The sequence below is a fragment of the Podarcis tiliguerta genome (assembly GCF_965153285.1).
Source record: "Podarcis tiliguerta genome assembly, chromosome: 11".
Taxonomy (NCBI): Eukaryota; Metazoa; Chordata; class Lepidosauria; order Squamata; family Lacertidae; genus Podarcis; species Podarcis tiliguerta.
The window spans coordinates 55,029,728-55,606,443 of record NC_139544.1 but is presented as its reverse complement, the minus strand read 5'-3'; the positions used below and the strand labels follow the sequence as shown (position 1 = coordinate 55,606,443).

The 576,716-nt window shown below is 46.1% G+C and overlaps 8 protein-coding genes and 3 long non-coding RNA genes across 19 annotated transcripts; 6 read left to right on the top strand and 5 right to left on the bottom strand.

The window, feature by feature from the left end:
* Positions 1-135,949: 135,949 nt before the first annotated feature.
* On the top strand, positions 135,950-166,866 carry SLC14A1 (solute carrier family 14 member 1 (Kidd blood group)). 3 transcript variants are annotated; one of them, XM_083403017.1, is made up of 9 exons: positions 135,950-136,336; positions 142,432-142,564; positions 144,426-144,615; positions 145,798-145,926; positions 152,745-152,937; positions 160,542-160,689; positions 161,813-161,947; positions 162,654-162,703; positions 164,371-166,866. In XM_083403017.1, exons 1-9 carry the CDS (start codon positions 136,190-136,192, stop codon positions 164,551-164,553), a joined length of 1,308 nt encoding a protein of 435 aa, XP_083259143.1. In that variant the 5' UTR covers positions 135,950-136,189; the 3' UTR covers positions 164,554-166,866. The 3 variants fall into 3 exon arrangements, with proteins under 3 accessions (XP_083259143.1, XP_083259144.1, XP_083259142.1); XM_083403018.1 differs by lacking the exon at positions 135,950-136,336 and adding an exon at positions 137,705-137,740 and having other exon boundaries at positions 164,371-165,507; XM_083403016.1 differs by lacking the exon at positions 135,950-136,336 and adding an exon at positions 141,377-141,565 and having other exon boundaries at positions 164,371-165,507.
* A 7,165-nt stretch (positions 166,867-174,031) lies between these two features.
* SIGLEC15 (sialic acid binding Ig like lectin 15) lies at positions 174,032-187,354 on the top strand. 3 transcript variants are annotated; one of them, XM_083403174.1, is made up of 6 exons: positions 174,032-174,357; positions 177,715-177,828; positions 180,496-180,879; positions 182,542-182,901; positions 185,319-185,349; positions 186,766-187,354. In XM_083403174.1, the coding sequence occupies exons 2-6, from the start codon at positions 177,777-177,779 to the stop codon at positions 186,839-186,841; spliced, it is 903 nt and encodes a 300-aa protein (XP_083259300.1). In that variant the 5' UTR covers positions 174,032-174,357; positions 177,715-177,776; the 3' UTR covers positions 186,842-187,354. The 3 variants fall into 3 exon arrangements, with proteins under 3 accessions (XP_083259300.1, XP_083259301.1, XP_083259299.1); XM_083403175.1 differs by lacking the exon at positions 174,032-174,357 and adding an exon at positions 176,412-176,430; XM_083403173.1 differs by lacking the exon at positions 174,032-174,357 and having other exon boundaries at positions 177,429-177,828.
* A 1,553-nt stretch (positions 187,355-188,907) lies between these two features.
* EPG5 (ectopic P-granules 5 autophagy tethering factor) lies at positions 188,908-283,619 on the bottom strand. Its single transcript, XM_083402591.1, has 44 exons — positions 283,462-283,619; positions 277,869-278,747; positions 276,011-276,257; positions 273,774-273,910; positions 273,057-273,164; positions 270,860-270,933; positions 268,183-268,291; positions 266,557-266,671; positions 265,351-265,501; positions 263,648-263,803; positions 261,517-261,674; positions 260,042-260,196; positions 258,788-258,928; positions 256,830-256,994; positions 255,405-255,524; positions 253,418-253,677; positions 247,408-247,548; positions 245,829-245,973; positions 242,493-242,690; positions 239,825-239,935; positions 238,869-238,988; positions 237,402-237,568; positions 235,699-235,926; positions 234,017-234,140; positions 231,688-231,832; positions 230,015-230,186; positions 228,804-228,966; positions 225,848-225,990; positions 225,000-225,156; positions 223,531-223,725; positions 220,973-221,186; positions 219,463-219,620; positions 217,806-218,013; positions 215,778-215,853; positions 213,390-213,493; positions 211,735-211,910; positions 209,393-209,578; positions 207,880-208,089; positions 205,742-205,886; positions 201,813-202,055; positions 198,972-199,191; positions 194,427-194,642; positions 192,856-192,970; positions 188,908-191,551 (listed from the first exon to the last, which is right to left on the bottom strand). The coding sequence occupies exons 1-44, from the start codon at positions 283,516-283,518 to the stop codon at positions 191,369-191,371; spliced, it is 7,695 nt and encodes a 2,564-aa protein (XP_083258717.1). The 5' UTR covers positions 283,519-283,619; the 3' UTR covers positions 188,908-191,368.
* A 1,610-nt stretch (positions 283,620-285,229) lies between these two features.
* PSTPIP2 (proline-serine-threonine phosphatase interacting protein 2) lies at positions 285,230-351,764 on the bottom strand. 2 transcript variants are annotated; one of them, XM_083403111.1, is made up of 15 exons: positions 351,610-351,764; positions 321,895-321,995; positions 319,934-320,011; positions 315,559-315,593; positions 311,109-311,215; positions 307,582-307,644; positions 305,967-306,065; positions 305,083-305,128; positions 302,675-302,754; positions 298,567-298,665; positions 295,858-295,954; positions 294,549-294,627; positions 291,960-291,994; positions 289,667-289,729; positions 285,230-288,326 (listed from the first exon to the last, which is right to left on the bottom strand). In XM_083403111.1, exons 1-14 carry the CDS (start codon positions 351,679-351,681, stop codon positions 289,677-289,679), a joined length of 1,044 nt encoding a protein of 347 aa, XP_083259237.1. In that variant the 5' UTR covers positions 351,682-351,764; the 3' UTR covers positions 285,230-288,326; positions 289,667-289,676. The 2 variants fall into 2 exon arrangements, with proteins under 2 accessions (XP_083259237.1, XP_083259238.1); XM_083403112.1 differs by lacking the exon at positions 351,610-351,764 and adding an exon at positions 344,800-344,974 and having other exon boundaries at positions 287,887-288,326.
* Positions 347,891-350,897, top strand: LOC310659630. Its single transcript, XR_014502885.1, has 2 exons — positions 347,891-347,978; positions 350,461-350,897. It is a non-coding gene; the product is annotated as an uncharacterized lncRNA (long non-coding RNA).
* A 3,356-nt stretch (positions 351,765-355,120) lies between the features above and the next one.
* Positions 355,121-398,617, bottom strand: LOC310659634. The gene is made up of 2 exons (XR_014502889.1): positions 396,862-398,617; positions 355,121-355,341 (listed from the first exon to the last, which is right to left on the bottom strand). It is a non-coding gene; the product is annotated as an uncharacterized lncRNA (long non-coding RNA).
* ATP5F1A (ATP synthase F1 subunit alpha) lies at positions 358,359-368,792 on the bottom strand. Its single transcript, XM_083402944.1, has 12 exons — positions 368,542-368,792; positions 365,186-365,264; positions 364,285-364,454; positions 363,716-363,889; positions 363,457-363,623; positions 362,775-362,923; positions 362,103-362,254; positions 361,773-361,997; positions 361,530-361,637; positions 360,517-360,661; positions 359,062-359,212; positions 358,359-358,676 (listed from the first exon to the last, which is right to left on the bottom strand). Exons 1-12 carry the CDS (start codon positions 368,599-368,601, stop codon positions 358,595-358,597), a joined length of 1,662 nt encoding a protein of 553 aa, XP_083259070.1. The 5' UTR covers positions 368,602-368,792; the 3' UTR covers positions 358,359-358,594.
* HAUS1 (HAUS augmin like complex subunit 1) lies at positions 371,041-384,718 on the top strand. The gene is made up of 9 exons (XM_083403181.1): positions 371,041-371,171; positions 374,543-374,717; positions 375,674-375,809; positions 377,303-377,437; positions 379,218-379,341; positions 381,144-381,209; positions 382,371-382,442; positions 383,163-383,210; positions 384,404-384,718. The coding sequence occupies exons 1-9, from the start codon at positions 371,130-371,132 to the stop codon at positions 384,485-384,487; spliced, it is 882 nt and encodes a 293-aa protein (XP_083259307.1). The 5' UTR covers positions 371,041-371,129; the 3' UTR covers positions 384,488-384,718.
* On the top strand, positions 387,235-444,045 carry ARK2N (arkadia (RNF111) N-terminal like PKA signaling regulator 2N). 3 transcript variants are annotated; one of them, XM_083403033.1, is made up of 8 exons: positions 387,249-387,493; positions 404,055-404,150; positions 409,279-410,095; positions 435,634-435,816; positions 437,483-437,609; positions 438,009-438,121; positions 438,602-439,890; positions 440,046-444,045. In XM_083403033.1, the coding sequence occupies exons 3-7, from the start codon at positions 409,372-409,374 to the stop codon at positions 438,625-438,627; spliced, it is 1,173 nt and encodes a 390-aa protein (XP_083259159.1). In that variant the 5' UTR covers positions 387,249-387,493; positions 404,055-404,150; positions 409,279-409,371; the 3' UTR covers positions 438,628-439,890; positions 440,046-444,045. The 3 variants fall into 3 exon arrangements, with proteins under 3 accessions (XP_083259158.1, XP_083259160.1, XP_083259159.1); XM_083403032.1 differs by lacking the exon at positions 438,009-438,121 and having other exon boundaries at positions 387,235-387,493; XM_083403034.1 differs by lacking the exons at positions 435,634-435,816; positions 437,483-437,609; positions 438,009-438,121; positions 438,602-439,890; positions 440,046-444,045 and adding an exon at positions 415,617-419,590 and having other exon boundaries at positions 387,245-387,493.
* LOC310659641 lies at positions 416,585-425,799 on the bottom strand. The gene is made up of 2 exons (XR_014502896.1): positions 416,946-425,799; positions 416,585-416,882 (listed from the first exon to the last, which is right to left on the bottom strand). It is a non-coding gene; the product is annotated as an uncharacterized lncRNA (long non-coding RNA).
* A 34,267-nt stretch (positions 444,046-478,312) lies between the features above and the next one.
* ARK2C (arkadia (RNF111) C-terminal like ring finger ubiquitin ligase 2C) lies at positions 478,313-576,423 on the top strand. 2 transcript variants are annotated; one of them, XM_083403136.1, is made up of 10 exons: positions 478,314-478,845; positions 556,065-556,356; positions 558,943-558,978; positions 560,263-560,388; positions 564,232-564,361; positions 566,265-566,369; positions 568,212-568,307; positions 569,423-569,529; positions 571,072-572,896; positions 572,936-576,423. In XM_083403136.1, exons 1-9 carry the CDS (start codon positions 478,785-478,787, stop codon positions 571,187-571,189), a joined length of 1,071 nt encoding a protein of 356 aa, XP_083259262.1. In that variant the 5' UTR covers positions 478,314-478,784; the 3' UTR covers positions 571,190-572,896; positions 572,936-576,423. The 2 variants fall into 2 exon arrangements, with proteins under 2 accessions (XP_083259263.1, XP_083259262.1); XM_083403137.1 differs by lacking the exon at positions 558,943-558,978 and having other exon boundaries at positions 478,313-478,845.
* The last annotated feature ends 293 nt before the right edge of the window (positions 576,424-576,716 follow it).

Sequence of the window (576,716 nt, the reverse complement as noted above, 5' to 3'; positions counted from 1 at the left end):
GTTTTATTTGAACCATATATACAGTGGAAGTGAGAGCTGGACCATAAAGAAGGCTGATCGCTAAAGAACTGATGCTTTTGAATTATGGTGCTGGAGGAGACTCTTGAGTCCCATGGACTGCAAGAAGACCAAACCTATCCATTCTTAAGGAAATCAGCCCTGAGTGCTCCCTGGAAGGACAGATCCTGAAGCTGAGGCTCTAATACTTTGGCCTCCTCATGAGAAGAGAAGACTCCCTGGAAAAGACCCTGATGGTGGGAAAGATGGAGGGCACAAGGAGAAAGGGATGACAGAGGACAAGATGGTTGGACAGTGTTCTTGAAGCTACCAACATTAGTTTGACCAAACTGCGGGAGGCAGTGGAAGACAGGAGTGCCTGGCAGGCTCTGGTCCATGGGGTCACAAAGAGTCGGACATGACTAAACGACTAAACAACAACAAAAAGACAGTTTTGCTCAGCTCTCACCTGTGGCTCCTAGAAGCTGCCAGCATGCAACAGCAGCCAGACCCCAGGAAATGGCTTAAACTGGCTGGCTAAACCGGGTGAGTGTAGCCAATGGGTCACAAACCCTTGGTGAGTTAGCAACTTTTCTACATGCAAAGATTGAGCAGACGGGACCAAGTATGGGTCTGATGATTGAGAAGGTGGTTTCTTCACATGCTGCAGAGGGAAGCGATGGGCAGATGGGGCTCATCAACCTGGGAAGGCAGCCCATCTAAGAGAAGGAAAACTCTGACCCTAAGCCTCCGCTGCCTGATGCTTTGTGAGAAAGGCTCTGGGAGTAAACCCAAAGAAAAATCTGTACCCGCTGCCTTGAGGGACATCTTCAAGAGTGACTGCTACCCACATTAAATGGGGGGGTGCCCTTTGCATGGTCACACACAGCCCCCTGGACCCTATGTGGCACCATTAGCACAGGCTTGGCTTCGCTTTCCTCAGGTGGGATACCTGGAGGTCTCCGCCTACCTCAGCCAGTTGCCCAATCCCACCTGGGGAGGCGATGCCAAGGTGATCAGGACAGGTAGGGGGAGGGACCACCTGCCCACACAATAGGAGGAGGATCTTACCTGGGAATCGTCAGAAGGCTCCAGAGCTTCTCCCACCCTACCCACCCCCAGTTAAGACTTCTTTTGCAGGTTAACCTTTTCTCTACAGGTATGCGGGCGCTGCTACCTCAAGGTCGCTGTTGAAGGGCTGGAAAGGAATTCTTCTGCATTGGCAGGTTTGCCTTTCCTGTAGCAAAATGTCACAACTTTGGTGGTAGCACGCCTTGGGCAGAATCCTTTAGTCTATCTTCCCTAAATTGGGGGTGGGCATGTAGCGGTGATTCACACCCCCCTTCTCTTTGCAGCAGCGATACCAGGGTTCTCCATTAAAGGGGTTGTTTTGAGGGGAGGCTTTGGCCGTACACCGAGAGGTTGTCATTGCTCTCCCCTGTGACGGTGGCATAATGGGGGTGGGCTCTCTCTGCTTGAACATATGTTCTCCAGAGCCAGAACACCCACCCCCACCCACACACTCACACTCTGGATAACCCTGATGTTCCCCAGATTCCTGGTGGGGGACTGGGAGGGATAAACGCCCAATGCCTGAGCCAAGGTCTACCCACATCTGAAACATAATAAAGTTGTGGCCAATTCTAATCCCATAGCACGTTGTCTTGAGTCGTTGTTCCACATGGGGGCCGCCCAGGGTTTTGGGGGACTCCGCCTGTCCACACAAAAGGAAAAGGCTAAGAAGTCAACTCTGCACAAATGCACAGTAGAATCTCTAAGGTGGTTGGATGGCACCTTGTATTCCGCCTTCCAGCAACTCCTACAGCCAGCCTGGTGCCCAGTGTATTCAGCGCCATGTGTCTTAACCCTTTGCTCACCTAGCAAGCATGGAATTTTATATTTTGCCTGGAGCATCATTTCCCTGCGTTCCGTGCACATGTGGGAATTGGCAGCCCACGACATCTGATAGCTTGAGAAGACTTGCTTTAAAGCACTCCTATAGCACTTTAAGGGACACGGGTGGCACTGTGGGTTAAATCACAGAGCCTAGGACTTGCCGATCAGAAGGTTGGCGGTTCGAATTCCCACAACGGGGTGAGCTCCCGTTGCTCCGTCCCTTCTCCTGCCAACCTAGCAGTTCGAAAGCACGTCAAAGTGCAAGTAGATAAATAGGTACCACTCCGGTGGGAAGGTAAACGGCGTTTCCGTGCGCTGCTGTGGTTCACCAGAAGTGGCTTAGTCATGCTGGCCACATGACCCGGAAGCTCCCTCGGCCAATAAGCGAGATGAGCACCACAACCCCAGAGTTGGCCACGACTGGACCTAATGGTCAGGGGTCCCTTTACCTTTACCTATAGCACTTTAACAGCCATGGCTCCCCTCTCCCACAGAATCTTGGGAACTGTAGTTTGTTAAGGGCGCTAGGAATACCTCTGTGAGAGACCACCAAAGAACTCTCAGTGTGCTTCTACAGTTCCCAGGATTCATCAGAGGGAGCCATGGCTGTGATAAGAGTGCTTTAAATATGTTACACTGATGTGGACTCACTCTCGGAAGATCTGGTGTGGACCCCCCATGAGAAATTCTTCTGATCTTTTCAAGACTTCATCTGCTTCCACCAACCAGAATCCCTTGGGTGTTTATTGTAAGAAGAGCCCTCCCAACCCACCTCGAAATTTCACGTTAGGTGAAATTCGGTCTCAAATTTAAACCCCGACACCAATGGAAGAGCTACCACGTTGGGAAGGTAAACTTCACATGCTTTCTTCTGCAAGACAATTTCTTTGCTGCGTTCGTATTATGTTTGTGAGACATTCGTTCATGCCAGATGATGCAATTTACATTAGCAGCTAAAGACCACCCACATGCATTGATGGATGCCAGACGTTTTGTGGATTCCTGCCCAAACTGGTGACAGCAGAAAAAATGGATTTTCTCGGTGTGTGGCAGCAGCCTTTTTGGAAATGTTTCTTTCTACAGAAACATGGCATTTAAGTAGCTTGGCACAATAGAGGGAATTCAGACTAATATACCAAGAATTTGAGTCTTGGTGATATGACCTATGGATATCCTGATCTGTGTATATGTTTGGGGAAGAACAGTGACACTCCCTGATTGCATTTCAGAAACTAGAGATGGATGGTGATGATAGATAGATGATAGATAGATAGAGATATGACAGAGAGAAATAGAGAGATAGAGAGATGGTAGATGATAGATAGATAGATAGATAGATAGATAGATAGATAGATGATAGATAGATAGATAGATAGATAGATAGATAGATGATAGATGATAGATGATAGATGATAGATGATAGATAGATAGATAGATAGATAGATAGATAGATAGATGATAGATAGATAGATAGATAGAGATAGATAGATGATAGATAGATGATTGATAGATGATAGATAGATAGATAGATAGATGATAGATAGATAGATATAGATAGATAGATATAGATAGATAGATAGATAGATAGATAGATGATAGATAGATATAGATAGATAGATAGATAGATAGATAGATGATAGATAGATAGAGATGATAGATGATAGATAGATAGATAGATAGATATAGATAGATAGATAGATAGATGATAGATAGATTGATGATAGATAGATGATAGATGATAGATAGATAGATAGATAGATAGATGATAGATGATAGATGATAGATGATAGATAGATAGAGATAGATGATGATAGATGGATAGAGATAGATGATGATGATGATAGATAGATGATAGATAGATATAGATAAATAGACAGACAGATAGATGATAGATGATAGATATAGATATAGATATAGATAGATAGGGCGTTCCACAGGACGAGCGCCACTACCGAGAAGGCTCTCTGCCTGGTTCCCTGCAACCTCACTTCTTGCAGGGAGGGAACTGCCAGAAGGTCCTCAGAGCTGGACCTCAGTGTCCGGGATGAACGATGGAGGTGGAGACACTCCTTCAGGTATACTGGGCCGAGGCCGTTTAGGGCTTTAAAGGTCAGCACCAACACTTTGAAAAGGGAGCAAGCTTGTTTTCTCCTACTCTGGAGGGTAGGACTCAAACCAATGGCTTCAAGTTCCAAGAAAGGAAATTCCGACTCAACATCAGGAAGAACTTTCTAACAGTAAGAGCTGCTTGACAGTGGAATGGTCTCCCTCTGGATACTGTGGCCTCTCCTTCCTTGGAGGTTTATAAGCAGAAGTTGGGTGGCCACCTGTCATGGATGCTTCAGTTGAGATTCCTGTATTGTAGGCGGTTGGACTAGATGACCCTTGGAATCCCTTCCAGCTCTAAAATTCCATGCTTCTATAATACAGTAGAACATCTGCTTTGCATGCAGAAGGTCACAGGTTCAGTTTCCAGGTAGGGCTGGAAAGTCATCTTCCTGAATCCCTAGAAAGCATCTGTCCATCAAGACACACAATGCTGAGCTAGATGTACCAACCATCTGACTGTGTTCCTATGTTCCATCCTATGTCTATTTTACTGTGATACAGTCATACCTCGGGTTACAGACACTTCAGGTTGTGTTTCTTCGGGTTGTGGACCACCGAAACCCAGAAGTACTGGAACGGGTTACTTCTGGGTTTCGGCAGCCACGCATGCGCAGAAGTGCTAAATCGCGCTTTGCGCAGAAGCACCGAATCGCAACCTGCGTGTGTGCAGATGCGCAAACGCGGGTTGTGAATGCTGCGGGTTGCGAACGTGCATCCTGCAAGGATCACGTTCGCAACCCGAGTGTCCACTGTAATTATCTTGAAAGTTTTCTCTGTTTTCAAGAGATTACTTGATTCCGATCAGCCGATTGCTTCTAATCTCCACTATGGGCCATGGCAAGCGGCCAAGGGACCTGGATGAGGCAATGCCTCCCCCGAGGCCCAAACAGTCCAAGATTGATACTTTTTTTCTTAACTGTAATAGAAATAATGAGGAAGTTAGCTACATGGTTGAAACTCACAATCGTTTTAATCCTTTAATTGACCTCGCAGCCGATATAGAAGTGGAGGGGGTGAACTCGAAGACAACGAATAATGCCAACGATAATGACAAAGAGGTGAGAGCCACCTCGAAGGGGGAGCCCGAGTTGGCCCTCGGCGATGGCATGGGACTCGATCATTTCCAATTAATAACCAGGACCCTGCGCTGCATCTTTAAGAGCATAAATGGGATCTCCATGCAGGTGGATAATCTCCACCAAAAGCTTGAGGCCCATTTGCTAGAGCTCCAGCTCAACCACACTCTGCCTCCGAGGGATTTAAAGGGACAGAGGTATACCTCCCTTATTAGACATGAAAGTGGTACTGGTGGTCACCTCCTAAAAACTCAATTGGACTCTCAATCTCTGATTTTACAACCAAACAAAATATGTCTAACTATACACAGTAGGGACCCCAGGTCCCCAAGGTGGAATAATTCGAGAGATGTCAAAGATCATCTGAGGCAACTCCTTCAGATTTGGCCTCCGCTAATAGACCTCAGTACAGTGAAACTTTTAAACTACCACCATCGGCTCCAAAAAGTATTGCTCTCCTTCCAGTCTCCAAAAATTCCCTCCATACTGGTTAGGCGTAAAGCGTTTCTGGCCACCTGGGGCATCTTCCCAACAAGAGTCTTTAATGACACCAGGATTAAACCTCTCTTCCGCAGCACCGTACAAAAAGGTAGCTGCCCGCCAGACAGGCGCGACTCAGTCTTGAAACTCAAGTTGTCCACCCGGGAACCTCACCCTCCCTCTCAGCCCAAGCTTCCTGGTTTATCTACTCCAGCAACAAAGAAGCATGACCAAAGCGGGCCCAGCCATCTGGATATCTCAGAGGAGAGGGACCTTATTTCATCCTATGGCGAGTTGCCATTAGTAGAACAGCAGGAAGTTATAAACAGGCTTGATACACTCAAGCAGCATCTTACACATGTACTTCAAGAGAAAATCTCCTCAAATCCTGGACATAGCAACCTATTAAATCAAAGGAAACCAGTTATGAAGGGGCTAACACCCCAGAAACCCCTGCCAAATACTGGGACTCCAATAACGGATGATTTGGCAGTCTGCCTGGCGGAAGCTCCTCATACACCGTCGCAACGCAGACCCCCTTCACCTCTACTAATAGATCTGCAATCAACTACCTCGTCCTCCGCCTTAAAGAGTAACGCGCCAAACACACCTCATCCTGGTAATCTGTCAATGTCCTATTCTTCTATGCCTGACCTGGAGTCTTCATTCAGTGCGGTCCAGTCAAATGACTCTATATCCTCGTCCTTTGCCAGTCAACCTCTTTTGGTAGAACCTCATTTATCCGCAACCTTTTCAAGCCAATATATAAACGTTAAGGAACCCACTGTGCAAAGAGACAACTTAGGTTTTACTGAAGACCCTGCTGGTCACATCAATCAACTCACCACCCCTTCGATACCTTCGGTAGTACCTCGCCTGGAGCTGTCTCAGACCCCTGGCAATGTCCTTCCCACCAGCAACCAGAGCAATTGACTAGCACATAGTCCCTCCTCAAATTGCTTTAATGTGCTATCCTGGAATGTGGCAGGATGGACGTCCAAACAGGATGACGGGGATATGAAAGAGTTTTTAGCGAAATTCCAGATTATGGGTATACAAGAGACCTGGTGCTTAGAATCTTCACCCCCCCCATCCCTACCGGGCTATGACGCCTTTGTGATTCCTGCGACCAAAACACACTTGTATGGGCGCCCTAGTGGAGGCCTGGTAACATTTGTTTCGCAGGAGCTTCAGCTTAATATCTCTCCTATCTTTTGGTTAGAGAGTAATTACATTCAAACTTTGCACATCACTAACAGCTCGCTTGGGGAATTCATATATGTAAACTTGTACAATCCATCTACCTACTCCTCCTCTCACTCAAATCAGCTTTGGGAGGATTTAAGATTTATTCTAGATAAATCTGGGGCTGAATTTCCAAAGTCAGAGATCCTTATAATGGGGGACTTCAATGCCAGAATCGGAGCAGATATAAGCTTATTCACCGATAAGTCGCAATTATTCATAGAAGAGGAGTGGCTTCCTACGTGGAATTCACAGGACAAGACCATTAATAGGGCTGGCATCATACTGCTGGAGTTCACTATAAACTGCGGGCTGCACAGCTTGCACGGCACACCCAAAGACTGGTCCGGGGGATACTATACTTTTCTAGGATCTAGAGGGGCAAGTGTTATAGATTACATCTGGTCCTCCTCAGCATTTAATGATGAGGCATACTGTTTCAATGTGTTCAACAGAACCGAAAGTGACCACCTTCCAATTGCCATCTCCTTTCACCACACACAGCTGGGGCCTCCCAGCTCACCACACCCCCAGGATTCATCGACCCTGGCCCCCGGACGCAAGAAGTGGGACATCTACCTGGAGCAAGACATAAAAGTCCTCCTAAATTCCCCTGAGATCCTAGCCCTGAAAGCTCAGCTGTTAACAACGAATGTGAATCATTTCTCAAATTTCCAGCAAATTCTAGTCTACTTGCTCCCTTCGCTTACGAAACCTTCCCGTGCGATTCTATCCTGGAAGAATCAAACCTGGTTCGACCAAGAATGCAAACAGTGCAGAAGTAGGCTTAGATTTCTCCAGTCAGACATGAAAGCAGACAGCACTCAGAGCAAAATCAGGGAGTTAGCCCAATTTCGTTCATACTATAAGAAGCTGCTCCAACATAAGAAATTGCTCTTTGCGAAAGAACGCTGGTCGGCTCTGTCAGTGGCCATTAAAACCCGTGACGACAAGAAATTTTGGAATTTAATTAATGCAGGTCTAAGACCCCCCTCATTCATTGTTAATAACATCACAGCAGCCAGCTGGCACTCTCACTTTGCTCAGCTGTATTCCACCTCAGATTCTGACGTAAATGTAGTCACCACCCTTCCAGCATCTGCCTTGCCCACCTGGGAGCCAGTCTCCCCAGAGAGATGTATTCAACTAATTAGCATGCTATCAGGGGATAAATCCCCGGGGGAGGATATGATACCACCTGAGGTATTCTTATCGAACCAGTCGTGGTGGGCCCCTATCTTAGCATCTCTCTTTACCACCATTAATGCTACTCTTAAGATTCCACCTAACTGGAAACAGAGCATAGTTATCCCAATACATAAAAAGGGGGACCCACAAGATCCGCGCAACTACCGACCTATCAGCCTGTTGGACATATCATACAAGGTTTACTCTAGATTCTTGCTAGAGAAATTAATTGAGTGGGCAGAAGAAACAAAGCTATTCCATCCGGAACAGGCTGGCTTCCGCAAAGGTCACAGCACATCTGGCCAATGTCTTGTTCTACTTACCCTGATTGATAAATACCTAAACAGGTTCAACTGCAAACTACACGCGGCTTTTGTGGACCTGACCTCCGCCTTTGACTCCATTCCCAGAGATAGGCTATGGCAGAAGCTTAGTCATACCAGCATAGATAAGAGACTCCTCCTCCTTCTTATGGAAATTCATAATGACATATCGGCCAGAGTAAAATTCGGCCCTCTGGGAGCTCTTTCTGATTCTTTCCCTCTGAATAAAGGGGTCAAACAGGGCTGCCTCTTGGCCCCTTTTCTATTCAATTTCTATATCAATGACATCGTCACAACTATGAAGGCCCTAAATCAACCTGCCCCCTCCTTACAACAGCTCAAGATCCCCATATTACTCTATGCGGACGACATGGTGATACTGTCATTAACCAAGCTGGGCTTAAACAACATGCTCAGAGGGCTCATGACATATTGTGATACCAACTCCCTTAAAATTAATTTCGCCAAAACCAAAATTCTTACTTTTGGCATGAAAACTCGGAAGTCACTCTGGAATTTTGAGGGCCATTCTATTGAACATTGTTCAGCATTCAAGTATTTGGGTATCATTTTTCAGCATGGGCTTAGCTGGTCAGCTCACCTAAATACAACCATCCTGGCTGCCCGCAGAACCATCAAAGCCTTGGAGAAATTCTACTATGCAAAAGGCGGCCAGCTGGTTCCACCAATCAGAAAAGCATTTATCAGCAAAGTCCTCCCGATGTTATTGTATGGGGTTGAAATCTGGGGGTGGAATTTAAAAACACTACAACGGCTGGAGATTCTACAAAACTCTTTTGCACGGAAGATACTGGGTCTCCCCAAGGGCTCGGTTGCAGCACAGTTAAGAACAGAACTGGGCCTCCCCTCCATTGTTGCGAGAGCCCACATTAGAATTATTAGCTTTTATTGTAAATTAATCAATGCCCCAGGTCCCCTACTAGCCAGGCAAGCCTTTTTAACGTGTTCTCAAAGCAATAAATGGTCCAAGGCCATGGTGACTATTACTGCACGCTACTCTCTCCCAAATCTTGACTCGCTGTCCTCTTGGGACAAACATAAAATCCGGGCCTGGATTCTTACAAGAGACGAGGCCATGGACCGGGCACAGTCCACCTCAGCTCGCCTCTCCATGTGGCTCCCTAAAGTGAAAGTGGTAAGATCACTTGCCAACTACTTGATAGACCTGACGGAGCCCAACTTGAGAAGAGCGTTTACTATGGCCCGCTTCCATTCTATACCCACGGCCTTCCTGCAGGGGATTTATTCTAAGACCCCTATTACCCAGCGTCTATGTCCATGCACAATGAATGAAGTAGAGGACTTCATACATTTCTTTTTCTACTGCCCTATTTATGAGCCAATAAGATCTAAGCTCCTCCTTTTGATCCCGTCCACCATTACATCTAAGGAAGACTGTTTGAAATCGCTTCTTGTGGACGCAAATCCCCAAATCTCACGTGGGGTGGCAATATTCATAGTGCAGGCTCTGAAACTCAGGGCTACTCTGACAGGGTAGCGTGCCCTAGACCTGGACCTGTTTTAACCTTTTATTACTTTTAACTCAATATGCTGAGTCTGTTCTGGGGCCATTTTGTGCTTTATATATACCCGCATACTAGTTTTTGGGCGCTGGCTATTATATCTTTGCATTATTGTCTTCGGGTAACTTAAATGTCACTACGCCAGCCAAAACACCTGAATTTTGCTGGGCTGCTTGTCTCTAGTTTGTCTTTTTTCTTTTTTGTATTGTCTTATTTTGCTATGGCAGTTTGCTAATGCAATAAAGGTTTTGATTGATTATTATTACTTGATTCCCACACCCCACCACCGCCATCCTTGGGGGGCATGGAGGGACAGTATAGGAAGGAGTTGATTATTTAAGAGCCTGGTATGTTTGCAAGAATGCGCACATGAGTTTGTGTGTGTTTGTGAGAGAGAGAGAGTGCGGGAGAGGCAGAACAAGAGAGCTCTGCAAATGAAAAGGCCTGAGCTGGTTCTGTGTACTGGTGTGTGTTTTGCATACACAGCAAGTATAACTACGCGCCAGATTTATGGGCATTGTGGACTGGTTGCTATGACAACCCCTCCAGCTGCTCTGCACCAAATAACCTTGTCATGTGAGCATTTATCACAAGCACATCATCGAGTACAGGATTGCACTGTGCGCTCATTGCCTAAACAGCAGGAGGCTTCCTGCATATTAATTGCTCCCGGCCTTTTATATGATACGAGTCAAAGTCCCCAAATTATCTCGACACCTGACAAGGATAGAGAAGAGTTGGGCTGTCCTGTTTTTCTAAGGCAGCCTTTCTCAACCAGTGGGTCCCCAGATGTTGTTGAACGACAACTCCCATCACCCCTAGCTAGCAAGGCCAGAGCTCAGGGATGATGGGAGTTGTAGTCCAACAACATCTGGGGACCCACAGGTTGAGAACTGCTGTTCTAAGGCTAGCCACAACCTTGCGAGCAACAGGACCATTTATGAAACTGGGTCAAGCCATCAGTCCACCTGTCTAAGGATTGTCTACTCTCAGCTTGCACAACCTACAAACCATCAAGGCCAACATGACCCACCAGGAACACAAGGAGGTGCCTTATACAGATTCAGACCCTTGCACCATCTCACTCAGCATGGTCTACACTGGCTCCATCGGTAGAGCATAAGACTCTTAATCTCAGGGTTGTGGGTTCAAGACCGACGTTGGGCAAAAGATCCCTGTATTTCAGGGGGTTGGACTGGATGGACCTCGTGGTCCCTTCCACTTCAACAATTCTATGATTCTGTGACTGGGGGCAGCACTCATAGTAGCATCGGAGGCCACCTAAACTGAGTGAGGCCCTCGGTCCATCTAACATAGTATTGTGGCAGGTGGCACACCAGGGTTTAAGGTGGCACTGGCCAGTTTGCTATCATTCTGTATCCTAATGTAACATTTGGGCTCCTTTGTACACACACTTACATACCCCACTTTATCTCCATCCACGCTGGCTTCTGTATTTTGCACTAGCAGCCCCATGGGGAGTGCATGGGTTCACCAGAAAATAATAATAATAATAATAATAATAATAATAATAATAATAATAATAATAATAATTTATTTATACCCCACCCTCCCCAGCCAAAGCCGGGCTCAGAGTGGCTAACAACAATAGAAATAACACAGTTTACATAAAATCACAAAAAATTAATTGAAATACATTCTAAATCAATTCATTCTAAAATCAATTCAGTATCAAATTAATGGCAACCATTGGTCTAGAGTTCTGTGAGGATTACAGAAGGACTGTGCCTTGGCCAAAGGCCAGGTGGAACAGCTCTGTCTTGAAGGCCCTGCAGAAAGATGTCAAGTCCCGCTGGGCCCTAGTCTCTTGTAACGGAGTGTTCCACTAGATCAGGGCCACGGCTGAAAAAGCCCTGGCTCTGGTCGACGCCAGCCTAACCTCCCTGTGGCCCGGGATCTCCAAGATGTTTGTCTCAACATGTGTCTGAACACCAGGCTGTGCCTGTTCACGAATGGCTGAAGCTGTCCAGAGCTCTAGTGACGCTCTGGAATTGGTGTATGTTGGTCAAGGACAACCTAGGTGCATTAAGACATGGGAGATACTGTGTTATTTGCCCTGAGTATAATGCTAGCACTTCTATTGTGTTTTCAAATGATCTTTAAAGCCCTAAACGGCCTCAGTCCAGTATACCTGAAGGAGCGTCTCCACCCCCATCATTCAGCCGGACACTGAGGTCCAGCTCCGAGGGCCTTCTGGTGGTTCCCTGCCTGTGAGAAGCCAAGTTACAGGGAAACAGGCATAGGGCCTTCTCGGTAGTGGCGCCCGCCCTGTGGAACGCCCTCCCACCAGATGTCAAAGAAATAAACAACTACCTGACTTTTAGAAGACATCTGAAGGCAGCCCTGTTTAGGGAAGCTTTTAATGTTTGATGTACTACAGTATTTTAATATTTGGTCGAAAGCCTCCCAGAGTGGCTGGGGAAGCGGGTATAAATAAATTATTATTATAATTATTAATTATTAATTATTAATTATTAATTATTAATTATTAATTATTAATTATTAATTATTAATTATTACTATTATTACTATTATTACTATTATTACTATTATTATTATTGGAAGGAATGGGAGCCTGGGGTCATCTAGTTCAACCCCAAGTCCAAGTTTTTAATGTTTCATGTTTTACTGTGCTTTTTATATTCCGTTGGGAGCCGCCCAGAGTGGCTGGGGAAACCCAGCCAGATGGGCAGGGTATAATTTATTATTATTATTATTATTATTATTATTATTATTATTATTATTATTAATTTCACACTGCGCCGCCTGCTGTCTTGTGGAACTGTGGGGTTTTTTGACCAATATACAGTGATACCTTGGGTTATATACACTTCAGGTTACAGACGCTTCAGGTTACAGACTCCACTAACCCAGAAATTGTACCTCAGGTAAGAACTTTGCTTCAGGATGAGAACAGAAATTGTACTCCGGCAGTGTAGCGGCAGCAGGAGGCCCCATTAGCTAAAGTGGTGATTCAGGTTAAGAACAGTTTCAGGTTAAGAACGGACCTCTAGAACAAATTAAGTACTTAACCCGAGGTACCACTGTACTGTCTTGGCACAATAAATGTTATTCACACAGAAACAAAGCCACATGGTTTCTCCCCCCATCCTTTCTGTTGCCTGGATTAGAGCGTGGTGCTGATCATGTCAAGGTTGCAGGTTCGATCCCTCTATGGGACAGCTGAATAGTCCTGCATTGCAGGGGGTTGGACCAGATGATTCTCATGGTCCCTTCCAATTCTACAATTCTACTATTCCACGTTCTCCCATGATTCGTCCATAAAAGCAGCAGGAGAGAATGGCATGCTAGTCTATCGCCCCAAATTCCATTGCTTTACTCCCATGATTTTCTGAGTTAAGGACGTTGCAAACTGTTTTGTTTTCTTTCTGGAAGCAATTAACGTGGAAATTAGCAGTAAACTTCCACTATATTCCACTAGATTTTCTGGAAGTGGCTTTAACATTGTGCGAAAGCTCAGATTGAATGCAAAAGTGAACTATCAGGGTAACAGAATAAAGTGCTGTGTGAATTCAGGGGTAGTGGCTCTCTGGAGGTGCTCCTTGTCAAGTACAAGAATGGACAAGGTGTGGGCTTCTTGCGCTAATGCTAGCAAGTTCTATAATTAAATTATCATTTTCAAAGAAGCCAGAAGCATTTCTACTTGGAATTCTAGGCAGTGATATCCCGAAAAATATAAGAGAAATCTTTTTGTATGCCACAGCCGCTGCCCGGTTAATAATTGCATCGAACTGGAAAGGGGGGTAAGTACCAAAAGTAAGGGAATGGCAGAATAAAATATTAGGCTACGCAGAAATGGCTCAATTGACAAATAGATTAAGGGGAAATACAAAACAATCATTCACGCAAAAATGGGATACGTTCAAGAAATACCTACAAAAATATAACAACAACATAACAACTACGGAAGTGTTTGAATGACCCTTGTGTAAATTAAATATTATTAAATAAGGAAAAATGGAACGATATGTTATAAGAATACGTAGGGAAATGACAGGAAGTCTGTTTTGATATAATTTAGTTTATTGGATTTTTACTTTGGTTTATTTTTGTTTAGTTAGAAAGTAGAAGAAAAGAGCATGTACAAGGACAAGTTTAAGTCAATATTTAACGGTATAATGATTTAAGGTTGTTATTACCATTGTTATCAGTTTCATCCTTTGTACAGCCATACCTCGGGTTACAGACGCTTCAGGTTGCGTTTTTTCAGGTTACGGACGCGCCAAAACCCGGAAGTACCGGAACGGATTACTTCCGGGTTTCGGCAGTCGCGCATGCGCAGAAGCACTAAATCGTGCTTTGCGCGTGCGCAGAAGTGCCAAATCGCAACCCGCGCGTGTGCAGACGTGCCACTGAAGGTTGCGAATGTGCATCCCGCACAGATCACGTTCACAACCGGAACGTACACAGTATATGTATTTAAGATTGTGTATGGATGTCAATTCCCAGTAGTGATGTATGGAAGTGAGAGCTGGACCATAAAGAAGGCTGATCGCCAAAGAATTGATGCTTTTGAATTATGGTGCTGGAGGAGACTTTTGAGAGTCCCATAGACTGCAAGAAGATCAAACCTATCCAATTCTTAAGGAATTCAGCCCTCAGTGCTCAATGGAAGGACAGATCGTAAAGCTGAGGCTCCAAGACTTTGGCCACCTCATGAGAAGAGAAGACTCCCTGGAAAAGACCCTGATGTTGGGGAAGATGGAGGGCACAGGGAGAAGGGGACGACAGAGGATGAGATGGTTGGACAGTGTTCTCGAAGCTACCAGCATGAGTTTGACCAAACTGCGGGAGGCAGTGGAAGACAGGAGTGCCTGGCGTGCTCTGGTCCACGGGGTCACGAAGAGTCGGACACGACTAAACAACTAAACAACAACAACATGGATGTCAATTAATAATAATAAAATAAAAAAGAGGGGGAAACCTAGCAACCTCAAACTTTGAGAAAAGATTACGGGTTCTGCTCTCTCCCTGCCTTTCCCTGAGCAGAACCAAGGGATTATACCCATCGCCGCTATATCTCAACATTCATTCCGGTTCTTAAAATGTGTGTGTGTGTTTTAAGGTTCCCTGCTGGCGTTGCCTCCTTTTAAAATGGTGTGAGTCTCCCGCCCTTTAATTGAAAAGCCCAGGAACAAACACCAGCCTTCATCTCTGTATGAGCCATTTTACAGTTGGTTTATTGTTCTGCCTTGTCTCTCCCCTCCGTAAGTTGTTTGCTTGAAGTGGCATTTGAAAGACGGGCCAAACTGTTTGAAAATCAAGTGCGGCCACCACCGCGGAGAAGGGGGGGGTGGAGGAACGCCGCGTCTTCTTGAGAAAATTGATTCGATGGAAGGCATGTCTGGGAGGGAAAGTGAAAAGTTCACGTGTTTTAAAACTGTAGGGCAGAGTCTGAAAACATGAAAGGTTAATACAGCGAATGGAGAAGAGCAAAGAAATGTAGAGACGGTGACCTAATTCTAAGTAGATATCTTATACGGAGCAAATCAGATGGGGGAGCGAGGAGCATTTATCTCAGCCCCCTTTTGTCGCACTCAGATGGCTCCACGTAAACCTTCCTTTTAATAGCTTATCTTCAATAGATTTAAAGCAACGATGGGAGGTGGAAGAGGGGAAGAGAGCCCCGCAGGAAAGGATGAGTGGGGCATTAACAGTTGTCCAAAGATTTTCTCCCGAAAGGATTTCAGGAAACCTGATCTACGCTACCGTTTTGTACTTTATCAATGAGCAGCTGTGATGTTCTGCGCAGGCTGTTTGAGTAAACAGATGTAAACCCACAGAACCCGGGTCCAAAGAGCGCACGGGAAATAGAGAATCATAGAACTGCAGAGTTGAAAGGGACCACGAGGGTCATCTAGTCCAACCCCCCCCCAAAATGCAGGCATCTTTTGCCCAATGTGAGGCTTGAACGCATGGCACTGAGATTAAGAGTCTCGTGCTGTACCCACTGAGCTATATTATCACAGAAGGAAGAAGCTATAGCACTAAACTGAACAAGCGCATTGATGAGATTGAGGAGACAGGCATGGATTCAAGTTTTCATCACAAGAGGTGTGAAATATACTCAGAGTCGAGTGTGGATTTCATGCTCTTTATTCAGCTCATGGTAGTGAGGAATGGAAGTTCCCCCAGAATGTCTGCTTTATATACATTATTTACCAATGGGCCCCACGTGATTGGCTAATTCTGGGATTCTCCTGTAGGCCAATCAGGTTGCGGATTCACTTCTACCTGGAGTTGGATTGGGTGACTCCTGCGGACCAATCAGACTGCTGCATTCTGGATCCTATTGTTCTAGGACGAATCAGACTGCTGCATTTTGGATCCTATTCAACTCAGTACATAACAAGGTGTTTGGTCTTCTGTCTGGGGAAGTTCTCATAATTTATTCATTTATTTAGAGCAGGCAGAGGCAAACTCCAGCCCTCCAGATGTTTGGGACTACAGTTCCCATCAACCCTAGCTAACAGGACCAGTGGTCAGGGATGGTGGGAATTGTAGTCCCAAACTTCTGGAGGGCTGGAGTTTGCCTATGCCTGATTTAGAGCATTTGTGTGCCATTCTTTAGCCCGAAAAGCTGCCAAGGTGGATTACATGCAAGCAGTTGAAACATAGCAGTCTCTTCCTGCAGGATTATGGTCTTTAAAACGAAATGCAACACACAAGGAAAAAGGGAGAGGGAGGGAAGAGGAAAACAGCAAACCCAGGTGCCAGTTCTTAAACAGTACTTCTTATGATCAGCTGGCATATGAACAATAAAAAATGAAATGAAATAATAAGCAAGGGCCATTAAATTCCATAAGGATTTACCATTGAGTTAGATGTTCTTACTGGACTGTAAATAATATTGCGATGGGCGTGTGGGGTTCCTTGACTCCCCTAAATTCCCGAGTTCCAGAGCCCCTTCCCTAATGTGAAAATAAAAGCTAAAACTGCTTTTTCCTTGATGGGGAATCCCCTGGCAGATAAGCAGCCATTAAGAAACGATGGCTGGCTATCAGTGAATCAATGGCTGTGCTGGCTGCATATGGAGAATAGTTAGTGAAGACAGAATGGGGAGGAGATGTTTCAGAATTGCTGTGGGCCTGTTGTAAACGAGTAGGGGGGAAATTGTCAGTTTTGTGAGCTTGAGAGATGGGATCAGAACATGATGCGGGCAGGGAGAAAAGTCCTCACCAGGAGTGGGAGATGCAGAGCCATGGCTGAGGTCTTCTTAAAAAAATCCAGTATAACTGCACCTATGGGAGACGAAGGAGACCCTCTTGGGGTGTAATGCTAGGATTCCCCCACCCCTAGACTCAGTTTGTATATATGTGTAAATAAACTATACAGTTGTACCTTGGAAATCGAGTGGAATCCGTTCCAGAAGTCCATTCGACTTCCAAAACGTTCAGAAACCAAAACACGGCTTCTGATTGGCTGCAGGAAGCTTCTGCAGCCAATCGGAAGCCGCGCCGGACGTTCAGCTTCCGAAAATTGTTAGAAAACCAGAACACTCACTTCTGGTTTTCGATCATCTGGGAGCCAAAACGTATGAGTTCCAAGGCGTTCGGCAACCAAGGTACGACTGTATATCATAAAGACACTACAGTCTCTGTTGTGCCTCATTCGCAAAAGGAAATACGAACCCTGCGTAACTGCAGGACCCCTGGAATCTCACATAGGAGATTGGGATGGAGTGCAACAAAATAAGTGTGCATGTGTAATCACAGGGATTTAGAAAGTCTCGAAAGAACATTTAAAATATCACAAGAATGAGGCGGTTACTGGTTTGGAAACTTTGAAATATTGTGAGTACAAAATTCGTATTTGTTATCTTAATGTATTCCTTCACTTCTCTCGTTTCTCCCCTTCTGTTGCCTTCAGGGGTCTCTCCCCCCAACCTGATCTGCTGCCTGCTATGGGGTGTCAGTTGAGCTCTATATGCTTCTCTTTCCTTCCCCCGCCCCCCACCTCCCCAGTTGATTTTCTCCACGCCGAAGCATCTGACTGCAATCTGTTTTCTGCCCTATCCAATTCATCTGGTTCTGCGCTGGGCTTTTTCAAACCACTGGCACATGTTGAGTCGCTGAAGCAAGAGTGTGAGCACATTGGCAGTGCCTAAATGTCAAGAGGAGGAGGTTTAATTTAAAAGGCATTCTGTGCCAGTTGGCTCCACCGCGTTGGGAAAGAGCTTGTTAGCAGGTGTTCTCTGCTACTGCCACAGCCAGTGGGTGAACAGGAATGTCTTGAAGAGAGGGAGGAAGTCATCCCTCCCAATGTCCAGACTGTGCAAATTCTTCCACAGCATCTGAAACAGAAGCTCCCCAGATGTAGTTGGCCGACAGCATGTCCATCAGCCGGGAATGATGGGAGTTGTAGTCCCACAGCATCTGGAAGGCCACATGCTGACCTAGAATGTGTCCTCAACCACCTGAGATCAACAGCAAAATATGATAGTATCCATCATAAAGTGCAATTGGCTTTTCAGCCTCTGAGAACATCTGGAATTCTGCTCCTCAAGGCCACCATGATGTCTAAGGAGGAATGTGGGATTCAAACATGAGAATTTGTCCTAATCCATTGGGCAGCCAACAATATGTCCTCCAGCTAGCATTCCTAAGGTCAGGAATGATGGGAATTGCAGTCTAGCAGTATATGGAAGGTGTCATGCTGGTTACTCCTATTCTAGTCCATCAAAAGGAAGAGACAGTCCATTATTATGGTGTAAAAGGTAAAGGTAAGGTAAAGGACCCCTGGACTGTTACGTCCAGTCAAAGGCGACTATGGGGTTACTGCGCTCATCTTGCTTTCACGCCGAGGGAGCCGATGTTTGTCCACAAACAACTTTCCAGGTCATATGGCCAGCATGACTAAACTGCTTCTGGCACAACGGAACACAGGGATGGAAACCAGAGCACATGGAAATGCCATTTACCTTCCTACCGCAGCAATACCTATTTGTCTACTTGTACTGGCATGCTTTCAAACTGCTAGGTTGGCAGGAGATGGGACAGAGCAACGAGAGCTCACTTCATTGTGGGGATTCGAAATGCCGACCTTCTGATAGGCAAACCCAAGAGGCTCAGTGGTTTAGACCACAGCGCCCCCCATGTCCCTACCATAAAGAAGGCTGATCGCCGAAGAATTGATGCTTTTGAATTATGGTGCTGGAGGAGACTCTTGAGAGTCCCATGGATGCAAGAAGATCAAACCATTCCATTCTGAAGGAAATCAGCCTTGGGTGCTCACTGGAAGGACAGATCCTGAAGCTGAGGCTCCAATACTTTGGCCACCTCATGAGAAGAGAAGACTCCCTGGAAAAGACCCAGATGTTGGGAAAGATGGAGGGCACAAGGAGAAGGGGACGACAGAGGACGAGATGGTTGGACAGTGTTCTCGAAGCTACCAGCATGAGTTTGACCAAACTGCGGGAAGCAGTGGAAGGCAGGAGTGACTGGTGTGCTCTGGTCCATGGGGTCACGAAGAGTCGAACACAACTAAATGAGTAAACAACAACAACAGACTTAACCAAACCATCCTGCATTTCATTCAAACCAAAAGGCATCAACAGTTACTAGCTACAGCGGCTGGCTTCTATCTCCACTGTCAGAGGAAGTATGGCCATTAAAACCTTTTGCTGAGAATCACAGGTGAGCAGAGTGCAGTTGTGCTCATGTCTAGCTTACAGGCTTCCCATGGGCACCTGTTCAACATCTGTAAGATAAGGATCCTGGGGTAAATGGGCCATTGGCCTGATCTAGCAGGACTCTTACGTTCTTAAGAATCTTGAACAGGATCTTGGCACCTTACACTCTGCACCACCAGCCTGTGGCCTTCTGATTTGCTCTCTATTGCACAGTGGTGCCCCCAAGACCACTGGCCAAAGATGGTACTGCGGTGAACCAATAACACAACAGGCCAGACCCCAATGGCAGGGCCCAGCATGAGTTATTTATTTCATTTATGGCTAGCTTCCCAGGAGACATCCTGAAGTGATTAACAGCAAAAGCATATTCAGTAATAAACAAACAAACAAAGAAAACAAACAAAAAAGGTAAAGTTACCCCTGACGTTAGGTCCAGTTGTGGATGACTCTGGGGTTGCGTGCTCACCTCGCTCTATAGGCCGAGGGAGCTGGTGCTTGTCCGCAGAAAGTTTTTCCGGGTCATGTCGCCAGCATGACTAAGCTGCTTCTGGTGAACCAGAGCAGCGCATGGAAATGCCATTTACCTTCCCGCCAGAGATACCTATGTATCTACTTGCACTTTGACGTGCTTTCGAACTGCTAGGTGGGCAGGAGCAGGGACCGGGCAACGGGAGCTCACCCAGTTGCGGGGATTCAAACCACCAACCTTCTGATCGGCAAGTCCTAGGCTCTGTGGTTTAGACCACAGCGCCACCCACATCCCGTAAAAATAAACATACCAAGAAACAATTCTTAATCCAATGTAGATACAGACTAGGGTAAGAATCTCTACTCTTACAACTCTCATTCACTCCCATGGCAGCAGTTGAAACTGAAGTGAAATGTTGCCTTCTGGCAAAGGGTGAAGGTTAAGCCAAAGGCTAATTACTGCTTATTGATTGAGGATCATTAACCAATAAACCAATAAATCATAGACCTCTTGATATTTCTCCTGAGCAAAGTGGGGAAGGGTTTAGCTGATGGGAACCTAACTGAGATCAGCACTTGGCTGCTAATCGATATACACAGTGTTATTTTTCTAGAAAAAGAGGTCTCAGAACTCCCCACGAACACCTCCTTCGTTCTCTTAGAATGGCAGTGGGGCCCACCTGAGAGGTGCCAGCCACAGGGGTGTGGTCCCAATGTCAGCCATCTTGAATGCCTGGATAGAGTTTAGGAGTGTGCGGAATGCTGGAAACTGTCTTGAGAAAAGGGAGAAAAGTCTGGATCACAATTCTGAAACATCAAAACATTGGCTTGTTGTATTTCAGGAAAGGTTTTGCGGCAAGAGAATGGGGTAAAATCCCTCCCTCTTTTGCATTTCAGGCGGAACGTCCATGTTTTGGGGAGGCCGCATTCACACCATCCATTTTAAAGCACTATGACACCGCTTTAAACCATCATGGCTTTCCCCCCAAAGAATTCTGGGAGCTGTAGTTTTTTGAGGGAGCAGAGACTTTTGAGGAGACTCCTGGTCCAATTAAAAGGATTTAATTTTCAGAGTTCCCTTTGAAGAGGGGTCGATTCCGAGAACTGTAACTCTGTGAGGGGTTTTAGGAGCCTGACCAGCAAGTGCCAGGGGGTTGGAGATAGAGTTTGGATTTGATATCCCGCTTTATCACTACCCAAAGGAGTCTCAAAGCAGCTAACAATTTCCTTTCCCTTCCTTCCCCACAACAAACACTCTGTGAGGTGAGTGAGGCTGAGAGACTTCAGAGAAGTGTGACTAGCCCAAGGTTACCCAGCAGCTGCATGTGGAGGAGTGGGAAATCGAACCCAGTTCGCCAGATTACGAGTCCACTGCTCTGAACTACTAGCCAGGATTGACTTTCCACCCCCACCCTGCTTAGGTGGCGAGCCAATTTGGGCTCGCCCGCAGAGGCTGATGGACCCTGATAGATTCCGCCAAGCCTTGCGGGACCTTGCTCCCCCTGGTGACTCATTGACTGAGCTTGTTGAGGGCTGGAATATCCAGCTCCTGGCAGCCAGCGATGAGATCGCACCTAAGCGCCCTCTGCGACCCCGCAGAAACCGGGCTCCCTGGTTTACCGAGGAGCTCCGGAAAATGAAGCGGGACCTCAGACGGCTAGAGCGAGTATGGCGGGGTGCCCGTGACGGAGCCTCAAGAACATCTTATAGGGCTTTTATGAAAACATACGAGATGGCGGTGAAGGCTGCTAAGAAGTCTTACTTCTCGGCCTCCATTGCATCCGCTAGCTCTCGCCCGGCGCAATTATTTAGGATAATCAGGTCTTTAACGTCCCTTGAGGGACAGCCAAATTTAAATAACAATTTGACACATAGCTGTGAGGCATTTGCGAGCTTTTTTGCGGAGAAGGTCTTGTTGCTCCGCCATGACCTCCCTGCCAATTTGGATACAATAAAGGAACTGGAGGCCCCTCGACTGTCCTCGGGTCCAGTATTGGACCACTTCAACCGGATATCCCCAGCCGATGTGGACAGACTCCTCCGAGCTGGAAAGCCCACCACCTGTCCTCTCGACCCGTGCCCGTCTTGGCTGATTAGAGCGTGTCCAGACGAGGTGCGGGCCCTCCTGGGGGATATCATCAATTTGTCCCTTGGCACGGGGACATTCCCAGGAGAATTGAAGGAGGCAGTGGTGCGCCCGCTCTTAAAGAAAACATCATTAGATCCTTTAGATCTATCCAATTACCGCCCAGTTTCGAATCTTCCGTTCCTGGGTAAGGTGATTGAGAGAGCGGTTGCTGAACAGCTTGGTGGGTTTCTGGATGAAACATCGGCTCTCGACCCATTCCAGTCTGGCTTCCGCGCTGGTCATGGGACCGAGACGGCTCTGGTTGCCCTAACAGATGATCTTCGTAGACAGCTGGATCGAGGTGGGTCGGGGCTGCTGATTCTTCTAGATCTGTCAGCAGCTTTTGACATGGTCGACCACGAACTTCTGGACCACCGCCTTGCCGACGTGGGGATTCAGGGCACAGCCCTTCAATGGCTGCGCTCGTTTCTCTCTGGTCGGGGACAGAGGGTGGCGCTTAGGGGGGAATTGTCATCACGCCACTCCTTGGTGTGTGGAGTACCTCAGGGTGCGATACTCTCCCCGATGCTTTTCAACATCTTTATGCGCCCCCTCGCCCAGCTTGTCCGGAGTTTTGGGCTGGGCTGCCATCAGTATGCTGATGACACCCAACTCTATCTGTTGATGGATGGCCATCCTGACTCGGCCCCAGACACACTGACCAGATGTCTGGAAGCTGTGGCTGGATGGCTACGTGGGAGCCGGTTGAAGTTAAATCCTTCGAAGACAGAGGTCCTGTGGCTGGGACGGGACGATATGGGATTGAGGGGGCAACTCCCATCTCTTGCGGGGGTGCAATTAGTGCCAGCACCGTCCGTTAAGAGTTTGGGTGTAATCTTCGACACCTCCCTTTCAATGGAGGCGCAGATTGCAGCTACAACAAAGGCGGCATTTTTCCATCTCCGCCAAGCTAAGCAGTTGGCTCCTTACCTCTCTCGCCCTGACCTAGCCACTGTGATCCACGCGACGGTCACCTCCAGACTGGATTATTGTAACTCGCTCTACGTGGGGCTGCCCTTGAGACTGACCCAGAAACTCCAGCGGGTGCAGAATGCTGCAGCGAGACTCCTTATGGGGTCTTCGCTGCGAGATCACATTCACCCGGTGCTATACCAGCTGCACTGGCTCCCGGTGGAGTACAGGATCAGGTTTAAGGTGCTGGTTTTAACCTTTAAAGCCCTATACGGCCTAGGACCCTCGTACCTACGGGACCGCCTCTCCTGGTATGCCCCACAGAGAAACTTACGGTCTTCAAATAAAAACATCTTGAAGGTCCCAGGCCACAGAGAAGTTAGGCTGGCCTCAACTAGAGCCAGGGCTTTTTCGGCCGTGGCTCCGATCTGGTGGAACACTCTGTCACAAGAGACCAGGGCCCTGCGGGACTTAACATCTTTCCGCAGGGCCTGCAAGACAGAACTGTTCCACCAGGCCTTTGGCCAGGGCACAGCCTGACTCCCTCCATTGACAATCTTCGCAGAGCTCTGGCCCAATGGTTGCCAGTGGCTTGAATTAATTAATCTTATAATGAATGATTTTAAAGTGTTGTTTGTGCTGTTTTACTGTTGTTAGCCGCCCTGAGCCCGGCTTCGGCTGGGGAGGGCGGGATATAAATAAAATTTATTATTATTATTATTATTACACCACACTGGCTCACCAGTGTTCATCATCTCACACTGGAGATGTTCCATCTTCCATGGCAGAGTAGTTCCAGGTGGGCACACAGAGAAATCACTCAAATATCAAGCCTGTCGAACTGCCAACTATGTCCCTATCATGCGAGTTGATCCATAGAATGAAGATGATGACAGAACTCAAGCAATTTATGAAGCGGCTGAAAAACGAGATTGAAAAAACACATGCAGAGTTCCACTGAAAACCAACGGACACTTGAAAGGCTGCCATGGGCTTTTAAAAATAGCAATCTTTATAAAAACTGCCAAGAGGCAAATAGCTACTAAAATACTATATAAATTTCTGGGTGAGGTGAGGCCAGGAAATTGCCACCTACTCAAAATAAATAGCTCTTTTGAGAGAGCCCATTTTAAACTTTAAAACTGGCCGGGGTTCCACTGGCAGCATAATGACTAGCACTTCAGAAAGAGAAGATTGTCAGGAGAATTATTTCCATTTCCGTGGAATTGTTCGATTCAGTACCCCTAGATCTTGATTTTCCTTTTGTTTTAGAAATGGAGAGAGATTTACGTACTTCAAAGAGTCTGCCCTCGGAGCCTATATCATTTGTGCATATCTACCCAGAAGGCTGTGGGTGGTGTAGGATCCAAATAATTAATTCCAGATACACCTTAAGGACGTGATGCTGTTTCTCAGGTAAGCACCCTGGGATGCCATGTTCTTTTGAATACATGCTTTTGATGGGAAGTGACTCTCAAAAACATTTTGTGAAACAGCACAGGAGAGTTTGACATTGAAAGACGGAGGGGGGGGGGAGAGAGAGAGAGACCTGGCTGAGTGTTGCCAAACCATTAATAGCCACTGGAGTCATTCTTTGGCTCCCAGCTCACAATTCTGGTCATAGCTGTCAACTTACAGGTTTGAAAATAAGGGACTTGCAGCCTCAGATATAAGAGATCAGCAGCCAAAATAAGGGAGTTTCCGAACACAAGTATGTTCAACTTCTGAGCCTCTCCAAACCAAAGGCAGAAAGCCCCGCCAGCAGCCAAACGAAGCCTCAAGTGGTGGTTCCCACAGTGCAGCAACCCAGCAAAGGGGATGCAGCAAGGAAAACCACTGTCACCTATCCGCTGGGAAGCGCTGAGCAAAGGCGAGGCCCCAGGCAACGCGGCCGATTTGATCGGCACAAGGCATGCAAGCTCCAGCCCCCGGTCATTCTTAGACTCCTTATTGGGTGAGCAATGCAGCCAAGCAACACAGCTGGGGCCTCCCTTCTCCCTGGCTGGCAGGGAGGGAGGGAGAGGAGCTGCTTCCTTTGAAACCCGGGAAATTTACGAGATATCATCAATCCGGGACAGCAGCGGGACATGGCACTGGGATAAGGGAGTTTCCCGCCAAATAAGGGACGGTTGACAGCTATGATTCTGGTTGATTTATTTTATTTTATTTATTGTGTTTCTTTTCCGCTTTCCATTCAGTGAATCCTAAAGCAGCTTAGGTAAACGTAAAGGTAAAGGGACCCCTGACCATTAGGTCCAGTCGTGGACAACTCTGGGGTTGCGGCGCTCATCTCGCTTTATTGACTGAGGGAGCCGGCAGACAGCTTCCGGGTCATGTGGCCAGCAGGACTAAGCTGCTTCTGGCAAACCACAGCAGTGCATGGAAATGCCATTTACCTTCCCACTGGAGCGGTACCTATTTATCTACTTGCACTTTGACGTGCTTTCGAACTGCTAGGTTGGCAGGAGCTGGGACCAAGCAATGGGAGCTCACCCCGTCGTGGGGATTCGAACCACTGACCTTCCAATTGGCAAGTCCTAGGCTTACTGGTTTAGACCACAGCGCCAATAACAGTGGTTGGCCATTGTAAGATCAGGTTGCTGGCCTAGATGGGTCATTGGCCAGTTGGTTCCACGTATGTTCTTATATCCTCTCTTTTCCCAATTGGCCTTCCTCTGCATCCCCACCCCCATCCATTTGGTATACGGACGGGACAGAAATTCAATTTTGTTTCAAACCCATGCATTCTCAAACCAATAAACAGACCACGAAGCACAGCAATCCTTTAAATTCACACTTCTCTGAATTTTGCGATGTCGATTCTCCAACCAAATGATGTGTGCGGAAACGAGTGCATTAGGAGAAATAATACATAAATATGTGTTATATTAAGGAAGGTTCCTTGCAGAAATTGGCATATTGGTCAAAACTGAATACAAACATGCGCTTATTTTTTTGTAATAAATTTTTATTAAATGGCGTGGGAAGTTGAGAAAAGATAAATTGATTATGTATTGAGATTTATATGTCAAACTTTGGAAAATTTAATAAAAAATGATTGCAAAACAAATGAACGTGCTTATTAGGAGAATTTCACACTAAAGTGCTGGTGAATTTTCATGAATTTTCATTATGGGTTTTTTTTTTTAATTGAATTTTATTATTACGGTCACAGACCAGTTCCGGCTCACTTACAATATCAGGAAAATCATAAAATACAACAAGAATACATTGAATTGCAATTGGGTATAACAGAGACAATTCAGATATAGCGGAAGTTAAAATATATATGAAATCTTGATCACTAAAATATAACCTAAAATTGGTATTTTTATTTTTTTAAAATGCTGTTATCCAACCAACTTGTTCTGTCAGTGTTAGGATTTTCATTTGCACAACAGAACCTCCTCCTCTCTTCCCCTTTGTGCCCCCTAAATCTGCCCTGGGGGTTCCCCCAACCCTCCAGGGGGCAGGATGTGGGTGGGAAGAGGAGAGGAGCAGGGAGTTCTGCTGCCCAAGTGAAAATCCTCGCACTGACAGAATAAGTTAGCTTGCTATGGCCCATTAATTCTCACATTGCTGCAGATATGAATTGAAGAAAGGAAAAATGAGAAACTGAAATTGAGAGGGACTGTGGTGTTTGTGAAATCTCAGATTGTAAGCACCTCGGAGCAGAGGTCTTCTTTTATCTCTCGCTCTTAGCTTACACCGAATCATAAACGGATGGCTCCATTCAAACAAGCGATAAAATCACCACTTAATGGGTTGTTTCTGCTGCTTTTGTATCCATTGAGTGTTGGAATTCCTTTTTAAAAAAATTGACCCAACGTTTGCACTGCCCTTGACAATGTATGCGTCAGTTTCCGTAAGGCTTCTCCTTCCAATTTCATTTCCTCCTGCCCTGCTTTTAATGGTTTCAGCCATCTGCTTCGTCTTGGCAGAGAATGTGAGACAAGCAAAACAAGAGACCATGATAGATCTATGTGCTTGAGGTCAACGTCGTCTGCAAAGCTAAATGATGTCGGTTGAAAGCATTAGCCAAGTTCTTCGAAATGAATTAACTAATGGGAAAGAGTGTAAATGGAGACATGATTTGGGACTCGGCTGTGGGGAGGTCTTTCTGCAAAAGGCTTTTGACAAGAGAGAGCTGAATCTGCTGAGGCACCACATTCCTTCCCAAACAGCGTGGACAGCCCCCTACTGGTGCCGAGAGAGAACTGTGTGCATGCTTTAATAAACATGTTAATTAAAAGTGTCAAGTCCTATGAGCCCAAGGTAGCCACCCGCACGGGAACCTGAGTGATCTATTGTTCGGGCATCTTTAGTGATGTTGACAAAATTCACATTTCCCAGCTGGCATCTCATGGCTGATGCCCATTGGGTGTAAGGTGTAACGCAGGAGGCTAACAGTAGGTGGAACCAGAGTCAACGACAGGAAGAGTCAACCAGTACTAGTTCAACGCCCATTCTTGTCCCTGCAAAGTTCTACAGTGGAGACACAGAGACGAAGGAAGAGGTAGCCAATAGGCAGTGCCATCCCTGGTCCCATTTGCCCTAATGGGTGTGAATAGTAGCAATTGCCTCCAACATTTCTTCAGTACAGTGGTACCTCGGGTTAAGAACTTAATTCATTCCGGAGGTCCATTCTTAACCTGAAACTCTTCTTAACCTGAAGCACAACTTTAGCTAATGGGGCCTCCTGCTGCTGCCACACCGCTGCTGCATGATTTCTGTTCTCATCCTGAAGCAAAGTTCTTAACCTGAGGTACTATTTCTGGGTTAGCGGAGTCTGTAACCTGAAGCGTCTGTAACCCGAGGTACCACTGTACTTTGCAGTTTCTGGCCTTCCTGATCTTTTTTATTATCTATCTATCTATCTATCTATCTATCTATCATCTATCTATCTATATCTATCTATCTATCTATCATCATCTATCTACCTATCTACCTACCATCTCATTTATATGCACCCCTTTTCCTCCTTAGAGCTCAAGGTGGTTTACATCACTCGCTCTCTCCTCATTTAATCCCCACATCAACCCTGTGAGGTAGGTTAGGCTGAGAGGCAGTGACTGCTCCCCAAAATCACCTTCCAGGTCTCGTGGCCATGAAGGAATTTAAACCCCTGGCCTCCCATGTCCTAGACCAGCGGTTCTCAACCTGTGGGTCCCCAGATGTTGTTGGACGACAACTCCCATCATCCCTGAGCTCTGGCCTTGCTAGCTAGGGGTGATGGGAGTTGTAGTCCAACAACATCTGGGGACCCACAGGTTGAGAAAGGCTGTCCTAGACTGACACTCTAACCAATATACCACACTGGCCTCTTCTGAGGGCCTCCTTTTAGTCATTTATTTATTTACTCACCAGGCAATTTCTTCTCTCCTTAATGGCCACAGAAAGCTAGAGCCTCTGGAACACCTGCCGCTACTTCTCCCCCCCCCCCCACCAAGGTCACTGGTTTAGACTGGGTTGTGAGGGAGAAATGGGGAAAGTGATGGAGAATGGCTGCTTGGGCACCATCTCAGGTGTCATCCTTTCCAATGTGACCTTCAGGCTGGTCCTGAACTGGCTCCATCCACCTAGACTCCTGGACAAGAAGTGGGACCAGAGGACTTCCTGTCCCAGGTGAGTCTTGCTTGACTTTCTGAGTAATGGTGAACAGGCTTTGGGGAATCAGCTTCCTCTCCCGTGGCAGTAAATAAGAGGACAAACAAAAGAAACATCTTACCAGTTAGATTTTTTTTAATAATCACAAATAACACGTCTACCAGAAATGGTGGTGCTCTCAATTAAGGCTCACTCCCCGCCATTCTGTCCCTATTAATCTACGTCACTCCTACGTCTTGTAATCTGAGCCTACAGCCTCTGCTCTTTCTGTTCTAACACTTTCTGAGCTCTCTGTGTCTTTGGAGACAGTGTGTGTGTGTGTGTGTGTGTGTGTGTGTGTGTGTGTATGCTGTCCAGAGACTGTGAATCTGTTAACCCTCTCTCTTCCACTGTTTCTTCACCTAGTTGTTCCCCATCCAGTATTTCCCAGCTTCTGCCTTTTGAACTATGCCCCTCTTCAAACCACTGTTCCAAATCTATACTGTCCTCCTGCTCACGGGAAGTTTCAGGATCAGGATCAGAGGGAGGGGGTGGCTCCCACCATTCTTCCTCAGTGCAGCCCTCCTCAACACTGTCCCTGACAAATGGCATATTCCTACAGGATTGGACTTTGGTCTTGCCTCCCAGTTTGTCCTTTAGTCATGACTTCTAATTTGCTTTTTGATCCTTTTGGTCCATGCTACCAACTTTGCCCCACAGTTGCTGTATCCATCTCCTAGATTACCTCACACTGCTCCTCCTAGACCCGACTTGACACCTAGCTGGGACAGAGTACCGGAGGTTTCGATTCAGGAGCCATTCCAGTATAGGATTTTGATTCTATGGACTGTCTTGTGGAAGGAGTCCATAGATCATCTGAGCAACCTACAATCTAAATCCTCTATTCTTAGAGAGTATCATTATCCCATTCCCTTGTGCCCTGGCCTGGAAGGGTCAGTTTGAGGTGAAGAGATTCCCTTTGCCTTTCCAGCGCTCTCTCCCCCCTTCAAGGTAGTTAGAATTTATGGTATGATAAATATCACCTTGCTTTAGGGAATGGACATAATTCGTACAAATTAGTGTCCCAGAGAGGAAAAGGTTAATGTTGAAACCATAGATACATGCAACGAAGGCATTTCATGTGTGTGTGTGTGTGTGTGTGTGTGTGTAGAATATGAGAGAGGGGAAAGGTTTTCACTTATGGATGAGGGAAAATATTGAAGAGAAACCAATGGGCTCAAGGAAAAGAAATGGTGGTATATCATGTTTTACGATGAAAAGGCCAAGCATTCTGTGTTTCCTAGCCCACATAAAAGGGAAATAAATGGAGGCTTACAGATGTTTGAACAGACAACAAACCAATTCCACTAGGGATGGGTGGAGAAATTGGATTCAGTTCGAATTCATCCTGATTTGCCCTTTCCAAAACAATACACAAACCAAAACACAGCCATCCCTCGAAATTTCCACCTCTCCAAATTTTGCAATGCAGTTCTCCAGCCATGTAATGTGTACTATATATAGAGACACATGTACAAATACTAGGATAAAGTGTGCATAAAAATGCATATATTCATGAAAACAACATACAAAACACATCATATTATTAATTTATTAATTGTTTTCGAAACTATTGTCTCAAGACAATTTACAAACACAGTGGTACTTCGGGTTAAGTACTCAATTCGTTCCGGAGGTCTGTTCTTAACCTGAAACTGTTCTTAACCTGAAGCACCACTTTAGTTAATGGGGCCTCCTGCTGCCGCTGCGCGATTTCTGTTCTCATCCTGAAGCAAAGTTCTTAACCCAAGGTACTATTTCTGGGTTAGCGGAGTCTGTAACCTGAAGCGTATGCAACCTGAAGCATATGTAACCCGAGGTACCACTGTAAGGTTATTAAAAACTGTTACAAACACAAATACATTGAAAACACGCCTTAAATCCTAACAAGTGGACACACATGGCAAAAACCTATTAACCCACATAGTGGAACTGCTCTCTTAGGGGAACGTGCTTTGAATATTTTAGCCAAGGCAGAATACAAAACTGTGTATATTAAGATAAAAGGTAAAGGTAAAGGTACCCCTGCCCGTACGGGCCAGTCTTGACAGACTCTAGGGTTGTGCGCCCATCTCACTCAAAGAGGCTGGGGGCCAGCGCTGTCCGAAGACACTTTCTGGGTCACGTGGCCAGCGTGACATCGCTGCTCTGGCGAGCCAGAGCCGCACACGGAAACGCCGTTTACCTTCCAGCTAGTAAGCGGTCCCTATTTATCTACTTGCACCCAGGGGTGCTTTCGAACTGCTAGGTTGGCAGGCGCTGGGACCGAACAGCGGGAGCGCACCCCGCCGCGGGGATTCGAACTGCCGACCTTTCGATCGGCAAGCCCTAGGCACTGAGGCTTTAACCCACAGCGCCACCCGTGTCCCTGTATATTAAGATAAATTCCCACTAAAACGCTGGTGTGTTTTCATTTGGGCTTCTTCTTTTTTTAATCGCAAGCTGATGTGGACATGTGGAAACTGAATATAAAGTTACAAACATGAGAAATTGTGATAAACCAAAATGGGTAGAAATCTCACACGAGGGATGCAGGTAGCGCTGTGGTCTAAACCACTAAGCCTAGAGCTTGCTGATTGGAAGGTTGGTGGTTTGAATCCCTGTGACAGGGTGAGCTCCCGTTGTTTGGTCCCAGCTCCTGCCAACCTAGCAGTTCGAAAGTACGTCAAAGTGCAAGTAGATAAATAGGTACCGCTCCAGCGGGAAGGTAAACGGCATTTCCATGCACTGCTCTGGTTTTGCTAGAAGCAGCTTAGTCATGCTAGCCACATGTCCCGGAAAAACTGTCTGCGGACAAACGTCGGCTCCCTCGGGCAGTAAAGCGAGATGAGCACCGCAACCCCAGAGTCGTTCGCGACTGGACTTAACTGTCAGGGGTCCTTTACCTTTTTAAGTGCTTTACATACTGATAGTAGCAACTGAAACTTGGTCCACCTGTGAACTGAATTGAAATTGTCCCCCTTTTCTGTTTAGACTGGGAGCAAAAGGTACCAGTGTCATGGTTGGGGCTAAGAGGCCCATTCCAAGCTCTTAGGCTGATGACTTTCCTAGTCCTTAAAATTGTGAGGATTATAACAAGGGATATTCCGCAAGCAGAGCCAGTGTGAGCCAGTGTGGTGTAGTGGTTCAGAGCGGTGGACTTGTAATCTGGTGAACCGGGTTCGATTCCCCGCTCCTCCACATGCAGCTGCTGGGTGACCTTGGGCTAGTTACACTTCTCTGAAGTCTCTCAGCCTCACTCACCTCACAGAGTATTTGTTGTGGGTGGGAGGAAGGGAAAGGAGATTGTTAGCCACTTTGAGACTCCTTTGAGTAGTGATGAAGTGGGATATCAAATCCAAACTCCTCTTCTTCAGAGCATGTGCTCTTCCACTGAGCTGAGAGCCCTGCGCAACATCCATTTCTCATATCAATATTCCCTAAACCTACTTGCTTTTTCTTTCTCTTTCCCCGCACTCCCCCCCCCCTTTTTCATTTTAATAGAGAAATCACTTTAGCGGGAAAGAAATCACTGTGGGACAATTTGTTTGCTTGCCACATGTATATTAGCTATAAAGTAGCCAATAGCACATTACACACGAGAAAGGACTTCAGAGAAATGTAATGCCGCTGATTGTCCCTGAAGGGGTTTTAAGATGATGAGACACCGAGCGAATGAAATTTATTTGCCTTATAGAAAATTAGTTGAATCATGTTCAGGTTTGCATTATTTGCATTTGGAGAGCCTGCGACATCTGTGTAATGCTGGAGATTTATTTGTGGAGGGGGGAACATAATTGCCAGTGGATATATATATATATATATATATATATATATATATATATATATTCTGCTTTCCTCCTTGGGAAAGAAACATTGTTTTAACGTTCGTCCTTTCCGTACAAAGGGACGGCACCACAATTTGGCTTATTGTAGAAAATCACAAGGCATGCAAGGAGGGGGGCTGAAATTTGGTACTACCACTCTATTCTCCCCAAAATTAAAACAACATACAGTATAGGTTTCTATTCTGACTGTTACTATTTATGCATGAATTATAGAATCATAGAATTGCAGAGTTGGAAGGGTGCAATGTATGTGGTGCAACAATAAAACTGCTGGCACGTTTGCAAAGCTAAGCAGGGTCTGGTATGGTTTCCAACTGGATGGGAGACCACCTGTTAGAATTCCTAGGTTGAAGAGGTTGGACTAGATGACCCTCAGGACTCCTTCTGGCTCTACAATGGAGTGCAGGAACCACAGCTAATTGTGCAAAATTTCTCTCATACTAGATGTCCTGGAAGATGGCATTCAGGATCTTATTACCCATCCGTGCAGAAGGTGCCGTGTTCAGTCTCTGGCATTTGATATAATATGACCATAAAGTGGATGTTGAGCACCTGCTTTTCATGCAGAAGCACCCAGGTTCCGTTCCCAGCTTCTCCATGTCGGAGTGGAAATGTCCCCATCTGCAACCCTGGAAAGCCACTGCCAACCAGTGTAGACAATACTGAGCCAGGTGGACCAACTGCCTGTCCCAGTATTGCTCTAAGCAACAGGGAGAAGAATTCCAGCATGTGGCGTGGCATAGCGGTTAAAGTGCCGGACTAGGACCTGGTAGACGAGGGTTCAAATCCCCCACTGCCATGGAGCTCACTGGGTGGCCTTTGGGTGCAGTCGCTCACTCTCAGCCTAACCTACCTCACAGGGTTGTTGTGAGGAGAAAATGAGGAGAAGGAGGATAATGGATAGATGATAGATATAGATAGATAGATAGATAGATAGATAGATAGATAGATAGATAGATGATAGATATAGATTAGATCGATAGATGATAGATAGATAGATAGATAGATAGATAGATAGATAGATAGATGATAGATGATAGATAGATAGATAGATAGATAGATAGATAGATAGATAGATAGATAGATAGATGATAGATAGATTAGAGTAGATAGATAGATGATAGATAGATTAGATTAGATAGATAGATGATAGATAGACAGATAGATAGATAGATAGATAGATGATAGATATAGATAGATAGATATAGATAGATGATAGATAGATAGATAGATAGATAGATAGATAGATAGATAGATGATAGATAGATATAGATAGATAGATAGATGATAGATATAGATAGATGGATGATAGATAGATAGATGATAGATAGATAGATGGATAGATTATGATAGATAGAGATAGATAGAGATGATAGATGATAGATAGATGATAGATAGATAGATAGATAGATAGATAGATAGATAGATATAGACGATAGATAGATAGATAGATAGATAGATAGATAGATAGATGATAGATAGATAGATAGATGATAGATAGATATAGATAGATAGATGATGATAGATAGATAGATAGATAGATAGATGATAGATAGATAGATAGATAGATAGATAGATAGATAGATGATAGATAGATAGATAGATGATAGATAGATCGATAGATAGAAAGATAGATGCACACACATGATATGCAGAGTAGCTTACAGCCAGGAAGCTAAATACAATCATACCTTGGTTCTCAAACACCTTGGTACTCGTACGTTTTGGGTCCCAAATGCCGAAAATCCGGAAGTAAGTGTTTTTGAAAGTCCTTTGGAAGCCAAACATCTGACACGGCTTCCATGGCTTTCGCTTGAGTGCAGGAAGCTCCAGCAGCCAATTGGGCGCTGCACCTTGGTTTTCGAACGGTTTCAGGAGTTGAACAGACTCCCTGAACAGATGAAGTTTGACAACCAAGGTACCACTGTAATTCTTCTTGGTGATTTATAACTTCTTTGGGAAGACTATATAATGCCCAGACTCTTTATATTCAAAAGGAACTTTACTTTTATAAACATATAACTGAGAACATTTCTACAACTTCATGCCTATTCACTTTGTTCCTTACACAGAGCACAGGTTTCTCCCTATTAACATTTAGGGATCTTCCTCTGTCTGCTTCACCCCAGAGAGGCCACGCTGACACAACATTGTCTTCAGCAGCATCCATAGAAACCTCTCTCAGCAGCCATTCTCCCTCACACACAGAGAACGAAGACCAGAACAGAAAAAACAATTAAAAACGACAGTTACTGGAATAACAGTCACAACAGAATGGCATGCCTCTCTGTCATGTGACTCACAGCCAGCCAATCACACAAGAGCTACTGCCACAGGAAAAGCGCTATGCTAAAAATACACATTAATTTAACATAAGCAAAATTCTCATTTCAGGAAATCAAACCATTTAACAGAACTATATACAGCACCTTGAGTTCTTTGGAGGAAAGGTGGGCTATAAATGCAATAAATCAATTCTACACTTGAAAAGTAACACCCCAGAACTGCTCCGGTCATGTGTTTCTGCCCTAGGGGAAGCGCCTAACTGACCTGTAACGGTATAGAAAACGGCCACCGGCGGATCTGTGTAATTGGCAAGGCATAATCAAACTTAGGTGGGGCAGCCCAGTCCTTCAAAGACCATTAAGTGGTTTTTGCTTTAAACCTTGTTGGGATTATTTTACGGGCAGGCCCTCGAGGGGTTTAAACAGCCCAGCATTTACTGCTTCTCATCAATTTACCATCTGCAGCTCCACCTTTAACAACTTGACACAATGCATTTACCGGACATTTTGTCATTGTGGTGTATTAGGGAGATGCGTGTGGTTGTTTGTTGTTTGTTTTGGTTTTTTTGTTTCTCTTAAAAAGCATTTGGCAGGAGGCCATAAACAAGGCTGTTGCAATGTATTGCTCATCGCTGGGCTCAGATTGGGAGCTAATGCATCTCTGCATTAAGATGCGCCGTAATTGTCGCTGGGAAGGCGAAAGGTTACCTTGCTAATAATATGCAAATAGAGGCTTTACTGTGCATAATGAATGATCGCATTAGATTAAAGGCAGAAATTTCCTTTCGTGGTACTCGCAATAAACCTTTTTGCGTTCGGTTAATAATTAATTTAAAAGAATTACCATTTCAGTGAGGCAGGATACATTATTTATTAAATGTAATTAAAGTATTTATTAGGCAAGTAATAAGTGACAGGCACCAGCAATGGGGAAAGCTTTCATATTTTATCAAATAAGCCTGGCCTGTGTTTGAAAGCAGTCACAGTTGTCTCGATAGGTTGTGTTAACATATTAATTATCGGCAGGATGGCAGAGATGATTGTCGGAGTGGCGGTTTCAGCTCTCCCACCCAATAACTACCCACTTTGGAAAGGAGAAAGACGACCCTCAAATCTTGCATTTTCTAACACCTGTATACCCCCAAGCTATAAAATGCCTTTGCATCAACATGATGGGATGCTGTGATTTATTCTTATTAGTAGTAGAATTAGTAGAATTAATATTTATTTGACATAAGTCACTTTTTATATGAAAAGTAAGTCACAATATAATAAAAAATTAAAACCAATATATAAAGTTAAAACAAAGCAAGAGCTACAAACATCGACGTGCATTCCAAAGCAGCCTAACTCATCCCACCCACTAAAAGCAGCCACACTATCTAAAGTGTTCCAGGTTGAAGGCCGAAGCCTGGCTGAAAAGAAACATTTTTGCCTGTTGTCTAGATGGCGTCAGGCGGGCCTCCCTGGGGAGAGCATTCCCTAAGCAGGGAGCCACCAATGAAAAGGCCTTTACTTGTGTTGTCACTCTCCAGACCTCCCTCTGAGAAGGCAGATTATTATTATTATTATTATTATTATTATTATTATTATTATTATTATTTATACCCTGCCCATCTGGCTGAGTTTCCCCAGCCACTCTGGGCGGCTCCCAATCGAGTGTTTAAAAACAATACAGCATTAAATATTAAAAACTTCCCTAAACAGGGCTGCCTTCAGGTGTCTTTTAAAAATAAGATAGCTGCTTATTTCCTTGACATCTGCTGGGAGGGCATTCCACAGGGCAGGCGCCACTACCGAGAAGGCCCTCTGTCTGGTTCCCTGTAACCTCACTTCTCACAATGAGGGAACCGCCAGAAGATGGAGAAGGACCTCATGTGATGAACGAAGGGTCCAGGTTGGTTCATGTGGGGAGAGGCAGTCCTTGAGGCTTTGGGATTCAGACCCACATGAGTCAAAACAACCACTTCAGCTTGATCCCAGAAATTGGTAGCCAGTGCAATTTTACCAGAATTGCTTTTATATCATCATCACATTTATTGGCATCACATACAAACATCCAAAACAAATCAATACAGAATTACCACTTCCCCAGGGGCACAAAACATGGCAGCAATCTAGAATTATTCCAATCTTTAAAAAGGGTGATAAAAAGCTGCCGTCCAACTATCGGCCAATAAGTCTATTGTCAAACATCGGGAAATTGTACGCTAAACATCTGTTAAATAAACTAAGTACTTGGCTTGATGAAAATAACATCATAGGTGCAGAGCAGGCAGGGTTTAGGCCAGGGAAATCCACTTTACGCAATTGCATGGTGTTATCCCATTTAGCTGCTAAGTACATGCGGCTCCACAAAGAACGTCTCTATGTGGCCTTCCTGGATATTAAGGCTGCTTCACTTTTATATGCTCACTTGCACTGGTCAACAATCTGGTCACCCAAACTCTGAACCTTCTTCAAAAGCAGTCCCACATATAATGCATTGCCGTAATCTAGCCCACAACAGATGTTAGGCTGTCATGGTCCAGACAGGGCACATCTGGGCCACCAGCCAAAGCTGATGAAAGGTGCTCTGTGCCATTGAGGCGACTCGAGCCTCAAGAAATATGAACAGATCCAGAACAGATCCAGAACAGATTCACAGGGAGAGTTCCCCTATCAGGAGCAACACACATCCTGCCAAGGGAACCAGCCAAAAATAGTGTATCCACCTTGTCTGGATTGAGCTTCAGTTTATTGGCTCTCACCTAGTCTATTCATGACGCAAAATGTCAGTCCAGCACATCCATTGCCACACCTGCAGGTGTAAAGGAGAGGTTGAGCTGTGTCATCAGTGTATTTATGACAAGGTTGATGAAATTTTGGATGACCTAATAATAATAATAATAATAATAATAATAATAATAATAATAATTTATTATTTATACACCGCCCATCTGGCTGGGTTTCCCCAGCCACTCTGGGCGGCTTCCACAAAAACCAAAAATACACTAAGATGTCACACTTTTAAAACTTCCCTGAACAGGGCTGCTTTAAGATGTTTGCTGAATGTCAGGTAGTTGTTTATCTCTTTGACATCTGGTGGGAGGGCGTTCCACAGGGCGGGCACCACTACTGAGAAGGCTCTCTGCCTTGTAGCTTTGCTTCTCGCAATGAGGGAACCACCAGAAGGCCCTTGGTGCTGGACCTCAGCGTCCGGGTAGAACAATGGGGGTGGAGACGCTCCTTCAGGTATACTGGGTCGAGACCATTTAGGGCTTTAAAGGTCAACACCAACACTTTGAATTGTGCTCGGAAACGTACTGGGAGCCAATGTAGGTCTTTCAAGACTGGTGTTATGTGGTCTCGGCGGCCGCTCCCAGTCACCAGTCTAGCTGCCACATTCTGGATTAGTTGTAGTTTCCAGGTCACCTTCAAAGGTAGCCCCATGTAGAGCGCATTGCAGTAGTCCAAGCGGGAGATAACTAGAGCATGCACCAAAGCAGTTACATGTGAATGTTAGCAGCCGAACCCCACACTAAAGGCTCCATGGGGCTGAAAAATACTTTGCAGGCACCACCTTCTCAAAGCAGCCATCCAAGTAGGATCAGAACCACTGCAAAGTGGTGCTGGCCAACCCTGGTTCGGACAGCTGCTCCAGAAGGATACCATGGCTGGTGGTATTCGACTAACTTGTTGTGCTAGTGGAAGCCAGAGCAACAAGTCCGAGAGCACAATGGGCCTTTCCCACACACCTCCCTCCATGTGCCCCTGTGTGCTCCCACAGATCGACTCTTGAGTGACAGGAGAACCCCCCAGATCAGCATGCAGGGGGAGGAGAGAGGAGATACTGCCGTTCCATCAGGCGAGCAGAATAGAACAATCTCCTTAGTACCACTTTGAATTACACCCTATACCTTTTTTCTTCCTGAAAGTTTAAAGAAACAGATGACAAATGCGGAAAGAAGCGATTGACGAACTGCACTGGAATGTGAGTAAGAGGAAAGTGAGCTGTGGTAAGTGGGTGGATTATTTTTTTTTAGTGCAAGCGAGCAGAAAACATTCCGCATCTTCATTCCCTTTGTTTGATGGGCAAATGAGAGAGTGTTTCTCTCTGGAAATGATTGATACCACTCAGTGGATTTGTAACTGGCTGACTGACCGGACCCAAAGGGTGCTCATCAATGGTTCCTCTTCATCCTGGAGAAGAGTGACTAGTGGGGTGCCACAGGGTTCTGTCTTGGGCCCGGTCTTATTCAACATCTTTATCAACGACTTGGATGATGGACTCAAGGGCATCCTGATCAAATTTGCAGATGACACCAAACTGGGAGGGGTGGCTAACACCCCAGAGGACAGGATCACACTTCAAAAAGACCTTGACAGATTAGAGAACTGGGCCAAAACAAACAAGATGAATTTTAACAGGGAGAAATGTAAAGTATTGCACTTGGGCAAAAAAAATGAGAGGCACAAATACAAGATGGGTGACACCTGGCTTGAGAGCAGTACATGTGAAAAGGATCTAGGAGTCTTGGTTGACCACAAACTTAACATGAGCCAACAGTGTGACGCGGCAGCTAAAAAAGCCAATGCAATTCTGGGCTGCATCAATAGGAGTATAGCATCTAGATCAAGGGAAGTTATAGTGCCACTGTATTCTGCTCTGGTCAGACCTCACCTGGAGTACTGTGTCCAGTTCTGGGCACCACAGTTCAAGAAGGACACTGACAAACTGGAACGTGTCCAGAGGAGGGCAACCAAAATGGTCAAAGGCCTGGAAACGATGCCTTATGAGGAACGGCTAAGGGAGCTGGGCATGTTTAGCCTGGAGAAGAGGAGGTTAAGGGGGGATATGATAGCCATGTTCAAATATATAAAAGGATGTCACATAGAGGAGGGAGAAAGGTTGTTTTCTGCTGCTCCAGAGAAGCGGACACGGAGCAATGGATGCAAACTACAAGAAAGAAGATTCCACCTAAACATTAGGAAGAACTTCCTGACAGTAAGAGCTGTTCGACAGTGGAATTTGCTGCCAAGGAGTGTGGTGGAGTCTCCTTCTTTGGAGGTCTTTAAGCAGAGGCTTGACAACCATATGTCAGGAGTGCTCTGATGGTGTTTCCTGCTTGGCAGGGGGTTGGACTCGATGGCCCTTGTGGTCTCTTCCAACTCTATGATTCTATGATTCTATGATAATTCTTTGTCAAGGGTAAAGCAGGGGATGCACTCAATAGACGGCGCATTGGAAAAGAAGATGCTTTTTATATGTGCAAGAGGTCTCAGGTTCAGTCTACAGCATCTCTAAGTTAACTTTTACAGCTATGCGGGGTTTTTAAAAAAAAAATGAATAGCAATAGGTAGCTTGTTTGTTTGTTTAAATAAAGCTATGTTGTCATTTTTTGAAAAGGATGCTAGCAGATACAGATAGTGAAGTGTAGGTGGGTTCCCACAAGGCAAGACAGAATGATAACAGCAAGAACCTTTATTGAACTACATAACTGGGAAACAGGGGCAAAGCAACTGCTTATATACATTCCTGAAAGCCTGGGCCACTCCCACTCCCAACGTGATTGGCTGTCTAAACTTCCAAGCTGTGAATCACAACTCAGAGTGCCAGGGCCAATGGCAGAGGCCCAAATCCTGAAATGTTCTGTGATTGGACATCAGGTATCGAATCAGAACACAGGAGCTCAGAATCCTTAGTCCAGACTCAAGCTCAGGCAAACACAGACCACTGAATATATAACAGATAGGAAAGAACTTTTTCCTGAGGCCTTGGAGAGGTGTTGTCATTCAGACTGGACACACCCAGGAATAAGAAGGTAAGAACGCAATAATAGCCTGCTGGATCAGGCCAGTGGCCCATCTAGTCCAGCACTGTATTCTCACAGAGGCCAATAAGATGCCTGTGGGAAATGCACAGGCAGGATTCAAGCAACTGGTATTCAGAAGCATTACTGCTGTTGACTATGGAGGCAGACAGCAGCGGGCCTTAGGACTTCAGATTTCAGTGGCTCCCTGCACAACACCAAAGTTCAGCCCGGTTCCCCACTACCACCTCTCACCTTTTACATCATAGTTGTGGCACCCCTGAGATTCATGCCCAGCACAACCAAACTGGTCGTGCTCCCCCAAACCTGCCTCTGAGGCAGAGCACTGCCATGATGGCTAGTAGCATTTGAAAGTCTTCTCGTCCACGAATTTGTCCAAACCGCTTTTAAAGCCATCCACATCGGTGGCCATCACTGTAACCTGTGGGAAGGAGTTCCACAGGTTAACTATGTGCTGTGCGAAGAACTACCTTCTTTTACCTGCCCTGAATCTTCCAACATTCAACTTCCTTGGACGTCTATGAGTTCTAGTGTTGAGAGAGAGAGGAGAGAGACAGAGAGAAGCTTTTCTCTACCAACTCTCTTCATGTATCATTTTATGAACTTCTATCATTGAATCATAGAATTGTAGAGTTGGAAGGTGTCTCAAGAGTTATCTAGTCCACCCCCTGCAATGCAGAAACACATGGTTCCCCAATTTGGAACCATACCGGACCCTGCTTAGCTTCTTGAGGTCTTACCACTGCCTCCTTCAAGCAGGCAGGGGCCGCGCCTTCTTGCAAGGAGGCATCCATCACCTTCCTGCCCAACCAGCTGTCCCCTCCGTGCTAGTTTTTATCAGCCAAAAATGGTCCAGAGCACAAGTCTCATCCTCATCGAAAGACATCCGAGCCGGTGGCCTTCACAACCCTTTCTGGGAGCAAATTCCATAGTTGACTATGTACTTTGTGAAGGATCCTCTTAACTGTGGCTTCTCTTGCTTGTCCTGAATATCCTGTCCTTCAGCTTACCATTGGGTGTTCCCATAGTTCTAGTATCATGAGATGAGTTTCAGCCTAGCATGCTAGTTTCCTATGTGAAGGGATTTTTTTGTATGGAGCCCTCAGTCCTGTAATAGTCCCACTCAACGCTCTTTGAAGTGGTACAGTCCAGACCCTGATGCAGTACCTCAGTGACAATTAGGCCTGAGTGACAACATTCCTCCAGCACAACTTGGCACCACAGATTTGGACTGCCAATTATGTAAGTGCTACAACTTCTACCTTGTCCTGAGCAATAAAGTTGTTTTTCCTCTTCAGTATCCATTTTGGCCTGGTCTTCTCTTAAAAATAACCTGATGGTTGCCAAGCGCAGCCAGAAAAAACATCGTTACTTTGAATGGAAATAAGCCGTGCAAAACCCAACTCTCTGGAATGGTTTTGTTCAATGTGCTGAATCCATAAATGCTGCTTTTATTTCCATTTGCTGTTTTTTTAAGGGAGTTACTAAGCTTGCTTTCCTTTCCTTTATGTAAACCCAGATTTTGATTTTTGATTTTTTAAAAAACCTGCTCCTTGATCTCATGCAAAATTTGACTGGAAACAGTGCAGTTTTGAAAGGTCCAGTCTTCCATTTTGATTCAAAATGGTACTGTATCCAAACAAGCATAGATGAAAACCTACGCCTCGATTTCAGGAACAATCATGCAAAATTTTGGTTACATTTATCTGGGTGGTGTCCAAATACAGTGGTGCCCCGCAAGACGAATGCCTCTCAAGACGGAAAACCCGCTAGACGAAAGGGTTTTCCGTTTTGGAGGTGCTTCGCAAAACAAATTTGCTATGGCCTTGCTTCGCAAGACGAAAATGTCTTGTGATTCCTGGGGTTTGTTTCCCTCCCCCCCCCCTTTTTCCCAAGCCACTAAGCCGCTTAACAGCTGATCGCTAAGCCGCTTAACAGCTGATCGCTAAGCCGCTTAACAGCTGATCGCTAAGCCGTTTATCAGCTGATCCACTAAGCCCGCTAAGCCACTAATAGCCTTTTAGCAGCTAATCCGCTAATCCCTTAAGCCGCTAATAGCCGCAAATAGCCGCTAAACCGCTAATAGCGCTAAGCCGCTAAGCCGCTAATGGGCTTGCTTCGCAAGACGAAAAAACCCGCAAGACGAAGAGACTCGCGGAACGGATTCTTTTCGTCTTGCGAGGCACCACTGTATATAATGAACAACTTTCCAAAATACATAGTATTTGAAGGGCAACAGGTTGCTGTGGGAGGTTTTTCTAAAGTCACCCAAGTTCAACTCTGCTCAATCTCATACTAAAACTGATGGACCCTTTATGTGTTTTCCTTGGGCTTGATTTCCCCCAAGTTTCCCCAACCCTCACAACTGTGAGCAAAGTAGCAGGTTTTTGGAAGGCATTGCTTCCCCGCTAGCCAGGCTTGGTGTTAATTAAATTACCCGTTTGATCTTCACAGTCTCTGCACCAGATTCAATGGTGCGGTGCAAAGACGTCCGCCTCTTTTAACCTGACATTTATTTTGATTCATTTCCGTGAGGGAAGCTGGAAGCAGGGGGCAAGGAGACAGAGCCCAGATGAAACGTGATCTAAAAGGAAACGGTAACATTTCATGTTGGCGGAAGAATCGACCAAGCTGAGCAAATGTATCAGCTGCGTTGGCGAGAGTTAATTCGAAGCGACCGCGTGATTTCGGAGAGCTGCATCCAAAGTTAGCCCTGTTCAGAGTAGACCCGTTGAAATGAATGGGCATGACTAACTTAGGTCCATTAAATTTTGTGGGTCTGCTCTGAGCAATACTTTGGAGAAAGCCAATCATTGTTCCCCTACATGACGTGCTCACTTGCCCAGCTGAGCTCTGCAATTTTCCAGTTTGGCATCTAAAATTGATGAAACAGACAGATATATTAAAGGTTTTTGGAAATACGCACCCATTTCAAAATTCAACACACTACAATCAACTCTGCGATTAGGCTTCAGGTCTGTACAGCAGGGGGGTCTTTTGCTCCAGGTGTTCCCATAATACTCCAGGTGCTGCTCGGTGGCAACTGCCGCCATCCCTGGCCATCTCTGACCTTACTCTATGTGGGGCTGCCCTTGAGACTGACCCAGAAACTCCAGCGGGTGCAGAATGCCGCGGTGAGACTCCTTACAGGGTCCTCGCCATGGGATCACATTCACCCGGTGCTATACCAGCTGCACTGGCTCCCAGTGGAGTACAGGATCAGGTTCAAGGTGCTGGTTTTAACCTTTAAAGCCCTATACGGCCTAGGACCCTCGTACCTACAGGACCGCCTCTCCTGGTATGTCCCACAGAGGACTTTATGGTCTTCAAATAAAAACATCTTGGAGGTCCCGGGCCACAGGGAGGTTCCGCTGGCCTCAACCAAAGCCGGGGCTTTTTCAGCCGTGACCCTGATCTGGTGGAACACTCCGTTACAAGAGACTAGGGCCCTGCAGGACTTGACATCTTTCTGCAGGGCCTGCAAGACAGAGCTGTTTCACCAGGCCTTTGGCCAAGGCACAGTCTGACCCCCCCCCCCCTCCTTCGGTAATCCTCACAGAACTCTAGCCCAATGGTTGTCATTGATTTGATTTTGAATTGATTTTAGAATGCATTTCAATTGATTGATTGTGATTTTATGTGGACTGTGTTGCTTTTATTGTTGTTGGCTGCTCTGAGCCTGGCTTTGGCTGGGGAGGGCGGGATATAAATAAATTATTATTATTATTATTATTATTATTATTATTATTATTAGCTGGACATGAGGAGAACTGGAATCCAACAACATCCGAAAGATCACAGGTCCGTCTCTCCCACTCGATTGGCAGAGGTGTGTTGAGTTGTGTGCTTATCTTTCTCCTATATAAAAAAAGCAAACGCTATTCTAGGCTGCGTCAACAAAGTATTGTGTCCAAGTCATGGGAAATAATAGTACTGATCTATTCTGCCTTTGTCAGACCACACCTGGAGTGCTGTGTCCAGTTCTGGGAGCCACAATTTAAGAAGGATATTGGCAAGCTGGAAGGCATGAAGATGAGGGCAACCAAGATGATTAAAAGGACTCTCCTTCTTGAAAGTTGTTAAGCAGAGGTTAGATGGCCATCTGTCATGGATATTTTAGTTGCATTACAGATGATGGAGTAGATTATGTTTGGGGTCACTCCCAATGCTACAATTCTATGAATCTAAGGGTCTGGAAACAAAGCCTTACGAGGAAAGGTTGAGAGAGTTGGATATGTTTAGCCAGGAAACAGACAGAGAGCAGATATGATAGCCATCTTCAGATATCTAAAGGTCCGTCACATGGAAGATGGAGTAAGCTTGTTTCCTCCTTTTCCGGAGGGTAGGACCCAAACCAATGGATTCAAGTTACAAGAAAGGAGATTCCGACTAAACATCAGGAAGAAATTTCTGACAGTAAGAGCTGTTCGACAGTGGGACAGACTCCTTCAGAAGGTGGTGGATGTTAGGATATTGATGTTCCATTCCACCTTAACAGACATGTGGAATTGTTGTATGTCACATGTGTGTTTACACTCCAGCACAGCTTGCTGGGAACTTCCATCTGTGTGTATTGTCGTTGTTGTTGTTGTTTAGTCGTTTAGTCATGTCCGACTCTTTGTGACCCCGTGGACCAGAGCACGCCAGGCACTCCTATCTTCCACTGCCTCCCGCAGTTTGGCCAAACTCATGCTGGTAGCTTCGAGAACACTGTCCAACCATCTCAACCTCTGTCATCCCCTTCTCCTTGAGCCCTCCATCTTTCCCAACATCAGGTTCTTTTCCAAGGAGTCTTCTCTTCTCATGAGGTGGAAAAAGTATTGGGGCCTCAGCTTCAGGATCTGTCCTTTGCTTATGCTGCTTGCTTGGACGTGAAAGGGAGAAGACATGTTTTTCCTTTTGTCCAATGTATGCTGAATAAACTGCCTGTAAATATGCTTTACACAGCCTCTTCCTGCCACTTCTGTGATGCGTTTAGCTGAGTTGCGTGCCCAGCTTCTGAAGCTCTGGGTCGCAGATTCATGCCGCACCAAGGACTGGTGTTCGATTGACACGTCGGCCAGTGAGCTGGAGCCAACTGGTGGCTAGCCAATTGCCCCGATTCCTTAGCACATCCCAACAGTGGACTCTCCTTCCTTGGAGGTTTTTAAGCAGAGGTTGGATGCCATCTGTTATAGATGCTTTAGCTGAGATTCCTGCATTGCAGGGGGTTGGACTAGATGACCCTCGGGTCCCTTCCAACTCTACAATTCTATGATTCTGTGATTCTATAACATATGTTGCTACTGGCTAGATGAATGCAGGCCATGTGAAATATGCTCAGATGCCTCCCCATTTCTGCCCACCCTGCAGTTCAAGAAGGACACTGACAAACTGGAACGTGTCCAGAGGAGGGCAACCAAAATGGTCAAAGGCCTGGAAACGATGCCTTATGAGGAACGGCTAAGGGAGCTGGGCATGTTTAGCCTGGAGAAGAGGAGGTTAAGGGGTGATATGATAGCCATGTTCAAATATATAAAAGGATGTCACATAGAGGAGGGAGAAATGTTGTTTTCTGCTGCTCCAGAGAAGCGGACACGGAGCAATGGATCCAACTACAAGAAAGAAGATTCCACCTAAACATTAGGAAGAACTTCCTGACAGTAAGAGCTGTTCGACAGTGGAATTTGCTGCCAAGGAGTGTGGTGGAGTCTCCTTCTTTGGAGGTCTTTAAGCAGAGGCTTGACAACCATATGTCAGGAGTGCTCTGATGGTGTTTCCTGCTTGGCAGGGGGTTGGACTTGATGGCCCTTGTGGTCTCTTCCAGCTCTATGATTCTATGATTCTATGATTTACCACCTGAGGCACCTGCCTTTACTCTGCCTAATGGTAGGGCCAACTCTGCCACCATGGATTTATCATTGCGCTGTGGAAAGCGACAGGGAAATGCATTGAAATGGCAGATAGAGACACCCCCTGCCAGTTTGTAAGTAAGGGGGCAGGGTGTAGCTGGTGGGGCGCAGCCCCATTTGCCCTAACTGACCATCCTCCCGTGGGTACAATCTCACCTTGCGGGAGCAAAGCAAGATGAATGCTTGACAAACAGGTCATCTGGAGCGGCCATGGGTTTGTTTCCACGACTCAGTTCCAGATCCACCGCCATGACAGCCTACGACATGTTCCCCATTAGCTGTGAAAGCGACAGACAAGGGGCACATGTGACACTTGCAGACTTCATGGCATTAAGGTGCTTGAAGGAGAATATGCAAAACTGGTTTGGCTCTGGTGTGCTAGTGTTTTAAGGTGGGCAATTCAAAACCCCTTACCTTGAGCCCTTCCTAAAACCAAAACCCCCGTCACTGTGTATTAACTTGTGGTGTCCTGCCTCTGTGGTGTAGTGGTTAAGAGTGGTGGACTCGTAATCTGGTGAACCGGGTTTGCGTCTCTGCTCCTCCACATGCAGCTGCTGGGTGATCTTGGGCCAGTCACACTTCTCTGAAGTCTCTCAGCCTCACTCACCTCACAGAGTGTTTGTTGTGGGGGAGGAAGAGAAAGGAGAATGTTAGCCGCTTCGAGATTCCTTCGAGTAGTGGTAAAGCGGGATGTCAAATCCAAACGCTTCTTCTTTTTCTTCTCATTCAAAGCAGTAAATGCTTCCATCCGCCCTTCCAACATTTTGCCCAATCACGCTGAGAAACATTTTGTGTTTTAGCACATTGCATATACACTCTTTGCCCCTTGCTCTCAATTTGCTTTCGGGGTTGTAGCTTTCCCTCCCTGCTCAGCCGTTCCATCTGCATTTGGCAGCGAGGGAGGAACAACGCTCCAACCGTGTCGCTGTTGTTGTGTTGTTGTTTAAAATTGCCCCATGCAAAATGGCGTCCAAGTGACCGAGAACCGCCACACGCCACCCAGCAATTGCCAAACATCTCCCTCCTCCATCTTGATCCCTTTCGGTTTTCCGACCTCGCTCATTGTTTTGGATGCTAAAAAACGCCTTTCCTCTTCTTTTGTTACAGGAAAACAGCAAGAGATACAGGCTGCTGTCTGCGACCAACGCCCCACCACCACAGACACATGCTGGATTGTTGCAAATATAATATACAGGGAGTGTGCAGTTCAGGCGGAGCTGGCACCTGACAGGGAATTGTAGAAGATACACAGAGACTGTGCATGAGGTTCATATAAGTGGCGGTCGAAGGGGGGAGAGAGACCGTGTTTTCAACAGGGTGCGAGCTCCATGATTTAAAAGGTGGGAGTGAATAACGAAAGACAGAAAGCTTGACCAATTTATAAGCCGGGACTGCGGCAACAACAAATTAGCCTTTGCTAACATACTAAGTATATTATCCAAGTGTGAAATTATTTCCTGTAGGGACGAAGGTGAGCGATGAGGGAGGGTTTTTTGGAGGGGAGGTGGTGGGCTCATGAGGTTTTTAAAGAAGAGAATGATAATAATCTGTTTTTAAGGCCTGTTGTTTTGCCGTTGTTTACCACATCTGGAAAATGTTAGAAAGCCCCTGCGCACTTTACAGAGATGTTAGCGGCAGGGGAGGGGGGATTTGTGAGGGGAGGGGAGAAAGAGAGAGAGAGAGAGAGAAACCGCACAATGTCAATTACATTTGCCGAGCAGTATATCTTTTTAGAGTATGTGTGACCTTTTCTGTTTGTCATTTCCTGGGCACCACACCAAGTGATCCCCTCAGGACTGCTGGCTTTGTGGAGCAGCCCCCCCCCGCCCCCCCCAGCAGCGGGAACTGTAGAGCTGCAGGCTTCTGGGCTGGCTGCCAACCTCTGGATAATTGCCATCAGCGGGAAAGATCGAGAGGAGCTTGGCAGAGTCCATCTTTTCCTTTCTTCCCCCAGATTGGTTAACCCCTTTCTGCCTCTCTGCAACAGAATCACCACCCCAGAGGAATTCAGATTTCTACATAACCCGCCCCTCTGCAAAAAAAATAAAATAAAATAACCTCAGGAAAGTGGAGAGGGGGAAGGCGTTGAAACGGGGAAGCAGAATGCTTTCCAGAGAGGAGGACGGGTTTCGAATTTAATGCTCCTCCACTTGGCAATCCCAACCCATTCTCCACCGCCTCAGACGTTGCAGTGCCATGTTCATCTCTGTAATTCGCACACGGGTGATTCCATTTCATATAGACAGTGACAAAGCCTCTGGCAGGGATTGGCTTCAGGCCTAACTCGAAGTTACAAGGGATGCCTGACGACCGCCAATCAAAGTCTCCCTTGGTGATGTTTAGTTTTTTTAAAACAAAACAAAAGACATGCAGCCCTATGACATCATCTCATCTGGCATTTTCCTCCCTTCTGGAAGCGTCCGCCAACAAACTGAGCTAGGTGATGTCACAGCTGCACAGTCCTTTCATGGGGCGTTGCCAGGGAACTGTCCACTTCATTCAGGCCTGTCCACTTCATTCATGGCTCTGGTGCCTGGCTTTCTCAGCTTGGAGGTCTGTTGCCTGCAAGAGGGGTGGGGCTAATGAAAGCACTCTGTTTCTATGGCAACTTCAGCCACGTTCAGGCCAGAATGACCGCTCCCCACATTAAATGGGGGGCGCCCTTTGCATGGTCGCGCACAGCCCCCTGGACCCTCTGTGGCACCATTAGCACAGGCTTGGCTTCGCCTTCCCCAGGTGGGATACCTAGAGGTCTCCGCCTACCTCAGCCAGTTGTCCAATCCGGCCTGGGGAGGCGTTGCCAAGGTGATCAGGACAGGTAGGGGGAGGGAACCACCTGCCCACACAATAGGGGGAGGATCTTACCTGGGAATCGTCAATTGGCTCCAGAGCTTCTCCATCCCTACCCACCTTCAGTTAAGACTTCTTTTACAGGTTAACCTTTCTTCCACAGGTATGCAGGCGCTGCTACATCAAGGTTGCTGTTGAAGGGCCAGAAAGGAATTCCCCTGTATTGGCAGGTTTGCCTTTCCTGTAGCAAAATGTCACAAGTTTGGCGGTATCAGGCCTTGGGCGGAATCCTTTAGTCTATCTTCCCTAAATGGGGGTGGGCGTGTAGCGGTGATCCATGCCCCCCCCTTCTCTTTGTGGCGGTTATACCAGGGTTCCCCATTAAAGGGGTTGTTTTGAGGGGAGGCTTTGCCCGTACGCCGAGAGGTTGTCATTGCTCTCCCCTGTGATGGTGGCGTAATGGGTTCTCTCTGCTTAGAATCATAGAATCATAGAGTTGGAAGAGACCACAAGGGCTATCGAGTCCAACCCCCTGCCAAGCAGGAAACACCATCAGAGCACTCCTGACATATGGTTGTCAAGCCTCTGCTTAAAGACCTCCAAAGAAGGAGACTCCACCACACTCCTTGGCAGCAAATTCCACTGCCGAACAGCTCTTACTGTCAGGAAGTTCTTCCTAATGTTTAGGTGGAATCTTCTTTCTTGTAGTTTGGATCCATTGCTCCGTGTCCGCTTCTCTGGAGCAGCAGAAAACAACCTTTCTCCCTCCTCTTTGTGACATCCTTTTATATATTTGAACATGGCTATCATATCACCCCTTAACCTCCTCTTCTCCAGGCTAAACATGCCCAGCTCCCTTAGCCATTCCTCATAAGGCATCGTTTCCAGGCCTTTGACCATTTTGGTTGCCCTCCTCTGGACACATTCCAGTTTGTCAGTGTCCTTCTTGAACTGTGGTGCCCAAAACTGGACACAGTACTCCAGGTGAGGTCTGACCAGAGCATATGCTTGAACATATGTTCTCCAGAGCCAGCCCTTCCCTCCCACACAGTGGAAGGTCCTGGAAAACCAGGATCCCTGATTGCACAGAGGATCCTTGTCGTGTGCAAGCAAATGCAAGTAAGAGATGCCAAAAGAACATTTCCCACTTAATATGAGAAGTCTGGAGGGCTGAATGGCTGGGGCAAGTGGTCAGAGAGGAATTGGGGGCAGGGCTTGTTTCTGTTCCCTTTCCACACTTTGAATGTGTGTGTGCTCAGGCCAATGCCATTGGCTGTTTGTGTCAAGTCCTGGAATTGCTTCAGGGTAATGTTGTTGTTGTTGTTTAGTCGTGTCTGCCTCTTCATGACCCCATGGACCAGAGCATGCCAGGCACTCCTGTCTTCCACTGCCTCCCACAGTTTGGTCAAACTCATGCTGCTAGCTTCGAGAACACTGTCCAGCCATCTCATCCTCTGTCGTCCCCTTCTCCTTGTGCCCTCCATCTTTCCCAACATCAGGGTCTTTTCCAGGGAGTCTTCTCTTCTCATGAGGTGGCCAATGTATTGGAGCCTCAGCTTCAGGATCTGTCCTTCCAGTGAGCGCTCAGGGCTGATTTCCTTCAGAATAGATAGGTTTGATCTTCTTGCAGTTCATGGGACTCTCAAGAGTCTCCTCCAGCACCATAATGCAAAAGCATGAATTCTTCGGCGATCATGGTCCAGCTCTCACTTCCTTCATGGATCACTGCCTTGTCATAGGGAAGGGGCTTGTATAACTCAGAGAAGCTATGAGCTATGCCATGCAGGACCACCTAAGACGAACAGGTCATAGTGGAGAGTTTTGACTAAACGTGATCCACCTGGAGCAGGAACCGGCAAGCTACTCCAGTATCCCTGCCAAGAAAACTCAATGGACTAAAACAGGGCAATATTACTATTATTGCATTTATATCCCACCCAACTCTAATGAGGTTCCAGTGGCATTCATGGGTTTCCAGGTGGGAGTTGATCACAGTGTGGATTTGCCAAGCGTGCCTTCCTCTTAGCACTTTTTCCCCTTTCGTCCTGATTTCGAGTGTCTTCAAAGCCCATGACACCTTTGGTAAAGGCCGTTCTCCAATTGGAGCACTTGCAGGCAAGTGTTTCCCAATTGTTGGTGTTTATACTACATTTTTTAAGATTTGCCTTGAGACAGTCCTTAAACCTCTTTTGTTGACCACCAGCATCACGCTTTCCATTTTTAAGTTTGTAATAGAGTAGTTGCTTTGGAAGACAAGAATCAGGCATCTCCACAACATGACCAGTCCAATGAAGTTGATGTTGAAGAATCATTGCTTCAACACTGGTAATCGTTGCTTCTTCCCATTTTATCCTCACAATAACCTGTGAGGTTGGTTATGCTGAGAGACAGTGAGTGGTCCGAGGTCACCCAGTATACTTCATAGCCATTTTCAACCCCCCCCCCCTTTAAAAACCACAGCTCCCACAGAATAGCAGAACTGTAGACTTGGAAGGTACTATGAGGGTCATCTAGTCCAGGCATGTCCAACAGGTAGATCGTGATCTACCAGTAGATCATTGGACATCCGTGGTAGATCACTGGCTCCGCCCAAAGAAGCTCAACAACTTTGGCTCCCCTAAAAAATCATCCCCCCAAAAATGGGGTTCTCCCCCTCCCTAAGAAAAGCTCAACAACATTGTCCTGAACCCCGCAAAACAGGGCTTTCCTTCCTTAAAAAAGCGCTCAACAAAGGTGGTAGATCACTGCCAGTTTTTTAACTCTGCGAGTAGATCGCAGCCTCTTGGGAGTTGGCCACCCCTGATCTAGTCCAACCCCCTTCAATGCAGGAATCTTTTGCCCAATGTGGGGCTTGATCCCATGTTTCTGAGATTAAGAGTCTCGTGCTCTACAAACTGGGCTATCCCTGTATCCTTTGGGGGAAGCAATCACTGTTCTAGTTCAAAGGGCACCGGGTTGGCAAAGGCGGTTATAAAGACTGTGGTATCAAGTTTGGTATAATCCTGTGATCTACCCAGTTTCTTCTTCAGCTGCACCAAAAGTATAGGAAGCATCTTGAGAAACTGTAACAGAGTCAACCAAAATCAGTGAAAGAAACCACAGTGTGTGTGTTTTTCATGCTACAAATGCCACACAGCTGTGTTATGAGAAGACAGGGCTGTGTTTGTATTCAGGTGGGAAGGCTGCGTAAGCAACTGTGTTTATTTTGGAGCCTACCTTTTCCAGCTACAGCCTCTAATTGCTATTAAAGCTATCAAGCATATTGCAGAAATCTTGCCTTTCCATTAGAGACGCCTGAGGAATTTGATTTCTGTGAATTCTGAAGCGCTCTGATTTGATCTGCACCTCCTCGGCTGATCTTCAAGTCTGATCGTAATTACCATTCTCCAAATTTTGCCATATAATTCTTGGCTAAGATAAAGTACCGAAATGTACTTAAAGAATAAAATTTTAGAGTTAAACATAACAGAATTTTAGGTTTCTATGATTGCACTCTGTTGCAACAAATCAACCTTTATTTTTATTTTAAAATTACTTTTTGCAGTTAGGAAAGTGATAAGGAAATGCACCAAAAAGCTTGAGATGAAGAAATTATTAATGGGGAGATGTACAACCAGCACATGAACATGATTTGAGGATGAATGCTCATTGCATGATAATCTCCCTGAAAACAAAACAGAACAAATGCCAGATAAAGAACAGGTATAGTTTAACCTCTGTGTCAAGTTTGTGTAAGCAAATTGGGATAAATATTCATTAAACAGGTCCTCTGGAGAAGACCTAAGATAGGTATTTTTATAGGCAGGAAAGTGCCAGATGTCTAGAGCCTCACTCAGCAGAATGCAGAAGGTTTATAATACTTTTTGCTATAGACTTCAGTTGAGTTATGGCACAGTCTTCAGGCTCGCTGCTCTCTTCCCTCAAACTGTTGGAGGCCTATGTTATGAGCCCTGCTAGGGAGTTGCATTCGTTGACATCCATCAGTCTTCAGAGACAATGGAAGAGTGTACCTTTGGGGGGTGAAGTCAAGCTGTTAGATGGTTGCAGCACCTGCTGTGGCTATAGAGACCGATAAGGGAGAGACATGTTTTGTTGCAGCTGGGGCAGATGAAGGGGTCCAGTTGTGCTACTGCAGATGCACCACAAAATTTCTTCTCTCTGAGCTCCTCCCAGTGGTCATTCCTCCTCTGGTCACTGCTATGGATACAACCAGTTGTTGTTGTTGTTGGTGGTGGTGGTGTTATACAACATTTTTCTCTGACAGATTCAAGGCATCCCATCCTGTTAATGAAAGTGTTGTATTAGGGTTGCAGAATCCGTGGCTTCTAGATAATGCTGAACTACAGCTCCCAGCACCTCTGAGCATTGGCCATATATTAAGAGACCCCTATTTCCTTCACAAGGGACGCGGGTGGTGCTGTGGGTTACACCACAGAGCCTAGGACTTGCCGATCAGAAGGTTGGCAGTTCAAATCCCCGTGACAGGTGAGCTCCCGTTGCTCGGTCCCTGCTCCTGCTCCCTGCTCCTGCCAACCTAGGAGTTTGAAAGCACATCAAAGTGCAAGTATCTACCACTCCGGCGGGAAGGTAAATGGCATTTCCATGCGCTGCTCTGGTTCGCCAGAAGTGGCTTGGTCATGCTGGCCACATGACCCGGAAGCTGTACGCCGGCTCCCTTGGCCAGTAAAGCGAGATGAGCACCTCAACCCCAGAGTCAGCCACGACTGAATCTAATGGTCAGGGGTCCCTTTACCTTTTTGTTTCCTTCACAGAGCTACAGTTTCCAGAGTTCCCCAGGAAGAGGGGTTGACTGTTAAACCACTCTGAGAATTGTAGTTCTCTGAGCAGAACAGGGGTCTGCAAACAGCTCTCAGCACCCTGAACAAACTACAGTTTCCGGGATTATTTGGGGGAACCCGTGACTGTTTAAAGTGGCATGATACCGGAATGAAGCTATCGTTTGAAATTCACACTTCCTGAATTTTCACAACGCAATTCTCCAATGTACGAAAAAAGCATATTTGGGGGGAAAGTGTGCAGAAAAGTGTGTTGCGTTAAAGAAAATTGCCTGCAAAAATGTGTATGTTGAAATTCACACAAAAATGCATACACTTTTTCATGCAGATTTTTTTTATATAAAAAAAATCGCAAACAGTGTGAAAAGGGGACGAAATGAAATTGCTCAGGGAGGGGGGAGAATATGAAACTTATATTGACAGATTTGTTCATTTGTATCTCAGACCTCAAAAGAAAAAAATCCCAAGGCATTTGGCCCAGTAGTTTTGCTGTGGCTTGGAACAGCTTCTCCTAAAATATAAGTGTTATGTTAAAGTCATATGCTGATGTTAGCTGCTCTGCTGCCAAGCTTTGATTTCTTGGTCACTTGACAAGCAGCTGCTGTCTACCCATATGGCACAAAGGTAGCTATTAAAGATGAATGACGCGCTTGTTTGATTTGGCGTGTGATACGGAAGTTTTGGAGATAAACACAGAGAGAGAGGCAGGTGTGGGTTTGGGGGGGGTTGCATATAACAAGCTAAATACAGTTCACTTTTTGGTAAAGTTCAAAAACACACCCACCTCGAGAGAAACTCTCTCTTTAAAAAAAGCCAAGTAAACTGAGGAATAAAACACCTACTCCATATTGAAATTATTCAGGACTAGCATAATTCAAAAAATAAAAAGACGAATAATAATAATAGTAGTAGAAACTGTGAGGATGATCAGGAACATACCAGAGACAAAATCCTATTGAACTCAGTTCTATTGGCTCAGTCCTATTGAAGTCCTATTCTTATGATTGCAGTGTAAGGCTGCACAGTCAATAATAATAATAATAATAATAATAATTTATTATTTACACCCCACCCATCTGGCTGGGTTTCCCCAGTCACTCTGAGCAGCTTCCAACACAATATTAAAATACAGTAATGCATCAAACATTAAAAGCTTCCCTAAAGAGGGCTGCCTTCAGAGGTCTTCTAAAAGTCTGGTAGTTGTTCTCTGGTGGGAGGGCGTTCCACAGGGTGGGTGCCAATACTGAGAAGGCCCTCTGTCTGGTTCCCTGTAACCTCACTTCTCGCAGCGAGGGAACCACCAGAAGGCCCTCAGAGCTGGACCTCAGTGTCCAGGTAGAACACCTGGGAGTAAGCTCCTTTGAATACAGTGGGACTTATTTCTCAGTAGACAGTGTAAGGCTCAATTTACAATAAAGGATCAAACACTCCATGTTTCCTTAAAAAAATTGCTGGCTTCTGAAGCATTGCAAATAAAGAATTTAAAGTAGATTGGTGACATCTTCCTTCAAAATTATATGTGCCCACTTCACCATTTCCTTCATTGGGTGCAGGTGTTTTATTCTCAGTATAAACAGGACCTACACACAGAGAGCACAAAGGCTCCTGTTTCCGAAAAGGACAGGAGAATGGGGGGGGGGGCTGATCTCTGCACCACTTTTAATTGCTCTTGGAAACATAGAGGGAAAGAAAAAGAAAAACCAGAAAATTCTGGGATCAAACTAGAAACCAGAAAGGCTTCTGTCATTCTGGGACTGACCCTGTAAAATCAGGACACTTGGAAGGTATTCAAAGGGGACCCAGATGGAATGCAAGGAAGTAGATATTCCTTATAGCTTGATAAACAATGCTGTCCAGGGTTGTAAAGACTGCGGAGAGCATATATAATTGGGTGCACTCTTCCCACCTGCTTCCAGGTGCCATAAGAAAGCTGCAGAGATAGCGCAGGATAGTGCGCACCCCGGAAATGATCTCTTTCAGCTTCTGCCTTCTGGAAGAAGGTACAGGGTTATAAAGACTAGGACCAGCCGCCTGAGAAACAGTTTCTACCCAAATGCAATTTTGGGTTTAAACGCATTGTAAGGAGTCTGTATGGGAGTATATTGTCTTTAAAAATGGGGTATCAGAGTTTTTAGGGGGCTAACCAGGTTGGGATAGCTGGGATAGCAGGCTTGTTGGGTTTTGAATGTCTGATGTAGATTCTTCAATTTCGTTGTTCTGGATGGGACAATGACAATAAAGATTATCGTATTGTATCATATTGTATCGTAACATGTGTCAGAAGCACAGGGTAATGCTTTCCTGTTACCCATGTCAACTCATTGTAACCCATCCTATCAAGAATAATCTGCTCCCTTCATCAGGGGCGGCGGAAGGGGAGGTGGGGGCAGTCAGCCCTGGGTGTCATAACTGAGGAGGGTGACATTTTGCGAGCCACCCGCCCACGACTCCCAAGCCTACCCCAAGCCGTCGTGGGAAGGGGCGAAGTTGCGCCGCCTTCCAGTTGTCCTTCCCTCCGTGACGTTAACATGTGAGAGTGCTGGAGGTGAAATAGTTAAATAAGTTACCCAATCAGGACCCAGGGGGGTGGAGTCAGAGGGACTATAAAACCAGCTCTGGGAGAGGTGAAGGGAGGAGTTTGTTGGGAGTTGGGTGGTTGGTTGGAGTGGGAGTGAAATAATAATAATAATAATAATAATAATAATAATAATAATAAATTTTATTTATACCCCACCCTCCCCAGTGGGGAGTCTGTGGGGAGGTTGAGTTAGTGTAGTGAAATAAGTTGAGTCAGGAACAGTTAGGAGCTAGGAAAACGAGTAAATATCTGAGAGGTGGTTTAGTGAGTGAGAGCAGGTAGTGGAAGTTATAGGTCTGGATAGGCACCCCATGATTGTAATTGACCGATACCGTTTATAAAACCACATGCTTGTTAAACTGCAATAAATAAACAGAAGTTTATGTTCCAATTTAAACCTGACTGGACTGTACCAGGTAGGGCCTGGGTGGGGGCAGCGAGAAATCAAGTGGTGGCACAGGGATCAATAGACAGTGAAATGTCCGGGGACCCTGTGTGATTGCCACACCCCCTTTGTTTTGACAGCTTGGGGGAGGCTTGGAAGTCATGGGCAGGCAGTGTACTGTTTCCCCCCTGCTCTCGGGCTGCTTCCGGGGGGGGAAGAGGAGTCAAAAGGAAGAGGGAAGGGAGGAAGCCTGCTGGCAAAGTGGTGCTGTTCCCTCCCCCCAGGAAGCAGTCCGCCATGGGCGGCTTGCTCCGCCCCCATGGACATCTCACCTCCTGGGATGCTCACCACGGTGCCCCCCTGAGATGCTTGCCGCACCCCCGGGTACACAGCATGTGCACCACTCCAGCTGCCGGAGCAGCTAGCTCCGCCTCTGCCCTTCACATCTGTGTTAGGATATTGATGTTCCATTCCACCTTAAAAGGAACAGACATGATTGTTGTATGTCACATGTCTGTTTACTCCCCAGTACAGCTTGCTGGGAACTTCCATTTGTGTATAGCTTTTGCCTTATGCTTCCTGCTCTTAGACATGAAGGAGAGCAGACATGTTTTTCTTTTGTGCTGAATAAACTGCTTGTAAATATACATATGCCTCTCTCCACCACTTCTGTTGTGTGTTATTCACTCTGCTGGTTAAGGCTTCTGAAGCTGTGAGTCGCCGTTTGATGCTGCTCCAAAGAACCGGAGTTCGCCCGGCTGCTGGCCGATGGGCTGGAGCCAGCTGAGGGCCAGCAAATTCCCCCCGTTCCTTTGGACACATCCCAGCAATCTGAGCCGGGGTACTCAATGTGATGCCCTCCGAGAGTTTTTGAATTATAACTCATATCATTCCCAACCATTGGCCAGACAATTTGGGCCTGATAGGACTTGTAGTCAAAAACATATGGAGGGTACCAGGTTTGAGGAGGTTGTCAGGAGCTCGTCCTACTCTCGAGTAGGACCCAGGCAGAGACACATGTCCGACTGACATGTTCTCTCACTCCTGGTCGATCATTCGGGAGCTTCAAAAGCTTTCTTCTGCCAAGACATCACAGCGACCAATGCCGACAGACACCGGCACACTTAGGGATCTGTAGAGCCTTCGCAGCTTGCGTAACAGACCTCAGCAACTCAGCATTTTGGCTAATCTACTTTATTTACATATAAACACACACGGAGCACTGCAACATGGCTCCCTCTCTCTCTAGCATCAAACAGCGAAGAGAAAGAACAAAGGACAATAGTCCCACTTCACGGAACACAGTAACACAAACATCCTGTCTCCGTCACTTCCCACTCTGTGGAGTCAAAACATACACCGTCATGTGATAGACAGCAATCCCATGACTGCAATCACTGAGCAGGAATTCTAACAGCAGTAACAACCCCTTGCTAACCTCACTGCCTGATTGCCAGGCAGCCATTCTAGTGGCAGTGCCACTCTTGATTGGGGGTCAAGCTTAGCTGTGGTGGCTGTCCAGTATCTTAAATTACCCAAAATGCAAAGCCCTAGACTATAGATTCATAAAACATAAACAGAATGGGCCCTTCTGAACCCCAGGAGCCCTTAATGCCTGGCTGGCTGGCCGCTGGCCCGTTCTTATTCTGTGAAACAGTAGTTTAAAAATTACAAACTAAATTAAACAATCCTCCAAACATCAGCAGCGGCATCTTCCATATTCGACCCAAGCCTATTCCCCCCCCCCCCTCTTTCCTTTCGGCAGTATGGGACAAAAATGAAAGCTATGTTTCTGTCCTAATGTGTTGTCCATCATTACCGATGCCGAGCGCACGGTGTGATTATCTTTTTCTGTTTTTTGACTTTCCGTTTCAGTGCTGCTGGGGAAATCCAAGATCAGTTCTTGACTCACAACGTCTTTATTATGCACCCATAAATCATGCATGGAAAAGCTCTGACAGCTGAGGATGTAAACGACCAGGAAGCTAAGCCCTCAAGGCTTGTAAAGAAAGGGAAAAAATCTGTGTTATCTCTGCTTCCTTTTTTATTTTTGTATGGATAGTGTTGTCTTGGCCTTCTCCAGGAAAAAAGACTCCTCTCTCTCCCCATTGTCCTCCCTGTCCTTCATCTGACATCTAAGCACCCTTTGCACAGAGATGAATTCTGCAGGAAACTCTTTTGACAAGAGCCTTCTCGCAGGGACCAGAATCTTATATACTGTGTCGGAAAAATTCTGGGTGCATATTTACTCCACTGCCCAACTCAGCAGAAGAAGGAATCTCTAGCCAAGTAAAGAAGCAAATCTGCAGTCAGTAGACCTGATCTTTATTGTTGCAACAAGGTTCAAACACACATGGAGTAGGAACCCCAAGCATGGGGTTGCGTGGACTTTTAAGACCTTCCCCCCCCCCCTTCCCATAATCCATTTCCAGATACATCACTGATACATCACCAATGTGTCACCAAGAAGGAGGGGATATTGCGTGGTCCATCATTCACCCCGTTATCAGAGTCAGTTCCCGACATCTTCTAAGTACCCACCACCAAGAGAACAATTAAACTATTTACACCTATCCTTGGCCTCTGGGCTTTCCTGAAGATGGGCTTTGTGAACACCTGGCTTCAGCAAACTCCATCAATGGATATTTGTCTGGTCCATTGTTATCTTTTCCCCACTTTCTGAGGAGGGGTGAGGTGTATGTGACTCAATGCCTCAGGGATTATGGAGGTAGGGGAAGCCCTGGATTCCCCTCTTCCAGAGGAGTCATTTGCCATTGGAACTAAGGAAATGGGTCAAACCGTTGAATTTTGGTGATTAGTTGATTCTATATTGGATAGTTGGAGGAAACAGTTGGTATCCACTTATTGCTAGAGTTTTATAGACTACTTTTTAGAGGCTGTAGAAATTGGTGGGGTAGGCAAAAGAAAGCCACTTCATATGATCAGTGTGTGGAATTAGCAACCACAAAGTATTGCAATGGCCATAGGCTTAGATCAGGCATAGACAAACTCGGCCCTCCAGATGTTTTGGGACTAAAACTCCCATCATCCCTAGCTAACAGGACCAGTGGTCAGGGATGATGGGAATTGTAGTCTCAAAAACATCTGGAGGGCCGAATTTGCCTATGCCTGGCTTAGATGTTGGGTGTTGAGTGCCAAAAGCAGCTGGGGATGCTGGCTGTTGGGTATAAGCAACAGGTGACAGTATGGAGACTAACAGGGGAAAATAAACTTGGTGGTTTCCCACTAAATCCACAAGCTCTGGCTGCCCACCCACCCCCCTCTCTCATGTTCTGCCCCGCTCTCTTGTACATGAGACACCCATGAGAAACTAGCTCCACCATGTAGGCTTAGAATCCGAATCCATCCACTTGTACCCATATCTCCAGTCCAGAAAACGTAGGTGCCCCTTTAGACTAACAAGCTCAAGTCCAATATAATGGTGGAATTTTCTCTTACTTTCCCCTCAATTACCTGCAGTCTTTTTCAAGAGGTGATCTGTTGAATATTTCAAAACTTGTGTACTTTGCCTTTTATCAGGCACCTGCAGAGTCTTACACACACACACACACACACACACACACCCACACACACCGTTGTTCCCTGATACGCCACATTGCATTATTACCAGCTGACATTTTGCAAAAGGCCATTTTTCACACTTTAGATTCTGCACACCTTCTGTGATCACCAATTGCTCCGTGATGTTCAGATTGGAATCTGCGCTGTTGTACAATCCACAAGGCCTGTCCCTTGTCTATCACTGCTTGCGATGCAGACTTAACCTTGCTCTGTGGGAAAAGCACGGAAGAAGGCTTGCTGTGGAAGCGTCAACAAAGAACAAGCAGTCAGTGCCATCCTCGACGGGTCTACTCAGAGGTAAGCCCCACGGAGCTCAATGGGTCTTCCTCGCCACTGCATTACGGGGTAGCAGCGGTAGAGAGGACTGGGTGTTCGTCTGAAGCATCTCTGAGTGCTCAGGGAACACAAAGACCCCAAAATGGACTTGGAAGCTGCATGTCACAAGACATTAAGGCAGCTGAGGCAGACTCCAAAATGGTGCTAATTATCCTAAAGGAAGAAAGAACGAGGGAAGATCTAAAGCAGGCCTACCCTGCAGCCCTCCAGATGTTTTGGCCTACAAGTCCCATGATCCCTAGCTAACAGGACCATTGTAGTCCAAAACATCTGGAGGGCCGAAGGTTGGGGATGCCTGATCTAAAGGAACAAGGGGGGAGAAAAATCAATATTGTGATCTGCAGGGGCATTGGAAGGGGGTGGGGGCGGACTGCCCTGGGTGCCCTTACTGAGGGGGGTGACATTCAGCGCACCACCCGCCCGCAACTCCCAAGCCTACCCCGAGCCCCTGTGATGGCCTGGGATTCGGACTCAGATGCTGAACCTGAGGGATGCCAGCCTGCACAGGAGTCCCTGCCTCCAGAACCAGCTGAGCTGGGGCTGGGGCATGAGCCTGAAGGGTCCTCACCTGTGCTGGATCCTCAGGTGCCGGCATCAGCTGAGTCTGCTCTAGCTCCTGAGGTGATGGAGGACCCATTGCCTGCAGGTGCTCCACTCTCAGCCCAGGCAGAGGAAGCTGAGGTTGCCTCTGGGTCCGGTAACCCTCCAGCCTCTCCTGAGCTGCAGAGGCTCAGGGCAGAGAGGCGGAGGGAACTAAGTTCCCGCAGGAGGAGTGCTCGCCTCCAGGTCAGGAGAGGCAAGTTACCAGAGGATCGGGGCTGCCCTATGCCTCGGGGCAGATAAAAGCCGGCCAGCCCCAGTCCCAAGTTGTGGGAGTAACATTGTTGGTTGCTACTTCCTGCCTGAACCCTGCCCTGGCTCCCTGCTTGCAAGCCTGCTCCTGACTTCACCTGACTCTCTGCCCTGCACCCAGCTTCAGCTACTACGGACTGCCTCCACGTTGCACCTTTGACCACACACTGGACTTGGACCTCACCTCTCGGGTAACCCACAGGACCAGCACACCCCTTTTCCCCTTCATTTTGACAGCTTGGCGGAGGCTTGGGAGTCATGGGCGGGTGGCACGCTGAATGTCCGCCATGGGTGGCTCGCTCTGCCCCTGGCTGCAGGCCGCACACGACCCTCCGGGCACCCAAGCAGCTATCCCACGCCTGGGAGGGCACCCTCCATGCCATGTCCCCCTCAGGAGTGTGCCCACACTGGGCAGCACGGGCATATGTTCTGCCACTGGGTGGTTGAGGTGGTTGCCTAACCTTGCCTCATGGGTAGATGTTTATTCATTGCCCTGGAAAGGAGAATGTTGTCCCCTCAGCACTACTCCTTACGGGGTCCTTGCTGCGGGATCACATTCATCCAGTGCTTTACCAGCTGCACTGGCTCCTGGTGGAGTACAGGGTCAGGTTTAAGTAATAATAATAATAATAATAATTTATTATTTGTACCCCGCCCATCTGGCTGGGTTTCCCCAGCCACTCTGGGCGGCTTCCAACAAAGATGAAAAATACCCTAAAATGTCACATATTAAAAACTTCCCTGAACAGGGCTGCCTTCAGATGTCTTCTGAATGTCAGGTAGTTGTTTATCGCTTTGACATCTGAAGGGGGGGGGGCGTTCCTCAGGGTGGGTGCCACTACCGAGAAGGCACTCTGCCTGGTTCCCTGTAACTTGGCCTCTCGCAGTGAGGGAACTGCCAGAAGGCCCTCGGAGCTGGACCTCAGTGTCCGGGCAGAACAATGGAGATGGAGACTCTCCTTCAGGTATACAGGACCAAGGCCGTTTAGGGCTTTAAAGGTCAGCACCAACACTTTGAGTTGTGCTCGGAAACGTACTGGGAGCCAATGTAGGTCTTTCAAGACCGGTGTTATATGGTCTCGGCGGCCGCTCCCAGTCACCAGTCTAGCTGCCGCATTCTGGATTAGTTGTAGTTTCCGGGTCACCTTCAAAGGTAGCCCCATGTAGAGCGCATTGCAGTAGTGTAAGCGGGAGATAACCAGAGCATGCACCACTCTGGCGAGACAGTCTGCAGGCAGATAGGGTCTCAGCCTATGTACCAGATGGAGCTGGTAAACAGCTGCCCTGGATACAGATTTGACCTGTGCCTCCATGGACAGCTGTGAGTCCAAAATGACTCCCAGGCTGCGCACCTGGTCCTTCAGGGGCACAGTTACCCCATTCAGGACCAGGGAATCCTCCACACCTGCCTGCCTCCTGTCCCCCAAAAACAGTACTTCTGTCTTGTCAGGATTCAACCTCAATCTGTTAGCCACCATCCATCCTCCAACCGCCTCCAGACACTCACAGTTTAAGGTGCTGGTTTTGACCTTTAAAGCCCTATGCAGCCTAGGACCCATGTACCTACGGGACCGCCTCTCCTGGTATGCCCCACAGAGGTTAGGGCAATAAGGAAATCCCCTTATTCCGAATAGGATTCCTCGCAAGAAAAGGGAAAAGTTGACAGCTATGGTCAGATGGGCTGGGTATAAATAGTAAAATCATCATTATGGAATGGGACATCCGTATTTTCACTGGAGAAATGTTGGAGAGTATGGAAGTACCCATTATATCTGTTGAATCCGCTGAGATTTCTCTATACCACTCCGCTGCTCATTCCTTCCACTTGATGGGATATCCACACACACACACACACACACACCTCAGTTTAGTGAGCAGCTCTGTGCAGGCATGTTTAATTTCAGGAAGAAAAGGGAGGCTGTAAGGGAAATCAGTGTAAAAAAAATACAGCAAGACCCATTTGTGAACTTAATATTTGATGAGAGAGAATTCTTCTTACGTGTGGTGTCCTTCAGAGCTGTTAAGATCCGATTTCCCTTGATCTTTCCGGAGGTGATTCCAGGCTTTGCCGTTCAGAAACAACATTTTGTAGCAGGACCTGGAGGAAAATGAAAACTGATCTGAAATCTGCCTGAAAGCTGGCGTTCTCAGCCAAGGCAATTTAGCAACTTAAAACTGTTGTTCTTGCTCCATCCATACATTTATTCCAAAGTCTTGCATGCCGCCTTTCAAGACAAAACCTGTCCAAGTATAGGGCATTTAATTATTATTTTACATTCGCATCCTAACTTTTCCTCCAAGGAACTGACGGTGACACACATACGTCTCCTACTTCCTGTTTTATCCTCACAAAGCGTGTTCTCCTTCATGGAGAGCACGTGTTGCGGTGGGGTCTACTGAGCCACCCCTCTGTTACCAGGCAGGGTCTCTAAAGATGGCCTGGGGCAGTGATTGGTTCGCTGGGTTGCTGGGGTAAAAGCTATGTTGCAATTTTGGTGGGAGGGGTAAAAGGTTTAAATACTCTGCACGCAGCCTTGTACTTTCTCTTTTGCTGCGTGCAATGGATCACCCGCCCACACGCCCTAGAGTAAGGGGTTGTTGCGTTGACCTTACTATGCCTGTCATGGGGTCGTCTGCCGTTGAGGCAGGGGCCTGGTAGGAATTTTGTCCATCTGGCTGATTGGCTGGGCCATTTGGTTTTTGCCTACTGCGTAGCAAATCGTCACAACTTGTAAGGTTGTGGTTAGGCATTGGTTATAAATTGGTGGAGGAGGGGTCAGGATAGGCTGTGCCTGCCCCTCCATGGTTGCTGCGGAAAGGGAATTCCGTTAAAGGAATCCTGGGGCTTGCCATCTTTTTGTCCAATCCCTGGAATGGGACTAGGGCCGGCAAGCCTTCGGGGAGCATGCGGATGAGAATTGAGGGTCTGTGACTCAGCTCCATTTCTCCCCGACTTGCTTTCCCCCGCACTGTCTTTCGGTGGTGCCCGGAAGTCAGTTCTGTCCCCAGGCGGGGACAGAACCAATGCCTAAACAACCACTCACGGTTTTGTATTTAAATAAAGTTGTGGCCAAAATTATGCCAAAAACCTTAAACAAAAATTAAGTGTGTGTTGTGAGTTATTTGGGGGGTGGCTTGGGGACCTCGACACGCAACAACCCTGTGAGGTAGGTTAGACTAAGAGCAAGTGACTGGTCACCCAATGAACTTCCTAGCTGAGAGGAGAATCACGCTCTGCCCTCCCAGGTCCCCTTCCACAACTCCAACCACTAGGCCACACTGTCCCTGAAAAAGAAAAGCAGTACATGTGGATAAATAGGTTACATTTATTAACATATAACAACTTGAGGATCTGCAAAACAAATGAACTAGTCAGATTCAGCCAATGTAACCAAATCAACTTAGGTCTGGGCAGATGTTCATTAATAGAAGGGGATAATTTCTACTTGTATCACCTGGGCAAGTTAAGAGCCACACACTGTGTGCCTGCAGCAAAGTTTCCTTAAATGAAACCTACGGGACCGCCTCTCCTGGTATGCCCCACAGAGGACCTTAAGGTCCACAAATGACAACACTTTGGAGGTCCCAAGTCACAAGGTGGTTAGATTGGTCTCAACTAGGGCTAGGGCCTTTTCAGTACTGGCCCCGGCTTGGTGGAATGCTCTGTCACAAGAGACTAGGGCCCTGCGGGCCTTGACATCTTTCCACAGGGCCTGCAAGACAGAGCTGTTCCACCTGGCCTTTGGTTTGGACTCAGTCTGACCCTTATGTTTCCCTCCCCTTATGGTTTTGATCTATGGGCTACTTTTAAAATGATACTGCATTTTAAATTACATTTTAACCTGAATTTTAAATTGGGTGGTTTTTTTCCTATTATGTTTCCTATTATGTTTTTACTGTAATTTTACTGGCCGGGGAGGGCAGAGTATAAATAAAATTTATTATTATTATTATTATTATTATTATTATTATTATTATTATTATTAAATTCCTCCCTCCCTGCTGTGCGGACCTTGGGTGTAAGAGCCCAAAAGGCACACCGTGGCCCCATCAGCCAACGTTCATCCCGATGTCTCTGTCAGGCCAAAGGGCACCCCACAGCACTCGCAGACCATGCCTGACCACAATGACTAAGGGGTGCCCACAACCCAATACTCTCTCAGGTAAGTGTTTCATTCTTTCCGAAATCTTCTCACCTGCCCAGTCCACATGCTAGTGAGCCAAATTCCTACTCAGTCCCTGGAAAATGTACGGCTGGCCTGTAGAATCAAAATAAATTAAAAAGGTAAAGGACCCCTGGACGGTTAAGTCCAGTCAAAGGAGACTATGGGGTTGCGGCAGGCACTGGGACTGAACAACGGGAGCTTACCCTGTTGCGGGGATTTGAACCACCAACCTTCTGATCGGCAAGCCCAAGAGGCTCAGTGGTTTAGACCAGTGTTCCCCAACCTTGGGCCTCCAGCTGTTTTTGGACTACAATTCCCATCATCCTTGACCACTGGTCATGCTAGCGAGGGATGATGGGAGTTGTAGTCCAAAAACAGCTGGAGGCCCAAGGTCGGGGAACACTGGTTTAGACCACAGCACCACTGTGGGTGTTACACCACTAATGGCCCATTCACACATGCAAGTTATCACTTGATGCTGCAGCTATCCATTGATGGACATGTATATGGTGCTCCCAGTTCAATAAAAGAATCCAGTGAACCATTCAGCATTTTTAACATCATGGAAAGCAAGAAGAAGAAAAGACACTGACAACAACTGATCAATTTTGTCATTTGCAAATACATTATGAAATGCAAATTCACTTTGCATTTTAAAGGAGTGGGATTTCTAGCCTTCTGGTAATGCACAGCTTGAGAAACCCTTTCACTAGCTGACCTCTTTTAAAATGAGTCTTGCAGAACAAATAAAATTTTTCTGAGCAGCTGTGAGGGCTCTTTGGGGCTCTTTAAGACCAGATAGCTACATAGATCAAAGTGGGAAGCAGCATCCAAGGTTTATTCAAACTTAATTTGGAAACGAAGAGCACACATTTCGATATGTTCCCATTATCTGAAGTGTGGCTGCCAAAACTGAAGTCATTGACGATGCAAAGGTCTCAATCTATGATTGAGGACTGGAATGTTTTGACATTGGAGCCAAGAAAACACTGGAAAAAGATGTTGGGTTTCTGAAATCCTGCCTCTTGCTGATTTACCTTTTTCTCCCCAGCCAACCAGTGCTATGAGAAATAGTGAAAGAAGGATTTCTTTAAAGCAAGGGTGGCTAGGGGCCAATGGCTCTCCAGATCATAGAGCTTGGACTCATAAGTTGGAAGGCATCAAAAGGATCATAAAGTCCAATCCCCTGCAATGCAGAAATATACAAGTGTCTCTTACGGGGATCAAACCTACAACCTTGATATTATCAGCACCATGGTTTAACCAACTGAGCTATCACTGTAGATGGACTTTGACTTTCATCACCCAGTGCCAACATAGTTCATAGTCACATCAGGATTACTGCGTCAGTTTTCTTTTTTTTCTTTTTAAATAGTTTTAAATGGTTTTACAAATTGATGTTCACATTCCAAATCACAAATAATAACAAACACATGAGATTCTTTCAAATCTCTAATAATAATAATAATAAATTTATTTATACCCCGCCATCCCCAGCCAAGACCGGGCTCAGGGCAGCTAACGTCCAATAATAAAAACAAGTTGATTAAAATGCAATTTAAAAAACAAGATTAAAATACAACATTAAAACAATAGGGTGCAGCCTCTTCACAGGAGGAGAAAGGAAAAAGAAAGAGGGGGAGGGAATCAAACTGTTCTAAGCCAAAAGCCAGATGGAACAACCCTGTCTTACAGGCCCTGTGGAAAGAAATCAAATCCCGCAGGGCCCTGGTCTCATGAGAAAGAGCGTTCCACCAGACTGGGGCCAGTGTTGAGAAGACCCTGGCTCTGGTTGAGGCTAATCTAATTTGCTTATGACCCGGGACCTCTAGGGTGTTGCTATTTATGGACCTTACTAGGAGAGGCGGTCCCGTAGGTACGAGGGTCCTAGGCCATGACTCCCCCCCCCCACCGTGGGTTCTTTACTTAACCCTTTCATCTGCATACTATAAGTTACTCTAATTTTCCAGTTCTCCATTATGTCCAAAGTCTTTGTTACATTACAAGAGTTATTTAAGACCTGCTAAAGAGTTCAACTGTTTACAGTGGTCTCTCAAATAAAATATAAATTCCCTCCATTCTTTGTTGAAGTTGTGATCCTCCTGATTTCCCCAGTCATTTTTGCCTTCTCAGCATAGTCCAACAACTTAGTCTGCCATTCTACTCTGGTAGGAAACATCTTGTCTTTCCAAATCTGGGCTACCAGCATCCTTCTTGCTGTCGTTTACTGCGTAAGTTTTCCTAGTTATAACACTAGTGCCTCTGTGTCCAAGTCTCACATTCTTTTTGCACTATTTATTTTTTCCACAACAAATCCCTGCTTGGTCATTAAGCTCACGGGGTGCCAGGGTTTCTGTGGGGATAACTGTGTATGAGGATAGAGAAAACCATGCCGGACACCTTGGGTTCCTTGGAAGAAAAGTTGGAGTATAAATGCAATAAATGAATAACTTTAAAGATGAGGAAATGTAGCCTTATTGGAGTTCACCGATTGGGTCTGCGTTGCTCCCGGACAGGAGGAAGGAAGTCAAATGACACCAAGGGTTGGTTCAGAGAAAGAGTGCTTTATTTCTGCTCTCCGGAACAGCAGAAAAGCACCTGTGTGGTGTGCCCACACCAAGTCCAAAGAAATGAGAGATTTCATGCAGTATATATATCCTCCAGGCACCCTCTCCCTCCTTCCCCAGGAATCCAACCACGTCAGCCTATACACGCAGGTTGACATCACATATGTTCCTGCTCCGGTATTTTCAACCATAAAAGGGTATGCCTTCCTGTACTTCTCACCATTAAACAGTATTCCTGTTCCTACTCTTATCTTGGAGCAAGAGGTCACCAACTCCAAGAACACACTCTCGCGCTGTTCCCGGAGCAGGTCTGTGCATCAGGATGTAAGATAAGACCTAGACATGTCATCCCTACTCCACTGGAACAGCCAAGGTCATCCTTGCCGTCCTGATAAAGGAGAGGGCTCTGAGCACTTGTTTATACAGACAGGTTTTTGTTTATACATTGACTCAGAGCTCAAGTTAATGGATTTTAGCTAAGGAAAAATAGGGATTTTGGTGCCTGTTTCAAACTGCAGTCCACCAGAGAAATTGCAGAGACGTGCTTAATCTGCGGCAAGCGTCACAGTTTGTAGGTGGGTTAGAAACGTGGTAAAACAAACAAACATTCAAATGCTCACTCTAATGTGCTATTGTTATGTTGATCAGAATAGAGAGAGACATGGATAGAAGGAGGAAGGGGTGGTTTAGATGTGCCCAGGGCAGCAACAGACCTTGAACATATTCCAGGGAGAAACTTCCTTGGCCCCACAGTTCCATTAGGGGATGTGTGAGTCCCGGGTTGCAGCCGAGCCGAGCAAGAAGACGATGGAGGTGCTGCAGTTATGGTTGATTTGTTGCCGAGCTGCTTCTGATTTTGGAGGGCAGCATATTTGAATATATTTATCAAGCCGGGCTCACATTGCGAATTCTAATCCATTTCAAAGGTGCCGGGGGGAGCGGATGGATAGCTGTTGTTATTATTACACATTCAAGAGTAGAAAATATGTTAAATATGGAGCTACTGACAAGGTGACCTGCATTCCTGTTCAGGCCGAAGGTGCCTCGTTGCAAAGGTTTGCATCCAAATGTTATCAGAGGGTTTTCATCCATTGTTCTGAAGTCTTAAAAAAACAAAACATGCTCTGCCTTCGCCATTTCACTAACTTTTAGGGGTTCCTGATAGGATCTAATGAAGCTGGCATCATGAGCGATCATGGAGAAATAGGGAAATGTTCTGGATTAATGAAAATGCTAGTGATGTATGGAAGTGAGAGCTGGACCATAAAGAAGGCCGATCGCTGAAGAATGGATGCTTTTGAATTATGGTGCTGGAGGAGACTCTTGAGAGTCCCAGGAAATCACTCCTGAGGGCTCCCTGGAAGGACAGATCCTGAAGCTGAGGCTCCAATACTTTGGCCATTTCATGAGAAGAGAAGACTCCCTGGAAAAGACCCTGATGTTGGGAAAGATGGAGGTCATGACAGAGGACGAGATGGTTGGACAGTGTTCTTGAAGTTACCAGCATGAGCTTGACCAAACTGTGGGAGGCAGTGGAAGACAAAAGTGCCTGGTGTGCTCTGGTCCAAGGGGTCACGAAGAGTCAGACACGACTAAACGACTAAACAACACATGCAAATGCAGGTATGCTTAGGTCAGTGGCGCCGACTTGCCCCACATTGAGGGGTTGCGTTCATGTGACATGGGGCTAGTGAAGCAAAGATCATCTGTGTGCTGAGTGTAGGAGATCGTTGCTTCACTTGTCTAAGCCTCAGCCCAGCTCCTGGGCTGCCGGGCTGCTGGTCTACGGCTGGGATAAGCAAGCACGAAGATCGACTTCCACACTTGTCCACAATCCAAAGCAGGCCACTTCATACAGATATGGGGCTGTTCTGAGTCAAACTGGAATCTCTCCAAAGTGCCCTAAATCAAATCCTGGTGTCCTACAGGTGTATTGGGCTACGGCTTCTATCACCCCCAGCTGGTATATCCCTGGGAATTGTAGTCCAAAACCACTTAGAGCAATTTTGTTGAGCAGCATCAAGAAAACAAAAATATCCCAAACAACTTACGACCCATTCACAGATTAAAAGAAGTAAAAGGGGGGAGAAACCAAGTGCGAGAGACAAACACACAAAAACAATAACACCCAAGCCATATGACAAATGTTTGGGGAATCAGTTGGGGCTGTGAATGCTTACAATCCCTTTTTGGAAGCAACGGCAGGACTGAGCATACATACAAATTGTAATTGGAAAATGAAATAACACCAGGAGGAGTGATCATTAAAAGAACAACAATAACAAATACCGTCTCCTAAAAGCCAAGAATAATAATTATTTTTCCACGCAATGGGGAAAAAAATCTAATTAAAAACAATGCATCCATCTGCCAAGTATATAGCCTCTGGGGGAGACAGCAGAATAGACTAACAAGGAAATGGCTCCATGTATCAGTGTACTTAAATCTGAGATGAAAAGCAAAATTAAAAATGAAACTTTTGAGAAATCGAGGAGGTTTGGGGGGGGAAATGCAAATGAGAGGAACGGCCAGTTTTAGAGCAAGAAAACTGCCGACTTCCCATAGGCAACTTGTTGGCTACTGTGAGGAGAGAGTAATGGATGATAACCTGATGCAGAAGGATTCTACTTGCATTCTTTACAAGAACAAGAAAAGCGGGGTCACAGATATGATGATGATCATGATTTATACAGTGGTGCCCCGCAAGACGAAATTAATCCGTTCCGCGAGTCTCTTCGTCTTGCGGTTTTTTCGTCTTGCGAAGCACGGCTATTAGCGTCTTAACGGCTTAGCGGCTATTAACAGCTTAGCGGCTTAGCGGCTTTAAGAAAAAGGAAACAAACTCGCAAGAACTCGCAAGATGTTTCATCTTGCGAAGCAAGCCCATAGGGAAATTCGTCTTGCGGAACGACTCAAAAAACGGAAAACTCTTTAATCTAGCGAGTTTTTCGTCTTGCGAGGCATTCATCTTGCGGGGCACCACTGTATACTGCTTGAAATGTCAAAGATTATGAAAGCACCACACAAATAAATACCCCAAATATGCAATAATAATAATAATATTATAATTTATTACTTATACCCCACCCATCTGGCCGGGCCACCAACCACTCTGGGCAGCTTCCAACAGAATATTTGAAACACAATAAAACATCAAACTTTAAAAGCTTCCCTAAACAGGGTTGCCTTCAAATGTCTTCTGAAAGTCAGATAGTTGTTTATTTCCTCGACATCTGATGGGAGGGCGTTCCACAGGGTGGGCGCCACCACCGAGAAGTCCCTCTGCCTAGTTCCCTGTAACTTCACTTCTTGCAGGGAGGGAACCTCCAGAAGGCCCTCGGAGCTGGACCTCAGCGTCCGGGCTGAACGATGGGGGTGGAGACGCTCCTTCAGGTATACTGGACCGAGGCCATTTAGGGCTTTAAAGGTCAGCACCAACATTTGAACTGTGCTTGGAAACGTACTGGGGAGTCAATCTGTGCCTTTTGAGATCAAGCAGGTGCTGTTTCTGTGCTTTTTTCAGCACCTGCTAAAAACATTCTCATTCAGACAAGCCTACCCAGATGCTTAGAAAGTTGGAGTGATTTTAATCTGTTGCAATATTTGAACTTTTGTATGTTTTTAGGTATGGTTATTTTGCTCGATTTTATTGTTTTATCCTTTTGTAAACTGTTTTGGAGGTGGTGGGTTGTTGTTGTTGCAACCAAGTGGTATATACATTTTATGAAATGAATCAATAAATAACAATTGCCTCCTGATGGACTATAAGGGCTCCACACTTTCTGCCTGAAGACCTGCACTTAGCCCAGGAAGCAGACCAGGCAGGAGCTCTACAGTCACCTCGAAAGCTCCCTGTTTTCGCTGGCTTCCTCCTTTTCAAGGCTGTCACTAGATTTGCACCACCACCTCCTGTCTGTTGGAGCATTTGGAAGCCAAGACCCAAGTTTGGGGCAAGTATCTTGGGTGAGAGATGTCCAGCAAAGATTTAACATTGCAAAACATGCAGCAAAGAAACATAGGCTGCAAAGCGTAAGATGTATCCTTCCAGCCAGTCCCAAAAATGTCCCCTTTGACAAGCTCCTCCTAAGCTATCCCACTTCCCTAGCATTGAGATAGAACACACGTTCGGTAAGTCATAAATTAATTGGCTTACTTACAAAACTCTTCTAAGGTCAGATTCATGTGCTTTCCCATGCAGCAGTCAGAAAAGTTGCACAGGCAGTCAAAACATTGCTTAGTTACAAAAGGCAAAAAGTTGGTAGTTTCAGATTCCGTTCTAGTTTGGAAAAAAGAGGCTGGTTAAAGCCATGCAGCCAGATCAACCAGCTCAGAGCTCCTTACATACTAAAATTCACATGGAGAGAGAGATAACAAACGCTTGGTGACCCATTTCCTCTCAAGGTGGGAAGCGATGGCATAGAATAAACCTGGCAGCACAGCTTACTCTATGATTTAGCTCCCTCATGTTGGATTCAAACATTATGTGAGGCTGGAACCCTACACTGTCCTCCTGGCAGACCCTAGGCATATGATAGCCTGCAGGTATTGGAGTCCAACCACATTGACAGGGTTCCCCATTAAATCCTTGATATCCCATCAAGTTTAATGGAATTTACCTCCAAGTAAGCATGGGACGCGGGTGGCACTGTGGGTTAAACCACAGAGCCTAGGACTTGCCGATCAGAAGGTCGGCAGTTCAAATCCCCGTGACGGGGTGAGCTCCCGTTGCTCGATCCCAGCTCCTGCCAACCTAGCAGTTCAAAAGCACCCCAAAAAGTGCAAGTAGATAAATAGGTACCGCTCCAGCAGGATGGCAAACGGCATTTCCGTGCGCTGCTCTGGTTCGCCAGAAGTGGCTTAGTCATGCTGGCCACATGACCCGGAAGCTGTATGCCAGCTTCCTCGGCCAACAAAGCAAGATGAGCGCCGCAACCCCAGAGTCGGTCACGACTGGACCTCATGGTCAGGGGTCCCTTTACCTTTTAAGCATGCCTCAGATCAGGCTGCTAGGTTGGAAATGTCTGTCTGTTTATCTGGGGCATCCCCTCTTCCTTCTGCTTCACCCCACACTCCTCCTTTGTATTATTCTGCAACACATGAGATGCATTTGGCTGTCAGTGGATTTTCTCCAGTACTCAGCATAAATTTCCCTCCTCTTAATTTAATCATGCTGCTCTGCTACGCTCCCATCTATCACGTTAAATAATTTCTCTTCCTCCACATTGTTAGCACCCTTCAAAAATACTTGTTGACTGTTCTCATATCCTTCCTCCTTAATTGCCTCTTTGAACGGCGAGATACATATTTTAGCTCTTTTCAGCCTTCCTAATAAATCACAGCCTTCAGCTCCATGATCCTTTGGATTATCCTGACCTGAACTCGCTCCAATTTGCCGAGACCTTTCCGAAACTAAGATATGTGCAACAAAACTCAGTGCATGCATGCATGAATTTATCTCTTCAAGAGCCATTCAAACTCAAGTTCTGCCAGGATGGGTGGAGATTGTAATAGGTGGGTCTCTGGCTAAATTGACTGATATTCTGGTGTAAGTCCTCTATCCTGGCCAATCCAGCTCAACCAAGGAAAGTCCTGGGAAAGGGGCATTCTATTTTTTTTTTTCAAATGATATTTATTAAAAGTTTTATAGTTACAAAGATAGAAGAAGAAAAAAAACACAATATATATATATATAAAAGGAATATATATATATAGTTAAAAAATTAAAAAATACATCAAAAAAACAAAAAAGAAAAGAATACCTCCACCCAACCAGAGAAAAAACACAAACATTTAAAAACACATCTTTTTTTTTCACATCTCTATCCTTCAATGACTTATTTCTTCGACCTCCACCCACCTCCCTTTTTGGTATTCCAGTTAATAATTAAGTCACCAAATCCTTTCCATCTTTCACTGCTTACTATCTTTTAATTATCTTAATCTGTTTTAACCTTATCTTCCCATCAAAATCTTAAAATTTATCTATACTTCAATCTAGTAAGAAAAAAAACCTTAAATCTTAAACCCTTAAATCCTAAAATCTTAAATCCTTAACATATTTCAACTAAAGCCATATAAATTCATTCCACCATCTCCCAACATTCCTTAATTATACAATATTATACTAAATAATGTTTTAAAAATTTCCAATCTTCTTCCACCGTCTCTTCTCCCTGGTGTCAGATTTTGTCAGTCTTTTCTATCAGTTTGGAAAGGGGCATTCTAGAGGTATGAGGGGGGCAGGATAGGATAGACTTACCCCTATTCCAAACCCTGTTCAACGCCATGAACTAAAAACCCAGAATAAGTTATACTGGAGAGAAAGGTGGTGTATGTTAAACTCTACTTTAAAGGCTCATTTTCCCTCTGCCTCCTCAGTAGATCTGCTACTGAATGGAGTTTGGAAACGGGGTAAATTACCCCAGCATAATTTATTCCATCATAAACTATGCTGGTTTTCTATAGCTTGGATTGCTGTGCCCATTTTACAGCCCAGGACACCCTCTCCTGTTTGCACTGCATCATGGGTTCCGTAGTCAAGCTGCCCATATACATGCATGACAATTAAGGTTTCACCTAATGTCGTTGTCACAGTCCGGTCTACGGGCAATCGAAGTCCCAGCTGAGGACGTTAGGACCAGGGGTAAGATGGCGGGGTGGGAGCAGGAACAAGAGTCCAGAAGCCAGGGGTCCGAGGGTCAGGAAGCAGGGAGTCATGAAGTCAAGGGTCCGAGGGTCGAGAAGCAAGGAGTCAAGAAGCCGAGGTTTCTTTTATAACATGCAGAGAATAACAAGTGCTGAAAAACCAGAGAGAGGAGCTGAGGGAATTCTGGTGTGGGGTGGGAGGGGGGGTTTCTTTCTTGGGGAGGGGAAAATGGGGAGGAAAAATGAGGATGATGTGTTTTTGATGAATTGTTATGTTGAAATACATTTACAGTGGTACCTCGGGTTACAGACGCTTCAGGTTACAGACTCCACTAACCCAGAAATAGTACCTCGGGTTAAGAACTTTGCTTCAGGATGAGAACAGAAATCGCACGGCGGCAGTGGGAGGCCCCATTAGCTAAAGTGGTGCTTGAGAACGGTTTCAGGTTAAGAATGGACTTCCAGAACGAATTAAGTACGTAACCAGAGGTACCACTGTATACCCCACCTTTGGTGTGCATATTTATCCTCCTCCCAATTTTATTCTCCCAACAACCCTGTGGTGTAGGTTAGGCTGAGAGTGAATGACTGGTTCAAAGTCACCCAGTCACTTCCCTGGCTGAGCAGGGATTTGAACCCTGGCTTCCCAGGTCCAGCACTCGGACCACGATGTCACAGGTCTCTGCTCTGAGTCCAAAGTTCTCAATTGCTCCTGGTCAGTTCAAAATTCCTGATCCTTAGGCACGGAATTTTCTTAACAATCAATAAAACATAAATTGGTCTTAACACTAAAGACCCGTCCTCCAGTCTACAGTGGTGCCCCGCAAGACGAATGCCTCGCAAGACGGAAAACCCGCAAGACGAAAGGGTTTTCCGTCTGCAGAGGCGCTTCGCAAGACGAATTTCCCTATGGGCTTGCTTCGCAAGACGAAAATTGACGAAAATTTTCGGGGGGGGGGTTTCGCTCCAAAACCCCTTATTCTGAATCGCTAAGCTGCTAAAAGCATTTTAGCAGCAAAACCGCTAATCCCCCAAGCCTTAAAAAGCCCTTTTTAGCCCTTAAAATGTCAATAGCGCTAATAGCGCTACTCCGTCAATGAGCTTGCTTCGCAAGACGAAAAAACCGCAAGACGAAAAGACTCCTGGAACAGATTCTTTTCGTCTTGCGAGGCACCACTGTATTCCATATTTCAATTTCATATTACTTTTTGCCATTACACACTTTTATCGTAATTAAACCTTTTCTTAATATATCTTATTTCTTATATCTGTCTTACATCTATTACTGAAGTTCCTCAAGCGCTGCAACAGAGTTTAGACTACTATATTTATATTTTCTTTGAAAACCTTCCATTTTGAAACAAATTCCTGGTTTGATTTATTCTTTATTTTTTCTGCTAGACCGTCTAATTCGGCATATTCTGTCAGCTTTTGGATCCAATCTTGTATAGAGGGAAATCAATTACTCTTCCATTTAGCTGCAACAAGAACTCTTGCTGCCGCCGTAGCGTACAAAAAGATACCCTTCCTCTTTTCTGTTTTCTTTCAGGCACATACCTCCACATGTGGTCGGAGTGTCCCAAAATCCAACTATTCTGGACAACAGCCATACAAGAAATATTTAAAATAAGTAAACAAGTAAGAGACATCACCCCAGAATTGGCCCTACTAAACATCTTCCAAGACAACAATGCCCATTTACACCACAAAGAACTCATAACCCACCTACTCTCAGCAGCCAGAAGCATCATAGCCAGACACTGGAGAGACCTGTCAGGAGTAAGCATGGACCAATGGTACCAAATAGTATGGGAAACAGCCCTACTAGAAAAATTAACTAATAAAATGAAACTGACACGGGGACAAACAGAAGAAGATGCCTTCACCCCGGTATGGCTCCCCTTTATCACATACACAGCCCAACAGGACAATGACAATAATCCACCAACAGCATACAAATCAATATGGCTAACCTGATCCAAAACACCCACCCACTTCACTCACACAAGAAAACAAAGATCACCACAGCCAATCACAAGCAAACAATCACACCCTAGGCCAACCCCAACCTCTCTCACCACCAAAGGAACACAAGTGAACAACACAAGCAACGCTGACACCAAACTCTACATACATTAAACATAATAGAAACACCGCCACCCGACCCCACCCCTATCCATCTTCCCTCTCTCCACCCCCCTTTCTTTTTTCTTTCTTTTTTCTTCTCCCCCTAACGCCTCAACAAATGAAATGGATTTTTAAAAATGTTACATGGGGGGGGGGGAATACGAGGCATTACACTTACTTCTGTAAAACAAGAAAATCCTTAATAAATAAAAAAAACCAGAAAAAACAAAATTCCTGATCCTAGAGCCTTTGGTTCTGGCCCATAAAGCTGCCCCAGTTAATTTGATTTCATCCAAAGGCATAGGCCTTTCCTCCTCCCAGCTAATAATTAGGCCAGAAACATTCTCCCTTTTAAGGAGTGGGAAGCAAACTTCATCCCACGGTGTCAGGGAAGATTTCCCCAAGACTGATGTCAAAGCTTGCCCAGAGTCAGGATTCATTTTCACAGAGTTTGTCACTTGTCTTGCTGAAAGGGTTTCTTCTGCCTTAAAATACCAAGTGGCAAAATCTCTTGACATCAGCTACCTGCTACGCACATTTTCAAGCTATTAAAAGCAGGGCAGGAGGCGGAAGGCGGAAGGATTGGGACGCCGAGAGCCTGTGAATACGCAGACAGCATCCTTGGAAAACCCAGATCACGGCTAACCACCTGCGGCAGAGGCCAATCTGTTCTCCGGGCATTTCATCCCAGGTCCAGAACCATCTAAACCCTTTTTTACCAAAGGTCTAGCTCTAGGGAAGTAGGCATCATCAAGCAATAACGTTTCCACAGGTATAAAACTCAGGTGGCATAAAGTTGTGAATCAGGGCAGATTGAGGGTGGAGCCTGAAGACCTAATGTGCTTCTTTAATGAGACGCATTTACAACAACAACACACACACACACACACACCACTGTATTTATTTATTCATTCATTCATTCATTCATTCATTCATACCCCGCCCATCTGGCTGGGTTTCCCCAGTCACTCTGGGCGGCTCCCAACAGATTTTTTTTTTATAATAATATTTATTGCTTTTTGAACAATTTAAACACTACAAAACAAAACAAAAGCAAAAAAAGAACAATACAATACAATGCAAAGGTGCTACATAACACTAACACATTAAACTAACAAAACCAAACAAAAACAATTTAAAACACTCAAACAATTTCAATATCTTATCTTTCATTCACTTATTTCACCGACCTCCTCACACCTCCCTATTTGTATTCCACTTCTGTCAATTGTTTCAGCAATTCCTTTCCATCTTCCTCTGTTTTCTGTCCTATAATTATCTTAACACATTCTAACCTTATTTTACTTTTAAAATTCTATTAATCTATTTATACTTAGATCCTTATAACATTTCTACTAAAGCCATATAGCTTCATTCCAACAATCTTTTAACATTCATTAATTTTGCAGTATTTCTGTAAATAATCTTTAAACTTTTTCCAGTCTTCTTCCACCGACTCCTCTCCCTGGTCTCGGATTCTGCCAGTCATTTCTGCCAGTTCCATGTAGTCCATCAACTTCATCTGCCATTCTTCCCGGGTGGGTAGATCTTGTGTCTTCCCATACTTCACGATAAGTATTCTTGCTGCTGTTGTTGCATACATAAAAGGCTCCCAACAGAATTAATGAGAAGAAGAAGAAGAAGAAGAAGAAGAAGAAGAAGAAGAAGAAGAAGAAAACAATAAAACATCAGGCATTAAAAACTTCCCTAAACAGGGCTGCCTTCAGATGTCTTCTAACAGTCAGATAGTTGTTTATTTCCTTGACATCTGATGGGAGGGCATTCCACAGGGTGGGCGCCACTACCGAGAAGGCCCTCTGTCTGGTTCCCTGTAGCTTTGCTTCTCGCAGTGAGGGAACTGCCAGAAGGCCATCGGCACTGGACCTCAGTGTCTGGGCTGAACGATGGGGGTGGAGACGCTCCTTCAGGTATACTGGGCCGAGGCCGTTTCGGGCTTTAAAGCTCAGCACCAACACTTTGAATTGTGTTCAGAAACATACTGTGTTGTGCATGCCAGAGCAAGCTCAAGTTTGTGCCACAATAAATCAGGCTGGGATTTATTATTATTATTATTATTATTATTATTATTATTATTATTATTATTATTATTTAATTTATTTATTTGAAAAACCCTCTTAAAAATTACTTTTGTGTATCCTAGGGAGTTCTGGGCTTGTGTTTCTTGAAAAGCAGCGTATAGATTTATTAATTGAATTCATTTCCCACCTTTCTCCCAGCGCAGAACCCAAGATGCCTCACAGCATAAATGTTTAGGTGGAATCTTCTTTCTTGTAGTTTGGATCCATTGCTCCGTGTCCGCTTCTCTGGAGCAGCAGAAAACAACCCTTTTCCCTCCTCTATGTGACACCCTTTTATATATTTGAACATGGCTATCATATCACCCCTTAACCTCCTCTTCTCCAGGCTAAACGTGCCCAGCTCCCTTAGCTGTTCCTCATAAGGCATCGTTTCCAGGCCTTTGACCATTTTGGTTGCCCTCCTCTGGACACGTTCCAGTTTGTCAGTGTCCTTCTTGAACTGTGGTGCCCAGAACTGGACACAGTACTCCAGGTGAGGTCTGACCAGAGCAGAATACAGTGGCACTATTACTTCCCTTGATCTAGATGCTACACTCCTATTGATGCAGCCCAGAATTGCATTGGCTTTTTTAGCTGCCGCGTCACACTGTTGGCTCGTGTCAAGTTTGTGGTCAACCAAGACTCCTAGATCCTTTTCACATGTACTGCTCTGAAGCCAGGTGTCACCCATCTTGTATTTGTGCCTCTCATTTTTTTTGCCCAAGTGCAATACTTTACATTTCTCCCTGTTAAAATTCATCTTGTTTGTTTTGGATACAACTAAAAACACGAAATAAATGTAAGTATTAAAATAACAATTAAATAAGCAACCCTGCTTAGAACAGCACTGAAATTGCTTTAAATCATTTAAAAACATGAGTGCACACATAAACATATGACCCCCACCCTCAGAAGACTCTGCCACAACAGACAGTTATCGGCCTTGCTTCAGAACGAGGAAGTGTTTGCCTGACAGTCAAAGGAGAGCAGAGAAAGTGGTCAGTCTAGCCTCCAGTGGAAGGCAGTTCCTCAGTTTGGGAGCAGCCACTAAGAAGACCCTGCTCCACACCTGCCACTTTCAAAGTAAGAGAATTTTCAAAAAGCAATTTGGGATATGGCAATGGGAGGAGAACTCCACAGCTGTTCTTTCATAATTTTATTTTTGCAAATGTAAACAGAAACACCACCATCTGACATCAACCATGATACTATTTGATTGAACTGGACTTCAGTGTACCAATGTATAAGTTACCGGTAATATAGGCAGTCCATATCTTCAAATAGATACTGAAACTATACGTAACGTATAGCATATAATAATAAAATGCAGAAAGGGCAGTAAAGCTCTTCAGACCCCTGAGAGTGTTTTTTCTTCCAGGAGTCCACTGTGAGAGGTGGATGGGTCAATTTCTAGACTGTGTCAATTCCACATATGTTCCTTCATAACTCCAATCCATCCTGTTTTCACATTAAAAAAAAATGAGCACAAAAATTCTTATTCAAATATATAGTTTGGATGCATTTTCCAGAACATTGTAGATTATATCCAACTAAGTTATACTCAGAGTAGACCCAATGGAATAAACGAACTTAACTTAATCATGTCCATTATTGTCAGTGGGTCCAGTCTCCATAGGACTGACACCGGAGATAACCCATCTTCTCTCAAAATATGCATTTCTTAACCTTTCTTATCCTAAAATATACATTTTGCATATATGTTCTGGTACGTTTCAGAGGCGAGGACTTCATCACAAAATTCAGAGAAGTGCGAAACCTGAACGATAACGGTGTCCTCATCCTCTCCTTGCCTTGGGAGGTGAAGGTCAGGTCAGGTCATATTGGGAGGTGCAAAGATTGAATTCCTCCAGTGTCCCTATGTACTGTTCAAAAAGAAACAAAACCAAAACCGCCTCGAAAAAATAACCCTTTAAATAACCCTTTTAAACCCAAGCTTTAAGAAGAATGGCAGACGAAATTACCGTATTTTTCGCTCTATAGGATGCACCAGACCACAAGACGCACTTAGTTTTTGGAGGAGGAAAACAAGAAAAAAAATATTCTGAATCTCGGAAGCCAGAACAGCAAGAGGGATCGCTGCGCAGTGAAAGCAGCAATCCCTCTTGCTGTTCTGGCTTCTGGGATAGCTGTGCAGCCAGCATTCACTCCATAAGACGCACCCACATTTCCCCTTACTTTTTAGGAGGGAAAAAGTGAGTCTTATAGAGCAAAAAATACGGTAATGGACTACGCAGAATTGGATAAGATGACAGGAAGGATTCGAAACCTGCGGGACCAGAGATTCACAGAAGATTGGAAGAAATATACAAACTATTTGAAGAGCAACTGTAATCAACAAATTACGCTGGTAGGTCTACAAGAAGTTTTGTAAGGAGGAATATATGAAATATTGCAAAGATAAAGAAGAGAGGCATTAGTTATGACACTTAAATGTAATAGTGAAAGTAAGAAATGTAAATTAAGTGGGAAAGATTGGAAAATTTTCAGATGTGATTGATGGAAGTAAAAAAAAATGTATAAGATATAAAGTATGTTTAATAACTGTTGAAAAAGATATGTTAAAAAACTATTTAAAAAAATAAATAAATCCAAACTTTAAGGCTCCTCCATCTGATGATGATGGGACGTGTGAGTTAAACCACAGAGCCTAGGGCTTGCTGATCAGAAGGTTGGAGGTTCGAATCCCCGTGACCGGGTGAGCTCCCGTTGCTTGGTCCCTGCTCCTGCCAACCTAGCAGTTCAAAAGCACGTCAAAGTGCAAGTAGATAAATAGGTACTGCTCCAGCAGGAAGGTAAACGGCATTTCCGTGCACTGCTCTGGTTCACCAGAAGCGGCTTAGTCATGCTGGCCACATGACCCGGAAGCTGTACACCGGCTCCCTCGGCCTATAAAGCGAGATGAGCTCCGCAACCCCAGAGTCGGCAACAACCCTACCTAATGGTCAGGGGTCCCTTTACCTTTACCTTACATCTGACGATGCCCTGACCTTGTCTTGAAACACAAGAGGTTCAAGCTTAAACTGGTTTATGGTTCGCGGGGGTGGTATGCATCTCCATGCTTCTGAAGAGCATCATCGCTAGTGATTCACAGGTAACTAACTCTCTGTGCACTTAACAAGGTGGCACATCTAAGGACAATGTGCAAGGTTGAGGCTATCGCTTTCTCCGCATCTAATTCGAGGGAGATGAAATCTTAGCATGCTACCAAGGTCACATTAAAGGCAACAGCCGGTGCTACAAAGAGTGTCTAAATTTAAGAACGCTCTTTTCTCCAGCACCCTTTAACCCTTGAAGGTAATGGAAGCTGTTTATCTAATTTGAACAGATCGCGGGGTCCTAATCCTCCTATGATTAGAAGCTCGCTGGTTTAGCTAAGCCCACAAGTCCTGTTGAATGGAGGGCATCGCATCTTGGCAGAGGAGGGGGCCGCCAAGCCAGCTGCTGCCTGAGCGAAGCAAGCAGTTTTGTCCTTTGAGCGAAGAGAAATTTGCTATTGATTTTGGGCTTAAGAGTGATAAGTGGGCACTCTTTATCATTCTAATCATGGTTGGAGAGCTATTATTTTTAGACATTAGCCTCCTCTGGAGCTGTGGAAGATCCAGTATATCATCTCCAGGAAAGTCCCCAAGTTGCGTTCCCAGATGCTTTGAGCCTGCCACCCCGCAGCTTCTATGAGATTGAATAGCCACTCGTGACAAAATCATTTTTGGTTCAAATTAGGCCACAACTTTATTGATTGCTGATGTAAGGGGCTTTGGGTTAGGCATTGGGTAGAACCTATATCAACCTACTCGCCTGCTGGTTGATTCATCAAGAGGTCCAGCGCCAAGGGCCTTCTGGTGGTTCCCTCGCTGCGAGAAGCCAAGTTATAGGGAACCAGGCAGAGGGCCTTCTTGGTAGTGGCACCTGCCCTGTGGAACGCCCTCCCACCAGATGTCAAAGAGAAAAACAACTACCAGACTTTTAGAAGGCATCTGAAGGCAGCCCTGTTTAGGGAAGCTTTTAATGTTTAATAGACTATTGTATTTTAATATTCTGTTTAAAGTCGCCCAGCTGGGGAAACCCAGCCAGATGGGCAGGGTATAAATATATTATTATTATTATTATTATTATTATTATTATTATTATTATTATTATTTCAATCCAGTGGTGGGGGAGTCCTATAAGTAAAAAAAGGTAAAGGACCCCTGGACGGTTAAGTCCAGTCAAAGGCGACTATGGGTTTGTGGCACTCATCTCGCTTTCAGGCTGAGGGAACCGGCATTTGTCCACAGACAGCTTTCTGTGTCATGTGGCCAGCAGGACTAAACCGCTTCTGGCGCAACGAAACACTGTAACAGAAATCAGAATGCACAGAAATGCCATTTACCGTCCCGCCGCAGTGGTATCTATTTATCTATTTCCACTGGCATAATTTCAAACTAGGTGGGCAGGAGCTGGGACAATGCAATGGGAACTCACCCCATTGCTATGATTCGAACCACCAACCTTCTGCTTGGCAAGCCCAAGAGGCTCAGTGGTTTACACCACGGTGCCACCCACGTCCGTGGAGAGTCCTGTGACATACATCCAATAGGTATGACCCTATCCAAATCACCTTAGGAGGAGTGCTATGGCCCTAGCCCCCATTACTCTATGTTCCATCACACATTGGCTTCCAACACATTTTAACATATCCCATTCAAGAGATCAGGGAGAAGTTGCCATGTCCTTCTGCTCAGTCAGGGTTCGGGGCCGATGGCGCTCCCCCAGACAGTGGTCCCTGTGGAGTTCACTCTATTTCATGGAAGTCTTAGAATCATAGAGTTGGAAGAGACCACAAGGGTCATCGAGTCCAACCCCCTGCCAAGCAGGAAACACCATCAGAGCACTCCTGACATATGGTTGTCAAGCCTCTGCTTAAAGACCTCCAAAGAAGGAGACTCCACCACACTCCTTGGCAGCAAATTCCACTGTCGAACAGCTCTTACTGTCAGGAAGTTCTTCCTAATGTTTAGGTGGAATCTTCTTTCTTGTAGTTTGGATCCATTGCTCCGTGTCCGCTTCTCTGGAGCAGCAGAAAACAACCTTTCTCCCTCCTCTATGTGACATCCTTTTATATATTTGAACATGGCTATCATATCACCCCTTAACCTCCTCTTCTCCAGGCTAAACATGCCCAGCTCCCTTAGCCATTCCTCATAAAGCATCGTTTCCAGGCCTTTGACCATTTTGGTTGCCCTCCTCTGGAAACGTGTCCCTTCCCTTGAACTTGAACCTAGCAGTTCGAAAGCACATCAAAGTGCAAGTAGATAAATAGTTACTGCTCCGGTGGGAAGGTAAACGGTGTTTCTGTTCACTGCTCTGGCCACATGACCCTGAAGCTGTCTGCGGACAAACGCCGGCTCCCTCGGCCTATAGAGCGAGATGAGCGCACAACCCCAGAGTAGTCCACAACTGGACCTAACTGTCAGGGGTACCTTTACCTTTATGTTTTTATGTGTGCTGGAAACGTCCCAGAGTGGCTGGGGAAACCCGGTAAGATGTGTGGGGTATAAATAGTAAAGTTATTGGTGGTTTTTTTTTAATAATATTTATTAGAAATTTAAAGGTTACACAAAAAAGAAAAAAGAAGAGAAATCAGAAGAGAAAGAATAAAAATTTACATAAAAAGAAAGCAAAAAAACCACACAATACATCAAAACACAAAAAAACAAAAACAATTAAAAACACATATCCTTATCTTTCATTAACTTATTTCCTCAACCTCCTCACACCTCCCATTTTTGTATTCCAGTTATTAATTATATCAGCAAATCCTTTCCGTCTTTCACTGCTTTCTATCATTTAGTTATCTTAATTTATTTTAACCTTATCTTACCATCAAAACCTTAAAATTTATTTATACTTAACTCCTTATAATATTTCTACTAAAGTCATGTAATTTCATTCAAACATTTCCTAACATTCATTAATTTTACAATATTTCTCTAAATAGATTTTTAATTTTTTTTCCCATCTTCTTCCACCGTCTCTTCTCCCTGGTCTCGCATTTTGTCAGTCCTTTCTATCAGTTCTATATAGCCCATCAACCTGGTGATCTTCTATCCGAGGCTCTTAACTCTTCTCCATGTCCCTTCTGCAGGTCTTCTTCAGATTTATGCTTACACTTTACTTCCATCTTGACAGTTCCTTTATTCCTTGTCCACAGGTCAGGTCAGCCCATACTCCATAGTCAAAATAAAGTCCAAAAGATGTTTCAGGACATGCTCCACAGTCCCTTCGAGGCTAAAGGCCTCCACAACTCCAATCTCCAATAGTAAAGTTATTGTTATGGAATGGGACATCCCTATTTTCACCGGAGAAATGTTGGAGGGTCCGTGTCGCTCATTTGACCTTCTGGGGGACTGGGGGGGGGGACCCACACCAATTAGTTCACTTATACAGCCTATCATTCTTCATGATCGTTTTACAACGTTCTCCCTGATTTGTGGCACAAACCGAGTGTTCCTCACGAGGTGGGGGCAGGGGCGGAATTTGCTGGCAAGAGCTCGGCAGCAGCTGGAAGCGATCAGTGCAGCGCAATTACTGTCTGTGCGAGATTCACATCTGGGAAAGAGCTCTGTGCGGCTTTTAAAGTCAGCCTAATGAAGAAGGGAGCCTCGCCATTGACTGGCGAGAAGAGGCGAAGGAGAGCTCAATGACTAGTTTGTTAAAAGCGCTGGAACGAGAAGCACATGCTGTACAGGGAGCAGCGGGGAAGCAGGGAAGAAAAGAATAAAGAGAGAGAGAGAAATGAATTGTGCCGGAATGCTTTGCGGCCATTCTTGAAGAAGGAAGAAACATCTTTGGGGAAGGTGATGGAGGGAAGGGAAGGCTCACCCTAGAGCCACAGAAATCTACAGCGGGGCGCTGTGTCTGGGCCCCGATTCTTGGCAGGTGGCAGGTGTGGGGTTTTCGCAGTGTTAAATGGACCTCCAAACAAATATATATATATAATTTTTTATTTATACCCTGCTCTTCCCGGTTCAAAAACCGGGCTCCGAGCGGCTAACAACAAATTTAGAACACTTAATTATAAAGACAGCATAAAATACAGTATAAATTCAAAAATCATTTAGATAATCCCCAGGGCTAGCTGGCTGAATTGGTCCTACTTGGGCCAGCGAGGAGGCCAGGGGAGAATTAGCTGTGGGGTCTCAGAGTGGGTAATCTTCATAAAAGGGGGAGGGAAGAGAAGGGAAGGGAAATAAAAGATCAGGCTGAATTCAAATTAAAGGCCAGGCGGAATAGCTCTGTCTTACAGGCCCAACGGAAGGAGGTTAAATCCTGAAGGGCCCTGGTCTCATGGGACAGAGCATTCCACCAGGTCGGAGCCATCACTGAAAAAGCCCTGGCCCTGGTGGAGGATAGTCTGACTTCCTTAGGGCCCGGGACCTTTAAACTATAGTTATTCATGAACCTTAAGGTCCTCTGTGGGGCATACCAGGAGAGGCGGTCCCATAGATATGAGGGCCCTGAGCCACAAAGGGCAAGAACAAATACATCCACAGAGAAAACGAAGTCACAGGAGCCCCATATTTCTTTCAACGTACCATGCCTGGTTTTATTCCCCCCCTACTTATTTATGTACAAACTGATTTCCAATGATCCCTCCATAATATAGGCTCCCAGGACAGCTCACAAAAAACAAATAAAACTATTAAAATATAAAACAGTGGTTGAAAGCTAAAACCACCATTGCATCACCAATTTAAAACAGGGGGGGAAATGGTGATGTCGGGGAACTGCCATCAGTGTCCAAGGGAGAGAGCAAGCTCCAAAGGGATCCCAGAGAGCGTCCCGGGATTGGGAGAGGCAGCCCGTCTTCTGGGGAAGAGAATCAACGTAGCTCCAGTGGAGAAGGGGGGCAGATGGGGGAATCGGCGAGGCGGTCCCATGATTCCTTGCCGGGGACCAGCGGGGAGAGGAAGGGTCCTCCGCTGCCTACACCCTCCTTGCGCAGAAGGCTTCCGCACAGGGAGAGTAGACGAAGACTTGGCGTCAAAGAGCTTCTTTGCTGGAAGAAGTTTAAGAGACGCCCACTGCCGGATTCTGCCAGTGATTAAGACAGTCATGGGTGAGTGGCTGCCCGGACAGGAAAGGTTCACTAAGGTAACCCAGCCAGAAGTTGGGGTAAGCTTACGCACGAGCAACCCCTAGAACCATTACAGGCGAGGACCAGACTGTAAGACATAACATGACCTGGATGAACAGAAAGATCTTCATTTGGCGCCAAAAGAAAAAGGCTATGAAGATAGCTCCTGGTGTCCCTCTCTGGGAAGAAGGGAAGGACCAAGAAAGTTTGCTGCCTTGGGTGCCTATTTGCATTCTTTTGCTTACTGCTGCACTGCATCATGGATTTTGTTGTATTAAGGCTGCACGAACCACTTGGCTCACTTGCGAAAACGAATAAAAAGAAATACGTCACAAGAATGCCGGAGTCTTCCCATTCTTACCCTCCACAGGAATGCAGCTCTAAGGCAGATTTGTTGAAAAAGGATTGAGTTTCGGAAACGACCGGTAGAATTTTCGGATCATGGTTTGGTCGTGTCAGAATAGCAATATTCAACCTGAATTCTGGATTTTGCGAAGTTGATTAATTGGGGCCAACTCTGATTTTCAACTCCCTGAAGGCCTCTTAATATTTCAGTTAGAACCATTCACAATGAAAATATTCACTGGGCAAATAAACCAGGCGTGTGCAATGGAAGAAATTCTCACTGTCCTGCAACTGACCTTGAATACCACAGTCTGAAAGGAACAGGGTCAAATTACAAGACCAATCTCACTCCTTTTCCATTGCTGGTGCTGTTGATCTTAAGTCTTCTGAGACTTTTCCTTTCCACTTTAAACATTTGTTTCCTGGTATTTTATTATCCCCCTGGCTTGTGCCAGCTGTAAAAGGAGGTAGTCACTGGAATGGGTGTGGGAGGGGGAGAGAAAAAGCTGGGAAGCTTTGAAAACCTACACCCTCCAACTCGCCCATCCCACCTTCGCACATTCAAATGACTGGCGCTCATCAGTGACTTCTACATCTGTATCCAAGTCCAAAGTCCATAAAACTGAGTGGGAAGAGGGCAGGCAGTCCCACTGACTTTGATGGATTACTGAACATGTCTATAAACAGCATGAAACAACCAGACAGGCTGCCTCACCTTTCCTGAGCTGCTTGTTCATTCCTAAAGCATCTCTCATTGTTGTTGTTGTTTAGTCGTTTAGTCGTGTCCGACTCTTCGTGACCCCATGGACCAGAGCACGCCAGGCACTTCTGTCCTCCACTGCCTCCCGCAGTTTGACCAAACTCATGCTGGTAGCTTCAAGAACACCATCCAACCATCTCATCCTCTGTCGTCCCCTTCTCCTTGTGCCCTCCATCTTTCCCAGCATGAGGGTCTTCTCCAGGGAGTCTTCTCTTCTCATGAGGTGGCCAAAGTATTGGAGCCTCAGCTTCATGATCTGTCCTTCCAGTGAGAACTCAGGGCTGATTTCCTTAAGAATGGATACATTTGATCTTCTTGCAGTCCATGGGACTCTCAAGAGTCTCCTCCAGCACCATAATTCAAAAGCATCAATTCTTTGGCGATCAGCCTTCTTTATGGTCCAGCTCTCACTTCCATACATCACTACTGGGAAAACCATGCCTTTTACTATACGGACCTTTGTCTGCAAGGTGATGTCTCTACTTTTAAGATGCTGTCTAGGTTTGTCATTGCTTTTCTCCCAAGAAGCAGGTGTCTTTTAATTTCGTGACTGCTGTCACCATCTGCAGTGATCATGGAGCCCAAGAAAGTAAAATCTCTTACTGCCTCCATTTCTTCCCCTTCTATTTGCCAGGAGGTGGCCATGATCTTCGTTGTTTTGATGTTGCATCTCTCAGGGATGCTCTTAAACTCATGGCATCCCTTCTGCATCCTCTGCTTCTATCCTGATGCTCGGATCAACCAAGATGTCGAATGTAAGAAGGGACAGCTGGATGGGGCCAATGGCCCAATATTCCAGCATCCTGTTCTCACCAGATGCCTATGGGAAATCAGCAATCAGGATGATGATGATGATGATGATGATGATGATGATGATAATAATAATAATAATAATAATAATAATTTTTATTTACACCCCACCCTCCCCAGCCAAGGCCGGGCTCAGGGCGGCTAACAAGCAATAATAAAAACAAGTTGAATGATTACAACTTAAAAACAAAATTAAAATACAACATTAAAATATTGAAACATTAAAATATTAAAATGTAGCCTCATCGCAGGAGGAGAATGGAAAAGAAAAAAGAAAGAGAGGGAGGGAATCAAATTGACTCCAAGCCAAATGCCAGGCGGAACAACTCTGTCTTACAGGCCCTGCGGAAAGAAATCAAATCCTGCAGGGCCCTGGTCTCATGAGGCAGAGCGTTCCACCAGACCGGAGCCAGAGTTGAAAAGGCCCTGGCTCTGGTTGAAGCCAATCTAACTTCCTTAGGGCCTGGGACCACTAGGGTGTTGTTATTTATAGACCTTGAGGCTCTCCGTGGGGCATACCAGGAGAGGCGGTCCCTTAGGTACGAGGGTCCTAGGCCGTGAAGGGCTTTAAAGGTCAAAAGCAGCACTTTAAATCTGACCCTGTACTCCACCGGGAGCCAGTGCAGCTGGAAAAGCACTGGGTGAATATGCTCCCGTGGCAGAGACCCCGTGAGGAGCCTCGCTGCAGCATTCTGCACCCGCTGGAGTTTCTGGGACAGCTTCAAGGGCAGCCCAGCGTAGAGTGAATTACAGTAGTCAAGCCTGGAGGATCAAGAGGTAGAACGTTTAGTGGGACACGTCTTCCCATGGCCCACAAATAAAGGATGCAGGGCAAATTCAAGGGGCAAGAGAGAACTGGGCAGTGGCTGGAGTAAAAAAAAAAAAATATCAATGGCAAGTTAAGTTCAAGGGAAGGGACATATTCCCTTTCAGGTGCAACACTCCAAGTTGATGTTTCTTGACCTACTGGATCTCAAAGCCCCAGAAATATATAAAAATATATATAAATATATATATAAAAGGATGTCACATAGAAAAGGATGTCACATAGAGGAGGGAGAAAGGTTGTTTTCTGCTGCTCCAGAGAAGCGGACACGGAGCAATGGATCCAAACTACAAGAAAGAAGATTCCACCTAAACATTAGGAAGAACTTCCTGACAGTAAGAGCTGTTCGGCAGTGGAATTTGCTGCCAAGGGGTGTGGTGGAGTCTCCTTCTTTGGAGGTCTTTAAGCAGAGGCTTGACAACGATATGTCAGGAGTGCTCTGATGGTGTTTCCTGCTTGGCAGGGGGTTGGACTCGATGGCCCTTGTGGTCTCTTCCAACTCTATGATTCTATGAGAAAGCCTGATTTTTCTTGAGCCCATGACTCAAAATGTCCAAGGAAAGAAGATTTGCACCCAAATCCTTAGAATCGTGGGCTGCCCATGCTTTGGGGTTTGTGGGAAACCATAATCTCCAGAAAAACAGCTTTAGTGTTAAAACAGATAGTAAGTTTCTAGCATTTGTAGATTGTGTGATGTCGTAATGACATCATTTGAGTGGCAGGTCAGCAGCCCTGCCCACCTGTCAAATTTGGTCCACAGAGTGGATCCTGATAAGGTCTGGTTCCTGGAGCCAAAAATTCTCCCCACCCCTGACCTAAGATGTGAGAGAAAATATTCAGACCCTATTTTTCTCCTTTGGTTGTGAGCAGCCAGCCTGCTCTGCTTTTTTTGGTGTTTTACTTGGCTCCTTCCCCTGAAAAAAAAAAATCCTGCAAATGTCCTTGCTTTGGAATAATTGAATGTAGGCCTTGACCTCCATAGAATTGCAGTTTGCTAAACAATGTCCCATTGGAACTGATAGACATGGCTCATTTAGGCCCATTCATTTCAATAGCTCTACTCTGAGTAACACTTAGTAAGGTAAAAACCTCTCTTGTTAACCTTTACAGGTTACCTTGACTTTTCAAAAGCAAATCACACACATACACACACAAGCACCACATTGATATCGATTACTGTTAGTCATTGCTAATATTAATTATTACCACACTTCATCAAGTATGTTATGCCTACGCAGTGGTTTAAAATATTATTGAGTAGCCAGTCCTCTTAATGATTGTTCCGCTGCGATTTTAGGGGCTATTTTATGTTGCTGTACGCTATTGCGAGTTTTTGTGAGAGGGAGGTAAGTAAATAATTGTATAAATAAGTAAATAAGTAAATAAGTAAATAAGTAAATAAGTAAATAAGTAAATAAATAAATAAATAAATAAAAAAAACATTTCTGTGGTCTTCCAGGCCCATTTAACATGATACCGACATTCGAAATCGAAATCAAATTTACTGGGTTGTTTTCTTTGATGTCAGCAAACAACGTCAATCATTGCTCACTTCATTAGTTCATTTGAATATATTTTAAAAATGTAAATTTGCATATTAACTGAACTGGGAATCAACAAGTGCTTGACCAGCAGAAGAAAATGGGTGGGGCAGGTAACTGGAAGGGAAATGTAAGTAAGAAATTTGCCATTTCCCCAGAGAAAATATTTTAAGACACTGGTTCTAAATAGGCTTAACCATCCATTCATTAAATAAGATTATAGCATATTAGCAAATGATTATTCACATCGCTTTACCACAGTGTGTATCCAGCTGCAATAAATATATTTTTTTTTTCTCCAGTAATGCAGAATATACTAGTTATGATATGCTGGTTATATACATATTAGGATAGACATGAGACTTTTGCCCCCGCTTGTTCCGTTCACCAGCCTAATAATAAAAAATAAAAAATAAAAATGTATTTATATCCCGCCCTCCCCAGCCGAAGCCGGGCTCAGAGTGGCTAACAACAGTAAAATAATACAGCATTCTAAAATCAATTCATTATAAAAATCAGTTCAAATCAAATTAATGGCAACCAATTGGACTAGAGTTCTGTGAGAATTGTTGTTGTTTAGTCGTTCAGTCGTGTCTGGCTCTTCGTGACCCCCTGGACCAGAGCACGCCAGGCACTTCTGTCTTCCACTGCCACCCGCAGTTTGGTCAGATTCATGTTTGTAGCTTCGAGAATACTGTCCAACCTTCTCGTCCTCTGTCGTCTCCTTCTCCATGTGCCCTCCATCTTTCCCAACATCAGGGTCTTTTCCAGTGAGTCTTCTCTTCTCATGAGGTGGCCAAAGTTTTGGAGCCTCAGCTTCAGGATCTGTCCTTCCAGTGAGCACTCAGGGCTGATTTCCTTCAGAATGGATAGGTTTGATCTTCTTGCAGTCCATGGGACTCTCAAGAGTCTCCTCCAGCACCCGAATTCAAAAGCATCAATTCTTCCGCGATCAGCCTTCTTTATGGTCCAGCTCTCACTTCCATACATCACTACTGGGAAAACCATAGCTTTTACTATACGGACCTTTGTTGGCAAGGTGATGTCTCTACTTTTTTAATCAAATCAAATTAATGGCAACCAATTGGGCTAGAGTTCTGTGAGAATTACCAAAGCCTATTTGCAAAGCACCCTTCTCCCACACCTGACTGAGCCTCCCTCCCTTTACACCTCACCCACCCTCACCTATCCCATCACAGCTTGCCCCCAAACCCTTTTAAAGAAGAGGGAAAGTGCTTTAGAGAGGAATTTTCTGAAGTGCCTCCCCTGCCCTTTGTTAAACTTTGCTGCAGCTGTGTTTAATGAAAGGGGGAGAGCCAAACCACTCCGTGAAATGTCTCCCCCCTTGCCTGGGTCACCTAACCCCGATGCTGCTTGCTTGCTCACCTGCCTACCTGCTGTCCATCGTGCTAGAGGTGGCGTGTCTGTCTCTTGGCAGCCACACAAACAGCAGCATATTGACAGCCTTACATTTTTATGTATAAAAGGTAAAGGGACCCCTGACCATTAGGTCCAGTCGTGGCCGACTCTGGGGTTGCGGCGCTCATCTCGCTTTATTGGCCGAGGGAGCCGGCATACAGCTTCTGTGTCATGTTGCCAGCATGACTAATCCGCTTCTGGCAAACCAGAGCAGTGTACAGAAATGCCATTTACCTTCTGCCGGAGTGGTACCTATTTATCTACTTGCACTTTGACGTGCTTTTGAACTGCTAGTTTGGCAGGAGCAGGGACTGAGCAACGGGAGCTCACCCTGTTGCGGGGATTCGAACCGCCGACCTTCTGATTGGCAAGTCCTAGGCTCTGTGGTTTAATCCACAGCGCCACCCACATCCCAGATAGATAATAACTGGCAGAATCTATCTAAATTCTGGAAATTCGTGCAGCTGAAGCCTCACAATCCCAGCTTCTTCTTCTTTTTAATGAAAATGAAATCCTATAGCTATGCTTATGGTGATGCCTGCTTTTCACATATGTCTCAAATATATTTGCAACAGGATCCTCAGAAAGCTACACATTCTTTGGCAGGAAAACAGCATCACAAAATTCAGAGAAGTGCACATTGCAAAGGATCGCTGCCTCTTTTGTTTCGCATGTTGTTTTAGGAAGTGAAAACGAGGTTGTTTTGCCTTGAAAATGCAAGCAAAATCAAATTTATTCCTCACCCCTACCTTGGGTTAGAGGCAGGGAGCAAAGGATCAAAGAGCAGTAGAAAGGGCCTCAGAAAGGGGTTGGTCTCGAGTGCTAAAGACACATAAGATGCAATCCAATAATGACTTAGCAGTAAGAAATCAATGGTGTTGCAGAAACTGGCCTGTCGTTTCCTTTGATAGGCAGATTATTGGCTGATTGCCTATAGCGGTTGATCAATATTTCCTCAAAGGCATCTAATAACTAGGAGTAATTGAGAATCTCTGTGCTTGAAGGAGGGACCCATCAGAGCTTTGGGGAAGTGATGAGCTGTTTGACAGTGGAATGGACCACTGCAAAAGGTGGTGGATTCTCCTTCCTTTGAAGTTTGGATGGCCATCTGTCAAGGATTCTTTAGTTGTGGTTCTTGCACTGCCAGGTGTTGGACTAGATGACCCTTAGGAGTCCCAGCTCTACAATGGTATGATTCTAGGATGCACGCACCAGTTCAAAGGAGGACAAAAGTGTGTCGTGTGAGAGAGCAATTTGAAAAAGAGAGCTATCTCTTTCTCAGGGGATCTTAAGAACACAGGAATCCAGCAGTCCAGTGGAAGCCCACATGATCGACTAGAGAGCAACAGATTGTGGGGCTGTTGGCAAACAGACCTAGCATCAGTATCGAGGCCAGTCAGAGCCCTGCAGGGCTGATAATGGTCTCTGCAACATCATTTCTTTTTTCTTTGTTGTTAGAAATATTCCATATTCAGGGGTAGATTGTTAGCACTCCTGCTCCATGATTGCAGTCATGGGATTGTTGTCTTTCACATGATGATACAGTGGTACATTGGGTTAAGAACTTAATTCGTTCCGGAGGTCCGTTCTTAACCTGAAACTGTTCTTAACCTGAAGCACCACTTTAGCTAATGGCGCCTCCCGCTGCCGCCGCGCTGCCACTGCACGATTTCTGTTCTCATCCTGAAGCAAAGTTCTTAACCCAAGGTACTATTTCTGGGTTAGCGGAGTCTGTAACCTGAAGCGTCTGTAACCCAAGGTACCACTGTATATGTTTTGACTCCAAAGAGTGGGAAGTGACGGAGACAGGATGTTTGTGTTACTGTGTTCCATGAAGTGGGACTATTGTCCTTTGTTCTTTTTCTCTTTGCTTTCTGATGCTAGAGAGAGAGGGAGCCATGTTGCAGTGCTCCGTGTGTGTTTATATGTAAATAAAGTAGATTAGCCAAAATGCTGAGTTGCTGAGGTCTGTTTCGTGGACTGCATACACTCTGCAGATCCCTAAGTGTGCCGATGTCTGTTGGCATCAGTCGCTGTGATGTTCGGGCAGAAGAAGGCTTTTGAAGCTCCCGATCAACCAGGAGGGAGGGAACATGCCAGTCGGGCGGGCATGTGTCTCTGCCAGGGTCCTACTCGAGTGTAGGACAAGCTCCTTACATAGGTGCCATGGGGCCCATAGGACCACCTGGGATGGGGCAGGGCTGGCAGGATCTGTCAGAGGAGGATCCAGAGGAAGGAGGGAGGAGACCTCAAGCAGTGGCCTGGGAGAGAGCTCCACCACTTTTGCTGAACATCCCACGGATGGAGGAGAAGCCATCTCAGTCTCTGGTTAGCCAATTGGCAGCACAGAAGTGGAGGGAGAGGTGGAGCTATGGACTCAGGTCCTGTTGCCAAGGACACGCGAGCATTTCTCCTGGAGTGAACCAATACACATACACCTGCAGGAGAGCCAGTTTGGTGTAGTGGTTAAGAGCGGTGGATTCGTAATCTGGTGAACCGGGTTCGATTCCCCTCTCCTCCACATGCAGCTGCTGGGTGACCTTGGGCCAGTCACACTTCTCTGAAGTCTCTCAGCCCCACTCACCTCACAGTTTGTTGTGGGGGAGGAAGGGAAAGGAGAATGTTAGCCACTTTGAGACTCCTTAGGGTAGTGATAAAGGGGGATATCAAATTCTTCTTCTTCTTCTTCTTCTTCTTCTTCTTCTTCTTCTTCTTCTCATGCTTGCATGCACAGTCTTTTCGCTTGGGACGAGAGCCACATATGCGACAGGCCCTGACCCACTCTTTAAAAGCCGAGCAGGGCCGCAGAGATTCCAAAGGAGCAGAAATGACTATTTATGTACATGGCAACAGTAGTGCGAACACTACTGGCCCAGAGATGGAAAGAAGACAAAGTTCCGACCAGAGATGAATGGCTGGTGAAGATGATGGACTATGCCGAAATGGCGAAATTGACTGGGAAGATCAGAAACCAAGAACAGAAGAACTTTAAGAAGGAATGGGGAAAAATTTACAATGTATTTAAGAGAACACTGTTAACAACTAAAAACTTTGGCAGGATTTGAGTAATGCTTGTAATGTACAAAAAACTATGGTAAAAATTGATTTAAAAAAATAATAATAGAGAAAATAAGGAAAGCAGTTGAAAGAAAGATTGATAATGGTAACCATGGAAGGGGGGAAGGAAGTTGAAAGACTCAGGGAATCCTAAGTGATGATATTGATGATTAATGTTTGAATTTAAATTTGATATGTAAAACTTAATAAAAATATATTTAAAAGTCGGGCAGGGAGGAGTGTCCAGCTATTCTTAGCCATGTATCCTAAAGCAGGGGTCAGCAAACTTTTTCAGCACTGTCCACTGTCCCTCAGACCTTGTGGGGGGGCCAGACTATATTTTTGGGAAAAAATAATGAACAAATTCCTATGCCCCACAAATAACCCAGAGATGCATTTTAAATAAAAGCACACATTCTACTCATGTAAAAACACGCTGATTCCCGGACCGTCCGCAGGCTGGATTTAGAAGGCAATTGGGCCGGATCCGGGCCTTAGTTTGCCTACCCATGTCCTAAAGCTTCATTTATTGATTTCTGACTCTTGTACCCCTACACTTGAAAACTGATGCTGAGAACTGCGCAGGAATTCTCCCTGAAGTCTGTTGAACGAGAGGAACAACCCATGTTTTTAGATGCCAGTGCTTTAAATATGTTTACATTTTAATTGTGTTGCTTTGCCGCATTGGTGTTTGCCGCCTTGGGCTCCTTTGGGAGGAAGAGCAAGATATTTTTTAAAAAATTAATAATAGCAACAACAACAATAATAATAATGGTGTTTTTTTTCTTGCTTTTAAAATATCTAGTTTACCCAGCATTTGATCTTCTTACCCATCTTCCCCACATCTCATCATTCTGGAGTGAAATGCAGGCCAGGGGATTTGCGAACATCGTAAGCTCTTTTCCCTAGCTCTTTTTCTCGGAAAGGATGGGCGGCCGCTCTGCTCAGCAGCTGCTTTTCCTGGAGAGCCGCTTTGGAAAGCTGACATCAACAAGGACCCACACAGCCCATTCTGCGGAAGCCTAATGGGCCTTGGGGCTTGTGTTTACCAAACAGCATCCCTCTCAGTGCCATGTGGCAAACCATTCTCGAAGCAGCAGGGACTCTCCAGAGCAGATTGCTGCCCTCTTTCACCACTCAAACTGGGAGAGAGTCACAAGTGCTGCGGGCTGCTTAAGGCCTCGGATGTTCCCACAGCAGCACTTTGGACCTCGGCCGGATCTGTTCAGCCTACCTTTGCAGTGGTAGGAGACTCCTCTTTGCCATCTTCCCACTCCCAGAAGCTCCTCTCCAATGCGCCGTGCATCGGTCGTGATAAATCCCATGCCTGCCTGCCTTTATTAATTGAAACGTATTCTTTATCGCTTTCGGTACATTACATTGAATGCATCTAATGAATAACCAGCTCCATCTCTATGGGTTATTGTTTCCTCACCCACCCACATAACAATTCAGAGCCGTGCTCGCTCCAAAACTGGAGATGGGTTTTGTGTGTGTGTTTCTTGCCCATTATCCGGCTGTTGGCTGATAATGTATCAAGCAGCCATAATGAAGCTTGATTTTCATACACCGTTGCAAATGAGAAGTGCTCAGAGCGACACGTTTTGATTAGCAGGCTAAGCAAAGCATGACACGGGGAGCCTTATTTATTTGGAACGCCAAGGCAGCTCTCCGCCGAACAATTTATCTCCCCGGCGGGACCTGTTAAGCTGAGCCGATGGTCCTCAGTGAGATCTAGATCATTTGAAAGGAGAAATCCGTCTCGTGCCAGGGAGTTGGGCAATCGTAAGGAAGCTGGCAAAGGAGAAAGTGAGGGAAGAAGCTGCTCCTCTTGATATTAGGCTGGATATCCACTCTTGGCTTTCACTGCAAATTAGTCAGTTTGACAACTGGGGCAGGATCCTGGCTCTTGCTGTCCTCCAGGGCCTGGATAACATGCCAATTTTGGTGTGCTACAGAAAATGGGGAATAGGACCAAATGGGCCAAGCCCAGTCAGAGCTTCAAAGGAATACAGGAAGTTCCCTTGTACTGAGCCAGACATTTGGTCCACCTAATGTCTACACCAGTGGTTCCCAAACTGGCCAATACCACCCCTGTGGGGCGGTGGGATTATTTAGCACAGGGGTCAGCAAACTTTTTCAGCAGAGGGCCGGTCCACTGTCCCTCAGACCTTGTGGGGGGCTGGACTATATTTGGAAAAAAATATTTGAACGAATTCCTATGCCCCACAAATAACCCAGAGATGCATTTTAAATAAGAGGGCACATTCTATTCATGCAAAAACACGCTGATTCCAGGACCATCTGCAAGCCGGATTTAGAAGACGATTGGACTGGATCTGGCCCCCAGGCCTTAGTTTGCCAACCCATGAACTAGCGGGTCACTATGGTAGGGAGTATTCTGGAGATGCAAATGGCAATCAAACTTCGAGAAGCTGATACCACTGGGTCAGGTTCATCGGCTTTGTCGAATTAATTGTTTTATTTGTTATTATTTATTAAATATGCATACTGTCCTCCATCTGTAGATCTCTGGATGGTTTGCAACATAACAATTTGCGAGAAAAAACACAAAATACATAATAAAAACAAGAACAACCCAAAAAAACCCACAAGGTCTAAAGTTATCTGACCTCCGAGCCGTATGTGTGTATGTCTATATATAATGTTCATAAATGTACCAACCAAGCACGTACATAGATATGTGGACCACATGTCTGGAGCAGCACAGGAAGACAGCCCTGAAACCATTTTGACTCCCCAACTGACCAAATCTTTTCTCTGCAAGGAGGGAGGGGGTGAGGGAACCTTCCCGTTGTCTCAGGAATCGGGTAATCACCATCTCAAAGGAATGGCCAGACTACCAGGAAAGGCAATCAGATAAGGCATTGTCAGATAACCTGGCAGAAAGGAAAAACAACAACATTCAAATTTCTGTTGTAGACCGCCTTTTCTGTGATGTAGGTATGATGTTTGTGCAGGGTGGTCTTGGGTTACACCCCTTCTGTGATGTATGTATGATGTATGGAGGGGTGGTCTTGAGCTCCAGGGCGGGCAATTTAAAATATCTATATAAAGGCAGGCAAACCTTGGTTCTGGGTCTTTCTCCTTTCCTCTGTGTGAGGGGAGCACCCTGTTGCAACGGTTCAATAAAGATCAGCCTTACTAGCTGCTTTGCTTCTCATTATTCTCTGGTTGGCCTCTGTTTTTTTCTCCTACCGATGGAGAACCTACAAAGGACTCTATAAGGGCTCTTGTGTCCCCTATAAGGGAATAAGGGCAGATTTTGTTTATTACAGGGGGGGATTATATCAATCCCTCTTCCCAGGGAACTCTGGGAATTGTCGCTCTCTGAGGGGAATAGGGGTCTCCTGACAACTTAAGGAACTTTGGTTCCCAGAATCCTTCAGGGGATGCCAGGATTGTTTAAAATGGTGTGACACTGTTTTAAAAGCATAGCACAGATGGGCCCTGTAGCTGTTACCATTTATCACGCTGTAAAAGCTTAAAACCAAATACAAATCTTAAAATCTGGCCGCTAACTCTCGGTTAACCAATTCCTTGCCTTGTTGTGCCTCTTCCCACGCCTTAATCCTGGCGTCCCATCTCTGTCTTCCGCTGGTCTGTCCCTCCTGCTGCATTTCAACCCTGTAACCATCTTATTAGAATTGTTTCGAATTTGGTTTTTATAGCAGCATTCATTCACTTTTTCCCATGGGAGAGTCTGAACCTATTTCTCTCTTTTTCTCTCCTCCTCTCCCCACCCCCCACCCCCCTTAAATTGTGTGTTTGCAGGAGGGGGACGGAGGTGAACCTTCGAGGCTTGATACCTGAACAAAATCGGACGATAAACTTCTGCCACCGCGGTCTGACATACGGGAGTGCAACGCAAAGTCTGCTCATTATGGCTTATATTTATGGCAGATCATTAAATTACAACCTGGCCACATGCCGCAGCCAAAAATGTGTAGCATGGCGCATGTGATTCTAATTAAGGGGTGTTTTTTTGAAGTTCCTCTGAATATTTATTTTCAGGGGATTTAGTGCACAGAACGATTAAAGTTTCTTCTTGTTAGGGGTGCTTTGCAATCTTCAGAAGAGGGATGTGAACGTCCCCGTGTGTGTGTGTGTGTGTGTGTCTATGTCATCTATTAAAAATTATTTTTTTTTTAAGATACAATGGGCGCCTTTGTTTTCAACATGGTCCGCGTCCAAAATTTGCGACCATAATTTTGTTTATAGGAAATCCTTTATAATGTTGGCTTAGTGTTTCCATATGGAATTCTCCCAGGGCTCGCTTTCTTTTTTATTATTATTATTTGGATAAGGCCGGAGAAAAGTGAATGTACATTCCAAAGATGCAAAGTCATTCCGGATCAGATTCAAGAGATCTTGGCAGGAGTTGAAAAACACAGATGCACTGTTTTAGGGTCTCCTGCTGGTTAACCTCCAGCTGAGCCTGTCTGGTTGAAGCACTTTGTAAAATCATGAAAACCCTATTATAGGCATGAAATATGATACACGGCGGGTTGTGTGTTTTTTTCCCAGGCCAACTTTCCACTGAACTGTCCATGAAGATTGAATTTAGCTGGCTCAGTTTATATCCCAGATTGCTATGTTTTATCATATCGCTTATTACATGATCTTAGTACATAATAGCTAGTTCCCAGCTTTGTCACACTGGTTGAAAGCTTGAGGGTCTGTCACACTTGAGTATCCCCAACAGCCCATTGCATCACACCAGGAAACAGAACCCAGGGTGGGACTCAGCAGGTGGAAACTGCCAAAGCTGTCCAAAACAACCCGGACGCACCAGGCTGAGGAAGGCTTCATCAAATCATTGAATTGTAGAGTTGGAAGGGACCATGAGGGCCATTGAGCCTGATCCCCCTGCAAGGCAGAAATCTTTTTGCCCAGTGTGGGGCTCGAACCCATTGACCTGAGCTTAAGAGTCTCGTGCTGTACTGACGGAGCTGCCCAGTCGCTTCTTTAGCTCATTGCAATCTTGGCCTGTAAGGCCAACAAAGACCTATTGATAGCACCTGCCTTACACAAAGTGGTGGAAAAAGAAGAGAAGAAGAAGGTTTGAATTTGATATCCCGCTTTATCACTACCTGAAGGAGTCTCAAAGCAGCTAACATTCTCCTTTCCCTTCCTCCCCCACAAGAAACACTCTGTGAGGTGAGTGGGGCTGAGAGACTTCAGAGAAGTGTGACTGGCCCAAGGTCAACCAGCAGCTGCATGTGGAGGAGCGGGGAAGCAAACCCGGTTCACCAGATTACGAGTCCACTGCTCTTAACCACTACACTACACTGGAAGAACAATAAAAAGTGTTCTTGGGTGCCTGTTGTCAGGCTTCGGGGAATAGTCCCCCCCTCCCATGGCAGTAGAGAAGAAGATCAAACGAAAGGAATGTCTTACCAGTTAGAAACTTTAATAACCAGAGCAAGAGAACAAAGAATACATCTCCCAGAAATGGTGGTGCTTCCAATTAAGGGTCTTTTCCCCCTCCCCTCATTCCCTACTAATCTACATCACTTGTTCACCTTGTAATCTGAGCTCATAGCCTCTGCGCTTTCTGTTCTGACACTTTCTGAGCTCTCCGTGACTTTGGAGACAGAGGGTGAATGCTGTCCAGAGACTGTGAATCTGTTAACTCTCTCTCTTCTCGTGTTTCCTCTTCTAGCTGTTCCCCATCCAGTATTTCCCAGCTTCTGCCTTTTGAACTATGCCCCTCTGCAAACCACTGTTCTAAATCTATACTGTCCTCCTGCTCCTGGGAAGATTCAGGATCAGGATCAGGGGGAGGGGTGGCTCCCACCATTCTTCCTCAGTGCAGCCCTCTTCAGCACGGTCCCTTACACCTGCTTTTATGTGGCATAAGAACATGAGCGAAGCTTGCTAGATTAGGCCAATGACCCATGTACCCCAACGTCCTGTTCTCACAATGGCCAACTAGATGCCTATGGGAAACCTACAAGGAGGACCTGAGCGCAAGAGCCCTCTCCCCTCCCATGGTTTCCAGCTACTGGTATTCAGAAGCATTGTGCCTCCAATTGTCAAGATAGAGCATAGCCATTGATAGCCATGAAACTGTGAAAATGTTATCCTGCACAGGAATATGTAAAATAGCACTATCTTGCTCTAGGACTATGGAAAGCTGCTTTAAACAGAGACAGACCAAAGGACTATAGGTAAAGGTAAAGGGACCCCTGACCATTAGGTCTAGTCATGACCGACTCTGGGGTTGCGGCGCTCATCTCGCTTTACTGGCCGAGGGAGCTGGCGTACAGCTTCCGGGTCATGTGGCCAGCATGACTAAGCCGCTTCTGGCGAACCAGGGCAGCGCACGGAAATGGCGTTTACCTTCCCGCCAAAGCGATACCTATTTATCTACTTGCACTTTGACGTGCTTTCTAACTGCTAGGTGGGCAGGAGCTGGGACCAAGCAACGGGAGCTCACCCCGTCGTGGGGATTCGAACCGCTGACCTTCTGATTGGCAAGTCCTAGCTCTGTGCTTTAACCCACAGCGCCACTCGCATCCCTTCTACAAGGACTATAGGAAACTGAGTCAGACCAATGGTCTATTTAGTTCAGAATTTCTACAAGGACCATAGGAAACTGCTTTATACAGAGTCTGACCAATAGCCTATTTAGTTCTCCAGGGTTTCAGACCGCGGTCTCTCTCCACCCTACCTGCAGATGCTGGTGATTGAATCTGGGATGCAGAAGGTTTACCACTGAGCTACAGTTTCCACCTAGCTTCCATCTATTTAAAAGAGGCTGCAGCAGGAGACTTTCCCCATTCACTTCCTTACTTTTAGCATAGTTTCAATACACTCTGAGCTGAATCTGCTCAGAGAATTAATGGCTGGTATCCAGAGATACTCAAAAGGTAAGTCCATGATGTAGCACCACTGCATTTGAATGTCTTCTTTCAAAATTGCAATAATTGATTCATACTTTTCCCACCCCTATGTAACATATACAAAATGGAGTCTGCAGAACTTCAGCAGCTGATCTCCTTTTCCATGGGTGGGTCTTCATCTCCACCTATGGAGAAGTAGATTTGCAACATCTTATGCTCCCTTATGTCCCAAGGGCCATGAGAGTCCACCCTGAAAAATGCTCATTTAAATATGTATTTAAATGTGGTAGGTGTGGACCCATTTATTCAAAAAAAAAAAGAGCACTGAGCTAGGAAAATATTTGCTGCCAACACCCCACCCTCTCCTGCCATTGGTGTCCCTGGAGCACGGCTGATGTGCAGGTCACCAGCTGTTTTCGTATCGGACATCTATATAAGCACTTACAAAACTCAAGTGAACAAACACTTGGGTGGATGCATGTTGCAGTTCAGAGAGAGCCTTCTATAAATAAGTCGGGGGCTTTGCAGATTCTGCCCACCCCCTGTGATTAGAGCCTTCAGCTTTCAAAGCCCCACCAACCTGTGACATGACTGCTAGATGATTCCTACCAGCCCAGGTGGTCTTTACAATCTCCCCACTGCAATTCCCTTCACTGCTCGCTGCTCTAAATGGGGGAGCAACATGATTGTGGGGAGCACCAAAGCAGCAGTGTCTTATCTTCCAGGCATGGTGTTTCCTTTATTTTTATTTTCCCATCCGGGAACAATGAAGAAACCCCCAGGATACTCCAGTGTTTGGCTCCACCGCTGCTCTGCACATCTGGCTTCGTCCAGCTACAGCATGTCCAGCTGTGATGTGCAACATTCATCCCCCCCAGAGAAGCTTCCCTGATCCTATCTGTGTTCTTTTAACATCGCTCAAAATTCCAGCAGATGTCCTGGCTGAGCATCACCTTCCAAGCCTACGTTGGATTTCACTTGAAATGAAAGTCAGTTGCAGCTCTAAGCCAGACACAGGCAAACTCAGCTCTCCAGATGTTTTGGGACTACAATTCTCACCATCCCTGACCACTGGTCCTGTTAGCTAGGGATGATGGGAGTTGTAGTCCCAAAACATCTAGAGGGCCGAGTTTGCCTATGCCTGCTCTAAGCTGTTCAGAAATAATTAGGGGTGAATGATGGGTGGTGGGTAGCTTCAGATTGGATGGGGGGGCTGTGTGTTGAGATCCCTGCATTGCAGAGGGTTGGACTAGATGACCCACAAGGTCCCTTCCAACTCTGCAATTATATTATTCATCTTCTGGTGTTTTTCAACCTAGCTGCACTCTTGGTGGTAGCTATTGGTGGTAGTGCTGGTTATTGGTTCATAACATAAACATATGTGTTAAATTTTGCACTTGAAATCAGAACTTGGGGCGGCACTCTCTTAATTTCTTTTATATGCTTCAGTCCAGCATTTTTGTAAGGGGGGGGGGACTTTTGTAAAGGGGTGGTTAAGAAAGCCCAACAGAGACTCCATCTCCTCAGAGTATTGCGGAAGAACATTGTCAATCAACATTTGATGATCTCCTTCTACCGGTCCTTTCTTGATCTCCTGCCCTCGGGCAGAAGATATAGAAGCGTGATTAGTCGCACCAACAGGGTAAAGAACAGCTTCTATCTGTGGGCTGTTAGGCTGCTGAATGAAAAGATAACAACAGGTCAACTGACTTTCGGGTTTGGTGGGTGTGCGTCAGTAAAAAAGGGAAATTAAGACTAAGAGAGCTGAGTGGGGGGTGCTCGTGTAATCTCACTGTATACAAGTTGTACAAGTGATAATAAAGTATTTCAGTTGCACATCTTCATTATCTCTGGTATACACAGAATCCCACCAACATTGTGTTTGCTCAGGTACTGAAATTCATACACTGAAATTAGAGCTGGGTGGAAACAAAATACACATTTTGCATTTAATATTGGGGAGTTTGCAAGAAGGCTATGAATAAGGGTGAAGGTTTTCCTCATTCAGAGTGAGAGCTAGTCTTGTTATACGGCATAATCACAAAGCCAGTTCAGAGTGATGGCAGGGGTATTTGCCTTCACTCTGAATTGACTCCATGGCATCACCAAATCTGAATGGCCATGCAACATTTTGACATTATTACAGCGCAGGTGGCACTGAAACCACTGTTGAGATGGACAGCCATGATAAAGTCAAGAAGGCGAGGAGTTCATGGCATGCATCAAGCACATTTTTGCTGTGAAAATGTTTGCTGGTAAAAATTTGGTGCTACCCAGATAACGCTAAGGTTTTCCCCTGACATAATAAACACACATTGTGACCACAAGGGGATGCTTTCATATTCACCATATGAAAACCAATGTGGTAAAACTTTATGGAAATGACTTCACCTTACCATTTCAATTACCTCTTAGATTACAGTTTTTCCAAGTCCATTTGAGCTCTATATACATTGTGTTTTGGTCTCCAGTTTCTAATTTCTTAGACTTGCATTTTTTAAAAAATAACATAACATAACATTTCTGAGCCAATGCAGAACCTGTTATTCTTGGACTGAAGTCTTGTGTTTGGCTATGTTTTCCTAGGACCATTTTATACTCTGTATTCACAACAGCCCCGTGAGCAATTAAAATCCACAAGGAGCCCTGATGTTCAGCAGAATGAAAGCTGACCTTTCCCCTTTTGGAATGTAGCAATCTCCAACTCGCTTGTGTCTGACTAAAAAGCCCAGGCCAAATTGTCCAAGAAAAGCACCTCTTAATATGGAAACTCCCTGTTCGACTGAAAGCAGTTTGAGATTCTTAGTTCATTTCCCATTGAGCTATAACTCACATCATAAAAACCATAACACACATTTGTTGCTCCTTTCCCTTTTATTCTTAATGGAAGGGAGAAGGAAATCCCTTGAGGTGTATCACTTTGTTGTTAAAACTGTCCCTGGGACGCAAGCAATTACAATCGCACACATGTGCAAATCATGTCAGATTCAGGGACGTCAGTTTGGGTTTCTCTCTGTTTCTTGCTTTTCCATTGCAGCTTGCCACATTTCTGCTTCTGCAAGCCCTCACAAAAAAATAAAATAAATCGGCAGATCTCCTAATATAAGCATGCTTAAGATGATTTTTTTACTAACAAACACATAAGCAAGCAATTTCTTCTAATTATCCAATTTCTCCTAATATAATGTTTTATTGTATTTCATTCTCTCTCTCTCTCTCTCTCTCTCTCTCTCTCTCTATCTATCTATCTCTATCTCTATCTCTCTCTTCTCTCTCTCGTGTGTGTGTGTGTGTGTGTGTGTGTGTGTATTTTGTAAACATTTCTGGGTTGGAGACCCGCATTGCGAAGTATAATATCAGAGGATAGCTGTGTTTTGGTTCACCTGTCATTTGAGGAGGTGCACATTAGGTAAAAGGTAAAAGGTAAAGGTAAAGGGACCCCTGACCATTAGGTCCAGTCGTGGCCGACTCTGGGGTTGTGGCGCTCATCTCGCTTTATTGGCCGAGGGAGCCGGCGTACAGATTCTGGGTCATGTGGCCAGCATGACTAAGCCACTTCTGGCAAACCAGAGCAGCGCACGGAAACGCCGTTTACCTTCCCGCCGGAGTGGTACCTATTTATCTACTTGAACTTTGACGTGCTTTCGAACTGCTAGGTTGGCAGGAGCAGGGACCGAGCAACGGGAGCTCACCCCGTTACAGGGATTCAAACCGCCAACCTTCTGATCAGCAAGCCCTAGGCTTTGTGGTTTAACCCACAGAGCCACCTGCGTCCTTGCACATTAGGTAGGCTTGCCATATTTCAAGTTTTGCCTGATCCAGCAGGGTTCTTCTTCTGCTCTTGTGGAATAACATAATAATAAAATAACACAGTATTACAGAGCAATCCTAAGAGGGTGGAAGAGGAAGATTCTATGGAGAGAGGAGCTATCAGGTCCAAAGTCTTGCCAGTCCTGTATCTCCAGCAAGCAGAGTTTTATTTCCACCCCTTTTCAGTCAGGCTTTCTGAGTCTCAGGGTGCACACGGCAGTAAAACGAGCATGCAAAAAGGCATCGCATTAGAGGGAGATGCATGGTGAAAATGTGCGTGTTAGGGTAAATTCGTACTAAAATCCTGGTGAATTTTCAGGGGGACTTGAAACTTGTTGCAGCATTCAAGGAACTTCAGTAATAGTTGCAAGGCAGATATAAGAATTAAGATATATTAAGAAAAAGTTTAATAATGATAAAAGTGTGTGCTGGCAATAAGTTATATGAAATCGAAATTTGGAATAGACGGGAGGTTGGGTCTTTAGCATTAAGACCAATTTATGTCTTATTGTTTGTTAAGAAAATTCAGTATCTATTGTTATTCCTGTGTGTAATTTGGTATTTGTGTTTTCTCTTTTTTATTTCCTTGCTGTATCAATAAAAGAAAAAAGAAAGAAAAAGAAACTTGATGTAGGAATGTGGAGAACGAAAACTTTGGGAAATGAGAAATGGAGAGAAACAAAAGTGGGGACAAATTTATCCATCCCTAATCATGAGGTCATTCCTCTCATAGGACTCCTTCTGATCAGGCCGTACAGATGAGACAGGGAGGCTACGGAGGGCTAGAGAAATCTTTGTGTGGCGAGATTCCGCCTCCCACCAGTAGAAATAAAGACACAGGACACAGTAATTTAGGTTAATGGGCTAAAATTAGGCCACAACTTTATTGGTTACAGGTGATGAGTGGTATTGGCTTAGGCATTGGTCCTAACCCACTATCCGGCTTCAGCCCGTCCACTTGAAGTCCGGGAAGGGTTAACCACCAGTAGGGGGAGTCCTGCTGATGCACATCAACTAGGAACTCCCCCGGGGTCACCGCTTGGGGGCGCGCTTTAGGCCCTCACCTCCATAGGTTACGGACGAGGCCATGCCCCCCCAAATCCTTTACCGGACTACCCTTCAATATTTGGGGGAGATGATGGTCTCCTCCCCCCCCCCATACACCTACATAACAATACCCATACCAGTGCCTAACCGCCAAAGCCGAGAAAGTTGTGACGATTTGCTACGAGGTAGGCGAAAAACCAAATGGCCGGTGCCAATTTGCCAAGTGGAAAAAATTCCTACCAGGCCCCTTAACGGCAACCAACCGAGGTCCATAGCAAGGTCAAAAGAGGAACCTTGAAGGGCAGGCGGGTGGGAAACAAACGCAGCTGAGTGGCCAAAGAGGGAGATTCCTGGCCGCGCTTGCCTTAAATGAGGCAAGCCACACCCACTGGGCCAGCCGATTGGCTGGCCCAGGGATGACACGGCCAAGGATTTCCCAGATCGCACAGGGCTGGGAGCCAGCCTCCGTGCGCATGTTGGGGCGTGATGCCTACAACATCACCTCCTCCCAAGGTTGGAAGTGGCTTTAATGGAAATATATTAAAACACACAGACTATCCTTTGCCATCTCACAAGGGTAAGGTAAACTGAAATCCTGGCACTCTGAGAATGATGAAAAAAAAGGAAGCTTTTTTCGGGGGGGGGGGGAGAAAACTTTCAAGATATTGTGGGGTGAGGAAGGATTTTGCCTTTTTGTCTTGGCCCATAAAAAACCAGCTTAGCTTGCCATCCTGGCTGTGACCAGTGGCCTGCGGCCCAGGCCTCTGCCCCAACCCACCCCGCTATAAAATAAAGACTTCACAGTCCTTTTTGCTATGGCCAGACCTAATTGCTTTCATTACTACCTGTGAGTTGATTGGGGTTAGGTAAGGTTAGTGGTATAATTAAATTCATTTTCTTTGGAAGTTATGCATCAGGAAGCACAAGGTATAAAAATGAAATGATACACTTCGAATATCTTCAGGGTTTGGGGAGGCTTACAGACTCGTTTATATATATATTATCATTGTAATGTTTATTGCTTTCTCGACAACATTTGCATGTCTGCACTCATTTGGGGTTTTACGATCTCTTTGATGGCGATCGATGGAAGGGTTAGGGTGGAGAAGCAGGGAGTTACGTTTTGTGGACAGAGAGTTTTCTGAATACGTATAAAGAAAATAAATTAAGAGATGGTGGCTGTGAAAAGGTCTATCTTGAAGTCACAAAAGCTAATCTGAAGGCAATTAATAGCTGACCTTTTATTTTTATGGACTGTAGCGTGCAGAGAGTACATCTGGTCTGGCAGGTTGGAGCGATAGCTGAAGTGCATTAAAAATAAATTGGTCTTTCTGAAAAGGGGACAGATTGACAGTTCTCAGAATTCAGCCAGAGTCTGGGGCTGTTGAGGAGAAAATGGGCCTAAATGCTTCCATTGTTTATTAAGCTTGCTGTTCTTCTTGATCAAAATGCAGCCAATCTTTTTTTTTTTTAATGTCAGACCTGCTGAAGCCAAAGGTTAAACTATCAGTGAGCCAGATCACATTATCCGGTATTTTCCACCTGTGTTTTATGAAAAGGCTACATGTACTCGGTTCAAATATTAATCCTCTTTCTTTCTTTCTTTCTTTCTTTCTTTCTTTCTTTCTTTCCTTCCACCCAAATTATGACTGTTAAGGCAGGGATGGGGAACCTGTGGCCCTCCAGATGTTATTGGACTCCAACTCCCATCAGCCCCAGCTGGCTTGGCCAATGTCAAGGATGATGGGAGGTGTACTTCAGCAACATCTAGATCAGCAGTTCTCAACCTGTGGGTCCCCAGATGTTGTTGGATTACAACTCCCATCATCCCTGAGCTCTGGCCTTGCTAGCTAGGGGTGATGGGAGTTGTAGTCCAACAACATCTGGGGACCCACAGGTTGAGAGCTGCTGATCTAGAGGCTCCCCATCCCTGCAATGAGAGCCAGGTCACACAGCATGTTTATCACTTGGTGTCTGCAACATCAAGGGTACAGAATAAGATGAAAAGAGCCTGCTGGATCAGGCCAATGGCCCATCTAGTCCAGCATCCTGTTCTCATCGTGGCCAACCAGATGCCTGTGGGAAGCTAGCAAGCAGGATGTGAGTGAAACTTCCCCTCCTCCTCCTCCTCCTCCTCCTCCTCCTCCTCTCCTCCTTCTTCTTCTTCCTCCTCCTCCTCCTCCTCCTTCTCCTTCTTCTTCTCCTTCTCCTTCCTCCTCCTCTTCCTCCTCCTCCTCTTCTTCTTCTTCTTCTCCTCCTTCTTCTCCCTCTCCCTCTCCCTCTCCCTCTCCTTCTCCTTCTTCTCCTCCTCCTCCTCCTCCTCCTCCTTCTTATTCTCCTCCTCCTCCTCCTCCTTCTCCTCCTTCTCCTTCTTCTTCTCCTTCTCCTTCCTCCTCCTCTTCCTCCTCCTCCTCTTCTCCTCCTCCTCCTTCTCCTTCTTCTTCCTCCTGTTCCTCCTCTTCTTCCTCTTCTTCTTCTTCTTCTTCTTCTTCTTCTTCTTCGATCCCTCGTAGTCAAGTAAGTTTGTCTTCCATAAACACGGCTTTAACAATGAGTCCGTAAGTGACTGTGGAGGCCAGTTCTGGATCCACACGTCTTTCCACAGTGGGGACATAGGTTTCCAGGAGGGAGTTGATCTCAGTGAGGATTTGCCAAGCGTGCCTTCCCCTTAGCATGTTTCTCCCTTGCGTCCTGAGTTTGAGTACGACAACATTCTCTCCTTCATTTTTTTATCATCTGGTATTTATAAACATTACCACCTCTGACAGTGGAGGCAGAACATATCCATCAGGTATTTCATGGGTATATCATGGGTAGGCAAACTAAGGCCTGGGGGCCAGATCTGGCCCAATCGCCTTCTATATCCAGCCCGTGGATGGTCTGTGAATCAGCATGTTTTTACATGAGTAGAATGTGTCCTTTTCTTTAAAATGCATCTCTGGGTTATTTGTAGGGCCTGCCTGGTGTTTTTACATGAGCAGAATGTGTGCTTTTTTAAAATGTTGCATCTCTGGGTTATATGTGGGGCATAGGAATTAATTCATTTTTATTATTTTTTTCAAAATACAGTCCGCCCCCCTGCTCTATATTGTTTAACAGGGGGCTCAGTCCCACAATACTGAGGGGGCGAATGAGGCCAAGCACCAAGCAGAGTGCTGCCCAAGCTGCCCCCAGCCCGCGCCACTGCTGCCACGGTCACTCCCTCCATCTCCTCCTGCTGCTGCCATCACCACTGTGGGGCTCTCAGCAGAAGCGGCTGTGGCTCGGGCAGGTCTGCAAACGGTCAGTCTTCCAGGGTCTGGGGAGCCCTGCAGCAGCGCTCCATTGCCGCCACCATTTCCCCTGCCACTGACCCTAGCTGCTGTGGCAGACAGTGTGGTGTAGTGATTAAGAGCGGTGGACTCATAATATGGTGAACATGGTTCGATTCCCCGCTCCTCCACATGCAGCGACCTTGGGCCAGTCACACTTCTCTGAAGTCTCTCAGCCTCACTCACCTCACAGAGTGTTTGTTGTGGGGGAGGAAAGGGAAGGAGATTGTTAGTTGCTTTGAGACTCCTTAGGGTAGTGATAAAGCAGGATATCAAATCCAAACTCTTCTTCTTCTCCCACTCTGGCCGCACCAGTCACAGCCAAGGCCGCAGCCCAGCTGGCAGTAGGCTCGCCCGGTCTACTACTAGGCTTGGTGGGCTGGCCTAGATGCTTGGCCATTGCTCTGCTGCTTCTCTGGCCCCTCCCTACCCCTTTCCTGGTCCCCCCAAAGCTGCTTTATCTCTCTATTTCCCCTTGGCCCTTCTGCCTGTTTTGGGATCTAAGCATCTCAGCCACTGGCAAAAAGTTGCTTGTAGAACGACAAAAGAAGAAGAAGAAGAAGAGTTTGGATTTGATATCCCGCCTTTCACTCCCTTTAAGGAGTCTCAAAGTGGCTAACATTCTCCTTTCCCTTCCTCCCCCACAACAAACACTCTGCGAGGTGAGTGGGGCTGAGAGACTTCAAGGAAGTGTGACTGGCCCAAGGTCACCCAGCAGCTGCATGTGGAGGAGCGGGGAAGCGAACCCGGTTCACCAGATTACGAGTCTACCGCTCTTAACCACTACACCACACTGGCTCACCACACAGGAGCTCAGCCAATGGCAGACAGAGACCCATCTGAATGCCCAGCCCTTCTGTGACATGCTGGCAACCAAGCCAATCACTGCCAGGGATTCATCACCTCTCCCAAAAGAAGATGACAATCTAGAAAAATATCTGCTGTCATTGTTGCGCTGTCAAATTACTGAAGTCTATCAAGGACTCAATTATTTGAGCTGTGTTGCAGGGACAACAGGTGCCTTTCTGAATAACGTTTCCCCACATCACAGCAGGAGCGACACTTTAAGCCTCAATGGCATGCACTCTGTTATCACAAAGTAGTTTTCCTCTTTTTTTGCTGCCTCCCTCCCCTCTTTTTGCATGCTAATCCTATCAAGATGTCTGAAAATATACACCTCATTAATTAATGCTCCTTTGGCATCCGGCGGTGCAAGATGAACTGCTTTTTTAAAAAAAATTAAAGACTTTAGTGTAATCTTATTACCAGGGATCATAACACTGGTTAAGTAAAAGTTACACACACAAACACAGCTTTCATCATTGCTGCGCCTTAGGAAATAGTACTATCTTGCTATATAATAGTTTTGTAATTTTAAAAATGTCATCACGCTACAGCTCACGCAGCCATCAGTAGGGGGCGATGCCAACTGCAGTGTCATGGCAGAACAGCAGGTGGACAGACAAGAAAGCCAGCATTCCAAAGGGTGGGGAGCGGCCACCCCAGATGAGCTGCAGAGGAACAACTAAGATAGGCCAGGGCAGCTTTCCGGAAACTGTCGTGCTCCACTGCTAGGGGGCACCTGTTGCCAATGCCACAGTTTCAGCCCCAGCGGCATTGGAGGCTGAGTGGAAGAAAGTGGCAGCCAAGCAGATGAGTGGCCTCAGTGTGGTGTAGTGGTTAAGAGCGGTAGACTCGTAATCTGGTGAACCGGGTTTGCGTCCCCGCTCCTCCACATGCAGCTGCTGGGTGACCTTGGGCTAGTCACACTTCTCTGAAGTCTCTCAGCCTCACTCACCTCACAGAGTGTTTGTTTTGGGGGAGGAAGGGAAAGGAGAATGTTAGCCGCTTTGAGACTCCTTCGGGTAGTGATAAAGCGGGATATCAAATCCAAACTCTTCTTCTTCTTCTCAGGGGTGAGAAGACAGTGCAGAGGTACAGTCCCCAGTATGCACATACCTCTGCAGTTTTGTTACTGTGGCTGCCATATTTACATTCTTGTGGCTCACCCATGGCTTTTACAGTCATAGGAACCCAAGTGTGGATTGCTCTCTCCTAGGGACACTTTCCTGGGTCCTCATTTATTCTCATTTAAGTTGCTTGGCAAATACTATCTGATAACATTTGAATCCTTCTTTTAAAAAATCAGTTTGTTTCTAGTTGTTGTGATAGGGTTATTGTTAGCCACCTTGGAATTTATCTAACTGGAAAGGGTAGACATAAATATTTAAAGGAAATTAATCTAGTGGTGGCAGTGATGGGCGAAACTTTTGAAAATGCAAAAGAAAAATTGTCACAGATTTGGTATGATGGCTGTGAAAACAGAGGCAGATTGTGAATGACAGTGGGAGCATTTCTAGAAGTCAGAGCCATCATCTTGTGAATCTCCAACTTAGTTTTACTCAGAGCAAAGCCACTGAAAATAATGGATATAACTTTGTCATGTTTATAACTTTCAGTGGATTTATTCAGAATACAATTTAGTTAAATACCACCCATAGGTTAGAGCAGCTATTTTTAGAACATCTCTGCTCACAGGGAGCTGTCCTAGGTTCTGAAAACTCTGGCTTTGTGCTTCCTGTTATAATGCCTCTTACGGTCTCCTACTCATTTGGCTGCAACTTTAATTAGTGGGAGCAGCTGTGTGGAACAGACAAGTGTGTCTTATCATTACGCCCCCTTTCTCTTTGCCTAAAATTTACCAAGTGGCAGCTGTGGGCAGGTAGGAAGACGTAATTTTGACATTCCCGTGATGATTCAAAAACATATGAGGGCATTGTTGGAACATCAAAATGGCAGAGAGTTTGCAAGCCTCCCAAGCAAGCAAATTTCCCAACTCTTAAGTACCCTTTGCTAATGGAGCTCTTAGATGCACAAAAGCTAAACCCCTCCAAATCCTAAAGTAATCAAATCAGTCTCCTGCTGCTCATTAATTGGCAATGCTGAGCACCCTGTGTTCTTTTGTGATCTTCCAAACATACCAGCCCAACACCTGATGCCCCTCTTTGCAGAAAGTAGCCTGAAAGTTCCTTCCAGTAGTCACCCCAGCTTCTGTTTTCTAAAGCAGTAACTTGGGGGTTGGATCAGTGCAGGTGATGCTGGACTACAACTCCCATCATCCTTGATCGTTATCCATGCCACCTAGGACTGATGGGAGTTGTAGTCCATTATATCTGAAGGCACACATGCTTTCCACCCTAGCTATAGGTGCTCTTGTACCTCTGGAGTCCACACAGCACACAAGTCCCTTCCAGCTCCTGTTTGCACTCTCATCTTGTATTTCAACACAAGAACACACATACTCCAGGTTTCTGCTCAACGGAGCATCAGATGGGACCAGGAATCACCTGAGATGAAGGGAAAGCATGAAGTTTTTGTGTTGGATATTGAAGCAGATCAAGAGCTAGTTAACTTCATGTTTTCTTATAAGGCTTCCTTTCCGCTCCTTTTATTTTCCCTCATGTTAGAATATACCACTAGCTACCACTTACTTACCAGGCTTAGTTCAAGGTGCTGGATTGGTGTATAAAACCCCTATACAGCTCAGGACTAGGATACTTAAAAGTCATCTCACCCCTTATATACCCAATTGATCACTGCACTGTGCAGGTTAGGGCCTCCAGTAGATACGCTCTTCTCAGGAGATCATTTCTGTACAATGTAGGAATTTGCCCTTTAGTGTTGTGGCATCACCTCCCGTTAAATACAGACAGGCACCATCTCTGTTGTCTGTTTGGCACCTACTGAAGACATTCCTACTCCAACAAGCCTTTCAGGTTGAGAGCTTTCCTAGTCTGCACCAGTATTGGAATTGCTTTAAATATTTTTTTTTAAAAAAAGATTTTTGTTATTGTTTCATCACTTGTTGTTTGCTGTTCTGGGCTCCTTTGGGAAGAAGGGTGGGATATAAATTTAAAGAAGGAGAAAGTGGAGGAGAATAAATAATCATTGGGGCAAAGACCTTGCTCTTTTGTTCTGTCTGTCTCTAAGACACCAATTACATTCATAAGTAATAAGCAATAGAGATTTGTTTTTTGAAACTGGGCAATGCAAACCATCCAGAAAGTTGGCCAAGGGGGGTGTGTGTGTGTGTGTGTGTGTGTGTGTGTTGGCTGCTCAACAGAGGTTAGATTCAAACCTGAATTCTGCTGCCTAGCTTCTGAGCTCCTTGGAACCTCATTTAATATCCTTGGGAGAACTGCAAAAATCTAATCCGCCTATTTCCAGATTTCCAGCTTCTTAAGTATTGCAGCTCAATAGAAGTCTCACTCCCATTACCTCAGCCGGTCTGTCAATGTGTCAACCAAAGAACACTTTGGCAAAATGAACTGCCCAATGCTTCTTCTCCATCTTCTTCTTCCTTCCAAAGTACACATATTACAGTATGTGCAATGCACCCTAACTCAGCCTGGGTTTATTCCAGGGCTGCTGGGCAAAGCAGGCTTTGCAAAAAGAAGAAGAAGTAATAATAATAATCTATTTTGCAGAGGGATGTTTGTTCTGCTGCAACTTAAAGGAGCTGGGGTGGGCAGGATGGAATTCTCAAGCACAAATTATCCCAGCTTGAATTTGCTTGCAAATAAGTGAATAGATAGGGACTCGGGTGGCTCTGTGGGTTAAACCACAGAGCCTAGGACTTGCCGATCAGAAGGTCGGCGGTTCGAATCCCTGCGATGGGGTGAGCTCCCGTTGCTCGGTCCCTGCTCCTGCCCACCTAGCAGTTCAAAAGCACATCAAAGTGCAAGTAGATAAATAGGTATCCCTCTGGTGGGAAGGTAAATGGCATTTCCGTGCACTGCTCTGGTTCGCCAGAAGCGGCTTAGTCATGCTGGCCACATGACCCGGAAGCTGTACACCGGCTCCCTCGGCCAATAAAGCGAGATGAGCACCTCAACCCCAGAGTCGTCTGTGACTGGACCTAATGGTCAGGGGTCCCTTTACCTTTAAGTGAATAGATAAGCGATCCCATTTATTTGTTAATTTATATGCCACTTAATGCCAGCATGGCTTCTAAGTGGTTTACAAAACATAGAAAACCAACAGCACAAAATTGATAAAATGCACAAGAGAAGAAGCCCACACAGCCAAACAGCAAAATTAAAAACCCATTCATCAGCTGACAACCAAGACTAACATTTTTGTCAATTTGGCTTCACACACCTCCCTGTGGGAGGAGAGGAATAAGTGCTTTGGGGAGCATCAATCACAGGGCAGGAAAAGCACTTCCTTTCACCTCTAACGCCGGGAAGGGGAAGAAGCCATACCTATCCACTGAGGAACATATGGACATTATACGAAGCCAGACAACTGGTCCATCTAACTCAGTATTGTCTACCCAGACTGGCAACAACTCTCCAAGTTTTCAGACAGCGAGTTTTCCCCAGGCTCATCTGAAGATGCCAGAAATTGAACCCGGTCCTTTCTTCATGCAAAGCAGATGTTCAGCCACTGAGCTACAGCAGAAGCAGGCTTTGGTTTTTCAAATTTCGGCAGTGCCCTGTGCGAGGCTAAAATCTGGCATGCTCCCTCAACTCTCAGCTTCTGTTCTGCTCAATCCACTACAGCGGTACCTCGGTTTAAGAACTTAATTCGTTCCAGAGGTCTGTTCTTAACCTGAAACTGTTCTTAACCTGAAGCACCACTTTAGCTAATGGGGCCTCCCGCTGCCGCCGTGCTGCCGCTGCGTGATTTATGTTCTCATCCTGAAGCAAAGTTCTTAACCCGAGGTACTATTTCTGGGTTAGCGGAGTCTGTAACCTGAAGTGTCTGTAACCTGAAGCATCTGTAACCCAAGGTACCACTGTATGTCATAGTTATGGCACCCTGTGGCGCCCCCTAGAGTCAGTGCCCAGTGCGGAGGAAGCAGTCACACTGCCCAAAATCCACCTCTGGCTACAGCCCTTGCCTTTGTCCTTTGGGATGATTTAGGGTTTACTTTATTTATTTTTTAAAATAACTGGATTGGTGTAATTGCACCAGGGCATCTACACTATTGTAGAGGTTTTAAAACTTTTTTTTCCCCAGAAAAAGGAAGTTGGGTGTAAATAACTTCTACTCTAGTTCTGTTCCACAATCACTTAACTGGCGTTGACAGAAGATACTGTGCAGTGCTTTTATAGGGAGGCACGTTTGCACACAAAAGAATTATTATTATTATTATTATTATTATTATTATTATTATTATTATGCTTCCCTTTCCCCATGCAACACCCCAGTGCAAGGTTTGGATTTGTCTGTGCAGTATAAAAAATCTCCCTGGCTTCCAGTTGTGACGGCCCATGATGCTGTTCTTATGAACTCTCGCTAGAGGGTGCAAGAGCATCAGATATAGAGGCCATTGTGATGAGATCGCTCGATGTGTTCCTTCTGCAATTGATTTATTAGAGCCTGCAATGAGAGAATGAGGCTCTGGCACAGGTCATAACAGCTATTTCACTTTGTGCCTTTCTTTGCCTGTGAAATTCCTCTCCTTCCCCAAGCCAAATGGCCTTGCATCTTGAAACCTCTGGCTTCCCCAAACAGCCCAGCCTTAAGAATATTTATTCAAAGTCAAAGCCAACATGAAAGCAATGGGATTTACTTTGCTCTGAAAAATTTGGATGGCTTAGAGTAAATACTCCAAATCATCAAATTGTTGTGCATGCGATCTAGTCCGGCTCCCTGCTATACTCAGGAATTTAAGAACTCAGGCATGCAAGAGATGGTCATTCTCCAACATCTCCATGTAGGGATGAGGAAGACTTCTGCTGCTGTCAACCCATGTCAACAATGCTGAGCTAGGTGGACATTGCTTGGTCAAAGGCAGCTGCCTATGCAATCTGAGGAATTTAATGCTACGAATTGTGGTGATGACTCCACCAGGATTCCTGTGTCCAGTTCTGGGCACCACAATTTAAGAGAAGTATTAATTATTATTTCAATTAATTAATTTATTATTTATACCCTGCCCATCTGGCTGGGCTTCCCCAGCTGCTCTGGGCAGCTTGTAACACAATATTAAAATACAGTAATGCATTCAACATCAAAAGCTTCCCGAAACAGGGCTGCTTTCAGATGTCATCTAAAAGTCTGGTAGTTGGTTTCTTTGATATCTGGTGGGAGGGCGTTCCACAGGACGGGTGCCACTACCGAGAAGGCCCTCTGCCTGGTTCCCTGTAACTTGGCTTCTCGCAATGAGGGAACCGCCAGAAGGCCCTTTGAGCTGGACCTCAGTGTCCGGATAGAACAATGGGGGTGGAGACGCTCCTTCAGATATACTGGACTGAGGCTGTTTAGGGCTTTAAAGGTCAACACCAACACTCTGAATTGTGCTCAGAAATATATTGATATGCTTGAAGGTGTGCAAAGGAGATTGACTCAGATGATCAAGGGTCTGGAAAGCAAGCCTTGAGGGGAATTGTTGAGGGAGTTGGTTACATTTAGACCGGGGGGGAGGAGAGTGAGAGGAAGTACAATAGCCATCTTCAAGTAAAAGGTTAAAAAAAAAAAGGTAAAGGACCCCTGGACGGTTAAGTCCAGTCAAAGGCGACTATGGGGTTGTAGCACTCATCTCACTTTCAGGCTGAGGGAGCCGGTGTTTGTCCACAGACAGCTTTCCAGGTCATGTGGCCAGCTTGACTAAACCACTTCTGGCGCAATGGGACACCGTGATGGAAACCAAAGTGCACGGAAACATCGTTTACCTTCCCACCACAGCGGTACCTATTTATCTACTTGCACTGGCATGCTTTCGAACTGCTAGGTTGGCAGGAGCTGGGACAGAGCAATGGGAGCTCACTCCATTGTGGGGATTCAAACCATTGACCTTCTGATCGGCAAGCCCAAGAGGCACAGTGGTTTCTCGAGGGCTGTCATTTGGAAGATGCAGCAATCGTGTTTATTCCTGCTTTGGAGGGTAGAACTTGAACCAATAGCTTCAAGTTACAAGAAAGGAGATGCCGACTAAACATCAGGAAGAACATTGGGACAGTAAGAGCTGTTCAACAGTGGGATGGACTCCCAAGAGAGATGGTAGACTTTACTTCATTGGAGGTATTTAAGCAGTGCTTATTAGCCATGAAAGGCTATTAGAACCTCCATGGTCAGAGGCAGTATAAATCAATGTACCTGTCACTCAGGGGTATGCAATGGCCCTTGGAGCTGGACCTCAGTGTCTGGGCTGAACGTTGGGAGTGGAGACGCTCCTTCAGATATACTGGACCGAGGCCATTTAGGGCTTTAAAGGTCAGCACCAACACTTTGAATTGTGCTCAGAAGCATACTGGGAACCAATTTAAGTCTTTCAGGACCGGTGTTATATGGTCTCTGCGGCCACTCCCAGTCACCAGTCTAGCTGCCGCATTCTGGATTAGTTGTAGTTTCTGGGTCACCTTCAAAGGTAGCCCCATGTAGAGCGCATTGCAGTAGTCCGAGAGAGATAACTAGAGCATGCACCACTCTGGCGAGACAGTCTGCGGGCAGGTAGCGTCTCATCCTGCGTACCAGATGGAGCTGGTAAACAGCTGCCCTGGACACAGAATTGACCTGCACCTCCATGGACAGCTGTGAGTCCAGAATGACTCCCAGGCTGCGCACCTGGTCCTTCAGGGGCACAGTTACCCCACTCAACACCAGGGAGTCCTCTACACCTGCCTGCCTTCTGTCCCCCCAAAAGAGTACTTCTGTCTTGTCAGGATTCAACCTCAATCTGTTAGCCGTCATCCATCCTCCAACCGCTCCAGACACTCACACAGGACCTTCACTGCCCTCACAACATGATAACAAACGAAACAATAACCCTCACCTCCTCGCTCTCTGGGATGGATCCTGCACCTGAAGCTGCCAGGTTCTCCATATGTCCTTAGGCTCCTGTCCCCAGGACAGTGTAATTTGGCCGCCTGCCATGTCCTGCCTTCTTTAAACCCTCAGCAGGCCCTGCCCTGTCCCGCTCCCACCCTTCTCAAAGCAGAAAACAGTTTATCCCCCTCGTTAAATTTACTGTGGGATCTTGATGCAGCGTACCTTGAAGAACAGCCTGTTTGGGGGGCCGTCGTAAATAAGCCATTTTTCTCTTATTAGCCAGCCATGCATTTTATGGGAATGAACTCTCCCAAAGTTGAAGTACATCTCTGTTAGCTTCTTCAAGCGCCAGATGCAAGGCATCTGCAGCCAGCCGTAAATCCGAGATGGGTTTTACAGTCGCGTCAACAAGCGCACAACTCCGTCCCTCTGCCAGATGTAATCCTTTCAGAAGGGTGCCTTCACCCCTCACAAACTTCTGGCTCAAGGTTGTCGACTCTGGGCCACTTGAAACACATCTTGGGATGTTTCACACATTCAGTCCCGACTCCAGAGTTAATAATAATAATAGTAATAATAATTTTATTATTTATACCCTGCCCATTTGGCTGGGTTCACCCAGCCATTCTGGGCGGTTTCCAGCACATATAAAAACATAATATAGCATCAAACATCCCAGTACTGAACTGCCTTCAGGTGTCTTCTAAAAGCTGTATAGTTCTTAATCTCCTTGACATCTGATGGCAGAGCGTTCCACAGGGTGGGTGCCACTGCCAAGAAGGCCCTGTGCCTGGTTCCCTGTAGCTTCATTTCTTACAGTGAGGGATCCGTCAGAAGGCCCTCAGAGGTAGACCTCAGTATTTTTTGTTTTTTTAAAAAATATTTTTATTACATTTTATTAAATGTTACAAAAAATGAAAAGAAAAAAAAGAAATAGGAACAATACATAACCCTACATTAAAACATTTATCTTCACAATTTTCTAGAATGCAGACTAGAAAAGAAGAAAGACGAAAGAAAAAAGAGAAAAACAAGAAAAAGAATGAAGAGAAAAAATACTATTCATAATCAATTATTCCAAATTCATACTTCAAACATTACAATATATAAATCCTAGTTAAAATATTATAAAAGACTTCCACCGTATTCACCACATGTCTCTTGGTTATCTAATTCACCTTTACATCTGTTCTTCAGTCACTTCCTGTCCTTAAATTCTTTCATAGTCCATCTAATCTTTGTATTCTCTGTATTCTTCACAAGGTTAGTCTAAGCACAACCAAACTTTCGTGTTTGTTCCCTGTTTGTGTAAATATTCATTTAAGCATTCCCTTTGTTTCTGTACCATAGTTTTAGATTTATGCCTTATTATATCCGTCAATTTCGCTAACTCCAGATACTCACATAGTTTACTTAACCATTCCCTCAGTGTTTGGGATGGATGATGGGGGTGGAGATGCTCCTTTGGGTATACAGGACCGAGGCCGTTGAAGAGCCTTAAAGGTCACCACCAACACTTTTAATTGGTTGTTGTGTTTCAGCAGGGGGGGCTTGAGTATTCGGGCCACATCCTTTCCAAGGCACTGTCACCACATCCCTCCATGCGCCGGGTGCTGGCATCAGAGGGAGTCAAGCATAGGCAAGCCCTGCCTGCAATATACTGCCGGGTGAAGGCCCCATCGCACTTTGGCCCTCAAACCAGTCCTCGCTGAGGTATCAACACATCACCCAGGCCTAAAGGCCACATTCCCCTGAATGCCACTTCCTGGATGAATTGCATGTGGGGAAAGTACTGATAATCTCAGTTCCTCAATTCCTGCTCGTGGGCTTCCCATGGACCTCTGATTGATTCCTGTGGGAACAGGAGGCTGGCCCAGATAGGTCTTTGGCCTGATCCAGGAGAGCTCTTCTCAAGATCTTGTGATAGGGATCACCCCCTGTCCCTCTCCTGATTATTCAACCACAAGTAAAACAGATTCCATGATCACTGCAGATGGTGACAGCAGTCACGAAATTAAAAGACACCTGCTTCTTGGGAGAAAAGCAATGACAAACCTTAAAAAGCAGAGACATCACCTTGCTGACAAAGGTCCGTATAGTTAAAGCTATGGTTTTCCCAGTAGTGATGTATAGAAGTGAGATCTGGACCATAAAGAAGGCTGATCGCCGAAGAATTGATGCTTTTGAATTATGGTGCTGGAGGAGACACTTGAGAGTCCCATGGACTGCAAGAAGATCAAACCTATCCATTCTGAAGGAAATCAGCCCTGGGTGCTCACTAGAAGGACAGATCCTGAAGCTGAGGCTCCAATACTTTGGCCACCTCATGAGAAAAGAAGGCTGTCTGGAAAAGACCCTGATGTTGGGAAAGATGGAGGGCACAAGGAGAAGGGGACGACAGAGGACGAGATGGCTGGACAGTGCTCTCAAAGCTACCAGCATGTGTTTGACCAAACTGCAGGAGGCAGTGGAAGACAGGAGTGCCTGGTGTGCTCTGGTCCATGGGGTCACGAAGAGACGGACACAACTAAACGACTAAGCAACAACAACAAATCTTCACTGGACACAGTCTATATCTGCAGAACCCAATTTCCCATCAACTTGAGGTGCGATCACGTTCACGTTCCGCTGCTTTCAAGAAGGAGAGTGTTACAGATGCGTTTAACTCCCTCCAGCTGAAATTTATAACTTTATGACTTTGGCCAAATCCTGACGTGCCCCTCCTGCATTCCACCTTATTTGTTTTATTGCTTGCAGCATATTTTATTTATCTGTTTTAAGGTCTGATAAATCCACATCGCCCTTAGATTAATCTTTGCAAACACAAACCGTGGCAGAGGAATGTGTACCATTAACCCCCCCTCTTGGCCCAGCGTTCCTGAAGCGTGATGTTCCAAGCCATTTCCTCGCTGCTAATTTGCTGGAGCAATAAATCTCTATGAAGGCAATTGCCTGAACTTTTCACATCACTGGATATATACATACCTGCACTGTTTGGTACTGAAAAGAAAATAGTTTTCTATGAATGTCCTTCTAGGCCGAGAGCACATGTTCTGCAAAGGACCTGTCAGAATGTGGCAGAGCAGCTCAGCAATGGAAGGCTGCATATTCTATTTTCTTGACTTGAGGACTCCAAATAGGAGCTCTTCCTACAAAACAACTCCATAATACACAACAAGAAAGAAGTTTCTTGAGGAGATTCTGACTCAACATCAGGAAGAACATTCTGTTGGACGGTGGGATAGACTCCCTTAGAAAGTGCCAGAGGTGAAATGAGATTGAGAGGATGTTCTTTCATATGTGGTGGACCTCTAAAAGGGTAAAAGAGTATTGGGAAATAATCCACAATGAATTGGAAAAAAAATGTTTATAAGTACTTTTCCAAAGAAAACAGAGTCCTTTTCATTGGGGATAATTCAGATGGAAATTCCCATGTGTCAAAAAACGTTATAATAATAATAATAATAATTTATTATGTGTACCCCGCCCATCTGGCTGGGTTTCCCCAGCCACTCTGGGCGGCTTCCATAGAAACAAAAAATACAGTAAAATATCACAGATTAAAAACTTCCCTGAACAGGGCTGCCTTAAGATGTCTTCTAAATGTCAGGTAGTTATTTATCGCTTTGGCATCTGATGGGAGGGTGTTCCACAGGGCGGGCACCACTACCGAGAAGACCCTCTGCCTGGTTCCCTGTAGCTTTGCTTCTCGCAATGAGGGAACCGCCAGAATGCCCTCGGCGCTGGACCTCAGCGTCCGGGCAGAACGATGGAGGTGGAGATGCTCCTTCAGGTATACTGGGCCGAGGCCGTTTAGGGCTTTAAAGGTCAACATCAGCACTTTGAATTGTGCTTGGAAACGTACTGGGAGCCAATGCAGGTCTTTCAAGACCAGTGTTATGTGGTCTCGGCGGCCGCCCCCAGTCACCAGTCTAGCTGCCGCGTTCTGGATTAGTTGTAGTTTCCGAGTCACCTTCAAAGGTAGCCCCATGTAGAGCGCATTGCAGTAGTCCAAGCGGGAGATAACTAGAGCATGCACCACTCTGGCGAGACAGTCCGCGGGCAGGTAGGGTCTCAGCCTGCGTACCAGGTGGAGTTGGTAGACAGCTGCGCTGGATACAGAATTGACCTGCGCCTCCATGGACAGCTGTGAGTCCAAAATGACTCCCAGGCTGCGCACCTGGTCCTTCAGGGGCACAGTTACCCCATTCAGGACCAGGGAATCCTCCACACCTGCCCGCCCCCTGTCCCCCAAAAACAGTACTTCTGTCTTGTCAGGATTCAACTTCAATCCATTAGCCGCCATCCATCCTCCAACCGCCGTTATTTATGAATGCCACTACTGCGGCCCGTGTTTTGTTAGCCCAAAAATGGAAAATGAGCCAGGGCCCAACCAAAGAAGAATGGCAACTTAAGCTGATAGAATATGTGCAGCTTGCAGACTTAACATAGAATAAGAAAGCAAGAAGAACATATGCTTGAAGAAGATTGGAAAATATTTATTGAATATATGGGAGGGGGGACTGTGTACACTTGAAAACGTTGGCAACATTAAGATAAATTCAACAGAGTAAATGATGGATGTAATGATGAATGGTTTAGTTTTTGTAAAATAAGCAGGGATTTATGATATGCAAAATGAGCCATGGAAAGAGAAGAAGGGGAGTCATTGATATTTTAAGGTTGTTTAAATGAGTATTCTAAATTGTAAAACAGAAAATTTAATAAAAATTATATAACAACCCCCCCAAAAAAGACTCACTCAGAAGGTGGACATTCTGTGCACACATGCTGCATGATTGAGCACTTCTGCACATTATGTATCCAGAGAGACACCTAAGCAGAGGTACAACTGTATCTCATCCACAGATACTGAGTTAACCTTTTCAGACAAATGCCTGGGCACTTCTAACATTGAACACTTGGAAAGCCCACTGAGGAATGGGGCCTTGGAACAGAATAAGTTATTATTGTGGAAGTCAGCATCAAGACTTTTTTGTCTTTTGACCTTCAACCCTCTTACTGAGTTTTCAACAACAACTGTGCTGTGCTGAATAAGAAGCTCAAAGAATACAGCAGCTGCTATTACTGGTGCCCAGAGTTCATTTATGATAAGGTTAATACCACAAATATTTTGGAAATAAGTCGTGCCAAAATTATTTCTGCGTCTCCTGTGGTTTCGCAAGTCCGTACAGTCTTCCAATATGGGCGATAAGGGGATCCCAACAGAGCCAAATTAAGACCTTTAGAGGTCTTTAACACCGAAAGATTATGGGTTAACATTAATTGCATGAAAGCAATGCAACATTTTGGACATCTTTTTTAATTGCAAGGAGGAACTCTCTGGTCCTGAATGGGGCAACTGTGCCCCTGAAGGATCAGGTGCGCAGCCTGGGAGTCATTTTGGACTCACATCTGTCCATGGAGGCGCAGGTCAATTCCGCGTCCAGGGCAGCTGTTTATCAGCTGCATCTGGTACGCAGGCTGAGACCCTACTTGCCCGCGGACTGTCTCGCCAGAGTGGTGCATGCTCTAGTTATCTCCCGCTTGGACTACTGCAATGTGCTCTACATGGAGCTGCCTTTGAAGGTGACTCGGAAACTACAATTAATTCAGAATGCGGCAGCTAGACTGGTGACTGGGAGTGGCCGCCGAGACCATATAACACCGGTCCTGAAAGACTTACATTGGCTGCCAGTATGTTTCCGAGCACAACTCAAAGTGTTGGTGCTGACCTTTAAAGCCCTAAATGGCCTCGATCCTGTATACCTGAAGGAACGTCTCCACCCCCATCGTTCTGCCCAGACACCAAGGTCCAGCTCCGAGGGCCTTCTGGCAGTTCCCTCACTGAGAGAAGTGAGGTTACAGGGAAGCAGGCAGAGAGCCTTCTCGGTAGTGGCACCCGCCCTGTGGAACGCCCTCCCATCAGATGTCAAAGAAATAAACAACTATGTGACTTTTAGAAGACAACTGAAAGCAGCCCTGTTGTTAATGTTTGATCGTTTATCATTATTTTAATGTTCTGTTGGGAGCCTCCCGGAGTGGCTGGTGAAGCCCAGCCAGATGGACAGGGTATAAATAACAAAGCATTATTATTATTATTATTATTATTATTATTATTATTATTCCTACCACAAAAAAGTACCCTCTCCCTAAACTGGCATCCAGGAATTAAGTGTTCCTGGTCCTTAGGAACACTCTTCCAGCAGAGATGCAATTAAGTTTTACTCCAAGCAGACCTGCTGAAATGGAGAGGACTAAGTTAGGCCAATTACCGCATTTTTTGCTCTATAAGACTCACTTTTTCCCTCCTAAAAAGTAAGGGGAAATGTGTGTGCGTCTTATGGAGCGAGTGCAGGCTGCGCAGCTATCCCAGAAGCCAGAACAGCAAGAGGGATTGCTGCTTTCACTGCACAGCGATCCCTCTTGCTGTTCTGGATTCTGAGATTCAGAATATTTTTTTTCTTGTTTTCCTCCTCCAAAAACTAGTTGCGTCTTGTGGTCTGGTGCATCTTATAGAACGAAAAATATGGTAATTTCAATGGGTCTACTTTGAGTAAAGTTTAGTTAATTGTCAGCCTGGGTTTCACACTCCAAGAATACAGCTGTTGGGCTACAGCTGAACTGGCAGTGCGGGGGGGTACATTTGCCAAACCAGAATTTACAAAGGCACCCTTCTCAAACACATCAGGTGGAAAAAGATTTGCTACTATGGCTTGTGAGTTTCCCTTCAACCACCAGATGGAACCAGAGACAAAGTCTTCAGCAATCTTGAACTCAAGAGTAAACAGGGAGTAAATATCCCAATTTAATTCTGTGCGTCTTTCTTCTGATCATACAAAAGATCATACACCAGAAAGCTGGGTGGGGGGTAATTTTATTTACTTAATCAAAAACACATATTTCAAAATAATACAAGAATAAAGGAAGACAATTCAATTGAATGGAAATAGAAATTAAACATACACACATACAAATTGCAAATTTGGGTCATTTAACTCACAGTCCCTAGAAAAGCTATTAGTATATTATTGATGTTGGTGGATGGTAACATTTTTTAAAAAAGATTTGTCTTATTTTTACATGACAGGATATTTTCCTTAAGGTCTTCTGATATTCTCACCTAAAGCTGAAATGCTAAAAAAAATCCCAAGGGTATTTCAGAGAAGGAATTGAAACATTGATTTTGACGTTGTTTCCACTTAGTTGAAAACAAATCTTTTTCCTGTCTTCAAATCTTAGTTCAATTTTGAGCGATAGCTATGCACCAAATTTGACTACACCATAAACACTTATTTATTTTCATTTTCTTGAGAGAACCATCCCGGCAGCTAACAATAAATATAAAAACAATTCTTTACCCAGACCATATTTAATGCGGCCCGTTCCCAGTAATCAAAGGAACTGGAGTCCATTATTATTTTGCTATTAAATTAATTTCTAGGAAACATCATCTCCCCCCAAGCTGCAACTGAGTGACATTCCAACTACCTATAACTGGAAGTGCTTTGTGTGTTTTTAAACCATCAGCACTTGAGGGGGACAGGTTGGGTTTAAAGTGTGCCATGCCACTTAAAAAATATTTTAGGAGTAGATTCTTGAATCTTTACTGAGGCTGATGTCATAGGCACCTTCTTCCATAGTCTTTCCTACTTAATAGAGTCCGTATGGAAGTGAAAGCTGGACCATAAAGAAGGCTGATCGCCGAAGAATTGATGTTTTTGAATTACGGTGCTGGAGGAGACTCTTGAGAGTCCCATGGACTACAAGAAAATCAAACCTCTCCATTCTGAAGGAAATCAGCCCTGAGTGCTCACTGGAAGGACAGATCCTGAAACTGAGGCTCCAATACTTTGGCCACCTCATGAGAAGACAAGACTCCCTGGAAAAGACCCTGATGTTGGGAAAGATGGAGGGCACAAGGAGAGGGGGACGACAGAGGATGAGATGGTGGGACAGTGTTCTCGAAGCTACCAGCATGAGCTTGACCAAACTGCAGGAGGCAGTGGTAGACAGGAGTGCCTGGCGTGCTCTGGTCCATGAGGTCACAAAGAGTCGGACACGACTAAACGACTAAACAACAACAACAACATCAAAACCAAAATCCTTTTCCTAACATTTCTGAAATCCTGTTAGATTGCATGTCTCTAATTCTGTTAATATTTCATAAATCTGCGTGATCTGTCCTTTGGCATTGAAATGATGAACTGCAATCAGATGTCCAAATGACATGAACGCTCTTTTTACCTGCTGTTTAATTGCAGCTTTTTTAATATAACTAATTTTTATTACATTTTGCCGTTTTGTATTCAACATAATCATCATTATCACAAAAGGAATATGTAAATCCCAGTCTCCTATGACCATAGCTGTCAACTTTTCCCTTTTTTTAAGGGAAATTCCCTTATTCCGAATAGGATTCCTCGCAAGAAAAGGGAAAAGTTGACAGCTATGCCCACGTCAGATAGTTGTTTATCTCTTTGACATCTGATGGGAGGGCGTTCCACAGGGCAGGCGCCACCACCGAGAAGGCCCTCTGCCTGGTTCCCTGTAGCTTGGCTTCTCGCCCTGTAGCTTGGCTTCTCGCCAACCCAAGAGATTTTGGTACCCAAGGAAAAAAATCGCACACACATACATAAAATTTCACAAACAAAATGTATTTTGACTACTAGCAGTTGAATTTTATTTTGACAATAGGATAGGACAATGTACAGTGGTGCCTCGCAAGACGAAATTAATTTGTTCTGCGAGTTTTTTCGTCTTGTGAATTTATCGTCTTGCGAAGCATGGTTTCCCATAGGAAATGCATTGACGGCTTCCCATAGGAATGCATTGACGGTTTTAAGAAAAAGGCGCAAGACGTTTTCGTCTTGCGAAGCAAGCCCATAGGGAAATTCGTCTTGCAAAGCAACTCAAAAAACAAAAAAACTCTTTCGTCTTGCGAGTTTTTCGTCTTGCGAGGCATTCGTCTTGTGAGGTACCACTGTACAGTGCTGGACCCAAGAGCAACCAACTAGCTTTCAGGGTGCTGGGCAGGCCACCGTATGATATACAGAGCTCTGTCCTCCATCTAACCACCACTGCCTGCCCTAGAGCTTGTGCAACCTAAGGCAGCCGCTTCACTCTGCCCCATGGTAGGGCCAGACTGGAACAACATGATGCAATTCAGTGCAAGAGGGACTACCGGCTAACAACCCAAAGATTCCCCTTCTATCTTTACATCTTGCTTCTGCAAATTCCAACCCTACCTCCTTCTCCTTCCACCACCTGATTTTCCGGTGTGATGGGCGCAGTCAAAAAGACTGGGGTGGGAAGGGAAAGAGGGAAAGGAGTAATAGCTACCTTGGTTTCCAATACAGCTGCAGATTTCAAGGTACTGGGGAATTTCTGAGTAGTGCGCGATCAACCTATAATGTGATCAAGGGAACATTCAGAGGACACACACAAAAACAATAACACCATTGTGCTCCATGTTAATTAATCTGCAGCCACAGAGCCATCTGGTTTGATGGGACTCGTGATTAGTTTCTAAAATGAGAAAGTCCACGTGTTCAAGTTTGGAACTACGGTACTTTCATTCCAATTACGGCAATTTACGGATGAGGACTTCCACCATCCAATCCCTTTATGGTTTGTGGGTGTCACTGCCAGGAAGTCCCCTGCTCCTGAATTCCTGTTTAATTGGGAGGCTCTCTCTCAAATCAATTCCATAACAGAAATAGGTCTGGCCTTGATGGTGAGCCCACAACCCATCATCAAGCAATGTTAGTTCTGTGTGAGAAATTGGCTCCAATGATGTCCAAGAGGGAACTGAATGTTTTTGTGTTCCCTAGGCCAAATCACCCTCCCAGGCTCCATTCCTTTGCTGAACTCCACCACCCCTGTGGAGAGATTGAAGATCTTAAAGGGACAGGCTTCTAGGTCAAGTTCCTCCATTCTAAAGCAAGTTCCTCCATCCATGTTGCCGCCATTGAAATGTTGGCTTGGAGATGTAGGTTCCTGCTGGGGAAGTGGCTGAAATTTGAGACCTTAAGGTCCACCACCGTTGCAGCCCTTACTGGAACCTTAGAGTGAAGGACAGGCAATAATAATAATAATAATAATAATAATAATAATAATGTGTATTTTAGGTAAAAGGTAAAGGGATCCCTGACCAGTCCAGGTCCAGTCGTGACTGACTCTGGGGTTGCGGCGCTCATCTCGCTATGTTGGCCGAGGGAGCCGGCAGACAGCTTTCGGGTCATGTGGCCAGCATGACTAAGCCGCTTCTGGCGAACCAGAGCAGCACATTGAAACGCCGTTTACCTTCCCGCCGGAGCGGTACCTATTTATCTACTTGCACTTTGACATGCTTTCAAACTGCTAGGTTGGCAGGAGCAGGGACCGAGCAACGGGAGCTCACCCCGTCACGGGGATTCGAACCGCCAACTTTCTGATCGGCAAGTCCTAGGCTCTGTGGTTTAACCCACAGTGCTACCCGCGTCCCTTAATGTGTATTTTACAAATACATTTATTGGGGAACTGGGGCAAGCTATAGTTCCTTGTTGGATTATACATGCTCGATAGTACATCTGGGTTCATTGCCACATACAGTGGTACCTCCGGTTACGAACGGCATCTGTTCCAGAGGCCCGGTCGCATCCCGAAAACCTCATAACTAGAGGCACCCTTCTGTGCACACACGTGGCACGATGGAGCACTTCTGCACACACACACAAAGTGCAGAGCGCTTCTGCACATGAGCGCGAGGTGAAACCCAGAAGTACTGTATTTTTCGCTCCATAAGACGCACTTTTTTCCTCCTAAAAAGTAAGGGGAAATGTGTGTGCGTCTTATGGAGAGAATGCAGGCCACACAGCTCTTGCTGAAACCAGCAGAGCGAGAGCTGCGCAGCGCCTCTTGTTCTGCTGGCTTCCCAGCGAAGCAGGAGGAGGAACGGAAGGGAGCCCTTACGGAGCCCCTTTCTTTCCCTCATCCTGCATCGCTGGGAAGGCAGCAAAACAAGAGGCGCTGCGCAGCTCTCCCTCTTGCTGTGCTGGCTTCAGCGGTAACTGCGCGTATTGCTCTGGCTTTTCAGGGAGGTGGGAGAAGGGATGGAGTGTAGCCCATCAGTCCCTTCTCCCACCTCCCAGAAAAGCCAGCAAGAGCCGCTCTATCTTTAAAGAGCTGTGCCTAGCGAGCGTGTCTGCAGCTCTTGCTGGCTTTTCTTGTTTTCCTCCTCTAAAAACTAGGTGCATCTTATGGTCGGGTGCATCCCAGAGGGATACATAAGCAGAGGTGCGACTGTAATGTGCAAGGACACAGATTCATAAAATTGTAGAGTTGAAAGGGACCCCAAGGGTCATCTAGTCCAACCCCTTGCAATGAAGGAATCTCATCTAAAGCATCCATGGCAGATGGCCATCCAACCTCTGCTTAAAAAACTCCAAGGAAGGAGAGTCCACTGCCTCTCAAGGCAGACCATTCTATTGTCGAACAGCTCTGACTGTCAGAAAGTTCTTCCTGATGTTAAGATGGAATCTCATTTCTTGTAACTGGAAGCCATTGGTTCGGGTCCTACCCTCCAGAGCAGAAGAAAACAAGCTCGTTCCCTCTTCCATGAGGCAGCCCTTAAGATATTTGAAGATGACTCTTGTATCTCCTCTCAGTCTCTAAACATGTTAGAATTCCTGCTCCATGATTTCAGTCATGGGATTGTTGTCTATCACATGATGGTATATGTTTTGACTCCACAGAGAGGGAAGTGACGGAGACAGGATGTTTGTGTTACTGTGTTCCGTGAAGTGGGACTAATGTCCTTTGTTCTTTGCTGTCTGATGCTAGAGAGAGAGGGAACCATGTTGCAGTGCTCTGTGTGAATTTATATGTAAATAAAGTAGATTAGCCAAAATGCTGAGTCGCTGGGGTTCTGTTACGCAAGCTGTGCAAACTCTGCGGATCCCTAAGTGTGCCGATGTTGGTTGGCATCGGTCGCTGTGATGTTCGGGCTGAAGGAAGCTTTTGAAGCTCCCAGACCAGGAGGGAGAGAACATGCCAGTCGGGCATGTATCTGCCAGGTCCTACTTCAACCACTCCTCATAAGGCTTGATCATCTTGCTTACCCTGCTGGAAAGACCTATCTAGACCAGCATTCTATTCTCATAGCAGCCAACCAGGTGCCTCTGAAAAGCCAGCAAGCGGGACCTGAGGTCAACAGCGCTTTCCCCCACCTGCGATTCCCAGCAAGCAGTACTCAAAGGCATACTGCCTCTAACAGGGGAACTTAGAACATATCTGTTGTGGCTGGTAGGCACTGGCAGCCTTCTCTATGAATCTGTCTAATCCTCTTCCAAAGCCATCCGAGCTGGAGGCCGTCACCATTTCTTGTGGTACCAAATTCCATAAATTTCTTTATTTGTCATCTGCAGAAGTATTTTCTTTTGCCTGTCCCACACCTCTGAGCGTTCAGCTTCATTGTGAAGTGGCTTCGCTGGCGTGGAAGTCAGCTTCACGGATATGGAGACTGATTAAGGTTTTATTGTCCCTCAACACGTTCAAATATGCTAATGTTATTGTTTGCTTAGTTTCATTGTCATCTGTAAATTTTTTATTCATGCCCTTGTGAACAGCAAATCAAAACATTCTATTAAAACATTCTGTCCTTGGACATATATGATGTGAGCTATTTCAGCAGTCACTTGTGTCCCAGAATCCAAACGTGAGGTCAACTGAGTTCTTGACGAATTGTAATTCTTGTATTTGTTGAACTCTTCCTTTGAATCATCAAATCATAGGATTGTAAAGTTGAAGGGGACCATGAGGGTAATCTGGCCCAACCCCCTGCAAGGTGGGAATCCTTCGCCCAATGTGGGACTTGAACCCACAAACCTGAGATTAAGAGTCTCATGTTCTACTAACTGCGCTATCCCTTGAAGTTCCTGTGATCCAAGGCATAAATGAGTAGGTTCATAAGAGCAGGAGTGGCGAACCTTTGGCCCTCCAAATACTGCTGAACTGCAACTTCCATCATTCCTGGTCCCTGGTCATGGTTGCTGAGGCTGATGGGAGTTGTAGTTCAGCAACATTTGGAGAGCCAAAAGTTCCTCACTCCTGTATTAAAGCATTGGTCTTGAAGTTCTGGGTCAGGAGAAGAAGAAGAAGAAGAAGAGTTTGGATTTGATATCCCGCTTTATCACTGCCCGAAGGAGTCTCAAAGCGGCTAACATTCTCCTTTCCCTTCCTCCCCCACAACAAACACTCTGTGAGGTGAGGGAGGCTGAGAGACTTCAGAGAAGTGTGAGCAGCCCAAGGTAAACCAGCAGCTGCAAGTGGAGGAGTGGGGAAGCGAACCCGGTTCCCCAGATTATGAGTCCACCGCTCTTAACCACTACACCACACTGGCTCTCAACCCAACATTGGGCTACAGCCTGACCATAGGTGAATAACAAGAGCAGTCTTGCTGCCAAACAAATGTATGGTTTGAAAAAATTAAGAAACAGGGTCCCTAAATTCAGGTTTGGGCTACAGGGGAACCCCAAGTTTGCAAGAGCTGAAAACTTTAGGGTATATTCTACCGGTGGAGACCATTTTGCATGGGGGGGGGCTCCATTTCCGGCCCTAACATGCATCGGCGGAGTGCACATAATCCCATTCCACCCCCGTTCTGTCCTCTTCCAGCTCCAAAAGAACCCACATCATGCATCAATTGGACTCGCACAAAACGGTCGCCGGCAATCCCATCAGCATTGCCTCTCCCCATGGTAGGCCTCCCCGCGTCAAATATAGGTCATTTGTTTTACAGGAAAGGAAGTTTTACAGGAAAGGACAGCAAGAAATACAGAGCTGGGGAGACGAAAGAATTTACTGTCTGCCGTAAAGAGGATTAACAAGCTCTCCAGGGTAATGCCAATGTTCTGTGACATAACATGCCTCGTTGGTCTACTTGGCCAAAGTTACCAGATGTCCCTGTTTCCTGGGGACAGTCCCTGGATTTACAAATCAGTCCCCATACAAAATCCATTGAAGTTGAAAAGTGTCCCCAGATTCATTGGAAAAAATCTGGTAACCTTATCATTGGCACCATAGTGCATGGGTAGGCAAACTAAGGCCTGTGGGCCGGATCCAGCCCAATCGCCTTCTAAATCCGGCCCGCGGACGGTCTGGGAATCAGGGGTTTTTTATATGAGTAGAATGTGTGCTTTTATTGAAAATGCATCTCTGGGTGATTTGTGGGACATAGGAATTCGTTCATATTTTTTTTCCAAAATACAGTCTGGCCCCCCACAAGGTCTGAGGGACAATGGACCGGCCCCCTGCTGAAAAAGTTTGCTGACCCCTGCCTTAGTGGAACACACCCAATGCCACAACAGCAGCAAGAATACTTATCGCAAAGTATTGGAAGACACAAGATCTACCCACCCTGGAAGAATGGCAGATGAAGGTGATGGACTATATGGAACTGGCGGAAATGACCGGCAGAATCCGAGACCAGGGAGAAGAGCTGGTGGAGGATGATTGGAAGAAATTTAAAGACTATTTACAGAAATATTATAAAATTAATGAATGTTAGAATGATGTTGGATTGAGGTTAAAGGGTTATTAGTAATAATGTGGTGAAGAAATGTGGAAAAATGGATGGTTAAAAGTTGAAAAACTAAAGGTATAATATACTAAGATAAAGATAAGGATAAGGTAGAGGGAAGGGATTTGCTGACTAAATAATTGAATTGGAATACAGAGAGGGGAGGTGTGGGGAAGTCCGGGAAACAAGCAAATGTAAGAAATATCATGAAAATTGAATTGTTTTTATTTGTTTTTATTTTTGTATTTTTCTTTTTTTTTCTTTTATGTGAAAATCTTAATAAAAATATTATAAATAAAAAAAGGAACACACCCAAAAGATCCGAGCAAAGGGGAGACGTATCTACAGAGGAATTGCTGCCTGGTGGAAGACCAGCAGTCTGCCCCCGATGGGCTCTATAGCAGGAATGCATATCCTGCAGTCCTCCAAACGCCAATGAACTACAACTCCCATTGGCCCCGGCCAGCATGGCCAATAGCCAGGGGTGAGGGGAACCGTACTTCAGCCACAACCAGAGAGCCACAGTTTCCCCACTGTGGTGCCATGCAAGACTTAACATCTGTACATATACTTGTCTTGGAAGACAATGCCTTGTTTGTGAAGCTTTTGATAAATTGTAGAATCATAGAAGGGACACCAAGGGTCATCTAGTCCAACCCCTGCAATGCAGGAATCTCAGCTCAAGCATCCATGACAGATGGTCATCCAACCCCTGCTTAGAAACCTCCAAGGAAGGAGAGTCCACAACCTTCAGAGGGAGACCGTTCCATTGTCAAACAGCTCTTACAGTCAGAAAGTTTTTCCTGATCTGTAGTTGGAATCTCCTTTCTTGTAACTTGAAGCCATTGGTTCGAGTCCTACCTTCCAGAGCAGGAGTTTCAAATACAGTGGTTACCTTGGGTTAAGAACTTAATTCGTTCTGGAGGTCCGTTCTTAACCTGAAACTGTTCTTAGCCTGAGGTACCACTTTAGCTAATGGGGCCTCCCGCTGCTACCGCACTATTTCTGTTCTCAGCCTGAAGCAAAGTTCTTAACCCAAGGTACTATTTCTGGGTTAGCGGAGTCTGTAACCTGAAGCGTCTGTAACCTGAGGTACCACTGTAATATTAAAGGGCTGACCACCCTCCTTGGTCTCTCCCCCATTAAGTGGTACGGCAAATTTTGTTCCTTCCACTCAAAGAAATCTAGCAGGTGTGATCCAGGCACAGTTTTAAGCCCTCCCTGAAAGAAAACATGTACTTAGCTCTCCCAGAGAGAGAGAGAGAGAGAATGTGTGTGTGTGTGTGTGTGTGTGTTTGAATCTTCCTTTGCTGGAGAGAAAAGTAGGTGTACAGAGGGTGGAAAGACAGGGGAGAGCAAGGAAACATCAAGAAGAAAACGGGATGCATGCTTTGTAGTTCCAAGCGACTTGGTCAAAACACCAAGAGGAGGGGAAGAAGGCAAAAAACTCTCCTCCTAAGACCACCTGGGAGAGAGCCAGGTGAATGTGTGGAATGGGAGGAGAAAGGCTGCCAGGATGACTTATGGTGTGCTTGGAGTTGCTGCGGGCTATATAAAGCGATGCAATGCAGGCATCCTCCCACTATCGCTGTCTCTGCACGCTCTCTGCAAAGCGATAAAACTTGGCAGAGAAGGAGACTTCCTGGCCAGGCAGCTGCTCAAGGTAATATGAGATGACTTCTTTGCTTGTTTAAGGCGGTGTGGGAATTCTAGGGTGCCTGGCCTGGTCAGATGCAGAAGAGAATAAGACCCTTGCACTTTTTAGCAGTTGGATTCCAAAGGGGGGATTTCAACAGGTATATGTTTGCTGTAGTAATCCCCCCCCCTTTTTTCCCCGCATCTCGTCACCCTAACAGGGCACGTTCCTGGTTTGGGGCTCTCTGAGGTATCTGATTCTACACACCTTGCTGGAAAAGGTTTTTTTCTTTTTCAACAATCCAGAAGGAAATAAATTGAGCTAGAATGCAACTGTGCAACTCCTAAGGATGCCCATAGTTAGGCAGTCATTCAGTGGGACACATGAGTTAAGATGCGCCGGGGCAGGCTCAGGCTGCAACCCTATATGCCCACTTACTTGGCAGTAGAGATTGTGGTGAAACTCAATATGCTTTGCATTTTTCCGAAACAAGGTGCGAAGCAAAACGCAGCTGTCCTTTGAGATCTGCCCTTCTCTGAATTTTGCAATGCAGCGTTTGCCCAAATGCATGTGCTAGGGCAAGGTCTGCCTAATCAGGCATTGAATAATGAAAACAGCGTACGATAATGCATTGCATATGGGGAAATTGCTTTGTGAAAATGTGTACTTTAAGGGAAGCGGCCGGCAAAAAAATGTGCATGCAGAAATTTGAACAGAAATGCTAATGAATTTTCGTGACGACTTTTTAAAAAAATTACGAATTGCCATGGAAATGTGGAGAACTGGATGCAAGTTTGGAAAAATGAGAAACCAGAACTGAAAGATTCACACATTCTTACCTAGGAGTAAGGCCCATTAAACTCAACTGGTTGCAAACTTTACTCAGAGCACTCGCTGAATTGAATGAACATAATGAAGTTAGCTCCACTAATTTCAATGGGTCTACTCTCCGCAAAACTTAATTCCAACATTGCAAGCATATAGGCTTGCACTGTAAACCAATCCTAATTCTACACCAACCACTTGTGGCAGGTGTTTTTGTTGCTTTGTGGTGTCCCACCATCAGACTGACTGTGACTGCAATCCTAGGCACACTGACTTGGGAGTAAACCCCCATTGAGCTCAGTGGGATCTATTTCTGAGTAAACATGTTCCGGCTGACTCTGCGCATCTTGCTTATCTGGCTTCTTGCTGTCTGTTAAAAGTGTCCCCGACAAACGACAACCAGCAGGAAGAGATAAGAGGCAGGAACAGACAGCAAGTACAGTACTTTGAAATTAAGACGAGTCTCTGGAAGCTGAACCGCCTTGTGCTTTTTATTCATGCTTAATCCTTACCCATGGGCAGCTTGCTTGTTTCGAAGACATTCGTGCTGACAAAATTGGGAGAGTTCATCTTAGTAGCAGAAACGGATTATTGACTTGTCAAGAGGTGTGGAACTAATTGTCAAATTTCTTGGGCTAGTGGGATAGATGTTTAATGGATATCAGCAAACTGGTGTTGGTTTGTGCCCTCTGGGCATCTAGCTACTTAAAAAGCTCCCTACTAGAAGATTAAAAGCAGCAAATCCGTGAGGAACGTAATTCATATGGAGATAGTTCAGAGATTTGCTTCCCAGAAATGGGCTTTCTTGGTAGATGATGACTCAAACCAGAGTGAGCTCAAGACATTTTTCTGCATCAAGTGCAGAAATTTGAGGATCCTGCCCACCTCCAGCCCCCTCAAACCAGGATGCAGAATATGAACCCCGGCCGAGTTATTTTGGCAGCTGAAGCAGAAGATCCCAGAAGCGCGTCTCTCACTGGCAATGCAAACACTGATCATAATGAATTTGTGGCCTTTTCATAACACCCAAAATCAGCTTCCTCAGTCTGCCTAATAGTACGGCTGGCCCTGTATTACCAAACTTGGTTGTCACTTCTCCACAACCCTAGATTTGTTGTTGTTTAGTTGTGTCCGACTCTTCGTGACCCCCTGGACCAGAGCACGCCAGGCCCTCCTGTCTTTCACTGCCTCCCACAGTTTGGTCAAACTCATGCTGGTAGCTTCGAGAACACTGTCCAACCATCTCGTTCTCTGTCATCCCCTTCTCCTTGTGCCCTCAATCTTTCCCAACATCAGAGTCTTTTCCAGGGAGTCTTCTCTTCTCATGAGGTGGCCAAAGTATTGGAGCCTCAGCTTCAGGATCTGTCCTTCCAGTGAGCACTCAGGGCTGATTTCCTTAAGAATGGATAGGTTTGATCTTCTTGCAGTCCATGGGACTCTCAAGAGTCTCCTCCAGCACCATAATTCAAAAGCATCAGTTCTTCGGGGATCAGCCTTCTTTATGGTCCAGCTCTCACTTCCATAACGGGTTATAAAACCCAACTCTCACTAACTTGGAAATGAAATTTCAGATTTGAGAAGCAAATTAGGCATTTCCCGCTCATTGTTTGGGCTCAAGGTGAATTTTGAAGGCTGGAACACAAAATGAAACAACAAGACACACACACCCAACAGACACAGCTTCTTGACAATGTTTTTAGTACTCCAGGATTGATGTTACACTGCAATTCAAAGCAACCTTCCGGGAGAAGAAATAGGCACCCCTCCATTTGGTTCTTGTTCTGTGTTGTTGTTTTTAAGCCTTGAGATTTTATGTTGCTGTGTGTCTGAAAAGCAGGGTGCAAATAAAATAATATAATATAATAAAACAGAATAGAATAGGGGGTTGCTAGCCCAATAAGTCAAGGGAAACATTGCTGAATTTTGCACTCCCACCTTCAGAATGTACTTCAGCCCCCACTCCCAGGTTGTTGGCTTCCGTCTGTCTTGAGAGACAATGGAGTGCACCTCTCAGGGTGAAGTCAAACCATTGGGGAATCACAGCACCTGCTGTGGCTGTAGAGGCTGGTAACTCGTAACTGCTGCCTGTGACTCCTAACTGTGTGGCCTGATGAGCGAGATAATCTGGGGGTAATTCTGCCTTGCATCGGGGGGATTGGGTTCAATTTACAATTCTGTGCTCAAACCGAGGAGATCCTGTCAGGATCAGGCCTGTGATCTGAGAAGCAGCAAGGACTTTCCTCCTGCATAATATTATTTCGCCATATCTTTACAACTGCATGTGAAACATTTTTCTTTTTATTGCTTTTTGTCCATCTGTCAGAACCAGTGCAATAATAAAGCTACAGGCTTCTAGAGAGTTGCTATAGCTCTGTGCTGTAGTAACCCCTTTGTTCCCCCTGGAGCCTTTCCAACATTTCAGTCCTGTGGGCACTTAAGGGGGTGAGAGGACCTGAGAGCCTTGGTGGGAAGGGGGCACAGTTCAAAATACCAGTGTGCCAAAAAGAGAAAAGAGGAGCGAACAAATGTAAACTTTGCTCTTGGGTAAACCAAACAGCTCCCTTGAGTCAGTCAACACACATCGCAGGCAAAGAAAGAAAGTTCCCTTACCCAGGTGAAAATGTACTCCTAAGCTTAGCAGCAAAGAATACCTAGGTAAACTGCAAAGCGCGATCTGTACACCACGTTCTTTCCAAAAGCATGTTCTCAGTCCTCTGTCTTGACTCTGCAAGTGGTTACTAGTTTCTGTTCAAGGCTTGGGGAAAAGGCACTCTGCACATGTTGGGTTTCTCTCTGATCATTTCTGCTTTTCAGCGAACAGAAAGAGAAGTGCTGGATTTTCTGTGAAGGCATTTTCCCCTAAGAACATTTGTGAGAATAAGAAAGTGCAGTTGGTTCTTGTGTGAAGGGAGGTGGAAGAGTAAGAGTGAGTTAGAGACAGGATAAAATAAGAAGGTAAAAGGGTAGCAGCATTTCGAATGCATTTAAATTTTACAGTGGTACCTCAGGTTAAGTACTTAATTCGTTCCAGAGGTCTGTTCTTAACCTGAAATTGTTCTTAACCTGAGGTACTATTTCTGGGTTAGCGGAGTCTGTAACCTGAAGCGTCTGTAACCTGAAGTGTATGCAACCCGAGGTACCACTGTAGTTGTGTTTGCAATAAACTACAATCTTCGTTGTTAACTTGAGAACCCGACTGAGACTAAGTCGGTTAAGGGAGCTGGGCATGTTTAGCCTGGGGAAGAGGAGGTTAAGGGGGGATATGATAGCCATGTTCAAATATATAAAAGGATGTCACATAGAGGAGGGAGAAAGGTTGTTTTCTGCTGCTCCAGAGAAGTGGACACGGAGCAATGGATCCAAACTACAAGAAAGAAGATCCCACCTAAACATTAGGAAGAACTTCCTGACAGTAAGAGCTGTTCGACAGTGGAATTTGCTGCCAAGGAGTGTGGTGGAATCTCCTTCTTTGGAGGTCTTTAAGCAGAGGCTTGACAACCATATGTCAGGAGTGCTCTGATGGTGTTTCCTGCTTGGCAGGGGGTTGGACTCGATGGCCCTTGTGGTCTCTTCCAACTCTATGATTCTATGATTCTATGATTCTATTCTATGATTCTAAGTGTTTTACCAGGGAGAACCTGGTTGGTGGCAGCGGATTAGTGGTGTACGGGTCAATAGTCCATCAAACTACCAGGGGCTCCGTACACAAAAAATCAAGAGAAACAGTAGCGGATGGTGGGGTAGGATGACAACACTTACCTAACCTCCTGGCAGTGGAGTCTCTGCTGTTTACCAGAGGGAAGTGAGAGGGGCAAGGTGGTGGTGACATTGATGCTGTAGAAACGCACCAGCAGGAGCACTCTGCCTGCACACTTGCACAGCACTGACCTCCCTGCTGCCTTGCTCCTTCCACTCTCCCTCCCAAAAAGCAGCAGGGACTCTGCTGCCAAGAAGTCAGGTAAGCATCGTTGTCCCACCATCCACTACAGCAGAGAGCCTTTCAGCAGTTGTGTTGGAAATGCAAAACCTCCACTTGTGGAAGTGAGACCAACAAAAGATGACATTCCACCTGCATTGTGCGTCTCATTCAACAAAGGCCAGCACAGTAGTCACGAGAGATATGATCAAACAAGAGCAGAATGAGGGCACCCGACCAGGCGCCTATAAAACAATAAACGTCTTGCCAAGGCAGAGAATGGGTTCATTTACTGACTTCCTTCTCCCTGCCCTTTATCACACATGCCACGCTAGGGAGAGATGGATGGATGTTCTCTCGCCGACATTCCCGGGCACTCCGCCATTCTAGTCCCAACAAACACATCCCCAGATGGACACAAGCCTTATGACTCTGAATTTAAGAGCCAGCGCTGCCCAGCTTATGCCCACGACCCCTCTCAAAGCATGCCACTACTGGAGAGGCTGCAAGGCCAGGTAGGCATACTTTGAACATGGCCAGCATCTACAGCATCAGGTTCAGAGGTCAGCTTGGTGGAAGGCCTACTGGGTGGATCTGAGTATTCCTGGACCCCTTTTGTTTTTCATGTTCCGGCAGAATTAGTTGGACCACGACTCCTGTCATCCCTGGTCATTGGCCTTGCTGGATGAGGCTGATGGGACTTGGGAGGGCATGATGTTGGCTGTCCCCGTGGATTTCACTGGAGTACCTTTGGACCAGCTGCTTCTCCCCAGCCAGCTTTTCTCTGAATTGCTTCTAGTCCTAATATGGGAAAGGAGGTGTCAGGAATGAGCCAGCTCCTAGTGAAACTCTACAGCCTGCTGCAGAACAGAGAGAGTTAGATCTGCTGCAGGCTGAACAGTGCCCAGTGCCCAGTGCAACTCCCACGGGCACTGGAATGCGGGTTACCAAGAGAATGACTGAGAGCGGGCTGGAACACAGCCAAAGCTCTCTGGAAGATCGGTTAGGCACAAATAGGCAAGGAGATAGTTTGTTGGAACAGGAAGAGGTTAGAGCAAGCCAATCAGTCCCAAAAGCCAGCAAATGGGAGGGTTGTTAGACCGGAGGGAAAACAAGAGACATAAAAGTCGTAAGTTCAATATCTTCTGTAGATCCCAGAAGGACTCTTTAGAAGGGTCATCTTGAGTAACAATATTGGTCAGAAGCTTTATTAGAGTCGTCCAGAGCTATCTGTTTGTTTGGTTTTTTTGCAACAAATCCTCCTTTTTAATTAGCTAAGCTTCTGGGAACCTGGACTTCTGATAGGAGGAGCACATCAACTTGGGAGATATTCATGATCACAGTGTGAAGTCCTATGTATTGTTGCTTTTGTTCCCGGCAGGGTCTGAACACCACAATGGAAATGGAAGACGCCAGAGAAAAGTCTAGCAAAATGCAACCCCAGACGGGGAAAATCTGCAGAGCCCTGAGCTACATCACGGGGGACATGAAGGCATTGGGAGACTGGCTGAAAGGTAAGCACATAGCAGATGATGCACCGATGAGAACCAGGATGATGCAACATTGCTTTTGGACCTGGAGACCTTTGCTTGAGTGCCTGCTCATCTTCAAAGCTTCTCCAGCACAATCCTGAGGAGCCTGTTGTCTTCCAGGAGATGATGGACTAAAACTTTCATTATCTCTCACCACTGGGACTCAGGACACGTTTCCTGAGTCCAAGAAGAACATAATATGGAGGGTGCCTGCTGGATTAGACCAATGGTCCACTCTAGTCCTGTGTTGCAGTCTAGGCGGCTCCATCAAACCACGAAGCTCAGTTTAGTAGTTTTGCAGAGGAAGCAGTAGGTGGGAACAGGAAGTACGGCAGCAGAGCTCAGCGGCCAGGAGCCTCAGGTTCAAAACATCCCTGGTCACTCTGCACTGAGGGCCTCCCACAATCCTGGGCCTGTCCTGCTAGGTCTGGTGTTGTCCTCTCTTTTCCCCCCATGCACATATCACCATATGTTTATTCCTTTGTTCCTAAGTTTCCTTTGTTTGAGATCCACTCCACCACCCTGCTCCCAGACCATCGGTTTATCTTGCCCAAATTCCAACACGAAGTTTTAAGTTATACACATGGAGCGGGTGTGTCGCAATCCCAGTGCAAGCTGGCAGGGACACACTCATGCCATCTGCCATCTTAGATGTAAGCAACATAAATAAGCTGGGTTTTTTATCTCCGGCATGAACTCTGCCAGCAGTTCACGCGCTGCTCAGTCAACTCCCCAACTGCAAAACAGTGAGGTTTATTTTATTTTTTTACAAACAATGATAAACGTGTGTCATATTTTACAACTCTGTCAGTGGTAAGGGCCTACCAGATGCTGCTGGGAATATGCATGTTGGAAACTGTCCCAGACTATAAACTTTCGAACAACGGTAACAAAGACCTACTGGAGTGAGCTAAGATGTGACAATTTGCACGCCAAAATCTGCCTCTATGTGCATTTTGACAGTGCATAGTCAGTGAGTGTTTAAATACTTGACCAATGCTTGCTAAGTATTCAGGATCCAGTGAGTGCACCTAATAAACTGTCCTGCGGAAACATAGATCAAACTGTGGGTTCATCTATCTCAGCATTGCTGGTGGTGCTGTGGTCTAAACCACTGAGCCTCTTGGGCTTGCTGATCAGAAGGTGGGGGTTCGAATCCCCGCAATGGGGTGAGCTCCCGTTGCTCCGTCCCAGCTCCTGCCAACCTAGCAGTTCAAAAGCACACCAGTACAAGTAGATAAATAGGTACCACTGCGGCGGAAAGATAAACGGCGTTTCCGTGAGCTCTGGTTTCCGTCATGGTGTTCCATTGCACCAGAAGCGGTTTAGTCATGCTGGCCATGTAACCCGGAAAGCTGTCTGTGGACAAACGCCAGCTCCTTCGGCCTGAAAGCAACCCCATAGTTGCCTTTGACTGGACTTAAGCATCCAGGGGTCCTTTCCCTTTACCTTTACCCTTTTACAATGACTGGCAGAAGTTGCTCTCCAGGAATTTAGGCAGCATTCTCCCCCAACCCACATGGATATGATGGGGAATGAATCTGGGACCTTCTGCACGCACAGCAGATGTGTTTCTGCTGAGCTGCAGCTCTTCCACAAGGGCTGTGTGATGCAGCCCTTTTGCACAGCAGAGAATCATGGCCAGTGCACATTGCTGTGCTTGCTATTGATCTTGTTACATTGCCTTGGTTAAAAGTGTGCGGGTTTTTTTGCTTTTCCTCCAGAGATGGTCAAGGCAGTGTACACAGCATTTACGGTAATCCTTCTTTCCACAGTTTTTCCTAGTCTTTTAACTGTATAATATACCCAAAATCTTTGCCCCAATGGGGACATTCTCTTTCAGATAAGCCTCTGGTGTTTCAGTTTGTCGACTGGGTCCTGCGTGGCATTTCTCAGGTCATGTTTGTCAGCAACCCACTGAGTGGTCTGCTCATGTTAGCCGGATTCCTCGTCCAGAGCCCTTGGATCACACTGACGTGTTGCACTGGAGTCATTGTCTCAACATTAACAGCACTGATCCTGTGCCAAGAGAGGTAGGTTTGCCCCTGAATTATTCCTTCATGCCTCAAATCCCTTCTCTTTTCTTGTTTTACATGCTTACATATACATATCTTTAGGCACCAGGCAAAGCATTCCTCTTCTCCCAAGCCTTTGGCCAATTAAAATCTGTGGCCTCTTAAACTGGGGGTGTTTTTGTTTTTATTTGTTATAATAGTGTGTGTGTGTGTTTATGTTTTTATGTTATAAACAGTCCTGTGATCCTCGGATGAAGGGCGATATAGAAATTTGAATTTGTTGTTGTTGTTGTTGTTGTTAGGCTACTGGGCTTATTGAAAACTTCACAAATATCCTATGTTCTGCAATACATTAGACTGAAATTTCGGACACAGAAAGCTGAAGTTCTGTGAGCAGAATTATACTGTTCAGCGGAGGGGAATAATAAGTGTTACGTACTGAGCTTGGTCCTGCCAACCTAGCAGTTCGAAAGCAAGTCAAAATGCAAGTAGATAAATAGGTACCACTTTGGCGGGATGGTAAACGGCGTTTCCGTGCGCTGCTCTGGTTCGCCAGAAGCGGCTTAGTCATGCTGGCCACATGACCCAGAAGCTGTACGCCGGCTCCCTCGGCCAATAAAGCAAGATGAGTGCCGCAACCCCAGAGTCGGCCACGACTGGACCTAATGGTCAGGGGTCCCTTTACCTTTTTACTGAGCTTGGATTCTAGAACAATTGGCAGGTAGGGTCCTAGAAGGCAGCAACCTGATTGGCCTGCAGGAGCCGCCCAATCCAGCTCCAGGAGGAAGTGAATCAGCAACCTGATTGGCCTGCAGGAGCAGACCAATCAGGCATCAGGAGGGGAGTTGAATCAGCCAATCACACGTTGTTCAAATAATATATATATAGCCAGAGGTTTTGAGGGAAAACACACTCACTCACTGTTTACCATGAGCTGAAATAAAGAGCATGAAATCAGCACTCAACTCTATTTCAGGGGATGTGGTCAGGAATCATCCCTTCCTTGCCAGCAACCCACAGAGACCCTCAACCATTAGGCAAGGGCAGACATTGTCCGTTATCACTCTTGGGCACGGCCTGGGGCAGAGGCAGATATCTTCTGCAGTCATCAAGACTGCTCCTCAGACCCTCAGCTTCAGCAGCGACTGCGGATGAGGATACAGTTGTAAGCATTTCCGACCTCTTTTGCTCCTCACGCAGGTCAGCCATTGCTGCGGGACTCTACGGCTACAATGGCGTGCTGGTAGGAATGCTCATGGCTGTGTTTTCGGACAAGGGTGAATACTACTGGTGGCTTTTGCTTCCTGTTGCTCTCATGTCCATGACGTGGTAAGTATTTTGGGTTCCAAGTGTGCATTTTGTGTGTGTGTGTGCTTCTCCACTTTGCCCCCTGTCCACTTTGTTCTCCTCTCACCGTCAGGCCATGAGGTGCATTTATATTATACAACAAGGGTAGCCAACCTGGTGCCCCAGATATAGCTGGATTACAGATCCTTTCAGCCCTAAGCATGGACCATGTTGGCTGCAGCTGATGGGTTCCGGAATTCAGATATTGGGTGCTGGGTGCTGGAATCCAATATCTGGATTGGCAGCATGTTGGTGGGGGAGAATTGGTTTTCCTTCCTTCCTTCCTTCCTTCCTTCCTTCCTTCCTTCCTTCCTTCCTTCCTTCCTTCCTGGAAGCATAGAAGCTATCATACCCACCCCCCCATTAGGGTTCCAATCCAGATTCCTCCCACCTCCTAATGTATGCATGTTCAACTAAATATCTGGCCTTTCGGGACATCTTCGGGAGAAGAAAATACAGTGGTATCTTGGGTTACAGACACTTCAGGTTATGCTTTTTCGGGTGGTGCACCGTGCCGAACCCAGAAGTACTGGAACAGGTTACTTCTGGGTTTTGGCGCTTACGCATGGGCAGAAACACTAAATCATGCTTTGTGCATGCTCAGAAGCGCCGAATTGCAACCCATGCATGCGCAGACACGGCGCTGCACGTTGCGAACCTGTCTCCCACAAGGATCACGTTTGCAACCCGAGGTTCCACTGTACTAAGGAGTAAACCCTACACAAATCCATAGTGGATTCCCTAAAACTGTTGAGTGGCTCCTTGTATGCCTCCATCTTCAACTCCTGCAACCAGACTGGCGCCAAACATATTGCTCTGCTTTCTTTTGGTCCACATCAGTGAGGCTGAGAAGGGGGTCTTGTCATCTAGGCATCCCAGGACACACACTGCTCAGGCTTGCGCCCCAGGGAAGTCACTTGGATGCTGTTAATGCAGCAAAAAGCAATGCAGGAGGCAGCAGTTGTGAATTACCAGTCTTTGCAATCACAGCAAGTGCTGCAATCCTCCAGCGGTTTGACTTCACCCTCAGAGGCACACACACATTATCTCTCGAGACAGAGGGATGGCAAAAAGAACCGACTCCTTTAAGAGAAGCAACTATGACCCAGAAGGCCAGCTCCCGAACTTTTGTTATACCATCCATTAAGCTTGCAGTGGGTTTTTGCATAAACAGCAGATGACAATGCACTCTGTTAGAATTCCTGCTCCATGATTGCAGTCATGGGATTTTTGTCTATCACATGACAGTGTATGTTTTGACTCCACAGAGTGGGAAGTGATGGAGACAGGATGTTTGTGTTACTGTGTTCCGTGAAGTGGGACTATTGTCCTTTGTTCTTTGCTGTCTGATGCTAGAGAGAGAGGGAGCCATGTTGCAGTGCTCTGTGTGAATTTATATGTAAATAAAGTAGATTAGCCAAAATGCTGAGTCGCTGGGGTTCTGTTACGCAAGCTGTGCAAACTCTGCAGATCCCTAAGTGTGCCGATGTTGGTTGGCATCAATCGCTGTGATGTTCGGGCAGAATAAAGCTTTTGAAGCTCCCAAACAATTGACCAGGAGGGAGAGAACATGCCAGTCGGACATGTGTCTCTGCCAGGGTCCTACTCGAGAGTAGGACGAGCTCCTGACACACTCATGTTGATATTTGGTGTGGGTTTCTTAAAAAAACAAAACAAAATCCTTCACCTAAAGCCACACATGCAGAGCTAATGTATTATGTGGTTTCATCCTAAGTGGGTAATTGAGTCTGGGTTTCACAGGCCTTGTCCCATATTCTAACTACAGTGGTGCCTCCATTTACAAACTTAAACCATTCCAGAAGTCCGTTCTTAAACCAAAACCATTCTTAAACCGAGGCACGCTTTCCCTAATGAGGTCTTCCGCTGCCAGTGCCCTTCCACCGTTCGGATTCCATTCTTAGACCGAGGTAAAGTTCTCAAACCAGGACACTATTTCCAGTTTTGCGGAGTTTGTAAACAGAATCGTTCTTAAACCGTACTGTTCTTAAACTGAGGTACTACTGTACTTCACTACACCCCATGTGCCAGCTAAACCAGAAATTACCTCAGGTTCCTTTTTGTTTTTTTCTTTTGTGATTTTTTGTTGACATAGTTCTACAAACTCCCACTAACTGGTTCCTTTCTTTCCATTCATTTCGAAAACATTTTCCCTCCCTTCATATAAACTGAACACTGAACCGAAACAAGTTTATCGCATGAGATTCATTCAACAGGAAGGTTACATTCCATGCTGCGTATTGTGTATCACTTTGAGAAATATGAGCCAGTAACGCCAAAACGAAACAAAAATGCCAAAGTGATAAAACTTCTCCCTTTGGCTCTGAGGACAAAAAAAAGCAGTTACTGAGCATGCATTCCAATCTGTTTCCAAAGGGGGAGCACTTTTGCTGTCTGCTGAGCACTCATTCTGATCTGTTTGTGGGGAGATTTGACAAAGGGCTCATCCACACCAAATTTCCTCCTCACTTTCTAGCCACCAGTTCATGCTTTTCCAGTCCATGTTCAAGCACTTTTTTCTTCCCTGCCACTTTCCCTGCAAAACCCACTCTTTTAGATGTAGATAGTGTATGGATAAGGGATGCGGGTGGCGCTGTAGTCTAAACCGCTGAGCCTCTTGGGCTTGCTGATCAGAAGGTCGGCGGTTCAAATCCCCGTGACGGGGTGAGCTCCCGTTGCTCCGCCCCATCTCCTGCCAACCTAGCAGTTCGAAAGCACACCAGTGCAAGTAGATAAATAGGTACCACTGCGGCGGGAAGGTAAACAGTATTTCCTTGCGCTCTGGTGTTCCGTTGCTCCAGGAAGCAGTTTAGTCCTGCTGGCCACATGACCCAGAAAGCTGTCTGCGGACAAATGCCGGCTCCCTCAGCCTGAAAGCAAGATGAGCGCCACAACCCCCTAGTCACCTTTGACTGGGCTTAACTGTCCAGGGGTTCTTCACCTTTACCTTTAGTGCATGGATAAATGCAGCAGTGTTAGGAATCCATTCATAAGAAGCGTAATGTCTTGTTAATAATAATTTTACATTTATTGGATTAATTGCATCACTTATGTCCTCTATTGTGTACTCTATTCTATCGTGTTGGTTATTTTCCCTCTTTCTTTCTTTCTTTCTTTCTTTCTTTCTTTCTTTCTTTTCATATTATTCACATCTTTCATATTTCTTTTCTTTCACTGAAGATTTTTCACTGAAAACTTATACAGAGGTACCTTGGGTTACATACACTTCAGGTTACAGATGCTTCAGGTTACAGACTCCAATAACCCAGAAATAGTGCTTCAGGTTAAGAACTTTGTTTCAGGATGAGAACAGAAATCGTGCTCCAGCGGCACGGCAGCAGCAGGAGGCCCCATTAGCTAAAGTGGTGCTTCAGGGTAAGAACAGTTTCAGGTTAAGAACGGACCTCAGAACGAATTAAGTTCTTAACCCAAGGTACCACTGTACATACATATATAGTGTGTGTGTGTGTACGATTCAGTGTGAAAGAGCAGGTTTCCTACAGAAAGCTGTGGGGCCAAAAAGGGGGGGCTCAGAAATGGACTGGGGAAATGCAAACATATGCCTAGAAAGCATGGGGGGGAAGATAAGGGGGAGGGGCCCTCAAAGTTGCACCAAGCAACTGTCAACCTTCACTTTCCAGCACATTTTTCTAATTGCTTTCCTTATCACAAAACAGTCCAATTTGGATGGGGAAGCGGGTTTGTTTCGCAAGATCTCCTAAACAACTTTCATTGTGCAACCCACATTTGCCGGTACGTGGTAGAATTCCACCAGAAAATAGCTACAGTTTGCAAGCCTCCTGGGGCTTCTGTAGCAGCAGCAACAAGCTGGGTAGAATTTTGTTCGCAATTTCTCCAGGCTTTCTGTAAAAATATAAAAAAATAAACAGAAGCCAACTCCCCCTCCCAATACGATTACAGTAGAACCTCAGGTTACAGATGCTTCAGGTTACAGACTCCGCTAACCCAGAAATAGTACCTCGGGTTAAGAACTTTGTTTCAGGATGAGAACAGAAATCGTGCTCCAGCAGCACGGCGGCAGCGGAAGGCCCCATTAGCTAAAGTAGTGCTTCAGGTTAAGAACAGTTTCAGGTTAAGAACAGACCTCCAGAACGAATTAAGTTCTTAACCCAAGGAACCACTGTATTAGACATTTAAATGTTTTCTGTTTCTGTGCTTTCCCATGCTTAAAGAACTGTGTACACATTGGGTATGAGCCAAAGCTCCTTAAGGCTTCTATTTGCCAAAGCAACTCTGTGCACACAGGGAGCTCCCCAATTTCCTTTGAGTAGGGATGGGAGGGAAATTCAATTCAGTTGACAAACAAGAAGAAGAGAAGAGTTTTGGATTTGATATCCCGCCTTTCACTCCCTTTAAGGAGTCTCCAAGCGGCTAACATTCTCCTTTCCCTTCCTCCCCCACAACAAACACTCTGTGAGGTGAGTGGGGCTAAGAGACTTCAGAGACGTGTGACTGGCCCAAGGTCACCCAGCAGCTGCATGTGGAGGAGCGGAGACGCGAACCCAGTTCCCCAGATTACGTGACTTAACCACTACACCACACTGGCTCTCTACCTGATTCACACGATTCAAAGGCAAATCTACCTGATTCACACATTCCGGGGGGAAATATGCAGGCTGATACACAGCCATCCGGCAAAATTTGTGCTTTCCTGAATGCTGCAATGCAGATTGGCAGCCAACTTTTTCCTGGCATCCATCTGTCTCGGGAGTTGATGGAGGAGTGCGCCTTCGGGGCTAAAGTCAAACCATTGGAGAGTTGCAGTGCCTGCTGTGGCTGCATCAATAGGAGTATAGCATCTAGATCAAGGGAAGTAATAGTGCCACTGTATTCTGCTCTGGTCAGACCTCACCTGGAGTACTGTGTCCAGTTCTGGGCACCACAGTTCAAGAAGGACACTGACAAACTGGAACGTGTCCAGAGGAGGGCAACCAAAATGGTCAAAGGCCTGGAAACGATGCCTTATGAGGAACGGCTAAGGGAGCTGGGCATGTTTAGCCTGGAGAAGAGGAGGTTAAGGGGTGATATGATAGCCATGTTCAAATATATAAAAGGATGTCACATAGAGGAGGGAGAAAGGTTGTTTTCTGCTGCTCCAGAGAAGTGGACACGGAGCAATGGATCCAAACTACAAGAAAGAAGATTCCATCTAAACATTAGGAAGAACTTCCTGACAGTAAGAGCTGTTCGACAGTGGAATTTGCTGCCAAGGAGTGTGGTGGAGTCTCCTTCTTTGGAGGTCTTTAAGCAGAGGCTTGACAACCATATGTCAGGAGTGCTCTGATGGTGTTTCCTGCTTGGCAGGGGGTTGGACTCGATGGCCCTTGTGGTCTCTTCCAACTCTATGATTCTATGATTCTATGTAGAGACTGAGATGGGAGAGACATGTTTTGTTGCAGCTGGGGCAGATGAAGGGGTCCAGTTGTGCTACTGCAGATGCACCATGGCGTTTTGTCTCTCTATGCTCCTCCCAGTGGTTGTTCCTCCTCTGGTCACAGCTATGGATGCACGACTTGACTGCTTGTCTCCAGGCATTGCGGTCGTCCACAAGGGATTCTCGCGCGGCTGGGTTGATACTGTCAGCCTCCATGTCACGTTTGCAGACATCTTTGCAACGCAAGAGTTGTCTGCCAATGGGCCTGGTGCAAATCCATATACTACACTAAAACGTGCTTTAAAATGCATATACAGTGGTACCTTGGTTCTCAAACACCTTGCCTCCCGAATAAATTGGCTCCTGAATGCCACAAACCTGGAAGTAAGTGTTCCGGTATGCGAACGTTTTTCAGAAGCTGAACGTCCGGCATGACTTCTGCTTGAGTGCAGGAAGCTCCTGCAGCCAATCAGAAGCTACGCTTTGGTTTTCGAACGGTTTCAGGAGTAGAACAGAGTCCCAGAACAGATAATAATAATAATAATAATAATAATAATAATAATAATAATAATAATAATAATTTATTATTTATACCCCGCCCATCTGGCTGGGTTTCCCCAGCCACTCTGGGCAGCTTCCAACATAATATTAAAATACAATTGTCTATTTAACATTAAAAGCTTCCCTAAAGCTTGAGAACCAAGGTACCACAGTAATAATGAAAGTAACATTAAAAATGCATTATATTCATGGAAACTGCTTTGCAAAAACATGTACAGTGGTATCTCTGGTTGCGAAGGGGATCCGTTCGCAACATGAAAAGAGTGCAAGCCACAGCGGCACGCCTGCGCATGTGCTGGTTGCGATTCGCCGCTTCTGCGCATGCGCATGACGTCATTTTGCACGTCTGTGCATGCGCGAGCGGTGGAACCCAGAAGTAACACTTTTCAGTACTTCCGGGTCACCGCGGGATGCAACCTGAAAAGACGTATCACGAAGCAAATGTAACATGAGGTATGACTGTATGTAAAAAAATTGCATGGGACATCCCATTGTGCAAGTGCAAATCACTGCTGGCAGGACCTCTTAGCTGAATCCCATGCAATAATACTAACTGTGAATCTATACATATAAGTTAGCGTAAGCACATTTTAATGCAAAAGTGTGTCCCCCTTAGCAGTGGCGTAGCGTGGGTTGTCAGCACCCGGGGCAAGGCAAGTAATTTGCGCCCCCTAACCCGTGGATTTGCGCCCCCTAACCTTAACCCCCAGATGTTGCGCCCAGTGCGTCCGGCCCCCCCTGCACCCCCCACACTATGCCACTGCCCCTTAGCTCTGTGGTGTTTCCTCTCTGTGTACAGTGATGCTCTTTTGTTTTTCTATTCCAGTCCTATTTTCACGAGTGCCTTGGCCTCCGTCTTCAGCAAATGGGACCTGCCGGTTTTCACGCTGCCCTTCAACCTGGCTCTCAGCATGTTCGTGGCTGCCACTGGCCCCCACAACCCCTTCTTCCCCTCGACGCTCATTCAACCCGTGACCTCGGGGCCCAACATAACATGGTGGGAGGCCGAAGCATCTTTGGTAAGGGCAGTTTCAAATGCTCGCATCTCGCAGCCAAGGGAATTCATACGGGTGCCCCCCCCCCTGAATGAGGGAACAGGGGGTGGAAACAAACCACTTTCAGACAACGGATTGCGGGGCCCGATTCCTGCATCTATTACCCTTTACATTCTGGTTGCTCCTATACTGGGCTGAGCACAATAGGATTCTGCACCAAGGGGCAAGACAATTGCAAAACCTCAAGCTGAGAAAAAGCCTTGAGTCATGGACACTGGACAGTGAATCCAGGGGAAATTATTCTCTTTTTTTTAAAAAAAAAAATGTGGGTGAAACTGTGTGATTAACAGGTAATAGACAGTCTTTTAAGAAAGCACCATAACTCAATAAATAATCAATGTATAACAACTGTACTGGAGGTAAACATTTGAACCAAACACATTTCGACTTTGATGCCTTCCTCGTTGGCCCTAATTGGCTGCATGTATATAAATAAGCATCAAATATCAAATACAGTTTTTAATATGTTGATTACATGACTCGAGGTTTCATCCTGGCTTGTGGTTTCACAGTGCTTCTATACTGGGGCCCAAGTACGTAAAAGAGTGCCTCCCCCAATATCAACAATCTCAGGCCCTATGGCTCTCAGGGTGGTGATATTATGGCGTGTTGCCTAAATGGTGCTACTTAGTAGTGGTCCCCTGCTTCTGCAATCACCTCTCTGGTGGTGTCCATCTGCTCAGCCCCCCTTGCTCTTAATATTTCAGTAGTTTTTTTTTATAATGTTCCTGTTCACCCACCCATGTGGTGGCTGAAACATAGGGGATTTGAGGAGCAAACTTGGAATTATTAGCAGTGAGGATGCTTGGTTTGGCTGAGGTGGTCACTGCACTCTGCCTAATGGCATTATTATTGTTGTTGTTATTATTATTATTATTATTATTATTATTATTATTATTATTATTTTATATAACACCCTTCACCCGAAGAACACAGGGTGGTTTACAACATGTTGTTGTTGTTGTTTAGTCGTTTAGTCGTGTCCGACTCTTTGTGACCCCATGGACCAGAGCATGCCAGGCACTCCTGTCTTCCACTGCCCCCCGCAGTTTGGTCAAACTCATGCTGGTAGCTTCGAGAACACTGTCCAACCATCTCGTCCTCCGTCGTCCCCTTCTCCTTGTGCCCGCCATCTTTCCCAGCATCAGGGTCTTTTCCAGGGAGTCTTCTCTTCTCATGAGGTGGCCAGAGTATTGGAGCATCAGCTTCAGGATCTGTCCTTCCAGTGAGCACTCAGGGCTGATTTCCTTCAGAATGGATCGGTTTGATCTTCTCGCAGTCCATGGGACTCTCAAGAGTCTCCTCCAGCACCATAATTCAAAAGCGTCAATTCTTCGGCGATCAGCCTTCTTTATGGTCCAGCTCTCACTTCCATACATCACTACTGGGAAAACCATAGCTTTAACTATACGGACCTTTGTCAGCAAGGTGATGTCTTTGCTTTTTAAGATGCTGTCTAGGTTTGTCATCACTTTTCTCCCAAGAAGCAGGCGTCTTTTAATTTCGTGACGGCTGTCACCATCTGCAGTGATCTTGGAGCCCAAGAAAGTAAAATCTCTCACTGCCTCCATTTCTTCCCCCTTCTATTTGCGGTTTACAACATAAAAACACCAAATACATCCCAGGCAGGATCCCCTCGCCGCTCCTCGATTTGTGGGTGCTGTGTGTGAGCAGTTGTCTGTGGCCCATGCCCAACACCAGATTTGCCTAGGTAAGCCACAAACAGTGCCAGTTGACCAAATAGGCAGAGTAGGCACCGACCTCTGGGCCCCACACCTTTTAGGGGCCCTGCGACAACAGATCAAAATATTATTGGTGTGATATTGAAGGGAAATTACAATCTAGCCTTCTTCGTTCATTGTGAGAGGGGGCTCTGATATTTCAGCTGACTAGGGGCCTCCACAGGGTTTAATCTGGTACGGGTCACACTGGAAACAGCAGCAGCACACCTTGCGCAGTTTCCTTTGCCCCCTAACCCACAAAGCAGCTGTTTGTCGGTTTGGTTTACGTGACAACCCCAGAGCCATAGAAAAACACCCGGCTGGAAAAGTTGTGCATAAGATTTTATTGTGGCAATCGACTTTTATATGCGCCGTGAACTAACTCCCCTAACTGCCTAATTGGGCCCAATCGACACATTATGACATCCAAGTGATCTTTCCAACTTCCAAACACCCTGGATCTCGGAGACTTTGGTCTCTCTTTGGCACAAGGGCAAATAAACAGCCCAACGTGATCAGGTGGAAAAGGGGCAGCGCCATGCTTCCTGCAAACAGATCCAAGCTCAGCAATCAACCTAGCCTTATCTATAATAATAATAATAATAATTTATTATTTATACCCCGCCCATCTGGCTGGGTTTCCCCAGCCACTCTGGGCGGCTTCCAAAAGAATATTAAAATACTGTGATACATCAAACATTAAAAGCTTCCCTAAACAGGGCTGCCTTCAGATGTCTTCTAAAAGCTATAACCACTTTAGCTTCAGTTGGTCACCCATTGAATAATTATGTGAAGAGACCTTCAAAGTGTGAAGCCGCCAAGATGATAATAATAATAATAATAATAATAATTTTATTTATACCCTGCCCCCCCCCCAGCCAGAGCCAGGCTCAGGGCAGCTAACACCAGTAAAATTGCAGTAAAATCATAAGGGGGGGGGACCAATTTAAAATACAGGTTAAAATGCAATTTAAAATGCAGCCTCATTTTAAAAGTAGCCCGTAGATCAAAACCATAAGGGGAGGGAAAACATAAGAGTCAAACTGAGTCCAAACCAAAGGCCAGGCGGAACAGATCTGTCTTGCAGGCCCTGTGGAAAGATGTCAAGTCCCGCAGGGCCCTAGTCTCGTGACAGAGCGTTCCACCAAATCGGGGCCAGTACTGAAAAGGCCCTGGCCCTAGTTGAGACCAATCTAACCACCTTGAGACCTGGGACCTCCAAAATGTTGTCATTTGTGGACCTTAAGGTCCTCCACGGGGCATACCAGGAGAGGCGGTTCTGTAGATGTGGGGAGGAGGATTGAATTTATGTGTCAAGGTAGCCTGAGGTCTGCATACCCTTCCAGATTGTCCGTGGCAGGTCAGAAGCAACTCACATGCACACTACAACGTAGCCATAAGCCAACTTCTCTCGGCAGCCAGGAGCATCATAGCCAGACACTGAAGGGACCTGTCAGGAGTAAACATGGACCACTGTTACCAAACCTTATGGGAAACAGCCCTACTAGAAAAATAAACCAACAAACTGAAAGTAGCATGGGGATGAATAAAAGAGGACATCTTCACCCCGGTGTGGCTCCCCTTTGTTACATACGCAGCCCAACAAGATGACAACAGGAACCCACCGACTGCATATGAATCAATATGGCTAAATTGACCCAACAATTCTCATACACGCAAACAAAACTCACTGCTATAGTCAACTATAGGCAACCAACCATGCCCTGTGTCCCAATCTCTCTCTCCGTCAACAAAAACTAATAAATGAATAGAAATAGGACCGACCCATGTGATGCTGACACAAAAACCTTATGCGTACACTATGTAGGGGATGCGGGTAGCACTGTGGTCTAAACCACAGAGCCTAGGGCTTGCCAATCAGAAGGTCGGCAGTTCGAATCCCCGCAATGGGGTGAGCTCCCATTGTTTGGTCCCTGCTCCTGCCCACCTAGCAGTTCGAAAGCACGTCAAAGTGCAAGTAGATAAATAGGTACCACTCTGGCGGGAAGGTAAACGGCATTTCCATGCGCTGCTCTGGTTCGCCAGAAGCAGCTTACTTAGTCATGCTGGCCACATGACCCAGAAAAACTGTCTGCGGACAAACGCCGGCTCCCTCGGCCTATAGAGCGAGATGAGCGTGCAACCCCAAAGTCAGTCACGACTGGACCTAATGGTCAGGGGTACCTTTACCTTTTTATACTATGTAGAAGAACAAATGTTTGCTGCCCTCCTTCTCTTCTCCCCCAACTTTATATGGTCTATAACATTAGCATCTCACATTGAATATGAATCATCTGTAGAAAACTCTATGAACTGAAAGCAGAGACACCGTATGTGTTTTTGTAACCAAGAAAATATTTAATAGAAACAGTTTTTAAGAAACAAATAAGTGAATAACTCGTACGGCATCTGTGAAGTTAAGAGAATCAAATTTCTACCCCACTCATAGCATGGAGAAGAGTTTTCTCCACCAAAGATTACATTGGAGGGAGGGAAGGAGAATGTCTTTTCTTTCATGTTTTTTCTTCAAATGCTCTTCTGGATTTTAACCCCAATTGTCCTAATGTTGCTCTTCATACCCCCATCACTCCCCATCGTTGTCTCTTCTAACCTGAGACTTAATTCAAGATCATATTGATTCAGGGCCACACACCCGGCCCCTCAGTTAGCTGTAATGAAATATTTGGGATATGCACAGAATTGTACGTTCGGGAGCCGTGTTCCTGAAAACCGTCAAGACTCTGTTGACGTGAGCAGCACTACTTCCCACAAACTCAGTGGAAAAGTACAGCTTGGGGCCTCCGTTGGGCAAATGGGTTTTTTGGCATTGAGACCAGTCACCTCCAGCTTCCACGGAGGGGAGACGTATTATGTGAGATTAACAGGTTATTAGAAATATTTTTTATTCTTATCTCCGCAAGAGACTTCAGAAAGCGTGTGCCAGCAGCGTCATTTAGTGGAACGCTCCCCTGTGACTTAGCCAAAGCAGTAATGAGTTTTCTGCTGTCAAGCTGATGCAGACTCATGCGTCGGGCATTTAATTTCATTTAAAAGGGGGCCTTTGTTTTGGCGGCCGGCTCATCACGGTTCAGGTTCATAACATTCACTGCCTGACATTAGCTGCTTGTTTGAAAGGAAGGAAGGGCACATACCAGCTCAGGGGTCGAGAGTTCAGCTCACAAAAGCCCAGTTTATATGTCCCTGGAACAGAAGCAAACTTCATTCAACTGGAGGGGGAGCAGTAACGACGTCCCTCACCTCCCCTTAGCAGATAGTGCCACGTCTTAAGATGGGAGCTCCCTGTTGATAGCTAACTTTCCACTCCGTGCAGGTGGCTGAGATGCCCAATTCTCCTTTCAAGAGAAGGAGGAATTTAATGAATGGAATGTCCTTGCAGAATCCTCAGCACAGAGATGGGGAACCAGCAGCCCTCCAGACCAGGGCCGGCCCACCAGTTAGGCAAGGGGACACAGCCACCTCAGGCGGCAGGATCCACCAGGGTGGCAGATGACTTCTTTCCCCTTTGTTCCTGATACTGTTATGTGTTGGGTTTAACACATCTTACGTTACAAGGCGTGTTCTAACCAGTCGTATAAGTGTTGGTAGTCGAATGTTCCAATGGCAAGTAAGCGCATGCATTTTCAACGGTCAGTTCATGCTCAGTTTATTATTGTGTTGTCCAGTCAGTTTGGCTCTTGTTTTCCTATGAGTGAGCTGTTGTCACTGACAAATGTTGAATGAACTTAGTTGAGGTACTTACACTGCCTTGATCTTCTGACTTTCCCCAAACATTTAACATTTTGTGATCTGCCTCAGCTGCCAAAACGTCTTGGGACAGCCCTGCTCCAGATGTTGCTGGACACCAACTCCCATCAACCCCAGGGGTGACGGGGGCTGAAGTTCAGCAGCATCTGGAAGCCACAGTGTCCATCACCCAGGAGGGGTGATGGGCTGACAAGGGGAGGCCAGTATTTCTGGGTTCTTCAGGTAGCAAGGCAGCATAGATGGCACCCTTGAGCAACAGTGGCCAACTGTGGGGTTGCGGCACTCATCTCACTTTATTGGCAGAGGGAGCCTGCATTTGTCCGCAGTTTTTCCAGGTCATGTGGCCAGCATGACTAAGCCACTTCTGGTGAACCAGAGCAGCACACGAAAACGCCGTTTACCTTCCCGCCAGAGTGGTACCTATTTATCTACTTGCACTTTGACGTGCTTTCCAACTCCTTGGTTGGCAGGAGCAGGGACTGATCAACGGGAGCTCACCCCGTCACTTGGATTTGAACCACCGAACTTCTGATCTGCAAGTCCTAGGCTCTTTGGTTTAACCCACAGCACCACCTGCGTCCCTGTAAACAGAGCATAAGTTATTGGTTATTGGAAACAGAGCATTGGTTATTGTTCATTCATGGTGATTTGTGTTCATAATTCTAATGGGTCGGTCACATGCGACCCCGCTTTCAATACTCTTCATGTCTGCTAAGGTTCTGGGGTGGTCAAACTGCTTCATTTTCAATCAGAGCATCTCCTATAACGTCCTGCTGAAACCTCATAACCTTTTTCATAAGATCACAGATTTGTAGAGTTGGAGGGTCATCTAGTCCAGCCCACTTCAACGCAGGAAACGTTTGCTTGAACTCATGACCTTGAGATTAATAGTCTCATGCTCTACAGACTGACCTATCACAAATGTTCTGGTTTGGGGTTTTTTCCACTTTTGTTGCTCTGTAGTCCCTATGGCAGGCATAGGCAAACTCGGCCCTCCAGATGTTTTGGGACTACAATTCCCATCATCCCTGACCACTGGTCCTGTTGACTAGGGATGATGGGAGTTGTAGTCCCAAAATATCTGGAGGGCCGAGTTTGCCTATGCTTGCCCTAAGGAGAGCAATAATGTAGTAGCATGAGGAAAATATCACAGAAACAAACAGAATAACAAGCAGAATAAACCCATCACTCATATACTACTATTGTGCCAGTATTGTGTGCAGAATGCACCTGCATTAGAACACAAGTCCAGAGGGACTTTAAGATGCCAGAGCCTGGTTTCTGAGAGCCCCAGTAAGAGACTCGCAAATGAGAATGTAAGAACAGTCCGCTGGATCAGGCCAATGGCCCATCTAGTCCAGCATTTATTTCTCACAATGGCCAACCAGACGCCTATGGGACCCACCTAAACACACACATGTACACAGAGTGCCCTAAATAAAGCTTACACTCTGCAAGCATAGATCCATGTTCCTGGTGACATAATCCAGGAATCAAACACACCCAGATTTTAAAACTATTGAGGGCTGAGAATATACATCAGAAATGGTACCTTCTATCACTATCCTATGCTGTCATAAGGGACGCGGGCAGCGCTCTGGGTTAAACCACAGAGCCTAGGACTTGCCAATCAGAAGGTTGGCGGTTCGAAACCCTGCGACGGGGTGAGCTCCCGTTGCTCGGTCCCTGCTCCTGCCAACCTAGCAGTTCGAAAGCACGTTAAAGTGCAAGTAGATATATAGGTACCACTCCAGCGGGAAGGTAAGCGGCGTTTCCGTGCGCTGCTCTGGTTTGCCAGAAGCAGGTTTGTCATGCTGGCCACATGCTGTACGCTGGCTCCCTCGGCCAATAAAGCGAGATGAGCGCCGCAACCCCAGAGTCGGTCACGACTGGACCTAATGGTCAGGGGTCCCTTTACCTTTATGCTGTCATAAATTCCATGAATCATTTAGACCCAGGTATGGTGGGCGACTGGATTCTGGGCAATTGATGGTCCTTATTAATATGGGGGCATTCGTATGGAAGACCATTATCATACAACCTTGAAACCTGATACATCTTTTCCCAATACCTGTTCCACAGATTTTGCAGTCCGTTCCAGTGGGAGTTGGGCAAGTGTACGGCTGCGATAACCCTTGGACCGGAGGCATTATCATGGTGGCTCTGTTCATTTCCTCCCCCCTCATCTTCATCCATGCCGTGATTGGCTCGGCACTGGGAGTGCCTGCAGGTATGAAAATGCCCTAGGCATCCAGAACTGGCTTAAAGCATTATCCTAAGTACTCCATCCTATAGATATCCAGCCAAACTGGAGTTACAACTGAGATGTTAGTATCTGGTTAGCTTGCCAGATAAAACCAACAAACCATGCTTGGGGTCTAAAGAGGGAAGAACTTGCCTTCTTGATGAAATGAGGGGGGGGGTGGCCACAGATCCCCTTGCATGTCAGATTCCATCTTGAGATCCTAGGGTAGAAGGTTTCTAGAGATTGTGTGGACCTAATCACCTAATAATAATAATAATAATAACAACAACAACAACAACAACAACAACAACAATAATAATAATAATAATAACTTTATTATTTATACCCCACCCATCTGGCTGGGTTTCCCCAACCACTCTGGGTGGCTTCCAACAGAACATTAAAATACAATAACCTATTAAACATTAAAAGCTTCCCTAAACAGGGCTGCCTTCAGATGTCTTCTAAAAGTCTGGCAGTTGTTTTTCTCTTTGACATCTGGTGGGAGAGCGTTCCACAGGGAGGGCGCCACTACTGAGAAGGCCCTCTGCCTGGTTCCCTGTAACTTGGCTTCTCATAGCGAGGGAACTGCCAGAAGGCCCTCGGCGCTGGACCTCAGTGTCCGGGCAGAACAATGGGGGTGGAGATGCTCCTTCAGATATACTGGACCAAGGCCATTTAGGGCTTTAAAGGTCAGCACCAACACTTTGAATTGTGCTCGGAAACGTACTGGGAGCCAGTGTAGGTCTTTCAAGACCAGTGTTATGTGGTCTTGACAGCTGCTCCCAGTCACCAGTCTAGCTGCCACATTCTGGATTAGTTGTAGTTTCCGGGTCACCTTCAAAGGTAGCCCCATGTAGAGCACATTGCAGTAGTCCAAGAGAGAGTGTAGTTCTTTCACGACCGGTGTTATATGGTCTCGGCAGCCGCTCCTATTATTTCTTAGGTATCAAGGCTGGGGAACACTTGGCCCTCCAGATGTGGCAGGACACCATCTCCCATCTGATGGGCCAAATTTTAGTTCAGCAACATCTGGAGGGCCTAAGGTGCCTTGCCCTGCCTTCAGCCCAGGAGTGACATGTCTTCTTCTCACCTGTCTTCTTTGCAGCCCTGAGCCTAGCCACACCTTTCAACAAAATTTACGCCGGCTTGTGGAATTACAACAGTTGCCTCTCTTGCATCGCAATCGGGGGCATGTTCTACGCCCTCACCTGGCAGACCTTCCTTCTTGCACTTGCTTGTGGTAGGTACCCAGTTTCATCCCTATTGTGCTCACACAACCCATAGGAAACTGTCAGAGCATTTGTCCCTGTTGCCCAGTATTAGCCTCCTATGATTGCTAGCTTCTCTCCAGAGTCTCATTTCCCATCGCTTGCTCCCTGAAGATGCCAGGGATTGAACGTGGGGAATATCTCTTGGATTTTAAAAAATATACATTGACTTAGTTTATAGCAGAATTTAAAGCTTGGAAGCTGGGTCTGCCCATTTCCTCTGCCACCCACTCTGTCTCATCCCCACATCATTAGCCTTACTTAAGTTTTTAAAAAGGGAAATAGAGGGGTCCCATTGGAATAGAAAAACAAGTTCTTTCCTTGAAAACAGTCTTGAAAACAGACTTATGTTTATTTGGTTCTATGTTTTCAAAAGAATCCATCAAGAGTGCATATTTTGTGACTTTCAGAGATTTATAAGATTTCTGTTTATTTGGTTTTGCAGAGAGTGCATATTTCATATATTTCATACTGTTCAACGTTCTGTGTAGATTATATAGAGAGTTTCTATTGACATCGCATTGTTTACTTGGTCATCGTGTTGCCTTGGATATTACTGATAATTGTTTGCAACACAGGAGTTTAATTGTTTGAACACTTCAGAATCTGCCATATATACTAGTCTAATTTACTTCTCCTTTGTCTCGTCCCCCCCCCCATGCCTCTTTTTCCCCCCAGCTCTGTTTACTGCCTACTCAGGAGGAGCACTGGGCCATATGTTTTCCGTGGTGAGTTTTGCAGGCTTTAAGGGGTTGAATTCATCATTAAGTGTTCAGAGTCGCTTTCTTAGTGATAAGGTCACCATCCCCTTTAAAAAAATGGAAGCACATAAAAAGGAGTTTGTTGGTCTTGGCTCCTGACTCTGGGAGATTTAAAAGGGGACTAAAAAAAAGTAAAGCTGCTATTCTACAGCACTCTTGCCTTCTTGCAATTAGTCATTATTTAGAAAATGTGTAAACTGCTGGATCGAAAGGTTTTACAGCCAGTATACAAATGAAATTGGAATCCGCTGTCCAGAACACACATACATAAGGTCATCATCATTAAAATTCAAACTCAATACACCTTTTAAAACAGTTACAGGCAAACAAATGTTATGTGTGATGGCATACATTGTTCCATGCCACCTGCATAACCCCACTGTTTCATTTTGTGGTTTCCCTGACAACTGGGCAAACCCCTGAAATGAAATGAAATGAAATGAGAGGAGACCACAGAAAAGTAAAGAGATGCAATGGAGAAAATCGTCTGTTCCTTACTTTATCTTGTTGTCTTTTCACTTTGAATACCTGTTGCCTGTTCAGAGCCAGAGCAAATGAACCAACCAACCTAAGATGCTTAAAAAGCATAGGCCCCTGGTCCATAATAAGTACTTCCCAAATCTGCCATTGGCTAATATCCTTTTTGGAGACCAAACAAAATGTCACGAACTACTGCGCAAGCTGTCGAGTTCTACAGAACTCTTCTTTGGCCAGATACTGCAATGGCCTTTCCCAACCTCAGTTGAGACTGGACAGTAGCTTCCGTCATCCCTGAACACAGGAGTTTGAATTTGTCAGAGGAAGGTTGTGTTTGACAAAGCAACAAGCGGAAGTGGGCAGATGGAGTGAACAAACAAGGAGCAAAACAAGTTGGGGATGTTACAGTCCATGGGGTTCTGCATCTAGATTCAGGTCCAAAAAGGAGATTGGGTTAGTCTTTTCTGTGGGATGTAAACACAGGAGCAGTCAATGACAACATTCCTAGAGTGTACATGTTAGAACATGGGGAGGGATGTCTGTCCAGCAAGCAGGTAAACTTCCTGGGGATGGACTTCCTCCGCATGTGACCAGAGGTGGGTGTGGCCTCACCTGTGCAGGTAAATGATAAAAGCACAGGGCAGGCAGCCATCTCTCTCTCTCTGCCATCTTCCTTCGATAAGGAAACATCTAAGGATGCTCTCTTGGCTCTCAGCCAAGAGAGGAGATAAGGACTATCTTGCTACAAGATAGATTCTAAGTGTATGTAACCTTTTTAAGTCTGTCTGCCTTCTGGGATCACATTGTGAACAGAACGTGAGTAAACTCTTTATACTTTTATAAAGACTGTGTCATGTCTTGTATTTTAAGAGGGAACAAAAGGGGAAATTACCAGAGTAATTATTATAGAGGTTCTAGCGAACCTGTGCATGCATTACCGTTGCGAACTTACAGGGGAATGTCTATAAACTCTGGTGATATTTTGGGAACTTGTTAGCACAAGTTGGATAAGGATATAATTAGTCAATATATCCTCTCCTGCACTCCAGAACATTCCTACATTTTCTAGATGCAATGGGTACCAAGTTTACGCTCTTAGGAATCTGGGATAAAGAAGCAATGACTGATCCCATCTCTTAACCTCTCTTCTCCTTCAGTTCGGAATGCCTTTGGGAACATGGCCTTTCTGTTTATCTTCACTCACTTTCCTGCTCTTAACTACCACCAACGACGCCATCTACAAACTTCCTCTCTCCAAAGTCTCCTACCCAGAAGCCAACCGGGCCTATTACTTGTCGAGAAACGACGGACAAAACGCCAAGTCCACCTGCGACGTGTGACAGGCTGAGCTTCGTGCATCTTCCTGTCCGTAGTGGCGTCTGGACTTCCCAAGGAAGATAAACAGCTCAGAAGGAAAGGAAAGCTGTTGGTGGAGCTCTTCATCCATTTTAAGTCACAAATAACTTCACTCAGATCAGCAAGTCTCGGAATTCTCTCCGTATGCCAGTCAGAAGTGAGCAGAATATCCTGTTTGTTTGGAAAGGGGTGTGACATTGATGGAATGAATAAGGGCTGAGATCTGTGGTGGCCAGCTGCAGGTTCACTGGCTGGAGCCAGTCTTCTGAAGCAATATTAGCTGATACCACCAACATACATATATATGTGTGTGTATATATATATATATATAATCACAGTGTGGTTTTTTAAACAATGCTATACAGTGTCACTTGTAGGGACTAGGAGGAAAACGTTATTGTGTGTCACAATGCAATATTGTATGCAAGTTACATTCACAGGACTTTAGTGCTGGAGGGCACCAACTTTATTGTGGAAACTGAGGACTCCTATAGGGGCCAGTTCATATGAAAAAGAGACATATTGAAGACCCAGAATGGCTCCTGAGAAAAGAGGCTTTGGTGATTTCTGGATTAGATGATATTCAATCAAGAGGACATCTAATTGAGAAGACAAAGCAAGCAATGGGAGAGGTGCATGTTTGGGGAGAGTATTTTTGTATTAATTGTCTGCAATGGGAGTGTCCGATTACAGGTAACAGAAGAGATGTGGGCTAACCATACTTGCATATTCTGTATCACCTTGCTGGAATCCCCATGGTTGACTGGTGGGTTTTTAATTTGCAAACTGAGAGAGCATACTCCAGATCACTGGACAGGTAAGGCAAAACTACCGTATTTTTCGCCCTATAGGACGCACTTTTTCCCCTCCAAAAATGAAGGGGAAATGTGTGTGCGTCCTATGGGGCGAATGCAGGCTTTCGCTGAAGCCTGGAGAGCGAGAGGGGTCGGTGCACACCGACCCCTCTCCAGGCTTCAGGAAGCTATCCGCAAGCCTTGGGAGCTCTGCGGGAGTTCCCGTCGGGCTTACAAGGCTTGCGGATAGCAGCCTGCATCCCGAAGCACAGCGTGCCCCGGGCTTCGGGCAGATATCGGGCAGCCCCACAAGCTCGGGGGACAGCGGGGAGGCGGAGCGCACCTTCCCGCTGTTCCCCGACCTGGTTTGGAGGCTGGCACTGGGAGAAGCGGGCTTCTCCCCAGCGCCAGCCCCACAAGCTCAGGGGACAGATATCCGCAAGCCTGGGGAGACCGGCGCGACTTCCCGCCGGGCTCCCTAGGCTTGCGGATAGCAGCCTGTTCTGGGGGCTGGGGTCGGGGGAAGCTCGGGCATCCCCTGCCCCAGCCCCACGCCAGGGGGGGAATAATTTTTCCCCTTTATTTCCCCCCCACAAAACTAGGGGCGTCCTATGGGGCAAAAAATATGGTAATCTGTGTGCAGCGCTCCTGAGTATCCATGCTTCTTTAATGGCATTGGAAGTGTCTTCTTGGTAGATCAGACCAATATCCTAGGTAAGAACTGCAGCAGCCAGAAGGCACTCAAATCTCCTGCCTCCCGTGCAGAATGGCGCTGGTGGGAGTTGGAATCCAGTATCTTGAAGACCACAGGTTCCCAGGTTCAATCCCTGCCATTTCCAAGTAGGGGCTGGGAGAGACCCCAGTCTTAAAAAAATAAATAAATCCTGGGTAGGAGTCTTTCCAATTAATACTGAGCTAGTTAGAGCAATGGTCTGACTCTGTACATGCTTCCTGCCACTAATTGGCCGGTGTTTTGCCAGTGGAGAAACAAAGGAGAGAAAGCAACCATAATAGGGAGAAATGGGAGGGGTGAAATATGAAGGTTTCATTGGCCTAACACATTTGAAAATATGCCTCTTCTTCAGGGGCACTTTGGAGCATTTTGTATAACATGATTCAATTAAAACTATTATATACCATATAGCAAGGATGAAACTACTATAATTTCAATATTGGCAGTGAGCCCCCTATTGAGATGTGGACGCCGGGGCAGACTAGCGCCTTGCCTCCAAACCATGGTTTGCAAAGTTGCTTCAAGCCATGGTTCGAAGGCTTGGTGCTAACCACGGTTTGCTACTGTCTTTATCTCGGCAAACTGTAGTTAGGAAAAAGTCAGGCAGTAAACAAGGGAATCCTTGAGCCGCAGCGGATAAAGGTCATGAAATTTGAACTGCTATGTTTATAGTTTTTTGGATTATTGCAGCTATTGTAATAAATGTGCCTTAAAGGAGGGAGGGAGGGTGTTTCCTGTGTGCCAAATAAAACCATAGACAAAGTTCACAAGTTGTGGCAGTTTCCTATTCTCTTTTTGGGGGCATCAGAAGCCACTGGAAGATTAGGAACTTGCTGTTCCATCTTAGAAGTTCCTCATTCTCTTTTCTGCAGTCTGAGCTGTGTCACCTGCGGTTTTGCTTCTGGTGGAAATCATGTGCTGGGCAGCATCATAGAAACAGATCTTCCATATCAAAGCAATTAGGTGGAAACTGATTCACTCCTAAGGCACTGGACTGCAAAAGCAAAGCAAAACAAAGCTGGTTTTTTCATCCAGGTTTGTTGCTCTACAGTGCAAGAAAAGGAGAGGAGAAGATCTGGTGCCGGGACACTTTCAGCAATGGAACATCCTAAGCTGCGGTTTTGTACAGAGCAGCAATGTTGCACTATTGCAACAAGGCAAAACCATCTTGCCTTCTTTCAGCAGAGAGGCTCTTTTAGAAGAAGCCCTTTGGAGGTGTCCTTCCTAACTAGTTTGCAGACCCTGAAATATACTGTAAAGCCAGGTGCTGCTCCAACACAGGCAAAGATTGCCAATTTCTCGGTAGTGGCGCCTGCCCTGTGGAACGCCCTCTCAGCAGATGTCAAGGCAATAAGCAACTATTTTACTTTTAAAAGACAACTGAAGGCGGCCCTGTTTAGCGAAGTTTTTAATGTTTGATGCTGTGTTGTTTTTAATATTTGGTTGGAAGCCGCCCAGAGTGGCTGGGGAAATCCAGCCAGATGTGTGGGGTATAAATATTAAATTATTATTATTATATATGAATACACAGAACTGATTATTAAGGAGTATGTCTAACGCATTCTTACTCACCTACCTGTCAAAATGGCCCACAGAGGTTAGGATAGATAGCCACCTAGTATTTGCAGATCAACCTACCATTAAAGACCTAGGATAAAGGACCATTAAAAAAACAAACCAAAACTATTCTGCCAGGTTCCCATTTCAATACAATCAGCTTGCACGGAGTACCTCTCCGAACCTTCCTGAGCCCACAAGTCCTGCTCCAAGGGGTTCACCAAAATTAAGTTTCTCCCATACTCTAGTCTTCTATACCATGACTAGTCTTTTTTTTAAAAAAAAAAAATATTTATTAGAAGTTTTATAGTTACAACAACAACAAAAAGTATGAGAGAAAAAGAAAAAAGGGAAAAAACAATAAAAAATTTAACAAACAATACATCAAAAGTAAAAGGAAAAAATACATCAAAACACAAAAAACACATTTAAAAACACATCCAATTTCCATATCTTTATCTTTCAATTACTAATTTCCTCGACTTCCTCACACCTCCCTTTTTTGTATTCTAGTTCAAATTAGCTAACTCAGCAAATCCTTTCCCTCCTTCTCAATTTTTTGTTCTATAATTTATCTTAACACGATCTAACTTTAAATTTTCCACTTTAGCCCATTAACAATCAGTTTTTGCATAGTTCTTAATAACATTTCTGCTAAAACCATATAACTTAATTCCAGTATTCTTATAACATTCATTTATTTTGCAATATTTCTGTAGATATACTTTAAATTTTTTCCAATCTTCTTCCATCGACTCTTCTCTCTGGTCTCGGATTCTGCCAGTCATTTCTGCCAATTCCATGTAGTCCATCAGCTTCATCTGCCATTCTTCCTGGGTGGGTAGATCTTGTGTCTTCCTGTACCATGACTAGTCACATGGAGACCAGTACTACTTCCATCTAATGTTTGGCCAAAATCCTTCCTCCAATTTCTTTCTCTCTCTTTCTGAAAGAGGCTTCCATTTTTCATGTGCATCATGAAAATGGGGCACTTGAGAATTGCTTTGGGTGCAGGATTTTGAGTTTACTTTATCATTCGTTTTCCTTTCCCTTAAATATTTCTCTGGGACTCTGCAGCCTTCCTGGCTGCCGACACTTCCTGATCTGGGTGGGGAGACATCCAGGGGAGAAGTTTGCTTTGGACGCCTTCCCCAAGGATTTAATTGAAGGGTGAGCACCTGGGAAGGGCATGGAGTGCAAATCACTCGTGAGATGCTTTGCAGAATGAACAAAAAGATATTTAAAAACAGCCTTCAGACACTTCAGAAGTAAGGCAAAGCCACTTCCGCCCTGCAGAGGAGGTGGGTTGCAGGCTTCACACCCCACCACGCGCACGGTGGCTGGAGCCCAGCTCCCACGTGATTGGGGGAAACCCCGGCCGCGTCACCCCCTGGCCAGCCAAGAGGCTGGCTCAGGGGGCATGGCCTGCCCTATTTAAACCAGGATGCGGCCGGGGATCTCCCTCTTTTGCCACCTCCAGCTGCTCCTGTTTCCTACCCTCCCACCCTATAAGGTTTTCATTCCTTGACCTTGCTATGGACTTTGGTTGGTCGCCATTGAGGGGCCTGGTAGGAATTTTTCCACTTGGCAAATTGGCACCAACCACTTGGTTTTTCGCCTACCTCATAGCAAATCACCACAACTTTCTTGGTATTGGCGGTTAGGCATTGGTATTGTTTTGTAGATGGAAGAGGGTAGGAAGCGCCATCACCTGCCCCACATATTGAAGGGTAGTCCGATAAAGGATTCCGGGGGGGGGGGGGGTGGCCCTGTCCAAAGCCTATGGAGGTGAGGGCCTAAGGGGTGAGAAGTCGCCATGCAAGCACATGAGCATAGAATCATGGAATCACAGAATTGTAGAGCTTGAAAGAACCTCAAGGATCATGTAGCTCAGCCCCTACGATGCAGGAATCTCAACTAGGTCATACATGACAGATGGCCATCCAATTTAAAACCTCCAAGGAAGGAGAAACCACCACCTCCTGAGGGAGACTGTTCCTCTGTCGAACAGCTCTTACTGTCAGAAAGTTCTTCCTGACGTTTCGTTGGAATCTCCTTTCTTGTAACTTGAAGACGTTGGTTCAGGTCCGACCCTCTGGAGCAGAAGAAAACAAGCTTGCTCCATCGTCACTGAAATGTTCTCTCTTTCATAATTTTCAAATGCAATTTATTTACTTGTTCACTGATTGAGAAGGGAGGGGGAGCAAAACACAGGAGATGTTTTCAACTTCCTTCATCCTTAAAAACAGCCAGAGTCCAGAGCCAGCTCAAGGAATTTTGCTGCCTGAGACAAAGCAGAAGTTGGTGCCCCCTTCATGCCATGTACAGAAGCTAAGTGGATTGGCAATCGACTCTTTCTTCAGCACTGGTAACAGGATAACGTTCCTCCATGCCCCTGAGGGCAGAAGGCTAATTTAGGAGATATAGGAAAGGCATGCGATCTCCAACAGAGGGGAATGGTTGGAGGGAGTCTCAGAGAAAATGTCTGCAGCTGACCTGACCTCCAACATCTGCCGCCTGAGGCGATTGCCTCACTCTGCCTCATGGTAGGGCCAACCCATCTGGTGTCATGAAAAGGACACCGTGACACCAGAGATTCGCTTCAGAGGCCAGTTCCGCTTTTATTGCCGCCGTAAAACGTCTATTGCCACCTTTATTGTATTCATGTTTCATCATCTGTCAATGCCCGTTGCCCTCTTCAAGCACACAGTTGCAAGTGGAATCAAGGGAACATAACCCACTTGTTTTGCACTCTCCCATGGGAGCTCCCCCTACCCCAAGGCTCAGTGCACCATGAGGGGGAGATCTGTGTTGGGATCTCTGGGGAAGGAAGCATTAAACCTCCCCTTCCAGCATCTTGCAGCCACAATGAATATTAGGGAAATGTTCCCCAATGGTTCATTAAGGATGTTGGGAATTGTAGCTTTGTGAAGAGTCAACTGGGGTCAGTATCTCTGGTGGGGACAGAAGAAGAAGAGTTTGGATCTGATATCCCGCTTTATCACTACCAGAAGGAGTCTCAAAGCGGCTAACATTCTCCTTTCCCTTCCTCCCCACAACAAACACTCTGTGGGGCTGAGAGACTTCAGAGAAGTGTGACTGGCCCAAGGTCACCCAGCAGCTGCATGTGGAGGAGCGGAGACGCAAACCCGGTTCACCAAATTACAAATCTACCGCTCTTAACCACTACACCACACTGGCTCTCAAGGTGTCAGTACATCAGTAAGTGACAGCAGCCACACCCCCGGCTTTGTCTGGCCAGCTAAACCAGGTGAGGGTACCCAATGGGTCTCCAACCCTCGGTGAGTTAGGTACGTGCCCTGCATGCAAGGACAGACTCTGGCAGATTGAGCAGATGAGAGACAAATAGTGGGTCTCAAGAAGGTGGTTTCTGCATGAGCTGTTGAAGGGTTGAGGGGCAGGTGTGGCTCATTCACCTGGGAAGGTAGCCCGCCTAGGAGGAGGAAAACTCTGGTCCTCAACTTCTGCTGCCTTGCAGCTACACTCATTTGGGAGAAAGCCACTTCTGCCCTTTGGAGGAGATGGAGTTGCTGGCTTCACGGCCCCAGCCCCCGCACGATTGGGGGGATTCCCAGCCACATCACCTCCTGGCCAGCCAATCAGCTGACTCTGGGGGTGTGGCCTGACCTATTTAAACCAGGACGTGGCTGGGGGTCTCCCTCTTTGACGCCTGCCAGCTGTTCCTGCTTTTCCCACCCTCCCACCCTATAAGGTTTCCGTTCCTTGACCTTGCTATCGACCTTGGTTGGTCACCATTGAGGGGCCTGGTAGGAATTTTTCCACTTGACAAATTGGCACCAGCCACTTGGTTTTTGCCTACCTCATAGCAAATCGTCACAACTTTCTTGGTATTGGAGGTTAGGCATTGCTATTGCTCTGTAGATGGAAGAGGGGAGGTAGCGCCATCACCTGCCCCGTACATTGAAGGGTAAAAGATTCTGAGGGGTATAGCCCTGTCCGAAGCCTATGGAGGTGAGGGCCTAAGGGGACCCCCAATCAGTGACCAGCGGGGAGTTCCTAGTTGATGTGCATCAGCAGGACTCCCCCTACTGGTAGTTAACCCTTCCTGGACTTCAAGCGGACGGGCTGAAGCCGGATAGTTGGTTAGGACCAATGCCTAATCCAATACCTCTCATCACCTGTAACCAATAAAGTTGTGGCGTTATTTAGCCCATCAACCTTAATAATTGTGTCGTGTGTCATTATTTCCACAGGGGGGGGGCGGGAACTCACCACGGAAAGGCTTCAGGAGCAAACCCTGAGGAAAAATCAGTACCCACTGCCTTGTGGGACATCTTCAGGAGAATAGAATAGAATAGAATAGAATCATAGAGTTGGAAGAGACCACAAGGGCCATCGAGTCCAACCCCCTGCCAAGCAGGAAACACCATCAGAGCACTCCTGACATATGGTTGTCAAGCCTCTGCTTAAAGACCTCCAAAGGTCTTTAAGGTGTGGCTCATTCACCTGGGAAGGTAGCCCAACTAGGAGAAGGAAAACTCTGATCCTCAACTCAAATCTCTAAAACCTCAAATCTCTAAAGAAGCCTCAAATCTCTAAAGAAAAGGCTAAGGAGTAAACCGTACACAAATCTGGAGTGGAGTCCCTAGGCTGGCTGAATGGTGCTTTATATGCCTCCTTCCAGCAACTCCTACAGCCAAACTGGTGCTTTCTTTTCCTTTGGACCACATCAGAAAGCCAAGAGGGGGGGTCCTGTCGTCTGAGCAGGATCTCCAGACACACTGCCCAGACTTGCACCCGAGAGAGGCCAGGCCAGTGCTCCAAACGCAGCAAAAACGAGGGAGGCAGTAGTTAAAAGCTCAACCAGATGGGCAGAAGGTATGAGCACTATGGGCTGCTTCCATTGACCTCACCCCCAAAGGAGCACTCCCCAGCTGCCTCCCAAGACAGACAGATGCCAACATGTATAAGCCCTAGTATTTAAAAACCCATATCTTTGAGTGACACCTACTTAGTCCTTCAAACGCTTCACTGGGTGTTCTCAGATTTGCTTTTATTAAAAACTGTTCCATCTCTGCCTTGAAAAGCAGGCCTGACATAGCTATTAAAGAGTTGGTGCTGACCTTTAAAGCCCTAAATGGCCTCGGTCCAGTATACTTGAAGAAGCATCTCCACCCCCATCGTTCTACCCAGACACTGAGGTCCAGCTCCGAGGGCCTTCTGGCGGTTGCCTCCTTGTGACAAGTGAAGTTACAGGGAACCTTCTCGGTAGTGACACCTGCCCTGTGGAACGCCCTCCCATATGATGTCAAGGAAATAAGCAACTATCTGACTTTTAGAAAACATCTGAAGGCTTCCCTGTTTAGGGAATTTTTTTATAACTGATGTTTTCATGTATTTTTAATCTTCTTTTGGAAGCCGCCCAGAGTGGCTGGGGAAACCCAGCCAGATGGGCGGGTATAAATAATATATTATTATTATTATTATTATTATTATTAGCGTGGTACCTCTGGATACGAATGGGATCTGTTCTGGAGCCCCGTTCGCATCCTGAAGCAAACATCTGCGCATGCGCGGGTCACGATTCGCTGTTTCTGTGCATGTGCGTGACGTCATTTTGAGCGTCTGCGCATGCACGAGCGGCGAAACCTGGAAGTAACGCGTTCTGTAACTTCCGGGTCGCTGCAGAGCACAACCCGAAAATGCTCAACCTGAAGCAACTTCAACCTGAGGTATGACTGTATTATTATTATTATTTTGAGGGAGTGAATTCTGCACAATTTTGCAGAGCAGGGTGCTCTGTCTGACAGGAGCAGTTGGGAAGAAAGAAGATATCCATCCTATCTGTTTCACTTACATATGGCATGTTAGATTATGGGTGCTATTGCTGATGAAAGTTTTAGCAAAGGAATTAATTCAATTCATGAAACAGCATATATACTTTAGTGAGCATCCTTCTTTCAATCAGGGGCGGCAAGTCTGTCGCCATGGAAACCAAGAGCCACTGCCGCACTATGGAGGGTGGAAGGCTGCCAGGCCTGGTAATCCTTCCCTGACACACACACAAACACACACACACCCCAAGAAAAATTCAACATTTTCTTGGCTGCGTGGGGGCTCAAATGCACACAAAGGAAAGGTTAGCACAGCTCCACCTCAGAGCCCCACTTTCTGAAGCGCCATGACACAGCGTTGGGCCTGGGCGCCCTGCAGCTCAGCTGACTGGAATTTTCCCCTCTGGCAAAAAAAGGAAAAATTCCACCACCCTTTCCGATTCACCCCCTCGCTGCGGCGAAGGGCTGGGCAATATATTTTTTTTATTGAGCACAAAAGTATTTGAGCCTGCAATTTATGGCTTGGAGATTTGCAAAGTTGGGCAGGGCAGGCTTTTTCAACAGTCTCTTCAGCCATTAAAATATTGTTATGAGTTTGCGGGGGGGGGGGCAGTCGGCTGTAAGCAAGATCCTTCTAACTCCTGGATTCGGCAAGTGTTAAAATATAAGCCAGGATTGCTCCCTGTGTTGCGGTGATAGACTGGGAGACAGGCCATTAAGGATAACAAGGAATAGGGCAAAGCCTGAGTTTAGAGTTGGATTGCCGTGATGTGAACTAGAAGCAAAGCACTTGGAATTAATGTTTTATTTCTGCTTGAATCCAAGGCTGTGGCGATGTCAGGAAGGCTGTGAAACCCTCCATGGCAGGCTCAGACCGTATATAAAAAGGTAAAGGGACCCCTGACCATTAGGTCCAGTCGTGGCCGACTCTGGGTTGTGGTGCTCATCCCGCTTTATTGGCCGAGGGAGCCGGCGTACAGCTTCCAGGTAATGTGGCCAGCATGACTAAGCCGCTTCTGGTGAACCAGAGCAGCGCACGGAAATGCCGTTTACCTTCCCGACGGAGCGGTACCTATTTATCTACTTGCTACTTGGAAGGTGTAAAGGTAAAGGGACCCCTGACCATTAGGTCCAGTCATGACCAACTCTGGGGTTGTGGCGCTCATCTCGCTTTATTGGCCGAGGGAGCCGGCGTACAGCTTCCAGGTCATGTGGCCAGCATGACTAAGCTGCTTTTGGCAAACCAGAGCAGCGCACGGAAAAGCTGTTTACCTTCCCGTCGGAGCAGTACCTATTTATCTACTTGCACTTTGATGTGCTTTTGAACTGCTAGGTTGGCAGGAGCAGGGACTGAGCAACGGGAGCTCATCCTGTCACTGGGATTCGAACCTCCGACCTTCTGATCAGCAAGTCCTAGGTTCTTGCAAATAAATGCTATTCACTGTGCCTCATTTCCAAAAGGAAATGTGAACACTTGCCGGGAACCCCTGGAATATCTCACCACTCAGAGATTGGGGTGGCAGTGTGCAAAACTACAGAAAACATGTAAAGATCGAGAAAGAGAACTAGCCAAATGACTTGTAGCATCTTATAATTGTAGAGTTGGAAAGCAGTGCAAGATTAGACCCTGTGGAGGCACCTAGACAGGTGAAATTGGGGGGGGGGCCTTGCAAATTATCTCCTAACACTTGATTGTAATTTTCTTTCAAGATCAAATCAATATTGTTTTGATCCATTGCCCCAAAAGGCATGGGGCCCACAGGCCAGTGCCTATTCTGCCCATCTGGTAATCTCGGGGAGGGGGGAGGGAAAATTGTGGGGAGGGAGAGAAGATGATATGTTTTTGATAAATTGTGATGTTGAAATTCTTAATAAAAATTATTCCAAAAAAAAAAGAGAAAGAGGATTAGAGAAATTCATTGTGGATACGGCTATCAGCCACTACTTGCCATTATGGCTACATTCTCCGGCCACTGTCAGCCTGCCCCCTGAATGCCAGCTGCTTGCCATAACTATCTGGCTGACCACTGTGAAAACAGACTGCTGGACCTGATGGGCCGTTAACCTGATCCTGTAGGGTTCCACTTCCTTTTTGCTCCAGAAGTCTCTCTACTTAGAGCCAGATAAGCTTCTTCGATTTCACATAAAACCTGGCAGAATGAGCTGCGCAATGCCTCAGGCTCCCTATTTTGCCTACGTTTCCCCTCCCTGCCACCCGGCAAGGCCGTTTTCTTGGGGGTAAGTCCTACTCAAGTTCACGGCATCTCCTTCAAGCCGCACTGCCCCCTTGTGGCAAAAAGCTCGCTTCTTAGCACCACAATTGTGTCTCACTGCCTTCATGGAGTAAAACACAGGAGGACCAGAAAACCACATGCCCATTAAGAGGTCTGGTGCATCAAGATAACCATGCTCACTCCTTTCAAGGAGCCAAAGGACCGTATCTGAAGAGGAACTGATAAGAGATTGCAAGAAGACTGCAATGCCACAACGAAAGCTTTCCAAAGTACATTAGAACACTTACTGTGGCACTTTAAAGGTAAAGGTAAAGGGACCCCTGACCATTAGGTCCAGTCGTGGCCAACTCTGGGGTTGCGGCGCTCATCTTGCTTTATTGTCTGAGGGAGGAGGCATACAGCTTCCGGGTCATGTGGCCAGCATGACTAAGCTGCTTCTGGCGAACCAGAGCAGCTCACGGAAACACCGTTTACCTTCCCTCAGGAGCGGTACCTATTTATCTACTTGCACTTTGGTGTGCTTTCGAACTGCTAGGTTGGCAAGAGCAGGGACCAAGCAACGGGAGCTCACCCCATTGCGGGGATTTGAACCACCAATCTTCTGATCGGCAAGTCCTAGGCTCTGTGGTTTAACCCACAGTGCCAACCGCATCCCTCTGTGGCGCTTTAGGATGACTGAATTGTTGCTGCCTGTTCCTTACCTTTGACACTTTCTTCTAAGCATCTGGTACGTAGAAACCCAATCAGTCTAAAGTGTGGATTAAATTTGCTCTTGCTGCTTTTATTATGCGTTTATTCTCCTTTCCGTCTCACCCTTACTCCAAGGAGATCAGGGCAGTCTATATGCTTCTCCACCACCAACATCGCATAGATACGAAAGAAGTGCACAAAATTATGCAAAGCGGTCAAGAATGATGCATGTGTTTTCTTTTCCAGAAAAGCACGTCAAAGTTCAAGTAGATAAATAGGTACCGCTCCGGCGGGAAGGTAAACGGCGTTTCCGTGCGCTGCTCTGGTTCACCAGAAGCGGCTTAGTCATGCTGGCCACATGTATGCCACATGTACGCCAGCTCCCTCGGCCAATAAAGCGAGATGAGCGCCACAACCCCAGAGTTGTCCACGACTGAACCTAATGGTCAGGGGTCCCTTTACCTTTACCTAAACATTTCTCTAGCACTTTGCAGACTCCTTGTCTGCCCGTGTTTCCTGATCTGAAAGAGTCTGGTGGGGGAAATCCTCATGATGTCTTCCCATGGGCTTTACTCTGGAGTGTAGGCACCCAGGAAGGCTGCAGAATGCAAATGATTTCTAGAATGGAAGAAAGGGCACCCACAAACACCCCTCAGCCACAGCAACAAGGTATGCATGATCAAAAGAATAACCTCTGCAATGAGAATTTCACCTAAATTTTCTCTCCCTATGTATGCAATGTAGTTTCTCATTAATTTTCTCATTAATTGATGAAGAGTTTGGTGTTTTTTAAGGGAGACATTTTCAGCACCGCACTAGTTTACCCAAGTCATTTCATCACTTGCCTTCACCCTGGTTACCGCATTTCTTGCTCTATAAGACGCACCAGACCACAAGACGCACCTAGTTTTTGGAGGAGGAAAACAAGAAAAAAAGATATTCTGAATCTCAGAAGCCAGAACAGCAAAAGGGATCGCTGCGCAGTGAAAGCAGCAATCCCTCTTGCTGTTCTGGCTTCTGGGATAGCTGCGCAGCCTGCATTCGCTCCATAAGACGCACACACATTTCCCCTTACTTTTTAGGAGGGAAAAAGTGAGTCTTATAGAGCAAAAAATACGGTAAATAGAAAGAGCGGGGGAAGGGCTGAGAGAGGAAGAACCCAATGGCTTTTCTCTGGCTTTTACAGTCATCCCAGCATGGCTAGCAAAAAGACTCATCAGCTGGCTAGCCATGTGAACGACGCATATTTTCCAGGATAAGGGAAGTCCAGTCACATTCATTCTGCAGAGTGGAATCACTGCTTCAGCATTTTACCCAACAGCAAACAAAGAGTGGATCTGATCAGATCAGCAAACAAGCTTCACAGGGGAGCAAGCCCAGAAGATGGAAGGCACTAGCTTCTTGCTCGCATGTCTGCTTTGCTTTCTTAAGAAAGGTGAGTTTTGCTCTGGGAAAACTCCCCCCCCCCCCCTCGTCCTTATGTTGTTCTTGGAATTGCCCAATTCCCTATGGGACAGAACGGAGGGCAAAACCCAAGACGTTGCAGGTCTTGATCAAAAACTTATTGGTGGCCAATGGAGCTCTATCAACGGCTACTGGTCCTGTTGATTATGTTCTTCTTGTTGAAGCAATGTTTCCTCTGAATACCAGCTGCTGGGAATCACAGATGGGGCGTTGCTGGGATCAGGTCCTCCTTTCAGACTTCCTGCAGACATCTGGCTAGTCACCAGTGGCGTAGCGTGGGTTGTCAGCACCCGGGGCAAGGCAAGTAATTTGCGCCCCCCCCCCCCCCCCGCTGCACTGTCCCTCCCCCAGATAGTCCCTCGCTCTCTCTCCGCTCCGCACCGCACCCCACGCCTGGCACCCTCCCCTCCACAGTGGGCGGTGACCCGGCGGCTCGGATCGGATTCGCACAGCCAGCACTGCAGTGAGAGAGAGTGAGTGAGCCAGGTAGGGGCAGAGAGCTGCGAGTGCGAGCACACGCCCCCCCCCCCCGATGTTGCGCCCGGTGCGGCCGCCCCCCCTGCACCCCCACGCTACGCCACTGCTAGTCACTATGGCAACAGGATGATGGAATGTGATGGGTCTTTGGCCTGCTCCAACAGCAATCTTCGTCTGCTGTTACTCTGCCTTAGACAGAACGCAGTAGCATCCACACAATCCATTGTGTACTGTGGCTTCATAGCCTCACTTGTTTGGAAACCCTTAACCACGGTTTCTTGGTTTTCACTTAATGGGAAGCCATAGCTGACTGCAGCTTCCGGGTTTGACTCCTTGCGCACTCAAAGGGCTCTGAGACGTGAAAGCAAAGGGGATCTGTGCAACTGCACACAGCTTGTGAATATCCTAGCTGCTGCTTCTTTTTTTAATCCGCAAGTCCCAACCCCACACTCTCCTCCCCCAATTTCTGACAAACCATGTTTATTGTAACCTTCCTAAAAAAATACCAGCTAAAGGAGCCAGCCATTCTTGAAGGGGGTTGGAATACACAAGCATCAGGGTCCCTTCCAACTCTATAATTCTGTTATTCTATTATGCTCTGCCTCAACCCCTCTGTAATTTAGCCTTGCTCTGAACTCTCCCTGCCATGTAGATGGGAACAGTTGTCATTCCTGGCTCCCTTACAACCATCTCTGTATGAGATAATCCCTTTGCAAACACTTGTTTTGTCACATTCTGACATTCTACTTTCAGTTGTGCATTCAAAATATAATAATAATAATAATAATAATAATAATAATAATAATAATAATAATATTTATGCTCCACTCTCCCAGGCCAGGCCAGAGCTGGGCTCAGGGCGGCTAACAACAATAAAAATTACAGTAAAAACATAATGGGGGGGGACCAATTTAAAATACAGGTTAAAAAGCAATTTAAAATGCAGCCTCATTTTGAAAGTAGCCCATAGATCAAAACCGTAAGGGGAGGGAAACATAAGGGTCAGACTGAGTCCAAACCAAAGGCCAGGCGGAACAGCTCTATCTTGCAGGCCCTGAGGAAAGATGTCAAGTCCCGCAGGGCCCTAGTCTCTTGTGACAGAGCGTTCCACCAAGTCGGGGCCAGTACTGAAAAGGCCCTAGTCCTAGTTGAGACCAATCTAACTACCTTGCGACTTGGGACCTCCAAAATGTTGTTATTTGTGGACCTTAAGGTCCTCTGCAGGGCATACTAGGAGAGGCAGTCCCGTAGGTATGTGGGTCCTAGGCCATGAAGGGCTTTAAAGGTCAAAACCAGCACCTTAAACCTGACCCTGTACTCCACTGGGAGCCAGTGCAGTTGGTAAAACACTGGATGAATATGATCCTGTGGCAAGGACCCCGTAAGGAGCTTCACCGTGGCATTCTGCACCCACTGGAGTTTCTGGGTCAGCTTCAAGGGCAGTCCCACGCAGAGCGAGTTACAATAATCAAGCCTGGAGGCGACTGTCGCATGGATCACTGTGGCCAGATCAGGGTGAGAAAGGTAAGGGACCAACTGCTTGATACGGCAGAGTTTGGGTCAGACAGGGTAGGAACCAGTGTGGGGTTTTCTTGGTTAATTAAAGATCATCAATTTAAAATGACCTCACCTGGAGTACTGTGTCCAGTTCTGGGCACCACAGTTCAAGAAGGACACTGACAAACTGGAACGTGTCCAGAGGAGGGCAACCAAAATGGTCAAAGGCCTGGAAACGATGCCTTATGAGGAACGGCTAAGGGAGCTGGGCATGTTTAGCCTGGAGAAGAGGAGGTTAAGGGGTGATACGATAGCCATGTTCAAATATATAAAAGGATGTCACATAGAGGAGGGAGAAAGGTTGTTTTCTGCTGCTCCAGAGAAGCGGACACGGAGCAATGGATCCAAACTACAAGAGAGAAGATTCCACCTAAACATTAGGAAGAACTTCCTGACAGTAAGAGCTGTTCGACAGTGGAATTTGCTGCCAAGGAGTGTGGTGGAGTCTCCATCTTTGGAGGTCTTTAAGCAGAGGCTTGACAACCACATGTCAGGAGTGCTCTGATGGTGTTTCCTGCTTGGCAGGGGGTTGGACTCGATGGCCCTTGTGGTCTCTTCCAACTCTGTGATTCTATGATTCTATGATCAATGCATTCCCTTCCAGGTGTCTCTTCCAAAGGCTGGTCCATGCACATCCCGTCAGAGGTAACCGGCGAAATTGGCAAGGCAGTTGCCTTGCCCTGCACATTCACACACCCACAGAACACCAACGACCGGACCCTGACAGCCATTTGGCGGGTCAAGGAGCCTTTCAACGGGGCAGTTGTTTTCAAGTGCGTTTCCCACAGCTCAAGCGACCCCTGCAAAACCACCGTCGGCTCGGAGGGCAGATACAAGCTCTTGGGGAACCCGAGGCAAAACAACCTCTCGCTCCAGATCAACAGCCTGACGTGGAACGACAAGAACAGATACTTCTGCCGCGTCGAGTTCTCCGGGGATTTCCACGACAAGTATGAGAGCAGGGTGGGACTCAGGCTCCATCTCATAGGTGAGAGGAACTTCAGATCCAATAGAGAGGGGAGGGGCAGAGCTGGAAATGGATGGCCAGTGTGAAAGGTTGGCATAGAGGTTGGCACTGAGTGGGGTCCAAACCCAGGAGGGGCGCCCACAGTCTATTGCCTCTGTTCTGTTCAATGTCCTGCCTCTGCCCATTCACCTGCCCATTTTGGGGAAAGGGAGGAGGGCAATATGAAAGAAGCAGCTTTGGCCGATGGACTATATGGAAGTGGCGGAAATGACTGGCAGAATCCGAGACCAGGGAGAGGAGTCGGTGGAAGAAGACTGGAAAAAGTTTAAAGATTATTTACAGAAATACTGCAAAATTAATGAATGTTAAAATGTTGGAATGAAGTTATATGGCTTTAGTAGAAATGTTATAAGGATTTAAGTATAAATAGATTAATGGAATCTTAAAGGTAAAATAAGGATAGAATGGGTTAAGATAATTATACGACAGAAAACAGAGGAAGATGGAAAGGAATTGCTGAAACATTTGACAGAAGTGGAATACAAAAAGGGAGGTGTGAGGAGGTCGGTGAAATAAGTGAATGAAAGATAAGATATTGAAATGGTTTGAGTGTTTTAAATTGTCTTTGTTTGGTTTTGTTAGTTTAATGTGTTTAGTGTTGTGTAGTGTCTTTATATTGTATTGTATTGTTCTTTTTTCTGTTTTTGTTTGGTTTTGTAGTGTTTTATTATATATATTATTATATATTATATTATATATTATATATAAAAAGAAAGAAAGAAGCGGCCTTGGCAGTGACTGTCCTGCTTTGTGGTAAGCAGGGCGGGTCCCAAACTGAGTGAAAGACAGGATAATAATAATAATAATAATAATAATAATAATAATAATAATAATAATTTATACCCCGCCCATCTGGCTGAGTCTCCCCAGCCACTCTGGGTGGCTCCCAATCAAGTGTTAAAAACAATACAGCATTAAATATTAAAAATTCCCCTAAAAAGGGCTGTCTTCAGATGTCTTTTAAAGATAGGACAGCTGCTTATTTCCTTGATATCTGATGGGAGGGCTTTCCACAGGGCAGGCACCACTACCGAGAAGGCCCTCTGTCTGGTTCCCTGTAACCTCACTTCTCGCAGGGAGGGAACCCCCAGAAGGCCCTTGGTGCTGGATCTCAGTGTCCAGGCTGAACAATGGGGGTGGAGATGCTCCTTCAGGTATACAGGAAAACGGGGACGTCTGGTAACCTTAGTGTAAGTACCAAATCCTAGGGATGCTGGCCAGAAGGAACCTTCCTAAATTTTGGGCGTTGTACAATTGTTCTGGTCTGGCGCATGCAATGTCTTTTGTTTTGTAGCTGTGTGCCCTGTGGAACGCCCTCCCACCAGATGTCAAAGAGAACAACAACTCCCAGACTTTTAGAAGACATCTGAAGGCAGCCCTGTTTAGGGAAGCTTTTAATGTTTGATGCATTACTGTATATTTATATTTTGTTGGAAGCCACCCAGAGTGGCTGGGGAAGCCCAGCCAGATGGGCAGGGTATAAATAATAAATTAGTATATTATTATTATTATTATTATTATTATTATTATTATTATTATTCCAAGTTGTTCATAAACTAAGCTGTTCTTAAACCAAGGTACCACTGTATTTGCATTGTGTTCATATTTCGGGACTTTCTGCAGCTCCCCCCAGGATCGTTAACATCTCTGTCCAGACCAGCCAGGACCACGCTTTCCACGCAAAGTGCACAGCCGAAGGGGAGCCTCTGCCCACCTTGACGTGGGCCGGTCCTCCCTCTGACAACATCACCTCGGCTTCAACTATGGCCCACCAGATAACCAGGGAGCTTCAGCGCCTGACGCACGATGGGAAATACACCTGCACAGCTGTTAACAGCCTGGGAAGAGCAGAGGGGGCCGTATACTTCTACAAATTCAGAGCTGGGGGCAGCTCCTGGGTCCTGGTCCTCTTGTTTGCCGCCTTGGGGATTAAGATGCTGGCGCTGGTGGCGATACTGGGGTTTGGCGCTTTCTGGAAGAGAGGTAGGTGCATGTTTCTGTTGCGTTGTCAATCACTCGGAGATGCTTCCTAATTAAACAAAGCATAGCTGTCAACTTACAGATTTGAAAATAAGGGACCAGCAGCCAAAATAAGGGACCTGCAGCCTCACCTGTTCCAGGCACTCCAGTCTTCCTGTCCTCCTGCAGTCTGGTCAAACTCATGCTGGTAGCTTCGAGAACACTGTCCAACCAACTTTGTAACCAGAGGTTCAACTGAATAGAATCTGAATCACATGGACCACAAGGCCTATGCAGCCTCAACTTAAGATGGCTCCCCGGCCTGGCTTTGCACTGCAAAGTTTGCAGCACCACGTGCAACAAAATGGCGTCCAGCATTCAAAAAACCCCTCAGGGTGCATTAACTAGCCACACACAAGGCATGCAAGCTCCACACACAAACCCCCAGTCGTTCTTAGACTTCTTATTGGGTGAGCAACACAGCCGAGCAACACAGTTGGAGCCTCCCTCCTCCCTGGCCGGCAGGGAGGGAGGGAGAGGAGCTGCTTACTTTGAAATTTAAGGGACATCATTTAAGGGACATCCATCAATAAGGGACAGCAGCAGGACATGGCGCTGGAATAAGGGACTGTCCCTTCAAATAAGGGACGCTTGACAGCTATGAAACAAAGCAATACCGCCTCTCCTGGTATGCCCTGTGGAGGACCTTAAGGTCCACAAATGACAACATTTTGGAGGTCCCAAGTCGCAAGGTGGTTAGATTGGTCTCAACTAGGGCCAGGGGCTTTTCAGCACTGGCCCCGACTTGGTGGAACGCTCTGTCACAAGAGACTAGGGCCCTGCGGGACTTGACATCTTTCCACAGGGCCTGCAAGACAGAGCTGTCTTGGCCTTTGGTTTGGACTCAGTCTGACCCTTATGTTTCCCTCCTCTTATGGTCTTGATCTATCGTCTACTTTTAAAATGAGGCTGAATTTTAAATTGTATTTTTAACCTCTATTTTTAATTGTCTCCCCCCCCCCCCATTATGTTTTTATTGTAATTTTACTGGTGTTAGCCGCCCTGAGCCCGGCTCTGGCCGGGGAGGGCGGGGTATAAATAAAAATTTATTATTAATAATAATAATAGTGGTGTTGGTGGTAGTAGCAGGAACAACAGCGGTATTCATTGAGAAACCAAAGGGGATGAAAATCTAGATCCGGTTTCACATTCCAGTTTTGCAGCCTGGATTTGCAGAGGGAGCGCTGGTTTTTATATATTTGCACCATCAGCATGCATGGTGTTTTATGTCGTCAACGCTATCATTTTGATCACTTTTAACCCATACATGCATTTAGGCCCCATTTCTCTTTTAAAAAATTGCACTATATTCAAAAGATGTGTGCTGCTGCTGTTAGGACCCATTTTAGATCAGGCCAGCTGAAGACCAATGCTATAGAACAGAGTTTTAAAAACTTGGATCTCCAGCTGTTGTTGGACTACAACTCCCATCATCCCTCCCAGAGGGATGATGGAAATTGTAGTCCCAAAACCGCTGGAGACCAAAGTTTTGGAAAACCCTGATTTAGCGTACAGAAGGTCAAGCCCTCGTCCTGAGGAGCTTATGGTCTAAAATTCAACATGCAGGAAATATTTGTTGCAAAAGCAGCCTGCAGGGTGCAAATTGCAGACCTTGTGGGACTCCGTTTCCCATCAGCCCCAACCAGCACGGCTAATGGTCAGAGACAATGGATGCTGGAGAGTCCAACACCAGGTAGAGTAAACCATGTTGGGGGAAGGTTGCGCTGTACAAAGGAACACTGAGCTCCTCAATAAGGAAGCTATCCCTGTGAATGGACAACTGGCGTGTTAAGGAGAAGACTAGGCTACAAAGAGGGGGGGAACCCTCGTCCTGACATCTAGTTTTCTCCATGCAGGGAACCTTTGTGCAGAGGAGCATTCAATCTGCCAACCCCCACAAGCAGCTTGAAATACTATGGCCCAGACACAGGTCTATTGTTTCAGTAAGAACCAGGTCTTGGTCTATCAAGGACTTGGGCTTTTGCTGGCTCTCCAGGGTTTGTTCACTTGAACATTACACAACAGAGCCAGTGTGGAGTAGTGGTTAAGAGCAGTGGACTCGTAATCTGGTGAACCGGGTTCGATTCCCTGCTCTTCCACATGCAGCTGCTGGGTGACCTTGGGCTAGTCACACTTCTCTGAAGTCTCTCAGCCCCACTCACCTCACAGAGTGTTTGTTGTGGGGGAGGAAGGGAAAGGAGAAGGTTAGCCGTTTTGAGACTCCTTCAGGTAGTGATAAAGTGGTTTATCAAATCCAAACTCCTCCTCCTACTCTTCTTCTTCTTCTTCTTCTTCTTCTTCTTCTTCTTCTTCTTCTTCAATGCAGTAAGAAAACTGATACACCTTTCTCTTTATTTTTTGTCTCTTGCATCAAATCACAGACAACTTGATGGCTCCAACCAGCCTATCACGGTAAGAAATTCTTACATCTCGGCTTCAAATTGGGTCAGCAGGTCTGGGTGGGTGCCAGAAGCTAGAGCAGGCTTGCTCAAACTTGGCCCTCCAGATGCATTGCAACTACAATTCCCATCATCCCTGACTACTGGTCCTGCTAGCTAGGGATCATGGGAGTTGTAGGCCAAAAACATCTGGAGGGCTGAGTTTGAAGAAGCCTGAACTATAGGAAGGGTTTCATGGACTTGCTTGGGCCATCGTGCCAATTCCCAATATGCTGGCCTTCCAGATACACTGGATTTCCACATGCAGGCTTGTTCTTAGTTGACAGAGCGCTGCGACATACCGTCTGCTCCCTCAGCCTCCCACCAGCTGGCATACAAAACTATACGGTGCTCTGGTAGGTCTTTCACATTTTTTTATCTGGCAAAACCCACAGTAGAAGTGGAATCTCAGCCCAACTCTCAGAAGTGCATGAATAGCCACTAAGGCAGAAACTTTACAGTCTACTTCCACCATCCTCTACACTAAAGGTAAAGGGGCCCCTGACCATTAGGTCCAATTGTGGCCGACTCTGGGGTTGCGGCGCTCATCTTGCTTTATTGGCCGAGGGAGCCGGCGTACAGCTTCCGGGTCATGTGCCCAGCATGACTAAGCCGATTCTGGCAAGCCAGAGCAGCGCACGGAAATGCCGTTTACCTTCCCGCCGGAGTGGTACCTATTTATCTACTTGCACTTTGATGTGCTTTCAAACTGTTAGGTTGGCAGGAGCAGGGACCGAGCAACGGGAGCTCACCCTGTCGTGGGGATTCGAACCGCCGACCTTCTGATCGGCAAGTCCTAGGCTCTGTGGTTTAACACACAGCGCCACCCGCGTCCCTTTGGGAAACATAGGATTAGACAAAACCTTGGCACTATAGCAAGCAAGCTTCACCAGTTCACTGATCTGGATGGATCAAAGTCGTTGTTTTCATGGCAACATCTTTCGCCAATTAAAACCTTTCAGGCATGATCCAGCCAAAGCTCACTGCCTTTTTCCATTGGGGAGTTAACTTGCAACCTAGAAGTCCATTAAATTCAGTGGAGTTTAATTTGGAGTAGAATCCACAGGGTTGATCAACAGGACATATGTCAGGAGTGCTCTGATGGTGGTTCCTGCTTGGCAGGGGGTTGGACTCGATGGCCCTTGTGGTCTCTTCCAACTCTATGATTCTATGATTCTATGACATAAAAATAGGGGGGGAATCAAATGGATTTAGAGTTGATGTTCTTCTGTTTTAAGCAGTTGGGCTTTCTTTGTTGTAAACGACCTAAAAGTGCTTGGATTTTTAAAAAAGATTGCTATATAAATTGTGTTAATATAAATAATTGATTTCTGCCATGGCCTGCTTCCCGCTTCTTGGAACTTATGTTGTTGACTCTTTTCACCGGCAGGCAAGCCATGCAAGATTCTCCATACGAAAACCTCAACCGCAGGATCAACTCCATAAGTCAAAGCCTGCCCGAGTGAAACAGATAGAAGAAAGCCATCTGTGCGTTAAGCAGTACATGCAGGAATAACTAAAACAATGTTGTGCACATGTGTCAAAAGATCCTCAGCTATGTGGCACTCAGGCAGTTTCACGCAGCGAAGCAGAGATCCCACCCAGAACATTATCACTCACAGATGTTGTGATGCAAAATGACAGGAGTGGATAAAAACTAGCAACTCCCTTGCGATGGAACATCTTGATGGGCCAGGACATTGTTTGTTGCTGTTAAAATTGTGCCGCTGAATCTTTCTGCTTTCTGTTGAGGCTTGCTTTGCTTTGTATGGTGTTTTTTTTTATATGAACTGAAAGTGGTTTTGCGTTAATGTGTTTACACCATAATGCCTCTCTGCTTGTGCTTTTAGTAAAAGGCGAATGGTTTGTATACGATCTGAAGAGAAACCAGAGTATGTGTTTTCAAACATGCTGTAAGTCGCTTTTTGGGCCGCGGCCGCCTAACAAATTAAATAAACATCAACAGCAGCAAGCAGGCACTTGCATGGCCACGTAGCTGTCCATCAAACATCAGCCAAAGTGCTTTGCTTTGCAGATCACCCTGAATTTGTGAGGTATGGGGTTCCTTCAGTCAATCTCAGGAGGTCTGGTCTGAAGGCAAACGAAATCCCTATATTGATGAAGCTAAGCTGTACAGGGCAGCAGTATGTGGATTAAGTGATTTTTCTGCCTTGGCTTTCTTCCTGGGTGGAAGGTGAACTATAAGCGCAATAAAATATTTTGCCAAGGGTCTTGCCTCAAATGTTCAGCCAGCCTCGCATGAAGGGAAGAGAATCCCACTGCCCCGTCAACACCCCCCCCCGCAATTGTCATCGAGCCACTCCTTGGTGTGTGGAGTGCCTCAGGGTGCGATACTCTCCCTGATGCTTTTCAACATCTTTATGCGCCCCCTCGCCCAGCTTGTCCGGAGTTTTGGGCTGGGTTGCCATCAGTATGCCAATGACACCCAACTCTATCTGTTGATGGATGGCCATCCTGACTTGGCCCCAGACACACTGATCAGATGCTTGGAAGCTGTGGCTGGATGGTTACGTGGGAGCCGGTTGAAGTTAAATTCTTCGAAGACAGAGGTCCTCTGGCTGGGATGGGACGATATGGGATTGGGAGGGCAACTCCCATCTCTTGCGGGGGTGCAATTAGTGCCAGCACCGTCCGTTAAGAGTTTGGGTGTAATCTTTGATACCTCCCTCTCTATGGAGGCGCAGATTACAGCTATAACAAAGGCGGCATTTTTTCATCTCTGCCAAGCTAAGCAGTTGGCCCCTTATCTCTCTCGCCCTGACCTAGCCACTGTGATCCACGCGACGGACACCTCCAGACTGGATTATTGTAACTCGCTCTACGTGGGGCTGCCCTTGAGACTGACCCAGAAACTCCAGCGGGTGCAGAAAGCCACAGCGAGACTCCTTATGGGGTCTTCGCTGCGAGATCACATTCATCCGGTACTATACCAGCTGCACTGGCTCCCGGTGGAGTAGAGGATCAGGTTTAAGGTGCTGGTTTTAACCTTTAAAGCCCTGTACGGCCTAGGACCCTCGTACCTACGGGACCGCCTCTCCTAGTATGCGCCACAGAGGAACCTACGGTCTCAGGTCCTAGGCCTCAGAGAGGTTAGGCTGGCCTCAACTAGAGCCAGGGCTTTCTCGGCTGCGGCTCCAATCTGGTGGAACGCTCTGTCACAAGAGACTAGGGCCCTGCGGGACCTGACATCTTTCCGCAAGGCCTGCAAGACAGAGTTGTTCCACCAGGCCTTTGGTCAGGGCCCAGCCTGACTCCCTCCTCTGGCAACCTGCACAGAATTTTGCTTAACGGTTTCCATTACTTTGATTTTAATTAATTTTTATAATGAAATGTTTTTAGAATGTTGGATTATTTGATTGTTTGATTGTTGTTAGCCGCCCTGAGCCCGGCTTCGGCTGGGGAGGGCGGGATATAAATAAAATTTATTATTATTATTATTATTATTATTATTATTATTATTATTACCCCAACTGACAAAACAGCCTATCCCCAATAAGAGTCTCAATCCACGTTCTAGTGTTTCTCACTGTTTTATTTCACATGGTCCTTGCAGACACAAACAACTATAACACACATCCTGTTGAAACCACAGGCAAATCGATAGCTCCCATATCAGAGCTATCATGTCCGATGCACACATAATAGTTTCTGCCTTTTCACAGTCTTCGTTTTTTTAATATAAATTTATTAATTCTGAGCTGAGGGGAGGAAAAGGAACATCTCAGAAGGCTTCTCTTCTTCCTCTTCTCTCTCTCTAAAAAGCAGCAATAATTCTTCTTCCAGTTGTGAGGTCCTCTAAACATGAAGTCCCACCAAAGCAGTGATATTTCATTAACAGTGCACCACAGGGGCAAACTGCCTGGTCCTATGTCTGGAAGCTCAATCCACAACATGAGTTCTGAAGAACCCGATGCGCACAAGGACCCTATTTGGCATAATTTGGCAATTTCACAAGGAAAGGGAAGACTGTGGGATTTGCAGTTTCAGAAATCATTAGCTGAAGGCAAAGGCTACAATATCATTTGCCGGCGCGAGACGCTGAAAAGTTAGGAGAAAACCTTGCCTGCCAGGTGGAGCTAAAGGCATGAATATGAAGGTACACATTCAAACAGAAATGCGCTCTTGGGTTTTGTTTTTTGTTTTTACTGATTAGCTCAGAAAGGAAAAGCATCTTTAAACCCGAAAAGGGGTGATTCCCAAGAGATGCACAGAACGTGCCTGAAGTGTTTGCCGGAATCTATATTTGAGCAAATGAAATCCCAGAAAAAAATATAGATATATATATCGAAAGGTCTGTTGCCAAAGCATAGTAGCTTCACCGTCCAAGTGCATTTCAATGAGACTCAAAAGACAGTTGCAAGTCAGCCGATTGAAATGAACTGAGCATCTTGGCCCCCTGAAGATGCTGGATTATAATTCCCATTCTCTGTGGCCACCGGCCATGGCGGTTGGGGCCAATGGGGGTGGAGAGTTCAGCAACATCTGCATGCAACCCATTGGCTACGCCAGGCATAGCGAGTTGCACCAAGAGCGTGTGCGGAGGTGATCAATATCTCTTTTTTTTTTCCTCAAAAGGAAGGGGGGACAACCTTAGCAAACTCACTCAAAGCGACAGCAACTGAACAAATCAGTGAGCTAGGAAACACAGCTTGAGAGGCACGTCGTATACACACAGGTAAATAAAGGGCACACACACACACACACACACAACCCCAGCTGTACTCTGTGTATTGCAAGATTTGGGCAGACGATTCTGGAGTGTCATCCCAGCCTCACAAAAAGGCCACACGGTCTCTTCCTTAGACCACTTAGCAGTAAATGTTCAACTGATTACTATAAAGCTTATTTCTCCATGTAGGACCACAGGTTAGTGACCTCAGCTTAGGGGAAAGGTGTTGGGTGGGGAGAAATCAAACTTGCTTTGCTGTATTGACAGAAAAAAATCCAAGCTATTCAAATGATGTGTTTGAAGGATAGGGTAGCCAGCTTGTGAGTTGGATCTGCTCCAGGTGAGAGGAATCCTGGGCACCTTGCAGGCTTTCTCCCCTGCCAGCGTTGATGGTCCGTTGTACCATTACAAGAAAGCCATAATTTTCCTAATTAAACTCTTAAGAGCACTCCAGTAATTAGGACACTGCTGTCTTCTCCGTGCTACTGAAATCCAACGAAATTTTTGTTCTTTGCTCCTTTTACTGCCTTATAATAAAAAAGCAGTATGAAAGCGATAGCTTGTTCCATGCACGTGATAAGGAAGTGACGTGGGAGACTCTCTCCCTTTCCCCAGAACCCTTAAACAAATGAATCCAGCTTCTGTCAATTTGGCTGGGCAAAGATGCAGGAGGTTGGCCTCACTAGGTTCCATTTTTATCACACATCGAGGACAAGTAGATGGAGGCAAATTAAACAAGAGCAGGGGTTGGGGAGAGAGAGATGGTCCAAAATCCTGATTAGGTAACGACCAGTGAGTCCAGACTGGCCCACGAATTTCACAGTCAGCCAAAGAAAGAAAGAAAGAAGAAAAGGCACAGAAAGCAAAATCAAGTTAGTGCTGGGGCAAACAAACCCTGCATTATTTCCAAAATGGTGAAGCACTCAAGTCACTTAACAGTCTTCAAGCACAATCCAGCACGGAGGTCTTCGTAAAGTCCATGGAAAATCAAACCAGAGCTCCGCAAAGCCCTGAACCACGCCGTTAAGACTGTATTAAAACCAAAAAAAAAGCCAGAGAAGTGTTTTGGTTTGGCGGAAACGCGAGAGAGATTTGTGCAGGTGTGAAAGCCCAGCTATGGAAACCTCCAAGCTGGCTTTCCAACCAGTCTATCTAATCTTTGCCCTCTCTCTCTCTCTTCCACCACTTTTGACAAAGTGAAACCCTGTGAATGACAGCTGCTTGTGCAACTGCCGACTGTAAACTGTAGATAATCCACGATTGCAATGCGAGGCAGGATGAGGCCACCTCCCCTCACTTGCTGCTACCGTATGGCGTCCAAGTAATGCACTTCTGGGTACAAAGTGTTGATGAGGATAGCCAGAAGGTTTGGCCCATCGCGAAGGCAGCGGCGAGAGTCCCTGACAAATTGGGAGGCTTGGGAGATCTGCTCCTGGTATTCTGCGTACTGTTTGTTTGAAGTCATGGAATCAAGAGCACTCAGAGCCTGCAAAGATGGAAACGAGCTAATAATAATAATAATAATAATAATAATAATAATAATAATAATAATTTTATTTTTACCCTGCCCTCCCCAGCCAAAACCAGGCTCAGGGCGGCTAACACCCGATATAAAAGCAAATTGATTGAAATACAACTTAAAAACAAGATTAAAATACAACATTCAAACGTTAAAATGCAGCCTCATTTCAATGGAAACTCAAATCAAAAACTTTTTTGGGGCATGAAGATGTCAAGTCTTCACCAAACCTAACTATCTAGACTGGTCCTACATGGGCCAGGAAAAAGCCAGGGAAGTCCCCAAATAGGAGTTTCATCACAGGAGGAGAAGGGATCAAAGAAAGAGGGGGAGGGGATCAAGTTGATTCCAAGCCAAAGGCCAGGCGGAACAACTCTGTCTTACAGGCCCTGCGGAAAGAAATCAGATCCTGCAGGGCCCTGGTCTCATGAGACAGAGCGTTCCACCAGACTGGGGCCAGTGTTAAAAAGGCCCTAGCTCTGGTGGAGGCTAACCTGACTTAGAATCATAGAATCGTAGAGTTGGAAGAGACCACAAGGGCCATCGAGTCCAACCCCCTGCCAAGCAGGAAACACCATCAGAGCACTCCTGACATATGGTTGTCAAGCCTCTGCTTAAAGACCTCCAAAGATGGAGACTCCACCACACTCCTTGGCAGCAAATTCCACTGTCGAACAGCTCTTACTGTCAGGAAGTTCTTCCTAATGTTTAGGTGGAATCTTCTTTCTTGTAGTTTGGATCCATTGCTCCGTGTCCGCTTCTCTGGAGCAGCAGAAAACAACCTTTCTCCCTCCTCTATGTGACATCCTTTTATATATTTGAACATGGCTATCATATCACCCCTTAACCTCCTCTTCTCCAGGCTAAACATGCCCAGCTCCCTTAGCCGTTCCTCATAAGGCATCGTTTCCAGGCCTTTGACCATTTTGGTTGCCCTCCTCTGGACACGTTCCAGTTTGTCAATGTACTTCTTGAACTGTGGTGCCCAGAACTGGACACAGTACTCCAGGTGAGGTCTGACCAGAGCAGAATACAGTGGCACTATTACTTCCCTTGATCTAGATGCTATACTCCTATTGATGCAGCCCAGAATTGCATTGGCTTTTTTAGCTGCCGCGTCACACTGTTGGCTCATGTCAGCTTCCTTAGGGCCCGGGACCACTAGGGTGTGGCTATTTATGTACCTTAAGGACCTTACATCCACCAAGCGACACAAAGAGCATTCTTGATACAGGCACCAGATTAAACAACTCAGGGTGCGTCCAATCTACCTGCTGAGCTTTGGCAGAGAGGTGCAGCTCCACGCCAGGCCTGAGGCGGATCTGGTTCTCCACCGGAATCTGCACCAGCAGGAAGGCGGCCATGCTCCGGGCAGCGACACGAAACCTTCAACGAGAAGATGAAGAGGGAAGGGAGTTGGCAGGGATCTCCACTCTCCGTTGAAAACAGAGAAACACACGCACACAAAGAGCTCTTTCCCGACAAGTTCCACCCCAAAATATGCAGTTCCAACCCGGCTTTATTTTTGCCCTACATTTCGTCTCTGCGCGATCACTGCCAATCTCTCTCATCCTAACCTACTGGAAGGGTTATGGTGAGGATAAGAAGGGAGGCAGGAGAGAGGAGAGGGCAAGATAGAGCCTTTTCAGAGGAAAGGGTGAATCTTGGGCATCCTTTTGTCAACCTTTTGCTCTGCACTTTCTATAATAATAATAATTTATAGTAATACTAATTTATTATTTATACCCCGCCCATCTGGCTGAGTTTCCCCAGCCACTCTGGGCGGCTCCCATATCGAGCGTTAAAAACAATACAGCATTAAATATTAAAAACTTCCCTAAACAGGGCTGCCTTCAGATGTCTTTTAAAAATAAGATAGCTGTTTATTTCCTTGATATCTGATGGGAGGGAGTTCCACAGGGCAGGCACCATTTACCGGGGAATAAATTAATAACAACAACAATAATAATTAATAATAGTAGCAATAACAACAATAACAGCAATAACAACAATAATAATAATTCTTGTGCAGGTTTTGTTGTGGCCAGTATACCCTGCCCTCTTCTTCACACACTAGAGGAAGACATCAGCAGACTTTGGGAGGGAAAATAAAATTGGGTGGAGAACCGGGAGGAAACTCTCAACAACCCAACAAGGATTGGGCATGCCCCGCGGTGGCAGAACGCTGGTTGCTGTTGGTGGGAATGGAATGGAGTATCCGGGAACGGGGCAAGATTCCAGCAACGCAGCAAACCCTTCACATTGCAACATATGCAGCAGCAGCTCTTGCTTGCCTTCCAAAAAGCCCATCTTTTTATTTTATTTTATTTTATTTACTTATGTTGCAATACATATATGAAATCTTTACATAACAATACATATACAGTGGTATCTTGGGTTAAGAACTTAATTCGTTCCGGAGGTCCGTTCTTAACCTGAAACTGTTCTTAACCTTAAGCACCACTTTAGCTGATGGGGCCTCCTACTGCCGCTGTGCCGCTGGAGCCAGATTTCTGTTCTCATCCTGAAGCAAAGTTCTTAACCCAAGATACTATTTCTGGGTTAGCAGAGTCTGTAACCTGAAGCGTATGTAACCTGAAGCATTATATTCGTAAATTCACATCTTTCACATTTCATTATGTACCAACATTTATCCATTTCTTAATCCTTGCCCTGTGTCTTCCCTCCACCCATGCGTGACTTCCTCGTTATTATAACGTTATTATTGAGATTGTATTTTTGTATCTTAATAATTAAACATTCAGTCTTACATATCTGCTATCTTTTTATTCGGGCCCACCTTTCCTTAATAATCATCATAACAACAACAACCCATTTTCACCTGTTTGACAAAGGAGACTTCCTGCCCAGCCCTAGAGCACCGAGTATCCCAGAGGTGAGCCTTTCTTCAGCTAGGAGGTTCTGCCTGCCTTGCAGAGACATCAGAATGCGGACGACCGACTCCATCAGGATGGCATCGTCCTGGTCTACCTGGAGGAGGCAGAGCTGCAGGATTTTGTGCCACCAAAGGAACAACTTCGCTTCGTCCTTGGTGGAGCTTTCGGGGGAATCGTGAGGATTCGAGGGGGGGGGACAGGGAAGGGGGGAGAGACACAGACAAAACCAGACACCATTAGAAACTGCCCATCACCCCGATGTTACTTAGAATCATGGAATCATAGAATCATAGAGTTGGAAGAGACCACAAGGGCCATCGAGTCCAACCCCCTGCCAAGCAGGAAACACCATCAGAGCACTCCTGACATATGGTTGTCAAGCCTCTGCTTAAAGACCTCCAAAGAAGGAGACTCCACCACACTCCTTGGCAGCAAATTCCACTGTCGAACAGCTCTTACTGTCAGGAAGTTCTTCCTAATGTTTAGGTGGAATCTTCTTTCTTGTAGTTTGGATCCATTGCTCCGTGTCCGCTTCTCTGGAGCAGCAGAAAACAACCTTTCTCCCTCCTCTATGTGACATCATTTTATATATTTGAACATGGCTATCATATCACCCCTTAACCTCCTCTTCTCCAGGCTAAACATGCCCAGCTCCCTTAGCCGTTCCTCATAAGGCATTGTTTCCAGGCCTTTGACCATTTTGGTTGCCCTCCTCTGGACACGTTCCAGTTTGTCAGTGTCCTTCTTGAACTGTGGTGCCCAGAACTGGACACAGTACTCCAGGTGAGATCTGACCAGAGCAGAATACAGTGGCACTATTACTTCCCTTGATCTAGATGCTATACTTCCCATTAGCTGTCATCCCTCCTGCGAGAAGTACCGTATTTTTTGCTCTTTAAGACGCACCTAGTTTTTGGAGGAGGAAAACAAGGAAAAAAATATTCTGAATCTCGGAAGCCAGAACAGCAAGAGGGATCGCTGCGCAGCGAAAGCAGCAATCCCTCTTGCTGTTCTGGCTTCTGGGATAGCTGCGCAGCCTGCATTCGCCCCATAAGACGCACACACATTCCCCCTTACTTTTTAGGAGGGGAAAAGTGAGTCTTATAGAGCAAAAAATACAGTATATGCCAAAGAAAGACTGTCCTCCTTCACACGAAGCACAGTTGAAACTGCGAAACTCCCACAACGGCCGCCCAAATATTACTTGCTAAAAATTGGGAAACACAAGAACTACCAACAGTGGAAGATTGGCAGATGAAGATGATGTACTTTTCAGAGCTAGCTGACCTGCCTGGAAGAATCTGGGACCAGAAAGAAGAGAAGTTTCAAGAGGCCTGGAGGAAATTCAAGGATTATTTGAATAAATGTTGTAATATAAAAAATTAGAAATTACTTGAAAGAAACAAATAGGCCTAGGATTAAATGAAGTTATAATTAAATAAATGCGATTTAGAATGTTAAGAAAAGTGAATAAGGTGGACTATAACTGGAAACTGTTTTAGTTTAATAATGATATTGGAAAGCTGTTACTTTTAATTACAAGGAAACTCAGAAGGGAGGGATTTGAGGAAGTCAACCAAGATGTTTAAAAGGTTGGATTAGTGAAGAATTAAAGTTTGTTGTTATTGTTTATCTGTTTATTGTTCCCCTTTTTATTTTCTTTCTTTTTTCTTTTTCTGTTTTTGTGTATCATTTTGCTTTTTGATTTGTGTTATCACTGTGGAAAACCTAATAAAATTTATTTAAAAAAAATAAAACTAAAACTGCGGAACTCAGGAGTCAGCAATGGCAGCCAACGTGGATAACTTTAAAAGAGGATTAGAGAAAATCATGGAGTTGGAGAGAGCTATCGATGGCTACTAGCCTCTACAGCTGGAGGCCGCAATGTTCCAGGATATGGGTCCTATCGTTTGCTCCTGCCAAACCTTTTACATCTCCATTATATCCAAAATTCACCATTGTTCCAATCCTACTAACAATTCTAACCATTTACAATGGTTTTTAAGGTAAATTAGAAATTTTCCCCATTCCTACTGGTTTAATAAAGCTTCAAAGGAAGGTTTGGACAATTAATGAGCTGCTGCATCATCAAAGAGAACAGATTTGGACAACATCCCAGATTGGAACGGAATCAGAGGAAGCCGAGCTGATAAAAAGACAGTTGGAAAAAAAATATATTAACAAAGCCGTATTCGGCGGATGAAAGTATATGATGTTAGACATGAATTAGAATCACCGGCCCAGGGACAAAGAATTATGAAGCGTCAAAATCGAGTTGTGGAAAATATGGAAACAACGAGGAGAAGCAGGACTAAGATGTGGAGATATGCTTCAGAGATCCAGACCGTGGGGCGCTCCGAGAAATTAATAAATACAATTTGGACTATAATTTGATCTTTTTATTTTAGTTTTTTATTTTAATAGAAGTATTATGACTGGATATATTAATTGTATGTTTTTTATTGGAAAATCAATAAAAATGATAGAAATTTCCCCCATTCCTTATTAAAACTTTGGTCTTCCTGATTTCTGATTCTTCTGGTCATTTTTGCCATTTCGGTATAATCCATCAATTTAATCTGCCATATATTTGCAGACAGATGGGCGGTGTCTCTCTCAACCTGGAGGTGTCAGGGATTTCATCTAAAACCTTTCAATTGTGTCCTGACACTGAGCTATGGCCCTTTCCCTAAAAAAAAGGCAAGGTTCTAGTCTTCAGTGTTGTGATTTAAATAGAAGATGATTCAACCTAAATGGTTCTCCCAGGTTTCAGGCAGTGATAGTGGCTCCCAGTTCTACCTGGGAGAAGTCAGGAACTAAACCCCGGATCTTCTGCATGCAAGAGGCATCCCCACAAACAATTGACTGCATTTTGCATAGCCAGGAGTGCAGGCAGACAGTTTCCTGAGTCCATCCATCTCTGATCTAGCTACAAGGAGTTTAAACATGATCACTGCCCTGCAATTTACCAACAGAAACCGCACGGCTCTGAGCCACGAGGGCGAACTTCCCCTGCTGGCTATTTTTTAAAGGCTTCCAAAAATAACCCCGTCTCCGCCAAAGCCACACTTTCCAAGGCGAAGCACCAGCGCGTGACTGCTGGCCTCACTCACAGCTGGGCTAAATGATGGAGCAATTCTGACGGAACCACAGGCAGGATTAAATGTCTCCCTTGTTCATCCTTTGTCCGTCCCAGTCGCCCTCTGGGGATTTAAAGCTTGTGCGGTTAAGCACTCGCTATTTGAGCTCTTAAAAGGCTCCCCAAATTCCGGTTTCATTCAGGTGTCACAAGAAAGCTGCAGAGATAGCACAGGATAGTGCGCACCCCGGAAATGATCTCTTTCAGCTTCTGCCTTCTGGACGAAGGTAAAAAGGTAAAAAGGTAAACGGACCCCTCACCATTAGGTCCAGTCGTGACAGACTGTGGGGTTGCCGCGCTCATCTTCAGCTTCCGGGTCATGTGGCCAGCATGACTAAGCCGCTTCTGGCGAAACCAGCGCAGCACACGGAAACGCCGTTTACCTTCCCGCCAGAGCGGTACCTATTTATCTACTTGCACTTTGACGTGCTTTCGAACTGCTAGGTTGGCAGGAGCAGGGACCGAGCAATGGGAGCTCACTCCGTCATGGGGATTCGAACCACCGACCTTCTGATCGGCAAGTCCTAGGCTCTGTGGTTTAACCCACAGCACCACCCGCGTCCCTGTAAACAGAGCATTGGGAGCTCACCCTGTCGCGGGGATTCAAACCGCCGACCTTCTGATCGGCATGTCCTAGGCTCTGTGGTTTAGACCACAGCGCCACCCGTGTCCCTCTGGAAGAGAAGGTACAAGGTTATAAAGACTAGGACTAGCCACCTGAGAAACAGTTTCTATCCAAATGCGATTTTGGTTTTAAACGCAGTGTAAGGTAGTCTCTATGGGAGTATACTGTATTTAATTATGGGGTATCAGAGTTTTTAGGGGGTCAACCAGGCTGGGATAGCTGGGATAGCAGGCTTATTGGTTTTTGCATGTCTGATGTAGATTTTTTCAATTTTGTTGTTCTGTATGGGAGAATGACAATAAAGATTATCGTATTGTATCGTAAGGAAAGATTATCCCCATTTCGCAGAGATAACCAGGGTGGAAGTGGGAGAGACGTGCCCATTTTGGAGAGGGTCCTTAAATCCGACTCAAAGAAGGGACAAACAGCTAAACGGTTTTGGTCCTGCATACCTGAAGGAGCGTTTCCACCCCCATCGTTCAGTGCGGACACTGCAGTCCAGCTCCAAATGCCTTCTGGCGGTTCCCTCACTGCAAGAAGTGAGGTTACAGGGAACCAGTCAGAGGGCCTTCTCGGTGGTGGCGCCCTCCCCGTGGAATGTTGACTATCAGTGAGCATTTTGGAAGGCCCAAAGAGAAGAATTTGCCTGGCAACGGGTAGCCAAGGTGAGAAGTCCTGCCCCAAACATCTGTCCTCATCTCCCTCCCAACCACAAGATGTCTGTACCTGGGGAACACCTGTTCCAGCCACTTGCTCAAAGTCAGCACCACTTTCATTTCATTTTCCAGCGTCTGCTTCGTATTCAACTGCTGCAGAGCGTAGACGTAAAGGGTTAGGTAGCCGCCTAGCGAAAGGCACTCCTGCAGGAAGTCTTCGGCCGTGAGTTCGGGGACCTGGAGGGAGGCCACAATCGGCCCCCAGCCCAAATCCTGACTGAGTGGAGAATCTTTGTACAAAGAGGGAGTTGTGGGTGGGAAGAGAGAGAAGGAGAGGAAGCACTGTTAGTGGTCAGAAGACCCAAATGAGCCAGAGCTCAGAGATGTTCCTTTAATTCCAAAGCAGTTCCTTCAAATCTGTAAATATCCATGAGAACCCATAGAGGCAAAAGGAGCACAAAATATAGTATGAACAGGGCCAAATGGCACCCCAAAAGGGTCAAATCCGCACCCCGGATAAACCGCCTCTCTAAAAACAGTACAATTTCACCGTATTTTTCGCTCCATAAGACGCACCTTTTCCCTCCTAAAAAGTAAGGGGAAATGTTTTTGCGTCTTATGGAGCGAATGCATATGGGAGAGACATGTTTTTGTTGCAGCTGGGGCAGCTGGAGGAGTCTGGTTGTGGCTGCTGCACGTGAACCACGACATTTCTTCTCTCTGCGCTCCTTATGTAGATAAACTTGAAAAATATGGATGTGAAGCAGGCAGCTGAGGGGATATTTCACTACCCAGGGGATGAATCCTCAGTGCTTCACACAATTATTTGCTCCTCCCCCATGGTAGGCAGAATCAGACTAAATTATTCACTTTCCCCCTGCATATTTACCGTATTTTTCGCTCCATAAGACACACCTAGTTTTTAGAGGGGGAATGCCAGGGGGAAAAATATTCTTTAAAGGCAGCGCTGAGCAAGGCCTGTATGCATCCCAGGCTCTGCTCAGCGCTCCCTTTCACAAGCCGCATGGAGCGCGTTTGCGATGCTTGCAGGCTTTTCCCCGAGGAGGGAGAAAGCCCCCAAGAGCTCTCTTTAAAGAGAGCACGGCTTTTGTGGGAGGTGGGGGAAGGGACAACGGGCAGCCCCTCAGTCTCTTCCCCCACCTCGCAGAAAAGCCCCCAAGAGCAGCACTCCCTTTAAAGGATGGGCTGCCCTTCTCCCTCCTCAGGGAAAAGCCTCCCCTGTCAGCATCGCCCTTGAGCCAGTGCCACCAACAGGACTCATCCACTTCAGCCCCGACTGGGCTAGGCGAGCTGGGTAGCACTTCCAGAGACCACATTCAGCACAGGAACAGGTCAAAGTGCTGTGGACTCACAGCTTAGTGAGCACCGGATTCACTTCCACAAGTGGACAGTCGTCGTCACAGCAGAGTCCAGCAGAGTCCAGCAGAGTATATAAACAACTCGGAGAGCAGCTCTGTAGAGTATCTTCTTTATTCTATCTACAACTATTATACAACTATATACAGAGCTAAATAGGTCTAAGCATAAAGAATGCACTGAGTGTCTGCAGCTGCTCTTAGCAGCAACCTTATCTAAACACACGATCTCTAACACTCAGTCTCTCTCTCTCCGACTGACTGACTGACTGACTGACCGACTCACTCACTGACCGACTCTTTGATGTGGTGCTGGAGCAGAATAAGTAGAGAGCAGAACACGCCTCCTCCTCTCTGCAGAATCAGCAGACTCCTCAGGAGATTCTTGGATATGGGAGGGGTGAAATCTCCTCAGCAAGCACCGAACAGAGAGCGCAGAGAGAAGAAACGCCACGGGGCATCTGCAGCAGCACAACTGGACTCCTCCATCTGCCCCAGCTGCAACAAAACATGTCTCTCCCATATTGGTCTCTACAGCCACGGCAGGCCTTGTAACCTTCCAACAGTTTGACCTCAACCCACAAAGGCATACTCTTCTATTGTCTCCTGAGACAGATGGGCGCCAGCTACAATCATGGTAACATAAGGACTAGAAGCTTGGCTTTTTGTTCGAATACTTAGGTTCTTGGGATGCTGAAACCTGTACACTTACAACAACAGCCAGGTCCTTTCCAACGCTTCAGTTCTATGATTCTGTGAGGTATCGTCACAAAGGCAGAAGTCCTTGCGCTAACACAGCCCTTCTCAACCGGTGGGTCCCCAGATGTTGTTGAACTACAACTCCCATCACCCCTAGCTACCAAGGCCAGAGCTCAGGGATGATGGGAGTTGTAGTCCAACAACATCTGGGGACCCACAGGTTGGGAACCACTGCGCTAACAGGACAGCTTCACTGGGTGCAAACCGCCATCCCTAGACAGACAGGCAGGGCCACCCTGAGTCGACAGTGAGTCACAAGGAAGGATAGTCAAAAGCCTTCTTCTCCATAGCTGTCAACTTACAGATTTGAAAGTAAGGGATTTTCCAAGCACAGCTATGTTCGACTTCTGAGCCCCTCCGAGCCAAAGGCAGAAAGCCCAGCCAGCAGCCAAATGAAGCCTCAAGCGGTGGTTCCCACCACACAGCAACCCGGCAAAGGGGATGCAGCAAGGGAAACCACTGTCACCTCTCTGCTGGGAAGCGCTGAGCAAAGGTGAGTCCCCAGGCAACACGGCCGATTTGATCAGCACAATGCATGCAAGCTCCACCCCCCGTCGTTCTTAGACTCCTTATTGGGTGAGCAACGCAGCCAAGCAACACAGATGGAGCCTCCCTCCTCCCTGGCCGGCAGGGAGGGAGGGAGAGGAGCTGCTTCCTTTGAAACTTGGGAAATTTAAGGGACATCATCAATAAGGGACAGCAGCGGGACACGGCGCTGGGATAAGGGAATTCCCGCCAAATAAGGGGCGGTTGACAGCTATGTTCCTCTTTCTCACCTTCGTTAAAATAGGCCGTGACGCAGGCTTCCGTGGTCTCGGCCATGTGCCGGACCGACGCCAGACTCTGGCACGCAGCTGTTAAGAGAGGCATCACCCCTAAGCCATGCACGGCACCGTCGATCCAGCCGCGCAGACTGACGCACAGAGACTCTCCCGTGGCGACGCTGGCGTTATTCATCATCGTCAGGGCTTCTGTGAAAAGGCTGCTTAAGGCCAGATGGCGAGAGTGCATGTCCGTGTCTGCAAAGGCAGCAAGCAAAACGGTTTGTATTTATTTTAATTTAAAAAAAAATCAAGCAAAAGATTTGAAATCACAGGAAGGAAAGAGGAAGGGTGGCTTTTTTGCATAAAGCACTGGGCTGAGATTCATGAGATTTTTTTTTTTAAAAAAAATATTAATTTAAATTACACACATATACAGTGGTACCTCGGGTTAAGTACTTAATTCGCTCTGGAGATCCGTTCTTAACCTGAAACTGTTCTTAACTTGAAGCACCACTTTAGCTAATGGGGCCTCCCGCTGCCGCCGTGCTGCCGGAGCACGATTTCTGTTCTCATCCTGAAGCAAAGTTCTTAACCCGAGGTACTATTTCTGTGTTAGCGGAGTCTGTAACCAGAAAGCATATGTAACCTGAGGTACCACTGTACAAAGAATTTACCATCTCATACTACAAAAAGAAAATTAAAGAAAAAACAATTAAGAAGAAGAGATTACAGAAGAAAAGAAAAAGCAGATTTGCTTACATAAAAATACTTAATCTTCCTAATTAATACTTAAATAAACACTTAAATAAAAAAGACTTCTGACAAAACGAGTCTTTCAATCATTCTCATTGTACTGTTTATACTTTCATCGTTTTCCCCACACAGTTTTATATTCTTTAGTATTGTTCTCCACAAACGGAGATTCATGAGATCTAGCGCTCTGACAGCACTGGTGAAAAACAGCTCCGCTGAACCCCAGTACTGCAAAACGAGCAGAAATTATTTGAATTTCTAGTTCACCCCCCCCCATCAACTTCTGAAGATGCCATCTTGCTCAGTACAGTGGAACCTTGCTTCTCAAATGCCTTGGCACTCAAACATTTTGGTTCCCAAACACTAAAAACCCAGAAGTAAGTGTTTCTGTTTTTGATGTATTTTTAATCTTAGTTGGAAGCCGCCCAGAGTGGCTGGGGAAGCCCAGCCAGATGGACTGGGTACAAATAATAAATTATTATTATTATTATTATTATTGAACATTTTTCGGAAGCAGAACGTCTGATGCTGCTGTCAGCTATTGTTTCTGGGTCGCCTGCACCAATCGGAAGCCACACCTTGGTTTTCAAATGTTTTGGAAGTCTAACGGACTTCCAGAACGGATTACGTTCAAGAACCAAGGTACCACTGTACTACCAATAACGGGAGGACTCCATGTATGTACCAGGTTTGCCACCGGAGACCCTTAAAGTTGGGGTGCGAGGCCTTTTCTGTAGCAGCCTTATTTCTCTAGAAGTTCCTCCAAAATGTCTGCCTGGCCTCACTTCTGTTAAATCTTAAAATAGGGGAGGCTAACCTGCCATATGGGACACGGGTGGCACTGTGGGTTAAATCACAGAGCCTAGGACCTGCCGATCAGAAGGTCGGCGGTTCAAATCCCTGCAACGGGGTGAGCTCCCGTTGCTCGGTCCCAGCTCCTGCCAACCTAGCAGTTCAAAAGCACATCAAAGTGCAAGTAGATAAATAGGTACCGCTCCGGCAGGAAGGTAAACGGCGTTTCCGTGCGCTGCTCTGGTTCGCCAGAAGCGGCTTAGTCATGCTGGCCACATGACCCGGAAGCTGTACGCCGGCTCCCTCGGCCAATAAAGCGAGATGAGCGCCGCAACCCCAGAGTCGGCCACAACTGGACCTAATGGTCAGGAGTCCCTTTAACCTGCCATATACAGCCCTTCCCAAAAGATTTGCGTACCTCCCCTAAACCTCCCCCCCCCAATCCATTAAAATGTTTATTTTTTATTTTAAAAATGACACACCATAGGTTCCTCTCTGCAATACCGTGTCCCCAAAAATGGGGCCACAGGACCATGAAAATGTGGCCTTGGAAACTTTGTACTGATACCTCGCAGCAGGAGACTATTTAAGGTCTGAAGCTGCCCCAAATGTGTCCTTTTTTACTTCACTGAATAAGAAAAATGGTTTTAAATGCTGTAGCTGGTGGGAAAGTGTTTTGAGGCAGCCTTGAAATATGTCATTCTTGCCAAGCCCACTTTGCACTTTGGCCCCCAGAGGGCTGTCCGTGAGTTAATGTGGCCCTCAGCCCCCCTAAAAAGGCAATTCAACCATTTTAAAGGTTTGTTTTTAAAAGCTATTTGTTCCAAGCTGTAGTGGTTCTAGGGGTTGCTCGTGCGTAAGCCGGTGCAAACACCTGGCTGGGTTGCCTGAGTGAACCTTTTCAACCCGTGGCTGTCTCAATCGCTGGCAGAATCCATCAGTGGGCGTTTCTTAAACTTCTTCCAGCAAAGAAGCTCTTTGACGCCTAGTCTCCTCCTACTCTCTCTGCGCGAAAGCCTTCTGCGCAAGCAGGGCGTAGGCAGCGGAGGACCCCTACTCTCCCCGCTGGTCCCCGGCAAGGAGTCATGGGACCGCCTCGCCGCTTCCCCCACCTGCCCCCCTTCTCCACTGGTGCTACGCTGATTCTCTTCCCCAGAAGATGGGCTGCCTCTCCCAATCCCGGGACGCTCTCTGGAATCCCTCTGGATTTTGCTCTCTCCCTCCAGCACTGATGGCAGTTCCCTGACACAAGCTGTGCTCTATTAAGAGTGCAGTGAACTGGGTTTTTAAAACCCGCTGCTGTTTTGTTTTGAAGTTTTCCTAATTGGATTGGTTTGTTTTTTATTTTGAAAACAGTCTGACGGTTTCAATTATCTTCCATACGTCGCCAGGCTTTGCCCTGAAAGGCAACAGAGATGTGCTCCACATGAAACGGGTGATCAGCCACGCAGTTACAGCCCAAAGGACATAAAAAGGGGTCAGCAGGATTGGACCAAAGATCCTGAGATCATAAGAAGGGCATGCTGGATCAGGCCAGCAACCCATCTAGTCCAGTGTCCTGTTCTTAAATTTCTTTTTTTTTTAAATATAATTTTATTTAACATAATTATTACAAAATATAAGCAAAATATTGCAAATACATACATACATACAGTGGTGCCCCGCAAGACGAATGCCTCGTAAGACGGAAAACCCGCAAGACGAAAGGGTTTTCCGTCTGCAGAGGCGCTTCGCAAGACGAATTTCCCTATGGGCTTGCTTCGCAAGACGAAAAATGACGAAAAAATTTGAATTTTTTTTTCCCCGCTCCAAAACCCCTTATTTTGAATCGCTAAGCTGCTAAAAGCATTTTAGCAGCAAAACCGCTAATCTCCCAAGCGTTAAAATGCCGTTTTTAGCTCTTAAAATGTCAATAGCGCTAATAGCGCTACTCCGTCAATGGGCTTGCTTCGCAAGATGAAAAAACCGCAAGACGAAAAGACCTGCGGAACGGATTCTTTTCATCTTGCGAGGCACCACTGTATTTCAAATAAACACACACATATAAAAAAAGAACAAAAATGAAGAAAGGAAGAAAATAAAGAAAAAATAAGGAGAAAAAGAAGAAGAAAAGTTGGAAGAATTTCTTCCAAATTTATTCTACAAATATCTCAATACTAAAATTTCACTGATTGACTTCCATCGCTTACACTGCACTTCCTATATACATTTAAAGCAAGATTGCATCTGTCATTCCACATTTCCCCCATACAATCTCATACAAATATTCTAAGCAATAAGTTTTCTAAATCTTTCATAAATCTACTCTTAAATTTCAAGTGACATATAGACCACCACCCTTCTCTCTGCAACTCCACAAGCTACACACACACACACACACACACACACACACCAACCTGGAGGGTTAAAGATGGTAATATCATCCAACAGCTTTGACATCTCTTGCTCCAGAGAAGGAAGGGTTATCTTCCCATTTTGCTCCAGGATGCTGAGGAAATGGACGACCTGGCGAATGTAAGCCCTGCATTTGAGGGTTGCATCCTAGGAAAAGCCAAGGGTGAAAAGGTTAGCTCATCACCTCCCCGTTTTTCACAGGAGCTGCTCTAAATTTATTTGTTTAGTAAAATTCATACATCGCTTAATTCTAAGCGCATACAGTGGTACCTCTGGTTATGCACTTAATTCGCTCCGGAGGTCCATTCTTAACCCGAAACTGTTCTTAACCTGAAGCACCACTTTAGCTAATGGGGCCTCCTGCTGCCGCTGCACCGCCAGAGCACGATTTCTGTTCTCATCCTGAAGCAAAGTTCTTAACCCGAGGTACTATTTCTGGGTTAGCGGAGTCTGTAACCTGAAGCGTATGTAACCTGAAGCGTATGTAACCCGAAGTACCACTGTATATTAAAGCTTCAAAGCGGTTTCCAAAAAAAGGTAAAAATACTAATAAGAACAACTAACAGCAACAACTTAATACTTTCTATAATTTAGATTAACAATACAGTTGTGCCTCGGATCTTGAACACTTTGGCTCCCAAACGATTGAAACCCAGAAGTGAGTGTTCCGGTTTCCGAATGATTTTCGGAAGCCGAACGTCTGGTGCAGCTTCCGATTGGCTGCAGGAACGTTCTGCAGCAATCGGAAGCTGTGCCTTAGTTTTCGAATGGTTCCAGGAGTCAAATGGACTACCGGAACGCATTCTGTTTGAAAACCAAGGTAAGGCTACAGATTTATTTATTTATTTTAAAACCCAGATTAAAACTTGCACCATCCCTGGGTAGCCGAGCCTAAACAAAAATGTTTCTATTATTTTTTATTTTGCTTAAAATGTATATAGGAAGTGCAGTGTAAGCAATGGAAGTCAAACAATGAAATTTTATTAATAGTTTCATATTGAGATATTTGTAGAATAAATTTGGAAGAAATTCTTCCAACTTTTCTGCTTTTTTCTTTCTATTTCTTCTTCTTATTTCTTTTCTTCTTTTTTATATGTGTGCTTATCTGAAATATATATAGATGTATGGATGTATTTGCTACATTAGCTTATATTTTGTAAGAATTATGTTAAATAAATAAATAAATACATTATTAAAGTTTTTAAAAAAATGTTTCTAGCAGACGCCGAAATGTGACGGTGCCTGCTTGATGTTAGTAGTCCGGGAGTTTGAAAGTTTAGTCATTGCGACTAAAAGATTGAGCCCTTACAAATGCAGAATGGCATTAAAGCAGAGACATCACCTTGACAACAAAGATCCGTATAATTAAAGCTATGGTTTTGCCAATAGTGGTGTATGGAAGTGAGAGCTGGACCATAAAGAAGGCTGATCGTCGAAGAATTGGTGCTTTTGAATTATGGTGCTGGAGGAGACTCTTGAGAGTCCCGTGGACTGCAAGAAGATGAAACCTCTCCAATCTCAAGGAAATCAGCCCACTGGAAGGACAGATCCTGAAGCTGAGGCTCCAATACTTTGGCCACCTCATGAGAAAGAAGAGAAGACTCCCTGGAAAAGACCCTGATGTTGGGAAAGATGGAGGGCACAAGGAGAAGGGGACGACAGAGGACGAGATGGTTGGACAGTGTTCTTGAAGCTACCAGCATGAGTTTGATCAAAGTGCGGGAGGCAGTGGAAGACAGGAGTGCCTGGTGTGCTCTGGTCCAGGGGGTCACAAAGAGTCGGACACGACTAAACAACAACAACTAAAAGGTTGAGCCCTATAAATGCAAAATGGCATTTTGTGGCACCTGTAGGTGCTAATGTAGCTGATTTAAGCTGGTAAGTAGGCGCCTATGGGATGAGGCGATCTCGTAGCACAGAACCCACAAGGTGGAGCGTCTCCCCACCAGGAGCAGATTTAGGGGATCAGGGCTGGTTTGGTTGCAGAGCCTTGGGGAAGCCGCAGCTATGAAGTAGAATGGACGGCGAGAGGCAGTGAGGGGAGCCAAATTTCGGACTCACACAGGGCGCTGCTGATTTTGAGACCCCAAATTCTGCCGCTGTCCCCCCCCCCCCCCCCCCCGGGAAGGGCTGTCCTTACCAGATGCATGTGGCTGTCGGAGGAGGCGCCGAAGCCGGCTGACGCCTTCAGCAGCTTGACGATCAGCTCAGCTGCCGGCTCCTTGGCCAGGATGATAGATGGAGGATAGTGGGTGTTGAAGTAGCCGATGATGCTCTGATAGGACAAAACGCTGACGTGCTGCCAAGGGAGGGAGCTGGTCTGGCCGAGGAGGTTCAGCAGCGGAGACTCCTGACGTTTGGGGGGGAAATGGAGATCTCGTTCATGGTTCAACCAACCAAAGCACCATACTTCAGCTACTCTTTACTGGGTGGCGCTGTGGGTTAAACCACAGAGCCTAGGGCTTGCCGATCAGAAGGTCGGTGGTTCGAATCCCCGCAACAGGGTGAGCTCCCGTTGCTCGGTCCCTGCTCCTGCCAACCTAGCAGTTCGAAAGCATGCTGGTGCAAGTAGATAAATTGGTACCACTCCGGCGGGAAGGTAAACGGCGTTTCCGTGCGCTGCTCTGTTTTGCCAGAAGCAGCTTAGTCATGTTGACCACATGACCCGGAAGCTGTACGCCGGCTCCCTCGGCCAATAAAGCGAGATGAGCACCGCAACCCCAGAGTCAGTCACAACTGGACCTAATGATCAGAGGTCCCTTTACCTTTAACCTTTACTCAGAGCAGACCTCCTGAAATCAGTGGGCCTAAGGTTGATGTGGGGATTTACTTCAATGGGTATAGATCAGAACACCACAACCCATATATGAAAAGGAAGTCTTCTTTGCCCCTAATAGCATCCTTGACTTTCCTTTTCAGCCACGCTGGCATCCTCTCAACCTTGTTTGTGATTTTACCTGACCTGTGGCATACATTACAGCTGTGCCTCTGCTTATTATTATTATTATTATTATTATTAATTTTTTATTTATACTCCATCCTTCCCGGTTCAAAAACCGGGCTCAGGGCGGCTAACAACAAATTCAAAACACTTTAAAACACTTAATTATAAAAGCAGCATAAAATACAGTATAAAAACATGAATAACAATAAAATTCAATAATCAATTACATAATCCCCAGAGTTAGCTGCCTGAATTGGTCCTACTTGGGCCAACGAGGCGGCCAGGGGAGAATTAGCTGTGGGGTCTCAGAGCGGGTGATCTTCATAAAAGGGGAGGGGGAGGGAAAGAGAAGGGAAATAAAAGATCAGATTATTGCAGTTTTGAACCCCCCCCCCCAAAAAAAAAGCATTCAAGAGAGATTTGGGCCCATGAACATTCTCTTTCAAGGACATATTCCAGCCGGGCAAAAGCAATTCTGCAATGTGCAGAGCAGGGCCGGTGAGCTGCCATGGCCCGGAAAGAGACGCGGAGGGTTGCATCTTCCTGCTGCTGCTTGATATGGAATTTTTCCTTGCAACCGTTTGTGGAGCAGAAATCAGCACCAACTTTGGTTGGCACAGGAAAACGTCTGAGAAGCTCAATTGGGGAGGGAGGGTCTAGCAGACAACCGTTGGGCAGGGTGGGGGAGCTGCTTAGTCTTGGGACATACCTCCCTGGTTATAAGCTGCCCTTCCTTTGCCAGAAGGACCACCATATAAAGCAGGCACACAATCATGTCCTGTGTTCCCGGAGGCGGGTTGGGATTCCAGGCGTCAGAGAGGACGCTGACCCAGTTGATCTCGCAGAGAACCGAGCCCAGGAAGAGGAAGCAGCTTTTGGGACTGCCTCTCTCAACCTGGAAAAGTGAAAAGGAAAGAACAATTCATTATTTATACCCTGCCCATCTGGCTGGGTTTCCCCAGCCACCCTGGGCAGCTTCCAGCAGGATATTAAAAACAAGATAAAACATCAAACATTAAAAACTTCCCTAAACAGGGCTGCCTTCAGATGTCTTCTAAAAGTCAGATGGTTGTTTATTTCATTGACATCTGATGGGAGGGTGTTCCACAGGGCAGGCGCCACCACCGAGAAGGCCCTCTGCCTGGTTCCCTGTAACCTCACTTCTCGCATAGAGGGAACCGCCAGAAGGCCCTCTGCGCTAGACGTCTGAAGGGGGAGAGGCCAGAAGGACAGTATTTGGTTCCTCACCCCTCTTCTCCAGGTGTACACTTCAGGTAGGGTGCTGGCAAAAATTGGGAATGCCTCCCAGGGGCGCTCCCCCTGCAGACACGTAGGCAGTTCCTTTCTTACGAGGAACCTTGCTGTTCTGCTCATTGACAAACCCCTATCAGGCATTTGAGGAGCCCACAATTTCCTTGAACACATTTTGAAGAGCACTGCAGGGTGGGAACCACCAGAAGGCCCTCAGAGCTGGACCTCAGTGTCTGTTACAATATAGAAACAATGCTGCTGAGAGCTGCTTGCTTGAAAACAACATCACATGATGTTGGGACTGTCCGTGGGAAACAGAGGGCACCGGAATTAGCTCAGAGTGTAATATGAGCTGCACAGGAAGTGTTTGCTCTCTCGACTGCTGGAGTTTGAAGAGTGCAGTCATGTTTTTTGTAACGCTGCAAATACAGAAATAAAGGCATGTAAATACCTTTCTGTCTATCTCTTTCCCCTGCCGGGGGGGCAGGAAAGAGGGGGGGTGTTCTTCTCATGCTGAGAAGGATCGCCTATCGCGACCTCTGCCTGGATCCTGCCGGGAAAGCAGACAGGGAGGTCAACAGGAGACCAAGCCGGGTGCCTGGGAGAGTTGCCAGTTTCTCCTGATAAAGGCTTGGATTTCCAACAGGAGACGCTCCTTCAGGTCTACTGGGACAAGGCCGTTTAGGGCTTTAAAGGCCAGCACCAACACTTTGAATTGTGCCCGGAAACGTACTGGGAGCCAATAGTAACTAGGGTGGGGAGGTTCTGGCTCACAGACCCTCATTAAGCCCACCAGACTTTCCCACTTCTTGACCCACTGGCAGGACCACACATTTGCCATCACAGGTTCGGAGCTGTGTTGCATAACCTGAATTGCATCACCTGAAGAGGACAGGGAGCCCCTTCCAAACTTCCTTTATATGTAAATAAAACAAAACAAACAAGATGAATTTTAACAGGGAGAAATGTAAAGTATTGCACTTGGGCAAAAAAAAGGAGAGGCACAAATACAAGATGGGTGACACCTGGCTTGAGAGCAGTACATGTGAAAAGGATCTAGGAGTCTTGGTTGACCACAAACTTGACATGAGCCAACAGTGTGACGCGGCAGCTAAAAAAGCCAATGCAATTCTGGGCTGCATCAATAGGAGTATAGCATCTAGATCAAGGGAAGTAATAGTGCCACTGTATTCTGCTCTGGTCAGACCTCACCTGGAGTACTGTGTCCAGTTCTGGGCACCACAGTTCAAGAAGGACACTGACAAACTGGAACGTGTCCAGAGGAGGGCAACCAAAATGGTCAAAGGCCTGGAAACGATGCCTTATGAGGAACAGCTAAGGGAGCTGGGCATGTTTAGCCTGGAGAAGAGGAGGTTAAGGGGTGATATGATAGCCATGTTCAAATATATAACAGGATGTCACATAGAGGAGGGAGAAAGGTTGTTTTCTGCTGCTCCAGAAGGGAGGACACGGAGCAATGGATCCAAACTACAAGAAAGAAGATTCCATCTAAACATTAGGAAGAGCTTCCTGACAGTAAGAGCTGTTTGACAGTGGAATTTGCTGCCAGGGAGTGTGGTGGAGTCTCCTTCTTTGGAGGTCTTTAAGCAGAGGCTTGACAACCATATGTCAGGAGTGCTCTGATGGTGTTTCCTGCTTGACAGGGGGTTGGACTCGATGGCCCTTGTGGTCTCTTCCAACTCTATGATTCTATGATTCTATTCTATTCTATGATTCTATGATCCTTCCCTGTTCCCCCTCCCTCGCTATGGTTCTCTACCCAAAGCACCTGCCTCTTACCTTAAAGAATTCTTCCATGAGTTGCCGGTCCGGATGCATCTCCCTCCAGGGAAGGCGGCCAAACTTGGCGTGGAACGTGTAGAGAATGTGCTCTGGCATTTTGGGGGCCGTGCAGGTCTCACAATAGTGCATCAGGTGGAGCCAAAGTGGCCCGTGGTGGCTTGGCAGCAGTTTCTCTGGAAAATGGAAATGGCAAATTTAGCCCAGGTTCCTGCCAACCACTTGCCTATAGGAAGCCCACAAGATGTCCCATAGAATCAGATGAGGTAGCCTTTGTCAGGAGCTCAGCCTACACTCGAGTAGGACCCTGGCAGAGACACATACCCGACTGGCATGTTCTCTCCCTCCTGGTCGATCGTTCGGGGGCTTCAAAAGCTTTCTTCTGCCCGAACATCACAGCGACCAATGCCAACAGACATTGGCACACTTAGGGATCTGCAGAGTCTTCGCAGTTTGTGTGACAGACCTCAGCAACTCAGCATTTTGGCTAATCTACTTTATTTACATATAAACACACATGGAGCACTGCAACATGGCTCCCTCTCTCTCTAGCATCAGACAGCAAAGAGAAAGGACAAAGGACAATAGTCCCACTTCACAGAAAACAGTAACACAAACATCTTGTCTCCGTCACTTCCCACTCTGTGGAGTCAAAACATACACCGTCATGTGAAAGACAACAATCCCATGACTGCAATCACGGAGCAGGAATTCTAACAGCCTTCTCGTTGTTGTTCTTTTATCATATGAAGTGGTCTTATAGTAAGGTTAAGGCTTACTGGGAAATGATATATAATGAAATGAAAAGAATGTTTAAAGTAGTGTTCGCTTAAAAAACCCCAGAAGCTTTTCTCTTGGGAATTATAGGGACAGGACTACCTAAAACGTATACAAAATTATTCATGTATGCTGCTACAGAGGCTAGAATGTGACTTGCCCAAAAATGGAAAGGAGAAGAAGTCCCAGCAAAGGAAGAATGGATATAAAAACTTATGGAATATGCAGCAATGGCAAAACTTACCGGAAGAAGGAGAAATCATGTTAACAAACTTTTTATAAAAGAACGGAAATGGTTTATTGAATGTCTACAGATAAATTGTAAACAGATAAAAGCACTGGCAGGGTTACTGTAATAGCCTGCAGTTTCATAAGAGTTTATATTTAAAGAAGATTAATAAATGAACACGTTCAGCTATTTTGGATATGCAGAAAATATTAAAAATTTAAGGAACCTCAGAAAGTGGGGGAAGGAAGTCAAGTTAAATGTCAAAATGATTGTAAATTCAGTGAAATGTATAAATCTGAAAAGTATTAATAATTAAAAAAAATAGAAAAAGATGGATGATCCCTACTTTATTTTGCCTTCTCTTATGTGTTGTGTGTGTGTGTTGCTGTTATGTTGTTTGGAGACCTTCGGATGGCAAGCAACTAAGAAGTTTCTTCTCCATAATAATAATAATAATAAATAAGCCTCGCCTGTTGGGAGAAATTGGGTGGATGAACACCGTCCTGGCAGCATGGATAGCACAAGTGGGAACGAAAACCACACACAAATAATGTGCAATTCAGAAAAAGGCTAAGGAAGGGAGACATTCATGGCGGGCATGAATATTAAAGGATATATTTAATGGCTGCCAGGATGGACTTTCGCCTACCTTTAAAGTTTTCGTGCAGAACTCCTATGCTGTGTGCGTATAACTGCACCATATTTGAAGCCACAGGTGTGTCGCTCTCCAGCCAGGGGTAACAGGTCTGTTTGCTTGATTAAAGAAGAAGTAGCGGGGAGAGGGAGAGAGGTAAGAGAGATTTTAGACCAGAGCCACTACCCTCCACCTGCTTCCTGGCGCCCTATCACAATTTCAAGAGGTCAACCAATATAAGGTTATAAAATTGCCTTGTGCCAATTCAGACCATTGGGGGCCATCTATCCCAGTGTAGCACAGGAGATGCAAAAAAGAGAAATACCCAGTATTTAAGAGGAAGCACGCTCATTAAGTAAATATACAGTACAGTCGTACCTTGGAAGTCGAATGGAATCCATTCCAGAAGTCCGCTCGACTTCCAAAATGTTCAGAAACCAAAGCGTGGCTTCTGATTGGCTGCAGGAAGCTACCTGCAGCCAATCGGAAGCCATGGAAGCAGCGTCGGACGTTAGGCTTCCAAAAATGGTTCGCAAACCGGAACAGTCACTTCCGTATTTGCAGTGTTCAGGAGCCAAAATGTTTGAGAACTAAGCTGTTTGAAAACCAAGGTACGACTGTATTCTTAACAGAGCTTGTAGATAAAAACATACATGCATATCAATAAGCAAAGAGAGTCCAGGGACCAAAGTTTCTGGCTCCAGAGTACAATCCAAGGTTATTTTTAAAAATCTCTTAATAAACACTTGAAATTCTTTTAATTTAGACCATGGAACCTTTTGTAATTGGAGTCATAGAATTGTATCAACTATACATCATTTTCCTCCAGGCATGTTTCATTATTGATTTAGTAAATCACACAGCTGTATCCTCTTGTTTTCCTTATTGGCAATTGTGACAGCTTAGTGTTTATTTTAAAAAAAATTAAAGACCATTTTTCTTTCCTTTCCTTTTTCCTTTTTCTTTTTTTGCAGTTTTTTAAAAACTTTTTTTTATTCAAAATTAAAACAAACATATTATCCAGAAACATATCATCCTGATATGGAATACGCAGAAATGGACAGATTGACGGGGAGAATTAGGAACCAACATGACCAGAGATTCTCCGAGGACTGGAAGAAATTTACAGAGTATATCAAAAATTTCTGTGATGAGCAAATAACGTCCGTTGGCTTTCAAGAAGCTCTGTGAAATTACTGTTAGAAATATTGTTTAAAAAATATGATGTGATTAAGAGTATTTGAGTGCAATATAATATTGGGAAATGTGAGGCGAGGATAAAAAATAAATGGAAAATTATCAGACAAGCTGAGGGAAGTTCTGAAAAAAAGGGTTTAAGTTAAAAATGGATGTATAATTTTGTAAAAATGTTTTTTTTATGGAAAATCTAATAAAACATTTATTAATAAAAAAAGAAACATATCATCTTTATTTTCCCCCATTTTCCTTCCCTCCCACTCCCTCCCCCCACAAAACCCACCCACCCCCACCCCCCGACTTCCCTCAGTTCCAGTCTTTGATTTCTCTAAAAATGCTGTTTTTTGCATGTTACACAGTTGTAGAGATCCTCAAACTATTTAGCTGATTATTATCAATAATTATCAATTATTATCAATTCAAAGCCAGCCAAGGAGTCCTTTCCTTTTTTCTATAACTTGCTCATCCTTATTAAAATTCAATATAGTGGTACCTCGGTACCTCGGGTTACATACGCTTCAGGTTACATACGCTTCAGGTTACAGACACCGCTAACCCAGAAATAGTGCTTCAGGTTAAGAACAGAAATCGTGCTCTGGCGGCGCGGCGGCAGCAGGAGGCCCCATTAGCTAAAGTGGTACCTCAGGTTAAGAACAGTTTCAGGTTAAGAATGGACCTCTGGGAATGTTAGAATGATGTTGGATTGAAGTTAAGTGGTTTTTTTAGCAGCAATGTTACAAAGGAATATGTAAAAACGGACTGTTAACAGGTGGTAATCTAAAGCTATAATATATTAAGATAAAAGATTAAGATAAAATCAAAGAGGGAAAGGATTTGCTGAATTAACTAACTGAACTGGAATACAAGAGAGGGAGGTGTGAGGAGGTCAGGGAAACAAGCAAATGAAAGACAAGATATGGAAAGACTGATTTGTTTTTAATTGCTTTAATTTTTGTATTTTCTTTTTCTTTTTACTTTTTTTTCTTATTTTTGTAACATGTTGAAATTTCAATAAATATCTTTAAAAAAGAAGAAGAATGGATCTCTGGAACGAATTAAGTACTTAACCCGAGGTACCACTGTAAAGCTTCCCCCCCCCAAAAAAAAAGAAATAAACGAGGAGCTGACTGATCATCGCAAACAGAATCACACAAATGCCCTTTCACAGACACATGGGATGTTTCTTCCCTTCGGCTCCCTGCTCACCTGGCATCTTCTCTCTCCAAAACCAAGATCCAAGGCCTAAAGAGTCTGGTGATGACCAAATGCAAAGAGCGGAGCACTGGGAAGGAGGGGAAAAAACAAATGTGCAACTCAGCAATGAGGTATTTTCACAGCACAAACATCTAACATCTACGTTAGCCCAAATTTCAGCTGATGCTGCTTCTTTTGGAACGTGTCCAGAGGAGGGCAACCAAAATGGTCAAAGGCCTGGAAGCGATGCCTTATGAGGAACGGCTAAGGGAGCTGGGCATGTTTAGCCTGGAGAAGAGGAGGTTAAGGGGTGATATGATAGCCATGTTCAAATATATAAAAGGATGTCACATAGAGGAGGGAGAAAGGTTGTTTCCTGCTGCTCCAGAGAAGCGGACACGGAGCAATGGATCCAAACTACAAGAAAGAAGATTCCACCTAAACATTAGGAAGAACTTCCTGACAGTAAGAGCCGTTCGACAGTGGAATTTGCTGCCAAGGAGTGTGGTGGAGTTTCCTTCTTTGGAGGTCTTTAAGCAGAGGCTTGACAACCATATGTCAGGAGTGCTCTGATGGTGTTTCCTGCTTGGCAGGGGGTTGGACTCGATGGCCCTTGTGGTCTCTTCCAACTCTATGATTCTATGATTTTAATTAAAGCAAGTTGATAGTCATTACAATGCAAAAACAAGTACAGTCGTACTTTGATTGTAGAACGGAATCCGTTCCAGAAGTCCGTTCGACTTCCGAAAATGTTTGACTACCAAGGCGCGGCTTCCGATTGGCTGCAGGAACTTCCTGCGCTCAATCGCAAGACGCGTCGGCCGTTCTGGTTCCAAAGAACGTCCACAAACCGGAACACTCGCTTCTGGGTTTGCGGCGTTTGGGAGCCAAAACGTTTGACTCACAAGGCGTTCAGGATTCAAGGTACGACTGTACACAGGGGAGTGTGAAATGCCAGTGTGAAGTGAAGGACACGAGGCAGGAATTGGTAATGCAGGTGAGCTGCGCACAGGTGAGCTGCAAGCAAGCTGCCGGCCAGCTCTGTGGAGGCTCCTTTTATTGACACAATACGCAAACCCAGGCAGATACATTTTGGGCTGTGACCTTTACACATCCTCCAGTCCCGAGATTGCGGGGTGGTACAAAGTTATTTTGGCACCTGTTTCTACCGCGTCATTTTCCTCTTGCACAATGTATGACGAAGGAGACAAAGGTCTCAGAGACAAAGGTCCCAGACAGGACACCGCAGACTACTGAGACCGCAAAAGGTTAGACAGAGGGCAAGATGTTCAGACAGCTGTGGCTTTATCTGTGAGGCGGAGTGTGCCCCACACCCCAAGGTCACACATAGAATCATAGAATCATAGAGCTGGAAGAGACCACAAGGGCCATCGAGTCCAACCCCCTGCCAAGCAGGAAACCCCATCAGAGCACTCCTGACATATGGTTGTCAAGCCTCTGCTTAAAGACCTCCAAAGAAGGAGACTCCACCACACTCCTTGGCAGCAAATTCCACTGTCGAACAGCTCTTACTGTCCGGAAGTTCTTCCTAATGTTTAGGTGGAATCTTCTTTCTTGTAGTTTGGATCCATTGCTCCGTGTCCGCTTCTCTGGAGCAGCAGAAAACAACCTTTCTCCCTCCTCCATGTGACATCCTTTTATATATTTGAACATGGCTATCATATCACCCCTTAACGTCCTCTTCTCCAGGCTAAACATGCCCAGCTCCCTTAGCTGTTCCTCATAAGGCATCGTTTCCAGGCCTTTGACCATTTTGGTTGCCCTCCTCTGGGGAGTGTGCTCCGCACCCAGCAATCATTCCTACACCAGTGACCTCTCGGAAGCCAGCAAAACAGTAAGCTGAGAAACCAGGAGATAGCAAAACACATTTTCAACCGGGGGGGGGGGGGAGAGAAGAGCAAAAAGGGAGGAAGCCACAATGGCGGCAGTCACCCTACGTGGCATGATGCCAGCCTCCCAAAACACAGGGACCTCAGGACAGGCGTGCCAGTTTTCCTTACACTCTTGCCTGTATGTTACCTTCCAGAGTCCTGCCGCTGCCGACTGGCTCTCGTGCCAAGTTGGCAACTTCTGAGTCCACCAGGCGGTTGACAAGATACTCCGCGAAGCAGGTCACTTCGTCTATGTAGGGAGCCCACTTGGAGAACAGGCCAAAGCTCCGGAAGTCTTGCGAAGACAAGCGCAGCTTGAGGAAGTAGTCGGAAAGCCAGTCAATCGTCTCCATGACCTGCAGAGGAAGAAAGCTCTGAGGCCTGGGAAGATGTACAAAGCAGGTCATGGCTCGCCATCCCAGATGGAGAGCCTGCCACTTTACTTTGCCGCCAGTGGATTATGGGAAACTTTGGACTGCCTCCTGTAGGCGACCCTGAGATTTATCAGCAGATCCCAACCTGCCACCTGCCTAGCTCTGTCTTAGATGATGCATCGTAACAGCGTCACTCAAGGAAATAAGAAACTGCCTGAGGCTGCCACACACCAGAGTTCCATCTAGCAGCTAAATATCAACCGATGAATGTTTATTACGGCAAACAGCCAGCATATTAAACCAGAATTCCTGCATAATTCTCTACGTAAGCAATAAAAACGATTGATATGGGATTTAACAATCAATATACTAATGGAATGTACTTGAAATATGCGTCCAGAGAGAATAAAATGCTGTAAAAGTTTAAAAGAGTAAGAGATTTAACTAAGAACCGAAGCTGTTTATGATGATTTATGCAGCTATGTATTCTTTTGCTTTCTTTGACTTACGGCTATTGCACAAAATCTAGCTATATTTCTAGTGACGTACGAATTCTGGACAGACAAGAGGTAATTTAAATAGCATTCCTCTGTCCTCCCTAGCACTTATCATACAAGGGGCGCTATGAGAGAGGCTCTGGAATCTGAATAAAATATACAAGGAAACAGAACACGGCTCACTGTTTTTATGTGACTACTCTTACATGGACAGATCCAGAATCTTTCTGTATCTACCTTCCAAAAGAAGAGATAGCGGGACATTAAATTTCCAGCGGCTAAATAGCATTTGCCTTGACAGAACAAGGACAGAGGTCATTGAAGCCTTGCTACACGCAGATGCTTTTAAATACCCTCCTTCCTACTTAATCACAGACATGTAGTGCCTGTGCTTTAAGCTTGAAGTTACCAGAATGGTAAAGGTAAAGGGACCCCTGACCATTAGGTCCAGTCGTGGCCGACTCTGGGGTTGCGGTATTCATCTCACTTTATTGGCCGAGGGAGCCAGCTTCCGGGTCATGTGGCCAGCATGACTAAGCCGCTTCTGGCGAACCAGAGCAGCGCACGGAAATGCTGGTACCTTCCCGCCAGAGTGGTACCTATTTATCTACTTGCACTTTGACGTGCTTTCGGACTGCTAGATTGGCAGGAGCAGGAGCAGGGACCGAGCAACAGAAGCTCACCCTGTCGTGGGGATTCGAACCGCCGACCTTCTGATTGGCAAGTCCTAGGCTCTGTGGTTCAACCCACAGCGCCACCTGCGTCCCAGCAGCATGGTACCCATGGGCTAAATGGTGTTTTGGGGGACATTCCCTGGCGCCCATGAAACCTCAAACTGTATCCTTCCTGCATGAAAGAACGATGCTCCGCTATTGAGCTACAGCCCTTCCCCTTGTTCGCGAGATCACATCGCAACGCTACACCAGCCGCCCACCTGATCTGCGGACAGAAACAGCTGCACGGAAGTTTGCAGCGCGATGTTCTCGCCAGCGTTCTCCTTCTCGGCATCTTTCTTCGCTGCCGCAGAGCCGCAGCCCAAGGCTTTCAGGGACACCTTCCAGCAGTCAGGGCTCAGGAGCTGATCCGAGGAACCTGAGGGGGCGGGCCCAGAGCAGATTGTCCAAGTAACAGGTGCCAATAACCAGAAATCACAGTAGAGGAGGAGTCGGGAACTGCCGGCCCTCAGGTCAAATGTGGCCCACCTCCCAATTTGGCCCATGAAGCCATTTCGCTCAAAACACACCCAACCTGTCTCACGCCCATCCTTATATTTGACATAAGGGGTGGGAAAGCAGAGACAAAGTTGGATCAGCTGTGAAGGCGATCCCTTCTGAAAGCAGGGTTAAACTCACAGGCCGCAGGCGGCCAGTTTTACCCTGCCAGATCGGCTGTGCGGCCAAGTTCTCCAGGGGGCTGAGGCTCAAGGACAAGGCCAACTGCTGCCGAAAACAGCTTCGCCAGTCCTCTGATTGTTGAAATGCCAAGTGCAGGGCTGGCAAAGTCCCCACACACTACAGATCCCATGTCCCTGACTACCAGCCATGTGCTAAGAACTATTAAGGATGTAAGATGGTTGAAAGGCGGTTTGTCCCACTTCAACATTGGCCCACAGGGGTGGCCCGCCAAGCCAGAAAGGTGCCCGTCGCTGCATTAGGTGGGGCTTAGTATAAGCTAACCAGTGTGGAGGATAGTTCACTCGGCAGAGCATGAGGCTCACAAATCTCAGGGTCCTGGGTTCAGGCAGAAAGATTCCTGCATTGCAGGGGGTTGGACTAGATGACCCTTGTGGTCCCTTCTAACTCTACAATCTATAATGCTATGTATTTCGCAGAAGGTCCACAAGAGACCAAGAAAAGTCTAAAGCATCTTAACTTCCGTTGTCTTCTTTTTCTAAGGAACAATCGCAAAAAATAAGACATAAAATGTAAGAAAGCTGAGCAGCACCTCTTTGTTTGCGTATGATTAGCGTGCATCTATACAGGCCACAGAAATCTGCTTTTTCTCCTTGCAGAAGAAGAAGAAGAAGAGTTTGGATTTGATATCCCGCTTTATCACTACCCAAAGGAGTCTCAAAGCGGCTAACATTCTCCTTTCCCTTCCTCCCCCACAACAAACACTCTGTGAGGTGAGTGGGGCTGAGAGACTTCAGAGAAGTGTGACTGGCCCAAGGTCACCCAGCAGCTGCAGGTGGAGGAGCGGAGACGCAAACCCGGTTCCCCAGATTACGAGACTACCGCTCTTAACCACTACACCACACTGGCTCTCTTGCAGGGTATGAAGTGTTTCAGGGCAGAGGGCCTTCTACCTATCCCACACATGCAGACACACCCACACAAAAGGTGGGACCAAATTTCAGTGGAAGCGGTGCAATTCAGCTGTTTTGAACTGATGGACGAATTCGGCCAGCTGGCAAACTCTCAGGTAGTTCCCCACCAGGTACTTACTTTCCATGAGCAGCCGCAGGTAGCTGCTGTAGTGGTCGGGGAACTGGTACTGGAGAAGGCAAGTCCAGTGCTTGCAGAAGATCGAAAAAGGCATCAGAAGATCTTCCTCGGGCTCCAGGCCACAGGCTTTGAGCGCCAAGTGGATGGACTCCAGAAGTCTGGTCCGCTCAGAGAGCGGGGGCTTTGAGCTGTGCAGCCACTGAGGGAGGTCAAACTGGAAGAGGAAAAGGAGGAAGAGCATTGTGACGTTAACATATGAGAGAGTGCTGGAAGAGAAATAATTAAACAGGTTGCCCAGTCAGGAGCACCGGAGTCAGAGGGACTATAAAACCAGCTCTGGGAAGGGCGAAGAGGGGAGTTTGTTGGGAGTTGGGTGGTTGGTTGGAGTGGGAGTGAACTGGGATAGAGTCTGTGGGTAGGTTGAATTAGTTTAGTGAAATAGGCTGAGTCAGGAACAGTTGGGGGCTAGGCAGACAAGTAAATATCTGAGAGGTGGTTTAGTGAGTGAGAGCAGGTAGAGGAAGTTATAGGTCTGGATAGGTAGCCCATGAATGTAATTGACTGATACTGCTTATGAAACCACACGCTTGTTAAACTGCAATAAATAAGCAGAAGTTTATGTTTCAATTTAACCCTGACTGGACTCGGTAGTGTCCCAGGTCGGGCCTGGGTGGTGGCAGCGAGAAATAAAGTGGTGGCACAGGGATCAATAGACAGTGAAACGTCTGGGGACCCTGTGTGATCGCCACAAGCATTTGCACAAAGAGCTTTGAGGATGGAGCTGGGGGGGGACTGGGAGAGCTGAGAAAGAAGAAGAAGAAGAGTTTGGATTTGATATCCTGCCTTTCACTCCCTTTAAGGAGTCTCAAAGCGGCTAACATTCTCCTTTCCCTTCCTCCCCCACAACAAACACTCTGTGAAGTGAGTGAGGCTGAGAGACTTCAAAGAAGCGTGACTGGCCCAAGTCACCCAGCAGCTGCATGTGGAGGAGCGGAGACGCAAACCCGGTTCCCCAGATTATGAAACTACCGCTCTTAACCACTACACCACACTGGCTCTCAAAGGAAGTAGTGAGCATAGTTCTCCAGCGCCTGAAGGGCAACCTTCAGGCAAAGAAGTAATAAATAGGAATCTGTCTGCCCCTTCAAAATGAACGTGTGAGAGAGGGCCGCTGCAGCCAAACTGTTGCTGATCAGAGGCATAAAACAAGTTGGGAGACCCTGAATATTTATTCAATTCCAGTTTCCCTCTCTTCTCCTTATGTTCAAAACATAAGTTAACAATGATTAAAGGTAAAGGTAAAGGTACCCCTGCCCGTACGGGCCAGTCTTGACAGACTCTAGGGTTGTGCGCTCATCTCACTCTAGAGGCCGGGAGCCAGCGCTGTCCGCAGACAGTTCCGGGTCACGTGGCCAGCGTGACGAAGCTGCTCTGGCGAACCAGCACCAGAGCAGTACACAGAAACGCCGTTTACCTTCCCGCTATAAAGTGGTACCTATTTATCTACTTGCACTTAAGGGTGCTTTCGAACTGCTAGGTGGGCAGGAGCTGGGACCGAATGACGGGAGCTCAGTCCGCCGCGGGGATTCGAACCGCCGACCATGCGATCGGCAAATCCTAGGCGCTGAGGTTTTACCCACAGCGCCACCCGCGTCCCATAACAATGATTAGGGATACAAAAAAAAGAACTTCACAATCCAAGGAGCGAGGATGAGAGCATGCATTCTGGATTTCTTAATGCTAGCTAGGTATGCCCCAAACAGTAAGCCACGGCTTGTTCAAACCATGGTTTATTGAACAAACCAGGGGCAGCCTTGCAGACGAGCAAAGAAACCATGGCTTGTTTTGCCTACTGTTGGTTTCATTTACTCACTGCTCTTGCCTTGGGTCTCTGAAGCCAGGCAAGCACCTGGAGATGGGCAACAAATCAAACTAGAGTTACTCCCAGGGTAGCGTGTTTGGACATAACGAGAAACTATGGCTCACACAAGCTGAGATTTGTAATTCTAATATTCTGGTTTGTGGGCCACAAGCAAACCATAGCTAGTTCGAAATAGCAAACCGTCATTCAGGTGTTCAAGCAAACCACAGATAAGCTAAACAAGCCATAGTTTAGTGTAATGGGGAATCAGGCCACTGATTAAGAGTGTGGGACGTTCCATCTACACTAGCCTGGAAGAAGCTGGACATTCGCTTTGTATTGCTATGCTGGAATGTCTTAGCACAGTAAGCCTCCAAACCACAGGTTAAAGGAGTACATTTCAGTAAGATTGTCTAGCTTGGCTGCACCTGCATTAACGTTCTTCCACCCTCTGTGCACCCACAACAAACACTTCAAAAAGCGAAATCCATGCAGTGGCGTAGCGTGGGTTGTCAGCACCCGGGGCAAGGCAAGTAATTTGCGCCCCCCAACCTGTGGATTTGCGCCCCCTAACCCTAACCCCCAGATGTTGCGCCCGGTGCGGCCGGCCCCCCCTGCACCCCCCACACTATGCCACTGAATCCATGCAAAATCAACTTTCCAGGTCATAAAAAGGAGACCTTTGAGAGCCTCTTGCCTTTGTGAGCAGCATGAAAATGACATCACTGTTGTCGTCGCCAAGGAAAGACACAACTTTCTCATACAAGCTGACAAATTCTCCTGGGGAGGCAACAGGAGTGAAGTAAGGAGACAGGAGGGTGCAGAGCCTCCGATTCTTCAGGATTGTTTGCAGCACCGGCTTGCATTCCGATTTGGTTCCGGAGATGAACACCTGGAAAGAGACTTAGATCTAGGGGTTTGTTCAGCAAAGACACAGCACAGCAAGACCCTTCCGTATTCTGCTTGGCTTTGCCACAGCTCGTCTATACTTGGACTACAAAGCATCAGTCTTCAGTTCAAGTCTCTGTTAATAGATATACCTGCACTTAAGCGAGGACCAAAGACAATTTTACACAAGGGCCTTAGACAAGGCCTATTAACGGGCCTTAGAAAAGTGAACGGAAACCGAGCGAGGTCCCAACCAAAGAATGGCAACTTAAATTGATGGAAAACGCGCAGCTTGCAGATTTAACATATAGAAAAAGAGAACAAGAAGAATATGGGAAATGTTTACTGATTATTTGGGTGAAAGTTGTGTACAGTGGTGCCCCGCAAGACAAATGCCTCGCAAGACGGAAAACCCGCTAGACGAAAGGGTTTTCCATTTTGGAGGTGCTTCGCAGGACGAATTTGCTATGGGCTTGCTTCGCAAGATGAAAATGCCTTGCAATTCCTGGGGTTTTTTTCCCCTCCCCCCCTTTTTCCCAAGCCCCTAAGCCGCTTAACAGCTGTTCGCTAAGCCGCTTAACAGCTGATCGCTAAGCCGCTTAACATCTGATCTAAGCCGCTAATAGCCTTTTAGCAGCTAATCCGCTAATCCCTTAAGCCTTTAATAGCCGCTAATAGCCTTTTAGCAGCTAATCCGCTAATCCCTTAAGCCTTTAATAGCCGCTAATAGCCTTTTAGCAACTAATCCGCTAATCCCTTAAGACTTTAATAGCTGCTAATAGCCGCTAAAGCGCTAATAGTGCTAATCCACTAATGGGCTTGCTTCGTAAGACGAAAAAAACCGCAAGACGAAGAGACTCGTGGAACGGATTCTTTTCTTCTTGCAAGGCACCACTGTACATTTAAAAACACTGGTAGCATTAAGATAAATTCAACAGTGTAAACGAGTTTTGATGGTGTAACAATGGATTACTGAATGGTTTAGTTCATGTAAAATATGCAGGGATGTATGGTATGCAAAATGAACCATGGAAAGAGAAGAAGGGAAGTCTAAATGATTATCTTGAAATGTAAATTAGAAAAACTTAATGAAAGCTATTTTTTAAGAAAGGAAAGTGGTGAAGAACCTCACTTCTAACTTATTTATGAGGTTTAATTTCACGGCTGCATGGATGTCATCAAGAAGGTGGTAAGGAGGTGTAAGTTAAGCCAAAAGCGTCCGTGACAAAGAAAACATTTACAACAAGCAAAAATGAATTCTAGGCAAGACCAGCTTACTTGGCCAAGGATCTCAATGCAGGAGGTGAAGAACTGCCTCGTAGGCGGATGCCGTTGTGTTTCGTCACAGACAAATCCCACCACAGCAAAGAACAAGTCGATCCCGACTCTGTGAATCCCGGGCGTAGACTGAAGCTTGTAGATATTTATCAAAGCTCTGTGCAAAACCAAATTAGGAAACGTATTTTGCAGGAAGCCACACTGCAGCCATTCAACCTGCTACCCATTCTGGGAAGCTCTTTGCATGATCAGACATCTCTTAAAATGTCATAATAAAATTTTGCATGATGGTTCTCAAGATGAAGGACGTTTTCATCTACGTTTGGGATACATTAAAAGCGGCCTTTTAGAATACATTGGAAGGGGCTGTGATATGAATGAGGAGAGGCTACAAAGAACCAGAACCAGAACAGAACCTTGCATAGAGTCCTTTGGGCTCTGCCCACAGCCTGATGCACAAAGATACAGTGGTACCTCTGGCTACATACTTAATTCGTTCCGGAGGTCCATTCTTAACCTGAAACTGTTCTTAACCTGAGGTACCACTTTAGCTAATGGGGCCTCCCGCTGCTGCCGCCACGCAATTTCTGTTCTCATCCTGCAGCAAAGTTCTTAACCCAAGGTACTATTTCTGGATTAGCGGAATCTGTAACCTGAAGCGTATGTAAACCGAGGTTACCACTGTATTTTGCTTTATCCCACCAAACAGATTTTGAGCTAGATTCCAGTTGTATGCCTGAAGTTTCCAGCACTGGACATCATCAGGACCAGAGAAGCATGACCCGAGAGAGAGAGAGAGAGAGAGAGAGAGAGAGAGAGAGAGAGAGAGATATGCCCCAGCAACTTACGTTATAAAGTTTTCCATATGCACAGCGGCTTCCACCACACTCAGAGAAGGGGGCTGAGAGGCCTCTGCTTGCAGCTGCTTCACTTCTTTCTTCAGAGCATGAAGCTGCTGACTGATGGCTTCGTTTTTGTGCTTCCCTTCAAACTTAAAGAGGGAACAGATAGTTACAGCAGGGCCCATACAAGGCCTGCAGCATCACAGAAGCCCAGACTCTTGACACAGAAACTCCCCCTGGAATTTTTAGAGCAAGTGTCTAGTATCCATAGGCATAAGGAAGAAAGTGTGTTCATGTGTGTGTTGTGGGGATCAGAGTGTTGGACTGGGACTTGGGAGACCAGATTTCAACTCCCAAACTCACCCATGAAGCTTACTGGCTCCCAGTACGTTTCCAAGCACAATTCAAAGGGTTGGTGCTGACCTTTAAAGCCCTAAACAGTCCAGTATATATGAAGGAGCGTCTCCACCCCCATCGTTCTGCCCTGACACAGAGGTCCAGCGCCGAGGGCCTTCTGGTGGTTCCCTCACTGCGAGAAGCCAAGTTACAGGGAACCAGGCAGAGGGCCTTCTCGGTAGTGGCACCCGCCCTGTGGAATGCCCTCCCACCAGATGTCAAGGGAAAAACAACTGCCAGACTTTTAGAAGATATCTGAAGGCAGTCCTGTTTAGGGAAGCTTTTAATGTTTGGTGCATTACTGTATTTTAATATTTTGTTGGAAGCTGCCCAGAGCGGCTGGGGAAGCCCAGCCAGATGGGCGGGTAATATATATATATATGTGTGTGTGTGTGTGTGTGTGTGTGTGAATGTATATGTATGTATGTATGTATGTATGTATGTGTGTACAGTGGTGCCTCGCAAGACAAAATTAATTCGTTCTGCGAGTTTTTTCGTAGAGCGAGTTTTTTCGTCTTGCGAAGCACCACGGCGGGGAGGGGTGGGGAGAAGCAGGGCAGCTGTCGCAGCCGGTCCTTGGACTCACCCGCGCCTTGTGGACACCACGCGACGTGGCTGCTGGAGGGCGGCGGGGCTCAGGAACGCGACTCCGACTGCAACGCTGGCTGCTGTCGGCAACGGCTCCCGAGGGGAGCGTGGAGAGCGGTGGGCAGCGGCGCGAGGCAGCCGGAAGGTCGGCCGGAATGTGGGAGGGAGCCGGAGGAGCGGGGAAGCGAGCGTGCGACCGTCGCCATGACAGGAGAGGCAGGGCTGTTTCGTCTAGCAAAGCAAGCCCTTTGAAAAATCCGTCTTGCGAAGCACCTCAGAAAATGAAAAACCCTTTCGTCTAGCGGGTTTTTCGTCTTCCGAGGCATTTGTCTTGCGGGGCACCACTGTGTATATATATATATATATATGCAGGTTTTGGTGTCCTCGGGTGTCTTCCCGTGTAAAAGTTGGGGTGTCTAGGCGACGTTTCGACGAGGTCTCACTCGTCATCTTCAGGCTGGTGCTTTCGGCTTCTTGTTACTGGAACAGAGCAGGATCTCAGTGTTTGAGTTCCTATAAATACTGTTGAGGAGGTGTGGTGTATAGCCTCCAATGTTCTGGGCAGAGAGGAGGTTCCCAGGCTAGTGTGCCTTTTCTTCTTTTGTTCCTTAATTACTTGAGGGATATCTTGAGTGATTTCTTGAGTGATTTCCTGAATCCCACTTAGGTGGGTCATTAGGTGTGGATTAGTTGCTAAAGCCTTCGTGTCTTGAACTCTTGAACTTTGTGAAGAGTTTTTCTGAGAAGATGGCTGTACTGCACTTGAAATATGAAATACCCTGCAAAGTCTGCCCAGCCACGTACATTGGACAAACAAACAGACGAATAAATGCACGTATCGCAGAACACAAGAATGCCGTCAAAAAAGAAGAAAAAACTTCCTCTCTTTTCCAACACATGAAAGAAACAGGACACGAAATTAATTTTGCAGATTCCAAATTGCTCTTTAACATGGAACATCACCACAAGAGAATAATCATGGAAGCCATCGAGATAGAGAAACACCCTCACAACATGAACAAGCGTGACGACACATCCCGCTTGCCAGACATCTGGAAATTAGCCCTCCCCACAAAATCTGACACCAGATCCAGAGGCACACAGAACGCCATCACCAATCAACCACACCAGACCCAAACCCAGACCCTCTCCACAGATAAATTACAGACACCATCCAGTAGCCAAACCAGGGTGGCACCTCCGGATGCTGCACCCCCCTGCAATCCCTACACAGATCTGGCTGGCACAGGCCACAAAACCACAGCTCGCCCCTATACACGAAGCCAAGCCAGAGCACAACCAAGTGCAGTACAGCCATCTTCTCAGAAAAACTCTTCACAAAGTTCAAGAGTTCAAGACACGAAGGCTTTAGCAACTAATCCACACCTAATGACCCACCTAAGTGGGATTCAGGAAATCACTCAAGAAATCACTCAAGATATCCCTCAAGTAATTAAGGAACAAAAGAAGAAAAGGCACACTAGCCTGGGAACCTCCTCTCTGCCCAGAACATTGGAGGCTATACACCACACCTCCTCAACAGTATTTATAGGAACTCAAACACTGAGATCCTGCTCTGTTCCAGTAACAAGAAGCCGAAAGCACCAGCCTGAAGATGACGAGTGAGACCTCGTCGAAACGTCGCCTAGACACCCCAACTTTTACACGGGAAGACACCCGAGGACACCAAAACCTGCATTCCTGTACCCGTGAAAATCTACGAAAGCAAATATATATATATGTATATATATATATATATATAATTATTATTATTATTATTATTATTATCATTACTACTGCTATTATTATTACTGGGTGATGCTGGACCAGTCCCTTGGGGGTTCCCCAACTGGTTCCTCCCACCATCCCTCTGTGTCCAACCCCTGTATTCAACAACCCACCCCATAGCGCTTAGAAATGAGGGCGTGGGGCTGGCCGAGGCCCTCAAACTGTAGAAGGGAGAGGTGTCTGTCCCAACCTGGATTGTCACAAGAGCTGCTCCCTGGCAACTTTTCCCAGAGCTGCCCCGACACTCCAGATGGTGAGTAACTTGCTCTTCTCTGTTGCTGTAAAGTTTTGGCAGCGTGTCCAGGATCTCGCTGTTGAAAGCAACTTGCTGGGACTCTCGGAGCGCCGCAGACCTGAAAAATTAACAACCCATACATTAACCAAAATAGTAATAATAACAGAGCTCTCCTCAAACGTTTAGGCACACGGGATTCTTTTTCTAGCCGTGGATACTGCACGTAAGAAAGAAGAGGGGAAAGTGATGCCCCCAAAGGTTTGCATGCAGCACCCAGAGCGCCTAACACAGGCCTGCGGCAGGGTTTCTCCCTGTCCAAAGGAATCATAGAATCATAGAGTTGGAAGAGACCACAAGGGCCATCGAGTCCAACCCCCTGCCAAGCAGGAAACACCATCAGAGCACTCCTGACATATGGTTGTCAAGCCTCTGCTTAAAGACCTCCAAAGAAGGAGACTCCACCACACTCCTTGGCAGCAAATTCCACTGTTGAACAGCTCTTACTGTCAGGAAGTTCTTCCTAATGTTTAGGTGGAATCTTCTTTCTTGTAGTTTGGATCCATTGCTCCGTGTCCGCTTCTCTGGAGCAGCAGAAAACAACCTTTCTCCCTCCTCGAGGTGACATCCTTTTATATATTTGAACATGGCTATCATATCACCCCTTAACCTCCTCTTCTCCAGGCTAAACATGCCCAGCTCCCTTAGCCGTTCCTCATAAGGCATCGTTTCCAGGCCTTGGACCATTTTGGTTGCCCTCCTCTGGACGCGTTCCAGTTTGTCAGTGTCCTTCTTGAACTGTGGTGCCCAGAACTGGACACAGTACTCCAGGTGAGGTCTGACCAGAGCAGAATAGAGTGGCACTATTACTTCCCTTGATCTAGATGCTATACTCCTATTGATGCAGCCCAGAATGGCATTGGCTTTTTTAGCTGCCGCGTCACACTGTTGGCTCATGTCAAGTTTGTGGTCAACCAAGACTCCTAGATCCTTTTCACATGTACTGCTCTCAAGCCAGGTGTCACCCATCTTCTATTCGTACCTCTCATTTTTTTTGCCCAAGGAAGAGAGGGAGGAGGCAGCCTGGAGGCTGGGCTACATTTAAAGGGGCTCAACACAACACAGGGGAGAGATGCACAAAGAGAACGACAAGGAAGCCTGTGTCTCACTTGGCACGGTGCTGCAGGATGCTGAGGTTGGAGCGAACCAGCTCTTTGGCTTCTCTCTGATTCACCAGGCTGGCGGGAGAAATAGCAGGCACAGGAGCTTTCATCGGCTGAAGGGGGAGAGGGGGCTGGGGGACGTCGTACTTCTTTAAGCTGCTGATGATTCTCTCTTTGGCTGAAAGAGAAGAGGCATGTGAAGCGTTCACCAGTCACACCGCTTTCTGGTTGATCAGCAACAGGTGGAAAGCAAAATTTGCACTGAGAAATCGTTCCACACCTTCAAGAAGGCCTCTACCGCTCTTACAATGCCATTCATTTCTGCCCCTCTGCAAAACGGAAACACCACACTTTACAACGCGGGATCAACTGGATTCCCCACCAGTGCCTCCTGGCTCCCCCGGTTACTCTTTAATTCTACTGAGCAGGTTATCTGACAAACCTGGATATCAAACTGTGGTCTGAGTTTGGTTTGCTTTGACTACTCTGAATGGTCACCACCTAAGAGGGGATGACCACTTATGAGCTTGCAGGTATAACAACAACAACAACAACAATTTATTACTTGTACTCTGCCCATCTGACTGGCCACTCTGGGCAGCTTCCAGCGTATATAAAAACATAATAAAACATTTAACCTTAAAAAGCTTCCCTATACAGGGCTGCCTTCAGATGTGTCCTAAATGTTATATAATCACTCATCTCCTTAACACCTGATGGGATGGCATTTCACTACCAAAAAGGCCCTCTGCCTGGTACTAAGCTTGTGAAAGTCAGCCTCTTCCTATGACTGCCAATTTCCAAACATGGGGCTCCATCCCATTTTCGTTCTGCTCAGAATGGACCTGTTAAAATTAATGGGCATGACTAACCAGCATCCATTAACTTCAATGGGCAAACCTTGAGTAGAACTTTATGGGCTACAACTCAGAAGACCTGTGCAGACTAAACTTGCAGAACTTTTAGCCAATTATCAAGCAAGGAGATTTAGATGATTCTATTCACTCTTCTCAGGAATGAATGAATGTATTTATTGATTTAATTCATTCATTCATTCGTTCATTCATAGCACCCTTCAACACAAGAACTTTGGGCAGTTCACAGAATAAAACACAGGATAAAAACATGTAAATAAGTAAAACAAAACAGCAAAATAATAACCCCCCCACCTATCCTACCCTACTCTACTCTGAAAGCAAGATTAATGTAAGAATATCAATAAGAATATCAAAGTGGAAACAACATGAAGATAATTTCTTTCAGCAGTCTCCCATTATGATGAGAGGTTCGTCTACTCACTATTCTGAGCAATTTTTTTAAAAAAATTTAAAATGCAAGAGTGCACTGCACTAAAAACACTCGTATAGTTATGCAGAAACAGATTATAGGGATTGCCAAATCGGAATTGTAGGCTCAGCATAAGTTTATCAGGAAGACCTACTTAAGGAACAAAAGTTCTTGGGAGCATTTTAATCTAAGTGGGTTTTTACTTTTCCACCAAAAAGTAGGAGTATACAAATATAATCACTGCTGCAATTACTAAGGAAACTGAAGTTACAAATGCCTTTTCTCTATTTACAATCCAAAACAGCTGCACCATTAAATACTGCAAGCAAAAGTCTCAGTTAGAGCACAGATGTCTTGTTGTTGTGCTTCTAAGCACTGTGAGCGTTGCTTACCTAGCAGAGGGTCTGTGAAGTCCGTCTGTGAAGACAAAGTACTTGAGGCTGCATGCGATTCTACCTTGACTTGGAACCAAGAGTCCAGCACTTCCTGGAATTCGTGCTGAACGCGCTCAGTGTCCACAAACTCTATCCACAAATCCTACGACGGGACAAGAGAAAAGAAACACAGGTGGGCAAATATGGATGGCCGTGGAAGGGAACGCTCCCAGTCTCTTTTACATCACAGCGGCAGGGGCATCAGATATGGGTAGAGAAGAGAAACAGAGCAACAGAGCACATCCCACTGGTGTCCATCTCATGGTCTCTTGTGGTTTCTCATAAGCTCAACCCCACCATGAGGAATGCAATTCCAACCTCTCCCCAAAGGGGCGTGGCTTTCATGAAGCTCTTCCCTAATGGGGGTTCCCTCCAATAACCTGCCCAGTGGGTTGAGGTTTCCTCCCCAAAGAAAGAATGAAGTTTTGAGAACGAAGCTGGGCTTCCTGAGAACCCCATATGTAATAGACATGTGGGGACACGGGTGGCGCTGTGGGTTAAACCACTGAGCCTAGGGCTTGCCGATCAGAAGGTCGGTGGTTCGAATCCCCGCGACAGGGTGAGCTCCCGTTGCTGGGTCCCTGCTCCTGCCAACCTAGCAGCTTGAAAGCACATCAAGATGCAATAGATAAATAGGTACCACTCCGGCAGGAAGGTAAACAGTGTTTCCGTGCGCTGCTCTGGTTTGCCAGAAGTGGCTTAGTCATGCTGGCCACATGACCCGGAAGCTGTACGCCGGCTCCCTTGGCCAATAAAGCGAGATGAGCGCCGCAACCCCCGAGTCGGCCACGACTGGACCTAATGGTCAGGGGTCCCTTTACCTTTATTGTTACCTTATGGGAACTAGGTTAAAGACCCATAGAAAAATTACTGGAGAGAACCATTAGAGGAAGCACGTGGAGGAGAGCCACTTTGATCCATGAAGCTGCTGTTACCACTTCAAACAAGATCCTAAAGGCCGCGCTCATGAGGGACACATGCGGCACACATACCTCTGACAGAATTGCCTATTTGGACATCATCCAAACAGCTCTCTAAAGCCACCCAAGTCCAAAAAGCACTTGGGAATGTTATAGAAGAAATTGGGGTTGGCTTTTACAGTGTCACCTAAGTCCATTACAGGGACGTGGGTGGCGCTGTGGGTTAAAGCCTCAGTGCCTAGGGCTTGCCGATCGAAAGGTTGGCGGTTCGAATCCCCGCGGCAGGGTGCGCTCCTGTTGTTCTGTCCCAGTGCCTGCCAACCTAGCAGTTTGAAAGCACTCCCGGGTGCAAGTAAATAAATAGGGACCGCTTACTAGCGGGAAGGTAAACGGCGTTTCCGTGTGCTGCCCTGGCTCGCCAGATGCAGCTTGTCACGCTGGCCACTTGACCCGGAAGTGTCTTCGGACAGCGCTGGCCCTTGGCCTCTTGAGTGAGATGAGCGCACAACCCTAGAGTCTGTCAAGACTGGCCCGTACGGGCAGGGGTACCCTTAAGTCCATTACAGATCAGAGAAGGAATGGACGGAGGCAGGATCCGGCAAAAGCAAGGCAGATCTTTATTTTTCCTGTTGCTACAGAGTCTACACATACACACACACCCTGGGACTGGGCAATTTCTAAAGTCCTTAAAACTCCTTCCACACTTTTGTCCCAGGTGCTTGGACTACAAATCCCATCAGCCCCAGCCAACATCTGAGGGTTGCAGTCCTCTAGAGGGCACCTGGTTAAGATAAAACATATGCGAAGGGACTTGACAGGAAGTCAAAATTGAAGAAAAGATTTTGTAAGATAAAAGGGGGGGGAAATATTTACTTGCATTATTATCATGTGTGTGTGTGTGTGTGTATACATATGTGTGTTTTGTATGGAATGTTTGGGAGGAAATAAGACGGTAAATAACAAATAAACTAAATACTGATGTATGTCATTTTTATTTCTCAATTATATTTAGTGGCAGTATGGTTGTAATGTTTTTTGTAACATAAAACCATTCAGTAAAAATTATTTTTTTAAAAAAAAAATAGAGGGCACCTGGTAAGTGAAGGCTGGCTTACAGTACATGAAAAAGATACACTACATTAAAATGCATCCGCTAGAAACATCACATATATTAAAAATCACGAAGAGATCAATAAGCTGAAGTCTTCTGGAACAGGCAGGTTTCTGCCAGAGTCCAAGAAGAATGAAGTGTTGGGGGTTAACGGATTTTCCAGGGAAAGGCAACCCGCGAAGTAAATTGTTAAGTTGGAGGTGTATGGGGGGGGGGGGACAGTTATAGCAACCTCACCTTTGACCCTGCACATTACCTGCTGGTTCTGCATGATCTTCGCGAGCCTGTGGGCATCATATTGCTTTGGTAAGGAGGGGATGTACGTGTCTCCCTTCTGAAAGCTCTCTTCTTCCAGCCACAAAACAAACGTGTTGAAAAGCCTGAAAGGCATAACAAGCAGAGGAAGCAAGAAGAAATCCCGACGAAAGAAGAACGGCAGACAAAATTAACGGACTACGCAGAATTGGATAAAATCACAAGGAAGGATTTGAAACCTGCGGGACCAGAGATTAACAGAAGATTGGAAGAAACATACGAATTATTTGAAGAGCAGCCGTAATCAACACGCTAGTAGGACTACAGGAAGTTTTGTAAGGAGGAATATATGAAATATTGCAAAGAGGAGAAAGGAGAGAGATATTAGTTATGAGATGTAAACATAATAGCGAAAATAAGAAATGTAAATTAAGTGAATAGATTGGAAAATTTTCAGATGTGATTGATGGAAGTAAAAAAACTGTATAAGATATAGAAGTATGCTTAATTGCTTTTGAAAATGATATGCTGAAAAACTAATTAAAAATTTATTTAAAAAAGAAAGAAAACCTAGGAGAAACCTAGCCAGGGGGCCTAAATAATAAAATAGTTATCATCATCATCATCATCATCATCTCCAGCCAGGCAGGGTATAAATACTAAAAAAAATATTATTATCTCCCCCACACCCCACAGGCCACACACCCTTCCAAGCTGCAACCTTCAGAAGTTCTTGCTTGCCCAGAACATGTCCTTGGACTTTGCCAATGCCTGGATGACAGTCAGAGAGGGGTGTGTACAAAGGTAACATTCACACACACTGCTCCATTTGCTTTGGCAAAGACCTGTGGCCTCCAGGAGACTGCCCTCAAGCAGAGCTAAAAAGGGTTCCCCACCCTAGAACATTTCCCAGACTCCTTTGCAGCACATAGAGGGGAGTCTGAGGGAGTCAGGTCGTTGAAAAAGGGTTCTCCGGAACTAGAATGCATGGAGACCGTGCATCTAAGGCCCATCCCTGAGGCAGGGATACTCTAATTATTATAATTATTATTATTATTATTATTATTATTATTATTATTATTATTATTATTACCCTGCCCTCCCCGGTTCAAAAACTGTGCTCAGAGTGGCTAACAACAAATTTAAAACACTTAATTATAAAAGCAGCATAAAATGCAGTATAAAAATATGAATAACAATAAAAATCAAAAATCAAAAAGATAATCCCCAGGGCTAGCTGGCTGAATTAGTCCTACTTGGGCCAGCGAGGAGGCCAGGGGAGAATTAGCTGTGGGGTCTCAGAGTGGGTGATCTTCATAAAAGGGGAGGGGGAGGGAAGGGAAATAAAAGATAGGCTGAATTCAAATTAAAGGCCAGGCGGAATAGCTCTGTCTTACAGGCCCAATGGAAGGAGATTAAATCCTGATGGGCCCTAGTCTCATGGGACAGAGCATTCCACCAGGTCGGGGCCATCACTGAAAAAGCCCTGGCCCTGGTGGAGGATAGTCTGACTTCCTTAGGGCCGGGGACCTCTAAACTATGGTTATTCATGGACCTTAAGGTTCTCTGCTGGGCAGACCAGGAGAGACAAGGGATGGGTGAACTGTGACTGTAGACATAAGGAGATGCTCCAGAAAAACAGCACCCCAGGTTCTGCTTCAGAACAAGGAGATATATGATTACCTGACGAGCTCCTTGTGCAGTTCAGGGGAGGTCAGGTAGACCTTCTTGCCACCTCCTTTCTCTGCTAAGCTTTCGCTGCCCCCTGCCGGGTTCTCCAGCCTGAGGGCTTTGCTGGCTGAGTGGTGGAAGTCTGCAGCCTCGATCAGGCGATGCTTCAGGTCGCTTAATAAGCCCAGGTGAGCGGGACTCTGGAAGAACCTTTTCCCAATGCATCCATCTACAGGTAACCTTAAAAAGAAGAATCTTTCTCATTTACAACCAACACATAGAAAAGCGCTATGTAGACCTTTTCCCTTTTGAAGAAAAAGAGATTAAGGTGGTCATAATGAAACTTAAAGGTAAAGGGACCCCTGACCATTAGGTCCAGTCGCGGACGACTCTGGGGTTGAAGCGCTCATCTCGCTTTATTGGCCAAGGGAGCCGGCGTACAGCTTCCAGGTCATGTGGCCAGCATGACTAAGCCATTTCTGGCGAACCAGAGCAGCGCATGGAAACGCCGTTTACCTTCCCACCGGAGTGGTACCTATTTATCTACTTGTACTTTGACGTGCTTTTGAACTGCTAGGTTGGCAGGATCAGGGACCGAGCAACAGGAGCTCACCCCGTCGCGGGGATTCGAACCGCCAACCTTCTGATTGGCAAGTCCTAGGCTCTGTGGTTTAACCCACAGCGCTACTCACGTTTCTTTATAATGAAACTTAGCAATGGACAAATCAGTCTACTTCCAGTTGGATGAGTTATTTTGTTAAATTTGTCCAATTTCTGCAATTTTTTAAAAGAAATACCCAAACAAAAGAGTTTGGACTTGGATTTGATATCCCGCTTTATCACTACCCTAAGGAGTCTCAAAGCGGCTAACATTCTCCTTTCCCTTCCTCCCCCACAACAAACACTCTGTGAGGTGAGTGGGGCTGAGAGACTTCAGAGAAGTGTGACTAGCCCAAGGTCACCCAGCAGCTGCATGTGGAGGAGCGGGGAAGCGAACCCGGTTCCCCAGATTACGAGTCCACCGCTCTTAACCACTACACCACGCTGGCTCTCTAATTAAAACTTAATACGTGTTTCTAAATATATTTGGCTATGCTGGCTCAGGCTGGTGGGAGCCGGGAGCCCAAGTACATCAGGAGAGAGTCAGGTTCGTGTGTCTTGGTAAAGAGAAATTTCAGTTTTAACCAGGATTCCTGAGCTGCCACCTGTTCGTTCCCAATACACAAACATAAAAAACCTGCCTTTTACTGGTTTGACTATTTGCATGTCTACCTCCAGTGTTGTTTGCTCTGACTGGCAGAAGCTCTCCAGGGTCTCAGGCTGAAGGCTGCCTTTCTTTATCACCTGCTCTAACTGAACCCTTTCACATGGGGATGTTGCCAGGGATTTAACAGGCGGCCAAAGGCCTTTTGCATGCAGAGCAACCCGTAGAACCAAAAAGCAAAATGTGTTCCCCTTTCAATGAGCCTCCTAAAACATTCATCCCAGCTGGGATCTGCCTGGGATCTGAATTGATGTCATGCTGTCACTTTAAACTGCCTTTATATTTGCAGTTGTTTCCTAAAATTGTTTCTTCGTGCGCAATTGTTTTTAGCCGGTTCCTCTATCTTATGTCATTTACAGGGTAAATCATTTCAAGACGCCTGGTGGGGAAGCGAGACGGAAATGAAATAAATAACGATAATTAAATAAAAGCCCTCCAGATGTGAATTCACCCATATTGTGGCCCCGGGCGGTGGAGGTAGAGGAGGAAGAATTTCTGCCAGATGAGCGGGAGCAGCGGGTGGTCGGCGGGGGTAGCGAGGGCTTGATGAGCCCAACGATAAATCAGCAGCCGCTGGAGAGATGGGACGATGGGCAACTTCAGCTGGCTCTGAGCTTTCTGCAGACAGAAAAGAAAGTTGGTTGCGTCGCCTTCTGTTGTTGGGAAACTGTGTACGTGCAGCTACTCACACAGAGTCAATTAAGGTTTGGCAGACAGCCAGAAGGCAATCTGAGGGAGTAAGTCTGCCTGGTGATAACAGAGGCATGGAGACAACTCCCTGATTGGTCAAACTCTCAAGGGAGTGATAATTAATGGCCTACTAACTGGAATGTGTTAGTTCAGTGTTCAGAGTTCTGTGTGTCAGTGTAGGAGTTGTGAGTCGTGTCAGAGAGAGCTAGCAAAAGATCCGTGTTCTGTTCCTGTAAATAGTCCACTGCATAGCTGTCAAGCATCCCTTATTTGGCGGGACAGTCCCTTATCCCAGCGCCATGTCCCGCTGCTGTCCCTTACTGATGATGTCCCTTAAATAAGCTACTGAAGGTAATGGGGCCCTTTCTATGTCCAGCTGTCCTTTGTCAACAACAAATTGTTGCTGTTTTTGTGTGTTGAATATATGCTATATGGTAATTTATGGACCTAATAGGTATGTAAAGCCATTTGCATGCAGCAAAATATGTATTCTATCAAAGTAATTGCTGATCCCTTATTTTGGCTGCTGATCCCTTATTTTCGAGGTTGCTGGTCCCTTATTTTCAAATCTGTAAGTTGACAGCTATGGTCCACTGTATATAATAAACACCTAACTACAAGTTCCTGGTTCCTGCTTCATCTATCCTGTCTGCAGCCAAGTCGCCAATTGCTTCTGTGGATTCTGCGTGTACTCTGCTAGGTCTGGCTAAGGTCCTGCAACTAGTCAGAAAGCTGTGAAACACCAAATAGGTTATGCCAATATCTGTGAAGTCAATTTCCCCCATCACGAGCTTGTTCTGGGTGCTGGGATACATCCGGGGAGACAGGGGCAATTGGCAGGCCCCCAGCTGGCTCCAGCCCACCGACCAGCAGCCGGGCGAAATCCGGTTCTTGGAACAGCATCAAAACTGCGACCTTTAGAGACTGAGCATGCAAGCTAGCAGAGATAAGAACTCTTTGCAACGGAAGTAGCGCACAGAGGCATATGTAAGCCTATTTACAAGCGTTTATTCAGCATCAGGACAAAGGAAAAACATGTCTGCTTCCCTTCGTTTCCAAGCAAACAGCAACACAGGCAAAAGCTATATACAACGGAGGTAAGTAAACAGAATTGTGACATGCAACAACTCTACATGCCTGTTCTAAAGGTGGAACAGAACTCTATCCTAACATCGGGTGCCTTTTCAGAGAAGGCACCCATCGCCTAGAGAAGACACGTTGGTCCTACCTTCAGAGCCTGATCAGGAGCTGAATTGCTGATCACCAACTCCTTTTCCACGACTCTGCGAAGCTGGGAATCCTCTTCAAAGATGGACTCCGTATTCAGAATGGTCCATGCAAACCAGACCTGAAAGTAATAAAAGCAAAGGCTACCAAGGTAAGAGAAGCTTCTGCTCCCAGGAGGCCCATCGAGACTCAAAATGGTTTCTTCCAGGGAGGATAAAAATCAATGATTTTTTATTTTAAAAAATATTTTTAAATGGATTTTTTTCTATTTAAATCAGAATTTTTTAATTTAAATTGGATATTTAAAATAAAATGCTTTCAGGGGGAATTTTTTTCTAAAGATAGTTTTCTATTTAAGTTACATTATAGTCCAAAGGCTATTCATCAGGAATAAGGATTTGTTTTAGGTTTTTCATTTGTGCTACAACTAAGTCTAAGTTTTTGGTTTTCTAAAATTATTTTAACCACATCAGTTAACAAACATGGTTACGTACGTATACCATAACATTACTGTTTTAGTTAAATAAATTGCTTAAATTGATATTACGGAAATGATTGTTTTTCTCCTTCCAATAAAGTACAGCAGAAAAGTTGCCCAAATAGAAACAGTTAACTTATTCAACCTCACAATAATTTCCTAATTATCTGTCTATGTATTTCTAATAGTATAACCAAATCAGGGATTTTTGATATAACTGTAAAAAACTACTCTGAAAATTTATTATTCCAAAAATGAAACCTTTGTCTGGTTGCAAATATTAAGATTATACCAGCAAGAATGAGTCTTTCTGTAAAAAAAAAAAAAAAAGTGATTTAAATCAAGTCTTACTGACCGGTGATTAAAATTGTGATTTGATTTCAATCAAATCCACCCTGGTTTCTTCCCAGTTAGAGAGCAAGGCTGGGCAATACCCCCCAAGCCCATTCTAGGACGTCAACTCTATGGCACTTCCCTACCTGCGTGGGATTTGCGTTTCCCTCGATGAACGAAGGCGTGACATTTCCGGCCACGATCCAGCTGACTAAGGAAGAGAGCAGCCCCTTGTCACAGTGGTAGCCCAAGGCATTCTGGGAAGGTCGGGTGAGAGAGAAAAGGCCAGGTGAGAAGACCTTGAGCCATTGCAGGCCAGAGATTTAGGCTGAAAGGCAATGGGAATTAAGCCACAGAAGCATATTCAGACTTTCAGAACACACTTTTTGCCTGTTATCAGAGGTCAGGGGGACACAGCTTCAAACACCATTTGACATAACAATGTTTGACGCAATATATAGAACAGGGAAGCCATCTACAGAAATATTGCAAAATTAATGAATGTTAGAATGATGTTGGATTGAGGTTAAGGGGTTATTAGTAATAATGTTATGAAGGAATATGCAAAAATGGAATGTTAATAGGTGAAAATTCAAAGTTATAATATATTAAGATCAAGATAAGGATAAAGGTAAAGAGGGAAAGGATTTGCTGAATAAATAAATTGAACTGTAATACAAAGAGGGGAGGTGTGGGGAGGTCCAGGAAATAAGCAAATGCAAGATATGTTATGAAAGACTGAATTGTTTTTAATTGTTTTTTATTTTTGTATTTTTCTTTTTTCTCTTTTTATTTTTGTAATGTTTTGGAAAATTTTAATAAAATATTATTTAAAAAAAAAAGAACAGGGAAGCCAAACTCTAGCGTTAAGAGGGCAGCAACAAGGCTTTGGAGTCTGGAGAACATGCAAGTTTAGCTTGGAGAAGAGACGAGGAAGAAGCACTGGGGACCACCATCTTCAGATATCTGAAGAGCTGTCACATAAATAGAGCAAATCTCCTCCAGAGGGTGGCAATCAACAGGTTCAGCTTCTAAGAGTGGTGGTCATTAGGTCAGGCTTCCTCAACCTTGGCCCTCCAGATGTTTTGAGACTGCAATTCCCATCATCCCTGACCACTGGTCCTGCTAGCTAGGGATCATGGGAGTTGTAAGCCAAAAACATCTGGAGGGCCAAGGTTAAGGAAGCCTGCATGAGGTCATAGGAAGAAGGAAGGGCCATGGCCATGAATTAAGTAGCCACACACCCAAGAATGGCAGAGTCCAAGTGTTATAAGTGATTCCAAAGCTCAACAAGTCCAACCCACTTCCAGAGCAGGGAACAGGCGACCACAGCATCCCAACACATTCTGCATTAAAGGTAAAGGGACCCCTGACCATTAGGTCCAGTCGTGGCCGACTCTGGGGTTGCGGCGCTCATCTCGCTTTATTGGCCGAGGGAGCCGGCGTACAGCTTCCGGGTCATGTGGCCAGCATGTCTAAACCGCTTCTGGTGAACCAGAGCAGCGCACGGAAACGCCGTTTACCTTCCCGCCGGAGTGGTACCTATTTATCTACTTGCACTTTGACGTGCATTCGAACTGCTAGGTTGACAGGAGCAGGGACCGAGCAACGGGAGATCACCCTGTCGCAGGGATTCAAACCGCCAACCTTCTGATCGGCAAGCCCAAGAGGCTGAGTGGTTTAACCCACAGCGCCACCCATGTCCCACATTCTGCATTACTTGGCCATTATTTAAATATATGGGGCAGATGGGAGTCATCAGCCAGGGAAGGAAGCCCATCAAGGAGAAGGAGAACTCTGATCCAAACATTCATTGCCTTGCTGGATATCTTCAGGAGAAGAAAACCCTACACAAATCTAGAGTGGAATCCCTAAGATGGTTGGATGGCGTCTTGTACGCCTCCTTCCAGCAATCCCTGCAGCCAAGCTGGTGCCAAAGACGTTGTTCTGCTTTCCTTTGGACCACATCAGCGAGGCTGAGAGAGGAGGGTCTTGTCGCCTGGGCAGCCCAGGACCTCCAGCCTTGCACCTCCGGGGATGGTCACCCCAAGAAGTGCACTCCATCGTCTCTCGAGACAGACACTGTTGTGATTTTTGACTACGTGCTATTCTGTGCAGCTTCACAGAGTCAATTAGGAGTTGGCCGACAGACAAGGATGACTGAGCAGAGAATTATCTGCCTGGAGATATGGGAGCCTGGAAACAGCTTTAAAGTTGAAGTCTCACAAGGGCATGATGATTTATGACCTTACTGACTGGACTGTGTTGTCGGTCAGTGTAAGAGTCGTTTGGCGTTTGTTAAGAGAGAGCTAGTTAAGATCCACGTTTCTGTTCTTGTATATACAGTCATACCTCGGTTGGATGCGCTTTGGGTTGAGTGCGTTTGAGTTGCGCTCCGCAGCAACCCGGAAGTAACGGAGCGCGTTACTTCCGGGTTTCGCCGCTTGCGCAGACACTCAAAATGACGTCATGCGGGTGCGCAGAAGCGGCAAAAAGTGATGCACGCATACACAGACGTGCCGTCACTAGTTACGTTTGATTCTAGATGCGAACGGGGCTCCGGAACGGATCCCATTCGTATCTAGAGGTACCACTGAAATAACTTGTAGAGTCTGCCATAAATAATAAACACTGCAAATCAACCAAGTTACTAGTAGCAGCATTTGTTCCTGCTTCGTCCATCCTGATTGCTTTCTGGAACTCTGCGTATGCTCTGCTAAGGTCTGGCTAAGGTCCTGCGACAGGTCAAAGTTGCAAAACACCAACAGACACGTCTCCTAACCCAGGAGGGAAAGAGGGATGGAGCGTCCATACCTTGTGTTGCTGGTACAGCAGCTTCTGCACACAGTCCTCTTGGTTGAACTGGAAAGCGGCTTGGCACAAGTGGTCCATCAGGCAGAGTACGGCTCTCTCCTTGTGCCACAGCGGCTGGCTGATGAGGGCCTGGACCCAGAACTCCAACACGGCCGCTGGCCCGACTCCGTTGGGAAGGCTGCTCATAAAAATGTGAGTCTGCCAAGAAAAAGGGTGGAAGGATGAAATGAGATCGCAATAAGGGCCGGAGAGAACCCACAGACCTGGAGGGCAGCAACAAGGTGTGAGAACAGCCCTTCTTATAAAACGCTGCCACCATTAGAGACGGATTTCTGCAGGCGACAGAAAAGCAGTCAAAACTGTATTTGCATGGAGGTGCTCATTGCATGGGCTGTACACACACACACACAGAGAGAGAGAGAGAGAGAGAGAGAGAGAGAGAGAGAGAGAACAGCGCCTGATTCTCACTCATCCACAGCACAGCCAACTCACTGACACTGTATCTTTCGCCCACCATTTTTGCATGTTTCTTCTGATGGGAGACTCAGGGTGGTCAGAGAATTGTCGTGCCAGAAGGGACCCTGAGGGTCATCTAGTCCAAGCCCTTGCAATGCAAGAATCTCCACTAATAACAATAATATTAATTTATTATTTATACCCCGCCCATCTGGCTGGGTTTCCCCAGCCACTCTGGGAGGCTTCCAACAGAATATTAAAATACAATAACCTATCAAACATTAAAAGCTTCCCTAAACAGGGAATGTCTTCTGAAAGTCTGGTAGTTGTTTTTCTCTTTGACATCTGGTGGGAGGGCGTTCCACAGGGCGGGTGCCACTACCGAGAAGGCCCTCTGCCTGGTTCCCTGTAACCTCACTTCTTGCAATGAGGGAACTGCCAGAAGGCCCTCGGCGCTGGACCTCAGTGTCTGGGCAGAACGATGAGGGTGGAGATGCTCCTTCAGGTATACTGGACCGAGGCCGTTTAGGGCTTTAAAGGCATCCCTGGCACATGGCCATCCAACCTCTGCTTAAAAACCTCCAAGGAAGGAGTCCACCACCTTCGGAGGGAGCCCACCCCAGTGCCGAAAAGCTGTCGCTGTCTGAAAATTCTTCCTGATGTTTCTCCAGAATCTCCCTGGGGTTGGCCTCAGAAACGGTCAGAAATCCAGAAGAGCTTGGCGATTCTACAAGCCTCCACGCCCCCCAGCTGCATGCAACTTGGCTTCCTTGACCGAATCATCTACTATCAGGATTCCCAGTCTCTCTCTCTCTCTCTCTCTCTCATCACAGGACCTTGGACAGTTCCGAGCTGGCAATTTGCTGAGGTCATAGAACCCTTCCCAGGCTGTTCAAGCCTTTGCTGAAAGGTGGAGCAGGCCTCTTAGCCTGCAGGCATGCATAGTTGTTGCCTCTTTGGCAGTGCTTGCCCAACACAAGCACTGAAAAGAGTGAGGCTCCTGGCATGGACAAAGACCATCCCTCAGGGGAATTGGCCTCGATGGGGAAGGGGCAGCTGAAGGCACTTCCAGCTGGCCGGTTCTAGCTCCACACTGGAGACTCTGCCTGGACCCAGAATAATATACCGTATTTTTTGCTCTATAAAACTCACTTTTTCCCTCCTAAAAAGTAAGGGGAAATGTGTGTGCATCTTATGGAGCAAATGCAGGCTCCACAGCTATCCCAGAAGCCAGAACAGCAAGAGGGATCGCTGCGCAGAAATCCCTCTTGGTGTTCTGGCTTCTGAGATTCAGAATATTTTTTTTCTTGTTTTCCTCCTCCGAAAACTAGGTGTGTCTTATGGTCTTATGGAGCGAAAAATACGGTAATATATAATAATAATTTATTATTTATACCCCGCCCATCTGGCTGGGCTTCCCCAGCCACTCTGGGCGGCTTCCATCAAAATATTAAAATACCGCAATACATCAAACATTAAAAGCCTCCCTAAAGAGGGCTGCCTTCATATGTCTTCTAAAAGTCTGGTAGTTGTTTATCTCTTTGACATCTGGTGGGAGGGCGTTCCACAGGGAGGGTGCCACTACCGAGAAGGCCCTCTGCCTGGTTCCCTGTAACTTGGTTTCACGCTGTGAGGGAACCTCCAGAAGGCCCTCAGCACTGGACCTCAGTATCCGGGTAGAACAATGGGGGTGGAGATGCTCCTTCAGATATACTGGGCCGAGGCCACTTAGGGCTTTAAAAGTCAGCACCAACACTTTGAATTGTGCTCGGAAACGTACTGAGAGCCAGTGTAGGTCTTTCAAGACCGGTGTTATGTAGTCTGATGTTGCTTGCAAAGCTGGTCCTGACTTCTGTTCCCCTGCATCAAAGTCCTGGCTGCTTCCAGAGGTTGGGGCCATGACATTTTAGCTGCATTGATGTACCCTGAACCCCACCCCAACCACTGTCGCTCTCATTCAGTCATCCCTGGAACTCCTGGAATTTCAGCAGATGCGGATCTACAAGCTCTCAAGCCTATCTTGTCGAGCCTAAAAGGTAAAGGTAAAGGTACCCCTGCCCATACGGGCCAGTCTTGACAGACTATAGGGTTGTGCGCCCATCTCACTCAAGAGGCCGGGGGCCAGCGCTGTCCGGAGACACTTCCGGGTCACGTGGCCAGCGTGACATCGCTGCTCCGGCGAGCCAGAGCCGCACATGGAAACGCTGTTTACCTTCCCGCTAGTAAGCGGTCCCTATTTATCTGCTTGCACCCGGGAGTGCTTTCGAACTGCTAGGTTGGCAGGCGCTGGGACCGAACAACGGGAGCGCACCCCGTCGCGGGGATTCGAACCGCCAACCCGATGATCAGCAAGCTGTAGGCGCAGAGGCTTTTACCCACAGCGCCACCTGCGTCCCTAAGATCGCTTAATTTAAGCTTAAGATAAGCTTAATTTGGGAAAGGAAGGAAGAGCCAAGATTCTCAGAAAGCTGCATTATACACTTGCAATACTACACATGTTCTGTCATAGATTCATTAGCTGAGATTCCTGCATTGCAGGGGTTTGGAATAAGGGAGCCTTTGGGTCATTTCCAACTTGACAATTTGATGATTCTGAGATTCCACGCTTGCGGGGACACGCACATTGGTTTACATGGGGCAACCATCCTTATTTTATTTAACAAAAATTCATATGCTGCTTGATTGCTGCAAAGCCTCTAAGCAGTTTAAAGGAAGCGGTAAAACTGCCAATAACTCCTTGCTTTTGTCTTGTGGCACATTCTAGTCTTGCACCATGTAGGCTGATCTTTAGGAGCAAAGGGATGGGTGCTTTGGTCCCCTGGTTCCCCTCCAGCCTTAAAAGAGTCCACGGTCGAAGAAGACATGCTTCTAGCTCCTGACCTGAATCATGCAGTTGAGCAGCTTGATGTTTTCACCGTAACTCGTCCCAGTTAAGTGCTGAGTGACTTTCTGCGTCACTTGCTGAGTCATCCCTTGGGGGACGCCACTGTCCAGCTGAAGGAATTGATAGAGGCAAGACAGAAACCTGGGGGGGGGGCGGGACAGGACAAAGAACAAGTTGCCAATTTAGTTGCTAGAAGAAGAAGAGTTTGGATTTGATATCCCGTCTTTCACTCCCCTTCAGGAGTCTCAAAGCGGCTAACATTCTCCTTTCCCTTCCTCCCCCACAACAAACACTCTGTGAGGTGAGTGGGGCTGAGAGACTTCAGAGAAGTGTGACTGGCCCAAGGTCACCCAGCAGCTGCATGTGGAGGAGCGGGGAATCGAACCCGGTTCCCCAGATTACGAGACTACCGCTCTTAACCACTACACCACAGTGGCTCACTGCTAGGTCGAAAAGGTACAGTTGCCCCACTACCATTGTTACAAACTAGGATACGAAAGCTAGGAGCCATATGACTGCTGCGATCTGGATGGTGGGTACCAAAACAGAATGTCCAGCCGCCATTTTTTTGCACATAAACTGGGATTTCTTTTTTAAAGACAAATAGCAGTAAAAAAAAAAAGTTCTTTCTTTCAATTTTTTGCTGCCAGGTGATTCAGGGGGTCTGCAAGGTAGCACAGCAGCAAAAGACATGTATTTTGCTACCCCGCTACCCCGCAAAACAGCTGATTTGCCCGGCAGCGCAGCAGCAACAGCAAAAAAACAAAGGCATGTATTTTGCTACCACGCTACCCCGCAAAACAGCTGATTTGCCCGGCAGCGCAGCAACAGCAGCAAAAAAAAAAGGCATGTATTTTGCTACCACGCTACCCCGCAAAACAGCTGATTTGCCCGGCAGCGCAGCAGCAACAGCAAAAAAACAAAGGCATATATTTTGCTACCACACTACCCCACAAAACAGCTGATTTGCCGGCAGCGCAGCAGCAGCAAAAAAACAAAGGCATGTATTTTGCTGCTGCGCTACTCTGCAGGCCCCCTGAATTACCCAGACAGGCAGGCCAGGCAGGGGGATATGTTAGGCGCCAAAGGTGGCACCTGGACATATCAATCCTGTTGCAAAAGACCAGTTGCCAGTTGCAAAATGCCCAGCTAATTTCAAATGCTGTGCACTACATATACCAGGCATAGGCAAACTCAGCCCTCCAGATGTTTTGGGACAATAGTTCCCATCATCCCTGACCACTGGTCCTACTAGCTAGGGATCCTGGGAGTTGTAGGCCAAAAACATCTGGAGGGCCAGGTTTGCCTATGCCTGACATATACCAACTCTCAGAAAGGGCCCTCTGGCTGAGCTGCAAAAACCAGCCTGCCCTATTTAATGAATAATAATCATACTTTTGTACCCCTGTCCATCTACTGGGTTGTCCCAGCCACTCTTCCCAGCATATTCAAAAACATAATAAAACATTAAACATTAAAAACTTTCCTATAAAGGGCTGCCTTGAGATGCAATAACAGCAGAATTTTGAAAGGATGGATGGGGGATACAAGCAAGGCAGGCAGTCTTGGACTTACTGTTCGTTCTTCAGCAGGTAATACTGGCATGGGTAGAACAACGCTAAGACTTTATCCAGCACATGAACCACTGTTCTCAGATGCCGCGACTGCACCAAAACGCCCAGGAGTGAGATCCCTTCAGCACAGAACTTCTCAACGCTATTGAAGGATAAGAGGAAAATGTATGTTAGTCATTGGACAAAATGATAACGGTATTAACAGGCAGAAGGGTGATCTGCTCCCAGGCCTGCAGGCTTCAAGGAAGCTGACACAAATTCTTCTGAGGGGATTCTGAGGGGATTACTAAGAGACTACGAGGCTCTGGGCAGGAAATTGAAGCAATTAAATGCACAAATCGTCATCTCATCTGTCCTCCCAGTTGAACGACGTGGCCCAGGGAGAGAGAGGAAAATAGTGGAAGTAAACAGCTGGCTTCGCAAATGGTGTAAACAGGAACGGTTTGGATTCTTAGATCACGGACTGCAGTTTCTTGAGGATGGACTTCTGGCAAGCGATGGGCTGCACCTCACAACGGTTGGGAGGAATGTTTTTGCCAAAAAACTAAGAAACCTCATCAGGAGGGCTTTAAACTGACTAATGTGGGGGAGGGAGACAGTGCTCCTGAAGGTAGGAGTCTATTAATTGATGAAGATGATCATCCAAATGTCATAGACCAAATGGAGCAAACAGCAAGCAGACCTAGTGGTGGGAGGAAAAAATCCTTAAATAAGAGACACGGGGGAATGACTAATGGACTTCAATGTCTGTACACTAATGCACAAAGCATGGGAAATAAACAAGATGAGCTTGAGCTCTTGGTACAGCAAACTAAATATGACATAATAGGCATCACTGAAACCTGGTGGGATAAGTCCCACGATTGGAATGTAAAAATGGAGGGATACAATCTATTTCAGAGAAACAGACCAGACAAGAAAGGAGGAGGAGTGGCGTTATATGTCAGGGATGTGTATACCTGTGAAGAGATCCAAGATTTAGAACCTCAAAGCCAAAGTGAGAGCATTTGGGTCAAAATTAAGGGAGAGAAGAATAATAGTGACCTCATTGTGGGAGTTTACTATAGATCCCCAAGCCAAACGGAGGACATAGATGATGCCTTCCTGGAACAGATGGCCAAGCATGCAAAAGGAAGGGAGATAGTAGTAATGGGGGACTTCAATTACCCAGATATTTGTTGGAGGTCAAACTCAGCCAAGAGTATAAGGTCAAACAGATTCCTCACTGGCCTTGCAGACAACTTCATTGTCCAGAAAGTGGGAGAAGCAACAAGAGGAACAGCCATTTTAGATCTGGTCCTAACCAATGTCGATGACCTGGTTAATGGGGTAGAAGTGGAAGGATCATTAGGCGCAAGTGATCATGCTCTTCTGAAGTTTACTATACAACGGAAAGGAGCAGCCAAGCATACTAGGACTCAATTTCTTGACTTTAAGAAAGCCGACTTCATAAAACTTAGGGAAGTGCTGGGTGAGATCCCATGGACAGTAATACTAAAAGGAAAGGGAGTTCATGATGGCTGGGAGTTTGTTAAGAGGGAGATAGTAAAAGCACAACTTCAGGCAATACCAATGAGACGGAAACATGGAAGGTGCCTAAAGAAGCCAGGGTGGCTATCTAAAGAACTTTTAACTGAGTTAAGATTAAAAAAGGATGTGTACAAAAAATGGAAAAGGGGGGAAACCACCAAAGAGGAATTCAAACAAATAGCCAGCACGTGTAGACACAAAGTCAGAAAAGCTAAAGCACAGAATGAACTCAGGCTTGCTAGAGAGGTTAAAAGCAACAAAAAAGGCTTCTATGGGTATGTTCGTTGCAAAAGGAAGAACAAAGAAACAGTGGGGTCACTCAGAGGAGAAGATGGTGAAATGCAAACAGGGGACACAGAAAGGGCTGAACTCCTCAATGCCTTCTTTGCCTCAGTCTTCTCCGATAAAGAAAACAATGCCCGACCTGAAGAATTTGGAGCAAATGATTCAGCAGAGGAAACACAGCCCAGAATAACTAAGGAGATAGTACAAGAACACTTGGCTAGTTTAGATGTATTCAAGTCTCCAGGGCCAGATGAACTGCATCCAAGAGTATTAAAAGAACTGGCAGATGTGATCTCAGAACCACTGGCAGTCATCTTTGAGAATTCCTGGAGAACAGGCGAAGTCCCGGCAGACTGGAGGAGGGCAAATGTTGTCCCTATTTTCAAAAAGGGGAAAAGCGAGGACCCAAATAATTACCGCCCAGTCAGTCTAACATCAATACCAGGGAAGATTCTGGAGCAGATCATTAAGCAAACAATCTGTGAGCACCTAGAAAGGAATGCTGTGATCACCATTAGTCAGCATGGATTTCTGAAAAATAAGTCATGTCAGACTAACCTGATCTCATTTTTTGACAGAATTACAAGCCTGGTAGATGAAGGAAACGCAGTGGATGTAGTCTACCTTGATTTCAGCAAGGCATTTGACAAGGTGCCCCATGATATTCTTGTAAAGAAGCTGGTAAAATGCGGTCTTGACTATGCTACCACTCAGTGGATTTGTAACTGGCTAACTGACCGGACCCAAAGGGTGCTCATCAATGGTTCCTCTTCATCCTGGAGAAGAGTGACTAGTGGGGTGCCACAGGGTTCTGTCTTGGGCCCGGTCTTATTCAACATCTTTATCAACGACTTGGATGATGGACTCAAGGGCATCCTGATCAAATTTGCAGATGACACCAAACTGGGAGGGGTGGCTAACACCGCAGAAGACAGGATCACACTTCAAAACGACCTTGACAGATTAGAGAACTGGGCCAAAACAAACAAGATGAATTTTAACAGGGAGAAATGTAAAGTATTGCACTTGGGCAAAAAAAAATGAGAGGCACAAATACAAGATGGGTGACACCTGGCTTGAGAGCAGTACATGTGAAAAGGATCTAGGAGTCTTGGTTGACCACAAACTTAACATGAGCCAACAGTGTGACGCGGCAGCTAAAAAAGCCAATGCAATTCTGGGCTGCATCAATAGGAGTATAGCATCTAGATCAAGGGAAGTTATAGTGCCACTGTATTCTGCTCTGGTCAGACCTCACCTGGAGTACTGTGTCCAGTTCTGGGCACCACAGTTCAAGAAGGACACTGACAAACTAGAACGTGTACAGAGGAGGGCAACCAAAATGGTCAAAGGCCTGGAAACAATGCCTTATGAGGATCGGCTAAGGGAGCTGGGCATGTTTAGCCTGGAGAAGAGGAGGTTAAGGGGTGATATGATAGCCATGTTCAAATATATAAAAGGATGTCACATAGAGGAGGGAGAAAGGTTGTTTTCTGCTGCTCCAGAGAAGCGGACACGGAGCAATGGATACAAACTACAAGAAAGAAGATTCCACCTAAACATTAGGAAGAACTTCCTGACAGTAAGAGCTGTTCGACAGTGGAATTTGCTGCCAAGGAGTGTGGTGGAGTCTCCTTCTTTGGAGGTCTTTAAGCAGAGGCTTGACAACCATATGTCAGGAGTGCTCTGATGGTGTTTCCTGCTTGGCAGGGGGTTGGACTCGATGACCCTTGTGGTCTCTTCCAACTCTATGATTCTATGATTCTATGATTCTATGATTCCTGCCTCAAAGCTATTATGGGGAGACAGATGAGAAGAAGAAGAAGAAGAAGAAGAAGAAGAAGAAGAAGAAGAAGAAGAAGAAGAAGAAGAATTTATTACGTGTACCCCGCCCATCTGGCTGGGTTTCCCCAGCCACTCTGGGCAGCTTCCAACAAAGATGAAAAATACACTAAAATGTCACATATTAAAAACTTCCCTGAACAGGGCTGCCTTCAGATGTCTTCTGAATGTCAGGTAGTTGTTTATCGCTTTGACATCTGATGGGAGGGCGTTCCACAGGGCGGGCGCCACTACCGAGAAGGCCCTCTGCCTGGTTCCCTGTAACTTGCCCTCTCGCAGTGAGGGAACCACCAGAAGGCCCTCGGAGTTGGACCTCAGTGCAGAACGATGGGGGTGGAGATGCTCCTTCAGATATACTGGACTGAGGCCGTTTAGGGCTTTAAAGGTCAGCACCAACCCTTTGAATTGTGCTCGGAAACGTATGATGCGTTGGGCAGCTGCCACCTCCCCCCCCCCCCCATTATGTGCTGTAAATCTATCTTTACTGGACATTGCTTGGAGACTTTCACATGACAAGCAACTACAGTTGTACCCTGGATCCCGAAAGCCTCGGCTCCCGAACAGATTGGTTCCTGAACGATCGAAACCCGGAAGTGAGTGTTCTGGTTTTCGAACAATTTTCGGAAGCTGAACATCTGGCGCGGCTGCTGTGGCTTCCGATTGGCTGCAGGACACTCCTGCAGACAATCAGAAGTAATGCTTCGGTTTTCGAACAGTTCTGGGAGTTGAACGGGCTCCCAGAACGCATTCTGTTCAAAAACCAAGGTACTGTTGGGATACTGCCAGGGAGACAAAGTCCATCATGACTCCACGTCGTCTCCGGACGTCCATTGATCTCCCGTAGACACGCAGTATCAGCAATTAGCGACACGAGCTCCAGAAATAGCTTGCCACATTCCAGAACCGATGCACGCTCTATCAGCAGATAATGCACAGCGAAAGATGCACTCAGGAGAGCATTATTTACAAGTTTATTTCTGCGTTGATCAGAACAAAGAAAAACATGACTGCCTGCTTCAGTGTTCCGGCACAGAGAGAGAGAAACGAAAGCAAAGACACAACAGAAACATCCTGTGAAACAGGAAATACGCAGGCTGTGACACAAACATCCTGCTCCCTTTTAAGGTGGAACGAAAATATCCTAACAGGTACTACTGTACAGTCATACCTCAAGTTACGAACGCTGCAGGTTGCGCGTTTTTGGGTTGTGGTCCATGCCGAACCTGGAAGTACCGGAACAGGTCACTTCCAGGTTTCGGCGCTCGCGCAAAAACACAAAATGACATCACACGCGTGCGCAGAAGCGTCGAATCACATCACACACGTGCGCAGACACAGCACTGCGGGTTGCGAACGTGCCTCCTGCACGGATCACGTTCGCAACCCGAGGTATGGCTGTGGTAAGTTTAATAAATAAACAAATAAGCAAGGGGAAGGGCCATTGCTCAGGGGAAGAACCTGATTTGCCTGAAGAAGATGCCAAGTTCCATTCCCAGAATAATAATAATTTATTATTTATACCCCGCCCTGAAACCTAGGAGAGCCATTGTCAGTCAGTTATACAGACCAATGGTCTGGCTCTGTATAAGACAGCTTCCTATGTTCCTGTGATGCAAGGGCAGGTCAGCCTCAGGGTTTTTTTGGGGGGGAGGGGGGGTTCACCATGTTCCTCTGAGCCATGATTGCACTACCTTCCCTATGCTTTCTGATTGAGGAGTTTGGATTTGATATCCCGCTTTATCACTACCCGAAGGAGTCTCAAAGCGGCTAACATTCTCCTTTCCCTTCCTCCCCCACAACAAACACTCTGTGAGGTGAGTGGGGCTGAGAGACTTCAGAGAAGTGTGACTGGCCCAAGGTCACCCAGCAGCTGCATGTGGAGGAGCAGGGAAGCGAACCCAGTTCACCAGATTACGAGACTACCGCTCTTAACCACTACACCACTGTGAACGAGCTGCAGGCCTGGGGCGGGGGATGCATGTAAACCCAGAAATGCACCGACGAGGACTGGCCCAAGGTCACCCAGCAGCTGCATGTGGAGGAGCAGGGAAGCGAACCCAGTTCACCAGATTACGAGACTACCGCTCTTAACCACTACACCACTGTGAACGAGCTGCAGGCCTGGGGATGCATGTAAACCCAGAAATGCACCGACGAGGACTGGCCCAAGGTCACCCAGCAGCTGCATGTGGAGGAGCAGGGAAGCGAACCCAGTTCACCAGATTACGAGACTACCGCTCTTAACCACTACACCACTGTGAACGAGCTGCAGGCCTGGGGCGGGGGATGCATGTAAACCCAGAAATGCACCGCCGAGGACACAGAGGGCAAGGGAGAGTTCTCCTGGCACTCACCTATGCCCCACCGTCGTCATGGCCAACGCCAGGTAGCAGCCAATAGGGAGGCCCGACCGGACGGCCTTCAACAGTGGGTGAAAGGTGGGCGATTCCGCCAGCTCAAGCGCCGCAGAGGAGGCAGGAGTGGGAGGCCAGCCCTGCTGCATGCCATAGTCGTTGGCGTGCAGTTTCAGCCTCAAAACCAGCCCCCAGGCCCACTGGTTGAAGGAGGTTTCGGGTGTCTCTCCGTAGCGGACAACGCTGGCCAGGTAGGAGACCTAGACAATGATAAATAATAATAATAAATTTTATTTATACCCCACCTTCCCCAGCCAAGACCGGGCTCAGGGCGGCTAACACCAGGTAAAAACAATTGATTAAAATACAACTTCGAAACAAGATTAAGTACAACATTAAAATGCAGCCTCATTTCAGTAGAAACTCAAATCAAAAACTTTTGGGGGATGAAAATGTCAAATCTTCACCAAGGTCAACTATCCAGACTTGTCCTACGTGGGCTAGAAAAAAGGCAGGGAAGTCTCCAAATAGGGGTTGCATCACAGAAGGAGAAAGGAATAAGGAAAGAGGGGAAGGGGATCAAGTTGATTCCAAGCCAAAGGCCAGGCGGAACAACTCTGTCTTACAGGCCCTGCGGAAAGAAATCAGATCCTGCAGGGCCCTGGTCTCTTGAGACAGAGCGTTCCACCAGGCCGGAGCCAGTGTTGAAAAGGCCCTGGCTCTGGTTGAGGCTAATCTGACTTCCTTAGGGCCCAGGACCTCTAGGGTGTTGCTATTTATGGACCTTAAGGTCCTCCATGGGGCATATCGGGAGAGGCGGTTCCGTAAGAGAGACGGGACTTCCGGTTTGTCTACACAGCATCTTGGAGCGGTGCAAAGTCGCTTAGCGTTGCTTTAACCTGAAGATTGATGGACTCCAACTCCCATCAGCACGCCAGCACCGCTGATGGTCAGGAATGATGGGAATTGTAGTCCAGCAAAAATCTGCATTGGCCACAGGCTTCATCTACATTTATGGGAGGGACTGAGGTAACAATTGCCCAACCTTACATTCAACAGAAGTGCAGGGCAGCTTTTAAGCAACAGTTTATGGGAACCCAACTCGTCGCTGCCTCCCCCATAGCAAACAGGATTGTATAAAGAACTATTATTACATGATGAACACACAAGAAGGATTTGACACTATGAGCAATAAAAGTAAAGGTACCCCTGCCCGTACGGGCCAGTCGTGTCCGACTCTAGGGTTGTGTGCCCATCTCACTTAAGAAGCCAGGGGCCAGCGCTGGCCGGAGACACTTCCGGGTCACGTGGCCAGCGTGACGAAGCTGCTCTGGCCAGCCAGCACCAGCGCAGCACACAGAAACGCCGTTTACTTTCCCGCTGGAGTGGTACCTATTTATCTACTTGCACTTAGGGGTGCTTTCGAACTGCTAGGTGGGCAGGAGCTGGGACCGAAAGACGGGAGCTCACCCCGCCGCGGGGATTCGAACCGCCAACCATGCGATCGGCAAGTCCTAGGCACTGAGGTTTTACCCACAGCGCCACCCGCGTCCCTGTGAGCAATAGAAGGGATTAAAGATTGTTACAGTTTTCTTAAGGTTTAAGAGAGGGTGAGAAATGCAAACGCCATGGAAAAGCAGGTGAGAAGTTGGGGGAAAGTTTTTATTATGTACAGTGGTACCTCGGGTTACAGACGCTTCAGGTTACGAAATTTTCAGGTTGCACACCGCACTGAACCCGGAAGCACCAGAAGGGGTTACTTCTGGGTTTCGGAGCTCACACATGCAGAGAAGCACTAAATAGCACTTTGTGCATGCGCAGACACGGCGCTGAGGGTTGCGAATGTGCCTCCCGCACGGATCACATTCACAACCCGAGGTTCCACTGTATTGAAACGTATGTGTGAATTTTGGAAAACTTAATAAAAAAAAAACTTCAGTGCAAAAAAGCCAAGCTAACAAGAAGCATTCAAGGAAGAAGGACGTACCTGCTTGATGCTTTCAGAGATGAGCCCGCTGTACGGTTTCTGAGAGAGGTACTTCTGGTAAGCTTCTAAGACCATGAGCGCAACTTCAGCGTGGACCGTTGGGTCGAGATGAAGGCCACCCTGATGGTGAATGACGTTTAAGACACAGGCCTTAAATGTACAACCTTCCCATCACATCACAGTAAACCGTGGTCCTTGGGGCAGGTATGTTTGAACAAGGGACTGCGGTCTGTCCCAATGAACTGAGGGTTGTCCTTGGCCTACTGAGTAGAGTTGCTTGAAGAGTAACAGCCCCTGGCCTGTTTCCTCCCTGCACTAGCAGGGAGAAGGCAAAGCCACCCAGAAGGGAGCATGCTGGCAAATAAACAGTGGTGGCTTGCAGAGGCATGCCTCTGTGTTTTAATATTTTGTTGGAAGCTGCCCAGAGTGGCTGGGGAAGCCCAGCCAGATGGGCAGGGTATAAATAATAAGTTATTATTATTATGTCTGTTTTCAGAGGCCAGGGGTAAAAAAATTCCATTTACCCAAGCCTTTGGGCTGCTCATTTGCAATGTGGATAAAAACTAGCCTTTTGTAGAGAGGTAAAATTTGCATTCGTTGCTCCGCCCGTTTCCGCTCTGTCCCCACCCATTCAGGGGCCTCACAAAATTGCCCATAGGAGAATGCAGCCCTCATGTAGAAAGGGGCTCTATGAAATCCGCACAAACCTTCCTCTGGACTGAAACGTCATCATCATCATATATTATTTATACCCCACCCATCTGGCTGGGTTCCCCCAGCCACTCTGGGCGTCTTCCAACACAATATTAAAATACAGTAATGCATCAAACATTAAAAGCTTCCCTAAACAGGGCTGCCTTTAGATGACTTCTAAAAGTCTGGCAGTTGTTTTTCTCTTTAACATCTGATGGAAGGGCATTCCACAGGGCGGGTGCCACTACCAAGAAGGCCCTCTGCCTGGTTCCCTGTAACTTGGCTTCTCGCAGCGAAGGGAACCACCAGAAGGCCCTCGGCACTGGACCTCAGTGTCCGGGCAAAGCGATGGAGGTGGAGACCCTCCTTCAGGTATACTGGACCGAGGCCGTTTAGGGCTTTAAAGGTCAGCACCAACACTTTGAATTGTGCTCGGAAACGTACTGGGAGCCAGTGTAGGTCTTTCAAGACCCGTGTTTCAAGACCGGTGTTTTTTACTTTGCAATCAGCTGATGCATTCATTACGACGAAGCAAAAGCCTGTTTAAAGGAGCTTTTCACTCCTGCACAAGCGTGCGTGTTTGTGGGGCGGTGGGTGTCTTCGAAAATGGAGCCTGCCACCTGCAGTTCCCGCCCCCCACCCCAAAGTACTGGTATTAAAAATAGCTGGAAATTTGAATGCATTGTTCGATTCACTGATTAAAAAGCTGCAGCCCTCTTTCTCCACACGCACCTGCTCACCGAGTCCCCAGTTCAGTTCTTCCAAGATAATGCAGGCGAGCTTGTTCTCCACTTCAGTGAGGCTGTGATTCAGAAGCCAGTCGCGGATCAGGGCTACCTCGGATGAAGACGGCTTCCAGAGGTGCATGGGCAGCTCTTTAAATAAATAAAGGGAAACCTAAGAAGAAAAAGGTGACAGGTATGCCGATGAAGATGCTGGAGTAGAGCAACAACCGGGAAAAGACAGACATAACATTTTACAAGAACAGGAAGAAGCACCACGGACAGAATAACTGCCGCACACAGGATATAGTTTGAGTGCCTCACTTGTAGTTTTATAAAGCATTTAACGTGCCAACACGAATAGAAGTTATTAATATTGCAGTTGTTGTATAAGGGATTATGATGATGACCGGAATGTAATAGAAATTAATAAGATTTTTAAGATTAATAAGATCTAGCACGTGGGGGGGGGCTAAATTACATAATTCGGTATTTGAACAATTGGTATTAGTAATTGTATTATAAATCGGTATTGTTATAATGAGGCTGTTATTGGAATGTAATTGAAAACTAATAAAAATATTATAATAAAAAAAGACCATCTCAAAGGTCCAGGGAAGTCTTTTTTAACGCTGTTGGGCGTGAGTAATCTTGCAGAAAGATTAAAGCAACAGAATCGAAATCTTGGACCCGTTTACACAAGCCTCTGTTGACATCCATCTATCTCAAGAGACAAGGGAGTGTACTTCCAGGGGCGAAGTACAACTGCTGTGATAGCAGTGCCAAAGTGAGCTCCCCAGGTGCAAGACTGGGCAGTGTGTCTGGAGGTCCTGGGCTGCTCAGACGACAAGACCACCCCCCCCCGCCTCGCTGATGGGATACAAAGGAAAGCAGAGCAAGACGTCTGGCACCAGCTTGGCTGCAGGAGTTGCCGGAAGGAGGCAAACAAGGCGCCATCCAACCGTCTCAGGGACTCAGCTCCAGATTTGTGCAGGATTTACTCCTTAGCCTTTTACCGTATTTTTCGCTCTATAAGAAGCACCAGACCATAAGACGCACCTAGTTTTTGGAAGAGGAAAACAAGAAGAAAAAAAATATTCTGAATCCCAAAAGCCAGGACAGCAAGAGGGATCGCTGCGCAGCGATCCTGCTTGCTGTCCTGGCTTATGGGATAGCCGCGCGCAGCCTCTCCCAGGCAAGGGGAGCCTTCAACTCCTGCCCAGGAGAGGCTGAACACGGCTAAGGCTCCCGCAAGAGCCGCGCTCCCTTTAAAGAGCGTGTGGAGTATGTGTGTGGCTCTTGGGGGCTTTTCCCCGAGGAAGGAGAAGGGCAGCCCTTCTTCCTCCTTGGGGAAAAGCCCCGAAGAACCACACACACACTCCGCACGCTGTTTAAAAGGAGCGCTGAGCAGAACCTCCCACCTGCATTCACTGCATAAGACGCACACACATTTCCCATTACTTTTTAGGAGGGGGAAAGTGTGTCTTATAGAGCAAAAAATGCGCTATCCTGCAAGGCAGCGAAGGTTTAGGAGGAGAGTTTTCATTCTCCCACACGGGCTACTTTCCCAGGCTGCCAAGCCCTATCTGCCCCTTGGCTCTCAGCTCATGGTTTTTTAAGGTGGCTCTTATTTAGCAGTATAGGCTCTATGGCCCATGGGTCCTATCTCCAACAAGCCTGTGTGTGTTCTGTGATTCAGAACATGCTTCTAGTCCCTGCTGTTTACCCAGATAGGAGCTGTGGGGTATGCATTTGGGAGGTGGCAGGCGGTGAAATATCGGGGCGTGGGTGAATGAAGTTTCCATCATTCAGAAGGTGAGGCCTTCCCCTTCCGAACCAGAATAAACGCAAAACAACAGGGCTGGAGTACAATTCTGGCGGGAGCATTTTAAGTTGTACATGGCTAAAGGACGTTCTCCATCAACTGGGCTCAGCAACAGCAGCAGCCCAGCATGGCGTGGTTCTTACCATGCCAACCTTTTCAATGGTCTCTTTGACTCGGTCCAGAAGAACAGAGATCATGCTGGTGTGGACAGCGGTGATGGCGCCCAGGAGCTCCCGGCCGACCTTTGAGAAAGTCTCTCTGGTGGAAAGGCTGACATAAGACACCTGGAAAAATACAGCGGTTTTTATTTCATTTTTAGCCGCCCACTGGGGCTTTCCCTGGTAAAACACCATTTCTCTCTTTTATTCTTTTTTAAAAAAATAATTTTTATTGAATGATTTTATGTTACAATCATATTACCACAAAATATAATTGAGAAATAAAAATGACATACAACAACATTTTGTTTATTTGTTATTTACCGTCTTGTTTCCTCCCAAACATTCCATTCCATACAACACACACAAACAGAAAAAAAAGAAAAGAAAAAATTAATAATGAAAATAATTTTTTCCCCCTTTTATCTTAAAAAAACTTTTCTTCAATTTTGACTTCCTGTCAAGTCCCTTTGCATATGTTATATCTTACAATTGAATGCACGCAAAACAATAAACCTTTCTATATGACTTTTTCAATACATTCAGAAAACATAGGTAAAGGTAAAGGTACCCCTGCCCGTACGGGCCAGTCTTGACAGACTCTAGGGTTGTGCGCCCATCTCACTCAAAGAGGCCGGGGGCCAGCGCTGTCCGAAGACACTTCCGGGTCACGTGGCCAGCGTGACATCGCTGCTCTGGCGAGCCAGCACAGCACACGGAAACACCGTTTACCTTCCCGCTATAAAGCGGTACCTATTTATCTACTTGCACCCAGGAGTGCTTTCGAACTGCTAGGTCGGCAGGCGCTGGGACCGAACAGCAGGAGCACACCGTGCCGCGGGGATTCGAACTGCCGACCTTTCGATCGGCAAGCCCTAGGCACTGAGGCTTTTACCCACAGCGCCACCCGCATCCCTCAGAAAACATAATAAATCCTTAATTGTTATCCACCTCCTTTTACTTCCTTTGTCACTCGAATGCTAGCACGGAGTCAAAACGCCCTTTCTCAGCAAACAGCCTTGCTCAACTTCCGACAGACGAATGGCTGGCCGGGACCAGGAAAAGGAGGCCAACACACAGCCATCTCTTAGCAAGTTCGGAGCAGAGGCAAGATTCGAACCCGGGGCTGCTTCCTTCGCAGCTCTGCCTCGCAGCTGCAGTGCGGAAGCCACTCCCGGGTCGGAGCTTTCCGCCCAACACCGCAGCTCCCTCTCACCTATCGAACTGCTCCTGGCTCACCTCATAGATTTCCAGCACGATGACTCTGACAAAGTCCTGGTCAGCATCCTCGCGTTTCGCCTGAGCCATCTGGGCAAACGTCGTCAGCAGACAGATCTCCTCGGAGCCGTTCATCGACTGGAGATACTTTTCGAAATTCTCCAGGTGGGCTGGGTCTGCCGGTGGCAAAAGAGGGGGCTGGTTTTATTTCAAGGGCAAAGATCGGAGGTTCTCCTTTAATGGGCATTTCATTCCATTCTGCGTCACAGCGGTGAGCTCCAGATATTGTCTGACCGCAACACCCACTGTCCCTGATAAATGGAGTCTGCTGTCTGGGGCAGAGGGGAGCTTGAGTCCAGCATCATATGGAGGATGAGGATAATGATTAATAATAATAAATAAATAAATAAATAAATAAATAAATAAATAATAATAATAATAATAATTTATTATTTATACCCCGCCCATCTGAATAATTTATTATTTATACCGCGCCCATCTGGCTGGGTTTCCCCAGACGCTCTGGGCGGCTTCCAACCGAATATTAAAAACAATACAGGGTCAGACATTAAGAACTTCCCTAAACAGGGCCGCCTTCAGTTGTCTTCTAAAAGTAAAATAGTTATTTATTAAAATAGATTATTATTATTTTATTTATACCCCGCCCATCTGGCTGGGTTTCCCCAGCCACTCTGGGCAGCTTACAGCACATAAAAAATGGTTAGACATTAAAAAAAAACTTCCCAACACAGCTTTCAGATGTTTTCTTAAAGTCAGATAGTTGTTTATTTCCAAATTGGCTACTGCTGCTGTGTTCTAAATAGATAAGGGGCCTGAACGGCTGCCCAGCATGACCAAGTCTGCACAGAGCAGCTAACATGGGGTGGAGGCAGGCAGATCTGTTCCGACCGGCAAAGAATTGGGAGTGGAAGCACACAAACGGCTGTAAAAAAAAGAAAAAGAAAAGCCATCTGCCTATGTGGTGTAGAGGTTAAGAGCGGTAGACTGGTAATCTGGTGAACCGGGTTCGCTTCCCCGCTCCTCCACATGCAGCTGCTGGGTGACCAGTCACAGTCTCTCAGCCCCACTCACCTCACAGAGTGTTTGTTGGGGGGGAGGAAGGGAAAGGAGATTGTGAGCCGCTTTGAGTGATAAAGCGGAATATCAAATCCAAACTCTTGTTCTAAGCCCAGCCATTTGTCCCCAAAGCAGATCCACCCACCAGCCTTCAGAAGGTTACACAGAAGGGAATGTGGCTCTCAGGCTGAGAAAGATTCCCCAACGTTGCACCACCACCAGGAAGATGGCCAGAGGGTTGCATAGCAGTGATGGATTCAGAAGGAACCGGTGCCTGCCTGCGTGACTGCTTGCTTGGTCCCGCGACACCAGCCCTGATGCTTACACCACAGGCAGATGAGCATCCAAATATACCTGGCTGAAATTCCACATGCAAACACCCAAAGAAAAAAAGGAAGAAAGGGGGGTTGAGACGCTACCATTGAGTTGGCGTTTGCAGTCGGCGAGTTGCACTGCAGCACACAGCTTCTCCAGGTTCTCGCTTTCTGCGCAGTGCATGATGGAGAAGAGTTTCCAGAGCATGTTGCAGGACAGGGTTCCGTACGGCATCTCGGACATAAAGAGCCAGACCCCTAGCCTGTTGGGAAAGGGAAGACCAAACAGAAATGTTTCAGGCGCAGGAATAATACTAATAATAATAATAATAATAATAATAATAATAATATTTTTTATTTATACCCCGCCCTCCCCAGCCAAGGCCGGGCTCAGAGCGGCTTACAAGCAATAATAAAAACAAGATGAATGATTACAACTTAAAAACAAAAGTAAAATACAACATTAAAATAATGGAACATTAAAATATTAAAATGTAGCCTCATCACAGGAGAAGGAAAAGAAAAAAGAAAGAGAGGGAGGGAGGGAATCAAATTGGCTCCAAGCCAAAGGCCAGGCGGAACAACTCTGTCTTACAGGCCCTGCGGAAAGAAATCAGATCCTGCAGGGCCCTGGTCTCATGAGGCAGAGCGTTCCACCAGGCCAGAGCCAGTGTTGAAAAGCCCCTGGCTCTGGTTGAAGCCAATCTAACTTCCTTAGGGCCTGGGACCACTAGGGTGATGTTATTTATGGACCTTGAGGCTCTCCGTGGGGCATACCAGGAGAGGCGGTCCCGTAGGTACGAGGGTCCTAGGCCGTGAAGGGCTTTAAAGGTCAAAAGCAGCACCTTAAATCTGACCCTGTACTCCACCGGGAGCCAGTGCAGCTTGAAAAGCACTGGGTGAATATGCTCCCGTGGCAGAGACCCCGTGAGGAGCCTCACTGCAGCATTCTTCACCCGCTGGAGTTTCTGGGACAGCTTCAAGGGCAGCCCTGCGTAGAGCGAATTACAGTAGTCAAGCCTGGAGATGACCGTCGCATGGATCACTGTGGCCAGGACGGGGCGGGAATAATAATAATAATAATAATTTATTTATTGTTTATTGTTTATTATTTATACCATGCCCATCTGGCTGGGTTTCCCCAGCCACTCCGGGCGGCTTCCAGCAAAATATTAAAACACAATAATTAATCAAATGTTAAAAGCTTCCCTAAACAGGGCTGCCTTCAGATGCTTTCTAATAGTCAGATACAGTGGTACCTCGGGTTAAGAACTTAATTCGTTCTGCAGGTCTGTTCTTAACCTGAAACTGTTCTTAACCTGAAGCACCACTTTAGCTAATGGGCGCCTCCTGTCACCACCACGCCGCCAGAGCACGATTTTTGTTCTCAGCCTGAAGGAAAGTTCTTAACCCGAGGTACTATTTCTGGGTTAGCAGAGTCTGTAACCAGAAGCGTATGTAACCTGAAGTGTCTGTAACCTGAGGGTCCACTGTAGTTGTTTATTTCTTTGACATCTGGTGAGAGGGTGTTCCACAGGGCAGGCGCCACTACCGAGAAGGCCCTCTGCCTGGTTCCCTGTAACTTCACTTCTCGCAGTGAGGGAACTGCCAGAAGGCCCTCGGCACTGGACCTCAGTGTCCGGGCAAAACAATGGGGGTGGAGACGCTCCTTCAGGGATACTGGACCGAGACCATTTAGGGCTTTAAAGGTCAGCACCAACACTTTGAATTGCGCTCGGAAACATACTGGGAGCCAATGTAGGTCTTTCAGGACCGGTGTTATGTGGTCTCGGCAGCCGCTCCCAGTCACCAGTCTGGCTGCCGCATTCTGGATTAGTTGTCGTTTCCGGGTCACCTTCAAAGGTAGCCCCACGTACAGCGCATTGCAGTAGTCCAAGCAGGAGATAACCACAGCATGCACCACTCTGGCGAGACAGTCTACGGGCAGCTACCCTTGCTGCCAAGGCAGAGAGGATTCTCAAATGGTCCAGCCCCTCATTTTGTCAGCTTCGGTGCATCTCTCCCACAGAGGAAACACATATCACACTAACCTTGGCAATTAACTGCATGCTAAAAAGCTCCGATAAAAGCCATTTTCCTCCACAGCTTGAGGATTTGAGTTCTGGCCTTCTATCGGGTCCCACCTGACTTCACAGCTCTCTTCTAGACGCAACCTAGACTTCCCCAACCGCCACAAATGCCGCCCCCGCCCCCAGCACAGCTCCTCGTTTCCTACCTTTTCGCTTTCAGGACTTGGAGGACAGCCCTCAGGAAGAGCTCGTCAAATTCCACCTGCAGTTTCTCAACAGAGTAAGGGTGCATCTCGTAGCCGTAGGCTTTGGCCTGGCTGGCATACTGGGCCCAGTGGTCACTCACGTAGCAAAGCGTCATCCTAACAGCAGGAGGCGAGAGAGGGGGAACAGGACAATGCGGAAAATCTGAATGTCTACAAATCATTTAAGAACGTAAGAAGAGCCTTGCAGCCAGATCAGGCCAATAGTGCATTGTAGTCCAGCCTCCTGCTCTCACGGTGGCCAACTACTGTGGACTCTCCTTCCTTGGAGGTTTTTAAGAAGAGGCTAGATGCCCATCCCTCTTGGATGCTTTAGCTGAGATCCCTGAAATGCAAATGGCCAACTCCACCATTTTCTGATTCTGTGATCAGTAAATAGTGAGGATGATGCAAGAGCTGCTGAGCTACACATGCCAAAGGCCCCTTTGGAAACATGTAAAGAACCACAAGAAGCTGTTGCATGGCCCTCAGACTCCTTCTGACTCTACAATTCTAAGATGTTTTGATTCTAAAAAAGGTAAAGGACCCCTGGACAGTTAAGTCCAGTCAAAGGCCACTATGGGGTTGCAGCGCTCATTTCGCTTTCAGGCCGAGGGAGCCGGCATTTGTCCATAGAGAGCTTTCCGGGTCATGTGGCCAACAGGACTAAACCACTTCTGGTGCAATGGAACACCATGACGGAAACCAGAGAACACGGAAACACCATTTACCTTCCCGCCACAGCGGTGCCTATTTATCTACTTGCACTGGTGTGCTTTCGAACTGCTAGGTTGGCAGGAGCTGGGACAGAGCAATGGGAGCTCACCCTGTCACGGGGATTCAAACCACCGACCTGATTGGCAAGCCCTAGGCTCTGTGGTTTAGACCACAGTGCCACCTGCATCCCCTGTTGTTAGGAGGCACCTTTTTCCTCAGAGAACTACAATTCCCAGAGTGGATCAACAATCAATCTCTCTATAGGCCAAGGGAGCTGGCTTTTGTCCGCAGACAGTTTCCGGGTCATGTGGCCAGCATGACTAAGCCGCTTCTGGTGAACCAGAGCAGCACACGGAAACGTGGTTTACCTTCCCGTCAGAGTGGTACCTATTTATCTACTTGAACTGGCGTGCTTTCGAACTGCTAGGTTGGCAGGAGCTGGGACAGAGCAACAGGAGCTCACCCTCATCGCGGGGATTCAAACCGCCAACCTTCCGATCGGCAAGCCCAAGGGGCTCGGTGGTTCAGACCAGAGCACCACCCATGTGGACCTGTGCCTAGAAGCACGGGGCAAAAGGAAAGTGTAGATGGGTCCCTTGTAAGACTCAGCAGAGAGAAGGATGGGGACGAAGCCAGAATCAGTCGGCTCTGCCTGTTGCTGTCTCTCACACCACCTGTGCACCCAGCCCCACAGCACAACAGGAAAGCTCCCTTGCACACAGGTGCTCACCTGACATCTGCCGCTGCACACAAAGATCTATACATCAGGGTGCTAATCTAATGCTGGCAGAAGAACAAGATGCTCAGGTGTTTCCTTTGGAGCAAAGCGGCAATTACAAAACTGGGATGGGATGCCGAGAAGAACTGGACAAACAGCGACCTCCACAATCCCACGTTGGCCAAGAAGGAACCTCTGTTGCTCCCTCAGGCAACCAAGCGATGCTCCTTACCTGATGAGGTGGCCGATTCGTTTCACAAACTGCCTGTAGCGGGCTCTGTTGAAGGTTTCCAGTCCCACGGCAAGGAGTTCCACTAAGGAGTTTGCAAACGCAAAGACCTTCATCATCTCTTGAGGCGTTGTTTTCTCAGGAACGTAGATGCCTTCACGAGAGATAAAACAGATCAGGATTGGCAAAGGTGGCGAGGGGGGAGGATTAGCATGTTATCAATAAGTCCTGTTGAAACTGGAATATAGTTCAGTTTACAGCAAGTGTGCTGTCATATATACAGTAATACCTTGGGTTACAGATGCTTCAGGTTGCGTTTTTTTGGGTTGCAGACTGCTGAAACCCGGAAGTACTGGAACGGGTTACTTCTGGGTTTCGGCGGTCATGCTTGCGCAGAAGACCAAATCACAACCCGCGCGTTTGCAGACAAGGGTTGCGAATCCTGCGGGTTGCGAACATGCATCCTGCACGGATCACGTTTGCAACCCGGGCATCCACTGTATTCCAGCATTTCTTATTTTTCCATTTCATTTCACTTTTAATTTGTACATTACTACACACAAGGCAGTTTACAGCGGCGAAATATACAGCACACCTTGTAATAATCTGATCCAATACAAAAGCTCATAATAAAACATAACTTTAAAATGGAACGACCTACATCAAATAAAGTAATATCCAATAATCTATTAGAATAGTACACAGTAAAATTAACTCTCGAAACATCAGCAAATAATAGCTAAACTGAAATTCACTCTTAACAATTGCAATAAATAATTACTAAGCTACGAGCAGTTAAAATAACTGCAAGTCACCGTGTGTAAAATATCACGATACATGCAAAACCGAGTAAAGGGATCAAATTGAGAAACGAAGACACACCACTTATAAAATTATTATTTAAAAAATTAATCTTAACCTCTGTCTTAGGGTGCCAGTCCTACTGAACTAGGCTCACTCCCTGTTCCCAACCTACTAAGTAGGAACATAGGAAACTGCCTAGCACAGAGTTCGAGTGTTGATTCCTCTTAGTCTACACTGACCGCCAGCAGCTCCTTTGGGATTTTATACAGCCGTCTTTCTCCCCAGGCCTAAGTGGAGACGCTAGGGATTGAACCCACGGCCTTTCCATATATACCAGCTACTTCAGTTGACATTCCACACCGTTTCCATATTGCCCGACCCACATCCCTTGGGGACTTCGCTTACCTTTAGAATCAAACCCAAGGATGTGCTGGAAGAGTTCGTGAAAGGGGAACTGGGACAGAAGCGCAATCAAGTCGTCTTCCAGGAGGAGGACCCAGCTAGTCTCAGAATCTTCGTCCTAGGACAAAAGACAACAGAGCATCAAGAGGCTGCATTTCCCGCTGTCCCGGAAGTGCACAGTGCCATCTCTCTGGATTTTTTTTTAACCTTTTAAATTTTATTAACATATAAAACACATACATATACATTTACACAATTACACAACACACATACATAACACACTACAGTGGTACCTCGGGTTAAGTACTTAATTCGTTCCGGAGGTCCATACTTAACCTGAAACTGTTCTTAACCTGAAGCACCACTTTAGCTAATGGGGCCTCCTGCTGCTGCCGCGCCGCAGGAGCACGATTTCTGTTCTCATCCTGAAGCAAAGTTCTTAACCTGAAGCACTATTTCTGGGTTAGCGGAGTCTGTAACCTGAAGCGTATGTAACCCAAGGTACCACTGTACCTTATTTTCAAAACATAAAACATACCTACATTACTCTATATAGTAGCTACCTATACTGTACATATCAACATATCTACACACCTACCCGACTCGGACACCCACCAAGTGACTTGACTTCCAGCCGTTCTCGTTAACGCTACTTTATTTTTCCAACCATCTTAAATGCGTATCATTACTTCTTTAGTCTCTTCTTCTATCTTAACTTTACTCTCCTTTCACTCTAATCATTTTCTGGATTCACTCAATATCTGTCAGAAATTCTACTTCTTCCACATAAATTTTGATGTATTCCTTAAAGACAGGTAAAGGTAAAGGGACCCCTGACCATTTGGTCCAGTCGCGGACAACTCTGGGGTTGCAGCGCTTATCTCGCTTTATTGGCCGAGGGAGCTGGCGTACAGCTTCCGGGTCATGCGGCCAGCGTGGATAAGCCACTTTTGACGAACCAGAGCAGCGCACGGAAACACCGTTTACCTTCCCACCAGAGCGGTACCTATTTATTTTCTTGCACTTTGACATGCTTTTGAACTGCTAGGTTGGCAGGAGCAGGGACTGAGCAACAGGAGCTCACCCCGTCACGGAGATTTGAACCGCCAACCTTCTGATCAGCAAGTCCTAGGCTCTGTTTAACCCACAGCGCCACCCACGTCCCTTAATTCCTTAAGGATAGCTCACTCTTTATTCACTTTTTGTACCATATCTCCTCTTAAAAAGGTAAAGGTACCCCTGCCCGTACGGGCCAGTCGTGTCCGACTCTAGGGTTGTGCGCCCATCTCACTCAAGAGGCCGGGGGCCAGCGCTGTCCGGAGACACTTCCGGGTCACGTGGCCAGCGTGACATCGCTGCTCTGGCGAGCCAGCGCAGCACAAGGAAACACCGTTTACCTTCCCGCTGGTAAGCGGTCCCTATTTATCTACTTGCACCCGGGGGTGCTTTCGAACTGCTAGGTTGGCAGGCGCTGGGACCGAACAGCGGGAGCGCACCCCGCCGCGGGGATTCGAACCACTGACCTGACGATCGGCAAGTCCTAGGCGCTGAGGTTTTACCCACAGCGCCACCCGTGTCCCTATATCTCCTCTTATCCTCCCTGTTAGTGCCATCCCTCTTAAAAGGTACCTCTTCTCCTCCTTCATCCACCAGAGTCCAGTTCCCAGATTCCTGCCCGGATGAGGAAGACGCCTTCCGTTCGCTCGGTTTCATGTGGCACATGAACTCCGCTCGATTTCTGCGAAACACAAAAAGGCAGCAGGCCGTGAAAATTGGGTCATAGAGACCAAAAGAGGGGGAGGAGGCTCCATCCTTGCTGGCTAGTGTTCTGGGGGGGGGGCAAGGGAGAGGGGAGAGCAAGGCCAGCAGCTCTCAATTACCTTGGCACACCCCCTCTTGCAGCTGACCCGACTGCAAACACAAGCAAGCCAAAAGGGAAGCTGAGTCACAGGGAATGGGCTTCCCTTGCGCTTGATCCAGAAGCAGCAGTTAGGGCAGAATTCTGCAGCGCAATGGCTGGCAGGAGTGAGGCCTTGCCAGCAATCTGTGCTCAGAAATCTGCACTGGCTGCTGGTTTGCTACTGGAGTTACTACTAGAATGTAGTACTGCTAGTTACTACAGTGGTACCTCGGGTTAAGTACCGTATTTTTCGCCCTATAGGACGCACTTTTTCCCCTCCAAAAATGAAGGGGAAATCTGGGTGCGTCCTATGGGGCGAATGCAGGCTTCGCGGACCTCTCCGCTAGCAGCGGGAGCGCTCCCGCTGCTGGCGGAGAGGTGCCTGCACGCTGAAGCCTGCGCGCGCTGAGCTCAGCGCGCCCAGGCTTCGCGGACCTCTCCGCCAGCAGCGGGAGCGCTCCCGCTGCTGGCGGAGAGGTGCCTGCACGCTGAAGCCTGCGCGCGCTGAGCTCAGCGCGCCCAGGCTTCGCGGACCTCTCCGCCAGCAGCGGGAGCGCTCCCGCTGCTGGCGGAGAGGTGCCTGCACGCTGAAGCCTGCGCGCGCTGAGCTCAGCGCCTCCAGGCTTCGCGGACCTCTCCGCCAGCAGCGGGAGCGCTCCCGCTGCTGGCGGAGAGGTGCCTGCACGCTGAAGCCTGCGCGCGCTGAGCTCAGCGCGCCCAGGCTTCGCGGACCTCTCCGCCAGCAGCGGGAGCGCTCCCGCTGCTGGCGGAGAGGTGCCTGCACGCTGAAGCCTGCGCGCGCTGAGCTCAGCGCGCCCAGGCTTCGCGGACCTCTCCGCCAGCAGCGGGAGCGCTCCCGCTGCTGGCGGAGAGGTGCCTGCACGCTGAAGCCTGCGCGCGCTGAGCTCAGCGCGCCAAGGCTTCGCGGACCTCTCCGCTAGCAGCGGGAGCCAGCACTGGGCTCCCACGGCTTGCAGAGAGCTGCCTGTTTCCGGGCTGGGGTCGGGGGAAGCTCGGGCTTCCCCAACCCCGCGCCTGGGGGGGAAATAATTTTTTTCCTTTATTTCCCCCCCAAAAAACTAGGTGCGCCTTATGGGACGGTGCGTCCTATAGGGCGAAAAATACGGTACTTAATTCATTCCGGAGGTCCGTTATTAACCTGAAACTGTCCCACTGCCGCCGCGCCACCGGAACGTGATTTCTGTTCTCATCCTGAAGCAAAGTTCTTAACCCAAGGTACTATTTCTGGGTTAGCGGAGTCTGTCACCTGAAGCGTATGTAACCCGAGGTACCACTGCACTAGAATGTATTGCAATTAATTGTGATTTTACATAAACTGTGCTATTTATACTGTTATTAGCTGCTCTGAGCCCAGCTGGGGAGGGTGGGATATAAATAAATTATTATTATTATTATTATTATTATTATTATTATTATACCTCTGGTTAAGAACTTAATTTGTTCCAGAGGTCCATTCTTAACCTGAAACTGTTCTTAACCTGAGGTACTACTTTTGCTAATGGGGCCTCCCGCTGCCACCGCGCCACTACCATGCAATTTCTGTTCTCATCCTGAGGTAAAGTTCTTAACCCAAGGCACTACTTCTGGGTTAGCAAAGTCTGCAACCTGAAGCGTTTGTAATCCAAAGCATTTGTAACCCAAGGTACAACTGTAAAGGTAAAGGTAAAGGTACCCCTGCCCGTACAGGCCAATTTTGACAGACTCTAGGGTTGTGTGCTCATCTCACTCTATAGGCCGGGAGCCAGCGCTGTCCGGAGACACTTCCGGGTCACGTGGCCAGCGTGACGAAGCTGCTCTGGCGAGCCAGCGCAACACACGGAAACACCGTTTACCTTCCCGCTAGTAAGCGGTCCCTATTTATCTACTTGCACTTAAGAGTGCTTTCGAACTGCTAGGTTGGCAGGCACTGGGACCGAGCAACGGGAGCGCACCCTGCCGCGGGGATTCGAACCGCCGACCATGCGATCGGCAAGTCCTAGGCGCTGAGGTTTTACCCACAGCGCCACCCGCATCCCGAGGTACCGCTGTATTAGTATACAAAACCCTTAACAGTTTCCAAAAGACCAGAAAAGACTTTTTATGTATGTGTCAACAGCTGCATGGATGCTACTAGCCCAAGGATGGAAAGAAGAAATTTAAAGCAGCTGTGTAGATGACACATAATTTACAGTTTGTGGAGAATATTCTCCGGAGAATATTCTCACCTCACATTGCTAGTCCTGTATATATCCAGTTTGACATTTTGTGGGTAGCTATGAGGTTACCTGCACAGGGGGGAAATAAATTTGTTTGCTTGGTTTGGAAGAACATCTTCCCAGCACAGTGCTAAGCAGAATAACACCCCTAGCACCACGGAGAGGAAGAGAGGCTCTTTTGAATACTTACTTGGCAGGAGACATAAGCAAAGCAAGGGACTGCATGAAGTGAAAGAGCCCCGAGGGGTTATCCAGAACCCGAATCTGAAAGCAAACAAGAAATTGATGAGGGATTTAAAAAATAAATAAATAGGTGCTACTCAAACTCGGGTGTCTGGGAAATCAAAATCGAAATGCACCCAATACATCCAATTTATGATTTTTTTAATATATTTTATTAAGATTTTCACAAAAGAAAAAAACAAAAATAGTAAAAAAAAACAATTAAAAACAATTCAAATTTTGCATAACACATCCTGCATTTGCTTGGTTCCCGGACCTCCCCACACCTCCCCTCTTTGTATTCCAATTCAGTTTATTTATTCAGCAAATCCTTTCCCTCCTTACTTTATCCTTATCTTGATCTTAATATATTATATCTTTAAATTTTCACCTGTTGACGTTCCATTTTTACATATCCATTCATACCATTCTTACTAAAAATCCCTTAACCTCAATCCAACATCATTCTGACATTCATTAATTTTATAATATTTCTGTAAATAGTCTTTAAATTTCTTCCAATCTTCCTCCACCAACTCTTCTCCCTGGTCTCGGATTCTGCCAGTCATTTCCGCCAATTCCTTGTAGTCCATTAGCTTTACATCCAATTTATGAATTTATGGGGAAACGGTTTCCACAAGAGCTGAGGTGAGATGCTCAAAGGCAGATAAACACAAAAAGAGCTCTGAGAGCAGATTAGAATATGCAGGAAAAGATGTTGGTGCGGCCCGTCCCAGACTGCGCCATTTCAGACCTCAGGTAGAAAGAATTATACTTTTAATGCTCCCTAAGATAACACACACCTGCCTATGAAAACAAGGCTAAACTGCTTTTTTAAAAAAAGGCTAGTTTTGCACATTCAAATTTCAAAAATGCTGCATTATCATTAGATTTCTATACTGTTCTTCATCCGAGGATCACTCCCTGACAATCTCTTTTTTAAAAAAATAATATTTATTACTTTTAAACCTTATAAAAAGGAGAAAAGAAAGAAAAAGAAGAGAGAGAAAAAAGAAGAAAAAGCAAAAGAAAAAACGATACAGTACAATATATAAACAATACACAACACAACATTAACACATTAAACAAAACAAAAGCAAAAACAGTTCAAAAAACACACATCATACCATCTCAATATCCTCTCTTTCATTCCCTTGTTTCATCGACCTCCTCTCACCTCCCTTTTTGTATTCCATTTCTATTAATTATTTCAGCAAATCCTTTCCATCTTTCTCTATTTTCTGTCATATAATTGTCTTAACATATTTTAGCCTTATTCTCCATTAATACTATAATACTTATTTATACTTAATTCCTTAAAACATTTCTACTAAAGTCGTATAATTCCCTTCCAACATTTTTCTAACACTCATTAATTTTACATTATTTCCATATATAGATTTTAAACTTTTTCCAATGTCCTTCCACCGTCTCGCCGACAATCTCTAATGGTGTGGCCCTAGAACGACTACATTTGTCCTCCTGCCCCCCCCCCCCCTTTAAAAGGTTTCACTAATCTGAAAAACTGTAACTCATTTGCAGTTTGGCACCTCAGTTTGGGGCATTCCTGTGGGGCAATACCAGGGGTCAGCAAAGTTTTTCAGCAGGGGGCCGCTCCACTGTCCCTCAGACCTTGTGGGGGGCCGGACTATATTTTGAAGGGGGAAAATGAACAAATTCTTATGCCCCACAAATAGCCCAGAGGTGCATTTTAAATAAAAGGACACATTCTACACATAATAATAATAATAATGAATTTTATTTATACCCCGCCCTCCCCGGCCAGAGCCGAGCTCAGGGCGGCTAACACCAATAAAATCACAGTAAAAACATAAAAGGGGGAGGAAAGAGAGAAATAGAAAACCAATTTAAAATACAGGTTAAAATGCAATTTAAAATGCAGCCTCGTTTTAAAGTAGCCAATAAATCAAGACCATAAGGGGAGGGAAACATAAGGGTCAGACATGTAAAAACACACTGATTCCCAGACCGTCCGTGTGCCAGATTTAGAAGGTGATTGGGCTGGATCTGGCCCCCAGGCCTTAGCTTGCCGACCCATGGGCAAGCCCTCCCACACCTGCCTCCTAAAGTGCAACTGCCCAAGAGACAGCGAGATCTGGGTCCCCAGCACATCCCCGTAAGAAGCAACGATTAAACATCCACACCTGAATGAAAGGAACAGCCCACTTGCTAACGCCGGCCGGACAGCGGAGGATGTGGTTTAGGAGGAAAATGTGGTCTCCTGGACAACCAACCTTTTGCAAGACGGACACCTGGAGAGACAGGAGACAATTTGAAAGGCAGTTAAGGGAGGGGAGGACTGCAAAGCCACAGTTAAAGACGGATCTCTTAAAATAGAAGCATACTGAAAGGCACAGTCCCTCTTCAAAGCTCCCCATTCCAGACCCTCTTCTCCTTGCATTGCTATTCTTGACTTCCTTTTGCTAGGTCACTTGGGGAATAGGAAGCGGGTGGAGCTGTGGGTTAAACCACAGAGCCCAGGACTTGCCGATCAGAAGGTCGGCGGTTCGAATCCCTGCGACAGGGTGAGCTCCTGTTGCTCGGTCCCTGCTCCTGCCAACCTAGCAGTTTGAAAGCATGTCAAAGTACAAGTAGATAAATAGGTACCGCTCCGGCGGGAAGGTAAACGGCATTTCCGTGCGCTGCTCTGGTTTGCCAGAAGCGGCTTAGTCATGCTGGCCACATGACCCGGAAGCTGTACGCCGGCTCCCTCGGCCAATGAAGCGAGATGAGCGCCGCAAGCCCAGAGTCGTCCGCGACTGGACCTAATGGTCAGGGGTCCCTTTACAGTTACCTTATAGATATAAAAGGATTGCCCTAGCACGAGATTTAGGGAAGATCTGACTGCCTCTGTTTCTCACCAGCCTTAGCAGCCAGGAGAGCACGTCACTCTCAAACTGAGGATCCTCAACAACCCTGCGCATGAAACTGAAGAGGACGCTGATGCATTCCTTCAAGGGACCCACGTCCGAGGAAACATTTTCAGCCTGTTTAAGAACTGCAAACGAGGAGAGAAGAAAACGGATTAAGCGACCTCACAGAAATAATGCAGAGTACAGTGGTACCTAGGGTTACAGATGCTTCAGATTACAGACACTTCAGGTTACAGACTCTGCTAACCCAGAAATAGTACCTCAGGTTAAGAACTTTGCTTCAGGATGAGAACAGAAATTGCGCGGCAGCAGGAGGCCCCACTGGCTGAAGTGGTACCTCAGGTTAAGAACAGTTTCAGGTTAAGAACGGACCTCCGGAGCGAATTAAGTTCTGAACCTGAGGTACCACTGTACTGGGCCTTTGCTAGGAAGCCTGCACTGGGTTCGAAACCTTGCCTAGCCATGAGGAGGCCTGCACCAAGTTGCCACCTCTTATTGATGGACCGATTTCATTTATATTCCAGATTTTCTCCACGAAGTTCGAGGTGGTCCACACGGTTCTCCCCCTCCTCATTTAATCCCCACCAGAACCCTATGAGGTCAGTTAGGGTAAGGATAGAGAAGGGAATAGCCGCCCAGTGTGGCCAGGGCAGCCCAGCCAGATGGGTGTTGTTGTTGTTGTTGTTTAGTCGTTCAGTCGTGTCCGACTCTTCGTGACCCCATGGACCAGAGCACGCCAGGCACTCCTGTCTTCCACTGCCTCCCGCAGTTTGGTCGGACTCATGTTTGTAGCTTCGAGAACACTGTCCAGCCATCTCGTCCTCTGTCGTCCCCTTCTCCTTGTGCCCTCCATCTTTCCCAACATCAGGGTCTTTTCCAGGGAGTCTTCTCTTCTCATGAGGTGGCCAAAGTATTGGAGCCTCAGCTTCAGGATCTGTCCTTCCAGTGAGCACTCAGGGCTGATTTCCTTCAAAATGGATGTGTTTGATCTTCTTGCAGTCCATGGGACTCTCAAGAGTCTCCTCCAGCACCATAATTCAAAAGTGTCAATTCTTCGGCGATCAGCCTTCTTTATGGTCCAGCTCTCACTTCCAGATGGGTGGGGTACAAATAATTAAATTGTTTAAATTGTTACAAGGTCACCCAGTGAGGGATCTGAACCCTGGTCTCTCAGGTCCTGGTCTGACTCTGGTGGTTGTAAAGGGGTGGGAATGGGATAACCGTCACCCCACAGGGGAACTGGGGGCAGATGCAATTTAATGACATAAATACACTCGTACCTTCTGGAAAGGATTACGTTCAAGAACCAAGATACAACTGCAGTCCCTCTCCTTGGCTGAAGGCAACACGCAATTGTAGGGTTGTGCACAGACACACACAGACACACACAGATGCTCTCAGCAGCCCCACACCACTGCCCAGGTGCCCAGAGCATGAGAAGCTGCCAAACAGAATCCCCCCCTCCATTTTCTACGTCAACACCCCAATACGTATACCACAGCCCCTTCTCTCACACACTGTGTGGATAGTGGGAGGGCAGGGAGAGCAAAAACCCATCGTGCATTGCCAGAACGTACAAGAAGGTAGTCTGAACCTCCCCGGAATAAAATACAGTGGTGCCTCGCAAGACGAAATTAATTCGTTCTGCGAGTTTTTTCGTCTTGCGAAGCACCACGGCGGGGAGGGGTGGGGAGAAGCAGGGCAGCTGCCGCAGCTGGTCCTTGGACTCACCCGCGCCCTGTGGACACCGCGTGATGCGGTTGCTGGAGGGCGGCGGGGCTCAGGAGCGCGACTCCGGCTGCAACGCTGGCTGCTGGCGGCAACGGCTCCTGAGGGGAGCGTGGAGGGCGGCGGGCAGCGGCGCGAGGCAGCCGGAAGGTCGGCCGGAAGGTGGGAGGGAGCCGGAGGAGCGGGGAAGCGAGCGTGCGACCGTCGCCATGACAGGAGAGGCAGGGCTGTTTCGTCTAGCGAAGCAAGCCCGTAGAAAAATCCGTCTTGCGAAGCACCTCAGAAAACGAAAAACCCTTTCGTCTAGCGGGTTTTTCGTCTTCCGAGGCATTCGTCTTGCGGGGTACCACTGTACCTCCAATTAGCATATGCGCTTCGCTTGCGTAATTTATGCAGGTTGCAGAACGGGAGCGGAATTCTGCCGCTTTCTGCACACGGCGCCCCTGATGCTTCCTGCCCGTGGGGAGTTAATTGGAATATAACTCGGATACACGCACCTGGCGGCTGCTGCTGCTGAATGCCCACAGACCTCAGCGAGGAAGAGCTGCTCAGAAGCCTGTAGATGTAAGACTCCACCTGCAGGCGGGACAACACAGACGTGTACAGGTGCAAGGCCAGGGTCTGGTGCACATGCTCAGCCTGGGCTTCGAAGAGCCTCTTCAGGTCTCCCAAAGCGCCTTCGTTCATCTCCACCGTCTGGTAGCGATGGTGGCCGGACACTTTGCACTGATCAGCACAGACGCCCTGCAAGGGAAGCAATGTTCAAAATGAGGAGTTAAGGCGGGTGGGGATCCTTTTAATAATTTTATTAAGTTAAGCGACTTTGTTGCACAATTCAATCTCCTAACATGACTTTTTCAATGTGTTGTGGCATTTTAGGTATCACAGTTTTCATTATGATGATTGCAACTGTTGAGAGTGAATATCTGTCCAATTATTTGTTGATATCCTGAGAGCTCATTTTGTTGTGCCCTATTATATCCTGATGGGTCATTAAATATTACTTCATTTGATAGGTTAAGAATCCTAATTTTTTATTATTGATTTATTTGTACCAGATCAGTTTGCTATTAAGATGTGTGGCCTTGTATATTTTGTCGTTTTCGCAGCTCGCGAACCGCCCTGTGTATAATAATACAGAAAAGCGGAGTACTAATTAAAAGAAAGAAACAGAAAGCTCCAAAGAGTCTGTAGCTGAGTCTGGGCGCTCCTGAGCCGATTGAAGACATTCCTTAAAAGCGTGTGGTATAGCCCTCTCAGGATGCTCATTCAGGATCCCATTCCAGAAGCATTTCTGCAAGTCAAGAGGTGTTCACCCAAAGATGAAAGCTATGGAAAAACTCTGGTCTAGGAGGCTAAGCAACAAGGCATGTTAGGCCTCACCATTTCTTGGGAGGGGAAATTCAAACAAGCAAATTCCCCCATGCCACTAATACCTGCATTCTGAAATAGCTGTGTAATAATAATAATAATAATAATAATAATAATTTATTTATATGCCACCTATCTGACTGGGTTGCCACAGCCACTCTGAGCCGCTTCCAGCAAATTAAACACATTTATTTAACTGTGTTTATATCCCGCCTTTCTCTCTAGGGAGCTCAAGGTGGTGCACATACAGTTCTGGCCCTCCTCATTTAACTAACTCCCAGAACAACAACCCTGTGAGGTTTGCCTGGCCTCCCAGGTCTTAGTCTGACACTCTAACCCAGTGTTTCCCAAACTTGGGACTGGGACTCCAGCTTTTTGGGGGAAGTACAAATCCCATCATCCGTAGCTAGGAGAATGAGTGATCAGGGATAATGGGAACCGTAGTCCAAAAGCAGCTGGAGACCCAAGTTTGGAAACACTGCTCTAAAAAGGTAAGAAAAGGTAAAGGACCCCTGGACGGTTAAGTCCAGTCAAAGACGACTATGGGGTTGCAGCACTCATCTTGCTTTCAGGCCGAGGGAGCCGGCGTTTATCCGCAGACAGCTTTTGGGGGTTATGTGGCCAGCATGACTAAACCGCTTCTGGTGCAACAGAACACTGTGACGGAAACCAGAGCGCACGGAAACGCCGTTTACCTTCCCGCTGGAACAGTACCTATTTATCTACTTGCAGTGGTGTGCTTTTGAATTGCTAAGTTCGCAGGAGCAGGGACCGAGCAATGGGAGCTCACTCAGTCACGGGGATTCGAACCGCCGTCCTTCCGATCGGCAAGCCCAAGAGGCTCCGTGGTTTAGATCACAGCGCCACCCGCGTCCCATGCCACTAACCACTACGCCACACTGCACCTCTGATTCTTTATAAAACGTTACGTCTCCGGAGGGCTGAACCACCTGATTTTCCGCGAACGTATGAACCGGCTTTTACCTGGATGGGCTGCTGTTCGTCCTTGAAAGTCCACAGGCGGCTCCTGGCGCTCTGGCAATCCAAGGCAATGGTTTGCAGCTCCGCTTCGGCAAGGAGCAGCTGCTTGCGGCACCGCCAGTAGTTAAGCAGCAGCTCAAAGAACTCGTGCCTGTCTTGGTGCGCCACAGTCCCAAACTCTTCCACGTAGGCGTCTACGTTCTCCAGCCAGGAGCAGGGCTCAAAGACCTTCAGCTGCTCTCGGGTGAAAGGCAACAGCTCCGGCTGTGCCGGGATCTCGGGGTAAAGCCTCTCCTTCGGTTTGAGGGGAGCAACCGCCGCCAGCCTCTCCCTGAAAAGCTCCAGCGGGAGATCCGGATAGAGCATTTTGGGAGCGGATTTCTGAACCTCCTCTTTGCTGGGGGCACAGACGGCGGGAAGAACCTCTTCCGAAGGATGGGACGCAGACTGTTTGTCACTGCGTACGGTCTCAGTCTCTGGGTCCTGCGCACTCCCCAGCAAAGAAGGCGCGCAAGGAGCATTGCTTTCCGACAGGTCGCAGGAAGCAACTGCTTCGGCGAGGCTCTGAGGACTGGCTGGGTTTCCGCCGATACTTTTCTCCTCCTGCAAAGCTCTGCCTGCAAAATCTTCCCCCTGGATCGGGAGCTCTGACGGGGCGATTGCTGGAGATCCTTCATTTTCTACAGTTACTGCACTCAATGGGACATCGCAGGCATCCTTCACATTTTCTCTCTCTTTGGCTTCGTTGCAGAGCCTGGGCTCTGGAAGGCGTTCTCCCTGGGTGTCGCAGGACTGAGATGGTTCTTCTCCATCTCTAACTGAATCTGGAAGAGACAGCTGAGAGGCGACGCTCTCCTCCTCTTCACTTTTTTTCTTTTTTTCCTAGTGGAAAGAATTGGGGGGAGACAGCAACACTGAAGAATGAGATTTGAGGAACAAAAGACCCATGGGAATGTAAGATGGGGAGTAATAATAACAATAATAATAATTTATTATTTATACCCCGCCCATCTGGCTGGGTTTCCCCAGCCACTCTGGGCGGCTTCCAACAAAACACTAAAATACAATAACCTATTAAACATTAAAAGCTTCCCTAAACAGGGCTGCCTTCAGATGTCTTCTCAAAGTTTGGTAGTTATTTTTCTCTTTGACATCTGGTGGGTAGTGGAACGCCCTCCCACCAGATGTCAAGGAAATAAACAACTACAGTGGTACCTCGGGTTACATAGACTTCAGGTTACATATGCTTCAGGTTACAGACTCCGCTAACACAGAAATAGTACCTTGGGTTAAGAACTTTCCTTCATTTTGAGAACAGAAACCGTGCTCCGGCGGCGCAGCAGCATCAGGAGGCCCCATTAGCTAAAGTGGTGCTTCAGGTTAAGAACAGTTTCAGGTTAAGAACGGACCTCCGGAACGAATTAAGTACTTAACCTGAGGTACCACTGTATCTGACTTTTAGAAGGCATCTGAAGGCAGCACTGTTTAGGTAAGTTTTTAATGTCTGATGTTTTATCAAGTTTTTAATATTCTATTGGGAGCTGCCCAGAGTGGCTGGGGAAACCCAGCCAGATGGGCAAGATATAAATAAATAAATAAATAAATAATAATAATAATAATAATAATTCTCTATTAAAGAAGGTGTAGACTTACAGCAAAACAGCCTGCCAATTCTCCTACCTTTTGCAACCAGGAGCTGCCTTGTCTGTACCTAAGCAAATATTTATACATTCTTTATAGAGCAAAGCAGCGTACATCATTTCACCTGACTAAATGAGGTCATAGGTGTCAAATACCCAAATAAACCTTACAGATAGCTCCCCTTTTCTGAGCTCAGAGCTCAGCACCTCAAGCCCCACAGATAAGGGTAACAACAAAGCAATACAATTAGCCTATATCAAAATCCAGCGAATGTAAACATTTATGAGCTCACTGCTACAATTATTACTAACCCTCCCCTTTTACTGAAGTACATCTTTAAACTGATGTTTTATTTATTTTAATCTTGATATTTTATTAAGGATTTTCTTGTTTTACAGAAGTAAGTGTAAAGCCTCGTTGTTGTTTTTCCATGTAACATTTTTACAAATCCATTTCTTTCACCCCTTTAGAGTCTATTGCCTGTGTGCGTTCCCCTGCTGCAATCTGCTCTCTGATTGCTTGTTAGAGCTGGGTTGTGTGTGTGTGTTCGAGTCTTGTTGTATTTTTAATGTTTTCACTGCAAGCCGCCTTGAAGCTGTTGTGACAGGCGAGATAAGAATACCAACAACAAACAACCTCTCAGCCGTTTCTTGCAGAAGTGTTTGGCTTGCCACATCACAGAACAGTTTCCCAACTAATGAAAACGCTTTCTGGAAGGGAGGGGGGAGATGAGAAACCGAAAAAAGGCTGAATGTGAGCCAAGAGCCGAAGGAAATGCCATGTGAGAGTCACATTATTCCCAAGACTCAAGGTTAACTAATGCCACAGATTCAGTTTTCGACAAACTGGTACCCTGCTGGTACACTGGCTGGGGCTGATGGGAGAATAACCCAAAACATCTGCAAGACACCAGCTTGGCAAAGGATGCCACAGATCACGCTGCCTCCGACAGTCATCTATGACCATATCTGACCTCGTTTTTTTCTTTTCCAGCAGCAAAATAACGCTTAACCACAAAGGTCGGGAGGGGAAGCCTTAAAAAGCAGCATTTCAACACAATATCCAGGGTGTGTCCATCAGATTCCGCAGGATCCAAGCTCCCTTGTCCTTTTGAGAAACGAGTAAGTTTCTAGCCCCCATGACTGCAGCCGCATGCTTATGAAAAGCTAAGGGGCTTTTAGTCCTCTCTGACAACAGAAATTGGCCATCAAGTCCCACCGATCCTTTTCCTCTTTCTTTTGCTGAAACTGCTTTCACAGAGGGCTTGGGGTATATAGAGTAGTGGAGCAAGCAAGGCAGAATATGCACTGGCCACAATGACGCAGAGGCAGCAGGGAGAAAAGGAGAGAGAAAGAGAAAGAGAAGAGACAGGAATACGCAAGTATTAGAAGGAAGGAGCTTCTTCTAAGCCTCACTTCCGACTCTAGGAGTGTTCGCCCGTTACATGCAGCACATGTAAAATCTGTACCTCTGTGTATACGGTCACTGAACTGCATAGAGTCAACAAGCATGCGCTCCTTCATACATACTCTTGTATAATTATAGAGACAGCTAGCGGTTGGGTTTGGTATAATGTGTGAACAAGCCTTCTCTCTCTTAGGCATCCACAGTATGAACCACAGCGGTACCTCTGGTTGCGAACGGGATCCGAAAGAAAGAAATGCAACCCACATCTGCGCATGCGCAGGTCGCGATTCGCCACTTCTGTGCATGCATGTGACGTCGTTTTGCACGTCTGTGCATGCGCGAGCGGCGAAACCCGGAAGTAACCCTTTCCGGTACTTCTGGGTCGCCACGGGACGCAACCTGAAAAAACGTACCGTGAAGCAAACGTAACAAGATGTATGACTGCATTTCAAAGCCCACCCGCAGAACGCTAAAGCCTGACCTGAATTCTGCAAGTCCCTGCCCCAAACTCCTCCAAATGCCTTTGTACTTTTCTGGCACTTTTTGTCTGCATTTTGTGTATTCACCGCTTTGCCTCAAAACCCACCCGCCCCTTCGATCTCCTTCCCCAAGTGAAAGTCCAAGCCCATGCATCGAACTGTTTCCTCCACCCTCAGCTTCGTGGTTTCTCAATACCTCCAACACTTAAATGGTTGCCGCCTTGCAGATCTGCAAACCGACTTCTCCGCTTACGAAACTCCATGAAATTCCAGGCATGCTGATGACCAGCAGCAACGTAGCAGCGCTACAACTTCCACTTAATCCATCAATAAACAAGCGCTTCCCAGATACAAAGAATGGTATTACAATCCAGCGCTGCAGCAACATCTGATTGCATCTCCATGGCCATCAAGGGTTGCCAGAGTAAAATTCCATAAATGCAGACAGAACGTAAAAGCTGCTTTGCTAGATCAGGCTAGAAGGCCATATAGCCTAGCCTTTTGTTTCAAACACTGGCCAGCCAGACTTTTCAAAGCCCTCGCAAGGATGGCAAGATGGAGCCTCCCTATGGAGGGGCAGCTCTACCTGGGAGATAGCCTCAGTGGCTGCTCCCTCAAGGGGCAGTTTTGCTTGTCAACAGCCTAAATGGAGTCTCCTTGCCTAAAGACAGTCTACCTGCAGAATAACTAAATAAAGCCTTCCTGTGAGTCTACCTGTGGGCCACCTGAATTGAAAGCTCCCTCACCCCACTTGCTGAGAGGCAGTCTACCTGCAAGAGGCCTTAATGAAGCGTCCCCTATTGGTAAACAGGCTACCAGCCGGATAAATGGATCCTTCGCGCTGAGAGGCAGTCTACCTGCGTGATGGAGGCAAAAAATAGTCTACCTGTAAAAAGTCTTAATGGAGCATCCCCTAATGAGAAACAGCCTCCCTCCAAAATGCCTTAGTGGAGCTTCCCTGATAAGAGGCAGTCCACCTGTGAGATGCCTTAATGGACCCCCCTCCACCCCCTAAAAACAGAGCCAGTCTCTGAAATACTGTACCTAAATGCAGCCTCTTCTGTCAAGCAGCAGTCTACCTGCGAGAAGACTCAGTGGAGTCTCCCTGCTAGGCGGCAGTCTACCTTAATGGAACCTCCAGAACCTCCCCTAATGAGAAACAGTCTACCTGTAAGATGGGGCTTCCCTGCTAAGAGGCAGTCTATCTGTGAGATGCCTTAATAGAGCCTCTTCCCCCCCCCCCCAAAAAAAGGCAGTCAGCCTCTAGAACACCTAAATGGAGCCTCTTCTATCCAGGAGCAGCCTGCCTGTGAGATGCCTTAATGGACCCCCACCCCACCCCAAACATCAGAAAGGGAGGCAGCCTCTGAACTACCTAAATGGAGCCTCTTCTGTACAGCAGCAGTCTACCTGCGAGCAGCCTCAGTGGAGCTTCCCTGCTAGGGGGCAGTCTACCTGTGAGATGCCTTAATGGAACCTCCCCTAATGAGAAACAGACTACCTCTGAGAAGCCTTGATGGCGCTTCCTTGCTAAGAGGCAGTCTACCTATGAGATGCCTTAATAGATTTCCCACCCCCAGAAAAGGCAGTCAGCCTCTGAAATACCTAAATGGAGCCTCTCCTGTACAGCGGCAGTCTACCTGCGAGAAGTGTTGGCGCAGCCTCCCTGCTAGAGAACAGTCTACCTGTCCTATAAGATGCCTTAATGGCGCCTCCCCTAATGAGAAACAGTCTACCTGTGAGAAGCCTTAATGGATTTCCCTAAGACCCCCCAAAAAGGCAGCCAGCCTCTGAAATACCTAGATGCAGCCTCTTCTGTCAAGCAGCAGTCTACCTGCGAGAAGCCTCAGTGGAGCCTCCCTGCTAGGGGGCAGTCTACCTGTGAGATGCCTTAATGGATTTCCCACCCCCAGAAAAGGCAGTCAGCCTCTGAAATACCTAAATGGAGCCTCTCCTGTATAGCAGCGGTCTACCTGCGAGAAGCCTAGTGGAGCCTCCCCGCCGAGAGGCAGTCTACCTGCGAGGCAGCAAGGCGCCCGCCTGCCTCCCTCGCTCGCTCCCCGGGTTACCTTGGTCCTGCCCCGGCTGCTCCGAGGCCTGCTCCGGGGCTTGACGGCCTCCGCCATGCCGCCCGCCTCGCCCTCCGACGCCCGGGCAGGGTCTCCCTTCCTCCCCCCCCTCCTCCCTCCTCTAGTGTTGTTGCTCTGGGCTCCCGCCGCGTCACGTGGGCGCCAGGCCACGCCTCCCCGCCGGGCCGTAGAGATACGAAGAGAAGCAATGATAGAGTGATACTGACATACACAATTATAGTCACGCCGAAAGGGCGGGTTTTTCTTTCTTTTCCCCACCTCGCTTTTCCTCCCCATTTCTTTCTTATTTGCTTCTGTTGCTTTTCTCACCCCGCGCCTCCGTCACTGCCAGGCCCACGGGCCGGGCTGCAACCAGGAAGCCTGGCCTCCAAGTCGAGTCGCTGCGGCAGCTCTACATTTTTAGTACATCTACGGCCACTCTCCTTTCCGCCAATCGCTGCCGAGCGAGACGCGGAAGCGACGGGCGGCGAAGAGGGTTATAAAAGGGGGAGAAATGAGCGCCCGCGGTTCCGGCGCTCTGTTCGCAGCAGCGACCCCTGGCGGCGCGGGGTGGGAATGGCAATTCTATAAAGGTCTATAAGGGGAGCGATTGTTCCCTGCTAACGTTGTTCTGCAAAAAACGGATAAACGGTGTCGAAGGCTGCGATTCGTGCCTTTAGACTTTAGAACTAATCTCCTTGTAATCTTATATATGCATGTGGAAAAGGGTTGCCGGAAATGGAATTAATGGACTGTGCAGAATTAGATAAATTAACAGGAAGGATTCAAAACCTGTGGGATCAGAGATTCTTAGAGGACTGGAGTAAATATTTGAACTATTTGAAAAGCAATTGTAATAAACAGATCACGCTAGTAGGACTGCAAGAAGTTCTGTAAGGAGGACTATATGAAACATTGCAAGGAAGACTATGAAGAGAATTATTAGTTAATGATAATTAAGAGTAATAGAGAAATTAAGAAATGCAGAATAAGCAATAAAGAACGGAATGGAAAATCTTCAGAAGTTGTTGACGGAAGTCTAAAATATTGTATAAGATAAGAAGTTATGTTAAATGATGGTTGGAAATGATATGTTAAAAAACTAATAAAAATATATTTTAAAAAAGAGAGAGAAAAGGTTGCCTGATTAGAATACTTAGTGCAGGAAAGGAAACTCTGCACGTGCCCAGAGACAAGTAATCCAAGACTGAGTCGCACCGTCATAGCAGCATATTAAAACAAATCCCAGCCTAGGCTCAAAATTTAAACTATCCACTTTTATTTATTTTTTACAATTAAGCTGCGTAGAATTTTTTATGTCCTTTATTGCAATGACCTCCCGAGGATTATTTTGGGAAGATGCACAGGGGCCAATGAACACGGCCATTTTTGCACTTTTTATTTTATGTCCTCTCATTTTCAGAGTGCCCATGAAAAAATCCGGAATGAGGAGGGGACGGGGAAGTGTGAGAAGTCAGTGATTTGGAGGAGAACATAAAATGGACAACAGAGAATCAGTGGAAGTACAGAAAGCCTGCTATCCGCGTTAACTGTCATGGGCTGGCTGGGTGCAGAGGAGTGGGGGAAGGCACCAGCTGGGGGGCCCCCCCAGGGAAAGAAGGCTTGGAGTCAGGTGGTGGATCAATGTTGTTACAGGAAACCCCCCCCCCCAAGCATTTAGTTTGTACAAACTTGACACACACACTCACACATGGCATACGCAATGTTTCTGTTATGAATTCATAGAAAATCAACCATACATCGGATCTACACTGATCCACTTTTATTTTGCTCCATGAAGGAAGGACTATCAAAGGGGGACGGTTTCATACAGGACGGCCATAATCCCTTGAGCGTACCAACACCTACGCTGGAGCCCTACCCAGTTGGCATGCCAACCTTGATGGTCCTAGACAGAAGACCATCAAGGACACAAAGAACTTGCATATGGGAGTGGATTCAACAAGGACTGAAACAAAGGACAGTGATCAGCTCTTCCCTCTGGGGGCAGGAAACTGCCAGCTCCCCTTTGTCCTCTGGAAAATACTCATGGGCAGGGGGAAAGGAGGGACCAGCCAGGTGACAAGATACTCAGGTTACCTCCACAAACCCCTCCCACAAACCCTCCTTTTTGTGATGTAGTCATGATGTACTTGTGATGTAGTTCTAGGGGTGTAGCTTGGGGGATTAGTTGCTAATAAAAGTTGGGGTCTTCTTTTGTTCAGGGCTTCCATCTTGTTTCACCTGGTGGCAGGTGGGAGTCCTGTCGCGACAGTCTTCAATAAAGACCAAGCCTATTGGCTGCTGTTTTGCTCTGGTATTCCTGGCTGGTGTCCTTGTTTTTTGTCTAAGGGAGCCCTCAGATTTCTCCATTTTATTGAGTGGTCAGAGGGAGACGCCTGGGAGGAGGAAGTGTCAGAAGCTGAAGAGGCAACAGGGCTTAGTGAGCAAGAGTCTGTGGCAGAGAGCAGTGCAGTAAGTAACCAAACAATTAAACCCCTGTGTTGCAAGCAAATATCAGTAATATCCTAAGCCAACATGATCAAGTACAACAATGCAATGTCAATCTCCTTGTTGTGAGCACCACCTGGGGTCAGCTTTTTAGGTTTCTTGCAGCATGCAGTCAGTAGCAGTGGTTACATAACTTTAACCCGTTGATGCAGTAAAATAGTGCATTTGCGGTGGGTTTATGCTACATTGTATAGATCATTCTAGGGACGTGGGTGGCACTGTGGGTTAAACCACAGAGCCTAGGGCTTGCCGATCAGAAGGTCGGCGGTTCGAATCCCCGCGACGGGGTGAGCTCCCGTTGCTCGGTCCCTGCTCCTGCCAACCTAGCAGGTTCGAAAGCACGTCAAAGTGCAGGTAGATAAATAGGTACCCCTCTGGCGGGAAGGTAAACGGCGTTTCCGTGCGCTGCTCTGGTTCGCCAGAAGCGGCTTAGTCATGCTGGTTACATGACCCAGAAGCTGTGCACTGGCTCCCTCGGCCAGTAAAGTGAGATGAGCGCCACAACCCAAGAGTTGTCCGCGACTAGACCTAATGGTCAGGGGTCCCTTTACATTTACCTTTATAGATCATTCTGCACATCATTCTGCTTCCTTGGTTGGTTTCCAATGCTTCCTTCCCCCACCCCAACGTTGTCACACTATTGCTGCCAGGAGGGGAGCTCTTGCAACAAATTAAAACGGAATCTTTCTGGTTTAAAAGTTGCAGGATTCCAGCAGGAAATTGCAGGGCACAAAATGGCACATCAGCCCCCAAACTTATGCAGGCAACAGAAGTATTAAAAGTGGCATTGCAAAGAACTGCCCCTATACTGTCACAAGAGCACCTGGAGGGTGTGAAGGAAGCCCCACAACAGTGCCAGATAACCAGTAGCTGCCTCATTCCCACAACATTTCCTCCGTTTCTCTCACAAGGCAATGCTTTAAAGACAGGGCCTTGCCAGGGCTAGAGAATGAAATTGGGCACAGGAGAAGGGATTGGAAGCCATGGGAAGAGAGGACGGAAGCCTCACTCTGCGAATTTCTCTGGATTGCAAGCCTCTTCCTTACACAAGCCACAGCCACATGTTTTCCACCTCTCAAAAACCATGAGGACTAGCCACCCTTATTTAAAATGAAAGGACCGTCTCTCCTGGAGAGCTGCTGCTGAACAACACTTTGAGCTGCTGCTGAACAACACTTTGGAGGTCCTGAGCCTCAAGGACATTAGATTGGTCTCAACCAGGGCCAAGGCCTTTTCAGCACTGGCCCCGACCTGGTGGAACACTCTGTCACAAGAGACTAGGGCCCTGCGGGACTTGACATCTTTCCGCAGGGCCTGCAAGACGGAGCTGTTCCTCCTGGCCTTTGGTTTGACTCAGTCTGACCCTTATGTTTCCCTCCCCTTATGGTCTTGATTTATCGGCTATTTTAAAATGAGACTGCATTTTAAATTGCATTTTAACCTGTATTTTAAATTGGTTTTGTTTTTCCCCTCTCTTTTCCCCCCTATTATGTTTTTACTGTGATTTTATTGGTGTTAGCTGCCCTGAGCCCGGCTCTGGCCAGGGAGGGCAGGGTATAAATAAAATTTATTATATTATTATTATTATTATTATTATTATTATTATTCTCAGAAAGCTGCATTCTGCACCACCAGAGTTCACACAGCAGTGGAGAATATGAAGAACCCCAGACGTTTGTGCCGTTATCTGATTTTGACTTACAGCCATCGAAAGATGGAATCATTTCAATGATTGAATCGTTGAGAGTCCTTCAGTTCTGGACTTCACTAGACTCAGATTAATGCTTTAAAAAGAAAAGAAAAAATCAAGGCCACCTCCCTCTCTCCCATTCCACCTTGCCTTTTTCAATCCTAGCAAAACTAGCCTTCATATTAACATCTCACCGTTCCTGAAAAGAGTTCAGGACAACGTAATGGCATTATCTCATTTTACCCTCACAACAACCCTGTGAGGTAGGTCAGGAGATAGCGAGCAATGTGCCCAAGGTCTTCCACTTATGTATTTTCACTATTAGATGAGGATCTGAATTCAGGAATCACACACCCAAACCCAACGGCTGAGACATGACGCCACATCAACTTCTGAGCACTTAACGGTATCCCCCACTCCCTCAAATGAAAAGTCTTTCGGATTTGTTGTGAGAAAAGTCAGAGGGTTTTTTTCCATTGCTGGCGCACGTCCTCCGTTGTGAATGAAATAATCTCCTCTGGAAATCTTGCTTTTAAACAGTCCAGCCGAAAACACAAGTCTTCAAGGATGGGAGAGTGGAGAGCAAGCCACAGCTTTTAATACACTGTTATTTTCTCACTTGCTTTCCTCAAGGAGGGGCAGCTGGGCAGAACGGCTTCAAGATCTGGAGAAAAGAAGGACACAGAAAGTGAGCAGAGTGCATCTAAACTGAAGGGAACCGCTAAGGCGGTCAGGCTCCTGCGAGTGCAGAATGGCAGAGCCCACATCCTGGAGGTTGCTGGGAATCAATTCTGTGCTGAATGAATTGACTTCTAATTCATTTTGGGACCAAGCTGGAGGGTTTCTTACAGGGGTAGGGAACCACCGACCGAAGGGACAAATTTGTCCCGCCAGCCCTCCCCATTTGGCTCAATGAAACTGAGGGAAGATTTAATATAAAGCTATAGAGGCAATATATAGGAAACAAAAGAGTAACAACGTTCAGATTTTTGGGCATTGAATTACAAGAGGATCTGTCCTGGAGTGTCAACACAAGGGGGCTTGTGAAGAAGGCGCAGCAGAGACTGTACTTTTTGAGAATACTAAGGAAAAACCATCTTCCGCAGAAACTGCTGCTTGCCTTCTATCACTGTGCCATTGAGAGCGTGCTCACATATGGCTTATGTGTGTGGTACGGAAGCTGTACTACCCAGGACAGGATGGGGTTGCGCAGGGTTGTTAAGGCAGCAGAGAGCATTGTTGGCTGCCCACTCTCCACCTTAGAGCAGATTTATGCCACAAGGTGCCATAGGAAGGCACTGGACATAGTAAAAGATCCATTGCATCCTGGTCACTGTCTCTTCGAGCTCTTGCCGTCGGGACGGAGATACAGGACGATGAAGACAAGAACAAGCCGTCTTAAGAACAGCTTCTTCTCCAGAGCGATCTCGGCCCTGAATGGGAAGCCCGGACTTTGAAAGTCATCTAATCTCCCTTGCTGTATTTTACTATATTGTTTAATTAGTGTTTTTATGGAGCAGCCAAGTAATTTCGTTGTCCCCGAAGGGGGCAATTACAATAAAGATATTATATTATTATTATTATTATTATTATTATTATTATTAAAAAAACAAACATATTTTCAATAACAAAATAACAGAAGAATTTTGTATGAAGAGGGGGACAAGACAAGGTTGCCCCTTGTCACCACTACTATTTATTATGGTACTGGAATTATTGATGAATGCCATAAGAAATGATAATAAAAAGGTATCTCATTAGGGAAAAAGGAATATCAGATCAAAGCATTTGTGGATGACCCGATTCTGACAGTTGAAAACCCCCCAAAAAGTATAATACAGATAATTGGAAGCGTTTTTATTTTGTAAACCGCTCTGTGACCCTTGGGTGAAGGGTGGTAAAGAAATTTAATAAAAAATAAGCCATGAATGACGGGACGTAAACCTGGCCCGGCGCTGCTGCATCTCACCCTCAACCAGTCCCTTTTGGAATCCGCAAACTTACACTCTCTGGGCTAGTGGTGATGTATTAAACTGTACCCATCCACCGTAGAGTATTCAGGGTCTACTGTAAGAAGCAGATGAACGATAAATTAGCATTGCAAAAGATGGAAAGGGCACATGCGCGACAAGACGGCGCAACTGCCTGGAATCCCCAACTCGACTCAGGAACCCCACAAATGCGGTCCTGAGAGGGGAATCTCCTGACCTCTAGCAAAGGGACCTGTTCATTGAGCATGCATCTTGCTTTGCTTACGCCGGGGTGCCCAAACTTTTTTCTTTCTTTCTTTCTTTTTAATTACTTTTTTATTCAAAATTAAAACAAAACATATTATCCAGAAACGTATCATCCTTATTTTCCCCCTTTTTTCCTCCCTCCCCCTCCCTCCCCCCACAGAACCCACCCACTCCCACCCCCCGACTTCCCTCAGTTCCAGTCTTGGATTTCTCTAAAAATGCTGTTTTCTGCGTGTTACACAGTTGTATAGATCCTCAAACTATTTAAGTAATAATTATCAATAAAAAGTTTGTGAATGTTTATTCAAAACCAGCCAGTTCACTTTGTTGCATCTTCAAAGACTTTGTAAAGGGTTCCCGTTCATCTTTAAAGTCACAGTTATCCTTGCCCCGTAACTTTTTTCAAAGAGGGCCAAATTTGATGAAGTCGCTTGAGCTTTTTGTTGTTGAGATTTTTTTAGGATTGAAGTTGCTGAACTTTGCAAAGATTTTAGCCCAGGACATATACTGCCACGGGGGCCGGATTAAATAAACCAGAGGGCCAGGTATTAGGCCCCCGAAACGGACTCTGGATGAGCCAGCTTATGCAGAGGTTAGGCCAGCGGTTCCCGAAACAGGACGATTATGTAGGGGGGGCACACGCTAAGAGACAAGGGGGTAACCGGGTGCTGGAGGTGTAACTGAACATCAGTCTTTGTATCACTGGATCAAATTCATCACTCTTGTTGAATCTGTTAAACTAAATTGTTTCAATTGGATTTTGAACGAACGTGCAGTTGTTTTGAATTTTGCAGTGTGGTTCTCTTCCTTAGTGGTGTTATGTACTGAGTTGAATAGGATCCAAAGTGCAGCAGTCTGATTGGTCCTAGAACAATAGGATTCAGAATGCAGCAGTCTGATTGGTTCGCAGGAGCCACCCAATCCAACTCCAGGTGGAAGTGAATCCGCAGCCTGATTGGCCTACAGGAGAATCCCGGAATTAGCCAATCACGTGGGGCCCATTTTGTAAATAATGTACCATATATAAAGCAGACATTTCGGGGGAACTGGCATTCCTCACTACTATGAGCTGAATAAAGAGCATGAAACCCACACTCGACTCCGAGTATACAGTGGTGCCCCGCAAGACGAATGCCTCGCAAGACGGAAAACCCGCTAGACGAAAGGGTTTTCCATTTTGGAGGTGCTTCGCAGGACGAATTTGCTATGGGCTTGCTTCGCAAGACGAAAATGTCTTGCGATTCCTGGGGGTTTTTTTTCGCTCCCTACCCCCTTTATCTAAGGCACTAAGATGCTAATAGCCTTTTAGCAGCTAATCCGCTAATCCCTTAAGCCTTTAATAGCCGCTAATAGCCGCTAAACCGCTAATAGCGCTAATCCGCTAATGGGCTTGCTTCGCAAGACGAAAAAACCGCTAGACGAAGAGACTCACGGAATGGATTCTTTTCGTCTTGCGAGGCACCACTGTATTTCAGTGGGCTGGGCAAACCACTATTTTAAGCAGTGCTTTTTACAGGGTTGGAATCAGGGGTGAGTTTATGGAAGCAAGAAAGTGGTGGCTCCAAAAACTTTGGGAATCACTGGGTTCGGCTCCGTCCGGTCATTACTGAGCCTTTGTTGGGATTTGCTTGCAGGGAGGTTATATGAAAAGACTGCATTCGTCCTGAATTCATCCTAACTTGCTTGCATCGTGTTTATGCATCTTCCGAATAAACATTAGCTCATATCACACTTTTCAGTGAATCTCCCCATCAATTTCTTAACCTTACAAAAAGCATGTTTGTTGCATGTGGGTGACAGAGCACTTTAATCCACTTTTAAGTGTGTGAGCAAACCTAAATTTTCTGGTATGCACTTGAATCTCTCCCCCAAAATACTGATAGTTTTGAGGTGAGCAGAGAATTTACAGCACCATCATACTACAGGAATTCCCAGAGTTTCAGGGCAGAGCAAGATGGTGGGGTTCTGCGTTGGCTCCCCCCACCCTCAACATAAAAAGAAGCAGCAGCAAAATTCTCAAAAAATGCAGCTGGTTTGGAAGAAAACTTCTGGTTGCTTACATGGCCCGCTGGAAGGAATAGGTAGCTTTGGCCTCCTGCAGAGAGAGAGAAGAAAAAATCATTTATTTTTTCATTTGTTGAATTTCTATACAGCCCTTCATTTTAGGATCACAGAGAGGTTTGTGGTATAAAAATACAAAACACGGTAACAAAGCAAACAATAACACGCATGCACAGTTTTAAAAGGCCATAGATTATTTAATTAGCCAAAAGCCTGGGAGAAGAGGGAAGTTTTCTCCTGGTGCCTAAATATATTCAGTGAAGGTGGCAAGTGAGCCTCTCTGGGGAGAGCGTTCCATAATAACAATAATAATAATAATAATAATAATAAATTTTTATTTGTATCCCGCTCTCCCCAGCCAAAGCCAGGCTCAGAGCGGCTAACATCATATAAATAAGACAATATGCACAATACAATATACAACATGCAAATAAAATAATGTTCAACATTCATTAAAACAATATAGAATAATATTAAATATCAGCATTTCAAAATTAAACAGAAATCTACTCAACAGTTACAATAAGTAATTTCTAAACTCCAATCAATAAAACAACAGCAAACCACAGTGCACAACATAATACAATACAAAATGAGAAGCAGGGACTGGAGGGTGGAGTAAGGCAGGTGGAAAGAGGCCTTGCCTGATGAAGCCACTGCAGAAAAGGCCTCGGGTGATGATTGCAGGGTCTGGGTTGGTTCTCATGGGGAGAGGCAGTCCTTGAGGTATTGCGCTCCTGAGCTAAGTTTTTATAGGTCAAAACCAGCAGTTTGAATTGGGCCCATAAGCTAAGTGGCAGCCAGTGCAGTCAAGCCACGATCGGTATAATATGCTCCAACCGTCTTGCTCTAGAGAGCAACCTGGCCGCTGAATTTTGCACCAGCTGAAGTTTCCGAACCATCTTCAGAGGCAGCCCTACATATAATGTGTTGCAGTAATCTAACCTAGAGGTTTATTAAAATATTTAATAGAATTCAGCTTTTAGGGTTGTTGTTTTTCCACTTGTATGTCAAAAAGCCTTCCAAGCGGTTTACAATGTTAACAGAGAAATCTGAGGGCTCCCTTGGACAAAAAACAAGGACACCAGCCAGGAATACCAGAGCAAAACAGCAGCCAGTAGGCTTGATCTTTATTGAAGACTGTCGCCACAGGACTCCCACCTGCCACAAGGTGGAACAAGATGGAAGCCCTGAGCAAAAGAGCCCCCAAACTTTTATTAGCTGCTAATCCCCATGTTAAACCCCCCAAAACTACATCATGGTTACATCATGAAAGGGGAGGTCTGGTGGCAGTAATCTGAGCATCCTGGACCCTGCCCCATGGTTCCCCTTGCCCTCCACCAAACACCCATCAAGTGGAACAAAAGAGATGTTTACATTTCCCTGTTTCCCAGCCAAGTTACCCTTTTGTCTTCATCTGGGTTTGTTATTTCTGGAATGGCTACCTGTCTGGCACTCAGGTATCAGGATGCCAGGGATTATCACTCAGGCAGAGGGGCTGCTGAGTAGCTGAGCTCACATGTCTATATGAATTTCTGAAGTTTTCCCGGCGAGGCAGTACATAGATACATTTATCAGTGAATTGTTACATTTGGTGCAGAAAAGGCCCTTTGAATAAATAGCAAGAAACTGTGATGAAGTGTTTTGTGGGGACAAATCAAAAACGTCACAAAAGTGATTGTGCTGATTTTGGTAGTGGGCTGCATGTGCATGATATCTGCTGGAGGGGCAACCTCCCCCCAACCCATACATAAATTCCTGCAGCAACAACTATAAAATTGATCCATAATCACACCTGCATGTTAACCCAGGAACAGACAGACAGTCTGCGCTAGTGAAACCATGAACCTCCTTTTCTATTTTTATTCTTGCCAGGAGGTGCAATGCCATTAATACAAACCTATATTTATACTACTGAAAGGTTGAGGGTTTGTTTAGTTTTTTTGCATGTTGCTACATTAGCTATTAAGCTGCTGCAGTGGCGTAGCGTGGGTTGTCAGCACCCGGGGCAAGGCAAGTAAATTGTACAGTCTTCACTGATGCTTATTTTTAAAAGGCTGTGGTGGACTCAGTGGCGTAGCGTGGATTGTCAGCACCCAGGGCAAGGCAAGTAATTTGCAACCCCCCCCCCGCTGCACTGTCCCTCCCCCAGATAGTCCCTCGCTCTCTCTCCGCACCGCACCGCACCGCACCGCACCACACGCCTGGCACCCTCCCCTCCACAGTGGGCGGCGACCCGGCGGCTCGGATCGGATTCTCACAGCCAGCACTGCAGTGAGAGAGAGTGAGTGAGCCAGGTAGGGGCAGAGAGCTGCGAGTGCGAGCGCGCCCCCCCCCCAGATGTTGCGCCCGGTGCGGCCGGCCGCCCCTGCACCCCCCACGCTACGCCACTGAGCTGCTGTTTTATTGCACTGTTATGAAACTGTTCTTAGGACAGTTGGTTTTTAGATGTGTTCCCGTTTTCCTGGCTGCTAGTCGCTCCTTTTTCGCAAAGGCAGCGCACCACCAAAATGACTGCAATTACTGCTGCCACATTGACATCCCCTGATAAAACTTAGTTAGCTTGCGATTCCCTCCTTTATCCTTACCTCCCAGGGGCGGGGGCTTGATTTCTCCCTGGCGCTGCATTCTTCTGAGTGTTGTAATAGTTTTCGTAGACCACTGGATCTGCAGAGAGAGGAAGGGAGAGCAGGCAGATTGCAAAGCGGTCATCGTTTTGTAAAAGAGGCTGCAGAACCATCGGCAAAAGCCGCTTGCTTCTTGGCCAAATTTTGGACGGGAAAGCCACTAGAATTGTTACAGCTGGGGAGTAGAACATGCTGGGAGGAAGACCCAGACAGAACCCTTCCCCCACCCTGAGTGCAACTTTTTTGGGAAAAAAATATTTTTATTGTTATCATTCAATTTAACACACCATACAGAAAAAGAAAGCAAATATCCATCACCACAAAACAACAAAGAAAAAAAATTTGATACATCAACTAGTAGTCTCTAAACCTTAAAATAAAAATGGTCTTTTTCTATCAACCAGACTTCCTGTCTATTCCTTTCTTCAAATTCTCATTATTTGTTCACTGCCGTTACATAACAAGTTTTTTTTTATAATTTAATAATCTTTAATCCATCCTTAGATTTTACATCATTCTCGAAACTACTACTGAGATTATTCAAATGCTGCAAATGACCTTAAACTACAATTATTATTTTTCAAATCGATTTTAAAGGCTTTCCATTTTGAAATAAATGCCTGTTTTGGTTTGTTTTTGGGGTTTTTTCTGACATACTATCTAGTTCCGGATATTCCGGCAATTTTTGAATCCATTATAATCTTGACAGAACTTTGTCACTCTTTTAATCTGCCGCAATGAGAGCTCTTGCTGCAACCGTGGCATATAAAAAGATCTCTATTATCTTTTTGGAAATATCCGAATCTGTGATTCCCAAAAGGAAAGCTTCTGGTTTTCTATTAAAGGATATTTTAAGCATTTTTTCAAATTCTATACGGATGTCCTTCCAAAAGACCTTAATTTCTTTACACTGCCACCACATGTGGAATAAAGTACCTGGTTTTTCTTTACACCTCCAACAATTACTTGAGATGCTTTTGTACATCTTTGAATGTTTCCAGGGAGATAGATACCACATTTTAAGTAAACTCTCTTTCAAAGCATAACAAACTGTAAATTTCCAGTTTATTTTCCACAGGTTTTCCCACTGCTTCATGGTTATTGTGTACCCGAAGTATTGCGACCACTTTATCATGGCATCATGCAACTTTTTGACCCACACATAGTGACATCCCCCCCCCCCCGAAAAAATGGGTACTGAAAAGGGACATGGTTCACCCACTGCTGTGATGTTCTCTGCGCTTCCAGAATCTGAGATGGGTCCACTTACTTGGTGGGACGGTGCCTGTTTTGCGGGCATTCACAAAAAACTCGATGTCCTTCTCGATGCTGCACTGCTCAAGGCTCTTGCGTATCTCCTCATAGTTCTGCAAGGTGCAAAACAGAAGAATTCATCCCTGGTCCTGAATGGGGTAACTGTGCCCCTGAAGGACCAGGTGCGCAGCCTGGGAGTCATTCTGGACCTCCAGCTGTCCATGGATGCGCAGGTCAATTCTGTGTCCAGGGCAGCTGTTTATCAGCTGCATCTGGTATGCAGGCTGAGACCCTCCCTGCCCGCAGACTGTCTCACCAGAGTGGTGCATGGTCTAGTAATCTCCCGCTTGGACTACTGCAATGCACTCTAAGTGGGGCTACGTTTGAAGGTGACTTGGAAACTGCAATTAATCCAGAATGCAGCAGCTAGACTGGTGACTGGGAGTGGCAAGGGGAATCCGTGGTTTTCTCTTTCGTGGCGCGGGCACCATTTTTCCCCCGCCAACATTTCCCCCCCCCCTCCCTCATTGCGCCGGAACCTCCTCTCTCCTCCTCCTGGTGTAGCAAATTGCTGGCCAATCGCCTGCTAAGGTTTGAGGCCCTGGCCAATGGGCGATTGGCAGCTGCACGTGGCCAAGAGGAGGAAGGGGGCTGGGCTGGGCTGAGCTGGCCGAGCGCATTTTCAGCAGCCCCTCGGCGGAGCAAGCTGCTTGCCTCTGCCGCCGCCATCGCTCTGCCAAGCGCGGATCCTGTGCCTGCCCTTGCGAGCGGCAGAGGCTGTTGTTGTCATCAAAGGAGGAACGAGAAGCTGGAAAGCAGCCCTTTCAGGCTGCTTGTTCCTCCTCTGATGCTGACGCCACCAGCCTCTGCCTCTCGTTAAATAAGTTGGAGTTCTTGTTACTAAATATACCAAGAAAAAAGCACACCAAGAACTCAGGCCAATGTAAGTTTCAGTAGTGGGAGTGGTCCCTACTCGCATATCAATAGTCAATTGTAACAAAAACTAATCCGTTCAAAAGTATGTATTCTGACAAGGATTACAAACTCAAATAACTGACTTCTGACTTCTGATCAATGATTAAAACTAAGACGTTCACGTCGAATCTGACTATGGACTAACATGATCTCATCTCTATCCATAAATTGTTATTTCTAATTCTGTAACGAATTATTGTGTTATACATATTCTTATGAGTTTGAGTTTGTAATCTCTGTTAGAGTTTGTAGCCTCTGCCTCTCGGCAGCACCCTAGGTAGGCAGGGGGATGGGAGGGGATGGGGGAGAGGGGGAGAGAAGCCCCCTCTGCCGTGTGCGCATGTGTGCGCGCATACATGCACTCCAGCCCACCAGGAGGTTTGTGGTGCGGTGAACTGGCCCACCCCCCAAAAAGCTTGCAGACCCCTGCTCTGGTTATCTCTTGCTTGGACTACTGCAATGTGCTCTACGTGGGGCTACCTTTGAAGGTGACCCGGAAACTACAACTAATCCAGAATGCAGCAGCTAGACTGGTGACTGGGAGCGGCCACCGAGACCATATAACACCGGACTTGAAAGACTTACATTGGCTCCCAGTACGTTTCCAAGCACAATTCAAAGTGCTGACCTTTAAACCCTAAACAGCCTCGGTTCTGTATACCTGAAGGAGTGTCTCCACCCCCATCGTTCAGCCCAGACACTGAGGTCCAGCTCCGAGGGCCTTTTGGCGGTTCCCTCCCTGCGAGAAGTGAGGTTACAGGGAACCAGGCAGAGGGCCTTCTCAGTAGTGGCGCCCACCCTGCGGAATGCCCTCCCTTCAGATGTCAAAGAATAAACAAGAATTTGACTTTTAGGAGACATTTGAAGGCAGCCCTGTTTAGGGAAGTTTTTAATGTTTGATGTTTTATCATGTTTTTAATATCCTGTTGGAAGCCACCCAGAGTGACTGGGGAGGCCTGGCCAGATGGGTGGGGTATAAGTAATAAATTATTATTATTATTATTATTATTATTATTATTATTATTATCCCAGTGGTTCCAAAGAAATATTCTGACAAGGGCTCGGGAAGAAAGAGGGAACACCACCTCATCTTCGAAAGTGAATTCTCTTCTGTTACGTCACAAGAAGTCAAACTATCTTTCTGAGAGGGAACAAAATCATTGGGGGGGCAAATTCAGGTTCTCTCAGTCCCTGCATTGTTATGTACTGAAATTCTCACCCTAGGCCAACAGGGGGATACTGTAGATAGTTATGCAAATAAGGGATTGAAAGTGACGTTCAGTGATTGGATAGTTTTAGAAAGTTGCTACAGTAACGTTGTAACGTTGCTCTATATAAGCAGGCTGACTGTGCCCTTCAGTTCAGTTCTGTCCTGGCCTCTGAATAAACAAGAGCTGTTTGAAGAATCGCTGTGTCGTCTGATATGTTCACCCACAACTTAACATGCGTGTCCATAGGGTTCTATTTCCCACCAATGCCTCTGTCTCCAACCATTAAAAAAACCAAACTTATTGGCACTGAACAGTGAGGGTCACAGCAAACAGGAAGCAGGAGATGTATGTTTGTGATCTCCAGAGTTAAGTGGAAATGAAACCAAGGACAGGGATGGGGAATCCGTGGTCCCCCAGATGTTGAGGGACTCCAAGCCCCATCAACCCTGACATGGTTCATGCTGGCCAGCGCTGATGGGAGCAGTTCTTGGTCTCCAGCCCTGTCCTGGAGAAAGCAGACAATGCCGTCCTCTACTTACCTCGTCGTTCTTGACACATTCCTGAGAGAGCTGGTTGACGTGGAGCCACAGAGCATTCCGGAAATAGTTTATCCTTTCGGTCTCTTGGCTCTCAAAGAACTGCAGGGGGAGAGAGGCGGAGGACAAGGCTGAGTGCAGAGGCAAAATATCAGCATCTAATTCCTTTGGAAAGAAGCTCGCTTTGGTCTTTTTTCCTTCGTTGGGAGTAATTATAACCTTAAGCACGGATAATAATTAGAAACTAAACCCCCGCCAAAGAAAGCCCACCTTTAAAAAACATCAGCAAATGAAACCATCAGCATCGGACTTGAGAAACGGCAGAAAGTTGTCAATCTAACTTTTCAAAAGCAATCCCAAAATTGTGCAAACGTCTGGGAAGGTGCAGCTTGTGATATTCGTCAACCCTGGGGCATCAAGGTCCCCGTGCAAAAGGTGCTGTGTAACACACTACTCACTAGTGCAAGGGGAGGAATTGCAAGACAGCATTTAATTGACACAACCAATAATACTGTGTACTCAGAGATAGCAAAGAAGAGACAATGAAGTACGAATGCTAGATTCTGAACAGGCTCCACGTACACCATCTGTTTGTTTATTATTTGTCAAAATAACTAAAACTCTTTGAAAAATGCACTGTGACATAAGCAACACACTCCACCTATCATTGTTTTTAGGAATGTTCCTCAACACCCCCACACAGCCATTGTTAGGATTATCTGTTACCATATCATTACAGATATAATGTTCTTCCTTACATTTCTGTCCCACAAGGACCCGGACTGACTCCAGCTACAAAAGCTAAGGCTCTTGGACTGGGGTGCTGTTTTGCACTTTTGATATCATTTTTTAAAATCTTTATTTTAGATCTTAACAATTTATGTAGAAATTGTTCAGTTTGGCTGTGTATTTTTTGATGATTTATTTACTACTTTTGCAATCAGGGTCTTGTGAAAGAACAATGTTAAACAATTTATGACCTCCTTCTACCAGTCCACAATAGAAAGTGTCCTTTCATATTGTATTACAGTGTGGTATGTTGGCTTGACAGCCACGGACAGAAAGTCTCTACAGAGGGTGGTGAATACAGCACATTATATCATGGGCTGTCCCCTGAGCCCGCTAGATGACATCGCAAGGGATCGTTGTTTTAGGAGAGTGAGAAAAAATCTCAGGGACGATTCACACCCCGGCCAGCACCTCTTTAATCTTCTGCCCTTGGGCAGGAGATATAGAAGTATAAAGTCGTACCAACAGGCTAAAAAACAGTTTCTATCCGTGGGCTGTTAGGCTGCTGAACGGAAAAAAATATAGTGCAACTGACTTTCGGGGTTGGTGTGTTGTGTGACAAGCACACAGAGTGCCGTGAGATTGAGTGTTTGGGGGGGGGGGAGGAAGGCTCGGTTAATTTCATTGTACACAGGTTGTACATTGACAATAAAGGTATTATTGTTGTTGTTATGTGGTCTTCTTCCATGATGTAAGCTGCCTTGTGCATGGTTTGAACTGTAGAAAGGTACACTGAAATATACTTGGAGTCGAGAGTGGATATCATGCTCTTTATTCAGCTCATAGTGGTGAGGAGGAATGGAAGTTCCCCCAGAATGTCTGCCTTATATACATTATTTACACAATGGGCCCCACGTGATTGGCTAATTCCAGGATTCACCTGTAGGCCAATCAGGTTGCGGATTCACTTCCACCTGGAGCTGGATTGGGTGGCTCCTGTGGACCAATCAGACTGCTGCATTCTGAATCCTATTGTTCTAGGACCAATCAGACTGCTGCCTTTTGGATCCTATTTAACTCAGTACATAACATACAGACAGATAAAATTATTTCATAACCTTGGTCTCTCGGATCTTAGTCAAGCTCAGTAAATCCTACGCCTAAGCAGCTCTATAAAATCGCTGCCGGGTTTTCAATCTGATTAGAACTGGCAAAGCGAGCCATCAATTTATACTCTTGAAATCCAGTTCTTTTTCATACGCTGAGGCTGACTGAAAAGCCAAAACAGAGTCTGAACATGAGAAACTGGGGGCTCTGGTCAGGCATTCTAAATAAAAGTGCATAACACTCCCCCCACAAAAAAAAATCATGCTGTGACAGTCAACCTCAGCCTGGCACTCTGTTATTGAACTACAACTCCCATCAGCCCTGGCCAGTGTTGCATGCACCTAAATATCTGAAAAGAGCCCCATTCTTGAAAACATTTTGTTCTAAATCCTGCCTGCATCTCTGAAGCATAGCTGTCAACTTTTCCCTTTTCTTGTGAGGAATCCTATTCGGAATAAGGGAATATCCCTTAAAAAAAGGGAAACGACAGCTACACATACTTTGAATGCAATAATCTTAACACTATTTCCGGTTCCCCAAGAAAGAATGCAGATATTTGAGATGCTTTCGAGAACTCGAGGCCATTTAAAAAGCAATCCCTGCCCAGCAAATGGTTTTCTTGCAACACTCTGGCTTTACTTGTGGGCTGCCCCCTTTTCCGTGGGACAGGGCGGGTCTCCTCCCTGCAGCTTTTCAAAGAAACCTCACCCGCTTGAGGAAGTGACTGGCAATCCTCTGTTTTCTTACACGTATACACACCCAAAGGGGAATCCAAAACACACAACATTCAAAGGCAAGGGATGAAGTTTCCTCCACACACTTATTTCTGTGTTTTGGCTGCTGCTAGCTGATCTGGATTCCTCTGCCCTATTTCTTTTCGACATGAAGTGTTCAGAATTCGAACCCAGAACCCAGTATTTGGGGTAAGGGGGCAGGGGAACCTTTTTTGCAGGCTGAGGGCCACATCTCCTTGCAAGTGCCCTTCCGGGGGCCACATTCTGTTCCACCCATACAGCTTTTTTAGGGGGGGAACTAGCAGCTAGTGGCAGACACCCCTTCTTACAGGTGCGGCAAGCCTCTTTTAAGACCCAAGGGCCACATTCCCTTCTAGGAAATCTTGCAGGGGCCACATGCCAGGCGCGAGGGCAAAAAGTGGCCAGGGCAAAAAACAGTAGCCTGGTTTCTCCACAGACACACTAGGCAAGGAAGAGACGTTATCAAGGTTTCGAGGACATATTCCAGTCAGGCAAAAACACTTGTGAGGAGAACTGAACAAAACATTTCTGTGACGACAACACTCTCTGAGCTATACTGCCTTCCCCAGCATCATGTCACCTCAGGAGAGGCAGCCAAACCCTTTTTAAAATAATAATAATAATAATAATAATAATAATAATAATAATAATAATAATAATAATAAATCTTTATTAGTTTTCAATTAGACACTCCACATACACATATCGTATTACATTTTGCATTCATACTTGCTCTTCAGAGCTGACTTCCCTCCTTCCTGCTTCTGGTTTTTTATGTCACATATAATTTTATCACATTATTTCCTTCCATTTTGTATATTGTTATTCATTTTCCATATTTTGTCCACATTTTATCCATAAACAAATAAATCCTCGTGTTTATACAATTCTTGTTGTCTGTCTGTATTCATTTACAACTACTGTTAGTTATATTAGTTTCCTTATACATATTATTTTCATTACCCATCACTTTTCTTAATCTTTCCTGTTATGAGGTTTATTTCCAATTCTACTGGTTTCACTATTGTAATGGTTCTAGGGGTTGCTCGTGCGTAAGTTGCCGCCACTCCTGGCTAGGTTACCTGGTTGAACCCTTTCTGTCTGGACAGCCTCAAGTTTCGTGGCTGCCTCAGTCACTGGCAGAATCCGTCAGTGGGCGTTTCTGGAACCTCTTCCAGCATAAAAGCTGTTTGACGCCCAGTCTTCTCCTACTCTCCCTGCGCGGAAGTCTTCTGCGCAAGGTGGGTGTGGGCAGCGGAGTACTCGTACTTTCTCCGCTGGTCTCCGGCGAGGAGTCCTGGAGCCACCTCTCCAATTCCCCCATCTGCCCCCCTTCTCCACTGGTGTTACGCTGATTTCCTTCCCCAGCGGATGGGCTGCCTCTCTCCCTACTGGGACCCTCTCCGGCATCCCTCTGGAGCCTTCTCTCCGCCTCCAGCTCCGATGGCAGTTCCCTGACAACTATTTTATCTTATCTTTCCTATAAGAGGCAGCTAAACCTTTGTTATATTCGTATTTACCTCACACGCCTTGACATGCTCATTCTTCCATTCTTCCCTGATCTTCTCCAGGGCACCAACGTTCATCTGATACACCCTGTCTGCAGTTGGAGAAATAAAAAAAAAGAGAAATATGGTCACGTCAAGAGAAGATGGGCCAAACACAGAATTGTAGAATTGGAAAGGGACCCCAAGAGTCAAGTTCAACCCCACTGGCAGTACAAGAATCACAGCTACAGAAGCTCTGACGGTTGGCCATCCAACCTCGGTTTAAAGACCTCCAAGGAAGGAGAATCCACCATCTTCCAAGGGACTTCATTCTACCACCGAATGGCTGATTCCGTCAGACATTTACAATACGCTAATCTTTATTGTCATTGCCCCACACAGAACAACGAAATTGAAAAATCTACATCAGACATTCCAAAACCAACAAGCCTGCTATCCCAGCTATCTCAACCTAGTTAACCCCCTAAAAACTCTGATACACCATTTTAAAATACAACATACTTCTTAAAGGTAAAGGGGCCCCTGACCATTAGGTCCACTCGTGACCGACTCTGGGGTTGCGGCGCTCATCTTGCTTTGCTGGCCGAGGGAGCCGGCGTACAGCTTCCGGGTTATGTGGCCAGCATGACTAAGCCGCTTCTGGCAAAGCAGAGCAGCGCAAGGAAACACCATTTACCTTCCCACCGGAGCAGTACCTATTTATCTACTTGCACTTTGACGTGTTTTCGAACTGCTAGGTTGGCAGGAGCAGGGACTGAGCAATGGGAGCTCACCCCATCACGGGGATTCAAACCGCTGACCTTCTGATCAGCAACTCCTAGGTTCTGTGGTTTAACTCACAGCGCCACCTGCATCCCTTACAGACTCCTTACAATGTGTTTAAAACCAAAATCACATTTGGGTAGAAACTGTTTCTCAGACGGCTAGTCCTAGTCTTTATAACCCTGTACCTTCTTCCAGAAGGCAGAAGCTGAAAGAGATAATTTCCGGGGTGCGTACTATCCTGTACTATCTCTGCAGCTTTCTTATGACACCTGGAAGCATAGATTTGATCCAAGGTGGGAAGAGTGCACCCAATTATTCTCTCCGCAGTCTTTACAACCCTGGACAGCATTGTTTTTCCCCTGACCATGCAGCTCCCAAACCACACAGAGACCATAAGTTAATGCACTTTCCACAGTACAATGGTAAAATGCCATCAACAGGTCCTTTGAGAGATTGTTTTCCCGGAGGATTCTCAGAAAATATAACCTCTGCTGTGCTCCCTTCATCAGGTCTTTGCTGTTTTCTCCCCAGGTTAGGTCATCTCTCAAATCCATTCCCAGAAATCGAAGCACCGAGACCTTTTCCACGCACTTCCCCTCAATAATAAGTGGCTGAATATTCAATTTACATTTTGTAAAGTCCACAATAATCTCATGTGTTTTCTTTAAGTTAAGGAGTAAGTTGTTTTTCCTGCACCACTCCCTTAACTGCTCAACTTCCTTCCTATAGGCTGCCTGCCCCTCTCCAGCCATGATTAAACCAACTACCGTTGTATCATCTGCAAACTTAATGATCTTATTGTTGTTGTTTAGTCGTTTAGTCGTGTCCGACTCTTCCTGACCCCATGGACAAGAGCACGCCAGGCACTCCTGTCTTCCACTGCCTCCCGCTGTTTGGTCAAACTCATGTTGGTAGCTTCGAGAACACTGTCCAACCATCTCGTCCTCTGTCGTCCCCTTCTCCTTGTGCCCTCCATCTTTCCCAACATCAGGGTCTTTTCCAGGGAGTCTTCTCTTCTCATGAGGTGGCCAAAGTCTTGGAGCCTCAGCTTCAGGATCTGTCCTTCCAGTGAGCACTCAGGGCTGATTTCCTTCAAAAGCATCCATTCTTCGGCGATCAGCCTTCTTTATGGTCCTGCTCTCACTTCCAAACATCACTACTGGGAAAACCATAGCTTTAACTATACGGGCCTTTGTTGGCAAAGTGATGTCTCTGCTTTTTAAGATGCTGTCTAGGTTTGTCATTGCTTTTCTCCCAAGAAGCAGGTGTCTTTTAATTTTGTGACTGCTGTCACAAAAAAGTAAAGAAGGTAAAATCTCTCACTGCCTCCATTTCTTCTCCTTCTATTTGCCAGGAGGTGATGGGACCAGTGGCCATGATCTTCGTTTTTTTGACGTTGAGCTTCAGACCATATTTTGCGCTCTCCTCTTTCACCCTCATTAAAAGGTTCTTTAATTCCTCCTCACTTTCTTCCATCAAGGTTGTGTCATCTGCAAATCTGGGGTCATTACTGAGGTATTTGATGGGACAGTCAGCTGCGTAGAGTGTTCTTCCTGATGCTCAGTCGGAATCTCCTTTCTTGTAACTTGAATCCAGCAGAAAAGGAGGTCTGTGCAAAAGTTGGCAACCCAACTTTTCGGGCGAAGTGAACTCACCTGAATCTTCCAGGGCTGTCTTTGTCTGAGCCAACTTCACGAAGAGCTGGAAGGGAAGCAAAAGAAATGAGGTCAATCGTCGTTCAGCCAGCCAGGAGAGCAGCTCTGTGAGGAAGTGTTGGGCAGATGGGTCTCCAACTGTTGGTACTAAAGGGTTAAGAGGTAACAAGTCGCTCTAATCACTGAGCAGCTGGAAGTCATTAAGCATCCAGGAATGTGAGTTAGTTTGTATAAATAGTCAGTTCACCCGTGTGTTTTCCTCCACCCTCTTTTTGACCTGACTCGCAGACTCAGTTTGTGGCCATGGGCGTGTTTGCTGATATGAGTTAAGTTTAGAGTAAAGTTTTCTTTATGCCGGAGATAAAAGCATGTGTGCTTTATCGCCAGGGTTTTTCTTTTGTAAATAAAGTTTTTTTCCCCCTGAGTTCCAAAGTGCTTGCTCCAGGATTCTTCATTGAAAGGTACTGACTCTCCTGCCTTCTTCAACCGCTGCACGAAATTCTCTGCTGAGATAAGATTTATGGCGTTGGAAGCGCACTGGACGTTTACTTAACATTAAACTAATTAAAGTTTAATGGACACCAACCGCCATCTTGGTTAAGGGAAGGGGGCCTGACCTCAGCCTTCCCTAGAACTTCCATTTTGTTTATAAGGTACCTTCTACCACATGTGGTGGACCTGCAAAGAGGTAAAGACTTTCTGGGAAATGATATATAATGAGTTAAAGAAAATGATTAAAAATACACTTGTTAAGAAACCAAAAGCTCTTCACCACTGAGCTATGGTCCTCCCTCTTTCATCTCCCTATTTTTGGCCTCGTTTAGGGCCATACTTTAGCCTGACCCAGCTCCCTCTCCCCACGACCCCCCTTGCACCTTCCTAACCTTTTCCTGCTGCTTTTGCGTGACCAGGTTGGCGCTCCGGTGGACGGCCTGCTCCGCCTCATCCTTGTCCCGGCACCTTTGCTCATACAGCCTCTTGGCCTGAGGGGAAACCAGGATGCAACAGGTTGCAAAGGATGTACATCAAAGGGTTACGACAGAGACCATAACAACTTGGGACCAGGCTTCCTGTGAGATTGGCCTTGCGTGTTCAGACCCAGAAACCTCCCCCCTAAATAAATTCACACGTGACTCAAATTTTAGGTTTGGTTTTTGGCAGAATTTAGGCCACAACTTTATTGATTACAGAAGGTGAGTGGTTGCATAGGCTCTGGTTTGACTAGCTCCCAGCCATGCAGGTAGCGCTGACCCAGGGCACCAGCATAGGTGAGCCAAGGGTGAACACCTGGATAAGCGGAAAGCCAGGAACGGGCTAACTCCACCACCCAAATGTCCCCCTGGACTCAGGCATGGGCACAACCCCCTCTCAGGGGTTGACCAAACCATCGAGTCCCTGGATTCCTTTAACGGAATACCCTTCACATAGGGATGGCGAGAGTGTTCTCCCATCCCTATCACCTGAACCAGAGCCTATCCGCAACCTTACAAATTGTGATGATGTGTTATGCAGCAGGCAAAACCCAAATGGCAAAAGCCAATCAGCCAAGTGGGGAAAATTCCTGCCATGCCCCTGTCCCAACAACAGATGACACATGATGGCATAGCAAGGTAAAGCGCAAAGCCCTAAAAGTAGGGAGAGGTGGGTATTCCGAATGCATGCGCCAAAAGAGGAAGCACTGGGTCATGTAAAGTAAAGGTAAAGAGACCCCTGACCATTATGTCCAGTCGTGACTGACTCTGGGGTTGCGGCGCTCATCTTGCTTTATTGGCCGAGGGAGCCGGCGTACAGCTTCCGGGTCATATGGCCAGCATGACTAAGCCGCTTCTGAAGAACCAGAGCAGCGCACGGAAACGCCGTTTACCTTCCCGCTGGAGTGGTACCTAATTATCTACTTGCACTTTGACGTGCTTTCGAACTGCTAGGTTGGCAGGAGCAGGGACCGAGCCACAGGAGCTCACCCCATCGTGGGGATTCGAACTGCCGACCTTCTGATCGGCAAGCCCTAGGCTCTGCGGTTTAACCCACATCACCACCCGCGTCCGTGCATGGGTATAAATAGGTCCCTCGAACTGTTTAGACTGCGTCCCATTGGCCAGATTGCACCCAGCTTCGAGGGACCTACCAATCAGGTGTTGTGGCTGACCAACGTACCCACCCACAACACAGGGTGTTGGTTGTCCAGGTCTCACCTCAATACGTGCCCTCTTTAAGGGAGGACCCAAGTTGTTCCATAAATGCTCTCTAGATAGCTTCGATCTGTGGCAGCAATGCAGACACAGGCGTCACATATAATACCTGCTCTGCGTTTGCAAGAAACTGATCTTTGGAACACCAGGTAAGCGCTGTTTTATTCTCTCTGCAAACCGTGTTGAGACTTTCTACACTCAGGCTCGTCTCGCCGAATGAAGCTGAACCTGCTTCACCACACGACTGCCAAAGAGGCAATCTGCAAAGGCATGTGGTATTTTAAGAACCAGGGGAGAAGAATTAACTCACCTCCAGGGTTTTCTTGTACTGCAGATTCCGGTTTTTGTGAATCGCGTCCATTATGAGTTCAATCTGCGGAAAGAATACCAGGGTTAGTGGAGCCTTTTGCTCCTCAGCAGAACAGGGAAGGAAAGAGAAATCCGTTTCCCCTTTCTAAATATAGAAGGCCACACGCGTTTTACAAGGAAAGGAATTACCGCGAACGTCTTCCGCTTCATCTTGCAAAACTGAATTGGCATGTCTTTGCTACAGGCCTCCGATTTGGACATCTAACAGAGAATCTGAATTCCACTGAATTTTGAGGTTTATTAAAGGGTTGTATTTCCTGATAACCAAAGCAGAGACCGAAAGACATTCAATCATGCCAAAAGCACAGCAGCTTCACTTTGCAGACCCAAGCAGCTTCATGTACTGCCTGAAATTATTTCATTCCCTTTGCAGACCCATGGCAGCTAGAAACTTGGTTTAATTTAACCAAAGTTGAGTTTCCTTGTTGATTCAGGTCAGAGGAGACAGGATTTTCAGCCAGGCTTTTGGGCTTGATCTTGGAGAGTTTACTATGTTTCTTATTTTTTATTGGTTCCAAAGTTTAATATTTTATTGCTAAGTCGCTTTGAGTTCACTGTTCCTTTAAAAAAGCAACTGATACGTGCAATAAAATAATGGATTCATAGCTGGATCCTGCCCTACGTTTTTCAGGCGGGGAGGGTATAATTACAGAAGCTCTTAGTTTGAAAAGGAAATTCAAAACCAAAAGCTTTTCTCCAGAGCTTTGAAATGCAGAAACGCAAGATATCGCTCTCAAACAAGGAAGCTGTGCTGTGTTACCTGGTCTGAGCCCTATGCGGTTAAGGTGCAAGCTGAATTTTGTTCCACCAGCAGAGGAGAGGGGGAAGCAGTTGTGAAAGGAATGAGGAAATTAAAATGGGCAGACAAGAAACTCTGCCATGTCCAATAGCGGTGGAAAAGTTCAGGTGCTGAATGGAGGTTGTTTTCTTCTTGGAACCAGAGTTTATCACATTTTAGGGCTCCCAAACACAATGGGAACTGGAATTGACACCTGCGGGGTGGTATGGCAAGCACAAGTGTGTGTATGTTTGTGTGCTCAATCCCTGGAGTGGCAGCCTATTTATTATTTGTACCAAAAGATGGCAGAGATTACCTGTACCTGAACATCACAATCTGCGTGCCTGAGCTCAACAATCCCTGTGCTGCTTGTGGCTCTGTGTTTAGTTGCAATGTAAAGTCTTGCATGAATTCCCCAAAACCATTATTTTGCTTTTATCAAAGGTCATACACAATTTCATTCTGGACAGATAGTCAATACAGGAATTTAGCAATTGCTTTAAACCAATTCTTGTCCGTGAACGCAAAATTGTATCATCTGCGTACAAGAGGATGGGAATGCTTAATGCATTGAGTTTTGGACTGTGGGCGTCCACCTGTTTTAGTGAAGACGCGTGGTCGTTAAGAAAAAGGTTAAAAAGAGAGGGAATAAAGACGGAATCAATGTCAGCGAATCATCCTGTGTCTGTGGGGAGACTGCTACAGCCTTCCAAAATTTCTTATGACCTCTCGTTAGGATGGCTTAAAGTAATGTATCCCAACATGCCTGATTATATCTTGTCCGGCTGAGCTGGATAGTTGTCGGAATCTGGAGAATATACACACATACCTTGGGTTAAGTACTTAATTCGTTCCAGAGGGTCCGTCCTTAACCTGAAACTGTTCTTAACCTGAATACAGTGGCACCTTGGTTCTCAAACTTAATCCATTCCGGAAGTCCGTTCCAAAACCAAGGCGTGCTTTCCCATAGAAAGTAATGCAAAACGGATTAATCCGTTCCAGACAACCCCTAAAACAGCAATTTAAGATGAATTTTACTATCTAATGAGACCACTGAACCATAAAATGAAAGCAATAATCAATGTACAGTGCAAACATGATCCATGCGGGATGCACATTCGCAACCTGCAGCATTCGCAACCTGCAGCGGCACATCTGCGCACACGCGGGTTGCGATTTGGCACTTCTGCGCATGCACGACCGCCAAAACCCAGAAGTAACCCGTTCTGGTATTTCTGGGTTTCGGCAGTCTGTAACCCAAAAAAACACAACCTGAAACATCTGTAACCCGAGGTATGACTGTACAGTGGTACCTCGGGTTAAGTACTTAATTTGTTTTGGAGGTCTGTTCTTAACCTGAAACTGTTCTTAACCTGAAGCACCACTTTAGCTAATGGGACCTCCTGCTGCCGCCATGCCGCCGGAGCACGATTTCTGTTCTCATCCTGAAGCAAAGTTCTTAACCCAAGGTAATATTTCTGGGTTAGCGGAGTCTGTAACCTGAAGCGTATGTAACCTGAAGCGTATGTAACCCGAGGTACCACTGTACTGTACTATAAAATGAATAAGACAGTATTGGAGATGATAAAAATAATCATCCACACAGTCACAAAAACAACCAAAAACGCCTCAAAAACAAAAACCCAAAATAAATAGCAAAAACAAAAGTGCCAAACTTAACCCGTTCCAGAAGTCTGTTTGACTTCTGAAATGTTCAAAAACCAAGGGGCAGCTTCCGTTTGGTGCAGGCGCTCCGGAAACAATAGCTGACAGCCGTATTGGACATTCGGCTTCTGAAAAACATTCAAAAACCGGAACACTTACTTCTGGGTTTTCAGCATTTGGGAACCAAGGTGTTTGAGAACCAAGACACCACTGTAAACTCTTATTTATAGTAATAATAATAGTAATAATAGTAATAGTAGTAATAATAATAATAATAATGATAATAATAATAATAATAATTTATTTGTACCCTGCCCATCTGGCTGGGTTTCCCCAGCCACTCTGGGTGGCTTCCAACAAAGATTAAAATTACATTAAACTGTCAAACATTTAAAACTTCCCTGAACAGGGCTGCCTTCAGATGTCTTCTAAATGTCAGGTAGTTGTTTATCTCTTTGACATCTGATGGGAGGGTGTTCCACAGGGAAGGCGCCACTACTGAGAAGGCCCTCTGCCTGGTTCCCTGTAGCTTTGCTTCTCACAATAAGGGAACCGCCAGAAGGCCCTCAGAGCTGGACCTCAGCGTCCGGGCAGAACAATGGGGGTGGAGATGCTCCTTCCGGTATACTGGGCCGAGGCCGTTTATTTACCTTTCCAACTGCTGTCCCGTGTTTTCTTTGGTCGGGAACGGACAACGATTTTTGACCTTTGTTCCAGGTTAACAGTATCACACCTCTCTTGCCCATGTGGCGGGGTGAAGCACCCACCTCAGATGGCAGAAACACAAGAGGTGGCGCTCTGCCCAACCCACCGTTGCCACCAGAATACCGACAAGAGGGAGGCATTCCAGTGCATGCCATCATCACTCATCTTTCCTGTCCCAAGCGGAGAAGCCAAGTGACAACATTTTGCAGAATGCCCTATCTCTGGGAAGGAGAAGCAGGACAGGCCTCAGGCAGCAAAATGGGACTGGCCGCCCCCATCTGTCTCCAGGGACCTTCTCCAACCCCTCTCGTGCTCCTGACCTTTTTGCGATGGAGTTTTTGCTTCTCCCGGAAGTCCTCCATCTTCCTCGCCTCTTCGCGCAATGTTTGGGCCAACTGGATGTGGCTCTGCCCGACGCTGTCCACCTCTGAAAGCAAGGATATGTTAAGAAAGAGATAAAGAAAGTGTAATATGAAAACTTCAGGAAGTTAAAAGTGATGTTGTGTAATTTTTCTATTACTATATATACTGTTAAAATTGGATAATTGTAATGAATTGTTGTAGCAACTACAGTGGTGCCTCGCAAGACGAAATTAATTCGTTCTGCGAGTTTTTTCGTCTTGTGAATTTTTCATCTTGCGAAGCACGGTTTCCCATAGGAAATGCATTGATGGTTTCCCATAGGAATGCATTGACGGTTTTAAGAAAAAGTTTAAGAAAAGTTTCCATAGGGAAATTCGTCTTGCGAAGCAACTCAAAAAACAAAAAACTCTTTCGTCTTGCGAGTTTTTTGTCTTGCGAGTCATTCGTCTTGCGAGGTACCACTGTACTATTTATATATTGTTAAAATTGGATAATTGTAATGAATTGATGTAGCAACTACTGTGGTTTTTTCCTTTGTTATTGTTGAATTCTCAATAAAGTATTATTCTTTTTTAAAAAATATGAAAGCAAGGAACGCTATAACAAAAGAACCACTGGGAGGAAATGTAAACGGCAGGCTTTGTTCCTCCTCGCCACCCAACTCTGGAAGGAACGTCACTTTTACTGCCGCTTTGCAGAAGGGAAACCGAGGCTGAAGCACAACAACATTCCCAAGGTCATCTGACGCGGAGTTTCCAACTAAAACGCTGTGGCGTTTTTTTAATACAGTGAATGTTGCAGTTTTCGTTACTTTATTTTTTGCTTAATTCTTCTATAGCGGCAATAATAATGTTGGGGAAACGTCACAGAACAACTAGCAAAACAGGATGCTGTGTGAACACTCCAGTATAAATCCACCGCTAACACACAATTGTTCTGTCAATCACATGTTGCAGAATACAGCCCCTAAGGAAACACCAGTCTGCAGGGACAGAGTTTAGAAGCGTTTAATAGAGATGTTCCCATCCAACTAAGGTGCTCCCCACCAAATTAATATGGGGCTGAACCATAGCTGTCAACTGTCCCTTATTTGGTGGGAAACTCCCTTATCCCAGCCCCGTGTCCTGCTGCTGTCCCTTATTGATGATGTCCCTTAAATTTCCAGGTTTCAAAGGAAGCAGCTCCTTTCCCTCCCTCCCTGCCGGCCAGGGAGGAGGGAGGCTCCAACTGTGTTGCTCGGCTGCGTTGCTCACCAATAAGGAGTCTGAGAACGACTGGGGGGTGGAGCTTGCATGCCTTGTGCCGATCAAATTGGCCGCATTGCCTGGGGACTCGCCTTTCTCAGCGCTTCCCAGCGGAGAGGTGATGGTGGTTTTGCTTGCTGCATCCCCTTTGCCAGGTTGCTGCACTGTGGGAACCACTGCTTGAGGCTTCGTTTGGCTGCTGGTTGACTAAAATCCTTTATTTTGGCTGCTGATCCCTTATTTTTGAGGCTGCTAGTCCCTTATTTTCAAATCTATAAGCTGACAGCTATGGGCTGAACAGGGATAACAGGTGCCCTAGGGAGGCAGTGGAATTACCAAAGCTGGTACCATGCATTCAAGTTCACAAATTTTGTTGAATTAAACTTAATGTTTCTTATTGGAATTTGGAATGAAGATGCAATTAATGGCTACTGTTCAGATTGCTCTCATGGTATTATCGTCCTTCGTGGGCCATGCAAACCACTATTCTGAATAATGATTTTTAGGGGTGGCACTGTGGGTTAAACTACAGAGCCTAGGACTTGCCGATCAGAAGGTAGGCGGTCCGAATCCCCGTGAAGGGGTGAGCTCCTGTTGCTCGGTCTCTGCTCCTGCCAACCTAGCAGTTCAAAAGCATGTCAAAATGCAAGTAGATAAATAGCTACTGCTCTGGTGGGAAGGTAAATGACGTTTCCGTGCACTGCTCTGGTTCGCCAGAAGTGGCTTAGCCATGCTGGCCACATGACCCAGAAACTGTACGCCGGCTCCCTCGGCCAATAAAGCAAGATGAGCGCCGCAACCCCAGAGTCGGCCACGAATGGACCTAAATGGTCAGGGGTCCCTTTACCTTTACTTTACTAGGGATGAATTTATGGAACTAAGGGAGCAGTGCCCAAAAAAGTTTGCAACGGCATGGAAAGGGCAGAATTTCGAACGGATAAATGAACAAATCCTTAGCCGCTAGCCTTTTCTGTCCTATTGCACAGTCTTCACTGATGCTTATTTTTAAAAGGCTGTGGTGGACTCAGTGGCGTAGCGTGGGTTGTCAGCACCCGGGGCAAGGCAAGTAATTTGCGCCCCCCCCCCCCGCTGCACTGTCCCTCCCCCAGATAGTCCCTCGCCCTCTCTCCGCACCGCACCGCACGCCTGGCACCCTCCCCTCCAGTGGGCGGCGACCCGGCAGCTCGGATCGGATTCGCACAGCCAGCACTGCAGTGAGAGAGTGAGTGAGCCAGGTAGGGGCAGAGAGCTGCGAGTGCGAGCGCCCCCCCGATGTTGCGCCCAGTGAGGCCGGCCCCCCCTGTACCCCCCACGCTACGCCACTGGGTGGATTGCCAAAAGGGGTTCGATAAAATTCTATTCTAATCCGTTCAGATGCCTGAAACGAGGGCGAAGGAGCCCTTGATTCTCACGAGACCATTCTCATGCTTCCCCTGTTGCGTTTTCACCGTTGTTCGCCAGCTCCTCCCTGTGAGGAACAAAGCCGACTTTGGGGATTCCAGGGTCAGTCCAGCCAACGCCAAAAGAATGCCACTAAACTGGCAATGTGGGAAACTCCCCTGCCTGGAGGCTGCCTATCAAGCTGGAAGCCTTCCAAGGCTGAGAATATCCAGAAAAAAACACCAACCCACATTTCATGTTGCAGGCAAGCAGGGTTCCTAGAAACCCCATGGACTTTTGCAGAACCTCTGCCCAGATCCCACAAATGCATTTTGAAACACAGACATTCCTGGCATTGCACTGCTCTCTGTTTCCATCCAAGGATCCTTAATGCGTGCCAGTTTTTCTGTGCCCATGTATCTCGCCGCCTGTCAAGGGCAGTGCGAGTGTTTATTTCTGCTCCACGTACCCAGGGTGCAAAGACAGGAGCGCTTCCATCTAAAAGGCCTGAGAGAGTCATTAAGCAAACAAAGGCAAGGAGCTCGTGGCAGAATCAGAGGCTGGGCGGACTATGCTATGAGACGCCTTAAAGGTAAAGGTAAAGGGAAGCCTGACCTTTAGGTTCAGTCGTGACCGACTCTGGGGTTGCGGCGCTCATCTCGCTTTATTGGCCGAGGGAGCCAGCGTACAGTTTCCGGGTCATGTGGTTTTGGCAGTTTCCAGCCGTGAAATGAGTTGCCCGCATTCTTAGAGTAAATACTGTATTTTTCGCCCTTTAGGGCGCACCGGCCCATAGGGCGCACCTAGTTTTCAGGGGGGGGGGGAAATCAAGGGGAAAATATGATCCCCCCCCCCCCCCGCAGCTCTGGGAGCAGCGGACAGCCTGCAGGCTTTTCGACCAGGAGGGAGAAGGGACTCAAACGGCCAGTCAGTCCCTTGTCCCCCCTCATAGAAAAGTCAGGCAGAAGCCACGCACCCTTTAAAGAGTGCACGGCTTCTGCGTGCTTTTGCGGGAGGTGGGGGAATTCCCCCATCTCCCGCAAAAGCCCATAGGAGGGAGAAGGGACTGACTCAGCCAGTCAGTCCCTTCTCCCTCCTTGGGGAAAAGCCCCCAAGAGCAGCGCGCTCTTTAAAGGCTGCACGGCTCTTGCGGGCTTTTCGACCCAGCTTGTGGGGCTGGCGGTGGGGGGAAGCGCTGCTTTCCCCCACTGCCAGCCTCAAAGCAGGGTCGGGGAGCAGCATTAAGGCGTCACGCGCCTTCCCGCTCCCCCCCCCAGCTTGTGGGGCTGGCGGTGGGGGGAAGCGCTGCTTTCCCTCACCGCCAGCCTCAAAGAGCAGACTCTCCTGGCTTCAGCGAAAGCAATGCGAAGCCTCCGGAGCGCAGGCATCGGAGGCTTCGCGTTGCTATCGCTGAAGCAAAGGAGCCTGCATTCGCCCCATAGGACGCACACACATTTCCCCTTCATTTTTGGAGGGAGAAAAGTGCGTCCTATAGGGCAAAAAATACAGTAAGACTTTGCAATCCGCTGTAAGTCTTCTAGGGAGGAACTGGAGTAAAGGAAATTAAAATGCCAGAAATTCAAGGTGGGGAGGAGGGAAGAGGAGAGAGAATTATCTAAAAATACATGGCTTTCTCCCCCCAAGGTAACCTGCAAATATCAAAGTATTTCGAGCCCGTGATTTCACTCTGCTGTGTATGTGTTTGTACATCTCTTCACATTAGCTTCACACACAACCCGAGCCACGGTTTTGCACATTCTGGAGACCGTTAAAAGTTACTTACGTTGCTTGAAAACCTCAAGAGCTCTTCTTAGGGTGCTGGAGGAAATGCGGAAAGAGTGGGGGGAGGGAGAGAAAGGAGCAAACAGTTAGAATCCTTGGAGAGAGGAAGAAGTCATCAAATCTGTTTTTATGCCACACGCCAGAACAGGACTTCCTTGTGAACTTGCATAAACTGGCCTTGTTTCAACACCCGGTGACGCAACCTTTGAAATTCAGAGGACAAATTTTTACGGCTGGGCGTGAGGTCCTGGGCTTCTCTTCCGCTGACAGAGACCTCCTCAAAAGCACTTGGCGGCCGGGTAAATTTGCCAAGATTTCTCAAGAGGGGCTGGGATCGAGGCTCAAAATCCAAACAACACTCCTCTCTCACACACTCACACGTGCAAATGGTTTAACAAGGGGCAGCTCCACTGGGAAAGTCTCCTGCACAGCTCCTCTTGACTGCAAGGGGGTTGTGCAAGAGACCTTCCCAGTGGACTCTGCCCCATAAGCAGGTTGTACCCTGTAGAGCAGATCCACCCATTTTCCACTGTAACACTTGTAAAAAAATAAATGCTGCTCTGTTATATACCTAGGAAGAGGCCAGCCCAGATCTAGAAAGAGGAGATAACAAAACCCTTTTGTTTAGGCAGGCCTAGTACACAATTGTGTTACTTTTTTAAAAAATAATAATAATTTAACTAACTTTATATATCACTTGATTGCACAATTTTTTTAAAAAACCAAACTCTGTTATAATTGTTTATTAGTTTTCCAATATTTACCCAATATTACCACAGTTTTGCCAATTGTACAGTTATTCCAATTAATATCAAAATAATTCCAAATATTTCCAAATTTCTACAATTTAATCAAAGTGGTTTTCCGCAGGGGGGAAACACCAAACTTCTGGTTGTTGTTTTTTAAAAATAAACAAAACGTTAAAATTATCAGTCATTTTAAAATATTCAAAAGATGACTAAAATAAACTGCAGCCAAAAAGAAATAAGAAATAAACACTTGCTGAATTTATCCATATTTTTTTAGTACGCTTACTGTTTTTTTAATGTCTGGTTTTTGTCACTATTTTTTGAAGTAACTACTTTATACTAGAGGGTGTAAACATCTTAGTGGCGTTTTGTTTCTGATGCAGCGATGTATCAATATTTCTAAATGAAATAAAAACACATCAGTTTTAAAGCTACCTTTGCTCGCTACAATAGGATTGTGGCAACCAATGTCTCTGAGAGCTTCCTGAGCCCCGAAGGAAAAACCTTGAGTTTCCCAGTGTTTCCTGTGGCTCCCAACTCACCGTGAATTGCACATTTCATTTCGGAGACCCCAGTCCCCTTAAAGGGGCTATTCGTGCATTGCGGCTACCGAAAAAGGGTCTGTCCAATGTGTCCCCAGTTACAAATCCTACCCGTTTCAGCGGGTCCCTGGGAGATACCTCCTAAGAGCTTTTCCTATGGTTCCCAGCACATGCCCCAATGGTCACGCAACTCGGCTTAGAATAAGCTGGAGTTTAAAAATACAAGACGCAACTCAGGGGTAAAAAGACAAGGGTTATGAGCAGGGCCGGATTTAGGTTTGATGAGGCTCTAAGCTACTGAAGGTAATGGGGTCCTTTATATATCCAGCTGTCCATTGTCAACAACAAATGGAGGCTGTTTTTTTGTGTTAAATATATGCTAGATAGTAATTTATGGACCTAAGAGGTATCTAAAGTCATTTGCCATGCAACCAGTCCATGCAGAATGTAGGTACCCTATATATAGAAATGAGCAAACCAGTGATATTTTAGGGAGCAGACGAGCAGGCGGGGCCCATTACTTACATCACAGGAGCCTACACAACACAAAACACTGTTGCTGTACGTAGCTTTTATTTTATTTGTTTTTCATCTTAAATTTTGGAAATGTACATCCAGGTTTTTTTCTTTAAATTTGTTTGGGGCCCCCAAGAGAGTGGAGCCCTAAGCTATAGCTTGTTAAAAAAGGTAAAGGTAAAGGATCCCTGGCAGTAAAGTCTGATCGCATACGACTCTGGGGTTGCGGTGCTCATCTCGCTTTACGGGCCGAGGGAGCCGGCGTTTGTCCGCAGTTTTTCCAGGTCATGTGGCCAGCATGACTAAGCAGCTTCTGGTGAAACCAGAGCATGCACAGAAACGCCGTTTACCTTCCTGCTGGAGCTGTACCTATTTACCGTATTTTTCGCACCATAGGACGCACTTTTTTTGCTCCTAAAAAGCAATGGAAAATGTGTGTGCGTCCTATGGAGCGAATGCAGGGGGGAGGCAGGCGGGAAACAAGCTTCGTGCGCTCTTGCGGGCTTTTCTCCAGGAGGGAGAAGGGACTGACTGGCCGCATCAGTCCCTTCTCCCTCCTGGGGGAAAAGCCCCCAAGAGCGGCGCCCTCTTTAAAGGCTGTGCGGCTCCTGCAGGCTTTTCTACGAGCTGGGGGAATCCCCCCACCTCCCAGAAAAGCCAGGAGAAGCCACGCAGCCCTTTTAAAGAGCGCGCAGCTTCTGCGGGAGGTGGGGGAAGCTGCAGCAGGTTCCCTCCTCTCGGGCTCCCTTTGAAACGGCAATGTGGGAGGGGAGCAGCTTACACTCGTGTAAGCAGTTCCTCTCCCACTTTCCTGCTTCAAAGCAACTACAGAGGAGGGAAGGAGGGGACCATGGATCCTCCGCTGCTCGCTGCTCCGGAAGGAAGGGGACCATGGATCCTCTGCTGGGGAATGCAGCAGATTCCCTTCTCCCGGGCTCCCTTTGAAGCAGCAAAGTGGGAGGGGAGCAGCTTACACCTCCTCCTACCCTCCTCTGAGGCTCAATTTAAAGCAGCAAAGTGGACAGGAGCCGCCCGCTTTGCTGCTTTAAATAGTTTAGTGCAACATTTGATTCAGAATATTTTTTTCCGTATTTTCCTCCTCTAAAAACTAGCTGCGCCCTATGGTCAGGTGCGCCCTATGGAGCAAAAAATACGGTATCTACTTGCACAGGTGTGCTTTTGAACTGCTAGGTTGGCAGGAGCAGGGACTGAACAACGGGAGCTCACCCCGTCGCGGGGATTCGAACCACTGACCTTCTGATCAGCAAGCACAAGAGGCTCAGTGGTTTAGACCACAGAGCCACCCGCATCCCTTTTGTTTAACTTATACGTAAATCCAGCACTGGTTACGAGCACATCTGAACCCACAAAAGCTGAAGGATTCCCACCCCCTTTTTGCCTACAGCTCCCCAAGATGGCTGCCTCGCCGTATGGCAGAACCAGCCACCGTGAGGAATTTAAAGCAGTGGCGCTTCCCCTAAGCCACAGCCTCTTCTAGTTTCCACTAAAGCAGGAACTGAATTCTGAGCATGGGCAACGATGGTTACTGGAAGAGCCTACTTGGGCAGAAATGAAGGGAACTGTGATTACGTCACACACATTTTTTAGACCAGCGAGTGTTTTTCCAGCAAAAACCTTCCTCACTTTCACAATAGACTCAGGGACTTTTTAGACTGGGAGCAGACGGCTATCCAAATTCTGGACCCAAAACAAGACATGTCCTCTGCAAAGCAGTTCCATTTTAGCAACGTGATTTTTGGAGGGTACGTTTCCTCTCCCTGTGTGGACCCCCACTCACACCCACAAATCTGCTCCAAAGGGCAGGGGGAAACCCCTCAGAAGATATTTCCAGGAATGTACAGGAAGAGGAGGGATGCGGGTGCCGCTGTGGGTTAAACCACAGAGCCTGGGACTTGCCGATCAGAAGGTCGGCAGTTCGAATCCCCATAACGGGGTGAGCTCCCGTTGCTCGGTCCCTGCTCCTGCCAACCTAGCAGTTCAAAAGCACATCAAAGTGCAAGTAGATAAATAGGTACCACTCTGGTGGGAAGGTAAACGGCATTTCCGTGCGCTGCTCTGGTTCGCCAGAAGCGGCTTAGTCATGCTGGCCACATGACCCGGAAGCTGTATGCTGGCTCCCTCGGCCAATAAAGCGAGATGAGTGCGCCAAGCCCAGAGTCGGCCACGACTGGACCAAATGGTCAGGGGTCCCTTTACCTTTACAGGAAGAGGAGGGGACCTTCATAAGGGCAAAAGGAGAGCTGCCTTATTCCAAGGCAGACTCCACAGGCCAGAATCGCCCACACAGGCTGGCAGCCGGCTGTCCAGTGCTCCCGAGACAGGAGCTCCTCCAAGCCTTACCTGGACATGCCAGGATTTGAACCTGGGACCCTTCCCCGAGCGCCTTCCATCACGCAGCTAGAACGTCCTGCGCTAATGAAAGTACATTGCTGGAATCTGCCCCTATTTTCATTCAAAGGAAGTCCAGAGGTTGAGCCAAAAATGGGGTCTAACCCCCCCTTTTTTATATACAAACAACAACACAGTTTTAGGGACCGCAGTCACTCACTTCAGCTCTGTCTGCCCGCAGGGTTTTTTCCGTGATAAATTAATCAGGTCCTTGCCATATCTCTCTTCTATAGAAGCCCTGTTGCGTGAGAAGAGAAAGTTTTTGTTTGTTTGTTTATTTGTTTGTTCATATCCTGCCTCTCGCCTCCCCCCCCCCCAGACAGGGGCTCCAAGTTGGCTTATACAAATGGAAGCAACACATATAAAATATGGGAAACATATAGAAGATGTAGAACAACGGCAAGAGAAGTTGATGAACTATGCAGAACTGGCAAAAAAGACAGATAGACTAAGAGAAAAAGGCAACAGAGACTTTGAAAAAGATTGGGAACCATTCATATTATATTTGCAGAAACGAAGAAAGTCGATAGACGTGATGGCAGGATTTAAACAAACAGTCACATTATCAGCATTAGAAAATGTTTAGAAGATAGTGAAATATTATTATGGTGTATTTACTTTTATTTTTATGCTTTTAGGCTTGATGTTAAGGGACGTGGGTGGCGCTGTGGGTTAAACCACAGCACGTTTGAAAGCACGTCAAAGTGCAAGTAGATAAATAGGTACCGCTCCAGCGGGAAGGTAAACGGCGTTTCTGTGCGCTGCTCAGGTTCGCCAGAAGCGGCTTAGACATGCTGGCCACATGACCCGGAAGCTGTACACCGGCTCCCTCAGCCAATAAAGAGAGATTAGCGCCGCAACCCCAGAGTCGGCCACGACTGGACCTAACCGTCAGGGGTCCCTTTACCTTTACTAGGCTTGATGCTATGTTATTAATAATTTTTTTCTTTTAAGAGATAGCAAAGTAAGTGAAAATAGAAACAAACCAAAAGCGGAAATTTGGAGGGGAGGGAGGGAGGGGAGGGAGGGAGGGAGGAATATATAGTAAATGTTAAGAATTTGAGGTGTATGTAATGAATGAAAAAGAAAAATGAGTAAAAAATTTAAAAAAAAATTAAATTAAATAAACAGGTTGGGTGGCCATCTGTAAAAAAATAAAATAAAACATATAGAAGATTAACAAGTACAAAGTAATTTGTACTATAATAGAATCATAGAACCGCCGAGTCGGAAGGGCACCCCAGAGGTCATCTAGTTGAACCCCCTGTGATGCAGGAATCTCAGGTAAGCAACTATGACAGGCAGCCATCCAACCTGTGCTTAGAAATTTCCATGAAGGAGAGGCATTGGTTTCAACAGAACTGAAACAATATTTTAATTTTTTTTACCAAAGCACAGATAATGAGAAACAGCATAATTAAACCCCTTTCCTTAAAAAAACAAAACAAAGGCCTATTGGAACAAAACACCTGCCAGCTGAAGAACAACAAGGAGTTGTTCCGCCTGGCCTTTTGCTTGGAATCAACTTGATCCCCCCCCCCTTTCTTATTTCCTTTCTCCTTCTGTGTTGGAACTCCTATTTGGGGACTTCCCTGCCCTTTTTTCTGGCCCACGTAGGACCAGTCTGGATAGTTAGCCTTGGTGAAGACGTTTTCATCCCCAAAAAAGTTTTTGAGTTTCTGCTGAAATGAGGCTGCATTTTAATGTTGTATTTTAATCTTGCTTTTTAAGTTGTATTTCAGTCAATTGTTTTATATCTGGTGTTAGCCGCCCTGAGCCTGGTCTTGGCCGGGGAGGGCGGGGTATAAATAAAATTTATTACTTATTATTATTATTATTAAGGAGAGAGCTGGTCTAGCTTCTCCAGGGAGGGAGTTTCAGAGCCTGGGAGAAGCCACCACCGAGAAGGCCCTCTCTTACATTCCCATCTGTGAGGTTGGCGGGGGGGGGGAGAAGATATTTTTGGGGGGAATTGAACCCATGGAGGAAGGGGAGGAGGTCCAAAGGTTTGAAAGAACCTTTTCCTTTTTGTGTTCTGGAATGGTTAAAATTATTGTGCATAAATTTATGTAAAACCGATAATGTATAACGGAGCTAGTCCGACAAGTTTTCAGCACATACCTTTCCTTCAAAAAGTCTTCAAACTCTTTGCAGTTCTTCCTGCCGTCATTGAGGTGCTGGATGATGCCATCGTAACCAGCTGTGCTGATTAAATCTGTAGTCTGAGCAAAGGGGGTTGAAAAATATATTCAGAAGAAATATAACTTTAAAACAACAACAACAACCAGCCCAGCAAGGATCTAGAACAGGGGTCCTCAAACTACGGCCCGCGGGCCAGATCCAGCCTGCCAGGGTCCTGAACCTGGCCCATCCGCAAGGCGCAAGGCTCAGAAACGGGCGGGCGGGAAGAGCCCTGAGGTAAAAGCATGCGCGTGTAACAAAGCCCTGGTAACACGGTTGCTACCGCCGCCGCCGCCGCCGGCTGCTTGATAATAATAATAATAATAATAATAATAATAATAATAATAATAATTTGTACCCCACCCATCTGGCTAGGCTTCCCCAGCCACTCTGGGCGGCTTCCAAAAACATATTAAAATCCTCTAATACAGGGGTCGGCAACCAGCGGCTCCGGAGCCGCATGTGACTCTTTTACACCTTTGCCACGGCTCCGGGGTGGATACTAGTGAGGGGAGGAGGCGCATTGTGCCCCCCGACACTCCCCACTGTGGCGGGCGCTGTACTGGCTGTGACGTCACATGGAGGTGGTGCGTGCGTTACTCACGCACCGTCCCGACGTCACCTTCCCGCCCGCCCGCCCGCCCGCTACATTGTAAGGGGCATGTACGCTGGTCACTGCATTGAACGGGGGCATGTACGCTGGTCACTGTTTTGAAGGGGAGTGAAGAACACACACACACAAAAAGGTAACTTGTTAATTTAACGTTTATTTCTATGAGGAGGAGTAATTCTGAGGGATCAAACAAAGAAATAATAATAAAAAGTGACAAAAAAAGTTATGTTTATAATGACGAGTTTTGCGGCTCCCAGTTTTTTTTCCTTCGGAAACGGGTCCAAGTGGCTCTTTTTGTCTTAAAGGTTGCAGACCCCTGCTCTAATACATCAAACATTAAAAGCTTCCCTAAACAGGGCTGCCTTCAGATGTCTTCTAAAAGTCTGGTAGTTGTTTATCTCTTTGACATCTGGTGGGAGGGTGTTCCACAGGGAAGGCGCCACTACCGAGAAGGCCCTCTGCCTGGTTCATTGTAACTTGGCTTCTCGCAGTGAGGGAACCGCCAGAAGGCTCTTGGGACTGGATCTCAGTGTCCGGGCTGAACGATGGGGGTGGAGCCCTCCGGCGCTGCCCCTTTAAGCCGCCGGAGGGTGGGACAGTGGCGAAGGAACCCCTTCCACGCCAGCCCTTACCCTCCGGCCAACTCCATGTCTGCCGGAACAGCGCCTCTCTAGCCAGTTGCCTCCTTAATGCCGCATGGATCCCATCTGGCGGCCTTGGCAGCCTTAAAAGTTAGGGAAGCACCAAAAACACAGGCAACATATGCAAATAAAATTAGCAAGAAGAGAAGTCTGAATCACAACCGTTTATTGTACAAGGGAATCTCCATGTAAATAGTGGTGGGTGAATCTTTAAAATAAAGCATTCCACCCACACTTCCCCTCTACAAATTCATGATTCTGTGATTCTGTCCTTTGAAGTTTAGACTGATACATCTTAGGTTTCATCCTGTTTAGAACTTCCTTTTCCCTCTCCTCTCTCATGGCTAGGGATGAGAGGTCCCCATGGTCTGAGAACAAATGAGCAAGCACAGCTGCTTTTACTTTCTCCAGACCAGTTATTTAGCTTTGAACTAGAAACGGTCCTATCCTATAATAAACAGCTTCAATTACTTTTCTCTACTGCTGTATTGAACGGGACGTGGGTGGCGCTGTGGGTTAAACCACAGAGCCTAGGGCTTGCTGATCAGAAGGTCGGCGGTTCGAATCCCCGCAATGGGGTGAGCTCCCGTTGCTCAATCCCAGCTCCTGCCAACCTAGCAGTTCGAAAGCACACCAGTGCAAGTAGATAAATAGGTACTACTCCGGCGGGAAGGTAAACGGTGTTTCCATGCACTGCTCTGGTTCGCCAGAAGCGGCTTAGTCATGCTGGCCCGGAAAAACTGTCTGTGGACAAACGTCGGCTCCCTCAGCCAGTAAAGCGAGATGCAACCCCAGAGTCATTAGCAACTGGACTTAACTGTCAGGGGTCCTTTACCTTTACCTTTTTACCGCTGTATCTCTCGTGGTGTGATTGCAATAGGCAGAACGAGACCTCCAGCCAAATTCACAAGCCCCACTCTGCGCATCAAAATTCAACAGCTGTGATAGAGACCCTGTGACTCTCGAAATGTCTCTGGACCAAAACTCCCAGCAGCCCCCACAAGCAAGGCCAATGGTCAGGGATGTTGGGAGTTGTAGTCCCGTGGAGAATCATAAAGTTGGAAGGGCCCACAAGGGTCATCTAGTCCAATCCCCTGAAATGCAGGAATCTTTCGCCCAATGTGGTTCTCCAACCAGTGACCCTAAGAATAAGATTCTCATGGCCACCCTTTTATTACAGTGTCACTATGAAACTGATCAATATACCACAAAACCAGACTGATGGCAAAGAAGTTCAGCGCATTACAAACTGTATGGGACTCTTCATCTGGGGAAAAAGCTCTGAGTGGATCATTAAAGAATGTGTGGTGATTAGGAAGTTGACTCTCTCCAAAGGCAGAACTTGCCTCCATCATGGGCTGAGCAAATTCCAGCTGTTCAGCCCCACCATATATAGGCCATCGGTGGGCTCTGCTGCCTAGTAGGGATAGGCTGAAAGGCCAACACTGAGGATCATCACAGAGGGCAGGAAATTATTCTACGGTTCTATTTATTTGAGATTCCTGCATTGCAGGGAGTTGGACTGAACTGCCCTCAGGGTTCCTTCCACCTCTACGATTCTATGATTTTATGATTCCAATATGGTGGAGGAACTGAAACTCAGAGGCAGCTGAGAAATAAGGGGACGCCAGGGATTCTGTTTAAAACACAGCGGAGTATCCCCAGAAATTCCAGCGAAAGAAAAATGGCAGATAAAATTAACGGACTACACAGAATTAGATAAAATGACAGGAAGGATTTGAAACCTGCGGGACCAGAGATTCACAGAAGATTGGAAGAAATATACGAACTATTTGAAGAGCAACGGTAATCAACAAATTACGCTAGTAGGACTACAAGAAGTTTTGTAAGGAGAAATACATGAAACATTGCAAAGTAGAGAAAGAATAGAGATATTAGTTATGAGATTTAAATGTAATAGTGAAAGTAAGAAATGTATATTAAGCGAATAGATTGGGCTCTTGTGCTCAAGTCCTGCTTGCCTGTTTCCCACAGGCATCTTGCTGGCGGCTGTGAGAACAGGATCCTGGCCCAGATGGGCCACTGGCCGGATCCAGCAGGCTCATCTTATGTACTTATGAAGGAATGGGTTTCTGTGCAGTCAGTTAAAACTGACTCAACCCCCCCCCCCCTTTTCTTCTTAGCATTTCTAAAATGCATAAACTTGAGCTGTTGAGCAAATGCATAACAAGGACACAGCTGTATAAACTGCTCTCTCCTTTATCAGTCACGGCAAGGATGACCTTGGTTGTTCCAGTGGAGTAGGGATGACATGTCTAAGTCTTATCTCACATCCTGACGCACAGACCTAGTCCGGGAACAGCGCCAGAGTGTGTTCTTGGAGTTGGTGACCTCTTGCTCCAAGATAAGAGTAGGAACAGGAATACCCTTTTATGGTCAGAAGTACAGGAAGGAAAACCCTTTTATGGTTAAGAATACCGGAGCAGGAACATATGTGATGTCAACCTGCGTGTATAGGCTGACGTGGTTGGATTCCTGGGGAAGGAGGGAGAGGGTGCCTGGAGGATATATATACTGCATGAAATTTCTCATTTCTTTGGACTTGCTGTGGACTGACCACGCAGGTGCCTTTCTGCTGTTCCGGAGAGCAGAAATAAAGAACTCTTTCTCTGAACCAACCCTCGGTGTCATTTGACTTCCTTCCTCCTGTCCGGGAGCAACGCAGACCCAATCGGTGAACTCCAATATGGCTACACTTATGCTGGTGCTGAGAAAGGACTTGAGTCTTGCTCTCTCCAGTCAAAATTTCTCTGCCTAGGGCTTTTATCACGCCTTAGGAACGTGGCTTACACTGAGTGAGAGCATCTGTCTTATGTAGCCCACGACTGACTCGTCGGACTCGCAGCAGCTCTCTGAGATATCAGGACAGAGGCCTTTTGGCTGCGAGAGATGTGCTCTGGTCCTTGGCAATGGCTAGCTGGTGAAGAAGATTTTCTTCAAAGAAGCTGTTTTTGCACGTCATCCAGTCAGCCTCAATGCATCAGCCCAGGAACAAAAGATTACCTTGTAGTCGAAGAAACAAATTTGGGAAAGGGCTTTTCTCAGAACCCTGAATTCCAGTTTCCTCGAGTTCTTTGCAACGCTGAGGCAATGCGATAATGCTGGAAAGGGGAACTCTGGTTCTCACACACTGGCGTGACAATGCTGCAGATCGTGGTTTTGATGCTCAGCAAATAAAGCTTTCCACAAACTTTCGTGGAAATTAGACAGTATTTAAGGGAACCTCTTGGAGGGATATGCCTGCGTGGTGCCAAGCTTAGAACAGGTCAGGCTGCAATAAATATTGTTTCAAAAGTTGGGTGCCACCCCTACCCTCTACCAGATTCATGGGGGTTCCTGGCACTTACCCAGGGTCTGCGTTCCTTTGGAGAACAGAGACACAACAGAGACTGCCATAGCTTTAAGAAATGTGGTTTATTTGCCCATTTACACCTTCTGTCTGCATGGGAGGAGTCCAGATCTTACAACATGGCTCTTTCAAGAGCCTTGTACCCCACAGCAGTGCATCTATCCCAGCCAACCTTCAGCCAGCCTGCCCAAGATGGATCCCAGGCTTTCTTCTTCCTTCTTCTTCCCAGAACACCCTGCTAAAAAACTCTCTTTTCCTGCCATTTCACACCCAGTTACTGTGGCAACCTTCCAAATCCCCAATCACACAGTGGGGAGCGTAGTTCTCTTGCATTGTCAAAGGCTCTCAATGGCCCTGTATTGTTTCTTGATGGCCCGGTCATAGAATCATAGAGTTGGAAGAGACCACAAGGGCCATCGAGTCCAACCCCCTGCCAAGAGGTCGTTTTGCATAAGCTTGCTCAGGATTTCCTCTGCAGTTTGCATTTCTCCTTTCACAACCCAAAGCATCAAAATCCTACCATTTATTAATTTCAACGGTTTAGGGGTCCCCAGCCACAAATCTCTTAGTGTTAGCTGTTTAGGAGACACTTTGCCAAATCAGTGCCCTCCAGCTACCCCACCCAGTATGCCCAGACTGAAGCGGCTGTCAGTCATTGGGATGGACCAACGAACAGATTATTATTGTGTTAATCTGAGGGTCTGTTTGTGCATGGTAGCTGTGAAGCAGAACTTTTCCTGACTTCCTCTGTCAGAGGGAGTAATGCCTCACAGATGAGGAGAGCTCCATTGCACTCACTTCCTGCTTACAGACTTCCCAAAGGGCATATAAATGAGCCGCTGATCTGATCTGGCAGGGCTCATTCATTTGTTCTTCTTTCATCCAGCCATTATGGCCCATATTGCCCAGTGTCTGCTTGGGGGGGGGGTGCTGACTCCTGGGCCTGTCCACTGCAGATGCTCCACTGTGGGTTTTTTATTATATAATTTTTTATTAGTTTATCATTTTCAACAATAATTAAACATACTTTCATATCTTATACACAAGATGTGTATTTCTTTAAAGGCCAGAGCAAGTAACATAACCTAGTTTTACAGCTGTGAAACAGTATAGCAAGTGCTCTTAAGCTGTGGTAATTAAGCTTTTGGGTATAGTATATAAGGACGCGGGTGGCGCTGTGGGTTAAACCACAGAGCCTACGACTTGCCGATCAGAAGGTGGGTGGTTCGAATCCCCGCGACGGGGTGAGTTCCCATTGCTCGGTCCCTGCTTCTGCCAACCTAGCAGTTTGAAAGCACATCAAAGTGCAAGTAGATAAATAAGTACCGCTCCGGCGGGAAGGTAAATGGTTTTCCGTGCACTGCTCTAGTTCGCCAGAAGCGACTAAGTCATGCTGGCCACATGACCCAGAAGCTGTACGCCGGCTCCCTCAGCCAATAAAGCGAGATGAGCGCTGCAACTCCAGAGTCGGTCACGACTGGACCTAATGGCCAGGGGTCCCTTTACCTTTTTATAGTATATAAAGAGCAGCATGTAGCTCTCTCAGTACCCTGGTGAATTGGATGGTGGATGGGTCATGCTTATTGATATAGTCATACCTCAGGATGAATACACTTCAGCTTAAATATTTTCGGGTTGCGCTCCGTGGTGACCCGGAAGTAACGGAGCGCGTTACTTCCGGGTTTCGCTGCTCGCACATGCGCAGACGCTCAAAATATCGTCACGCACATGCATGGAAACGGCGAAACGTGACCCACACATGCGCAGAAGCGTCTTACGTTCACTTCAGGATGCGAATGGGGCTCTGGAACAGATCCCGTTTGCATCCAGAGGTACCACTGTATTGTAATTTAGTGCAAAAGGAGTCTTTGTTTTTGTTATTAAAACCTAGCAAAGGTTACTTTTTGCATTTCTTGCATGTGTGGTCTCCCCAGCACGACTTCTGCAGCACAACTAATCTGCAAAATAGCCAACACTGGGCTGTTTGACGGCACAGCAAACATTTGGGCACCTGTTCAACCTGAGAACTTGATGGTGTAGAACAGTCACGAGATTGAAACACACACCTTTCTGGTTCTGTGATTTTTAAAAACTGGCACCAGCAGGATTATATTTGCTCCTTGCTCGGTCCGGCCTAAACACTCCTGGAATAACCAGAGAGTTTCAGATGGGCAGAGATGGATTTAGGGGGCTGCAACTGGTTCCCCCACACTGGGCACCAAGCCGAGAGTGCCACAGGGGGCACTGCAAGCATGACGAACAACGGAAGGCAAGGGGCAGCGGGGTTGCCAAATGTTGGCATCACACAGGCGCCTCTGAAATTTTAAAAGCTCAAAGTCCTCCACCAAGATGGGGCTGGGGCAGCCAAGTGCCACAAAGCCCAGCTTCAGCGTTGCAAGGTCTGCTCACCAGCGCCGGAGGCAAAGAAGCTAGTGCAAATGTTTCGGCTGGGAACATAACTAGGTCACCATCTGTGGCACAGCTATAAACAGAAATAACCCCAGAGGAGCTGTTTGCAGGAATATCGGTGGAAACTGTAGGCAGGCTGTTTCAAGGTGACAAGTCAGCCGCTGATGAGTCCTCGGTGCAACAGAAAGAGTGACCGGAGGCAGATGGAAACCAAATCCCAGATACAGCACAATTCTGATCATGCTTACAGCCCCACTGAACCAACTGAGACTCAGGGCCTCCTAGGGACCCATCTCTACTGGGGTCCCCTGGTCCCCAATATTTTTTTGGATGAGGAGCTGGGGCCCCCAATGTTCTGAATGAACGGGGATGGAGTAGGCTAGGTGCAGAGCTGAGGACAGCGAAGAGGCAGCAGGAGGAGACGGCAGAGAACAAGAGAGAAGGAGCCACCTGCCACTTGAGTCGTCACTGCCGCCATGTTCAGCTCCTCCCCCCCCCCGGCTCCCCCCAATGTCCTGACGTCACAGCAGCATGCGCACGTCATTGCCCTCCCAATCTTCAGCACAAACTGGCGGCTCTGCTGAGACTTACAGTGAAACTTGTGAAACTGCCTTCTACTGAATGAGACCAACAATCCATTTAGCTCAGTATTGCCTACACTGACTGGGATGCGGGTGGCGCTGTGGTCTAAACCACTGAGCCTCTTAGGCTTGCCAATCAGAAGGTCAGCGGTTCAAACCCCCACAGTGGGGTGAGCTCCCATTGGTCTGTCCCAGCTTCTTCAAACTTAGCAGTTCGAAAGCATATCAGTGTGAGTAGATAAATAGGTACCACTGTGGCGGGTGTTAGAATTCCTGCTCCATGATTGCAGTCATGGGATTTTTGTCTTTCACATGACGGTGTATGTTTTGACTCCACAGAGTGGGACGTGACAGAGACAGGATGTTTGTGTTACTGAGTTCCATGAAGTGGGACTATTGTCCTTTGTTCTTTTTCTCTTTGCTTTCTGATGCTAGAGAGAGAGGGAACCATGTTGCAGTGCTCCGTGTGTGTTTATATGTAAATAAAGTAGATTAGCCAAAACACTGAGGTCTGTCATGCAAGCTGCGAAGACTCTGCGGATCCCTAAGTGTGCTGATGGCATCGGTCGCTGTGATTTTCGGGCAGAAGAAAGTGTTTGAAACTCCCGAATGATCGACCAGGAGGGAGAGAACATGCCAGTCGGGCATGTGTCTCTGCCAGGGTCCTACTTGAGTGTAGGACCAGCTCCTGACAGTGGGAAGGTAAACGGCGTTTCCATGTGCTCTGGTTTCCATCAGTGTTCCATTGTGCCAGAAGCGATTTGGTCCTGCTGGCCACATGACCCAGAAAGCTGTCTGTGGACAAACGCCGGCTCCCTCGGCCTGAAAGCGAGATGAGCGCTGCAACCCCATAGTCGCCTTTGACTGGACTAAACCATCCAGGGGTCCTTTATCTTTATATCTTTTTTTACACTGACTGGCAGCAGCTTTCCAAGGTTTGAGGCAGGGGTCTCTCCCGGCCCGGCCTAAAGATGGCAGGGAATGAACCTGGGACCTTCTGCACACAAGACAATGCTCCACCACTGAGCTCCAACCCATCTCCATGTCTGTTCAGGGGTAAGCCCTGCTGGATAAGTGGGTAAGTGGGCCTAGTGTTGCAGGAACACCCCCCAATCATTTAGTTTGTACAAACTTGACACACACACACACATCACTCATGGCATACGCAATGTTTCTGTTATAAATTCATAGAAAATCAACCGTACATCGGATCTACACCGGTCCACTTTTATGTTGCTCCATGAAGGAAGGACTATAAAAGGGGGATGGTTTGATACAGGATGGCCATAATCCCTTGAGCGTACCAACACGTAGGCAGGAGCCCTACCCAGTTGGCATGCCAACCTTGATGGTCCTAGACAGAAGACCATCAAGGACACAAAGAACTTTCATATGGGAGTGGATTCAACACAGACTGAAACAAAGGACAGTGATCAGCTCTTCCCTCTGGGGGCAGGAAACTGCCAGCTCCCCTTTGTCCTCTGGAAAATACTCATGGGGAGGGGGAAAGGAGGGACCAGCCAGGTGACAAGATACTCAGGTTACCTCCACAAACCCCTCCCGCAAACCCTCCTTTTTGTGATGTAGTCATGATGTACTTGTGATGTAGTTCTAGGGGTGTAGCTTGGGGGATTAGTTGCTAATAAAAGTTGGGGTCTTCTTTTGTTCGGGGCTTCCATCTTGTTTCACCTGATGGCAGGTGGGAGTCCTGTCGCGACAGTCTTCAATAAAGACCAAGCCTACTGGCTGCTGTTTTGCTCTGGTATTCCTGGCTGGTGTCCTTGTTTTTTTGTCCAAGGGAGCCCTCAGATTTCTCCGTTAACACTAGGATTCTGTAATTGGCATTCCAAGACTTAACAAATCACCGTTCTTGGAGGGGAAGAACTTCCCTAAAAGTGTCCGGGAACCAAAGTGCTCGAGATTGCTTCTTTGATGTTTAATTTTATTCTATACAGTGACTTGGGAGCATCAGGTACCACAGCTCTATGCAAGTGTCTGGATTTAGTACAGTTGAGAGTTATTTCTTATCCTCTTCTTTGGAGTAAAAAACTGCCATTGTATCAATTCAAACCATGGAACCATTTGGAACAGTGTTTCCCAAACTTGAGTCTTCAGCTACTGTTGGACTACATCTCCCATCATCCCCGACCACTGGTCCTGCTAGCTAGGGGTGATGGGAGTTGTGATCCAACTACAGCAGGAAATCCAAGTTTAAGAAAACCTGCTTTGGAATGACTATACAGACCTCACTTCCTCTTGGTCCATTTTGTTTCAGGCTCAGTAAATCATATTGATGTATCCTATACATCTTTACAGGGACATGGGTGGCACTGTGGGTTAAACCACAGAGCCTAGGACTTGCCGATCAGAAGGTCGGTGGTTCGAATCCCCGTGACGGGGTGAGCTCCCATTGCTCGGTCCCTGCTTCTGCCAACCTAGCAGTTCGAAAGCACGCAGTGCAAGTAGATGAATAGGTACCACTCCGGCGGGAAGGTAAACAGCATTTCCGAGCGCTGCTCTGGTTCGTCAGAAGCAGCTTAGTCATGCTGGCCACATGAGCTGTACACCGACTCCCTTGGCCAATAAAGCGAGATGAGCGCTGCAACCCCAGAGTCGGTCACGACTGGACCTAATGGTCAGGGGTCCCCTTTACCCTTTACCTATACATCTTTACGGGCAACTGTGACAACCTGCCCTTTCTATAAAACCAAATTGTCTTACATTTCTTTGCTGTTATTAAAATGCAGTTTTAAAATATTTGGGGTGGGCAAGGATTGCAGCAGAAATTGCCTGCCTGCATTGAACTCTGCCATTCCGCAACAGAAAGCACAGCGCAGAATCCTCTGACAGGGCCAGGGTTTTGTTTTCACTGCTCTAAAGTGTTGCCACCTTCTCCTCCTGACTTCCTGTACACAGAGCAGCTTCACATTAGCACATTAAACAATCCAGACTTGACCCCGTATCCTGTTTTCTTACTTTCATTTTCCTTTCCAGTGACTTTTCTATCACAGTCCAGGCTAATTTGAACTTAGCCTGATCTTTCATTCCCCTTCCTCCCCCTCCCCTTTTTATGAAGATTACCAGCTCTGGGATCCCTCAGCTAATTCTCCCCTGGTCTCCTCGCTGGCCCAAATAGGACTAACTTAGCCAGCTAGGCCTGGTGATCATCTAATGTTTATTGGGTGGATTTTCCCCCTAAACTGATTTTTTAATTCTGAATTTATTGTTATTCACGTTTTATACTGTATTTCATGCTGTTTTTTGTTGCATCAATTAAATGTTTTAAATTAGTTGTTAGCCGCCCTGAGCTTGGTTTTCTGAACCGGGAAGGGCAGGGTATAAATAAAAAATTATTATTAGTATTTATTATTAACTCCATTATCTAGCTTCTGTTAATACAGACCAGGAACCCTGTTTGTCTTCTAATCATTCATTGAGAAGTGGACTCAGTCCAAAAGCTGCTCTCTTTTGGTCTATAACTCAAACAATATTATTAATTATGATGATGATTAAAAATTTGTATACTGTCCTATACCCGCAGGTCCCAGTTCACAACGTAAAATCACAATATAAAACACAAAATACATAATAAAAACAAAAACAAGAGCAACCCAGTAGTTTCCTGAAATATACTCAGAGTTGCAAAGTGATTTCATGCTCTTTATTCAGCTCATAGTGGTGAGGAGGAATGAATGAAAGTCCCCTCAAAGTATCTGCCTTATATACATTATTTACACAATGGGCTGCACATGATTGGCTAATTCCGGAATTCTACTGTAAGCCAATCAGGTTGTGGATTCACTTCTATCTGGAGCATGATTGGGTGGTTCCTGCCAACCAATCATACTGCTGCATTGTTCTAGGACCAATCAGACTGCTGCATTCTGAATCCTATTGTTCTAGGACCAATCAGACTGCTGCCTTTTGGATCCTATTGTTCTAGGACCAATCAGACTGCTGCAGTTTGGATCCTATTCAACTCAGTACATAACATTTCCCCACCCCCAACATGTTTTAAAAGGGCATTGGAAGTGAATCAGCCCAAGGCCTGGTTAAAGAGGAATGTTTTTGCCTGGCGCCAAAAGGTGTATAATGGGTGTGGCAGCTGAACCTCCCTGGGGAGAGCATTCCACAAATGGGGAGCTAGTGCAGAAAAGGTCTGTTTTCGTGTTGCCACCCTCCGGACCTCTCACAGAGGAGGCACACAAAGAAGGGCTTCAGAAGATGATCTCAGGGTCCAGCTTGGTTTACAGGGAGAGAGGACCATAAAGAAGGCCGAAGAATGGATGCTTTTGAATTATGGTGCTGGAGGAGACTCTTGAGAGTCCCATGGACTGCAAGAAACCTATCCATTCTTAAGGAAATCAGCCCTGAGTGCTCACTGGAAGGACAGATCCTGAAGCTGAAGCTCCAATACTTTGAGAAGAGAAGACTCCCTGGAAAAGACACTGATGTTGGGAAAGATGGAGGGCACAAGGAGAAGGGGACGACAGAGGGTGAGATGGTTGGACAGTGTTCTCGAAGCTACCAGCATGAGTTTGACCAAACTGCGGGAGGCAGTGGAAGACAGGAGTGCCTGGCGTGCTCTGGTCCAGGGGGTCACGAAGAGTCGGACACGACTAAACAACAACAACTTTGGGTCCCCAGTTGTTGTGGGACTACAACTCCCATCATCCCAGTGGTCAGGGATGTTGGGAGTTGTAGTCCAACAACCCCCCTTGCTTCTGTATCCAAGAAGTGACCGTCAATGTAACAGTATGTTAACCTGTTGATTTGGCATTTCAAATTGTTTTATGTGCAAATCGCCTCAAGACAGCGGTTTAAAAGCCGATTAACACACCAGCTGCACTAGCAATAAACAAGAGCAACCGCTCGCCCACCATCTTGCTGTGTCCCAAAGTCCCACTTTCTGAGAGCAAACCTCCAGTTGCACTTTCACAAGCACCATTTTTGCAAGGCAAAGAGAGACAGGGAGAAGTTGGCGAGGAAGGAGGAAGTGACAGACGCCGTTTAAAAAGGGCGAGGGAAGAAAGCAATGCGGTCGCCGGCTGCTGGCCCTCTACATCCCCAGCCATAGCATGCATTGAAAACTAAACTCATTTATCACGGCGTAAAGCTTCATGGGCTGCTGTCCTGTGTAGTGGTTAAGAGCGGTAGTCTCGTAATCTGGGGAACCGGGTTCGCTTCCCCGCTCCTCCACATGCAGCTGCTGGGTGACCTTGGGCCACTCACACTTCTCTGAAGTCTCTCAGCCTCACTCACCTCACAGAGTGTTTGTTGTGGGGAGGAAGGGAAAGGAGAAGGTTAGTTGCTTTGAAACACCTTCCGGTAGTGATAAAGCGGGATATCAAATCCAAATCACAGGTCGAAGGCACAGTCCTCAGTTGCAGGAACACCACTTACAAACCCGGCAGGCAGGATAATAATAATAATAATAATAATAATAATAATAATACAGTGGTACCCTGGGTTACATACGCTTCAGGTTACATACACTTCAGGTTACACTCTGCTAACCCAGAAATAGTGCTTCAGGTTAAGAACTTTGCTTCAGGATGAGAACAGAAATCATGCTCCGGCAGGGCAGCAGCAGCGGGAGGCCCCATTAGCTAAAGTGGTGCTTCAGGTTAAGAGCAGTTTCAGGTTAAGTACAGACCTCCGGAACGAATTAAGTACTTAACCCGAGGTACCACTGTAATTTATTATTTGTACCCCGCCTATCTGGCTGAGTTTCCCCAGCCACTCTGGGTGGCTTCCAACAAAGACCAAAAATACACTAAAATGGTGAGCCACAAGCTCAGAGGGATGAACAAGTGTAAAAGGCCATGACAATTCAGCTGCAATTCACAGAAGCACAGTGACCCTTTGCAGGCAAGAATGATGGGCAATAAAGCCGTAAACTTGGCAATGCAGAGATAATAAACGTATGCAGTGCAGCAGGGCAGGAAACGGTTGCTCAACAGGTAGTCACCAATCTGTCAATGAAACCCATGGATTCCTCAAACAGGCACCTCCTCAAACACACCTTTTCTCTCAACCAGAGCCGGTCCACCCATTCACCTGGCCAAGGCAGCTGCCTCGGGCGGCAGGCTGGGGACAGCCCAGAGGGGCGGCCGATCTAGAAAGACAGGGCAATCCTTGAGTGCTGTTTCCTCAAGTCACCTCCAGTGGCCTCTTCAGCAGAGTAGGAATTAACTAAAGTTTAAATAATAATAATAATAATAATAATAATAATAATAATAATAATAATAATAATATTTATACCCCACCCTCCCCCGCCAGAGCCGGGCTCAGGGCAGCTAACACCAGTAAAATTACAGTAAAAACATAATGGGGGGGGGGATTTAAAATACAGGTCAAAATGCAGTTTAAAAAGCAGCCTCATTTTAAAAGTAGCCGATAGATCAAAACCATAAGGGGAGGGAAAACATAAGGCCAGCCGGAACAGCTCTGTCTTACAGGCCCTGAGGAAAGATGTCAAGTCCCGCAGGGCCCTAGTCTCTTGTGATAAGTAGTTGCAACAGACGGGGCGAACCAAGAAAACGTGAGAAAAAGAGGAGACAAAAGGAACCATGGAAGGAGAGGATGGGAAGGTCAGCTGAGGAATGCTTTCTGGTTTTCTGTTTGTTTTTTGGATATCCTAACATTGTTTTTTTTTCTATTTCAGAGTTGTTGTCTCCTTTGCTTCTTGCGTCATTTCTGTTTATCTCTTTGATATGGAATTGTATCAGAAGCACAGATAGAGAGAAACAAAACAGGCTGGGATGGCTTCTGCCAACTGGGGATGTCTCGCTCAAAACGGGACAGTTGTGGCATATGGAAGGAGCACGGGCGCCATTTTCTGGTTTGGCTCACACAGCCAAAGATCCTGGACCAGCCCTGCTCTCAACAGATAAAAGGTAAAGGGACCCCTGATCATTAGGTCCAGTCGTGACCGACTCTGGGGTTGCGACGCTCATCTTGCTTTATTGGCCGAGGGAGCTGGCGTACAGCTTCCGGGTCATGTGGCCAGCATGACTAAGTCGCTTCTGGCGAACCAGAGAAGCACACGGAAACGCCGTTTACCTTCCCGCCAGAGCGGTACCTATTTATCTACTTGCACTTTGACGTGCTTCCGAACTGCTAGGTTGGCAGGAGCTGGTACTGAGCAACGGGAGCTCACCCCATGTGGGGATTCGAACCGCCAACCTTCTGATCCGCAAGTCCTAGGCTCTGTGGTTTAACCCACAGCGCCACCCGTGTCCCTGAAGCGCAGATAAAGAGAAACAAAACAGGCTGGGGTGGCTTCTGCCAATTGGGGATGTCTCGCTTGAAACGGGACAGTTGTGGCCTATGGGAGGAGTCGTGGGCGCCATTTTCTGGTTTGCCTCAAACGGCCAAAGGTCCCGAACCAGCTCTGCTCTCAGCGGGTGTGTGGCTGTGATTATGCATTAGCTGAGATGTCCTCTAGTTCCATTTTTAAGCAATGAGGCACTTGGGTTTCCCCCCAAACCTCGCAAGGCACTTCCTAATATAATGGTGAACTGTATCTGCCCCCCCCCCCGACAGGAAGGGCACTGCTCCTCTCCTCAGTCTGAAACGTGGAGTTTTTCTTTCTCCTTCCTAAATACTTCCTTCATATTTCGCAAACCAGGGTTTCCTCCTCTCTCACACACGCACATGCCAAGCAAGTCGATATCTGCCTCTTGTTTCCATTTCTGTCAGCTGTCACCACCTGCGTCTGCTATTAGCACGAGTGCCACAGCGTTTGTTATTTTTAACCCGCCTCAGTCAGTAGGTGCTGTACGGTAAGTGCATGCCAAAGGAACAAATTCTTCCCACGGGTTTTCAGCCTGAAAAGGCAAAGCGACAGGAGGAAATGGAAAGAGGCGGAAAGAAGGCAAAGGTGGGAGCGGTTGCAAAGAGAGGCACCCTCTTCGTGTGGTGTTGAAATCATAAAATCGTAAAGTCGGAAGGGACCCCGAGGGTCATCTAATCCAACCCCCGGCAATGCAGGAATCTTGAACCCATGACCCATGAGATTAAGAGTCTCATGCTCTACCGACTGAGCTGATTGCAAGGAGCTGATTTCCATCAGGAGAAGGGGAGCTCTGGGGAGCAGGGGCAGCAAGGAGGGAGGTATGCAATACAGCAGGGGTGTGTCTCTTGTTACCAAGGGCTCGCTTGGACAAAAAGTAAAGACACCAACCAGAGTAAATTGGAGCAAATCAGCAGCCTGTGGGCTTGGCCTTTATTGAACTGTTGCAGCAGGGTGTTACCCTCACTCGCAAGAGAGGAAAGACCCAGAAAATGGTGTACAAGACCTTATAAAAACTTTTGAAATTCCCCTCCTCTAGGTCAAGCCCACCCCCAGAAACATCATGCATATATTACAGAAAGGAGGGGTTGAGGGAGGAGTTGTGGTGGTAACCTGAGTGTCCTGTCACCTGGCTGGTTCCCCTCTTTCCCCCCCTCATGAGTCATTTTCTGAAGACAAAAGGTAGTCGCAGTTTCCTGCCCCCTGAGGGAACCCCGAGGGAAGATCCGATCACTGTCCTCTGCCGAATCCACTCCCATATGCAAGTTCTTTGTGATCCTGATTGTCCTCTGTCTGGGATCATCAGGGTTGGCATAGCAACTGGGCAGGGCTCCTGTGGATGTGCTGGGATGGTGAAGGGATTATGGCGCCCTGTATCAAACCTTCCCTATTCTGTAGTCTTTCCCTCATGGAGTAAAATAAAAGTGGAACAGTGCAAATTTGATGTATGGTTGATTTTCTATGAATTTATAAGAGAAGTGTAGCGTATGTAGTGTGTGAGTGTGTGTGTGTGAAGTTTGTACAAACTGAATGATTGGGGGGGGGGTTCCTGCTACACTCTGAACTTGGGGTACATCGGGCATATTTAGAATTTAGAGGGTGTGACATGGACTGCCGGGAGTTGTAGTCAAACACTTCTGGAGGGTGCTATGTTAGCAAAGGCTGGACTAGGAGATTAAGAGAAGCTGCTGAAGAAGAAAAGAAGAAGAGTTTGGATTTGATATCCCGCTTTCTCGCTACCCTAGGGAGTCTCAAAGCGGCCAACATTCTCCTTTTCCCTTCCTCCCCCACAACAAACACTCTGTGAGGTGAGTGGGGCTGAGAGACTTCAGAGAAGTGTGACTAGCCCAAGGTCACCCAGCAGCTGCATGTGGAGGAGCGGGGAATCGAACCCGGTTCACCAGATTACGAGTCTACCGCTCTTAACCACTACACCACATAGGTGTACTCCTTGCAGATCAGAAATGTTAGTTAGGGCTGTAGCTCAGTTGTAGAGCATCTGCTTTGCATGCAGAAGACTCCAGGTTCAATCCCAGGCATCTCTGGGGAATGACAGCTCACTCATCATCAAAGCAGTGGGCGGGGTTTGTGACCTGTGCATAGCTGTCAACCTTTCCCTTTTCTTGTGAGGAATCCTTTGATAGCTATGGGCCTGTGCCTGGGTGACACCCACTTTGCTTGCTGGCCGTCGCCCCGCCCCCTCCCCAGTTGCCCAATCAGCTGCCGGCTGGGGGGCGGAGCAAGGGCCAGGTAGGGCAGACTCCAGTCGACCATCTCTTTAGTCGGTCCTTTTCCCAGAATTGCTTTGGGGCAGGCCTAGATGTTGGGGGCAGGACAATGAAGGTCGCAACAGTAGAAAGTGATATGCAAGCCCCCTCAAAGCACTTGAGGATATACTGTTATGTACTGAAGTTCTCAGCCTGGGCCAGCAGGGGGATACTAGCTTTCACTCAGGTCCACATATGCAAATAAGGAATCGAAGATCAATTGGAAATTCACAAATTGTTACACAATTAGAGAGAACTTTCAAAAAAATGCAACATCGATGGTATCTAACACCATGGAAGCTTTCAAAAATGTATAAAAATGTATCAAGTAATTGTTGGAGATGCGGAGTCTCAGGAACTTTCTACCATATGTGGTGGATATGTAGGAAAATACAGGTATTCTGGGAGAGTATCCATGCAGAACTACAAAAAATGCTAAAGATCTCTTTCAATAAAAAACCAGAGGCCTACCTCCTGGGAATAACAGATTTGGATCTTCCACAAAAGAGGAAGGGTATCTTTTTATATGTGATGGCAGCAGGAAGAGTTCTGATCGTGGCAAAATGGAAGAGTAATGACATCCCCTCTATTCAAGATTGGATCCAAAAGCTGACAGAATATGCTGAATTAGATGGTTTATCAGAAAAAATAAAGAATAAATCAAAACAGGAATTTGTTTCTAAATGGGAGGTTTTTAAAGAATATCTGAAACATAAATATAGTTTAAATTCTGTTGCAGCATTCGAGGAACTTCAGTAATAGTTGTAAGGTAGATATAAGAAATTAGATTTAATGAGAATAAGTTTAATTATAAAAAAAAATGTGTATTGGCAATAAGTAATATGAATTTGAAGTATGGAATAGACGGGAGGTTGGGTCTTTAGTGTTAAGACCAATAGATGTTTTATTGTTTGCTAAGAATATTATGTGTCTATGGTTATTTTTGTAATTTGTGTATAATTTGGTATTTGTGTTTTTTGTTTGTTTGTTTTTCTTGTTGTATAAATAAAAAACTTTAAATTTTTTAAAAAAGGAATCGAAAGTGACGTTCAGTGATTGGATAGTTACAGAAAATGGTTAATGTTGCGTTCTACTGGAGTTCTATATAAGCAGGCTGGCTGAACCCTTCAGTTCAGTTCTGTTCTGGCCTGTGAATAAACAAGAGCTGTTTGAAGAATCGCTGTGCTGTCTGATATGTTCACCCACAACTTAACATATACAGAGTTTGTATCCCAAGGATCCACACTTGGCAGCTTCCCCCTGATGTTTCTGGCCAGTTTTACCAGTTCCTGCTTCTTCCAGAGAATCCTGGGAACTGTAGTTTTGTAAAGGGCGCCGCAAGTTGAAAGGAGACTCCCCTGTTCCCCTCCCAGAGGCATAATTCCCAGAGTTCTCTGGGAAGAGGGATTGGTTTAAACAGAGAGTCCAGAAGGTTGGCCTTCAAGAGGCTCTCCCGCTGTGTGATCCTAAACTCTGGGAGTCAAGGTCCGTTGTCTGTCTTTGCTACTATGTGAATATGCAGGATGCGAAATCGTACAAGCGATTTTTGTGTGTGTCCAATTGCTGCGTCCTTAAATCTTTCACTGTTTCTCTGGTCTGTAGCCTTTTCTGAATTCCTGGCTTTGTAAATCCATTGAGGCACCACTTGCATTGTACATTTACAGTGGTAACCTCAGGTTACATACGCTTCAGGTTACAGACTCCGCTAACCCAGAAATAGTAGCTCAGGTTAAGAACTTTGCTTCAGAATGAGAACAGAAATTATGTTCCGGCGGCGCGGCGGCAGCAGGAGGCCCCATTAGCTAAAGTGGTGCCTCAGGTTAAGAACAGTTTCAGGTGAAGAACGAATTAAGTATTTAACCTGAGGTACCACTGTATAGCAGTATTATCCCACTTTAAATGGTCATGACTTCCTCCCCAAAAATCCTGGAAACTGTGGTTTGTTTGGGCTGCTGAGAGTTGTTAGGAGACCACCCCGTTCCCCTCACAGAGCAATGATTCTCAAAGTGGTTGAGTATACCTGAAGGAGCATCTCCACCCCCTTCGTTCTGCCCGGACGCTGAGGTCCAGTGCTGAGGGCCTTCTGGCGGTTCCCTCACTGTGAGAAGCCAAGTTTCAGGGAGCCAGGCAGAGGGCCTTCTTGGTGGTGACGCCTGCCCTGTGGAACGCCCTCCCATCAGATGTCAAAGAGATAAACAACTACCTGATATTTAGAAGACATCTGAAGTTTTTAATGTGTGACATTTTAATGTATTTTTAATCTTTGTTAGAAGCCGCCCAGAGTGGCAGGGGAAACCCAGCCAGATGGGTGGAGTACAAATAATAAATTATTATTTATTATTATTATCAGTTCATAAGGGAGGGGGAAAGAAAACCCTCCAAAATCCACAGTTAGACAATAACTTAGGATCAACCAAACGGCTGTTTGGTTGGGATTGGGCTGCTTGCCACTATGGTACACCAGCTTAGAGAGGAGGAGAAAAATAAGATTCTAAAGCAAATGGAACAGAATCGGAACAGAATCATTCCTATTAGGATAGCTAGAAGGAAAATGCCAGTGTTCACTGTATAAATTTAGTGCATCCCAGAAATGCATTTATCAAATAAGATAATAGCTGCAAGTCAGAGAAGGAGGTTGGCATTGGCTAATTAAAAAAAGAAAGATATATACCGCTATTCCAGCTTGCGTGAACTGAGAGTTCTTCATTACTAATCACAGAAACTTTTGGCCTATCTCTGGACAATTTGACGGTGCAAGGGAAGCACTCTGCACATGCTCATGGCCATTACAACAACTGATGAGCCAAGGCCAAATCCTGGTATTCTGAACAATGTGAAGAGCTCCACAAAAAATCTCTCAAAACAGGCTGAAAGGGCTTTAAAATAGCAAATGAAATTCAGCGTAAGCAAATGTAAACTGATGCATTTTAGGGAGAGAGAAAAAACCACCTCTAACTTGATATATATGGTAGCAAGCTCTGAAATAGTGGTGGCTGACCAGAAGATAGACCTTGGGGGGGGGGGTCATACCAGGCACCTTAAATAAAGTGCCAAGCCAGTGTGCAGCAGCTGTAGATAAGAAAACTCCTTTTTTATGAATAATTAGGAATGGGCAGGAACATAAAATGCAAATCTATGATATAACCACAGTTCTGGTCACTGTGCCTCGAAATGGATATTGTAGAGCTTAAAAAGATTCCAAAATCAGCAACCGAAATGCTCAAGAAGGGACTGGAGCAATTCCCCTATGAGGAAGGATTACAACATCTGGGACTTGGTGGTTTTTTAAAAGCTGAGCAAAAGGCGGGGGAGACACGAGAGGAGTCTATAAAATTATGAATGGTGTGAAGAAAGTAGAAACATTTTTTTTCTCACTCTCTATAACTTTAGAACTTGGGAATGGTCCCATGCAACAGAATGGAGAAAAGCTTTCCTCCCTCTTGCATAACTGAGGAACTCATAGAAATCCAAAGAAGTTCATAGAATCATAGAGTTGGAAGAGACCACGAGGGCCATCGAGTCCAACCGCCTGCCAAGCAGGAAACAGAGCACTCCTGACATATGGTTGTCAAGCCTCTGCTTAAGACCTCCAAAGAAGGAGACTCCACCACACTCCTTGGCAGCAAATTCCACTGTCGAACAGCTCTTACTGTCAGGAAGTTCTTCCTAATGTTTAGGTGGAATCTTCTTTCTTGTAGTTTGGATCCATTGCTCCGTGTCCGCTTCTCTGGAGCAGCAGAAAACAACCTTTCTCCCTCCTCTATGTGACATCCTTTTATATATTTGAACATGGCTATCATATCACCCCTTAACCTCCTCTTCTCCAGGCTAAACATGCCCAGCTCCCTTAGCCGTTCCTCAGAAGGCATCGTTTCCAGGCCTTTGACCATTTTGGTTGCCCTCCTCTGGACACGTTCCAGTTTGTCAGTGTCCTTCTTGAACTGTGGTGCCCAGAACTGGACACAGTACTCCAGGTGAGGTTGGAAAATCAAGGGCAGTTGAATGTCGGAAGATCAAGGGCAGACCAGAGGATGTTTTGCACCCAACACAGAGTTAAATAAACCATGGAATTCAATCCCTCAAGAAGAAGAGAAGAGTTTGGACTTCATATCCCGCCTTTCACTCCCCTTTCACTCCTGTATAGGCCAAGGGAGCTGGTGTACAGCTTCCGGGTCATGTGGCCAGCATGACTAAGCCGCTTCTGGCGAACCAGAGCAGCGCACGGAAACGCCATTTACCTTCCCGCCAGAGCGGTACCTATTCATCTACTTGCACTTTGACGTGCTTTCGAACTGCTAGGTTGCCAGGAGCAGGGACCGAGCAACGGGAGCTCACCCCGTCGCGGGGATTTGAACCACCGACCTTCTGATCAGCAAGTCCTAGGCTCTGTGGTTTAACCCACAGTGCCACCTGCGTTCCTTTCACTCCCCTTAAGGAGTCTCAAAGCAGTTAACAATCTCCTTTTCCCTTCCTCCCCCACAACAAACACTCTGTGAGGTGAGTGAGGCTGAGAGACTTCAGAGAAGTGTGACTAGCCCAAGGTCACCCAGCTGCATGTGGAGGAGCGGGGAAGTGAACCTGGTTCACCAGATTACGAGTCCACCGCTCTTAACCACTACACCATAATGGCTCCCAAGCTATCTCTCAAGAGGCGACAGTGGCCACCGACAATGGATGGTTAGGCAAATTCATGGAGGAGAAGGCTAAAAATGGCTAAGTTCCGCCTCTTGCTCCAAAGGCATTGTGCCTCTCAATATCAGTTGCCTGGAATCGTGAATGCTGTTGCACTGAGGTCTGTCATGCAGGCTTCCCACTGGCTGGCCACTGTGAGAACAGGATCATCATCTGGACTGGCACACCTCTCTGTTGAGAGCCTGGAGAATGAGCAGGAAGAGGCAGGCAGAAAAAGGAAGAGACTCAGAAGGAAAGCAGAGCATTTAAGGACAGGGAGGGACCAGAAACAGGCAGAAACAGCCGCTGCTCAATCCAGACCCTGCACAGACCAAACACACAACCAACGCACAGGTTACAGCCTGGTGCCGATAATGCCAAGGTTGCAGGTTCGATCCTCGCAGGGGGCAAATTCACACATTTCAGGGGATTGGTCTAGAGACGACCCTCAGGGTCCCACCCAGTTCTGTGACTCTATGTATCCATGCAACACCCTAAAGCTCAGCACAAATTCGCTGTGGCACGCTTTTCTGGGACCAAGGTCCATTTCCTTAGCTCTCACCTGCACAAAATAAAACTTTTAAGCCGCGATAATTGCTTACAACCTTCCAGCTGGGACAAGACGCTTCGCTCGAGGCGCCACACAGGGCGAAAACCAGCCTCTAGGTAGGACCTCGACTCGCCTTTTGAGTCTCCCAAACAGCCCTTGCGCCTTTAAGAGCTGCCCGGAGGGAGCAATTGCGCCAGCTGCGCTTCCCCTCCACCGCCGCACACAGACACAAAAACAGCTGCATCGCCAGGAGGACCCGCGCACCTGGAGAGAGATTCGCCCTTAGAGGCGCAGGGTCTGCGCATTGCATCCGTGCAGCTTTGCTGCAGGTATGCGAACGCCCCCCTCTCCCCAACCCCTTATAACTAAGCCTTAAAGGAGAGGTGTGGGTGTCTAACTTTTCCTTCCAGAGGCCGGACGCGCTCCCACGCTTTCTCCCCTCTCACCCAGAAGTTGTCCTTGAAAAGCGTCTCCCGCATGGTGGCTGCAACAGGTTAGATTCCCCACCTCTTCTGCCAGGTGCGCAAAAAGTGCCCAGGCTGCTGTTGCTGCTGCTGCTGCCCGGCCGAGCTGCTCCACGCAAGTTCCTCAATTCTCCGTGCCTTCTCACCCCCCCCCCACTCCCTTCCCTGCTTCCCTTTTCTGCTGGGTCTTAAAGCCGGTGCACGCGCAAAAAGAAAAGAAAAAAGGAACCCATTCTTCCCCTCTGAATTGGACAAAAGGGGAAGGGCTGGGGATGGTTAGGCCCCTGAGATGGAGTTGGTGCCCGCTAGCAAAATGCCTTTAAAAAGTTGTGCAGAAGGTGGGGGAAATTCACAGAGCACCTTAAAGATCGCTGTGAAGCTTTAAAGACGTCAGCAGGATTGCTATAGCACTTACCTGTATACAGTAATGTAATAAGGTTTAAGTTAAAAGTGGATATAAAATGAATTTGAAGAATGTAGGTAATTAGATGCAGTAGAAACAACAGATAAATATTGGGAACCGGGGTGGGGGCTGGGAAAGTCCGGATATTCAAGTAATCCCAGATGTGTAAAAAGTTGGAAATGTTTTAAATGGAAATACCACTGTTGAAAAATGGAATTAAAAAAAAGAAAAGTAGAAGGATTTCTCTCTGTGTGTAGCTTCTCATAGAGGGCTAAGAAATGCATGTTCAAATTTCCTCTTTTTTGCACAAATTGTAAAAAAAAAAAAAAGGAGTTTGAGGCTTTTCCTTGACTTGGGGGAGGGGTAATCTGAGAACTACTCCAGAGCACAGACAGTGCCATCCTTTTATATGTGGTTACTCAAAAATGACTTGAGTTCAATGGGGTATTAATAATAATTATAGTTGTTATTTTATTTTGCCCAGCCTTCACCCAAAGGTCTCAGGGCAGGTTACAATTAAAACACGATGTTTTAATTGGGGGGTGGGGAGGGGGGAGGCTTGTTCCCAACAATCGTGTACATGATCTTAAATTTCACAAGTCAGGTTAAAGAGGTCCAAAATAAAGCTGCATATTCACTATACATTTAAAACACCCACCCCAAGAACCTTGGGAATTGTAGTTCACTCCTCAAAGAACTATACTTCCCAGTAACTTTAACAAATTTGCAGCAACTGGTCCCAATAAATTTATGCTATGCATATTTATAACTCAGAGCAAAACCTTATAAGTCTGATGACGTGGACTATAGTCTATAAAGGTTTATAGGATAATTTGTTCGTCTTTTAACATATCGCAGAAGTTTCTTGTTTTGCTGCAAAACCTTTGATGCAAATCTTTACCATGTTTACTCAGATGTTAACCCCCATTGATTTCAGTGGGCTTTACTACCAAGAAAGCAGGTTTGGATTATATAGATATAAGTTTGTGGTAGAACTGTAAGGTAAAGGTAAAGGGGACCCCTGACCGTTAGGTCCAGTTGTAGCCGACTCTGGGGTTGTGGCGCTCATCTCGCTTTATTGGCCGAGGGAGCCGGCGTACAGCTTCCGGGTCATGTGGCCAGCATGACTAAGCCGCTTCTGGCAAACCAAAGCAGCGCAGGGAAATGCCGTTTACCTTCCTGCCAGAGCAGTACCTATTTATCTACTTGCACTTCATGCTTTTGAACTGCTAGGTAGGCAGGAGCAGGGACCGAGCAATGGGAGCTCACCCCGTCACGGGGATTCGAACCGCCGACCTTCTGATCAGCAAGCCCTAGGCTCTGTGGTTTAACCCACAGCGCCACCCGCATCCTAGGTTAGAACTGTAGTTTACCGCTAAGAGAGAAAGAGTTCCCAGCGACTTTAACAAACTACAATTCCCATAATTTGTTGATAGAAGCCATGTGCCTTAAATGTATTATGTGGTATTTGTCCTGAGAGTGATAATGCATGTAGCATTGGACCGTACAGCTGCAATCCTTAGGTACACTCTTGGGAGTAATGGAAATGGAAATTCATTTGGAGTAATGGCAAGGCAGCACTCCTGCACACACTTACTTGCGAGTAAGCCACATTGAACTCTGATTTACTTCCAAATAAGCATTGTTTGCTGCAGGTCCTAAAGGCACTACTTCCTTGAATGCAAAGGTTGTTTAGACTCAACATGGTTAGGGTGGGACTGTTAAGATTGTGGTCTTTTTGGTGTAGTTCTGATTGATAGGTGGCAAACATTCAACAGGTGGAGCTCTCCGTTACTATTGCCCAGGAAAAGGCTGCATCGGTTGAATTTCCATGTGATTCACAGATAGAGGAGCCCTGTCAGACAAAAAAGGTGGCAACGCTGTGCTTAGCAACAGAAGCTTTATTTAGGAGCAGAGGTGAGTTGGGGAGGATCAGCTGGCGTGTTGGCGAGATCAGGGAACATTTGCAGGTGCTAATTAACTCCAGTTTTCAAGAGTTGCTTGTTACACACAAAACACTTTCAGACGCAGTAGATTGTGGGAAGAAGAGGTGCTGTGCTCTGAAGGAAGAATGGTTTCTGACAAGGGTATGCAGTTAAGAGAAACCAGAAGCCTGTGATTTTCACAATTGCTTATCCCAGGTTGAAAAGGAAAAAGTATTTTTTTAAAAACCATGCTGACCTTGCTGGCCAAATGCAAAAGGAGAAATGGTTCCATCCCACCCCTTTTAAAATTCTAGAAGAAACACAATTTGAGCCAGTCTAGCTTCTCAGGCAAGGCTCAGAAAAGCTGCCCTTGCTTATTTTTCCTCTTTGTCAATCATATTTAGTGTATTTTTTTAAATCCCACCCACCTTCTCGCCAAGCATGAAGTAGCACACATAGTTCTCTTCGTGTTACCCTCACAATAACCCTGCGAGGTAGGCTGGCCTGTGAGATGAGCAGCAAAGGTCTGCCCGTGAATGCCATGGCTGAGTGGAGATTTGAATCCAGGGCTCCCTGGTCGTTGTTTGAGACTCTTAACTGCTACGTAACCACCCCCATCGTTCAGCCCGGACATTGAGGTCCAGCCTCAATGCATCTTTCTGCAGAATATTCACTGCGAAAGGGGGTTCTGTTGGGCTGCATTTGAAAGTTGATTGACCTTTTCGATAATGTCTGTGGGATTCTCAAAAACAGAGTCTGAGCACTACAGCAGTCTCCCCACCTGTGATTCCCAGCCACTGGTATTCCAAAGCATTACTGCCTCTAGCAATGAGGTAAAACATAGCCATCAGGTTTAGTCTCATCCTGCACAAATTTGTCTAATCCTCTTTGAAAGCCATCCACATTTGTGGCCGTCTCCTGTGGAAGTGAGTTCCAGAGTTTAGCACTGCAAGATGAAGGCCTGTATTTGTAGGAAGTACCGTGGTACCTCAGGTTACAGACGCTTCAGGTTACAGAATTTGTCCATTTTTTTACCCAGACATTTAATGCAGGTTTCCACTAATTCCTTCAACTTTATAGTTTTGCACAAAGACTTGTCACACTTGCTTTGTGGTTGTTTTTTTTTTTTTACTGTTTGCTATACAGTGGTACCTCGGGTTACAAACGCTTCAGGTTTCAGACTCTGCTAACCCAGAAGTAGTACCTCAGGTTAAGAACTTTACTTCAGGATGAGAACAGAAATCGTGTGGCGGCGGCAGAGCGGCAGCGGGAGGCCCCATTAGCTAAAGTGGTACCTCAGGTTAAGAACGGACCTCCAGAACAAATTAAATTCTTAACCTGAGGTACCACTGTAAAGTGCCCAGATGTCCCCCCCTCTTTTTTTCCTTTTAAGTAAAAGCTGAAAACTTTGCGATGGTGAAGTTCCGTCTTGAGAAACAATAGTGACCGGCTCATGAATAGATAGAAGTATTTTTAAGGCTGCCTTTCATGGCATAAAACCCTCACAAAGCAGCTCATGAGACATAAAAATACAAAACAATATATATATATATATATATATATATATATATATATATATGATAAAACAACTGTTCAAAGCACCACAAGCTGACAGCAGATAAAATGATTAAAGGCTGTATTTGCAAGTACCGGTAAACCACCCACGACTGGAACATGGAAATCACAGGAGCATTTCTTATGCAAAGTTTGCAACGAGAGGCATCGCAATCAAACAACGTGTCAGATGCTGCTGGCAGAAAATGAAGACTCCACCTGTTCTCCCGGTTTGCCTGGCCTGACAAGAGTTACTAAAAATACAGCTGAACAATGAGGAAGGTCGGACAGGACAATCACCTAGTTTGTTTCCAGGTTATGACAGTAAGAATGCATACAAGAGGAAGTCCCAAGCGCACAAACACACCCTCTCTGTTGCCGATAACTCAACCTCAGGAGGAATGCTTCCAAAGAGGGGTCAGCAACTAGAAGCCCTCAAGACTAATCCGTCCTCCCACGAGGGATGGGCACGTTACTTTACCACATTGCCAGCCCAGAAGCCAAAGAGGGTTCTATAGTAAGTGCTGTCCTTTTGCATCAGAAGTTGTCTGCAGAAAGCTGAAGAACAGTGGTAAGGTAAAGGTAAAGGGACCCCTGACCATTAGGTCCAGTCGTGACCGACTCTGGGGTCATCTCGCTTTATTGGCCGAGGGAGCCGGCGTACAGCTTCCGGGTCATGTGGCCAGCATGACTAAGCCGCTTCTGGCGAACCAGAGCAGCGCACGGAAACGCCGTTTACCTTCCCGCTGGAGTGGTACCTATTTATCTACTTGCACTTTGATGTGCTTTCGAACTGCTAGGTTGGCAGGAGCAGGGACCGAGCAACGGGAGCTCACCCTGTCGCGGGGATTCAAACCGCCGACCTTCTGATTGGTAAGTCCTAGGCTCTGTGGTTTAACCCACAGTGCCACCCGCATCCCTGTAGTACAGTGGTACCTCTGGTTACAAACTTAATCCGTTCTGGAGGTCCGTTCTTAACCTGAAACTGTTCTTAACCTGAAGCACCACTTTAGCTAATGCGGCCTCCTGCTGCTGCCGCGCTGCCAGAGCACGATTTCTGTTCTCATCCTGAAGCAAAGTTCTTAACCCGAGGTACTATTTCTGGGTTAGCGGAGTCTGCAACCTGAAGCTCATGTAACCTGAAGCGTGTATAACCTGAGGTACCACTGTACAAGGGTGTTAAGGCAAGTTCCCATGACCCACCACACAGCTACCCCCAGGTAATCTTGTTCCTGATCAGGCCACTAATATTTTGCTAGCTAAGGGCAGGGAGGCAGATTTCACATGGCTGTAAGCGAATAAGGGGTTTGGTGGCGAACAGCCGGCAAGCTGTGCTTTAGTCCTACTTTGTGTGTGTATGCATGTGTGAACAGGGGGCAAATAACAGTCAGAAAGCTGCTTGCATACCAGTGTCTAAGAGACTGAACCATGAGTCAGGATGTTCCTTGTTGCAAAAGGCCCGATCCTACCCTAAACCAGCGACAGTCTGAAAGCACCCCTAAACAATCACAACAGGCTAACATGAAGCTAACTTAGGAAGAGACAGGCTGCTGGATTGCTCTGGCCGGCAGCATCTCACAGCAGCCCAGGTTGGATATTTAACATTATGAGGTGGCAGAATGGACTGTACAAATCAAACTGCAAGGGAAGAGATCATTTTTATTGGTCCCTTGAGTAAGAAGAACTAGAAGCAGAAAACTAGCCATTTGGGAGAAGCAATTTGCTCTCCCTGCTGTCTCCACTCTATTTTATCTTTTACAGCATTCATAAATTTGATCCGCAAGTGCATTGGAACTGTTCATTCTACCAGAACTTTGCAGCCCAAAAATGGAAATTACCAACAACAGAGGAGTGGCGGACGAAGATGGTTGGTTATGTGGAACTAGCAAAACTGACCGGTAGGATCCAAAATCGGGAGGAAACAAAATTCCAAAAAGATTGGAGTAAATTTATGGAGTGCATAAAATAATAGCTGTAGAAATTAGAAGACTCTGGCGGGACTGAAATAAATCTTACGATGTAGACAGGATTGGATACAATAAGAAACTTTGGCGAAGTAACTGACATAAGAAAACCTGTTGAAGGGAGGGGAGGAAGCCAATGCTCAGCAGAGTGTGGGGAAAGAGTGTGGGTAAATGACTGTTGAATTTTACTGTATTTTGTTTGTATTAAATGAAACGCCAATAAAAAGCATTTACCGTATTTTTTGTTCTATAAGACTCACTTTTTCCCTTCTAAAAAGTAAGGGGAAATGTGTGTGCATCTTATGGAGCGAATGCAGGCTGCGCAGCTATCCCAGAAGCCAGAACAGCAAGAGGGATCGCTGCTTTCGCTGCACAGCAATTCCTCTTGCTGTTCTGGCTTCTGGGATTCAGAATATTTTTTTTCTTGTTTTCCTCCTCCAAAAACTAGGTGCGTCTTATGGTCTGGTGCGTCTTATAGAGCGAAAAATGCCGTACCAAAAAAAGGAAGTGTTCATTCTACCCTGAATCAGGAGTCTACCACCCCATTCTTCTGCATGTTAGATCCCTGAATCAGGAGTCTACCACCCCATTCTTCTGCATGTTAGATCCCTGAATCAGGAGTCTACCACCCCATTCTTCTGCATGTTAGATCCCTGAATCAGGAGTCTACCACCCCATTCTTCTGCATGTTAGATCCAGCCTCAAGCTACATTCTATGCCTGATCTTTTCAGTTGCCTGAACCAGGGATTAAATCTAGGCGGTTGTCTGCCTGCAAAGGATGTGCTTGTCACAAGATTGAAATGCTTTTGCCCAGTCCCTGGAAAATGTCCAAGATGACCCGTGTAAGCCCAAAAGGACCTCTAAGCCAGAACTCACAACAAAGATTTAATACTTCTTCCAAAATCACCTGTGCTTCCTTTCCTTCTCCAACCGCCGCTTTCTTACCTCCTTTGGTAGAGATGTTTCTTTGAAGAGCGTTCTTTCCACTGTAGAAAAAGTATTCCATATTAAATCCATGAGCCTTTCTGTCCTCTTTTCCTTTCTGTCTCTCCTGCACCCAGGGAGGCTCCCTTGCTGTAATGTGCGACTGAGTGTAAGGAACAGACCTGAATGAAACTGGGTGTTCCGGGAGGATTCACCCGCAAGCATCATATTACAGCAAGGAAGTCTATGGAGCAAGACTATGGAGGTGGGGAAAACACCAGCAGGAAGGTGTACTTTCCTGGAAAGTGTCTCCAGAAACCCAGGAAGCTGCACAATTATTGGATTAGTGACATCCCTAAATCCAGGTACAATGTGGGGATGAACACACAAAATGATACCATGGTGGTGGCTGTTATCCCTCTGCTTGAAGAGACAATGGAGTGTGCCTCCAGGGGTGAAGGCAAACCGTTGTGTTAACAGCACCAAAGTGACCTCCCTGGATTAAAAAAAGGTAAAAGACCCCTGGACGCTTTAGTCCAGTCAAAGAAGAAGAAGAAGAAGAGTTTGGATTTGATATCCCGCCTTTCACTCCCTTTAAGGAGTCTCAAAGCAGCTAGCATTCTCCTTTCCCTTCCTCCCCCACAACAAACACTCTGTGAGGTGAGTGGGGCTGAGAGACTTCAAAGAAGCGTGACTGGCCCAAGGTCACCCAGCAGCTGCATGTGGAGGAGCGGAGACGCGAACCCGGTTCACCAGATTACGAGTCCACCGCTCTTAACCACTACACCACACCAACTATGGGATGCAGCGTTAATCTTGCTTCAAGGCCAAGATTAGACCTGTTTAGACCACAGTATCACTCACATCCCTGGGACACAAGCCTGGGCAGTGGCTATGGAGGTTCTGGGTTACCCAGATGAGAAGACCCTCCTCTTGGCCACGCTGATGTGGTCCAAAGGAAAGCAGAAGACGATTTTTGGCAGTAGCTTGGCCGCAGGAGTTGCCAGAAGGAAGAGAACAAAGTGCCATACAACTGTTTTAGGGACTCCAGATTCGCGTAGGGTTTACTCCTTAGCCTTTTCTTCTTGCAAAGATATCCCACAAGGCAGCAGAGGTTTAGCAGGGGCGAAACTAGGCTTTCTTTCACCCGGGTCAAAGACCCAGTTTGGCACACACAAACCCATGCTCATTTGCGTACATACACACACACACACACACACACACACACAGGTTGGTGTTAGGATATTGATGTTCCTAACATCAATATTGATATTGATGTTCCGTTCCACCTAAACAGCTGTTGTATGTCACATGTCTGTTTACATTCCAGCACAGCTTGCTGGGAACTTCCGTTTGTGTATAGCTTTTGCCTTATGCTTCTTGCTCTTGGACATGAAAGAGAGCAGACATGTTTTTCTTTCTCCTGATCTATGCTGAATAAACTGCTTGTAAATATGTTTGACATCTGCCTCTGTCCGCCCTTCCGTCACGAAGAGTTTGTTATTTTTGCTGGCTTGCGTGCTCAGCTTCTGAAGCTCTGAGTCACATTTTTTGATGCAGAGCCGAGGACTGGAGTTCGACTGACTGCCGGTCGGTGGGCTGGAGCCAGCTAGGGGTCTGCCGATTGCCCCCGTTCCCTTGGACGCATCGCAACAGCTGGGAGCCTTAACAGTGCTCCTCTGGCGGCTCTGTCCGGGGCAACCCCCCCCCCCCGCTAGCCCCCCTGTAGGTACAGCACTGGTTTAGGATCAGAATTTTCCTTCTCCAAGGTGGGCTACCTTCCCAAGTTGATAAGTCCCATGTGCTTATCTATCTTCCCTCTACAGCACATGCAGAAGCCGCCTTAAGAAGAGGAGGAGGAGGAGGAGTTTGGATTTGATATCCTGCTTTATCACTACCCGAAGGGGTCTCAAAGTGGCTAACATTCTCCTTTCCCTTCCTCCCCCACAACAAACACTCTGTGAGGTGAGTGGGGCTGAGAGACTTCAGAGAAGTGTGACTGGCCCAAGATCACCCAGCAGCTGCATGTGGAGGAGCGGGGAAGCGAACCCGGTTCACCAGATTATGAGTCCGCTGCTCTTAACCACTACACCACACTGTTGGACCCACTATTGGTCTCGTCTGTTCAATCCACCAGAGCCTGTCTTCACATGCAGGTGAAGTCCCTAACTCACCGAGGATTTGAGACCCATCGGCTACGCTCACCTGGTTTAGCCAGCCAGTCAGAGCCATTCCTGGGGTGTGGCCGCTGTTGCATGCTGACAGCTCCTAGAAGTCACAGGTGAGAGCTGAGTGCACAGTAGGGACCAAAGATGGACAAACTACCCCAGAAGGAGCACATCATGTCCCCCACCAGAGGTACCACTAACACCCTGTAGCATGGCAAAGCAGTTATTTTTCTTAATACCAGGAACAACTCCGCAGTAGTGGTACCTAAGTTTAAGAACAGTCCGGCTTAAGAATGATTCCGTTTACAAACTCTGCAAAACTGGAAATAGTGTCTTGGTTTGAGAACTTTACCTTGGTATAAGAACGGAATCCGAACGGTGGAAAGGCACCAGCGGCAGGAGGCCTCATTAGGGAAAGCGCACCTCAGTTTAAGGAGTTTCAGTTTAAGAACGGACTTCCAGAACGGATTAAGTTTGTAAACCGAGGTATCACTGTACAATGAAATGTTTTATTTGGCCCCGTGTTTATTATAGGGGATACCAAGCCCCCTCTTCCAACAAGATCCAATGGGTGAGCCTTTGGGTCAATCATGTATCTGCGATCTGAACCCTCAGTGTTGGCTTAAAATACCGTATTTTTCGCTCTATAAGACGCACCAGACCACAAGACGCACCTAGTTTTTGGAGGAGGAAAACGAAAAAAAAAATTCTGAATCTCAGAAGCCAGAATAGCAAGAGGGATCGCTGCGCAGCGAAAGCAGCAATCCCTCTTGCTGTTCTGGCTCCTGGGATAGCTGCACAGCCTGCATTCACTCCATAAGACGCACACACATTTCCCCTTACTTTTTAGGAGGGAAAAAGTGAGTCTTATAGAGCAAAAAATATGGTATATTACAATATATTACATCAGGGTTTCGAAAAAGGAGTTGGAAATGTGTGCTCTGGTTGTGCAAGCCACAGCACAGGTGAACAAGATGGAGCACTGGCCTTCCGTCACATACGTGACTTCTGATGAAAGAGGAAAAAGCCATGGGCTAGGAAGGAAACTTTGACTGCTGGGAAATGGAATGTACGTGTCAGGTTTCTTTGAAGGGTGGATGAACTCTGGGGCTTTTCCATGTGTGACTCCTCTAATCTTGTGCCTCTTGATCATCTCCAAAGTTGCTTAAACTGGAGACCTTAAAGCCATTATTTCACTCACACACACCCGATACACCATGCACACATGCTGAGAGGTATGGATTTAATCTCTAGGCAGGGGTTCCTAAAATATGGCTCACGAGCTTCATTCACCTGGTCTGCAGTGTGTCATTGGATTTGTGACTTGAGAGGGAATATCCATCACCTTAAATACTCTTAAATTGTAATTGTATTGCTTCTTTTATTTCTTATATTGCATTTGATATTGAATGGTATGGAATTCTAACACAATAAAATACTATTACAAATCGTCCAGCAATGACTAGGACAGAAAAATCACTAGGTGGTTTGCAAAGACCCTTAGCAATTTTCAAGTGGTCTATGGGGTGGGGAGAAAGTCTGGTCACCATTGCTCTAAGGCCTCATTTGCACATTACAGTAGTACCTCGGGTTAAGTACTGTATTTTTTGCTCTATAACTCACTTTTTCCCTCCTAAAACATAAGGGGAAATGTGTGTGCGTCTTATGGAGCGAATGCAGGCTGCGCAGCTATCCCAGAGCCAGAACAGCAAGAGGGATTGCTGCTTTCACTGCGTAGCGATCCCTCTTGCTGTTCTGGCTTCTGAGATTCAGAATATATTTTTTCTTGTTTTCCTCCTCCAAGAACTAGGTGCGTCTTGTAGTCTGGTGTGTCTTATAGAGTGAAAATACGGTACCAGAGGTCTGTACTTAACCTGAAACTGTTCTTAACCTGAAGCACCACTTTAGCTAATGGGGCCTCCTGCTGCCGCACGCCACCGGAGCACGATTTCTGTTCTCATCCTGAAGCAAAGTTCTTAACCCGAGGTACTATTTCTGGGTTAGTGGAGTCTGTAACCTGAAGCGTATGTAACCCGAGGTACCACTGTACTGGCAGAGTGCTGTTGCATGGGAGATTCCAAACTCCTCTGGTCATGCTGTTGGGGAGTAGGGGAGACTGCTGCCTTCGAACAAGTGTGGGGAACCTGTGGTCCTGGATGAACTGCAATTCCCATTATCCCATACTGAATCATAGAATCATAGAGTTGGAAGAGACCACAAGGGCCTTCGAGTCCAACCCCCTGCCAAGCAGGAAACACCATCAGAGCACTCCTGACATATGGTTGTCAAGCCTCTGCTTAAAGACCTCCAAAGAAGGAGACTCCACCACACTCCTTGGCAGCAAATTCCACTGTCAAACAGCTCTTACTGTCAGGAAGTTCTTCCTAATGTTTAGGTGGAATCTTCTTTCTTGTAGTTTGGATCCATTGCTCCGTGTCCGCTTCTCTGGAGCAGCAGAAAACAACCTTTCTCCCTCCTCTATGTGACATCCTTTTATATATTTGAACATGGCTATCATATCACCCCTTAACCTCCTCTTCTCCAGGCTAAACATGCCCAGCTCCCTTAGCCGTTCCTCATAAGGCATCGTTTCCAGGCCTTTGACCATTTTGGTTGCCCTCCTCTGGACACGTTCCAGTTTGTCAGTGTCCTTCTTGAACTGTGGTGCCCAGAACTGGACACAGTACTCCAGGTGAGTACTGGCTGGGGTTGATGGGAGTTGGGGGTCCAGCAGCACCAGGATGACAACAGGTTGCCCATCACTGCCTTATTAGTTCCCATAGCAGCACATTTCCTGAAAGGCAGGGAGGCTAAGCAAGAAGATCTAGAGTGAGCATGACAATTATTTATGGCCAGATATTGGAAGACCCAAGATCTACCCACCCGGGAAGAATGGCAGATGAAGTTGATGGATTACATGGAAGTGGCGGAAATGACTGGCAGAATCCGAGACCAGGGAGAGGAGTCGGTGGAAGAAGACTGGAAAAAGATTATTTACAGAAATACTGCAAAATTAATGAATGTTAAAATGTTGGAATGAAGTTATATGGCTTTAGTAGAAATGTTATAAGGATTTAAGTATAAATAGATTAATGGAATTTAAAAAGTAAAATAAGGTTCGAATCCCCGCGGCGGGGTGCGCTCCCGTTGTTCGGTCCCAGCGCCTGCAAACCTAGCAGTTCGAAAGCACTCCCGGGTGCAAGTAGATAAATAGGGACCGCTTACTAGCGGGAAGGTAAACGGCGTTCCGTGTGCGGCTCTGGCTCGCCAGAGCAGCGATGTCATGCTGGCCACGTGACCCGGAAGTGTCTTCGGACAGCGCTGGCCCCCGGCCTCTTGAGTGAGATGGGCGCACAACCTTAGAGTCTGTCAAGACTGGCCCGTACGGGCAGGGGTACCTTAACCTTTACCTAAGGAATGGTAAAGGCTAGAAAGATGAGGTGGTGAAACAGGATCTGAGGGAGTATATTATCTAAGTTCTAGGAAAGGGCTGAGTGCTAAGAACTACAAGGCAGCGGAGAAGGACAGCAGCTTGGGAAGCTGGGCAATTGGTTTCAAGGAGTCAAATGAACACAGCCAAGCAGGCATGTTCATGTAACACAATGCTTTCATGTTTTTTATTGCAGTGCCCTAGGGTTTATTGTCTGTGCATGTGCTGCCCTCTACTGGTCCATACATTCAATGTACTGGTTCTGCTGGCTAGGGGTGATGGAAATTGCAGTCCAAAAACAGCTGGAGGCCAAAGTATGTGAAACTGTTCTAAGCGTCAAAGGAAAAGCACCTCCCAGTCAAACAAGTCGTGTAATCCTAAATGTGCAAACTGGAGAACCACGTCTCTCCCCCACCCTCCAGCTAAGGGCAGTTTTAGGTGCTTGAAAACATGCCAGAAAGTGTCGGATGTGATGTCACATTGAGGGATGAAGGCAGAAGCAAAGTTTCAAGGTGCAGCAGATGCCACCAACCTGTTTGCACATAGGCCTGAATACACACATAGGAAAAAAATATAGCTGTGTTGAGATGTTTGTGCACCTACCTTTCCAATATGTGTTTTAGAGAAGTGGCCTGTGTGTGTTTCTTGCCAATACTTTTCTTTTCCTCTACAAGGCCAAAACTTTTCTAAAAGGGGTGAGACTAGTTTTCTGGCAATGTGTCGTCAGGCGATGTGCTTCTTGGAGGCTGATGTGCCACCTAAGGTGGTTCCCTCATGAATGGACTGTCTCTGATTAGTGGGGGTGTGGACAATGAAAGGAAAAACAAGCTGTTCGAAACTTGTGGTTTTGGCCACCTGAGTAAACCCCTTTTAGAATGGGGTAGGGCTAGTTTGGCCTGTACAAGCAGCTTGTACAATGGATTAAAACTCTGCTGCCCATTTTGCAGCCACCCAAACATACCTTCCCATCCTAATATTCCAACCACCTAACCCCAAACCACATTGTCAACCCCCAGGTTAGAAAGTCTGAGCAGTACGGCAAAGAGGCAAAGCAACTCTCCCACATGTGTGTTTAAGGGCAAACAGCCTTTAAAAGAAAGCTTTTGTTCTTTAATTGACAGTGTGCAATGTTTGCACCGAGTCTTAAAAGTATTACCCTAACGAAAAATCAGTATGGTTTGCAAGATTTTATTTGCCATGTACACACCTATGTTGGATGCCAGCAGGTCACTATCGCAGTGAGCACTATGGCCACAAGACTTCTTTACATGGAACTTTTAATTCTCAATGAGATCTGTACATTCAACACACACATACCTTTTATTAAGCCTCTGGTAAAAAAATGGAACCAGAGTGCTACCACCGTTCAGTGACAAAATATGCCTTGTATAGAGAACTGTCAAAGAGTTTATGCTTCAAATGTTGCCAGGAAATTTGTGACTATTTCCTTCAGCTTGGCTTCAGTTTGTTCAGAGATCTTCCCATCAGTCCTGTCAAGGCAAAACCAACCAAATTTGAACTCTCATCCACAGCAGACTGTGTAGCAACCACTCCTTCACTTCAACCCTTCTGCAGCGACTTTTTCTGCCACCAGCTTTCTCTTTCCCCCACCTCCACCATTATCCATAAATCGCCATATTTAACGATATTATAAAAGGAACCTAAATATTAAATGCAAGTGCTGTGCGCCATCCAAAGGCAGCCTTTTGAAGCAGCTCTTCCAAGTGAAACTTTGTACTGTTTTTATAAAGTCATTCCTGCTCTTTAACAATAATCCTCAGAACTGTAAGAACTTTCAGTTGTTCAAAGCCACAGTCATTCCATAGAAATGTATGACTGCCTCACAAGCAAGTGGAAGTTTCTAGTCTATTTTACCTGATTGTGGAGAGGAGGGCCTGGTGCTGGCTCAGAACGTGAGCAAGGAAAGCACTCTCGAATTTGGTGATCTTGCTGGGCTCCAGCTTGTCCAGGTGGCCTCTTACCCCAGCATAGATAACAGCAACTTGTTCCTCAATAGCCATGGGAACTACAGAGAGAAATGTGCAAACTTAGGTTAGACCACTTGGTCATTAGCGTGCCACAAGACACAGCAAACCTGTGCCTATGCTAACTATAGTTAAGGCAGGGGCAACAGGATTTGGTACAGAAAGTTAAGAACACTTCACACTCCCCTTAATAGAAAGGTTCAAGCTACTGCTCAAGGCAGATACTTCTCTGCTCAGAGACCTCCAGGAGTTGCAGGGAAACATCTTAAGACTGCCAAGATTCCCAGCCAGACACAGGAAAATCACATTTCTCTTTCCCCCTCCCCACACATGCATATGTACAAGGAACTTCTCTTTCATCTTCAGCAAATAAGCATTTTCCCTTGATCAAATAAACTGATTCAGGAAAAGAGAAAGTGTTTTATTAATTACAGTGGTGCCTCGCAAGACGAAATTAATTCGTTTTGCGAGTTTTTTCGTTATGCGAGTTTTTTCGTCTTGCAAAGCACCACTGTGTATTGACGGTTTCCCATAGGAATGCATTGGCGGTTTTAAGAAAAAGGCGCAAGACGTTTTCGTCTTGCGAAGCAAGCCCATAGGGAAATCCGTCTTGCGAAGCAACTCAGAAAACGAAAAACTCTTTTGTCTTGCGAGTTTTCGTCTTCCAAGGCATTCGTCTTGCGAGGTACCACTGTACTCTATTTTGCCCAGACATCACCCGAAGTGATAGTGATGGAATTAGGCAATGCTACAACATTAGGCCTAACAGGAGCTCAGAAAAGGAGGAAGAAAGAAGTTCTATCCTCCTGTAGGGGACCCAAGGATCTGCAAAGTCAGGAAAGGTTTCTGACTACCTCATTCTAAACACTGGAACATGAGCAGGCACCTGTTTTATTTCTACACTTATTTGTGCTCAGCAAGATTTCAACTAAACTGAGGAGTCATTCAGCAAACCTTCACCTATTACATCAGGCACAGGGCACCCCAGGTCCAGGGGCCAAACGCAATCCTCCAATCATCTCTCTCTGGCCCTCAGGACCTCCTCCCCAGGTTACACCCTTCAGAGACCCTGCATTACACAATCCTTGAATTTTTCTGCCTGGCTAGAATGTGCCCTTGAACTCTGATAATGCCTCTGGCTTGCCAGACTGGACAACAGAGAGGGGTGTGTGTAGAAGATACAAAGGAAAACAATATAATTTTGCTTCTGGCCCAGAGCCCCCCCCCCCCCAAAAAAGAAGATTGTCCAGAAGGAATAAAGCAGACCTTGGGCTGAAAAACATTCCTCAGCCTTGTGTAACATGGGGAGGGTGTGTTAGAACTAGAAGTCATGCAGAATTCTTACCATATTGTCCTTGTTTAAGCAGTTCAGTCAGTCGTACACCACGATTGAGCAGCTGCTGAGTAGCAGCATCCAGATCTGATCCAAACTGGGCAAAAGCAGCTACTTCACGGTACTGAGCCAGTTCCAGTTTCATGGTTCCGGCCACCTAGAGAAAAGAGTGGACAGGCTTATTGCCTTTTCTAGGCAAATCATTCTGAACACTTTCCGCTTGCCAGTCTGTGTCTTCAGCTACCTCCTGGACCATCAGAATTGCTATGACAATATAGGAGGGGTCACAGTTAACTATCCAGATTAAATATGGCACTGTCAGGGATGGGCAGGCTTCAGGCCTAGGAAAACAACTGTGTTTTTACTAGGATGCTAAGGTCCACCAATTGGTGCTAGGTACAAATGGCAGCTCAGCGGCCTGACACAGGCTTAGAATTAAGGAACAAGCTGCCACCAAACATTTCTCAGTACCAGAACTAAGCTCATTATGTTTTCATACAGAATTTGTCATTCGTTTCAGCAGTTGTCATCCACAGCAGCTAAATTTAGCGCCTTTTGTTATTGTCATTGTTAATTAGTCAGATTAATGATATTACTCAGATATCATTGCCACTCAAGAGTACCCTCTTGTCCTACAGAAATTATTGCTCAAAGTCAGAGGAGCCAGGACCAGGAGGTACAACAATTAGACAAAAATGGTCTAAGCAGAATTGATATAGAAAAGGTCTGGCATATTATGCTATTGCTCAAGAAATTTCCAATCTTGCTTTTGCTAAACTGGCCTCCACTTAAACTTTTACTAAACCCATTCCTGCAGAGACAGCAGCATGGAATATGCAATTCTGTATGCTAACCAGAGAATACTCACTAGCTTGCCACATGAGCCTCTTTTATTCAATAGTTCTAATTGAGATAATGAAATGCTACAACAGAACGATACTGCTGCTGTGATCCTGCATCCCAACACAACAAACTGAATGCTTAGCTAAACCATAGTGTCAATATAACTAAGATTTTACACTTACCTGCTTCATAGCCCTTGTCTGAGCAGCAGAACCGACACGAGACACAGACAGACCAACGTTGATGGCTGGGCGGATACCTTTGTAGAACAGCTCAGTTTCCAAGAAGATCTGTGGGGAAAACCAATATTTAATTTTACCAGACACTAATGTGACTAAAGAAGTGCAATTGGGCCCAATATGGACTTCAGGTCAGCCCAGACCATTCTGTACGCGGATTCTCAATTAAGTGCTTTGGGATCCTACCTGACCATCGGTGATAGAGATTACATTGGTTGGAATGTAGGCTGACACATCACCAGCTTGAGTCTCGATGACAGGAAGGGCAGTCAGAGAGCCACCTCCAAAGGAATCGTTCATTTTGGCTGCTCTTTCCAAAAGGCGGGAGTGCAGGTAGAATACATCGCCGGGGTAGGCCTCTCGGCCAGGTGGACGACGCAGCAACAGGGACATCTGGCGGTAGGCAACAGCCTGTAGATACAAGAAAGATGTTACATCTGTTTCACCGGCTCCAAGAATCTTCTTAAGGTCCAAGTTTGTGCCCCGCAAATTAAGAAGCCAACAGGACATTCAAACCTGTTTGGATAAGTCATCATAGATAATCAGAGCATGTTTGCCATTGTCTCTGAAGTATTCGCCCATGGAGCAGCCAGAATAAGGAGCCAAATACTGAAGGGGGGCAGCGTCTGAGGCTGTAGCAGAGACCACAATAGTGTACTTCATGGCATCTGGAAAAAATGGTTTGAAACAGTTTTGTCAGTGTCAGTTTCTAATTAAATGGAAATGGAAACAGATTGGCTAACAGCCATTCAGTTACCAGATTTTGCCCCATCGCACCATACCATTTTCTCACAGTATTTCAAAGTGGGGGACTTTGCTACAGTAAATGTCAGAGTTTACAAAAGTGTGTCATTTCTCTTTGTATCTGCAGGAACTAGGGGGCATGTTTTCTCCTATTTGTCCTTACCCCGGCACACTGTAAGTTGTGCAAATTTAGCATTTAACAGAAATAAAATTAAGCTGCAGTTTCAGGAAAGCAAAGCAGGTCTTTAACTAACAGAGCTTAGTACCAAGATAATGGGACATGGAACTTGACAAATATTCTGCTGTCAAGAACATCTCAGCTGTGTACATAAAACAGTTATAGATCAATAATACACAGATAAAAACAGTTCAAAAAACGTTTATGCTATCCATTTCCACAAACTTCACTTCCATCTAGGAAGTTTGTGCAAAATACATAAATACCTGCATCAGTGAGCCTCTTCACCAGTTGAGCAACAGTGGATCTTTTCTGGCCAATTGCAACATAAATACAGTACAGTTTCTTCTTTTCATCAGTCCCATCGTTAAATCGTTTTTGGTTGATGATGGTATCAATAGCAATTGAAGTTTTCCTGCAAGGAGAATAGCAGGTCATTTAGCATCATTTCCTACAGCCTGTCCAAAGCTTTTACAAAAGATTTCAAGCTATATTTTGGGGAGCCCCAGGGTTCCTCATTGAGGAAATTATTATAACTATTATTTATTTAATTTATACAGCACTATTCACCTGAAGATCACAAGGCAGTTTACAACATAATTGTGTGCAAGCATAATAATCATGGACAAGCTTCTCTCCCCATATGAATCTTATTTTACAATGAGCTGAATGTAATCAGGAATTCATTGGAAGTTTGTTGTAGAGCCACTGCACTGCCTGAACTGGATACACCTAAAAAAAAATGCCCCAGAGCTTTCTACAAAGCCCAGGAGATTTGAGACAGGGGCACTGGGCTCCTTGGCCAACAAATCAATGTGTGAAAGGGATCCCTGAAAAATGGGAGCTTTAAGAATAAGACACTTTTCTGAATTCACAGGGCACTTTTGCATCACAGAAAACTTAACAGCAGTTAGGAAAAGCAGTTTGAGCGAGACACTAGCTCCTTACCCTGTCTGCCTGTCTCCAATAATCAGCTCACGCTGACCACGACCAATTGGTACCAAGCTGTCTACGGCCTTGATGCCAGTTTGCATGGGCTCTCGCACAGAGATTCTAGGAATGATCCCAGGTGCCTTCAGACCAACCCTCCTGCGAATCTTGGAAGCGATGGCACCCTTTAAAAGGAAGACAACATTGTCATTTTCCCAAATTTGCTCACTACTGATAACCGACACGCAAAAGCAGTAAACATCGTTGCCACACCAACCTTTCCATCGATGGCATTTCCCAGTGCGTCTACAACACGTCCCAGCAACTCTTCGCCAACTGGGACATCCACAATGGCTCCTGTTCTCTTCACAACGTCCCCCTCCTTAATCAACCTGTCATTACCAAAGACGACGACACCAACGTTGTCAGGCTCCAAGTTCAGGGACATACCCTAGAAAGAAAGTTAATTTAAGAAGGAATTGAAAAGATGCATTCATGAGACACTCCAGTCAAGTGTTGGCAGGGCAGATTCCCACAACCAACTGAAGTCTACCAGGCTATAAGGTTTGAAAACAGTATCAGACAGTGATGATATTCCATATAGGATATGCTATGGCTGAGCACATTATGTTAGAGCTATAATCATAGTGGCGGGTGTCATATCTTCAGTGAGTAAAGCCTCTTTGTAACGATTTGATTTTAAACCACATTCCAGTCCCAACATTACTCATAATCAGGTACCTTTCACAATGTAACCAAAAGGTATGAAGACACCTTCAAACCAAGAATCACAAGTTTTACACAGGCACTTAATACAAATACAGATGCACTGAAAACAAAACCTACCTTAAGCCCAGAAGAGAACTCAACCATTTCTTCTGCTTGAACATTCCTGAGGCCATACACACGGGCAATACCGTCACCAATGGAAAGCACACGGCCAGTTTCTTGAAGCTCAGCAGAGGTGTCAGCGCCCAGAATGCGCTCTTCAAGAATTGAGGATACTTCAGCAGTGCCTGGCAGAATTTAAGTCAGGACAATGAAATTTCTTGTGCCACTGGAAGACTCGTAGAACCTTAGCTTGCTTTACATCAAAAGTGACATTTCTGGTAGTCTGGATTAAACAAGATAGGTTAGGTCTGAATCTTGTTTATAGCACATCCTTCTGTGTGGTGTGGTGACAAGACTCTATTTAGTCTATGAAAGCTTAGATGTCCACCTCTAATCTAGCCAATGGCATGCAAGACACCATATATAGAGAGAACAGATCTACAACTGTAAAAGCAGAAAAAAACATTTTATTGTTTTATCTTTCTTTGGTGGACATATACCCTTCAGACAAGGTTTTCAAGGTGTATTTGAACATTTGACTCAACTTTCTAAAACCTACTCAACGAAGCTTGCATGTGTTAGGTAAGCTGGATGGAATATTTAACAGTTTCATTTCTTGATTCTGTACAATCATGAATTAGATTAAGCTAAATGGTAATCAAAGTACTCTTCTATTTGCCCAACTGCCGCTATTTCTTAAAACTCCAACAGAAAATTAAAACTTTAGTTAATATACCTATTCCAAAACATTTAGAAGCGTAACCAGTTACGTAATTGCTATACAGTACTACATAAAATGCTGTATTTATTTTGTTTCCACATGTTTCACCAAATCAATGCTTAGCTGCAGTTAACAGTAATCACTATCATACTTTATTACCTAAGTTGAGTTTCCAAATATTTATTTTTTACTCACCTGTTTTCTGTTGACTTGTTTTGGAGGCATGGAGGTTCCTTGTTACAACAAATGATGCACCCAAAGCATTCCGAGAAACCTAGCATAAAGAAAAATCTTTTGACTTTTACGTTCAACTTATTATCACTTTCTTGACATTTATGAAATCACACTCGTTTTTGCTACTCCTCACTCCATCTCCCCGCAGGGTTTACTTAATTCCAGTTATCAGCTCTTATATATCAGCTATTGATTATTTCAACCATAAAGGTATGTTACTGGTATACGGTATCTCAGTGGTGGCGAACCTATGGTACGCGTGTCAGAGGGGCCACTCAGAGCCCTCTCTGTGGGCATGCGCGCCATCACCCCAGCACAGAGTTCGCCACTAGAAAGCCAGAGGGAGGCGGGGCTGGGCTGCTCCCCTCCCATTCTCCATGCACGCCTGAGGACATTTTTCACATAACCCACACCTCTGCCCAGCCCAGCTGCTCCCGCTCCATTCTGTGCCCCTCTACTGAGTCAGGCAGAGCCAGCCAAGCGCATCACTTGAACTGCTCCTCATGCTCCAAGCATGTATGAGTTGTTGTTTTTTTTCTAAACTGAAACCTCGGTATTCAGGTTAAATTGCTGTGTTGGCATTTTGCAATAAATAAGTGGGTTTTGGGTTGCAGTTTGGGCACTCGGTCTCTAAAAGTTTCTCCATCACTGCAGTATCTAGAACAGGTAGACATATGGTACAGTCCATTTCTAGTATGCAGGTTTACTTGGAATTATACACCCACTGTAGCGAATGGGGCTTTCTCCTGGGTAGAAATGCACAAGATTGTAGCTTTAGATTCAATACTGCTGCATGTGACTTTAGCAAGTAAGGTTTTGGCACCACCAACACAGAGAAAGAAGATACAAAATCTTAATGATTTGTACAGACTACTCAGTATTAGTGGCTGGAAGGTATTGAAAGGGAAATAATCAGCTCAAGTACAGTGGTGCCTCGCAAGACGAAAAGAATCCGTTCCGGGAGTCTTTTCGTCTTGCGGTTTTTTCGTCTTGCGAAGCAAGCCCATTGACGGAGTAGCGCTATTAGCGCTATTGGCTTAAAAAGGGCTAAAAACGGCTTTTTTTAGGGGGGGGATTAGCGGTTTTGCTGCTAAAATGCTTTTAGCAGCTTAGCGATTCAGAATAAGGGGTTTTGGAGCAAAAAATAATAATTCGATTTTTTTTCGTCATTTTTCGTCTTGCGAAGCAAGCCCATAGGGAAATTCGTCCTGCGAAGCGCCTCTGCAGACGGAAAACCCTTTCATCTTGCGGGTTTTCCGTCTTGCGAGGCATTCGTCTTGCGGGGCACCACTGTATATTGATTTTAGTGGCATCCTCCATTCCACTTCTGTAGAATCCTGGGAGAAGGAATGGGCCTAGCTCCCTGCCATCTGAAAAGTTTCTTTCATAGATTCATTCTTGCACAAACCTATTCAAAGGACAAAAGTAATGCCTATATAGTCACTGTACTGAAAATTGGGAAAATACGGGGAAATTGCAGACAACCTCTTGGATAGAGATGTCCAGTTTTTTTTTTTTTAAAAAAGCTCTCTCCCATGTAAGGCCTTGCATTTGAAACTGGATGCAGGTATTTGTTGCTCCTTTTCAAGTACTGTGTAGGAGCTCTGAAATAATTTAATTTGAGGTGCCTTTTCTAAAGAATGACCTTCAGTACAATCTACCAGCAATACTGCACATGGACGCTCTCAACACTAATTGGTCGAAAAGAGCAACAAGGACAAATACATCAACTCTGTAATGTAATGGCAAATGTGAAGACACAGGACTGTGAAGAGCTGATGGAACTGTCAAATATGTAGCTGCAGTCACAGCTGTGAAACCTAGGGCTGCACCACCAAAGTATATTGCTAGAATGAATGAAGATTTACACTGAAATTTTTGTCAAGAATGAATGGTGTATTAGTGTTTTTCTATTATAAACTGCCCTGTGATCCGCTGCAGAAGGGCAACATAAATTTTAAACAAATAATAAGTAACAAAAATAAAGAAGATATAAACCTATCTTACAAAACAGAGGAGGAAGAACTCTAGGACTTTCCACCACTGACAGGCTTTCAAGGCACATAGATCTACAGGGGAGACCCCAAACGAGTGGTTGCATTTACAACCCCTGAACTTATCTTTTTAAGTTCCCAAACTTGTCTGGAAGGCAGTTTTCTCAATCCCTGATTAAACACAAAAGGTGAGCAAATACAGCTCATAAAAAAGGCAATGCCAAAGGATTCTCTTATTAGATGCCACCAAGGTCACAAATACCAAAAGACGATGCTGTGATGACACCACCACAAGCGCTGTCATCCTGCTGCAAGGCAAGGCAAGGCAAGTATGCCTGAAACAGCAGCCACTTCTCAGGAGCCCATGCACGCTCCATCTATCCACAAGGCCCTTGTGCGGAGGGCCTTCCCCTCTCTCTTTCCCCCTCTGTCCTCATCTGGGTTCCGGTTGCTGCAGGATCAGCAGCTGCAGGTCTGCCGCCTTTTTGGCATTCTGTCTTTACAGGCTTTCACTTCGATTTTAAAGACATTTAAACTTCTCAATATTCTAATCTGCTGTGCGTGGTCCAGTTGAGATTCCTGCATTGCAGCGGGCTGGACTAGAGGACTCTCTCAGGGTCTTCTCCAACTATACCATTCTGTGGCGACAGAAACTGAATTGCTTTGAAAATATAAACTTAAGAAATTGAACGGAGGCATTGCGGGTGATGGGGACTGGATAACACCTTCTGCACCCTCAAAGTGAAAAGGAGCCCAACTGCATTTCTGCCCAAGATGTTCGCAGCTCAGAGAAGAGCAAATCAGGGGTCAAAATGCCTCTCCTGCAACCTTTAAAAAAGAAAAGGCGGAATATTGGAAGAACAACCATTGCTATCGCTATTTATTGATTACCACTGACAACCACCCATGCTTTCCAATGCCTAGTACAGCTGCGCATTATAAGTCATCGTAGAAACAGAATAAATCACAATCACGAGGCTTTATTTAAAAAGAAGAACCACCGGGCACAGGGCCTTTGCTCTCTGTCCCCCACCAAGGTGCAGCGGCTGAAAGGGACCCGTTTCCCTTCGCAGTGACCTTGCCAGGCCTCCAGGGGCGAAGGGAAGCGAGAGGACGGGAAGCTCCCGCGACCCCGCTCCCCATCCCGCCGTGGAGCCCAGGGACACGCGAGGAGGGCGAGGCAGCCTTGCAGGGCAGCGAGGCCCACAAGAGCACGGAGCCTCCCCCCCTCCTCAATGTCACCCGCAGGGCCCCAAGATGGCGGCGCCGACGGCCGCCTCACACGGACTTCCCTCCCTCCCTCCGCTCTCGCGTCTCTCTCACCAGGCCAGCCTGCCGGGGCAGGGCGCGGGCGAGGGCGGCGGCTACGCGCACGGACAGCATCGCGGCGGGAGAGGGCGGCGGAGAACCAAGGGAGAGAACGAGACGCCGCTACTGCCGGGGCCGCTTCTTCTTGCTTCTCTTGCAGCCGCCGCAGCCGCCTCACGTCAGGGACCCGCGGACAAAATGGCCGCCACGCAGCACCGCCCCCTTTTTGCCGGAAAAGGCCACGCCCCCTTTCCTTCAAGCCGAGCGGAGATGAGAAAGTCATGACCCGGAAGCGCTTCTGCTGCCTTTCCCCATGTTTTACCTCAGTTCCATTCTTAGTAGTAGTAGTAGTAGTAGTAGTAGTAGTAGTATTAATAATAATTACTATTATTATAAAATAAGTATAATAATAACATAATAATTAAATATAATAAAAATAAAAATATTGATATTATTATATCGGTCCGGTTTCTTTATCTGCAGTTATGCCTGAAATTTCTCTTCATGTGTGCGTTTAAGGGGGCGAGAGCGCTGTTGGACTCCAACTCCCAGAAGTCCCCATCTGATACGGCCGGTTGTTAGGCATGCTGGGAGTTGGAGTCCAATCGGGTCGCCCGGCATCCTGACGGTCCCCCTCGCGAGGGCAGACCACGCCCACCCAGACGCGAGGAGGCGCGATCCAAACGGACTAACCCCACCCCTTTGGTTAAACTGCCTGCGAAGGGGGCGTGTCCGACGTCCTGACCACGCCCCTACCAAACTGCTCCGGATCCACGTGGCTCGCTCCTCAGTGCTGCGTTGTCAGCTGCACCCGAGCAGCCGCTTGATTTGAACCTCTGCATAAATAACCCTGTTGTCCCTCTGCCTTGCATGATTAGGGCTTTTGCCCTAGTGAGCGAAGCTCCTCCGAGCACGTGCAGAGTGCTTATCGCTCCTAACACTAAAATCGCTCCTAATCCCAAATGCCTGAGAATAACTCCATTTCAGGTCATTGGAAGTTTCTTGTTGTTTAGTCGTTCAGTCGTGTCTGACTCTTCGTGACCCCATGACTGCGGCCCTCATTGCCAGTCGCCTCTTTCTTAGGGAGTGAGGGAAGACGGGTGCGTCTTGTTTATAATATTTGGAAAAACACCTTAAGTAGGCATACCTCAAATATATTCTCTTCATAATACTGATACGTACTATGGTGTTCTGTTGAGTGTGCGATAAGAGAGTACCATGTTGCGCCCGTGTAATAGCGCTACAATATATTTGTTCCTCTGTGGACCATGAAATCCTTGATGCACCAGTTTGATAGCAGCGTTTGTCTTATCCGTGGGTAGGCAAACTAAGGCCCGGGGGCCGGATCCGGCCTAATCTTCTCATTCTGGCCCGTGGATGGTCTGGGAATCAGCGTATTTTTACATGAGTAGAATGTGTCCTTTTGTTTCAAATGCATCTCTTGGTTATTTGTGGGGTATAGGAATTTGTTCATTTCCCCCCCTGTTGCAGGAATTTATGTATAGGTTGGGGAGGTTGCCCCTCCAGCAGATATCATGCACTACCAAAACCAGCACAATCGCTTTTGTGACTTTTGTGATTTGTCCCCACATAACACTTCATCACAGTTTCTTCCTATCTGTTCAAATGTATCTATGTACTGGCTCACTGGGAAAACTTCAGAAATTCATATAGACATGTGAGCTCAGCTACTCAGCAGCCCCTCTGCCTGAGTGATAATCCCTGGCATCCTGATACCTGAGTGCCAGACAGGTAGCCATTCCAGAAAGAACAAACCCAGATGAAGACCAAAGGGTGTGATTCACTTGGCTGGGAAACAGGGAAATGTAAATATCTCTTTTGTTCCACTTGATGGGTGTTCGTTGGAGGGCAAGGAGAACCATGGGGCAGGGTCCAGGATGCTCAGATTACTGCCACCAGACCTCCCCTTTCATGATGTAAATGTGATGTATGAGCGATGTAGTTCGGAGGGGTATAACATGGGGATTAGCAGCTAATAAAAGTTGGGGGGCTCTTTTGTTCGGGGCTTCCATCTTGTCACACCTTGTGGCAGGTGGGAGTCCTGTCGCAACAGTCTTCAATAAAGACCAAGCCTACTGGCTGTTGTTTTGCTCTGGTATTCCTGGCTGGTGTCCTTGTTTTTTGTCCAAGGGAGCCCTCAGATTTCTCCGTTAACACCCCCCTTCAAAATATAGTCCGGCCCCCCACAAGGTCTGAAGGATAGTAGACCGGGCCCCTGCTGAAAAAGTTTGCTGACCCCTGACTTATCTATGCAATGGGGTGCATTTTCCCACTGACTAGCAATGCGGCTGCCTTTGCTCTTCGGCCCCCCCCCCCCCCGGGGCTTTTCCCGGTCCCTTCCCGGGTGAACCAAGGTCGCTTGTCCTTCCCGAAGCAGCTTCCTTCCCCCTTGCGCGCCCTTGAGCTCTGCAGCCGGGCGGAGGCGGGCAGGGAGTTACAGCGCCTCCCCAACGTGGGCTGGGCTTTAATTCATAGGCTAGGCTCCCTCCGAACTACAACTCCCAAGAGGCATCTCGCCCGGTGACGTCGTCGTTCCGCGACGGGGGGAGTTGCCGAGGAAGAGCAAAAGCGGGAGGTTTGCAATGCAAGAGGAGCTGGCAGGGATGGAGGCGAAGCTGGAGAAGGTGAGCGGGTGTGGAAGCGACTCCCCCCCCTCTCTCCCCCGGGGATCTTTCCGGAGAGGAAAGCGCTTTGCACATGGGAAGGGCGAATTGAAGAGCGAGAAGGCAGTGCTGCAGGAGAGTAAAGGGCGAGTGGTCAGGGGAAAGCCGAGCAAACGAGGAATTTTTTACTAAGTGCCCACCTGAATGACACTGGGGTAGTGCCAGATTTACTTAAAAGCTAAACAAGCTGCAGATTAGGGTCCCACTCTCTTGCCCCCCCAAAAAAATTAAAGAAAAAAAACCTGGATGTACATTTCCAAGCTATAAGATGAAAAACAAATAAAATAAAACCTATATACAGCAACAGTGTTTTGTGTTGTGTAGGCTCCTACGATGTAGGTAATGGGCCCTGCCTGCTAGCCTGCTCCCTAAAATATCACTGGTTTGCTCATTTCTATATATAGGGTGCCTACATTCTGCATGGACTGCTGGCATGGCAACATGTGCAAATGGCTTTAGATACTCTTAGGTCCATAAATTACCATATAGCATATATTCCACACACAAAAACAGTGACCATTTGTTGTTGACAAAGGACAGCTGGACATATAAAGGGCCCCATTACCTTCAGTTGCTTAGGGCCTCATCAAACCTAAATCTGGCCCTGCTCATAACCCTTGTCTTTACCCTTCATTACCCCTGAGTTGTGTCTTGTATTTTTAAACTCCAGCTTATTCTAAGCCGAGTTGCGTGACCATTGGGGCACGTGCTGGGAACCATAGGAAAAGCTCTTAGGAGGTATTTCCCAGTGACCTGCTGAAAATCTGTAACTGGGGACACATTGGACATACCCTTTTTCGGTAGCCATAATGCACAAATAGCCCCTTTAAGGGGACTGGGGTCTCCGAAACAGAATGTGCAGTTCACGGTGAGTTGGGAGCCACAGGAAACCGTAGGAAATCCTAGGGTGTTCCTTTGGGGCTAAGGAATCTCTCAGAGACATTGGTTGCCACAATCACTGGTTTCCTCATTTCAGTGATCCGTGCGACTGTCACCTCCAGGCTTGATTATTGTAACTCGCTCTACGCGGGGCTGCCCTTGAAGCTGACCCAGAAACTCCAGCGGGTGCAGAATGCCGCAGCGAGGCTCCTTATGGGCTCCCGGTGGAGTACAGGGTCAGGTTTAAGGTGCTGGTTTTGACCTTTAAATCCCTACGCGGTCTAGGACCCCCGTACCTACAGGACCGCCTCTCTTGGTATGCCCCGCGGAGGACCTTAAGGACCACAAATGACAACACTTTGGAGGTCCCAGGTCGCAAGGTGGTTAGTTTTGTCTCAACTAGGGCCAGGGCCTTTTCAGTACTTGCCCCGACTTGGTGGAATGCTCTGTCACAAGAGACTAGGGCCTTGCAGGACATGACATCTTTTCATAGGGCCTGCAAGACAGAGCTGTTCCGCCTGACCTTTGGTTTGGACTCACTCTGACCCTTATGTTTCCCTCCCCTTATGGTTTTGATCTATGGGCTACTTTTAAAATGAGGCTGCATTTTAAATTGCATTTTAACTTGTATTTTAGATTGGTTTTTTCCCCTATTTTATTTTTAATGGAATTTTACTGGTCTTAGCCGCCCTGAGCCCAGCTCTGGCTGGGGAGGGCGGGGTATAAATAAAATTTATTATTGTTATTATTCTATATATGTGGTGCCTACATTCTGCTGTTTATGATTATTAATAGTTTGCATCATTTATTTACACCTGTTACTATTTCATGTTATAGCAAGTTTCTAGAGACTAGATTATGAGTCTTTGTAAAGTGTGTTTCTAAAGGAACTTTTCTTATTGCCAAATGCCAATGTGTTTGCATTATTAAGTTTGTTATGAATAAAAAAACCATTTTAAGTTAGAGCTTAATAAGTATTTCACTATTAATATAGTTCTTAATTGTATTTGAGTTCAACAATTGCTTTGATAAAAGGCATATTTTGTTATATGCAAATAGCTTTAGATACCTTTAGATCCATAAATTACCATGTAGCATATATTCAACACAAAAAACAGCGACAGTTTTGTGGTTGACAAAGGGCAGCTGGACATATAAAGGGCCCCATTACCTTCAGTAGCTTAGGGCCTCATCAAACCTAAATCCGGCCCTGCACGGGGGGAGCGCATTTCAGAGAGTAGGGGCCACCCCAGAGAAGGCCCTGCTGATAGATGACACTCAGAAGGTCTTGTCTTTATCAGCAAGGCCTCCTCTGGTGATCTTGATGATCTACACACCTGTATAAGGGAAGGTGGTCCTTTAACATCCCAGCCACCAGCAATGTTTATCCTTAGGTAAAGGTAAAGGACCCCTGACAATTAAGTCCAGTCATGAACGACTCTAGGGTTGCTGCGTTCATCTCGCTTTAATGGCCGAGGGAGCTGACGTTTGTCCGTAGACAGTTTTTCCGGGTCATGTGGCCAGCATGACCAAGCCGCTTCTGGCGAAACCAGAGCAGCACACTGAAACACCGTTTACCTTCCCGCCAGAGCGATACCTATTTATCTACTTGCACTTTGCCGTGCTTTCGAACTACTAGGTTGGCAGGAGCTGGGACAGAGCAACGGGAGCTCACCCCATCATGGGGATTCGAACCGCGACCTTCCGATCGGCAAGCCCTAGACTCTGTGGTTTAACCTACAGCGCCACCTGCGTCCCATGTTTATCCTTACAGTATGATATTACAGTGGTACCTCGGGTTACATACGCTTCAGGTTACAGACTCCGCTAACCCAGAAATATTACCTCAGGTTAATAAATTTGCTTCAGGATGAGAACAGAAATCGTTCTTTGGCGGCGCGGCGGCAGCAGGAGGCCCCATTAGCTAAAGTGGTGCTTCAGGTTAAGAACAGTTTCAGGTTAAGAACAGACCTCCGGAACGAATTAAGTTCTTAACCTGATGTACCACTGTATAATAATTAAATAACAGCAGCATCTTTTATAATAATAAATAATAATATAAATAAATTTTATTTATATCCCGCCCTCCCCAGCCGAAGCCGGGCTCAGGGCGGCTAACAACAATTAAATAATCAAACAATCAAACATTCTAAAAACATTCCATTATAAAAATTAATTAAAATCAAATTAACGGCAACCGTTAAGCAAAATTCTGTGCAGGCTGCCAGAGGAGGGAGTCAGGCTGGGCCCTGACCAAAGGCCTGGTGGAACAACTCTGTCTTGCAGGCTCTGCGGAAAGATGTCAGGTCCCGCAGGGCCCTAGTCTCTTGTGACAGAGCGTTCCACCAGATTGGAGCCACAGCCGAGAAAGCCCTGAAATGCGGTATATAACAACAACAATAGTAATACGAACAAGTCATTCATACTTGGTTTCCTTCCACTTTTCCCGTTAGGTTGCTTCGTGGCTGAAGAAGATCTTTGGTGATCAGCCCATCCCTCCGTACGAAGCTGATGCGCGGACAGTGGATATTTTGTACGAGCTGGCAGAGTGCAATGAGTCCAGGGATGGGGACGTCCGCCTGTTAATCGAGGACATGAAGCAGAAGGCAGTAGAGTACGAATCTGACGGTGAGACTGAAAGCTTAAATTTGAAGTTGTGGCGGGTAGGTGTCTCTTAAAACACACACTTTAGAAGACGCGTCAGCAAACTTTTTCAGCTGGGGGCCGGTCCACTGTCCCTCAGACCTTGTGGGGGGCTGGACTATATATATTTTTTATTTAAAAAAATGTCACAAGAGCAGCATGAGCCCCAGTGGCTGCTTACCTGTGTCTTGTGAGCGGCAGGGGCTAGCAGCGGCGGAGGGACGATGAGTGGTGTGCGAAAGGGCTCCGGAGAGGGGCTGCTTAAAATGGCGGCCACTCAAGTGCTGCTGCTGCTGGCACCAACAAAACCCAGCCCCCTTCCTCCTCTAGGCAGGGCAGGGAGAAGTCAGGAGGAGGGAGGGAGGAGGCGCTGCCGCCGTGGGAGGGAGAGGGAAAGAACGTGTGTGCTGGCAATCCATGCCGCGATTCCCTGACCATCCACGGGCTGGATCCAGAAGGGAATTGGGTCTGATCCAGCCCGTGGGTCTTAGTTTGCCTACCTATGCTTTAGTATAATAATAATAATAATAATAATAAAAATAAAAATAATAATAGTAATAATTTATTTATACCCCACCCATCTGGCTGGGTTTCCCCAGCCATTCTGGGCAGCTTCCAACAGAACACTAAAATACAATAACCCAACACTAAAATGCAATAACCTCTCTCTTCCTTATTATAGTTCTTTAAAACTGTACGTCAGGGATGGCCAACTCTCCTCAGTCCCAGCCAACGTGTCCCAAAAATTGGGGATTATAGGAGTTTGGAGTCCCAACAACATCTTCAGGGCACTATATTGGCTATTCCTGTTGCACACAACAATTGTCTTAGGTGTAGTCTCTCCTCCAGTCAAGGCACCAATTTTTGAACTACTCAGAGTTCCTCTTCTGTGGCCTGCTTCATAGAAACGTGTTTTTTAATATATATATATTTCCCCCCAGGCACCTACCTACAGGATCTTCTGACCGAGAGTCTGAATCTTTCTCTCAGCAACATGTCTAAGGGCAGCACCAGCTATCTGAACACATTGGTAGACACAGCTTTAGCCCTTGAAACAAAGGACACTTCCCTTGCAAGGTAATGTGTGCCATTGGTTTTCTCTGTTATTGGATAAGCTTCTTTTGGGTGTTCAGTCTCACGCTCGGTTTGCATGAAGAAGCACTGCAGTTTGATGAACTTTTAATGCCTTTTGCACCTGCAGTCTTACTGAGAGATGGATATGCGAGAGGGTTTTAAAGAGAGAATCACGTCCTGTTTTTGTCTGAATGGTTTGTCTGTTTTTACAATCGGAATTGTTTTAGCCTGTGTTTATATCATGTAGTTGCAGTCGGCAACCTGGGAGCTTACAGTGAAGGGCGGGTAAGAAATCCTAAAAATAAACAGAACAAATAAATGTTCTACTACTCTGGAATAGGTTGTTTATACAAGTAGTTCAAGGCTGCATTTATAAATACACTTACTAGGGTGTAAGCCTCACTCAACCTTCCTGTGAATGAACTTTTCACAGACAGTGTGCTTTCATGAATGGATGGTCCAAAAAAACCCCATAATCCTTAAAAAAAATAATTTGTGTGTGTCCTGTGTTGTTAATGAAAGCTCTTTCACCTGTTGATGTAATGAATTTGTTTAATAAACAAAATCTATTGCGTATTTAATTGTATATATTTAATTAAATATATTGTGTATATTAAATAATATTGAATACAGTCATACCTCGGGTTGAATGTGCTTCAGGTTGAGCGCTCCGCTGCAACCTGGAAGTAACGGAGCGCGTTACTTCCGGGTTTCGCCGCTCGCGCATGCGCAGACTCTCAAAATGACGTCATGCACATGCGCGGAAGCGGCAAAACGTGACCTGCGCACACACAGGTGCACCGTCGCGTCTTACGTTCTATTCAGGATGCGAACGGGGCTCCGGAACGGATCCCGTTCGCATCCCGAGGTACCACTGTACAGTTTCAGGTTACATATGCTTCAGGTTACAGACTCCGCTAACCCAGAAATCGTGCTTCAGGTTAAGAACTTTGCTTCAGGATGAGAACAGAAATCGTGCAGCAGCAGGAGGCCCCTTTAGCTAAAGTGGTGCTTCAGGTTAAGAACAGTTTCAGGTTAAGAACGGACCTCTGGAACGAATTAAGTACTTAACCCAAGGTACCAGTGTATTAATTTACAATATGAAAATTTAATTTATTGTGTGGCCCATGAGTTCTGTGTTGCCATACTCTAGAGGGTCTTATTAGCAGTTTGTGTGAATGAGCCAAAAAGATAAGTGGGGAGAGGGCCACAGCTTTGTGGAAGAGCATCTCCTTTGCATGCATAGGTTCCTGAGTTCAATCCTCACCACTTCCAGGTAGGGCTGGGAATGTACGCAGCCAGGACTCGTGCAGAGCTGCTGCCCGTTTGTGTAGACAACCCTGATCTAGATGGGTCCAATCGCAGCTTGCCAAATCCTTCGTTGGTGCACATAGGTGGCTGGTAGCTGAGCTTCTCCTTGCAGCCCTGAAATCCGGATACTGTTTGTTTGGTTGTTGTTGTTTTAAAAAATAATTGCCATTACCAATTCTTTCTAGCTTCATTCCTGCCATCAATGATTTGACTTCAGAGCTGGACGCCGCAGATTCCAAAAACAAAGAGATGGAGCTGGAGCTGAGCACTTTGAGGAAAAAGCTCACCTCGGCGCTGGTGCTGGAAAAACGGCTTCAAGAGTAAGAGCTGGATAGAAGTTTCCTTTGTGCTTTAATGTTTGCCAGTGAGCTCAGCAGCTTCTGTAGGGTTGCGGACACACTGGCAGCCAGCCAGTTAACAGCATGGGTTTTTTATCTGTTAGCAGTTGAATTGCATCATGTGCCTTTTGATCTCACGGCTTCTCCTCTTCTTCCTCCTCCTTCCTCTATATTTATAATAATAATAATAATTTATTATTTGTACCCCGCCCATCTGGCTGGGTTTCCCCAGCCACTCTGGGCGGCTTCCATAGAAACAAAAAATGATTGGCTGCAGGACCTTCCTGCAGCCAATCAGAAGACGCACTTTGGTTTTCGAAAGTTTTGGAAGTCGAACAGACTTCCGGAATGGATTCTGTTCGACTTCCAAGGTATGACTGTAGATAGATAGATGTAGATTGATATATTCTATTAAAAGCATACAGGTAATAGCCGCAAAACAACATGCAAAGTGCATTGTGGGCCATTGTGATTCAGGCCTGACTTCCAACAACAACAGAGCCACAAACATCAGTCACCATCATTACATGCATCTTAGACTTAAACATAAAGGTAAAGGAACCCCTGACCATTAGGTCCAGTCCTGGCCGACTCTGGGGTTGCGGCGCTCATCTCGCTTTATTGGCCGAGGGAGCCGGCGTACAGCTTCCGGGTCATGTGGCCAGCATGACTAAGCCGCTTCTGGCAAACCAGAGCAGCGTACGGAAACACCGTTTGCCTTCCCGCCGGTGTGGTACCTATTTATCTACTTGCACTTGGACGTGCTTTCGAACTCCTAGGTTGGCAGGAGCAGGGACCGAGCAACGGGAGCTCACCCTGTCACGGGGATTCGAATTGCCGACCTTCTGATCGGCAAGTCCTAGGATCTGTGGTTTAACCCACAGCGCCACCCGCAGACTTAAACATAGGTAAAGGTTTAAAAAGGTAAAGGGTCTTAAACAGATAACTTAATAAACATATAACATAATACAGTGGTACCTCGGGTTACATACGCTTCAGGTTACATACACTTCAGGTTACACACTCCACTAACCCAGAAATAGTACCTCGGGTTAAGAACTTTGCTTCAGGATGAGTACAGAAATCGTGCTCTGGCGGCGCAGTGGCAGCAGGATTCCCCATTAGCTAAAGTGGTGCTTCAGGTTAAGAGCAGTTTCAGGTTAAGAACAGACCTCCGGAACAAATTAAGTACTTAGCCCGAGGTACCACTGTAGAAGCCCTCCAGATGTCCACACAAAATTGATGTCTATATGAAAAAAGTTCAGATGTAGCTGGGGCTATTAGGTGCACAGATTGTTGTTTTTAATGGACAATGGGTATTTATCCTTCCAGGGTCTTAAGTCTAAGCTTCTTAGCAACCACAGGGAATTGCGAAGTCCACTTCTGTTGACTTGCTGTTAACCTCCATACTGTAGGATTAAAAGTTCATGAACATTTACAAATGGTTTTACATTTGGCCACGAAACCTGAGGTCTCCCCACAGCTGCCTTCGGGGAAAATATTCCATATTGCAGTCCTTGTTGTGCCTCTGCAAATCCCAGTCTCACGGCAGGCAGGTTTGCCAGGGTATGTTTGGGTTCACTCCAGGGTTGTAGATTCCAGATCCTACTAGCCCTATTCAATGGAAGTTTGCATGAAGTTTCTTGAGCTGTTCTGGGAGCAGACAAGCAGTTTGGTTTCTGGCCTGCTTGGAGATGCTGTAGGCATTTAGCAAAGGATTTCTGCCACTGATAAGAAGTCTTTGCCGTTTTTGTTGTTGTAGTGACCTTAAGAAAACCGAAGAACTACTGGTAGTGGAAAAAGCGAAAGCTGATAACCGGACCCAGAACATGAAGTTCCTGAAGGACAAAGTGGAAGATTTCAAATTCAGAATCAAGGCAGCAGAGGTTAAGACAAAGAACGCTTTATTGGTGTTGCTGTCGGGGAGACTCGCTGAAATAGGAAGCTTGCTTTTACTAACGCTTTCTATAGTGCCATCTTTGTAACTGCATCTTAGGAGAGTGGCGTAATAAAATATAAACCCCTGCCCCAAGGAGCTTGCAATCTGAATTTGACAGAGCGGGGAGGCAGACGGAGGCGCGTGGGTAACAAAGGAGGAATGGCTGCCTCTGAAGACTGTTCAGAAGCTCCACCTGGTGCAGAATTTGGCAGCTGTTTAGCTCACCAGGTTTAGCAAGACGGTTTGAGCATATAATGCTAATCCTGGTCTGACGGCACCGGCTGTCAATTAGCTTCCAGGCTCCATTCAGAATGATGTTTTTGACCTGTAAAGCTTTAGACGGCTCAGGACTGCAATACCTCAAAGAATGCTTCTCCCCATATAAACCCTGAGATCATCCTCTCAGCCCTTTCTGTGTGTGCCTCCTGCATTTGAGGTCTGGAGGGTGGTAGCACGAAAAGGGGCCTTTTCTGCAGTGGCTGCCTGTTAGTGGCTCCCTTCCCAGGGAGAATGGTCTGGTGCCTTCCTTATACAGTGGTACCTCGGGTTAAGAACTTAATTCGTTCTGGAGGTCCGTTCTTAACCTGAAACTGTTCTTAACCTGAAGCACCACTTTAGCTAATGGGGCCTCCCGCTGCTGCCGCGTTGCCGGAGCACGATTTCTGTTCTCATCCTGAAGCAAAGTTCTGGGTTAGCGGAGTCTGTAACCTGGAGCGTCTGTAACCTGAAGCGTTTGTAGCCCAAGGTATCTATGTAGTCTTGAACCAGGCCTCGAAGGGCTGATTAAAATTCTGCCTTTTGTGTTGGGGAGGGGGTTATTGTTTCGTTGTTTTCATTTTAACTATTCGTGCTTGTACAGTGTACAGTGGTACTTTGTACAGTGGTACCTCCGGATGGGAACAGGATCCATTCCGGAGCCCCGTTCGCATCCTGAGTAGAACGTAACACGTGTGTGCAGGTCGCGTTTTACTGCTTCCGTGCATGCGCGTGATGTCATTTTGAGCGTCTGCACATGCGCGAGCGGCGAGACCCGAAAGCAACGCGTTCCGTTACTTCCGGGTCGCCGCGGAGCGTAACCTGAAAATGCTTAACCTGAAGCATATTTAACCAGAGGTATTACTGAATTTTTATCTTCTGAACCATCCTGAGATCTTATGATGAAGGGCGGTACAATCATACCATGGCACCCAAACTCCTTCATACTCTGAGGTTTCAGCTCCCAAATGCTGCAAACCTGGAAGTCAGTGTTCCGGTTTGCGAACGATTTTTGGAACCCGAACAGCCGACGGGGCTTCCATGGCTTCCAGTTGGCCGTGGGAGCTTCCTGCATCAAACCGGAAGCTGTGCCTTGGTTTCCGAACGTTTTGGAAGTGAAACGGACTTCCGGAAGAGATTCCATTTGACTTCCGCGGTACCACTGTATATCAATTTAATAAATAATAAAATGATGGCAATTTAGCTCAGTGGGGGAGCGTCTGGCTTACATGCGAAAGGTCTCAAATTCAATCCCTGGCATGTCCAAGTAGGATTGTGAAAGTCTCCTGTCAGTGTAGACTATACAGAATTAGGAGGACCAACAGTCTGACTCAGTGCAAAGTGAAGCAGAATGGCATTTTTGCTATTTTTAATGATATGGGAACTAGCAAGATGACTTTTTCATCTCTGTCTTTTTCTGGAGGGTAATCCTACAATGTGTAAGTCATTGCTTGCCCTCTTATCCTGGGTTTTTTGCTTTGTATCTCTTGGCAGGAACAATTATCTATGTGTGGGATGGATGCTTCACTGACTCACGAGTCTCTGGTGAATCTCTCAGAGGTGGGTGTTTCTCCTTGAATTTTGACGGTGTTTGAAAATGACACACACTGGTTGGCATTCAACCTGGATGGTAGGGAGGAAATGCCATTTAACCACATGGCAGTTGGCTGTGAGCTTGCTAGAGATGGTGAGATCAGCTCCAAATGCCTCTGTGATGCGTGTTTCAGAGAATGCAAAGGGATTCGCTCTTTACATCAAAGGGCGGGCCCCTAGTGCTAACTGAAATACTGCAAGAGAGAAATAGTAATAATAATAACTTATTATTTATACCCCGCCCATCTGGGTTCTTGACTCACAAGCTATGAAAGATACAAACAAAAATTGGGTGTTTTGTATTGGGGGGTGGGAAGCCATAGGCTGTAATTGTAAATAATAATAATACTGTCGTCAACATCTTCATTCATTCATTCCCCTCCCATCTGGATGGATTTCCCCAGCTATTCCGGGCGTCTCCTATTCCCATTTCATCTAATTTCTTCTGCCTGGCCTCCACCCCTCCTGCAGTTTCAATACAGATTAAGACGGGGGATTTTGGCCACTTAGATGTTGCCAGACTCCATTTCTCACCAGCCCTGATCAGAAACTCTGAACCGAACTCTCCAGTCCATCCTTCCCAAAATATGGAAATTAAGTGGGTAGATAAAAAAAGGTAAAGGTAAAGGACCTCTGACAGTTAAGTCCAGTCGCGAACGACTCTGGGGTTGCAGCGCTCATCTCACTTTACTGGCCGAGGGAGCCGACATTTGTCCGCAGACAATGGGTCATGTGGCCAGCATGACTAAGCCGCTGCTGGCGAACCAGAGCAGCGCATGGAAATGTCGTTTACCTTCCCACTGGAGCGGTACCTATTTATCTACTTGCACTGGCATGCTTTCGAACTGCTAGGTTGGCGGGAACAGGGACTGAGCAACGGGAGCTCACCCCGTCGCAGGGATTTGAACCACTGACCTTCCAATTGGCAAGCCCTAGGCTCTGTGGTTTAGACTACACCCACGTCCCGTGTGTAGATAGGCATCCATATTTTGCAGACTGCTTTGAAGTGTCGTTCATTGCAGATTGTGAGGCTAAAAAGCATCCACCCAAACCTTGCATTTATTTATTTCTGGTGGGAGAAAGATGAAGTCACTGTGTGAATGGTTTGTTTTGTGTTTCCATCCATAGAATCTAGCGGAATTAAAGAAGCAGGCGGTACCTTTGAAGAAGAAACTGGAGTCGTATCTGGACCTGACCCCTGTAATCTCCCATACCCCGCTTCTCTTAGAACTGTAGCATCCTAGCATTGTAGCTCAGCTTCCAGCAGAGTTCCCCAATATGGTGCCAAGGATCATGGCTGCTGCGGCCCAAAACGCCAGGAAAGCACCAGATTGCCCAAGGGCTAGCTTAAAATATTGGCATGTTTCACTTGGCTCAGTATGCTTTTGGAAGTTCGGCCTGACATGAGGGTTATGAGTTAGCTGACATTTGAAAGGAGTTTAAAACATGATTGCAGAGCTTTCTTTGCTGCCAAGGCTATTGAATTGCTATTATTTCTACAGCACTTGCACATATATGCACGCTATTCTGCTGGTTTGAAAACAAATAAATGTCCGCAAATGTTGCTCCAGTTAACAGTTGCAGCCCTTTGGGTGGTAGGTTGCAGACATAAGTGGCAAGAAGGAAGGTGGGTAGGGTTGTTTGAGGGGCTCAAGAAACTTTAGGTTGCTGCTGGACACTGAAGTGTCTTTGTTCCAAACTCACTCTTCTTCATTGCCTATCCGTCTACATTTCATGGAATGATTTCTGATGGCACCGGAGTGTGTGCTGAACAAATGTACTTTTAAAACTCTCTTTTTTAAAAGTTTTTTGGGGGGGGCAGCAATAACTCCATAGACCTTTTGCTTGATTTCAAAAATTCAGACGGGAGCATGGAAAACCCCTACATCTGCCTAAATGTCTTTCTACTGCTCTTTTCAGAGCCCTTCTCTCGCACGAGTGAAGATCGAAGAAGCAAAGAGGGAGCTGGTAGGTGCTTTCGTTGGTATTAATATGTTCTCTTAGTTGCACCGGTGGACAGACTGGTCTTCTGGGCTATTTTGGTGCATTTTTGTTGTCCGGGAATATTTTGGAGGGGTGGAGAAACTGGGTGGGGTGGGCCAGACCTCTTCTGTCCTAAAGGCAGCATGAGAAATTGCTACCTCCCTACATAAGCTCAAGCCATTATCCATCTCTGCCTTCCCCTAAAGTGCTTTGTCTCTGCACATCAAGCAATGGAGAGAGAGGTTCAAGTGCAAATCTAAGCCTGTCAACCACTCCTCCTTTTCACATTTATTTAAAGGTAAAGGGTAAAGGGACCCCTGACCATTAGGTCCATTAGTGGCCGACTCTGGGGTTGTGGCGCTCATCTCGCTTTAATGGCCGAGGGAGCCGGCGTACAGCTTCTGGGTCATGTGGCCAGCATGACTAAGCCGCTTCTGGTGAACCAGAGCAGCGCATGGAAATGCCGTTTACCTTCCCGCCAAAGCAGTACCTATTTATCTACTTGCACTTTGGCATGCTTTCGAACTGCTAGGTTGGCAGGAGCAGGAACCGAGCAACGGGAGCTCACCCTGACGCGGGGATTCGAACCGCCAACCTTCTGATCGCCAAGCCTTAGGCTCTGTGGTTTTAACCCACAGCGCCACCCACATCCCTTTTACATATATTTACTTCTTAAATTTATAACCCACCTTTTTCTCCAAGAAGCTCGAGGTGGCGTACATGATTCACCCCCTCCTCATTTAATCCCCACAAAAACCCTATAAGGTGTTGTGGACTAGATCATCCCTGACCAGTGGCCATGCTGCATGGAAATTATAGCTCCACAACATCTAAAATCTTTTCATTCTGACCTATTCTGTTTCCTTCACTATGTTGGCTTGACTGTACTGTCTCTGTTAAGGGTTTTGAATGTCTGAGCATTTTTTATTGTATTGCTGGTTGGTGTTTGCTTTGTGTATCGGGTTTGCCGCTTTGCGAGAACATGCTCTTAAAAAGTGGGATATAAATCTATTGGATTAATGATACCTGTCATCCCAATTATTTTTTTTTGGTTGGTTTCAGCTTGTGGGAAGCATATATATGGTACGTTGCCATACCATACCATATGTGTGTGTATTGGGGAGGGTGTCTTAACTCTCATCCAAATATTGGTGCTGACTTTTCTCTCCCTTTCCTAGGAAGCTCTTGAGGCCGAGGTTTCAGCAAAGGTGGATATGACAGCACTTTCGGTCCCTTTGTCTACCAAACGTCACTTTTCCTAATGACCTTGGTGCAGAAACAAAAGAGCAGTTCTATATTGTAAATTCTGTGGTATATCTTGGTATATCTTTCTTATGTTCATGTGGCCTTTGTCCTCTCTCCCTTACTTCCGTTTCTCCACTTTTTTTTATTCTAAGAAAATGTACAGCTTCGTGTTTTACATACATTTCTCTCTATTTTCCCCATGAGAATGAACAATAAAACAGTGTTTCTGAACCATCCTTTACAATCAACATGTGTAGCAATCTGATTTGACTGCTGCCCTGAAGGCGGTACTCTTATTGTATACAGGAGCAGAAACCATTCAAGGTTTGATTAACTTTAGGAAGCTGACCGGGAAAATCCGAAACCAGTGTGATCAAGCTTTCCGAAAAGACCGGGGTAAATTTATACAATACTTGACAGACAATTGTAAACATTTAACAACACTATCAGGATAGACTTAAGAAGACTTGTAATGTTGATGATTCTACCTTTTTACATTTTATTTAAATAATACGACAATGGTAATGGGAAAAGTGATTAGGAAAAAGTACAAATGTGATGATATAGTAAAGAATTAAGGTAACCATGAATGGGGGGGGGGGAGTCGATCAGCTCAAATGAGCAAAAAGCAATGTGAGTAATGAGGATGTATCTATATATTCACTACTGTCTAGGTTTGTCATTTGCAGTGATCATGGTCTTCTGCATATCTGAGGTTGTTGATATTTCTTCCGGCAATCTTAATTCCGGCTTGGGATTCATCCAGCCCAGCCTTTTGCATGATGAATTCTGCATATAAGTTAAATAAGCAGGAATATCCTCATGCCCTTCTTTGGGATTGGGATGTAGACTGATCTCCAATCCTCTGGCCACTGCTGAGTTTTCCAAACTTGCTGGCATATTGAGTGTAGCACCTTAACAGCATCATCTTTTAAAATTTTTAATAGTTCAGCTGGAATACCATCACTTCCACTGGCCTTGTTATTTGCAATGCTTTCTAAGGCCCATTTGACTTCATTCTCCAGGATGTCTGGCTCAAGGTCAGCAACCACACTACCTGGGGTGTACGAGACATCCATATCTTTCTGGTATAATTTCTCTGTGTATTCTTGCCACCTCTTCTTGATGTCTTCTGCTTCTATTAGGTCTATATATATTATAAAATGGAAATTTAATAAAATATTTTAAAAACTAGAACTTTAACTAAAAATGGCACCTAGAAACAACCAGTTCCGTTTCTCTCTTGCCCACTCCCGGCTACTCCCAGTAAATCTTAGTGGGGCCCAATAAGAGCACCCCAACCATCTTTGGGGCGCTGATGGGGACCAAGCTGACCGGAGCTGAAGTCTGCCTGGGGTCTTCTGTGTCAGGTGGGCTACAAGTCATTACTTTAAATTTACCATTTTGTCCCAGAGATATGCAGATGACACAACCTTGATGGCAGAAAGTGAGGAGGAATTAGAGAACCTTTTAATGAGGGTGAAAGAGGAGAGCGCAAAATATGGTCTGAAGCTCAACATCACAAAAACTAAGATCATGGCCACTGGTCACATCACCTACTGGCAAATAGAAGGGGAAGAAATGGAGGCAGTGAGAGATTTTACTTTCTTGGGCTCCATGGTCACTGCAGACGGTGACAGTAGACACAAAATTAAAAGATGCCTGCTTCTTGGGAGAAAAGCAATGACAAACCTAGACAGCATCTTCAAAAGCAGAGACATCACCTTGCCAACAAAGGTCCGTCTAGTTAAAGCTATGGTTTTCCCAGTAGTGATGTATGGAAGTGAGAGCTGGACCATAAAGAAGGCTGATCGCCGAAGAATTGATGCTTTTGAATTATGGAGCTGGAGGAGACTCTTGAGAGTCCCATGGACTGCAAGAAGATCAAACCTCTCCATTCTGAAGGAAATCAGCCCTGAGTGCTCACTGGAAGGACAGATCCTGAAACAGAGGCTCCAAGACTTTGGCCACCTCATGAGAAGAGAAGACTCCCTGGAAAAGACCCTGATGTTGGGGAAGATGGAGGGCACAGGGAGAAGGGGACAACAGAGGACAAGATGGTTGGACAGTGTTCTCGAAGCTACGAACATGAGTTTGACCAAACTGTATTTTTGTGTGTTTTCATGTTGGCATTTTTTATGTTGTCAACCCTGTGACCTTCGGAGGAAGGGCAGTATATAAATCTAATAAAAGAAGAACGTGTATATGAATATAAACATACGTATAAACGCACGTGCACACGCATTTCTGGGTCTTCATATAGGTTTGGTTTGCCTGTTTTGTTTTTTGCAGGTCACTTTGCGTTGCAAGGAGAAAAGTGGCTGCTAAATTTAATAACATATATAACATGACGTGCAAATCTATTGCATTACTTGCTTGTTACGATAAATAAATAACCCAGCCATAATGTAATCATATATATATGTGTAGGTATAGATACATGCAGGTTTTTTTTTCCATTTGCAGAACCTTGCGATTAATGTTCGGTGTGCTTTTGTAACGTTTGACGTGCGTTATCATATTTCATTTCATTTGTGTTGCGATTAGCAATGAACCTTTTCGCTCCTCTCAGCGGCCGTTGGGGAAAAAGCGCGCCAATTTCGCCCTCCCTGAGGGAAACCCGTTGGAGGCGCGCGAGGGGCTCCGCTTTCCCGCCCAATGAACGCGCGCGCGCGCGCGCCCCCGGGAGCCGCTAGGCGGCGCTGCCGCGGCGCGCGCTTACCTTGCGTCAGCCGCTCTTCCCCGCCTCCTCCCTCCTCGCCTTTCCCCCTCCGTCGACGCCGCCGCCGCCGCCGGAAGTGACGCCGAAGGGAGCCGGAGCCGAGGCGAGCCCAGCGGCCTCTCTCCTTCCCTCCCTGCGGTGACATTTCCGCTCCCTCCCCGCTGGGCCGAGGAGGAGGAGGAGAGGGAGAGGGCGAGGGCGAGCCGGTGGTGACGGAGGGAGGACACCCGGCCCCTCATGCTCGAGCTGCTCCCTTCCGCGGGGCCTGAGGCCGGGAGGAGCCTCGGCGGCCGCCCTGGTGGTGAGTGACCCCCTTTCCCAAGCGGCCCTCCTTGAGAATCCAGGCCCCACAGTCGGGGGGGGGGGGACTAGCCGCCCCCTCGACCCATAGGAAGGCTTGGGGGGTGGGTGGGTTCAAGAGCGCGCACGGCGGCAAGTTTTGAGGCTCTCGACCTTGGTCGGCCTCCGTTTTCGCCTGGTCGCCTGGCAACGCTTCATCCGACCCCCCCCCGCCTCAAATCTATAGGTTTAAAGAGGGGGGGCAGGTGGAGAGGAGGGCTGCTCTCTTTCAACCCCCCCCCCGCACACGATTCGTTCCTTTGCCCCCCTCACCACCTCAAAAGAAACTAGCGCTTTTCCCCGGCGTGTAGCTGTTTATTGAGGGGGGTGCATGCGGGCCAAGGGGGTCAGGAGGCAGAGACCCCCCCCCCTTCTTAAGGAGACCTGCCCTGTCAGGTTTCCTTAAGAGGAGCTGGTTGGCATGACCCTGTAATTCTGCACAAGGTTGAGAAATGAGGGGTTGGGGTGGGGAATGTTAAGGCCAGGGTTTTTTTTTTTTTTTGGTTTTTTTTTGGGGGGGGAGGACTGCACCAGATGTAGAATTAACTAGCCATGACTGCTGCTTCTCATCCGCTCCATGCCTAACCTTGAAATAGTGAAATGTGGAGGAAATAGTCCCATCTCCCCTCTTTTGTGTTTTTGTGGAAACTTAAGAAAGAAGGGGATGAGCGGCTTTTCCTTGAGTCAGTGCTTCTTTGGGGGGTGACGGTTTTCTCACCTGTAGCACATCACACCCACCTGCTCTTTTTTGCTTACCACCATGGACACACTGGCTGCCTCCCCAACTTAAGTCTGTGCCTAAGGGACATCATCTCAGAACTTTATTCCTTTGGTTCCAATGGGATCTGTTAGTATATGTGTTTAACGTGTATGATAAAGAAGTTCTTCCTGGTGGAAAGAGAGGGCCTAATAGAATAGCTGTGAGAGATCAGAGGGGTGAAGTATAGATGGGGAACCTGGGCCTCTGAATGTTGTGACTTCAACTCCCATCACTTCCAGTTAGTATGGCCAGTGGTCAAGGGTGATAAGAGCTGTAGTCGAACAATACCACAGAACCCTCACTCCTGTGGTAAATGAAAACCATGAGTGGGTAACTTTGTAATCTTTCTTTCATTTTGGAAAGAAGCAGGGATGCCTCCTTTTCTATTCACTAATGGAGCTTAATGTACTAGAGTGTGCTTTTCCCCGGAAACAAGATTGCAGTGATATGTGTATGTAGAGTAGAGTTTGCTTAGACAGTTTCTATGGGACTCCCTTGGGGCAAGTTCAAATGTAGATATATTGGTCAGGTTTGTACGACACTGTAAACCATAATTTAATTTATACTGTGAATAAGCTGAATGGCCAACCTGCTGGTGTTTGATGTTGAAATTACAGGCATTTTGTGCCTCCCCAATCCTGCCTGTCCAGAGCCAGCTTGGCTTCATGGTACAAGTTCTCCAGTCAAACAATGAGTGGCAAGGGCAAACAAACGGTGGTTGGTTTGGAGAAAGCAAACTATGAGTATGGGCTCGCACATGATGTGAAGCCTGCTTCTGCTTTGTTTCCTCCCTGGCGCACTGAAGGAAAGAGCTGGGGAGCAGTCAAGTGTGATCTTCGGAGCAGCAGCCATTAGCTTGCTGCTTGTTCACTGTAAACCGTTGTATATTTTAAACTCTGGTTTTAAGTGACATGCAGTCCAGGACATTCTTGTTAATCCATCCTAATCCACCTTTTTCAATTGAAAATTATTCCAGATTGGTTGTTAGTTATTATTTCCTTTGCGGCATGGTGATCTGATCTGTACTGACCTCCTATCCCTCTATAAGGCTGCAAAGATATTAGGTGTTAAACCTTTTCCCCTTGCCCTCTTCTCTCCCTCCCTCTCCCCATTCCTTTGAATATTTTATCTGCCACTGTTAGCAAAGGTGGAAACAAGCCAGAGGTGTAACTGAAATACAACTGTCTGGCTTCAAGTAAAGAATTCTTGTCGGCTGGGTTAATGACAGTAAATGATAAATATAGCTGCTTTGAATTTTTGTGACCTGACACATTGCTCTAGTGAAGTTTAATTTGTAGATTTAGCAACTATTTTTACAAGCCCTGTGGGCTGTTGAGTAATAATAGTGACTGCTGTAGGTCACTTAATCAGAAGAATTTATAATGTTGGAGGACATCATTTTTTATTCTTAGAGCAAAATGTATGATGTTATTGATGAGCCCATAATTCAGCATCAACAAATCATTCAAAGCTAATGTTCTTCCCGCAATAGCCAGAGGACCACTACATGCTTCTGTTTGTAGAATGTACACAAATTCAAAGGAGAGTTTACTATTTTGCAAGTGACAACAAGCCAGATGTCAATGGACATGATGGGTTTTTTAACATTGGTGAGAGCTTTGATGTAACAGGACAGCAGGAATAGAGTGTGGATGGGCTTTTCTTGCAATAATCGTGGAAACCCAAATGTTACCTTCGTTTGATTATTATTTCTATATACTTAGCTCATTTCAAATTAGTTCAGAATTTAGATCGCATTCTAACATTTGTTGCTTTTCATTCGCAAAGTGTAACTTTCCATATTAAAGGGGCAAAATGTGCATACTTCAACAATGCCATTTTTTGCATCAAGTGTTGTCTAGAGTAGGGCGGTCCAACTTTTCATACCAAGTGGACCTACAGGACTTGCGGGCCACACACTGGCCTGTTGCGGGGGTGGGGGGGAGGCCAAAATTTGATAACCCCACTTAAGCTGCCTTCCAAAAGCTGGCCAAGGAGGTGTTGGACTTTGGGAAGGAGGTGTGAGGATTCTGACAGGGTCCTACAGTCCTCCCATCTGCTTCCTAAAGCTGAGAAATTGCTAACCAGGCAGGAGCACTCTAGGACCTTGTTAGAGTCCTCATTCCTTCTTCCCCAAACCAAGAGCCTTGCTTGACTTTCAGGAGCAATTCTTTGGAGAATGTGAGGAGCTGTTGTGGGAAGGAAGCCTGAACTATCTCTTCTGTATGAGTGGGACACCATGTGCAGTGCTTTATATTCTGATCTGTGACTACAGAATGTGGGTTAGAATCCCAAACGCAAATGAAGAGCCTTCATGTTTCATTTATACACATTTTCTCTTTCTGTTGGATTGACAGTCCCTAAGCTGTCACTTTCCCCTATGTGGATAGGACTACAGCAACAGTTAGTATGAAATGTTGTCTGATAGTGCTGTTTCTACTATCCCCTAGTGCTTGAATAGTACTGGTTCATTTTCTCAAAAGTATTGCTGTTGCTTTTTTAAAAACACATATGTAGGTATGAATGTTGTTAATTTTCAAATGCTGTAGAGAAGGGGTAGTAGTAATCTGCTGCCCTGCAGATGTTGCAGAACTACAACTCATCATCAACATCATCTCTTTATTTGCAGCCATCTGACCATTTAAATGTTTTATAACAACTAACAATTGACAATTAATAACATTAACAAAGATGCACATGAATGCAACTAAAAACACAGAATTATAATGCTAGCAGTTTGTGTGTGTATGTATAGCCATCATAAGTGGTCTAATATGGATGGCTACATTCAAAAACTTTGCCACTTGCCCTATGACTGACTTATTGGAGCCCTCAAGCAGACTGTAGATCAGGCACCCCCAAACTCTGCCCTCCAGATGTTTTGGGACTACAATTCCCATCATCCCTGACCACTGGTCCTGTTAACTAGGGATGATGGGAGTTGTAGTCCAAAACCAGCTGGAACCCCAAGTTTGGGGATGCCTGCTGTAGATCCTTCCTAGCTTCTTGTTACAAGGGCAGCATTTATTGTTCATTTGTGCTTTTATTGTTTCTGCCTTCTAAAAAATTGAAAGGAATAGCACGAAACCTTTCTGAAGTATTATGACTCTGGGGGGATTCAGCTTGTGAGGACATTTTGAGTTCATTTGCTGTTGATAATAGGCTCTGAATAAAATAAGCTGCATAAAGGACACATATTCTAATTGTGTTCTAATTGTGGGGTTCTTTCCTTTGTACTTTAGTCTTCCCTAAAAGCAGCATAAATATTTTTCTGTCTCAAGAGGGGAGTTCTCAACTGATATACTGAGAATGACTGAGCAATAAACTTGAGGAATACTCTCATGGTTCTTCCATAGCTGGAGGAGTTAATTAGTGTCTGTGTTTGGCTAGGTATAAGGATCAAAGAATTAACACTGAAATATAGAAGGCTGCTCAAATGTGTTAAACATAGCTGCAAAATTAGATCTGTATCATTGATTATGATAACTATGTTTTAATATTTTACCAAGATCAGTGGTGATGGATGTTGGATAACATGATCTGCAAAGCGCCTGTACTGTGTTGGAAGCACTTACGGAAATGTTTCAAAGTACATGTTTACACTAGCCAATAAAATTGAAAAATATATTAAAGGTAAAGAGAAGATCAAGCTTTTTGGTGTCTTAGAGAATGTAAGCATTGCAAATAATGCTTCTTAAATGGTTTTGAAACCTGACAATTTTCGTCTTTGAATTATTTAAACCTCTGTCTCTTCAGGTTCTAATTATGGGACGCCTCATCCCACGCTGGCTAGTGAAATAAAAGAGAGAGGAACAGAATAGGTGTACCTTTAACCATCACTGCGAAAGTAGTTAACTGAAATGCTAAAAGTGGCATCTGAGGAAATGCAATTACACCTCAGTCCCTTCCTCCGTTTGTAGTGTTTCATTTTGCTTTTTTAAAAAGAGAATAAACATGTAAAGGCAATTTCCTTCCAAATGCCCATTTTTCTTTGCAAATATATGCCTTAGTTGCTATTTCTCAGAGCTGCTTGTAGAATGTGAACTTTTGAAGCAGGGAGACCAAGTATATGGTAAAAGGTCTTAGCTATTCTGAGCAATATAACTGACGTGCTTGCGATATGTTGTTTATCTGTGGTCAATGATATGAGGAAGTTGTGTACCGAAAAGAGAAACTGATCCAGAGTGGATTTTTATTACTTGGCCGACTTCAAGTGTAATTTTATCAGCTCTTGTTAATGGTGCTAATTTCCTAGTAGTGTGTGTGCATGTGCTTTTTGGAGGATGGGATGAAGTGTGAAAAAGACATAGAGGAGAAGAAAAAGTGGGATAATTGTCTATACTTATCTATTCACCTAGTTACGCTATTCAGAAGTCCCCAATTGCCCTTGTAATGTAGTTTTTATTACTTTAGATCAGAGGATTTCAATTTTTTGGGGTCCGCGGCTCCCTTGACCAACTACATTCTTTTTGCAGCACCCCTGTGGGGCTCAGGAGCCCAGTTATGTCACCCCTTGCCTGCAGAGCTGGTAGCCCCTCACCTTTTTCGAACGCCCTCCCTTGTGGAGTGTGCCTTTACCCTCCTCTCCTGTCCTTGGGAGTGCTTTGGGCAGCTACTGCTGCTGTCCCTGGTCTCTGAGCTGCCTCGCCTGCCCCAAAGAGAGGTGCCTCCCACTGCCCCACAGGGGCCTGGGAAGCACCCCCTGGCTAGCCCCAGAGCCACCATTTTGCTGGAGAGCTGGAGAGCCAGGGCTGCTGGAACAAACAGCTGTGCAAGCCTTTTGGAGGCAGAGACATGAGAGGGCATCAGAGAAGGGAAGGAAAGAGGGACAGAGGCCAGTATTGCCCACAGCACCCCTGACCATCATTCAAGGCACCCCAGGGTGCCACGGCACACTGGTTGGAAACCACTTTTTTTTTATTTATAAACACCCCTGTATTTTATAGACTGGCATATAGCACTCAGTTTTCTGTTTAAAGGGTCCACATTTAGGAAGGTATTCAACTAAGCTTTACTCAGAATGGACCTGTTGAATTTCATGGCACTTGTTTAATCATGGGCTACTTTGAGTAAAACTTAGCTGACTGCCACCCCTAATTATTTAAGTGTAATTGCAAAAATAAATGACAGCGTTTAGGATTTCTTCCCTTCTTATCTTTGGATAGTGTTCGGTGTAGGGGAATTGGAAAGTGGTTGATTTGGATACACCAGACCCAATTTCAGTTGTTTGCTATGTCATTAATTTCACTGGCGCCATTAGCTACCTCATAGCCAAGCATACCTCAAGTGGTTGTGAAGATAATGAAAATTCTAGCTGTGCCACCTTGAGCTGAAAGAAAAGTGGGATAGATTTGTAACAAATTTGGGTGTAGGAAGAGTTAATGAACTTTCAGTTTTGGGTCCCCCCCCCCCCATATAGCAAACAGTAAAACAACAACAACAACCACAAAGCAAGTGTGACAAGTTTTTGTGCAAAACTATAAAGTTGAAGGAATTAATGGAAACTTGCATTAAATGAATGGGTAAAAAACGGGGGGGGGGGAATTGACAAATTTGCAGTACAGCGGCATTTATGAATTGGCAGCTTTCACTCTTACTGTGCTTTCCTGAAATGTCTAAATCAAGGGTGGTAACTGGGGTAACAGCTGGCAGAGGAACAGTTAAGCAACCCCCTCCCTCCCCCCCCCCAAGTCGGCTCCCCTGTGGATGCCTTCCTCCACTTTGCACATCAGCAGCAAACACAGGATTGGGAATCCTGCAGTTACCACCAAACCTCTAGTTTAACAGAGCTTAATCAGTAATATGCTTTTTCACCCATGCAACCCAACCCTGTGCATGCTTATGCAAGAGTAAGTCACAGAGTTCAGTGGGACTCTCCCTTTGAATAACTGTATTTGGCTTAAGAGTTCAGCCCTAGAAAGGAAAGATAGTTGAAGTTGAGTTTTTTGTTTTTTTTTTAAAGGTTCATCTCCACTTCAGCAACCCCTCTGCCCACTGCAATTTAAGATAGAGCTTTAGTATTGCTCTTTAGGGCTTAGATAAAACTAAGAATTAGAGTTGCTTGACTCCGTGGGTATCACTGCTATGAAATATCATCCCCAAGTATATTTATAGTGTGCTTTCAAAAGTGAACTAACGAAACCAGGTGATAAAAAAACGTGCTAATGTCACTGCTTATCTATATTATTTATATTAGTATGGCTTTTTTTAAAGAGTTCCACTACAGAAGTGCTATTTTTAATAGAACTATTCTCTGTGGTGACGATGAGCTTCTGCTACAAATGTGATAGCAATAAATACCTAGCACCGTAAACATTGTCTGTCTTAGAAGCAATCCAAGATACAATTTATTTTGGGATTAATAAATAAGATGATGCCTCTCATATCTGTTCCAGCATAAACAGAGTCACTATGCTAGCTTTAAGGTTGAGATTGTGAATTTACAATACACATTTTCCTACGTCAGATACAGACTGCAGCCTACCGTTATAATCAAAAACTTCTAGACAATCTGTTGTATTCAGTAACTTGTTTTCAGGCATGTCTTCTAAAGATTAGTATGGCTTTCCTTTTTGAGAGGAAGTGGTCAAGTACGGTGAATCCCCATGTGTTTCTGTCTATTGTCATTTGCATTTGTTGCTTTGTAGATACTGTGACTTTGGCTCGGTCCAATGTATTGTTTGAAATAGGAAAGATTTTCTTAAAAAAAAAAATTTTTTTACATTGAAAAAATGTTGCAGACCGCTTTGTCTTGAAGTCAAGGTTAGCTGCCTTTAAGGTCTGTATAAGAGTTACTGGTATGTGTCAGTGGAAAGCTTGTGTGCTTCTTAATTTGATTGTCTCAGAATAACATGACAAAGACACTCTTATCAATTTTATTATACAAGCTCAGCAACAATAATCAAACAATGATCTCCATAGAAATGTTGTTTTGTAATATTAAAAAATACATGCTGAAATTGTAAGTGGTGCAATTTGGGTATTTCTTTACAAAACATCTAAACTTCAGGGAACCTATTAATTCAAGATGTTACAGCAGGACTCGTTCTTGCACAATTACAGTTGTTGCCCAAAGCATACAGAAATGAAGTAATATGTGTGAATTTTTTTTGTAGCATTTGTGTTTCACCTTTCCTCCAAGGAGCTCAGGGCAACATGCATAGGGTAATCTTGTATCACAGCATCTCAGTCCATATTGGTAATCTTTGTCATTTCAGCCTGTAGCAGTAAATTAGGCTGAAAGCTAGTGTCTTGCCCAGAGTCACCCACTGAACTTCATGGTTGAGTTTGCACGTGGGCCTTCCTGATCTAACTCCCAGCACACTGGGCCCCATTTAAGTTGCATGTTGAATTAAATGTCTATTTCCAAGGTTATTTGACTTTCCCTTTCTTAAAGGTTCATTGCTAGTTGCCATACACACTCCTAACTCAGGGATTTTTTAGGTGATGTTATCTACAGAGTTCTTTATCCAGGTCTGTGGTTAATTCTAATTTATGTAAAATGCTTGCATAAATCTCACCAGTTTTCTTTCCAAATTGTAGTGACCCAAAAGATAGAAAGCTTGTCTTTCCTCAGATGTTAGGGCCCTGAAGGTTTTTTAAATTTTTATTTCCAGAGCAGCATCTTTTAGATTTTAGTTGATTTTCCTTTACTTACTGTGATAAGAAAAATCAAGGCAAGAGCCTCTGAGACATCTGTTTCTAAATGCTTACAAGCTTCTAATATGGAGGCTTACAAAGTAATGAGGGCACCCTTTGCAGAAAATGTATTAGCCCCCTTTGGCATTTTTGTTTGTTTGTTCCAACCAAGCAGTCTGTTCTTACTTGGCTGTGTTTCAAATGTATTCTTCCCAATTTTGTGTGTGTGTACTGCTTTGATACTACCCAGTTTGAAATGGCATTGTCTTGGGTGCTAGTGCGGCCGTCCTTCGTTGGAACAAAAAGCGCAGATTTCTCTATACTTTCCTGATGGGAAGAGATAAGTGTATTTGTTTTGGAAGACTTTCGTCTTGTTTTGCATCTGGGACTTACGTAATGGCTTTACCAGATGACTGACTGTGGGCTTGTAATTGAGTTTCATTTTATTTTATTAATGTTTTGCCAGTCCAGGGGGAAAGGGGTGGATGGGCAGTACAGTCTATGTCTTATGGGTGGAGAGACGATCATTGTTGTTACTGAAGGGTTGCTTTATGATACTGTTATTGTTCAAGTTCAAATAGTGAAGGTTAGTGTTATAGGAAGCTCTGAAATAACTCCTGGAGCCTGGTCCTAAGGAGTCCATCTGAGAAAATGATTTGGTATTTCCTGCCTCCTACTGGTCAGAGGGAAAAAGTATCCAATATAGTGTGGCACCTGCAGTAATTGCAGGAGGACAACTTTGCGGGTAAGAGCCTAAGTTGACCATTTCCTCAGTGTTCGAAAGTGGTTAGAATTATCCATGTTTTGGATAGTAAGGGGCCTGAAACCTGAACCAAAGAACTTTGGCTGAATCTACTCCAGTCTCTACTTCACAGATGCTACTGTGTTGTCTCAAACAGCTAAGTAATCTGTGCTTGCTTCTACAGTGGTACCTTGGGTTAAGTACTTAATTCGTTCTGGAGGTCTGTACTTAACCTGAAACTGTTCTTAACCTGAAGCACCAGTTTAGCTAATGGGGCTTCCTGCTGCTGCCACGCCGCTGGAGCACGATTTCTGTTCTCATTCTGAAGCAAAGTTCTTAACCTGAAGCGTATGTAACCTGAAGCATATGTAACCCAAGGTACCACTGTACAAACATCTTTTAGTTTTACAAGACTATGGAATTATAGAATGCAGTGGTGATACTTGTTTACATTTAGCAGGACTTCAGCGAAGTCTTGACAGTTCAGTTTCAATGAGGATTTTTAAATCATCTGCCAGTTTTCAATCCACCCTCTTTATTTGCCAGTTTTGCCTAGCTTTTTCAATAATGTGTTCCCAGGAATAGCAGAGCCTGTGCTATAGGAAGAATTATTAAAGTCTCTGTTTTAATGTAGCCAGTGTGATGAATGGGGAAAGGGTATGGTTTTTCGTGTGTTGTTTGAGAACAGAGTTTAATGCAAGCCAGCTCAATGCAGTCACCTCCATTAACTGCTGAAATTCAAAATGTCAGTTCTTTGAGGATGTTTAAGGCTATGGGCTTGAACTACATCTTCTGTTTACATGCAGGACTTCTCTCACTTTTGATGGAAGTTGATGAGTGCTTAATGCTGCGCCATAGAATAAAAACTGTAACTTTAAAAGTCTCCAATAGAAATTGTAGAAACACCGTGCAGTATGATTAAAGACACCTTAAAAAAAATCTGTAGCCTGAAGAAACATCATGCATCATCTGTTGAATTGCTTATACAATTGTTCTTTGGACAAAATGCACCAACTGGTTTTGATCTTTTAGCACTCTACAAATTAAACTTGATTTAGAATTTTGAATTCAGGGATGTCCAGTTTTGAAAATAAACCTTGACTAGGTACTAGACCACTGTTAGTGAAATTGCTATATCAGCTCAGTGGTAAGGGTAAACAGTGCTGAACCCTCTGAACTTTTAAAAATAGACTTCGAAGGTGTAATTTCTACTTCATTCACCTCATTGACTGTAACCCTTACCCTAATGGTGAGCATGTTTGGAATCATGTGACAGATTTTTTTTCTTGTATCGTATTATCAAATTTCAGTTTTTTTTTTAAAAAAGGAAAGGATAGATTTTAACAAGATCATGAGAACTGAAGCCAGAAATAAGCCTTCAGAGAGAGCCTGTGGCCCTCTAGGTTTTGCTGGTTTACACTGATAACTCCCAGCATTCCTGGTCATTTGCCATGCTATCTGGGACTAATGGGAGTCGTAGTCCAACAACAATGGAGAGCCACAGGTTCTGCATCCATGACATAGGTTATATTTGGCTTGATTCTGTAATCCCATTGCTCTGGGTGGAATTCAACAATGCGCTATGTTGAATGCTCTGTCTGAGCAAGCTTACCAGATGGAGTAATCCCTCTCCATGCACTGTTCCAGGAGGTTTCCAACGCCGATTTTGGAGTGGGCATGGGGAGGAAAGGAGGGAAAACCCAATTGTGTAAGTAGAAGCCCTTACACAGGGTTTCTCTCGGGACTGATGAATCCCACTCTCTGTTAGGTTGTTTTCTGTGGTTTGCTGATCCGATGATCCTCCTTTCCTGGCCCGTATATCTTCTCCACTGGGGATTTAGAAGCCATCAAGATCATAATTGGAAACCAAAGAGAAATGACAGCTCCTTTTTTTGCTTCAACAAAGGCTCAAAGATTAGAATATAATAAGAATGAGCACATTGATTTACCATTCAGTTATCAGTAGGTGCAGTAATTTTGTAACATGCAATGAAATGCACCAGTCGAATGACTACCAGTTTGACACTTGGTTTACGGAAGCAGTTTATTTTCCTGAATCATCAGGAAAAACTTGTACTATCTTAAAGGATGTATGTGTGAAAAAACTGTGGAGCTGTTTATTCTTAACACACACAAAGGCCCTGAACTGACAACCTACAACCGCAAGACACATGCAATTATTTGTGGTATCTTTATACTGACAGGAAAATGTTTACTTATTTTATATTGCATATATTTACGTAAGTGTTTACCTGTCAGTAGCATTTCAGCTGTCAGAATTTCATGAGAATAATCCAGCACAAAGATACATAATTGCCCAACGCCATTCATTGAGACTTAACAGCATGCAGATAAAATCTTAATAGTTTACAGCAGAAGGATTAGTATCATCAGATATTGCCCTGAGGTGAAAGCTTATGCCATGCAACCCTGCTGCCACTTCAGCATAACAAGTCAAATACAATATTGGTAGGATATGACATCTATTAGCTGTAACCTTGCAAATGATCTCTCCAAATCTATGAATGCTACTTGTTGGAAATATTGAGCAGAATTCCTAAAATGTTGATTGAGGTATTGACTCCAGGAATGTAGACAGAGATGCTCAAATACCATTTTAGCAATCTTTGGTGTCCTTAAAAGAGAACTGTTTTTACCCCAGAGATCTTAATAGTTTAATTGTCTAGACACTGAAGTTGGGAGGGAGATGTCTTATGTTGCAATGTTAATACTTCAGAATTGTTCATGAGTTGGTTATTTGCAATACAGGAAATGCTTCATTTCATAGCTTCTGTAACAAAGGGCAAATAAATGCACCTCCCTATCACTGCATTTTTCCTCTTGAAGCTGCACTGCTTTTCCAGCCACAAAGTGGAATGTCTCCATTGCATTGGTGTGATGTACTAGATAGAATGCTTAACTTGGGCCAGGGAGATATGATTGGTTGATTTTGATATGTTTGTGTGGCACAGAACACCCCAAGTTGACACAGAAAAAATAAGGAGTTATCAATGGCCACTTGTGTTCTATGTGGTGATTCAAGGCTTAAATTCCACCCTAAATGACATTTGTGTACATCCTAAGCCCAAGGTAGATTGTCATATTGTGAGCCCTGTTGGATCAGTTCAGCTAGTCTAGCATTTTGTTTCTGGGAGGTGTGCCGGCAAGATGTGAAGGCATTGACCCTCTCCTCCTGTATTGATCCCAGCATCTCTTACTCAGAGGTGTACACTCTCTGACATCCCATTTAGCTGTTATGGCTGATATCTGTTGATAGACTCTTTCCTCCTTGATGCTAAGCAGTTGAATGGAAAAAACAAAACAAGAAGTACTATTTCACACTACAGACTCATAAGCAACTTACAATTTCACTGCCATGATATGTGGTAATGACCACAAGCTTAGATGGCTTCACATTAGAAATTAGAAATTCATCAAGAAGCGAAGGGGCTCCTGAGTTATTTTAAGAGGTTTCCCCCCCCCATCCACTCTCTCCATGTTGTTTGTCATTTAAAAACAAAAAACCAACAAATGTCCCCCTACATTTTTGTTTTTCTAGATTTAAAAACCCCCAGGAAATATTGTCAAGCCTTTCCACATGGGTAAAACTCTCCAGACTCTTGATTATTTTAATTCCCCCTTTCCTCACCATTTCCAGTGGTATGATCTCTTTTTTTTGAGAAGACATAACTAGAATTGCCCACTGTGTTGCAGATGCAGTTGCATCATACCTTTTTTCTCAGCCTGCACAGTGGTACCTCGGGTTACATACACTTCAGGTTACATACGCTTCAGGTTACAGACTCCGCTAACCCAGAAAGAGTACCTCGGGTTAAGAACTTTGCTTCAGGATGAGAACAGAAATCATGCTCTGGTGGCACGGCGGCAGCAGCAGGAGTCCCCATTAGCTAAAGTGGTGCTTCAGGTTAAGAACAGTTTCAGGTTAAGAACGGACCTCCGGAACGAATTAAGTACTTAACCCGAGGTACCACTGTATTGAGTCTTTGACTAGCTTGGCACAGTAGTTTGGGCTTTGAGCTTTTTATATTGTGCACACACCTTTTAGATTTTGATGGGCACCACCCCATGCCATGCCAGTGGATGTGATGGAACTTCCTTTTCTCCTGTTCTCTCAATGTTTGGAAGCATCCCCAACACCCCCCCCCCAGCAGATTTGAGGGGTTGCAAGAGTGAGGAGAGGGAGAGTTAAGTCTGTTTCAGCAAGTGGAAATCGGTTGATCCGAATGTGGTGTCCCATTTACATTACTGCCCTATGTTTCCGCCTTCTTAAACTTTTATTAAATATGTTGTAGCTTTCAAAATGCACAGGATGTTCTACAGACAGTAATAAATATACTTCCCCTCCTCTTAGTGCTGGCTTGGGTATATTGTCTGCTGAGCACTAAATAGAAGCAGTCTGTTTTCTTAACCCTCATTTGTTTATGCAAAGCTAGCTGAAACAGTTCTCTAATTTCCTCCTTTCATCTCTTGTTTCACTCATCATCTAGTTGGACAGAGTAGAGCCCACTGCGTCTAGGGTGGCTGCTCAGGCTAATTTATTAATTGTCTGGTGAAGTGCCAGAGTAATTTCCCAGAGCCTTGGGTAGAATGGGGGCAAAACATTTCCTTCCATAAAAACTTGATTTCTAAACTTAGTCTTCCTTAAACTAAAAACTCGTGAAATATATTTTTTTGAATGCGTGAAATGCTCTACTTGCACAGCATGTTCCGTGTGCCTTCTATAATAATCTTCAATCTACAGCATTAGAGAAATCTGATTGTAAGACATATGCAGCATAAGTAATAGATCTATTAAAATTATAAGGCATATGCAATATTATTAAAAGATCTGTTAATACTATCTATTAATCCTGCGACTGGGACTGTTTTCTGTCCATTTGTCGTGCTTGTTAATGAACAATCAGTCAATCAATCAATCAATCAATCAAGGCAGTTTACAACATATAAAAAAATTACATTATTACAGACGTAATACAATAAATAATTGTTATTACAGACATAAACAATAAATAAAACATCAAAAGGTACACAGCCAAATTGAACAATTTCTAAAATAAAGATACAAAATAATAATAATATCAGTAACAGCAACAATCCCCCTCCAACAATACCGCAGATCAATAATAGTCTGTTTAGCAACCTTAGCTTTTGAAGCTGGAGTCAGTTAGGGCACCACCCTCCCAGGCCAGGTGAATAAAAAGACCTGCAAGGCCGGGAGCAGGTCTTCCAGGACTCACGGCCAAGATGAAGCATTGCTCTCTGAATTAGTTTTGTTTGCCTTCAATGACAACAACATATAGCTAAATCAAACTGGTTACATATGACATCAAATAAAGAATGTTGATGAAGCAGCGATCAATGGGAAATGCAGGTGCCAGTGAAGTGGGTAAGATTGGGGTAGGTGGTTTGATTGGGGAACTCAACCTTCCAAAAGGTCGTCTTCCACACCAACTTGACTCAAGCTTAGTTTTTGAAGAAAAGATGCTAGCTTTTTGTTTCTTTGTGTTGCAAGTAATTTTAACTAGATATGAGCGAAAGTATATACGTAGGTGATTTTGCTAGAATCCTGGCTTTGCAGCTGTGGCTTGTAAAGAAAATTGAGGAAGAAAATGTGATGGAAGTATAGAATCATGGAGTGGAGATGCATCATTTTTGCTGCACCCCTCTATTGCAGGGATAGTAGAGCCTATGTCCTTCCAGATGTGGTTGAATTCCAGTTCCTCCCATCACTCTCAACCAACATGGCCAGTGGTTGGGGATGAACAACATTATAAGCAGATGGACCACTGGACAACTGTTCAGCATGGTGAAATATTTCTTTGCAGGAAGATACTCTTTAATTTCCCCAGGATTTTTTTTTGGGGGGAGGCCACACATAACCTACCCTACTTGAACTAGTCATCCTTACCATTTTTGCTCTTCCGCATCAAGTAATGCAGATGTGGCTTGTCATCAAAACTCAGTGAGGCCTACTTGGAGAAGCTTGACAAGAAAACTCTACTTACAGCATTCCAGTTCCACCCCAGTACTGTACTTAAATTAGCACTCCTGTTGTAACTCTCAAAACATTTAGTAAGTGTTAGACTTCAACTGAAATGTCTGGTTTCCTTCAAAGTTATGACCTAAAAACAACAACACTATGAGCCTTTTCCCCCAGTTTAAACCTGCAGAAATACATTGAAAGAAAAGCGAAGCCTTCGCTAACCATGGCCTGGTGCATCATTGTAATATATTTACATCTTATTTGGAGTTAATTGTGGCCTTGCCCAGGCGTTGACTGATTATCATCACGTGAGGTTCCTTGCTTTCGACCTTCCTCCGCCCAACATGGTACATAGTGGGGTTTGTGAGAGAGAGGATGCAAGCACTGTCCTGTTCTTCCCTTCATGAGGAGTGAATGGCTTCATATGGCTAGTGAGAACGTTGGTTTTACATTCATAATGAAGCCTCAAAATTGGATGATGATTATTTACTTCCCATAAGGCATATTGATGTGATTTACAATATTGCATGTTACATTTAGAAAAACAATTAAAAACTCTTATACATACATACATACATACATACATAACATTAATTCAGATCCAGGACAAAAACCAACTGGGATAAAGATTGATGACAATTACAGCAGTTGGTTTTAATTTGGAACCTTATTAGACATCCACTCATATAGTGACCAGAAGGTAAGAGAATGCTATCTGAAAATAGCAAAGATAGGTCTCAATACAAAGTTCAGTGACCACTCGTGTAAGAAAAATACATGGGTATGCCATTGTCTAAAGTTCATGCACTTGTCTTTTCTGCAGTCAAGAATTTGGCTGGACACGTGTGAAAAGTCTGACTTTTGATTAAACACATGCCAGGGTTAAGCAGTGAATCTTGCAAAATGTCAGTCTGTGGTTGGTTACTGATGTGTCAGCAAAGAGAGCTGGTCAGGCAGGCATTTACCACTGTCCCTTGTTAAATAAAATGACTAGACTTAAAAAAATACGGAGTGCTTTCCCTCATATTTAAATGTACAAATGGTTGTTGTAATTGCACTTGTAATTCTAATGCAGCATACTCATAACCCAGAGAGAAGGTTAACTGTCGGCTTATGAGTAAGGAAAATGCATTTGTGTTCCTGCGCAATATACAGGCTATGCAAAGGAGATAATCTTTAGGAGTATCGGCCATGCTTGTGGATATATACATACAGATAGGGAATTCTATATAATGAGAAGAACCTACTGATTCGGTTTCACCTTTCTTGAAAACTTGTTGAATGATAAGAACCTGCTAAACTTTTGCTGGTTTGTTTTGTTTGTTTCGCTTCGTTTAAAAAATATTTTTTTACATGTGAGTTTTTGTTTGCTTTTGTAGTGAGTTTGGTGGTGAAAAACAGCCAGAATGACAACTTTGGGCACTCAAGTCTTCTGTCCGCAGAACAGGTACAGCAGTGACAGCAGTAGCTGAAGGGTGAGTCCTTATCTTATACTCTTCATGTACAACAGCTCTTTTCATCATCTGAGCATGAGAAATAACAAGACAATCCATAATGTATCAATTTTATTAACTGTCATAGATAAGAGCCAGTTATCGCATCAAATAACTACGCAGCAAAAAAAATGAGCTTGTAAGTGGTAATTTCTCTCCTATTGCATATTAACTGTTAGATTGGATGGGTTGTATCCACATTCATACTCACAGTCATACTCAGAGTAGACCCACTGAAAGTAATGGACATAAGTAACTTAGGTATGTTAATTCATATGGCTCTACTCAGAGTAGAACTTTGTTAAGTACAACTCCATGTGTGTGAATTTAGCCTGAGACAAATGCTGCTTTGGTAGCCACTAGAAACAGAAGTTGCTAAGTTAACTACTCACTCTCACGTAGTTGAACTCTTCTGTGTGTTCTTTGACTAAATATTGTATAGAATCTTTTAAACTGTCTTAGCTTTAGCTGTGTATGTCCAGTGTATGTGTTTTGCTTAATTCATTGGTACAGCATGTGTTTTGCATGCAGCAGGTCAGAGTTCAAGAGCTGGGGAAATCTATTTGAAGCGTTAAAAAGCTAGCGTCAGTCAGGGCAGACCACGAGTCAGAAAACCTCAGGCCAGGGACCTGAAGTTTATTTGTGAAGAACCGTCTGTGGGCTGCATGCAGTGGCAGGTGTTACCAGAGGCAAAATGGGTAGAGTAGTGGCTGTGACTTGGTACTTTTGCATTCCAGCCTTGCAAAAGTCATGGTTTTTACACTTGCACGCAACTCTCTATCCTCCACTTAGGCTGCAGATGTGTGGGATTGTGACATGTCACATGTCTTTGTTTACATTCAAGCACTGATTGTTGGAGTCTTGTGAGCGGAAATTGAGATACACTGTTCCGTTCTGTATAGCTATTGCTTTTGCAGTTCTCTTTCTGAGGAAGAAAGACACAGAGAGAAGTCATATTTTTCTTTGTTATGTTACATTTGATTTTGTGCGCAATAAATTAGGCTTAGATGTTACACCTCAAGGCTCAGCTTCTGTTTGGACTCTGCTAGTCATGTGCTCATGTCCTTGGAGATGGGTCACATCAGCCTGATGGGTCACTGGAGTGATGATGGGCAACGCTGTGTTGTAGGGAGGCACTGGCCTTGGCGTTATCACCCAAAAACATAGTCACAGTTCAAGCACACAGTCCACTCAGGCAAAAACACTTGAGGAGGATGCAGAACAGGGGGGGGGGGGTCAGGAGTGTGTGGCCTGAGAGATTCCTGGAGTACCTCATTTGAACCCTGGGCCTGAGGTTCTCCAAGGAGTACAGACAATACTGACCTAGTTAAATCAGTGGTCTGACTTTATATAAGGCACATTCCAGGGTTCCTAAATAAGCTGGAAACAGCTAGAGGTCAGAATGTTGCATTGAAGAGACAAAATGCTTAGATAAGCATTTATTTCTTTTATAAAATGTATTTATTTCATCAAATCTGTTTCAGATAAACATGAAGCATAAGATTCCTTTTCATAAAGGGTGTGGATGCTGGGCTAATGAATTCCTAATTATACTACTATCTATTAACCGGAGCTTGAATTAAAAAGATAACATTATGGCTGAATTTTTCCCGGGATAGAAATAAATGTTTTCTTGTATTCAGTTGCCTCTTCTTATACTGTTTCCTCTGCCAGATCTCACAAGTTTATCTGGGTCAGTCTAGGCCAGTACTTGTAAATGAGACCTTAAAGAAGAACCTGAATGTTGCATGAAGTAATGATATCAGTGCACCGTGAGCGGCACGTTTACTTCTAAGCAAGTACTTAGCTTGCCTTCTTGCATAGTAAGCCAGCAGCATACTTCTGTTTATAAATGAGAAGTCTGAAGAACATGCCCCTTAATACTTTTTATAGTTAATGGCTAAGTAGATACTCTTTGCAGGGATTTATATTGCAGACAACAACTCCCGTCATAGAGATATTCACTGAAAGTTATTTTTGTTTCATATTCTCTCTATATTTCTCTTTCACTCTGTGATGAAGTGATCCTTTCCATCTAGCTGGTTTTAGAAATACAGTAATACAGTGGTACCTCTGGTTATGTACTTAATTCGTTCCGGAGGCCTGTTCTTAACCTGAAGCACCACTTTAGCTAATGAGGCCTCCCGCTGCTGCCGTGCCGCCGCCGCACGATTTCTGTTCTCATCCTGAAGCAAAGTTCTTAATCCGAGGTATTATTTCTGGGTTAGTGGAGTCTGAAGCATCTGTAACCTGAAGCGTATTTAACCCAAGGTACCACTGTAATTGTAAAATAATTTACAATTGGCATCCTCAGTGAAGTAAATTTGTAGCTTTCCTGTGTGTATTTTTCTTATGCTGTTGTGTAAAGCAGCTGATTTTCATGCTGAAGGCCCCCTTTCAATCCCCGCTATCTTCAGGTAGGGCTGGGTGAGGCTTCTGTCTGAAACATTGCAGTGTTGCTACCAGTTATTGTGGACGATACTGAGGTAGATGAACTATTGGTCTGACTTGGTATAAAGCCTTTTCCTAGGTCTGTTCAGACTTGTGTAAGAGGTAGGCAGCCTTGCCCCTCTTTCCAGCTCAACCTTTAAACTTGTTTATGTCCCACTAAAACCAGAGGGGCTTCTGTGTAATGTTTAAGCATCTCTAGATAGTGACATTTGCCATTTCCCACCTATGAATTACCTCTAGTCTGGTTTAAATACCTATCCCTGGTAAGCACATATAGTATAAATATAACTGAAGCACTTTCATTCAGCATAGCTGTGCATGAAGAGTCTTATGGCCACACATGACATGCAGAATCCTAAGAATCACTTCACATGTTTTGTTTTTAAAAGTAGGCTGCTGTCTACTTTAAAACACCTTTCCTGTGGAATTTCCCTGTATCTTAAGGTGATCGTTTCTATAACACTTCTCATTGTTCAAAGTGATTCATTTCCTCTGTGTTTATCATCAGAGAACTTTAAACTCCCACCCAGCCAGGGAAGGTGATCACAACTTCAGTGTCCCCCAACCAGGGCTTTGTCCACTCAGCCACTAATGTTGGAAGAGCAATGCATTTGTTTGAGACTGGGGGACAGGACAGGGGACATGTGGACAGAATTATTTAGCATTGTGCCACTTCTCTCTGAAAAAAAGTACCTGTGTTGCTTTTTAAGCATTACATTTTTCTGCACCTGATTTTAAACTGTAGGAGGCACACTTGACCACTTTAAAGAGCACAGTCATTGTGGAGAAACATTTTATCAACTGGGCAGTACTGGCATAGAAGGCTCAAAATCCAGAAGGTGGTCCCCAAACCAGTGGACATTTCTTTAATAATAATAATAATAATAATAATAATAAATTTTATTTATATCCCACCCTCCCCAGCCGAAGCCGGGCTCAGGGCGGCTAACAACAATTAAATAATCAAACAATCAAATAATTCAACATTCTAAAAACATTCCATTATAAAAATTAATTAAAATCAAATTAATGGCAACCGTTAAGCAAAATTCTGTGCAGGTTGCCAGAGGAGGGAGTCAGGCTGGGCCCTGACCAAAGGCCTGGTGGAACAACTCTGTCTTCCAGGCCCTGCGGAAAGATGTCAGGTCCCACAGGGCTCTAGTCTCTTGTGACAGAGCGTTCCACCAGATTGGAGCCACAGCCGAGAAAGCCCTGGCTCTAGTTGAGGCCAGCCTAACCTCTCTGAGGCCTGGGACCTTCAGGATGTTTTTATTTGCAGACCATAGGTTTCTCTGTGGGGCATACCAGGAGAGGCGGTCCTGTAGGTACGAGAGTCCTAGGCCGTATAGGGCTTTAAAGGTTAAAACCAGCACCTTAAACCTGATCCTGTACTCCACCGGGAGCCAGTGCAGCTGGTATAGTACCGGATGAATGTGATCTCGCAGCGAAGACCCCATAAGGAGTCTCGCCGCGGCATTCTGCACCCGCTGGAGCTTCGGACAGAAATGATACTCATAGTAAAACTGTACGGTATTAAAGCCTATGAAATCTGACCATGGAAACCAAATATCTAAAAGGTTAGCTAAAGAAATAGATAAATAGATAAAGAAAAATATTAATGTAGCCACAGAAAGACATGAGTCGGGATGCAGATCCATGTTAACTATTTGATAGAATATGAAGTCCTGATATGGTCTAAATAGGATATAGTCTAAATTTGTCTGCCGTATACACATTTTGAAGTCCTACCTGACCTCCCACCGTCATTATTATTGTGAATGTGAGAAACTGGCATCAACCCTTGAAACAGAGTAATAATAATTTAGGCTGAGATAACATTCCATATACTGAGTTATATGTTTGAGCAGTTGGGTACAGTTCTGAGTCGTTCTGCTTCTGGTCTTCTGTCAGGCTCCAGTTCTTTTTCCTAGTACTGCTATTGTCCATAGTTGGCTTGGTAGTGATGGAATAAGGGAGATCAACCTTCATGGCACCTGGAAGCTTGTGGTCTCACTTTAATGAGGAAAGGGGAACTGATCTATTTGCTTACTATTGTGCGCTGATCTGAAAGCCTTGCAAGAAGGAGGCCTTTGCTTCTTACTGCTGTTGATGGAGAGGAATTTGGATCAGCTCCCAGACTTCAATATCAATTGGAGGTGTGTGTGTGTGCCCAAACTACTTGAGTGAATGGTCATTTCTGCCACTGTTCTGATTCCTGATAAATGGGAAGAATTTTCCCTCCTGGGCCCAGTGCTGCTTCACACCACTGGTACATCACTAAATTGCTAGCAAGAAACCTTGGGCTGGAACTCCGTAGTGTACCCAAATGTGCTCTTTAGTTGGACCTTATGTTTGAAGCAAAGCATGTCTTAACAGAAGTCCCCAAGAGGCTAATTTCTTGACTCTTCAGCACAGCTTGACCCTCTCTGGGAAGTATTGTGGGGGGGGGGGAGCCTGAAATTTGTTGGGAAAGTGTTAAGCCCCAACTGAGTTGCCAGTTTAAAATAAAGGGCTTCAGTAAACTTATTGAGTTCTTCTATATAACCAGCAAGATCCTTTGCACTCTCCCATGGTTGTTTCAAATTCTCCATAAAGTACCGTAATTTTGCTACTGTGCCACTGCCAAACCTGTTCATTTGTTCTGTGTGTTCTCCTGCAGGTTGCTTTCCTCCTGAAGCCCTTGGCTAATTTGCGCTGTCCGCTAGACTCTGTGATCCATGCTTTGAGACCAGGAGAGACTTAAAATTTTGAAATGAAGATGGAGGCAGCAGACAAAGTAGAAGAACTCATTGACCCAGAGGTTCCATCAAAACTCCCAGAAAAACAAGAAGCAGCTCTGTGTGAAGAGGGACCTGTAGAACTAGAAATGCATGCCCAGAAAGAGAGCGGAGCTGCTGCGGAGGATTCAACAGTGCTTGCCTCGATGCCATGCTTGCTGATGGAACTGAGACGAGACTCGTCAGAATCTCAGCTAGCATCAACAGAGAGTGACAAACCAACAGCTGGCCGTGTTTATGAGAGTGACTCTTCCAACCATTGCATGCTGTCCCCTTCTTCCAGTGGGCATTTGGCTGATTCAGACACTCTGTCTTCCGCAGAAGAGAACGAGCCCAGCCAAGCTGAAGCAACTACAGAAGGAGATGCTTCTGCAGTATCAGGGTCTACTGTTGGGAGGAAATCCAGGCGGTCAAGGTCGGAGAGTGAAACCTCAACAATGGCTGCAAAGAAAAACCGGCAGTCTAGTGATAAGCAGAATGGTCGTGTCGCTAAGGTCAAAGGTCATCGGAGCCAAAAGCACAAAGAGAGAATTCGGTTATTGAGGCAGAAACGGGAGGCAGCTGCCCGCAAGAAATACAACCTGCTGCAGGACAGCAGTACCAGTGATAGTGACCTGACCTGTGACTCAAGCACGAGTTCATCAGATGATGATGAAGAAGTTTCAGGGAGCAGCAAGACAATCACTGCAGAGATACCAGGTAGAGGATGTTTTTTAAACTGAACTGGTAAAGCTCCTACCATCATTTCTCAGCTGTCCTGCTAAATTTAGAGGAGCGACACTTGAGAAAATAGAAATAATAAACTAGGAGAACTGCAACTCTTATGTAAATTGGAGGGCTGCAGTATGTGAAATGTTTTAAAGGTGGGTCCTGGGGTTTTTGAATGTTCTTATTTGCAGAATTGAAAATTTAAAAAACTGGTAATGGTGAGTTGAGTTCCAGACCCTGCTTTCTGCCCCCACTAGTTAACATCAGTGTGGCTTAGACAGACATATTTAAAATGGCCTAGTTTGAAGCTATTTTATTACAAATGGATTATTCTTTTAAAATACTGCAACTGTTCCTGTATCTGCATCTGAAACACCATGGGGCATAGTTTTGCTGTTGGAGAAGGCCACGTTCTCTCCAATACTGAATTTAACGGTGCACTTTCCAACTTCATTTTAGTGCATGATAAACTGGTTCAGCTTCGTTGTGTGTTACAATTAGGTGAGCTGGTTACTTCAGAACCTGTATGAGGAATATTTTGCACATTGATTGCAAATTAATAGCCTCCACACTACCCCTCAGTTTCAGAAGCCAGAGGGTTTCAATGTCCTCTGTTGCATGGATTGCACAATTACTAATATCATTTTTCCTGCTGCATCCATATTGTGTGACTGAGAGGTGAACTATCTTGGCCATTCTTACAATCAAATATTGGGGCCATTCTTACAATCAAATATTGGAAGGTGCATTTTGGACAGCTTTCCATTTGTTTAAGGCCTGCATTATTCCTTTATCCTAAATAGCATGAGGAGGAATATGTATCTTCTACTTGGCATATGGTACTCAAAATAACTGCATTTTATAGCAATCTTAAAATAAAATACTATTTAAAAAGCTTTTGGTTTGCCGATCTTTTATGGGTGAACATAACATTTGTTTCTTTGCATGAGAGAGATAAGTTTTGTAATTAAAACCTGTGTCCTCAGTAAAGCTATTTATATATCATGTGTGAAGACTTAAAAGGAAAACTACAATGCTGTGTTTTCAGCTTGACCCTTCAAGTTTTCTTTCTGCCAGTGGTAACCTTTTAAAGTTTGATGGATTCTGCCTTTGCACAGCACTTTGGGTTTTACAGTTGCTTATGGATGTAGTTTGCCAGGGCTTTTAGTTGCCCAGCCTCCATGTCACTTTGGATATCATGAGCTTTCTGCCCAAACCCGTTAAAATAAATGGAAATTGCACTGCAGCAGTGCCTAGTGAGATGCCATATCAGTGAACAGACTAAGGCTTTGCTCTGGACATAGCGTTTTTTTTAAAAAAGATTGTGTACAATCTTAGGTGAAAGGGACTAATCCCAAGCAGACTGGCTCTGTTGCCGGACTGTACCATTTCATACCATGGACATGGCATAGTTTTCCACATAAAATGCTGGTTACATATAAAAAACTGGCATACTGGGAAGAAGGGCCATAGCTCATGGGTAGAAGATCTGTTTTGCATGCAGAAGGTCCCAGATTCAATCTCTGCCAGGGAATGCCTTGCTGTCTAATCCTAGAGAGCCATTACCAGTATGTATTGACAGTACTGAGCTTAGATGGGCCAGTTTTCTGACTCAGGGTACATAGGAAGCTGCCTTATACTAAATATCTAGGCTAGCCCTTTTTCATATCACACTAGTTTTGAACAGGGAATCTTTTATTACACCCACAACAGGTTTTTGGTGGGTCTTGGCTAGTCTGGTGTAGTGCTAACAGAATCTGACTGCACGGCAGGCTATCTTATTCCATTGATTTGATGCCCGTGTGCAATTCTGTGCAGGTGTAAAGTACTGGCAGACATTGTAGACACAATGGAGATAGAGGTGTAGCCTGGGCTTCCTATCAAGTAAGGGGATCTCTAGTACAGTCTCTTCTGTAAGGCAGAATCTCTGCTGTCTAAACCTTCTCTGTTGGGACACCGAACAATGGCAAGGGCCATCTTGTTCAAATGTTTGTATATAGACAAGCCCTTAAGTCAGCTTCTCTCTGCTGAAGGATATGGAAGAGTAGCAAGCTTTACATCATCACAGCCTCCACACAATAATAGTGTGATATGCCCTCCATTAACAATGCTTCTCTCTGGCATGTTTCACTGTGGGTATATTGGTTGTTTGGCGCATAGTATGAAGCAAAGCAATTAAGTCTTTAAAAGTGTGGATCACTCCTCCCTCGGTGCTTTTGCCTTGCTTGTTATATAAATATAAAACCTATATAATTGTGGTTCTTTTGAAAGTGTGATTGTCAGTTTAAGTAGGGGCAGGATTTTGTTTCTGTTGCATTTCTGTTTTAGGGTAAAAAATAAGTCAAGGATTGCAAGCTGGAATTCCAGGTGAGTGCTCATGAGCACACACATAGTTTCAGGAACTTGCAATACATCTTAGCCCTCTTTTTTTAGGCTAGGTGAGAGTTTCTCAATTTTAAGGAAGGCAAGAAACACCAAAATGGGAAATTGGAAGAGCTAAGTGAAAAGTACATAATGTGTACCTGCTTGTTTACATTTTAGTTTTACTAGTAAACAGGAGAGTAAATAATGTACCATAACCCTAAAGTAACCCATTTTTGGAGAAATTAGTGCAAAAAACACGCCTGTGGGTTGGGGAGGCCAAGTATTTGCCTTCTTTAAGTTACGTGCATTTTGATTTCTTTATATCCCTTCAAAATGTCAAGGCAACCTTTGTAAAGATAAGACCTAGCCACCATTAAAATATCTATATCAGTGTCAGTTTGCATAAGCATTAAGTTGTTTGTATTGAATAGTTTTCCATCTCTTAATAAAATCAAGGTTTGGGGGCCTACAGAGGGTAGATCTGATTGGGGCCTGTTACAGTGACGTTTTGAGTAAAATTATATTTTAAATTTGAGAGAGCTATTTTATCCAGAGCTGCAAAAATGAACTCACTGACTGTCATTTGGAAATTGAATGGGAGTGACAATTGCCTAAAAACCATAACCATGCACAAAGGTTTCTGCCTGCCCCTCTATAGCTACCATACCATATGTCCTTCTTGTAAGTTGGAAATTAATATCTTTCTTTAATCTACCATTGCTGCAAGCTGTTTTGAAAGTTCACTCTCAGCTGTGTTAGTAGGGCTCAACTACCTCTTGTCCTTTTTGCCAGTGGCAAGCAGGACAAACCCAAGGTGTAGTTCCAGTGCTGGTGCTACAGAGGGGGAGGGAAGAGCCCTGCCCCACCTAGCTGGAAACATGGATAAAAGCCAACAGTTTGCAATTAGTTGTATTTTTAATGGGTACAAGTCTAGAGCCAAAGCTCTGGCTGTGGAATTGTAATCTTGTAAATCATGGCATATTAGTGCAGTTCTTCTGTGTTCCGAACAGAAGGAAACACCCCTTTGCCCCTCTTGTCATCCTGGAAGAGAGGAGGACAGAAGATAGCCCAGAATTTCCTTCTGGTAGACATTGCCCTGGAGAAGAAATCTGAATTTCCCTTCAAAAGCAGCTGCTTTTATTATAGAATGCCAGGTTTATGAGAAGAGCTCAAAAGACAGACCTTTCCATATCTAGTTGCCTCTGATCTTTTTAGTCATTGAAGGACTTCACTGTAAGTGAAGATATATTGCTTCTAACAACTCAAGAAGAATGCATCCCATAAAAAAAGTCCAGATATTTCATTCCTATAAGGATAGTAGGCATAGTTCTACTGATACTCAGGTTTTGAGAATTTTAACCCCTGCCTCCTGAGAAAGCAATCTATCATACTAATGTCATACTCTTAATTGTTTGCCATTGAAAACAAATGCAAAAACTATCTTAAACATTATAATTTATCAGTAGTAGTCCCCTCCTGGTATTCTTGTGGTAGGTTCCCATAGCAGTAGTAGTCCCCTCATGGTATTCTTGTGGTAGGTTCCCTATGTGTGACTCTCCCCATATTCTAGCACACTGAGCTAGAGACTTACAAATCAAGTGAGATGCCCCAGTATTTTTCACTGTCAGTATTTCAGAACAGGTGCCCAGTTAAATTCCTAAACTTGTAATATTTCCCTCTAAAATAAATTCTGGACATCACAGTTGCAGAGAATAAGATGGAAACGCGTAGGCAAGTCCCAAACCAGTAGTGTGTTGCTGGTCACTTGCTAATCACTACTAGAAATTATCTGTAGATTTTCCTTCCGTTATCCATGCTTCGCTTGTGCTTCATGTTTCATCTCTCAGGCCCACATCCACCTTCCATAATCTGTGTCACCTCATTCTTTGCAGAAAAATCTGAGATTTGTGAAGACCTACATACTACCGTTAGAATACAGAATGAAAATTATGTTTCTGCAAACTTAGATGAGCTGCTCAGAGTTCAAAATTAGGGTTTTCTTTGTGCATGTTTGGGATCCTCTCCTTGAGTTGTGCTTCTGACTATCTGCAAGAGCAACTTTTCCCTGTGGGAATGTTTTGACCCACAAGGTCCACATACAGGTCTTCGTGTTTTGGGATTTTCTCCTTAAAGCAGAGTAAACAAAGACTGTGGGCTGGATTCAGACATCTCCCTCTGAATGGAAAGGCTCTTTCCATTCGCAGATAAGGCTCTGGTCCATCAGGAGCTCCCACACACTTAATCCTGCAAATGGGGCACAGGGAGGCATTTTTCACCAGTGCTTCCCCTCTTCTGCAGCCCCTCCCCCCCCCATATGACCCCATACACAATTTTGGAGGATACCTCAATCCTCCAGAGCTGCTTTGTGGGGACATAGAGGGCTGTCGGCAAAAGGGATGAATTACTGAAAAGCCCCTTTTACCCATGGTCACCTAGAGTTCTGCTGCAGGCAGGTCTGGATGCAGCCCTGTCCTTTTCTTTGGCATAATCTGCTCTGTGTTTGCCCTTCTGTGCTCAGTAGTTGAAGATAAGATTATTTTAATATAATTCAAATCCATAAAATCAAATCCATGGTGGTCTCCCAGAAGCTAGTAACCTTGAGAGAGAAACAGAACCTTCACCCCCAGTAGATATATCTGATGACCAGATGACGTGGCGAAACAACCACGAATAGCCACCACCATCGTACCTTGCTTGTGAGGTCAGATATTGGAAATGGAATGCTGGACTAGACGGACTATGCTCTAATCTCGCACGGCAACTCTTGTATTCTTATGTTTTACTTAGATGGAGTGTGCATAAAATTAGATTTGAGTGTTGGTTGTATGCTCATAAAACAAGATTTTGATTCTTACAAAGTTACGCTGCTTTGGCTTTTGTTCAGCGAGGAAGACACCAAACTTAGAAAACAGGGTTGATTTCACCTTCTGAAAAAATGTTTTGAAAGCCAAAAGATTTAAATAATTATGTTGGGGTGGTGGCTTATGAACTTTTAACTGGGCAGGTATCTCAGTGCTTCTCAGAGATTCTATCTACCTGACCAGTTAGAGCAAGTATGTAGCTTGTTCATTCTCGCATGCCTTAATGTATGGATGTGATTACCTTTTCCTTAATGATGTCTTATGCAATGGCCTCAATGTCTTTAAAGCTGGCTTCAGTCGTGCTGGGGGATCTGGAGGAGCGACCAGGGAAATTCCAGGATTGCTTGACAGGGGCACCGTATGGGATAGGAACTGCATAGGCAGTGTCCTGGAAGAGGCCATGAACTGCTTTGCCGAGATGCAGAGGCAGACAGAGGAGAAGTTTCGCATGTGGATAGAAAAGCTAACCCGCCTTGACACAGATGAAGAAAGCAAGCAGCAGCTGGAGCCCAGGGAACCTAAAGTACCATTAGCTGGCCAAAGAATCTCCCCAGCTACTCAGGCAGGGGTATTTCTGCAGGTGCCTGATAGCCAAGTGCTTCCACAGCCGCCCTTTAATTCTTATGTGAGCTGTCAAAATGCCGACACTGCAACTTTAAATAACAATTTTCCAGCTATCTTTCCTGAAAATGGGAATATCGCAGAACCCAACTTGAATCAATCACAAACTTAACATGGTTCCCAAACCTTTCCTGTTGACCTTTATTGAACTGCAAAAGCTGTATTCTATATGTTTTTTTTGGTTCCTTGTTTAGGCTTTTTAACTGCCAGTGTTGGATTTTTTTGAAGACAACAGATTTGTACTTAAGGTTACCATTAAAATGCTTCTCCTCTCCAGCTTATCATCACCAAAGCTTGGCAAGATACAATTTAGTGATCTTTTTGTGTGTGTCTTACTGTAGGAACAATCAATGTATTCACTTGTATGCTCCTTTTGCATGCCAAAAGTGTTTATATGTGGAAATACAAATTTGGAATTGAAAGCAGCCTTATGTACCCAGACAGTATACCCTGTGAATATTTTCTGAAACAAATGCTAGTATCTAGATTGTGCATCATAAACAGGATTATATATTGCTTGCCATATTTTTTGGGTTCCTCCTTTGATCCTGTTGGATCAAATCCTGCTGGATTGGCCAGTCTATGGACGAGATGATAAGATAAACCAGTATCCATAGCCCCTCTTTAGCCTTTATTTTTCTCACAAGTGTTTGCGACATTTAGGAAGCATATGTTTTGCTAAAAACTCACGTTACCCCAGGACCAAAGGAATTTGAGAGATAGTTAGAAGCAATAGGCCTGTCCACCCTGGGTTACACTAACTTCTAGAAAATTTGACGTTTTTAATAAAAGAGGTTAAATAAGTTTTTTATTGTACCAGCATGACTGCTTTAAACACTTGGGCCACCTGTCCACAAACGGAAAAATAGTAATTGGTGTGTGTTAATATATGATCAGATTCTATTTTCATGTTCCATTTAAACTCCAAAAGCCTGTATTGAAGTTAAAAAAAAAAATTGGTCAAGGGTCAATCACCTTTGTCAAGGGTCAATCACCATTTTTAAAAAAATCTGACCTACCATGGAGGGAGAACAAAGTACATTGGCTGCAATCCAGAGAGTCTCCTTAAGCAGCCCATGCAAGGGTTTGCTGTACATGTCCATCAGGGTCTAGTACAGTGGAGGCCGGTCTGTTACAGGAAATGGGGCACTGCTCCACCAGCTTCAAGTCTGACCTTAGCCAATCCCCACCTGCCTGCTTTCTTTATTAAAACCAGTCCCGGGAGTAGCTGTGCCCATCATTTTCCTTCTCCCTGGCCTTAGTGTTGCCATTGTAGAACTAGCAGAGAGAAGAGGATGGGGACAACACGAATTTGTTTTTTCTGCCTGTCTCATTGACTTTGGCCCCACCAACTGATGGTTTCCTTCATGGACAAGTTGTTGAGCTTTCTCTAGGAAATCATTTAAATCAAATCGATTTAAATCATGATTTAAATCACTAGTCGGTAAGACTTGATTTAAATCTTTTTTTTTTTTTTTTTTACAGAAAGATATTCTTGCTGGTATAATCGTAATATTTACAACCAGACGAAAGTTTCATTTTTGGAATAATAAATTTTCAGAGTGGTTTTTACAGTTTTATGAAAAATTACTGATTTGGTTATACTAGTAGAAATACATAGACAAATAATTATGACATTGTTGTGAAGTTTAATAAGTTAACTGTTTATATTTGGGCAACCTTTCTGCTGTACTTTATTGGAAGGAGAAAAATAATCATTTCCTTAATAACAATTTAAACAATTTATTTAACTAAAACAATAACAGTAAAGCATATGTATCCATGTTTGTTAACTGATGTGGTTAAACAATTTAAAAACAAAACAAAAAAACCCTTAGACTTAGTTGTAGCGCACATGAAAACTTAAAACAGATCCTTATTTCCTGATGAATAGCCTTCGGCCTATAATGTAACTTAAATAGAAAACTTATCTTTAGAAAGATTTTTTTCTCCAAAAGCATTTCATTTTAAAAATCTGATTTAAATAAAAAAAATCTGATTTAAATAAAATAAAAATCCATTTTATTATTATTATTTTTAAACCATTGATTTTTTTTACCCACCCTGGTCTCCTTGCCTTTGGCTCTGCCAGTTCAAATTGATATCAGCCACCACTGGTATACCTAAGAGCCAACTTTCTTCCCTTTTTATCATCATTACATTTAAGAGATTAGAAACTTTCTGGGCATCCAGTCAGAATTGCAAGGTGCACAGATTGGTATTCTTGGTGGCTGCCAATGGTGGCATTCAGCTTCTAAATTTTCTTCCCCATGTGACTCACCCAAGCTAGTATGTCTTCTGGAAGCAGTGTAAGACATTCTTATTCAAACCAGGTCTTGGTGGCTAGTAACATGGTAGAACTTTCACATTTTACCTGCCCCACACTCCTTGGGTGACATAGACTACAGCTCCTAAAAGTGTAAATTTAATGGTGCGATGGATGCACAAGCATGTGGAAAATTTAAGTATGTGGTGCTTAAATTGTATGGCTTTCTGGATTGTGGCCATTGTTTTAACCCATATTTCAGTTCAAGCATTTTCTAAGCCAGTCTTGAAGGAATAATTGAACTATATCCCTCTGGTTGAAAATGCCTAAGCATTATTTCTATTACTGTAATTTGCAGGTTGGGGGTAAACTCTGCACCTGGGAAGTAGCTTTCTGTAGAGTAATGAACCTTATAAAGTTGCTGGTTAGATAAACTTTGTTCTTATAATGGAAACTGAAAGTTTTCGGTTTTCCTTCTCCAGTTAGGCTTTCAAATGCAAATCATATGTACAAATGTACAGTAGCTCAGCATAACCCCTTCCGTTATAGGCAAACAAAGGTCAAAACAACATTGCTTATAGTTGGAAGCATTTATTTCAGGTTTACAGTGTGGGCCTAAACATGCTTACTCAGAAATAAGTCTCATTAAGTTCAATGGAGCTTTCAAGTAATTGTGCTTAGGACTGCTTACGACCCAAAATTACAGGTTGCAAACACTGGCCGACATCCAGAGAACTGGGTGACTGCTTCTTCATGGCCAAGGACTGTGTTCTCTAACAACACCTTCCTGTACCACATGGCAAAGTGCTCATAGAATTGAGGGGGCTTTTGGAAGCAGGCTGTAATGTGACGTGCTGCTCAGTGACAAGCATTCAAAAATGACAACAGACATTTCCAAGACCCTGGGGCATTCCTAGAATAACTCTTTGGATCCCTGCCTTTTTATTGCCGTGTGCCTGCTCATTGGCCTTCCCCCTTTTCTAATGTCACAACTGATTTTATGAAAGTGAAATAACTTGGAAATATGTATACCTGCGTTCCCTGCCCTATCTTCTACACAATGTCTTTTAAGAATAAACCTTGCTTTTAAAAAGCTGTATTTTCAGGGTAACAGTTGAAAGGCTATGCAGGATGTAATTTTATGTAAAAGAAAATATGAATGGTTTCTAAAGCAATTTTGGTGTTAAATCTTTCCTTGTATAATTTTGATATGAGTGTTTTGATGTAAATTTGATATCTTCCTAATATGAAATCATGTGTACATTAACTTGATTGATTTCAAACAGTAGAGTAATTTTTTATAATCTTGACAAGACCTTTTCTTTTCCCTCTCTCCTTTTTTGCCTTGAATAAAACGTTATGAATTTGTCCTTACCTACTTTTAAAATTAAGAAATTATTGTGATTATTTTGTTGACGTTAGTATGTACCCCTTTCTAGTACCGATAGGCATCTAAGCATTTAGAAATATATTCGGAACTGCATGTCAACTTTACAGGTCTTCCCAAGCACGCAGGGGCTGCTTTTTTTGTAGAACATCATTGCCTCAAGCATGCTCTAAAGCATATTTTTAAAATGGATGATACAGGTGTTTTAGAATCTAGATCAGCTCAGTCAGGTTATGCTATAGGCATCTCACAATGTAATAGTTTTGAGATTGAAACTAGTTGTAACTGGCTATAATCCTGTTAGCATAATTTTATTGTAATTTTGTTCTTAGAAGCCCCTTGCAAAAATTAATATTGAAAGTAGATGGGAGTTTTACTGAAGACCCTGAAAGGTCTTTTGATGTTTATGAATAATCATGTTTAGCATTCTGTTCACTCTTTACCTGTGCAAAGCATAATCACCTTTGTTTTCGGTAAAATCCTGTGGTTTCTCTACAGTGCTACCATACCTTTGGTGTCAAAGCAGTACTTTTTATTATAACTCTGTTTGTACAGAGTTCTTCAATAGACAGTTTGTCTTTAATTTGGTGACCACTGAAAGACAATGGAGATGTAATGCTGTCTCCCTCTTAGCTGTGGTTAAAAGATCAGGAGTCGGCTGTGCAAGAGTTTGTGCCTTCCCTCCTCAGAAGTAAATCCCCTCCCCTCCAGACACCTTAAGGCAGGCATCCCCAAACTCGGCCCTCCAGATGTTTTTGGGACTACAACTCCCACCATCCCTGACCACTGGTCCTGTTAGCTAGGGATGATGGGAGTTGTAGTCCCCAGACACCTGGAGGGTTGAGTTTGGGGGTGCCTGCCTTAAAGGAAATGTTACTACTAATTACAAGCATGGTTAATTCTAACCACAGTTTGTTAACTTTCAGATCCCAGTACAACAGGAACCGTGGCTTGTGTTAACCATTGGTATGGCTGGTGACACCTTCCTTGCCCATGATTGAGGCATGAAGAGGGAATTTGCTTCTCAAGAAAGGGGTGGGAGGAAGGCATACAAGCATTCATAGCTGGCCCTAGATCCCTTAAGCATGCATAATAGCTTTATGCACCAACCACCTGCAATCTGACCAGGGGGTATCTTTACCACCAAGTAGAATATGAAGCTGCCATAGGTTTGACAATTTGATTTATTGTGCATTCATCTTTTTTAATCTGTAAGGTATGGGGAAAATAAAAAAAAATAATTATTAGTGGCACAATAAATGGAATATGTCCTGGTGGTGTTATTTAGAACCAAAGGAGCAACTTGTAAACCTTACCCCGAAATAATTTGTGAGAAACCTCATTTCTAGATGAACATGTCCTGTTGTCAGATCCTGCTACCCCTTTAAAGCTTTTCTCCACAGGAGGAAATGGTGGTTCAGGGTCCAGCAATTATATGGATTGCACCTGCTGATCGTGCCCTCAGAGCCCCAGAAAAACACTTCTAACTTTCAACTTGCACAATAATTTTTGGTTGCATTGTTTCAGTACTATCATTGCTACAGATTCAAGGGTGAGTGTCCTGTCCCACATTCTGATTTTGAATACTGACGATGTGGAATAGCTGTGCATTGTCTTCATTCAAAAGAAAATAGTGGCATTCATGCCATTGGACTTATCCCTCATCATGGCTCTTGTAGGCATTTCATAACAACTTGAGATTGAAACCAGTTTATCAGGCTGAATAGATTTGTTCTGAGTGACAAACTAATCTTTGGTGCGATTTACATTATTTTAATGTATGTCTTGTAATTTAAACAGACCAGTTCCCCTCTCCCTCCTTAACTCATGATATTAGTATTTCTATATTTTTATCTTAGTCTTTTAAGTAAAAGATTCAAATTTAGGACAGCAATTTATTTATGGAAACCCTTCACAGTGCAGAAAGAAAAACACATCAAAATCTCCCTCCAGATACTACATTTTGCAGTTTCTTAACCACTGTTAGATATCAGGAGGTTCTTTGGGCACACATGTTCCTGTTTGCCTCCCCCTCTTAGTGCTCCCTGGTTGCTTCCCCCCTCCCCCACTTTAATCATGATTTAGTGCAGATTTAGCTCATGTAGAGCCATGTTATTTGGGTCTCATCCACCATTGGCAGCATGTAATGTGCAGCATGATGGGAGTTGTAGTCCAGCAACAGCTGAGAAATACCACTTTTGGCTGCCACTTGCAGAGTGTTTGCTACCTATGAACCAAGATTAATGCTACTTGAAGTTAGGTTTTTACCAATAATTACAAGCTGGGTGTTAAATCGTGTTTAAACCTAGTTGGGCTTTAGCATCAGTTATCTCTGAAAAAAAAGGAGAAGGAGAGAGAGTTGAGAGACAAATTTTGAAGAGGTACTCTCATCTCTTCCATTAGGAAAAACCTCTGCTTTCAGCCCAATGACATGCAAGTCACATGTCCCCACCACTCGCACTCACTTGTTGTTGTTACCTTGATGTAATTTTGATTTGAGTAGATTATGAAATACTGTACAGCAGTGATGGCCAAACTCAGCCCTCCAGATGTTTTGGGACTACAATTCCCATCATCCCTGACCACTGGTCCTGTTAGCTAGGGATGATGGGAGTTGTAGTCCCAAAACAGCTGGAGGGCCGAGTTTGGCCTTCACTGCTGTACAGTGTAGCTTCACAGCCTGTGCTCAGAAATCACTTGTTTTGTATGGCAACATGTTTATTGTCTTTCCCTTTGCTATGATAGCAAGTGGTTATGTCCATTTTATAGATTAGGGTTCAAGAGGAGGGGAGGTTATAACTTTCTCAAGGTGCCTGCGTCAACCCTAGACATTTCAATTCAGTGTGCCAACATAGCTATGCCATGTCATGCCCCTCATGACTGCTTACAGAAAATTATTTTTTCTGTCCACTTTATTGCATGGCATGAAATTATTACTTGGTAAACTTTATTTTATTTTATTTTTTGAGAAAGGAATAATTATCTTGAATTGGTTCTTAATGGATAATACCCAACTGAGTTATATTCAGATTAGAAATAAGAGGGCTTACCTGATTTATTACTAATGTTGGATATCACCCGTTGCATATACCTTTATGATTTTGTTTGGGTTTTAATATTTAAATCAAGTATAAGCAACTTATATCAGATGCATCATTCCTCCACCCCACCCCAGTGAAAAGATCTTGGTGGGGTGGGAGCAGCTTTGTGTAGTGAAGGGCGAAGTAATGTTAATTTCTCTTAAAATTCTTTTCACTTTATGATTTTGGAGAGAATATGGTTATGCTATTCTTTTACTGTATTTATAAATGTGTATTCCTTGCCAAACTGTATAAATTCAGAAATGTAACTACTGTAACCTAGAATTAATATAGCTATTAATAAAATTCTTATTACAATGTAAAAATATAAAGCCAACCATTTTTTTTGGGGTGGGGAGGTTTTGTGAGGTTTATTTTAAAATCTAGCTAAACTGCCTCAGGTGCTGCTTGGGAAACTTTTACATCTCCCCTCTCCTTTCAGTTCCATACATCTTTCGCTTTTCGCTTCTACCTGGTTTCTGCAGCCACTTACCTCTGCATCGACGCTATAATGCCCCATGTTGTTTTATCAATTTATTTTTGTAAACTTCACTGGGTATTAGCCTTCTCTAATCTGGAACCCTCCAGACATTGTGGCGCTTCACCCCCATCAACGCTTTCCATAATGGCCGGCCATCGGTTATGATGAGAGTTAAGAAGAGCTAAGCTGGATCAGGCCAATGGCTCACTACTCCAGCACCATGTTCCCACAGTGACCAACCAGATCCCTCTGGGAAGCCCACAATCAGATCTCAAGTGCAAGAGATTCTCGCCCTGCCACCGTGGCTTCCAGAAGCTGGCATTCAAAAGCATTACTGCCTTTGACTATAGGCAGAGCATAGCCATCATGGCTCGGTAGCCATTGATAGCCTTTTCTTCCATGGATGCATCCAATCCTTTTAAAAACCATCCAAGTTGGTGGCTGTCACTACCTCCTGTTGGAGCAAGTTCCATCATTTTAGCTGTGTGAAGAAGTACTTTCTTTTATCTCTCCCGAATCTTCCGATCCTCAGCTTCCCCAGGTTTTAGTGCTATGAAAGAGTGAGAAAAACTTCTCTCTCTCCACTTTCCCCATGCCACACATAGCTTTTTAAACTTCTATCATGTCGCCTCTTACTTGCCTCTTCCCTAAACTTAGGTAAAGGGACCCCTGACCGTTAGGTCCAGTCCTGACTGACTCTGGGGTTGCTCATATTGCTTTATTGGCCGAGGGAGCCGGCGTACAGCTTCCAGGTCATGTGGCCAGCATGACTTAGCCACTTCTGGCGAACCAGAGCAGCACATGGAAACGCCATTTACCTTCCCACCAGAGTGGTACCTATTTATCTACTTGCACTTTGATGTGCTTTCGAACTGCTAGGCTGGCAGGAGCAGGGACCGAGGAACGGGAGCTCACCCCGTCGCGGGGATTCGAACCGCCGACCTTCTGATCGGCACGCCCTAGGCCCTGTGGTTTAACCCACAGCGCCACCCGCGTCCCTAAACTTAAGTAGTCCCAAATGTTGCTGCCTTTATTCATAGGCAGGTCGCTCCATCCCCTTGGTTGCCCTTTTGCCGTCCAGCAACAGCTGGAGGGCACCAAGTTGGGGAAGGTGGCTGTAAAGCCTCTGATGTAACCAAGCGTTACTGTTGTTTTTGCCGTCCATATAGTTTGCCAAAGGAAGTAAGTGGTTTGAGTTGTTTGTTGACAAAGCATTTGAGGAAGCAAAAGCAGAGAAGGCAGAGATCTAGGGAGGTAGAGGCTTCTTCTAAGAACCAGCATGTTTCTGCACCAAGGTTTCTAATGGTAAAGAAACAAACCTGCCAGTGCTGAGCTCTTCCACTAGTAGTAACAATAATTGCAGCTCCCTATGTGCTGCTTGGCTCTACTTGTTTTACTCCCGATTGGAAAGTTTGCTTGTTTTTTAAAGAAATCACTTTGTCATCTTTTGCCACTCTTGTAAGGCTGGATTTGGTGACGACAAGTGGTACCCGAAGCAAAATTTTGCAGCATGCGTTCGTTCACCTGATAGACGTGCTCCTGCTTCAGGGTTGCGATCACAATACCGTGGTACCTTGGTTCTCAATCCGTTCCAGACGTCCGTTCCAAAACCAAGGCGTGCTTTCCCATAGAGAGGAATGCAAAATGGATTAATCCGTTCCAGACTTTTAAAAGCAACCCCTAAAACAATAGTTCAACATGAATTTTGCTATCTAACAAGATCATTGATCCTTAAAATGAAAGCAATAAACAATGTACTGCAGTCACACAATTAGTCAGTAGCTGAACTGGGTTCCACACAGTCACAAAAACAAAACAAAAAAAGAGCCACAAAAACAAAACCGCAAAATAAATAGCAGAAATAGACGGACCTCAGCGTAACACTCAAAACGGAAGTGTGGGACTCAAATAGGAAGCGTGGCACTCAAAACGGAGCACGTTTGGCTTCTGAAAAAAGTTCTCAAAATGGAACACTTACTTGCAGTGTTTGGGTTCCAAGGTGTTTGAGTCCCAAGGCGTTTGAGAACCAAGGTACCACTGTAGGTAGAAGGGATCCATAGCTTCTACTCCAAACTGCTGCCAATGCAGGAAATTCCCTATTACACCATTCCCAGAGGATCTTCTTCCAGCTTCTGCATAAAAAGGGGTATAGAAGCTAGAAAGCTGCTGTTGGTCTATCTAGCTCAGTATTGTCCTGAATTGCAGTGGCTCTCCAGAGTTCCAGGCAGGGGACATTCACAGTCCTACCTGGAGATCCCAGGAATTGGACCTGGTGTCATCTGCATGCAACATGGATGCTTTCCGAATGAGCTATTCCAAGGCTATTCCACGGACAAACAGCTTCTACCATCACCCTTCCTAACGTTTAGCCGGGATCCATTTTCTTGCCATTCGAACCCATTGGTTTGAGTCTCGTCCTCTGGAACGACAACAAAAATTGGGAAGGAGAGAGCTGAAAATAGATTCTTAAGTGTCGCTCTCTTGAACTAGTAGTGCTAACCAGGAAGGAGCCAGCGTCACACGCAGAATACAGAAAACCTGAAAGATTTACTTAAATGTAAGCGTTCATATGATGAAAACATGCAAACTTGGCACTGATAGGGAAAAAAATGCATCATTTTTTATGTAAGAGCAGTATAAAAGTGGAAAGGAACAATATGAAATTCATATTAACCGAGGGAGGGGTGCAAATGAGATTAAATACAAAAACAGAAAATTAAAGAATAAGGCAACACAATGGAGATATAAAGAGATACACAATTTATAATGAGCAATTAACTGGAAAAAATACTTGGCAAATAAAAATATTTAACAAAATGGCTGGCACTAAAGCATGCATATTACGTTGCCCTAAACAGCATTTTCCTTCAACTTCCACCAGTCCAAACTAGCTAAAAGCTTCCTAAATTCTCCAGCATATAGTAATGTAACCTAAAGAATAAGGAGCGGATGATAGATACCTATGCAAGGAGGGATCCAAGGAACAGGTTCTTGGGGCAGTGGGAGAGGGAACTGGAAGTAAATGAATTCAACATCCTGAATGGTCCAAATTAATTAAGATAAAAATAGATTTAAAAATGTTTACATTATGAAGAGTGCAGTCTGAGCATCCCAGGAAGATAAACAGAACCTTAGGGGAAAGAAAAACTAAAGAAAAGGCATTTTTTCAGAACTGGTCAGGAGCCAAATATTCAATTCCGGAAGCCTGACTCAGAAAAAATGGCCAGGAGTAGCATAAAAAACCAAAGGAAGAAGGTGTTCAAAGCTCCCACAGTGAAGGCTGAGGCAAGCTGGGTGCCAGTTGTCCTCAGAAAAACTCTTAGTGAAAGGAACAATAAAATAAAATCAAGTTGTTTAAAAAAGTGAGTCCTAGCACTGAGGTACAGTTGCATTTGGATCTTGACACCTCCTTTTTTCCTGTGTTCTTATTTGTTCATTTCTCTCACTCCACTTTTTCTCACTAAAATTTAGTTCTATATTGGTGAATGACGTGTTGCGCTCCTGAAGAAAACAGTTTCCAATTGTTTTAAGATACTTGGCATGTTTTCATGCCTGATGAGGGGACATGGAGATCCATGAAGGTCACTCGGAGCTGCTAAAATGCAGGAGAACAAACCTGTATCTTCTTCATAACTGGTGTATAGTTTTAAGGCCTTGGCAGCATTTCTGCTCCCCATATTCCAGAGTCTAGGCCAGTGTCCCCCAAACTTGGGTCTCCAGTTATTTTTTCGGACTACAATTCCCATCATCCCTGACCATCCCTGACCCATCTTCCTAGCTAAGGATAATGGAAGTTGTAGTCCAGAAACAGCTGGAGACCCAAGTTTGGGAAACACTGGTTTAGGCAGAGACATCTCCATCTGTAAGAAAGACATGGAGGCCTGCTTAAGCCATGAGCCAGAATTTCTTAAGCAAAGTTTCTTTCCATTCCACTCCATAGTTATCTGGGGTGACCACTTTTGCCATTAATGCAGATCTCAATCATACCAAGGAACAAGCCATGTCTTCCTTTAGGATTTTATAAGCTTAAGCCAATTCACTCCACCAATGGTTTTCTGGTTTTCTTTTCCAACATCCCTTGGTAGTGTTTGGTAACCACAGATCATTCCCATTGTTTTTTTGGGGGGAGATGGGGAGCTGCTCCATTTCAAAGGTGGTTTTTTGATACTTCTGCAACTTTGCAGTTTGTCCGAGCATACGAACAACTCCCTCTTTTTTCTCAGTGGCCCTATGTCAGCTATGATCGTGAATTGAGTCCTCAGTATTCACAGTCAGCGTTTCTCTTGGCTACTAGGATAAACAGTTACAGTCCTGCGAGCATCTAGAGGCATTTGCCTATCATGCGCAAGGTCCCAAGCTCAATCCCAGATTTTTTTGCGGGGAGCAGTTCAAAGTTGTTGAGCTTTTTGAGGAGGGAAGCAAAAGTCACACACCAAACGATTGCTCAGCAAACAAGAAGAAACTGTGCAGCGATAACTCAGTCTTCCGTTTTTGCGTTCATGCACAATTGAAGAACGGAGCGAGAAGGCAGGGGCGGATGTTCTTTCTCCCCCCGTGGAGAAAAAAGAGCCCGCGATCGACCGCTAGCAGCCGGGGATCGACCTGTCGATCGCGGTCGAACGGTTGGACATCCCTGCCTTACCAGAGCTGACACCTTACAGTCACTGCTGGGCTTGATTTCTAATGGTCTGTCTCCATATCAGGCTGCTTCATGTGTGCGAAACATGATGCTGGATAAAAAAAATGCCTCTGGGCTGGATATTCCAGGCTCTTCTTAATGTGGCAGGATCCGGCAGCCCCCTTAGTGTGCATTCTGAAATTGCGGATGTGAAAACGCCATGCTGGGTTTTTATTTTCCCATGTCAGTTTCCCAACGGAGACGTCTCTCTGTCCTGTTCACCAAGCAAACGTGAGCTGGTTGGCAAATTGTGTTGCAGAGCCATCCTTGCCAAGCCTCACCCATTTGCATCGTCTTGGATGCGAACGTCAGTTAACCGGATGAGTTGTGTGCAATTGATTGGCGGTAGGCTCAGGACAGACAAGAGAAAAGTACTCCTCTTAGGAAACTTGTGATTCAGGGAATTTGCAGCTTCAAGATTAAGTGGTGGCCTGTAGCTCCATGCTTGTTTTTTTATTTAAAAGATCAGACAAATCCAAAAAGAATTGGCCTGCCAATTAAGCATGAAGGCTAAATGCTCCATACTCAGAAGAAGTGAGCCACTGAATATTTCTTGTTTGGAAGTAACACCACTGGAGACCCACTGCCTTCATGTGTTTCTAGGAGGGTGGCTAGTTGGTCATTGAGAGAAGGAAGTCTCTGGACCAACTGGGCCTTTAGCCTGCCCAGGTGGGGCTCCTGCTTCTATATGATATTTTCCGCCTTTGCATCTGATAACCCACTGAGCGTTTGTTTCTCATCCCCAGATATGGAGCTTATTTCCTCCCCTGCCCTTTCTTCAATGCAATTGTTTCCCAAAGCTTTGTTTCTCTCGCCTTCCATTTTGTTCGGATGTGTAGAGTTGCCTTCCCATATGGGCTTCCCCATTCATTTCAGCGGAGGTGGCAGCTTCCAGTAAGCAATCTCTTGCATGTACCATATTGCTGCCTCTGCCAAAGTTAATGGGGCGCCCTTGTGTACAGGAGTGTGGGGTGTGCACACTGAACTGAAGCAGAGGGTAACGGTAAAGGGACTCCTGACCATTAGGTCCAGTCGTGGCCGACTCTGGGGTTGCGGCGCTCATCTCGCTTTACTGGCCGAGGGAGCCGGCGTACAGCTTCCGGGTCATGTGGCCAGCATGACTAAGCCACTTCTGGCAAACCAGAGCAGTGCACGGAAACACCATTTACCTTCCCACCGGAGCAGTACCTATTTATCTTCTTGCACTTTGAAGTGCTTTTCAACTGCTAGGTTGGCAGGAGCAGGGGCCGAGCAACAGGAGCTCACTCCGTCACGGTGATTCGAACTGCCAACCTTCTGATTTTCAAGTCCTAGGCTCTGTGGTTTAACCCACAGCGCCACCCGCGTCAGAGCTGGGAGGACACTAACTTAAGATTCCCCTCATTCTATCCCATTCAAGTATGGGGAAAGTGTCAATTTTCTTGGGCACCAGGATCTCATTCCTGAATTTCTACCTATTCTTATTGTAGGCTTCCATTCTGCTATGGAAACCAATGTTTGCCACTAATAAACCTGCATAACCATAGCCATTCCCTTCTGCGTGATACAGAAGTGAAGAACATATCAGAGGACAGTCAGCTTTGCAGATTGAGAGAAAAGGCAAAGTTGTAGGAAGTTGTGTTGTGAATTTCCTAACAGGACAGCCGTTTTAGCCAGGGCCTAGACAAAAACTTTTCGTGCCATGTAACCCACTCCTTTGCATATTTACTCAGAAACAATTCCCAGTGTGTTAAATGGAACTTATTCTAAGTGTATTGCAGCCTGAGTCAGAAAATTCATAAGCCACCCCACCACCAGTAAAAAAAGAAGAATTCATTCTGCCAGTTCCTCCCTGTACAGGTCTCATTGAATGCCTTTGTATGGCTCCATTTAAGTCCAGCAGGGCTTGTGCAAAAGATTATTCACCTTCCTGTCTTTTCCCTCACCTGCCCATGATCGGCTTTGTTTGCCTTTTGCCTGGGCTGCTTCTGGATTTAGCTTAATGCAAACAATCATAGGAATATCCCTTTCCCCAATCTCATTTGAGAGTCGAAAGCAATCAAATAACACAACTCTTCCATTGACAGTTTTAGGGCATTTGACTTTTGCCAATTTTTCTTTTAAAGAAACTTAGTTTAAATATTTGTTTTCATAATTGACAAATGTTAATTATTGTTCAGCATGTAAACTGTTTGTTCAGTGTATGCTAAAAATTTAAGCTAAGTTATAAGGTGTGCTGTTTGGAAGTGTGGAAGATACAGGAGTTGGAGCTACAGATAGCAAGTTTATGCTTGTATTTTCTACTGATGAAGACTTTCACCCAAGTTATTCTCTGGGTAGGTGATAAGAATATCACTCTGCATGTATATACATTTATTATACATTTTTGCATGATTATACATGTAGGAGTGGTACAATTTTGACTTGACTCCAGTTATTGTCTAAATACAATTTGGCTCATTTTAGACCTGTCCGATTCGACTTTTGAGAATATTACTGACAATTAAAGTAAACTCATTTGCAAAACATGAAAACATTATGAGTAGCTCCTGAATTGGCTAGATAAGAAACAGTCAATATTGTACTTGACCCTCGTATCTTCTGCACTCAAAACATTTTTTATTGATCATGTAATGTCAATTGATACCATATTGCACTGAACTCTGATGATATTGTGGGGAGGAAAATTACGCCGTTGCTTAACTCTGAACGCCAGTTAGTGTTGTAACACACATTCTCACTTCCCACCTAAAAAAATTCTCACCCTTGCATATAAAGTTTAAAGCCCTATTTTCAACAGCAAATGTCAATCTGCAACTGGCTATGATTCCTCCCTGCATTACAATCATCAGTGTTTGGTGTTGGACCATTGTCCCCTTTGTACATACTAGTAGTTAACCATTCCATTTACCTTTTATTTAAGTTGAATCTGTCTTAATTTTTGCAACTCCGACATTGTTTCAGGAAGCAGGTTGTTATTGATGCTGGTTTATCCTGAATCTTCTGTACGTTTCTTTAACGTAATTTACAGAACTGATTTCGGGATACTTTAAAGTGGCAATGGTTCCTTATGGAATTAAGAAACGTCTTGCTAAATTACCTGGTTTATCTAGTTATTTGAGAAATGAAATCCAAAACGTACCAAAATCCCTGTGTCTGTAAACAGAGCATTTGGTTGGCCACTGTGAGAAACAGGATGAACTTTTGGTCTGCTCTAAAGTTGGGTTCTTAGATTCCTAAAACTTTAGCTTCATTTCCCATAATATGGAACATTATTCTTATACTGTATTACACTGGGATTTATACTGCATGGTAGCTGGCAGCCATTTTATATAAGAGAATAACTGCTTTTATACTGAATCATTTTTATTGGTCCATCTAGCCCAGTGTCCTCTGTCCAAACTGGCAGTAGGGAATCTCAAAGTCTTCCCCAGCTTTGTGACATGAGAACCTTTCACTGAGGATGTCTGGCAAATCATTGGGCTCCATATCCCATTTGCACACCCACATTAGCCACTGGAAGGATTCTTTTTATATTCTGTTTCAGCCAGGACAGAGTGAGGGTCAGTTCTCTTGACAGCAAAGTGAGTTTTTCTTTCAGAATATGCATTGCAACACTGTTTAGGGAAGTTTTTAATGTTTGATGTTCTATTGTGCTTTTAATTCTGTTGAGAGCCACCCAGAGTGGCTGGAAAAACCCAGCCAGATGGGCGGGGTATAAATAATAATAATAATAATAATACCACCAGAAGGGGTGTGTATTGCAGACTTTGCAAAATTCAGTTCTACGTGGCATGGTGGTTTTAAAGGGGACAAGTCAGATGCATGGAGAAACAGCTATTAGTGATGATGGCTTTTATGAAACCTCCATTTTTATAGGAGTATACATCTAAATATTAAGTACTGGGGAGCAAAAGCAGAGGAGGCTATTGACTTTATGTGCAGCTTGTGGCCTCCAAAAATATTTGGTTGGCTGCTGAAAGAAGCAAAATGTTGCACTTAGATGGACCTTTGGTCTGAACCAGAAAGCTGCTTTCACATTTTAAAAATCCAAAGATCCATTTAACTTGTTTGCATGCCTAAAGAAACTTTAGACTGATGCTGACACACAGGAACACCTGAAACACACAATGCTTCATAGTAGAAGACGTTTGAAATGGAGAATAGCAAAAACTGTTTGTGATGTGACATTGGGAGTGGGAGGCGGTCTGCTGCTCATTGAAAAAGCAGAAAACCCCAAGAACATTTAAAAATAATTGCCCGCCAGGTTATTCTAAGACTGAGCATTTCAGGTGTCTAGTCTCCAGACAGGACTCTGAACCATATAAATTAAAGAAGAGACTGCCTCTGTGTTTTTCTGTGTCACAAAGACTTGTACCATGATAATGCATGACTGCATGGACTAGCGAGATCCTGGCTCAATGCAGATGAAACAAACCATAATTTGGTCGTTGGGAACACACTCTGTGCTTGCACATGCCAGTTACCTTCTGTGCTTCCTGGGTTACGGTAATCATAAATTGTTGTGATGTCTGAAACTATGAGTACAGTGGTGCCTCGCAAGATGAAAAGAATCCGTTCCGCGAGTCTCTTCGTCTAGCGGTTTTTTCGTCTTGCGAAACAACCCTATTAGCGGATTAGCGCTATTAGCGGTTTAGTGGCTATTAGCGGCTATTAAAGGCTTAAGGGATTAGCGGATTAGGTGCTAAAAGGCTATTAGCAGCTTAGTGCCTTAGAAAAAGGGGGTGGGGAGCGGGAAAAAATGGCAGGAACTCGCAAGACATTTTCGTCTTGCGAAGCAAGCCCATAGGAAATTTGTTTTGTGAAGCACCTCCAAAACGGAAAACCCTTTCGTCTAGCGGGTTTTCCGTCTTGCGAGGCATTCGTCTTGCGGGGCACCACTGTACTTCTGATCGCGGGTTGCCTCCAATCAAGAGTTGGAAGCCCACTTCAAACCATGATTTCTCATTCTGTTTGGAGGCAGACTGTGAGTAGTGATACCCCTAATTTGCTTAACTCAGACATTGAGGCAAACTATTGTTCCTAGAAACCAGGATGTGGAGGACCATGAGCAAGTTGTGTGTTTCCGACAGCCAAATCTTGAGTTTGCCTCATTGCCTAGCTTGAACGGTTGATTCTTCAGTCTACATAGTTGCTGCTTTTCCCATTCCCTTCCTCTCTCCCACTTTCATAGGAGTAGATGGTTGTTTCTAAGGCAGCTATGTTGAGAATAGGCATGCCGTGCTTTGCTTGCAGTCCATATGGCGCTCTTCACTCTCCCCCCGCACCCTCCTCTCACTTAGCAACAAAAATACCCTGCTGTAATTTTGGAAAGAATTGATGTGAATTCTTTTGTCGGTGTGTTAGATGAGTGAATCGAAAAGGAGGGTTTGTCCTCATCTGCCCCCCTTAATTGTAAGTTGCCAGATGAAATGTGACATACCTTTTCCATAGCTCGTTGGTAGAGTAGATTATCTGCATGCAGCCCTTTGCATTTCCAGTTAAAGCAGTGTTTCTCAACCTGTGGGTCCCCAGATGTTGTTGGACTACAACTCCCATCATCCCTGAACACTGGTCATGCCGGCTAGGAATGATGGGAGTTGTAGTCCAACAATATCTGGGGACCCACAGGTTGAGAAACACTGAGTTAAAGCATCTCAGGTACAGAGGGCAGCATCCCCAGATCTTGGAGGGCTGCTGTCAGAGTGTACCTTGCTAGGCCACATGGACCAATGATAATTAGACTCATTATAAGGCAGCTTCATGTGTTGGCACATGTATGTTTCTGCTCCACTTTTTCTGCAAACGTGCTTACAGTTTTCAAAAGCGCAGAAATGCTGATGTTTACCAGTTTAGAATATATATAAACCACTCAATAAAATAAAGAATAATCTCTTAAGCAGTGTGCATTACGCAGTATAATGAGATGCAGATAAAATCAGCAGAATTTAAAAGCAGGTACATATCTGGATAGGTCTGGACAAAGTCTTCTTAAAGGTATAGGGACCCCTGACCATTAGGTCCAGTCGTGGCCACCTCTAGGGTTGCGGCGCTCATCTCGCTTTTTTGGCCGAGGGAGCCGGCGTACAGCTTCCGGGTCATGTCGCCAGCATGACTAAGCCGCTTCTGGCTAACCAGAGCAGCGCATGGAAACGCCGTTTACCTTCCCGCCGGAGCGGTACCTATTTATCTACTTGCACTTTGACATGCTTTCGAACTGCTAGGTTGGCAGGAGCTGGGACCGAGCAACGGGAGCTCACCCCGTCGCGGGGATTCGAACCGCCGACCTTCTGACTGGCAAGTCCTAGGCTCTGTGGTTTAACCCACAACGCCACCCACGTCCCTTAAAGTCTTCTTAGCAAGCGTCAAAACACAGTATAGCAAGAGTGCCTGAATAGCTCTAACATGCAGGGAGTTCCATGGCATAGTTGCTGCCACCCTGAAAGTTGGGCAGACATGGAATGATTGTTATAAGAGTGCAAGCCCTGTAAATCAAAGTGGTGGAGAAGGCAAGGGAGGTGCACTGCGGTCCCTCAAGCAAGCAGGTCCCAAGGTATTAAGGGCTTTATATACCAATAGGAAAACTTGGCCCAGGAGCAAATCAGCAGGCACTGCAAACCTTTGGGCCGAGGTGTGGTATCCTGGGAGGGTTTCATTCCTGTCAGCAGCTGCACTGCACCATTCTACACTCACTGCACTTTCCAGACCACCAGCAAGGGAATATAAAGTTCAGTTCAAGGGGAGAAATAGGGCAGATCTGTCAGATCTCCACAAAGTAGTCCGATGATAGTTTTAACTGGATTGCTCATGTGGTTAGAGCACGGTGCTGATAACACCAGGGCTGCAGGTTCAATTCCCGTATGGGACAGCTGCATATTCCTGTGTTGCATGGGGTTAAACGAGAGGATCCTCAGAGTCCCTTCCAACTCTATGATTCTATTATTCTTTTGTGGGAAATATGAAGTACCATATTTTTCGCTCTATAAGACGCACCAGACCACAAGACGCACCTAGTTTTTGGAGGAGGAAAACAAGAAAAAAAATATTCTGAATCTCAGAAGCCAGAACAGCAAGAGGGATTGCTGCGCAGTGAAAGCAGCGATCCCTCTTGCTGTTCTGGCTTCTGGGATAGCTGCGCAGCCTGCATTCGCTCCATAAGACGCACACACATTTCCCCTTACTTTTTAGGAGGGAAAAAGTAAGTCTTATAGAGCAAAAGATATGGTACTTGTGTTTTTCTTTTCTTGGGGGGAGCAGTTTCTTTAGGAACGTGGTGCACATTTGCAGGGCCACGGTCACACTTGAACTCTACCCCCCCCCCCCCAACATTCACACTGCAAAAAAGGAGGAGGAGGAAAAAGCCTATTTAAAGCCCTGACAGAATATGCAATTCAAAAATACGGCTTTAATTCAACATGTTGTTTGGCACACATTTCTCTCGGGTGCCTCATCTAAAGATAAATGTAATACTTTAGATAAATAATATTGCTGTTATGTAAAGGATTTACTTGTATATTACTTCAACAAATGATGTTTATGGTCTGCATCAGCCTTCTGCAACCTGGGGCCACCCAGATATTTTGGACTACAGTTCCCATCAGCTGGGAGTTGTAGTCCAAAGCAGCTGGCGGACACCCCACCCAAGAAGGCTGATCTGTATCAAATGAAAGTTGGCAGTTTTGTCACTGCTTTTGATGTATTTAGTATTCAAACGCTAACGCTTAGTCTATAGACAGCAAAGCAGCAGTAGAGTTTGTGCTTCCTCCGAGCCGCTTGCGGTCTTAATAGCTGTGGGTTTTCTTTCCTTCCCAGATGGAGCTCCGGTTGTGGCTCACTATGATATCTCGGACACAAATTCCGACCCGGAAGTGGTGAATGTAGACAATCTATTGGCAGCTGCGGTAGTCCAAGAGCACAACAGTTCTGTCGCTAACCAGGACACTGGGCCTACTTGGAGGACGAGAGGGCTGCTAGAAGAGCTGAATGCTGAGACAGGTGAGTAGGGGAACATTGTCTCAGTCCTACGCTAGCTCCTGTACCTGGCCTACGCTGTTGTCCCCCTGCCGCGTCTCTTCATCTGTAGCCTGAGGTCATCAGGCCTGCAGCAACAAGGCATGCAAACCCATTCTTTCCACTGCTCGCTATTAGAAAACTTAAGTGAACACATTGTAAATATGGCTGAACTGGCATGGTTGTTGTTGTTTAGTCGTTTAGTTGTGTCCGACTCTTCGTGACCCCATGGACCAGAGCACGCCAGGCACTTCTGTCTTCCACTGCCTCCCGCAGTTTGGTCAAACTCATGCTGGTAGCTTCAAAAACACTGTCCAACCATCTTGTCCTCTGTCATCCCCTTCTCCTTGTGCCCTCCATCTTTCCCAACATCAGGGTCATTTCCAGGGAGTCTTCTCTTCTCATGAGGTGGCCAAAGTATTGGAGTCTCAGCTTCACGATCTGTCCTTCCAGTCAGCACTCAGGGCTGATTTCCTTCAGAATGGATAGGTTTGATCTTCTTGCAGTCCATGGGACTCTCAAGAGTCTCCTCCAGCACCATAATTCAAAAGCATCCATTCTTCGGCGATCAGCCTTCTTTATGGTCCAGCTCTCACTTCCATACATCACTAATGGGAAAACCATAGCTTTAACTATACACACCTTTGTTGGTAAGGTCTGTATAGTGAAAGCTATGGTTTTCCTAGTAGTGGTGTATGGAAGTGAGAGCTGGAGACAAGCTATATTCCAAGCAGGCAGACTTTGTCCCCTAGAGCACCTGTGGCTGACCACTTCTCTGGAAGTCCAAAACAGAAAGATATTCTTCCTTTCATTCCCCAGTAAATACCCTGAGTTTAATCCCTTTTCTCCCAATACCTCAGCTACTCAAAAGTAGCCAGTCCTTTTGTAATACAAACCAATAGGGTTCAGAACATGTGCACAGTTCCTTACAAAAGATTGTGAAAGAAAGAGAGAGAGAATATCTGAACTTCTGATTAAATGCTTCCAAAGGATGAAAGACCATGGGTGAAGCCTAACATTTTTATGGGATTCTGAGACCAGTAAAAGCTGGCCCCTTAATGGAAGCCCGACTCATGCAGGTAAAACTAACTTACTCTGACATTTTTATTTTTATTGGCAAGTCTCTGTGTGTGATGTGTCACTTTTCCTCTTCCTTCCTTTTCCCCACCTTTTCTGAATGATCTGGTGTTTGGTGTCAATGATTTAGAAAGATATTTCTCTGGAATTTCTCACAAAAATCTTCCAGACCACACAATTGTTCAGGGACACTTTTATATTCTCCAAGGATATTTCACAAAGTTTTGTTAAACTCTGGGTCCTTTCTTAAATTTTGTAGAGCTAGGCTGATGGAAGGGACCCTCTAGCAGGTGGACAGTAGACTGTGTCAGGTTCAACCTGGTGGCAGTCCATCATTTTTTTAAAAAAATATGAAGTGTCTGTTTTTATACAAACAGGAAGGACAGTCAGGAAGGACAGTCTTCTCCCCGTCCCCAACTCCCAATCCAGGGCTCATATATTTTGCAATGGCAGTCTGATGAATGGGTCTTTGCTTGATGTTGGTGAGAAACGGCTTCTTTCTCAGGATTTCCTGCAAGGGTGATCAAGCTGCTGAATCTTGGGATGGGTTGTCCTTCTTCTTTGCCTTCTACAGATCACTTGAATGCTGGATTCCTGGCAAGCGGCAAGGCCCCCAGCAGCAACACCCAGGTCAATGAAGAAATTAATATAGCATCATCAGACAGCGAGGTGGAGATCGTGGGAGTTCAGGAACACGCAAGGTACTAATTTCCCTTTTAAGCGCTGAGTCCATCTAAATATTTTGAATTCATTTTTGAAAAGGAGGAAAATGCAGATCAGTTGGTCATCTTACTTTTTTCCCGCCTGTGGGTAGGTTTTCTCCCTCCCTCTGTTAAGACGACTTGCCTTTTCCCAATCTAACCTCCGGAAGTGCATAGACATTAAACACGGACCTAGCATCAAATATATGATTGATATTTGGGTGCGGCGGAATCTGCCGAACCCAGAGGCACAGGGCACAGAGAAGGGGGTCTTCGGCATACCATATAGTGTGCACAGCTGCTGCAAGCTTATTTTTAAATGAACTAAAGCAGCAAAACCATAAGGGAGCAAAGCAAAGGGAGAACCCGAGTCTTAAGGAGATCGTTTTTTCAAAACAGGAAAGAAGTGTTTCAAGCGGCAGGGGAGGAAGGCATTCCAGACATAGGGAGAAGTGAAAGCAGAGGAGGAAGTGAAGTGGAAGCAGAGGAGGAAGTCAATGAGGTGTCAAAAGGCAAGGAAAGAAGCGAGAGCAAAGAACCGTTTGAGCAAAGGTGCAGAGCCCAAGTGCCCCTCAGTTTCCTGTGTGAAGGCAGCATAAGATTCCCTGCGCTCCCACTCTATGCAGGTACCGGCTGCCTGGGACCACAAGGAAGCCTGCTCAGCATCTGGGCACAGACAGTCGCTGTCGTCCTGGTTTCATGCTTCTCTTTCTAGGGAGAGAAGCTGCAGGTGGCCTTGGTGTCTGCCCAATAGCAGGTATCCAACCGGGCGAGAGTTAGCCCTTTGCTGACTCTGTAGAACCTTCTGGCCACTGGCACGCGATGTAGCTCTAATCCCAGGTTTCTCCATCCGTGGCAAGGGGAATACAGGCTGGAAGTGGGTTCACCTTTCAAATACCAGAGTCACCTTTTGTCCAGGTTGACAACCACTGGTATAAACCACTCCTTGTGCTCCAATAGGTGAGCCTTTGTCTCCCCTTTCCTTTCCGCAGATGTGTCCATCCTCGGGGAGGAGTGATTCAGAGTGTGTCGTCCCGGAAACACGGCTCAGGCCTGCAGTGCACCCGGCAATCTGAACCATGGACAGGTGTGGCCCCCCCGCAGAATTGGTCTTCACCGCCCGAAGTGGTGGATCTCACGCTGGACGAGGACAGCAGGCGCAAATACCTACTGTAATGCAACTTCACTGTGTTTTCTAGTCACTTAGCCCTCCTCTTCCTTTTGTGGCACAGAAGTTTCTGGTTATCGCCTCGGTGTTCAAAGCCTCTGCTCCTGGCATTCTGGAATTCAGAGTCCTCCGGGAGGGTTTCCTCCTCTTCTGAACTCCTCCTCCCTGCCCCCCCCCACACCCTCCAATTAAAATTGCATCATCAAGAACTTTCCTTGAGATATTGACCCCTCTGTAGTCAAAGGGAGCTTTCCCTCTTACGGAAAACTTAGCGGCACTGTACTTCAATAACAACTTCCAGGTTTTTTTTTTCATTGTGTGTGATTAATTTAGAGCATTCGTTGACAGCAGCAGTGACACCTTCCAACCCATGCCCTTTAGAGAGCCGTACAATTGCTTTAATTCACCACTAAAACGGATGTCGCTGGTACATGTGGGGCTTTATTATTATTTTCCCCCTTGCATTTTTTTATTTAAAAAAAATAAAATAACACCACTGGCCCAATTTGTTCATAGCTCTGAATGCCCCCATCATGATTGTAGTATAACTGTGGGAGCGTAGAAGGGGGCATTCGTAACGCAAGTTGATTTGGTTGTAAAACCAGGAGGAATTGATCACAAAAGGCCTATAGCATGCACTGAGCAGCTCTATTTAAAACCCTAAAGATTGTTCTCGACATAATTTGTAGCTTGCACACTGCTCAGTGCTCAGTCTCCTCATAATAATGCATTTTATTTTTTCTCTCTAGACTACTGTACTGTTACTGGTCATTTGGCCCAGATTGTTACAGCCTTTTTTTGTTTTGTTTTGTTATTGTTGTCGTTCACCCGAAGCAAACAAAAGCACAAGGAAGTGAAGTATCACAAAAGTACCTAATTCTGATCTCAGGTGTGGTTTTCATGTTAAGCTTTAAAGGTCTGGGTGCAGCCTAACCCATATCTCTACGCGTTTGGAGGTATGTAAAAGCAGAACATGAGCACCAGAGTGGATCCTTCTGCCCTGGGCTGCATTTGTACAAAGGAATTTCGGTTTTTAACAAACCTTTAGCACACTATCCTTCCTGTCCCCCTCTTTGCAAGAGAAGAATTAGAGGAGGCTGCTGGGTCAGTGGCGTAGCGTGGGTTGTCAGCACCCGGGGCAAGGCAAGAAATTTGCGCCCCCTAACCCGTGGATTTGCGCCCCCTAACCCTAACCCCCAGATGTTGCGCCCGGTGCGGCCGGCCCCCCCTGCACCCCCCCACGCTACGCCACTGTGCTGGGTCTCTAGGGACTCGCCTTCCAAGGGAAGCATTTTCTCAGCTAGGCAAATGTTTACAGAGTAGGCCCAGTTCAATCTCTTCTCAGGGTGACTGGCACCTACTCTGTTCGAAACAGAGCAAGAAATAACTTTTGGAGAGGAAGCCTCCCATAGCTTCTCTGAATATTACCACCCCACAGAGGAAAGCATGAGGCTCTGTATGCAAAGCATGTATGATCAAAAGTAGAACATATCCTGTTACGTAGCCCCCCACCCCTCCCGGAGAATTACCCAGCACGGCTTTGCCTCCATTCATTTGATTGCTGCCGCAGAAAGAGCAGCGAAATCTGGAGCAGCAAGGGAAGCTTTGCCATATATATGGATCATTTCATGCGGACGAAAAAGAATGGGAGGGGATTGGGGTTTCCTTTTGTGTGTGTGTACACATCTTCAGAGATGAGGTATTAATCTGTAAGTGTACCTTTGCTTTTCATACTAACATGAGAAATGGCCCTTGATTTTACCTTCTTTTAAAAACTCAGCTGAGCGTTGTTGGGCTTCACCAGCTCTTGGGTTTATGCCCCTTGGCTTTAGAACGGTTCCCAGGCCCAGATTCTGCAAATGCCTTCTGCAAGTCGGGGCATTTGCTGCAAGCCGGGATTTCTCCTTCCCCACATGCCTTCTGTTCTCTTGCAAGGGCTGATAGGACTTAGACAGCAACATAATGGCAGCTGGATTCATTGGGCACATTAGATCTTCATGTTTATCCAGTCCCCTTTAGCTGTAGAGTCCATTGCACACCCAGACAAAGTTATTTTGCTAGATTCCTGATCAGTGTTGGCTTCAATCATTAATGCATTTGGGGCAGTTTCTGAATAATACGTGGGCAATGCCCTTTGTTCCTCAAGACTCCTAGAATGCCTTGACAGTTCGAAACGGCATTCCTGCAGTTGTTTCGGTTCTGTTATAGGTCGCTGTAAAATGATCTTTCCTTATGCAACGGCAGTAGCTGTTGGTGGACCAAACCTTTGCATATGGTAGGGTTACCACTCTGCACCTGGGTTATCAAGGAGTAAGAATATTCTCTCTCTGGAAGGGCAGGACACGCCAAAGCTGAGAAGCAACTTCAGTTCATGCCGAGCCTTATAAGAACAGAAGAGTAGTGTCCTGGCATTCAGACAGGTGGTGCTGGAGAGGAAACAAGCTGTATCGCCATGCTTCTTGTTGACTATAAAAGCCCTAGATATCCTATGCATTCCCCAAGTGAGGTTGTGGGGCAGATCAGGCCCTTGGTCCCACTGAGTTTTGCTGAAAGCCAAGCCAAGAGACTGCACTTTGGAGGGCAGTTCAGTCATCATTTACACTGGAGTAGATACAGCCTGTTGAATAGACATTGGTTAAGTGGTTAAACACAGCCAGTTTAAAATCTCCTTGTTGTGCAAATCCCTGCTTGTGTTGTTAAGTTGAACTGAACAATGTTTATGCTTCCCACAAAGTTCTTTATGCTCAACTAGATCACGCTGCCAGTACTAAAAAGACCTTTCTAAGTCCCCATCTGATTGTCATTTGAAGGACAGCATGGGACTTGTTTGCCCTTCTTAGTTTGCTTCAGTGGGCAAGACTTTTGGGAGAGGGTTGCCTTAGATAGTTCTGCAGGTGTGGCAGGTCTTAAGATTGCTCTTGATGCCAGCTATGAGCAGTTTTGCTGACATTATAAAGTGGGAAGGATGTGGTCACTCTTAAAAGAACAACTTGATAACAGATTTCTGCAGAGGTGGTGAGTTGTATCTCCCGCTCTCCCCACACACTCTATCAATGACCACAAGATGGACTTGGACTCTGGGACTTGGATTTTATTGTTAGATGGAGGCAATCAGGACTTGATTTCTTGAACAGATAATGCTTTGTTGTCCTGGCCACAGTTCCAATAGACACCACTGGGCTTGCCAGCTTTTGATCTGGAGACTGCACCTGTTGCTTCAACATCTGCGAGGTGGTGAGGCCTTATTTCAGACTGTAGGCGAAGGAATTGCATGTTTCAGGGCTCTGCCATCTTAGCAACATCTCTGCAAAATGGAAAACAAGGATGTCTGAGAAAAGTCTAGGCTGCAGCTTCCTCTCTTAAGTAGTTGCCAGGGCTCAGGAAATTTTATTTTTTTTTGAACTTTGGGAACAGTGTCTCCTTCCCCCGAGCTAAAATTGCCAGATTGTGAAATCCGAGTCCTGCTTGCTATGGCAGGCAAAGCAGCATGGACTGAAGATGTACAGCAGGCCCAGGCAGTGGTTGCCAGAACAGCAGGATGGCGTGGCATTACTCACCTGCCATCTCAACCTGGAGCTTGCTGCTGGTAGGGGTGAGGGAGCTCAGCGCACTGCGGGAGCAGCAGCAGAGCCAATCTGACGCTGTGTCCACGCCAACCTGCCCTCCTCTCCCTCTCGGCTCTTGGTAGAACCCCCCATGTTGTATAGCCAGCAGGGCAACGCCACTCCACCAGCCGCTACTGTGCACAGGACACATTGGCCCTAAACGGTGTCTTCACCTACCACCCAAGGCTGTTAAAGCTATCAGTTGTGCCTGCAGATCTTTTGCCCCAAAGGCCACCCCTTCTTTTTCTCCTCACTCGCTGGTTCCATCGCTCTCAAACTACATTGCGAAATGAACACCAGGCTCAAAGTCACCTGCACACGAGAAAGCTGCTTGGGAACTGCTTTCTTGTGGCCCTGTCCCATGTGATTGGAGTGTGTGTGTGTGTGTGTGTGTGAATGGCACTGCCATGAGGCATTGGCCAGCTGCCTAGCTCTTCCCAGCTGGTTGTGGCATGTTGGCAATCAGGTGCGAAACACCAGTCAGCCTGCATGTCCATTTCCAGGCAGCCTTTGGCCGAGAACGGCTGCTTCATTACTACCGTTAATGAAGTTACCTTTTGCAACATGAAAATTGGCTCTCGTTAGAAAATCTGTGAGCCATGCTGGTCTACTAAGCTGGTAATCCCAGTATCCTCCCTTTTACACTGGCCAGTACCAGAAGCATCTAGGAATCCTTCCTTTTTTAAAAAAAGAAAGAAGCAGAAGGAGAGAAAAAAAAACTTTGTATATGCTGTGACTTCCATGTACATATAAAAAAAAATGACTGCATTCTAACCAAACTTCCTCCAGTTGTGCACTGTGTTTGTTTTTAAAGGAATCATGAACTCCAAGCTTGATAACCAGTTCATGTCTCTCTCTTTTAATTTAAAAAAACAAAACAAAAAACACTACGTTTCTTTTGCTGACTTGGATAATTTTTCTTAAAGCTATGTTCTTTTAAAAAGAAAGAGAAAAGAAACAAAAAATTCAAACCGCAATCACTGGATAGTTAATACATTACTTCTTCTTTTTCCTTTCCCCCCTTTTCTTCTTCATCATCTTTGTCTGAGAGAGCAAAAGGTCGCTGGGACTGGTTTTCTCTTTTCTCAATGGATAAGTGAAATTGTAGCCATCGTATGGCTAAGAACAAATGCACTTGATCGTCCTTGCACAGGCCTGTGAAACATGCACCCATGCTGGCTTCCCAGGCACGCCTTGCAAACCAGCAGGATCTTGGATAAAAAATGTGGCAGTTTGTGCCACAAAAATACAGATTCTACCCAAGAAACTGGCAGACTGAATCTTGGGGCTCTTTGTTTTCCTTACAGGCCTGGTTTTAGCAGCTCTGCTCTTCTTGCTGGAGCTCAAGCTTGGAATCTTCCAGTGGAGACAAAAATAAAAAATTAAATGCTTAGAATTTATTGTTTTCAGTTGTGTAACTCTTGAATTAAAAAAGACAAAAAAACCCCACACAAAAATGTTCTTTTTAACACTCATTCTCGTTTCCATCTAGTATTTAATGGTCTTTGGAGAAGAAGAAAAAATAATAATAATAAAACAGAGTGTTATAAAATATATATATTTTTTGGTGCAAGATGAGACTTTCTGTTTTTTTTGGAAACAAGTCTGTAGCATAAAGTTTAAACTATTTTAAGACAAAATAAAATAGAGTGGATTATTTAAACAATATCTTACTTTGTAGTGTGTGGGGCTTTGGGGGAGGGGTGGGAAATTTTGGGAGATGGCGTACATGGACCTCACCTACCACTGCTTTTCTGTTTTCAAGTTATAGTAATAATGATGATGATGATTATAATTTATTATCACTGCATCAAGCTTCCCTGGTCTCCTACATCCTAGTCCCCACACTCCAGCCACTACACCATGACAGCTCTCTGAAGTAGGTTTTAGGTTGTATTTTCATTGTAATGGATATTGTTTTTGTGTAGTGTGTGGCATATACCTATTTCGCAACATAAAGTGGTTTGGAAATGCGTTTAAATGAATAAAACAATATGAGCCAACAGGTCGCTTCCCCTCCAGATAAGCTGGCCGCTTATTGCAAGAGGAGTCATAAACTCCTTCCTCAAGGGGAAACTGAACAGCCTGGATGTGGTTTAAAAAGGCAAGTATGTTTATTACTGCAGTCCATGGGCTGACCTTTGAGGGACGCGGGTGGCGCTGTGGGTAAAAGCCTCAGCGCCTAGGGCTTGCCAATCGAAAGGTCGGAGGTTCGAATCCCTGCGGCGGGGTGCGCTCCCGTTGTTCGGTCCCAGCGCCTGCCAACCTAGCAGTTCGAAAGCACTCTCGGGTGCAAGTAGATAAATAGGGACCGCTTACTAGCAGGAAGGTAAACGGCGTTTCCGTGTGCGGCTCTGGCTCGCCAGAGCAGCGATGTCACGCTGGCCGCGTGACCCGGAAGTGTCTCCGGACAGCGCTGGCCCCCGGCCTCTTGAGTGAGATGGGAGCACAACCCTAGAGTCTGTCAAGACTGGCCCATACGGGCAGGGGTACCTTTACCTTTGTTATGGGCTGACGAGCCATTTGCAGCCTGAAACTCCCCACCCTCCTCAACTCCACACAATGGAAGCCAGCTGAACTCCCCAGCTGACCAACTTAAGTACTGGTAATGGGAAAGTAAGAGGCTGCCTTATATTGAGTTAGACCAGTGCTCCATCTAGCTCACCATTGCCTATTATTACTATTATTATTATTATTATTATTAATTTGTTTACCGCTCTTCATTTGTAGATCTCAGGGCGGTTCAGAACATGAAAATAATAATAATAATAATAATAATAATAATAATAATAATAATAATAATAATAATTTATTTATACTCCACCCTCCCCAGCCAAGACCGGGCTCAGGGCAGCTAACACCAAATATAAAAACAATTGATTAGAATACAGCTTAAAAAACAAAATTAAAATGCATTAAAAATGCAGCCTCATTTCAGTGGAACTCAATCAAAAACTTTTGGGGGGATAAAAGCGTTAAGTCTTCACCAAGGTTAACTATCCAGACTGGTCCTACGTAGGCCGGAAAAAAGCCAGGGAAGTCTCCAAATAGGAGTTCCGACACAGAAAGGGAAAAAAGAAAGGGGGGGGGGATTCAAATTGATTCCAAGCCAAAGGCCAGGCGGAACAACTCTGTCTTACAGGCCCTGCGGAAAGAAAATAGAAGATAAAAATGCACAAAATACGTAATAAAAGTAAGAGCAAAAGCAAACCAAGAATCCCACAACCCATTTAAAAGAGTATCAGATAGAATCAGAATGGTTGAGTTGGAAGGGACCCTGAGGGTCATCTAGTCCAACCCCCTGCAATGCAGTAATCTCAGCTCAAGCATTCATGACAGAAGGCCATCCAACCTCTGCTTCAAAGCCTCCATTGAAGGAGAGTCCGCAGGGAGGGAGACCGTTCCACTGTCACAGAAAGTTCTTCCTGATGTTTAATGTTCATCAGCCAAAGGCCTAGTTCAGTGATGGCCAAACTTGGCCCTCCAGCTGTTTTGGGACTACAATTCCCATCATCCCTGACCACTTAGCTAGGGATGATGGGAGTTGTAGTCCCAAAACAGCTGGAGGGCCAAGTTTGGCCATCACTGGCCTAGTTAGAGAGGAACATTTTCGCTTGGCGCTTTAGGTGTATAACGAAGGCGCCAGGTGAGCTTCCCTGGGGAAGGCTTTCCGTGAACGAGGAGCCACCACGGGAAAGTGTTGCTCGTGTCGCTACCCTCCGGACCTCTCATGGAGGAGGCACACGAAGAAGGTTCTCAGGTGATGATCACAGGGTCCAGGTAGGTTCACCTGGAGAGAGGCGATCCTTGAGGTATTGCGGTTCTGAGCCATTAAGGCTTTCTATGTCTACATGGACTGGCAGTGGATCTGTCCAGGAATTCTCTCCCAGACCTACCTGGAGATACTGAGGATTGAATCTAGGAGCTTCTGCAGGCAAACTACCTGCCATGGGACGCGGGTGGCGCTGTGGGTTAAACCATAGAGCCTAGAGCTTGCCGATCAGAAGGTCGGCGGTTCAAATCCCTGTGGCAGGGTGAGCTCCCGTCGCTCGGTCCCTGCTCCTGCCAACCTAGCAGTTCGAAAGCACGTCAAAGTGCAAGTAGATAAATAGGTACCGCTTCAGCGGGAAGGTAAATGGCGTTTCCATGCAATGCTCTGGTTTGCCAGAAGCGGCTTAGTCATGCTGGCCACATGACCCAGAAGCTGTATGCCAGCTTCCTCGGCCAATAAAGCGAGATGAACGCTGCAACCCCAGAGTCGGCCACGACTGGTCCTAACGGTCAGGGGTCCCTTTACCTGCCACCGCACCTAAGTGCAGCAGAGGAGCTACACACACAACTCTGTACTGCAACAGAAAGAAATGGAAGATTGGGGGCGGGAGTTGCCATGGCTGCACGCCTGTGAATCCCAGGATCCTCTCTGCCTGAGGGCTGGGCCCGAAGAATCGTGAGCTCACTTTGCATCTTTGTAGTAAAATTGGTGCCTTTCCAACACATCCAAGGCTCTCCAATGTCAGCACGATGCTCCAAATAGGACTCTTCAGGTAAACTTGCATCGCCCATTCATTTGCTTTTGCTGTGTGGTCCAGCCGGTGCCCTGAGACTAGCCAGCCATTCTCGAAGGTCACCTGAGATATCTTGCTTTTAATTTTCCCCCAAAACCTGTTTGCAAATAGCTCAACAGGTGCAATGCTCAGCTTCTCAGGTGACTCTCTCAGCCTCCCAGCTGTTAAGACACCTTGTGGAGTTTTAAGAAGAGAGTGGTCTTTTGTTTCTGTAACCTAATGGGAGTTTTCCTCATGCCAAACCATGTCTGGTTTGTGTTTCTTTTTTAAAAGTGACTTTGCCTTTGCCCCCATAGTGACACATGGCCACAGGGTCTGGTTATCTGAAGTCTGTCCCTTTAAGTGGACACAGACAGACAGAAGGAAGGAACCGTCTTTTTAAGGGATTATCCCTTTCTCCAAATCGGATTTAAGAGGTCACTGGGAGTTTCTGGAAGTGGAAACAATTCTGGGGCTCTCCCATTTTCTCATAACAATAAACTGCCCCACCACCTCCAGACTATGCCCAGAGCCAAGGTGCAACAATGACAAATTCTGGGGCAGTTTCAAGCCACATCCTGAATTTTGCAACCTGCCTAGATTATGCAGATTGAGCACCTTTGCATGGTTCCTTTTATTTTGCCCATTCTAGTTTGGCTGACCTTGGGAAGAGGAACCAAACTAGATCAGGCACGGATACATCCTAGCTCTCTGATCGTTGGAAATTGTATTCAGTAACTCCTCTGCCCTCTGAGATCCACACATTTTCAGGCCACAGCAAGGTCTAGAAACTTGCTTTTCAAATGCAGTTGTACCTTGGAAGTCAAACGGAATCTGTTCCGGAGGTCAATTAGACTTCCAAAGCATTCGGAAACCAAAGCATGACTTGTGGTTGGCTGCAGGAAGCTCCAGTCGGATGTTTGGCTTCCAAAAGAACGTTAGAAAACTGGAACACTCACTTCCGGTTTTCGATCGTTCAGGAGCCAAGACGTTTGACTCCCAAGGTGTTCGGGAGCCGAGGTACGATTGGATCAAGCAAGGCAACATTCTCAGAAACTGGTCTTTTCAAGCCGGTCTTCTGTGAGCTTCCTGTCTGCTCACCAGATTATGGCTTACATTCAGACCCTTGGATTGCATGAAGATATGATGCTGTAAGACAGGGCCAAAACATTTCCCTTCGCTGACCAATAAGTTGTGGGAACTGTAGAAGAATAGCCAATGCTCTTGAAGAGGAGTAGATACTGCTTCTGGTTGTGTGTGCGCCCTTGAATCTTCCCACTACACTTGCTATCCTCTCCTGCCACCAGTGTGGCACACGGCACGCTTTGAGAACTGCTGGCCCAAACTACATGCAAAAAAATGTGTGTGTGTGTGTGAGAGAGAGAGAGAGAGAGAGAGAGAGAGAGAAATTGCAGCAAAATGTGAGGGTTAAAAAACAACAAACCTGCAAATGTGTGGAAATGTGAAGAATGGATCTTAAGATTGCAAAAATGAGTAACAGAGAAACCAATATTGTCAAATACACCCATAACGGATGTAATAATAATAATAAAATAATAATAATAAATTTTTATTTATATCCCATCCTACCCAGCCGAAGCCGGGCTCAGAGCGGCTAACAACCGTAAAATAATACAACATTCTAAAATCATTTCATTATAAAATCAGTTCAAATCAAATTAATGGCAACCATTGGGCTAGAGTTCTGTGAGGATTGCCAAAGGAGGGAGTCAGGCTGTGCCCTGGCCAAAGGCTTGGCGGAACAGCTCCATCTTGCAGGCCCTGCAGAAAGATGTCAAGTCCCGCAGGGCCCTAGTCTCTTGTGACAGAGCGTTCCACCAGATCAGGGCCATGGCCGAAAAAGCCCTGGCTCTGGTTGAGGTCAGTCTAACCTCCCTGTGGCCCGGGATCTCCCAGATGTTTTTATTTGAAGACTGCAAGGTCCTCCGTGGGACATACCAGGAGAGACGGTCCCGTAGGTACGAGGGCCCTACGCTGTATAGGGCTTTAAAGGTTAAAACCAGCACCTTAGACCTGTAACAACAACAACAACAACCCCACCCATCTGGCTGGATTTCCCCAGTAACTCTGGGCAGCTTACAGCATTTTTAAAAGGTAAAGGGACCCCTGAGCATTAGGTCCAGTCGTGGCTGACTCTGGGGTTGCAGCGCTCATCTTGCTTTATTGGCTGAGGGAGCCAGTGTACAGCTTCCAGGTCATGTGGTCAGCATGACTAAGCCACTTCTGGTGAACCAGAGCAGCGCACGGAAACACCGTTTACCTTCCTGCCAGAGCGGTACCTATTTATCTACTTGCACTTTGACGTGCTTTCGAACTACTAGGTTGGCAGGAGCAGGGACTGAGGAACGGGCGCTCACCCCGTCGTGGGGATTTGAATCGCCGACCTTCTGATTGGCTAGTCCTAGGCTCTGTGGTTTAACCCACAGCGCCACCCGTGTCCCATTTTTAAAATACAATAAAAACATCAAGTGTTAAAAACCTCCCGATACAGGGCTGCCTTCAGATGTCTTCTAAAAGTTGTGTAATTCTTTATGCCCTTGACATCTGAAGGGAGGGCGTTCCACAGGGTGGGGCCACTACCAGAAAGGTCCTCTTCCTTTCCCCCTGTAACTTTGCTTCTCACAGTGAGGGAACCAGCAGAAGACCCTCCGAGGAGGACCTCAGCGTCTGGGCTGAGTATATCCTTCAGGTATACAGTGGTACCTCAGGTTGCAGACGCTTCAGGTTGCAGACGCTTCAGGTTACAGACTTCGCTAACCCAGAATAGAGCCTCAGGTTTAGAACTTTGCTTCAGGATGAGAACAGAAATCGTGCTCCGGCGGCGTGGTGGCAGCAGGAGGCGCCATTAGCTAAAGTGGTGCTTCAGGTTAAGAACAGTTTCAGGTTAAGAACGGACCTCCAGAATGAATTAAGTTCTTAACCAGAGGTACCACTGTACTGGGCAGAGGCCATTTTGGGCTTTAAAGCACCAACACTTTGAACTGTGCTTGGAAAGAAAGGTGATATGTGAGGTCTTGTGGGAGGTTTGCAGTCTGCTTTTCAAACCCTGAGCAGTTTACCCAGCAAATATTTGTAGGTGAGTGTTACGGTAAAATCTGGGTGCGAGGCTGCTCTGCCACCCAGCTCGTCGGACTAAGTCCGCGGGTCCCTGCAGAGGAAAATGAGCTCAGCCAGAGACAGGAGCAAACTGCAGAAGATCCAAGTTTATTGCGCAACAGGTTCAAGGCGAGATTGAACAGCGAGAAAGGGGTGACATGAACTTTTGAAACTTCCTCCATGCCCCAGAATACAGTGCAAAATACATCCCAGTTACATCATGATTACATTAAGAAGAGGTTGGGTTACACAGGATTAACATATGGAGGAGGGAGGGGGGAATATGCAGAGCTGGAGATATGCGCAGATAAGCACATCTTGAGTACCGGTGATGAGAAGACAATGGTCCATGTATGCATAGTCTGCCACCTGCCATTGCCCGGAGGAAAGGCTTGGCAGAGTGATTTGACAGGATCAGGGTCTTGACACCTTGCTTAAGGGATTATGGAGGACAGGGGAGGTGTCATGGAGTCCTAGAGAAATTGAGCAAATTGGCACATTGATTTTCTATGAGTTTTATAGATTTTAGTCCCTTTTGACATTGACAATTGGAAATAAATGGATATAGCGAAGAAGGAGGTGAAGAAGACATGCCCCCCCCTTCCGTATCAGTGAGGAGCAGCTTTTCCTTCCTAATTCTTCTCTCCCCACTGCTCCCCTGTGTTGGGCAGGATTCTGGCACAGACCAAGCTGTAGGAGCAAAGCCTGGTTCTTTTTTTAATTATTATTAAAGATTTTCTTCATTTACAGAAGTTTGTGCAATGTCTCTCTCTCGTATTCCCCCCCCCCCATGTAACATTTTTACAAATCAGTTTCATTTGTTGAGACATTAGGAAGAAAAAGAGGAAAAGGGGGAGAGAGGTGGGGTGGGGAAGATGGGGTGGGGTCGGGTGGCGATGTTTCTATTTTACTTACTATATGCAGGGTTTGGTGTCAGCGTTGCTTGTGCAGCTTCTTTGCTGTTCGCTTGTGTTCCTTTGGTGGTGAGAGAGGTTGGGGTTGGTCTAGGGTGTGGTTGTTCATTTGTGGTTGGCTGTGGTGGTCTTTGTTTTCATGTGTGAGTGGGGTGGGTGGATGTTTTGGATCAGGTTAGCCATATTGATTTGTAAAGGTAAAGGGACCCCTAACCATGAGGTCCAGTCGTGGCCGACTCTGGGGTTGCGGTGCTCATCTCACTTTATAGGCCGAGGGAGCCGGCGTACAGCTTCTGGGTCATGTGGCCAGCATGACTAAGCCGCTTCTGGCGAACCAGAGCAGTGGAAGGAAACGCCATTTACCTTCCCGCTGGAGCAGTACCTATTTATCTACTTGCACTTTGACGTGCTTTCGAACTGCTAGGTGGGCAGGAGCAGGGACCAAGCAACGGGAGCTCACCCCTTCGTGGGGATTTGAACCGCCAACCTTTTGATCGGCAAGTCCTAGGCTCTGTCGTTTAACCCACAGCGCCACAGCGTCCCTGTAATATTGATTTGTATGCTGTTGGATTTTTGTCGTCTTGTTGGGCTGTGTATGTGATAAAGAGGACCCATACCGAGGTGAAGGTGTGCATCAAAAGCATCATAGCCAGACACTGGAGAGACCTATCAGGAGTAAGCATGGACCAATGGTACCAAGTAGTATGGGAAACAGCCATACTAGAAAAATTAACCAATAAACTGAAACTGACATGGGGACAAATAGGAGCCTGGTTGATGCTTGCTCTTTGTGGCATACGGAGCCAACCATGTGCCATCACACCCAGGCAACTGATGGCTGTAGCTGCTAGGCAGATGGCCAGCTGGCCCACATCAGCCCTCGAGGCAGCCTTCCCTCCCAGCCTGAGGTGTCACCGGGTTTGGCTTCTTGAATTCCTCTGCTTGCGAAGTCTTGCTCTGCTTTCTATTCACAGCAGAGGGGCAACGGCATCCCTTGCGAAATCTAAACTCACTAGGTGGCGCCAGTGTTAACTGCAAAGCTTGAAATACTATCTCAAGCTGAAATATCCAGCACAGGAAAAATGCAATTTGGAAACCACTGTGGCTCTCTAAGAAAGGGGATAGTTTCGGCTGTCCTTCTGTCCTCGCTGCTCAAACAGGTGCAGCAGGTTTTTGAGGAGCCCGTTTGACCAAAGGTGAGAGTGGGACAGAAAAGCAAAGGTACAAACCGATAAGAATGCACACAGGTATCAGAGCAGCTCCAGGTCTCTGATACCAGCCAAAAACTATCCCAGCCTCTGGACTTCATCCTGATTTTCTTGCACAAAGCTTAGGTTAGACTGTGTCTGCTCTTTATTGAGCATTCCTTCTGAGTTGTTCTGCAGGGCGATTATATAGCAAGGAGCATTCATCCTGAATTTGCGCTTATTTGCGCCTGGCACATATATACATGCGTTTCTGTTTATCATTCATTCATCCCACACTTCTCAGTTCATTTCCCTATCGCGTTCCTAAACACAAAAAGCTGTGGTTTATTTTTTAAAGTGGATCTGCTGCACGAGGTCTTTAATTCACATTATTTGTGCAAACCTCAATTTCTGGTCCGTGCTCAAATTTTTCCTGCAAGAGACAGGTGGCTGAGAGGCGACCCAAATATTACAGAGGTCCAGTGACCTCTAAAAACATGAGAAGACAAGAAGAATTCAGCATCCTGATCCCCTAATAAACTTTTTTAAAAACCACACCACATTATTTGGTTGAAGAAATATCCCGCAAAATTCAGAGGAGACCCAATTCTGAAGAATGGTCACGTTACGATTTGCATATTGGTTTAGGAAGCACAGATTAGGTAGTTTCTGTTGCAGATATTAATATTGTGCAGCTTGAAGTGAATGGAAGCGTAAGAACCGACTCCTTTGGGAAGAAACCATTGCCCAGGCCTATAAAAATATTATTCAAACTTTTACTGGCAGAATTCTTCAAGATAAAACATAAGCATCAAAGATACAAATATCCATACACTGTCTTCTGCTGTCCAGAACAGGTTCAGCATCTTACAAAATATGAAATAATCCACAACTGCTGCTCGAATTTTACTAGCTAAAAAGTGGAAAACCCAAGAACTACCTATGGTGGAAGAATGGCAAATGAAGATGCTGGAGTTTTTGGAGCTAGCCGACCTAACCAGAAGAGTCCGCGACCAGAAGGAGGAGGAGTATCAGGAAGAATGGTCTAAATTTAATGACTATTTAGTTAAATATATTAAGTTAAACTAATTGGAAATAACTTGCAGGTACCTGATCGGCTTAGGATTTTATATAAGTTAAATGATGAATTAACATGTTTAATTTTTAAATGAAAAGATTTAAGGATGTTAATGTTTAAGTTGATTTGGAAAACCGTTAAAAGGATATACTGTACATTGAAATTCAACCAAGGAGAAGCGAGGAAGTCACTTAACAATGTTAATAAGTGTAATTTTAATAAGGTTATGATTTATGTTTGTCTGTTTATTTGTTTGTTTATAATTTTGTGAAAATTAATAAAAAAAATGGGAGGGGGAAATAATAATAATCCAAACAGACTTGTAAGCAAAGGTCTCTCTCTCTCTCCGCATAGCCTGCATTTCAGCCTCCATTGACCTTAGGTTGTTTACTCTCCCTTCCAGAGAGCTTCATTTGCATCCTCCATAAAGTTTGGGAGACAAAAACTCAAAGGCAACTCCTATCACCAATACACGTTCAGGCATTCTCATTTCAGTGTCAATTAAACTGTCAATTCCCCAGAGTGGCTGCGGAAACCCAGCCAGATGGGTGGTGTATAAATAATAAATTATTATTATTATTATTATTATTATTATTATTATTATTATTATTATTACAGTGGTGCCCCACAAGACGGATGCCTCGCAAGACGGAAAACCCGCTAGACAAAAGGGTTTTCCGTTTTGGAGGTGCTTCGCAAAACGAATTTGCTATGGGCTTGCTTCGCAAGACGAAAATGTCTTGCGATTCCTGGGGGGTTTTTTCCGCTCCCCACCCCCTTTTTCTAAGGCACTAAGCTGCTAATAGCCTTTTAGCAGCTAATCCGCTAATCCCTTAAGACTTTAATAGCCGCTAAACCGCTAATAGCGCTAATCCGCTAATGGGCTTGCTTCGCAAGACGAAAAAACCGCTAGACGAAGAGACTCACGGAACGGATTCTTTTCGTCTTGCGAGGCACCACTGTGTTATTATTATTATTATTATTACTATTATTATTACCATTATACTTAACAGATTCTCATTAAGTCTGTGCACACACCACATGTTTAAAGCACATCCTCCTGGTCCAAGACTCTTGGAAACTGTAGTTTGTTAAGGTTGCTGGGAATTCTTGCCCTGTGAGGAATAAGCTGCAGTTTCCAGCATTCTTGAGCGAGTGGGAATGTGCTTTAAACGGCATGGTGTGTGTATTCAGCCTAAAATACAAACAGAAACAAATTTCTCCAGTATCCTTAGCTGGGTCCAGGGACAGACACTTAGGGAGAAACAAGTGGATGGACTGAGGGCTCATGCAGACTTGCCCTGTGACCAGAAATAATGGGTCCGAGCTATTTTGCCCTTGTTCCGCTGCTTTCTGCCGGAAACCCCGTTCTTTAGCAATAAATCAGAGCAAACATCAATCCGCAGAAAGTGCCATTGACATCTACTCTGATTTCTGGGCGGAAGCGGCGGCGCAAGGGCAAGTCTAGATGAGCCTCGAAAGAGTCCGTCAACGGTGTCTCTGAAAATTTGTACACATACCTTGGGAAGACAGGCGAACTAATGCCAGTGTACTGGAAAAGGCAAAGATCACCAGTGATGAAGCGATGATTCTTCAACATCAACTTCATTGGACTGGTCATGTTGTGCAGATGCCTGGTGATCGTCTTCCAAAGCAACTACTCTATTCCGAACTTAAAAATGGAAAACGTAATGCTGGTGGTCAACAAAAGAGGTTCAAAAAATCTCTCAAGGAAAATCTTAAAAAATGTAGTATAAACATTGACAATTGGGAAACGCTGGCCTGTGAGCGCTCCAGTTGGAGAACAGCCTATATCAAAGGTGTAATGGGTTGTGAAGATGCTCGAACTCAGGACGAAAAGGAGAAACGTGCTAAGAGGAAGGCACGCTTGGCAAACCCTCACCATGATCAACTCCTGTCCAGAAACCTACGTCCCCACTGTGGAAGGACCTGTGGATCCAGAATTGACCTACACTAGGGGTCAGCAAACTTTTGCAGCAGGGGACCGGTCCACTGTCCCTCAGACCTTTGTGAGGGGCCGGACTATATTTTGAAAAAAAATAATGAACGAATTCCTATGCCCTACAAATAACCCAGAGATGCGTTTTAAATAAAAGCACACATTTTACTTATGTAAAAATACCAGGCAGGTGCATTTTAAATAAAAGGACAAATTCTGTTGTTGTTTCGTCGTTTAGTCATGTCCAACTCTTCGTGACCCCATGGGCCAGAGCACGCCAGGCACTCCTGTCTTCCACTGCCTCTCACAGTTGGGTCAAACTCATGCTGGTAGCTTCGAGAACACTGTCCAACCATCTCGTCCTCTGTCATCCCCTTCTCCTTGTGCCCTCCATCTTTCCCAACATCAGGGTCTTTTCCAGGGAGTCTTCTCTTCTCATGAAGTGGCCAAAGTATTGGAGTCTCAGCTTCACGATCTGTCCTTCCAGTGAGCACTCAGCGCTGATTTCCTTCAGAATGGAGAGGTTTGATCTTCTTGCAGTCCATGAGACTCTCAAGAGTCTCCTCCAGCACCATAATTCAAAAGCATCAATTCTTCAGTGATCAGCCTTCTTTATGGTCCAGCTCTCACTTCCATACATCACTACTGGGAAAACCATAGCTTTAACTATACTGACCTTTGTTGGCAAGGTGATGTCTCTGCTTTTTAAGATGCTGTCTAGGTTTGCCATTGCTTTTCTCCCAAGAAACAGGCGTCTTTTAATTTCGTGGCTGCTGTCACCATCTGCAGTGATCATGGAGCCCATGAAAGTAAAATCTCTCACTGCCTCCATTTCTTCCCCTTCTATTTGCCAGGAGGTGTTGGGACTCATATTGATTCCCGGACCATCCGTGGGCCAGATTTAGAAGGCGATTGGGCCGCATCCGGCCCCTGGGCCTTAGTTTGCCTACCCATGACCTACACAGTCACTTACAGACTCACTGTGAAGACAGTGTTTATGGAAGACAATCTTCCATAATCGGCTACAAGTGATCGCCAAAGAAGCGCAAGGGCAAGTCTATATGAGCCCGGATGTCTCCTATCTTAAACAAATCCTATATAAATGGGGGAAGACCCAGACATCCTGTCTTTGACCAGACCAGTCTTAAGCTGTCTTTCTGAAGCAGAATACCATTCAGCAGGAGGCAACTCTTTAGGGTGTGCAAAATGGTTTTTATGGGCCTCATGGTGAGTCTAGCCAGCCTGCAGTTCTGCCTCCGCCCTTTGTATCTGATCCTAGGGAGGCTGTTAGGATCAAAACAGGCGACGCAATTGTCAGTCCAGTCACAAAAGGATGAGAGGAAACATAAAATGAATTTCCAGCCCTAAAGCCGGCTTTAGATCTGGCGAGCCTTTTGAAGACTTGGGGACGGAGAGGGAGGAGGAGGTGGCAGGCAGGGAGCTGACGGCGAGGACTTTTTAATGCTTCCCTCACCCAAGGTGTGATCTTCTGCTCAGCGGTGGTCAATTCTGAAGAAGATTCCATCCACCGCCATTTGCCATAAACAAACACGCACTCCAATCGTACTGAAAGCTGGGGAAGGTCCCAGCAAAATTTAATCATGCAGCCCAGTTTCAAATTCAGATGATAAAAATTGCGGCTTTTAAAAATGGCAAGTGCTTATATGCTGAATGGCATTTCTTAGGGAAAGAAATCTAAGCTAAGAATGGAAGTCTTTCAATTATTATCAAATGCCTTTACAGTGGTACCTCGGGTTACATACGCTTCAGGTTACATATGCTTCAGGTTACAGACTCCCTTAACCCAGAAATAGTGCTTCAGGTTAAGAACTTTGCTTCAGGAAGAGAACAGAAATTGTGCTCTGGTGGCGCGACAGCAGCAGGAGGCCCCATTAGCTAAAGTGGTGCTTCAGGTTAAGAACAGTTTCAGGTTAAGTATGGACCTCCGGAACGAATTAAGTACTTAACCCGAGGTACCACTGTATTCAGATTTCAGCCTTTTGCCCTGATTTCAATAATTTAAGACTGCAGGGATAGATAGATAGATGATAGATAGATAGATAGATAGATAGATAGATAGATAGATAGATGATAGATAGATGATACAGTGGTGCTCTGCAAGACGAATGCCTCGCAAGACGGAAAACCCGCTAGACGAAAGGGTTTTCCGTTTTGGAGCTGCTTCGCAAAACAAATTTCCTATGGGCTTGCTTTGCAAGACGAAAATGTCTTGCGAGTTCCTGCAATTTTTTCTCGCTCCCCACCCCCTTTTTCTAAGGCACTAAGCTTCTAATAGCCTTTTAGCAGCTAATCCGCTAATCCCTTAAGCCTTTAATAGCCGCTAGTAGCCGCTAAACCGCTAATAGCGCTAATCCGCTAATAGGGTTGCTTCGCAAGATGAAAAAACCGCTAGACGAAGAGACTCGCGGAACGGATTCTTTTCGTCTTGCGAGGCACCACTGTAGATAGATAGATAGATGATAGATAGATGATAGATGATAGATGATAGATAGATAGATAGATAGATAGATAGATAGATAGATAGATGATAGATAGATGATAGATAGATAGATGATAGATAGATAGATAGATAGATAGATAGATAGATGATAGATGGATTATATAAAATTAATAAAATTGCATTTATATTCTACTTGTTCTACAAGGTGCTCAAAGTGGTGTGGGCAGTGAGCTTCATGGCTTGGGGACAGATTTGAACCCAGGCCCTTTTCCTACACTCTAAACCAGGGGTCTGCAACCTTTAAGACAAAAAGAGCCACTTGGACCCATTTCCGAAGGGAAAAAAAACTGGGAGCCGCAAAACCATTGTGACATTTAAAACAAATATATCTCCGGAGCCGCGATCTGACAGCGGGCGGGAAGCACGCACTGTCCCCATGCGACGTCACAGCCAGTACAGCGCCCGCCACAGTGGGGAGTGTCGGGGCGCACAATGCACCTCCTCCCCTCGCTAGTATCTGCCCCGGAGCCGCGGCAAAGGTGTAAAAGAGCCACATGCGGCTCCGGAGCCGCGGGTTGCAGACCCCTGCTCTAAACTGATCCTGCACACCAACTTACTTTGGTAGTTAAGGCAGGTGTGTTTAAGCTCTTTATTCAAACCAATGGTGATAAAAATGGTTTATCCTTGTCTGGATCATGCTCCATTTAGCACCCCGCCACTCTTAAGCAAACTGATGAAAATTGAACGGGTAACGGTATTTATTTCGTGCATTTTAAAACATTTATAGGCTGCCTTGATGAGGCAGTCATGTTACGAAGTCGGAACTTTTGAGCAGTCAGATTTTCAGCAAGAGCCGTTCCATTCCCTCTCTTCATTTATTTCTTTTTTTGGCGACGAATCCCAATGCGGTATATCAACAAACCAACGTTTTGGCTACGAAAATCTGGGCTCTGCGTTCCGCTGGGCTTTCGTATAAGTTCCGTCTTGTTGATTTAATTTCCGGGAGCGGGTCTGAGAAAGCAGCCATTTATTAGCAGCAATTTGTCCTGGCCTGGCTCAGGCGAGGCTGAATAGTTCTCCCTCCGAAGACAGCTGCAAGCTCAGGAACATACCCCAGGGTCTAAGGAACATAAAGAAATTTGATTCCAAGTCGCGAGAAATCTATTGGAAATCTGTTCCAGCAGCGTCTCCACTTTCAGCTGCAGAAAGGGCCCCTCTGTGGACATTTTGCATTTGCCTTTTGTGTTCCTTTGGAGAGGCTTTACAGCCTCTCTCTCCCTCTCTCTCTCTCTCTCTCTCACACACACACACACACAAACACACAGCTGTCTTTCTCCCTGTGCGCTTTGCCTTCTGGCTGAAGCAAAGTGTTTCCTTTGATTTTTAAAATTTATTTACATATTTATCCCACGCTTTAAAACTTTCAGCTTTCGAGCAGTCGTGTATCTTGTTATGTCTGAGCAAATAAATCACACAAATAACGTGATGGGAAAAAATATGCACATAATTGGAGTCACGGGGTCACAGACTTGTTTATTGATCTATAACGCAGAAAGAAGACACATTCAACTGACATTTACTCAGGGCAAACCCTTAAGTTCCTTTGAGTAAACCCAAGTTGTTGGTCATTAACCGCAATGGGTCTACCCCGAGTAAAAGTTAGTTGCATGCAACCCCTAGAGGTGAACAGTGTCTTGAAAGTTTGTGTTCCAAAAGTTAATGAATAGGACATGTTTTTCTAAGAAATTTTTCTTCTGTGTGTTTTGCTGAGTTCTTGAATAATTAGTTCTGTAAGCAAACCAAAAACAACAAAAAGAGCGTTCTGTTTAAAAACTTAAACTTAACACATGCAAATATTCATTCCCAGGCTGATTAATTTCTTCCTTTAAAAAGAATGATATTATATGTATGCCAAATATCAGTTCAGCCTGCTCTTTAATACTTAGTAAAGTCTGGAAGTTATTATTTCAGGAATGAGGGCTAGGCACTTTGTGTAAGCTCAGAGGCACCCTATCATTACTTCTTCCAGTCTTTGGGGAAAAAATATTACCGCCTGTTAGCATTTATTTAGAGCTTTGGGTTATTTAACATACATAGCACATATTTTCCAAGGAATCTTTACAACAACCCTGAAGGGCATGCCAGCTTGAAGAAAATTCTCAGAGAAGAAACAGGAGGGGAGGGCAATTATCAAAAAGGCATGGGAAAAGACATATAAAGATTTGAAGAAAATGTGGGAAATGATTGTTGTTAAAAAAAAATTGAAGTTATGATATTGAGATGTACAGGACTTGATGGATTGTTTGAGCAAAAGACTTTGTTCCAATATGTGAGACTGGATGCCAAGCCAAGTCCAACTAGCCCCTATGGAAACAAGAAGCCCCAACCAAAGAAGATAAGAAGAAAAGGAAGAAGATTGGCAAAATAAATTACTGAACTGTGCAGGACAAATTACAGTGGTACCTCGCAAGACGAATGCCTCGCAAGACGAAAAACTCGCAAGACGAAAGAGTTTTTTGTTTTTTGAGTTGCTTCGCAAGACGAAAACGTCTTGCACTTTTTTCTTAAAACCGTCAATGCATTCCTATGGTAAACCGTCAATGCATTTTCTATGGGAAACCGTGCTTCGCAAGACGAAAAATTCACAAGACGAAAAAACTCGCAGAACGAATTAATTTCGTCTTGCAAGGCACCACTGTATTATAAAAAAGCGCATCTGTTTAATGCACATTGTTAAAGCTTTGTGTATAGATTTTCACATTAGTATAACTTTTAAAAGTCACTTGTAATAAGATGAAGGTTTTAAAATTGGATTGTTAAGTATATAAGATTTTATGGACATGCGTGAACAAGTATATTATAATGGAACCAAGAGGGGGATTGGAGGGAAGTCAACCAAAAATTATGGTTTAATTTGGTTATGATTTTTTTCTTCTCTGTCCCCCCCCCCCCCCCGTTTTGTTATTTTTGGAAAATCAAAAAAATGTTATCAAGAAAAGAAGAAGAAGAAAATTCTCAGAAGGAAACGTGTCTCCTTCTCTCAAAATACCAGAAAGGAAATCCATTGAAATAAACCTCATAATGTGTAACATAAATACTTTTATTGGAATAATAATAATAACAATAACAATGAGAAATACAATGTAATCAAAGTAACCAATGGTGGTGGCAAATATATAGACAGACAAGAATTGTAAATATAGACGGGCTTATTTATTGACAGACAATTTATGGACAAATGTATAAGCAGAAGAACAATATATAGAATGGATAAAGACAATGTGAAAAATTCAGAAGCGACATAAAGAAGTCAGAAGGAGGAAGGAGGGAAGTCAGCTCGTAGGAGCAAACGATAAATGCAAAAATGTAATATAATATGTATTTGAAGTATGAAGTTTGGAAAACCAATAAGGATTATAATAATAATAAAAGAAAGGTAATCTAACAAAGCTAAATGATGGGGGAGAATTCAGGACAGACAAAATGAAATATTTCTGCACTCTCTGCATAGTTACCATATTTTTCGCTCTATAAGACGCACCAGACCACAAGACGCACCTAGTTTTTGGAGGAGGAAAACAAGAAAAAATATATTCTGAATCTCAGAAGCCAGAACAGCAAGAGGGATCGCTGCACAGTGAAAGCAGCGATCCCTCTTGCTGTTCTGGCCTCTGGGATAGCTGCACAGCCTGCATTCACTCCATTAGACGCATACACATTTCCCCTTACTTTCAGGAGGGAAAAAGTGAGTCTTATAGAGCAAAAAATACGGTAATCTGTGGAACTCCCTACTCACCAACTTAGATGGCTTTGAAAGAGGAATTAGACAATTTTCGCAGCCAGCCTGTTGGTGCTTCCAAGCTGAACACCTCAACCACCTCACCAAGTCAGATGGAAAAGAGAGATAGAGTTTGACCCCGCTCAAACCATTACCCAGCACTGGTTCTCTAAGCCTGAAATTTGTGATTCTATAACCAAAAAACAAAGTCTGAGTGAAGCTCAGCTATCTTGCAGAAGGGGAGGTGTCAGTGGTTGAAATACAGTGAACACTGCCTATCTGCGCCCCATGCAATTTGCTGGTTAGGCAAAGCATTGAAACAAATGAACAGCTCAGCTCGGCTTTGTTCACTATGACTTCAAAACAGAAGCGGAGCGAGGTGGAATTTTGTTCTCCGCAAACCCTTCAGTTATACAAGGAATTTCCAGCACTTCTTAATACATGGCCGTTTTTGAAGTGGAACGGAGAAATCATTTGAAACGCAAGTCAGCAAGCCTTCCAGAGAGAAAGTAAAGGAGGGTGCAGAGACCCATTTCTAATTAAAATTGTTATGGGATTCCAAGGAGGCGAAAATTTAATTACATACACTGGAAGCGGTCCAGGCATTCATACTTAAATGCCTCTAACCTTGTGAAAAGCTACGTGGAATTTCTAATCGTCAATATTAAGCATCCGGGCACAACATCCCAAGAGATGCAGGTGATGTTTCTGATTTGCTCTCAAGGTGATGCCTGTACTTGGGACAAGAACAAGTTTAATGGTGGAGGAGAGTGGGGAAGGAGGAAAGCCATCAATTTTGGGCAATTTCAGGCATTGCAAACATGGCAAAAACACATGAATGTAAAGAGATAATAATCATAGAATTATAGAGTTGGAAGAGACCACAAGGGCCATCGAGTCCAACCCCCTGCCAAGCAGGAAACACCATCAGAGCACTCCTGACATATGGTTGTCAAGCCTCTGCTTAAAAACCTCCAAAGAAGGAGACTCCACCACACTCCTTGGCAGCAAATTCCACTGTCAAACAGCTCTTACTGTCAGGAAGTTCTTCCTAATGTTTAGGTGGAATCTTCTTTCTTGTAGTTTGGATCCATTGCTCCGTGTCCGCTTCTCTGGAGCAGCAGAAAACAACCTTTCTCCCTCCTCTATGTGACATCCTTTTATATATTTGAACATGGCTATCATATCACCCCTTAACCTCCTCTTCTCCAGGCTAAACATGCCCAGCTCCCTTAGCCGTTCCTCATAAGGCATTGTTTCCAGGCCTTTGACCATTTTGGTTGCCCTCCTCTGGATACGTTCCAGTTTGTCAGTGTCCTTCTTGAACTGTGGTGCCCAGAACTGGACACAGTACTCCAGGTGAGGTCTGACCAGAGCAGAATACAGTGGCACTATTACTTCCCTTGATCTAGATGCTATACTCCTCTTGATGCAGCCCAGAATTGCATCAAATCCACTGGGACTTTTTCGTTTAGAGAAGAAGCAAAGAAGAGTCAACATGATTGAAGTTTATAAAGTGATGCTGGAGAAGTTTAGAAAGTTATTCTAGAGAAAGTTATGATGGAAAAAGTGGTTAGAGGGGAAAATATCCTCCCTCTCTCATAACATTGGACCATCCAATGAAGCTAAATGTTGGACGATTCAGGACAGAAAAAAGAGAGTAGTACTTCTTTTACTTTATCTATTGATACGTATTCAGAGCTATACAAAAATACATACCCATTACAAAGTATTTTTAAAAAATAATAATATAGTAAGATAAAAACAGCTACTTAGTCTAGAAGAGAACAAACTCAGAAGAAAGGACTAGAGGAGAGACATAAAGAAAGAGAAAGTGAGAAAAAAGAGAAAGGAAAAACTAAAGAAAGTTGGAAAAGATTAAAAGAACTTCTGGCTCTATATTCTGCAGCTACATAAGAAATATCCATTCCTTAAAATCCAGCCATTCTATCTTCTATAAACCAGGGTTTTTTAAATCTTCAAATCTCAATATTACAAGCTCATTGTAAAAGTTCACAAGAAATTTCCAATCCTTAACAAATGTCAGTAATTATTTTTCTCTAACTAAACATTGTTAACGTTGCCATCTCAGCCAGATCCAGTAATTTTATTAGCCATTCTTCTATAGTGGGTAGGGCTGTATATTTCCATCTTTGGGCATATAGCAGTCTTGCAGCTGTAATCATATATAGGAATTATCTTTGATAGTCTTTTTCTAATTGTCTCTTCATTAGCTCTAAGAGAAAAAGTTCTGGCTTCATTTGAATATGTGTGTGTGTGTGTGTTACAATTTAAAATACTCATTTTACATCCTTAAGATATCAATGACTTCCCTTCTTCTCTTTCCATGGTTCATTTTACGTATCATAAATCCCTGCATATTTTACAGAAACTATACCAATCAGTATTCCATTATTGCAGCCATCAAAACTGTTGAATTTATCTTAAGGCTGCCAGCGTTTTCAGCTGTACACAATTATTTCCCATATATTCAATAAATGTTTTCTAATCTTCTTTAAACATACAGTGGTACCTTGGGTTAAGAACTTAACTTGTTCCGGAGGTCCGTTCTTAACCTGAAACTGTTCTTAACCTGAGGTACCACTTTAGCTAATGGGGTCTCCTGCTGCACCGCCGCCACACGATTTCTGTTCTCATTCTGAAGCAAAGTTCTTAACCTGAGGTACTATTTCTGGGTTAGAAGAGTCTGTAAGCTGAAGCGTCTGTAACCTGAAGCGTATGTAACCCGAGGTACCACTGTATGTTCTTCTTCTTCTCTTATTCTATATGTTGAGTCTGCAAGTTGTGCATACTCTGTCAACTTAAGTTGACATTCTTCTTTGGGCTTCAATTGAATGCTAACCTCAGAGCGTCTGGTTGGCCGCAGTGAGAGCAGGGTGTGGGACTAGATGGGCCATTGACCTGATCCAGCAGGTTCCTCTTATGTTCTTAGGTCAGCAACCCAAAGCGTATCCGTCTATCATTGAAGGAAGATCAGCACAGGTCAACACAAGAAGGACAATCTAGGAAGCTTGGAGTTCTTTCTCTCTCTCCTCCCTGTGATGGCCTGGGACTCGGGCTCGGGCTCGGAACCAGAGGAGTCTCAGTCTGCACCGGATCCTTTTCCTCAGGCATCATCTGAACCAAGTCTGGGGCCTGATCCTGAAGAGTCCCAGTCTGCACAGGTTCCCCTGCAACAAATACCAGCTGCGCCGAGTCAGGGGCTGAGCCTGCCCTGGCTCCAGATGTGGGGATGACCTCGTTGCCTACAGCTGGGCCATCACTTACAGCTGCTCCGCTACCAGTTGGGTCAGGAGAGGCTGAGGCGGCCTCTGGGTCTAGTAACCCACTGACATCTCCCGAGCTGCAGAGACTGAGGTCTGAGAGAAGGAGAGACCTGAGCACTCGCAGGAGGAGTGCTCGCCTTCGGGTGAAACAGGGAGGTGAGTTGCCGGGGGATCAGGACCGGCCGTTACCTCGACAAAGATAAAAGGCTGTTGGACCCCGCCCCAGGTTGCGGGAGCAGCATTGCTGTATGCTAGATCTTGCCTGAGATCCTGTACCTGTCCTTGCCTGGTTTCCTGCCTTGTGTCCTGCCTTGACCCTGTCAGACTGACTCCTAGCGGAATCTATGGATTCTGGACCAGACCTGGACCGCTGTTCTCGGGTTACCCCCGGGCCCAGCACACACCCTTTCTCATGCAGACACATCAGTCTACAGTGTAAGCTGACTTGCACTCCCTGACCCTTCCAAAACTATCCACATAAGGCAGAGGAGGAGGCACCCAGATACACCCAGTATACCTGAAGGAGTGTCTCCACCCCCATCGTTCTACCCGGACATTGAGGTCCAGCGCCAAGGGCCTTCTGGCAGTTCCCTTGCTACGAGAAGCCAAGTTACAGGGAACCAGGCAGAGGCCTTCTCGGTAGTGGCACCCGCCCTGTGGAACACCCGCCCACCAGATGTCAAAGAGAAAAATAACTACCAAACTTTTAGAAGACATCTGAGGGCAGCCCTGTGTAGGGAAGCTTTTAATGTTTAATAGGTTATTGCATTTTAGTGTTTTGTTGGAAGCCGCCCAGAGTGGCTGGGGAAACCCAGCCAGATGGGCGGGGTATAAATAATAAATTATTATTATTATTATTATTGGGCTCCCAACTCCCATCAGCCCCTGGTGGACACGGAATGATGGGAGTTGTAGTCCAGCACCATCAGATGAGGAAAGGTGCTGTTGATGAGGCTACAGATCAGAGATGGGGAGCCATCTCAATGCTGCCACAAACTGTTTTCTCCCTGTTAGTCCAGATTTACCATTTCTGTGAAAGATCTGATTGAGAGAATCATTGCGTTGGTGCCAGGTGAAACTAGACTGGGCAGACAGCAGCGAATCCACATTAAACTTCTTGGTGGAATCACCCGCAGGAAAGAGAGAAGCCAAAGCTAAGATCAGCCAGTGGGCCGTAGTGCCTGTATTTCAGTTTGCTAGTTGATCTCGCGATTTTGCTTCCCAAGCTTCCCCTTCACAGCCAGTGGCATGGGGGTGGGGGGAGAATAGGTCACAGGAAAAGAGCCATAATAATAATAAGAAGAAGAGTTTGGATTTGATATCCTGCCTTTCACTCCCTTTAAGGAGTCTCAAAGCGGCTAACATTCTCCTTTCCCTTCCTCCCCCACAACAAACACTCTGTGAGGTGAGTGGGGCTGAGAGACTTCAAGGAAGTATGACTGGCCCAAGGTCACCCAGCAGCTGCATGTGGAGGAGCGGAGACGCGAACCCGGTTCACCAGATTACAAGACTACCGCTCTCAACCACTACACCACACTGACAAAATGGCGGAACTGTGGCTTTGGTGTTGCAGAGTTAAAGGGGGCAATCCAAGTCTCTGAAGCCAATGGGCTTGTCAGGTGTCCGTTTTACCACTCATTTAATCCACAGATGGTGCCCAATCCTTGTGGGGCTCCCCTTCTGCGAGACAGAAGCCCTTTCAAAGGGAATACGGCATTTTCCTGGGACAAAGGCCACAATGTTTTATTGCCATGGGGAAAATGGGATGGAATCCGGCAAGAGCTAGGGCCAAACTACACAGGACCAAGACGTTTTTTGCCTATTTTATTTCGTTTATTATTATTTTTTATGTGCACAGGTGCAAAAATACTTGCATGCCAGGAAATTAAAAAATAAATAAATAGAAGGCTAGGAAGGAAGTAATTGAGGAGACAGAAAAATACACCCCAATGCTTTTTTTTTCTACAATCAAGCAGTGCACTAATTTTATGAAATAAATAAATAAATAAATAAATAAATAAATAAATAAATAAATAGAAGACTTTTTGGAGATGGCTGACCTGACTGGAAGAATCCATGACCAGAAAGAGGAGGAAACACAAGAAGATTGGAAGAAATTTAAAGAATATTTAGTGAGATATTGTAATATAAGATAAATTAAGAAACTCCTAGAAGTAACAGATAAGGGATAGAAAAAGATCAATAATAATGATTATTATGGATTACAGTTGGAAGTAAGGATAAGAAGTTTGTAATGAAAGAGGATATTGGTGTTACAAATATGAAATTGGGAACTGCTAAATATGTGTTATGATGAAATTCAGATTAGAAGGTGTCGAGGAAGTCTTCTAGCAATGTAAATATACCAGGGAATAATAATAAGAAAAATATTATTTTATCCTTTGCGTTTTTATTGTTGTTAGGTTTTTATGTTGTGTTAAATGTAATGTTCCCCCCCCCAGTGTTTATGTTTGTGTATTATAAGAGAAAACCAATATTTTTTTTTGGGGGGGGGAATAAATAAATAAACTTCTATCAAGCTCTGCCCACTGGTGTGGACTGCATGATGGAATAGGAAGCAATATCATGACTAGTAAAAAAAAAAGGTAAAGGACCCCTGGACAGTTAAGTCCAGTCAAAGGCAGTTATAGGATACGGCGCTCATCTTGCTTTTGTCCAGCGTTTGTCCACAGACAGCTTTCTGGGTCATGTGGCCAGCAGGACTAAACTGCTTCTGGTGTGATGGGACTCCGTGATGGAAACCAGAGCATACAGAAACACTGTACACCTGTAGGAATTCCCTCCATAACACGCACAGACATTTCCCCTTACTTTTAGGAGGAAAAAAGTGAGTGTTATGGTGCAAAAAATACGGTAATCTAACTCGAAGCTTCCAGCATGAGTTTGACCAAACTGCGGGAGGCAGTGGAAGACAGGAATGCCTGGTGTGCTCTGGTCCATGGGGTCACGAATAGTCGGACACGACTAAACGACTAAACAACAACAATCTAACACCATGCACAAGCACACTGTCGCGTTTGCGGGGAAAAATCAGGATAAATGCCCCTTGTCTGGAAGTGACCTCTGAAAAGAGTGCCCTTCAGTTATTAGAGGTCTGTGGCTTAGTTCCTGTCCTCCTTGAATCCTGATAGCTTCCGAACGAGACCAGTCTTCTAGCCGACCTTCTGATGCTGCCCTCTGGCCTCGATGCAACTCAGTTTGCAGACTGGGCAGCGGCTGTGGGAGGAACGACCGGGAGGCTAATTTTAACTGAAATCTGTGCCTTTGGCATCTGAATGAAATTTAAAGCCACATCGACGGATCGGATTGCGGTTGGAGATTGTGCACAGATGAAAACTGGAAGGCGGAGGGGGTGGGGTGGAGAACCCCTAAGAGGAAGTCTGAGAACTGATGTCCTGTGAGAAACCCAAGACAACTGATATTGCAGCAAGCCAGGTATCTGAAGTGGCTTGGGAGCAGTTGGCTGCGAAGGAGGAAGGGCACCCAAACTCGGATCGAGCCAGCATGTGTCATCAGGCATCTAAGATGAAGCAAGTGTCCAAATGTGTCAAAGGCAGCTGTGCAGGATGACAGGGCAGGCAAATGCAAGGACCGTGTCTGGAGCACAGACGTTGTGTGGCAGCAATGTGGTGATGGCTCACATCCTGGGATCAGCTGGGAAGTCTAACTTCAGGAGCAGGAATACTGGAGAGAGGCAGGAAACAAGCAAGGAGAATGACCATAGAACAGCAGGAAGAGAATCTGATTTGCATACAGATCTCAGGTTTGGTCTCTATCACAATGGGTTTAATAACAGGTGGAGACGAATCAGCGTATAAAGGGGAGGTTCAAAAAATATCTATATGGTGCCTAGGGAACAACTTGCTCCTTAATATCAGCAAGACAAAGGAGATGGTGTTGGACTTTTGGAGGAAGAGAGGAGAACTAGCCCCGCTGTACATTGGGGAGGGCTGTGTGGAGAGAGTCTCTTCCTTTAAATTCCTAGGAGTTTATCTCAGTGAAGACCTTACTTGGAAAATCAATACAACCCAGGTGGCTAAGAAAGCCCAACAGAGACTCCATCTCCTCAGAGTATTGCGGAAGAACGATGTCAATCAACATTTGATGATCTCCTTCTACCGGTCAACAATAGAAAGTGCCCTTTCATACTGCATCACGGTGTGGTACGCTGGTTTGACATCATCTGATAGGAAGTGCCTACAGAGGGTGGTGAATACAGCACAAGATATTATGGGCTGTCCCATGAATCCGCTGGATGAAATAGTGGAAGAACGTTGCCTCAGGAGACAGAGGAAAATTCTCAGGGATGATTCACACCCTGGCCGGCACTTTCTTGATCTCCTGCCCTCAGGCAGAAGATATAGAAGCATGAATAGTCGCCCCAACAGGGTAAAGAACAGCTTCTATCCGGGGTGTTGGGTTCTGGAAAAACATTAGAAAATGGAAGCATTTACTTCCGGGTTTTTGGCGTTCGAGAAACGAAATGTACGACCCCGAGGTTCCATTGTATATTGTTGAAGGCCCTACATGCAATAAAGTAACACCATTATCCCCCAGGGAGGTGTAGCAGTTAGAGTGCTTGACTCAGATGAGGGCATTGGAGCTCAAATCCCTCACCCCATCCTTAAAATCGCAGTGAGAAGAAGCAACCACATTTCCACCTGACCTGCCTCAAAGGGGCGTTGTGAGGACCAGTGGTGGAAGGTCATGGGTGCCATACTAGAGAGTAGCAACAGTAAAAATTCAGCTCCTAAACAATATTGCGCAGCCATACAGAGCACTGGGCCACGACAAGCCTCATTCCCCCTTGAAAAAACAGTTGTTCTTGTGGAAAGGTGTGTGCTAGGTTTGGACTTTTGATGCTCCTCTGCTTCTGTTTTCATGTGGGATTCAGTCACGTATTGGCAAATTCAGGTTTCACAATCACAAGGGCCGGGCGATTTCTGGTTTTCAACATCACGCTATATCACCACCTAAACATCACAGTTTAGCGGGACACGGGTGGCACTGTGGTCTAAAGCACTGAGCCTCTTGTGCTTGCCGATCGAAAGGTCGGCAGTTTGAATCCCCCACGACAGGGTGAGCTCCCGTTGCTCTGTCCCAGCTCCTGCCCACCTAGCAGTTTGAAAGCACACCAAAAAGTGCAAGTAGATAAATAGGTACCACTCCAACAGGAAAGTAAATGGCATTTCCGTGTGCTGCTCTGTTTTCGGTGTTCCGTTGCACCAGAAGTGTCTTGGTCATGCTGGCCACATGACCCAGAAAAACTGTCTGCGGACAAACGCTGGCTCCCTCAGCCTGTAAAGCAAGATGAGTGCTACAACCCCAGAGTCGTTTGCGACTGGACTTAACTGTCAGGGGTCCCTTTACCCTTTACCTTTAAACTTCACAGTATATAGATATATCATTGTCAGAAAGAAGGGTGGAACTTTGTAGAGGCGAACAGTAGGGCTGGGCGATATCTGGTTTTCTACATTGTGATATATTGCCAGCTAAACATTGCAATATACAGATATATCATGATGTTTGAAATAAGGATGCAGCCATGTAGAGGCATTGGCTGGCTTCACTGTTTTCCCCACATTATGATTTTTGCACAGCTCTCACACACAAATCATGATTTGCGATATACTGCCAGGTCAAAAACTATGAAACCGATATAATGATATGGCTTTCAAACCAGTTTTAGGCGATATATCAATATATCAAAAGGGACATGGGTGGCGCTGTGGGTTAAACCACAGGGCCTAGGACTTGCCAATCAAAAGGTCGGAGGTTCAAATCCACACAACCGGTTGAGCTCCTGTTGCTCTGTCCCAGCTCCTGCCCATCTAGCAGTTCGAAAGCACATCAAAGTGCAAGTAGATAAATAGGTACTGCTCTGGCATCCAAGATACATCCAAGCAGTGTATAAATTTTAACAGCTAACTAACTAATAGATAAAGGGACGCGGGTGGTGCTGTGGGTTAAACCACAGAGCCTAGGACTTGCTTATCAGAAGGTCGGCAGTTCGAATCCACCCATTGCTCCCTGCCAACCTAGCAGTTCGAAAGCACGTCAAAGTGCAAGTAGATAAATAGGTACCACTCTGGTGGGAAGGTAAACGGCATTTCCGTGTGCTGCTCTGGTTCGCCAGAAGCAGCTTAGTCATGCTGGCCACATGACCCGGAAGCTGTACGCCAGCTCCCTCGGCCAATAAAGCAAGATGAGCGCCGCAACCCCAAAGTCAGCCATGACTGGACCTAACGGTCAGGGGTCCCTTTACCTTTATCAGTATATCACCCAGCCCTAAGACAAACCAACTTCCCCCAAAGGTTGATGTTCTTGCAGTAAGGAAAGTGATGCAGGAATGTGATGAAAAGTGTGGGATGACACATATTTGGCACGTCGTCATCTAACTTCGCTGCAAACAGATCAGGATGCTGACAAAGCAGGTCGTCTCGCAGCAACCTTTGCATTGGCATATATTTTCCTCCACACTTGAAGTCCTTTATCTTTTCTCCTGGTTAACATTTTGTACCTCCAGGTGCCAATCACCTTCCCTTTCCGCCCCCACCTTCCCCCAAACGTAAACCATAGATAAGGAAAAAATTGGGATCCTTGTCCTCGCTGGTGGAATGGCAAGGTCTGAGCTGAAAATGGAACATGGCAGATAAACCTCGACATCTCTGCACGCCACCTTCCGTTTATGTGGACAATAAAGGAAACAACAGCTTTTATGTCTACAGCGGATCCCGGATGGCACATTCCCTGTAGTGGGATCAGGGTGGGGAGTGCGAAACACCACGCGAAGATGAGAAGCTCTTTGGGTGCACTTCAAAGGTTCTCTAAAAGCAAGTCTGTATACCAGGAGGAATATGGATCACATGGAATTTAACTCCAGTGGAAATTGTTCTGATGAGCTAATATAAGCTCCTGCAGAGCCTGTAATGAATATATTTGTTTCATTGCTGGAATTTCTATCCCGCCGTCTATATAAATCCCAGGGGCAGGTAACAGCAATATTAAAACCATCAACCATCAAGTACAACCAGAGAAATGAACATATAATAAAGCTAACAATCCCAAGCAAGAACTGAGACCCAGGCAGTCTCTGCCATTTCTTACTCATTGCAGCAGCAAGTAACCATTCACAAATGCCCAGGTAAGTGCGAAACTTATGGGAAGACTCAGAGACAAAGACAACAGAGACTTTAAAAAAAGAACGGGAATCGTTCCATGTTGTGTATACTGGAAAAAGTAAAGAAATGGACTCACTAGCAGGGTTTGAGTAAACACAATTAAGGAAACAAGAGTAAAGGTGAAGAAATAGCTATATGGAGATTGATTAAATGTAAGATATAATTTGAAGAAAATTTGGTATAAATATAAGAGCATTTAGCTTAAAGGTGGAAAATAAGACAAAAATTTAGCAGAAGTAGCAAATAGTTAAAGAACCAGAAGGGGAAGTTGAGGGAAGTCATGGGAGTTGTGAGCAGTAGTCTCGTAATCTGTAAGAGCAGTAGTCTCGTAATCTGGGGAACCGGGTTCGCGTCTCCGCTCCTCCACATGCAGCTGCTGGGTGACCTTGGGCCAGTCACACTTCTCTGAAGTCTCTCAGCCCCACTCACCTCACAGAGTGTTTGTTGTGGGGGAGGAAGGGAAAGGAGATTGTTAGCCAGTTTGAGACTCCTGAAGGGGAGTGAAAGGCGGGATATCAAATCCAAACTCTTCTTCTTAGCTTGGTGCCAGAATGTCAGTAAGGTGGTGCTTGCCCAATGGTGGGACGGTGAGACTGTCCTCTGCCCCAAAAGTTTTTGATTTGAGTTTCTACTGAAATGAGGCTACGTATTAATGTTGTATTTTAATCTTGTTTTTAAGTTGTATTTTAATCAATTGTTTTTATATTTGGTGTTAGCTGCCCTGAGCCCAGTCTATGCTGGCGAGGGCGGGGTATTATTATTATTATTATTATTATTATTATTATTATCTTAGAATCATAGAATTGTAAAGTTGCAAGGGGCCACAAAGGGCATCTAGTCCAACCCGCTGCAGTGCAGGAATCTTTTGCCCAACATAGGGATCGAACCCACAGCCATGAGACTTAAAGGGGGGGGGGGGATTTCAGAGCTCCATAGGTGGCGGTTGCGGCGGTGAAAGCAGTTGTGAGGAGCACATGGTACGAAAGAAGAAACCTTGGCTGTTTTACGTATCCGACTGAAAGAACCACCTTTCCCCCAGATGAATCTGGCCAGGCCTTGAAATTATGAGTTCAAGGGCCTCAGATTATAGTCTTTTTCTTCGCATCGCCTCTATGGGAGGTCCAAGTGTAGCAATGACAGAATAGGCCTTTTCTGTAGTAGCTCCCTGTTCATGGAATGCACTCCTCAGGGAGGTCTGCCGTGCCAGCGATTCAGTGCCAGGCAAATAGGTTTCTGCTTTTCTGAATATTCAGAAAATTCACCAATGACTGGATGTTTTTACTTCGTGTTTTTGATATATTTATGTATTTTTTTTAACTGTATTGTTGGATTTTGGGCTGCATACATGCCATACATTTAAAGCACATTTGCTCCCCCAGCACACAAAGAATCATGGGAACTGTAGTTCAACCCTCACAGCACTAATTTCCCAGCAACCATAACAAATTACAAGATTCTTTGAGTGGCCTAGTGTTTTAAATGTAAGGTGTGTGCATAGCCTTATTCTCATAAATCGCTTTGAGAATGTATGTTGTGTGGGAAGCCAGAAAATTTTGTTCGGAGCACAAAACCTCATATAAATGTCCCCAGACATATGGTGCAGCCCTTCCTCAAAGAGCCAGCTATCCCGAACACCTCCATTACTTCTTACTGCATTTTTTGTTTTTGTTTCTGGTAACAAACCACATGGTGCTGAAGTAGACCCTTGAGAGTCCCATGGACTGCAAGAAGATCAAACATCTCCATTCTGATGGAAATCAGCCCTGAGTGCTCACTGGAAGGACAGATCCTGAAGCTGAGGCTCCAATACTTTGGCCACCTCATGAGAAGACTCCCTGGAAAAGACCCTGATGCTGGGAAAGATGGAGGGCACAAGGAGAAGGGGACGACAGAGGACAAGATGGTTAGACAGTGTTCTCGAAGCTACCAACATGAGTTTGACCAAACTGCGGGAGGCAGTGGAAGACAGGAGAGCCTGGCGTGCTCTGGTCCATGGGGTCATGAAGAGTCGGACACGACTAAACGACTGAACAACAACAAACCACAATGAGTGGTCCTTTGAAAAGCAAGATTGCTTACGCAGCTATGCGTCACAAGAGCCAGTTCTTTGCCTCTGCATCAAAAATCCAATATTTGCCCAGTAGATCTCAAGCAGAGTTTGTGATTTATGCTGTTGAGCGCTGTGCAACAAAGTAAAATCAGAACGATTCTACAAATCCACCCCTTTTTAATATGAAGATCATGGAGGGCGGGGAGGGTGGCGAGCAGAGGAGTATAATCCAGATTAAGACACCCATGCTGAATGTGGTTTTAGGAGACTAGTATGCTGCTTAAATCTTTCATATTTGTCTGTCCAGATGTATTCTACAGATAAACTAAGCATGGATTAAAGCCAGTTTTGAACTGGTCTGTTGAAAACCCAACAGGAACAGAGGACTGGCTGCCAGTTAAAATAGAGCAAGCCAGCAAACGAGAAAGATTGCTTGCCTTTAGTTAAGCGGTGGAGCACAGAAGATGCAAGTTTCTCCAGAAGGGGCTGAGATACTGGGGAAATTACTGGAACCTCACTATGGTTAGCGAAACTAGAATAAATTGTGCAATAGAAAAGGAACAGTGCTTAATCGGTGCAATTTATGCAAGTTGCAGAATTCAGGATGTGGGTTTATGCTGCCCCAGAATTTGTCATTGTTGCATGATACATAGAGCCTTGGCTCTGGCTGTCGCTGGTTCCTGTGGGAGTGAGTTCTGTAGATTAACTATGCTGTTTGAAAAAGTATTTTCTTTTGTCTGCCCTGAATTTTCCAACATTCAGCTTCACTACATGTCCACGAGTTTTAGTGCTATGAGAGAGGAAGGGAATATATATAGATACAGATATGTTGTTGTTGTTTAGTCGTGTCCGACTCATCGTGACCCCATGGACCAGAGCACGCCAGGCACTCCTGTCTTCCACTGCCTTGGTCAAACTCATGTTGGTAGCTTCGAGAACACTGTCCCACCATCTCGTCCTCTGTTGTCCCCTTCTCCTTGTGCCCTCCATCTTTCCCAACATCAGGGTCTTTTCCAGGGAGTCTTCTCTTCTCATGAGGTGGCCAAAATATTGGACCCTGAGCTTCAGGATCTGTCCTTCCAGTGAGCACTCAGGGCTGATTTTCTTCAGAATGGAGAGGTTTGATCTTCTTGCAGTCCATGGGACTCTCAATATTCTCCTCCAGCACCATAATCCAAAAGCATCAATTCTTCGGCGATCAGCCTTCTTTATGGTCCAGCTATAGATATATATATCCACTTTCTTCATGCCATGGATACTTTAACTACTTCCATCACATCACATCAGCTCTGACTCTGTTTCTCTATTTGAAGGGCTGTTGATGAAGAAGTCCTTTATTTGAAGTCTTCCTTTTGAAGCGCTGTCCAAATCCAGTTGAAAGACAAAGAACCCAAGGAAGGAGGGAAACTCAAAGTTGCTCATCCAGTTAGCAGCACCCGAGACATCTTGCTGCCTTCCCCATTGCAGTGAGATGGATTGCATGGCAATGCAGACGTACCGAGTTATAGTTATTATATCTATGTAAATTGGCATCAATGCATATAAATTAATATATTCAGATATTGTGCAGATCTGTGCCCTTTTTGATAATGCATGCTCTCTTCTCGCGGAATGCCTTCGGCAAAGGGCATGTTTTTATCCCACTAGGTATCTGCCCTAAACTTGAATCTGCTTTTATATTTGCAGGTGTTTTAATTGTGTGTGCAAAGTTGCTTTATATATGCGTTTATTGTATTGTCAAATTGCTTTGAGATGCTTCATAGCAAGCAATTTGTAAAGGAAACCAGTCTTGAGAAGGATATTGAGAAGCTGGAACAGTGTGCAGAGGAAGGCGGCTGAGATGATACAAACTAAACTCCTCTTCTACAAACCGCAAAGTGAAACGAAACAAAACAAAACACCAGTGCCTTTCACTTTTCATAACACTCAGTAGGAGTTACATAAAAGATATCCCCTTAGGCCTCTCCCTGTGTCACTCCCATACCATTGCCCTTTAAAGGAACAACACACAGTTTCAATAAAACTTCTAGATGGTCACTCTCAGAGCCTTGGCTCCCCTAAAATATTTGAGGGGTTTGGGGTATGGTTACCATTTCCTGGGGATAGTCCCCAGATTTACAAATCTGTCCCCTGACAAAATCCATCCCTGGAATGTCCCCGGATTTCATTGAATGTCCCGGATTTATATTTTAAGTGTTGTAGATTTATTAATAGGGAATGAATGTTGTGTGATTGATTCAATGGCACAAGACACATCATATGGGGACAAGGCAAAATGGCGGGCGCCACGACAGCGAGCAGCTCCTGAAGCCAGCCAGAACCAACTGCGCTACCAGGCTGGCTCCCGGCTGCTGAGACTGCCGTCGCTGCTGCCACTACCAAAGGGGAATCGGGGACGCCCGATGCGTCAACTGGGGGAGCCGCTGACCCCTTCCCCCCGCAACCCGAATCGAGACGGGAGCGAGAGCGCCCGGCCATCCAGCTGACTGCCCAGAGGCGCTCCAGGGCCAGGAAAACCCGGAGCCAATGCAAAAGGAAAGGGAGAGGAGAAGAGAGAGAAAGAAAGGAGTAGAAAAAAGAAAGAAACCCTAACCTTGCCATGCTGCCGCCACCACTGAGAGGTAGGAGAGCACCGGGAGGGCAAGGGCATGTGGCAGAGCCCAGGCCCGACCCGAGCCTACCTCCACAGTGGCTAGCACTCCAAGAGAGCAGGCCAGGACCCAGAGGAAAGCCACAGAAGAGAAGATATTACTTATTTTTTTAAGAAGATATTTATTAAGATTTTTATGGTTACAGAAAAAAAAAGTATAAGAAAAACAAAAAAACCAATGAGAAATTTAACAAACAATACATCCAAAATATGAAAAAAAAAGAAAAAGAAAGAAGAACAATACATCCAAATAACATAAGGGGGGAAAAACACATCCAAATTCCATATCATTATCTTTCATTTACTTGTTTCCTCGACTTCCTCACACCTCCCTTTTTTGTACTCTAGTTCAAATGCTAAAGTTAGATTGAGTTAAAATAAATTATAGAACAAAAATTGGGAAAGAGGGAAAGGATTTGCTGAATTAAGATATTACTTATTTTTTTGTGATTTTTCTCTTTTCAAAAAAATAACAACAATCTATATATTTTTAATTTTTTTTTAAGTGTCCCTGGATTCATTGAAGAAATCCGGTAACTTTAGTCTGCCCTCCCCAAGTCGATGGGCATTGCCATTCAAATGTTATACATGCACCACCTCTTTGGATCAGTTATGTGGGGTGGGGCTTACCTCCCCCCTCCAGTTGTGTTCAAGTTGGCACCCCTGTTGTCAGAGTAGGACCTTGGGAGACCAGGGTTCAAATCCTGCCTCAGCCACGAAACCCACTAGGTGGCCTCTCAGTCTAACCTACCTCACAGGGTTGCTGTAAGAATAAAATAGGAAAAGAACTATGCACCTCACCTTGAGCACCTTTGGAGGAAAGGTGGTATATACATTGGTACCTCGGGTTAAGTACTTAATTCGTTCCGGAGGTCCATTCTTAACCTGAAACTGTTCTTAACCTGAAGCACCACTTTAGCTAATGGGGCCTCCTGCTGCCGGAGCACAATTTCTGTTCTTATCCTGAAGCAAAGTTCTTAACCTGAAGCACTATTTCTGGGTTAGCGGAGTCTGTAACCTGAAGCATATGTAACCTAAAGCGTATGTAACCCGAGGTACCACTGTCAAAGGAAGGACGACAGAGAGAAAAATCGGGGTCGAGGAGGACTAACACCAGGTGGCAAAACAATTACCAAAGAAATGAAAGTATCCCGCTTGGCACATTTCGATAAAATATCTTCCCGGAAGGAAAATTCCCCAAGATCTTTGTTTTGTTTTGTTTTGTTTTTTTAAAGCTGCCTAGATTTCAAAGCCTGTTGCGTCGTAGCGAAAGACACAACCTCTGTCCCGTCGCCAAAAAGCAAAAAAGAATAAAAATGCCCGGCGCATCTGTAACCTGCGCGCGCAACGTTCTCCCGGTGCGCCCCGCACATCTGCCTTCTCCCCAAGCGCCAGCCTCCGCTGTTGCGCCTCTCCCGGCTCCCACGTGGGGCTCTGGCTATCGCTCGCCCCTTTTGTGTGCCCTGGACGGAGCGCGCTCGGGAGCGCGCGTGTCGTCCCCCCCCCCCCGGCCGCGCCTCCCTCCTTCGGGCTTCCTGTTTCTCCATCCTCCCGGTTGCGCGCGTGTGCGCGCGCGCGCGCCTGCTTGAAACCCAGCCTTCCTGCAAAAGCCCTGCCTCCAATTGCTGCGCGATCTCCTTCTTTGGTGGGAGGGGAGAGGGAGGGAAAGAGAGAGAGAGGGAAGGAGAGAGAGAGAGAGAGAGGGAGGGACCCCAGGGTAAGCTGCAGCCCACCCCCACCCCCCTCCTGATTGGGCCTCCTCCTTGCCAGGGCTGGAGACCATATAAAGGGAGGAGAGGGGAGGGGAGAAAGCGCGCGCGGGGAGGAGGAGGAGGGGAGAGAGGCGCAAAAGGCACCCGCGCAAGGCCTCCCTCCCATTGGCTGCGATTCCCTTTGTGCGCCAGGCAGCTGCGAGCCTCAGCTCTCCATTTGAATGTATACAGGGCACGGGGAAGGGACCATTTCCATGGGCCATCTGTCTTACTCTAGCCCGCAGCAGCAGCAGCAGCAGCAGCACCAACCTCTCCAGAAACAGCAGACGCCAGCACTGCCAAAACCATCACCATCGCCACCGAAGAGGAGGAGGAGGAGGGCCGCCGCCGCCGTCACCACCACCATCACCATCACCACCGAGGGATAGTTGCAGCGCCAGGGAACCACAGCAGCTGGCCAAGATGGTTTTGGTACACGTCGGCTATCTTGTTCTTCCAGTGTTTGGCTCTGTGCGAAACAGAGGTATCTCTTTATCTGTGCATTTTTCTGGTGGGGTTGGGGTTTTGGGGGGAGGTGGAGGGGCGGCTGTAGGGATGAGAGCAACCCCCCCTTTCCCTCCCCCCTCAAATGACCTGCATGGTTTGGTGATGGTTGTAATGGAAGCCACTGGTTGTGTTGCCTTCTTACATACAATTGGCAGAGAGGCGAAGGGGAAGAGGTGTGAGTGTGTGAAAGTGCGGAGGGAGGGAGGGAGGGGTGGAGAGGAGAGCAAGTGTAGTGCATTTGAGAAAGGGGGGTGGATGAGGGGCAGGAAGAGGGCAGCATCTCCTAGTGGTGTCGGGGGACCCGAGAAGCGCAAGGAGAGGGAGCAGTCTGTAAGGAATCGGGGCGCGGGGGGGGGGATGAGAGAAAGAGATGGAGAAGCGGTGGGAAGAAAGAGGAGCCGGTGGGGGCTAGGGAATGAAAGAAGAGGCGAAATTCGGGGGAGAGGGGGGGCACGAACTGGGAAGGGTGCGAGAGAGCGCAGGTGGGGAGATACCCCATTAGTAGGAAGGAAAATGGACCGGGATCGGAGATGGCACGGAGGGAAATCCTAAGTGGATCGAAGCGTTTTGTTTTGAGAAGCAGTCTTGCGTTATTCTTTAGAGATCTTGGATTGTATTTCAGAGCGATCTCGCCTTTTATGTAGAATAATGTATATTCCCACAGCCCCAGTGTCCAGTTAACTCCATTTTATATATTATGGAGAGCCCCTCCCCTTTCTTCTCCCTCCCCTTCCCACCTGACAAATATAGATAGATCCATGCCTGCGAGGAACACTTAAACTGCCCCTTTCTATATATGCAGATTGTAGGGAACTTTTACGTGGTGGTTGGTGTGGTCGGAAATTGGAGGGTTTTACTTGATGCCCATAAGATATACATCCAGGATCCAGGATTTTTGGGGGCTTTTTTGGTGTGTGTGTGTTTATTTTATTATTTTTTAAGTAATTGTCTTATATGTGATCCCAAGCCCTTATGAAGCGAAAAGCAAATTATGAGCTCATGGCGAGGCCAGCTGGTCTCATCCCTCGCTCTGCCTTCTGGTGAACTCTGTTCAGCCTCTTTTGTCTTCTCTCCCCCCCCCCCCACCAAATATACTTATCCAGTGGATTTTAATCCTTTTTGAGGGGGTTCGGGAATCCTCCAACCCAGCCCTGCCCCCCTCTTTTTTTGTGAGGTTTGACATAGGTGTCTGTGCATTCCCACCCCCCCACACCAACACCCCCCTTTTCCCCTTATGACATTTAAACAATTTCTTATACCCAGCCCTGAAATATCCAGACCTGTCCATTCACAGAAATGTGTGTCTTTCGATCTGAGATGCACCCTGGTTGCCTAGACCGAAATCCAAATTAACAGCAATTATTTTCCATCTCTGGATTTGAATTTAATATGGGATGTGTATATGGCCATTGCACATTTCCTCGACGCTTCCCTCTTTCCTCCCATTCCTATATAGCCGTCACGGACAATGGTTTTGATCCTCTGCTTCCTTTTTCTCCTTTTTTTTTTTTTTTGGAACAATTTGTCCTCCTCCATTCCATGTATTTTCTTTCAATCAAACTGAGGATGCATTTAGATGTCATGGCTGATTCCTTCCCGGCACCCCCTTTCTCTAAGAGCCATTCTTGCCTTAACTATATAATCTCCTTTTTCCACCATGCCTGCCTCCTCCCCTTCTGTGGCTCACGGCTGATCGAACCCCTAGGATAGAACAACAGCAACAAAATATCCCAGTTTAATTAAAGGGACTAAATAATATAGCCCATTTTCCTGGTAAGCCAAGGCATTCTGCTCATCTCTGCTAAGATGCGATCCATCAGTGAGGTGTGGACAGTTAATAGAAACACTCCCCCCCATAAGAAAAAGAGTCTAAGACCCTATGGCGAGACTCCTGCCATTGTGCTCCTGAGACCTGTGGGTTTCAGTAGCGACCCCACCTGCCACCCAAACCTCTTTGGGCTGCATCGTTCTTAGGGCCAAATCCTAATCTCTGCGAAAAACAGGTGAGGAGATGGAGGGTGTAAAAAAAGTGGGCTTCCAAGGCACCGGGTCGAAACAGGCATCAGCATCTGCCCCCCCCCCCAGCCTCGCACATCCCTCATTCTGCTGCTTTTGCATTCCCTCCCCTTTGCCCCTCCCTCCCCGCCCCCCCCACTGTACATGTGTATGTACATAACAGCTTAGTTTCCGCACATGGTGGCATTTCTGTTTCCTTTAATTGCAGCCTCTTCTGGTGTGGTGTTGGTGGTGGTGATGACGATGGGATGATGACATTTTTTTTGCATTGATCCAAATCTTTTTCTTTCTTTGTTTGTTTCCAAATTTATTTTGTTTCCTCATCGTGTAGATCAGTGAATGGTCAACCTGCTGCCCCTTCCGTTGCCTTGTAGTTTTCTGCCTCTGCATTTTAGCTCTAATGTTGACACCCCCCCACCCCCTTCTTTAACCATTTCTGTATCCATCTGAGGAACTGCACTGGCCTTTTAAGCTGAAGTATCCTCTTTCGGTGGTGGTGGCGTTGCTGCAAAACCGGGGCGGGTGGGTTGTCGGCTGCTGGGAGGAGGAGCTGATGATATTTTAAAGCCGGAATGCTACCTCCCTCCCTTGCCTGCTCGGTTATCCTTGCATGACTTGAAAATGCAAAGGATTATTTATTTAATTTAAAAGCAAAAGAAAAAAAAGATAGAGAGAGAAGGCACTGTTTGATCACTCCCAAAAAATTATGCTTCTCTGCAAAATATGATACTGATGTAGCCAAGAGCTTCTTCCTCAATGATTACGGTTTCTTTAAAAAAATAAAATAAAAAATAAAGAGCCAGCAGGCTGTAATTTCAAATTCAGGTGTCATCTGGGAGAAAAGGGGGGGGGGGATTGCTTGTGTTCTTTTTCCTCTGGGGAGAAGCGCCAGGAACAATAGATCTCACCTCTCTTTGGGTCTCATTGGCTTCCAAACACACCCACCGAGGAACTAAGGTTCTGGGTTAGGTGGTATTTGCCCCTGCTAAAAACCACCCAAGACTTTCTGACAGAGGATACTGAGGCTTAAAGCTGAAGTCTTAAACCACCAATCTTCCTGTGAAAAGAAAAAGGAAAGAAAGAATATGGTAGACAGACTGTATGCTCAAACCTGTTTCTCTTTAGCTGTCATTGTAGTAGTCTAGAAGGGGGGGGGGGGAACAGGCCATTTTCCAATATAGCTCTAGTTTTATAACGCCATTTTTGTATCTTCATCCTGTTTAGCTAAGTACATTTGCACTGTAAATTCCTGTTAAGTGGATTCATTTTGCTTCAGCTGGGTGGAGGACAATTTCTTGGGGGTTTTTTCCTCCCCTTGCCACCCAAATCTCCGCCCTAACCTCTGTTCTTGTATTCGATCTTGGTTTCCCAGGCAAATTGACTTTGGCTTTGAATTTCTTACAAAAGAAAAAGAAACCCTTGCAAATTAAAACAAACAAACAAACAAACAAACACAACCCCCCCCCAATCATCTGCAAAAAAAAAGGCTCTGCGAATGAACACCTTCTTTACTTTGGGAGCACGTCGTAAATTACACATAGATACACTCTCAGATACACTCTCACAGACCCGCACACCGCTCTCTCTCCTCACCCAAATTCCTCCCTTCCCAACAGTTGACCTCCATCCGTTGTTCCCTTTGCAAGCTGAACCCCACTCAGCACCCACAAAACTCCCTAAGAAAAACCGACGTGTCCCATGTCTTTCTTGAACGTAACACAAAACATTCCCCCATACATGCACCATTTAAACACACACACACAAACACCCCTATTGGGTGGCAATTTGGATCCAATCCTCCTCTTTTGGAACGGCCCAGGGGGGGCGGGGAACCAAAACATGCAAACTTAACGAAAAGGAGGAAAGAGAGAAGAAAAAACAAAAAAACAGAGGAAAGTGGGATGCTTGCTTAGCAAAATGGTTTTCCATTCAACAGGGATAGCATTTCTCTCTGCTGTGCTGAATTTTTTACTTCCTGTTCTTATTTTGTGGGTAAATTTTTTTCTGTATTCAGATATCCTTTGGTTGTGTATTTCTTCCACCTTTTTTCTTGTACTAAAACTTGAAGCATGGTCTGTATTTTTTTACATTACCTAGTTTTTTCTGATGTAAAATCTCTCTCCGTAGAGACATACCCTGCTGAAATGTAATGTGCAGTAGCTGATACATCTTATTCATTGTATGCCGCTTCCGTTCTGTCGCCCTTCCACGGCATGGTGGGCCCCTGTTGCCTTTTGTATTGTGTGCATGACAACATTGTTACAACACAGTTCCACTAATACTAATATACAATCTCTCAATAAAGAAACTAGTTTTCCTATATTAACCTAGTGTGCTTTTTCTATTGCTGTACCCCACCCCATTTATTGTTGTATTCCTGCTGTTTTAGATTATTTCCCCCCCTCTCCCGCCCCCGCTTCTCCACCCCCACCTCCTCCCCCATTTGAGTGAATGGATCTCTTTTTCTCTGTGCCACCAATATTGGGTTGGAGGGGGGCGGAGTAGAGAGTATGACTGTTCTTTCTCCCATATCTACCTTCAAGCATTCTATAACCTGTGAATACCAACGCTCTCTCTCTCTTTCTCTCTCTTTCTCTCTAGATACACATCCTATATTATCTTTCCCCTCCCTAGGTGGAGATGACTCTCTAATTGAGGTGCGCCAACCTTTTGCCAAGATGCCCCCCCCCCGTCCCCCGGCCAGGTGTCCCGAACATCTGGAGGGTGCCAAGTTGGCAAAAGGCTGGTCCTCAGAGCGCCCAAGACGAAAATGTAGAGAGGTATGCATATAAATTCACACACTGTGGTGGAAAGTCCAAAACTGTTAAAACGCAGGAGAAGCTTGCTAGCTACTGCGAAATCCCAACATGTACTGAACATCACACCGGGTTGCTAATCAGGGTGAACAATGACACCAAAGTGGATGGGGCTGGGGAGAGAGAGAAAAAAAGATATATATTGACTGGTTTTTTTTAAAAAAGTATCTCCCTCCTCTTCACGAGCCTTCCTTTTGAGTTTGAGGATGCATGTTCATTCCTGTAAGTAAAAAACCTTTAGTTGTTGGAAGCTAAGGATGACCTTGGGAAGACGGAGGGGTGGGAATGGAAGTTGGGGGGTGGACAGGTGTGGGTTGCAAATGGATCCCTTAAGACATTAAATTATCCCCCTGGCCATACGCCACTCACAGCCAAAGGTCCTTGCAAGACTCTGAAAGAATAAGCACTAGATAGACCTTTAAACTATTACCGTATTTTTCACTCTATAAGATGCACCAGACCACAAGACGCACCTAGTTTTTGGAGGAGGAAAATAAGAAAAAAAATATTCTGAATCTCAGAAGCCAGAACAGCAACTACACAGCGAAAGCAGCGATCCCTCTTGCTGTTCTGGCTTCTGGGCTAGCTGCGCAGCCTGCATTCGCTCCATAAGACGCACACACATTTCCCCTTACTTTTTAGGAGGGAAAAAGTGAGTCATAGAGCAAAAAATACGGTACCTTGCCCAGGGCAAACCAAAGCGACCTACAACCAAACTAGATATCCATTCCACCTTCTTTCTCCCTCTGTTTATCGATGAACCAGCCTTTAGACAGCTGTCTTTGTGTGTGTGTTTCTGTGCGTGTGTACATCCATGCAACACATACATGTGCAGAGCAGGGGCCAAGGAACATTCCCCCCCCCCAAAAAAACCCCCTATTTGCGGTTCAATCTGATTCATGCCTACTTGGAAGTAAGCCCCGCCTGTTTCCAGCAGGGCTTACTCTCAGGTAAGTCTGTGCAGGATTGCAGCCCTGGGGGATTATGCCCCAAACCAGCAGCCATGGTGAAAAGGGCACCCTTATGTAACACCTTGGTCCCATCTTCCATTGCCTACGTGCCGGGAGAGAACGAAGGGCTAGACTTTTGAAGGGCTAGACAAAAGAAAGCCGAACCTCAGTCTCCCCTAAACAAAACCAGGAAGGGGTGGGGGGCGGGGAAGAGAAAGTAAAAGGTCGTTAGGTTCACCCCTCTCCCATCGTCTTTCTTTCAGGTGGGGCGGAGAATAAATCCAGTTTGTGTTAAAACGTTCGAGACCATGCCAATGGTCTTGGAGAGGGAGGGGTGGAGAAAGGAGACTGAAAACCAAGTGGAGAAAATAAGCATCTTTGTAGGAGGCTTCCCAGTTTGGGGGTGCAGGGGCCAAGCCCCCTTTCTGCTGGCTCCATCGTTCCTGCTTCACGCACCTTCCCCCATGTATATCCTTAGTCAATCGTTTGGCCATTGCCTCCCTCCTTGTTTGACCATACGCAAGACACATCCGACATTATGCTTCTCTCTCCCCCCCCCCTTCCGAACGTAGTGAATGCTCTTAGGCCTTTGTTCTTGACGCTGTCCTAAGCCCGGTCTGGCAGCTTAGCTGTTTGCTGTGACACACATCCATCTTATTACCACACATGTTTTTTTTTAATATATAAAAAAAACAAAGCCAGAGCCAGGCTGTGCTAGCTTGCATGGAAGAAAGAAATATCTCTAGGTGCATGCCTTTTGCAAAGCCGTGTGTGTGTTTGTGTGTGTGTATGGATGAGGCTGGCCATCCTTTAATGATGTGATTTTCTTTTTTAATCCCTCCCCCTTCCTTCCCTTTCTCTCCCCCTTCTGCCTTTCTCCCCACCCTCCCACAATATAACCATTTTGATTTTCCTTTGGGGAATGAGAAGCCATAAACACAAGCCACCCACCTCGCCAGAGGTATCTGGTTCCTGGCTCCGGCCAGAGGGAAATATATAAGACTACGACAGCTGTTTCCCACCCCACGCTTCTCCCCACCCCACCCCACTCCTCGCTCGACTCCGGCTTTTGTTCAGATAGCAGCAGTTTCGCTGCATCAACAGATAACCCTCCACCAGATCTGGTCCTAGAGATTAATGCCCACGCAGATCAAAACCGTTCCTTTGCTGCAGCTGGGGGAGAGTTTCAGTGCTCTTAATAAGGCTGGGAAAGCAGCTCGGTTAATAGGAAGTCATGCTAAGTCATTTGTCATCTGAGTACCACGGCTGACCTATCTCGCCAGAAGCACATTCTTGGGAGAGCACAGGTGTATCTCGGCCACATCTCGCCATTAAACAACCCGAGGCCTCCATAGCTCACATCATTCATTGAATGCATCTCCAACTGACCTCCCACAAGTCTTGGATATTCCGGTTTCCCCTCCCTCTTTTGTTTCGTTGACACTCAGTGTGAAATGTCTTGACAAGCACAGACCTCTGCCCCTGCTGTGGGCGTGAATATTCACACCATATTAGGTTTTCTGGAGTCTATATCTACCTACCTACCTATCTATCTATCTGGGGCACCTTAACCTAGCCAGGTCCCACCAACACACACCTGAGGGTCTCCAGGATGTACTAAGTGTGGTTGATGAGGGATAATTCTGGAGGCAGAGCTGGTGGTATTCCTTTGTCCATATGTTCAGTTCAATGTGGAAGAACTTGGCACCCTGTGATTTCGTTTTAAACAAGCAGACATGTCCTTGTGGTGGAAGGTTGGAAATGTGTGCGGGTCTGCCAGATGTTCAGAAACTAACAGCGACATTGTGCTATGCATGTTTGCTCTGGCTGCAATCCTATTGCCTACTTGGAAGGAAGTCCCATAGAACTGAATGGGACATGTGTCTGAGAAGACATGGATAGGATTGTACTGTTGGTCCCACTGCACACAATGGACTTTACACGCAGGTAAGAGTGTCTAGATCCCAGGATCCATATCTCTGACTATTCCTTGTCCCTACTGGCAATTGAAGCCCAATTCTATGTGCTCTCCTTGCTTTTTGCTTCCTTATTTTAAAGTCTCCCCCAAACCTCCATATAGAACAAATAATGCAATGTAAGCAAACCAAGGCCCGCTTAATAACAAGCTGGCATGGTTGTTTTCCGAACATGGGTTGTAGGAGTTGCCTTTTTAACATAATGCGACTGTTGTTGTTGCTTTAAAAAAAATAAATCATGTTGTCTGAGCACTCACATTACCCTAGGCTGGGTTAAGTCTGACAGATATAGGGCACATTGCGCAGGGAGCGTAGCCTTGTGAACACTGTCGAAATGAGTCAGACCTCTGCAAACAGAATTCTCAAGCATCTTCAATCCAGGTCAACGTACAGTGGCCACGTAAGGATGGCCAGAAAAAAGGACAAAAGAGAGGGCAGATTTGCATAAAATTAGCATTTGCTAATTTGTGTGTGTGTACGCACTTTTGGGAATGGTTACTGCAATTCAAGTACAGTGTTACCTTGGTTCTCGAACAGCTTAGCTGACGAATAAATCGGCTCCCGAATGCCGAAAACTTGGAAGTAAGTGTTCCGGTTTTTGAATGTTTTTTGGAAGCTGAACATTTGATGTCGCTTCCGCCTGAGTTCAGGAAGCTCCTGCAGCCAATCGGAAGCCGCGCCTTGGTTTTCGAATGGTTTGGAGGAGTCGAATGGACTTCCAGAACGGATTAAGTTCAAGAACCAAGGTTCCACTGTAGATATAAATGCAGGTTGACATGGTGGCGAAGACATTGACCCGGTGACCTGTGTCCCAGCTCAGTCCGCTATCCAGTCGGTACAGCACGAGACTCTTTTTTGTGTGTTATTATTTTATTTTATTTTTTTGGAAAATATTTTATTATTAAAATAATTCAGCATTAATACACATATATTGCAAATATACAAGCATACAAACATACATTTCATACAATCCTTAAAAATGTTCAAACATACCTACACTCAATCCCACAGATAATTCCTTTTCCCATCACCATCCACCACCCCTCACCCCACCTTTGTGTTAGACCTCCAATCTACTCAGTTGCAATTTCTTTCCACTTCTATTACTTTCTTTCACACACCTTTAACCTGATTTCATGCTTCTTTTTCTGTTACACATTGTTATCCATCTTATTTAGTATTTCAGTATTTAAAACGGAACTTGTTTATTCTAATAGGAGTTCTGATTTTTAAATATGGTTTTGCAAGTATCCTTTAAACACCTTCCAGTCCCTGTCTATCTTCTCTTTTGAGATCCTTCCAATTTCTCCCATTGTTTTGGATATATTGTAATACCCCAATAATTTGGCAAGCCAAAGACTCAGCACAAGACTCTTAATCCCTTAATCTCAAGGTTGTGGGTTTGGGCCTCACTTCGAGCAAAAAGATTCCTGCATTGTTGAGGGGTTGGAATAGATTACCCTCATGGTCCTTCCAGTTCTACAATTCTGTGTTGAGTGGCCACTTCAAGGTCTTTGATATCCCCACGTACCGCATTCTTTGACTTGAAACCAGACTCAGACTGGGCAGGCCTTCAGGCCGTCTGTTGCAAAATAGAAGAAATGCCATCCTAGATCAACTGTGCAAAAGGGGCTCTATTGCCGTGCCCTGATTTCTTCCTTTCTTCGTTAAAAGGAATATATGGGATCTGTAGTGTGCCTTATGTCACATGCCAGCAGCTGGAGTGTTCTCTAAAATGGGAGACTGATCCTTTTCAATGGATATTCTTGATCAGGTCGAGGACCTGAAAAGTGGATCTTGAGCAGAGATGAAACCCCCGTGCTTGGTCCTCTGAGGAACAGACCTGGAGCCCTCTTTGATGAAGCAATCCCATGCGACGCCTACTCGGAAGTAAGCCCTACTGAGCTCAATGGGACTTGACGGTGCAATCCGATCCATGTCTACTCAGAGGTAAGTCCCACTGAGTTCAGCAGGGCTTACTCCCAGGTAAGTGTGTATAGGATTGTAACTGTAGGGACTTCTTCTTTTTCTTAGCATTTCAGTCCCAAATAGGGGCACTGGTTTTTATTCTGCTCAGCGCTGTGTGCAGGGTTCTACTAGTGTACAAGCACATCGCACAAATGTGGCACTTTATATTGGGTTCGGCAAGCAGCAGCACCATGTGCAGCTGTTTCTTTTTGAAAAAGGAGTTGTTTCTATCCCTTGAAAGGGCAAAGGAAGTTTTGCAAGCATCTGGGCCATGGGTAGGCAAACTAAGGCCCAGGGTCCGGATCTGGCCCAATCGCCTGCTAAATCCGGCCCGCGGACAGTCCAGAAATCAGCGTGTTTTTACATGAGTACAATGTGTCCTTTTACATCAAAGGCCTGGAAATGATGCCTTATGAGGAACAGCTAAGGGAGCTGGGCATGTTTAGCCTGGAGAAGAGGAGGTTAAGGGGTGATATGATAGCCATGTTCAAATATATAAAAGGATGTCACATAGAGGAGGGAGAAAGGTTGTTTTCTGCTGCTCTAGAGAAGCGGACACGGAGCAATGGATCCAAACTACAAGAAAGAAGATTCCACCTAAACATTAGGAAGAACTTCCTGACAGTAAGAGCTGTTTGACAGTGGAATTTGCTGCCAAGGAGTGTGGTGGAGTCTCCTTCTTTGGAGGTCTTTAAGCAGAGGCTTGGCAACCATATGTCAGGAGTGCTCTGATAGTGTTTCCTGCTTGGCAGGGGGTTGGACTCGATGGCCCTTGTGGTCTCTTCCAACTCTAAGATTCTATGATTTACAATGCATCTCTGGGTTATTTGTGGGGCATAGGAATTTGTTCATTATTATTTTTTCAAAATATAGTCCAGCCCCCCACAAGGTCTGAGGGACAGTGGAGCGGCCCCCTGCTGAAAAAGTTTGCTGACCCCTGATCTGGGCCATCTCTGGTGAAAGCACAGAGCTGGTAGTGTTTATCATCACAGCAGTGTGCATATCCTGCTTTGTCCTCCTCAATGATTACCAGAAAAATAATAACCGTTATGCAAATATTATGCCCGGCTGTATATAAACCAGGAGCTTTCCTTGATGCAGAGATTAGGTTTGCCCACTGTTCAGGGTGGTGGTTGTTTTCATTTCTTGCTTTGCGTTAAATTCACATCTCCAATGCACATTCACCTCTGTCCTTGCAAACAAGACCCAGGACCACCAAATCAGAGCTCCATTGCCCCCTGAACCGAGAACTCCTGGTGTCAGTAGGGTGATCTCATTGTGGTCGTTGTGGGTGCTATTTCTGTGGCACCAATCCAACAGACCTTCTTTGCAACCTGCTATGACAAATCAGGGAAAGGCAGGGCCGGCACTTCCATAAGGCAGAATGAGGCGGCTGCCTCAACCGGCAGATATTGGATGCCATGAAATGGCGGCAAATTTGGTTTGATATTGTAATTTTACTGCTAGGGAGCGGGAGGGGTGCTTGTGGGATTTTCTGCCTCAGGTGCCCATATAACTTGGGTGGCCTTGGATAGTTTGACCTGTGGGGGAGGGATAATTTTCTGCTCTGCCTCAGGCAGAAAAATGTCCTGAGTGGTGCCGGAACTGAGTTCTGGGGAGTTCTAGCTGGAAAAAAAGCCCTGTCCCAAAACAATGCATTCTGGGAATGGTGGCAGTGACCAGAGTCACAAGAGGCCAACTAGAGACCAGAGGACACAAGATAAACTGTATTTCTTAAATCAGGGGTAGGCAAACTAAGGCCCGGGGGCTGGATCTGGCCCAATCGCCTTCTAAATCCGTCCCGTGGACGGTTCGTTAATCAGCGTGTTTTTACATGAGTAGAATGTATCCTTTTATTTAAAATGCATCTCTGGGTTGTTTGTGGGGCATAGGATTTCGTTCATCCCCCTCCCCCCAAATATAGTCCGGCCCACCACATGGTCTGAGGGACAGTGGACCAGCCCACGGCTGAAAAAGGTTGCTGACCCCTGTCTTAAATATTCTTTTGATTAAAGAAAAGAAGAAACGATAACAGGCACTCATGTTTTTCTCCTATTAGGGCTTTAGGAAGGGGGGTGGGTTTATAGGGCTAAGCCCCCATCCTCAGTCCATCATATAGATGTTATCTGCAAAAAAAGAGACTGAGATGCATTAGCACATTCTTATTATTAACTATTATTATGACATTTATAAGGTAAAGGGTCCCCTGACCATTAGGTCCAGTCATGACTGATTGGCCGAGGGAGCCGGCGTACAGCTTCCAGGTCATGTGGCCAGCATGACCAAGCCGCTTCTGGCGAACCAGAGCAGCAGCACACAGAAACACCATTTACCTTCCCACCGGAGCGGTACCTATTTATCTACTTGCACTTTGACGTGCTTTCAAACTGCTAGGTTGGCAGGAGCAGGGACCGAGAACGGGAGCTCACCCCGTCGCGGGGATTCAAACCGCTGACCTTTTAATCGGCATTTGGTTTAACCCACAGTGCCACCCGCGTCCCATGACATTTATTTCCCACCTTTTTCTCCAAGGATCTTAAGGTGGTGTACAATGTTCTCCCTCTCCTCATTTAATCCACACAACAGACCTGTGCGGACCCTCATTTAACAACCACAGCAGGTAGGTTAGACTGACAGACTGTGACTGACAGACAGTGAGCTTCATAGAATCATAGAATCATAGAGTTGGAAGAGACGACCAAGCGGGGATTCAAACCTTGATCTGCCAGGTCCTTGCCTGACACTCCCTACTATCACTGGCTAGTTTGGTCAAAAATGGCCAGTTTGGTCCTAGATGTGACATTTGGGGCTATAAACTGCCTTACAGTAATGCTTTAGACCATGGGTAGGCAAACTAAGGCTCATGGACTGGATCCGGCCCAATCACCTTCTAAATCCAGCCCACAGACAGCCTGGGAATCGGCGTGTTTTTACACGAGTAGAATGTGTGCTTTTATTTAAAATGCATCTCTGGGTTATTTGTGGGGCATAGGAATTCGTTCATTCCCCCCCCCCCAAATATAGTCTGGCCCCCCACAAGGTCTGATGGACAGTGGACCAGCCCGCTGCCAGAAAAGTTTGCTGACCCCTGCTTTAGGCACCTGCTCCTAATGGATCTCTGGCCGTGAGGTGCCCTTTCCATCGCTTCCTAACTGAACCTGAAGTAAATAATAATCTTGAGATCTTCAGGATTGCACCTGGCCCTTCTGCATCTTGTCACTGCTGCAGTGGCGTAGCGTGGGTTGTCAGCACCCGGGGCAAAGCAAGTAATTTGTGCCCCGTAACCTGTGGATTTGCGCCCCCTAACCCGTAGATTTGCGCCCCCTAACCCGTGGATTTGTGCCCCCTAACCCTAACCCCCAGATGTTGCGCCCGGTGCGGTCGGCCCCCCCGCACCCCCCACGCTACGCCACTGCACTGCTGTCCCCTTCTTCTGAGCCCACGTGACGGGTGTGTGTGTTGCTGGAGCCAGGATCAAAAGAGCAATTGGAGTCCCACAACCAAGGAGTCCTCAAGTCCCATCAGAGGTAGGGAGCGATGGCAGCCGTGAAGAACTCAGGGGAGGGAAGCTCTCAGGGGAGATTTGGCGTGGTTGATTTGGCTGAGGACGTGACTGGGATCATAGCCAAGCCGTGCCAATTCCCTGCAAAGCAAGGTGGGAGGCAATTTTAAAGAATCAGTGGTTGCTAGTGGCGATGGCTGCGTTCTACCTCCAAGTTTCAGAATGCCTCTGAGTGCAAGTTTCTGGAAACACCAGGAATGGAGAGGGCTGGACTTTCCTAGCCCAAGGTCACCCAGTGAGTTTCGTGATGGAGCGGGGCTTTGAATTATGGCTTCCGAAGTCCTAGTCTGACACTCTAACTAACCACTATAACAGACTGGATCAGACATCTGATTGGCCACTGTGAGAACAGGAAGCTGGAGTAGATGGGCTGTTGGCATACTCTCCAATATTTCTCCGATGAAAATAGGGGTGTCCTATTCATGTGGGTGGCGCTGTGGTCTAAACCACAGAGCCTAGGGCTTGCCGATCAGAAGGTCGGTGGTTCAAATCCCCACGACAGGGTGAGCTCCCGTTGCTCGGTCCCTGCTCCTGCCAACCTAGCAGTTCGAAAGCACGTCAAAGTGCAAGTAGATCAATAGGTACCTCTCCGGAGGGAAGGTAAACGGCGTTTCCGTGTGCTGCTTTGGTTCGCCAGAAGCGGCTTAGTCATGCTGGCCACATGACCTGGAAGCTGTACGCCGGCTCCATCAGCCAGTAAAGTGAGATGAGCGCCGCAACCCCAGAGTCGGCCATGACTGGACCTAATGGTCAGGGGTCCCTTTACCTTTACCTTTCATTCAATAATAATAATAATAATAATAATAATAATAATAATAAATAAATAATAATAATAATGCCCCACCAACTTACCCCCAGCCACTCTCAGCAGCTTCCAACATATATAAAAACATTAAACATTAAAAAACGTCCCTATACCAGGCTGCCTACAGATGTTTTCTAAAGGTTGTGTCTCCTTGGCTCAGAGGTCACATAACTCCAGAGCTTTAAAAAAATATGTTTAGGGCTACTCTCATTTTGACTCAAGAAAATCACCATTTTGTAGTTCAAATCGGGGAAAATAAATACAGTAAATGGAGAAAAGTTCAAAGATTGACAAAATGTTTAGGGGCCTGCGTAACCCTGCATCCCCCCAGAAAGAAAAGCGCTGCGTAACTCCGTAACCTCTACCATTTTTCCAATGAAAATAGGGATGTCCTAAGGAAAAGTGGTACGTTCTGGGATCAAATCAGGAACCAAGGTGGCTTCTGTGAATCCAGGACTGTCCCTGGAAAACAAGGCCACTTGTGGGAAACTGGCAACTGGTTTTCAGAAGCATTTGCCTCCCATTGTGGACGGGGCAGGTGCTATTATTAGGCCAGCTAGGCAGCTGCCTCGGGCGCAGACCTCAAAGGGGCGCAGTACTGACCTTTGAGGAGCACAGTTTGATACAGATTAATTTTGCTTATATCTTATAAATTTCTGCTCATACTTTAGACTTTGAAGGATTCCACCACACTTGAAATAATTCATACAAAGACATCTGCTTTTGAAAATTGAAGTTAGCGCCTCTCTTTTTTAAGGGGACGTGCAAATGGTTAGCATGGCCTCTAGGGCTCAAAAAAGTCTGCCTCCAGCAGCGCTGACAAGTAGACATTGAGAGCATTATCTTCCATGTGGCCCTTGTGAGGTTGTCCAGAAACAAGTGTGGCCCTGGTGTCGTTGGTTAGGGACTCTGGCTGGGGGTTGGGACCAGGGTTCACACCCCTGATCAGCCATGAAGCTCACTGGGTGACATTAGGCCAGTCCCTGCCTCTGAGCCTGACCTACCTCTCAGGGTTCTTGCAGGAATTACCGTATTTTTCGCTCTATAAGACGCACCAGACCATAAGGTGCACCTAGTTTTTGGAGGAGGAAAACAGGAACAAAAAATTATGAATCTCAGAAGCCAGGTTGCATCCCACGGTGACCCGGAAGTACCGGAAAGGGTTACTTCCGGGTTTCGCCGCTTGCGCATGCGCAGATGCGCAAAATGACGTCATGCGCAGGAGCAGTGAATCGCAACCCGCGCGTGTGCAGAAACACCACTGCGGGTTGCATTCTGCTCATGTTGCAAACGGGCGTCTGGAACGGATCCTGTTCGCAACCAGAGGTACCACTGTTCTCTTCCTGATAACCTTGAAATGTGAGTATATGATTCTTTTAGGTAGTTTTATTCTTCAAAAGGGACACGGGTGGCGCTGTGGGTTAAACCACAGAGCCTGGGCTTGCCAATCAGAAGGTCGGTGGTTCGAATCCCCGTGACGGGGTGAGCTCCCGTTGCTCGGTCCCTGCTCCTGCCAACCTAGTAGTTCGAAAGCACGTCAAAGTGCAAGTAGATAAATAGGTACAGCTCTGGCGGGAAGGTAAACGGCGATTCTGTGCGCTGCTCTGGTTTGCCAGAAGCTGCTTAGTCATGCTGGCCACATGACCCAGAAGCTGTACACCGGCTTCCTTGGTCAATAAAGCAAGATGAGCGCCGCAACCCCAAAGTCGGCCACGACTGGACCTAATGGTCAGGGGTCCCTTTACCTTTACCTATAATCTTAAAAAAAAATTTTTTTTAGGTGTCCTTGGAGGAGGAAAAAGTGAGTTATAAAAGCGATAAATAATTGTTATTGGGGTAAAGTGGGGCTCCCCACATCCATGTATATTGCTCTGGCAGTGGGGCCATCACCAGGGGCAGAGGAAGGGGGGTGCGGTCCGCCCTGGGTGTCACCACTGATGGGGGTGACAAAATGACAGGCAGCACTCACCGTGGGGCCTGCAGAGTGCCCGAGCCACGGGTCTCTCCTGGGAGTGACACGGTGGCTTGGGCACCTGCAGGCTCTATGCTGCCCCAAATGGTCCGTCCGCTGCCTCCCCCTCAGCTGTAGGGCAGCTGAGTGGGAGGAGGTAGGCAGACTCCTGTCTGGCCCTGCCCTTGGGCACAGGGCATGTGCGCTGCCCCTGGTGCCCGATTGGCTTGCTTCACTGGCCATCACTTCCGTTCTGGAAACAAAAACCCGAAAGACATGTCCTCTGCCCCTCTCCACTGCCCCGCAGTCAGGCTACAGAAGCACATGTCTGGTGCCCCGGGGCAGTGCCCTTCTTGCAAGCTTCTGGAGCCATCTGGCCGGCTGCTGTTGGAACAAGACAACATGCTAGCCTAGCGGCACCTCAGTCTCATCCGGCAAAGCCATCTTTATTATTCCAATTGCGTCTCTGCGTTGGCTTCGAGACAGCAATCCTCCATATCTTTTTATAGCGTTTAACAAATTCCATTAAAACCAATGGGGCTTATTTGTAAGTAAATGTGCTTAGAATCAACCTGTTACGATCGTCGCCATCTCCTCTTTCCCTTTACGCCTTCTGTTTTAGATTACTTTTGGGGCGGGCGGGGCAGAACGATTTCGTGGGGACCGCCGGGAGTTCGGCAAAGCTCACCTTCAGACGCTCTTGTTTCCAGCACATGCAACATGCCATAATCTCTGCCTGAATATTCCTAGAACCATCTTGTGCGCCTCCTTCCACAGTATGGCAAACGACTAGCATTAAATTCTTTTGTGGAGGACGGGCGTTGGCTCTTCAACGCCGCCCTTGCACGACAGCGCTCCGTTTCAAAATGGCAAAATGCTTCGTGTCCACAGTGGATTATTGTCCACAGTGGATGACAGCAGCATCTCCTCAGGGTTTCTCTCTGCCAGGGACTGAACCAGAGACATCATCATCATCATCATCATCATCATCATCATCATCATAATGGTTGTTATTTATACCCTGCCCATCTGGCTGGGTTATCCCAGCCACTCTGAGTGGCTCCCAACAGAATATTAAAAACACGACAAAGCATCAAACATCAAAAACTTCCCTAAACAGGGCTGCCTTCAGTTGTCTTCTAAAAGTCACAGGTAGGTAGCCGTGTTGGTCTGCCGTAGTCGAAACAAAATAAAAAAATTCATTCCAGTAACACCTTAGAGACCGACTAAGTTTGTTATTGCTTTGAGCTTTCGTGTGCATGCAAGACGTATCTGAAGTATCTGAAGAAGTGTGCATGCCCACGAAAGCTCATACCAATAACAAACTTAGTTGGTCTCTAAGGTGCTACTGGAAGGAATATTTTTAATTCTAAAAGTCAGATAGTTGGGAGGGCGTTCCATAGAGCGGGTGCCACTACCGAGAAGGCCCTCTGCCTGCTTCCCTGTGACCTCACTTCTCGCAGGGAGGGAACTGCCAGAAGGCCCTCGGAGCGGGACCTCAGTATCCGGGCTGAACGATGGGGGTGGAGATGCTCCTTCAGGTATACTGGGCCGAGGCCGTTTAGGGCTTTAAAGGTCAGCACCAACACTTTGAACACGGAAACGTCCTGGGAGCAAGGAAGATGCTGTACCAATGAGCAATGGTCCTTCTCTGAGCATTAACCATCTTCCACCATTAGTCATGCTGGCCAGGTGAGAGTTGGATACTGAGCTCTTGGCACTTCAGGGCAATTTAATCCCTGATTCTTTTCACAACCCAGGGTGGCAGGGATGCAAATGAGGGCTGGATTGTAGAATTGTAGAGTTGGAAGGGACCCAAAAGGTCATTTGGTGCAACCCCCTGAATATATACAGTCCGTATCATCACAGAATTGTGCCCTTCCCCATGAATATGCTCAGCAACATGTCATTGAAGCAATCCTATACATCATTCTGCTTTATTCGTTATTCTGCCATGCATCCCCAATGTTATTGCATTATGTCATCTGGAGGGACACTCTTGTCCATCCCCACCCCCTCCCAAAAAACTTTTGCAAGCAGCATTCAGCATACGGGATCACGTATAACTGTCCTGATACCATTCGAGGTGGGCTGTAGGCTAGAGCACGGAGACTTTGGGAAAGTGCCCTCCTCATCCTCCTGCCTCCTTTCTCTGGCGCCCCCTACTGTTGGTCTCCTTGCCTCCTGCCCAACCATAGGCAATGGACACCAGGTGCCGCTGAGTAAAGGCTTTTAAGCCGTCTCTGCTATGGGGAGTGAGAAGGATGGACCTGGGGCTGCAATCCTTTTACACACCTGTCTTGAGAAATCTTGTGGAAAGCGGTTTTTGAATGGCAAAACACAACATGCAGTCTGCTCAGCAGACAATGACTAGGGGCCCAACCAGGCTACACTTTCATTGCTGAAAGGATGCAGCAACATGCGATGAACACATTAACAGTGCATTTATATTGGGCAGTAAGCCTATCTTCTCCATTTCTCCTGTTTCCACATTACGGGATCCACACAAACTTAATAATAATAATAATAATAATAATAATAATAATAATAATAATAATAATTTATTTATACCCCGCCCATCTGGCTGGGTTTCCCCAGCCACTTTGGGCGGCTTCCAACAAAGTATTAAAATACAGTAGTCTGTAAAACATTAAAAGCTTCCCTGAAGAGGGCTGCCTTCAGATGTCTTCTAGAAGTCTGGTAGTTGTTCTTCTCTTTGACATCTGGTGGGAGGGCGTTCCACAGGGCAGGTGCCACCACCAATAAGGCCCTCTGCCTGGTTCCCTGTAACTTGGCTTCTCACAGTGAGGGAACCACCAGAAGGCCCTTGGAGCTGGACCTCAGTGTCTGGGCAGAACGATCGGGGTGGAGATGCTCCTTCAGGTATACTGGGACGAGGCTGTTTAGGGCTTTAAAGGTCAACATCAACACTTTGAATTGTGCTCAGAAACGTACTGGGAGCCAATGTAGGTCTTTCAAGACTGATGTTATGTGGTCTCGGTGGCCGCTCCCAGTCACCAGTCTAGCTGCCGCATTCTGGATTAGTTGTAGTTTCCGGGTCACCTTCAAAGGTAACCCCACGTAGACGTGGATGCACAAAACACTTTAAAAAGAAGAGAAATCAAGGTTCCTTGTACTTCAGTCTGCTCTGGTCTCCCTCTTTCTTCCCATCTAGGGCAGCCCTGCCCTCTGCCTGCCCCTCAGAGCTTCTGCGTCACACAGAGCCAACCGTATCCTCTCTTCCTCTTCCATACTCCAGCAGCCTCTATAATCTGCCCAAGGAAGGAGGCTGGCAGAATTAGCCACAGAGAGGCAGCAGGATGCTCCTTTGCAGCTGCCCCCAGCCACCACTACTCAGTAGAAACACCAGCTCATCTTCCCTCCAATGCTTGGCAGCAGAGAGGCTGGTGGGGGAAACAGGGACATTCCAGGATCAAATAAGAAGCTGGGATGGTTTTTGTAATTCCAGAACTATCGCTGGAAAATAGGGGCACTTGGAAGGCATAAAAAGGTAAAGGGACCCCTGACCGTTAGGTCCAGTCGTGGACGAATCTGGGGTTGTGGCGCTCATCTCGCTCTATAGGCCGAGGGAGGCATTTGTTCGCTGACAGCTTCCAGGTCATGTGGCCAGCATGGCCAAGCCGCTTCTGGCGAACCAGAGCAGCGCACGGAAACGCCGTTTATCTTCCTGCCAGAGCGGTACCTATTAATCTACTTGCACTTTGACGTGCTTTCAAACTGCTAGGTTGGCAGGAGCAGGGACCGAGCAACGGGAGCTCACCCCGTCGCAGGGATTCGAACCGCTGACCTTCTGATCGGCAAGCCCTAGGCTCTGTGGTTTAACCCACAGCGCCATTTGCGTCCCTCATCTTGGAAGGCATAGTAGTGTATTAAAAGCGCAAATTGAAAACAAACATAAAAAGTTCCAGGGTTTTTGCAGAAACCCCATGGCGTGCACAGACCGTGGCCAAAAAGCAGTAGAACTTCCCAAGAATGTTTGCAAGCACATACAGAGAGAGTGTTGAAAATGCCGTCGTGTATAACTGGCCCGATAGCATCGTGAGAGCAAATCATGATGGAAGCATGATTGAAAAGGAAGTCCGGAGATGGCCTCAAGGAGACTCAAAGGAGCTGAGCTCTTGCAAAGCCTTGCAGGGAAGAGAGAGTGGGAGGAGGCTCTGGGAGTGAGCCCCTTCTGCAATAAGATCTGTCGTCTCTGTGGGGATGGGGTTCACTAGATCTGCCAGCCGAGAGGCTGTTTGTAGAGTCACTCATATGCGCTGCTGGTTTGATGAGCTCTGTCAGCAGGCATCTGTTTTGGGGTGGATAGATTTTGACAAACTGCTTTCTTCTGCAAGATCTAACACCCTGGATTCTCTCAGTACTGAGCTTTTGAAAAAAGAACCTCTCTCCTTTCCTGGGTTGAACTTTCCAGGCTGAATGTGGGGTGTCTTTGTGCACAAGGCTGCGTTTGCCACATGCAGACCTGAGGCAGCAGCTTCTGGGTTGGAGTGGTGGCTAGAGAGTTTGAACCAAGGTCCTGAGTTCGAATCCCTACCCTGAGTGACCCCGGGCAAGTCGCTGCTTCTCAGCCTAGTTTTGCAAGTTCCACCTTCTCAGGTCCTGACGAGCCTGGCAAACTTTAAGTCACCCTTTGCAAAAATAAAAATAAAAATGGATATTTATATTTGCATGCCATGACTGGCACCACAGTTCAAGAAGGACACTGACAAACTGGAACGTGTCCAGAGGAGGGCAACCAGAATGGTCAAAGGCCTGGAAACGATGCCTTATGAGGAACGGCTAAGGGAGCTGGGCATGTTTAGCCTGGAGAAGAGGAGGTTAAGGGGTGATATGATAGCCATGTTCAAATATATAAAAGGATGTCACATAGAGGAGGGAGAAAGGTTGTTTTCTGCTGCTCCAGAGAAGCGGACACGGAGCAATGGATCCAAACTGCAAGAAAGAAGATTCCACCTAAACATTAGGAAGAACTTCCTGACAGTAAGAGCTGTTTGACAGTGGAATTTGCTGCCAAGGAGTGTGGTGGAGTCTCCTTCTTTGGAGGTCTTTAAGCAGAGGCTTGACAACCATATGTCAGGAGTGCTCCGATGGTGTTTCCTGCTTGGCAGGGGGTTGGACTCGATGGCCCTTGTGGTCTCTTCCAACTCTATGATTCTATGATTCTATGACTGCCTTCAAATTGCAAGCATTGGGGAAAAAAATGCCCCTCTTTCAAGTTTAGGCAGATATTGTGTCACTTTTTTTCAAAGAGACCAGCTGGGAGGGCGAAAGGGAGAAGGGTTGAATCCTGTTCCTTCTTTTGCATCCCAAGCAGGGGATCTGCTTTATAGCAAGCCTTTCATTTGTTGTGTGAATGCACAGTGTGTGTGTGTGTGTGTGTGTGTGTGTGTGTGAGAGAGAGAGAGAGAGAGAGAGAGCATGTAAGATTTCATTTTGTCTTCTGGTTCTGCTAGGACCCCACCAGAGACGGGATATGGAGGGAGAAATCCAACTCAGTTCTCATTTAAAGGCAGACTTGCTGAATCTGCAGTTTCCCAAACAATACATGAACTGATGCTTTAGGTGAGATTCCTCCTACATTGCAGGGAGTTGGACGAGATGACACTTGGGACCATAGCTGTCAACGTTTCCCTTTTTTAAAGGGAAATTCCCTTATTCCGAATAGGATTCCTCGCAAGAAAAGGGAAAAGTTGACAGCTATGCTTGGGACCCTTCCAATGCTATGATTCAACATTTATGCTCCTTGGAATTTTTCAACGCAGTTCTCCTCCCAAGTAACTTGTGCAAAAATGCAAAATAATAATAATAATAATAATAATAATAATAATAATAATAATATATTCCACCCATCAGGCTGGGTCTCCCCAGCTACTCTAGGCGGCTTCCAACAAAATATTTAAAATACAATAAAACATCATACATTAAAAAAATCCCTAAACAGGGCTGCCTTCAGATGTCTTCTAATACAGTGGTACCTCTGGTTGCGAACGGGATCCATTCTGGAGGCCCATTCGCAACGTGAAAAGCCCGCAACCTGAAGCCCGGTATCTGTGCAGGTGTGCGGCGTGATTTGGCACTTGTGTGCATGTGCAAAGCGTGATTTAGTGCTAGTGCGCATGTGCGAGCGGCGAAACCCAGAAGTAACCCTTTCCGATACTTCCGGGTCGCTGCGGGACGCAACCTGAAAAAACGTACATGAAGCAAACGTAACATGAGGTATGACTGTAATGAGTTATTTCCTTGACGTCGGATGGGAGGACGTACCACAGAGTGGGTGCCACCACCGAGCAGGCCCTCTGCCTGGTCCCCTGTAACCTCACTTCCTGCAGTGAGGGAACTGGTGCTGGACCTCAGTGTCCGGGCAGAACGATGGGGTTGGAGACACTCCTTCAGGTACACTGGACTGAGGCCATTTAGGGCTTTAAAGGTCAGGACCAACATTTTGAATTGTGCTCAGAAACGTACTGGGAACCCTTGAAAGTATTGGTGCCAGGTTTTGGAGAGCACTTGGGCAAGTAGGGGGCCTCCTACCCCTGAGTAGAACCACCTCATTCTCATTGCTATTGCTGCTGTCCGTCCATTTGCCCTGTGGCCCTGAGCCCAGTGTGCACCGCTGCCCAGAGTTTCTCAAACCCGGGTCTCCCAACTGGTGTTGGACTACAATTCCCATCATTCCTGACCATTTATCCTGCTAGCTAGGGATGCTGGGCATTGCAGTCTAACAACAGCTGGAGATCCAAGTTTGAGAAACAATGGGAGGGTCAGAGAGAGCTTATGTAGTCTGTCGCTCCTACTGCAATGCTTAGGAACTCAAGGCACTGCCTTACTCCGAGTTAAGCCATTGGTCTATGTAGCTCAATATTGCCTACACTGACGGGCAGAAAAGTTTCAGGCAGGGTTCTATCCTGGTGGCATGGGGATCGGGACCCTCTGCATGCTGAGCGTGTGCTCAGCTTTGGTCCTTCATCTCTTTGGATGCAGCAGGTGAGCAGTCATTGGCAGCAAGGAGAACAGAATAGCAGTAGGGGCTGCCCTACCATTGGGCAGAGTGAGGCGGTTGCCTCAGGTGGCAAATGCCCGGGGGCAGGTTGTGGAGATCCATAGTGAGCTGTTCAGAGGACAGAGCTGTGTGACTCATCACACAATCGGCCGTACAGCCGCTATGCTAGCCTTCTGTCTTCAGGCGCAGTGGGAAACAGGGCACTGGTGGGAAGGGATGGAGGGCATCATCCTGTCCTCAGCCTGCAAAATGTCTGGTGCTCTTGGGGCTGGTGGTGGGCGCCCTGCCAGAGCCTTTGTGCAATGATGTCAGCGGCTGGAGCCATCCTTGTTCGATATCGGTCCTGGTTCGCCTTCATTCTGGGCAGAGTCACGGCACGGTCGCCTTTCCGGCGACATCTTCGTTAACTCCCGATGACTTCCTCTGTGGATCATTAACTCTGATGAAACAACAGGCAGCATCTGCCTTTGTGCTCTTTCATCTGAAGGACTGGGAAACTCCGCGGGAGTGATGATATTATTTCAAGCGCACACAGACCTGGAGTGATTGTTCTGCTGGTGGCTTGGAGGGTTTTCATTCTTGTCCTCCTCTTCCTCCTCCTCCTCCTTTGAATTGTGCATAGCGGTTAAAGGCTAAATAAGGTAGCACAGAAAGCCCACGGGATGCATTTAATTGCCACAGATTTGTAAGGGAATCTGAGCTGTAGTACTCACCGTCCATAAGAAGGCCTGGAAACGATGCCTTATGAGGAACGGCTAAGGGAGCTGGGCATGTTTACCCTGGAGAAGAGGAGGTTAAGGGGTGATATGATAGCCATGTTCAAATATATAAAAGGATGTCACATAGAGGAGGGAGAAAGGTTGTTTTCTGCTGCTCCAGAGAAGCGGACACGGCGCAATGGATCCAAACTACAAGAAAGAAGATTCCACCTAAACATTAGGAAGAACTTCCTGACAGTAAGAGCTGTTCGACAGTGGAATTTGCTGCCAAGGAGTGTGGTGGAGTCTCCTTCTTTGGAGGTCTTTAAGCAGAGGCTTGACAACCATATGTCAGGAGTGCTCTGATGGTGTTTCCTGCTTGGCAGGGGGTTGGACTCGATGACCCTTGTGGTCTCTTCCAACTCTATGATTCTATGATTCTATGATTCTATGAATCAAGCATTCACCTGGAGGCAGTGCTGAAATAGCAGAACGGAGGATGCAATGAGCTGAGGGTGGTCAGTCTCAGTGTCTCATTCTTTTCCAACCTTTTTCACCACATTTCCACACTACGATTTATTTTGGGGAAAACTTACCAGCAATTTAATACGCATTTCTCTCAATATTTCCCACATGAAATCTTGCCCAGTGTGCATTTGCAAGCCGTTCCCCTTAATGAAACACATATTCCATTAATGCGCGCATTCCATGTTCTCTCTCTTGCAGCGCATGCATTTCTGTGCATATGTTTTGTGGGCGAGGATTGGAGATCTGTACCACAAAAATGGCATAAGAGAGCACAAATTAGGAATGGGCTAGGTCTTCCACATCTCTATGAACTCCTGTCCCACCACCACAGTTAGCAATCAGCATGAATGGGGTCCACCCACGTGACGCCAGGTGACCCATTTTTGCATAGTGCTGCGGGTGTTGCAATGATGTCAGGTGATTGGCAGGCGGGTGGCCACACCCACCTGTCAAACATGGCCTGCGGGTTAGGGGAGATAAGAACCCACCTTTCTAATGGGATCTGCTTCCCTACTTTTGGCCTAGAGCAGGGACGTCCAACTCCTAAGAGACAGCGATCTACTCACAGAATAAAAAAACTGGCAGTGATCTACCCCTTTTTTTTGGAGTTCAGGTCAAAGTCGTTGTGCCTTTTTTTAGGGGGGTATTTTGACCTTTTGGGGGGGGGGAGTTCAGGTCAAAGTTGTTCAGCTTTCCTTAGGGAGAAAAGTCAAAGCTGTTGGCCTTTTTTTGGAGGGGCACCTCAACAATGTTGAGCTTTTATTAGAGGGAAAAGGAAAAAGTCGCTCAACAAAAGATTGAGCAGGAAACAAACAGCCTCACAGCGAAAACGCCATCTTCCGTTCTAGCAATCAGGTGCAAATGGAGAATGGTGTGTGGGGGGCTGTATCCTCTCCCCCCCCCCACAAAGGAAAAAGAACCTGCGATAGACCCAAACCTCCCAGGGATCAATCAGTCGATCGCAGTTGACCAGTTGGGCATCCCTGGCCTAGAACATCCAGCATGCCATGTCTCCAGTTTCTTGGGTCTGAGAGAGGTGGGGAGGTTATTATCCCCTGGAAGGAGCATATCTGCAGTTTGGGGGTGCTCCTGGATTTGACACTGTCATTGGAGGCTCAGGTGATTTCATGGCTAGGAGTTCCTTTTCCCAGGTACAGCTTGACAGCCCCTGTTGAACAGAGATGACTTGGCCACTGTCCTCTATGCTTATATAATAAGTGAGAGCCCAGGGGTCTGAACACTCATCCCCCCCCACCACTTTCTGAACGCGGCCCAGGAGGAAGGAGCAGAACCACTGTATGACAGTGCCCCCAGCTCCCAGTCCTGGTCCAGAAGGATGTTATGGTCAATGGTATCAAACACCGCTGAGAGATCCAGCAGAACTAGGAAGCAGCTCTCACCTTTGTCCCTAGCCAGCTGGAGATCATTGACCAGTGTGACCAAGGCAGTTTCAGTCCCATGATGAGGCCTTATGTCCTTACAATTTCAATCTTGTAGTTTTAAACTGTTGTGACCCACACTCAGACCTTTTCAAAAAGCCTTTGCCTTGCACCTTCTTTACTGCCCCAACTTTCCCCTCTTGTTAAATCCACATTAAATCTCAGCCTTTAATAAGCGCCTCTTAAACCCGTCCATTAATTCCTTTTTAATAAGCCTTCCTTAGTCACCCCTTCCAAGGATTCCTGGCAAGGCAATGGTGTCTCTTGGCTTCAGAATGGGTTTCAAGGCTGTGCTTGCTGTGGCTGCTGGCTGGCCGGGTGGAGGGGTTCACAAATTTGGCTCTTGGGAGGGCTCTCACGCCACGCCAAAAGACGCCTTGCCAGATCTGGTGGAGGAATGTGCGATGATGATCGCTGCATCTACTTAGCAGGAAATCAAAGCGGCGCTTAATCATGAATGGCGTTATCTTTTTCTGCAAAGTCTGCAGTATGATGAATCACTCGCTTCTAAATTGATGGCTGAATGAAGCTGCCTCCCTGGCTAAACCGCCCTTCCATTCACTTCTCCTTTTTATAATGCTGGTAAATACTGAATCCCAGTTCCCGAGTACGCTGCTTTAGTGCATGAGTAGGCCCCAATAAATTCCTTTAACAGGGCAAAATTTTATTCAACATGAGGAGGAACGGTTGCATTGGGAGACGTTTATAGCTCTCCGACAGCTCCAGAGACAGCGGTGATTTTAATTGTTTCCCCCCACAAGAAACAATAAAACACACTCACTCTCACACACGGTGTCTATTCTGGGAATCAGCAAATTCACAGCCGTTTGCTAACTTCATGAAGCCCCTCTGGTAATTTTTCGAGCACCACCACCAAATTCCACCCAGGATGGAACCCAGTGCAAAATCTGTGGCTCAGTTGGCTCACGGAGTAGTTTACGGTGCAAGCTTGAAGTGATGGTGCCGCCATCTTTGCTTAATTAAGAACCTGCCATGTCCACATGTGAAGCAGAGAGGTGAGGTCTGATTTCATCTCCCCTCCCCACAGAACTCCAAGATGCTATGGGCCTCTCCATCAGCCTCAACTAGCATGACCAAAGGTCAGGAGTGATGAGAATACTAAGCAAGCAACATCTGAAGAGCCATGGACTCATCAGCCCTGCCTTACATCCCATAGTCTCTGCTAAGCTGGTTGCTATGTACTGGAAGATATGGGTCATGGGGGGTAGAGTGTGGGGAGGTAAGATTGGGGGGAGTGTGTGGAATAATCTGGCCTCCATCTACATGCTGCTTGTGATGTTAACATTAACCCTCATCCCCACAAATGCCCTCTGTTCTATACAAAAAATGTGATTACATAAATATGGGTGCTCCTAGATTTACAGTGGTACCTCGGGTTACATACGCTTCAGGTTACAGACTCCGCTAACCCAGAAATAGTACCTTGGGTTAAGAACTTTGCTTCAGGATGAGAACAGAAATTGCACGGCAGCAGCAGGAGGCCACATTAGCTAAAGTGGTGCTTCAGGTTAAGAACAGTTTCAGGTTAAGAATGGACCTCCGGAACGAATTAAGTACTTAAACCGAGGTACCATTGTATTTGGGTGTCTTCTTCTTCTTCTTCTTCTTCTTCTTCTCCTCCTCCTCCTCCTCCTCCTCCTCCTCCTCCTCCTCCTCCTCCTTCTTCTTCTTCTTCTTCTCCTCCTCCTCCTCCTCCGCCTCCTCCTCCTCCTCCTCCTCCTCCTCCTCCTCCTTCTTCTTCTTCTTCTTCTTCCTTCCCTCCCTTCCCCCTATGGTCCCAGGGTGAGTTACAACATAAAGAACACAGCATAGGGTTTCAATCAACATTGTTGGCATTGGTCTGTCTCAGGAGACAATGGAGGAGTGTACCTTTGGGGGTGGAGTCAAACCATAGGAGAGATACAGGAGAGACATGATTTGTTGCAGCTGGGGCAGATGAAGGTGTCTGGTTCTGCTGCTGCAGGTGCACCAAGGTGAAAGGCTTCCCACCTGCACAAACAGGACTTCCGCAGTCTCTTCCCTCTGTGTGCCCCTAAATCTGTTTTGAGGATTCCTCCAAACCTCTGGAGCAGATTCAGAGCCTATGTGTGCACCGGTGTGTGGGGGACGGGGGACGGGGGATGATGACTGTCAGACTACTGCTTGCTTGCCTGGATGGAGTGATGTACCTGTACAGAAACCTCTGGCTTTTGCAAGGTACAAAGGTAAGAATCTCGTTTTCTGCTCCTCTGACCTCTGCCTCTGTCCACCCCTGGAATATGGCCCCAGAAGGTTCTCCATGAAGGAATGTGGATCAGTTTTAAGAGCTCAAGCAATAAGGCTCAAGCAATAGAGACAGTGTGGGGTAGTGGTTAAGAGCGGTGGACTCCTAATCTGGGGAACCGGGTTCGCGTCTCCACTCCTCCACATGCAGCTGCTGGGTGACCTTGGGCCAGTCACACTTCTCTGAAGTCTCTTAGCCCCACTCATCCCACAGAGTGTTTGTTGTGGGGGAGGAAGGGAAAGGAGAATGTTAGCCGCTTTGAGACTCCTTAAAGGGAGTGAAAGGCGGGATATCAAATCAAAACTCTTCCTCTTCTTCTTCTAAGATATGTTCCATTTGCATAATATATACAGGAAGTAGAATTTAGCTTTGTGTGGTGCAGAATTTGGGTCTCCCAGCTTGGTGCAAAATTCTGATTTACTTATTTATCAGTAAGCTCAGAGTGTCCACGGACCTGGCCGTGAGTGACACCGCGATGGCAGCAGAGTTAATACAGAGCAGCAAAATGCTATAAAAGTGTCAGTCCCATAGCTACACGAGGCGAAGGAATCAGCTTTGTTATCTTGTACAACAGTTCTCTGCAATATCCCACAAATCTCCAGAGAGGCTGAGATAAGAAATGGGTTTCTTTGCTGAGGAGCAATACGGAGAAAATGTGACATATAATGACATATAATGATGAGAGGGAAAACGAAAGGCAAGAGCTCTCAGGGTAGGCCTGGACTCGGGATTTCAGAGGCACGGTAGCCAACATTTTGATTATAAAAATTCTGGCTGATGGGTAGGGTTAGGAGATGGAGCCCTAGCAGATGCTGAGTAAGGGTGGGAGCCGAAGGGCCACATTCACTTCTGGAAAACTGTCTGGGGGCCATAAGCAAATGGTGGGTAGGGCCAGAGGTGCAAATGGGTGGAGCAATGAATTGCAAATTCTGCACACAGAGCTCTCTATCCTCCTTCCAGGCAAGTAAGGATGCCATATTTCTACAAAATCATTTGTATTATTTGGTGCACGTAACTTTGTTCATTTTTCTGATACAGCAATAGACCATACATTCCGTTTCCAATGAGTCATACACAGTGGCGTAGCGTGCGGGGTGTAGGGGGGGCCGGCCTCACCGGGCACAACATCTGGGGGGGGGGGCGCGCTCGCACTCGCAGCTCTCTGCCCCTACCTGGTTCACTCACTCTCTCTCACTGCAGTGCTGGCTGTGCGAATCCGATCCGAGCCGCCGGGTCGCCGCCCACTGTGGAGGGGAGGGTGCCAGGCGTGCGGTGCGGTGCGGTGCGGTGCGGAGAGAGAGCGAGGGACTATCTGGGGGAGGGACAGTGCAGCGGGGGGGGGGGGGGGCGCAAATTACTTGCCTTGCCCCGGGTTAGGGGGCGCAAATTACTTGCCTTGCCCCGGGTGCTGACAACCCACGCTACGCCACTGGCTATTAGCAAAGCTGACCATTTGTTCAGTAAGTGAGGATGATATTTAAGGCATCTACTCCTGAAGTATTATGGGGGGCACCCCACCAGTGGCGTAGCATGGGGGGTGCAGGGGGGGCCCGGCCGCACCGGGCGCAACATCTGGGGGGGGGGTGCGCTCGCACTCGCAGCTCTCTGCCCCTACCTGGCTCACTCACTCTCTCTCACTGCAGTGCTGGCTGTGCGAATCCGATCCGAGCCGCCGGGTTGCCGCCCACTGTGGAGGGGAGGGTGCCAGGCATGCGGTGCGGTGCGGTGCGGTGCGGAGAGGGAGCTAGGGACTATCTGGGGGAGGGACAGTGCAGCGGGGGGGGGGGGCAAATTACTTGCCTTGCCCCAGGTTAGGGGGCGCAAATTACTTGCCTTGCCCCGGGTGCTGACAACCCACGCTACGCCACTGGACATACACAGATGTTCCAATCCTTTCCAATTCTGTACCAATCTCCAGTAGGTGTGCTGCTCCCAAAAGAAAAGTAATTAGGTCTTTATAACAAAGGTCAGATTGGATTGCCCTTCTTTAAAAATAGTTAATATTTCTGAAACTTGGGGCACATTCCACATGTTGACCCATAACATACCTTATTTCTATAACACCCTCTACCAAAAGGGCTTTATATGTCGACGTGTCCCCCACATGTGAAATGTTGTACCTATCCTATTGCAGCCTCTCCAGCACAACGGTAGTGGCAATTTTATTTATATAAATACAGTCATACCTCTGGTTACAGATGCTTCAGGCTGCGTTTTTTTGGGTTATGGACCACCGAAACCCAGAAGTACCGGAACGGGTTACTTCCGGGTTTCGGTGGTTGCGCATGCACAGAAGTGCTAAATCGTGCTTTGCGCATGCACAGAAGCGCTGAATCGCAACCCGAGTGTGCGCAGATGCGCCACTACGGGTTGCAAACGCTGTGGGTTGCAAAGGTGCATCCCGTACGGATCGTGTTCACAACCTGAGCGTCCACTGTACACCGTAATGGCGTCAAATGAGAACCGATTGCTTCAAGCCAGGTTAAGATAGCTCCGTCTCCTCCTATGCTGCTGTTGCTGTACTAGCGCCTTATGAATACAAACTATAGCATTGCAAAGTTTTGCAGCCGCCTTCCTAGAACGCCTCCATTATTCCTAGGAAAACATACTTGCTGTCTCTGTGGGCACAATGAGAAGACGGCCACCTACCAAGCAATGATCATGATATTTAGCATTTGTTTAATGCTGGTCAAATCACGAAATCACTCAGCTTTCATTATCTCAGTAAGGCTGCAATTCTAAGCATATTTACTTGGATAGACATCGTGTCGTATATTTAACCCCTCTTAGGGCTAGGCTGTAAGGTTCACCGGAGCCCTGCAAGGGAGCTGAGTACCCCCATAGAGTGGTACCTTGGGTTAAGAACTTAGTTCATTCTGGAGGTCCGTTCTTAACCTGAAACTGTTCTTAACCTGAAGCACCACTTTAGCTAATGGGGCCTCCCGCTGCCGCCGGAGCACGATTTCTGTTCTCACCCTGAAGCAAAGTTCTTAACCCGAGGTACTATTTCTGGGTTAGCGGAGTCTGTAACCTGAAGCATCTGTAACCCGAGGTACCACTGTATTGCAGATGGGGGCTGAGACTGGGAGGTTTGCCTAATGCTGCCAAGGGACGTGGGTGGCGCTGTGGGTTAAACCACAGAACCTAGGGCTTGCTGATCAGAAGGACGGCGGTTCGAATCCCCGCGACGGGGTGAGCTCCCGTTGCTCGGTCCCTGCTCCTGCCAACCTAGCAGTTTGAAAGCATGGCAGTGCAAGTAGATAAATAGGTATCACTCCGGTGGGAAGGTAAACAGTGTTTCCGTGCGCTGCTCTGGTTCGTCAGAAGTGGCTTGGTCATGCTGGCCACATGACCCGGAAGCTATTCACCGGCTCCCTCGGCCAATAAAGCAAGATGAGCACCACAACCCCAATGTCGTCCACGACTGGACCTAATGGTCAGGGGTCCCTTTACCTTTACCTTTTAATGCTGCCAAAGAAGGGGTTACTACAGCAGAGAGCTGTGGGAACCCACTTAATTGACAACCTATGGCAAACCACTTATCTCTCAGCCTTAGGTCCCATTTGCAATGGAACGGGGTTTCTACAGCTCTCTGCTGTAGTAACCCCTAGTATCAGATACAGTGGTACCTCAGGTTACAGACGCTTCAGGTTACAAACACTTCAGGTTACAGACTCCACTAACCCAGAAATAGTACTTCGGGTTAAGAACGTTGCTTCAGGATGAGAACAGAAATCGTGCTCCGGTGGCAGCGGGAGGCCCCATTAGCTATAGTGTTACCTCGGGTTAAGAACAGTTTCAGGTTAGGAACGGACCTCCGGAACGAATTAAGTTCTTAACCCGAGGTACCACTGTATATAGTTGCACCAGGGAGAGAACGTTTTGGAAACAGGGTTTCATGCTCACTACCAACCCATTGTGTATTTTTTGTTGCCCCCCTCCAAAGTCTAGGGGTACAAATCTAGCTTAACACAACAGAGATTTCCCAAAATAGCAAGACCATGTTGCTTCTTGCCAACGTTGTCATAGAAGCAGCACATCCTCATAATCTGCCATTTCATGATCTTCTCCCCGCCACCCTTTGGAAACTCTTGTGCTTATCTGCAAGCCTTTTTAGAACGGTGACCTCATTCAGTCCCATCATAAGGTCAGAGGCAACCTTGAGAACTATTTGAAAACGAAAGATAAGGTGCAGCTTGCCTTACCTGAGCCGATAAATGTGCAATGCGGCCATCATCTATCTTACCCGTTACTGTCTTTTTGGAGAAGCTGAACTCTAATTCACCCTTGGCGTCAGCCCTTTTCGGGATCTTGGCTAGATCTGCGTCTTCTCTTCTACTCCTACCATTTAAAAACTTCCTGCAAAGTCTGGAATAAGCTCTTAAGTTTGCAACAAACTGTCAGTGGAAGCAACAGTTTGATTTCTGGATGCTCTGTGGCCATTGCTGTCCACTGCTAGTTGTTGAGGGGCAATGTGAACCCTCCATCACCAACTTGTTGTTGTTGTTTAGTCGTTTAGTTGTGTCTGACTCTTCGTGACCCCATGGACCAGAGCACGCCAGGCACACCTGTCTTCCACTGCCTCCCGCAGTTTGCTCAAACTCATGCTGGTAGCTTTGAGAACACTGTCCAACCATCTCGTCCTCTGTCTTCCCCTTCTCCTTGTGCCCTCCATCTTTCCTTACATCAGGGTCTTTTCCAGGGAGTCTTCTCTTCTCATGAGGTGGCCAAAGTCTTGGAGCCAACCATCTCATCCTCTGTCGTCCCCTTCTCCTTGTGCCCTCCATCTTTCCCAACATCAGAGTCTTTTCCAGAGAGTCTACTCTTCTCATGAGGTGGCCAAAGTCTTGGAGCCTCAGCTTCACGATCTGTCCTTCCAGTGAGCACTCAGGGCTGATCTCCTTAAGAATGGATCAATTTGATCTTCTTGCAGTCCATGGGACTCTCAAGGGTCTCCTCCAGCACCATAATTCAAAAGCATCAATTCTTCGGCAATCAGCCTTCTTTATGGTCCAGCTTTCACTTCCATACAAAAAAAATTTGGAGATGGGAGCCCACCCAAGAGACAAATTCAACAGATTCATGGATGAGAGGGCTATCAGACAGCCACAACCCACGATGCCTTTGCTCTGACTCCACAGCTGGAAGGAGCAATGCTTCTGAATACCAGTTGCTGGAAACCCCAGGAGGGTCCTGCTTGTGAGCTCCCTACAGGCACCTAGGACGCGGGTGGCGCTGTGGTCTAAACCACTAAGCCTCTTGGGCTTGCCGATCAGAAGGTCAGCAGTTTGAATCCCCGCGATGGGGTGAGCTCCTGTTGCTCTTTCCCAGCTCCTGTGAACCTAGCAGTTCGAAAGCACACCAGTGCAAGTAGATAAATAGGTACTGCTGCAGTGGGAAGGTAAACAGTATTTCCGTGCGCTCTGGTTTCCGTCCCGGTGTTCCATTGCACCAGAAGCGGTTTAGTCATGCTGGCTACATGAGCCAGAAAGCTGTCTGTGGACAAACGCTGGCACTCTCGGCCAGAAAAGTGAGATGAGCACCCCAACCCCATAGTCGCCTTTGAGTGGACTTAACCGTCCAGGGGTCCTTTTCCTTCCCCCCCTTTTTTTTACCTACTGAGTGTTGGGTGCATTATTATTCCAGGGCATTCTTGGAAATTAAAAATGGCAGCTTTCCGTGTCATGTGGCCAGCATGACTAAACCGCTTCTGGCGCAATGGGACACCGTGATGGAAACCAGAGTGCACAGAAATGCCGTTTACCTTCCTGCTGCAGCGGTACCTATTTATCTACTTGCACTGGTGTGCTTTGAACTGCTAGGTTGGGAGGAGCTGGGACAGAGCAACAGGAGCTCACCCCGTTGCATAGATTTGAATTGCTGGCCTTCTGATCAGCAAGCCCAAGAGGCTCAGTGGTTTAGACCACAGCGCCAACCGTGTCCCTACACTCAGTGGACCAGGGGTTGAGAACTTTATTATATCCAGGGCGTTTTTTTCAGCCAGAACTCATCAGAACCCTGTTCTGGTTCCTCTCAGGTGGGCACCATTGCCATTATAACAGAACAAGGGAGGCACTCACAGTGAGTTGCGGTACCTCTTTTTCTAGAAAAATTACACCCAAGATGAGGCCTGCCTGGTTTGGTTTTTGCCTGAGCATAACTAGCAATCACTAAGAAACAGAACAAAAAGGAAGAAAGAAACTAAACTAAAACAACTGCTTTGCCCTTCAGGGGCTGTGTTAAAATTTCTCAACTGTACAGTTAGGGAGCATCTTCAAGTTCCCAAATGCCCCCAAACAGCTCTAATATAACAACTACAGAGATGGTAAGACTTAGTGTTCAGGGAGCGTACAGTCTGTGTAGAGTCATACCTCATGTTACGTTTGCTTCATGGTATGTTTTTTCAGGTTGCGTCCCGCGGCGACCCAGAAGTACCGGAAAGGGTTACTTCCGGGTTTCGCCACTGGAGCACGCGCAGAAGCACTAAATCGTGCCGTGCACCTGTGCAGATACGGTGCTTCAAGTTGTGGGCTTTTCATGTTGCGAACGGGCCTCTGTGTGGTGTAGTGGTTAAGAGTGATAGACTCGTAATCTGGGGAACCGGGTTCGCGTCTCCGCTCCTCCACATGCAGCTGCTGGGTGACCTTGGGCCAGTCACACTTCTCTGAAGTCTCTCAGCCTCACTCACCTCACAGAGTGTTGTGGGGGAGGAAGGGAAAGGAGAATGTTAGCCGCTTTGAGACTTCTTTGGGTACTGATAAAGCAGGATATCAAATCCAAACTCTTCTACCACTGTACCTGTGTATACAAAAAGTTGAACTGTACACATCAATAATGGTACACTCTTTAACACAAATGCTTGTGCAAATATACAGGCAGCTTGTACCTGTATTCATTGTAATGTGGAAAAAAGCTTTAGGGTATGAGGAAGGACATTTTAGGTGTGGGGGGGGGGAGGAGGATAACGTGCCCCCTTTGCCACATTTTAATGGTGTCCACCAGTAAAGGCTGCCATGTCCCCCTCATCCCAGGAAAAAAACAAAACACCATGATCTCACTCTCTCCTCTGGGCCCCTGGGGTCGCATAACTTCATACCCTCCAACATTTCTCTGATAAAAATAGGGATGTCCTCAGGAAAAGTGGGACATTCTGGGGTCAAATCAGATACTGGAACGGTTTCTGTAAATCCGGGACTGTCCCTGGAAAATAGGGACACTTGTAGGGTCTAGTATTGCAATGGTTGCTGAGATATGAAATCCTTGGAACGTGCATATAGCTCCGCGTTAACAGTAACAACAACAACAACAACAACAACAACAACAACAACATGAGTGGAAGTCCTTTTGGATCCCAGCCTATAGATTTGGTGTTGAGCTTCCAAAGGCATTTGCTGTGTTGATTGCGATTGACTCAGGCCTTAATGCCACATAAGGGATATTCTGATAGAAACACTTTTCATAGTTATGTTTTATAACACAAGTGAAAGGCAAATCAGACCTGGCTTGTTCCTTGCCAGGACACAGAGACCCGCACCCCGCTCAAAGCCATGTTGGTGCATGTTGGTACACACTGACCTTTGGAAGCCTGTCCTTGTGCGACCCCCACACAATCTCCATTCCTCTTCCCCTAGCCAGAGCTCTGTGGGAAGTTGAATGTGCTGTGAGCTTAATAAAGCACTTACTCAACTAGACTTGCAGCCATGGTGCAATGTGAGAAGTTAGGGTGCCCTAAAGCAGAGGAAGAGGGACGCGGGTGGCGTTGTGGGTTAAACCACAGAGCCTAGTGCTTGCCAATCAGAAGGTCAGCGGTTCGAATCCCTGCGACGGGGTGAGCTCCCATTGCTCAGTCCCTGCTCCTGCCAACCTAGCAGTTTGAAAGCATGTCAAAGTGCAAGTAGATCCACTCTGGCGGGAAGGTAAATGGTGTTTCCGTGCGCTGCTCTGGTTCACCAGAAGCGGCTTAGTCATGCTGGCCACATGACCCGGAAGCTGTACGCCGGCTCCCTCAGCCAATAAGGCGACATAAGCGCCGCAACCCCAGAATTGGCCATGACTGGACCTAATGGTAGGGGTCCCTTTAAAGCAGTGGAAATGCAGTTCTTAAAAAAAAGGCATTAAATGTGCATATGCTTATACAGTATAAAGGTAAAGGTAAAGGGACCCCTGACCATTAGGTCCAGTCGTGGCCAACTCTGGGGTTGTGGCGCTCAGAGACCTTTAGAGACTGAGCACGCAAGCTAGCAGAGATAAGAACTCTGTGCAACAGAAGTAGCGGACAGAGGCATATGTAAGCCTATTTACAAGCATTTATTCAGCATCAGGACAAAGGAAAAACATGTCTGCTTCCCTTCGTGTCCAAGCAAACAGCAATAGGCAAAAGCTATATACAACGGAAGTTCCCAGCAGACTGTGCTGGAAGTAAACAGACATGTGGCATGCAACAACTCCACATGCCTGTTCTAAAGGTGGAACGGAACTATACCCTAACAACCCCAAGGAAAAGTCCATATCCACTGTCTTGTGGGACATCTTTGGGAGAAGAAAGGGCCGACACAAATCCAGACTGCAGTGGTGGTCGGATGGCACCTTGTATGCCTCCTTCCGGTAATTCCTGCAGCCACATTGGTGCCAGACTTTATCTCTGCTTTCCTTTGGCTCACATCATCAACACCAACGGTGGGGTCTTGTTTTCCGGGCATCCCAGGACCCACGGACACACTGCCCAGGGCTGGCACCCCAGGGAGGTCCATTTGGTGCTGCTAACACAGCAATTTGACTTCACCCCTCGAGGTGTAGGCCATTCTCTCTCGAGACAGACAGATGCAAAGAACCACCATTATATGCTTAGGTACGTGTCAGGGAACTGCCTTCAGTGTCCGAGGGAGAGAGCAAGCTCCAAAGGGATCCCAGAGAGCGTCCCTGGAGTGGGAGGGGCAGCCCATCTTCTGGGGAAGAGAATCAGCGTAGCACCAGTGGAGAAGGGGGGCAGATGGGGGAAGCGGCGAGGCGGTCCCATGACTCCTTGCCGGGGACCAGCGGGGAGAGAAGGGGCCCTCCGCTGCCTACGCCCTCCTTGCGCAGAAGGCTTCCGCGCAGGGAAAGTAGGCAGAGACTGGGCGTCAAAGAACTTCTTTGCTGGAAGAAGTTTAAGAAACGCCCACTGACGGATTCTGCCAGCAATTGAGACGGTCACGGGCGAGTGGCTGCCCGGACAGGAAAGGTTCACTCAGGCAACCCAGCCAGATGTTGGGACAAGCTTACGCACGAGCAACCCCTAGAACCATTACAGTACGGATTTAGAACAAATTGCTATAAGTTGAATAAAAGTACAGTGCATGTCAGCATAGAGGGGACAGGACTGAGGCCAGGTGACCTGTGTGTGTCTGCTCAGTCTGCTGCCCAGCTGTCCTGGTTGGTGGGCAACTTCAATCTCCCCTCTAGGGGTTCTTTATCTTTAAACTGGACTTGCTTCGAACAGAGCACTTCTAAGAAGTCCTCTGTGCAAAGCACGTCCAGTTTAAAGGACCAAGTCCAGGTTAAAGTCCACTGTTCTAAGGAGGACTGTTCCTCTGATAGCCATTCAAAGAGAGGACTGTGCTGAGCAAGGTAGGGCTGCCTACCATCTCCTCATTTGTCTTGTAGGTCCCACTTTTCCTTAGGCCCTTCTTTCCCACTTCCTCTTTCAACTCTACATGCATTTTGAGGCTCAGATCGGCACTCGAGTTGCAGATCTGACCTTTGAAAAGTATAAAAGATTTAGTAGCTGGAGGAAAAGGGGGAGAAATCTGGGATATTGGGGGGGGGGAGAATGAGGGTGGTGCCCAAGTACACACCCCCCGTACCCAAAGAGGCTGGTTACCCTATAGCTCACCCTTTTCGAAAGTCATTTAGGTGAATGAATCATAGAATCATAGAGTTGAATCATAGAATCATAGAGTTGGAAGAGACCACAAGGGCCATCGAGTCCAACCCCCTGCCAAGCAGGAAACACCATCAGAGCACTCCTGACATATGGTTGTCAAGCCTCTGCTTCAAGACCTCCAAAGAAGGAGACTCCACCACACTCCTTGGCAGCAAATTCCACTGTCGAACAGCTCTTACTGTCAGGAAGTTCTTCCTAATGTTTAGGTGGAATCTTCTTTCTTGTAGTTTGGATCCATTGCTCCGTGTCCGCTTCTCTGGAGCAACAGAAAACAACCTTTCTCCCTCCTCTGTGTGACATCCTTTTATATATTTGAACATGGCTATCATATCATCATCACGTCACATCATCTTTTATCTATGAATTCTAGTGGGTCATGTCGGGGCAAATGTTTGGGCTGCTTGCCAAGCAGTATCTCCATTGGTGCAAAGGTGCCACATCCTATCCATCACATCTTGCTTTTCCCCCCACTAAGCACCAGCCATTGCAGGAGGAAACTGAATGCCGAGTTCCGACGAATGGTGCAGCAATATAAAAATCGGATTAGCTCCATCGGATAAACGCCTCTGTGGTTTGGGAGCTCAGGATCTCCTCTCTCTGGCTGCTGCTCTTCAGCTAGTCTAACTCCAAGGAATTTGCCAGAGAGCTTTTCACTTTATTATTATTATTATTATTGAGAAAATATCGAGAGCAGGTTTTTTGCCCTCCAGCTACGTCCTAGTAGTGAATCTAAATTGGGGCTGAAACCATTAATGCATTTTAGCACAGCCCTCAGGTAAAGAGGAGTTCTGAAGTGCAGCTCTAAGCAGGGAAATGGCCCACTGGAACAGCCCAAACAGAAATCATGATTGACCTTGGACAGAGTTGTCCCTGATATGCAAACCATAGCATTTGATTCAGTGCAGTGCATTCTTGCTTGAGTTTTGTGAAAGGAAAGTACCAGAGGGGCATGCTGTTGAGTTTTGAGTGAAACTTGTACAGTGGTAAAGGTAAAGGTAAAGGTACCCCCTGCCCGTACGGGCCAGTCTTGACAGACTCTAGGGTTGTGCGCCCATCTCACTCGAGAGGCCAGGGGCCAGCGCTGTCTGGAGACACTTCTGGGTCACGTGGCCAGTGTGACATCGCTGCTCTGGCGAGCCAGAGCCGCACACGGAAACGCCGTTTACCTTCCCGCTAGAAAGCGGTCCCTATTTATCCACTTGCCCCCAGGGGTGCTTTCGAACTGCTAGGTTGGCAGGCGCTGGGACCGAACAACGGGAGCGCACCCCGCCGCGGGGATTCGAACCGCTGACCTTTCGATCGGCAAGCCCTAGGCACTGTGGCTTTTACCCACAGCGCCACCCGCGTGGTACCTTGGGTTAAAAACAGAACTTGTTCTGGAGGTCTGTTCTTAACCTGAAACTGTTCTTAACCTGCAGCACCACTTTAGCTAATGGGGCCTCCTCCTGCTGCTGCGCTGCTGCTGTGTGATTTCTGTTCTCATCCTGAAGCAAAGTTCTTAACCCAAGGTACTATTTCTGGGTTAGTGGAGTCTGTAACCTGAATCGTATGTAACCTGAAGCATCTGTAACCCGAGGTACCACTGTAATTAACTTGCAAGAGGAAGCCAACTGTTTAGTCCAGGAAGGGAGAACCCATGGATGGCCCTGTAGATGTTGTTAGACTACAACTCCCATCTTCCCTCAGCATTGTCCATGCTGGCTGGGCCTGATGGGAGGTGGAGTCAAACAACAACTGGAGGTCAATTGGCTCCCCCTCCATGGTGTAGATACAATCATATAAGGATGCTCGGCTGCTTTGAAGAGGGAGATAAGACAGGGTAACAGGAGAGAGCCAGCAGCAAATCACACTGTGTAAGTGGGAGTTAACTATTTATTAGCAAAAGCAGAATCTGAACAGGAGTGTCAGGCATCTCATCTCCTGCAAACAGTTCCCCCACCCCAAGCAATCTGAGACTATGCCTGTGTGAAGCTAACTTCTCCTCTGCCCTCTTCATGGCACTCCTGGTTCTGGGCGACCAGGCGGATGGAAACTTCTTGCATCAAGAGGGGAGAAACCCATGATTTTTCACCAGCCTGAACTCACCTCTGCCTCTTGGCATTCTTCCTATCCTCCTTCAGCTTCTGCCTCTGATTCTAGACTCCTCTCTGCCACAGACTCCCCACCCCCCGCTTACTTAGCCCTGTCTTCTCTTCAGCTTCTGACATCTCCTCCCACTCTTCTCTCTCTCTTCTCCATTTAACTACACACTGTCACCCCACAACCAATCCCCTGACTCTGAGCTTTCTTTCCTTAGGGATTCCCCAGCCGGTTTCTCCCACCATTCTTCTGGGCCCAACCAGTCCATGACATAGGGATGGGTAACCTGTGAGGCTCTCCAGAAGTTGTTGGTCTCCAAGTACCACCAGCCCTAGACATCATGGTCGGCAAGCCCAAGAGGCTCAGTGGTTTAGACCACAGCGCCACCCGCGCCCTACCTTTACCTTTACCTTGCCTTAAGTACCGTATTTTTTGCTCTATAAGACTCACTTTTTCCCTCCTAAAAAGTAAGGGGAAATGTGTGTGCGTCTTATGGAGCGAATGCAGGCTGCGCAGCTATCCCAGAAGCCAGAACAGCAAGAGGGATTGCTGCTTTCACTGTGCAGTGATCCCTCTTGCTGTTCTGGCTTCTGAGATTCAGAATAATTTTTTTCTTGTTTTCCTCCTCCAAAAACTAGGTGTGTCTTTTGGTCTGGTGCGTCTTATAGAGCGAAAAATACGGTAACTGCAATGCTCAAATGCTACCTCTTAGTCAACAACCATCTCCTGTTTTCTCCCCAGCTCCCTCCTGACCACCATCTTCTGTGAGGCATGGAGCAGGCATGCATTCTCTATAGGGCAGTGGAGCCCCCTCAATATCTGTTGGCAGGGGGGTGGGCCCCCTCAGTGGTAAGGGGGGGGGGAGGAGGCTAACCGCAGAGCCAAGTGTGGCACTGGCTCCTCCTGAGAACACGAGAGAAAACACCGGCCATTGAAGACATGCGGCACTGGGGTTTGCGCTTGGTTTCCTCCAGATGATGTCACAGCACATGCATGATGTCACACATGTGTGATGTGCATCGGGCGCATGACATCATGCACTCACACTGCATGCGAGGCCCCCTCAATCTTGGGTGCAAGAAGGCTTCTCAAGACATGTCTTCCTCACCCGAGATCCCCTTTTAAGATGAGCAATCCAATGATCATCAAATATTTTAGCTGCCTCTCCTTTTATTGTAGTTATTTAACAACCTGCTCTTCAGTCTCACAGGGACTCATAAATTGCCTCACAACAGCCAGAGATCACAACGAAAGAGGCTACATCAATAAAACAATAAAACAGATTAAACCCACAGAGCAGACACAATCCTCAGTGAATAAACAAAGCAGACTGACAGTGCAAATCATCCTTCCATCTACAAGTTGTTGTTGTTGTTTAGTCGTGTCTGACTCTTCATGACCCCATGGACCAGAGCATGCCAGGCACTCCTGTCTTCCATTGCCTCCTGCAGTTTGGTCAAACTCATGTTAGTAACTTCGAGAACACTGTCCAACCATCTCATCCTCTGTCGTCCCCTTCTCCTTGTGCCCTCCATCTTTCCCAACATCAGGGTCTTTTCCAGAGAGTCTACTCTTCTCATGAGGTGGCCAAAGTCTTGGAGCCTCAGCTTCAGGATCTGTCCTTCCTGTGAGCACTCAGTGCTGATTTCCTTCAGAATGGATAGGTTTGATCTTCTTGCAGTCCATGGGACTCTCAAGAGTCTCCTCCAGCACCATAATTCAAAAGCATCAATTCTTGGGCGATCAGCCTTCTTTATGGTCCAGCTCTCACTTCCATACATCACTACTGGGAAAACCATAGCTTTAACTATACAGACCTTTGTCAGCAAGGTGGTGTCTCTGCTTTTTAAGATGCTGTCTAGGTTTATCATTGTTTTTCTCCCAAGAAGCAGGCGTTTTTTAATTTCGTGGCTGCTGTCACCATCTGCAGACATCATGGAGCCCAAGAAGTTAGTCCCCATTCAAAGAGGACTTACTCTTGTGTAAGTTGGTAGAGCAGCCTTGGCAAGCTGGTGTCCTCCAGATGTTCTGTCAGTCAGCACTGCCTGCTTGCTGGGATGGGAGGGGGATGGTTGGTGGGAACTATTGTCCAAAACATCAGGAGGGCAGCAGGTTGACAAAGGTTGGGTTATAGGGTTGCAGCCTCTAAAGTACACACAAAAAACATTGACAAATAAAAAGCTGCTGAAAGAGACATCAAACCTGGTATTTCTGTGAAGAGCATTTCAAGGGGAGGGTGCCACCACCGAAAAGGCCCTACCCCAAATTGAGTGCTGAGGATGATCTTAGCACTCAGGCAGATTTGTATAGGCCAGGAGTAGCCCTTCAGATGCCATTGGACTACAACTCCCATCATCCCTGACCAGTGGCCTTTCTGGCTGGTGCTGGTGGGAGTTGTAGCCCAACAACATCTGGAAGACACCATATTAGGCATCCCTGATTAGGAGAAGGCAGTTCTTTAAAGTCCTCAGAGATCCATGTCGAGATGGGGAAGAGGGGAGGTACTTCAGCTATAATGTAGAGGCTCTCAGGTTCCTCCCATCTGTGAAGGCATTACAGATTGACTGAGCTGGTGGAGAGGAGCAGAAGGTCAGGAGAGACCCTTCTTTATTTCAAAGAACAATGTTAAGTACCCAGAGAGATGCAGGGAAATAATTGTAATCATATATTAAACATATAAGGTAAAAAGGTAAAGGTACCCCTGCCCGTACGGGCCAGTCTTGCCAGCCTCTAGGGTTCTGCGCTCATCTCACTCTATAGGCTGGGAGCCAGCGCTGTCCGCAGACACTTCCGGGTCACGTGGCCAGCGTGACAAGCTGCATCTGGCGAGCCAGCGCAGCACACGGAAACGCCGTTTACCTTCCCGCTGGTTAGTGGTCCCTATTTATCTACTTGCACCCGAGGGTGCTTTCGAACTGCTAGGTTGGCAGGCGCTGGGACCGAATGACGGGAGCGCACCCCACCGCGGGGATTCGAACCGCCGACCTTTTGATCGGCAAGTCCTAGGTGCTGAGGCTTTAACCCACAGCGCCACCCGCGTCCCTTTAATTAAACATTTAAAGGTATTTAAAATATATTAAGCAGTATAGAAATTAAATACCTCAAAATAATCGATGGTTGTTCCATCTTGGGCCAGGTCACATGTTGTAGAAGTTCTGAACACCGTCTTCTGTGCCTATCCCCAGGTACGCATTCCCATGAAGACCATAAGTGCGCGCGAACAATGCTCTCCATCAATATAGCTCCGTTTCCTTGATAATGATGCGCAAGACTTCGGTGCCTGGGAAAAAATGTGTCTCTGTGCTTGTGGGAATTGCCAGTGGGAAGCTACAGCTCTAACCACAGAGCCTTAGTTTACATGCTACAAAACGTCGCACAAATGAGTCCTCAGAGGCAGGAGGGAGCCCATCCTATCGGGTCTTTTTTGTGGTGACTGATTTGGACGAAAGGGAAACTGAAGTCTAGCACAACCGGGAAAGGAGGTGGAGTAGGACTTAGCAAACGTTTTCAGCAGGGGGCCGGTCCGCTGTGCCTCAGGCCTTGTGGGGGGGGGGCAGACTATATTTTGAAAAAAAAAAAAAGAATGAACGAATTCCTATTCCCCACAAATAACCCAGAGATGCATTTTAAATAAAAGGACACATTCTACTCATGTAAAAACACCAGACAGGCCCCACAAATAACCCAGAGATGCATTTTAAATAAAAGGACACATTCTGCTCATGTAAAAACACGCTGATTCCCGGACCATCCGCGAGCTTCTCGATTGAGAAGGCAATTGGGCCGGATCTGGCCCCCAGGCCCTAGTTTGCCTACCCATGAGGTAGAACTTGCTCACTTAGGGTGGGGATCTTGTATCAAGGTAACAGGAGACCAGGAGATCAGGAGGTGGAGCTTTGAATCCCTGCCACCTCCAGGTAAAATGCCTGGGAAAGTCACCTGAGGACTTGGGAGAAGTGTTGGCTAAGGAGACCAATGGTTTGATTCACTGCAAAACAACACCAAACCTCTGGTTACGTGAAACATATTCAATGAACACACAAGACGTAACCAGCTGTACGTTTGAAAAAATAATATATACTATTCATTGTATTGAATTGTAGATTTCAACAGAAGTAACTCATAAAGTTCAACGAAAAAAGTAGAAGACCCAGTGGATCAGCTCATTCTCTAATCAGTTTATGCATAAGGTCCATATATTGGAAAATGTCTATGGTGTATGGTGTAGTGGTTAAGAGTGGTAGTCTCATAATCTGGGGAACCGGGTTCGGTTCCCCGCTCCTCCACATGCAGCTGCTGGGTGACCTTGGGCTAGTCACACTTCTCTGAAGTCTCTCAGCCCCACTCACCTCACAGAGTGTTTGTTGTGGGGGAGGAAGGGAAAGGAGAATGTTAGCTGCTTTGAGACTCCTTCCGGTAGTGATAAAGCGGGATATCAAATCCAAACTCCTCCTCTTCTTCTTCTTCTTCTTCTTCTTCTTCTTCTTCTTCTTCTTCTTCTTCTTCTTCTTTTCCACCTGTCTGTTCATAGTCCAACAATCCACACCAAAGGTTGTTGCAGTTCCACAGAATGCTTTTACAGAGTCTAAGACAAGGATTTACGGGATATTAGCCTTGGTTCGCCATGTTGGGCTTCATCAGTAGTACAAACTCTGTACAAATACAATATAGTAATCTCACACATTTTCAAAGCAAAATTAATACAAAAACCACCAACAACCATACATACCATATATGATATCATAGGACAGTGGATCTTATAACATAGTAGTAGCTGCTGTAAGCATCAACTTTTACAGAGTAGAGTTATATGGACAAGCACAATACAGTAGTATCTCAGGTTACATATGTTTCAGGTTACATACGCTTTAAGTTACAGACTCTGCTAACCCAGAAATAGTACCTCGGGTTAAGAACTTTGCTTCAGGATAAGAACAGAAATCGTGCTCCGGTGGCGCAGCAGCAGCAGGAGGCCCCATTAGCTAAAGTAGTGCTTCAGGTTAAGAACAGTTTCAGGTTAAGAACAGACCTCCGGAATGAATTAAGTACTTAACCCGAGGTATACCACTGTATTGATTCAAGTAACAGGTGAATGAACATTAGGAAGAACTTTCTGATGGTAAGAACAGTGGAATGGACCATCTTGGAAGCAGGTGGAATTTCCTGCCTTGGAGGTTTTTAAGCGGGGCCATTTGTCAGGGATTCTGTAGCTGTGATTCCTGGCATTCCAGGGGGGGTAGATTACATGACTTTTGGGGTACCTTCCAACTCCAGAGTTCTGTGATTGCAAGTTCTGCATCTTGACGTTCCAATCCTTGGTCTAAGGAGCCTTGCACTGACCAGCAAACTCTCCCCCCCCCCCCGTTTTTAAAACCCACACCTGACTTTGTGGTTGTCGAAACTTTTCCTTGGCTCTTTTCTCGATTGCCCTGAGATATTAGGGCGCGGTTTTACCAGATTGCTCGCTCTTCGTCTAGGTTTAGTTCCCTTTTGAAGCCCCCCCCCCCCCCCGATAACATCTGATTGTTTGGCAGGAGCAAAATCGAGCCACGAATATGAAGCCCCTTTTGAAAATTCCCAGCCTTAAGTTACGGCTGCCTGTGTGGCCTTCCCCAAGAGAGACTAATTGAAGAAGGGCTCCCTGAATGGAGAGGGGACTTTGGGAGGGAGGGAGACGACAAAGCCTGCTCTGTTGGGAAATTTGGGGGAGGGGGGGCTCTCAAACAAAGGTTTGGAGAGCAAAAATGGCATTTGGCTTTGCAGGAAAAAGAAGGATGCAGTCAAAAGGTGCCTTAATTGGCTTTTGACTCCTGGTGGCAATGCCAGAGGGCAGTAGCTCAGTGGTAGAGCTTGCAGAAGGTCCCAGCATCAGACTGGCATCTCCTGGTGGGGCTGGTAGAGACTCCAGACCGAAACCCTGAAGAGCATCTACCTGCCTGTCAGTGTAGACCAGAGTTTTCCAATTTGCGTGGTGAGTTCCTGCGTGGTGAGACACGTGACACAATTATTTAAGGTTAATGGGCTAAATATGGCCACAACTTTATTGGTTGCAGGTGATGAGCAGTATTGGCTTAGGCATTGGTCCTAACCGACTATCCGGCTTCAGCCCGTCCTCTTGAAGTCCGGGAAGGGTTAACCACCAGTAGGGGGAGTCCTGCTGATGCACATCAACTAGGAACTCCCCTGGGGTCACCGATAGGAGGCGTGCCTTAGGCCCTCACCTCCATAGGCTTCGGACAGGGCCACGCCCCCCCAGAATCCTTCGATAACAACAACAATTTATTACTTATACCCCGCCCATCTGGCTGGGTTTCCCCAGCCGCTCTGGGTAGCTCCCAACAGAATATTAAAAGCTTCCACCGGGCAGGTGCCACTACCGAGAAGGCCCTCTACCTGGTTCCCTGTAACTTGACATCTCACAGTGACTTCTCACAGTGAGGGAACCGCCAGAAGGCCCTCGGTGCTGGACCTCAGTGTCCGGGCAGAATGATGGGGGTGGAGATGCTACTTCAGGTATACTGGGCCAAGGCCGTTTAGGGCTTTAAAGGTCAGCACCAACACTCTGAATTGTGCTCGGAAATGTATCTAACCTCCAAGCAAGCAAATAGCACCTAGAGGGCATGGGGTTGGTGACCGTTGCCTTGCAAGAAGCACTATCTGAAGGGGTGCTTCAGAAGGCTAGAGAGCCGAGTAATTCAGTAGCCATTAGCAGTGATCTCAGGAGGAGATTGCAGGCAGAAGGATAAATACAGTCCAGCCATGGGCGAGATGAGTTTCCTGTTCTTTCTGCCTACTGGGTATGTTAAATGGCAGAATGCAACATTCTGAAATACATGGAATAAAACAACCTCCGGTGGGATAAAGGAAAACGTGTTTCTGTCCGACCACTGTCAGAAAGGGTCAAAATCACAAAGCAGGGTCAGTTCAGGTCCTCTCCCTGGTATTGTTTCTTCCACCTTCTTTGGCAGTGGAAACGGAGGCCCAAATTTAAAAAGAAACCACCAGGATTTGTTGCTTGGCATCTGTCTGTCTCAAAAGTGCCTCCAGGGCTGAAGTCAAACTGCTGTATTAGCAGGACAGAAGTAACCTCACTGGGGTGCCAGCCTGAGCTGTGTGTCTGGTGGTCCTGGGCTGCCCAGATGACAAGACACCCTCTCAACCTCAGAGCAATGCGTTTAACACCAGCTTGGCAGCAGGAATTGCTGGAAGGAGGTGTAAGGTAAAGGTAAAGGGACCCCTGACTAATAATAATAATAATAATAATAATAATAATAATAATAATAAGGGAGACCTAGGTTTTTTGGGGGGGAGTTATTAGTACTGTCTTCACACTTTTTATGATGCAGGACCGCTGTAGCCACCCCCAACAACACGTTCTCAAGATGGAGGGGGAGGGAACAGCTGCAGTCGCCTGCAGTTCCTGCGCAATGCTTGCCATCTTGCCAAAGGTTGCAGGCAGCTTTACATGCAGCAATTGCATGTTGATTGCCCTCCTAAAAGACAAAGTCCAGCAACTGGAGGAACGTGTAGCTACACTCCAAAGAATTAGAGAGCTGGAGCTCTTCTTGGAAGCAGCAGAGCACACCGTCTCCACCAAGGAGGAGACAGGAGACTCCCCTGGGAAGGAGGCTAGTTCACCAACACAGGAGCCCGATATGTGGAGAAACGTGACTCAGAGAAGTAGGAGGCCCAGGGTTCGCTCTGATTGTTTAGAAATACACAATCGCTTTGAGGTCCTCTCCCCTAGCATGGAAGACGAAGAACAGACTCCATTTGAGGATCTCTCCCTCATTACAGTCGATCAGGTATATGAAGATGAGCAGCAAAGTCAGTCCTCAGGGAATGTGCAGGCAACCTTGGAACGGACCGCTCACGGAAGAACCCCGACCAAACCTAAGAGGAGGCGTGTAGTGGTGATAGGGGATTCACTACTGAGGGGAACAGAAGCAGTGATCTGTGGGCCTGACAAGATGTCTCGGGAAGTGTGCTGTCTCCCCGGGGCTAAGATCCAAGATGTAACTGAACGACTGCCAGGAATCATAAAACCCACTGACAAATACCCCTTCCTCTTGGTTCATGTGGGAACCAATGACACTGCAAGCAATAGCCTCCAGAAGATCAAAAGAGACTACGAGGCCCTGGGCAGCAAATTGAAGCAATTAAATGCACAAATCGTCATCTCATCTGTCCTCCCAGTTGAACGACGTGGCCCAGGGAGAGAGGGGAAAATAGTGGAAGTAAACAGGTGGCTTCGCAAATGGTGTAAACAGGAACGGTTTGGATTCTTAGATCACGGACTGCAGTTTCTTGAAGATGGACTTCTGGCAAGCGATGGGCTGCACCTCACAACGGTTGGGAGGAATGTTTTTGCCAAAAAACTCAGAAACCACATCAGGAGGGCTTTAAACTGACTAATGTGGGGGAGGGAGACAGTGCTCCTGAAGGTAGGAGTCTATCAATTGATGAAGATGATCATCCAAATGTCATAGACCAAATGGAGCAAACAGCAAGCAGACCTAGTGGTGGGAGGAGAAAATCCTTAAATAAGAGACACGGGGGAATGACTAATGGACTTCAATGTCTGTACACTAATGCACAAAGCATGGGAAATAAACAAGATGAGCTTGAGCTCTTGGTACAGCAAACTAAATATGACATAATAGGCATCACTGAAACCTGGTGGGATAAGTCCCACGATTGGAATGTAAAAATGGAGGGATATAATCTATTTCAGAGAAACAGACCAGACAAGAAAGGAGGAGGAGTGGCGTTATATGTCAGGGATGTGTATACCTGTGAAGAGATCCAAGATTTAGAACCTCAAAGCCAAAGTGAGAGCATTTGGGTCAAAATTAAGGGAGAGAAGAATAACAGTGACCTCATTGTGGGAGTTTACTATAGATCCCCAAGCCAAACGGAGGACATAGATGATGCCTTCCTGGAACAGATGGCCAAGCATGCAAAAGGAAGGGAGATAGTAGTAATGGGGGACTTCAATTACCCGGATATTTGTTGGATGTCAAACTCAGCCAAGAGCATAAGGTCAAACAGATTCCTCACTGGCCTTGCAGACAACTTCATTGTCCAGAAAGTGGGAGAAGCAACAAGAGGAACAGCCATTTTAGATCTGGTCCTAACCAATGTCGATGACCTGGTTAATGGGGTAGAAGTGGAAGGATCATTAGGCGCAAGTGATCATGCTCTTCTGAAGTTTACTATACAACGGAAAGGAGCAGCCAAGCATACTAGGACTCAATTTCTTGACTTTAAGAAAGCCGACTTCATAAAACTTAGGGAAGTGCTGGGTGAGATCCCATGGACAGTAATACTAAAAGGAAAGGGAGTTCATGATGGCTGGGAGTTTGTTAAGAGGGAGATAGTAAAAGCACAACTTCAGGCAATACCAATGAGACGGAAACATGGAAGGTGCCTAAGGAAGCCAGGGTGGCTATCTAAAGAACTTTTAACTGAGTTAAGATTAAAAAAGGATGTGTACAAAAAATGGAAAAGGGGGGAAACCACCAAAGAGGAATTCAAACAAATAGCCAGCACGTGTAGACACAAAGTCAGAAAAGCTAAAGCACAAAATGAACTCAGGCTTGCTAGAGAGGTTAAAAGCAACAAAAAAGGCTTTTATGGGTATGTTCGTAGCAAAAGGAAGAACAAAGAAACAGTGGGGTCACTCAGAGGAGAAGATGGTGAAATGCAAACAGGGGACACAGAAAGGGCTGAACTCCTCAATGCCTTCTTTGCCTCAGTCTTCTCCGATAAAGAAAACAATGCCCGACCTGAAGAATTTGGAGCAAATGATTCAGCAGAGAAAACACAGCCCAGAATAACTAAGGAGATAGTACAAGAATACTTGGCTAGTTTAGATGTATTCAAGTCTCCAGGGCCAGATGAACTGCATCCAAGAGTATTAAAAGAACTGGCAGATGTGATCTCAGAACCACTGGCAATCATCTTTGAGAATTCCTGGAGAACAGGCGAAGTCCCAGCAGACTGGAGGAGGGCAAATGTTGTCCCTATTTTCAAAAAGGGGAAAAGAGAGGACCCAAATAATTACCGCCCAGTCAGTCTGACATCAATACCAGGGAAGATTCTGGAGCAGATCATTAAGCAAACAGTCTGTGAGCACCTAGAAAGGAATGCTGTGATCACCAATAGTCAGCATGGATTTCTGAAAAATAAGTCATGTCAGACGAACCTGATCTCATTTTTTGACAGAATTACAAGCCTGGTAGATGAAGGGAACGCAGTGGATGTAGCCTACCTTGATTTCAGCAAGGCATTTGACAAGGTGCCCCATGATATTCTTGTAAAGAAGCTGGTAAAATGCGGTCTTGACTCTGCTACCACTCAATGGATTTGTAACTGGCTGACTGACCGGACCCAAAGGGTGCTCATCAATGGTTCCTCTTCATCCTGGAGAAGAGTGACTAGTGGGGTGCCACAGGGTTCTGTCTTGGGCCCGGTCTTATTCAACATCTTTATCAACGACTTGGATGATGGACTCAAGGGCATCCTGATCAAATTTGCAGATGACACCAAACTGGGAGGGGTGGCTAACACCCCAGAGGACAGGATCACACTTCAAAATGACCTTGACAGATTAGAGAACTGGGCCAAAACAAACAAGATGAATTTTAACAGGGAGAAATGTAAAGTATTGCACTTGGGCAAAAAAAATGAGAGGCACAAATACAAGATGGGTGACACCTGGCTTGAGAGCAGTACATGTGAAAAGGATCTAGGAGTCTTGGTTGACCACAAACTTGACATGAGCCAACAGTGTGACGCGGCAGCTAAAAAAGCCAATGCAATTCTGGGCTGCATCAATAGGAGTATAGCATCTAGATCAAGGGAAGTTATAGTGCCACTGTATTCTGCTCTGGTCAGACCTCACCTGGAGTACTGTGTCCAGTTCTGGGCACCACAGTTCAAGAAGGACACTGACAAACTGGAACGTGTCCAGAGGAGGGCAACCAAAATGGTCAAAGGCCTGGAAACGATGCCCTATGAGGAACGGCTAAGGGAGCTGGGCATGTTTAGCCTGGAGAAGAGGAGGTTAAGGGGTGATATGATAGCCATGTTCAAATATATAAAAGGATGTCACATAGAGGAGGGAGAAAGGTTGTTTTCTGCTGCTCCAGAGAAGCGGACACGGAGCAATGGATCCAAACTACAAGAAAGAAGATTCCACCTAAACATTAGGAAGAACTTCCTGACAGTAAGAGCTGTTCGACAGCGGAATTTGCTGCCAAGGAGTGTGGTGGAGTCTCCTTCTTTGGAGGTCTTTAAGCAGAGGCTTGACAACCATATGTCAGGAGTGCTCTGATGGTGTTTCCTGCTTGGCAGGGGGTTGGACTCGATGGCCCTTGTGGTCTCTTCCAACTCTATGATTCTATGATTCTATGATTCTATGGTTCTAATAATAATAATAATAGTAATATATTTATACCTCACCCATCTGGCTGGGTTTCCCCAGCCACTCTGGGCGGCTTCCAACAGAACACTAAAATACAATAACCTATTAAACATTAAAAGCTTCCCTACACAGGGCTGCCTTCAGATGTCTTCTAAAAGTTTGGTAGTTATTTTTCTCTTTGACATCTGATGGGAGGGCATTCCACAGGGCGGGTGCCACCACCAATAAGGCCATCTGCCTGGTTCCCTGTAACTTGGCTTCTCGCAGTGAGGGAACTGCCAGAAGGCCCTCGGAGCTGGATCTCAGTGTCTGGGCAGAACGATGGAGGTGGAGACGCTCCTTCAGGTATACTGGACCGAGATTTGTGTATGGTTTACTCCTTAGCCTTTTCTTCTTCCACAGATGTCCCGCAATGCAGTGGAGGTTTAGGATCAGAGTTTTCCTTCTCCTAGCTGGGCTGCCCTCCCAGGTTGATGAACTCCATCTGCCCCTCCCTTGTCTCTGCAGCAGGTGCAGAAATTGCCATATTGACCATTGGACTCCCTCTTGGTCTCATTTGCTCAAGCCTATCTTTGCATGCAGGTGAAGTCCCAAGTCCCTAACTTACTGAGGGTTTGAGACCCATCGAGAATAACCTGTTATTATGAATCCTATCCATGAACGTGTACACACACACACACACCAGTCTTTGACATTATTTGGAGTCCCATATATTGCTGCATTGGAAAGAGAAATATATGTCTCCATTTATTCACTGGCTTGAAGACTGGCTTGCCAGTTATGAGTGGATTGCTTATAGACAGAGACTTTGCCGGCAGCCAGTGTGGTGCGGTAGTCTCATAATCTGGTGAACCGGGTTCGCATCTCTGCTCCTCCACATGCAGCTGCTGGGTGACCTTGGGCTAGTCTCTCAGCCTCACTCACTTCACAGAGGGTTTGTTGTGGGGGAGGAAGGGAAAGGAGAATGTTAGCCGCTTTCAGAATCCTTAGGGTAGTGATAAAGCGGGATATCAAATCCAAACTCCTCTTCTTCTTTTCTTTGCATGGACAAGTACAGTGGTATCTCAGGTTACAGGCACTTCAGGTTACAGACTCTGCTAACCGAGAAATAGTACCTCGGGTTAAGAACTTTGCTTCAGGATGAGAACAGAAATCGTGCTCCAGCGGCGCAGCGGCAGCAGGAGGCCCCATTAGCTAAAGTGGTGCTTCAGGTTAAGAACAGTTTCAGGTTAAGAACGGACCTCTGGAACGAATTAAGTTCTTAACCCGAGGTACCACTGTATAATGAAATTTGGAACTCAGTAATACAAAACACAGTAGGTTAAAAACTGTAAAGGGGGAGAGAGAGAGAGGAAGAGAGAAAACACAACAACACAACACAGAGATGCAGTTTTTTTTTTTCTGGCAGAAATAAGGGTGAGAGAAAAAAAAACCTACTTTGGTTTGCATTTGCCTCTTCGTGTTGATTTGACCTTTTGGCTTCTGTCGGCTGTGATGCACAAATAGACCTGAATAAAATTGCAACTATATATATATTTGGGCTTTGGGGCTGACTTGCCTGGTGATTGTCTAGCAGTCCTCTTGCAAAATGAGTCACTTGGTTTATTGTTGCCTACACATACACACACACACCCCACATGTGTTGAATATTACTTCCCTGACCCTCCCCCCTCCTCCTCCTCCTCCCAGCCCAAGCCCTGTTCATGCATGACGGTGCACTGATGGAGGAGTCACTGGCAGAGCTAAACCTTTTCCAAGGCGCGGCTCCTGTCATCTATCATGAGTTAAGTATGAGCTGCCCTGGTAGCTGTCAGAAGAGGCCCAGCTGATGTGCCGCAGCTAATTAGCATGCCATGCGCTGCGCATCGGGATTTGGGGAGGTCTCCGGCAGCTGTGCAAACCTGTGTGGAAAAATTCCACGCCTGCAAAAGATCGAAAGGCCCTCATTTGAAGTGCAAAAGCTGTGCTGAGGATACGGGAGCTTAGCTGGAATTAGAGGCAGCAAAGCGAGGAGGGGGAGCTGCACCTGTGGAATTTTTGCCTGTTGCGCAACTGCTAAAAGGAACAGGACTCTTGCCAGGGAAAAATTAGTGCCCCAATTTTTCTACATTTTTCATTGATGCAGAGCAGATTTGCATATACTCCCATAGGAAGGTAAGCAAAGCCTTGATAGTAAAGGTAAAGGGACCCCTGTGGCAGGACAGAGTTGTGTGTGTAGCTCCTCTGCTGCACCTAGGTGGGGTGGCAGGTAAAGGTAAAGGGACCCCTGACCGTTAGGTCCAGTCATGGCTGACTCTGTGGTTGTGGCGCTCATCTCGCTTTATTGGCCGAGGGAGCCGGCGTTCAGCTTCCAGGTCATGTGGCCAGCATGAATAAGCTACTTCTGGCAAACCAGAGCAGGGCACGGAAACACCGTTTATCTTCCCGCTGGAGTGGTACCTATTTATCTACTTGCACTTTGATGTGCTTTCGAACTGCTAGGTTTCCAGGAGCAGGGACCGAGCAATGGGAGCTCACCCCGTCGCAGGGATTCGAACCGCCAACCTTCTGATCGGCAAGTCCTAGGCTCTGTGGTTTAACCCACAGCGCCACCCGTCTCCCAAAGCCTTGATAGAGTGGACCAAATTTTGGTCTGTTCCAAGCACCAGGTAAATCAAAGTGGCTGGCCTGATAGTTTTGGGAATTTTAGAAGGAAATAGGCCCCCCTCAAACCAGATAAACTGAGCCAAAAGAAATTGATGTATAGACAGACTGTGGTCTCTGAAACCACTATAATTGTATAGGCTGAGAGAGAGCTCTGGCTTCAGGCAATTGGAATGAGTCTTCCTTGGGGTTTTTTTGACTCAGATGCTGCTGAGTTTTAAGAAGTTTTCCACATGCAAGGCAAAGGGTCAGATTGGGCTGGGCACAACTGGTTGGCGATAGTTAAGCAGATGGATTTGGGGGCTCAAGCTAGGAACCCAACATGTCAGGTTCTACTTCCTAATGCTTGTGCTTCCTGGTTGTTGGTTTGTTGGGGGAAACTGCAAGTAGTTTCAGCTGAGACATTCACAGCACAAACCAAGGGTAGCCAACATAGTGCTCTACAAATGTCATGGGACCACATCTCCCACCATCCCTGATCTTTGGCCATGCAGGGAAACTTGGAGGATGGCCTGGCTGTCTTTAGACTTGAAGGTACCACCTGCCCTGCTGGGACCTAGAGAATTTGAATATGTTTGCATTTGAGTGAGAAAGCAAGCTGTGCTTCTTGAACCAATGCACGAACCAAAACAGCCTTTGAAATCCATGCATTTCTGAATTTTGCAATGCAGTTCTGCAAACCGCCAGTGTGTACAAAAATTCGTTATTTTAAGGGGAAAGTGTCCATAAAAATGCACATATGAGCGAAGGCAGCATACATACATTGATTGCATCAGGGAAAATAAACACGTATGTTTCGCCAATGCTGCGCACAAAAATGTGATTAGTAGGAGGAATTCGCACTAAAACGCTGAGGAGTTTTCATGAGGATGTTTTATTTTATTGCGGGTGGGAGGGCTGCAAAATGCTGTGAAAATGTGGAGGACCGAATTTAAGAGTTTGGAAAAATGAAAACCAAGATTGACAGATCTGCCCATCCCCATTTGGACCTCCAAATGGTATGTGTGGGTGGCTATGGGTGCACAGCCTGGATAGCTCAGTTGGTAGAGCATAGGATCATAGAATCTTAGAGTTGGGACCCCGAAGGTCATCTAGTCCAACCCCCTGCAATGCATGGTATTCTCCGCAGAGGACCTTAAGGTCCACGAATAATCATAGTTTAGAGGTCCCGGGCCCTAAGGAAGTCAGATTATCCTCCACAAGGGCCAGGGCCTTCTTTTTTTAAAAAAAAATAAAATAATAATTTTTAATAACCGACCAATCAAATCAAATCAAATCACATCACATAAATTCCGAATTACAAAGCCGAATTTTAAATTTTTGTTGAGGGACCCATATTTCAAGTTCCGAAGGGGGATTCCAGTCATCTTCTTGGTACTGCGTTAATATCCAAATCAGTCCAAATAAAGTTCACAATTCTATCCAGTCATATCTTGCTGTTTCCACATCTCATCTTGTTCGTATATTTTTTCTTTTTTTCTTTATGATCTCTTCTGATAATCTCCTTAAGCAGATAAACACCAATTATAATCCTGTGTGGATTTTTCCGTTCGCCATTCCTCAAATCGAGATGGTTTCCATATATCATCGCTTTCATAAATAACATCGCTCTTTCTATCATCTCGCAAAACTGTTGTTCTTAAGTCCCTCTGAGGAGCCTCACCCACAATATAAAAACAGCCCTATTTCTCCTCCCAGACTTAAGTCCTCCGACAGAACTTGCCAACATGGCGACGGTATTTTTAACTGCGTCATTCAAAAGCTCTTATACTTTCCACGATCTTCTTAAAACATGCTTTGGTTAGAAAATTTATCTCCACACAGTCATAAATCCATAGCTTAAGTCATTAAAATGACATTTCTGACTTGTGGGGGGTGGGGATTCTTGATTAATCACTTAGAGGGGGGAAAAAGGAAAGTTTTTCCCCCTCCCCCATCCAGTCCTTTTGCCATACCGAGCCTTGGCGTATCTTCTCATGATTTATCTTGTTCCTCTGACCCGTCTTGTTTATCAGAGATCTCTTCCATTAGCAGTCTTTACTCCCCCTCCTTCCTTGAAATATGTGCATTCGCTTCCTCCTAATTGTTTCTTTTGAAGTTCTTTTAGCTAGAGGTGCGGATCAGAGACAGCGTCCAGGAGTGCCGAGATCCACAGGAGGGCATTTTGCCTAGTGCCCCCATCCCCACAAATTCGGGGGTGGTATAGGGCACAGCAGGCAAGGGCAGCCCCCCCACAACCTTGGGGGGGGTAGGGAGGCTATTTACTCCCACCACAGCCTCCTAATTACCTTGTGTGGGTAGGACAGATGTTATTGTCAGCCATCTTCCGATGCGCCCCTAGTGGCCCCTCATGGGCCAGGGCCTTCTCAGTGATGGCTCCGACCTGGTGGAATGCTCTGTCCCATGAGACCAGGGCCCTGCGGGATTTAAATTCCTTCCACAGGGCCTATAAGACAGAACTATTCTGCCTGGCTTTCAAATTGAACTTGGCCTGATCTTTTATTCCCCTTCCTTCCCTCCCCTTCCACCTTTTATGAAGATTACCCGCTCTGGGATCCCACGGCTAATTCTCCCCTGGTCTCCTCGCTGGCCCAAATAGGACTAACTTAGCCAGCTAGCCCAGGTGATCATCTAATGTTTATTGGATGGATTTCCCCCCTAAACTGATTTTTGAATTCTGAATTTGTTGTTATTCATGTTTTATACTGTATTTTATGCTGTTTTTTTGTTGCATCAGTTAGGTGTTTTAAATTTGTTGTTAGCCACCCTGAGCCCGGTTTTCTGAACTGGGAAGGACGGGGTATAAATAAAAAATTATTTATTTATATTTATTATAATAATGTCAAGGTTGCAGGTTCAATCTCCATATGGAAAAACTGCATATTCCTACATTGTAGGACCAAATGACCCTCTGGGTTCCTTCCTTCTCTAAAATTCTATGTGCTATTAATGATCTATTCATGTGAACAGGGTAGGGTAGAAAGTAGAAGCAGAAATAGGCACCGAGGAGGAAATACCCACACCTGCAAACATTTGCAAGGTTCCACTAGCGGTGGCTAGTCTGGGATATGCTGACATTAGGAACACACATCCCAATTTCCCTTCAAAGACCGGCCTGTCGGCAAAACTCCCTAGCATTTGTCAGCCTCGTCTTCCGATGCGGAGGACTGGAGTTGTTAAAGATCCCCAAAGTGCTGGATGATTGCAGAGAGGAGCCATCCATAGCTTTTGGGATGAGAAAATCCAGTTTGCCGTTCCCAGTGTTTGAAGCGACAAAGAAGGAGTGGCAGGTCTGTGGGGCAGACATGACATTTTGATAACTAAACACTCAAAGCGAACCATGTCTAAGAGGCTGCCGAGAAGATTCCCCCCCACAGCAATACGCGAGCAGTAAGTGGGAATTAATTAAAGGACTCTACGTTTTTCGGCAGAATTATTAACAGGAAGTTCTGGCTGCAAATTGGAGCTGGGGTGAGTTAGTCCACTTCCTCATCCTCGCTGAGCAGCACGTAATGATGGGTCTGTAGCTCAGAGGCTATGCAGGTATTTTGCGCTCAAAGCACCCCCACATTCCTGCCCTCCCTCCCAGCCAAAGGATCTCAAGCAGCAATCTTGGGAGGCCTGACAAAGACTGGGATGAATTTCCAAATTGTTGAAAGCTGGGGCTAAATAGGGAGGGTTTTGGAAGGTTGAATGAGGGAGCAAAACAATATTCTCTCATTTGCATTTTTTTGGGGGGGGTGATTTTGGGGAGACAATTCACCAAGGGTGGTAGTCAACTAAATTATTTCAAGAAGTCCCATTGAAATTAAGGGACCTAGCTTAGTCATTTTCATTAATTTCAGCCAGTCTGTTCTGAGTGAAACGTAGTTGAATACCACTCCAAAATTCCCTCACAGCTCCGATCGCCTGCCAGCTGCTATCTTCTTTTTCCTCAGAACGCCAAGTTTCTGTGTGGCATTGTGTGTGTGTGTGTGTGTGTGTGTGTGTAAATGGCATCCACCACAACAAACAAACAAACAAACAAACATAACAAAATGGTAGTTTGGGCTGCCATTCCTCCACCCCAGAATACCTTTAGAGCAAGGTATTCTGTGAAGAAATGGCATTTGTCAACTGAGCAGCCATGGAGATAGCTTTGGTTGTTTTTCTCTCATGAAATTGAGGGCCTACCCAATGGCCACCCCAGTGGCCTGAAAATAGAGCTGCAAACTGGGCGGGTGTGTCTTGTGTGTGTGTTGCTGAAATATACTTGGAGTCGAGTGTGAATTTCATGCTCTTTATTCAGCTCATAGTAGCAATGAATGAAACTTCCCCCGAAACGTCTAGCTATATATACATTATTTACACAGTGGGCCCTGTGTGATTGGCTAATTCCGGGCTGCTCCTGTAGGCCAATCAGGCTGCGGATTCACTTCCTCCAGGAGCCTAATTGGCTGCTCCTGCAGGCCAATCAGGTCACTGATTCACTTCCACCTGGAGCTGGATTGGGTGGCTCCTGTGGACCAATCAGACTGCTGCATTCTGGATCCTATTGTTCTAGGATTCAGCTCAGTACATAACAGTTGTCCATGCCTGTTATTTATCTGATTCATTTATTGGAACATAGGAAACTTATACGAAGCCAGGCCACTGGTCCATCTAGTTCAGAATCACCTGCACTGTTCAGTAGATGCTCTCCAGGCAGGGAATGTCTCCTGGCCCTACCTGAAGATGCCATGGATTGCACCTAGATCCTTTTGTTTGCAGATGAGGTGCTCTACCACTGAGGTATGGCCCTTTCCCCCCAAATTGAGTGTGTATAGGAACATAATAAGCTGCTGAGAATCAGAGTACTGTAGAGTTGGAAGAGACCCTGAGGGAAATCAAGTCCGGGCTCCTGAAATGTAAGAATCTCAACTAAAGCATCCATGGCAGATGGTCATTCAACCTCTGCTTAGAAACCTCCCAAGGAAGGAGAGTTCACAACCTCCTGAGGGAGACAGTTCTATGGTCGAATTGCTCTTACATTAGAAAGTTCTTTCTGGTGTTGAGTCAGAATCTCCATTCTTGTAACCTGAATCTTTTGTTTCATGTCCTGTCCTCTGGAGCAAGAGAAAACAAGGCCTTTAGATATTTGAAGGCATCTCCTCTCAGTCTCCTCTTATCCAGGCTAAATATATCCAACTCCCTCTACCATTCCTCATATAAGTCTTGGTTTCCAGACCCTTGAACTTGGTCATCTTAGCTGCCCTCCTCTGCACACGTTCCCATTTATCAATATCCTTCTTAAATTTGGTGCCCAGAGATGGACACAGTATTCCCGGTGTGGTCTGACCAAGGCAATATGTGGTGGTTGTTTAGTCGTTTAGTCGTGCCCAACTCTTCGTGACCCCATGGACCAGAGCACGCCAGGCACTCCTGTCTTCCACTGCCTCCTGCACTTTGGTCAAACTCATGTGAGTAGCTTCCAGAACACTGTCCAACCATCTCGTCCTCTGTCATCCTCTTCTCCTTGTGCCCTCCATCTTTCCCAGCATCAGGGTCTTCTCCAGGGAGTCTTCTCTTCTCATGAGGTGGCCAAAGTATTGGAGCCTCAAATCATGATCTGTCCTTCCAGTGAGCACTCAGGGCTGATTTCCTTCAGAATGGAGAGGTTTGATCTTCTTGCAGTCCATGGGACTCTCAAGAGTCTCCTCTAGCACCATAATTCAAAGGCAAAATAGAGTGATGCTATTACTTCCCTTGATCTGGGCACTGTAGAGGATTGGTGGTTTTTCTCCAGGGTTTCAAGACAGTCGATTGCAAAAACAATGCTGATGACCCAACTAAAATATCAATATTACCCACAGGCCTGGGTGAGCAGGCATGTATTGAGTTGGATCTTGACCTTGAAGAGCTACAAGGAGACAATACTGGGTTACATGGGTCAGTGCCCTGACTCAGGGTAATGCTGCTTCTTATATGACCTTTACACCAGGGTCATGGCTTTGCCACAAAGAATCCTGGGAACTGTTTGTTAAGGCAGTACTGTCACCGTGGCTAGTGCCATATAATACTTGTTCTGCATTTGTAAGAAGGTGATATTTACTGCGGCAGCATCCAAACTTTGGAACTCACTTCCTATTGACATCAGCCGGGCGCCTTCACTGTATGCTTTCTGGTGCCAGCTGAAAACAAATTTGATCCTGCAAACGTCTCTAGACATGCAGAACTCTGACATGTGTTGTAATCTGGTCTTTAGCAATTATTTTAACTTTGTTTTGAATGTTTTAAATAGTAGTTCTTAACTGGTTTCTGCTGAACACTTTTATTATTTTTGTAACGCGCTTTGAAGATTTGCCTTTTTTTTAATACATCCGAGCAGTGTATAAATTTTAACAGCTAACTAACTAATAGATAAAGGGACGCGGGTGGTGCTGTGGGTTAAACCACAGAGCCTAGGACTTGCTTATCAGAAGGTCGGCAGTTCGAATCCACCCAACGGGGTGAGCTCCCATTGCTCCCTGCCAACCTAGCAGTTCGAAAGCACGTCAAAGTGCAAGTAGATAAATAGGTACCACTCTTGCGGGAAGGTAAACGGCATTTCCGTGCGCTGCTCTGGTTCGCCAGAAGCGGCTTAGTCATGCTGGCCACATGACCTGGAAGCTGTACACCGGCTCCCTCGGCCAATAAAGTGAGATGAGTGCCACAACCCCAGAGTTGGCCACGACTGGACCTAATGGTCAGGGGTCCCTTTACCTTTACCTAACTAATAAATAAAAGTGCTGAGAATTGGTTTAACTCACAGTGCCACCCGCGTCTATAATTTTTTAAATTTTATAAATATATAATTGTATAAATTTTTACAGCTAACTAACTAATAAATAAAGGTGCTGAGAATTGGTAGAAGACCCTAATTTCCCTCCCAGACCTACAGAGTTCCTTGTGGAGAGGGACTGATTGTGAAACAGCTCTGGAGATTGTAGAAGGAACAACACAGACCTGAGATCTTTATTGCTCCCTCCAGCCCCAGTAGTGTTTCTCTTGCTTGCTACCGGTTATCATCTTCCCCAAGATTGGTTGCTTTAAGAAAAACTTCTCCGGCCGGCTCTCGCGACGCACATTCCAGTTTTATCTGAGCCCCTTTTTAATGGGGTGCCGTGGGAGGAAGCGCAGAGCTCTTGGGACTAGAGCCTAAAACAATTGTACGCAGTCAGCTTTTGCGATAAGCGCGGGAGTGATCGGAGGCTGCCGGTTCCCAGCGGACTGTCTCTGTCTCCCATCAGAGCAGATAGCAGAAGGAAGACAAATGAAGTCGTCTTGCAGTCAATCTGTAGCAAGAGTCTTCCTTGCAAGCCAGAAGTTGCTGGCGTGACTTCGTGATCTAAGGGAGACATAAAAATAGAACCAGCCTGCTTTCAGACACACACAGAGAGTTCAGAATCGGAAGTAAGGATGTAACAACAAAGGAGGGAGGGAGGGAGGCAGTGTGGTTAATTGCCGACGAAATTTGCTGGTGCAATTTTGCAAACGCGAAATAGCACAAGAAGAGCTCTGCTGGATCCGGGAATAGGCCCATCTAGACAGCATGCTGTTCCCAACTGGGTCCAGCCAGATCCCCGTGGGGAACCCACAAACAGAACCTGAACACAACAGCACACTCACCGCTTCTGATTCTCTGCAACCGGTACCTCTAACAGCGAAGGCAGAACAAAGCCATTGTGGTTTGTAACCATGAATTTGCCTAATCTTCTTTCAACGCCTTCCAAGTCGCAAATGGACATCTTGATTTTGGCTCCCAAGAGAATCTAGAATCATAAATCTGGAGACTTGGAAGGGACCCTGAGGGCCCGAGGGCCCAACCCCTCACAGTGCAGGACTCTATTTGAAATACGCCGCCGTCATAACTTTTAGTCCGCAAACGATATCCATTTGCTTACGTTTCCCCTCGCAGACTTCCCTTTGTACTGAAACGAATGAGATGCAATGAAATCTCGACAGCGTCACTTACCGCATCATTACGCAAGATCAGTTATGTAAGCTGTGCCATTTCACCACAGCCGATGAAACAGGCCACATCCATGGCGGCTTCCGCCCTAGTTTGCCAACATTTCCATTTCAACAAGAGCAAGGACAATTTCTCAGGTAGTTTACATGCACCTGTGGCGATCACACGGGGTCCCTGGACGTTGTCGGTCTATTGATCCCAGTGCCACCACTGTGATTGCTTTCTTCGCTGCCACCAACCCGTTTCTCTCGGGTACACACGGAGTCCAGACAGTTGTTAACATTAACAAATAATCAAGTTTATTTTTATAGGCATGAACAAGCTTATGGTTTCAGTTAATTTTTCTTGACAGTTTCTTAATCTTAGTTTCTTTACTGACCTATATGTTCCTAACAATTTCAAACTGATTATCCCAACTAAGTATCTGACTCCACCTAACAGTTCCTCTCACTCCCTCACAACACAACTCGACCAACCCACAGACTTATCCTCCCTCTTCCTTCTCCAACTCCCAACTCCCAACTGACATTCACACAACTCCAACTCTCACTCTAACTCCTCCCCTTGGGGTCCCACTGGCCAATCACGTCACACTCATTTAACCCTTTCCTTATGACCCACCTAGGAGGCAAACGCCACAGCACCCTTGTGAAGAAGACTCTGAATATGCTCAGGTGTACCCTGATATACGCTAACGCAAACACACACAGCTTTATGAATCTATATTAAATGTTTCCCAGGCTTCAAGGGACTGTGATGTATTCGCAGTCCGCGGCGCGGGCGAGCCAGACTCAGTGAGCGCAGTGCCAAATGTAAGAGGTGACAGGTGTTAATGAAGTGAAAGGGCTGTGAATCCGCTCCAGAACGCCCACGCATTAGAGACTTAACCACTCTGACTGTTGAATACTCTAGCAGTTGCGTGTGTGTGTGTGTGTTCTAGCTGGCTAGTATCAAAGATGGGCTGCTGTGATGCACTGGTGAGTTGTGGCAATTTTCTTCACGTTGCTACAGCAACATCGGGGGGTTGTAATCTAAACGAGGCTTGCTGTTCTAGGGAATGTAATTCGTGCTTTGGGTGAGATTCTGGATTCAAATCCCCGACAAGCTGATATAATGGCAGGGAGGAAGGGGGGGGGGCGGGAGGTCTATGCAGGTTTCCTTTTAAAAGGGGCAGGATCCATAGCTCAGCGCACCATCTCATGCTGCGCAGGCAGATGGCGCCAGGTTAAATCAGGGTAAAAGGTAGAGGTACCCCTGCCCGTACGGGCCAGTCTTGACAGACTCTAGGGTTGTGCGCCCATCTCACTCAAGAGGCCGGGGGCCAGCGCTGTCCGGAGACACTTCCGGGTCACGTGGCCAGCGTGACAAGCTGCATCTGGCGAGCCAGCACAGCACACGGAACGCCGTTTACCTTCCCGCTAGTAAGCGGTCCCTATTTATCTACTTGCACCCGGGAGTGCTAGGTTGGCAGGCACTGGGACCGAACAACGGGAGCGTACCCCGCCGCGGGGATTCGAACTGCCGACCTTCCGATCGGCAAGCCCTAGGCACTGAGGCTTTTACCCACAGCGCCACCCACATCCGTAAATCAGGGTAGATGGGGTTAAATCCAGGTGATTTAAATCCCTGCCCTGAACCACTTTGCGTGCAGACCGGTTGGGGTGACCGTTTCAAAATTTCAGCTTGTGAATGCTACCCGGAAGAGCGATCTGAAACCACCCATCATTCCTAGAATGTATGAGCCCTGCTTGAGAAGTCAGGGACCTAGCAGAGGCAACCCACAATCAGTATTTGAACACAAGAGCACTTGCCTCTCCTATTTCCACAACTGGTATTACTACTGTAACTCGCTCTACGAGGGGCTGCCCTTGAAACTGTCCCAGAAACTCCAGCGGATGCAGAATGCTGCAGCGAGGCTCCTCACGGGGTCTCTGCCATGGGAGCATATTCACCCAGTGCTTTTCAAGCTGCACTGGCTCCCGGTGGAGTATAGGTGCTGGTTTTGACCTTTAAAGCCCTATGCAGCCTAGGACCCTCGTACTTATGGGACCGCCTCTCCTGGTATGCCCCGCAGAGGACCCTAAAGTCCATGAATAATAATAGCTTGAAGGTCCCGGGCCCTAAGGAAGCCAGACTATCCTCCACCAGGGCCAGGGCTTTTTCAGTGATGGCTCCGACCTGGTGGAATGCTCTGTCCCACGAGACCAGGGCCCTCCAGGACTTGATCTCCTTCCGCAGGACCTGTCAGACAGAGCTATTCCGCCTGGCCTTCAATTTGAATTAGCCAATCCTCTATCCCAGCGGTTCTCAACCTGTGGGTTCCCAGATGTTGTTGGACTACAACTCCCATCATCCCTGAGCTCTGGCCTTGCTAGCTAGGGGTGATGGGAGTTGTAGTTCAACAACATCTGGGTTGAGAAAGGCTGCTCTATTCCCTTTCCCCTTTCCTCTTCTATGAAAAAACCCTTTCTGGGACCCCACATTTAAATTCTTCCCTGGTCTCCTTGCTGGCCTAGTAGGACCAACTTGGCCAGTTAGCCCTGGTGATCATTTGATGTCTACTGACTCGGGTCCCCCCCCCCCAACAAAATGACCCCTGAATTTTATTGATAGTGATCCTGCATTTTATGTTGTGTTTTATGCTGTTTTAGGCTGTTTTTAAGTCATAAAATGCTGTTTTTAAGTCATAAATCTTCTTAGAAAGAAGATTCCACCTAAACATTAGGAAGAACTTCCTGACAGTAAGAGCTGTTCGACAGTGGAATTTGCTGCCAAGGAGTGTGGTGGAGTCTCCTTCTTTGGAGGTCTTTAAGCAGAGGCTTGACAACCATATGTCAGGAGTGCTCTGATGGTGTTTCCTGCTTGGCAGGGGGTTGGACTCAATGGCCCTTGTGGTCTCTTCCAACTCTATGATTCTATGATTCATATTTTAATCAATGTTTTATATTTGCTGTTAGCCTCCCTGAGCCCGGTTTTTTAAACCAGGAAGGGTGGAGTATAAATAAAAAATTATTATTTATTATTATTAGAAGTGCTAGTGCCTTGAACAGCGAAGGGAGAACATAGGCATATGGCTTTGCCCTCCATTAATTTTTCCAATTCCCATTTATTTATACATACATACATACATACATACATACATACATATTCACATATATTTCACCTTTCCTCTGAAGAGCTTAACGCAGTGAAGGTGGTTCTCTGTTTTTGTGTGTGTGTTTTTTGGTATATAATTTTTATTAAATTTTCTGTTTTACAATTTAAAATACTCTTTTTTACATCCTTAAGATATCAATGATTTCCCTTCTTCTCTTTCCCTGGTTCATATCATAAATCTGCATATTTTACAAAGAAAAAAAACCCTATAGAGTGGTACCTCAGGTTACCTATGCTTCAGGTTACAGATGCTTCAGGTTACAGACTCTGCTAACCCAGAAATAGTGCTTCAGGTTAAGAACTTTGCTTCAAGATGAGAACAGAAATTGTGCTCCGGCGGCGCGGCGGCAGCGGGAGGCCCTATTAGCTAAAGTGATGCTTCAGGTTAAGAACAGTTTCAGATTAAGAACGGACCTCCGGAACGAATTAAGTTCCTAACCTGAGGTACCACTGTACCATTCAGTACTGCATTATTGCCTCCATCAAAACTTATTTACACTGTTGAATTTACCTTAACGCTGCCAGCGTTTTCAGCTGTACATAGTTATAGTTATTTCCCTTATATTCAATAGCCATCTCCCAATCTTTTCTAAACGCATGTTTTCCAATAAAACGCATGTTTTCCCATCTTCTCTAAAGGTGGTTCTCTGCTCTCTGTTTCAGCCTGACAACCACCCTGCGAGGTAGGTTCAGTTTGAGTTAGCCGTGCCCAGCCATTTGAATAGGTCTACTCTGAGTAGGACTGGATAAGCAAGCCTTTGAGCAGACCGAGCTTCGTGACTGAGTGAGGAACCGAACCCTAGTTTCCTGGGGCCTAGCCCAACCCGCAAACCACACTGACTCTCTCTGTTAAAGCTGTCAAAATTATTACATCTTGTGGCAGTGAGTTCCAAAGGCTTAACTCTGCCTACGAGGCAGGTTTCAGTTTCTCTGTGCACGTGCGAAGCTAGGAAGGAACATTAAAGGGGTTGGACTAGATGGCTCTTGGGGTCCCTTCCAACAGTACACTTCCACGATCAGTCACTCTATAGCTAAGTCCGCTGTCCTGTGCACACATAGTTAGAAGTAAGTTCCTTTGCACAAAGTGGGGTTCTTACATCTGAGTAAACACACAACGGATGATCCTGTTAGTGTTCAGCGTATTCCATAACCCAGGACTGGTTCCTACTAGACATAATCGTGTTTCTTCATGAAATGAAAAGTAAATGTCTTTGCTGTTTGGTTAGCAGAGGCCATAAATATTCAAAATTTGAAATGCGGAAGCACTGCAGAGCTCAGAGAGCTGAGTCGGGGCGAGAGAAGAGGAGAACAGTATCGGCCGTCTGGGCTCTGCGGATGAGCCTGGTGAACTGGTGCCTGCCTGGCAGTGTAGTGCAATGGTCAGAGTGTGGCATGAGGTCTGGGTTCAAATCGTCACTTGGCCACAAAGCTCACCGGGTGGCCTTGGGACATGACAAGGGATGTAGAGAAATGTGGTTCCGTTCCCACAAAGAGGTGAACTTACCGTATTTTTCGCTCTATAAGACGCACATTTTCCCCTCCAAAAATTACGGGGAAATGTGTGTGCATCTTATGGAGCGAATGCAGGCTCCTTGGTTTCAGCGATAGCAATGCGAAGCCTCCGAAGCGCAGTGGGAGCGCTCCCACCGCGCTCCGGAGGCTTCACGTTGCTTTTGCTGAAGCCTGGAGAGCGAGAGGGGTCGGTGCGCACTGAGCCCTCTTGCTCTCCAGATAGCCGCCTGGAGCCTCCGGAGTGTGTTGGGAGTTCCCGCGGCACTCTGGATGCTTGGGGTTCCTTTTGCTGAAGCCCAGAGAGTCTTATTTTAGAATAAGTTAGCTTAATCCTTGTTACTATGCACCAAATTTTCTCATTCCATTCAGATAGAGTAGGAGTTATCATTTCCCCTCACCTTTTAGTTATTATAATCTTAAAAGGTAAAGGTACCCCTGCCCGTACGGGCTAGTCTTGACAGACTCTAGGGTTGTGCGCCCATCTCACTCAAGAGGCCGGGGGCCAGCGCTGTCCGGAGACACTTCCGGGTCACGTGGCCAGCGTGACATCGCTGCTCTGGCGAGCCAGCGCAGCACACGGAACGCCGTTTACCTTCCCGCTAGTAAGCGGTCCCTATTTATCTACTTGCACCCGGAGGTACTTTCGAACTGCTAGGTTGGCAGGCGCTGGGATCGAACGACGGGAGCGCACCCCACCGCGGGGATTCGAACCGCCGACCTTTCGATTGGCAAGCCCTAGGCGCTGAGGCTTTTACCCACAGCGCCACCCGCATCCCTATTATAATCTTAGCAGCCATTATAAAGCTGAAAGCGATTTCTCAATTATTTTCCAAAACAACCTATTCTAGAAAACCAAGCAGTGATATTTTAGCTTCCAAGGGTATATGATATCCTAACATGGCAGAGATATTAACCTGAACCAATTTCCAGAATATTTCTATCTGAGAACAGTTCCAAGAGATACGTATGAAATCTGCCTTATTTAATCCACATCTTCAACATTTATTGTTGGCGTTTAGTCGTTTAGTCGTTTAGTCGTGTCCGACTCTTCGTGACCTCCTGGACCAGATCACGACAGGCACTCCTGCCTTCCACTGCCTCCCGCAGTTTGGTCAAACTCATGCTGGTAGCTTCGAGAACACTGTCCCACCATCTCGTCCTCTGTCGTCCCCTTCTCCTTGTGCCCTCCATCTTTCCCAGCATCAGGGTCTTTTCCAGGGAGTCTTCTCTTCTCATGAGGTGGCCAAAGTCTTGGAGCCTCAGCTTCAGGATCTGTCCTTCCAGTGAGCACTCGGCTGATTTCCTTCAGAATGGATCGGTTTGATCTTCTTGCAGTCCATGGGACTCTCAAGAGTCTCCTCCAGCACCATAATTCAAAAGCATCAATTCTTCGGGGATCAGCCTTTTTTAAGCCAGGTTATTGACCACAACTTCTATAATTGATCTTTTCAGGCCAGTATTCAACTAACTAGCTTTGCCGGTACTTGGATTGTTGCTTGGGCGATGGCACTGCTTCCCTCTCCACACCTGACCCCCCCCCCAAAAAAATCTGTCCTTAACCTCCCGAAGCAGATTGGGAAGGATGAGGGAGATGCACACCCTCAGTTTAAAGGATCTCAAGTTGGAATGTGCTGTATATAGAAGGTCATAGGTCTTGTTCCTGAAAAATGTAAGTTTCTAGTCCTCAGGGCTGTGCAGAGGAAAATAGAAATCAGAAACACATGCCCACTGTCTTCTGGAAGGTTAGGACTAAAACAGCAAGGGGAAGGGAGAGATGCTTGTTGCAAGTCTGAACAGAGTTTGCAAGGACATAACCTTGAATGCACTGACCAGCTTTCTCATATTCAAAAGGGAAATGAGCCAAGGGTGTGTGGCTGACATACATACATACATACTCCCACCCCTCCACACGTTTGCCCTCACCGTGTCAAGGCTGAGCGCCCAGAGGGAGCTTTTTATGACAACGTCACAAATCCAGTTCAGAGCGAGGGTCGTGTTTCCGGCCCTCACTCTGAATGGACAAATGGCTTTCACTCTGCTGAATCACAGAGATGTTTGTGTTGCAATGGGGCAAAAGTCTTAGGTGAAAATTTCCCTCTCCTACACTGATATTTGAGGGACGCGGGTGGCGCTGTGGGTTAAACCACAGAGCCAAGGGCTTGCCGATCAGAAGGTCGGTGGTTCGAATCCCCGTGACGGGGTGAGCTCCCGTTGCTCGATCCCAGCTCCTGCCAACCTAGCAGTTCGAAAGCACCCCAAAAAGTGCAAGTAGATAAATAGGTACCACTCCAGCAGGATGGCAAACGGCATTTCCGTGTGCTGCTCTGGTTCGCCAGAAGTGGCTAAGTCATGCTGGCCACATGACCCGGAAGCTGTACGCCGGCTCCCTTGGCCAATGAAGCGAGATGAGCGCCACAACCCCAGAATTGGCCACGACTGGACCGAATGGTCAGGGGTCCTTTACACTGATATTTGGTAGCAGATGATGGAAAAAATCCAATTCCTTGAGACCCTGCAGAATCCGTCAGACAGTTGTGACTTAGATGGACCAGGGGTCCGGCTTGCTATAAAGCAGCTCTCTGCATCCCCATCCTTTAAGACTTTCCTTTGCCTGCAAAAAGAGATTTTCTTCCAGGGCCGCAGCATTGCAGCATCTCCCCGGCGTGAAACCACATCACGAGGCAAGCAGCGGGAGAACATTTGATATTCAGTCCCCAATTAGGGCTCTCTTCTCTCCACTTTTTATTTTTTATTTTTTTGGCAAGCAGCTGAACAATTCCTGAGCGCTGCCCTTCCCCTGGTAGCTGCAGAGAGGTGGCTTCGAGGCAAAGGGGTTTTCAAAACGTTCAGTGTGCGAAACCAGGAGGGAGAGCGGGGAGGGAGACCGGATCATCAGCACCCTCCTGGCCCTGTGCTTTGCATGTTCTTGTCCCTCAGGAGGAGGGAAGCCAAATGGAATAAGGTGGCCATTAGCTAGAGCTGCTCCTGCATCAGGTCTGAATGAATAAGATACAGACAGAGCCCTTTGTTTTGTGCAATACCTAGGCTTGAGTATGGTCCAGTTCTGATCGCAGGGCTAAGTGTGGAGATGAGGACTCACACGTGTTAATGCAGTTCTGTAAAATTAAAACAACGCCCATATCTCTGCATATAGAAAACTAGCATGTAGGAAAGAAGAGCCCTAAATAATAATAATAATAATAATAATAATAATAATAATAATAATAATAATAATTTATTATTTATACCCTGCCCATCTGGCCGGGTTTCCCCAGCCACTCTGGGCAGCTTTCAACAAAATATTAAAATACAGTAATGCATCAAACATTAAAAGCTTCCCTGAACAGGGCTGCCTTCAGAAGTCTTCTAAAAGTCTGGTAGTTGCTGTTCTCTTTGACATCTGGTGGGAGAGCGTTCCACACAGCGGGTGCCACTACCGAGAAGGCCCTCTGCCTGGTTCCCTGTAACTTGGCTTCTCGCAGTGAGGGAACCGCCAGAAGGCCCTCGGCGCTAGATCTCAGTGTCTGGGCTGAACGATGGGGGTGGAGGCACTCCTTCAGATATACTGGACTGAGCGCATTGCAGTAGTCCAAGTGAGAGATAACCAGAGCATGCATCACTCTGGCGAGGCAGTCCACGGGCAGATAGGGTCTCAGCCTACGTACCAGATAGAGCCTTGCTTTCTCACTGACACTCGAGATTTCTCAGTGCAGGGATTTTTCTTGGATGGAGGAGCATTCAATGAGGTGAACCACCCCCCTCCCAGCAATTTGATGTGGTATAGTCCAAACACACTTTAATCACCCATGTAAAAGCTAGGCCTTAACGGCATCACCAGCAATTTAGTGCAGGGGGATGGAGAAGTAAAAAGAGCATATAACATTTTTTGGTAGCTCCTTACCTAATTTCTGTTTCTATAAAGATTCAAGCTATATTCCCTGATTCCAGGTGTCTGGAGGGTGTCCATGGTACTTGCCACAAGGAGAGATCATCAGGGGGTTTGCGCTGGGCGTTCATCAGTATGCAGATGACACCCAGCTCTACCTCTCTTTCAAATCAGAACCAGTGAAGGCGGTGAATGGCCTGTGTGAGTGCCTGGAGGTGGTTGGAGGATGTATGGTGGCTAACAGATTGAGATTGAATTCTGACAAGACAGAAGTACTGTTTTGGGGTGACACAGGGCAGGCGGGCATGAAGGACTCCCTGGAAACTACAATTAATCTAGAATGCGGCAGCTAGACTGGTGACTGGGAATGGCCACCGGGACCACATAACACCGGTCCTGAGATCTCTGCATTGGCTCCCAGTACGTTTCCGAGCACAATTCAAAGTGTAAGTGCTGGCCGTTAAAGCCCTAAACTGCCTCAGTCCTGTATACCTGAAGGAGCGTCTCCACCCCCATTGTTCAGCCTGGACGCTGAAGTCCAGCTCCGAGGGCCTTCTGGTGGTTCCCTCATTGCGAGAAGTGAGGTTACAGCGAACCAGGCAGAGGGTCTTCTCGGTAGTGGCGTCCGCCCTGTGGAATGCCCTCTCATCAGATGTCAAGGAAATAAGCCGCTATCTTATTTTTAAAAGACATCTGAAGGCAGCCCTGTTTAGGGAAGTTTTAAAATATTTAATGCTGTATTTTTTTTAACACTCGATTGGCAACCACCCAGAGTGGCTGAGGAAACTCAGCCAGATGGGTAGGGTATAAATAAATTATTATTATTATTATTATTATTATTATTATTATTATTATTAGCTAGTGTAGTACACTGCACATGCTCAGAGGTGCCCCATCTTTATTCTACTGTCATCTCAATCTCCTAATCTTCAGGTAGGAGAGGTACCCATCTGAAAGCTGAGTCGGAGGAAGCAGGTAATAATGTGAAGAAATGTGCAAAGTTTCACCTGGCAGGTTGCCCCCTCTCTGATGTTGTTGCCTTGGGAAATGCCCAGGGGCACAGCCTTGTTTCTTCCTTGCTTAAGGGAGACACCAGAAACTTTGCGACAAGCAGCCATACATTATTGCAGCCACTCGCCAGCTTCTGCTCAGACCTATTTGCTTGTCTAGCAACCACAACAGTTCAGCAAGTGATGGATGCCACACTTTGGAAACCTGGAGTCGTATGGAGATGAGCAACTAGCTAGGGAAATTGTCTGGAAATACAACCGATCGCGATGGTAGAACTTGAGGAAACAGGAACGTACTCTCCAAAGTTTGGACTAGGTTTGAACCTACCCAATTGATCCACATTTTCTGAAACAACATGAGATTGGAAACACGGGCATTCTTCAGAATTTGCACTGCTCTGAATTTTGCAGCACAGTTCTCTACTCAAGTAATGGGTACAAAAATGCCTGTATTAGTGAAAATAACATTGAGAAACACATTGTTTTCCGGGAAATTGCCTTGAAAAAAATGTGTATATTGGGTAAAATTGCGTACAAAAGTGTGTGTATCAGGAGAAATTCACACTAAAATGCGGTGACTTTTCATGAGGATTAAATAAATAAGGTAAAGGTAAAGGGGCCCTGACCATTACGTCTAGTCGTGGCCAACTCTGGGGTTGTGGCGCTCATCTCGCTTTATTGGCCGAAGGAGCCGGCGTACAGCTTCTGGGTCATGTGGCCAGCATGACTAAGCCGCTTCTGGAGAACCAGAGCAGCACACGGAAATGCCGTTTACCTTCCCGCTGGAGCGGTACCTATTTATCTACTTGCACTTTTGACGTGCTTTTGTACTGCTAGGTTGGCAGGAGCAGGGACCTCACCCCGTCACAGGGATTCAAACCGCCGACCTTCTGATTGGCAAGCCCTAGGCTCTGTGGTTTAACCCACAAACTGAAGTGGAAATGGAGAAAGAGAACGAGAACGAGAGAGAGAGATTGACAGATTCACCCATTTCCCCAATATCTCATCTGGCCAGGAGAAGGGGGATATTTTCCTGATTTCAGGCAGGTCCTGCTTGGTTTAATTTAGGCTTAATGGGAGGTTATGCAAAGGTTACCTGAAGGCTGAATGAGATTAGGACCACCCAAGAGGTGTCAAGCCTCTTGAGACTTTCTGAGTAAGGATTCCTTAAAACTAAGCCAGGGAAATGGGGGACTGGAGATTTATGTATGAGCCTAACAGGGATTATGGACACCTGCATCTTTTTGTCTCAATAAATTTAGGGGCTTTGACGAGGCCATTTGTTTGCTGTCTTTAATAGAAACTCAGATTGAAAGCGAAGCTGCCTAGACTCCTAGAATAATCCTCTGCAATGCAGGAATCCTGCTGACGAATCCCTGGCAGATGTCCCTCCAAACCTCTGAAGGAGGAGAGCCCACCATCTCCCAGGGTAGCCCATTCCACTGTCAAAGAACTCCTACCATCAGAAAGTTCTTCCTAATGGTTCAACTCATAACTTGGATCCCACCCTCTGGAGCAGCAAAGAAACAAACAAGCATGCTCCATCTTCCTTGTGACTGCCCTTCAGATATATTTTATTATTATTATTTTTATAAATCGTTTTTATTGATTTTCCAATAAAAAACATCCAATTGATTATCCAATCATAATACTTCAATTAAAATAAAAAAGATCAAATTATAGTCCAAATTATATTTATTACCGTATTTTTCGCTCTATAAGACGCACCAGACCACAAGACGCACCTAGTATTTGGAGGAGGAAAACAAGAAAAAAAATATTCTGAATCTCAGAAGCCAGAACAGCAAGAGGGATCGCTGCACAGTGAAAGCAGCAATGCCTCTTGCTGTTCTGGCTTCTGGGATAGCTGCGCAGCCTGCATTCACTCCATAAGACGCACACACATTTCCCCTTACTTTTTAGGAGGGAAAAAGTGAGTCTTATAGAGCAAAAAATACGGTAATTTCTTGGGGCTCCCCACGGTCTGGATCTCTGGAGCATATCTCCACATCTTAGTCCTGCTTCTCCTGTTGTTTCCATATTTTCCACATCTCGAATTATGAAGCGTTAAAATCGAGCCCTTCACATATTTAAAATGGTCACTGCACCTATTGGGCAGAATCAAGATGGTTATATGCCCTGCTTTACTTTACTTGAAAGAACCCTGTATTTGAAGGAATGTCCGGAATGAGTCTGATTTATGTATAAAGAAGGAGGAGCTTCTCAGAGCTTGCAGGGCAGCAGCTGAAGAAGGAGCAAAAAGGGTTTTCTTGTGTGTGTGTTTCATATAAAAGGATGTCACATAGAGGAGGGAGAAAGGTTGTTTTCTGCTGCTCCAGAGAAGCGGACACGGAGCAATGGATCCAAACTACAAGAAAGAAGATTCCACCTAAACATTAGGAAGAACTTCCTGACAGTAAGAGCTGTTCGACAGTGGAATTTGCTGCCAAGGAGTGTGGTGGAGTCTCCTCCTTTGGAGGTCTTTAAGCAGAGGCTTGACAACCATATGTCAGGAGTGCTCTGATGGTGTTTCCTGCTTGGCAGGGGGTTGGATTCGATGGCCCTTGTGGTCTCTTCCAACTCTATGATTCTATGATTCTATGAACCCTGAGAAGTGAAAGCAGGCATGCGTGTGTGCTGGTTTGTCAACTCCAGGGGGGTCGAGGTATCTTCAGCCTCCTCCATTTTTGTTTGAAGGGCGCCTGGCCCCCTCAATGTTGAGGGGGCCAGGCATGAGTGCTCGGCCTCCTCCGGAGGATGTGATGTCATGGAAGGCAAACTGGCCTATCAGGAGATGCTGAGGGGACTGGCACGGCCTTGCAGAAGGTCACACCAGCCTGTACGATGTTGGTTGACCCGTGCAACATCACATGTTACACACATGACATCATCCCCCCCACAGCGCATGCTAGGCTCCCTCAATCTTGTAGGCAGTCTGGCGCCTCTGGTTTGTGTCCTGTGGAGATGTCCTGGAAAGGCTGGTCAGACTGTTATGTACTGAAGTTCTCACCCTGGGCCAGCAGGGGGATACTGTAGGTAGTTTTCACTCAGGTCCACATATGCAAATAAGGAATTGAAAGTGACGTTCAGTGATTGGATAGTTACAGAAAGTTGTTACTGTTGCTTTGTAGTTGAGCTCTATATAAGCAGGTTGGCTGAACCCTTCAGCCCAATTCTGGCCTGTGAATAAACAAGAACTGTTTGAAGAATCGCCTGATATGTGTTGTCTGATATGTTCACCCACAACTTAATACAGACCAGTAGGATGCACTGGAGGAACTGGAATCTAAGGCAGGCCCTAGACATTTTGGCTCCTGAGGCGAACCCCAAAATGGTGCCTCCCCACCAAGGAATAAGGGGTGGATGAAGAGCGACATGAGAAAAAAGGCGGGAAATAATTGGGAAACATTGGGATCTGTTGTCCGAGTTGGCCGTCTCACCTTACCTCATGGGTGGGCCGGCCCTGATGCCCAAGAAATCTTGGTGTTGCTTGGGAAGGAACCTGAAGCAATGAGTCAGACCCTAGAGAGGAGCCCTGTAGGTAGTCAAAAGGGAAAGCCACCTGGGCAATGCCTGTTCCTTCTCTTTCCCCACAGAGCTCAGCCCTCCCTCCTGCCCCTGTTGGCGGGCCTCTGCCCACAAGGGAGGCGTGGAAGGACATGCCAGCATGGTCTTCTCCCCTCTTGCCTTGGTCGCACAGATGCCAGCACTGGCACAAACAGACGGCTCAAGCCCAACCCACTCGAAGAAGGGCCTGTTTGCTTACCCAGTCCAAAGATGCTTCTTGCATGCCATGCAAAAGCTGTGCCCGCCTTAAAGTTTGTGGCAGAAGTCATAATCCAAGTTCAAGTGGTTGAATAGGATCCAAAATGCAGCAGTCTGATTGGTCCTAGAACAACAGGATTCAGAATGCAGCAGTCTGATTGGTCCTAGAACAACAGGATTCAGAATGCAGCAGTCTGATTGGTCCTAGAACAATAGGATTCAGAATGCAGCAGTCTGATTGGTCCTAGAACAATAGGATTCAGCAGTCTGATTGGTCCTAGAACAATAGGATCCAGAATGCAGCAGTCTGATTGGTCCTAGAACAATAGGATTCAGCAGTCTGATTGGTCCTAGAACAATAGGATCCAGAATGCAGCAGTCTGATTGGTCCACAGGAGCCACCCAATCCAGCTCCAGGTGGAAGTGAATCCACAACCTGATTGGCCTACAGGAGAATCCCAGAATTAGCCAATCACGTGGGGCCCATTGTGTAAATAATGTATATAAAGCAGACATTCTGGGGGAACTTCCATTCCTTCTGACCACTATGAGCTGAATAAAGAGCATGAAATCCACTCTCGACTCCGAGTATATTTCAAAGTGCTTAATTGAGGGAGAGGTAGGATGTTGGTAGTGGATGTGGGGCTTAAAGTTGGCTATCAGCACGGTGGGCATTGAGTCCTTTGTTGGTGCCTAGGGCATGTGTATGCACAAGGCAGGACCAGGGGCTGGGCACAGAGGGTGAACAAAATCCACTGTGCCAGCCCAACCCTTACCGCCACTGCTGGGTGGGTGTGGGGCACAGAGGGTTCACAGGGCTGCGCTGTGCCACCTGCCTGCGTACCCATGCAAGGGGGAGCGTGGTCAACTGATGCGGCCATTGGCGGGCGCACTCCCCAACACTGACCAGATAACCATTCAGTGAGGGGGCAGGGGGTGTGGTGCCAAGGCCAGGCTGGGCTCTGGGGCCCAGAGACTTCTGACGGCAATCAGGGTGGGGATCTGGGGACGACAACATCTATCTCGCCCCACCTCCAAATCATGCGCCCGGGGCTGTGGGCCCCCATGCTACGGCCCTATGTAAGCATTTAGCAGAAACTGTACAGCAGACTGAGTAGCTTTGCCCCTCCCATGGTGAAAGGTATTGCGTTTCTGTTCAAAGTGAGTCGCTCTCTCAAGAGTGTACCCTAATAATAATAATAATAATAATAATAATAATAATAATAATAATAATTTATTATTTATACCCCACCCATCTGGCTGGGCTTCCCCAGCCACTCTGGGCGGCTTCCCAAAAAATATTAAAATACTGTAATACATCAAACATTAAATGCTTCCCTAAACACGGCTGCCTTCAGATGTCTTCTAAAAGTCTGGTAGTTGTTGTTCTCTTTGACATCTGGTGGGAGGGCGTTCCACAGGGAGGGTGCCACTACCGAGAAGGCCCTCTGTCTGGTTCCCTATAACTTGGCTTCTCGGAGTGAGGGAACCACCAGAAGGCCCTCGGTGCTGGACCTCAGTGTCTGGGTAGAATGATGGGGGTGGAGACGCTCTTTCAGGTATACTGGGCCGAGGCTGTTTAGGGCTTTAAAGGTCAGCACCAACACTTTGAATTGTGCTCGGAAACGTACTGGGAGCCAATGTAGGACTTTCAAGACCGGTGTTATGTGGTCTCGGCGGCCGCTCCCAGTCACCAGTCTTTCGCACCAGCACTTGTGCACAGCTTGTACCTGGGCCCAGCATGACATGTGAACACGCCTCGGGTTGCGCAGAGCACCTCTGACCGCTCTCCCGTCTTTTCCCTTCCAGGCGCTCCTTTTCAAAGGTCTCAGCATCCTCATGCTACCTCCTGCCGGCACTTCCACCTGGGCCCCCAGCCTCAGATTTCCACAGACTTCCCCCTGCCTCACGCCGTCCAGCCTCACATGGCAACCGCGCACCAGCACGGAGGCCCCCTGCACCCGCCCCTGCCGCCTCTGCCTGCCCTGCCATTCCAGGAAGTGACGGGACCCTCTTTCCTACCTCAGGCCCTTCACCAGCAATACCTCCTCCAGCAGCAGCTCCTCGAGGCCCAGCACCGCAGACTCATGCCTCATCCCAGGTGAGCAAGCATCTCCACCATCAGTCAAGATCATGGATGTGACCGGTTTGGGACATCCTAACAGTCAATGTCTTCTGCATGCTGTTGGACTCTTCTGAGCCCATTAGTCCCAGCCAACATGGCCAATGGATTGTGCAAGTTGCAGTTCTGCACGCTGTTGGACTCTTCTGAGCCCATTAGCCCCAGCCAACATGGCCAATGGATTGTGCAAGTTGCAGTTCTGCTTTTGCAAAAAAACAACAACACAACAACAAATATCCCTGCATGCAGAAAGCTAGCACACCAGGGACATTATTTCTACTGTAGCCTTCTTCCTGATGCCTTAGCTCTCCATGGCACCCTGCCTCCCTGCCAGGGAAGAATGGGTGAGGGAAGATCTACAGGAAAGAAAGATAGACATTGGGATCTCCTGCCCTGGTGGATATTGCTGCCTGAGGCAGTTGCCTCACCTTGCTTCATGAGTGGGCCCGCCCTGACTACAGCTCCTATCAATCTGTACCATTAACTAAGCTGGCTGGGGTTGTGGTGCCACAAAATCTGGGGACCTAAGGTTGAAGAACACTGCCAGGTATTTTAGTCCAATCCCCTGCCAAGGCAGAAAACCCACTGCTGTTGCATCCTTTGTTCCGCTCAAAAACCTTTAGCAAAGGTGGGTGGATTTCAAAGGCTGTAAGTTAAATCAGTGGAGGATGGGCTTATCAATGGCTGCCTACCATAATAACAAAGAATTTCTAGTTTTACGGCTGACACCCAATTTGTGTGTCATTCCCACTCCCCACCCACATAGGGCAGCATCCCCCAAAGGGTCAACTGATATTTGTTTTTAATTTGTTTTTGAGTTCTGTAATGGTTCTAGGGGTTGCTCGTGCGTAAGTTGCCGCCACTCCTGGCTAGGTTACCTGGTTGAACCCTTTCTGTCCGGACAGCCTCAAGTTTCGTGGCTGCCTCAGTCGCTGGCAGAATCCGTCAGTGGGCGTTTCTTGAACCTCTTCCAGCATAAAAGCTGTTTGACGCCCAGTCTTCTCCTACTCTCCTTGCGTGGAAGTCTTCTGCGCAGGGAGGGTGTGGGCAGCGGAGTACCCGTACTCTCTCCGCTGGTCTCCGGCGAGGAGTCCTGGAGCCACCTCTCCGATTTCCCCATCTGCCCCCCTTCTCCACTGGTGTTACGCTGATTTCCTTCCCCAGCGGATGGGCTACCTCTCTCCCTACTGGGACCCTCTCCGGCATCCCTCTGGAGCCTTCTCTCCGCCTCCAGCTCCGATGGCAGTTCCCTGACAAGTTGCTTTTAACATTTCATGATTTTATTGTTTGGTTTTATATTTTTATGTTGTCACAAATCCCTGCAATACATATATATTTATGATACAGTGATATATAAATATTTCTATAAAGAAATAAAATAAATAAACGTAAGCATGCAGCACCCTGCCCTTTCCCTGCTTCTGTGGGCTGAAGTGGTACCATCTAGAAAAAAGAAACTTTACTACTTAATTCTGGTATATAACAGGTCTGGAAGGAACTTGTTGCCCCCCAGATACTGATGGACTCTCATCAGCCACAGTCAGTATGGACAATAGTTAGGAAACAACATCTGGAGGGCCATTGGTTCTTCATCCCTGGCCTAAAATCTCGAAACTCTATGCACAGCAACAGTATACATAAAATGGGGTCAAACCACAGGGTGTCTGTCTCTAGAGCAGTGGTTCCCAATCTTTTTTTTTTTTTTTGGGCCATGCCCCACCTAAGCACCTCTAAAATCCTGATGCCCCCCACCCCTGTAAAAATATAATTCTTATTATTCAAAAAGTGAACTCCTACTCACGTAGAGGAAGCCTAAAAGGCCATTAAAAAAGGTAAAGGTACCCCTGCCCGTACGGGCCAGTCTTGACAGACTCTAGGGTTGTGCGCCCATCTCACTCAAGAGGCCGGGGGCCAGCGCTGTCCGGAGACACTTCCGGGTCACGTGGCCAGTGTGACATCGCTGCTCTGGCGAGCCAGAGCCGCACATGGAAACACCATTTACCTTCCCGCTAGTAAGCGGTCCCTATTTATCTACTTGCACCCGAGAGTGCTTCCGAACTGCTAGGTTGGCAGGCGCTGGGACCGAACAACGGGAGCGCACCCCGCCACGGGGATTCGAACTGCCGACCTTTTGATCGGCAAGCCCTAGGCGCTGAGGCTTTTACCCACAGCGCCACCCGCGTCCCCTCAAAAGGCCATTAACTTGGTCTAAACAAGCTTCCAAATTGCCCCCTTTAAAAATCAAATTGCCCCCCTGTGGGGCATGTGCCTCATATTGGGAACCACGGCTCTAGAGTGTCCCTGCTTGGCCAACCTTGAAACCACTGTCTCACTCGAGTACCGGGACCTTCTGTGTAAGCAAATCATATGTATTGCAGCCTCCCCCAACCTTCAAATGTTGTCAGACTACAACTCCCAGCATCCCCAGCTAGCATGGCACAATGGTCAGGGTTGCCGGATGCTGTAGTCCGGAACGTTGGGAAAACACTAGCTTGCGAAAAGCTGTCGTTAATACTTTGTCCAATCTGTGAGTACACTCTATTGACTCGAATGCTTTGTCTGCAGGTCACCATTAAGCTCTGTGCAGGCAACTGATCCAGGGTGAGTGAAGATGCGCGTGCATGCACGTGTGCATGTGTGGGTTGGTGAGGTGGGCAAGGAAGTGTGACTAAATCTGCAGGCACAGCCCTATTTGCATTCAGTATACTCAGAACATCAGAAGAGATGGACCAGCCATGCATTTTGCCTTCTGCCGTTTATGCAGAAACTCAATGCAAGCTGAGTTAATGGTATAGCATCCCACTGAGCTTTGAATATAGGCTTGTGCATGCTTGACAGCCCTCACATTTCGCAGGGTTCCTGAGGGCATGGTCAGAGCCGGTGTTCACACCACTGGGTTTGTTTTCACAGGCTGAATGTGTGTAGCTCATGAACGATGGCGAAAGGCAATATCTCAATAGTAGAGTGCATGCTTATCATACAGAAGATCACATGTTCCGTTCTGGACATCTCCGGTTATTTATTTTTTTAAATCCAGAAGCATAGCTCTCTCTCCCCTGCTCCCCCCCCTCCCGGAGAGTCATTGCCAGTCAGAACAGACCAACCTTCACCAACTGTGCTCTAGTTGTTATTGAAACCCATCTCCCACCCCCCTGACCAGCCTGGTCAAATTGTAGTCCAAAGGTACCCAGTTGGGGAAGGCTAGAGGGCTAGACAATACAGTCATACCTCATGTTACGTTTGCTTCAGGTTGCGCATTTTCAGGTTGCGTCCCGCGGCAACCTAGATGTACCAGAAAGGGTTACTTCCGGGTTTTGCTGCTCACGCATGCGCAGAAGCAGCGAATCGTGACCTGCGCATGTGCAGACACGGGTTGCGTTCTTTTCAGGTTGTGAACGGGCCTCCGGAATGGATCCTGTTCGCAACCAGAGGTACCACCATACTGGACAAGGGAGGCAAGGACATAAGAATAGCCTGCTGGGTCAGCCCAATGGCTCAACTAATCCAGCATCTTATTCTCACAGTGGCCAATCAGATGCCTGTGGGAAGCCTGCAAGCAGGTCCCAAACATTTCCCCTCCTGCAGTTTCTGGCAACCGATATGCAGAAGCACACAGTCTAGTTGAAGAGCACAGCCATCATAGCTAGTAGCCATCAATAGCCTTTTCCATGAATTTGCCATGGCCATAATTGCCTCCCATGGGAGCAAATTCCATGACCTAGCTGCTTCCTATGACCCTGATCCCCCAACCCCGTGCATTCACGGACCCTGAATCAGTTGTCTGAACAGGGTTATCAGTGTTGCTTTGGATGCAGGATTCAGAACAGTGGGGGTGGGTGTCAAGCATGAGCCTCTTTCGCTCACCTTTCTTCCTCAACCCTGTAGGCGGACTCAGGAGCGTATCTCTGTCCAACCTCATCGGTTACATCCAAGCTTCGAATTTGGCCATCAACTGCAAACTCCTCAACCCATGGGCCCCCAGCCCAGATATTTAGCGGAAGGAACAGACTGGTAAGTCATTCCTTGCTGTGACAACTGGGGTGAAATCAGGTGCGGAGCAAGGTGGGGGCGATGGGGGTGGACCGCCCCGGGTGTCATTACCGAGGTGGGTGACATTTGGCGTGCTGCACGCCTGCGACTCCCGCCTACCCTGAGCCATCAGGGGAAGGGGATGAGTTGCACCACATTTCGCTGCTTTGTTTTGACAGCCCTGCGCTGCCTGGCTGCTGGAGGAGGCATGCAGGCAAGCTCAGCAACATAGGCCAAGCATTCACTAAAAAAGCTTTGGTCAATCCTTCCCCCCAACAACTCCTGGCAATGACAATGGGTAGATCACAGCCAGTCTTTTTATACTCAGAGTAGATGACAGTCTCTTGGGAGTCCAACTAGATTTCAATGTGTGTGGGAGGGGGGATGACAAGAAATTTCCCGTACCGGGTACCACCTGACCTTGCTACGCCACTGGGTGAAATAGAAGTCTTGTGATACCAGTTCCTGTGAGGAACGGTTGAAGGAGCTGGGCATGTGTATAGCATGGAGAACGGAAGACTAATAGGAAACATGATGGCAATGTTCAAATATCTGAAGGGTGTCATGCAACAGTAGTTTAGTGGCAAATTCAGAAGTGCAGGATCCCTTAATGAGAGTCACACAACAACACCCCCTCACAGTCACACCCCCTTCTAAGACCATGCAGCCTTCTAAGACAATACAGTGTAATAATAATGATGATGATGATAATAATAATAATAATACAGTGGTGCCTCGCAAGACGAAAAGAATCCGTTCTGCGAGTCTCTTCGTCTTGTGGTTTTTTTCGTCTTGCGAAGCAAGCCCATTAGCGGATTAGCGCTATTAGCGCTATTACCGGTTTAGCGGCTATTAGCGGCTATTAAAGGCTTAAGGGATTAGCGGATTAGCTGCTAAAAGGCTATTAGCGGCTTAGATCAGCTGATAAGCGGCTTAGATCAGCTGTTAAGCAGCTTAGCGATCAGCTGTTAAGCGGCTTAGGGGCTTGGGGAAAAGGGGGGGAGGGGAAAAAACCCCAGGAATCGCAAGACATTTTTGTCTTGTGAAGAAAGCCCATAGCAAATTCGTTTTGCGAAGCACCTCCAAAACGGAAAACCCTTTCGTCTAGCGGGTTTTCCGTCTTGCGAGGCATTCGTCTTGCGGGGCACCACAATAATAATAATAATAATAATAATAATAATAATAATAATAATAGATGCAGTACCATAATCAGTGCAAAGCACCATGTATTGCCTTTCAGCAAGATCTATTATTTGCACATACACTGGCAAATTATTTGGAGTGCTTGAGTATCTTCATTTGGAGTGACTTAAGTTGTCATTTTCTTGAAGTTCCATTGTACATGACAGAATTTGCACACCATTGTCTTGAAATGGAAGCACCTTGTGTTCTCAGTGCCCCATAATGCTTAGTTTTAGAGCATCAGAGCTTTCCCTAAATATTCTTCCAGTGTTCCTTCTTTTGAGCTATCCTAGGAGCCAATCCACAGTGGCCGATTCACCTCCTTTTACTCTTAAAAAATTACAAAGTCATTGTTTAAGCCTAGGTGACTCAAAAGCTCCCCTTTCATGCTGATTGGGTAGCTGTAGGGCTATGGAGACAGGGGCCCTGCTGCAGAAATAGTACTGAGTCTCCCACCTTTCACAACCCTCAACCACCACACCTTTGCCTGCAGAAGATGGAGCAGACTAGTTCTGTGTTCTTTCAGATAGCAGAGTGGTTTAACCATCAACCCCTCTTCCCAGGGAACTCTGGGAATTGTAGTTCTGGAAGGGGGAATCTGAGTCTTCTAACAACTCTCAGCACCCATTAACAAACCATAGCTCCCAGAATTCTTTGGCTCTTTAAAGAGTTATCATAGTTCTTTAAATGTATGGTATGAATGTGGCCTTCATGTTGCCTTTGTAGAAGTTCATAGGGAGGAAGATGGGGATAAAAACAGAACTGGATGACTCCACCTATGGTTGGCTTCTTTCTTTTCTTTTTTCTTTCTTTCTTTTTTCTAATAATTTTTTTATTCATTTTTCTTTTTCATTCATTACATACATCTGAAATTCTTAACCTTTACTATATATTCCTTCCTCCTTCCCCTCCTAGGATTCCCCCAACTTCCGCTTCTGGTTTGTTTCTCTTTTCGCCCACTTTGCTACCTCCTAACAGAAAAAGTTATTAATAACATAACATCAAACCTAAAAACATAAAAGTAAATACACCATAATATTTCTCTATCTTCTAAACATTTTCTAATACTAATAATGTGAATGTTTATTTAAATCCTGCCATCCAGTCTATCAACTTTCTTTGTTTCTGCAAGTATGATATAAATGGTTCCCATTCTTTTCCAAAGTCTCTGTTGTCTTTTTCTCTTAGTCTGTCTGTCATTTTTGCCAGTTCTACATAGTTCATCAACTTCTCTTGCCATTGTTCCTAAGTTGGTATTTCTCCAGTCTTCCAATTTTGTGCAATCAGCATTCTTGCTGCTGTAGAGGCATACATAAATAAAGTCCTCTTTTCTTTCGGCCTAAAATACCTAGTAAGAAGGCTTCTGGTTTTTTTACAGAAGTTATTTTCAAAATTTTCTTCAATTCATTATATATCATTTCCCAAAAGGCTTTTACCTTTTTACACTCCCACCACATATGATAGAACGTACCTTCTGTTTCACATCTCCAACACTCTTTCTTTCCATTTTTATACATTTTTTGCCAGTTTAACCGGTGACAGATACCATCTATACATCATTTTCATATAGTTCTCTCTCAGCTTCTTTCTTTCTTTCTTTCTTTCTTTCTTTCTTTCTTTCTTTCTTTCTTTCTTTCTTTCTTTCTTTCTTTTCTGCCCTACCAGTCCCAACGGGTATCAGACACCACTGGGAGGGAGAGGAGGGAAAGACTATTGGCACACCTTTTACACTAATTTGAGCTTGTTTTGCACAGGATCTCAGAGTCCTTTCCACATACAGGACCACATGCAGATTCTGTGAAAAAGGCCAACAAGCAGAGAAGTTTGATGTTCAGTGCAGAATATCAACATCCTGTTTTAATTTACGTATTTTTCACTCCATAAGATGCACCTGACCATAAGACGCACCTAGTTTTTAGAGGAGGAAAGGGGAAAGCTCCATTTTTGGGGGGATAAGCTCACAGTTGTGCAGCTTCTTTTGCAAAGGGGGAAAAGCCCTGGTTTTTTTGAGGATCAGCTCAAAGTTGTTGAGCTGACTTTGCAAAGGGGAAAAATCCTGTTTTTATGGGGTTCAACTCACAGTTCTGCAGCTTCTTTAGGAAAGGAAAGGGAGCCGTTTCTACAGTTTCCAGACTGATAATCTAATCAGCCAGTCACATGTCACTGGGGAAACAAACAGCCTCCATCTGCAGAACATTCAACAATGGAGGCCTGCGCAAGGGGGCGGGGCCAGCAAGGGAGCCAGCGATCAACCACACATTCACTCCATAAGACGCACAGACATTTCCCCTTACTTTTTAGGAGGAAAAAAGTGTGTCTTATGGAGCGAAAAATACGGTAACAATCACATCCTACTTTTTACATTTAATTGCCTATGCTGTTTTCTCTTTCTCTTGACCACCAGTGCTTTGAAACTCCACAGGGTTAATGTACATACCAACCAAACTCTGTACTATTTGGATGAGTCACCATGCCTCTGGGCTCATGTTCCTTCTGTCCGGTGAAAGATATAAAAACAGCATTAGGCATTGGGTTTGAACTCAAAGTGTATGTGTGTTGGGAAGGGGGTGGTGGAATGGGAGACTTTTTATAAAAAACGTTGCCCAACGCCTGAAAGCGATTCGTATTTCTGCACCCTTCCAGGGATCTCAGCGTCGATGCTGGCCTAACTCACAACCAGTTCCAGGTCAGGCCAGTTCCACAACATTATCAGCATTACTTAGCGACACAACGAATGCAGCATTTTCCCCGGAACACGTCCTCAACGCAGATGGTAAGCGAAGCGGGAGTTGCTGGGGGCTGGCTTGAAGCCTGGCTTAGACCAACAGCATAGTAACCAGAGTTTGGTGATGGAGCACATCCTCTGCGTGCAGAAAGCCCCAAATACTATCCCTAGCATTTCCAGCTCAAGTGTGCTGGTCCCGAGGGTTAACCGTGCGGCGAGGTCTGAGTCCAGTCTGAGGTCGAGGGTGCGGTGTGGAGGCTGTCTGTCAAAGCTGAAGCAGGGTCCAAGGCAGGGAGTCAGGTGAGGTCAAGAACTCTGGCAGAAGAGCAGGACAGGGTGCAGGCAGGAACAGGCTACCAACAATGTTGCTCCCGCAACCTGGGACTGGCTGGCCTTTATCTTCCCCGAGGCATAGGGCAGCCCCGGTTCACAGGTGACTCGCCTCTCCTGGCCTGGAACCGAGCACTCCTCCTGCAGGAACTTAGTTCCCTCCGCCTCTCTGCCCTGAGCCTCTGCAGCTCAGGAGAGGCTGGAGGGTTACCAGACCCATAGGCAACCTCAGATTCCCCTGACGGGGCTGAGAGTGGAGCACCTGCAGGCAATGGGTCCTCCATCCCCTCAGGAGCCAGAGCAGACTCAGCTGGTGCCTGCACCTGAGGATCCAGCACAGGTGAGGACCATTCAGGCTCAAGCCCCAGCCCCGGCTCAGCTCAATGCTCATCTTTGAGTTCTTCTCTGGCTTAGATTTTAATCTGTGCTGGAGAAGTAGTGTAGTTTTCGCTCTATAAGCCGCACCTGACCATAAGAAGCACCTAGTTTTAGAGGAGGTGAACAAGAAAAAAAACCTCTCCCTCTCTGCTCAGCGCCTCTCCAGCAAAGCGGGAGGAGAAACGGAAGGGGCTCCGTTTCTCCTCCCGCTTCGCTGAAGGGGCACTCTGCAGCTTTTCCTCTCTGCGCAGCACCCCTTCAGCGAAGCAGCAGGGGAAACGGAGCCCCTTCCATTTCTCCTCCTGCTTCGCTGAAGGGGCGCTGCGCAGAGAGGGAAAGCTGTGCAGCGCCTCTCTAGCGAAGCGAAGCCAGGAGAGCAAGAGGGATTGGTGTGCACCGATCCCTCTTGCTCTCCTGGCTTCAGCGAAAGCTGCGCAGCCTGCATTCGCTCCATAAGACGCACACACATTCCCCTTACTTTTTAGGAGGGGAAAAGTATGTCTTATAGAGTGAAAAATACGGTAGTCAACGTCTCTCTCCTACCCCGCCTCCCTTGTGGGGGTGCCCTGTCCCCTCTTTCCATCTCTGGCACTGGGCCTGCACCAATGCTTGGGAACTAAGCTACAGTAGCGTTGGGAAACATAGTTTCCTCAGTGCTACTGACGCATTCCCATGCGGAAAATGCTCTGTGCCTTAAAATCCAGCATATCAGGGAAAAGTCTATGCCAGAACCCTTCTTCCTGACATGTTAGTTTTCTATGCGGAGGTGACAGGAACATTTAATCATGTGATTTCTCCATCTGCCATTTGGAGTGGTACAGTCCAGGGATAGTTTTACGACACAATCTGCTGTCTGTGTAGACCGGGCCTGAGTCACTGTCTGGGGGAAGGCAGTCAAAATACAGGCGTCTATCATTCCTGTCAGCTGATTGCTAGTTAGGAGCCGGCACTGTGGGAGGCAATTCTTTCTGAATGGATAATCCGACAGCTTTAACAGAAATGATTGCTAAAGCTGGTTGGGTTCTTTTACACAAGTGCTTGAAGAACAACTTGCATCGCTGGCTGCAGAATTATACCCTAATAATCTGAAATAATGTTGGGTGCTCCAATCTAGCAGATAATCTTCCTTTGAATTTCAAAGGCCATTAAGCCTTATTTTGAATACTACTACTACTAGCAAACTCTTACTTACTTACTTACTTACTTACTTACTTACTTACTTATTTTGCACAATGCCTCACAGGTTGTTCATGAAATTAGAAACTACCCATATCCCCAGCTTCAGCTACTTGCTCTTCAGGGACTGAATCCAAACAGACACACGTCCGCTGTGAGGGAAAGTTACGAAGTAAGTTCTCGCAGCTTGAATGACCCTCTGGACCTTTCCCCCTGCAGGTTCTGTATCCGTTTATTCGTTTAGCCACTGTGGCCTTACTCTCATGTAACAGTAAGCCATAAACATGGCTGGCCCTATGATGAAGCAGAGTGAGGCAGCTGCCTCAGGTGACAGACGGTGGGGTGTGGGGAATGGCCAGAGCTGTGAGTCCCCCATGGCTGCCCTGTACCCTCTAGATTAGCCCGATGCCCTCAAGTAAAGCGGCAGACGTGTCCTTGGAGTAAAATTGGAGTAAAATTCAACTCCCAGTCCAATTAGCTTCTGTATGTGCTTTCGGGGTTGGGCGCCATCTTGTCCTTTGCCTCAGGCAGCAAAATGTTTTGAGCGGGCTCTGCCAATAAATGACGGCTTATTGCAAATGGGTCGTGTGCTGATGTGCACTGCTGAATCACATCCATCCCCCTCTTTCTTGTGTAATGCTGGGAAGACACAAGTCAGAGTTAGGTGCAAATCAGCACTTGTGATTTGCTTGCTCAAAACAAGCCACAGGCAAAAGCTCAGGTTTGTTCTTGGCTCCCAATATGTTTCCGAGCACAATTCAAAGTGTTGGTGTTGACCTTCAAAGCCCTAAACGGCCTTGGTCCAGTATACCTGGAGGAGCATCTCCAGCCCCATCATTGTGCCCGGACATTGAGGTCCAGCGCCGAGGGCTTTCTGGTGGTTCCCTCATTGTGAGAAGCCAAGTTATAGGGAACCAGGCAGAGGGCCTTCTCAGTAGTGGCGCCCACCCTCTGGAACGCCCTCCCATCAGATGTCAAAGAGATAAACAACCGCCTGACATTTAGAAGACATCTGAAGGCAGCCCTGTTCAGGGAAGTTTTAATGTGTGACATTTTGATGTATTTTTAAATCTTTGTTGGAAGCTGCCCAGAGTGGCTGGGGAAACCCAGCCAGATGGGTGGGGTACAAATAAATTATTATTATTTTATTTTTATTATTATTATTTCTCCTGGTTTGGTTTTTTTGGGGGTCAAATGCCAAAATGGGCATGATCAAATTATAAAAGTGGGCATGGGGAGAACTGCCACTTTTAACAGCTGCCTTCCCAAAGGCTTTGCAGCCAGCTATTTGACACTATTTTGAAAAGTATTAGTAATTGGTTATTAAGTTTGGTTTTTGAAAAGCTTTAAAAATTAAATGGGCAATTTGAGGGGGAGTTTGAAGAGCCCCTCCCTCACAGTATCACAGGGTCAGTCAAGAATAATAATAATATTAATAATAATTTATTATTTATACCCCACCCATCTGACTGGATTTCCCCAGCCATTCTGGGCGGATTCCAACAGAATATTAAAATACAATAGTCTATTAAACATTAAAAGCTTCCCTAAACAGGGCTGTCTTCGTATGGAGAGAGAGAGAGAGAGAGAGAGAGAGAGAGAGGGAGGGAGGGAGGGAGGGAGGGACAGGGCAGAGAGAAAGATTTGGAGGGGCATTTTTGGCATTACAGGATCACAGCAAGGGATCTAGAAGAGCAGTCAGTATTACACACACACACACACACACACACACACACACACACACACACACCTGATGCAAAAAATACTGAGTGAGATAAGACCAATTGTTTGACTTCATATAAGTCAAGATTCCTGTATATTCCCATTTTGAAAGTCACTTTATTTCCTGTGACTTTAAAAAGAAACCTGTTTAAAAATAAACCTTCTTTGGACCAGTAAGGGGCAGGGAAAGGGTGGAGAGATGAAGACTCTTGATCTGCCGTCTCAGATGGCTAACAGGTGGCTATTTGAAAGGTCTCCTGTTCATTCCTTGCTCTTTCCTCCCTCTTTTCAGGAGCTTCTGCAACTGGAAGACAGATTGGGCAGTGTGAACAGGGGGGCCGTCCAGAACACCATTGAACGGTTCACTTTCCCACACAAATACAAGAAGGTAAGAGTTGGAAGAACATCTCATCCTACCAGAATTGACACTGGGCGCTGACCATTCTTGGAGGCAAGCCTGATGCTGGCTACAACTTTTTGTTGTTGCAAAAGTGGATGAAATTTGCAGGCATAACAGCCGCCTTACCATCACTGGATTAAGCCTGACAAATCGTAGGCAGACAACAACCATACGACCAAGCCAAAAAACAACCATTGTTTTTTCCATATAGGGCATCTTCAAAAATTGATTATTTTTTTTAAAAAAGGCAATCAACAAGTCTTTAACTTTTCATTTTAAGAATGAACAGATGTGGATGCAACACAATCTTTGCCCTCTATGAATTTGCCTAAAATCAGTGGCTACCACATCGTGTGGTAATAAATTCCACACATTAATTGTAAGCGTGTAAAGAAGAAGTACTGCCAAACTGTTTCACGCTGGATGACTCTGAATTATAATATTCTGAAGGAAAGAGACTAAAATGTATTTTTCTGCCTACTTTATCTGCATCATCTATTTGTTCTGAGGGTTCATATGTACAAATCTGGGCTGCTTGGAAAGGAGTAGTAGTAGTAGTAGTAGTAGTAGTAGTAGTAGTAATGACAATAATTTATTTTAAGTATTCACATAAACTCCTGCACTGACTGGTATTTTGTTATGAGCAATGGGTCTTAATGGAGGCATCAGCTTCTGAGAGAACCGGTGGTGTCTTTGACATGTTACCTGTGTATGACCTTAAAACTCTTCGCTCCAGGTGACACACACATCCATCAAACTCTCTTTCCCACAGGGACAGGCGGAGTGCTAACTAGATTCAGCAACCATAGAGTTTTCAACAGGGCAGGTTTCCCTAAACTGAATGTGCCCAGTGAGGGCATTGGTTAAGCCATGCATCCCCAATCTTTGGTCCTCCAGATGTTTTGGACTGCAATTCCCACCATCCCTGACCACTGGTCCTGTTAGCTAGGGATCATGGGAGTTGTAGGCCAAAACATCTGGAGGGCCACAGGTTGGGGAGGCCTGGGTTAAGCTCTTTGCCATCTAAATCCCCACCTGCTCCTGAAGGCCTTTAGGCAGCCATCTTGTGTAATGCTGTGATCTTTCCTTGACCTTCTTGACAGAGGAGACCGCAGGAAATCAAAGCAGTAAAGGAAGATGGGGAGGAGTCGGACACCGATGAGAAATGCACAATCTGTCTCTCGATGCTGGAAGACGGAGAGGATGTGAGGTATAACTATCCTCCAAAGGGATTCTGAGTGAAATATTTCTTATGTTCCTTCTCCACCCACCTCACCCCACCTCAGAGTTTCTTCACTTTCATTCTTTGCTTGCTGGTCTGGCTTTCTATAGCAAACTCCCCCTCCACCACACAGATATATATTGCCTCTGAGCAAATTAAGACGTTGGTCCTCATGAACTAAACAGCCAGAGGTTTGTAACTAGGGCTGCTGATGGGGTTGTCTAAGGTCTTACAGCACCCCAGGGCTTCTCTCTCATCTGAAGGCAGCCCTGTTTAGGGAAGCTTTTAATGTTTAATAGGTTATTGTATTTTAGTGTTCTGTTGGAAGCCGCCCAGAGTGGCTGGGGAAACCCAGCCAGATGGGCGGGGTATAAATAATAATAATAATAATAATAATAATAATAATAATAATAATTAATAATTATACCTCTAAGAACCACCTGCCTCCAATTCTGTATCCATTTTGAGCAGGGCGGGTTCCAGGTTTAAAGGAATGGGATTTGTTTTGCATCAGTGGGCACCTGGCTACCTTACCAGGTGACAGGAACAAGTCCTGGAGAGCTGCCATTTTCATTTTCCACAATTCCCCTGGACACAACACCACTCCTATGCATTGTGGGGAAATAAGACGGTAGTCCTTGACTAGAGCACCAGTTTCAAGGAGGGGGACACGGGTGGCGCTGTGGTCTAAACCACTGAGCCTCTTGGGCTTGCTGATCAGAAGGTCGGCGGCTCGAATCCCTGTGATGGGGTGAGCTCCAGTTGCTCTGTCCCAGCTCCTGCCAACCTAGCAGTTCGAAAGCATGCCAGTGCAAGTAGACAAATAGGTACCACTGTGGCGGGAAGCTAAATGGCGTTTCCATGCGCTGCTCTGGTTTCCGTCACAGTGTTCCATTGCACCAGAAGCGGTTTAGTCCTGTTGGCCAAATGACCCGGAAAGCTGTCTGTGGACAAACGCCGGCTCCCTTGGCCCAAAAGAGAGATGAGCACCACAACCCCATAGTCGCCTTTGACTGGACTTAAGCGTCCAGGGGTCCTTTAAAGGTAAAGGGGCCCCTGACCATTAGGTCCAGTCGTGGCCGACTGGGGTTGCAGTGCTCATCTCGCTTTATTGGCCGAGGGAGCCAGCGTACAGCTTCCGGGTCATGTGGTCAGCATGACTAAGCCACTTCTGGTGAACCAGAGCAGCACACGGAATCACCGTTTACCTTCCCGCCGGAGCAGTGCCTATTTATCTACTTGCACTTTGACATGCTTTCGAACTGCTAGCTTGGCAGGAGCAGGGACCGAGCAATGGGAGCTCACCCCATCACGGGGATTCGAACCGCCAACCTTCTGATTGGCAAGCCCTAGGCTCAGTGGTTTAACCCACAGCGCCACCCGCGTCCTTTAAGGAGGAGCTTAGGGCAGGCATCAGCAGTGGGCCTCAGCACAATGGCTGAGGCCCTAGCCGTTGCACAAAGGTCCTGCATGATGGTGTCAGGCTCAGTCTCGACCTCTTGCCCAGGTAACAAACCTTCTGTTTTCCAGGCGTTTACCTTGTATGCATCTGTTTCACCAAGTGTGTGTGGACCAGTGGCTCGCAACCAGCAAGAAATGCCCCATCTGCCGAGTGGACATTGAAACACAGCTCGGGTCCGACAGCTGAGAGGAGAACCACCTCTGGGGACGTGTCCTCTTTTCCTTTCCTTTTCTTGGTCCTTCCTGGGGCGTCGCAGCCCCTTTGCAGCAAAAGTTTTGCCTTTCTGAGCCATTTGATTTTGTGTGTGTGTGTGAAGAAAGCCTGCAAGCACATTCGCAGATTATTTAAAAAAAAAAAATTAATTAATTTTTAAAAAGAAGAAGAAGAAGAGGAAGACAAAAATGAGGAAGATAGAAAAGATGATGATGATGAAGAAGAGGAAGAGTTGGTGGTTTATAATATCTCGAGGTAGGAGGAGATCCGTGCCACCTTGTTGACTGCGAAGCATGGCAGCTAGAAAGCCGGCGGGAAGAGTTAGTTGTGGGAAGGATGGTACATAATGTTCCTAGTTATGGCCTCTCAATCCTGCTTCTCAAAAGGATTGTATATAATATACCTCTCGAATAAGTAGAAACATATTAGGGGTTCTTTAGCTATTTCTATGGATGGCTTCCAGAGCATGTACGCTTAAAGAAATGTCGTCTTTTGATGCCCTGTCATCTTGTGGTGGATCTGTTGCTATTAACCTAATCTGCACCAAACATCGCATTGGGGGCTTTTGTTATCTTTTCGTTTTTCCATAAGGTTCCTTACTTTGGTGCCTGGCTGAAACATTATTGGGGGTGGGGAGGGAATGGGGAGACACAAAGACACGAGAGTAAAGTTCTTTCCTTGCTTGGGTGGAAACAGGAAGGAAAAAGAATCCTGTTTACGCTGGAAAAAAACAAAAGAAATATATATCTATTTCTTTTCCCTTAGGAGCATTTGACTCGGGAAAAGATTGCAGTGAGGTAGGAAATTAAAGAAAATGAGGGAAAGTGGAAATTGGAAGGAAATTTGGGGGTTGGGAGAAAAGAGCAGGAAACTGTTTTTCCTGCTTATCTGCTGGTGCTGGACATGATACTTAGGGCACAAGCCCAGGATGAATTTTGCTTCCGTCTTCTGGATCTGAACGATGGATTAGAACATCTCTCCACAAGCCACAGGCTTAGCCTGCTTCTCCTTCAGAAAAAGACATATTATGAATTTGACACTCTCCCTTTTGGAGCAATGGAACCATTTTCCGCCTCTTTTAAAAACAACATGGCAGCCATTTGATTGTCAGTAGGCAATTTGCTTTTGGGGAGCAGTGACAAGGTGACTTTTAACCCTGGAGGGCTCTTTTGGCTCTATATCTTGTGACTGGGAGGAGGAAGCGATTTTCATCTGGTCTTGTGCATGAGTTGGATAGATGGATTAAGCTCCTAGTTTTGCTAGTAGAATACACTGTCTTTGGTAACTGGTCGGGGTGAGTCTGAAAGGCCACAGGAAATAGATTCTGCCATCTCTTGGCAACACAATAAGCACAAGCCTTGCTCTCCAAAGCATGGAGAACAGGGCCTAAAGACCACATCTTGCCTGTTCTACCTTAAATTCTTGCACAAAAGCTACATGGGAAGTATCTCATCAAATCCCATAGAACTTGTCCAGAAATATTCCCCCACCTCGCGCTCTCAGGATCCCAGAGACTGAAAGAACGGCAGGGGCTGACTGAGCAAAATCTTCCACTTTTCTTCCAGATCTTTGCGCTGTCTACTGTGTGTGTGTGTGTGTGTGTGTGTGCGCGCGCCTGTGTGTGTGTTTAGAGAGGTTTTAGCACTCAAGACAAACCCTGCATTACTTATTTTTCAAGTGGCTAGCTATTGGCTGTGCTCTTCCAAAAGAGCCTTATAGCTGCAAATTAAGTAAAGGGGAAGAGAGAAATGCAGTCCAAATTTACATGGTGAAAGCCCTTTTAATACATGGAATATTTTGAACACGGACAACATTTCAGGTTCCTGGAAAACATTAGAATGATGCTCTGGTCTTGGGAGGCAAATGTGTGATTGCGCATGCAAATACTGTATGTCTGCGTGTGCATATATAGTTATTATGTCCTGAAACTGGTTTTCAGGCTGTCAGCTGCATAATATGCATGCAATGTAGCTAAGTTGGGCAGTCTCCACTGAAGGAGCGTTCCACATCCTTAGCAGAACGGGGAATGATGTGTGCAATCTGCTGTTCAGGAAGAGGAATGAGGGTGAGGACAAATTCAGCCTTACCCAATCTCTTTTCCTCACCAAGCCGCTGACCAGCGGAATGACAGCTTCCTTTACAAAACTTTCACCACACAGCAGAGGAGCCAACACTTAGGGGCCATGGGGGCTTCGGCCCCCACAATAAAATATTTGTGGGGGCTAGGTACCCACAAAGTTAATGGGCATTCCCATTTAAATGGTGTGTGTGTGATTAATTGTGTGGGAAGGGGCTATCCTGGGCCCCCACAATATTTTATTCAAGTTGGCACCCCTGCCCCACAGCCTGGCATACTGCAAGCACTCACTTGGTTTTTGACCTGTATATTTAAACCGGTCTCAAACTGGTTTAAAACAGAAGGCCCTGCCCCACTGGTAAAATTACTTTTGCATGCCTGTTCAATATTCTTTGTAGCAGAGTCCTTGGCCCATGCACTCATGACAGTGGTTCCTGGTGGCTCCTTGAGCGGGGACCATAGCTGTCAACTTTTCCCTTTTCTTGCGAGGAATCCTATTCAGAATAAGGGAATTTCCCTTAAAAAAAGGGAAAGGTTGACAGCTATGGCGGGGACCACCATAGGTATTTTATGTCCTTCCATTTTAGGCCTGAACCCAGGATGGGCTATAGCACAAAACATACAAAGCAAGTGAATATCATAAAAAACAACAACATTTCAATATAGATTTTAAAATAATAATAATGCGAAAACAACATTATGAAAACTGGGCCTTTGAATCAGGCAGCTTACTTGAGGGTTCAGAAATGAGAGAGGCTGACGGCCCGGTTCATAAGCTCATTTTTGTGTGCTATTTTTACTATGTTGCATTTTTCTCATCCGCTGACCTTTACAGATAAAGCTAGCTGTAGAGTGATTTTTTCTTTCTGCTTGGCCAGAAGCATCAGTATTTTAAAAGGCTTGCTAGATGCCCAATTCATTCAGGATGAAAACAGCCTCCTGGACCAGTTTGCAAAAGTACAAATATATATATATATATATATATATATATATATGAATGAAACTCCCCACCTCCAAAAAAAAGAAGAAAAAGCTTGAGATGCTTTCTAACTGTGAGTGGGTGGAAACAGAGAGATTGAAATCCTGAGCAGCTGCGCTCCGCACTGGTCCCCGGGAAAAACTTGGCTGCGAACAAGCCATTTGTCCCTGCAGCCTTTAAATCTGAAAAGTGTGGTTGGACTGCAACATTTAATCGATTAATCAGTCAGATTAATCAGTCAAAGGTGTTTGATCAGATTAAAAGTTGCAGCTTCATTAATGGAGCACCCGATGGTGGCGATTGCCACTTAATTATTTAATTATTCATTTGAATTATTTCTACAGAAATTGGGAGTAGCAGGGACCACCTTAGATTAGGTTCATCCTTCCCAAAGCTGCTTCTACTGCCTACGGTGACAAGTAAACTTTTGGTAAAAGCCGCATGGTTTTATTTGCAGAATTTTTTTTTTTTTTTTTTGCAGATTGCAATGATAGATGAATTGATTAAGTCGTCTAAAACTCACATGGTGATTAAACCAATTTTGCTTTTATTGGGTGACAACCCAGAAACAACAATGATAACTGCATCCTCCCCTGAAAATGTAAAGTTAAATTCAAGAGTACAATTTTTGCAGTAATAAATATTTCAATCCCCTTGTCACAAGAGGCAGCGATTTAAGCAGAGGCTCGCGCCCTCTCTGTCTTTTGCCTGGCAGTCCTCTGGAGGATCAAAAGAAACAAGCGTGATCCCACTTGCCTTTATACATTTTTAATACTCTGAGGCAACAAAGGAAAAATAACAAGCTCCCCCTGTGCACATTTTTCTATTACCAAAAGGACTTCAATACAAGTGGGGTCCCACAAATGTTTGCAGAAACATTTGCTCTCAATTCAGACCTTCTTGCCATTTTGCCCCCATCCCTTCGTAACAACCACACATTGCCTCTTCTGTCTTTAGTTCTTATGTGCTGGTGCCTTTTTTTGAGCAGTTAGAATAGACTTATTCTGTGACCTCACAGCAGCTCAGCCAATGGCTAAGAATGGCTTGCAGGTAACTGCCAAATTGTGTTTAATCCCTCAGGTTTTATTGCTGGTATTTGTTCCTGACAAGGTTTGTTTTTTATTGTTTTTTAAAGGGGTCTTGTAGAACTACTATTTCCCAGCAAAACTTCACATTCTCTCTTTAAATATATATATATTGTTTTATTAGCATTCCTCCAACAATGGTAAGGCCCTTCAGCCCAAAATGCCAAGCAGGGACTAAGGATGAATGAAAAGTATAAATGGAAACTCTTCTCTACCATGGGTTCTTCTTCCTTTCCTCAGAAAGGGTGAGGCAATAGGACATAATATTTTCACACACTTTCTCTCTATCTTAGCTTCTTTCCCCATTGGAACAAGTGAGGAAAGCTCTTGCAGTGGATTCAGAGACAGTGATTGGCTGACGTGAGTCCCCAAACTCATGGCTGCCCAATGCTGAGTTTCACCCTCTTTGCTACTTCTGTCTGGCCATGCTATTTAGAGAAGAAGCTCATCGCAGTTGCCTAGCAAGACCCAGAAGGGCTGCCTCAACAGAACCCAGAGGGGAAGGAACTGAGGCACAAAACCAGCAGAGCAAGCCAGACTTGGACGCTGTTCCAGAAAGCCCACACATTTGGTTCTACTAATCTGTGACTGAGACCTGCATCCAACCCAAGTTCTACTCCTGCTGAAAGGAGCAGATCTGAGATAGTCACGTCCATTAATGTAAATGGATCTGTTTTGAATAGAAATGGCATTGGGTTTTAGCCAATGCTAGCCCTACTCAGAGTCGACCTATTGATGTTACTCAACGTGACTCACGTAGGAAGCTAAATCGCTTAGTCGGTAGAGCATAAGGATCTTAATCTCAGGGCTGTGGGTTCATGCCCCACATTGGGCTAAAAGATTCCTGCATTTCAGGGGGCTGAACTAGATGAGTCTCTACTTATATTATTCTAACAGGTCTTCTTCTTTGAGTAGAATTTAGTTGCATGCAGCCCATAGCGTTCCACCAAACTTTGACCAAAAACAGCATTGTCCGTTCTGGGAAACAGAGTTGATCCCAAGATGCGAGTGAGAATGCATTGGAGGGCATTGAACTAGATGACACTTTGGGTTCCTTCTATGATTCCATGAACCTCTGTGCACATAACAAAATTTCCTCTCCCTTTGTGCCCTCAAAAACAGCTCTGGAGGATTGGGGGACCCTCCAAAGCATTGCAGGGACCCACAGGGAGACGAGGAAATGAAATTCAGGAACCCTGCTGGTGTGACATTGAATACAACCCTATGATTCCTCAAATATCATCGTCTTGTTTTGCTGTGAAGAGTGGAAGAGATTGCTCAGTGGCAGCCAGAGGAGGCAAAGTTTGGAAAGATTTGGAAAGATTCGCTTCAGACGATTTTTCTTGTCTTCTGAAGGAA

Bases quoted from the DNA above. Each gene is read 5' to 3' on its own strand.
- ARK2N (XM_083403032.1), top strand. From the start codon at position 409,372: ATGAAGATGGAGGCAGCAGACAAAGTAGAAGAACTCATTGACCCAGAG. The intron at 410,096-435,633 runs GTAGAGGATGTT...TTTCCTTCCCAG, and splicing joins AATCACTGCAGAGATACCAG to ATGGAGCTCCGGTTGTGGCT. The intron at 437,610-438,601 runs GTACTAATTTCC...TCCTTTCCGCAG, and splicing joins GGAGTTCAGGAACACGCAAG to ATGTGTCCATCCTCGGGGAG.
- SIGLEC15 (XM_083403174.1), top strand. From the start codon at position 177,777: ATGGAAGGCACTAGCTTCTTGCTCGCATGTCTGCTTTGCTTTCTTAAG. The intron at 180,880-182,541 runs GTGAGAGGAACT...GACTTTCTGCAG, and splicing joins ACTCAGGCTCCATCTCATAG to CTCCCCCCAGGATCGTTAAC. The intron at 185,350-186,765 runs GTAAGAAATTCT...TTTCACCGGCAG, and splicing joins GCTCCAACCAGCCTATCACG to GCAAGCCATGCAAGATTCTC.
- ATP5F1A (XM_083402944.1), bottom strand. From the start codon at position 368,601: ATGCTGTCCGTGCGCGTAGCCGCCGCCCTCGCCCGCGCCCTGCCCCGG. The intron at 361,998-362,102 runs GTTTGAATGTCC...TTGTATCTACAG, and splicing joins ATGATGACTTATCCAAACAG to GCTGTTGCCTACCGCCAGAT. The intron at 360,662-361,529 runs GTAAGTGTAAAA...TCTTTTCTCTAG, and splicing joins AGACAAGGGCTATGAAGCAG to GTGGCCGGAACCATGAAACT.
- EPG5 (XM_083402591.1), bottom strand. From the start codon at position 283,518: ATGGCGGAGGCCGTCAAGCCCCGGAGCAGGCCTCGGAGCAGCCGGGGC. The intron at 273,165-273,773 runs GTGAGAAACAGA...CTGTCTCTCCAG, and splicing joins TCTCCTGGCTGCTAAGGCTG to GTGTCCGTCTTGCAAAAGGT. The intron at 231,833-234,016 runs GTAATGTGCAGG...GTCCCGTCGTAG, and splicing joins AGATCATGCAGAACCAGCAG to GATTTGTGGATAGAGTTTGT.
- SLC14A1 (XM_083403016.1), top strand. From the start codon at position 141,392: ATGGATGGATGTTCTCTCGCCGACATTCCCGGGCACTCCGCCATTCTA. The intron at 141,566-142,431 runs GTAGGCATACTT...TGTTCCCGGCAG, and splicing joins TGGAGAGGCTGCAAGGCCAG to GGTCTGAACACCACAATGGA. The intron at 160,690-161,812 runs GTATGAAAATGC...TCTTCTTTGCAG, and splicing joins GGCACTGGGAGTGCCTGCAG to CCCTGAGCCTAGCCACACCT.
- PSTPIP2 (XM_083403111.1), bottom strand. From the start codon at position 351,681: ATGGATTTAATATGGAATACTTTTTCTACAGTGGAAAGAACGCTCTTC. The intron at 320,012-321,894 runs GTATGTGCTGAA...CTCACGCAACAG, and splicing joins GAAGACTTTTTGAAGGAAAG to GGCTTCTATAGAAGAGAGAT. The intron at 298,666-302,674 runs GTAAATACGAAT...CTCCCCCTGCAG, and splicing joins AGCATGTCAAGGCGTGTGAG to TTCTTTGAGAGCCAAGAGAC.
- HAUS1 (XM_083403181.1), top strand. From the start codon at position 371,130: ATGCAAGAGGAGCTGGCAGGGATGGAGGCGAAGCTGGAGAAG. The intron at 371,172-374,542 runs GTGAGCGGGTGT...TTTTCCCGTTAG, and splicing joins TGGAGGCGAAGCTGGAGAAG to GTTGCTTCGTGGCTGAAGAA. The intron at 374,718-375,673 runs GTGAGACTGAAA...ATTTCCCCCCAG, and splicing joins AGTAGAGTACGAATCTGACG to GCACCTACCTACAGGATCTT.
- ARK2C (XM_083403136.1), top strand. From the start codon at position 478,785: ATGGTTTTGGTACACGTCGGCTATCTTGTTCTTCCAGTGTTTGGCTCT. The intron at 556,357-558,942 runs GTGAGCAAGCAT...CTTTGTCTGCAG, and splicing joins AGACTCATGCCTCATCCCAG to GTCACCATTAAGCTCTGTGC. The intron at 569,530-571,071 runs GTATAACTATCC...TCTGTTTTCCAG, and splicing joins GAAGACGGAGAGGATGTGAG to GCGTTTACCTTGTATGCATC.